Source organism: Pongo pygmaeus, chromosome 1 (genome assembly GCF_028885625.2).
Source record: "Pongo pygmaeus isolate AG05252 chromosome 1, NHGRI_mPonPyg2-v2.0_pri, whole genome shotgun sequence".
NCBI lineage: Eukaryota > Metazoa > Chordata > Mammalia > Primates > Hominidae > Pongo > Pongo pygmaeus.
In genome coordinates this window covers 53742552-54319267 of record NC_072373.2, presented here as the reverse complement: position 1 = coordinate 54319267, position 576716 = coordinate 53742552, and positions in this window count along the sequence as shown.

Genomic DNA, 576716 nt, shown 5'->3' with positions numbered 1-576716 from the left:
CCACACAAATTAAAACCCAGATATATTTTAAATAAATTTAATAACATAAATTTTTAAAGTTAATATGTTAAAGACAGCAATATCATATAATAAAAGATAGTAATAATAATTGTATTATTTCTGCGGTGAGAGAAAATCTAAAGATTAACAAATTGACCTTTGTTGAAATTACAATTTAGAAATTGTGGTAATGAAGATATAGATGATTTACTTAGAAGTACCTCAACTTGAGTTAGTTGGATAAGGCCTACAAGTACCAGGGTCAGATATTAATTGGGCTTTTACCTGTACATCCCAGAATACATTTTGTTTTTCTAGGAAAAGGAGCAGTGGTGTGTCACTCATGGGTATTATTCAATGGCCTGACAACATGGAAATATTCCTTGAGTGCTTTATAGAGGTTATCCAATCTGCCAAAGACTAATTAAAACCAGATATGTGTGAGTTATTAAAGTTATGACCCAATAGTCTTTTTCCACTAAGTAGTCTGCTGAATCCTTATTGCTCGGAGGGCCTTGACACCTGCATTACAATTTTCTTCTTCAATTACTACTGATGTAGGTTCAGTAGAGTGAAAATGAATGTCATTCTCCCTTTGACACTTTGAAAGTTAATTTATTTTTAAGCTTTAGACTTAAACTTCGTAAGCCAGAAGTGTCAGAAATAAATACGCGTTTCTGTATTCTTGTGGGGTGATTCAGCTCATCAGTGCTGTGCATAGAGATATACTACGAATCCTCAAAAACAACTGACTTCTCAATTTCTTTCTACACAGTGTCAGAGAAATAAAAAAACATAAAACAATAATCTAGGAATTTTAAAAACTCAATTGTTTTGATGCTATATAAACAAAATAATATCTTTGAAAAATATTAAATGAGGCTGAAAATAAGATAAATGGGTTATTTATTGTTTATATTTTAGAAGATTTTATGTATATTAAACTGTTCATGTGATCTCTTATATGTAGATATGTGAAAGGAAGCCAAGTATTGGTGAAGATGTAGAGAAAAGGGAATCCTTACACATTGTTGGTGGGAGAGTAAATGGGAATAAGTTATTATGAAAAAAGGTAAGGAGGCTGGGCTCAGTGGCTCACGCCTGTAATCCCAGCACTTTGGGAGGCCGTGGTGGGAGGATCACCTGAGATCAGGAATTTGAGACTAGACTGACCAACATGGTGAAACCCCGTCTCTACTAAAAATACAGAATTAGCCAGGCGTGGTGGCTCATGCCTGTAATCCCAGCTACTCTGGAGGCTGAGGCAGGGGAATTGCTTAAGCACAGGAAGCAGAGGTTGCAGTGAGCCCAGATTGTGCCACTGCACTCTAGCCTGGGCAACAAGGGCAAAACTCTGTCTCAAGAAAAAAAGGAAAATAAAAATGGTAAGGAAGTTGTTCAAAAAATTAAAATTATACCTACAATTTTATAATATAATATATAATCCAGTAACACCACTACTGGGTATATATCCAGAGAGATAAAGAAATAAATATGATAAAGCGATATCTGCACTCTCATGTTTATTGCAGCATTATTCACAATAGCCATAATATAGAATTATCTAACGTTTGTCAACGGATGAATGGATAAAGAAAATGTGCTATATATCCATAATGGAATACTATTAAACCGTTAAAAAAAGAATGAAATCCTGCCATTGGTAACAATACGGATGAACTTGGAGAACATTATGTTAAGTAAAATGTCAGGCACAGAAACACAGACACCTCACGATCTCCCTCATATGTGAAATATAAAAAAGTTGATCTCATAAGAGTGAAGCGTATGACAGTGGTTACCAGAAACTGGGGTGTTTAGGAGAACGTGGGGAATGGGGAGATATTTGTCAAAGATGAATAATTATAGTCAGATAGGAGGAATACCTTTCAAGAGATCTACTGTCCAGCAGAATGACTATAGTTAATGACGATACATTATATTATTGATTATATTCTTAAAACATGTAAAGAAAGTGGATGTTATGTGTTTTCACCACAAAAATAATGAGTATGTGAGGTGATGCATTTGTTAATTAGTTAGATTTGACCATTCCACAATGAATTTATACTTCAAAATATAAAGTTGTACATGATAAAAATATACAGTGCTTTCTAAATTTTTTTGTTAAACATATAGGATAAGGAAGGGACATTTTCCATACAAATGACAGATCTGGCTAAATTTAAACTGATAATCAGAATTTTTTTTACCAGTGCCAATCATGAAGATTAATTTTAAGAGTTTTTTTTAAGTTTCTTTTAAAGATTTTTTTTTAATTTCAAATTTTATTTTACACACAGAGGGTACATATGCTGGTTTGTTACCTGGGTATATTGCATACAGGTAGCGAGCATAATACCTAATAGGTAGTTCTTCAACCCACATCCCACTTCCTCCTTCTCACCTCCAGTAGTCCCCAGTTTTTGTTGCTCCCATGTTTCTTTTCATGTATGCTCAATGTTTAGCTCCTACTTACAAGTGAAAATATGCAGTCTTTGGTTTTCAATTTCTGCATTAACTCACATAGGATCATGACCTCCAGCCCATCCATGTTGTTGCAAATGATACTGGCTTGTTATAAGTATAATTGCTCCTTTAATAAAATATTGTGACTTTCTATTATAACATTATTAAAATAACTGTTCTTATTTAAGCTCTCAACTAACTGGTACTGTGCAAGATGGTTCGCGGCAGGCTTTGGAAGAATTCTTATTCACTTTCTAGCCCCTGCTGCCAACTTCACGTATTCGTTTGAAGCCTTCATGACTACTTATATTTAAAATATGTAATATATTTAAGCTAAAATTGGTCATAAAAAGTTATCTTTGAATGTAGGGGGGTAAAAGGAAAGGTAAAGGGTGAAATTTTATGATAACTATTCAACAGCCAGAAAATCTAACAGTGTAATTAGGCATATCTTCTTTATCAAAATAAATTTATAATAGTTACATGATATAGTCACAAGAGTCTAGCTTACAGCTCTTAACCAGAACTTCTCAAAATATTTGTTAGACATATTGGGAGTGGACTATGCTTACACACTAGAACCTTGCCATAATCAAGTCTTTCCCTCAGTTTTCATCAACTTAAAAATGATTATTTTAAAGACACGGATCCTCTTTAAGTTTCTTTTAATTTTAGTTCATTACTCAGCAAAAAAAAAGAAAAAGAAAAATGCCTGGAGATTTTTTTATACCTAGAACATGGAAATTTGTAAATGTGGTATAGTAGTAAATGTCTTATACAGTTTTTGGTATATCCTTGAGTCACCATATGGTTTCTTCCTCAGTCAGTGGTATAAAAAATTGAGCTTCCATGTCTGGACTCCTCTTTTGACTTGATAAGTTACTCATTCCACCATTCAACTGGACCTGCTTGTTGATTTGTTTAAGTTCCTTATAGATTCCAGATTTTAGATCTTTGTTGGATACATAGTTTGCAATATTTTTCTCCCATTCTGTACATTGTCTGTTTACTCTGTTAATACTTTCTTTTTTTGTGCAGAAGCTGTTTAGTTTAGTTAAGGTTCTGATTGTCAATTTTTGTTTTTGCTGCAATTGCTTTTGGGGACTTAGCAAACAATTCTTTGCCAAGGCCCATGTCCACAATGGTATTTACTAAGTTTTCTTATAGCTTGAGGTCTTACATTTAAATCTTTAATCTACCTTGAGTAATTTTTTTATATGGAGAAATGTAAGGGTCCAGTATCCTTCTTCATATGGCTAGCCAGTTGTTCCAGCACCATTTATCAAATAGGGAGTCCTTTCTTCATTTCTTGTTTTTTTAGCCTTGTTGAAGATCAGATGATTGGGTAGGTGAAAGATCTCTACAAGGACAACTACAAAACACTGCTGAATGAGATCAGAGATGACACAAATAAAGGGAACTATATTCCATGCTCATGGGTTGAAAGACTCAATATCATTAAAATGGCCATACTGTTCAAAGAAATTTACAGATTCCACACTATTCCTATCGAACTTACCAATGTCATTCTTCACAGAATTAGAAAAACTAGTCTAAAATTAATGTGGAACCAAAAAGGAGCCCAAATAGCCAAAGCAATCCTAAGCAAAAAGAACAAAGCTGGAGGTATCACACTATCCAGCTTAAAACTATAAGGCTACAGTAACCAAAACAGCATGGAACTGGTACAAAAGCAGACACATAGACCAATGGAACAAAATAGAAAACTCATGAAGAGTTTGAAACTCTCAGTAAAATCTTTCTGTCATCCCACTGGAAGATCTCAGTATAACCAAATTTTCTATGAAGTGTTTGTCTTATGTTAACAACCTGATGTAAAATTATGGTGACCCCAAAGACATCTTTTCTTAGTTAACTCTTTCTTGTAATGAAAATCAGCACAAATCCTTGAAAAAGTAAGCATTCAACAAACTTAAGTTTTGTTCTTAGTTTGAAAAGGAAAAGTTGGTATCTCGATGTATTCTATAGGCTAAATATGTTTCCATCAGGAAGTTATTTTTTTTCCAATCTTTTTCAATTTCTATTAATATATCAAACTTGCTAATCAAAAATTAAAATTATTCCCACTTCACAGTAATTACCTTATTATACACTAAGGAAAACTTGCACACACAAAATATATTTAATAACTATAGATTTTAAAAAACTATAATATTTATTTATTTGTCATAATCTTTAATGCTTATCAGAATGGAGCTATGATGTATCTGCTTTGAGTATTTCTCCAATTGTTATTCTTACACAATATTCACTCATTCATTATCTAAATATATCTTGAATTCCTATTAAATGTCATTTACTGTTCTAGGTACAGTAGATGCAAAAATTAAAATAACAAACTACTTACGCCTCATAGGCTTTCTACTATGTGGGAAAGGAGGCAAACAATAAATGGATATATAGAATATCAGATGGTTGCAATTGTCTTGGAGACAAATAAAGCAGGAAAGATTGGGTAAAAACCACAGAGATTGGTATTTTATATAATACGGTTAGAAAAGGCCTCTAGGAAGACAACAGAAATCACACTGTAACATGAATAGAGAAAATTCAACTTTACCAATTATTAACTATAAAAGGAGATTGGAGTAGCAATGAATTGACTAGCACAAAGGAAAAAAAAAAAGACCTCTAAAGAATGTAGGGATTTAGATGTAAGGAGCAGCCCACTGCTGAAATAAAGTACACATCGAAGAGGTTTCACCCACTTCACCCAGGAATGAAATCCAGTCCCTGTTGGAAAAGGCATGGCTATAGCTCATTGATTGGCAAACAACGAGCACAACATAGAGCCTGATTTTGTTTTTCTGGTCATTGTTACGTAGACCCCTTCCTTCGTTCCTTCCTTCCTTCCTTCCTTCCTTCCTCCCTCCCTCCCTCCCTTTTCTTCTCCTTCTCCTTCTTCTTCTTCTTCCTTCTTCCTCCTTCTTCTTCTTCTTCCTTCTTCCTTCCTCCTCCTTCTTCTTCCTCTTCTTCTTCTTCTGCTTCTTCTTCTTCCTCTTCTTCTTCTTCCTCCCTCCCTCCCTCTTTCTCTCTCTCTTTCCTTCTTTCTTTCTTTCTTTCTTTTTCTTTCTTCCTTTCTTTTTCTGACAGGATCTCACTTTGACACCTAGGCTGGAGGGCAGTGGCACAATCTTGGCTCACTGCAGCCACAACGCTCTGCATTCAAGAGATCCTCCTGCCTTAGCCAGGCAAGTAGCTGGTATCACAGGCACGGGCCACCAGGCCTAGCTAACGGTTTTGTATTTTTATTAGAGACGGGAGTCTCCTTATATTGCCCAGGCTGGTCCTGAACTCTTGAGCTCAAGCGATCCATCTCGGGCTCCCAGAGTGCTGGGAATACAGGCATCAGCCACTGTGTCTGGCAGAGCCAGTTTTTCATTTGTTCCAGTTTCTCAGTAAAGTTAAGTAACATTACAATGTTTATCGGAAATGAAAACAAAATGGTGGGAGTGGTGGCATTCTGTGCCAAAATTTCAGCCCAAAAACCACCCTGGGGTTTACATATGCTAAATTTATGTCTTTTAATTTTTATGTTTTTGCTTTTATAAAACAACTTTTCACTTAAATTTTATCAATTTAAGAGAATCTTAAATCCAAAAAAATTTTTTTGTGATTGTCTTGAAACACGAGAACAATTACGTGATGGCAGAAAAGCTAAAATTGTAATGTTAGATTTTATATTAAAGTTAGTTTTAGAATGTAAATACTCAGTTTTCATTATTACAGTACATACAATTCTGTAATATTGAATTTAATGTAATAGTTGTTATTCTTTATAAATAATTTAAATAATACTAGGTACCAAACAATGAAAAGCGTGTAAAGCACTAAGAAGCCATTAATTGGAATATAATTTCTTCTCTAAACTGAGAGACAACGTGATAACGGAACCCAGAATCCAGATTATCTGTCTTTGAATCCTTTCTGTCACTAACTAGCTATGTCACATTCAGTGGTTGTTTACTTCTTTTTGCTTCGTTTTGTCATCTATGGAATGGAAATAATTGTTATCATTCTCCTTGAGGTGTTATAAAAAAAAAGTCAAGAAATGTAAAACATTAGGATGCTAGGAATAATAATAATTTTAATTAGTATTATTATTTCATTATAATTAATCCACACAGCAACCTTGCCAGTTATTTTCTTCATTGCAAATGTTGTGAAGCAGATGAAATACCTTCACTTAATAATCAATGATATATGTAACTTACTGTCATATTCAGAAAGTGTGTGTGTGTGTGTGTGTGTGTGTGTCTAATCAGATAACTGTAAGTGACAGAGTCAAGATTCAAACTTCAAATTCTACATGACTCCAATCTTCACTCTATTCACAGTACCACCGCATTCATATTGTCCCATATTCATAATATACTTTCACTTAGATTACAGCTCAGATCTGAAATATAGAATCCTTGTATTATGTTTAGGCAATTGTAAGAACATAAAGAAAATTCTAGAAAAAAAATTAAAGAAGGATAACCTGAAATGTACAAGTTTAGAAATCTCAATGTGTGATACTTAAATTGAAAACAGATGGCACTTATATGCTAATAAGTTTTAAATACCACATAGTGTTATTGAAGTTAGTTGGGAGATATGCCAGATTAATCTTTGATTTATAAAATATGAGGAGAAGATAAAATCTTAAAAAGTAAATCGATGAAAAAATGAACTCCTGAAAATTCAATACTTCTAAACTGGTATTTAGTGTCACCTTAACTAAAAGGAACTTATGAAACTGAATTTTTAAAAAGAGCCTACATTCAAATTTTAAAATAACATTTGGATACAATGCTTGAAGATATCAATGCACATCAAAATTCAGATGTATTTTCTTGTTTTAAAAATCAGTGGTTTTTAAATAAGTAAAAATCAAAAACAAAATACATTAAATAAGTAACATGAAAACATTCCTCTGGGAAAATAGTCATTAACTCTACACAACAGAGCCAATGCATTCTCAAATTCAACTTCTTATTGAATGGTAAGAAAATTAGCAATAAGAATATTAAAGTCAGAAATAGAAAATAATTTTAACAATATATAGGGTAAATAGTACCTTTTTAAACAACAACAACAAAAATCTCAACAAGTTCTTTATGGTACATAGTAATATACAATATTTATAAACAGTAAAAGCAGTGTCTTGATAAAACCATATTTCTTTTAATTTAATTTAGTTTTTGCTTTTACTTTAAATTATGGGTATTTGTAATATATTACTTGAAAAATAAAAGATCTAAGTTCAATTTTTTAGATACTTTACCTCCTATCATGGACTTTCAGAAAGATAGCATGTTATGTTCCAGATGCGAATTAATGTAACATGTCATAATTCTTCCAATTATGATTTTTAAAGTATTGTGATTATATTTAAATTACCTATGTAATGCAATAATTGATTATTATAAATATAATATTTATACTCTAGGGCACTATTCTTATTTATAATTTCACATAAAAAGAAATCAATAATATCTTGTTTAAAATTTAGTCCTTAAACTTGATTCAGTTCAGAACATGCTAAACCAAAATATTGTGCCTAGGCATACCGAATTGATAAGTGGCAGGTGCAGGAACGACTCTCTGACTTTTCCTTGAATAGGTCATAAGTGCTCACGTGAGATATTCCCTTGCTATACCCAGAAGAAAGGAGCATCCTTATCTCTGAAGATGGAGAAAGGCCTAGAGGCAGCCCAATAGGCTTTGCTAAGTTTCTCCCAGTTTACTACTCGTTGCTTATACCCCTTTTAACTATCACATTTTCCCACAACGTTTACTCTTCATCAAACTTAGTTCAGTAAGCCCTCACTTAACATCACTGTTAGATTCTTAAAAACTGTGACTTAAAGCAAAAGAATGTATAAGAAACCAATTTTACTGTAGGCTAATTGATATAAACAAGAGTTAATTTCTTAAGGCCATATTCCTGGTCACAAAACAATCAACAAACTTCTAAATAAAGAACAAAACATTTCTAATGTTAAACACTGATGTAAATGTGAGCTAAATATACTTTTAGGAAAGAGTAATAAAAACAAGTAAAATCATGACTTACCCAATTTTTAGTAAATAAGTGAATAATAGTGGTTGAAAGGGTGGCACGGTAAATCAAGGAATAAATGTTTGTAAAGCAAAAATTGTAAGGAGCTCATCCTACCACCGTGAGTTCAAACAGAAACAGTAACATATATGGCAAGCTTAATGAGTGCTTTCTTATTGCATAATTTATTATCATGTAACTGTATGATTATCATATGCTTTATGAATTTTTGTGACAATAATGTGTTTTCATCCATTCATTAATTTTTCAAACTGCTTATTCCAGTTCAAGGTCACAGGTGGCTCAAGCCCATCCCATAGCTCAGGGAGCAAAGCAGGAACCGGTCCTGAACAGGCCACCATTCCACTGCAGGGCACACTTCACACACCCATACCAACTCAGACTAGAACAAATGTAGACATGCCAAAGAACCTATCATGCACAAATTTGAGGAGTGGGAGAAAACAGGAGTACTCAGAGAAAACCCACACAAAGATGGAGAGAACACGCATACTCTACACAGACAGTGGCTCTGGCCAGGAATCATTTGAAAATTTGAACTATTTTAATGTGCACGTTCAAAAACAATTCTCACAGATATACTCAGGTATGATTCTAATACTCAATAATTATGTATCCAACTCTCCAAAATTAACATTGACTCTTCTGTGCAAATGCCTTTCTATGTGATTCGGGAAAGTGTAATTAACACATTAATTTATATGCAGATAACCATCTAAATGCCAATGCCTTTTTATTCAACTCTTTCCATCTGACTTTCAAATCAGATGAGACATATGGCTCTAAATGTATATTAAACACCATAAAATAAGAAATCCATAAAATGAGAAGCAGTGGAACTATCTGAGAAATATTTTAATCTTTTGAAAATATATCACTTTTTATTACAATCCTTGAACAGAGGACAGAGTTACTATATTAATATATTAATTTCTATTTTCTAACCAATCAAAATTTTATTTAAGCGTTGGAACTGATTTATAAATTAGTTCAGATATAAATATTCAACACAAACATGTTTTAAAAAATTGTAAAGATATATAAATACATAATGATTAATGTCATAGTAATAATCACTGTTCTTTCTGCTCAGGTTTCATCTCCTGCAGGTGCTGAGTCCATAATTTGTAAGATCAGCCTCTGCCAGTTTTACAACCAGTTTTGAATATTACTGGCACTAAATAAGAACTAGGAAATATCTAGCCTGCGATGAGGCATCTGGATGCTCATCAGTGTTTTTCTAACTTTGGAGAGAAAAAGACAAATTTTATTCTGAGCTATTAACTCCTTAGAAATTAAATTTCTACTTACACTATTTCTTAAAATGTCAATAATTTGGACTATGTTGAAAGCTGTAGCTGAAATAAATTATTATATTTTTTCAATCTGGCACATAAATAGCAGTTGTTCATTCAATATATCTTCTGCTTAACTATTCTTAACCCATCTTGTATATTTTGCATTGTTAGAGTCATCCAATAAAACTGTATTTCAAATTTAGAATTTGTATATGTTTTTCTTCTCCCATATATAGATTCACTTATTTGAAAATTGGCAGAAGGTAAAAGGAAGGCAAAATCAAAACAGGACTTAGCTTTAACTATGATATATTCAATACGATTTACTTCAGCAAAAATGGAAATATCTAGAAAAAGAAAAAATAGAGATATACAAATGTAGTCTTTATTCAACAAGAAGTATTTGTAAATAGAACAGAAAATGATCCTTGATGTCACAGAAACTACACTAAATGTAAATAGCAGAATATATAAAGGAAAAAAATATAAACAAAGGAAGTGTTTTGTATGTTAGAAAGAGACAGTATCTGAGGATAAGGGGTTTGTATGATCATGGTGTGGGAGATGCAGGTTGCAAAATTAAGTATGGTGGCCAATGAGGGCATCGTTGACAAAATAACGTTTTCTCAAAGGCTTGCAAGAAAGAACAAATAGAATTAAAACTCCTCAATGAACACTCTGCCTTGAGGCCTTCTAACCTGCTGCCCTGCATGTATAGTTGCCACTCTACAATTTATTGTTACACAGCAGCCCAAGGCAAGAGTTTTTGTTTTGAGTTTTTATAAGCATTTTATGCTATGAATGGATGATGTAGAAAAAATGACAGCTAACTTCACTGCATAAACCTATTTTCCTCTTGTAAAATGTGAAACTTTGCTCAGATGGTGGTAAACTCCCATTTTCTTCAGTGTACATTTTTCATGTTCATTTTGATCTGATTGAGATTGGTAACTTGTTTGGTAGGATAGATAATTTAGTTACATTGCAATCTTGTTTTATTATGAATGTTTCCTATCTCTTTCAATAATTTTGATACTTCTTTATTTTTTCCCATAACATTTCCAATTTCATATAGGCCTTCAATTCTTTTGGTCTAAAATTATTCAAAATGTATTTTTAATGATTTTGGCTTCCTTTATATATGCAATTAGATACTCTTTTAAAACATTTCTGAAGCTACTTATTAGTACATTCTATCTATCTCTTCTCTTTGAGCTTACTTGCCAAAGTTGGTCTATTTTATTTTTATTTTTAAGCATAAACTTTGGACTTTAATTTTTTAAAATTATACCTTTTCATTGTTTGGTTTTTACTTTTATAAATTTGTTACTTAATATTTTCATTTTTATTTGGAAGCTTAGTGCACTGTTTTTCAAATTTCCATATATTAAACAGGTTATAAATTGCAAAGTTGTCTATAAACTTCCCATTGCCTACTACTTCATCGAAATTGATATGTTTTGATATATTGTGTTTTCATTTTTATTTCTTTCATCACAATAACATTACTAAGGCATATCACTTTATATTTCTTTTAATGCTTTTTACACTAAATTCTATCATTATGTTAATAATGCTATAGAATTAAAATATATGTATAGGAAAATTGTTTTCTATTGATTAATTTTTAAATTATTGCATTTTTAATTTATAATTATAAAAATGCATTGTATTTTATAGGAAAGTATGTTACATATTTTAAGTATCATACATATTTTCATAAACTTGATGAAGGAAAATTAGTATTTTTGTAACATGCATTTCAATAAAATATGATTATACACTGACAGCATTATATGTACCTGTATGTTCATTTAATTGCAGTTGCAATTAAAATCAACTCATTTTCACCTTTCTTATAAAAATGATATTCTTTGGTATTTAATATATATTTAATAGAAACTAAATATATGAATCAGTCAAATAACAGTCCTTTCCACTTTCTTCAAATTGTAATGTTTGCTAGTTTATTACTATATACAGACATTGTCTTAAGTATGCACTGAAAGCATTCTCTCAATTCACTTTCAGCAGTAATTTTCCTAAATAACTTAAGACAAATTGTTCTGTTAAATGAAATTGCTGCATGGTTGTCCATAGACTTTCAAACCTCTGTTTTTCTGTGATATCTGTTAAGTATTTCAACATTTCTAGTTTGCAATTACCGAAATCCAACTTGTATAACTATGTAACTGTCATTCATTTATCAGATTTGTCCCTCCTACTAGAATTGTGCTTTTAGAGGCAATATTTCAATGTTAGTTCATGGGCTGTATTCCAAAACTTCTTTCTGGTGAATATAAATATAGTTGAAGTCAGCTGGTGAGGGGAAAAGCAATTTCTAAACCAAGCATATATGAAAAAAGGCAATCCTCATCACATATCCAGATACATTTTTAAAATGATCCCCTCAAAGGAAAAGGGTAAAGAGACTTCTATAATTATGTTATATTAAAATTTACAGCAATGTTTCTTTCTTTACACTTTACTTTTCTTAGAAAGTGCTGTTTAATTTGTATTTATTAATTTCTTTCTACCTCATTCAGATATAATAAAAAAGAAGCTATGCCATTGAAAACAGTATTAAGAAGAGGTTTAATGATACATTTACTCACTAAATAATGTTGAGCCATTATTAAAGTTTTCAAACTTAAGTCTTGCCTGCCCTTAGATGAAAAAGGTCTATCTGTGTGATAAAATTTCAGTCCTCAGCAGCTGATGCATGATGGAAAGTATGAAGAAACAGTTTATATAACTTTAAATATAATATTTTTAAAATCTAAAAAACAAATATATCAAATATTAAGTGAGGCTAGCCAAATAAAACTGCACACATGTAAAGAATTTTGTGTTGTTTTATAATAATTAGGTTTGAGACTTAAAACATTATTCATATTTAATGACATTTTGTGAGATAATATATGCATATTTTAGAATAATTTATATAAGAAAACACACATATTTTAGTGTTATTTAGATATATTGATAACAGCTATTAGAATGAGAAACTTATAAAACTTTGATATGAAAATGTGAAACTGCATTTTATTTTAATTGTTTTATATTTAGCAATGTAGTTCTAACAGATGTAATTCTTGCAAAGATTTTTATATTGGTATGCTACTTTCAGTGCCAGAAAAATAAAACAAATATGATTAACTTAAAGAAAAAAGGAACTTATTCATAGATTTGGAGGAATTCACAAAGTTCAAAGGTAAAGATGCATATGTAGACCTTTGCAAGGATGGGACCCAGGCAGTTCTGGAAATCTAGAAACCTCACAATATTGAAAGAGTTCCACAGGATGCGTCCCCAAATGGAAGCAACTCTGACTTTTCCCAATCCTGTGTCACTTGCATCTTTTAGCTTGCTCACAATTCCATCTCCCATCCTTGGGCCAACTGGCAGCCTCACCAAGACTGGTTGCTATGGGCAGGGCAGTTTCCCAAAGAAAAAGATTGGAGAGTGAAAAAATGTAAAAACGTCTGGTATTCTTGATGTATTTTGATATAAAACTCAGTAATATGGACTTGGGCAATGAGTTGAAAATAAATTGTATTAAATTTAAATGCTTAAGGTTTATTAATTATAGTAATCTTAGACAAAATGAATCAGACATTTTAAAAGTATTTGTTACTCTAATTCTGAATTTGTAATTTCAGTCATGAAAATTTTTACTTTTTTTTACAGTCCCACCAACAGTGTAAAAGTGTTCCTATTTCTCCACATCCTCTCCAGCACCTGTTGTTTCCTGATTTTTTTAATGATTGCCATTCTAACTGGTGTGAGATGGTATCTCATTGTGGTTTTGATTTGCATTTCTCTGATGGCCAGTGATGGTGAGCATTTTTTCATGTGTTTTTTGGCTGCATAAATGTCTTCTTTTGAGAAGTGTCTGTTCATGTCCTTTGCCCACTTTTTGATGGGGTTGTTTGTTTTTTTCTTGTAAATTTGTTTGAGTTCATTGTAGATGCTGGATATTAGCCCTTTGTCAGATGAGTAGGTTGCGAAAATTTTCTCCCATTTTGTAGGTTGCCTGTTCACTCTGATGGTAGTTTCTTTTGCTGTGCAGAAGCTCTTTAGTTTAATTAGATCCCATTTGTCAATTTTGGCTTTTGTTGCCATTGCTTTTGGTGTTTTAGACATGAAGTCCTTGCCCATGCCTATGTTCTGAATGGTAATGCCTAGGTTTTCTTCTAGGGTTTTTATGGTTTTAGGTCTAACATTTGAGTCTTTAATCCATCTTGAATTGATTTTTGTATAAGGTGTAAGGAAGGGATACAGTTTCAGCTTTCTACATATGGCTAGCCAGTTTTCCCAGCACCATTTATTAAATAGGGAATCCTTTCCCCATTGCTTGTTTTTCTCAGGTTTGTCAAAGATCAGATAGTTGTAGATATGTGGCGTTATTTCTGAGGGCTATGTTCTGTTCCATTGATCTATATCTCTGTTTTGGTACCAGTACCATGCTTTTTTGGTTACTGTAGCCTTGTAGTATAGTTTGAAGTCAGGTAGTGTGATGCCTCCAGCTTTGTTCTTTTGGCTTAGGATTGACTTGGCGATGCGGGCTCTTTTTTAGTTCCATATGAACTTTAAAGTAGTTTTTTCCAACCCTTGTGGAAGTCAGTGTGGCGATTCCTCAGGGATCTAGAACTAGAAATTCCATTTGACCCCACCATCCCATTACTGGGTATATACCCAAAGGACTATAAATCATGCTGTTATAAAGACACATGCACACATATGTTTATTGTGGCATTATTCACAATAGCAAAGACTTGGAACCAACCCAAATGTCCAACAATGATAGACTGGATTAAGAAAATGTGGCACATATACACCATGGAATACTATGCAGCCATAAAAAATGATGAGTTCATGTCCTTTGTAGGGACATGGATGAAATTGGAAATCATCATTCTCAGTAAACTATCACAAGAACAAAAAACCAAAAACCTCATATTCTCACTCATAGGTGGGAATTGAACAATAAGAACATATGGACACAGGAAGGGGAACATCACACTCTGGGGACTGTTGTGGGGTGGGGGGAGGGGGGAGGGATAGCATTGGGAGATATACCTAATGCTAGATGACGAGTTAGTGGGTGCAGCGCACCAGCATGGCACATGTATACATATGTAACTAACCTGCACATTGCGCACATGTACCCTAAAACCTAAAGTATAATAATAATAAATAAATAAATAAATAAATTTTTAAAAAAAGAAGAAAATTTTTACCTTTACTGCACTAATGAAAGAGGAGAAATAAATAAATCAACCAAGCAGACAGGGCAAGAATCTTTGGCAGAATTCTCTTTTAACAAAAAACAGCCCAATAAGCCATTTCTTTTATTTTCAATTTTTATTTTATTATTTAATATTTACTTACATATTTATTTTCTGAGAAAGAGTCTCACTTTGTCACCCATGCTGGAGTACAATGGCATGATCTCGGCTCACTGCAACCTCCGTCTACCGGGTTCAAGCAATTATCCTGCCTCAGCCTTCTGAGTAGCTGGGATTACAGGCACCTGCCACAACGCCCCACTAATTTTTGTATTTTTAGTAGAGACAGGGTTTCACCATGCTGCCCAGGCTGGTCTCAAACTCTGGACCTCAGGTGATCCACCTGCCTCGGCCTCTCAAAGCATTTCTTTCTAACAAAGGCAGGTTGAAGGTTCAGGCTTCAAACACAGATAAGGAAGGTGAGTTCTAACATGGAAAGGGGCCTCCTGTATAATCAACGTGTTTCACTGACATACAGGGGGCCCAGTGAGCACATTCCATTCTCTTCTTGGAAATACTCAGATGAGGAGGCTTGCACAGTGGGGTACTTGTAGTTCCAGGGTAGCACAGTGGGGTACAGGTAGAAGAGCTACCCTGGAACAGGCATGTCTACCTTGGAGGGTCCTGCCCCTGGCCCTTAACACATGTGCAGTAGGAAGAGATAAGCAACATGGAGTAACTTAGGTTAAGGAGCCCACATGTGCACTAAAAGTTTGGGGTGGGGACTGCCAAAAATTCTCACCTTATGCAAATGACACACCCAGCCCTAACCAGTATTACATGCCCTACGTAAATCAGACACTGACCCCCAATAGCTCTTCTATAAAAACCTTGCATTTTACTGCAGTTCTGCAACCCATTTTTTCGAGACCCCTCTCTCCACCAGAGAGCTTTCTTCCTTTCTTTTGCTTATTAAACTTCTACTCTAACCTCACCCTTGGAGTGTCCACATCCCTGATTTCCTATGTCCTGAGACCAAGAACTTTGGGTGGCACCCCGGACAATGAGACTGGTTTCACTAACATACATATCTTCCATAGAAGATATTTCACCAAATGTCATTATTACCATCTTTTTTTCATAGCTGTATATTTTAAACTTAGAAGATTCTCATCCAAACTCTGCCAAATTCGTGATTTTCTTTATCATATTTAACTTGTTGTACTACTATTATGAGTTTTAAAACAATGGATATGTGAAAAGGACATCTGTCCCTGGAGTTACTTGAAAATGACTTTTTAAATGTCAGTTTCTTCATTTAAAGATAATTGACATTTGTCATTCAATATTTCTTTGAAGACTTTCCATAACATTATCATATTCAAAATTTTTGGTAATTCATATGCAGGTTTTTATCATTTTGTATAAAATCCTTCAGAAAAAAAGTTATTTTAGGTCCTATGAAGATAACATCTAAGCAAACTACCATCAAGCTAAGGTACTCTGATTTTAACTTGTGTGATATCAAGTAGTAAATCTTTCAATTTACTTAAATATTGAAAATTATAATTTAAATAAAAATAGCCAATCATTATTGCCTATAAGACTGTCAATTTTATAATGCATATATTCATCCATCTTTATTCATTATTTATTCTCACAAATATAAGATTGTAAGTGTCTTACTTAAATGTTATATTTCATTGCTAATTTCTCTTTAAAATTTGCAAGTAATCTTTACACAATTCTTAATTTCTTACAAGTTTACAAAGTACAGAAACGTATTTGATTAACGGATTGGCCTGTGTCTCAACTCTATGTCAAAACCTTCTCTTGAGAATGTAATGGTGATCACCAGAGAGTCGGAGTATACATGTGGGGGGATCAAGGAAAGAGGAGATGTTGCTCATAGGGTACAAAGTTCAAGTTAGAAATGAAGAATGAGTTTTAGAGATCTATTGCACATCATGGTGACCATCGTTAAAAATTATATATATTAATTTTATATATATATATAATATAGTATTTCCATATTGCTAAAAGAATAAATGTTAAATATTCTCACCACAAAATGTAAGTGAGGTAGTGGATATGTTAATTAGCTTGATTTAATATTTCTACAATGTATACATAACAAAACATTATATTGTACCCAGTAAATATATACACTTATTGTCAATTAAAAATAAAAAAGTAGTGTAAGACTGCAGAAAACCTTCTATTGAAACCTCAGATCTGAAAAGCAGTATATTCAATGGTGGAACATGTAATCTATTTATAAATCTTACTGAAATTTTCCTGTGAAACAAGAATTGTTTCTTCATTTAGGGTTAAATATTTTTAAATGTATGTGGTGATTATTACAAAGATGATTTATTTATCTTTTATTGAGTATCTTGTATTTGTAGGCCATTTTTCTAGGTATTATTTTTCAATATATTTACCACACACCAAGTTTTCTGGGGTGAAGAAAAGCCGTAATTGCAAGAATAAAGGTAATAGTCAACTTAGGAATGGATCACTCTAATTAAAGTCCCCAAAACAAACTGAGGGATAAAAGCAGTTCAAAATTTTAGAAAATTCTAAAGTAAATATTTAATACAATAAATTCATGAAAGGTTTTTTAAAGTGTGTGTATACTATTTGTTTTTCAACATACCAATTGTTTTCTTGAATTATACAATGTCAACTACATATTTTTACATTGTAATTTAACAAAGTCATTTTAACAGGGAGTTAGGCAGAAGAGTATCTGTATTTTTCATTTTGGTGACCTGACTTATGTCAGGATGATAAATCTGCCTAAAGTAGAGGAGTAAGATTTTCATTTAATTGTTTTCTTTTCTGTTAATTATGATTACAGATCCTCACAAGCAGTTCAGATCACATTTTACTGTTTTCCTGACCTATCTTTGTGCTATTTGCTTTTCAGTCTTAATACTCTCTGGTTCATTAGAACTCTTCCTAAAAGAATGTGTTAAGTCTTATGACACTGTTATACTCAATTATTTCTAAACTTCAAGTTCAGTAATTTTATAGGGTTCATACTAATAACTGTTTCCAAGTTGTGAACCCTATGATGGCTTTTTATTTGTATATTCTTTACTAAATTTTCATTAAGTGTGTACAGGGTACAGCACACATATATTTGTTGTTCTAATACTGTAATTTTTTTCATTTTCAGTGTAAATTTATAATATAGCCCTCTCTCTTATCAATAAACTCCTCTAACTTGCATTTACTTGAAAATTGACTTTTGCTTAGACGATGTAACATTTTGGCTAATAAATTTTTTAGTCAATAGAACATTTTTTTAAAATAATGTTGTGCATGACATTTTGTAATAGCAAGAATCAGCAGTTCTGTTAAAGTAAAATGCTATGTACATGTAGAAATTCAGTAAGTTCTTACTGATAGAAATAAAGTGAACATCAGTTACATTAATGATGTAATCAGGGGTGAAACAAACTCAACCAGAATAGAAGCAATTATTTTGATTATTTCCTGACCTCAGATCCAGAAAGTCGATTTAATCATATCCTTTAGTTCACTGAACTTTTCATAGTTGTTCTTCAGCAAGCCCATGGCTTGGGCTCATTTCCTTATTTATTCACATTTAATACATTCACCACTCTCATCTCTTTCCCCATCAAAAGATTGTTTTGAAATACTTTTCTAAACTTCTTGTTTTTTGTAATTGTTAAGATGTGTACTGTTGTTTACGGCATTTGCATTTTTTTAAACTTACATAAATAGTGCTGGGCTATGTATGCCTTCACTTCACCATAGCCAGAAGCCCCTCCAATACACTGTATTTTTCTACATTAATATATGAAGCAGAGATTGACTTTTTGTCTACCTTCTCCTCTAGATTCTAAGTTCTTGAATAAATGGTTCCTAGAATCATGAACTATTACTGGTATATTCTATGTCTAGCTTTTGTCTATACCAGGGACATTAATACTCACAAAACTAAAGAAAATATACCCTAACACAATTTGGTGTGATTGGATATTTGCACAAGGAGAGCCAGAGGATCTCCCAGGATAATAAAGAGAAAAGGTCATATGCAAAGTGGAAGCCATTTTCTACTCCAATATATCACTGCAATAAAATATAAGAATTCATGAAAATTATGAAAGCATGAAAATCAAAAAGTTTTCAGGTGGAACATGGACATTTAAAGATTAATAAATTTTGTGACAGAATAAAGATGTTTCAATTTATTTTTGTTACCATTATACACCTAAAGGCTACTTAGGAGTATAAGTTTTAATTATTCATAACTCAGTTGGCTAAGGTTTGCTAAGAATCATTAAAATTGTATTATGTATAATTCAGGTTTGCTTATAATATCACTGTGTTTTGCATATTAGAATTAAATTTACTTAGCCAATAATTACAAATCACTAATTTAATTTTCTTTTAAATATTTTAACCTTTTATAAGAAATGAAGCTAAACATGCCTGCTGGTAAGCAATCTGAAATAATTTGGTTTCTATTTGGTGAAAACTTGAAAATAGACAACCTCATTAATTTTATGTTAAAACCATGCAAAAAATTATATACTGTCCTGAAACTAACATTGTCCGCAGAATTAGAGAAGCATTTGCTCATTCACAGGGTTAATTCAGGTTAAAAAGTATTTTAAAATCCCCATAATTGCCAATATAATTTTATCTCATGGAATTTATTTAATCAATGCTGCCTTACTAACCTTCACAACTAGTTAATTTGTACTTTTCATGTTTTATTTGTCTTTTTACATTTATAAGAATTAGAAGTTTTCAAAATGTATTATTTTTTTCTTTTCCAACTCAATGTATTCATCTGTCTCTCTATATATTATCCTACTGTATTTTGGTCTGTAATACAAATGACATTTATGAACAAATGCATAAATAAATATTCGTCCAAATATTACAGAAACTTTGGTGGCCAGATTCAACCATCAGCAGTATACTATGGAGACACATTCTAATCTTCAGACAATGTTGAGGCTTTGTTTTTCCCTTCAGTCTCAGTTTGTTTCTATAATCTCTTCTCAGTTTCAGTAAATTTCCTTCAGTTTTTCAAAAGTCTCTTACTCTCTCTGATGTGCAGAGTCTACACGTCCTCTTCTCTCTGCCAGGAAGTCTTTCTCTATTTCCCTTGCTTTATTTTTCTCTCTTTGCATAGGTTTTATATTGAAAACACCTTCTCTAGGATAGTTTCCCTGATTTCAAAATAATATGATACTCTTTTCCTATTTAATTTTATAGTACACTACTAAAACTCTTAACATCTATTCTAAAATTAATGCTCATTCGTCTTTGTTCTTGACTGAAACATAAGCAATGACTGTGTTCTTCTCTGCACTAATGGACCCAATTTACACTCAATATGATCCTTGAACAATAGTATTCAAAATTATTTGTCGGTATAATTAATATCATCAGAAAATATTCAAAGTTTCTTATTTATCTTTGTATTTCCTTCGCAAAGAATTCCATGAGTGCTTTTTCAACAAACAATTTCTCCTCAAAGTATATATTTGAACTTAATAGTGCTATAGTGGAGATATTTATTCATATACGTTGTAATGACATGCTGTATGCAGATAGTGTGCTTGGCACATGGAATGAAATTGTGAGTAAAAAGATATTTGTTTCCTGTTCTTACAGGATTTATGTCTTGCCAAAAATGCAATTCATGCAAATATATGAATATTTGAACTAACGTGCAAAGAATTGATGGTTCTTGAAGAATTTATCATAAAGAATTTAATAAGAAGTTAAGAAATGTTTTCTTGAGGAGGTATATTGCAAATATAAAAAGAATTAAGAGTTTAAGAATAGTAAGATGAAAAAGAAAACCATTCAGACTGAAGAAATGGTATCTGCTCAGGCTTTATGATGGGAAGAAGAATGTTAAATTAAAGATGCATGAAGATGTCAGTTGATCTGAGCAAAGGGATGAAAGAGCAATTTGGAAAGATGTTAAGCTATAGAATTAGGTTGGAGTGAGATTATTTAAGGCCCTGTTGCTTGTTTGCATTATTTGTACATTGTTAAAAGAATAATATGAAGATATAAAAGGGTTTCAAGTTCAGAAAGTTCAGTATGTGATGGAGTCAAAAGGGGTTGTTGGTGGTAGTGGTTTCTGATGAGAGAAAAATATGATTTGGATTTCAAAAATATAACTTCAGCTACTGAGGATTGAACAGATCAATTAAAGCATTCTTTGCTGAAGCCTGAGCAAGGCAAAGTTAAGGCAAGCAAGATTAAAAAAATCAATACATTCAAAAGATATTTAGAAGGTCACTTGGATTTGGATTGGTGATGGATTGAATATAGAGATGTAGAAAGAGAAATAAATTAGGGATGACTCTGAAATTTCAAGGTTTTCTTGGGGGTAAATGATGGTGTCATTTACTGAAACAAAGAATAATAAATGAAGGCTGATTTCCTGGTAGGAAAAAAGGAGTATTATTGACTTGTTATCTCACACAGGTTGAGCTTGAGAAATGTTTGAAACCCCTAAGAATTCCTATTGAATGAACTGTAGATCAGAGGAAAGTTCAAGGCTGGAGATAACATTTATGAGCCATGAAAATATTGGTGTTAATTAAAGCTTTTAAAATAAGTGCACTTTAAAGAAAGTAGAAGCTAAGAAGAAAAACCTGCGATAAAATGTTAAGGAACCCTAACATATAAGTTGTGGAGAAAGAGGAGATACCAATATTTAATTCTCAATATTAAGCTGATTCTTTTTGTTTTCTCCTCTGTAAAATATATAGGTAATCCTATTGCAACCTACAAAGTTAACCATTTTTCAAATTTAAATTGTAAAGTGTGAATAATTTTAATTGCAATAATTAGACATTATAGTATTTGATCATTGTCAATAAAAATGATTTTCTGCATTTTAAAACTATACATGAATAATTATTTAAAATAGCAGATAATCAATAAACAGTTCATTATTAATTTTAATATGAATGTTTAATGTGTTGATTACTTATTCTAACAGCACTTTTTTAAGTTTAGGCAAATACTTTAATACATGTAATTGATAATATTAATTTAACCATTCATATATAATTATTAAAAGGCTAAAACAGTATTTTTCTAAAAAATAATCAAATTCTACTGAAATTAAATTTGTAGTAATAAGTCATATTTTGCACTACCATACAAGGTATAGAATAGCTTTATACTGTCAGAAGTTTTCTGCTCTATAAGATTTGATTGATGTTATACAGCAATTGATTGTAAGAATAAAGTAAAAAAATTTAACACATGTTGATTTAAAGAAATATTAAACTATTTTTAGGAAGTCAAAAGTAGAATTTAGAACAACACTTATTTAAGGATTAAATATACTTAAGCAGTAAAGCTTTACAATCCAAATAAATTATCCTTGTTTTATCTCAAATATTATTCAAAGTAAATGTTAATTTTTTCACATTTCTATAAAGGTCAAAGCTATTATTAGATGTCATATAATATTTGACCTAAAATTTTAATAACAAAAGAAATTATAATCAAACATTTAAAAACAATAATATATAACACATAATCTACAAAATAAATGTCATTTATTATTATTATAATATATACATGTACATTATATGCATATGTGCTCACTCTACATGCGCACACACAAGCAAACAAATGTATGTACATATATATGTATGTATGTATTCACACACAAAGTGGTACAGTAAAGGCATATGCAGAAGTATTATCAAATATTATGCACACACATATGCGTATTTGTACATGTGAGAACACTCACTGTATACGTATCTACTAGAGGCAACTTCTTCAGAGTCACAGAACATAGCTACCTTTCTTTCTATCCTCCCCTACCCCCACCAACACTTCCATTTCCACACATTAACACACATCATCTCTTCCCTGGACTTCTTTAATAGTCACCTACTAACTCTCTTGCCTCTCTACTCTTGCCAGAGTCACCATATAACTTAACATCTAAACCATGACTCTTTTGAGAGTAAATGAGCATTGTTAATAATTTCACAATATGTAAAATGGAAGCATCAGGAGAAATCAGGATGTATTACTCTAACTTGTGCAATTCTACAGTTAATTCTCCACATAGCAGCCACACGGAAATCAGATTATATAATCCCGCAGTTCAAAAACTACCAAGGTTTTTCATCGCATTACAAACAAACCCGAAGTCATTACACTGGCCTAGAGGGCCTGAGGTGAAACAGCCCTACTACATTCTGATCAGCTACCAAAATAGTCTTCTCTTTCTACTCCACCCATGTTTATTTTTCTGTTGTTCCTTAAACACATCAAGCACATCATTTCCTTAGAACCTTTGCATTTGGATCCACTGTCTGGAAGATTATTCCTCCAAATTTATACTTGATTCATGCCTTTAAGTCATTCTGCACTTGAGATGCTTGATATCACCAAAGAAACGCCCATTACAAATGGAAAGCAACAGTACATAAACTTTTGAATATTAATCAAAATGGGGTAGTTGTGTCATTTGTATCTGAATGTTTACATTACGTAACAATATTTTTCAATAAAATATAAAAATTAACACACATTTAGACATGTCTGGTAATTCATTTAACTTATATTGACAAAAACAATTATATAAAGTACCCACTATTAAAATTAAGCTGCTTCATAGAGGAAACAATCAATAAGCTCAGTTGTCTGCAGAACATTGATGCTAAGAGACTCAATTGTCTGCAGAACATTGATGCTAAGAGAGAGAAAGAATAAACATTTATGAGTTTATGAGCATCTTAGTTATTTGTGACTTCATGAATGTTTACAAATTAGCTGCTCATAATTGTGCTCTGCTTTCTGTGACTGCAATGAGAAAACTGAGACATGTGAATTCCAATAACCTATCCAAAGTCCTCAAGTTAGTCAGTGGCAGAGACAGAACCTGAACCCAGACTTCCTGAATGCACATTAATGTCCTTTGTCACTACACAGTTCTACAGAAGTTTGCCAAGACAATAATATAGATTTTAAAATATACCCAAGTATTTGTTCCCTTGGCCAATATTTTTACTGTGAAGGGGCTTCAGATCTGGTTGCATTCTTGACCTCTCTGTCACTCTTACCAATTCTGTACCAAGATTGATTTCCAGAGAAAGAGCAGTTTATGTAAAGCTCATCTCTCTTTCTCTCTCTTTCTCTCTCTCTCTCTCCCTCCCTCTCTCCTTTTCTTCCTATTTATTTTATTTATTTATTTTTTGAGACGGAGTCTCACTGTGTTGCCAAGGCTGGAGAGTAGTGGCGTGATTCGGCTCACTGCAACCTTTGCCTCCTGGGTTCAAGCGATTCTCCTGCCTCAGCTTCCCAAGTAGCTGGGATTACAGGTGCCCGCTACCACATCCGGCTGATTTTTTGTGTTTTTAGTAGAGACGGGATTTCACCATATTGGCCAAACAGGGCTCGAACTCCTGACCTCAAGTGATCCACCCACCTCGGCCTCCCAAAGTGCTGGGATTACAGGCGTGAGCCACCATACCTGGCCTGTCTCTCCTTTTCTTTTTCTCTGGTTCTTCGTGCAGAAAGAGTGTGTTCTTCCTCTGTTTTAGGGCATGCAGTAAATTTAGCAATAAGATTCTGATTCCTGGAGGGAGACTGTGGCTTTGCAGTGCTGCCTGACTGTGATGGTTAATATTCATTGTCAACTTGATTGGATTGAAGGATGCCAAGTATTGTTCCTGGTTGTGTCTAAGAGGGTGTTGCAGAAGGAGATTAACATTTAAGTCAGTGGACTAAGAGAGGCAGACCAACCCTCAGTCTGGGTGGGCACCGTCTAATCAGCTGCCAGCATCGCTAGGATAAAAGCAGGCAGAAAAACCTGGAAGGACTAAACTGGCTAAGTCTTTTGACCTCCGTCTTTCTCCTGAGCTGGATGCTTCCTGCCCTTGAACATCAGACTCCAAAATCTTCAAGCTTTTGGACTCTGGAACCTACACCAGTAGTTTGCCAGGAGCTCTCGGGCTGTCGGACACATATTGCAGGCTGCATTGTCAGCTTCCCTACTTTTGAGGTTTTGGGAGTTGGACTGGCTTCCTTGCTCCTCAGCTTGCAGATGGCTTACTGTGGGATTTCATCTTGTGATCATGTGAGTCACTATTACTTAATAAACTCCCTTTCAAATATACATCTGTCCTAATAGTCCTGTCCCTCTAGATAACCCTGACAAATACACTGACAATGTGGATCAGTCTGTCTACTTTTGAAGTTCAGTATTAGGAACCTGTTGTGATTCCAGACAAAAGGCCTATGTTATGAGCTGTCACAGAAGTAAAGCTGAAATTGTTGTTTCTGTTTATCCCAGTTCTCTCCTTTCTTCTTGTCTTGATACATACTTAGTTGAAGACAGAAGAATTTCTGTATTGACTACAACAAACCCCAAGAATCGAGATCACAGAAATCACTTAATCAAATTTCTGCTACTATTTGAAGCAATAAAACATAGACACAAAGAGAAATACTTTTGATAATATAGTTAAAATACTAAGTGCAAATGTCAACAGTTATTCTTGAGAGATGTTATATGAGTAAAACACAAAATTAAGTAAGAGTCAATAATCTGAGAGTCCTGATCACATTTCACCTGAGCATCACTTCCTTGTCCTATATCGCCAACTCTGAATTACTTGACTTCCTTAATTCAGACAGCTGTGATCTCTGGAGAAATAGGTATTGACACATTTAGCTCCTTGGAGATTACATTTATAGAACTGAATTAATGCACTTCCCCCGTGGCTTAGAAAATCAGTAAGAGTGTGTCTTCAGAACCTTGAGTAGAGAATAAAAGGAAAAAAAATGTGTCCTGGGTGGTGTCTGAGATTTGCGGGATACGTACTTCAAGGGATGATTCTTATGTCAACTCTGTACGATTACATCAGAGCTTTGTGACCCATGAATGCCAGGTAGAGCTCATTGGGGGTCTGGATCTTCAGGTCTATTAGAGTGGGAATCTGCAAGGAGATGAGAGATCAGAACTGTTTCATGCAGATCTCTTTGAAGAGGACTGATAGCTGACACTTAAGTCTTAAGCCACAAACCAAGAATGACTGTTTTTTTTTTTAATCACCTGCAGGAATCCTACTAATAGGAGTATAATAATAACTATACTTGAGCCTCAAAGAGCTAAATTGAATAATAACTGACCTTCTGAAGTGACTCAAATAGGAGAGAATCATTTTGAACCACCAGAACACAGTTAAATTTAAATGCAAAATGAATATCTGGTGAAGGAGACTATAAAACTAAGAGTCCTTAAAACTTTAAGACTATCTATATGTATCCATACTTTTGTATATGGATGTATATGGATGTACATATGGATGTATCAAATTCTTGGGGTTTGATGTGGTCAATAAAGATGTTCTTCTGTTCCCAGCTAAGTACGTATCAAAAAGAAAAGAAACAACGAATCTCTGTAAATAGACAACAAAAAAACAACGAACAAAAAGACAAAAGAAAACAACGAACCTCTGTAAATAGAAACAACACTTTCAACTTTGCTTCTGAAACAGCTCATAGAATATAGGCCTTTTGTATGAAATTTAAAACGTAAAGAGTTTTGAAAAAAATTATGAACTTAAAAACAGTAAACGTTAAAATGAATAATGGGATTTTTTTGAGCATTAAAGTGGTGGTTTGAAAACTACTACAAAAACTACCTCAAATGAAAGATGAGAAACTTGGAGGTATAACAGACACATACAGTATTCTGAAGGGGGAAAAAAAATGTAACAATGGAAGGAAGACAAAATAAATACATACCAAAAGAGAGAAGAAGAAAATGGCTTGGAGATGACAACGAAGAGCAAGGGATGCATAGATCAGAACCACTGGAAAAAGAGGCATAGTGGATGAAATAACGTCTGCTTAAGAGAACTGCAGAAGAAGAAAAACATGAAAAACACTATCTTAGGGGAGCATCTGATTTCAGTTATAGCAGAGAGTAACAAACCCCTTGAGAGAACATTGTTGAACTTACAAGGTGGTCTACTGAAAGACAGCAAGAGTTCAATTGGGCAGTGTGAATGATTGTTGAAGCGGATGAGGACATATGATTGGTGTTCTTTATATGTTATGTTTCCACGGGTATGGAGTAATATTAGAGGAGGGAGGGTCTGGGATTTGGGAGCTCTTTTATTTGACTGATATTTACAGAAATGTAGGGAATTAGCCTAGATGATATCTTTTCAGGCATACTGTCATGTTTTGTCTAAGAACAGTGATGTCAAGGAGAGGTATTTTTGGAGACACCAAAGAAGGATCTTAGGCCTTCTCTATTATGAGTCTGATAATGTCCAGGTCAGTGTCATTAGTATCAAGTAGAGTATTGTGAAATTTTTCGAGCAGTCATTTCAAAATTGATATTGAGACTGGTGGAATGTGTTAACTGGATTTCCCTGTTTATGTGTGTGCATGTATTAGGAAGTCATATAGTCAATAGTATATAATTTCTCTATATAAGCATCTATATATATATATATAATTGCAGAGTTTCCTCTTAGTAATATATGTATGTAGCTATATAAATATGCATATGTATGTACATATACACACACATATACACACACACATAGGATATACTGGGTACATCAGTAAATTACTGGGTTTTTCTGTCTATAAGATATAGATAGATATACATATACATACGTATGTGAAATAGTGGTATCATACACTATTTTATAATAGTTATACATGTCAATAATGAAACTTGTTACTAATATAATTACTATAATATTACTAATATTGAATTTTTTCATATAGTTGTATCTGCATATAGTTGTTTGAATTTGATTGGAATTCAAGAGTAATGTGCCTTATTATAAGAAAAGAACACTGCATGATATTCTTGCCTCATTCGATTGGGCCATACATATATTTCAGATATTTACTTGTCCATTTTCCAAATAAAAAAAATCTAAATTTACTTTTTAAAACAACTTATTAAATTTATGTTTAGTATAAAATATTCTCCATTATAGCTAGGAAAATAAGTTAATCTCTGAGGCCTATAATGTGAACTAACATACAAATATGCACATACTTGTCACCTCTTAGCTTATAGTTTTCTATAGCTGAAATGTAAACTTTATAATCAATTACACGCGTTCTTCTAAGTATCTTAAGATTGCATTTCTCTCTAAATCTAATTTTCAGGCATATTTATCTCCTAAAATTGTCTTAAACACCTTCCTACTTTCTAGTGCTTTTAACTGCAAGCAAATTTCCATCTAGTTAAAGATGATACTTATATGTCTCCTATTTGAGAATGTTTTGACAATTCAGTCTCAAAGTAATGTAGTCCTAAAACTCTTTAAATATTTTACACCACATACCTTTCTATTTGCTGATGTAAATAAAAGCAAGATACAACACAATCTGTTAAACCTCTGCTTTATGAGTATTTCTTGGCATACATATGCTCTGTGTGTGTGTGTCTGTGTATGTGTGTGTGCATGTGCATATTTCTATGTATGCCAAGTTAAGAGACTATAGTCAATCATTTCTTTACTTATTAAAAAATGACTGTGTAACTATTCCCACATATAAAGAATAATAAATATTAATGTATGATAACTGAAAGCCCATCAAAATATTAGGATCAGAAATATTTATGCAAAAGATAATGCTTTTCAGTGAATAAATGTAAATCAAATGCAGCTTAAGCTGACAAGTTATTAGGAACTTATAATAGATAATTACAACATCTGAATATATTATGTTTTAAAGTTTTAGGCATTGATAACTACGCTTGGTGTACTCCCTGAATTAAGGGACTTGATTTATGTAAAGTATCATTTCCACTCTATCCATGAAGATGCAGATTCCTGAGGTCCAATGCTATCATTATGGTGATTAGCAATGGTTGCAAAAATATTTGACATAAATGGAAATACACATTTTATTTTCTTTTTCCATAAATATTGATACTATCAAATTTTATTTTAGAATCCATTTAAATATATTCTCATTATACAATAGAAAATTTTTAAAAGTTAGAAATTTTTATTAAAACTGTGATATTATTTGTTATTTCTTTATTGACTTCACTTGGCTCTGATTGGTTTTAAAGAATAATAATATAATGTATTTCAATGCCTAACTTTAGATCAGCAGTTTATAGAATGGTACAAAACAATTAATTAAATTTTAATTTTATAGCTTTGGTATAAACCATTTTTTCTCTTGTGTGTACTTATTGGTGCAATTCTATTATGCACTACTCTGCAATTGAAGTAGCTTTGCCATAATTAGCACTTATATTCATTTTTGAGTTATATTTAAGCAAATTGGAATTTAGCATTTAAAATTGTTAATCAATAGAATGTTTGTCAGTGGTCACTATTCCTTAATGTTGAATGGCCTTTTTAAGACTTGTATTTGTAAAACCTAGTTTGGATATCATAAAGAATACATGCAGGGTTGATATTTAATTTAGAGGGTAAGTTTCATTAAAAATCATATTGCTAAAATCAATGTCCTACACTGTATGTTTGAAATAAAACTGAGAGCCAATTCATCTGCAGCCATGAAATAGCCAAATTCATAATATATGTTTTGATGTCAAGTGGCCATTCCATTCTATCATCACCAGCCAATGTTTATCCCTCTTCCTCAATCCCATGTGGACACAAGAGTCTGAAGCAGTCCTTTGCCACAACATTGGCAAAACTTTTTACAGACACAGTAAATGACTGGACATTATGTTTTCTCTTAATTTTAACTAACGTTCACCATGGCTAATAATGTAAACTTAGGTTACCTATGTCAGCGTTTATATCTCTCTTTTTCTAGCAGTAGAACATATCTAGACACATTATCTTCCGTATTCTAAACTTGATATTGCTGTCTATCTTAACAATTTTAGCAGTCTCAATAATCATTTGTGTATGTTCATGAGTGTTTATGTATTTCCACATTTGTAGGTTTTCAGATATCATTGTAAATAAATATTTTTTATTTGTTGACATACTTGAATATGCCTGGAACATGAAGTATCCTATGAATTTTAGAGATGCAGATATCTAGAATTTTATAAGAAGATGGAGCTTATAAACAGAATTTTAAAAAGTAACCTGTAAATAATAAGGTAGATGTTGTGGTTGGGAAACTCTAGATATCTAGAGTAAGGGCAGGAAATCTAGACTTGGCTAGACAGAAAAATATCCCAGATAAGATGGTTCATTTAATGACTATTGAATGATGCTTGGGAGTTACCCATGCTGATACGGTCTCAGGACAACCAGAGCAACCAGAATGTGAGAAAGCCACATGGTAACACAAGAAATAATTATATAGGATATGCTTATTTGAGAATATTCAAGTATTTTAATATGAATGCAGCATAGAAAGATGCACAAGAGAGGCAAAAGATAAAATTTGGCAGGTTACCAAGAGCCAAATCACGAAGGTTTATTCATGACAAAAAATAAAATTAAATTAAAAAGTCTGGACCAAGTGCAGTGGCTCATGTTTATAATCTGAGCACCTTGGGAGGTCAAGGCAGGATGATTGCTTGAGCCCAGGAATTCAAAACCAGCCTGGGCAAAGTTAAGGAGACCTTGTCCCTACAGATAATTCTAAAAATAGCTGAGTGTGGTTTCTTGTGCCTTTGGTCTCAGCCACACAGGAGGCTGAGGCAGGAGGATCACCTGAGCAAGGAGGTTGAGGCAGCAGCGAGTTATGATTGCACCACTGTACTCCAGCCTGGGTGACAAAGCGAGACCTTGATCCATTCATTCATCCCTCCCTGCCAAAAAAAAAGTTTGAATGCATTCTGAGAGCAATAAAAGCTATAGAAAAATAATACTGGTATCATTGTAGAGGATAGATTGATGGAAGTGTTGAAAATATTAAATGAATATCAAGTAGAGTATGGTTTATTATATTTTAAAGGAAATGTGACAAATTATGAACTTGAAATGTCATTGGCAGGGAAAAATTCAAAGATAAAAATGACTCAAAAGTGGAGCATTTTTGGGGAACAACAAAGAAAACAAGTTAAGTTTTTTGTTTTTGTTTTTAATTTGCCATATTTTATCTGCCTATTGAAAACCCAAGTAAATATATCACAGAAGCATTTAAATGTGTGAGGTGGTTAATAACCATGGTTTTTGGCACTTAACTGTCATTGTCATCATCTGTTGTTTCCTCTCCACTGTATCACACTGGAGAAGCAATGGGAGAATTTTTTTTTCTGGGATTTTGGATATAGTTGGGGATGTGTCCCTGAGGTACATACACAAACTTGTGAAGATAGAAGGGGATTAGATAGAAGGGGCATGAGATTTAGTAAGGGCCATTTTCCATTTTTCCATTGTCTGCTCATTAGTTATAGGCAGTTGTGATGTTAGCAGTGCTTTTTTGCATTTTGCTGGCCTCTAGGTGCTAATAGTAGTTTCCTAATCTTTGGATTGAAGCTGGTAAATAGAACCTTGAAGTTCAGTTAGGAAAGACCTGGAATTTGTACTTTTCCTCCTTTTAAAAATTGTATAAATGTAAAAATCTCCATATTAAAGTCTTTATAAAGTATATTTATATCTAGTAATATATGTCTGCTGCATATATCACTTAATTTAAACTAACATAGGAAGATGTAAAAAAAATCTATTCTTCTACTGAAAAATTTTATAAAGTAGAAGTTAGGAAACATTTTTTAAAATGCCAACAGCATGCTAAAACATGGTAAATGTTAAAAATCATAACAAAAATCCTCTCTGGTGTAAATATCACTCTTCTCTTCTGTGAATTTTATCATTTGACTTTACAACCACTGACTTCCTGATTCTTTCTACCAAAATTGTCATTCCAACATATTTGTTGAGGCTTTGCCAAGTATCTCAGAATTTCCTCTCTATCCCAACATCAAGAGTATTTCACTGTTCAAGCCTTTGAGTTCACCTACTTATCTAGTCTCATATTTTCTTGACTTTCTAAACTAGAGTAACTTTCATTTGCACCTCAGTCATTCTCTCTTTGAAGCATCATAGTATATTGCTATTATTCAAAATCTTTGAGGTCTTATCTTAAATGCTGAGTTTACTCTCTGAGTATATCTTTTATTATTTCCAATTAGCCCATTCTCTGTTTCTATAGCTCTTGTACAAATAAGGAGAAACCATCAGTAACATATATTATCCTATAATAAATTATCCTCTTCCACTTAGTCCTATTTTTCCTTCAAAGTTTTTACTCCACAAAAATACGTAAATTATTTTTTGTCCCATAAAAGTCACTGTCATAATAAATTACCACAAATTTAGTGGCTCAAACCACGCAAATTTACTACCTCACATTTCTGTAGAGCAGAAATCCAGTCAGCTCCACCATTAGTTTCTCTGCTGTGAGTCCCACAAAACTGGAATCTTATCAGGAGGGTCTGGGGCAGAATCTGCTTCCAGGCTTATCTGGCTTTTTAGCAAAATTTAGTTTTGTGTGGTTGCAAGACTCAGGTCACTGGTTCCTTGGTAGCTGTTGACATAGGTTATTTTCAGCTTTCAGAGGCTGCTAGAATTGTTCAGCTCATAGTCTCCTGCGTCATAGTTAAAGCCAGCAAGGACAGGTCAAATCCTCATACCTCAAATCTCGCTGACATTCCTTTGTGCTTCATCCTCATCTCTCCTGCTTTTTTCTCTGCTACTGCTCTCTGACTGACTTTACTTAGAATACGGCAGAAGAAAAATTGCAATGTATACACAGAGGACTGTCATTAATACTTTAGGAGAACTAAAATGGAGAACATATGGACCAATACCGAGATTTTAATTGTGTATACTGCTGCAATGAACATTCACATTCATTTTTTATGGTAGAATTCTTTATATTTTTCCGGTTCTACAACCAGTAATGGGATTGCTGGATTGGATGTTAGTTTTCTTTTTAGCGCTTTGAGGAACCGCCAGCCACACTGTTTTCCAAAATGGTTGAACTAAATAAGTATTCCCTTTTCTCAGCAACTTCACCAACATCTGTTATTTTGGACTTTTTAATAATCACCCTTCTGACTGGTGTGAGATGGTATCACATTGTGATTTTGATTTGCACTTCTCTAATGACCAGTGATATTGAGCTATTTTTCATATGCTTGTTGGCCACATGTATGTCTTCTTTTGAAAAGTGTTCATGTCCTTTGCCAACTTTTTAATGGAGTTTTTTTTCTTGTAAATTTAAGTTCTTTGTAGAAGCTGTATATTAGACCTTTGTCAGATGCATACTTTGGGAATATCTCTCCCATTATTTAGGTTGTCTGTTCACTTTGTTGATAGTTTTTTTTTTTTTCTGTGCAGAAACTTTTACACATAATTAGATTTCATTTATCAATTTTTGCTGTTGTTGTGGTTGCTTCTGGCATCTTTGTCATGAAATCTTTGAGTTCCTATGTCCAGAATGGCATTGCCTAGATTGTCTTCCAGGGTTTTCATAGTTTTGGGGTTTACATTTTAATCTTTAATCCATCTTGAGTTTATTTTTGTAAATGGTAAATGGAAGGGTCCTGGTTTCAATCTTCTGCATATGGCTAACCAGTTTTCCCAGTACCATTTATTGAACAGGGAGTCCTTTCACCATTGCTTGTTTTTATAACTTTGGAGACTTCAACTCTCATACAATAATAGTGGGAGACTACAACAGTCTGCTGACAGTATTACTCAGATTATCAAGGCAGAAAATTAATAAAGATATTCAGGACTTTGGCCGGGAACAGTGGTTCACTTCTGTAATCCCAGCACTTTGGAGCCTTAGGCAGGTGGATCATCTGAGGTCAGGAGTTTGAGACTAGCCTGGCCAACATGGTGAAACCCCATCTCTACTAAAAATACAAAAAAATTAGCCGGGCGTGGTCTTGGGCACCTGTAATCGCAGCTACTCGGGAGGCTGAGGCAGGAGGATCTCTTGAACCCAGGAGACAGAGGTTGCAGTGAGCCGAGATCGTGCCATTGCAATCCAGCCTGGGGAACAAGAACAAAACTCCATCTCAAAAAAACAAATAAACAAAGATATTCAGGACCTAAACTCAACATTGGACCAAATGGATCTGATAGAACTCTACAGAACTCTCCACTCCAAAACAACAGAATATACATTCTTCTTATCACCACATGGCACATACTCCAAAATTGACCACATAATCCAACATAAAATAATCCTCAGCAAATGCAACAGAATGAAACCATACCAAACACACTCTTGGACCACAACCCAATTAAAATAGAAGTCAAGACTAAAGAATCAAAACCATGCAATTACATGAACATTACAACATGAAAATTAATTACATGAAATTCAAACAACATACTCCTGAATTGCCTTTGGAGAAATAGTGAAATTAAGGCAGAAATTAAGAAGTTCTTTGAAACTAATGAGAACAAAAATACAACAAATTGGAATCTCTGGGACACAGCTAAGGCTGTGTTAAGATGGAAGTTTAACTAAACACCAACAACAAAAAAGTTACAAACACCTCAAATTAACAACCTATAATAACATTACAACTGAAAGAACTAGAGGAGCAAGAGCAAACCAGCCTCAAAGCTAGCAGAAGACAAGAAATAAGCAAAATCAGAGCTGAACTGGAGAAAATTGAGGCATGAAAATTGAGACCATTCAAAAGAGCAATGAATCCAGAAGTTGTTTTTTTTTAAAAAAAATTAATACAATACATAGGCTGCTAGCTAGACTAATGAAGAAGAAAAGAGAGAAGATGCAAATAAACACAATTAGAAATGACAAAAGTAATGTTAACACTGATCCCACAGAAATAAAAATAACAACCAGAAACTACTACAATCACGTATTTGCACACAAACTGGAAAACCTAAAAAAGATGGATAAATTCCTGGACACATACACCCTCACAAGACCGAACCAGAAAAAGTTTCCCTAAACAGACTAGCAACAAGCCCTGAAATTGAACTAGTAATAAATAGCCTACCAACCAAAAAAAGCATAAGGCCAGATAGAGTCACAGCCAAATTCTTCCAGATGTACAAAGAAGATCTGGTACCATTCATACTGAAACTATTTCAAAAAATTGAGGAAGAGGGATTCCTCCCCAGCTCATTCTATGAGGCCAGTATCATCCTGATACTAAAACCTGGAAGAGACACATGCATAACAAATATAACTTCAGGCCAATATCCTGGATGAATATTGATGCAAAAATCCTCAATAAAATACTTGCAAACCGAATCCAGCAATACATCAAAAAGCTAAACCACCATGATCAAGTAGGCTTCCTGGGATGCAAGGTTGGTTCAACATGTACAAATCAATAAATGTAATTTATCACATAAACAGAACTAAAGGAAAAAAACATATGATTATCTCAATAGATGCAGAAGGCTTGTAATACAATTCAGCATCCCTTTGTGTTAAAAACTCTCAGTAAACTAGGTATTGAAGGAACATACCTCAAAATAATAAGAGCCATCTGTGACCCATAGCCAACCTCATACTAAATGGGGAAAAGCTTTGGAAGTATTCCTTTTGAAAACTGGCAGAAAACAAGGATGCTCTCTCTCACCACTCCTATTCAACATAGTATTGGAAGTTTCAGCCAGAGCAATCAGATAAGAAAAAGAAATAAAGAGCATCCAAATAGGAAGACAAGAAGTCAAACTAACCGTGTTTGCAGACATGATTCTGTATCTAGAAAATCCCACAGTTTTGACTCAAAAGCTCCTTCAACTGATAAGCAACTTCAGTAAAGTTGTAGGATACAAAATCAATGTACAAAAATCACTAGCATTCTCATATACCAACAATAAAGTTGAGAGCCAAATCAGCTCTTTTCAAATAAAAACCAAAGGCAATTCTAGAACTAAAAAATTCAAAAGAGAAAAAGACAAAATGAATAATTGACTAAAGAAAATTAGTTAAACTTAAAGGAAATTACTTCAGAGGAAAGCCCAGATTCATAGAAAAAAGATGAAGAGCAAGAAAATGCTAAATGTGTGGGCTAATATAAACATTATTATGTTTTAAACACATGTATGTACATTGATTTTTGATGCAAATAACAATTATTATGGAATTTGCAAAATATTGACAAGTAGACTATAAGAAGAAAGTAATACAAAAAGTAGAAGAGTGTTAAACAGGACTATGCAGTATTAAGTTTCTCATTTCTATGGAAAATGGTAATCCAAAATAAAACTGACTTAGGGGACCTAAAGGTATTCTGTCCTGGGTTGCTAGTTTCAACTTTGTGAATCTGGGAAAACACAAGCCTAAATAATGAGGCAGATACTGTGAACATAGTATTTACAGAAGGCTCATCAGTTTCAATTTGGCATTTAGAAACTTCCTTTTATTTTATTTTTTAAACTGACAATCCATATTAAATGATAAAGATTTGTGAAGTGTTATACAGAGAGGTAAACTGAGAAATTTGAATATTTAAGTTTTATCAGTTTTTTCTCATGGTTTTGTTAATATTGCTCAAGAATGCAGATAAAATCTAAATATATAAATTCTAATTATAATAAAAATGATGAACATTTATTAGCATCATTATATACTAGCCAGTAAGATGTAGTCTCATCAGTTATTTAGATATATTATATCATTAATGTTCAAAAGAGCCCAAAATGGTTGACTCAGTTTCACTAAATAGGAAACGAAAATAAACATAAAAATATTAAGTAATTTAGTCATGTTCACTACCAGTTAGTGGTAGAGTTGGGTTAAAAATTAGGTCCATTTAATCAGAAATTTGTCCTAAATTGTTCTACTATAATGCCTTTTTCTTGTAGATAGGTACAATAATAATCTACTTTTGGTTAAGATAATTTAACTGGTATCTTGAAAGCCTCTGTAAAATATAACAATTATTAATGGAAATATGCATATATTTAGAACAAAAACCATATATAAGTTTCCATTAGACTCTATGCTACCATAGGAACTATGAAATAAACCTAGCTGTAAGGTCATGGTTAGCAAGAAAGGAAAAATGAAATGAACAAAGACACAGTATCTGAATGATTTGGTCTATAATCCAAAGTATTGGGAAAGTAGAAAGGCAAATGGCCATTTTTTTGCCGGTCTTTCCATACAGTGGCACAGTCGTATTCACTATTTGGATTTCATATGAAGTATTCTAGTTCTAGGAGTATAGCTTCCAGGAACAAGATAAGAGACCAGAAACCAAAGTGGAATTTTGATACTTAAAATTAGGCTTTCTTATTATACTGATGTGGGTTTGAATTCTGGCACAATCCTGATTAACTGTGTGACATTGAGAAAGTTGCATAAAATTTTATTCATGATTTTGTATTTATTGAGTGGATATAATAGAGCTTAATTCACAGGGATGTGGTAAAGTACTGTGTTTTTTAAATAAAAGGTATTTTACCAGTGTTAACCCCCATCTTCTGGCTCTGTGCTCGTGTTTTATCTTCATCCATTCTGGGGTGACTAATTAACATGGTGCCTGACTGGATGGGTGCACTTAGGCTGTTCTAAACATTATATGCTCAATTCAATGCTTTATTCAACAACTTTACATTGCCCTCATATTGAACAAGGCTCTACCAGGAGTATTTATTACTGTTCCTTTTTTATACAAACATGATATTCTCTATTTACCTGAAAAACAGTTTGCTTCTGGAAAACTGCAAATGAAACACCTGCTTGCAAAATACATATGGGAAAGTCTGCAATGGCTCATATACTGGAGGCAGATTTTGCCTGGCAGTTCCTTTAGGTGTAATGAATTGGGAAAATGTGTCTTTTACAGAAGCATAATGACTTTCCATAGCACAAGTAAGTAGAAAAAATATGAGGAAACTGAAAATTTTAACACCTGTGTTTGTTTAATTCTAGCCAAAGCAAAAAACTGGTGTGTGTTTGTCAGACAAAGTAAAAACATCGGTTGAGAGAAAATAAATGAAGATCTGCTTAGTTTCAAATACGAAAAAATTTACAGTAAGTTTCAAAGTATTTTAAAAATCCCTAAAGGGCACTAAATGGATTTCAGACAATGTTTCACTTTTAAATTGTCTTTGTGAAGACATTTTAGAGAATTCCCAAAACTTTCAACAGATATGCATTTAGTCTGTGGTACCTAATGAAACACTTATGTGTTTATCTATAAGTCAGGAGCCAGAAGTGCAAATCCATACAAGAAAGACTGTGGTAGAAATAAATAATTTAATTTATTTATTATTTATTATTATTATTTAAATCTCAGTTAGATTTTAATAATATTATTTAATAATATTATTTAAATCTCAGGTTATTTAAATCTCAGTTAGATTTACTTAGTGTATTCAAGAGTAGACACGATTACATCATTCTTACTAAATATTTTTTTTTCTTTTTTTTTGAGATGGAGTCCCGCTCTGTTGCCCAGGCTGGAGTGCAGTGGCATGATCTCAGCTCACTGCTGCCTCCGCCTCTCGGGTTCAAGCAATTCTCCTACCTCAGTCTCCTGAGTAGCTGGGATTACAGGCGCCCACCACCACTCCCTGCTAATTTTTGTATTTTTAGTAGAGACGGGGTTTCACCGTGTTGGCCAGGCTGGTCTTGAACTCCTGACCTCAGGTGATCCAATCACCTCGGCCTCCCAAAGTGCTGGGATTACAGGCGTGAGCCACTGCGCCTGGCCGCATTCTTACTAAAGATTCTTATTAATCATTCTTTGAAAACTATGAAAGTTCCTACGTAACTTTTGTGTTCTAGAATCAGAGATAATTGGCTATGGTGGTTATTAGATGTTTCCTATTTGACGAGTTACGTAACCTTTTGAATTCTTAATCCCTTCATTCTTATAAGTGTGACTATTCTTACTTCACTGTGTGTGTGTGTGTGTGTGTGTGTGTGTGTGTAAATTTAGGAAACATGTTTCTACATTTTATTTTATTCATTTATGTACTTTTTTAAGAGACAAGGTCTTCTCCGTTGCCCAGGCTCTAATAGAGTGGCATGATCCTAGCTCCTTGTACTCCTGGGCTCAAGTGATCCTCAAGCCTTGGCCTCTCAAAGTGCTGGGTTTACAAGTGTAAGCCATCATGCTTGGCCAGGAAAAATATGTTTAATATGAAAGAAGACATATTAAAGAAAGTCTTGATATTAAGTTTCTTTTATGATACTTAATATGTGACAAACATTATTTTAATGTATTGGAAAAACTTGAATGCTATCAAATTTATACATTTAAATGGAATAAGCATGACATTATATATCATGAATAATAAACATAAGAACAACTGATTTTGTTAAAAATCCTATTTTCTTTCACTTTCAAATATTTTTTCTCTTTCTGTTTGTTCGTTTGTTTGTTTGAGACAGAGTTTTGCTCTTGTTGCCGAGGCTGGAGTGCAATGGCGCGATCTTGGCTCACTGCAACATCTGCCTCCCAGGTTCAAGTGATTCTCCTGCCTCAGCCTCCTGAGTAGCTGGGATTACAGGCGTGCTCGACCATGCCCGGCTAATTTTGTATTTATAGTAGAGACGGGGTTTCATGGAGTTAGTCAGGCTAGTTTTGAACTCCCGACCTCAGGTGATCTGCCCACCTCGGCCTCCCAAAGTGCTGGCATGAGCCACGATGCCTGGCCTATTATTTATTTTTAATTAAAAAGAAAACACTATGTGCAAGCTGATGTGAGGGATACAAAAGTTGCACAAGATATGTTTTTACCTCTCAAGGAAATTATATTCTTGTTGAAAATATGAGAATTGTGCTCACCTCAATGGGTTAAACAATAGCAAAACAATATGATAAAGTACTGTGTTGTTAGGAATAGAAAGTACAGGCAATGTCAACCAGAGACTAGTGAGACCCATGTGGTCCAGAGTCACCACGGACAGCTACTTTCATTTAAAACTAAAATATCTGTAATTTATCAATAACTATTATTGGCTTCTCCCTTCTTTTTGTTTGCTATTTCTTATAAAAATATGCTTTAAGAATAAGAAATAGATTTTTAGAATACAACATAAATATATTCCTGACCTTGAAATGGTTGTATGTGATTACTGAAAAAACAACTGTCAATTAAATAAAGTGATACTATTAGCAATGGAAAATTTCGATAGCATGCTTATAACCAGAGAAATATTTATGGATCCCAGTAGTTAACATACCCTAAAGAAAGTGTGGTAGTATATGGGTGTAGCACTTGTATAAAATTATTCTTCTCAATGGAGGGCGTCACTATTGGCAATTTGGATGAGAGAATTTCTAGATGGTGAAGGGCTGCCCCTGCATTGCAGATCTTTAGCATCCATGCTTGCTAATGTCACTAGTGGACTCTATCATTTTCACAACCCAATCCGACCAACAGGATTCCATATATCTGCATACGATCCAGCAATATTATTTGAAGAATTTCCCCACATGCATTTTGAGGAAAATCTTGAACACACACACACACACACACACACATGCACGCACACAATTCTTGGTGCTTTTATGTAAAATCATCTTTCAGATATGTTTTTTCCATGCTACATTTTAATTCATCATTGGGGGCCACATTCCTCCTTCCATAACACCCAAACATTAAAAAATATCTTCCAAACAGACTGCAAAGATTCCATCAAAACACCTTTTCTAAAATATTGCTGTCTCTTGTTGTTAGTCTTATTCATAATATTCCAAGGCACTATCCTTTTAATCTCTGTATTTTAACATAGACTAGTCAATTTAAAGAATTCTGTCCAAACAGTGTTTCTTTTATAATTTTTTCTTTTTTTCATTTTTATTTTTTGTGAATATATACTAGGTGTACATGTTTATGTGGTATATGGAATATTTTGATACAAGCCTACAATGTGTAATAAGAACATCAGGGTACATGGGGGTATCCATCACCTCAAGCATTTATCCTTTGTGTTACAAATAATCTAATTATTCTCTTTTAGTTATATTTGAATGTATAATTAAATCATTGTTTACTATAGTCACCCTACTATGCTATAAAATACTAGATTTACTCATTTTTTCTAATTTTTTTTGTGCCCATTAACCAATCACATTCTCCCCACTCTGATAACCCAATACACTTCCCAGCCTCTGGTAACCATCATTCTACTCTCTGTCTCCACGGGTTCAATTTTTTTGATTTTTTAGCTTCAACAAAATGTGAGAACATGTGATGTTTGTCTTTCTGTGCCTGTATTATTTCACTTTACATAATGATCTCCAGTTCTGTCTACGTTGTTGCAAATGACAGGATCTCATTCTTTTTAATGGCTGAATAGTACTCTATTGTGTATATGTACCACATTTTTAAAATCATTTATCAGTTGATGGATACTTATGTTGTTTCCAAATCTTGGCTATTGGTTTGTTACAGCACTATTGTGAATAGTGCTCCAATAAACATGGGAGTGAAGTTGTCACTTTGATTTACTGATTTCTTTTCTTTTGGGTATATACCTAGCAGTCAGATTGCTGGATCATAAGGCAGCTCTACATTTAGTTTTAAGGAACCGCCAAACTTTCTCCATAGTAGTTGTACTAATTTCCATTTTCATCAACACTGTACAAGGGTTGCCTTTCTCCACATCCTTGCCAGCATTTACTATTGCCTGTCACTGGATAAAAGCCATTTTAACTGTGGTAAGATGATATCTCATTGTAGTTTTGATTTGCATTTATCTGATGAGCAATAATTTTGAGAACCTTTCATATACCTGTTTGCCATTCATATGTCTTCTGTGAGAAATATCTATTTTGCCCATTTTAAAATTAGATTATTAGGGTTTTTTGCCCATTTAAAAATTAGATTATTAGTTTTCTTCCTACAGGGTAGTTTCAGCTCCTTACATATTCTGGTTATTAATCCCTTGTCATATGGATAGTTTGAAAATATTTTCTCCCATTCTGCGGGTTGTCTCTTCACTATGTTGATTGTTTCTTTAACTGTGCAGAAGATTTTTTTTTCCATATCTTTTATTAGCAGAATTGGTATTAGGCTCTGAAAAATAATGGTCTTCACATTGCTGGCTCTAGGACCCACAGTTTTCTCAGGAGGTCTCTGTAAACATTCTCCCAGATTCACACAGGCCAGAATTTGATGGTTAAATGCCAGAATAATGATTGAACTAGGCGAACAGGCAGTTCTATTTGTACCAAAGACATTGTGGTACTAGAAAATAGTCCCCATGACATAGCAGCAGAGCCTTGTCTCCCCACAGGGTGCCTGAGGTGTGTTCCCACAGTGTTACCAAACTGAATTTCAGTCTACCTGCCCAGCGCAGCAAAGCCAGACACTGACATCAGGATTGCAGTGACAGAAAGTGAGACACTTATTGCAGGGCACCAAGCAAGAAGAATTGGGCAGCTAAGGCTTAAGACCCAGACTCCCTGACAGCTTACAGGTAAGGGTTTTAAAGGTGAGGAGGCAGAGGTTATAGACAAAGCCATAAATCAATACATGGGGACTATACATTGGTTTGACCTAAAAAGCCAGGGGCCCACAGGTCATAGGTGGATTTAAAGAGTTTCTGATTTGCAATTGGTTAAGAAGGCAAAGATTTGTCTAAACATTTGGGATCAGCAGAAAAGAATGTGAGCTCTGGCTCATGGGTGTGACCTCCTCCAGGTCACTCAGGAAGAAATTTAGAACAAAGAACAGCTAATCAGAGCTCAGTCCTCAGTTCCTCCTTATCTGAGGACTACACACAAGTAGAACCATGTAATAGGGGTCCAGGTTTCTGAAAAATAACTCAGGGACATATATTGAGATATTATCTTTAGTTTCTATAGGGAACCAAAGATTTTTAAACTTGATGTGATGCCATTTATCTATTAGTTTGGTTGCCTGTGCTTGTGGGATATTACTCAAGAAATCTGCCCAGATCAATGTCCTGGAGATTTACCCCAATATTTTCTTGTAGTAGTTTAATAGTATGAGGTCTTAGGTTTAAGTATTTAATCTATTTTTATTTGAATTTGTATATGGTGAGAGATAAGGGTCCAGTTTTATTCTTTTGCATGTAGATATCCAGTATTCCCAGAATCATTTATTAAAGAGATTGATCTTTCCCCAATGCATGGTCTTGGCATCTTTGCTGAAAACGAGTTTACTATAGATGTATGAATTTGTTTCTGGGTTCTCTGTACTGTTCCATTGATCTATGTGTGTGCTTTGATACCAGTACCATGCTCTTTTTGTTACTATAGCTCTGTGGTACAATTTGAAGTAATTTGAAGTCAGTTTAATCTGATTCCTCAGTTTTTTAAAAATTTTTCCTGCATATAGATTTGGCTAGTCTAGATCCTTTGTGGTTCCATATAAATTTTAGAAGTTTTTTTCTATTTCTGCAAAGAATGTCATTGGTATTTTGATAGGAATTGCATTGAATCTATAGATTGCTTTAGATAGTATGGACATTTTCATAATACTTATTTATCCCATCCATGAACATGGAATAGTTTTTCATTTTTGTGTGTCCTCTTCAATTTCTTTAATCAATGCTTTATAGTTTTTAATGTACAGGTCTTTTACTTCTTTGGTTAAATTAAATCCTAGGTATTTAATTTTATTTGTAGCTATTGTAAATAGGATTACTTTCTTGATTTCTTTTTCACGTTGTTCACTGTTGGCATATAGAAATGTTATAGATATTTGTATGTTAATTGTGCATCCTGAAACTTTACTGAATTTGCTTATCAGTTCTAGTAGTTTTTTTTTTTTTGGTGGAGATTTTCCCCAAATATAAGATTATGTCATCAGCAAACAATAATTTTGACTTCTTCCTTTCTAATTGGGATAACTTTATTTCTTTCTCTTGCCTCGTTGCTCCAGATAGAACTTCCAGTAATATGTAAAATAACAGTGGTCAAAGTGGGCATCCTTGTTGCATTCCTGATCCTAGAAGAAAAGCGTTCAATTTTTCCCCATTTAGTATGATGCTAGTTGTGGGTCTGTTATATATGGTTTTTATTATGTGGAGGTATTTCCTTCTATACCCAGTTCTTTGAGGATGTTTATCATAAAGAATTCTGAATTTCATCAAATGCCTTTTCAGCATCAATTGAAACGACCATTTGGTTTATGTCCTTCATTCTGTTGATAGGATCTATCACATTTGTTGATTTACATATGCTTAATCATTTTTGTAACCCTGGGGTAAATTGCACTTGTTCATAATCAATAATTATTTTAATGTATTTTCGGAATTAGTTTGTTAGTATTTTGTTGAGGATGTTTTCATTAATGTTCACTAGGCATATTGACCTGTAGTTTTTTGTTGTTGTTTGCTCTTTTTGTTTGTTTTTGATGTGCCTTTGTCTGGTTTTGGTGTCAGGGTATTCTGGCTTTGTAAAATGAATTTGGAAGTACTCCCTCCTCCATTTTTCTGAGTAGCTAGAGTAGAATTTGTTAATATAAATCTTACTCAATTCTTCTTTAAATGTTTGGTAAAATTCAGTAGTGAAGCCATTGGGTCCCTGGCTTTTCTTTGCTGGAAGACTTATTATTATGGCTTGAATCATTTTACTCATTGCCGGTCTGTTCAGATTATAGATTTATCTCTAATCTAGTTCAATTTTGATTGGTTGTATGTGTCAAGGAACTTATCCATTCCTTCTGGGTTTTCCAATTTATTGGCATATAGTTATTCATATTTGCCTCTAATTGTCCTTTGAATTTCTGCCACATTGGTAATAATGTCTTCTTTTTCATCTCTAATTTTATGTATTTGGGTCTTCTTTCTTTTTTTCATATTTAGTCAATTTTATTTATCTTTTTTTTAAAAGCAACTTTTGGTTTTGTTGATCTTTTATACTGTTTTCTACTTTTCAATTTCATTTATTTCTGCTCTGATCTTTATTTTTTTATTGTCTTCTACTAATTTGGGGTTTAATTTGCTCTTATTTCTCATTCTTTAAGATGCATCATTAGGTGATTTGTTTGAAGTCTTTCTACTTCTTAGATCTAGGCACTTACAGCTATAAACTTCCCTCTTAGTACTGCTTTTGCTGTACCCCATAGGTTTTGGTATGTTGTCTTTCCATTATCATTTGTTTCAAAATTGTTTTTAAATTTTCTTCTTAATCTGTTCATGAATCACTGGTCATTCAGAAGCATATTGCTTAAATTCCATTCATTTACATAATTACCAAAATTTCTCTTGTTATTGATTTCTATTTTTATTCCAATATGTTCAGAGAAGATGCTTGATATGATTTCAACTTGTTTGAATGTTTTAAGATGTGTTTTGTGGCCTAACGCTGGCTTATCTTTGGGAATAATCCATGTGTTGAGAAGAATGTGTATTCTGAAGCCATTGGATGAAATGTTCTGTAATATCTATTAGTCCCATTTGGTATAGTGCAGATTAAGTTCAGTGCTTCTTTTTTGATTTATTAATACTATCTGGATAAACTGTCTAATGCTGAAAGTCAGTGTTGAAGTCTCTAGCTGTTATTTTATTTGTTTTTTTTTCTCTCTTTAGCTCTATTAATATTTGATTTAAACATCTAGCTGCTCCAGTGTTGGGTTCATATATACTAACACTTGCCATATCTTCCTGTTGAATTTACCACTTTATTATTATGTAATGACTTGCTTAGTCTCTTATGATACTTTTTGTCTTTAAATCTATTTTGTCATATATAACTATTCATGCTCTCTTTTGGCATGGAATATCTTTTTACATTCTATTATTTTCAGTCTATGTGTATCTTTTAGGGGAAGTATGTTTCTCATAGACAACAGGACATTGGGTCTTTTTTTATTCATTCGGTGACTCTGCCTTCTGATTGAAGAGTTTAGTCCATTTACATTCAACGTTATTATTGATGAGTAAGAGCTCACTACTGCCATTTTGTTATTTGATTTTCTGGTTATTTTGTGGTCTTCCTTCTTTGATTCCTGTCTTCTTTTCAGTTAAACAATTTTCTCTGGTGGTATGTTTTAATTTCTTGCTTTTTTATTTTTTGTATCCACTGTATGTGTTTGACTTGAGGTTACAACGAGGCTTGCGAATAACATCTTATAACCCATTATTTTAAACTGATGACAACCTAACACTGATTGCATAAACAAACTAAATAAACAAGCACAAAGAAAACTAATAAAACTCTACACTTTACATTGGTCCCCCTGCTTTTTACCTTTTATTTTTCTACCTATATTGTATTGAACTATGCCTTGAAGAGTCATAGTTATTTTTGATTGATTCTTCTTTTAATCTTTCTACCTAAGATATGAGTTGTGTACACACCAGAATTACAGTGCTATTATATTCTGAGTTTTTCCATTTACATACTATTACCAGTGAGTTTTGTACATTCAGATGACATTTTATTGCTCATTAACATTCTTTTCTTTCTGACTGAAGTATTTCCTTTAGCATGTCTTGTAGGACAGGTCTGGTGTAGAAATCCCTCAACTTACATTAATCTGGGAAAGTCTTTATTTTTTCTTCATGTTTGAAGGCTATTTTCACTGCATATCATATTCTAGGAAAGGTTTTTCCTTCAGCACTTTAAATATGTCATGGCACTCTCTCCTTGCCTGCAAGGTTTCTGCTGAAAAGTCTGCAGCCAGAAATATTAGAGCTCCATTGTATATTATTTATTTCTTTTCTCTTCTTGCTTTCAGGATGATTTCTTTCATTTTTGACTTTTGGGAGTTTGATTATTAAATGCCTTGAAGTAGTTTTCTTTGGGATAAATCTACTGTGTGTTCTATAACCTTTTTGTGCTTGAATATTGATAACTTTATCTAAGTTTGAGAAGTTCTTTGTTATTATTTCTGTGAATAATCTTTCTACCCCTATCTGTCTCTATACCTTCACTTTAAGGCAAATAACTCTTAGACTTGTCCTTTTAAGATGATTTTTCAGATCTTGTATGCATGTTTATTCTTTTTCATTTTTTTTAGTTTATCTCCTTTGACTGTGTATTTTTAAATGGCCTATCTTCAAGCTCACTAATTCTTTCTTCTGCTTGATCTATTCTGCTATTAGAGACTCTAGCTGGGTGTGGTGGCTCATACCTATAATCCCAGCACTTTGGGAGGCTGAGGGGGGAGGAAGGCTTGAGCCCAGGACTTCAAGACCATCCTGGGCCACATAGTGAAACCATGTCTTTACAAAATAAGTAAGTAATTAAAAATAAACTAAAAAATAAAAGTTAATAATAATAAAATTAAAAAGAGACTCTGGTGTATTCTTCAATATGTCAATTGCATTTTTCAACTCCAAAATTTCCACTTGATTATTTCTAATTATTTCCACTTATTTGTTAAATTTATCTAAGAGGATTCCAAATTCCTTCTCTTTGTTATTCTGAATTTATTTGCGTTTTCTCAAAATGGTACTTTGAATAATCTGTCTGAAAGGTCACATATCTCTGCTTTTCTAGGATTGGTCCCTGGTGCCTTATTTAGTTTGTTTGGTAACATATTTTTTTCCTGGATGTTACTGATGCTTATAGATGTTCATCAGTTTCTGGACATTGAAGAGTTAAGTAATTATTGTAGTCTTCGCACTTTGGGCTTGTTTTTACCTATCTTTCTTGGAAAGACTTTTCAGGTATTCAAAGGGACTTGGGTATTGTGATCTCAATTTTCAGTCACTGCAGCCATATCTGCATTAACAGACACCCCAAAGACAATAACACGGTGCTTCTTGCGGACTCATAGAGGTACTGCTTTGGTGGTCTTGGATGAGATCTGGAAAAATTATCTGGGTCACTGGGCAGAGTCACTGGTTCTCTTACCTTACTTTTTAACCAAAAATTGAATCTCTTAAGGATTGAGCTTACTGGGGCTAAGGGAGGGGTGACACAAGCACCCCTCCACCACTAAGACTGTGCTAGGTCAGATCTGAAGCCAGCATGACAATGGGTCTCATGCAAGGCCAATTGTACCCACTGCCACTACTTAGCTACTGCCTATGTCCTCTCAAGGCCCTAGGTCTGTATGATCAATAGGTGGCAAAGCCAGCCAGGCTTGTGTCTTTCCCTTTAGGGTGATGAATTCCTCTGGTCCCAAGCAAGTCCAGATATGCTGTCTAGATGTCAGAAGCTGGAGTCAGAAACCCTAGCAGTCTACCTGATGCTGTATTGTATTGTGGCTGACACAAGACAAATTCCTTCCCACTCTTCCCTCCCCTTTCCCCAGGCAGAGGAGTGTTTCCCTTTGTCCATCACTACCACAGGTCCACATGGAGTACTGCTAGTCTATTGCCAATGTTCTCTTAAGGCCCAAGGGCTCTTCAGTCACCTTGTGTTGAATTCTGCCAGGTCTGGGACACACCCTTCAAGGCAATGGGCTCTTCTTGGGCTCAAGTGAGGTGCAGAAATACCATCCAAGAGCCAAGGCCTGGAAATGGAAACTCCAAGAACCTGCTTATTGCTCTACTCCACTGTGGTATAGATGGTACATAAGCTTTAAGATGAAGTCTCCTTTACTCTCCCCTCTGCTTTTCTCAGTCAGAAGGAATTTCTCCTTATCATCACCACAGCTGGGAATGTGCTGGGACACAACTAAAACCAGCAAGTTTCAGTCTCACCCAAGGCCAATGGCATGTGCTACCTGGTTACTGCTGCTGATAATTCAGGGATCAAGTGTTTTTTTGTCAGCAGGTGATGAATCTTGCCAAGACTAGATCATTCCCTTTAAGGCAGCAGGTTCTCTTCTGACACAGATTGTGTCCTGAAATGTCATCCACAAACTAGGCCATGGAATGGGAACCTTACGACTCTGCCTGGTGCCCTATACTACTGTGGCATAGCTGGTATGAAGATGCAAGACAAAATCTTATGTACTCTTTTTTATGGTCTCCTTAATCTAAAGGAAGGGGTCTCTTTTCGAGCTGCAAGCTGCACTGCCTGGACTTGGGGAAGGAGTGGTGCAAGCACTCCCTCAGATGCTACTGCTGATGTCTCTCTAGATCATATGCCCACAAAGTCCCCTGGCTCAGAGCCCAGTGTAGCACTAGAACTTGCCTAGGAGTTGCAGTCCTTGTGGCATAGACTGCCTTTCAAGTTTATGTAGAACCCCAGAACACTTTATCCCTCCATGGTGAAGTTGGCCAAACTCAAGTTCCAGCCACTGGGATGGATGATTTCCCTCTGGCTAGGACCTGTCTACATGCTCCTTCCATTAATGCTGGCTGAGTTCTGCCTGGTGTTGGCAGCACTGAGTTCCAATGCAAAGTCCTACAATCACTGCACTCTCCCTCCCCCAAACACACAGATTATCTTTCAGCGCCATGTGGCCAATTCTGAGGGATGTGGCCTCAGCAATTCAAGACTGTCTTTCCTACCCTCTTCAGTGCATCTTTGAGCAATATAAAGTTAAAACCAGGTACTGTGTTTGCTTACCTGATATTTGTTTCTTATGAAAGTGCTTTTTTATATAGCTAGTTGTCAAATTTTGTGTTCCTGCAGATAGGACAATTGGTAGAGGCTTCTATTTGGTCATCTTGCTCTGCCTCCCTCTTAATTTTTATTGTTTACTTTGTCTTTATTTTTCATGGTGATATATTTACTTAAATGGTTTTTATTTCATGAGCTTATCATCAGAAAGGTTTTTGTTTACGTTGTACTTTTGTGTTTTGTTTTGTTTTTTTTTTGTCTCCAAGTATTATGTATCCTGTTGTATAGAAGGTTTTTATATGTATCTGTCAAATCATTGAGGTATTTCATCAGGAAATGTTGGCTTTTTGTGATAATTTTTTTATATCGAGTACCTTCAATAAATAAGAAGCATCAATTCAGACTCGATATCTTGGGATTCTCCTTTTAAAACCTCCAGAAAATTATCAACTAATTAATTTTCTCACGAAGCTCTCTTAGGATCCTGTCTTTATAAATGATAGTCATCTAAGCTTTATACCACCTATAGAAATATGATTTAGTTTACTTTTGCTATGTGAGTAATAAAAGCTTGTATAAAGCCTCAAATATTTCTATGTCTGATGTTACATTGACCACAAAACATTAATCTCAAAGTTAACTCTTAATTTGTAGTTCATGAAAGCCTATAATTTGTCTTAGTTTCTAATTATCTTAAAGAAATGTGTACCACTGTGATAGGAAAAAAATTTTACATTTTTAGGGGGAGATGTCTATTGACAACTTTTTAATATATATTCATACTTGTCCTTATGTAAAATGTTTCCCATTATTAGCCATATTTGAGAAAACCCTCTCCTTAGCAATAATCAATATAGTAACAGAGAAGACTTCTTACTGAAGCTAGAGTGGTTTGGAATGTTAAAGACCTCCACTCCCAATAATAACAAAATAAAAAATAAATAAATAAATTCATCGTTTTCTATGTGGCCATTGAAGAAGCCATCTGTAATTTGGATTCTGCATTTCACAGGTAAGCATAGAAACACATCAGCATCTATCACAGGCACAAGTGCCATTACTGGATATAGGCAGGTAAAATGAGGTCCTGCCATAGACGGAGAAATATTGAACAGCTGAGAAACCCGATGAGCTCTTTATGACAGGCTGGAGAGATAAGATGGAATATGGAAAGGTCAAAAAACAAAAATAAATCATTTGTCTTGACGATCCCATTCCTCCCAACCCCCCACCCACTCCCCCCGGCCCCCGCTTTAAAAAATATGCTTACAAAGCAGTAGTGAAGGAAAAGCTACAAAGGACCTCTGACCATGGGATCTGGGCTCTACTACAGTTTAATACAAAGATGAATCAAAACTATCAAAAGCAGAGATCCAAATCACCTGAGCTCAAAGACTAACAAATTAGAAGAGTTAAGGACCTTAATGGTGGCATCTTGGGAAGTTTGTGATTGGACTAACCATAGATGAATTTATTATAATTAAAGCTGTGGCATAGCCCCAGCTTTATTCCACTTAAGGTAGAATCAGAGTGATCAACACCTCAACCTAGCTACCAAAGAGAAGAAGGACCCTTATGTTCTGTAATAAACAAGAACACAAAAGTTATAGGTTTAGATTTCATTGTACCCAATATATGAAAAATGTTAAAATATTGTGTATACAAAGAAACAGGAAAATATGATACACCATCAAAACAAAACAGTCAACAGAAACAGATATAAAAATGACTATGATATTGCAGGTATTAGATGAGGACTACAAAACAAATATTTACAAATTATTAATGTATTAACAAATTAATTGAAGAAGGAAGATATAAAACGTGAAGGATTGGGAACATTTTAGGGGAACAATGTATCCTCTAAAAATAAAACAATTATTAAATTAAAAAGCAGTGTAAACTACTGAAAAATAAAGTAACTGAAATCAGAAATTTATTGGATGTACTTATAAAAATAAGAAATAGAAAACTTAAGTAAAAATCAATAGGAATTATCAATAGATAATACAAAGAGAAAAGAAAATAAAAAGCAAAGCATCAATTACTTTTTAGGCACTAACAAGTGGCATAATATTAATAAAGTCCAAAATAAATGGATGGATAGAAAAGAAGGAAGCAAACTTTTTGAACATATTATAGATGAAAACTTTTCAAATTAGTCTAAAAATCACAATTAACATCTCCAAGAAGTTCAGCTCAGTGAATGAAAAACAGAATAACTGACAAGAAAAACTTAGAAACCTCATGGTAAAACTTCTGAAAACCCCTAGATAGAACATCTTACAAAGACAGAGAAAAAATAAATTTTAAATTTAGAGGAACAATAAAAAAAATTATCATTCAGCAAAAACAATTTAGCCAGAAATAATTGTGTGTGTGTGTGTATGTGTGTGTGTGTGTGTAGTGCTGAAAGAAAAAAGTACACTGTAAACTTAGATCAAGTAGTAATAATATTCCTGTAGGCTCACTGTCACGATGAAAATAACTGTTAAACTAAATGTGGATGATAAAAGGAATACTTTTCTCAAAGATTGTTTGGAAATAGGAGTTAGCTCCAGAGGATGGAGATTTGTGAGTAAACCAGAGAAGCCACTTAGCTTATGGATCATCACATACGTTAACAATATTAGGAAAATTTTGTATCATGAGTCAGGTCAGATGATTGGATAATGTAATTACCTGGGATTCTCATCTCCTTAAAGGTCAGTGGCCAGAAGTGTTAGAAGTGTATGCCAAGGAGATGCATTTGTGGAAACAATATTACAATTCCAAGCTGAGAGAAAACAATATCTGACAGTGTAGCCTTTTTTATTGCTCTCTAATTATCCAAATATTAAACATAAAAAGTGAAATTATGTCCCTCATATTTCAAAGAGGCAGAATTAAAAGCAGAATTAAACATCAACCCATGTCATCTCTAGTGGGGAAATACAGGTTGTATTATATAGCGTTACCTGAAAGTCTGTGTCAATAAGAACGTGTAGCATAGTATGAGAAATATAGTTATGATTATGTCCAAAGACCAGATGGAATCTCTAGTTTTTTTTGGAAAAATAGCCTCTAGTTACTGCCTCTGGAATCTCTAGCTTTTTTTGGAAAAATAGCCTCTAGTTACTGCCTCTGGAATCATGTGTACATAAAATAAGTGTATGAAAGGAAAAGTGTACCATTTTGTACATACGTAAATGTATATAATTTTAACTTATGTATAGTGTGTTAATCGTTATGTTGAAATCTCTAACTTACTGTGTTTACTTTAGTATTAAATGAAAATCAATATTTTGTTACAATCAGACTAAGAAAATATTTTGGGAGACTATTCGAAGCCCTCAATTAATTTTGTATATATGAATATAGATTGGCCAGAAGAAGGAGGTTTGAGAAAATTCACAAATGCATCAAAATAAACATAAATAAACATGTCTAAATAATTCTTGATTACAGATAAATGTAATAATTAAACTGATGAAAAATATCAAATGGCTTGGACAGAGATATAGTCATTACTAATGTAATTTATAAAAAGAATAATTTACACTTTCTACTAGATGGCTCAAATTCTGTGGGTCATTGGAATATTTATGATTATCTTTGAATAAAATATTGGAAGAAATATTTTTAAGAAATTTATTTTAAGACAAATTATAAAAAGACACCTAGAAATATTTGGCAAGAAGATATTGATCAAAATCAGAGAGTGGATTAGGAAGGAAAGCTACAAGTTAGGTTATGAGTTATTTTCTCCTACCTGGGCATTTCAGAGACAATACTGAACTAGACCACATACCCTTGTAAATAAGCTAATATCATTTACTAATGAAAATATAATTGGAAGTTCTTATAAATAAATTCATTTTGGTAAGAAACAACATGGCTGTCTGACTCTTATTAAAAATAAACCCGGAATTTAAGGATTTATGGAACATAGCCAGCTGGAGAATGAAAGTTTGTCAAGCATATGGAGTAAATGTACTAAAATCAGTTTTTTGTAACAAAATTTCATGCAGACATAGTTAAGTTTGCATGTTTCTATCATTCCAATATTGGAGAAAAGAACACTTAGAAAGTTGCTTTGGATGTGTTTGCCTTCTCCAGAAAGAAATGCTAGAGTTGGTGCTTCTATGGTGTTTAATTCTTTGACTATTTTCTAAAACTAGAAATAATCCATGATTGATGTGAGTCTGTTTTAATAATGTAATCACTTTGTGGTATTTTAGCAATATTAATTTAATATTAAAAATAATTAAATTACAATATTAGCAGAATAATGAAAAATATGATCTTATCAACAGACACAGGAAAAACACTGACAAAATTCAACACACATCATGATAAAAATATGTATAGCAGAAATATTGAAATAGGAAGGTGAGAATGTTTTAAAAAATACTATAAATAGCATCATACTTACTGGTGAAGTACCGTATATTTTCCTATAAGATCAAGGTGTCTAAACTCACCACCTCTATTTAACATTATGCTAGACATCATAGCCACTATATATAGTGAGAGAAAGCCAAGAAAAATGATGAGAGAGAATGTAAGTAGAAAATCCAAAACTATGTGTAGAAAAATTACTATAATTAATAAATTAGTAACATCACAGAATCAAGGTGATTATGCAAAAAATGTACTTCCACATCCTAAAAACTAACACTTGAAAAATACAATAAGATATGAAAACAATGCCATTTAAATTAGCATTAAACACAAATAGTTTAGAAATAAATTTACCAAATTTTTTTATAACCTCGATTCTGATCATTACAAAATATTGAGAAATTAAAGAACAATAAATATATATATAGTATACAGCATTATTTGTAGAATTAAAGTTTTCATTGTTTAAAAATGTCAATTCTTAACTAAATTAATCTTCAGATTCACTACAACCCTAATCATAACCCTCGCAAAATTTTGTAGACATTAATACTCTAATCATAAAATTAAATGGAAATTTAAAGGACATGGCAGAACCAGTAAAATCTTTGATTTCAAGATACAATGTAAAACTGAAGTAAATAAAATAACACGAGATTAGCATAAAGGATGACAACAAGATTAACATTAGGAAAAAAACAGATAAACGGAATAGAACAGGTGATCAGAAATAGGCTCACACACATGCTATCTTGGTTTGTTATAAAAATGTGAAAGAAAGTAAATGAGGAAAGAAAAAAACTTTTTACCATTCGTGATGGAAAAGTGGAATATCTGTTGAAAAATATAAATAGAACATCATCTTTATCTTGAAACAAACAACAAAAAAAACTGGTGCATGACAGATTATAGACTCAAATATAAATGTCACAAAGGAAAGTACAACAAACATGAAAAACATTTTCATGAACTGAAGATAGACAAATATTATTTTAGATAGGATACAAAAAGTGCTAACACAAAATAGAACAAAACCAAAATAAGCAAATAACCTGATGGATTGGCCTTACATACAAACCATTAGGATTATGAAATATCAAGACTCAGGTAAGAATACAGTGGTTGTGACACATATTTGATGAATTACTTGGATCCAGACTATATTAAGTTATAATAGTAACAAAAACATAAAAAGTCGATTTCAAAAAAAAAACAAATGAGCAGACTTGAGCTTATACCTAACAAAATAATATACAAATGGTCAAAGGCATATTGAAACATCACAAGTAGCCAGAGAAATGCAAATTAAAACTACATTGAGATGCTACATATAAACTATAAAATCTTACAACACTAGTATTTATGAAGCTGTAAAAAAACTGGTAAGATGCATACATTTTTAAACATCCTGTGAAAAAACACCTAGCAATTTTCAAAGTGTCCTATGACAAAATTATTCCAGTTCTAGGTATTTACCAAAAAATAAAAACAAATGTTTATAAAAAAGAAATCAAAATATAAAATTGTAACAATGTTTTCACAAGAAGGATTTTAGCAGCTTTATTTATAATCTGGAAATCATCCAAATGTTAATTAACAAGAGTCTGGATAAACACACAGTAGTAAAATCACAAAATAAAATTCTAGCCAGCAACTGAAAAAAAAAAGCCAAATAAATAAAAATTGATTCATTCACCAATATGAGCAATTCTGAAACATAAAATGACATATACCTAATATTAATATTTTTATTAAATTCCATTTTAACATTTTATTAAATTCCAAAGAGGCAAAATTAATCTATGGCATAACAAAAAGTACACAGGTTGGTCCAGAAAAAGAAGGATTATCTGGGAATCCACATGAGGGAAATTTCTGGGATGATTTAAGTCATATATCTTGATAGTTATTTGTGTTAACAGATGTACAAATTTGTAAAAACTCAACAAAGGGTATAGACAAGTTTCCTGGATTTCTCTTTACGTAAATTTTCCCCAGGGAAACTGTAAAGAAACATTAAACTACTATCAATAATAAGCATGCTTATCAGTTTAGGGGTGAAGTTTACTGATTTCTTCAGTTTATGTTGATGTGTATCTAAGATGAATTGATTGATGGATGGATGAAAAACTACACAGATGAATAGATATGTGGTAAAGTAAATATAGTGCAATATTGTAAATTATTGGTAATAGCATTATAGTGATCCTGTGATAAATTGTTTCAAAGTTTTTTCTATATTTTACTTTTTATTTTAAAAAGTGACAAGATTTATCAATAAAAAAGTAATGCTACATTCATTAATATATGGAAAATGCTTAAAAAACCATTAATATTATAAATAAAACTATAAATCCAGCTAAAGCGAAATGATCTTGGTTTGTGTGCCTTCTTTTACAAATGAGATTTATTTAATGTTGCTAGTTAAAACTTTTGAATTATTGGCTGAAATACTTATATATTTAACTTTTAAGGTTCTTACTTAGATGAACACCTGATATTCACAGGTTATAAAATGGTTAACAAGAATGTGATATATAAATAATCTAGATAAATTGCCAAAAATAAATAAAATGTGAATGTATTAGAGCTGTAAGTGAAATTTTTGTGCAATTTAAAATATGCTTATTGAATATCTGTATCATTTCCAATTAATAAAGGGTTATGACATGGGGAAAATATTTCTAAAAAATGTGGAATGGTTTTCATCTATAACATGCTGATATCTCATAGGCAGCTCAGGATTTCTTGCTTCTCAGGTTTTCACTAAAATTTAAGGTTACTAAAATTTAAGGATAAGATTCTAGTTAATAATAATTCTGTTTAGAAAGTATGCCAAAGAAGATGTATTCTTATTGAAAAAAAATTCTAATTCAGAAGTTATCTAATATTTAATCCAAATTATGAACTTGAAAAGATTGTTCATGAAACAAGGTAGTAAGGAACCAGTAAGTAAAGGAGAGAGATGTGAAGAAATTTATGGTTATAAAGATGTATTTTTGGTAAGGAAGGTTATAAAGAAAAGATAATAATTTTGTATGAGAAAGGATCTTTTATGGTAAATTTTTGTCCCAAAGTAAAATGACTGTTTTTAGTAGGACAAAACAGAAAGTTCAAGCACGTCATAGATGGTCTCTGTAAATCATATGTAGTTTTCTCCTGTTAATGTGTCTATCTTCATGCACATACAAAGAAAATAGAACATTGAACACATTCAGATAATAAAATATTCTTTAAAACTTAATACAAAATTGGAGAAATTTGGCTAATTAACATTGCTCATAGTTTAAGTTCTTAGTCTTGATTAAGGTAAACTAAGAAGAATTGTAAAGAAATACATTGGCAGTTTGATATTTTTTTAAATATAGCCAAGCATAAAAGCAGATTTAGCATGGAGCCAAATTTCACATACATGCTTACATTTTCACATTCTATTTGCTATTCTTCATAGATAGTCCTAGCACTAATACTGGTCACATACCTAAAGAGAATTTTTAATTTCACAAAATGTATAGTGATATCGGTGGACTTGAACATATTAAATTGTACATCATAATAAAATATTTATCATGTATTTCCTTACGGCTCTGGGTAATGCTGTAGACCTCTTATCTAGAGAACTATAAGAGCTTTAATATTCTTGGGTAAAACAAAAGACTTATTTTTATAGATATATTGCAAAGGTGATATGTTGCAATTAAAAATATGAAATTATGCTCAACAGCATTTGTCACTAAATAATTTAAATTAAAACAATGAGCTATTTCAACACACCTATTAAAAATGCCAAATCTAAAATACTGGCAGTATCAATTATTAGAGAGGATGCAAAAAAACAAAAACTCATATTTATCACTGGTGAAGCAGAAATAGTACATTAATTGTTTTGTTTTTTTGGAAAAGTATATGAGAGTAGAAATGTTTAAATAGTATTTATTTTCAAGGTATTTCAATTACATTGATAATTTGAGTTGGTTTCAGATTTTTTTTCCTTTAAGGAGGTGAAAGTTTGATATGGGTATAACTTCCAACATCCAATGCCTTGCATTAACCTAATTATATTGGTGGGATTTCTCTCAAATTGAGTTGTGTTGACCATTAACAAAATTAAGAGGCATTCACTAGGATTAAATAGTAATCTTTAAAAGGTGAGACTTTCTAATGATTCTTGATTTAAAGCTGTTTATCACTGATGGGCCTTCACGTGTATACTTGAAAACAAAATATGTACAACTGTTTTGCTGGTTCAAAGATTTTAGTGGTAAAAGTTAACCTAATCAATTGTCAGTACATATCTAGAAACAAATCTTGGAAATGTGTGATGATGCTCTTTTAAATAACTGAAAAAGAACTACTGTATACTTGTTCTTACTTTGCCCATGCTTTGTGGTATATTTAAGTGAAAGAAGATTATTTATCCTTATATTGAATTTCCAAAACTGACATTTGCATTTACCATTTTTTTGATGGAAAGAAAAGTTAGTTGTCTTTCTGTGATAAGTTTGGCATATGATCTATCACTTTTTGATGCTTTGGTCACAGTTCTGTCACTAGAAAGCTAGCAATTACACATATGCAATGAGTAACCTAGCTAACACAATGTTTGCAGTGTTGCAGGAAGTAATTACTGGACATTATATCACAGTGTTTTAACTTGTGACATGTTAGAATGATAGGACTTTCTGTAGTATAAATATGTTATTAACTAATCCTTGGGCTGTTGTTATAAGGCTTTGACTCCTGGGTCTAAAAAAGTTATTGAACTCCTGGTGTTTCCGTAAAAAATTAAACAAAAAACTCCTGAAATTAAGAAGCAAGTTTGGAGAACACAAGAATAGTATACAAAAGTCATTTGTTTGCTTATGAGTCAGCAAATGAACATCTAGAATTTAAAACTTAAATAATAAATGACATGCAAAAATGAAAACAGTTATAAAATAAATAAAATAAATAAAATATACATATGCTGGAAAGTACAAAATTATGAATGAAATTAAAGATCTAAATATGTGAAGGCATATTTCATGTTAATTCAATTCAATATTAATATGGAATTTCTTCCCAAATAGATCTATAGATTGAACACAATCCCAATCAAAATCTTAGCCAGCCATTTTGTAGTTATTCTCAAATCAACTCCAAAGTTCATTTGAAAAGGCAAAAGACCTAGAATAGCTCACATGATATTGAACAACAAAGAAGGAAGGTGTGCAATACCAAACCTCAAGATGTATTATAAAGCTACAGTAATCACTGCAGCATGAAACTGGTGAAATATTAGGCACATAGATCAATGGAATATATTAGAGTTCAGAGATAGAACTACAAAATATTGTTAGCTGATATTGACAAAGTAGCAACACAAATTCTGAAAAGAAAGAATAGTCTTTCAACAAAAGCAACAATTGGTATTACTTATGCAAAAAAGTGAACCTAGATGCAGACCTTATATCATTTACAAATTAAATCAATAGAAATTATAAACCTAAATATAAAATACAAAACTTTAAAACTTCCTAAAGAGAATGTAGGAGAAAAATGCATGACCTCAGTTTTGAGAATGTTTTCAGATGCAACACCAAAAGCATGATCAATAAAATAAACAAGATGATAAGTTGGATTTTATTAAAATTAAGACTTCTGCCCTATGGAAATACTGTCAAGAAGATCAAAAGACCAACATTATACTAGGATAAGATATTTTCAAAATAAATACCTAACAAATGATTCTCATGTAAATACACAAAGAACACTTAAAACTCAATGAGGAGAAAAAAAAAACAGAACAGTTAAAAAATGAGCCAAAGATTTGAAAAGACACCACACCAAAGATGATAGGTTGCAAATAAGCATTTGAAATGATGCTCAACAGTGTTTTTCAGTAAAGATTTTTGAAATAAAACAACAATCAGATATTTCTACACACCTATTAAAAATGTCAAATCTAAAATATTGACATCAATTATTAGTGAGGATGCAAAACAACACAAACTCATATTTATTGCTGGTTGAGTGCAAAGTGGTGCAACCACTTTGAAGGAGATTTTGGCAGTTTCCTATGAATTCTACATAGTCCCACCATATGACCTATAATGATATGATGCCATATCTTTATATAAATATGCCTAGTTATTCAGTTATTGTAAAAATTCTTTCCACCTAAAACCCTGCACATGAATGTTAACATAGAAACAATTTTGTTGTCTGGGGATTTACCCATGTTTGTTTTCTGGCTCTGAGAAAGAATTCTGGACACAGAAACATGTGGGTGGGTTAAAGAGTGGAAAGCTTAATAGAAGAAAGGAGAGAGGACAGTAATTCCTTGCAAGAGAGAGATAAATAATTCAGGACACAGAAACATGTGAGTGGGTTAAGGAGTGGAAGGTGGTGGACCACAGTAGATTGTATAGACAGGCTAGAGGAGGTGGTGTCTGATTTATGTAAGGCCATAGGTTGATTTGACCAGGTGTGATGTTTACATTGCGTGAGAAGAAGTCTGGCCACCCCACCCTAATTTTATTCTGCAAATGGGCTTTCCACTGGACCAGCTCCATCTTGTCTGCTCCTTACTGTACACATGGAAGATAGAGCCACCATTTTGAACATGCCTAGTCCCAGGTAGTTCTTGCCTATGGGCATTCACCTGTGCAAGCTTCTAGCTTGTTTGTTTATGTCTGCAGCTCGATTTTACAGGCTGCTCTTTGTTAAAAAATAATTTGGGGCTGCTTTTCATTAAAAAGAAAACCCTTACTGAGGACTCCTCTACCCTCACCATCTGCCTAAGTTAATGTCTTCTTAACTCCTGTTTTGGTGCTAGTGTCATACAAAATCACCCAAAACTTAAGTAACCAACATATTCTTAGACAGGTGAAGGGATAAGCCATGATATATTCATAAAATGGATGATTATTTATAAATTATTTTAAGCTATGAAAAGACAGTCAAATCTCAAATTCAAATTGTTCGGTGAAGAAAACCAGTCTGGAAGCCTACATCTTCCATGATTTCAATTATATATGGCTTTCTGAAAGAGGCTAAACTGTAGAGATGATAAGAGTATCACTTGTTACCAGGTATTTGTGGTGAAGGCAAATAGTTGAATATATGAAGTATAGGAATATGCTAGGACAGTGAAACAATTTTATATGAGACTGTAATGGTGAATAATGACTCTTTATTTGCAAAAACCCAAAGAATCTTCAGCACAGACATTAAACTTTAGGACAGGCAAAAATTCAACAGTTCATTTAGGAAGCTGGGGTTTCACAGAATAAAAGGTAGAAATTGTCAGAATAATCAAACTGTTATTAGAAGGGGGCAAAGGCTAAAGGTATTGACCCAAATAACCTTGGATATGATTAAAGTCTGTAACAACAAATGCAATAGAAACTGCACATAAGAAATCTACCCTAGGTGAAAAGATGTTTGCCAGGAGGGTGTGAGTTAATTCTGGGACCACTATAAGCATATACTGGAATGGAACAATTCCTCAATAGATGTACCCAGATCTTGGAGTTTTTAATACCATTTTCCAATGGATAAAACCAGAATTTCTTAGAGAAATTGCTAATTCTAAAACTGCATTAGGCAATATACAAGATAAACATTTATATGGAGAAGCATCTTATTATGCCACAAACTGCGAAAGTGCTCAAAAAGAAAAAAAAAACAACAACAAGAAGCAAACAACTCATAATGATGAGAATATATTAAAGGGATATAGGAGACAACTGCACAGAATGACTTCCTTCCAAAGAGTATAGCACAGAAAGGGGAATGGGGGAGTAACAGTGGAGAAAACTGCCAAATGCTACTTTATCCAGGAGATCAAGATCAAGAAATGTTAATAGTGTACACTCTTGATACGATGTGATAAACAGGGTACTTTATCACTGTACTCATTCTCCCAAAACACATAACCTCAATCTAATCACGAGAATAATATTAGAAAATATCAATTGTTGGACTTCTTAAAACATCTGATCAATAAATAAAAAAACTGTCAAGTTGATCAAAAGCAAGGTAAGTTAGAAAAACTGTTCCACCCTAGTAGTGCCTAAGCACACATGACAAATAAATGTCATGTGGCATTTTGGATGGGATCTTGGAACATAAAAAGGATATTAGTGAAAAATTAAGAAAATCATCATAGAGTATGGATTTTCATTAATAATAATGTGTCAATGTTTGTTCATCAAATGTTACAAATGTATCATAGTGGGATTTCAATAATAAGGCAAACTGGTTGTGGGAGGTATGAAATTTTTTTGAAGTATTTTGTATCAATTTTGGAAATCTAAAACTGCTTCAAGTGAAAGGTTTATATTTAAAAAAAGAAGAAATGATCATCAAAATTATTTGTTCTTCACGGGACACCAAGTCTAAATGCTTTTACAAATTTCTATCTAATTTCCAAGGAAAGCATCATTTTACTGTTAAATTATTCTGAACTATGAAGTGTCTGTTGGATTTTCTTAAGATTTAATAATTAGGAAGCATTAACTAGACATGAGCAAATTTTAAAAATGGTTTATGGAGCATATGAACACTGCAATATAATGTAACAATATTGAAAGTAGTGAGTTAGTTTCTTATTGCTTTTGTAACAAATTTCCACAAATTCTGTAGGCTAAAACAACACATACTGATTACTGTACAGATCTGAATGTCAGAATATTTTCAATTATATATATTTTAGGTGTGCATCATGATATTTTAATATACATACATATAAATAGTGAAATTATTACTAGAGTAAAGCAATTAACATATACATCCCCTATATGGTTACTTGCATGTGTGTGTCTGTGTGTGAATATGTGTAGTAAGCACATCTGAAAGTTTAAAATCTGTCTTTTAAAATTTCCAGTATACAATAAAATATTAACTGTAGTCACTATGCTGTATAGCAGACCTCTAGAGTTATTCTTCCTGTATAAAGCAACTTTGTACCCTTTGACAAATATTTCTTTGTAACACCCCTTGCATTGCTCCTGATAACCATTGTATTTTCTGTTTCTACACATTAAACTTTTTTAGATTTCACATATAAGTTGGATCATGCAGTATTTATCCTTCTGTGTCTGATTTATTTAACTTAGCATAATATACTACAGGTTGATCCATGACAAGATTGCCTTCTTTTCAATCATCACGGAAATGACAATCAAAATCACAATGAGATATCACCTCACACCAGGATGGCTGTTACCAAAAAAGGAATAGATAACAAGTGTTGGTGAGGGTGCAAAGAAAAGGGAACTCTTATACACTGTTGATGGGAATGTAAGTTGATACCGCTGTTATGGAAAACAAAATGGAATTCCTTAACAAATTAAGAATAGAATTACCACATGATTCAGCTATTCCACTTCTGGGTATGTATCAAAAGGAAATAAAATTAGTACTGAGTAGTACTAATTTGCACTAATTTACATTTGCATCCCCATGTTCTTTGCAGCATAATTCTCAATAGCCAAGGCAGGAAAACAATCTAAGTACCTATTGACAGATAAATGGATAAAAATTGTGATCATATATATAACATATAAAAATAGTGATAATATATAACATGTATATCTAAAAAGATGTTTTTATATATATATATATATATATATATGTAGCCATAACATAAAATGTGACTATGTATATACAATATATATGTGTAGATATAGATAAATAATGAAGGTCAAAATTATGAAATGAGTCTTCCTGGAACAAAACTAAGGGGTTGGCCAGCTGTTACCTCTCTCAGCCTCTATAGGATAATCTATGTTTCATCTTCTCTAATGGAATTTTGTGAATATAATTATATATGAAATGCTATGAGCTTTGTTACTAGCAAACACTTTAGGCTACTACTTCTATTACTATGTTGTATTATAACAATATGATTATTGTAATTATTATTATATTGGGCTAGTCAAGAAGGAGCAATATATCTTTACTCACACTGTTGAGTTCTTTTACAAAGTAATATATTTTTATATGTGCACTTTTTAAACAAAATATTAAAATTTTAAGGACAAAATATAATATCCCTACATTTTCTGTTCTAATACAAACTTTCTTTAAATTGATAGCCTTATTTATTCATGTCATTTATATTCTGAGTTTCATGTCTAAATATATCATAATTATTATTTAAGTAAAGATGAGACTAACAGTAAATTGAAGGCTTTTTTAGCCTTATCTATTTCATTATAGTTATAGTCTCCAGGAAAAAAGAATAAAAAACGTGTTCACAAATCAATTGCAATTTCAAAAAGATTAAACCCAAAGTTGTGCCTTCAATTTAATGTTAGTCTCATCTTTACTTAAATAATAATTATGATGTATTTAGACATGAAACTCAGAATATAAATGACATGAATAAATAGGAGTACTAATTTTAAGGAAGTTAGTATTATAAAGAACAGAAAATGCAGAAATATTATAAACTCTTCTACAAGAACTTTGTCCTAGCATACTTTGCCACAATTAAATTCACAATGTTTAAAAACATTTGTTTCACAAAATATCTTTAGGTTCATATCCATTATACTAGCAAAATTTTAAATCCTACTACATGCTTTTAGTGCTATAGATAAAAATTTTTGGAACTTCTATTAAAAGTTTATCCCAAAAAACACCAATACCAACAACAAACTCAAAATAAACTAATACAAAATATTCATTGTGCCCTTTGGATAACTTTCCAAAACTTTATATTTTATATTCAGTTTCATAGAAGATGGTTTCCCTAGCAACTAAAACTCTGACACACATTTCTTTAACAGAGCATTACTGAAAAAATAATGGTTAGGTTTTATGTGACTGGAAAAGTGAAATTTTTACCACTAATTAGCATTATTACCCATTATTTTTAAACATCATTGTGGTATTCAAGATTTAACATCTTCAGTACTTAAATCTAGTGCAGTGTATGCTGAAGAAACATATCTCCTAAAACTGTCACCTTTATGAAAAATATAGAGGACTTGCTGAAATTATGAATGAAATTTGTCTTTATTGTCAATTTTCATAGCAAAATATATTGTAAAGAAAATCAACGTACTAGAAAAAAGGCTTAAATTATGATCTGAAATAAGGTTCATTAAAAAAGCTGAAAATTCTTATGCATGCTCCTTGACTGTATATGTATTGCTCTACAACCCATTTTAATAGAATTGGAGATATGAATCCATAGATAAATCAATTAATATATTTACATACACACACATATATATGCACACATTTGTTATTTTATTTCTTTCAGAAATAATTTCTATAATATACTACTGTGTATAAATGTTTCAATGCAAACTCCTTATGTAATCCCTTTAATCCCTACTTCCCAATGATGTATGTACGGACAGAAAGCAAATCTAACTTTGGATCCTGAAGAAAATATTTTAAAGGAAATCTATTTTATTAGAGGTTTAAGGAGGAAAACAAATGAATTATCTACTTGGAGTTCTTTATGAAACACTTATCTTTTTGAAAGATGTATATATATATATGATATATGTATAAAAATATGTGTATATACACATAAAATATGTGTGTACACATATATATTTAGTTTCTTCTATTATTTTGAAACTCAAACTCAGTATAATAAAAATCATAAAAAACAGAAATGAAGCACTAATTCCATAGTAGATTTCTTTTATTTTTGGATATACATCCATTAATTCAACACATATTTGTTAAATGCATTGTTTTTATTTGGCATTATTTCACGACATATTTATGTAATAATAATTATTAATTAACTGATTGATTACACTGATTATGTAAGAAAAAGACTGTAGATTGTAAAAGAGAAAATATAAAAATAATGTAAATATTCACAAGAATATAGAAACAATGCAATAGAGATATAACAATAAAGAATAAATTTAGCAATAGCCCCCAAGTGAAGAGTAACAAAAAACTGGCATGAGAACACAAAGGAAAGAAATGATAATTTACCAAAATAAAGTGATAAATAAAAATACTGCTAATAAAATAATTACATAAGATTCTCATTATACATTAAGAAAAAATTCATGTAAACTAATGGACCTTTTGTTTGTAGGCATTTTAAAAAATCTGTTATATTAAGACAGTAATATAGATAACACAGACAAAGTCTCAGCTTTGTAGGAGAATTTAGTATGGTATTTCAAATCACTGAGGTAAATAAAAACTAAGAAAGGTGCCATGACAATGTCATCTTTCCTTTACTCTTTACATAAAAATATATTTCATATTAAGTATTAAACCATAACCAAAAATTGAAAGTAAAATTTAAAAACAATTATTAGAAGTAAAATGCGTACAAAATATCATAGTATTGCTATCAGGCATTTTTTGTAAGCATATGATAAAAATCAGAAGCTACACAGTATGTGGATGATTTATTAACCACATAATTATAAAATTGTATAAGACAAAATATACTATTAATAAAGTTGACAGAAAAATATGACAACCTAGAAAATGACAACAATGCCAAAGGATTAATTTTCTTGTTTATTAAAAAATTATAAATCCAAAATAATTTTATTAAAAGCTCTCCAAAATAAATATTAGAAACTTTTAAATCAACTCAAAAGTAGAAATGCAAATCATTGTAATTATGAGATAATTTAGGTATCTTCACCAATTACTACATAATATAAATAAACTATTTTCTTTTATTAGATAAACCAAAATTTAAAGTATTGAAAAGTGTCAGTATTTCCTGGACTATTTAGAATGCAGATTCATACAAAATCTTGGAAGGTGGGTAATTTACCTTTTTTAAGCTTCCAAGAATTATTTTTATCATGGGAGGATGATGGCAATGGTGATTATATTAGTGACAATAGTAATAAAAAAGTAACAGCAGCAAACACAACTATAATTTATTGCAGGTTTATGCAATTGGCAGTTTTCCAAATACACCTTTATTAGCTCAATTAATACTCAGAAATATTTAATGAGCTAGGCACTAATATTACCTCCATTTTACAGTCTGGGAAACTAAGACAAACTGTTTAGATATATTTTCCTAACATCACTCAGAAAGTACATGCCAGAAATGTCAGAATTGTCACCCTTTTTCCTCTTAAACTCTATTTCATAATTCTTTAAAAATTAAAAAATAATATTTAGCAAAATTATAACTCCATTGGAGTGTAACCCCAAAAGTAAGAAACTGTGAAAATATGCTATAAAATATGAATACATTAAAAATATCAAGTAACAACTCTGAATGTACTAGTTTCACTAATAACAGGATTTTTCTTAAGCACACTTACAATCATAGGTACTTATCAGTATCCTTCAATATTTACCATTACTGATTTCAGTAAGGCTGTCTACAAGGATGTTCTTATCTTGGTATGCATGATTGAATATGAAAAATTTAAATCATCATTCTCATGTTAATTACAAGAATTTAAAGCCATATTTTTGTAAGTTATATTACCTAATGTATATATCTGCATCAAAATAATACATTTATCTTTTTCCCACCATTAACAACATCCTTCTTTCTTTTTCATCATTACAGTATTAATATCACTTTAAATCCATCTGGAATCATAGTCTTTCCTGCTTAAAAGTTTTATCAAAATTCTTGGAAATATAAGTTATATCTTTTTTAGAGGTTATTTTTAACAGTTATTTTAATTGATTTGTACCATTTTCTCACACTGAGTGATTTATCATTCAAAAAGTAGTAATCTACCTCGCTCAACATGCAGTTTAAATTACAACATACTATTGGATGTTGATACAATTTGGTTGTGTTCCCACTCAAATCTCACTGGAATTGTAGTTCCCATAACCCCTTTGCTTCATGGGAGGGACCTAGTGGGAGTAAATTGAATCATGGGGGTGGTTACCCTATGCTGCTGTTCTCTTGATAGTGAGCGAGTTCTCATGAGATCTGATGGTTTTATAAAGGTTTTTTCCCGCAGTTGCTCAGCACTTCTTCTTGCTGCTGCTATGTAAAGGACGGTTTTGACTCCACTTCCACCACAATTGTAAATTTCCCGAGGCCTTCCCAACAATGCTGAACTGTGAGTGAATTACTCACAGTTCTTTCCTTTATAAATTACCCAGTATTGGGTATTAGGAATAACTCAGGTCAAAGGATTAACAAGTCAATTTACTTAAGTTAAAACAAAACAATAATAATTATTACAAAAATTAATAATAATAAGCATTACCAGGTAATGCTGGAAATATTGAAATTGTCATTAATGCTACTTAAATATAAAATTTAAGATGGAAATTGTATGAATACAAGACAAAAATGTTTGAAGTGGTCGGGGAATAAAGATATTGAAGTTTGTTAGATGTGTGACTTTCAGGAAGGTAACCAATATTTCTGAGACAAGGAGTTTCCTCCTCAATATGGGAGGAAAATACTTGTACCTACTTCAAGTTTGTGTGCTTTTAAAAAATATTTCTGTTAGTTTATTTTTGGAAGAGCAATGTACATAAAATATTTAGCAGAACCTATGACTCTTAGAAAGTGTTCAATAAAGGTCACATATAACTAAGGTTATTATAACCAAATATTTTAATATATATGGAACTAATATAAATTTTATTAATGGTACTAATATACATCTAATTTAGAACAATGCTGTTAAATTCAGAAAAGCTGATGCAAGTGTGTTGCACTTTCTAATCATGGGTTATAAATTATTTTTAATAAAACATTTTATTTTTTATCTCATCTCTCTTGAAAACAAATTTAATCTAGTATATTATGAATTGTTTTCTTTAACAATAGAAGGAATGAAAACCTACTATATTTCTTAAGTTTTTAACATATTGTATTTTGTTTGCAACGTAAACGTCTAGGGCAATATCTAATTATATTGGGAGATTCATATTTATATTTACAAATAAATATATATATAATATTTTGATGTATTTATAAATTTAGGAATTTGCCTGGTTCTATTAGAACCTTGAATTCATTTTGTTTTCTCAATACAACACTGAGCTTCCTTGACATGAATGTTTTGCATTTATGAATCCATTCAACTCTAACGTATCTGTTTTTCATCATGGCTACAGTAGGTACACCCATGTATATGACTTAATATTTGGCATATATTTCTAATAAAATGGATGATTTATAAGAAAATAATATAATAGCAGTAAGTTTAAAAGAATAACTACCAGTATGCAATATGATAGATATGGTAAAATGGTCAATGGTTACCAGGTGTTTAATCTTGAGACAAGGTTAAATACTGAATGACAAAGGGGGATTTTTTTTACAGTAGTGAAAGGATTCCTGGTGATATTATGCTTGTGGACACATGACACTTACAACTTGGATGATACACATAGAACTTTACAGCCTGAATCTTACTGTACCCACGCAATATATGTATTCTAGGATGGAATACAGAAAATGTCAAAACAATAAATGCATTACAAATGTATGAATAAACATCACTGAAGGAAATGGAGGAAAAAGTTCTGACCTACCCGTCTTTGGAAATAAGTGGGAACTGTAAGTCTAAAAGGAACAAACTGTACATAAGCACTATACTCCATTTAATAAAGTTATTCCCCGCAGGGTTACAGGTTAATAATTCTGATAGTGGTATGCATGTATTCTGGAACTGAAAAAAATGAGTAAAAAATGGGTGGTGGAATACGGAAGCTAGGTTTTCCACCGGTGGAGTGAGAATTAAAAGATAAGCAAAGGGAAAATCCAGAATAATCAAGTGATAATGGGTAACAGCTGGAGACATCACTATGAACTGATCTTTAGCTTAATGTACAGATGAAGGTGCATAGAAATATTTCTGGATATGTGTATATGTGCTGGTTAGTATATAAAAATACATTTCCTTGCTCTCTCAGCAGATAGAGCCTAAAGGCAATGTTCCACAGTAACAACAAGCATACTTAGTACCCAAATCGTGGTTCCTCTTGCTATTCTCCAATAAAAATAACCAGTGCAATTGGAAGAATGGCTGATTCTAGGACTATGGGAAGAAATATACAACATTATCCTGCTGCATCTTATAGTGCAGAAAGTAAGGAATTACTAGAATAAAAACAAGAAAATAATCAGCAATAATGCAAGTGTGTCAAAAGGTTATAGGAGACAACTAAAAGAGGTACCAGCGGCTAAAAGTTGCACAACTTAAGCCACAAAATAAATAAAGAAGGATTGGGTTACAACCACAGTGTAAAATAAATATCCATGAATCTATTATTAAATAAATAACTGAATTAGTAAATATATAAGGAAAATACATAAGGACAAATCTGAGTAGAGCAATCAAAAACAGTTTATAAAAATACTCTGCCCTTAAGAAGGTGAAAGGCCAGCATTTTTGGAGGCCGAGGCATGAGGATCACTTGTCGACAGGAGTTCAAGACCAGCCTGGGCAACATAGTGAGTCACCCATTTTTTTCCAAAAAAAAAAAAAAAAAAAGAGAATTTAAACTGAGCCCACTGTGGTGGTGCATTCCTCTAGTCCCAGCTACATGGGAGGTTGAGATGGGAGGATTGCTTGAGCCCAGGAGGTAAAGGCTGCAGTGAGCTGTGATCATACCTCCACACTCCAGCCTGGATGACACAGAGAGGCTATGTCTTAAAAAAAATAATAAATAAATAAATAAAAAGGAGGGTGAAGCATAACTCACCACTCCTTAAGTGTAGACTACACAGAATGACTCCTTACAAAGTGCAACAAGAAAAGGGGTAAAACAAGAAAAACTTTACATAGAGATACCTGACAAACACTATCTTATCCAGATGATCAAGGTTAACATCAACAATAATGTCATGTTGACATTATGTCCCCTTGAAATGATGTGATAACAACACACATTACCTCTGTTTTCTTCCTCCTCAAAACACGTAATCCAGCCTAATCTAGAAAACAAACCAGACAAATACAAATGACAGACATTCTTTTGTTGTTGTTGTTTTGAGACAGGGTACTACTCTGTCACCCATGCTAGAGTGCAGTGGCGTGATATGGCTTACTGCAACCTCCACCTCCCAGGTTCCCACCTCTGCTTCCAAGTAGCTAGGACCACAAGCAGTTGCTACCATGCCCAGATACTTTAATTTGTTGTTGTTGTTGTTGTTGTTTATTGTAGAGACGGGGTCTCACCATGTCTCCCAGGCTGGTTTCAAACTCCTGAGCTCAAGTGATCTACCCATTTTGGCCTCCCAAAGTGCTGGGATTACAGGCATGACTCTGGGTGTCTGGTAGACAGGCATTCTTTTTTTTTTTTTTTTTTTTTTTGAGACAAGGTCTCACTCTGCCACCCAGGTTGGAGTGCAATGGCATGATCTTGGCTCACTGCAACCTCTGGCTCCCAGTTTCAAGCAATTCTCCTGCCCCAGCTTCCCTAGTAGCTTGGATTACAGGTGTGCACCACCAGGTCTGGCTAATTTTTTTTTTTTTTTTGTATTTTTAGTAGAGACAGGGTTTCACCATGTTGGTCAGGCTGGTCTCAAACTCCTGACCTCATGATCTGCCCACCTCAGCCTCCCAAAGTGCTTGGATTACAAGCATGAGCCACTGCGCCGGGCCTAGACAGGCATTCTTAAAACCTGACCGGTATTCCTTAAAACTGTCAAGGACATCGAAATCAAGGTAAGTAAGAGAGAATATCACAGCCAAGAGAGACTAAGAAGACTTGAAAACTAAATGTAATGTAGTATTGTGGATTGCATACTGAGACAGATAAACAATATTGGTTAATTTTCCATGTTGGTTCCTTTATTGTAATACATGTATTATTATAATGTGCAATGTTGATGGGGGAACAGGGTGAGAAATATATAGGAACTTTCTGTACTGTTGCAGTTTTCCTACTCCTTAGTTCAGGTAGGTCTGAGTTCTTGTCCCATGATCAAGAAGAACAAGGCATGCAGACACCAGAGAGTAAGACAGAGCAGAGTTTTATTAAGCAACAGAAAAGCTCTCATCAACTAGAGGGGACCCGAAGAGGGTTGCCAAAAATGGAGCAGAGTTCTGAGTCTTTTATGTAGCAAAAACAAGGAAGTCTTTGGTGGGTTCTGACTTAATGGGAGGGGTAAAGTTCTCCCCCTGGGGGTGTGGCATCTGTGCATGGCTGGGGTTGGCCATAGTGACTCCATCTTGAGTGCCTAAGTGACACCTACGGGGGAGCTAAAACCACAATGCTAATATCATTATAATGAGGTCAGTATCATTTTAGGACACCCTCAGTCCTTGTGTGTGCCTGCGCAGGTGGCTGGAAAGTCCCTCCTGAGTAAGCATCTTGCTATAAGAGGAAGTTCTTAATCATATTTTCTCCTGCTAGGTATATAACAGGGCAGCGAAGGTGTGTTCCCACAGGCTTAGTCCCTCTCCAGAGACCCTGCCTCTGAACCTGCCTAACCAGCCCCTACCTGCCTCCTCTCTCCATACCATCTTCGCAATCTTGTTATTGCAAAAAACAACTTTCATTGTGTTATATATATTGCATATTAATAATAAAGAAACATTTTTACTTGAACTCATCAAAAATTCATCACAACATGTAAGTAACATTAACTTCCTAAGATGTACCTATTGTTTTTTATAAATGAAAAAGCTGAGGCTCAGAGAGGCTACTTAACTTGTGAAATATCAATTAGTATTGAAATTGTTTATTATTCCTCAAATTAAATATTTCTCATTTCTGTAACACAATAAAATGAAAAACAATATTCTCAAAATAATTGTCCAAAAGCCTGGCACAGTTCTTTGTCAACAATACATATATGTTAAGACAAAAGAATATTTCCAAATATTATAAATGTGTTTAAAAATATTCAAAACCTTTATGAAAAGAAAATAGTTTAAATAAATGAGTAACTATTTAAAACATGGGCTACAATCAAAAAAAATTTTAAATGATTTGACCCAGAACAGACTTCAGAGATGTCCTAATTTTGGAGTAAATAACAATGAGGAAACTTGAGTCTGGAATAGGGGTGAAAACTGTTTAATATTATACAGTTAGTTATTGAAAAGTAATTTTAGAGCACTGATATCCTGATTTACAGTCTCAATATGTCTCAATATATCACAGAAACAGTGAAAATATCACTGTCACTTTTACTGTAAAACTAGAATCTTCCACTCAGTTATACCTGCAAGTGATATGGCAGATTCATAAAGGTGTATAAAACGTCAATTATTTCAGTGTCATGGCAAAGTAAAACAAGAATTGTTTACATTTAAACACATAAACACACACACATATGCATGTATTAGTTTGTTTTCATATTTCTATAAATAATACCTGAGACTGGGTAATTCATGAACAAAATAGGTTTAATTGACTCACAGTTCTGCATAGCTTGGGAGGCCTCAGGAACCTTACAATTATGGTGGCAGGCAAAGAGGAAGCAGGCAACTTCTTCACAAGCCAGCAGGAGAGAGAGAGAGAGAAGCCCAGGAGAAACTGACTTTTATAAAACCATCAGATCTCAAGAGAATTCCCTCACTATCATGAGAACTGCATGGGTGAAACCACCTCCATGATCCAATCACCTCCCACTAGGTCCCTTGCTCAACATATGGGGATTACAATTCAAGATAAAATTTGGGTGGAGACACAGAACCAGACCATATGAATGCATTTACACAAACATATGTATATGTGTATGCATGTGTGTGCATGTATATACATATACACATATGCATGTACAATAAGATAAAATAAATATAAATACAAACTATGTAATTTTAAAGAAAATGACAGGAAAACATTAGCAAGTATGTGTGCGTGCATGTTTGTGTGTATTTCTCAAACCATATCATCATTTTCTTCCCAAAGGAAATGTTGTGCCAATAATTAAGTAAAAGAACAGTTTTCTACCTTTTATGATAAAATGTTTTAGTTGTCATAGGCAATTGCTTTAAAATAAACATACCTTGTTTTACCTGAGTAATAGTAATACTTTGCTTGCTGTAGTAAAAGTTAAAATCTCCAACTTAAAGAGTTTGTCAAGATTCAAACGTATACTTTGCCATGACACTGAAGAAAATCAGTTTTATTGAAGAAAATGAGTTATTTTTCACTGACAGTTTGAATCTCTCAAGATTAGAAAAGTACTATTATAAAGCATCACTAGAATTTAGTACCAATTTAAGGCCTCTTGATGAATTCTGTTATATTATTTTTTGTAACTTGCATTTCAGAATATTTCAACACATACATAAGTGAATAATGGTTGCATGAAACATTCCATGATGATAAACTTGAATGTGTACTTTATCTATTCCATGTCTATTGTAAAATTATAAGGTATAAACAAATAAATAAGTTGCTAGTGGCATCTACTTGGTGATTAGTTTTCCCCTTAGGAACAATTTTTAAAATCTTATATTTTACTAAAATTCTCAGCTGGGTGCGGTGGCTTATGTGTGCAATCCCAGCACTTTGGGAGGCTGAGGAATGTGGATCACCTGAGGTCAGGAGTTGGAGACTAACCTGGCCAACATGGTGAAACCCTGTGTCTACTAAAAACACAAAAATTATCCGGGCATAGTGATGCACACCTGTAATCCCAGCTACTTGGGAGGCTGAGGCAGGAGAATTGCTTGAATCTGGGAGGTGGAGGATGCAGTGAGCTGAGATAGCACCATTGCACTCCAGCCTGGGTGACAGAGTGAGACTTCATCTCAAAAAGAAAAAAAAAAAAGAAAAAAGAAAAATTCTGGCAAAATCAGGGCCACCTCCAAGTAATAATAGAATTAAAGAGTCAAAGAGGCACAGTATATTAAAATCACATTACTGTTTTCTATTTAATTTTCATAAAGAATTCTTAAAGCTTACCCCAATGTGTGGCATATTTCATGCCCTCTATAAATTAATTTATTCAGGAATGCCTTCATAGGTGACTTTTAAAAGTTAAAATTTGAAATATCCATCAATGGATGCTTAACAGTACTAGCTTTGGAAGTCAGAAGAGTGATCAAAACCCCAATTCTAAAATTTGTTAGATACTGAAGGATAATCCAGTTTCAGAAATTTATTAGGCCTCTGTTTACTCAGTTGCCAAAGTACTCCTATCTATGGTGCTGAGACTGTCAGCTGTTCATTTAGCCCATTTCTTCTTTTTGTAAATACAATTGCCCTACTTTTCAAACATTCTTGCAGTTACATATTACACCGAACTGAGTTCTAGCTAATGAATGATAACCCAAAGTGATGTGCACCACTTAAAAGACAGAATCACTAAAGGACAAACAAATGAATATCTTATGGGCAACTCTCCTTCTACAGCTGCATGTCACAACCACGTGTATTCTTGAAATTCACTTATGATAGACTCCTCACGTGTTCTTTTCCCTAAGTAACTGTGGACATCCATCTTACACAACCCCTTCACATTAACTTTGCATCATTTTTATCTATTTACAGGAACAAGAAACACAATCCTATTCTATCAGATTCACTGTTTATTTTTGGTTGTTTTGATACAGCACCTGGTCTACTCTAACAGATAAATTTTACTGTTACATGTCAATTTTACTTTGAGGATTGAATCAGAAAACAAAAATAAAGATTTTAGCACAGTAACTGGCCCTAGATTTCAGTAACTGATAACAGAATCTGAGATAGACACACAGGATCATGTAAATAACAATATACACATTTGTTCACAAAAATTGACAATCTGAATGAACAAATGAGAAAAGCACTTTTTCTCCATACTGACTTTACCTTCAGATAAGGCATTTGTGTTAACATGCTAACTGTGCTAACATGCAAATTAGTAATAGTCTGGTGCTCGATGTAGCTTAGAGAAGAACATATTTGATGATTAAGAATTAAACTACTAATGGAATATGCAGGTATCAATCATCACAAAGCCTGCTAACAATAGAGCTCCTCCACACAAAACTATTTTATTACAAAAAGCATGTCATGGGACACATGAATCTGTACATTTAACAAATACAACACATATTTCTGGAACTGGTGGTTCTAGAACCACATTTTGAAAGAACTTTGTAAATCTTTTCCCTTACTCTGATTCTGCTTCTCATTAAAAGACTTTATATGTTCAGTTAAGTTAATTATTTTTAAATATTTATCCTTTGCAATAATTTATACATGATACTGGGGATGTAATAACAATTAAATCATAATTTCACATCTCAAGGTGACTACCAAGTCATAGACAATTATAAAAATGTCAAGTTTGCAATATTTTAGAAAACAAAAATATATTCACAAGATAATGAAGTAGTTTGGAAGAGGATTGATTTAACTTTCCTTGAATCGAAGGAGTGGTCTGAGGAAATTTCCCATAGAAAGAGAAATCAGAAAGCGGATAGATGATAAGAGATAAAAATCCGCCATGTAGACAGAAAAATAAGATTCAGAAAATAGAAACTTGTGCAGGAAATAGTTATTTGAAATGCCCAGTGAATTCAGCAAACTAAAAATAATCCAGTCCTGCTTGTGTTGCAATGGCCAAGAAGGTAATATAAAATATATAACAAAATATTGTTAAAAATAAAAAGAATTGATTTAAAATATAATTTAATTCCTTGCAAAAACACTATCACTGTACCCTGGCCATGAATACACTTTTCATAACAAAGAGAACAATGACTTTTCATAAATTCTCCACTATTAGATTGGTTGCACTGTTGTCAAATGCAGCACTCCCATTTAAATTATTTATGTCACATGTCAACTTTAGCATACAATTTTTAAACTATGTGTTCTTTTCCTTGCCTGTAAAATAGAGGAGGATAATCATCTTTAACTCAGGGAACTAAGGTGAAGGTTAAGTGGGGAAAAGATAGAAGCATGTAATGGGTGTGGCAGCTATAATTATAATTTGCGTTCATGATTCTTATGTACCTGACTGAAAGCTGATCTTAAGTGCACAGTTCATAGATTGTTAGAGCTCTGATAATAGGAAACCATGCATTTTTGGATGTGTAAAAAGGCGTAATGTGTATATATACTTTTGAACACACTGTGGGATTCCCTGATCTCAGTTCTCTGAACAGTTGTGATCTTAGCATTTGTCTCAGAACAGTACTTTGGTTGCCACTAATTGTCAACTGGAATTGGCAATAGCTAGTTTTTCTGCTTTCCCAAATTCAGTAAAATTTTCCTTTTGTATACTAAGAGACTAGTAGTAACAAAGTACTTAATGACATATATGCCAAAATAGACTTTTCTTTGTAATGACATATTTTTTCCAACTTAAAGATGCAAGAGAAATCAAAATAGAAAAGATTAACCAAACACAAGATCATATTTCTAAACCAGATTTATCTCTTTGGTAATAGTTTCCTCTGGATTTCTGAAGCAGTTTATGTCATTTTAAGTAAAGTGTATATCAAAATCATGAATGCTACTATACAAAATTACATTTTCAGCTAAAAAATAGAAGAAATTACAAGAATATATGAGGCTGTAGGCTAAGTAGTAAAATCAACATCAATTTATATAAACACTGCTCAAAAGTCAGTGTATAAAAATCTAGAACATATTAAATTTCAAACTAAAATATAAAACATTTATATATAGAATTATTATTGCTATATAGATGAGAAAAGATAAAAATTTGCCAGGTAGACAGAAAAAGAAGATTGAGAATATAGAAATAACTTGTGCAGAAAATAGTTATTTGAAAATGCCCAGAGAATTCAGCAAACTGAAAATACTCTAGTCCTGCTTGTGTTGCAATGGCAAAGAAGGTAATAGAAAATATAAAACATAATATTATTAAAAATAAAAGGAATTGATTTCAAATATAATTTTCTTATCTAATATTATCTAATAATTTAAAATATAATATTATTAAATTAGATTTCCATACTTCTATAAAAGGCATGTTGGCTTTCCAGATATGAGATTTCTAAATTTTGATAAGATTGATATCATTGACTATTTTATTCCTTTAAAGACATCTGTAGCATAATTATTGAGAAATAACCACCTAGATGACTCAGAATTAAAACAATGTCTCACTTAATAGTTTTAATATTCTATTTATAGATCTGATTGTCTCAAAAATAAATTTTTATTCTCATCTTCAGAAGGAATCTTCTCACAAGCCATTTTTCTAAGTGGCAACTAAGCAGCTGGCCCAGTCATGACCAACACAAATAAAATAAACTCATTAGTTGGTAAAGATGCTAGGATTCAAAACAACAATTTTGAAGGTGCTTAAGTGGTTTTTCTTTGGCTCTATGCATTAATGATTTTAAGAGTTCTTATGGATACTCTTAATATCCATTAAGAGTATTAAGGTATATATGCCTTCCACTACTTTATTATTCTCTAGAAATACCTATTATCAAATTTAAATACTTATTATCAAATTCAAAGTGTATATAATAATATTCATTCCAATATGCATTATGTATATTCGATAAATTATGTATACATACTTATACACATAGTGTAGTATAAGTGTTTAGTTCCATTTTTATCATAAATTAAATTTAGTTTCCTACTGTTTGCTGTGTTACTTGCTAAGTGGAGGGTGTACATTCTCTTATTGATCACACTTCTTCCAGGTCAATATTCCTCCACAGTCAGGCAATAATGCCAAATATTAAATCAGTATTAACACTTTCAAGTAATTTTATTTTTAATTGACAAATAAATTTTATATATTTATGGGGTACAATATGATTTTTTAATATATGTATACATTGTAGAATGATGAAATAAAGCTAATTAATGTATCCATCCCCTCAAATCCTTATCATTACTAAGGGGTGAGAACATTTAAAATCCACTTGGCAATTTTCAACTCTACTATACATTATTATTAACTATATTCACCACATTATACAGATCTTCAGAACTTATTCCTCCCATGTAACTGAGAATTTTTACTATTTGACCAGCATCATCCAATTTCCTCCCACCTCTAGTAACCACCATTCTACCCACCACTTTCATGAGATCAATGTTTTCAGATCACATACATATGTGAGATCAGGCAGTATTTGTTTTCTTTTGAGTAGCTTATTTCTCTTAGCAAAATATCCTTCGTGTTCATCCATGTGGTGACAAATTACAGAATTTTCTTCTTTTTTAAGACTGACTAGTATTCCATTGTGTATATATACTATAATAAATTAATTTATTTATGGACACTTAGGTTAGTTCTTTATCTTAGCTATTGTAAATATTCCTATAGCAAACATGGGAGTGCCGATACCTTTTCTATATACTGATTTCACCTTCTATGGATATATACCCAGGAGTGGAATTGTTAGATTATATAGAAGTTCTGTTTTTGTTTTTAACTCTGTGAGAACTATCCATACTCTTTCTCATAATGGCTGTGCAAATTTATATTTTCATAAACTGTGAACAAGGATACACTTTTCTCCACGTTCTGACTACAAAAAGGGATATCTATAAATTGCCTGAAGAGGGATTCAAACTAATTGTTTTAATTAAGTTCATTGAACTTCAATAAACTAAAATAAGTCAATAAAATGAGAAAAACAATACACACATAAAAAAAGTCTAACATAAATTGATATCATATATATGATTTATGTTTTATACACATGTATATGTATGTATAAACTGTTTATATATGAACATATATATAAATATGTAAAAACAGAAATTCTGGAATTAAAGAACACAATGAATAAAAATGCTATAAAAACATCAGTAGCAGAATTCATCAAGCAGAAGAAATAATAAGATGTAAAATGTGACATTGAAAACATAAAATGGGTGTGTAAAGGGAGCAAAAGTGTAGAATTTTTGTGTGTTATCAAACTTAAATTGTTCTCAACTTAAAATAGCCTGTTATAACTCTAAGTCATTTTATGTAAGCCCCTTGAAAGCCACAAAGCAAAAATATATAGAAGATACACAAAAGAAAAAGAGAAAGTAATCAAGGAATACCACCACAGAAAATAACTGAAGCTCAAAGGAGTATAAAACGAAGAAGGAAGGTGGCTGGGATCAACAAAACTACCAGAAAACAATAGAGAAAATGGCAATAATAAATTCTTATCTATCAATAATTATCTTGAAAGTAAATGGGTTATGTTCTCCAATCGAAAGACATTGACTAGCCGAATGGATTTGTAAAACAAACAAACAAAGAAACAACTATATATTGCCAACAAGAGACTATCTTCACCTTTAAGAACACACAGATTAAAAGTAAAGGATAGAAAAAGATAATCCATGCTAGTGGAAAACAAAATGAGCAAGGGTAGCTAGAGTTATATCAGACAAAGTTGAATTAAATCAAAAAATGTTAAAAGAAAGGAATAAGCCCACTTTATAAAGATAAAAGCAGTGAATTCATTAAGATGATATAACAACTATACATATCATATGCACTCAATTTCAGAGCACCTAAATATATAAAGCAAATATTAATAGATTTGAAGAAGGAGATAGCAATAAAATAATAGCAGAAGAGTTCAATTTCCAATTTTCTACAATGGACAGCACATGCAGAAGGTAATAAAAAAAGAAACAATGGTCTTGAATTATACTTTACACCAAATGGAACTAACAGACATATGTAGATCATGCCATCCAATAGCAACAGAGGACACATTCTTCTTCAAGCGCACATGGAACATTCTCCCAGATAGATTACGCATAGGCTACCACCCGAGTCTCAACAAATTTAAAAAGTTTGAATCTATATCAAGTATATTTTCTGACTTCATTGTTATGAAACTGTAAATTAGTAATATTAGGGATTTAGAAAAATTCATAAGTATGTGGAAATTAAGCAACATGAACCACCAATGGGTAAAAGAAGAAATCAAAAGAGAAATTAAATATATGTGTTTGTATGCGTGTATGTATGCATGTATATATATATGTGTGTGTGTGTGTATATTCGGTTTAAGAACTTAAAGAAAAGACTCAAAAGGAAATGTTAGAAATCAAAAGCACTGTAGCAGAAATAAAAAAAAGCCTTTGATGGGTTCATCATTAAGTTCATACATTCTGTAATGTATACACATACACACACATAAATATATATGTATACAATACTCGCATATTTATCTTGAGGCAAACAAAAATAGAAACACAACATACCAAAACTTACAGAATGCAGCAAAAGCAATTCTGAGAGAAACTTATAACAATAAATGCTTACCTCAAAAAATTAAAAAAAAACTTCAAATAAACAACCTAATATTCTACATCAAAGAACTAGAAAAAGAACTAAGCTCAAAGATAGCAGAAAAAAAGTAAATAATAAATATCCTAAAAGAAATAGACAACATAGAGGCCTTTAGAAAAAACTAATAGAGAAAAATCAGTAAAACCAACAGTTGGGTTTTTCAAAAGGGAAACACAATCGCTTACCTTTATCTAGACTAAGAAAGAGAGAAGATTCAAATAAATATTAATAAGGTCAAGAATAAAAGAGAACACATTAAAATCAATACAACAGAATATGCAGGATTATAAGGCTACTATGGATAATTATACACCAAGAAATTGGATAACTTAAAGAAATAGATAAATTCTTAGAAATAGAAAACCTGAACAAACCAATAGAAAGTAAGAATATTGAATCAGTAATCAAAAATCTCCCAAAAAAGAAAATCCTAAAATGAATGCTTCCCAGTTGAATTCTACCAGACTTAAAAAATGAATACCAACCTTTCTCAAACTCTGAAATAATTGAAGGGTATTTCTAAATAACTGCACCATTATTACTTTTCTCTCCTCATCATTCTCCTTCATAAATAGAAATATTTAGAACATGGTTTACTCAATTCTCTTGTGTAGGTTCTTTTATAACCCTAATGAAATGCAAACACTTTCTTACACAACAGCCCTCAGAAAATTTATTCTATTCTCCTATCATGCCTGTTAACAGATACTTAAACCTATATAAATCTGATTATGCATGTGTACATAGGGGGACACTGAGCTCTGCTGTGGAAAATTTCCTGAGAAGGCAATTTTTTGTTATAATGCTTTGATGGCCTACAGCTTCACCTAGGCACTCAAAGTGTTGCAATCTCTCGTTTAGTTTCTCTGTGTGGTCTGTATACTCTTCTAATCATCATATTGCTATTCTTTTTCTTTTAAATTCTCATTCTGTCAACTGCTCTGAGGATAATTTTACCCCAGTTTTACAAAAAGAAAGCCATATAGGTACTCCTGAATAGCCTTTCATAAAATCTACAATCTTAGTGTAATTGGAGTGACTTATTTCTTCTTTGTTGGATTATAGTAGATAGAAAAGGCACTCCACCTCCACTCTAAGGTTGATCTCTATCTGTACCTCACATTCTATCACTATTTTCTTTTCAACATCATCACCTTATAGATTGTAAATTCACCCATGCATCTTTAATATAGTCTTCATTAGCTTACCTTGCCTCTTTTTTTGTTTTGTTTTTTTAACACAGCTTTGGTTAAAAAAAAATTTCTATACATCTCTTTGGAGAAGCAGCTTGTAGTTTTAATAAAAAAAGTACAAAGAAGAAATTAACAAAGGCTCCTCACTAAGCAGAATTTATTACTGTCAATGTTTCAACCCCCTATTTTTCAGTCTTTTCATGTATATTAAATTTGTAAAGTATAAAAATATTTTTCTATTAAAAACATGAGACTATTTTAGGTAATATGAAATTTCCTTTGGCTAGCATCTTCTATTCTAATCCTCTCCTCTCTTCTAAGAGAAGAAATAATTATAATGTGTTTTTGGTGTATATTGTGATCTATTATTAATATATTTTATTTTTATTTTATGATTACAGCTACAACAAATATTTGTATGCAGTTGCTTTTTTGTGTGAATACAAACATGTTTAACTTCTTTGGGCAAATACCAAGGAGTACGATAGCTGGACTATATGGGAAGAGTATATTTAGGTTTCTGAATCAAACTTCTTCCAAAGTGGCCTTACCATTTTCCATTCTCACCAGCAATGAATGAGAATTCCTGTTGCTCCTGTACCTCCCATACCTCCGCCTTCCAGGTTCAAGTGATTCTCCTGCCTCAGCCTCCGGAGTAGCAGCTGGGACTAAGGCGTGTGCCACCACGCCTAGCTAATTTTTGTATTTTTAGTAGAGACGGGGTTTCACCGTGTTGGCCAGGATGGTCTCAATCTCTTGACCTCGTGATCCGCCTGCCTCGGCCTCCCAAAGTGCTGGGATTAAAGGCCTGAGCCACTGCGCCCAGCCAACATATACAAATAACTTCCTGGGAATGTGATTAGAATACACTGAATCTATAGACTGCGTTGGGAAGAACTGATACCTCGGCAATGTTGTCATCCTATTCATGTGCATCGAATATGGATTTATTTAAATTTTCCTTGATTTCTTTCATCAGAGTTTTCTTCATATCAAGCTTATACTTTTTTGGCTTTACACGTAACTAAGCATTTCACTTTTGAGGAGTACTAATATAAATACTATTTTGATGTACTTTCAATTTCAAATATTAATAACTTCACAGCAACATCTAAACTCGCATTTAAGTACCTGAGTACAGAGCCTATCCAAGTGGGCAAATAATCTTCATCACCACAGCTCAGTTTGGTATTGTGGTACTTTTCCTGTTTGATATTCTCTGAACTTCCTGGACTTGCGATTTGGTGTCTATAATTACATTCGAAAAATTTTTTAGTCATCATTGCTTCAAATTTTCTTTAATTCCTTTCCTTTTCTTCTTTTTCCATTAGTCTAATTATACTAATGTTACTCTTTTTGTACTTGTCTCACCATTTTTGGATATTCTGTTCCCTCTTCCTTTTTTTCCATTCTACTACAGTTTTAGAAATTTCTATGGATATTTCTTCAAGTTCACTAAATCTTTCCTTGAATGTGCTCTGCTTAATGATGAACCCATCAAAGGCATTTTTTTTTTTTAATTTCTGCTACAGTGCTTTTGATTTCTAACTTTTCTTTTTGAGTCTTTTCTTTAAGTTGTTATCTTTTGGCTTAAATGGCCCATCTGTTTTTGTGCAAGTACAACTTCTTTTATTAATCACTGAATATAATAATCACAGTTGTTTTAAACTCCTTTTCTGATTCTACCATCTCTGTCCTATCTGAATCCGGTTTTGAGGCTTGCTCTGTCTTTTTAAATTGTGTGTGCATATTTTTATCTCTTAGCATGCTTTATAATTTTTCTTGAAATTCAAGTATGAGATACTGGAAAAAGGACACTAAGGTACCTAGGCCTTATGTGAGAGGAGTCATGTATATTTGGATAAAAGAGTTAGCCTGTGTTTACTTTTTGCTGTAGCTATCAGCATTGGAGGCTAACGTTTTCTCTGATATCCTTCATTTTATGTCCCCCATTTTCTCTGGGTTTCCCTGGAAACTTCTTTTTGAACATGCTGTTCAAAAAACTTCTTTTTGAACATGCTGCAGTACCTGCAGGGTTTTTTAGTTTTTTGTTTGTTTGTTTGTTTGTTTGTTTTTGAGACGGAGTCTTGCTCTGTCGCAAGGCTGGAGTGCAGTGTTGTGATCTCAGCTCACCACAACCTCCACCTCCCAGGTTCAGCCGACTCCCCTGCCTCAGCCTCCCAAGTAGATGGGATTACAAGAACGCGCCACCACGCCCGGTCATTTTTTTTTGTATTTTAGTAGAGACAGGGTTTCACCATGTTGGCCAATATGATCTCGATTTCCTGACCTCGTGATCCGCCTGCCTTGGCCTCCCAAAATGCTGGGATTACATGCGTGAGCCACCGCGCCCGGCAGTTTTATAGTTTTATAGAGCTATCACTAGACCTCAGTTTGAGCTGTGACTTCCGTAAGTGCCGCTGACACCCTGACTCCTGGCTTAAGTGAGAAAGGAAGACTAGAGGAAGCTAGAATTGAGTATTTCCCTTCCCCCAGCTTTGTTAGGTTTGGGGAAAACTCCAGTGTGTTTGGCTTCAGTAAAATAATTTTATTTGACGCAGTCTTGGTTAAGAAGACTAAAATGCTCTGGGTGTATTTTAAAATAGACATTTGTTTTTGTTTTTTCTTTCTGTCCCTAATGGAAGCATAACGAGATTTTTTTTCCATATTTCTACTCTGAGAAGCTGGTAGGGCTCCTGGAACAAACGAAAGCATGTGTATGCTGAGTGGGATAAAACTGACCCTCCTCGAAGTTTTTAGCTTTCAAATGTGTTCATGTTGAGCCTCCAATAATTTTATCCAATATAATTTGAGGTTTTTCTTCGTACTGGTTCCTGCAGAGATATTTTTGCTCCTGGGCTTCTGCTATGGTAAGTTGTAATTTTCTGTATTCAACTGTTTTTCCCTCCAATTTTGGAGGCAGCAATTTGTCCTGCAACCTTAAATCTCTGATGAATCTAAAAAGAGTTGTTGATTTTCAGTTTATTCACCTCTTTTTATTATTGTGATCATGGGATTCATAACTTCCAAGCTCCTCAACATGCTGGACTGGAAGCCAAGTCTTCTTCCTTTATTTTTACATTAAATGAAAACAAAACCTAACAAATTAATAAGCAAAACATTCTTTAGCTCCACATTCATTCAAAAAACACTCTGTTTTCTTCATATACTCGCTCATTTCACTCATCATCCTCTGCCTGCAATCTACCCCTTATAGCCTCGATCCCTAACCTAGAATTAAATTGATTTTGCAAGGTTACACTTTCCTAATTATCAAACCCAATAAAAACATTTTATATTTGTTCTTATATAGGTTAATTCATCTGTACCATTTTAAAATACAGGCTATTTTATTGCATAACTATTCTCTTGATTTTCAATGTGCTATTTACTCTTCTTCTCTGGCTGCTTTTTCTGAATCTCTTGTATTAAGCCTTGTCTTTAGTGTACTTGTCTTCTTAACTTGTCACCAGTCATCAGGGCTTTGTTCTAAGTCTTCTTCTTTTTGTCGTTTATATAGTTCCTGTAGATGACCTCATATCCTGCTAAAAAATTTTTATTAAATTCTCCTACCACAAGCTAGTTTTTCCACATTTGCTTGTTAGCTCAGAGAATGACATCATTAGTCACCCATTTGAATCTTAAATTAATTCATTATTTTTAAGGGTCATAATAATGTTTCTAGTAGCCTGAGATACATGTAGCAAAATATAAAATATAAAAAACTATAACATATTTTATTCAAGTTTCTTACTATTGAATTCACTTAACTACTTCAGATTCTCTAAGCAATGTGCATTCATGGCACATATTTCATTTCTTCTTTTGTACATACAATGTTATGGAATTATTCTTAATAATCGACCTGAATAATCGCATATGGATGCAAAGAATGGAACAGCATAAAAGTAAAACTTAAAGAAGATGAATAACAGAACCACATAAATAAGGCTTTTAATATTAAGCCAAACCTCCTCTACAGTAACTCACAAATCATGTACATGTGCTTTATGATACAGACTTTTTTAGAAATAAAGAGCCCAATTTTGGCTTCTGAGGTCCAATTCAAATATTAAAATTTAGTTTTTATTTTTCTGTAGAGAAAATCCTTTTATAAATCTGAAGGATGTTTTTGCACAGGATACAAATGGGACCCTAGTGTAGCATGTAATGTGGTACTGATTCAACAGATTTTTATCAAAAAACCCTGCTTTCCTTATTTTTACAAAAAGGTAGATGCCATAGCCCTTTGCTATAGGTTATTTTTAATTTTTAATAGCTTGAAATAATGGAAGACAGAGAAGCTAAAACAAAGTCATGAATAAAACTATATTTCAATGTGAAAATATGTATAAGTACAAATTGTTAAAGTTACTATGTTAGAGGCCTAGTTTATCTTTCTAATAGCCTGATGATTCAGTCTTTTTTTGTACCAGCATCTCTACCTGAATATTGTACATTCCAACTCAAGAACAACAGGATTTGAAGATCTATGAGAGGTTGTTTTCCTTTGAAGTGTTTCTTAACAGTACAGATCACATGAATCAGATCTTCTTTACATACTATGACATATATTCCTAGGAAGTATATAAAAACTTAAAAAATATGTTATGGTATTTGACATTACCTTGAAGACACTTTGGGCAGAGACACTTGGGTTGCAAAGGTTACTAAAGATACGGAATATTGAAATGTTTCCTAAGGTCAAACACAGAATCCATTTTTAGAAGTTCACTGACGGTAGTGTTGAGAATAGTATGAGGAAGAGGCTGTTGAAATCAAGATCCCAGGAAGAAGCTATTAAAATCACAGCAGTGGAGATGAAAAACATTGTTTAAATATATTTTTAGAGGACAGCAATGAGGAGATTTTACAGAATAGGATTTGGAGGGGCAAGACAGAAAGAAATCAAGAATGATTCATCACCTCTTTTCCAGCTGGAAGCACAGAGTGAGTTAAGGAGAGCTAAAAGAAAATGTTAGCTGTGCCAGATATCCTGAAATTAAAAACAACTTGATTTTGTAGAACTGAAGTCCAAACTCATGAGAAGAATAATGTGCCCAGAAGATATTTTTTTTAAAATGAAACTTATTCAGGATTCACAAGACGTGGAAAAGCTAAGCACAATCATGAGGAATGTAGGTAAATACATTCTGAAAGGAATCAGATGACTAGAATGACAACTTATGAAATACAGCAACTTAGTTTACTTGCAGAACCGACACCGACATTTGTTATCTGGATGAAGGTATTCGTGAAATGAGGTAAAAGGTCCAAAAGTTGCTGCAGCACTTCTTGCTTTGCCAAATTTTTAATTGCACTTTGCTAAGCTCAAGAAGGTTTCAGTTAACATGCAGAGCATTGTGAAATCACAGATTGCATAGAGTTACTCAAACCTGAAGTTACCAAATATGCCAGTTAACAAGTGTTGCTATAGGATAATCAATTTTTTTTAAATTACACTGGTAATTATTATACATATGCCATCCAAGACTTTCTCATTGAGTCAGAAGAAAAATTTGATTTATTCTTTGTTTTATCTGCACAACTTCAGCAGTTTGTTCTTTATCTGACACAATCAGTATGTTAAGTAGTAAAACTAATAAACAGTACTGTAACTATTTTGAAGTTACATAGCAATTTTAGCCTAGAATACCGTGAGCTACTGTGTACTATCATGGCACCAATAATTAATTAAATATTTTATGTTAACTAGATATTAATGTAGAATAAAAATAATTTCAACATTTTGAAAAGATGTTACTTTCTAAAGCTTGTAGCTACTAACATTTTTCTACTATGAAAATGCCATCCATAGCTTTCTATTTTTAGTCAGATTTTGAAATTGCATTGCATAAGTCTTAAATTTAACTAAGACTCTCTTTCCCTAGGGATTAGCTGCTTTACAAAGAGATACTTCTTTCATAGATTGTTTTAGTAGATTTTTAAATTCATGTCTTAGCTTTTCAAAAAAATAAGCCATAACAGATAAAATTTTTATTTAAATTATAAGCAAAAGAAGTGAGACAGAATACTTAATTATCTAAATATGAAGGACAAATCACTGATAATCAGAAAGTAGTCATTCTGGAGAACAATTAAATAAACAAGTGAGACTCCTAGGTTAATAAAATTGTCATATGTTATTAAGTTGATGGCAGTGTAGATAAAGAGTACATACAATTGATTTCTATTTTAGTCCTAAACCTCATTATTGCTTATTAAAGTGTCAAATCAACATGTTTGTTATTTATTTTGCATGAAACTCAAGCGTAATTGATAATTTAAAAATGCCTCAAAGGACTGGGGCTGTTACTGAAAGAACTTTTTTATTATATACTAATAAAAAGGTAAAATTTTCAGAGGATTGTTGGTGAGCTGACTTTATTGACATTCCACATTTCTACGCTGTTGATAAGTGTTTTCTAGACGGGGACTCTGGTTTAGCAATTTGCTATCTATAGCAATCCAAATGGGATTTCATAAATTGTTGGAAACTCAGGAGGTCATTCCAGCCTTCCACTGTGAATGGCTTAGTCCATTTGTCTTTTTAAGTGAGTAAGGAAAACAACACTTGCCAATTCTTGAATGTGTTTCATTGCCTGGAGCAAATGATCCATATTAATGAAATTTAACGCTGCTTTAGTGAATATTGATTTGTTCATTTATTAAATAAATTTGAAAATATTAATAGAGTTCCTGGCATACACACTGTGGCTCGAGCTAGGGCACTTGTCCTCTGGTAGAGAATTTTAATTTGGAAACAATCACTATAATAGAGAATAAATAAGAGGGAGCACCAAAATTTCTGGGAGAAATACAGGGAGTTCTTCAAAAAAAAAAAAAAAAAAAAAAAACACCCAGTATTTGTGCTGGGTAATAAAATAGAGTTGAATTGTTTCTATTAAAAATGTATTCAATATTATTCTACAAAATGACCCATTTATATGCTTTCAAAATTAAAAATGGCTTTGTTGATTTTCACTTTTGCTTATTCAGGAAATGATTATGATGTCATACAAATGTAGTCTATAAGAATGGACTAAATGTCTCCAAACCCTGTCACTAGGAGGGATGATACCATGGCAGAGGCAAAAGCTTTCGAAAATGGATGAGAGAGAGCCGAGGGACTCTGAGGGGGATAACTGTTAGATGCTGATAAGATGGCAAGAGCCACCAGTGGGGCATCCTGAGCATACCCCTGCCAACCCAACTATACTCCAGACCTTCAGTAAAGTCCTATCTACACAATGATTATATTCTCTAGCAAAGAAATGTCAGAGTTTCATATTTGGGTCCACTGAGAGGTAGAATCAGAAGAAACACAAATAGAACCTTGAGATAATAAGCAATTATTTGGTCTAAGAGTATAGAATTATCATTAACTGGAATGGTAAAGATTTTGAAGATTTGCAAAGAGATATGAAGGCAATATGAAGAGTTCAATTTAACGTGTTTTATTTGAAATAACTACCAGATATTCAAGTGGAAATATCAGGTCTGAAATTCTCTGCAGAACTGTGGGTTGAAGCCAATTGTAAATCCTGTCAAGCCAAGAACCTGGATGAGATTACTAACAGAGTGATGGCAGATAGAGAAGTGTGGAAGCTGAGCACTCTAATTTTATGAAGTCTGGGAGAAAAAATACCAGCCAAAAAAAAAAGTATAGAAAGAAGTTAGTGCAGGCCAGACTTGCTCTTCGAGCTTCTCTTACCACTATATTCATTTGGTTTTGCTTACTGAGGGAAGAGGAGATGTTGATTCTCTTTGATTTTTTTTTTTTTTTTTTTTTTTTTTACTAAGATACAGAACCATGAAAAGTAAGGGGGAAGGATGAGAAACCAAGAGTGGTTCTGTGGAAGACAAATGAACTTCTAGGTTTCTAAGATGTTTTCCATGTTAAATACTACTTATTGCTCAATTAACATAAAGATGAAGATCTCACCTTTCATAGCTATATGGTAGTCATGGTCATCATGAATACACCAATTTTAAAGGAGTGTTTAGGAAAATCTTAACAGATTATTTAAGAGAAAAATGGAAAAAGGAAATTTGGAGACAGTAAGGCTAGACAACTCTTTAGGAGTTTTGTTGAAAAATGAACAAATAAATGAATTGAGAGCTCCAGGGAAATGGAGATCAAAGAAAAAAGGTATTTATTGTAATAACCAAAAATATAAATTACTTATATGCTAGGTAGTGTTATTCAGTAAAGAAGGAAAATTATGAAAATAAAAAGGGAAGAAGTATGAGTAACATTCTTGAATTACCATAATTGGAAGGGACTTACCTACAAGTAAAAGAAATGGCCTATATAGGAGCAGAAGAAGTTCAGCTATAGTAACATGAGTATTATGGCTTGACTCGCTCTTCTGAAATTGTGTTGAAATTTAATTGCCATTGTAGCAATGTTAAGAGGTGGGCCCTTTAAGAGGTATTCAGCCCATAAATAGATTAATGTCCTTATCATGGGAGTGAGTTTCTTATAAAAGGAGGTATTCAGCCCCATCTTGCTCTCTCTCTCTCTCTTGCCCTTCCACCTTCTCCCATGGGAAGGCATAGTCATTCCACAGTAAGAAGGCTTTTGCCAGATGCCATCCTCTTGATCTTAGACTTCCCTGCCTCCAGAAACATGAGAAAAAAAATTCCCATTGCTTATATATTATCCAGTCTGTAGTATTTTGTTAAAGCAGCACACAATGGACAAAGACAAAGAGGAAAGGCAGGTGTATAGTTTGCAAGGTAGCTTAATAAAAGTGTACTTATAATTGCTTTGGTGTTCTTCTAAAGGGAAGAAAAATGGTCTTAAGTTGAGTGTAATGATTATAGAGTGATGTTAAAGGTTTTGCAAGAGAGTAGAAGAGTGTGGTAGTCAGGAGAGTGGAAAAATTAATAGATTAGAGAAATTAATAATGTTAATTATCCTGTTGATGTTTGAGGTAACATATTTAAATAGAAAGCACTCTGACATTTATTATTATTATTGTTTAGCCACACTCACCTTCATGGGTACAGGTAGGTGATAAGCAGAACATTGGGTTTATCCAGAGTTGTTATCTTGTTAAGAAGGTGCAATGAAGTAAGAGTGGGGAAGGAGTAGATAACGTATTCATGAGAGTAGTTTTAATGGTTATTTGTAGAACATCTCAGTAGGGTTATATACCTGCTTCATCTGTCTAGATAGAATTTCTTAAAGAACAAACTGCTATTATGTAGCTGACTATCAGGCAAGCCGTGAAGCTCTGTGGAAGAAGAAGAAAAAAAGTGGCATTTGTAAGAACTGAAAAAGAGGGGTTTCAGCATTGGTTTCTAAATGACTCCAAAATGTTGCCAAAGAGTCAGGCATTGAGGGAAGACAAATGAGTGTCTCAATGCATGGTTCTTCATTAGAAATTATATATTGTCTCCATTCAACAAAATAGGGTAGAATTTTTGACAATGTTTGAATGGATATATGGTAATATAGATAGAAGCCAATAGCCAATATATTATTCACCTTAAGATTATTTGATAACAGGGACAATGAAACATACCTATATATGTGGATCATAGGAGAGATATTTTAGCCATCCAGGAGATTTGCAAAAGTGACAAAACTGGTATGTCTAAATCAAGTCTTTTCAGAAGTAACTGTTATAGAACTGTTGCTGGAGAAATTATAAAAAATGTCTTCATTCATTTTATGCTGCTATAGCAGAATACTACAAACTAAGTAGCTTATAATGACCAGAAATGTATTGGTCTTCAAAGTAATGAAGGCTGGAAATTCCAAGAGCATGGCTCCTGCATCTTGTGAGGGGTTCTATGTTGCATCATCTCATGGCCAACAGTAGAAGACCAAGACAGAATTAGCCAGAGAGAGAGAGCAAGAAAAAAAGGGACAAACTCATCCTTTTATCAGGAGCACACACCAATGGTAACTAACTCACTCCCAGAATAATGTCATTAGTCCATTTATGAGGGCAGAGCTCTCATAATCACCTCTTAAAGGTCCCACCTCTCAACATTTTTGCATTGGAATTAAGTTTCCAATACATGAACTTTTGGGTACATTCAAAGCATTGAAGACATGATTCTCTGATCTTGCCTTAATCTACATTTTGTCATAATTCTTGCCCTTAATAGAAAAAAGTATCAAGGAAGTATTAATACTTTGCTCTCCTAATGAGTAGCAGCATATGGTTCAGGTGACAGAGGAAAATGAAAGAATAAGTTTAGCATGGCAAGTCAGAGGTAAGTTATCTGTCATTGAGGAATATGAGGATGAACATAAATAATTCTTTTTTATTATTATACTTTAAGTCTGGGATACATGTGCAGAACCTGCAGGCTTGTTACACAAGTATACATGTGCCATGGTGGTTTGCTGCACCCATCAACCTGTCATCTAGGTTTTAAGTCCCTCATGCATTAAGTATTTGTCCTAATTCTATCTCTCGCCTTGCCCACCACCCCCCGACAGGTGTGTGATGTTTCCCTCCCTGTTTCCATGTGTTAAAGACATATGCACATGTATGTTTATTGCAGCACTGTTTACAGTAGAAAAGACTTGGAACCAACCCGAATGTCCATCAGTGATACACTGGATAAAGAAAATGTGGCACATATATGCCATGGAATACTATGCAGCCATGAAAATAAATAATTCTTAACCTCCTTGTTAGATTAAAAAAATTATAGAAACAGGAGTCACCATGAAAATAACTGAGTATTACTACTCCTCAGGGTCAAGAAGATCACCTATTCTATTCTATGAAATAGAATTGAAAAAAAATTAATGGGCTAATTGGAACTTGCTGAGGTTGGAATTTTTTTTTTTTTTTTTTTTTTGCTGTAGTAAAAACTATATTGATGATCTCACAGATGATAGTATTTAGATCAAGAAAGTTTAAATAAATTACATGGCTTCACAATACAGGGGATGAGTCAGGATTCAATCCCACATAATTGAGTTTGCCCTCTTGTGGTTGAATTCCAAAGAAGAAATTATTAACCTGGTCATGCAGAATGTAATGTCTAAACATGGTTAAGCATAAGTGCAGAGCAAATCTAACCTCTTGAATATAAAAGTGCTCTACTACTGATTTCTCTGCTGCAGAAGGCATAGGCTTTGGTTAGGAATTCTGAGAAGGCTGGGATTCCACTGAAGCTGCTACTATTTAGTCATTGGAAGTCTGTGACATATGAAGTGCCCTATGTGGAAGTATGGACATATTATAACAGAAAAATTAAGGTCTGAATTTATTTTGCATACTGGGCAACATTTAATAATAATTTGCCTTTTTATATTTGACCCTGCATATTTCACAGCTATCTAGATATCCCCTAATGCTTGTGATGCAGACCAAGCTTTGATGACTGAATTAGTATATAAGGCCAAATACTAATGTTCCTGAAGAGGGACTAGAGCATCTCAATTTATGAAAGATATGAGGTCAAATTAGGAATTAATCCTCAATAATACGTTTAAGAAAATTTTTGTTTAATTATTAGAAAAAAAATTAAAATGTAAGAAGAGGAAAGATCGGTGGGATTGGTGGACCTCTAAGCTTGAAGTGGCTGGATGATACAGATGAAATAGGCTTTATATATTTTATTCCTATTGCTTCTCACACACAATGTGCTAAATCAAGACACTATGCTTTTCTGCGTTAGCTGTGCTTTGCAGTTGCCAAAATGAAAATCACTACCGTGGGGCAGTGAAACAATAGATTATTCCAAACTCCAAGTTGTGGACCTTCTCTCTTTTCTCTCCTTCATCCATTGATTATCTGATATTTCATTACACAAGCCAAATGTGATTTCACTGTTTTCTGGAAATTGGAGTTTTGCTTCCTGACAAAGGGTAGAATCCATTGCCCTCACAAAACCAGGTAACACAGTTAGCACGAGATATGAGAAAATACGTTGGAGAATTCGCAAAGATAATATGAGGGCTGCTGAATTCACCAAGTTGTAAAGTGAATGTTGTTCCGTCTATGTTTGCCAGTATTTCAAAACAGCAGGAAAGACCTAAACAAATTCTTGGAAACACTTAGTTCTATAAATTACTCAAACACCATCTTCTTCTTCCTCTTTTTAGGCATCTCTTGCTCATGATCATCTAAATTAAAGGATAAAATGAGAAAGAGAGAACATGAGATTCAGGTTAGCCAATTCTGCTATTGCTAATAGCTCCCTTAGTAAATTTCTTATTTAGAAGATTGCTGAATAGTCATTATTGCCCCAGGTTACTGAATACATTTTAGTGACCTGAAAGTGGAAATTAAGCTATTAAGGTCGCCTAACTTATAATTGATTGTATAAAATAGCCCTTAGAAATTACACTTGTGTAAGGTGTAAGGAAGGGATCCAGTTTCAGCTTTCTACATACGGCGAGCCAGTTTTCCCAGCACCATTTATTAAATAGGGAATCCTTTCCCCATTGCTTGTTTTTCTCAGGTTTGTCAAAGATCAGATGGTTGTAGATATGTGACATTATTTCTGACGGCTCTGTTCTGTTCCATTGATCTATATCTCTGTTTTGGTACCAGTACCATGCTGTTTTGGTTACTGTAGCCTTGTAGTATAGTTTGAAGTCAGGTAGCGTGATGCCTCCAGCTTTGTTCTTTTGGCTTAGGATTGACTTGGTGATGCGGGCTCTTTTTTGGTTCCATATTCAAGATGGATTAAAGACTTAAATGTTAGACCTAAAACCATAAAAACCCTAGAAGAAAACCTAGGCAATACCATTCAGGACATAGGCATGGGCAAGGACTTCATGTCTAAAACACCAAAAGCAATGGCAACAAAAGCCAAAATTGACAAATGGGATCTAATTAAACTAAAGAGCTTCTGCACAGCAAAGGAAACTACCATCAGAGTGAACAGGCAACCTACAAAATGGGAGAAAATTTTCGCAACCTACTCATCTGACAAAGGGCTAATATCCAGAATCTACAATGAACTCCAACAAATTTACAAGAAAAAAACAAACAACCCCATCAAAAAGTGGGCGAAGGACATGAACAGACACTTCTCAAAAGAAGACATTTATGCAGCCAAAAAACACATGAAAAAATGCTCACCATCACTGGCCATCAGAGAAATGCAAATCAAAACCACAATGAGATACCATCTCACACCAGTTAGAATGGCAATCATTAAAAAGTCAGGAAACAACAGGTGCTGGAGAGGATGTGGAGAAATAGGAACACTTTTACACTGTTGGTGGGACTGTAAACTAGTTCAACCCTTGTGGAAGTCAGTGTGGCGATTCCTCAGGGATCTAGAACTAGAAATTCCATTCGACCCAGCCATCCCATTACTGGGTATATACCCAAAGGACTATAAATCATGCTGCTATAAAGACACATGCACACGTATGTTTATTGCCGCATTATTCACAATAGCAAAGACTTGGAACCAACCCAAATGTCCAACAATGATAGACTGGATTAAGAAAATGTGGCACATATACACCATGGAATACTATGCAGCCATAAAAAATGATGAGTTCATGTCCTTTGTAGGGACATGGATGAAATTGGAAATCATCATTCTCAGTAAACTATCGCAAGAACAAAAAACCAAACACCGCATATTCTCACTCATAGGTGGGAATTGAACAATGAGAACACATGGACACAGGAAGGGGAACATCACACTTCGGGGACTGTTGTGGGTTGTGGGGACGGGGGAGGGATAGCATTGGGAGATATACCTAATGCTAGATGACGAGTTGGTGGGTGCAGCGCACCAGCATGGCACATGTATACATATGTAACTTACCTGCACATTGGGCACATGTACCATAAAACCTAAAGTATAATAATAATAATAATAATCATAATAAAAGAAAAAAAAAGAAGTAAAAAAAAAAAAAAAGAAATTACACTTGTGATTATCTAATGTTGGCTGCAAAAAAGTTGTCAAAGCAAATGCCGAACTTTATAGGAAGAATTTCTCAGGCAGAATATTATTGTGTAGCACCCACCATCTAGAAAAAGAGAAGCATTGGCAAAGTTCAGAGTTTTCTATAAGGATGTTGTGAATTTGACTTGAATTATGTAGCAGATTTGATTTGGATATCAGGGTGTAAATCATAATATCAGGCTGAAAACCATTTTCCTTATGCCAAATTCTGGATTCCAAAATTATTTAATAATAAAATATAAGATATTTTAACCAACATACATACATTATGGTTAAGGCAATTCTTTTCAATTAAGCATGCACCAGTAGAAATGGGTATGAAGGAGAAGTATGGGAGAGGGCACAGTATAAAAACAAAACCAAATAAAAATAAAGAAAACTAAATTTTTTTCAGGGAGCACTATTTCTGTGATGCACGTTTCCTCTTTTTTTTTGATAATGTTTAGAGACTTAACTCAAAATTTTTGACTTTTCATAGAAAAACAAACCAAGTACCTAACAATTTGTAAGCAATAGCAAATAATTATGGGACTCACTGGTTGTTACCATTTTATTTGTTGCCAACAACTTCCATTCTGTGGGGCAATAATAAAGACTTAATCTATCTGGAAGTATGTGGAACAGTTGATACAAATTCTAATTTTTTAACTTGGCCTTTTCTAAAAAAAATCCTGACTCCTTTTTTTTTACCCTTTCTAAAGTCATAGTGTAAGTTAAAATGAGATAATCAGGGAAAACCATGAAGACTGCATATAGAGGATCAAATAAGGTCACCTGTAAAATACAAACCCTGATTCATTATGCAAAGTAGATGTTATTTTAGGTTCCTAGAAATTCTAGGTTATTGAAAGGAAGATATATGTTCTTAGGACAATTAAAAATAATACAATTCTATTTACAAATACCTAATATTTGATTTTCCTTTAAAGTGGTATGGACTCTCTCTCTCTCTCTCTCTCTCTATATATATATATATATGTAACTATATATATAGTTACATATATATTTAACTATATATTATATATAATATATACGTATATACCTATATATTATATATAATATATACGTATATACGTATATATTATATATAGTTACATATATTATATATAGTTAAATATATAGTTAAACTATATAATATATGTTATACATGTATGTTATATATATAACTATATATTAGTTACATGTATAACATATATAATATATAGTTATATATAACATATAATATATAGTATAATATATATTATAACATATAATATAATAATATATATGTTAAATATTATATATAACTATATAATATATATTATATATAACTATATAATATATATTATATATAACTATATAATATATTATATATAACATATTATATATAACTATAATATATATTAAATATAATATAAATGTTAAATATATTTAATATATATAGTTTTATATTATATTTGATATATAATATATATAGTTTTATATATATTTAACTATATATAATATAGAGTTATATATAACATAATATATATATATTACAGAAAAAAGTAGAAAAACTAGTCAGAACATAGTGAAATTGGCTGTATCTTATTAAAAAATGTTCTTGGTATAATTTTATTATTTAAGCATTAATTAAATAGTATTACTAAGAGATTATGTTAGGACAATGTGAAACTATTCTAATGTTTTATAACTTTTGAAAAATTTTAAATAGGTTAAGACTCACAAGAAATTGTAAGAAATTAAATGAAAAGGTCTTATAGACTCAGCTTTCTCCAATGATAATGTCTTACATAACCCCATTACAATGTTGAAACAAAGAAGTGGATGTTTGTACAATCCTATTAACTTACATACAGATCTTATTTGGATTTTACAGTTTTCACAGGCATGAATTATTCTGATTTGCTTTAGTTTTTGTTGTATAGTTTTGTGAAATTTAACAAATGTGTAATTTGAATAACTGTCATTAAAATCAAGACACTAACCTATTTCTATCACCATAAGGAAACTTCTTCATATTATTCCTAAGAGTCATATTCTTCCCCTAGACCTAAATATAAAAAAACCACTAATCTGTTCTTAATCACTAAAATGTTCTGCCTTTGAGATAACTATATAAAGTCAGATATGATTTAATTATTTGAAATTGACCCTTTTACTCAACAAAATTCTCTGGAAATTCATCTACTTTGCTATGCATCAGTTGTTCATTCCTTTCTATTGCCAAATAGTATTCCATTGTATGGATGTACCATGGTGTGCTTATCATTTTATCCTTCATATGACATTTATATTTTTTCTAATTTAGGGCTCTTACAACCAAAGCTGCTGTGAAAATTCAAGTACAGGTTTTCTTGTGAAGACAAGGTTTCATTTCTCTAGGAAAACTACCCAGAAGTTTGATGATAGGGTCATATAGTAAGTGTCTAACTTAAAAAGAAACTGCCATGCTTGTTTCAAGATTGGCTGTGCCCAGCTCAATTATCTTCAACCACATACAAGAGATTCAGAGCCTCTGCATTCTCACCAGCAGTTGGTATTGCCACTAATTTTTATTTTAGCCATTCTAAGATGTGTATAATACCTCTTATTGGGGTTTTAATTTGCACTTTTCCAAATGTAGTAATTATGAACATCTTTTTATGTGTTTGTCTTCCATCTGTACATATTCTTCAGCTAAATGTCAAAGTTTATTTTGCCATTTTCTAATTGAATTATTATTATTATTTTACTGTTGACTTTAGAGAGTGTTGTGGTCTGAGTGGTGTACCCACAAAATTTATGTATTGATGCCCTAACCTCCAGTACCTTAAAATATGACTGCATTTAGGGAGTGGAACTTGAAAGAGGTAATTAAGTTTAATGATGTCATTGGGGTGTGCCATAATCCACTGTGACTGGTATCCTCATAAAATAAGAAACTGGGACACAGATATGGGTAAAGGAAAGACCGTATGAAGACAGGAAGAAGTCAGCCATTTACAAGTAAAGGAGGGAGGCCTCAGAAGAAACCATCTCTGCTCACACCTTGATGTTAGATTGCTAGCCCCCAGGATTGTAAGAAAATGAATTTATGTTATTTGGGCTACCAGTCCGTAGTAGTTTGTTATGGCAGCCCTAACAAACTAATTCAAAGAGTTTTTAATATACTTTGAATGTCAAATATGTGATCTACAAATAGTTTACCCTAGACTGTGTCTTGTCTTTTTAATATACTTAAACATGCTCTTTATGCAGTGTAAAAAAGTATTTAATTTTGAGGAAGTCAGTTTACATTTAAAAAAATTATTGATTATAATTTTGGTATCATGAGTAAGAATACTTCACCTTGTCCTAGATACTAAAGATCGTTCTCTTATTTTTTTCCAAAGTTTTGTTGTGTTTTGCATTTAAGTCTTATGCATCTTGAGTTAATCTTTGAATAAGATGTGAAATTTGGTTGAATTTCATTGATTTTTTTCTATAAATATCTAATACTATTTGTTGAAAAATCTCTAGTTGTTCTGTTAAGGGGCTTTTGTATATTTGCCTAAAATCAGTTGACTGTAACTGTGTAGGTCAATTTCTAGCTTCTTTATTCAGTTTCTTTTATCCATGTGTTTATTTATCTGCCAACCACCACATTCTCCAATTTACTAGAGCTATAGTGTCTTAAATTCGCATGCTCTAATTCTTCCAAATTTATTTTTTCTCAAAATTGTTTTGTCTATGTTAATTTTTTGGTTTTTCATATAAAAGGTAGATGCAACTTGTTTATACCCACAGAGTATTGTTGATATTTTAATATGCATTGCTTAAAAATATAGATCTGTTTAGGGAGAATTGACATTGTTACTGGTTTAAATATTCCAATCCACAAACATGTATGTCTTCCCATTTATTTAGTTCTTCTTGGATTTATTTCTTTAGACTTAGTTTTTGACACTCAGATATTGTACATCGTTGTTTATATTTATATTTTCTGCTTTTTGCAGAGTGAGGACAATTGATAGTGTGATTTTAAATTTGTTTTTTTCCAAAATGGTTGTTTATAGTTACATTTTCTACTTTTTGCAGAGTGAGGACAATTGATAGTGTGATTTTAAATTTGTTTTTTCCAAATTTTTTTTAGTATATAGAAAACATTTGCTATTTGTTGACCATGTATCCTGGAATCTTGCTAAACTTATTTATTCTAGAATATTTATGGTAGATGTATTAATATATTCCATATAGGTGAGAATGCCATCTGCAAATAGGACAGTTTATATTCTGTATACTCTGATCTATAACAATTACACTATAATTATTTTTCTTTATTGCTTTGGCAAAGACTTACTGTATGATGAGTATGACTGTTCAATATGTACTATCCTGCCTTATTTCCAACTTTAGAGGGAAAACTCTCAGGCTTTCTCCAGTAAGTATGATGAAACAGGTATTTGTAGGTGTACTTCAGCAGCATGAGTATATTTTTCCTATTTCTACTTTGTTTAGTGTTCATCATAAATGTTATTAAAGTGTATCAAACTTTTTCTACAGTGATTGAAATAATCTTTTTGTATCTGTTAATATGATAGATTACATTTATTGATTTTCAAATATTGAAACAGCCTTGCATTCAACTAGGAATAAAACTACTTAGGTATTTTTTTTTTATTAAATGCTTCATTCAACTTATGAATACTTTGTTGAGTATTTTATTTCTAGGTTCATGAGGAATATGGCTCAATAGCTTTTCGGCTTTTATTTTTGGTTTTCTGCTACTATGTTTGTCTGTTTTGGGCATGAGGATAATGCTGGCCTCAAAATAGAATGGAAAGCATTCCCTTCTCTTCTATTTTCTTAAATAGATTGCACATAATTTGTGTATTTCTTAAATTATGTGGGAGAATTTGTCTGTAAAACAATCCAGACATGGATATTTCATATTTGAAAGTTTTTTAACCAGTATTTCAATTTATTTAATAATTATAAGATTATTCAGATGATCCATTACATTTTGGGATGAGATTATGGTTTCCAAGAATCAATCCATTTCATCTAAAATTACAATGTATATGAGTAAATATTTCTTTATTAATGTTTTAATACTTGTGAGATTTGTTGTGGTATTTCTTCCTTTATTCTTTGATTGTTAATTTATGTTCTTGTTCGTGTTTTGTTTTTGTCATATTTGCTAGAAGCTTATCAAAAATGTAGCTTTTCTGATTAATTTTCTTCATTATTTTTGTTTTTAATTTTACTGATATCTGCTCTTATCAAGGAACTTGAATTTTCAAGTTCATTAATTTAAAAAAATTGTAAGACAACATTCAACTCTCTTTTGTAGAAATTAGAGTTTAGAATAATTTTTTCCATTGAATATTTTCTATTTTTCTTATTTCTAGCAATATTTTACCCTTCTTCAGACCATCTTCAAGGCACACTTTTATTTCTGACTACCTACAATTTTAAATAAAAGTGGTTTCTCTTTCTTAGCTATTGGAAAATTGTTGTCAGACAACATGCTGAAAGCCACCTAAGTGCAAATTACCTTATGTTTCCCTTAGTAATGTTCACAAAATTAACCCAGCAAGTTGACTCTATGCATCTCTCTAACAAATAGTGCATTAATCAGCATCCATATGAGCTTAGCTATGATCCCACCAAAAGAAGATTAAAGCTGGATCAAATTCACTAATTTGCTTAGTATATGAGTAACAATTTCCCATGTAATAATGCTACTTAACCCCTCATTCCTGAAATTTCAAACCGTAGATATGGAAATGATTATAAAATACTTTGTATTGATGAATAAGCTCTTATGCAGTTCTCTGGAATTCTGAACTTTCAGGTTAACATAGCTTTTTGTTTTTCTTTCTTCTCTTTTTGGTTCTTCATTTTTTTCTGCATACAAAATGCTTAAGTTCTGCCCTCACCACTGATCACTATCGTCCAACTAATCCAACAGGCTCATAAAAGATCATTCCCTAGTAGTAAGGACAAGATAAGGAACCATAAAGATCTTCAATTTGTACATGATCAGGAAGATAATATAATTAGCCACAGAGGAACTATTTTCTATTATTTTATTACTTTGTAATAATATTAAATATTCTAATATATGAAAATATTTTAATATTAATATAACAAGTACAGATTAAAGTAAGAGTATTAACTTTTTTGGTGCTCTTTTATGTCAAGTTTTTTTTAATTAAAGATATATTCTCAAGTTAATTCTATCATTTTTCCAGAAAAGCAATTTCTCTTCTAAACTCAGTTTGTATAATTTTTATTAAAAAAGATAAGAGAACATGTCTTCTCTAATTTATTGTACCATGTACTCTACTACAATATACAAGATGGCATTCTGTATTCCTAATATGATTATCACTCCATTTAAATAAATACATAATATTCTAATTTCCACAAATTTATGTCACTGATATTATGCTGAAACAGTTTTATATCTAATACTGTATCTTAGGAAATAATACTAAGCAGCTGTTCTATCTGAGCAATACCTTGCTTATCTCAGAAATTAGAAAGTATTAAGCTTGAAGGCAGCTCAAGATGCCACCTTCCCCAGATCTGGGCTTTGAGGCAGTGAAAATGAGCATTGTTAATTACATAGATTCAAACCAGTAGATCACTTTGTGAGCAGCTAAAACAAACAAACAGAAAAAAATGGTTTAAGGTAATCTCTTTTCTGGTTGGGCTTTGATTAATGTATTGATTAATGTAAATCAATCAGGTTATTTAATGTCCCCTTGTTACAGGTGAACTCCCAAATTGAGGCTCAGCCCAGGAAGCCACATGGGCTATTGGCTCCCAGCAGGAAAGAATTGAAGAGCGAGCTCATATAGTAAAGTGAAAGCAAGTTTATTGAAAAGTAAGGAAATAAAAGGATGGCTGCTTCATAGGCAGAGCAATGCTACCCCATAGGCAGAGTAGCACTGATGGGGTGCTGCTAGCTGGCTACTTTATGACTATTTCTTCATTAGGTGCTAAACAAGGGGTAAATTATTCATGAGTTTTCTGGGAAAGCAGGGGTGGAGAGGGAGGCTTAAGGACCAGGTTTTCTCCCCTCTCCAGACCATATAGGGTAACTTCTGGATGTCACTGTGGTATTTGTAAATTGTCATGGCACTGGCAGGAATGTTTTTTAGCATGCTAGTGCATTATAATTAGTGTAAAAGGAGCAGTGAAGGTCATTTTTCCTGCCATCTTGATTGTAGCTAGTTTATGCCGGTTTCTTTACTGTATTCTGTTATCAGTGGGATTTTGTGACCTGTTGTTTACGGTTTCCTGTCTTAGCAGGGTCATGTGACCCTTTGTCTTGGGAAATAGTCCTGATGAATTCCTGTCTCCCCTTCATAGGTTTTCTTTTTTGTTGTTGTTTTTATTTTTTACTGTGGCGGAGAATGTAAGCCTAATGTTGTAATTCAGTTTTTAGCAGAGGCTAGCTCAGTAATAGATACATACTCTGACCTTGTAAATAAGATCTGAGAAATATTTCCTCAATGTCAAAATAATGAATAGGCAGTCTTTAAAAATTTGAATGAGAAAATTTGGCCTGTACACTTCTGGTGAATATCCAACAATTAAGAGAAGACAGAGATTTAGCATGAAGCCAATATTGTGGATGTCAGAATGAAAGGATGAAAATAACTCACATTTCTAAGCATGCAACTTAACTGCAACACTGACCAGTCACACAGCCAATTTTCACTATAGATTTTCTCTTTTTTGAGGCAAAATATACTTAGATTTTAAGATAACTTTTTTTCTGTTCCATGTAGTTGAAAGAATCCTGACTGATACAGAAATTAACAACTTTAGAATGGATACAGCAGGAAACAACTTGAGAACACATGCTAGTACATAAAAATGTGACAGATGGAAAATATCAGATTTCCAAATTCATAGTATTGATATTTGTAAAATGCTATCTATGGAATAGAAAAAGAGAAGGATACAGATGCCCAGGAATAACTGTGAAAAGCTGAAGAAGATAGAATTGAGATGAGAACTGAAGAAGTGATAAGATTTGAGGATTGGCTTAGGATTGTATACACTATGTAGTTTAGAATGCATTCTACGTTTTTCTCCCAATCAGAATTTATATAAATAATGTAGATATAACCCAAATATTGCAATTAGATTTTTTAAATCAATGTTTGTATGTAACGTAAGAATTGCCCTCAGTTCTGATATAGAGATATAGAAATTGTTTTTCCATGGTGTGCTCTCCAATTTAATCAGTCATGTAACAAAAAAGATTTGTGTATGCAAAATTCAATTATTTCTCATGAAAGGGAGAACCATGTATTTTTTATATCTAAATGTGTAGCTCAGAACATAAAATATCTGCATGATATAGAATGAAAAGCACCAGAAATAATTCTAAGTTCAGTGTTATAAGCTGAATGTTTTTATGCCTCCCACTTTCCCTACCAAATTCGTATGCTGAAATTCTAACCCTCAGTGCGATGGCATTAGGAGGCGGGGCCTTTGGGAGGTAATTAGGTCATGAAGGTGGAACCCTCAGAAATGGTATTATTGCCCTTATAAAAACAACTTTAGAGAAATCTCTTACCTTTTTAATGCCATTTGAGTATATAAGGAATATAAGGAGAAGACAGCAGCAGTCTGCAACCTGGAAGAAGGCCCTCAGTGGAACTCATCTATGCTGACACCTTGATCTTGTACTTCCTGCATCTATAACTTTGAGAAACATTTCTGTTTTGTATATGCCTCCTAGTCCAAGGTACTTTGTTAAAAGGGCCCAACTAAGACAAGATTTTTTAACACTACAAGTTATTATAAGAACTATGGTTGATAAAGTTGTTTTTGTTTCCCCTTACATATCTAATTTTCTTCCTATATTCAGTCATTTCATATTGCATTTCAGTCCCTAGTATTTTCAACAACATAAATGGGAAAACAAAGTAAGATTATACCAAATATCTCAAAAGTAAAATCCAAAAAGAAAAGAGGAAAAGTTTTTCAATTATGTCTTCTCAGACACACGATTGACATAATTATGTCAAAATTCCTCATGAGAAAGTTATGTTTGTCCACAGCTCTAGTGAGAACATTGTATTAGTAAAGCAGACATTGACCTTTATGTTTTAGTTCTCATTTCTCTAATAATTAAAAATCTGAGTCTCCACTGCAAGTAATAAATGAGGTTAATTTAAAAAAATAATAAACAATAGATCTGAATTTCTCTCTGATAATAAGTAATATTGCTATATATAGAGTTCTGGTTGGCAGGCATCTCCGTTATTTCTCATTACACTCATAACGGTGTTTCACTTTTGTTTATCCCCAATGATAGTTCCTTTGCCTTACATACTTCATTAATCTATCTGCCTATCTATGTATCTATCTATCTATCTATCCATCCATCCATCTATCCATCCATCTATCTATCCATCAATCAGCATTTTTTAAACACCAAACTATGTCATGTGCTATTTGTTCCCATAGAATACTGTGCATATATCTGTCTCATTACTATACTATATTAAAATATATCTATTTATATTTTATGCCCTATTGCATTTGAATCCCCTTAATGTTAAGACCATATGTTATTAAACTCCATATCCTTCAAGTTTTGTCCCCAAGAGTCTAGCTATCTTGGGAAAATTGTGAGAAATATGTTGCTGATCCCTGAAGATAAGCTTGGAGAGATGCACAAAAACAAACAAAAAACACATAAGTGGGGCTTCACATGACTATGGAATTTCTTAGATGGTAAGAAAACATACTCTCTTTTTGTTTGTTACTTTTCTTTTTGCTATATAAGAAATTTATTTTCTCATTATCATTAATTCATTGTGTTTATTTAAAGTATACAACATGATGTTATGGGATACATATAGATAGCACAATGGTTACTATAGCAAAGCAAATTAATGTTTCAGAAGCTCACAGAGCTACCTATTTTTTTGGTGGCAAGAGCAACTATGCTCATTTAGCAAAAATTTCAAAAGCAATATTATATTATTAATTACAGTCCTCATGTTTTATGTTCCATTTCTATATTTGTGTATGCTGCATATTAGCTACATTGTATCCTTTGACCTACATCTCCCCATTTCCTCCTCCCAACCCTTAATAACCACTGTTTTATTATCTCTGTATATTTGACTTGTTTTTTTTTTTCAAAGATTTCACAAAAAGTGAGAGCATACACAATTTTTATTTCTGCATCTGGCTTATTTTACTCAGCATAATGCCTTCCAGATTCATTCATATTGTGACAAATAACAAGAACTCCCTTTTAAAGGCTGCATAATACTCCATTATCCATTTACCCATTTATCTATCAACAGAAACAAGTTGTTTCCATATCTTGGCTATTGTGATACTTCTGCAAAAGGCAGGATACCATTTTTTAAGGTTGAAAAATACTTCATATTTAAGGCTGAAAAATACATATATGTACATACATATAATTATATGATATATCATATATATTTGTGACATAATATCCAATATTATATATAATCATAACTATAATGTTATATTAATATGGAATTATATAACACATATTATATACATAATTATACTATGTAATACATACAGAAAACACACTCTACAGTTTATCAATTCATTCGTCAATGGTAATTTATGTTGGTTTCATACCTTGAGTATTGTGAATGATGCTGCGATCAAAATGAGAGTGCAGGTATTTTTACGAGGTGTAAATTGTGTTTCCTGTGTGTATACATGCAGAGAAGACACAAAAATGGCCAACACGTATATGAAAAGGAGCCCACTATCACTCATCATCAGGAAAATCAAAATAAAAATCACTATGAGATATCACCCTACATTCACTAGAATTGCTACTATCAGAAAAACAAGAGAATTGACAAAGGTATGGAGAAAAGGAAATCCTTGTACACTGTTGGAAATATAGATTGGTGCAGCCAGAAATCCTGCTTCCGGATATATATAACCAAAGGAAACATAATATTTTCTTATACACATGTTTCCAGTTTAATCATCTAACTTTGACATCAAATGTAAAACTAAATTAACATTCATAAAAAGGTAATTTTCTTTTATGTTGAACACTCCCATGCTTATGTGCAAACTGGAGATTATGAACATTTTTTATAATGAATTTCAATCATACAATATTGCTTCCTATTTATTTTTCTTTGAATGATAGAGTTCCATAATGAAATATATCTAGGCTAAACACTTCATAGAAAAAAAATTATAAAATTATAAAGAATAATAAATGTAATAATGCACACACATACAGGCATTAGAGATTTTATTGGTGTTTCTTTGATGTAGTATTTGTCCTATTGTTAATAATTACCTTGTATTAGTATGTTGCAGATGATATTAGCAAAAATGGGACTGTTTCTCTACAAACACAGGGAAAGTGAACAAAAACTCTTTTTTTGGCCAGGCACGATGAAATATGCCTGTAGTGTCAGCTACTCTGGAGACTGAGGTAGGAGGATCACTTGAGGCCAGGAGTTCAAGGTTGTAGTGGACTGTGTTCATGCTTGTGAATAGCCACTGCACTCCATCATGAGCCAAATAGACCCCATCTCCAAAGGAAAAAAAAACAGGAGTTTTCTTTTTTTTTTTTTTTTTTGAGAACTCTGGGAAAAAGTCAAAGATTTGTAGCAACCAAGTGAACAGTAAATCATGAAGTCAACTTTAAAACAGTAGGAGAGCTTTGAGATACTTACTTGTCTTAATCCTAATTCCCTCCTAGCTCAGTAGTGGTTTTGAAGATAGCAGCCGTGTTCCCACTATGGCACCCTTGTCCCTAATTTCATATATATCAAAGTTGACCTTGTGCTTAAAGCATTGTGCTAGTTTGTTTTGACCTGTGGGGCAGCTACCTGGAGGCTTGCCTTTGTTTCACCTAACTGAGAACTATCTTAGGGCAGAAATGTGGGTACATAGAGGTTAATTCTTGAACACTTTGAAAGGTAAATGAAGAACCCACTACTTCTTGTTGCAAAAGATTGCAATTTGAGCTTAAAAATCTTCATGCAAAAAGCTTGAGAGGAAAACTTGGGGAGAAAGGGTCTTTAAAGTTTATGGCATTGAAAAACTTTGTTCATACTGGGGGATGTAAAAGGTTATGTGTATACCAGGGCAAGATGCATAATCAGAAAAACCTGAGAAGACTATAAGCTTTCAGTTTAGACTCATTTTTAGCTGAGCCAAAGCACGAACTGAAGAGTAATTCAGTGTGGAAAGAATGCCCCAATAAAACGCCAATCTGCAAAGATTGAGAGAGGTGTTTGTTTGCTTGTTTGTTTGTTTGTTTGTTTTAGGCTCAGAATGTGTCAGAACACCAGCTAAACAAAAGCTAAGGGGACAGAGATGTCAGAGACCACACGTAACAGATAATACAGTCTACATAAACATAGTTTTAAAAAGTCACTAAACAAAAAACCAGCTACAAGGCAGAAAAGTAGCAGCAACAAAAACAGCATCCTGAGGTACAGAAGAATATGATTTCCATGATTTCCAGAATTAACATATTATGGTGCAGGTTGTGTATCCCTAATCTGAAAATTTAAAATGCAGAATATATATCTTTTCCACAGATGCCCATATTTCCCCACACAAATATGATCAAAATGGGTATTAAAATGGTATGTATAGGTTGGACAAGCTAGTGGCAGGTTTCCCATGATATCTCACTTGTAGCTAAGACCTACATGCATTACTCACTGTGATGTTTTGTTTGTTTGTTTCCTATTCTCTGCCCTGTGGTGTAAAGGAAGATATTGGTGAAAATGTCAGAAAGACCTGCAGATATCCATATAAGTAATCATATATGCTTATCTATACCACAGAAAAGCTGTTGGAGAAGCTAGACAGCCATGTGTGAAATTCTTATGGAAGAGGATAGTGTTGGAATTACCATCATATATGACCTGAAGATAGAGAATCATAAAATGTTGAAATTCTATTTAAAAATTATGAATAGAAGTTAATGAAAATTAGAAAAATGTACTTCAATCATGTATTGAAAAAGTGAATCTATCATTATTGTGAACATAGGCTACTTAATAATATGCTGATTATGAAACAAGCAAAGACTTATAATGAACTAAAAATTGAAGGAAACTGTGATTATTTAATAATTGCAGAAATTTAAGAAAAGAAACAAAATTAAATTTTTAAAGATTTGCATAATAAAGCATGTGCTGATGAAGCAGCAAAGAAATATATTGACAAATTTTTCAAGGCCTATGTTAAGAAAAATCTGATGCCAGAGCATGTCTATAAGGCTGAAGAAATGTAAGTGTTTTGGTATTATTGCACCAGAAAGACACTGACTACAGTTGATAAGCCATCCCCTATAGGAATCAAAGATATCAAAGACAGAACAATTCTGTTGGAATGTTCTAATGCAGCAAGCATGTGTTAAGTATAACTTAACTCTCTTTGATAAGCAAAACTTTCTTTCTTGCTGTTTTCAAGAAATAAATTTCTTACCAGTTCATTATTATGCTAACAGAAAGGCTTGGATCACCAAGAATATGTTTTCTGTTTGGTTTCACAATATTTTGAACCAGTGGCTTGTGCTCACTGCAGGAAAGCTAAACTGAATGACAACTGCAAGATTTTGTTATTCCTTGACAACTCTGCTGCTCATCCTCCAGCTGAAATCCTCATAAAAATTAGTATCAATTTCATGTACCTTCCCCAAAATGTGACTTCATTAATTCAGTCATGTGACCAGGTTACCCATAGATCAATGAAGAATAAATATAAAAATGCTTTCCTGAACAGCATGCTGGCAGCAGTGAAGAGCAGTGGGTGTGAAAGGTTTTCCAAAACAGTATAGCATGAAGAATACCATATATACTGTTACCAACACTTGGATCACAATGATTAAGGACACAGTATGTATGCCTGGTACAATGTTTATCCTGAAACTATGTTCAGTGATAATGAGGAACAAGATGGTCACTCTGAAAGACTCTTTGTGTCAAGTGGTTAAAATAATGTCTGATCTCCTTACACATTCAAAAAAATACACATTTAGTGTTTGTTAGTATGCTCCAAGAAGAGGATATTGAAAAAGTTTTTAACGTCAATGAGGCGTCAGTTATTCATTCATTAACCAATGGCGAAATAGTTAAAAGGGTTCTCAATCAAGGTGATTATGCTAATGGTGATGATGATGTCATTAACACTGTACAAAATGAGCCTATAAACAACATGGAAAAAATATTAAATGTGCTCATTAAAGGAGTAGAGCAACATGAATTCATAACAGAAATCATGTAAGAAATCATTTACAAAACCAAAGGGAGACTTCTAAGACAAAAATTATAATGAGGGAGATGATTCTTGAGAAAACATTTTGAAAAGCAATCCAGTATTTACCTCCTCATCTTTATGAGACTCACTTTCTGGTCTCTCAAATACTTATGGTGTGTCTTCTCATCTAGAAAAATACAGTGCATAGTACTCTTTTAATCAAAACACAGCATTATAGGTGAAGACTGAAAGCCTGCCCTACAGTTGTTTGTTGTTGCTATGGTTTAACATCTGCTATTTGTTCAACAGGTATTCTGGTAACGCTACTGTGCTGCTTAGTTATCCTGGATACATTATTTTTTTCACTGTATTAAGGGTATGTGATTTTATTTGCTAGTAAGTACTTATGTGCAAATAAGTCTAAGCAAGTGATTGCTTGCTGGTAACATATAAATTCAGAATCAGGATTGATGGTGATAACAAACAACTACAGATTGTCCACATGGATGGGTAAGATAGTGACACTTTTGCTTTCTGATGGTTCAATATGCAAATCTTATTCCATGTACACAATTATTAACATAATTCTATAAAATTACTCTGGCTATGTACATAAAGTGTAGATAAAACATAAAAAAAATTCTATTTAGACTTGGGTTCCACCCTTAAAATACCTCATTATGTATATGCAAATATTCTAAAATTAAAAATAATTCGAAATTTGAAACATTTCTGGTCCCATGCATTCCAAATAAGAGTTACTAAAGTTGAATTGGAAATGTCCAGTTCACAACAAAACTTATAAAGAATGTGAGGGAAAAAAAAGCATGACCTACTCAGGAAAACTAATAAACTGTCTCTGAGGAAGTACAGACATAGTTCTTACTAAAAATGCAAATATTTTATTTTACTTTAATTTTTTTTTTTACTTTTTTTCTTTTTTAGAGACACAGTCTCCCTCTGTCACCCAGGTTGAAGTGCAGTCACACAATTTCGGCTCACTGCACCCTCTACCTACCAGGCTCAACCGATCTTCCCACCTCTCCCTCCTGAGTAGCTGAGACTACAGGCATGTGCCACCACACCTGACTAATTTTTGTATTTTATATAGAGACAGGTTTCACCATGTTACCCAGGCTGCTCTTGAACTTCTGGGCTCAGGCAATCCACCCGCCTCGGCTTGGAATTAGAGGTGTGAGCCACTGCGTGCCTGGCCAAAAAATACAAAAACTTTAAATGAAAATAAAATATCTTTTGTTCAAAGAGCCAAATTAAACCACAAAGAGACATTAAAAGAATCACATCACAAGAAAGAGAATATCAATAAAGATAATTTATAAAAATGAACCAAATAGAAATTACAGAGTTGAAAAGTGTAAACACTGAAATGAAAAAATTATTAGACAGTTAAAACAATAGAATTAATCAAGGCAGAAAAGCAAATCAGTAAATGTAGAGATAAATCAGTAGAATCTACTTAGTCTGAAAAGCAGAAAGAAAAAAAATAATGAAGGCAAAAAGACAGAACATAAGAGACCTGCAAGACACCATCATTTGTACCAAATAAGCATAGTAGGAGTCACAGAAAAATAAAAGAGAAAGAAGATGGCAGACAGAATATTTGAAGAAATAATGGCTGAAAACTTCCCAAGTTTGATAAAATTACATTAATTTACAAAACCCAAAAGCTCAATGAATTTCAAGAAAACTGAACACAAAGAGATTCACATTGAGACACATTATAATCAAACTGTCAAATTCAAAAACAAAAAGAGAATCTAGAAAACAGCAAGAGAGAAACAATTTGACATAAACAAGTGGTTCTTAATATGATCAATAGTCAATTTCTCAGCAGAAAGAATGGAGGTTAGAAAGTAATTAGATGGCAAAATTAAATTGCTGACTGGAAAAATACACCTGTGAAACAATAATTCTCTATCCAACAAAATTACATTTCATAAATGGAGTAGAAATTGAAACATTCCTAGGTGGACATAAACCCAGGCAGTTTGTTATTAGTAAAGCTTCCATATGAGAAATGCAAAGGTAGTTATCTATGTGGAAATAAAAGAACACTATACAGTAACTTGAAATCATACAAAGAAAGAAAGAAAAATGGCAAAGGTAACTATGTAGGTAAATAGAAAAGGAAGTATTAATGTATTTTTGGATTGAATTCCCTCTGCTTTTTTATATATGATTTAAAAGACAAATGCATAAAATATATATAAATTTATGTTCATGGGAAACATTTGTAAAAAGATGTAACTTGTGACAACAACAATAATAAGGGAGAGATACTGAGATATACAGGAGCAAAGATTTTATGTCCCATTGAAGATAAAAAATAGTTTGTTAGAAGTGTAAGAGGTTAATTGTAATCCCTAGCATGAACATTAGAAAGTAATCTAAAAATATATATAAAAAATAAATGAGAAAGGAATAAAAATATGCATTACAAAAAATAAGTAAAAAAGAAGGCATTAATTAAGAAAAAAAAAGTTGTGCTATATAAAAAACAAATTGCAAAATTGTAGAAGTAAGTCTTTCCTTACAAGCAATACATTTAAAGGATTAATATCCCTAATGATAAGGCAGAGATTGGTAATGCAGATTTAAAAAAATATGATCTAACTATTTGTCATATACAAGACACTCATGTTATATTCAAAGACACAAATTTTTAGAAACTGAAAAGGAGGACAAATATATTCTATGCAAATAATAACCAAAACAGAGCTGAGGTGACTGTACCATTATCATAAGAAACAGCTCTTAAGTAAAAACTGTTACAAAAGACAAAGAATGGCATTATATATTTATAAAAGTGTTAATTTATCAAGAAGACGTAACAATTGTAAAGCTAAACCATGGTTCCACTTTATCCACAGGGGATACTCTAGTGAATGCCTGTAGCTGCAAATAGTACCCAACCCTACAAATACTGTGTTTTTCCCTATACAAACATAAATGTGGTAAAGTTTAATGTATAAATTAGGCACAGTAAGAGGTTAACAATAAGTAATAAAACAGAACAATTATAAAAAATACTACATAAAAGTCACAGGAATGTGATCCCTCTCTCTCTTTCCCAAAATATCTTACTGTACTCCACTCATCTATTTTTGAACAACATTGACCCTTAGTAACAGAGACCAAGATAACTGAAACCACAGAAGGAAAACCGTGGATAGGAAGACTACTGTGTGCAACTAAAAACAAGTAGATATTCTAGAAGAGCAACTTTTGCCTTTTGATTTTTCTTTACAATTGACATTCCCTTATATTTTATCTGTAATCGAATCATCTGCAAATAGAAATTTTGTCTCCTTTCTGAGTGATAAAACTCATTTTTTTTCAGTTGCATTTCTTAACTTTGAATGTGACTATACCATGTAAAGTAATAATGTGATTGAACATTATTATGGGCTAAATTGTGTCTCTTTCCAAAATCATATGGTGAAGACTTGACTTCCAATATGGCTCTATTTTGAGAGAGGACCTAGGTTTCAATTTTTACTTAATTATTCTCTGGTATATAAGTTACTGAGTGGGTTGTCTATTTGTTCTTATAATTGGGACTTTTATCATTTTTGTTATTAAATTGTAAGATTCATATTTATATTTGTATGTTTGCATATTTGGTATGTGTCAATATAACATAAAAATAATATTGCTTGAAAAAATATGTTCTATAGAGAATTTTTTCAGGCTTTCTCAGTAACCTAACACATAAGATCATACACACTTATATACACCCACACACCTTTTATCTGTAGTACTATTTATTATTTGTTATTTTGCTGGAAATGGATGCCAGAGACCCAATGATTTACTGGGGCTCATGCTTACAAGACATCGCAATTATAGAAGTTGAAGCAACATTTGGCTGGCTGGTGGGACAGACATTGTGGACACAATATGCCCAGCAGATAGTGTGAGTTAGGGCCAAGATCCTTTTCCTACATTAATGCTACTGTTTTGACATCTCATCAACTGAAGTTGAGTGTATGGCCTTCCCCAAAAACTAATGAGAAAGAATGTCCATATTTTCTCTTTTCTGTACTTCCTCTAAGTACACCTGCACTTTCTCACAATCTCTAGAATATGGTAAATATTGATGAAATGCAGCAAAATCAAGAAAGCCTCAGAACAAAACCTGGAAAATAAAAATGTATTTCATCTCAACAGTAAACTGAATTTTCTACAGTGCAATTTCAGAAGTGCAGTAATATTGTCCACAGAATTAGTATTGCCAACTGACTTGAGCTTCTCACTTAAACAGCAGGTGATTTATATCTCTACTTTATTTATTTTTTTAAGTCCTGCTGACTCATGCTTTATCACCTTGGCCAGAGCTCCATCCACCAAAAAAAAAAAAAAAAAAAAAAATGCTATCGCAGGTTCAAAAATAAGTGAAGATAACTTAAAACTGACTTGATTTGCTTTAATCGCGAAATTAGCACATAATCATGGGATAAATTATATAAGTTAATGTTATATGAGATTGTAATCATGCTCCAGTATATTCAGACTTTCTCTTAGAAGTGACTGTGAAGTCGGTTGTCCAATTGAACCCAGTGGAATGAGTAACTTATCAAGTCAAAAGAAGAGTCCAGACATACAAGCTCAATTTTTTATACTACTGACTGAGAAAGAAACCATATGGTGACTCAAGGATATACCAAAAACCGTATAAGACATTTACTACTATACCACATTTACAAATTTCCATGTTCTAGATATAAAAAATCTCCAGGCATTTTTCTTTTTCTTTTCTTTTTTTCCTGAGTAATGAGCTAAAATTAAAAGAAACTTAAAGAGGATCCGCGTCTTTAAAATAATCATTTTTAAGTTGATGAAAACTGAGGAAAAGACTTGATTATGGCAAGGTTCTAGTGTGTAAGCATAGTCCACTCCCAATATGTCTAACAAATATTTTGAGAAGCTCTGCTTAAGAGCTGTAAGCTAGACTCTTGTGACTATATCATGTAACTATTATAAATTTATTTTGATAAAGAAGACATGCCTAATTACACTGTTAGATTTTCTGGCTGTTGAATAGTTATCATAAAATTTCACCCTTTACCTTTCCTTTTACCCCCCTACATTCAAAGATAACTCTTTATGACCAATTTTAGCTTAAATATATTACGTATTTTAAATATAAGTAGTCAGGAAGGCTTCGAACGAATATGTGAAGTTGGCAGCAGGGGCTAGAAAGTGAATAAGAATTCTTCCAAAGCCTGCCATGAACCATCTTGCACAGTACCAATTGGTTGAGAGCTTAAATAAGAACAGTTATTTTAATAATGTTAAAATAGAAAGTCACAATATTTTATTAAAGGAGCAATTATACTTATAACAAGCCAGTAATTGAAAAGGTACCACAGTCATTCAATTTTACAGTGGGAGAATAAAACAGTGATAAAAAAACACTTAAAATACAATTTCAAAACATTAACCATTTAATATTACATATATATTTCACTACTCCCCATAAAAAATTTTCATTTTTCATTATTTCATTAATGAAATGTCCAACTCATGCACAATTATCAAAAACATCCAAATACCTTTATTTTCCTTCTTATAAATGTGATTTTTCTTGGTTCCATAAGACACCTGGCCAATCTATATTCTTTTTCTTTGTGCAATTTTGGACTTTGGGCCTTTCTGCAAAAATTTGATTTAAGTAATTTATTTTTATTCATGTCATTCATTTCACTTTGACACAATTAAGAGAAAAGAAAAACTGCATAAGATGCAAAATGAAGCAACAAGATCAGAACTTAATTATAAAAAGTAATATATAACATAGAAAATATTTTTAAATGCTGTAGTAAAAAATGGTAGACTCAGATTATCTCAAAATAACAATAATTTACAATGAAGCTCTGCTAATAACAGAAATAAGATGGCCATGTCACTTTTGAATCTCAATTGATGTAATCATCATAGTTTTTTAAAAACTCTAATAATTTGAATAGCCATGGGGTCAAAAATGGGTCTCAAAGGTAATGAGAATTTATAAAAGCAAAATGGACAAATTGAGAATGCACTACATTTGACACTACAAAGGTGTGTGTGTAAGAGTATATGATTTTCCCTTAACACATCTTTAAAGATTTTTTCTACCAAATATCTATAAAACATGTTTTTCAAACCCAACCTATACAATATATTTACAAGAAAAAAGCAGCTGAAGCTACTTTATTAACTTCATTTCAATCTCATGAATAGACTGGGAATTCAACCATTTTCAAGAGTGCATTTCCTTTTAATAATGTTGGCCATGTAATAAAAACTAATATGTAGGATAAAATAAAATAATTACATTAAAGTCATCTTACAGAACATTGACCATAGTATAATGTCTATCTTTTATTGATTGCAACATATGTGCATATACACGTACAACTAAAGCCACCAGGACTCCAAAGGTCATTTTTCTACCAAAGTTTAACATCTTTATGTATCAGCTTTGGAAGGTGATTAATTCTTGTCATTTTTATAACAATAAAATAAAACACTTGTTCAATACTTATGTATAAATGAAAGTATAAGGAAATAGAGGAATCAATCAGTTAAAAATTTAACTTTTATGGGTCATAAGAATAAAAATTAAAAAGTTTATTTTTTGAAGAGCAAAATTGATAAATTAACAACTTATAAATTTATTTTCAAAGGATTTGGATCTTTTTAAAATTTATCTGAAAAATGAGAGAAATATGTTAAAAATACTGGAAAAAATATATATATACTGGCCCCCTGGAACTCTGAAAATAACATAATAGGCATTTCCTGATGAACACTAGCAAATTGCTACTGATTTCCAGTAATTAATTTACATAGTGACACCACACCCAAGTCTATTTCCCAATAATATAACTAAAATAGCAACATACACGTAAAATGCTTAAACCATAGTTTTTTGATGACTAAAGTATTAATATGTTATTAACAGTTGCTTTGAATGTTTATAACATTGTTTCCCTTTCCCTTTGCCTTCTTTTGCACAAGTTTATTCTTGTGCAACATTCTTGAGTCTTTTGGTATCCATTGCACACTTTAACAAAAATATGGTTTAAGTATGCAAGACAATGTAGAAATGCATTCTGAACAAACACACAATTGCAGATAATTATTTCACTGGGAATGACATTGTGATGTTTTTCTTAAAGCCAACAAAATTCAAGATAGTAAAACCGGAGTTAACACACAATGAGTTTTTCAAATAGCTAAATAGAGTGACTAGTCACCAATTGAATTTTAAATACAGTTCTAGAATTTCCCCATATGTATTTAATATTCTGTTTATATTTTGAGTTAAAATATAAATTTTCTCATATATACATTATCCCAAAAAACTGGATTGAGAGATATAACTGAGAGATATGTATTTTCTGTGATGTATGGTTACAAAAAGTCAAGTGATCATTTACTGGATTAAATATTAACATGCAATCAATAGGATAGAGACATTATACCATGGTCCATGTTCTGCAAGATGACTTTAATGTAATTATTTTATTTTATCCTACATATTAGTTTTTTTTGGGGGGACGGAGTCTCGCTCTCTCCCAGGCTGCAGTGCAGTGGTGCTAGCTATCTCGGCTGACTGCAAGCTCCGCCTCCCAGGTTCACGCCATTCTCCTACCTCAGCCTACCGAGTGGCTGGGACTACAGGCACCCATTACCATGCCCGGCTAATTTTTTTGTATTTTTAGTAGAGACGGGGTTTCACCATGTTAGCCAGGATGGTCTCGATCTCCTGACCTCGTGATCCACCCGCCTCAGCCTCCCAAAGTGCTGGGATTACAGGCGTGAGCCACTGTGCCCTGTCCTACATATTAGTTTTTAATTACATGACCAACATTGTTAAAAGGAAATGCACTCTTTTTCTCATATGTATTTTCCCATACTTATTTAATATTTTGCTTTTATTTTGAGTTAAAATTTTCACATATATACATTATCCCAAAAAACTAGATTGAGAGATATAACTGAGAGATATGTATGTTCTATGAAAGGGAATTTTGTCTCATATTTGCTCAAGTATATGGAATTTAAATTACATTCATATATCATATTTAATATAATAAGATGGAAACATTGGAAGAAGATCAAAAAGGGAGCATATGCTAAGAAATGTTTCGAAATCAGCAATGATTAATTTTATACCCAAGGATATCAGTTCTGCCATATACCTACCTCTGTTCAAGTCTAACATCTTTTGAAGCAGTATTTAAACTATGTCTTACGTAAAGTAACAGAAGTCTTCTCATAAATAGCTTTATTTATTTTAATATTCCCTTCTTAAAGTCAGACCATCCTGACTGACATCCTATTTCACATGACACTTCTAAGCTGTGAATTTGCCATACATTTGTATAAATAGTATTTAATTTAAATAACAAAATATATGTTCTAAGATCATTTGGGGGCATTAAATTAGTTAATAAATAAAAAAAGGTCTGTTTTATAACCCATCAGAATAATGACTATCAAGAAATATTATTACCAATCCCTGTCTTTTTTTAAATTTTCTGTCTCATTTTGACTATTTGGCCTGGAAGTTTTCAAATAAAATTCACAATTTTTTCTACCATGAAAAAATTTTCATTTATTATTATTCTTCCAAACATGTTTGCAGCACCATAACTAAGTCTATGTTAATGCATATATATTTGTTCAGTTTACAATTTAGTACGTGAAAGAAACTTTGCCACACAGGTAAATGACTACAATCAATTAAATAAAATACATGTCTTCCAAAGACTATTTGAATTATAATACCAATGGAATAAATATTTTTCAGTTTTGCATAGATTATCTTTAAAAATACAAAAAACATATTTAATACTACAATATAGTTTAGGGTAAAATCAATCACATATTTGACTTTTAAATTTTTTGACAGGTATTAATTTTATTTTGTTATTTTATTTTAGCAGTTAGTATAAAAATTTCCATTGATTTTGTCAGATCCATAATATGGACTTTATTATAGCAAATAGTGCTGAGTCTTTATTTAAATATAATTAAATTTCTACTACAACTTCTGTGCACATAATAATCGTTATTATATCAAACTGGCAACTTTAAAAACATGTTGTAACTAAGTAATATTGTTTTTATTATTACTAATTTTTTTAAAATTAAAATGCAAGCACAGAGTTAATAGGGGAAGGTATGTGAAGGGGGAGCAAAGTTCACGGATACAGTGGCTCCTTTGGGCACTCTGACCTGGAACCCAGGGATGTGGGTCTTCCATTGTCCACTGAATGTGGACCTTCATGCCTTATGTCTTGATAGTTCCATGGGAGAGCCCTCGATGATCCTCTGATCATCATACTTCTATTACATTTATCAAAAATGTAATTCACAATGTTTCAGGACTGATGCCTTTTTTTCACTTTGCTGATCATTTTGTCCATAAATTCTTCCCAATAAATATTTATTGTGCACAAAAACCTATAAAATATCACAAGTCTACTTATTATAACTAAATTAAATTATAAAAATTGAATACTGATCTATGATACTGTAAATTTTTAAAGAAAATTTTCCTCATTTAGAAGAATAATCTGATACGTAAATATGTGTGGTTTGCTTAATATTAAATTAATTATGTAAAATATAGAACTAAATTCTCATGTTGAATAATATTCTTATGAGGGTAAAGAAGAAAACACTAATTGGCAAACTAATAACTGACAAAATAAACCATAATGTAATGCGAAGTGTAAAATATTGAGACTTTAAATCAATCAAAAAGATAACACATTACTGAAAGCCAAAATTTCCCAAGCATAATCTTACCTGAAAATAGGTTCATGGAATGCATAAAATAAAATAATCTGTCAATCATAAGCAGTTTAGAGTGTAATTTTTTAACACTTGAGAGGAGATAAGCATACTAGCAATTTTTCAAATGTATGAAGGGAATACATAAAATGTGAACAATTTGCTGCTAAAACTGAACTTCCTAAGCTTTTTCTTAGTATAATGTCCATGATTGTCTAGAGATTTGCATAAAAAGATCAAAATGATGAAGTGATTATTCAGAGTCAAAATTTCAATCATACCATCTGTAGGTGGTCTCAATAATGAGATCCTCATTGCCTAAAGGGAATGAAAAAGAGGCTGGCTGGATTCTTGCAAAATTAGTGGAAATAGTAGATGTAAGGATAGTTTCTCCAATCATGAAATTCACTTTTGTTAGTACATGTCTCAAACAATTAGCTCTTTTTAACATGAAAATAAATACTATATAGACAAAACTATGAGGTTATTTGCAATGCCACTTATACATTATATGATTAACTATATAAATATATATCTTGATGTTTGCAATTTATACAGAACTGTCATCTTCTCAATTTAATCTTGATTACAAAGACTTTACTCATAAACATATTTTTAAATAGGCATATCAGAAATACCAGCCAAAGTCCCCATCTCATACAAATTTCCCCTGTGTTGCTCAGCCAGGAAAATGAATATGATACAGTGATCATTAGATACTGGTGAGAAAATAGAGCCATAGGCCTAAAATCTTTAGGAAGTGCTTAAGTTATGGATTATAATTTATCATGCTAGAATAGAGACTAAGAACTAAACATATTATAAAGTCAATTGGCAAGCTTGGATCTCTTGGGACAATAATCACCAATAAATCCACTTCATAGTTAAATGAACATATTACATGGACAAATGATGGGGGAGACCATCACTTACATGATATAGTGTTTACAATGTAAAAATTTATTTAAACAAAGAATTATCATTGGTCACCGGTCAATAATAGTCCCAGGGGATCTATCAAAATAAAATTCAAATAATTTGGAGAATATTTCTAAAACTTAGATTATACCACAATCCTGGTGAATAAAAGTAAGTATTTAATGAAATATAACTTTTGTTTAAGACAGAAATAACAATTTTTAGTGATTATAGTATGTAGAAATTCAAATGAATTACAGCAATGTCAAAGTAGGGAAAGGAGTGATTGGGAATATTCTTTTATAAGATATTTATACTACACATGAAATATTGGAGGACTTAGATTATCAAAAAATTAGTATTATAAACTCTGAAGCAACTTTCACATAAAAGGAGGTAAAATGGAATTATATAAAATATTCAGTTAAAACCAGAGAACAGAGAAAGGAAACCCCGGCAATAAACAGAAACCAAGTACAAACATAGTTCATGTTAATACAACTGTATCAATAATTGCTTAAATATGAATGGTCTAAGTACACCAATGTAAAGGCAGATATTGTCAGAGAAGATTATTAAAAAAACAAGACCCAATTTTATAAAGTCTGTATATAATAATTACACTTTAAATATAAAGACTCAGATAAAAGTGTAGACTTTTGCTTTTTGAAAGATTGTGTCATTATTTTCTTTATTGCTCTTCATAAACACAATAAGAAACCCTAGACATTATATATTTGGAGAAAAGGCGGACTAGCTAGGGGTTCTGGGTCCTGAAGAAAGACATGGTTCTCTAGGTTTTCCTTTTACCTCTTATAACGTAGACTTGGGACTGAGGAATCCAGGAGCCTGGGAATGCAAAGTGGAAGAGATAAAAAAACACCTCTAGAAAAGCCTGCTCTTTCTAGCTAAGGGATCAGGAAAGGAGCAGCTTAACAAGACAGAAATTTTAGAAAACACTGTTACTCTTGACAAGCACCTATGACAGCAAATGCTCTATGGGGAGCCTAGAATTCCACCTTTATGAGGCTGTAATGAGCTACTTCAACATTATTGCCATAGTATTGTCAGATAGCTCCCATTAGAGAGACAAGACTTCCATTTGCAATGGCTAAAAATAAGGTTCTTCTCCCTCTATTGTGTCCATGGAAACATTATGAAGAGCTTAGACTTCTACACAAGTCTGGATATAATGTGGTGCCCTTTACCCTACCATTGGGAAGGTATTAGAGAAGGCCTATAGGATAGTCAGAGTCAGAATATTTTACATTGCCCAGTGGAAATGTGGTCACATCCACAGTGGTGTCAGCGGCGATCACATAAGTAGCCCAGATTTTCATGACTGGCCAGTGGGAACAGTAACAAGGCTGTGCCTTATTTCCCTTGCCAAAGTGCTGTTTGAAAAGTCAGCTTACTCAGAAGGCTCAAGAAAGATCTAGAGTCCCACAATTTAATAGAAAACTGTTCAGGTTTCAATCTTCACATAAAAAAAGGGACATCTCCAGCTCAATGAAGAGTCAATCATAGATACTGGCACCCAGAAGAAAGAATTATTAAATTATCTAATAAGACTTTTAAAGCAACCATCATAAAAACCAAAAATCTCAAAAGGCAATTGTAAATATTTGAAACAAATTGTTTTAAAAACCTCACAAAAATAAGTCTCAGAAAAAAAAGATGATAAAAAGGACTAAATGAAAGTGTTGGGATTGAAAATCCAACATCTGAAATAAAATCTCAATAAATGAGTTCAGGAGCAGATTGGAGAGAAAAAGAGTGAATCAGTGACCCAGAAGTTATAAAAATAAAAATTACCCGATTTAAACAATAAATCACAAAATTAAGGCAGAAATAAATAAATTCTTTGAAACCAATGAGAACAAAGACACAACGTACCAGAATCTCTAATTCCCCTCTAAAGCAGCATTTAGAGGGAAATTTATAGCACTAAATGCCCACAGGAGAAAGCAGGAAAGATCTAAAATTGACACCCTAGCATCACAATGAAAAGAACTAGAGAAACAAGAGCAAACAAATTCAAAAGCTAGTAGAAGATAAGAAATAACTAAGATCAGGGAACTGAAGGAGATAGAGACATGAAAAACCCTTCCAAAAATCAATGAATCCAGGAGCTGGTTTTTTGAAAAGACCCAACAAAATAGACCGTTAGCCAGACTAATAAAGAAGAAAAGAGAGAAGAATCCAATAGACACAATAAAAAATCATAAAGGGGATTTACCACTGATCCCACAGAAATACAAAATACTATCAGAGAATACTATAAACACCTCAACACAAATAAACTAGAAAATCTAGAAGAAATGGATGAATTCCTGGACACATACACCCTCCCTAGTCTAAACCAGGAAGAAGTTGAATCCCTGAATAGACCAATAACAAATTCTGAAATTGAGGCAGTAATTAACAGCCTATCAACCAAAAAAAAGTCCAGGACCAGATGGATTCACAGCTGAATTCTACCAGGTACAAAGAGGAGCTGGTACCATTCCTTCTGAAACTATTCCAAACAATAGAAAAAGAGGGAATAATCCCTAACTCATTTTATGAGGCCGGCATCATCCTGATACCAAAACCTGTCAGAGACACAACCAAAAAAGATAATTTCAGGATAATATTCCTGATGAACATTGATGCGAAAATCCTCTGTAAAATACTGGCAAACCGAATCTAGCAGCACATCAAAAAGCTTATCCACCACAATTAAGCCGGCTTCATCCCTGGGATGCAAGGCTGGTTCAATATATGCAAATCGATAAACGTAGTCTATCACATAAACAGAAACAATGACAAAAACCACATGATTATCTCAATAGATGCAGAGAAGTCCTTCGACAAAATTCAACATCCTTCATGCTAAAATATCTCAATAAACTAGCTATTAATGGAACGTATCTCAAAATAACACTATTTTTATACATTTTTTTTTCAGAAAATAGAAAAGAAGAAAGTACTCTTAAATTCATTTTATAAACTTAATGTTACCAAGATATCAGAACTCAACAGAGAAATACAGAAAGAAAAAACTAAACCAAATATACTTGCTGAATATAGACACAAATATTCTTAATAAAATATTATCAATTAGGCAGATTCTGTACTTCTGGTTTCCAGTTCTCCACGTAAAGAGATTTGAAATCACCATTAAGTTAAAAACCAAACAGGTTAAAAAAATAAGTATCTCTTCTTGATTTATAAAAGAGACGAGGACAAAGGCAAACTGAAGCCCCAAGATTGAAAAGTCAGACAAATACAGGGAGTTATGGCTGGAGCAGAGGCTTGTGAGTGAAAACTGCCACAGGATACAGTGCTATGGTAGGAAAACACAAACAAGGTGCTGGAAGTTCAGTGTGGAGAAGTATGAGAGTTAAAAACTTCAAGTGGCCGGGCAGGGTGGCTCACGCTTGTAATCTCAGCACTTTGGAAGGCACAGGTGGGTGGATCACTTGAGGCCAGGAATTTGAGACCAGCCTGGCCAACATGAAGAAACCCCATCTCTATTTAAAATACAAAGATTAGCTGAGCGTGGTGGTGCATGCCTGTAGTCCCAGCTACTTGGGAGGCTGAGGCAGAAGAATTACTTGAACCCTGGGAGGTGGATGTCGCATGAGCCAAGATCACGCCACTGCACTTCAGCCTGGGCGACAAAGTGACACTCTCTCAAGAAGAGAAAGAAAACTTCAGGAGAACCCAGTCACAGGGGGACACCACAGTTTTGTGGGTTTTGCCCCTAGGAGTGTGACCAGGTTCTCACAGTAAATCCCCCTGTGTTTTAGCAGAAGACAAAAAGAGATTATTTTGAAATATGCCAGAGCACTCTATTCCTAACAAGTTCTGCCCTCAGAAGAAACTATTTAACCCAGAGTCTAACCTCATGGTGTTTTATCAAGACTGTCCCGAGGATAAAAAAACACTAAACTTCACACAGCTGTACCCTTCCATGTGAGAAAAGGGAAATACAAAACTCTAGCTACTCAAGCCATCCTGTTCCACCTAGAAAGAATTGAGAAGCAATTGTGATGTTCACAGTCCAGAGACAGAGGCTCACTAAGAGACTGAAGTCTAATCATAAGACTATAAAATACTTTTCCTCCCCTCACACCTTATGACCACATTACCAAAGACCTATTTATAGTTGTTTCTTTCACCTGATATATTATGTCTGGCTATCAAGAAAAAAATGACAAGTTTTATTAAAAGGTAAAAAGCATATTTTGAAGAGATAAAGCATCAGAGCCATACATGGCAGAGATGTTGAAATTATCAGGCTGAATGCATATATATATATATATATCAATAAAAACTTCTAAAACTAAAAAGCAAAGAAAATAGAGGCTTAAACACACACACACACAGACACACAGACACACACACACACACACACACACACACCAGAAAATCAAAGGACTGCATGACAACTGCAAAGGTGTAATTGGGAGGCAGAGAAAGATGGCAGAACAGAAAGCTCCACCCACAAAGACACCAAGTTAGCAACTATCTACACAGAAAAAACACCATTATAAGAACCAAAACTCTGGTGAACAGTCATAGTACCTGGTTTTAACTTCATATTGCCAAAAGAGGCACTGAAGATATAGAAAAAACAGTGTTGAATCATCAGTGCCACCTCTGCCCCGCCCTTGGAAGCCATGGCATGGTGTGTGGAGGGTCTCTTGACTGGGGGAGGGAGAACACAGCAATTATGAGTTCAAGTATTAAACTCAGTGTTTTCCTGTCAGATCAGAAAAGAAAACCAGACCAAACTCAGCTGATGCTCACCCACAGAGGGAGCATTTAAACCAGCCCTAGCCAGGGGAAAACTGCTGATCTCAGCAGACAGAACATGAGCGCTTGCAACCTTGCCACTGAGAGCTACAGCACTGTGTGTCTCCAAGTAAACTTGAAAGGCAGTCTGGGCCATAAGGACTGCAACTTACAGGTGAGGCCTAGTGCTGAACTAGGCCCAGAGACAGTGAACTGGGAGGGCACACAACATACTGAGACACCAGCTGGGAAAGCCAAGGGAATGCTGGCATCACCCCTCTGTAACCCCCTGCTGCACAGCTCACAGCTCCAGAAGAGACCCCTTCCTTTTGCTTGAGGAGAGAAGAGGGAAAAGTAGTGACGAATTTTTCTTGCATCTAGGATACCAGCTCAGCCACAGTAGGATAGGGCAACCAGCTGGACGAGTGAGGCCCCTGCTTTAGGCATTAGCTCCCAGGCAACATTACTTGACACAACCTGGGCCAGAAGGGAACCTGCTGCCATCAAAGGAAGGACCCAATCTTGGAAGCATTCATCACCTGCTAACCCAACAGCCACTGGGCCCTGAACCATTGAGGGCCTTATGTGAGCCTTTGTGACTTGCTGGCTTTAGGTGAGTCTCAGCACATTACCAGCTGTGGAGGTTACTGGCAAAACTCCTTCTGCTTGAGAAAAGCAGATGGAAAAGTAAAGGGCACCTTTTCTTGCACCTTAGGTACTAGCATGGCCACAGTGGGGCAGAGCACCAAGCAGGCTCCTGGGGTCCCCTATTCCAGGACTTGACTCTTGGATGGCATTTCTGAACCTGCTCTGGGCCAAAGGGGAGCCCATTCCCCTGAAGGGTGAGTTCCATGCCAGGCAGCATTCACCTCAGCTGACTTAAGAGCCCTGGGATCTTAAGGAAACATTGGCTGGTAATCTAGTAGTACTCCTCATGACATGATATATTAGTCTGTTTTCACACTGCTACAAAGAACTGCCTGAGACTGGATAATTTATAAATAAAAGAGGTTTAATTGACTCACAGTTTTGCATGGCTGGGGAGGCCTCAGGAAACTTACAATCATTGCAGAAGGGGAAGCAAGCACATTCTTCACAAGGCAGCAGGAGAATGAGAGAGAGCACAGGAAAAGCTACCATTTGTAAAATTACCAGATCTCGTGAGAATTCACTCACCACCACGAGAACAGCATGAGGGAAACTGCCCCCATAATCTAATCACTTCCCTTCCTTGACATTTGGGGATGACAGGTTCCTCCCTTGTCATGTGGGGATTACAAATGGATATGAGATTTGGGTGGGGACACATAGCCAAACCATATCACCTGGTGCGGCAGTGCCTACAGAGTAAGACCTCTCCACCTTTATAAAGGAGAGAGAAGAGAAGTTAGAGTTGCATCTTGTGGTTTGAGCGCCAGCTTATCCCCCAGAAAATAAAACACCAGGTATACTTCTCAGGTTTTTACTCTAGTCTCTGACTCTTGGACAGCACCTAAATATACAAGATAAACAAGATTCTAAATAAACAAGATTGAAAATAAACAGTCTAATGAAGCATCTCAAAGAACTAGAAAAGCAAGAGCAAACCAAAACCAAAATCAGTAGAAGAAAAGAAATAATAAAGATCAGAAGAGAAATAAAATAAAATTGTAATAAAAAAATAAAAAAGATTAATGAAACAAATAGTTGCTTTTTGAAAAGGCAGAAAAAATTGACAAAACATTAGCCAGAACAATGTAGGAAAAAAAAATAGATAAGATCCAAATAAATAAAATCAGAAACAAAAACAAAGACATGTCAATGAATACTGTAGAAATTTGGTGACAGAATCATTAGTGGCTACTGTGAACAACTATATGCCAAGAAATTGGAAATTCTAGAAGTAGACAACTTTCTGGATACATGTAACCTATCAAGATTAAACCAGGAAGAAATCTAAAACCAGAACAGACCAATAACAAGTAACGAGATCAAAGCAATAATAAAAAGTCTCCAAGTATAGAAAAGCCTGGGACCTCATGACTTTGCTGCTGAATTTTACCAAAAATTTCATGAAGAACAAATAGCAGTTCTACTCAAACTAATTCAAAAAAACAGAGGCGGAAGGAAGACTTCCAAATTCATTCTTCAAAAAAAAAAAAAAAAAAAAGAGAGAAAGAGAACTACAGGCCAGTATCTCTGATTAATATTAATGACAAAATCCTCAACAAAATATAGCAAACCAAATTCAACAAAACATTAGAAAGATCATTCATCTTGACCAAGTGGGATTTATCCCTGGGATGTAAAGATAGTTCAACATATACAAATAAATCAATGATATATATCACATCAACAGAATAAAGTATAACAAACATATGATCATTTCAATCGATCATGAAAAAGCATTTGATATTTCAACAAATTTGACATCCCTTTATGGTAAAAACTCTCAAAACACTGGCGATAGTATAAACATACCTCAACATAATAAAAACCATAAATGGCAGACCCACATCTAGTGTCATACTGAATGGGGAAAAAGCCTTTCCTCTAAGATATGGAATGTGACAAGGACGCCCACTGTCACGACTGTATATTCAACATAGCACTGGAAATCCTAGCTAGAGCAATCAGACAAGGGAAGGATACAAAGAGCATCCAAATTGGAAAGGAAGAAATCAAATTATCCTTGTTTGCAAATGATATGATCTTATATTTGGAAAAACCTTAAAAAGACATGAGTGCAGCACACCAGCATAGCACATGTATACATACGCAACAAACCTGCACGTTGTGCACATGTACCCTAGAGCTTAAAGTATAATAAATATATATATATGACATGATAAAAAATTAGAACTAATGAACAAATTCAGTGAAGTTGCAGGATACAAAATCAGTATACAAAATTTAGTAGCATGTTTATATGCCAACAGTGAACAAACTAAAAAAAATCAAGAAAGTTTTCTAATTTACAATAGCCACACATACAATTAAATACCTATGAATTAACTTAACCAAAGAAATGAGAGATCTCTATAATGAGTACTGTAAAATACTGATGACAGAAATTGAAGGGGACACCAAAACATGGAAAAATATTCCATGGTCATGGATCGAAAGAATCAATATTTTTAAAATCTCCATAATACTGAAAGTAATCTACAGATTTAGTGTAACCTTTATCAAAATACCAATGATATTCTTTACAGAAATAGAAAATAATTCTAAAACTTATATGGACCCATTAAAGATTCATAATAGTCAAAGCCATCCTAAGCAAAAAGAACAAAACTGGAGGAATCGCATTACCTGAATTCAAATTATGTTACATAGGTATAGTAACCAAAACAGTATAATACTGGCATAAAACAGACACATAACCCAGTGGAACAGAATGGAGAATGCAGAAACAAATCCACACACCTATAGTGAACTTATTTTCAACAAGGTGTCAAGAACATACATCGCAGAAAATACAGTCTCTTCAACAAATGGTGCTGAGGAAACTAGATATCCATATGCAGAAGAATAAAACTAGATGTCTATGCCTTGCCATTTAAAAACTCAAATAAAAATGGATTCAAGTCTTCAATCTAAGACCAAAAACTATGAAACCACCACAAGAAATCCTTGAGGGAGATCTCCAGCATATAGGTCTGGGCCAAAATTTCTCGACCCATACCCCAGAAGCACAGGCAACCAAAGCAAAAATGGACAAATAGGATCACATCAAGTTGAAAAGCTTCTACACAGAAGGGATAAAATCAACAAAGTGAAGAGACAACCAACAGAATGGAAGAAAATATTTTCAAGCTACACATCTGACAAGGGATTAACACCCGGAATACAAATGGAGATCACACAACTCTATAGGAAAAAATCTAATAATCCAATTTAAACATGGATAAATGATTTGAATAGACATTTCTCAATGGAAGACATACAGTTGGCCAACAGGCATATGAAAAAGTGCTTAACATCACTGATCATCAGAGAAATGCAAAACAAAATTACACTGGGATATTATTTCACCTCAGTTCAAATGGCTTATATCCAAAAGACAGACAATAAAAAATACTTGTGAGGATGTAGAGAAAAGGGAACTTTTGTACACTATTGGTGGAAATGTTAATTAGTACAACCACTATAGAGAACAGTTTGGAGGTTCCTCAATAAACTAAAAATTGTGCTACCATGTGATTCAGCAATCCCACTTCTAGGTATATATTTGCAAAAAGCAAATAGTTACATTGACGAGCTATCTGTGCTCCTATGTTGATTGCAACACTGTTTACAATAGCTAAGTTGGAAGCAACCTACGTGTCTATTAACAGAGGAATGGATAAAAAATATGTATTGCATTGGGAGGCCAAGGCAGGCAAATCGCTTGAGCCTAGGAGTTCAAGACTAGCCTGAGCAATATAGTGAGACTTCATCTCCACAAAAAATAAAAATATGAGTCAGGAGGATTGCTTGGGCCCAGAAGCTTGAGGCTGCAATGAGCTGTGATTGCATCACTGCACTTCCACCTGGGTGATGAGAGTGAGACTCCGTCTGGAAAAAAAAAAAAGTGGTATATATCCACAATGGAATACTATTCATCCACAAAAAAGAATAAGATCTTGTCATTTGTAACAACACAGATGGAACTAGAGATCATTATATTAAGTGGCATAAGCCAGGCACAGAAAGACAATCACTGGATTTTCTCACATATTTATGTGATCTAAAAATAGAAAAAAAAATTCAATTTGTGGACATAGAGAGTAGAAGGATGATTACCAGAAGCTGAGAAGGGTAGTGGGGGAATGGGAGAGGGGTGAGGATGGTTTATGGGTATAAAATATAATAGTTAGAAAGAAAAAATAAGACCTACTATTAGATGGTACAGTAGAGTGAGTATAGTCAATGATAACTTAGTTGCACATTTTTAAATACAGAGTATAATTGGATTGTTTGTAACTCAAAGGATAAATGCTTGAGGGCTTGGACACCTCATTCTCCACGATGTGCTTATTTCACATTGCATGCCTGTTTCAAAACATCTCATGTACCCCATAAATATATTCACCTACTATTTACCCACAAACATTAAAAATTAAAAAAAAATTGTGTTTAATGAGAATAATGAAAGAAGAAAGAAAGAAAGGAACATAAGAAGTATTAGAAAAAATAATAATTGAGAATTTTATCAAATTAATGACAGGCACCAAACTGCAGGTCTGGGAAGCTCAAAGGTTACCAAGTAGGATAATTACACACACACACACACACACACACACACACACACACACACCACTCACACACAGACACACACACAAAGCAAAACAAACAAAAAACTACACATAGACATGTCATTCACAAATACAGAAAATCAAAGGTTAAAAACAAATATTGATTGAAGTCAGAGAAATAAAACACCTTAACTATAGGAAAATAAAGATAGGAATTACATCCTGCTTCTCTTCAGAAAGCATACAGGCAAGAAGAAGGTAGTATAAAATGTTTTCAAAGAAAGAAAAAAAACACATACCAACCTAGAATTCTGTGCCCTGAAAAGTTATTCTTCAAAAGTAAAGGAGAAACTTTCTCAGACAAACAAAAATTGAGGGAATTTTAGAACTGTCTTGCAAGAAATATTAAAAGAAATGCTTTAAAGAGAAGGAAAATAATATAGGTCAGAAATTCAGATCTTCATAAAGAAGGAATGAGCATTAAAAAAGAATAAGTAAACATCAAATAAGAACTTTTATTGGTCTTACTCTTAGCTTATCTAACAGATAACAATCTGTTCAAAATAATCATAGCAACAATGCATTGGATTATGTATTTTATATATAATAAAAATGAATGAAAACAATGATAAAAGGGATTGACAGAAGGAATTAGGATCATTTTGTTATTATAACATACAGTACCCATGAAGCAGTATAGTGCTATTTAAAAGTGAACTTGGAGTAGTTGTAAAAGGATATTGTAAACTTTAAGGCAACCACTAAAAAAAAAGTTAAAAAAAAGAAGTATATGTGATAATGTAAAGAAAGGAAATGGCATCATGTAAAATGTTCAGTTAAAACCACATGAAGAAAAATAGCGTAAGACAAAAATATGATCCAAGATTAAGGACAAGCAAAAGCAGAAACAAATATGGTAGACATTAATCTAACATTATCAGTAACCACTTTGAATGTCAATAGTGAAAACTCATCAATTAAAAGACCCAAATTGTCAGCATTAATAAAAAAATAAGATTCAACTATATGTGGTCTACAAGAAACCCACCTCAAATATAAAGAAAGACACATGTACATTTAAAGTAAATGAATGCAGAAAAATATAACATATTAACACCTTAAAAGAAATCAGAAATGGCTATATTTATTTCAGACAGAGCAGACTCCACATCCAGAACAGTTACCAGGGATAAGGAAGGGCACTACACAATGACAAAGGCATCATTCCTCCAAGATGACATAATAATTCTTAGCATATATGTGCCTAACAACAGAGCATCAATCTACATAGGATAAAAATATTTAGAACTGCATGGAGAAACAGATTGATCAACTATTATAACTGGAGACTTCAAAACCCCTATATCAAAAATGAACAGATCTATCCGGCAGAAAATCTGTAAGGACAAAGTTGAACTCAATCATGATATGAAACAACTGGATATAATTAAAATAGTCACACTACTTTAAGAACAACAGAACACACATTCTTCTCAAGCTTACATTAAAAATTCACTAAGATAGAACACATTCTGGGTTATAAAATATACCTTAACAAATTTAAAGTAATAGAAATCTTAGGATGTTTGCTCTTACATGACAATGGAATTAAACTAGAAATCAATAATAGAAAAAGGACTAGAAAATCCAAAAATACCTGGAGATTAGACAACACACTTGTAATTAAACCATATGTTGGTCAAAAAATAAATCTCTAGAGAATTAAAAAATATTTTGAACTAAACGAAAATGAAAACACAACATTGAAATCAATGTGATGCAGCAAAAGCAGTGCTTGGAGAAAAAAATATTAAATGCATATATAAGAAAAGAAAAATTATTTAAAATCAATAATCTTATTTTCCACCTTAGGAAATTAGAGAAATAAGAGCAAATTAAATCTAAAATAACCAGAAAGTAGAGAAATAAGAATTAAAGCAGGAATCAATGAAATTGAAAACAGATCAATAGAAAAGTCAGCAAAATCAAAAACTAGTTATATGAGAAGATCAATAAAGCCAGGCTAAATTAGAAAAACAGAGCTAACACAAAATATACTAATATCGTAAATGAAAAAGGAAACATTACTACAGAGAACATGGATATTAAAATAATAACAAAAGAATGTTATGAACAACAAATGCTCACAAATTTAATAACCTAGATGAAATTGACCAATTTCTGGAAAAACACAGCTTGCCAAAACTCATACGGGAAGAAATAGACAATCTAAACAGGCCTATATCTATTAAAGAAAGTGAATCAATAATGAATAATTTTTCAAAACAGAAAACACCTTGCACAGATAGGTTTACTAGTGAATTCTATGAAACATTTATGGAAGAAATTATGCCACCTCTCAGCAATATCTTTCAGAAGATAGAAGAAGTGGAAATAATTTATTATTCCCTCAGGTCAGCATTATTCTAATACCAAAAGCAGATGAAAATATCACTAGAAAAGAAAACTACAAACTGATATCTCCCACGGATGTACATGCAAAAATTCTCAAAATATGTCAGATCAAATACAAAACAAAATATTAAATCGAATCCAAAAGTGTGTAAGTACACATTTTTGTACACCACAATTAAGCACAATTTAGCAGGTATGCAATTAATTACATTAATCAAATACGGTACTTGAAAAAATCAATAGGCTAAAAGAAAAAAGTCACATGATAATATAATAGATACAGAAAAGGCATTTGACAAAAGCAAGTACTCATTCTTGATAAAAATGCTCGGCTAACTAGAAATAGAGGGGAACTTGCTCAACTTGATAGAGAATGGTTTGAGAAAATTGAAGCTTTTTCACTAAGATCAGGAACAAAACAAGGAAGTTCTCTCTCCCCATTCCTTTTCAACATCATACTGAAAGTTCTAGCTAATACAATGAGACAAGAAAAGGAAATAAAAGTATATAAATGGGGGAGTAACAAATTAAATGATCACATGTTCACAGATGTCATGATCGACTAACAAACAATTATAGCAGGATTGCAGGATACATGGTTAAATATGCAGGAGTCAATCAATGTCTGACATACCTGCAATGAACAAGTAGAATTGTACATTTAAAGTATAGTGACATTTATGCTCCCCCAAAATGAAATACTTAAGTACAAATCAAATAAAATATGTTTAATACGGGAAAAATACAAAACTGATAAAAGAAATGTTAAAAGAACCAAATAAATGAAGAGATATTCCATGTTCATGGATAAGAAAATTCAATATTGTCAAGATGTCAGTTATTTCCAAACTGATATATACATTTAATGCAATCCCAAACAAAATTCCACTAAGTTATTTTGTGGAGATTGACAAATTTATTCTGAAGTTTATATTGAGAGGCAAAACACCTAGAGCAGCCAACACAACACCTAGAGGACAAAGTTGGAGAACTGACAATACCTGACATCCTGAATTACTGTAAAGGTAAAACAGACTAAGAGATCCTTTTAACAAAAAAAGAGTGCCCAGAAATAGACCCACCTAAGTTGATAAAGATCGACGGATCTTTGACAAATGAACAAAGGCAATACAGTGAAAAGAAGATAATCTTTTATGCAAACTGCTGGAATAACTGGACAGCCACATACAAAATAATTAATAAAGACCCAGGACTTATACCCTTCATTAAAACTAACTCAAAATGGATCATGAGTATTAAGATAAATTGTAAAACTATAAGACTCTTAGACGATAACATGGAAGAAAACCTAGATCACCTTGTATATGGCAATGATTTCTTAGATACAGTACCAAAGGCACAATTTGTAAATAAACAATTCATACATTAAATTTCGTTACAATTAAAAACTTCTTCTCTGCAAAAGACAATGCTAAGAGAATAAGAAAAACCATATACTGAGAGAAAATATTTGCAAAATACACATCTCATAAAGGACTGTTATCCAAAATATATTTTAAGACCACATATAAATGATGACATAGAAGGCATATATTTCTTCATCCCACAAGAGAAAACAAAGATAATCAGAAACTTTTGGTGAAAAAAAGTAAAACTGTACAGAAAAATCACCCTCCAAGTACCAGAGATAAAATGCTGCAGGATTTTGAACAAATGATGAGCTTCTAAGAAAATGGGCTCATTTCAATGCTCCTGTGACAGCACGTGGATCAAGACCTTGGAGCCAAAGAAAAGGAAGTTTCATCATAGCACCAAGCTTGGCTATTCAGTGAATAAAATTCAATTAATCACATTAATACAAATACTATTTATGGTTTTTATTGTTTAAGGGCACACTTAATTCTACTTAAAGTAGAATGCACATATTATTCACCATGTTTTAAAAATACAGCTGAAAACACAAGTGGGAATGTTGAGAGGGAGGCGAAGGTAAATGAAACAGTTGTAATGTCCTTATTAAGTGGAAAATTGAAAGATATGTTCTGGTCCTGAGTCAAAAAAAAAGACATTTTATTACAATATAGCCAGACCATTTCTAAAATCGTAATACAACCATATTAAAAAGGGAGAGTGGTACGGGAGAACAGTATGAAGTCAACAGGAAATGCCTAGAGATGGAGAGTTCAGGTGGGCAGTTTTAAAAAATAAAGTGATAGAATACCTGATGTATTTGAATATAGACTAAAGAGTCTTAATTTTTCAGAGAATGTGGAGAAAATTAGTAATCTGCAGATTTTTCAAAATTAAGAAAATAAAACCAAGGTAATTCTGAATCCCAGGAGTAATAAAAATCCAAAAACTACTTTGTCTACCTCAACTGTGAGCAATATCAGTCATGTAAAGTCAGTCAGAATTATGTAAATACTGAATACTAATTTAACAATAAATGATTCTATAACATTGGAAGGATGGGAGAGAAGAGAGATGTGTGTGTGTGATGGTGGAAATCAAGATCTAAAATTATGAACCCCAGGAATAATAAAAATCCAAAAACTATTTTGTATACCTCAACTGTGAACAATACCAGTCAAGTAAAGTCAGTCATAATTATGTAAATACTGAATACTAATTTAACAATAAATGATTCTATAACATTGGAAGGATGGGAGAGAAGAGAGATGTGTGTGTGTGTGTGTGAGAGAGATGGTAGAAATCAAGATCTAATATGGAAAAGCCCAAAAAAGCAGTATAATTTTTTTAAGAAAAAAACTACAATAAGAACTGCTAAGAGTTAAAGGTAGTTAGTTGTCTCTGGGGGAAATAAAATCAGGGGCAGGCAGAGAAACAGCAAAGGCTTGTGGTTTTTCACTACCAATCCAACAGTATAATTTGGTTTCTTTTAAACTATGTATATGCTTTTATTTGATTAAAAGCTAAAATAGAAAGCTACATATAAAAGGTATACTGATGGCAAATGAATATATGAAAAGATTCTCCAAGTCACAGACATGTAAATTAAACCAACAAAGAGATACCACTACACATCTTTTAGAATGGCCAAAATCCTTGAACATTGAAAATACCAAATGCTGGCAAGACTGGAGCCATAGCCACAGTAACTCTCAATAATTGCTGGTGAAAATGTAAAATGTTACAGCCCCTTTGAAAGATAGCTGTGGTAGTTTATTATAAAATTTGGCATGTTCTTACTCTATGATTTAGCAAGTGCACTTCTTGTTACCTACCCAAAGGAGCTGAAAACTTATTTCCAAACAAAAGCTGCACGTGATGTTTATAGCAACTTTATTCATAATTGCTAAAACTTGAAAACAACCAAAATGTTCTTCCAGGAGGTGAATAGATAAGTAAACAGTGGTACATCTAGACAATGGAATATTATTTAGTGCTAAAAACAAATGGGGGGGGGTCAAGAAAAAAAAAATAAAGACATGGAAGAATCTTAAATTCACATTACCAAGTGTAAGAAGCCAATCTTAAAAAACTACATATTTTACATACTTTATGATTCCAACTATATGACATACTGGAAAAGGCAAAACTAAGGAGATAGTAAAAACAAAAAAAAGTGATTGCCAGTTATTGTTTGTTTTGTTAGTGTGTTGGGGGAATGGGTCACTAGAAAGGGCAGAGAGAATTTTTAGAGCAGTTAAAATAATCTGTATAATATATTACAATGGTGGATCCATGTCATTATGCATTTGTCCAAATCTATAGACTACCAGACCTAATATAAACTACAGACTTCAGGTGATTATGATTTGTCGATGTAGGTTCATCCGTTGTAACAAATGTGCCACTGTGGTGATGAATGTTGACAATGGGGGTGGCTCTGCATGTGTTAGGGAAGGGGGTATATGGAAAATCTCTGTACTTGCTCTCAATTTTTCTGTAAACCTAATACGGTATTTTTAAAAATCCACATTCACGTCCCTACCTTCAGTTATTCTGTTTGAGTCAATCTAATGTAAAACCCAGGAATCTGTCTTTGAAAAAGGATGTAAAAGCAGGGCAGGGCAAACTACGGTCTGTAAGCCATATCTGGCTTGTTGTCTGTTTTTGTACTGCTTTAAGATTAGTTTCATATTTAAGAAGATTTATTGATATGTAAATATTAAAATTTCAATGTCCATTAGTAAAGTTGTAGTGGAACACACAATATGTAATACCAAATAGAATTCAACAAAATAAATATTAAAATGATTCCCAATACCACGTCAGGTTTATTCAAAGGATGCAAGACTGATTGATTTGAAAATCAATCAGAATAATTCACCACATTCTCAGGTTATTAAAAATTGGGAGGCATGATTATGTAACCGGACATTAGTAAGATATTATTATATTTAATTCAACTTCACTAATTTTGTTATGGCATCTTAAATTCAACATAGTAAATGAAAATTCAACATGCTATATTCATTACTATAAATTATTTAAATACTTGCTGAGATATAAAATAATTTTATAAAAACAAAGTTATTCTGAACATAAATCAAATTTGGATCCACATCTTAATTCAGTTCTCATAAAGCTCTACTAAGCAACTCTGAGAGTAAATGAACTACTGCACCAGCAGAACATAAAATTTATAAAATTATCTCATGTATTAAGAAGATAAAGCCTTACTCTGTTGCATTAAAATTATTTTGTGATTACATGGCCATAAAATAATACAGTGTATTCTTCTCCAAGTAGACTCACAAGAGACAAATAAGATATATTAAGTATATTTTAATTTTTAGTTGCATAGAAGTACTATTCCTTTATTAAAATTATGACCTTTTAGTTTCATTATCAATGAGTTCCATTTTCTTAATGAGTAATTTCTTCTCATTACAAACTATATTTGATCTCTAAATATCTTAATCGGTAGGTTAGGCAAAATATTAATCACTCATGATCTATATTACATTTTACAATTTTCTAATTTATGAAAATGTTTAATATTTAAACATGCTAAATAATGCTAGGGACCTTTAGATTTTGAATATATATCTCTACTTGTATAAAAATTCACCTTATTGATATTATAAAAGCCTTCTGAATTTTTAGGGCAAAAGCATGCCAAGTTTTGATTGCCCTTTGAAAAACTGAAGACATTATACAAATTATTAATGTTTTCCTAAGTAGTTAGAAGAAAATCACATTTAATCCCATGTTCTTCTTACATTTCAAAAAATGTAATACACTTGTATACCCAATCTACTCCACCTCCCCCTTGCTGCTACTTTCCGCCAACAAATGACAAAGTTCTCTCCTCTCAGAAAATCAGAGGAGCTCTAGGTTATTCCCACAGTGAAGGATTTTTGTGTTCCTGTGAAAGGAAGGGCTGTAATGTGTAATGGATGAGTAAAGAAAGCTTATGAATAGCTTAGGAAAATAAATTTCTCTTGAGAGTGAGGCATGTTAGGTTTCACCTAAAACTCGCATTTCTAAGCTACGGAGAGTGATAATTAATTATGAAAATGCCTACACGTATAGACTACTAAGTCCACAGTGGCCAATGATCATCTGGAGTTCCTGCTATTCAGGAGCAGATTTTTTGTTTTGATGGGAAAAGCTTGAGGTGAATCAACATACTGGAACATCCTATAGGAATACCAAAATGCAAATCCAAGTTTTCTTTCCTTAGGAGATAAGTATACTGACTGTTAAAAAAAAAATCATTATTAGATCATGCATCTAAACAGGAAAAAACTGCCTCACAGGCTGCACTTCTGAAATGTATGGGGACATTGTTGATCATGTCACTTGGATTTAGTTGTTTTAGGACAGGAATGCTAGAAAATGTGCAAGATAGGACAACTCCTCCTAAATCAACGGCTTACATTACGTCCCACATGAGAGTTAAATCCTTGCCAAACATTCAAAACATCTGCCAGACCTGCTTAGCCTAACTCCATTTTACATATTAATATAAGACATTTTGGCACAGTTTTACTAAACACTGAATTTTCCAAGACTGTAGCCACTATGTAAATTGGGGACGGATTGTACTATTTACTACAGGAGTGCATAGTGGGAACTCATTACATATTTGTACAAATGATTGAATAAGCTACAAGGAAAATAAACTAGAGCAGTGAGGTTCCCTGGCAACAGGCTAAATATCATACATCAGTAAGATCTCAATCTGTTCATAATCTGTTAAAGAACATGTGTACATTATCATGCTAATTTTTATCCCACTCTGGAAATGGAGCGGCTTAAGAGTTGGCATATTCCTTATTCAACTTTTGGTTCCCAGAACTTGCCATATTTATGATAGCATGGAAAACAGCATTGAAAAAAGAAGAAACAGGAAGGACAGATTAAAATCTAGACTTTTCTGCTTATGCTATGCAAACATGTAACTGTACACATTAGGCTATTTATTCACAACTTACCCAAAATAGCCATACATTTTGTTTTTGTATTATCTAGAATTATAAAACTACTGAAAATTTTATCCCTGCAGTAGTGTCATTCTCAAATTATATTTTACCTACACAAAAAAAAAAATTTAAAAAAAAGAGGAGAGGATTAATTGTAGCTAAAATACTATCAGTTAGGCCACATTATTGAGTGTCTGGCCATTTTAACTTCTCTGGGAAGCGGCTGACATCCCTTCACACATGCATGTGTGTATATTGATATTCCTCTTTTGCACTCTCTCTGCCTGACCTTAAGTAACATAAGCAGAAATCATGGAGAGCGGCAGAGGAAGCCCAGTGGAGCAACGCAAGTGTATAGACAATAACCCCTCTTTCCCAGAGCTGATTCCCATGCTGCTTGTCAGGCCTGAGATAAGAAGAGGGATGGAGTATAAACTTTAATTTAGATTTTAGTTTAAAATTTAATTTATACTAGATTTTTTAAAAACACCTAGAAGTTGATCAAATGACCTTCCTCAAGTTAACCTACCATAGAATATGACATTTTCTCCATATCAATCCTTCATATCAATGTCTTCTCTTTTTTTGACTAATTAATATAAAGAATATGATCTTTATTAGTCAAACATTTCAAACAAATATGGAATATGTTTAGATGTTTTGAGCCCTCAGTACACAGAAAGTAATAACATGATGCATTAAAAAAAAAGTGCTTGTCCATTGCAGCCCTTCCCCTTGATATATACAAATATAATTGTTATCAGGTAGATCATTATGAATTTGCTATTGTGACATAAAACTGCTCATACATTTTATTAAGAAAGGATTTGATTTGAACTTCACATTAAGGTTTTTCACAACATAAATATGCTTAAGGAATTTATAATTTGGATACATAACACTTAAGGAATAAACAAATAAGTAAATAATAAACAACAGTAATTTCAAGTCCCCTCAATAATTAAAACATAAATTCAAATTTATAATTTAAGGGTTCTTTTGCTTTACACTTTTATTCATGTAATGATTACATGAGAATAGGGGTACATGTCTTAAAGAGGATTTTTTTTAATCATGAAGCTTCACTTTCACGCTGGTAAAAAACAAGCAGGTGTTATGCATTTTGAGTCAACCACAGAAGTGGTTACTGCAGGTTAACCAGTGGACCTTTGATTAATATGACAAGAATAATGTACCCAGACAAGCTAGTTGAAATTCATTGACTACTAGAACCCAGAATTTTCCTACTTGAAAATTCTAATCTGCTTCTTCCATCACAAACAATAACAACAATAAACGCTGTTCATGGACACTTGTGCTCATGGTTTTGCTGTTCTTTTTACTTTTTTCTAAACGTCATAGTAAAGGTTTTGGTCTGATATCTTGCACATTGTGACAAATGATAATGATCTGATAAACTTATTGCAATCCATTGGATCTTTTTCTTTTTAAATCACAGGGATAGTACCATCAGCACCTTGTCATCAGGGCAGCATCTTATACATCTGTAATATTTTAGTTGGTGCAAAGCTCTAAAGAAAGCATAGGTTGTTTACCCTGAAATATATACATAGAAATAGTTTTGATGAGAGACATTCTACCAACACAAACACAGGTCCATTCTAAAATCATCTCAGGAAGTATAAGTAAAGAGTTTAATAAAACTGCCCTGAACCCTCCATCTGGCCAAGCACCAGGTTGTAGGGCCTTGAGAATGAGGACAACAGTGTCACCTGTTTCAATGACCTGAAGTAAAAAAAAAAAAAAAAAAAAAAAAAAAAAAAAAAAAAATTACTGTGAATAACCCATCCAAGGATAAGCACTAGAATCTCCACTGGCTTCAAGCACTATATGTGAGTCTGAGACTTGCCTTCAAGCTCAGACTGAACCATTTTGAGCACAGACACATGATACATATGAATCACTGATGGAATTAGGACAACAGATAATGCCATCTTGCGGTCATCATCATATTTCATTTAGCTGTTTTCCAAGACTGCTGCCATTTTGAGACAGTATAAATAATACTGGATTCTATATCAGATATATGTTTTGTAGACCTAAGATAAAGCTGGATAGCTGGCTTTATGAAGAACATCTGGAATTGTGTTGGTGAATGTGTTTCCACAGTACTTTGAAGGCCCTTCACATTTGCTCAGGGAAGGAGGAGCTGGGGTCCAGAGTGTCTTGCACAGCAGCCAGCTTTGGAAAAGGGTAATAGGCAGAGGCAGCAACTGTGGATGCAGTCACCAGCAGCCATGTTGCAGCACAGGGAGCAGAGCCAAGTGCCCTGGGATGGAAGACAGGGCATTGTCACTGCTGGCAATGCCAGTTGCCATGGGTAAACTTTACTCTCAATTCCTATAAAGACATGAAGCACCTCTGTCCCAATATCCTTTCAAATGCAAGAAGGCAGGTTCCAACAGAGCACAGTGGTGGAAGAAGAAGAAAGATCTTTTATTATTTTGTCTTATTGAGTTTAGTCAATTTAAATAGGCTAGTTTCAGTAGTAATAATGCCAATAACAATTATTTTTATAATGCTTACTAGATAATTTTCATCAATTTTAAAATGGTTTAGGCTCAAGTGTCCCAAATTCCTCACACAGCCACTCTTTGTTAGCTATATTACCTTGAACCTACTGCTTTAACCTTGAAGTTCCTCAGTTTTCTCATCTGTAAAATGAGAATAATGAGTGTCATCTGCACAGGATTATTGTTAAAATGGAATTAAATGACATAAGTTCTCAATTAACATTACTTACTACTGTTAATTCTCCAAACAACACTAGGAAAGGTATCATTTTTACCAATAGAGGATAAAAAATATATCTTTCAAAAGAGTCTACAAAATTCAGGATTTGAATGTAATTTGTGTTATGACTGGGCCCAAATTCTTATTTATTTATAGGTTTCCCAAGGTCTCCCTGCTTTTTCTCTTGTCCTGACCGAGGACCACAGAGTGCCTTGACTTCTCTGTGACTGGACCAGTTGTGTGAATTTCCCTGGAGGCTTGAACCCAAGCTAGAGTCTTGAACATTCCTAGGCACTTATAAAGGTGTCTAGAATATTGCCTCAGACAATGAAAAGAAACTAGCCCCTGCCAGAAGTAAATTCCTTAAACCCTCATATAAATTCCATACCCTGAGCCCTCGGAGCAATGTACCTATGCAGAACATCGCTTTCTTTGCTGTCTGTTGAGAACATATACTGTTAACACTCTAAGGAAGTTCCCCTAATAAATGCTTTGGATTGATCACCCTGGCATTTAGTGCTCCTTCATTTGGAATAATAATTCCAAAAGTTTGGGCACTCCGTTGAGGGAACTCCAGCTGCAGCTTTTAGGGTGACTCCAGTAGAGGATCAGTCTGAAGGAAATGCTACTGAAAATGCTGTCGTTTTAGGTCAGGCACTTGAGGGATGTTAAAAAAACTAAACTTTGACAGGAAGGATTTTTTCTAATGCTATAGAAGCTTTAGAAAGCGTAATAAGTCAGGGTGATAGTTCTGTGCCACAGTCAGGAGAAGAGATGGATTTAAACAAACAGAAAAATGTCTCTGATAGGCTTTTTTATTTGATATTTTCATAGATCTGTAATAGTGATTGTTAAACAATTTTTAAATTTCCTAAGGATAGTCACACACTAAAATTTTTAACTATGGAGTCAGCATGGGAGATATTGCACCTGTAGTCAAATTGATTGAGGTCACATCATTTATAAATGTTCTCTTGCCATGTTTTATGGTTATCTGATTGTTTTAATTAAAATATTTTAGAAATGCAAACGAAGTTTAAAATAGTCAATATATACTACTTTTTAAAGGCATTGTATGTTTAGTACACAATAAAAATAATTTAGTTTTATCTCATCTTATTCTCTTTACCATGATGCAAACTAAACAAATATGTTCTATACAAAAAATAAAAACCCCCCAAACTTTCACCAAAATATATGGAATCATGAAATCATACATTGCTTCCTGATAGTTGAATTTCTAGTAGATTTTCTATAATGTATAAATACATAATATATTAATAAAATGACTAGCCAAATATTTAGTAAAAAATTGTAATATGCCAGAAGTTGCAATAAGAATCAAGAGTACTAAGAACAATTTGAAATGACTCTTGCCTTGAAGAGATCCTATTCTAGTTGTTGAGAAAGACACTCTTGAAGGAATAATTACAATACTTTGTGATAAGGGATTTATTTTAAGTTCTAAGGGAAGACAAAGAAGAAATTGTCTGAATAATTAAGGACATGTTATATCCTTAAGTAATTAGATCTCTCCCAAATAGACAAGAGGAAACAACTCCAAATAGAGAGCAGGAAGAAATTTGAATGAACAATGTGATGCCTCAGCAATTGATGGAAAACGTTGACTGTGAGGAAGCCTGTATGACAAGTCCAGTACAGAAGGAAGTGTTAATGCAATGGCAGGACTTCACTTTGTGTGTATAGGAATATAAGGTAGACTTGAAATCTGTCCCAGTTTGCAAATGTCATATCTCAATGATGTTTGGAAATGACCTGCAACAATCCAGCCTGCAGTGTTTGCTTTAGGCTGTGCTGAACTGATTTGGACAATTGCTCATGTTGGGGGGGAAATAAATATGAATATTCCCAGGGCAACATGTAGTTATGATGGACAGTCATGTCAATTGATTACAACTTGTACATTTCTGCCAGGCTAGAAAGTAGTGAGAATCCCCCAAAGCCTCTTATAATGGTCACAGGAGTACAAAGTCACCTCCTCTCTAACACTTTAGAAAAGACACAGGTTGAACTTCTTACAAACATCGGATGGAATTCTCACTTCAATCAATCTATGTGTGCTTTCCAGGGAATTTAAGAGGCGAGGACTTGAACCTCCAAAAACAAAAATGAAAAACAAAAATACATGTGTCTACTAAACTATGTAACCACTTACCCAGATATAAGACATTTTTATCAATATTTTCTCCTCTATGAAATGCAAATGCTGCTACTACTACTACTATCAATGATTATTACTACTGATAATAATGTGTACTTTTATAGTTATTTTGAGGTTTAAATATGCTAATCATTAACAATTACAGTAGTGTCTTATAGAGATAAGGCATGACATAAATATTTGCTACAATTATTACCATAATTGTGTGAGTTCTTCATTAAGCAGAGGTGCCGGGCGCAGTGGCTCATGCCTGTAATCCCAGCACTTTGGGAGGCCGAGGCGGGCAGATCACGAGATCAGGAGATCGAGACCATCCTGGCTAACACGGTGAAACCCCATCTCTACTAAAAATACAAAAAATTAGCCGGGCATTGTAGCGGGGGCCTGTAGTCCCAGCTACTCGGGAGGCTGAGGCAGGAGAATGGCGTGAACTCGGGAGGCGGAGCTTGCAGTGAGCCGAGATTGCGCCACTGCACTCCAGCCTGGGCTACAAAGCGAGACTCCGTCTCAAGAAAAAAAAAAACAACCTGCACACAGATGTTCATATTAGCTATACTCACAACAGCAAAACAATGGAGGCAACTCCGATGTTCTCCAATGGGTGAACAGTTAAACAAACCCATATATATATGAATATATGCACATGCATATACAGGTATGCACATATATATACACATGCATATATAGGTATATATATACACATGCATATATAGGTACATATGTATACACATGCATATATATGTGTGTGTGTGTGTGTGTGTATATACACACACACACACACACACACATATATACACATATGCACACATACCCACACCATGGAATACTACTTAGCATTAAAGAAACCATTTTTATACATGCAACACATGCATGATATACATGCAAGAACTTAGATGAATCTCCACAGAATTATGATCACTGAAAGAAAAAGTCTCAAAATCTTACTTACTTGTAGGTATAATTTCATTTACCTACATTCTTGAAATGACACGAGGACAGAAATGAAGAACAGGTAATTACCAGGCATTAAGGAAGTGGAAGCATGTGTGGCTGTTGAAGAGTAACAAGAGGTCTCTAGTGATGATGGAATTATTTTATATTATGATTTTTAGCAAGTTAGAATTATGATTATGATGTTGTATGATAGTACAATATACAACTATAGTATGATAGTATTGCTAGATGTTTACATTGGAGGAAATTGAATAAAGGGTAAGCAGAATCTATCTGTGTTATTTATTACAAATGCAGGTAGATCTATACTTATCTTGAAATAAACAGTTTAATTTGAAAATAAAAGAAATACATGTATTTGGAAATAGTCTATTGCTATTTCTCCAGTACTTACATGAGTTCTGTGCTAACGTGGAACATACTTGATGTGGTTTGGCTCTGTGTCCCCACCCAAATCTCACATTGAATTGTAATCTTCACATGTTGACGGAAGGTCCTACTGGGAGGTGACTGGATCGTGGAGCCAGTTTCTCCCATGCTGTTCTCATGATAGGAGGGAGTTCTCATGAGATTTCAAAGTTTAAAAGTGGCAGTTTCCCTTGCATGATGTCTCTCTCCCGCTACCATATGAGACATGCCTTGTTTCCCTTTCACCTTCCACCATGATTGTAAGTGTCCTGAGGCCTCCCCAGCCATGCAGAACTGTAAGTCAAGTAAACCTCTTTTGTTTATAAATTACTCTTTCTCAGGTAGTATCTTCATATCAGTGTGAAAACTAATACAGAAAATTGGTACTGGGAGTTTGGGCACTGCTATAAAGATATCTAAAATGTGGAAGCAACTTTGGAACTGGGTAACAGGCAGAGGTTGGAATAGTTTGGAGGGCTCAGAATAAGACAGGAAGATGTGAAAAACTTTGGAACTTTCTAGAGGCTTGTTGAATGGTTTTGACCAAAATGCTGATAGTGATATGGACAATAAAGTGCAGGCTGAGGTGGTCTCAGATGGAGATGAGGAACTTATTGGGAACTGGAACAAAGGTAACTCTTGCTATGCTTTAGCAAGGAGATTGATAGCATTTTGCCACTCTCCTAGAGATCTGTGGAACTTTGACTTGAGAAAGATTATTTAGGGTATCTGGCAGAAGAAATTTCTAAGCAGAAAAGCATTCAAGATATGACCTGGCTTTTCCTGAACACGGACGGTTATATACGTTCACAAAGAGAGGATTTGAAATTGAAACCTATGTTTAAAAGGGAGGCAGAGCATAAAGGTTTGGAAAATTTGCAGCCTGACCACGTGGCAGAAAAGAAACACCCATTTTCTGGGGAGGAGTTCAAGCCAGCTGCAGAAATTTGCATAAGTCACGAGGAGCCTAGTGTTAATAGCCACGGCAATAGGGAAAATGTCTCCAGGGCATGTCAGAGGTCTTCGACACAGCACCTCCCATCACAGACCCAGAGGCCTAGAAGGGAAAATGGTTTTCTGGGTGTTTCCCAAGGCCCTGCTGCTATGTACATCCTCAGGACTTGGTGCCCTGCAACTCAGCTGCTCCAGTTTCAGCCATAGCTAAAAGAGGCCAAGGTACCACTCTGGCCATGGCTTCAGAGGGTGCAAGCCCCAAGCATTGGCAGCTTCTATGTGGTGTTGGGCCTGTGGGTGCACAGAAGATAGCATTTGAAGCTTGGAAGCCCCTGCCTAGATTTCAAAGAATGTATGGAAACACCTAGATATCCAGGCAGAAGTCTTGCTGGAGGGGCAGAGCCCTCATGGAGAACCTCTGCTATGGCAGTGCAGAAGAAAAATGTGGGGTTGGATCTCCCACACAGAGTCTCCACCAGGGCACTGCTTAGTGGAGCTATGAGAAGAGGATCACTGTCCTCTAGACCCCAGAAATGTAGATCTGCCAACAGTTTGCACCATGTGCCTAGAAAAGCCATAGACACTCAATGCCAGCCCATGAAAGCAGCCACAGGGACTGTAGCCTGCAGAGCCACAGTGGTGGAGCTGCCCAAGGCCATCAGAGCCCACCTCTTGCATCAGTGTGCCCTGTATACAAGACGTGGAGTCAAAGGAGATTATTTTGGAGCTTTAAGATTTAATGATTGTCCTGCCCAGTTTCATATTCTCATGGGACCTGTGGTCCCTTTGTTTTGGCCAATTTCTCCCATTTGGAATGGGAACATTTACCCCAGTGCCTGTACCCCTATTGTATCTTGGAAGTAACTATCTTGTTTTTGATTTTACAAGCTTATAGGCAGAAAGGAGTGGACTTTTCTGAGATGAGACTTTGGACTTGGACTTTTGGGTTAACGATGGAATAAGTTATGATTTTGGAGGCTGTTAGGAAGGCATGATTGGTTTTGAAATGTTAAAAGAACATTAGATTTGGGCAGTGCCCGGGGTGGAATGATACGGTTTGGTTCTGTGTCCCCACCCAAATCTCATGTCAAATTGTAATTTCATTGTTTCCCCCATGCTATTAGCGTGATAGTTCAGGAGTTATCATGAGATCTGATGGTTTAAAAGTGGCAATTTCCCCTGTATGCTCTCTCTTGCCAGCATGTAAGATATACCTTACTTCCCCTTTGCTTTCTGTCATGATTGTAAGTTTCCTGCGTCCTCTCCCACAATGTGGAACCATGAGTCAACTAAAACTCTTTTCTTTACAAATTACCCAGTCTCAGGTAGTATCCTTATAGCAGTGTAAAAATGGACTAATGTAATACTCTTGGTCTTTTTCCCCTGAATATTATTGTCTGACTGAATAGACTTCCCAGAAGCCACATTATAGTCTTTAGAATTTTGAACAAAAAGCATGACAGTCTCACCATTAGTTTTGTTTTTGGACAAATTACATATCCTTTTTCTGCTCCAATGATTTAAATATATAATTGAAAAATTCTGTAAATAACATTATTCATTAAAAACCAGTTTTTCATTTTATATTTAATACATTGAAGACGAAAAACTATTCCATATTTAAACCCTATAAATTCCAAATTCGGAGGGTTCTCTCTTACAAACTAGAAATTCTTTTTTGACACAAATTTCTTTGAAAACTTTAAAAAATATACTCAATAGCATCCAACACATGCTTCCAACATTCAGTTTTCCTACCTCTTCACTTAAAGCCACAAATTTATTAAGCCTAGAATCTTTCTTCTAAATTATTGCAGACAAATTATAACACATATTTCACAACTTTATGTATGGATGATTGTTTTTCAAGCCGCCAATAATAATTTTCTCACTACCCCTGTCAGGTCCTGAAGTCAATGCCATATATTTTAGCATTTTTGTTATTGCAGGATCCCATTTCTAGGAATGTACGTTTGAAATAGTTTTTAGTAGATTATGCTAGAATAACAAGTAGCAAGTGACTCCAAAAATTTCAATGATTTCTTACACAAAACAGAGTGGACATGAAGCTATTTGGGACATAGCATTCTTTAGAGATGGGAGAAACATGTAAATTCTCTTAAGCTTCTGCTCAGTACTGACACATTGACATTATACTGGAGTATGATGAGTATGATGACGGAGAATGACACTGCCAAAGCACAGTACATATATTTCAACTCCTGGAATTCACATAGCAGTGGGATAAGATGCATAATCATCTTACTTAAAAGGGATGACTTGGTGGAAGTGTAATTTAATTACCACAAATTATTATATTTTTTGGTACCTCACAATGTTCATATTTATATAGGTTGCTTGTTAGAATTTAGATACAAAACTCAAAGTAATATTTTCTTTTTGTAATAGGGTGTATGAAAATTTAAAAATTCCCCAAATTATTCATCATATGAAAAGTGTTTTTGACACATCTCAGTATTTTCCATTTAATATATCATGAATCATTATAATTATTATTAAAATAATGCATGCATTGTTTCAGCCCTCTGATTATGATATTTCTGTTCTTGAAAGAATTCAAATGTCTAAGACTGGATACCTTGTTTTGACTATTTGAAAAGTAAACTAAAGAAAGTTTCCTGTCTCTAGTCATACTTCTTGCACATGACCTGGTTATCACTTATTTCCTTCAGAGTGCCCTTATTTATTATTTACATTCAAGATAAATAAAAATTGATAATACCAACATACTTTTTCATTTTTATTTCCAGCACTGAAAAATGGGTTATTTAAAAGAAGTTATAAAAATGTAGGAAGCTTAAGAAAATTACAATGGCATAATATAAGATGTAAATAACACTGAATTTTATAAGCTTTGATATTTATTTTAAAATTTTTATTTAAATTATTTTCTGACACTAGAAAATCCTAAGCCTGGTTATATCATGCTCATCTAGTAACAATTTCTAAAGCATATTTAATGGATTAAACAGTTATTATTCAACGATGAAGGGCAAGGGTAAATAAATCCTCAGGTAAAGGAAAATATTCGAAGGTTCTCTCTCCTTTTCATTCAGTACATTTTACTAAATATTAGAAACAAATGGGCACAATGCAATTTGAGGATAAATGAATTCTAGGGTTAAGCCATCCTCTAGAAAAATATGAATGAAGGGGAATGATGTTCATTTGCCTAAGCAGCATTGTAACACTTAAGAATAATAGAATCCAGACAACAATTATAATATTCCAAATACATTTTTAAAAAAGTTTTACTCAATCAGCTCTGTGACTTTTATTCACAAGTTTTATTTGGAAATAAATTTGCCTAGAAATGGTGTTTATTTTCAACATTATGTTCTCTCAGTGTTCCATATTACCAGATAAAATTGTTTCATTTTGTTAAATTTAAGATAATTTACAAACTATTAGATGTACAAATTTGCTGTAGCCTAATGATCCAGGCATGATTTATCTAGAGAATGTATGCAGCATTTACATGCATGACCCAAAGTTTTACAATAGTTATAAAAAGCACTATTTTTCCTTCAGTAACTAAGTGATTTCTAACAATAAAGTTCTCTATAACCTTTGAAACCACAGCTATTTTCGGGGTACTGGGTACTTGCATTGGTTTAATTAAATTAACAAACAATAACAACTCATTATTTTTTATTGACAGATAAGGGTTTAATACTATATCTGCATTCTCATCCATAAAATGAAGTTATGTATTTTTCTAAAATTTGTAAAGAACAGGAATTCAGAGCTTGAAAACTTAAACAGTAAAATAACTACAGATTTGACAATGGTATACAACAGCTTGTGCTGATAATTGTTAACAAGTACATTTGTACAATTGATTGGAACAGTGAAGGTGAACTGACACTCCTGAGGATGATCTATAGACATTTTAACTCCCAGGCAGATCTCAATTCTTTCGAGCAACTGAATGTCTGCAGAGAGAACTAAAATATACTTGAATTGCTATCAGTGAACTCTCTAGGCAGCTTATGATTTTTCTCATGTGGAAGAATGAAGTGCACTCCATCATTAATTTTAAAGCACCAGTTCCTCTTGTAAGAGTCTATAAAAGTCATTGTAATTATCCTGCTGATTTTACTAAAATTAACATTCCTTTCTTCACATTTAAACAAAAATAATTATGAAACAATTATCCCACTTTCTGGCTCCGTCATTGCCAGAGAAATATGTTGAAGTAGCACGGTAACTTCCTGATCTCTTAAGGCTAAGGAGAAACATAAAAACATAAAATAAATATCTTAAATTCCCATTGTCTACAAATACTTGCAAAGTAAAATTTTATAAAATTTAACCATAATTATGTTTATTTACTTTTTTATGTATTTCTTTTTAAATTTTTTAAATTTATATTTTAAATTGATATATAATAATTGTATATATTGAGGTAGAATGTGATCTTTCAATACATACATATAGTGGTTTGATCACTGTAATTAGCATACCTATAATCTCAAACATTTGTTATTTCTTTATATTGGAAACATCCAATATTCTCTTTCTAGCTGTTTGTAATATATTATTGTTAACTGTAGTCATAAACAGTGGAATGGAACACTAGAACTTATTCTTTCTAGTTAGCTGTGATTTTGTATGCTTTAACAAATGTTTTTCTATGCTCCCAATTCTCCCTACTCTTCCCAGCCTCTGCCATCCTCTATTCTACTTTTCACTTCTATGAGATCAACACTTTTTTTAGCTTCCACATGTGAATGAGAGCATGCAGCATTTAACTTTTTCTTCCTGGCTTATTTCACTTAACATAATGTCCTCCAGTTCTATCCATGTTGCTGCTATTACAGGATTCCAATTTTTAATGGCTGAAGAGTATTCTACTGTATATATATATATACAGTGTATATATATACAGTATATATGTGTGTATATATATATATACACACACATACCACATTTTCTTTTTCCGCTCATCTGTTATTGGATACCTATGTTGATTCTGTATGTTAGCTATTGTGAGCAGGGCTGCGATAAACACGGAGGAGCAGCTAACCCTTTAATATACTGATTTTCGTTTCCTTGCATAGATGTCCAGTAGTGAGATTGCTCGGTCATGTGGTAGTCCTATTTGTAGTTTTCTGAGGAACTTTCACACTATTCTCCATAGTGGCTGTACTAGTTTATATCCCCACCAACAGTGTATAAGACTTCCCTTTTCTCCACATCCTCACCAGCATTTGTTGTTTTTTGCCTTTTTGATACTTACCTTCCTAACTGGGGTGAGATGATAATTCCTTGTGCTTTGGATTTCATTTCTCTGATGATCAGTGATAGCATTTTTTCATGTATCTGTTGGCCATTTGTATGTCTTACTTTGAGAAATGTCTGTTCAGATCATTTGCCCATTTTAAAATCTAATTTATTGGTCGGTTGCGGTGGCTCACGCCTGTAATCCCAGCACTTTCGGAGGCTGAGGCAGGCAGATCACGAGGTCAGGAGATCAAGACCATCTTGGCTAACACAGTGAAACCCTGTCTCTACTAAAAATACAAAAAAATTAGCTGGGCATGGTGGCGGGTGCCTGTAGTCCCAACTACTCGGGAGGCTGTGGCAGGAGAATGGATTGAACACAGGAAGTGGAGCTTGCAGTGAGCTGAGATTGTGCCACTGCACTCCAGCCTGGGTGACAGAGCGAGACTCCATCTCAAAAAAAAAAAAAATCTAATTTATTGCATTTTCTTTGCTGTTGAGATGTTTGACTTTCTTGTATATTTTGAATATCAATCCTCTGTCAGATGGATAGTTTGCAAATATTTTCTCCCATTCTGGAGGTTGCTTTTTCACTCTACTGTTTCCTTTACTATGTAGAAGTTTTTTAGCTTGACGTAATCTCGCTTGTTCTTGTGGCCTGTGTTTTTGAGGCCTGACTCTTAAAATTTATTCTCAGACCATTGTTTTGAAGTATTTATCCTATGTTTTATTTTAGTAGTTTCCTAGTTTCAGGTATTACATTTAGGTCTTTGATTTACTTTGAGTTGACTTTTGTACTGAGTGAGAGGTGAGGGTCTACTTTCATTTTTCTGCATATGAACATCCAGTCGTCCCAGTATCATTTATTGAAGAGATTATTCTTTCCCTAATGGATGTTCTTGACACCTTTGCTAAAATCAGTTTTCTGTGGATAAGTGGATTAATTTCTACTCTGTTCCATTAATCTATGTTTCTGTTTTTATGCCACTACCATGCTGTTTTAGTTACTACAGCTTTGTTGTATGTTGTCTGGTAGTGTTTTACTTCCAGCTTTGTTCTTTTTGCTTGGGAATTTCTTTGGCTCTTCCAGGTCTTTTTTGGTTTTATACAAATTTTAGGATTTTTCTTCCTTACATCTGTGAAGAGTGTCATTGTATTTTGACAGGGATTGCAGTGAATCTGTAGATTGCTTTGGGTAGTATGATCATTTAAACAACATTAATTATTCCAATACCTGAGCATAGGATATTTTCTCATTTGCTTTATCCTCTTCAATTTCTTTCAACGTTTTGTAGTTTTCCTTGTTGATACCTTGCACCTCCTTGCTTAAATAATTTCTAAGTGTTTTTTTTCTTTTTTCTTATCTGTGGTAAAGGAGATTACTTTTTCGATTTCTTTTTCAGCTAGTTCATTGTGCATATAAATGCTCACTATTTTTGTATGATGATTTTGTATCCTGCAACCTTACTGAATTTGTTTATCAGTTCTAAGAGTTTTTTGATTGAATCTTTAGGTTTTTCTTTTTTTTATTATACTTTAATTCTGGGATACATGTGCAGAACATGCAGGTTTGTTACATAGGTATACAAGTGCCATAGTGGTTTGCTGCACCATTCAACCCATCATCTACATTAGGTATTTCTCCTAACGCTATCCTTCCCCTAGCCCCCCACCATGTCATCTGCAATCAGGAAAAATTTGACTTCCTCCTTTCCAGTTTGGATGCCTTTTATTTTTTTCTGTTGCATAATTCATTTGGCTAGGACTCCCAGTACTATGCTGAATAAGAGTGGTGAGACTGGGCATCTTTTTCTTGTTCCAGTTCTTACAGAGAAAGATTTCAGCATTTCCCTGTTCAGGGTGGTGTTAGCTGTGGAGTTGTTCTTTCATACTCAGTTCTCAATCCTACTCCACCATTTATCCATATCCCCACAGTTTTAATCTAAAGTAAATTTATATTTAATATATGTATTTACGTGTATGCTCTCTTCTACTTCGAATGGTTTACTGACAGTTTCAAGAAATAAAGCAATGCATATCTGGTCTCCATGATAATTTCATTGTAATTCTAAAGTGCTGCCAATGTCTTTGAATTGCAATGCGATCATGTGTGAATAAAACAATACCCATAATTTATTGCATCTAGTAAAAAAGTATAAAAACTAAATATGGAAATCCATGATATAGTGGCAAATATTCTCCAGGTGGAGAGTCTTTAAAGTGAATGATATCAACAGGCTAGTGTTAAATATAGATAAAGATAATTGAACAGATATATTGAAAACTCATCGGTTAATTCAGGATTATTGTTAGAAGCTGTCAAATCAAGGGCATGGAAAATAGAATAATGATATCGATTATTCTTTGTATTTTGTGTATGGCTTTCACTCATACTTATTTAAGATTTAGAGGAGGGACTCTTGCATACATTATTTGCTGTTTTCTTGACTGATACAAAAGCATGTCTGAGCATGCTTTACATATAATACAGTATATACACTACATGAAGATAATATTACTGTTAATGCTATTTTATTGATTTTAATTCCTGTGGTCACTGTGGTAGTTAAGTGAGTTTTTAAATCCTTCTTTAGATATCCTCTAACTGTGCCACATTCCCAACATTCTTCTAATAATTTTCTTCAGTAGATTCTTCTCATTCTCTTGCATTTTATTTTATTTTTAAATTTTTATTTATTTATTTATTTATTTATTTTGAGACAGAGTCCCGCTCTGTCACCCAGTCTGGAGTGCAGTGGGGCAATCTAGGCTCGCTGCAACTTCCACCTCCTAGGTTTTAGCTATTCTTGTGTCAAAGCCTCTGGAGTAGCTGGGATGACAGGCACACACCACCATGCTGGGCTAGTGTTTGTATTTTTAGCAGAGATGAGGTTCATCACGTTCGCCAGGCTAGTCTCTAACTCCTGGCCTCAAGCAATCCACCCACCTTAGCTTCCCAAAGTGCTGGGATCACAGGTGTGAGTGACCGTGCCAGGCCCATCTTGCATTTTATTTAATTCAGCATTGAAAATCAACTCCCTGATTTTCCTTCTCTGTAATTCTGATTAAGACTTATTATATAATTGCCAACTTGCAAAAGTTCCCTGAAAGTTATGGTGGATTATATATTCCTAGTACCTTAAACTTGGCTAGCATAAAATAGACTATAATTAAATTTCTGTTAAATGAATAAATGGTATCCAGCTATGTTATTTTCTAAAATTGGCCATAGTATCCAAAGTAGTCCCCAAATTCAGCTTTCTCAACATTTTTACGGCTTGAAGCCTCACCAAAGCTACTGTTATCTATTAACTGAACTATTGCAAAACACTTCTGATTGATCTTTTTCTTCCCACTAACCTAGAGATTTACCAGCTATAAATATATATTTTACAGCTTTCTTAAAGCCTAATTGAAATAAAACAAACTATACTTAAAGTACAATTTACATTTTGATGTGTGTAAACACCTATAATACTATCATCACAATCAAGTTAATGAAGACATCCATCACTCCAAATGTCCCTTGTGCCCATTTTTTAATCTCGAAATCCTGTATCTCAGCATCCTATACTGGAACCCCAGGCAACTACTAATACAGTTATTGTCAATGAGATATGTTTTTACATTTTTAGCAATTTTATATAAATGAAATCATGCAATGTGATGACTTTTGGATGTGCCAACTTAGTCTGAACTGGTGCCCAGAAATCTTTATTTTTGTTTGTTTCTGATTATAGAGGAATATAAATCATCTTTGATATTTCTTCCTTAGGCTTTGTTACTCACCTGAACACTTGCTGTCTAGTCTGCAAAACTTTTGGGTTCTCTTTCTTTGAACTTCCTTTTATCTGGAACTCTCCTCTGTAAGCCCTAGCCCCTTTGGCCTTCTCAGACACAATCCTGTATTTTTGACCCAGTGAGACCATTGTGCTCAATGTATGTTTTCCCTTCCCCTTGCTGAAACCTGGATACTCTTTCATGTGGTAAGCTGCAGCAATTGTAGGGCTAATTTCCTTTGTTTCCTATTTTTCAAGGATCACTACCCTTCATTTTCTTATGTTCAATGACTTAAAAAATACATTTTCTCATTCTGGTTGTTGTTTCAGACTGGAGAGTAATCCTAGTACTGGTTATTCCAACTTGAATGCAAGTAAAAATCAATATTGTTAAAAGTGTAAATTTAGCCTAGTGTAGTGGTACATGCCTGTAGTCCAAGTTACTTGGGAGGCTGTGGTGGGAGGATCACTGGAGCCTGGGAAGCTGAGGAGGCAGGGAACTATGTTTACATCACTTCACTCCAGCCTGGGCTACAGAGTGGGAGTCTATCTCTAAAAAATTAAATTAAATTAAAATAAGTTATTTCAATTGACCCCTTTTTGAAAGTACCAATAACATATTAATGAATATAGAATAAATTCAAACTTAGTTTTTATTTTAAGATCTATAAGATTATTTCTCCAAACTCCTGTATCACAACTTCAACTTATCAATTCTGTTCTAACCACAGTGGCCTTACTACGTTCAAACAGAAAACTCTTCTTTCTAATTCATTGTTCTTGTACTCACTTTTTCATAGCTCATTGTTCTGTACTCAGCTTTCCTTCTATGTGATATGCTCTTTCCTCAGATTGCCACAGATGCCTTTGTGTTATCATTAAGTTGTCAGTTACATTCTTGTGCTTCTAACCATGATGGAGCAGATTGTATCAGAGTAACTCACTAACTCCCCCACAGAGATACATATCAACTATGAAAACTGGATACAATATTTGGAACTGATATTTGAAGTCTTTAGAGAGCATAAAAACAGTGAGGACTTGAGAGGTTATGATTCCAGAGAAAAGAGAAGCAATTATTCTCCATGGTTTTTGCCAATTCTTATCATAGAGAATAAAAGTTGAACAAAGAGTGGCAGACTGGGACTTGACAAGGTCTCACTTAATAAAGAAGACAGAGCTTGCTATGAAATAGGGAGACCCTAGCAAACACCCTTGCTTTCTTTGAGACCAGATAATACTATGCCCTAAGGGCAATTCTATGTTTAAAAGAAAGGATTATACCCTGGATGTGAGGGCAAACAAGGCAAAGATCAGTTTCAATGAAACCTCAAATTAGCTTTGAAATGATCAAAGTTATTTGCTTATACTTATTCTGCATAGCAGGTTACTTAATAAGAGCTTTAAAATAACTAACAGTAATATAACAAATAGATAAAACATGGAAAATATATCAAGACAATTTAATTTATAAAATAGGGCCAGTGAAGATAATAGAGGTGAGTAATGACATAAAGGAAATTAAGGAGCTGATAGATAGGTTTAATAGATTAGAAAACTCAGAATTTCAGTAGCAAATATCAGAACTACAGCACACAGAAAAGTAGGAAAGAATACAGATAAGAAGGTAAGAGATGTACGGGTTAGATATCTGCCAATATGTATAAATGATAACTCAAAGAAAAATAATCATTATCAATGAGAGTTTCACATAATTTTCCCAAATGAGCAAAAAAAAAAAAAAAAAGACACAAATATATAGATTTAAGTTAAAGAAACTTTATGAACCCCAAGCAATATAAACACAAAGGAAAACACACTAACATGCATTAAATAAAACTTCTGATAGCCAAAGAATAGAAGAAAATAATCTTAAAAACTAGCAAGAGGCTGGGTGTGGTGGCTCGTGCCTGTAATCTCAGCATCTTGGGAGGCTGAAGTGGGCAGATCACTTGAGGACAGGAGTTCCCAACCAGCGTGGCCAACATAGGGAAACCCCGTCTCTACTAAATATACAAAAAATTAGCTGTACATGGTGGTTCATGCAGGTAATTCCAGATACTCAGGAGGCTGAAACAGGAGAATAGTTTGAACCCGCAAGCCAGAGGTTGCCAGGAGCCAAGATCATGCCATTGTACACCAGCCCGCCCAAAACAGTGAGACTGTCTCAAAAAAAAAAAAAAAAAAAGAAAAAGAAAAAAGAAGAAAAAAAAAGAAAAGAAAAGGAAAGGAAAACAAAAGCTAGAAATTGATAATTTACCTTCAAAGTAGTAATAAAATGCCTAGGAGCTAACTTCTCAAGAAGTGATCCAAGGCAAAAGAAATTGCTATTGTATCTTTAAAGTGGTGACAAAAATTAAATTTTTAAATATAATTCTATATGCAATAAATATACTTTAGATATAAAATGAAATGAAGGCATTTTCAAAAATAAACAAATCTGAGAAAATTAATAGGCAGCAAAATTTTCACTAAGACTAATAAGGAAAGCTCATTAGATAGAAGAATTATGTTCCAAATAGAAATGTGATAATAAAGAATAGCATGTAAATCGCCAGAAAGTGTAAATATGTGAGAAGTGTAAATTAATATTGACATTTTAAAACAATATTTAGAAATTTATGGTGAGTTTTAAACTATAGGTGGAATGAATATAAAATACATGTTAACGACAGCACAGCAACCATTAAAGGAACAAATGGAATATAATGTTGTATGGTCCCTACATTACCCGAAACACGATAAAAATGCCAACATAAGGTAGACTTTGTAATAAGACAATGTCGTTGTTGTTATCTTTTCAGAAATTGCTAAATGAATACCAAACAGAGAGCTAGAAAAAAATGAAATGATGAATCAAAAACAAGGCAAGAAAAGTGAAAGAAACAAAAATATTTTTGACATATAGGAAATGAATATTGATATGACAGATTTAACACAAATATGGGAGTACTTACATTAAGATACAGGCACAAAAATAAAACAAAGATTGTTGGAATTTGTTGGAATTGATTGAAAAATATCTGCTGCACACAAGACTGATCTCTTAAACATAGTGACTCAGAATGTTTCAAAATAAAAAGATGAAAAAAAGATATTTCACAAAAAGACAAATAAAAAATTACTAGTTCACTGGTTCAAAGACATAATCCCTTCTCAGAAAGGTCATGGTATTTTATTTATTTATGTCTCTCCCCACGCCCTTACATAAATGATAAACTATAGTATTTAGTAATAAAGGCTTGATTCTGTTATTTTTATGAGTAAGAATATTTTCAAAGTTGAAATTACTTTCCTATGCCTTTTCCTTCATAAAAATCTGACAGCTGATTTGTGAATTTGTGTCACAGTTGGATGGTGTGCACCCATCTAAGAAATGACAAACACAGAGACCTCTTGGAACAGATGGAAGGCACCCATGGATGGTTTCATCTACCTAGGGGATTGATAAATTAACTGAGGAGTTTGGGTTCTGATATTGAAATAGTGGCTTGCTAGCATTGCTGCAGAAGTAAGTCATCGATGACAGCTGCTGTTTTTAAGTATTTTAAACACTTAGGGAGGTCTGAGTTCTCAGGGCTCTTTATTTTACATTTGGAAGTTTCTTGTTTGCTTTTGTTGCTTTTTTCTTTTTTGCTGTTTTCTTTTTAAAATTTTTCTTAAGTGTTCTTATGGTGAGGAGGAAATATGTTAGAGTATGAATGGGAGTAGAGATAATACATTCTGGTTAAGAAAAAAAGGGGCTATTTATAAACTAAATGCAGTATGCAGTTTTGAGTGTTGTGTTTTCATTGATTATTATATTAAAACTTCTCATACATAAGTTTCTTTTGTTAGAAACCCTCTAATATTACCCTATGACACCTGCCTCACCTATATTCCTAATTGTATGAAATCCAGGATACCTAATTTGGGATTTCTCTGCCTCCCACCATTTCATTTCCTTTTTTCCCAGAATGTCTAGGATTATTTCTATAAAGAAAACAAAATTATCTTAGATATATCATCTAACCTTGTTTTATTTTTTAAGAAATTCCTAACCCTACGATTCCATCCTGATTTTATGTTTAGATGATTTTTGATTGTTTTGAAGTCTGATTTTAGGCCATATTCGTCCATCCCCTCCTTTTTAAGTTCTTAATGAATTCGGATGATAAATTTAAGCATTTTTTAAGTTATTCTGTCACATCTTGCTTCCTTATTTACCATCCCAGTTAGTATTAGGTAAAGGTAAATTACACACTAATTAAATTCATGGATATTGCTAAATTTGGAGTAGTCATTAACTGAAGAAAGAACAGTAACACAAAGTGTTATAATGACATAGAAATGTGAGAAGAAAAAATTTTAAGAATTGTTCAACTGGAGAAAATGTGATTTGTTAAGTAAAGAATAGAACAGGGCTTTTAGCTGTCTTTTATTAAAAATGTTTGCAGGTATATAAATTCTGATTACAACCCTAGAGAGTAATGAACAGGTAATGATTGTTTACTTGAGTTTTGGAATATAGGGAACCTTTGGTTGCGAGTACATAATACCTTATCTGCATAAGACCATGTGGAGTAAATTACAGCTGACTGTCACTACACTCATTGCTCGTTTTCTTTCAGGTTGCATTTAAGGTGTAATTTATTTGAATATATAACACTATCTTACTATTTGGAGCAATGTACATGATCTTTAAGACAGGAACTGTAGCTCATAGCTGTTGAAATGAACAAGATTTGTGTTAAAGCTAATAACATTTATTTTTACCTCAACTTCCCTCCCAGTGTATGTTGATTTAAATAAATACTAGGGACACACATTTTATTTATTAATTTTCCTAATCATGGTTATATAAATCAAAAACTTTAACAGAAATATAAATAAACAACATAATTTTCTAAGGCTAATTGGATAATAATAATACCAGAACATGGTAAATGCTTACATGTTAAGCAGTTATAATAATGAGAAAAATGTGCATAGCACATATATAACAAATGTATACAAATTGAGATGATCAAGAAACAATCTTTATTTAAGTATGAATAAACGATTACATTCAATTAATGAAATAATGAGAAAGCCATGGCATTTTGCAACTTAAGTAGGTGACATTAAAAAACAAAACAAAATTTAAGAGCTGAAAGAGCTACAGGGAAATTCAATCTACAAAATAATAAAAGATTATATTAGTAAATAATCTTTGAGTTTTCGGCTAAGAGAATTGTGTCAAATAAGTGAATTATCATAGTTTATGGGCAGAACTAAAGCCTCCACTTAACTACCTTGAATTACATTCTAATGATTCTAATGCTATAGCCACTGTACCCTATGGCCATCATACTGTATTCCATAGGGCCCACATTTCTCTTATATCTAGATGTTAATAACTCATCACTAAAACAACAATGATCTGTAGCTTATTGAAACTTGGATTAATCAGCCATGAAAACAACGTTTTTCTCAGCAACTTCCTGAAGATTATAATGTATATGGTATTCCTGTTTTGAAGAACTTGCAACTAGGCTCTATGGATTTAAAGATTTCGAAAAATACAACAAAAATAAGTTGTGGTAGTTGTTCATCTCTATACATCTATTTTTAAAAATATATTATATTTAATTTCAGAAGAGAAAGAGTTCACTAAATAGAATCTTTGGTTAAGGCTTTATTATTTGATAGATAAACTTCAAAGCACAATAAACTATGATTCAGTAAAAAAGAAGAGAAAAGCATTATACATGGAGGGACTTGAATTAAAAATTACTTAGCTATAGAAAAAGTATTTTATTTATCATGGATAATTTTATTTAAATAGATATTATTTTAGATATAGTATGAGGACTGTTCATAAAACAGTTTTAATTAGAGAATAATTTATTACTTTAAACTTTCAAATATCTTTGAGTTTTTGATATCCAGAAGGCAATGTTCTAAGTCTTGCAAGGAAATTAAGAGCAGCTTTGTAGAAAAAATTTGCAAATACATTTTATACCCTGTTCAAACATTCCACTTGAGCCTTCAGCAATATGAACGATTTCAATAGCAATGGCCTTAAAATTTGACCAATGAAATAAACTGAGTTCTCAATTAGGTAGTAACATTGCCATAGACTATTACTTTGTGGAGCTGCATGAATTAAGCAGATATATAATTAAATTTTTGGTATTTGATCAGATGGATTGCTACTCATTAAGGCTGAACAGAGCTCCATAAAATGGATTTTCAAGGAAATTCCATGTTGCTTCCATAAATTGTGGCATTTAAGAGAAAGTCTGAATCAGTAAAACTCATTTTTGGGAGCATACACAAACAATTACTTCTTGATATAAGTTAGCTAACTCCTCATCTTCTCTGTTTCTTCAGTGTCATTCTTGATCTGATGACTATGTTTCTCTCATTATATTTCAAAACCTACCCCATAGACAATACCGAGACCAAAAGTTGCATTTGGTATATTTATTACTTGCTTTCTTCACCTGCCTACATGGTCAAGTACAGCTAAATCTACCTCCAATATTCTTTATTCAGCTACTAACACTGATTTAATAAAGTTGAGTTCTTTCTTATTTATGGCCAGCCAACTTCCAGCTTCTACTAGCAAATTGCCCTAATTTGAACTCTGACATTCAATATAAGCATTTAAACTTTGTGGGAATAAGTATGGAACAAGGAAAGTGATATTTTAGAAGATTAATGTATCTAAAATGTGCAGAATGAATTGAAACAGTGTGGAAAAGAAGAAAGGAGTCTGTTACAATAGTTCAAACCTGGAGTGACATTGGCCTGAGCTGAGTGAATACTGTAACTGTACTGAGAAAAGCACAGATTTAAGTGCAATAATAATTTGAAGGGAAAAATCAACAGGACCTAGTGCTGACTACAGGAAAAAATATAAAAGAAAAAATGCAGCATTGTTTTGGAACCCTGTAATTAACAGGCACAAGAATCAAGAGAAGAAACTGAGAAACCCAGAGAAGCACATGATTCATGGTAACAGATAGGGTTGACTTATACATGCTGAATTTCAGGCTAAAGCATCCAGGTGGAGACATTCTGTATGACATTCAAAATCAGAATTCTGAGTAAAAATTCAGGACTGGAGATGTATACTTGTAAGTTATAAATGCAGAAATAATACATAAATCTACTGTGGTAGATAAGATCTAAAAATAAAAGAGAAGGTACTGAAAAGGGGCTGAAAATTAAGGGTTTAATTGACAAAAGTGGTAAGACTAGAGCCAGTAAAAGACACACAGAAGAAAGATCAAATGACAAAAGGAAAGCAAATATAGTGTGATTTTAAAGATCCCAAGAAGGAATACCAAAAACAAAACAAAAAATGGAGTTGGGGAAGAGAAAGAGAAAGAAAATAAAGAAAGGAAGATAATCAGATTCAACAACTTTTAAGGCATCTGGCAGGTTTCAAGAAGTGAAGACTAAGGAAGACCAGTGTCTACTTGAAGATCAAAAGTAACACTGCAATTCTGGATATAACATAACAGTTATATTTAGCATTCAATTTATGTGTATTAGTGATCATATCTAGAAATAAGGAATGCTTAGTATTAAAATGAACAAAAAGCCACACATACATACACACATATGCACACAAAACCTTATTGTGAGTCTTACAAAAAATTACAAGCAGTTGCATTGATTGGTTGTTGTCTTAACTTCTTTAGGTTAATTATAGAAGCTTAAGGATGTCTAGTAAAGAACAAAAAACATTATGTTAAGAAGTTTTCTATTAGTGCTTTCTTTTAATTCTTTTTTTAAAAAAGTTCTTATTAACAAAATTATATCTTAGAAATGTTGCAATTGAATGTAGTTAATTGAAATTTTATAATAACTGTATAAAATATGAAAACAGTAAATAAAAAAATGATATTTTGACCTGGAATGTAGCTGAAAAGTTTAATAATAGGTTAGAATGAAACTTTTGAAAATATTTTGAAAAACAGAAGTGATTAAGCCCTCACATTTTTTTTATTTTTTAAATTTTATTTTTCTATTTATTTATTTATTTACTTATTTGAGATGGAGTCTCACTCTGTCACCAAGGCTGGAGTGCAGTGGCACAATCTCAGCTCACTGCAACCACTAATTCCTGGGTTCAAGCGATTCTCTCACCTCAGCCTCCTGAGTAGCTGGGATTACAGGCATCTGCCACCACACCTGGCTAATTTTTGTATTTTTGACAGAGATGAGGTTTCATCATGTTGGACCAGGCTGGTCTCAAACTCCTCAGATAATCCGCCTGCCTCGGCCTCCCAAAGTGCTGGGATTACAGGCATGAGCCACTATGCCCGGCCAAGCCCTTGATATTTTAAATAAAGTACTATGTTGACCTTAGTTTGAGGAAATATGTATTATATTTTGAAAATTATATAGGATGCCTAAGTAATTAGCTCTAGGTTGAACAAAATCAGCACTTAATTTAAGAACAAGTTTTTATGTATCCTAGTGAAGGCACCTTACAAAGCAGTTATTTGTACTTAAAAAGATCAACCCCTACTTTACTCTCAAACGTATTTTGAGAACTTAAAACAGAGTTTCCATTCAACCCAGCAACCCTGGTACTGTATAGATACCCCAAGGAAAATAAATAATTCTACCAAAAAGACACATGCACTTGTATGCTCATTGCTGTGCTGTTTCCAATAGCAAAGACATACAATCAACCCAGGTGTCCATCAGTGGTAGACTGGATAAAGAAAATGTGATACATATACAACATGGAATACTACACAGCCATAAAAAATAATGAAGTCATGTCATTTGCAGCAACATGGATGCAGTTGGAGGCCATAATCCCAGGAAATTTAAGGCAGGAACAGAAAACCGAATACCACATGTTCTCACTTATAACTGGGAGCTAAACACTGAGGACACATGAACATAAACATGGGCACAATAGAGAGTATAGACAACCAGAGGAGGCAGAAAGGGAAGGGTCATAGGTTGAAAAACTACCTATTGGGCTCTGTGCTCACTACCTGGGTGATAGGATCTATACCCCAAACCTCAGCATCATTAAACATTCTCATGTAACAAACCTGCGCACATATCCCCTGCGTCTCAAATAAAAGTAGAAATTTAAAAAGAGAAAACTTATTTGGCTCCCAGGCACACTCATAACATACATAAGATTTTTTATAGCAGAGCAATAGAAAGGGCTGAAATTATGTCAGGATTTACAAATTTGTTTACATTGTTCAAAATGATTATATAAGTCCTCTCAAGAATAAAAATAATCAAATTTCTGATACCTGCCAACATAATCTCAAAAGCATTATGCTAAGTGAAAAAGCTGGACTCAAAAGGCTACACACTGCATCATTAAATGTGTATAAATGACATTCTATAGAAAGAAAATCTATAGGTCTGGGAAATGAAATGATCATTTCCAAGTTGTGGGGAAGAGCAGATGTAGTGCAAAGGGGCACAAGAGTACTTTCTGAGCTGATAGTATTCTGTACCCTGTGATTTGATAGTGCCCACTCAACTGTTGGCATTTGTCAGAACTCTTTAAACTCTTTTTTAAAGCAGTGAATTTTATTGAACTTTGTTTTATTGTAAAACTTCAATAAATTTGATTTTTTTTTAAAGTAAAGAGTATGTGCTCTCAGGCATGAAGAAGAATGGTGTATCTGAGTATTATTTATTTGTGAATGACATTTATCAGTGATTATCAGCGACCTTGCACATATTAAGCTTCTAATAATTATATGAGGTGAAAAATAAATACAAACTGTTTTACATGTAATATTTTAAATTGTTCTTTTAAGATTAAAGGCTAGACTGCATTATATAATCATCTATTTTAGTAGCTGATACAGTGAAAGAAGCCAATCCTTGAATTACTAGACCTCTACTCCAAACTATTAGCCAAATGTTCTGGGTTAACATGAACTCCTGAACATAAAGATTAATATAAAATTTTCTCCTTCCTTAGAAAAAAAAGTTTTTTCTTTTCCTCATGCTCTAAAATTTCATTAAATTTTCTGTAATGTCTTTAAGCAGGAAATTCTATTAATTTATTTTCTTTTAAAGATGAATAATATAATGTGAAAAACAGATTTGCCATTTGTACAGGGCTTGCTTTGTGGTTGAATGTTATTAATATTATTATAATAGTTTCATAAAGCAGATAAAGACTGGGCTTAATATCATTAACATAATTATATAAAATACACTTCATTTAGTGCCTTTTCTACTGTGGGGGTTCTTTTATTACTGAGGCAGTGTGGAAAGGCTTTTTCCTAATTTATTCCACATTTTATTTTCAACATGAAGTGCTAAACCTATTGAACTATAGACCTTTGGTGAACTGATCTCTTCACTTGCAGTATTTACCGCTCCGGTAAATTAGGTGTACATAAAAACCAGCTGTCGACCTCCAGATGCAACAGAGTCAAGCTGCATAAATTCCCATTCTTTCAGATACATATATTGCAATGCGTTTATCTGAGAAGTTGGTCTACTGCTGCTGTAAATAATTTCATACTGTGGAAACTAATTTCATGCCATCTTTGCTTTCATTTATTTAAAAATAAGGAAAATTTGTGATAAAAGTTCGGCCATAGTAGCAATACTGTCAAAGTTTCAATTGAGGACATTTTGTATTACATAAGTTCCACATTTAAATTATATACACTAAGATTATATATTTGATATCTGAGGACCACCTTTTCTTGATAAAATCATCCATATTTTAGAGAAAGAATTGTCCATTAACTGTGTCACAGTACTTTTTATACTTTAATTTCAATTCTGCCAATGAATAAATAACTGGAAAAACTCTTTCAAAAGTTAGAAAGGTCATTCCCTGAATAGAGCTGATTGGGAAAATGAGTAATATAAATGACTATGGCAAGTAAACTCAACAACCAGGGAAATAATATTTGTCAAAAGTAAAATTTTCTAAATTTCCCGTGTATGCTTAGAAGACAAAATAGAACCACACACACACACACACACACACACACACACACACACACGTTCATTGAATAGGATGGTTTACCACAAAAGTACAAGAGATAACATAAGAGGGTAACTGCAGCTTTATTGCATACAAACCTCTAAGGAGATGTCTTCATTTTAAAATAAGAGGATCATTTAATCTGTTGTTGCTCCATTAAGGAAAAATCTACCTAGGCAAAATGCTAACAGCATGAAAGATAAAGGTCAGCAAAAAGAACTTAAGGGATTATCGAAAGTTCCAAATTTGTCATTTTGGAATAGGATTTTAATTTTAAAATTTGATGGTATTATGGTTATAAATAGATTAATAAATTCATAGCAAAAGCTGACTTTGACAATCAAGAGCCAATTGGTCTTTTCTCAGTCAGAATAATATGGAGCAGAAAACTGAAATGAAATTGCCCTAAGGAAATTTTTTGATTGACAAAGAAATCATGATACAAAATGCAATTTTATGTGGGTGTTCTTGACAATTATAGAAACATTTTTTAAAAGTAATTATTGTGTTAACAGCTTAGTAAAATTAAAATACTAGCAAGGCAGTAATTAGCTGTGTTTCATTTTAAATAGGTGTTCTAAAATGAAGGTATTGTTAAAAATTCCTATTTTCAATTTGTTAAAAAGAAATGGTGAAACAATGTCTATATGTATTTCAGATTGCTGGTGAATGAGCAGAGCCAGGCCAGGCGCACATTAGTACTAGCAGATAGACCACTGCTACTACCATAATATTATCTCTTTCCCACATGTACAACATAGCATTGATGCCTCTGTTCTGGAGTATAAAAAAGAAACTTAACTCTATGCCCTAACAGAACCTGAAGGTGGGGGTTATTCCTGTCATAGGTGAAAGCTATTAAAAGAGCAAAAATCAAAAGCAAGCAAAGACCTCGACAGGTAATCATTCTCTGAATGGTGCACAGCTAATTTTTTCAGTGAAACCAGAATTTTCTCCCCCAAAAAACTGATAATTTGAAAGTTCTAGTGAAAGACGTAGACTGGCTGTTGCAATAATAAACTCTGATTTACTATATATGTGGATTTTACTGGTGAGAATCCAGTAGTCAATAGTTAGGTTTTAGGCAAATTGAATAAATTCAGATAATTGATTACCCCACAAACTCACTATGGCCATGCTGCAAATGTCATACTGACTTGTAAGAGTGGTGAGCACAAAGTAACAGGTACAGGGAAAAATTGAGCATCTCTTCTCTCATTTATACATCTAATTTCAAAGCATGTATTTTAGATGACATACCGGAAAATAATATTTGCAATAACAATATATTGGATTGTATAAAAGACATCCCCTTCAGGCCACATTTCCCAGTCAACAGATCCTGAAGGTTATGGTGTAAGAACTCCTGTTGACTTTTCATAAAACCCTATATGACCAAAATTAACGAACCATCAGATTCTTATATACTCACATTCTAGTTAGATGCTGCTGAGAGCTTGGTGAAATCCTGTAAGGAAAGGGAATGTTTTACTCCTCCCAAAAACCTTCCACCCAAGTTTAATTCTAAGACTATTATTTTTAAAATAGTTTGGTATTTTAAAAAATTACATTAATCCATATTTTCTCACTCTGATTAATGGTATGTAAGCACACATTGAAAGAATCAGGTATTAGATAAGCACTGAAACTGAGATATTTCCAGCCTACTGAAGACAAGTTGGATTTGATGAAAGTTAAAATAATGAGATGCTTCCTTTAATTATTATATTATTCATCTGACAAAAGCAGTCTTAGTTTAAAATGTAATAAACCTTTTGGATAAATATTATTGCAAGATTTGGGTAAAGGTAGGTCAGACTCTGAAATCTCAGTTCTTATAAACAAATTCTCATTTATATATTTAAATATTGACTATTAATATCATAAAAGGCCTTCTGAGTTCTATTAGGAATTCAGAAAATGTGATTCGGCTTCACATTTTATTACATCGAATGTTATCAAAAGCCAGAAAAGCTTGAACATGTGAAATTATTTTGTTCATAGTTGGATAAGAAGAAATGTTATTTATTTATCTCTCAGAACTTAACTTCTGGACTATTATTGAGAAGTTGAAAATAATATAGTAAAGTATCTTAGGATGTCAGGTTAGGACAAATTTCTTATCAGAGAAATACTTTGATTCCAGAGCCCTTGCTGAAATGTTAGGACAAATTTCTGATCAGAGAAGTACTTTGATTACAAAGCCCCTGCTGAAATGTTGGAGTGGATGTTGCAAGACGGAGCACTAGTGTCCATGTTAGTACCACATGAATATGATTCAAAATAAACAGTCTGGATAAATTATTGATATATGTTTATCTTAATCCACTTTTGCTGTTTATAACAAAAGTACCATAAACTAGATGTTTTGTGAACAATAGAAGTTTATTTCTTACACTTCTAGAGGCTGAGAAGCCTGAGGTGCTGGTGTATTTAGTGTCTAATGAGAACTTGCTTCCTGGTTCATAGACAGCTATCTTCTCACTGTGTCTTCACACGGCAGAAGGGAAAGTGTTTTCCATGTCTCTTTTATAATGGCACTAATCCCATTTTTGAGGTATCCATCCTCATGACCTAATCATCTACCAAAGACTTCACCTATGAATACCATCACACTGGGACTTTGGAGTTCAACTGAGAAATCTTGAGAAGACACATTCAGTCTATGGTAATATTATAAGAGAGCTCAGACAATATATCTTAGCCTTTCAGTACTGGACAGGTAGACATCAATTAGTCCTTCTAGGTTATCACTTTAGAATCTGACCACAAGAGTATTCCAGTCTGTTCCAGTTTCAATGAGAACACAGAGAAGTCCAATTGCTTGTCTCAATACTTTTATTGATTTCTCCATTTTTCCCACCAATTCTTGAGGCTAGATATGTATAAAACACTGGTAAGGTCACATCTGAACAGACATCTAAAAAATGTGAAGAAATAGGACAGTGAAGCAGTTGGATATCTGGAGAAAAAACATTTTGTGTAGGGAAAACAGCAAAAGAAGGGCCTTGAGATAAAAGCATGTTTGATGTGTATGAGAAAGAGCAAATAAGACAGTGTTGTTTGAGCAGTGAGCCAGGCGATGAGGTTGATGAGGCATTAGATTGTTCAGACACACAGTAAGTTGCAGACCATCATAAATACCTAGGCTTTTACTCTTCCTGAGCTGTAAAATCAATACAGAATTTTGAGCGAGGAATTGTGCGATATAAAATATATTTTCAGAGGAGCACTCTGTCTTGGTAAAAATATACTGTAAGAGCTAAAGAACAGAAGTGGAGTAACCACTTATGAGACTGTTTTTATATTCCAGATGACAGAGGATGGTGTATTGGACCAAAGTGCTAGCAAGGAAGTAGGTGAACTGTAGTCAGATTCTGGATATATGTTGTACTTAGACCCAACAAAATTTGGTGCTGAATTAGATGGTGTGTGAAAACAGAAATAATTCAAGAATGACTGTAAAATTATTTGCCTGAGAAAATTGGATAGTGGAATTACTCATCAAGAAATAGAAAACTGCAGCAAATACAGGACTACAAGATTTGGGAAGAGGTCGATGGTATTGTTTTAAATATTTTATTTTGAAAAGCTTATTAAAAATCCAAGGGGAGGTGTTTGTTATCCATTAGATATACAAGATAAGATGTTACAGTAGACTACAGGCTGCAGTTATATATTAAGGAGTTGTCAAAATGTGTAAGTATTCAAGCCAAAAATCTAAATGAGTTTGTTTATGAGAAAAAAATAGAAAATAAGAAGTCCAATATTTAAAGGTAAGAAAATGTATAAAAGATACAGAATAAGAACAAGCATGAATTTTAATAGATTGTTTTGTTAGCTCTTTTGTTTTTATTTTAGTTTATTTAAGATGGTCAATATTGCATGTTGATAGGTTGAGAGAATAGATTTGCTAGAATGATAAAACAGATAATACAGCAAGGGAGAAAATAATTGTTGGGGCAATGCCTGAGTAGGTAACAGTGGAAAATTGGTTTCAAACAGTGGTATGGATAATTCAATGGCACTAACAGGAGAGAAGACAGAATATGTGGACATAAATGTGGGTACACTGATAGTTACGGTGGTGAGACCATGGAGACTTATCTTCTGATTGCTTTATTTCCTCTGTTCAATAGCAAGCAGAGTCATTAACAGAGACTGAAAATTAGGAAGAAATTTCAGAGACTGAAAATTAGAAAATTGAATTTGGGGCTTAAATAAGGAGATTTAAATTGTAGCCCATTAGAATGAAATTACTGGGGAATTCAGCAAAACTTTCAGATAATAAGAGCCCACTGATGGTCATTAATTTTGAACTAGGACCAGTCACCATGGTTTTGTGATGTTTCTCTAGTCACATTTAGCTGTTTCTGTGTAGGTGTAGAGTAGTCAGCATTGGATGAGTCAGGGGTTTCATCTTTTTCATGTGACTATGACTTATGCAGACAATACTGATTTAGAATACACATACATGCATGGACTGTGACAGCTCACTCATTAAGGAAATATATAAAGATACGGGGTAGATGAGAGACAGTAAAAAGTCACGTAATCTTAGGAGGAGGAGGAAGATGAAGGACTGGTCTTACTGTCTCAGGGTGGGGACAGAGGTGGAAGAAAATTCACATATGAATGGACCCATGCAGTTCAAACCCAGGTTGTTAAAGGGTCCGCTGTACTATAAATGAAAAAATACTGTAGAAATTTTGGGGACATGTTTCTTTTCTTTTCTTTTCTTTTTTTTTTTTTTTTAGTGACGGAGTTTCGCTCTGTTGCCCAGGCTAGAGTGCAGTGGCATGATCTCAGCTCACTGCAACCTCCGCTTACCAGGTTCAAGCAATTATCATTCTTCAGCCTTCCAAATAGCTGGGATTATAGGTGTATGCCACCACACCCAGCTACTTTTTGTATTTTTAATAGAGACAGGGTTTTACTATGTTGGCCAGGCTGGTCTCAAACTCTGACCTTAGGTGACTCGCCCTCCTCGGCCTTCCAAAGTGCTGGGATTACAGGTGTGAGCCACCATGCCCGGCACATGTTTCTTTTCTAATATATTAAATACATATAAAATACAATTCCATAAAGAATTTTATTTATTTATTTATTTTCTATATGCGTGTAGGGCTGCAAATTGATTTATAAAGATACTTATGTACGTAGGTTATAATATCTATGATTTTCATTTCAGGTAATTAACCTAACCATGGTGTGACACAGATGAGAACTGGTTGCAAATTCTTCCACTTTGTTCCCTCCATTTCCCATCTGAAATCGTGGTGTCAGCAGAGCTGTGCTCCCTTTGAAACAACCTTGCATACAGAGCTTTGCTAAAACTTCTTCTCTCTACCTTTTCTTACCATTATGGATTTATTCCATTTTTATTTCAGTTCAGATTTCAGGAGGTATGGTGCATAAGTCAAAATAACAGCAATAAACTGTCAGCACAATCAGAATGGTTAAGGAGTGTTTAAAAGAGGGTCTTTCTGTAAAGCATACATAAGGTTGAGTAAATCAACAAGGCAGACGTAGTACTCCAGACTAGCAAGGTTAGGTAGTCGCAACAGCTGCTCCTCATGCCATGAACTCAGTGACACTGAGTTCATGAATAGGATAGACTGGAAGACTCAAGCTGTTGTTGTTTTTCTACACATCTGATGCCTTGGTGGCTTTATTAGTGTCCTAGGGCTTCCAAGACAAAGTGCCACAAACTCTATGGCTTAAAACAAGAAAAATTTATTGTCTCACAGTTCTAGAAGCTAGAAATCTGAAATCTAGGTGTCAACAGGCCTATGCTCACTTTCAAACTTGGAGAATCCTTCTATGCCTCTTCTAAGACCCGGTGTTTGCTGGCCATGTTGGAATTCCTTGCCTTACACATACATTACTCCAACCTCTGCCCCCACTGTCACATGGTCATTTTCTGCTGTGTCTTCACATGATATTATTTTCTTATGAGGATGCCAGTTATATTGGATTAAGAGCCCACCCTGTGCAATATGACCTCATAGCAATTGAAATAATTTCATCTGCAATTACTCTACTTCAAAAGAAAATGCTTGCATTCTGAGATAGTTGATGTTAGAAATTAAGCATATATGGGTGGGGCACAATTAAATTTCTACCACTGAGGATAATTAGAAGCCTGGGCTGTTTGGACTCTTGATACAGTGGCACCCTTGAGGTAGCCAGATTTCTTATTGAAGCTGGTTTCCTCCAGAGTAAATGTTCCAAGAGACAAAAAGTGGAGCTGTCAGACACTTAGAGTTTAAGCTTTTAAACTAGTACAGCTTTACCTCCTTTCCGTTCTATTGACCAAAGTTGTCATTAGATCCAGCCAATTTGTGAGAAGAGAAGTTTCTACTTCATTCTTCCAAGGGAGAAGTTATAAGGAGTTACAAGTGATCTTTAGTCTACCTCATATCTCAATTCAGCTGACCTAAACCTTAATTCCAGGATTAAAGATTATAGTAGTTCAATCTTTAATGGTATATTGCAGATTCCCATTGACGAGTATTAGTGGGCAAGAAAATATTAGGAAATGCTGTTATGAACCCCATAAAATCCAGACACAATCTTTCTTACCCTATGAGGAGGCAATGCACATTGCTCTTTACATTTGAAACCAATCAACCAGCCAGTGCAACGAACCCTTTACTCTGTCTACCGGACATGTTGCATGAAGAATGCAAATAACTGCATTTAGTCTTAGGTTCAAAATCAATGTCACTGGAACAAGAATCAAAATATACTTAAAGAATCTAGGCGTGGTGACTCACACCTGTAATCTCAGCATTTTGGGAGGCAGCGGCGGGTGGATCACTTGAGGTTAGGAGTTTGAGACCAGCCTGGCCAACATGGTGAAGCCCCATCTCTACTAAAAATACAAAAAGTAGTTGAGCGTGGTAGTGGGTACCTATAATCCCCATTACTCAGGAAGCTGAGGTAGGAGCATTGCTTGAACCTAGGAGGCGGAGACTGCAGTGAGCCGAGATCATACCATTGCACTGCAGCCTGGGCAGCAGAATAAGACTCCCTCTCAAAAAAAAAAAAAAAAAAAAAAAAGAAAAAAAGCTTAAAGAAACTATAAAGCCAATATCTGTTGTTTTTTGACTTTTCAATAGTAGCTATTCTGACTGGTATAAGGTGATATCTCAGTGTGACTTTAACTTGAATTTCTTTGATGATTAGAGATGTTGAGCATTTCTTCACATGTTGGTTGGCCATTTGTATATTTCTTTTGATAAATGTTATTCATGTTCTTTGCCTAGTTTTTAATGGGGTTATTGTTTTTTTCTTGTTATTTGAGTTCTTTTTAGATTCTGGATATTGGTTATTTGTCAGAGGCATCATTTGCAAATATTTTCTCCCATTCTATAGGTTGTCTGCTTAGTCTTTTGATGATTTCTTTTGCTGTGCAGAAGCTTTTTGGTATAATAAAGCCCCATTTGTCTATTCTTCTTTTTGTTGCATTTGCTTTTGGGTTCTTATTTGCTTAGGTCGATGTCCAGAAGGGTTTATTCTAGATTTTCTTCTAGGATTTTTATAGTTTCAGGTCTTATATTTAGGTCTTTAATCCATCCTGAGTTAATTTTTATATGGTGAGAGATAGGGGTTCAATTTTATTCCTTGTCATATAGGTATTCATTTTCTAATTACCATTTATTGAATAGGGAGGTGCCTTTCCCCTTTTTTGCTTTTTACTTATTGAAAATCAGTTGGTTGTTTATACATTGTTCTTGGGAATGTAAATTAGTCCAACCTCTATGGAAAACAATATACAGACATCCCAAATAATTAAAAATAGAACTACCATTTGACCCAGCAATCACACTACTGAGTATTTACCTAGAGGAAAAGAAAAAAAAATTACATAAATAGCTGCAAATGCTACCATGGAAGAATTGAAGAAAGATTCAATATGACTACATTGCACAGCTCTTCTTCAAAGGGATCATTTATCTTCTCATAAAGGAGACCAAGGTCTATAAACTGCTTTTGCTTTGGAAATGGGATAAGAAAGCATGAAACACCTGTATAGTCAATCAAGTCAGCTTCCCCAACAGATATAGAATTTTATCTGCTTATATAGGTTTGCAGCACCTTAATATACTGCCAACTATTTATTTCACATGAACCTCATGATAAATCATTCATTGTTGCAGATTTCTGGGGGATCAAGGGTCTATTATCCACCCCATCCATGTTTCTTATAATATTAGCCAACTTGTCTTCTCTTACTCTCTCAGGTTCTCTCATTGACCAAATCCAACCAGAAGACAACAAAGCCTGCCTGATGCAGAAAAAATAAATTTGTTCTTCAGACAATATAGTATTTAGAGATAGAACATGAGAGTGCAAAGAATACCTTTCTCCCCAGATGTAAGAATTCTCTTTAAAATGCATTTCCCATATTATTTAAACTTTCTTATTTAAGTTATTTTGTTTTTTATTTTATGATTTGATTATGATGGACAGAGTGAAAATATACAATTTATTTCATGACTAATCATGAGAAGTTTATTTTCAGATCTGTTTGACAGGCATTGGCCGCACATCAAAATACTAATATAAAAACCAGATATTCCCTCATGGATATAGTTTTGAATTGCATACAGGACTATTGAATTGGGTTATCTGTGGTATTTTTCAAATTAAATATGAAAGATAAATATTTATGTTTCTCTGTTAGTGTGTGCACACGCCCGTGTGTGTGTGTCTGCGTGCGCGTGTGCACATACACATATTTGAAAAGCCAAAGGCTGGACAGTGGAAGACATCTCTAATTGTATTGTTTTTTAGAAATTTAAACTTATAAAAAATGGGGAGTTCTTTTCTGGTGATAAAAACATAAAAAGGGCCGGGCGTGGTGGCTCACGCCTGTAATCCTAGGACTTTGGGAGGCCGAGGCGGGCGGATCACCTGAGGTCAGGAGTTCGTGACCAGCCTGACCAACATAGAGAAACCCTGTCTCTACTAAAAAAAATTAAAAAAAAAAAAAATAGCCGGGAGTGGTAGCACATGCCTGTAATCCCAGCTACTCAGGGGGATGAGGCAGGAGAATCGCTTGAACCAGGGAGGTGGAGGTTACAGTGAGCCGAGGACTGCACCACTGCCCTCCAGCCTGGGCAACAACAGCGAAACTCTGAAACTCCATCCAAAAAACAATAAATAAATAAAATAAAGTAAAACATAAACAGTTTGAACCTAAGTGTTGTTGGTAGCATGGCTTCTGCCATGTTGAAATGTGAAATTGATTAAGAAGTAAATTAGCCACAATATAAGTGGAGATGAAAATAATTTGTTTTGTTCTGTTGTTGTTTGTTTTTTCCAAGGCATTGTTTCTAGTAATCACTAAGGCCAAACTATTTCCATTCTTTTCTGTACAATCAGTAATCATTCTAATTAAATCACCTGTTTCTCTAAGTTAATTTAATATGGATATCTGCCACTTATATATGAGAAGTAAAAAATAATGCATAGTGGTAACTATAAATGTTCCCAATAGTAATTGTTTAACATCCTTTCTACAATTCCAGGGAACTCACAAATTTATTATACACCTTCTAGTAGATCTCCAAAAAGATAAGTGACAATGAGTCTTTGCATCTGATTATTAAGTAATTGCTTTTTGTCTTTGAGTGCATTTTGTTAATCACTATTTCTAATTGAAATTTAAGACTATATGATTTTAAATTAATATTTAAAAATCAAAATGTAATCACAGAAAAAGTATTAGTCTCTTGGAACTGTGTTTAACAAACAAGTATACTTTTTATTCCTAATACATGTGACTAAATATTAGCATCAGTTTCCACAATCTTCACAGCAGGAATGCAGACTTTAAATTCCTGGAAAAGTACAGCTTCTGCCACTTTTGCATGTAAAAAATGATTTGTTTATCTTATTAGTAAAATCAACTAAATGAAACCAAACTGGATGTGCCTGAAGGATCCTTTTGGTGCATTTTTCAAGTGGTATATATATGGTAGTTGCAGTAGACTGCAAAAACTAAATCCTTTGTTTATATCAGATTTTCCTATACACATTGAGACCTGCATAAAAATCTAACCTAAATCATTCATTAGAGCCTCATAGAATCCTTGCCAAACTTTGAAAAATACTACAATATATTATAGAACTCTACTGAAAAACACAAAGTCTCTATTTGTGAAAGAAAAAAAAAAGTAGCAAGTACATTAAAACTTAGCAGGGAAAATAAATTGAATATTTATACATTTTGCATATTTTGAAATATAATTTTATTTTACATGCTTTACAAGCAGCAATTGATTATAGAATAGTTATGTACCTCTTTAGGTTTTAAATGAGATTTTATATGTGCTCATATAATATTAATATTGATTACACTACTATGACAACATAAATGTACACAATGTTTATAATTGTCCCAGAATTTCTCATGCGCCCTACAAATATATACACCTACTCTATACCCAGAAAAATGTAAAATAAAAAAATTAAAAATAATAATATTTAAATTGCATTTTTAACTTTTACTTCTCTATAAATGGGAATATCTTCTCTCGCAAACCTTCTATGAAAACAAACAAACAAACAAAAACTAAAAACACTGATTGCTTTAATTTGTATTAAACCCACCCCGAGGGATGGCTGTGCAATCAATATTGGCCAAAATATAGCTGTTATATTGTATGGCAAGAGATGGCATAGATGGGGGAGGGGGATCTGGATAACATATCTCTTGAAACCATTACTGTATCAACACTACAAAATATCAATAAAGAATAAATATGATTTAAATAATTAATACTGAGACTAGAATTCATACTTATTGAGAATAGAGTAGGTAAGGATGGACTGAACTAAAACTGCAAGATTTGAGGGCATTTATGACATCTCTTAGAGAAATAAGAAAGAAAATAAAAGGTGTGGGAGAAATTTGAGAAATTGATAAGAAAGAAAAAAATTAGTTATAGGAATTTAGATGAATTGATGTTGATTATGAGGTGACAATGAGTCACATAGGGAATAAGATATACCATAAAATGTATATGTTGAGAATACAGAACTAATATCTGGAAAAAGGACAAGTCAGTAAATTCATTTTCAGAGTCAATAAAAACTTATAGAATATTCATCATACATTGAGAATAGAAGTATAGTTCTATGCATGCATAAAACCAAAGAATCTCTGGAGATTCAAGCAGCATAGGTTAAGTGTTCAACACTATGAAAATGTCAAGTAAAATGAAGAAGAAAAATGTAGATGTAGTTTTCAGGAAGACGCACATTTTTCTATAAAATGGCGATGTTATTTTAGCTCAATTACAGGTATAATTTAAGTGGCAAACATGTAGTCACAACAGATGTACAATTTGAGACAAAAAATACAGAGTCTATTAAAATCTCACGTTAAAATCCATTTTCAATAATGGTGACCTGGAAATATTTAATGCAGAGAACACAGAGATAATGTGGAGAAAGTGATTGAATGTGAAGGAAAAAATACTGAATAGGTGATCTTCATCCCAGAGTAATGGGAAAAAAATGGAACATCAAAGAATTTACAGGACATATCAGACTTTTCCAATTGATAAGTGAAGTATGTAGGTGGAAAATGTGAATGTAGGTTATTATCAGAATGGAATATTAGGATTAGGAAATCTATATAACAAACAACAGGTTTTACACAACTGGGCTAGATATCAGGAATTTGATTTAAGGGATAAGCATCTACTAAACTCACAGTCCTAAAAAACTAGTATTGTATACTTCATAATAAGTACTAGACATATGCACAGACATCTAATAGCATAAATTGTGCTATAGGATATCAATATGATAAAGGAATTTTGTCTAATCTGAGAGGAAATGAGTTTAATGGGAACACAGTGAGAATGAAATGTGCTACAATAGCCAAGCTTCTATAAACTCTCAGGGCTCCAAGTTTCTATTTAGGAGAGAGATCCACACAGAGAAGAAGCCCATGAAATTAGAATTACAACTTAGCATTGCAGGCCGAGGCAGGTGAATCACGAGGTCAGGAGATGGAGACCATCCTGGCTAACACGGTGAAACCCCGTCTCTACTAAAAATACAAAAAATTAGCCGGGCATGATGGCAGGAGCCTGTAGTCCCAGCTACTCGGGAGGATGAGGCAGGAGAATGGCGTGAACCCGGGAGGCGGAACTTGCAGTGAGCAGAGATTGCGCCACTGCACTACAGCCTGGGCGACAGAGCGAGACTCCATCTCAAAACAAACAAACATACAAACAAACAAACAAAAACTTAGCATTGCAGGGAAAATAGAGTCGAATTAAAGAGGAAATCCAGATAAAAGTGGTAGAGGGAAATACCCATAAAATCTCAGAGAATGAATTAATATTTTTCATTACACACATACACACATATACACACATACACATGCATAAGTAGTTACTATAAAATTAGAAAATATATCATCTGCCTTGAATTTGGGACAATTAAATTCACATAAAAATGAGAAACATAAAGTAATAAGGTCAATATCACTTTGAGACACTGAGAAAAATGTCCTTGGTGCAACATTATGGTGGGAATTATAAATAACATATTTTTGTTTCATATAAAATTGCAATTTTGTGTTTCATGTAATATATTAGTCAAAGCTCTTTAGACAAACAGAACCAATAGGATATATATTGATACACAGAGATATATTATGAAGACTTGGCTCACGTGATTAAGAAGGCAAGTAAGTCTCCCTATAATTTGAGTCTGCAAGCTAGAGGCCCAAGGAAACCAGTGAGGTAGCTTCAGTGCAAACCTGAAGGCCTGAGAACCATGAAGCCAGTGTTGCAAGTCCCAGTCAAAGTCTCAAGGTTAGAGCACTAGGAGCAAGGATAACCTACGGCAGGAGAAGATGGATGTCTCAGCTTAAATAGGGAGAGAAAATTCAATCTCCCTTCACCTTTATGTTCCATATGGGCCCTCAAAGGATTTGATGATGCCCGTCCCCATTGGTGAGGGTGATCTTTACTCAGTCCATTGATTCAAATCCTAACCTCTTTCACAAACAGCCTCACAGACAAACCCAGACGTATTGTTTTACCAGCTATCTGGTAATCTCTTAGCCAAGTTGACACATAAAATTAACAGTTACACATGGAAACATGACAGCTTGTAGGCTCCAACAACAGTGTCTAAGTTACTTGATAGATTAAAGAATACGGAAGTATGAAGGGATTTAAAGGCTCCAAAATTATTAATCATGAAGACAAATAAGAGATTGAAAGGTTTTACTGGTTTTAATTATGGGAGTCATATTTCTATAAGCCTCACAATATTAGCACGTAACAGCTTATGTTGAAAAGAGAAGAACTGGGGTGGTCACGCTGGCTCATGCCTGAAATCTCAGCACTGCCAGAGGCCATGGTGGGCAGATTGCGTAAGTTCAGGAGTTCAAGACCAGCCTGGCCAACACGGCGAAAACTCATCTCTACAAAAGGTACAAAAATTAGCTGGACATGGTGGCTTGTGCCTGTAGTCCCAGCTACTTGGGAGGCTGAGGTGGGAGGATTATGAGCCAAAGGTGGGAGGCAGAAGTTGCAGTGAGCCAAGATGCACCACTGCAATCCAGCCTGGATGACAGAGGGAGACACTGTCTCGAAGAAAAAAAAAAAAAAAGAGTTGCAATAAGATAGAAATCTTTTATTTGTTATGAATCTTGCAAAAAGAAAATGCTGAAATAAGTTGTAAAATGCAATTGTAAGTCTTACATAATACCAGATCATCAGGACTGGCTTGATTGTAATTGTCCCTGAATTCTGAGTGTGGGAGGTAGACTTGATATGGCAATTTATGTCACTTTAAAGACTATAATATATCATCTGTTCTAAAAATTATACCTATTGTTTTGTCATTGTATTTTTTCACCAGTTCAATTTAGCTCTTCACATTTATGCTGAATTTTGTGTATATGTATTTATAATACAAACACGTCTTACAATGATTAACAAGTATACATTATTTTATCCATTTTTGAAAGTTCTAAAGGATTAAAAGTGCCCATTGCACATGTCTCACAGATTATTTCTTATTCTTATTTTTATAGAGGAGATGACTATAATTGAAAGTATTATTTTGACTTTAATTTTTTTCTTAGTTTAAGAATGACTTCATAAAGATGATTCACTTAAATGCAAAGAAATTCACTGGGATATTTGTATCAGCAGAATAAATTAGAATTGTCCTTCATGTGAATGTAATTTTCCAAAAGAGTGGGAAGTGAGTTGAATAGCTTTCCATGATTTAAAAACTCTCAGGAGTGTTTGAAGAAAGAGTATAACTTTGAAGAATAGAAATGAATATTTTTTTCCTTGTACAATTACAAAGAAAAGAAAAATTGCTGTCTACAGTGCTGATTTCTCTCACATTGACTCTGGAGCAAACAACCACAGGAACAAGAAAATTGGATGGTTGTACAATTTAATAGACTCAATTCACCAATAAACACCTTAACAAAAGAACAGTCACAGATTTTTTAACTCAAAGTCAGAGATAATGATTTTCCTCCCTTCAGAAAATTTTAGATATCAAAGAAAGCAGTAACTGTCTACTTGTAGGAAACACTGCTATGATCATCTTTCTGAATTAAACCACAAAAATATTCCAAAAGCAGTTTGTAATATTAACACAGATACACTTCGTGAAGCTTTTTGTAAAACAGGTCAAAAATATAAATAAGAGATGTTTAAACTTTTACCTTTGTCAAATTATTTATATTCACATTTTTGCAAGCTTGCTTAAGATGTGCTGAGGGAAATTTCCTCAGTACAATATTCTAGTGAAAACTGCAAATACTTATTTTCTGTTCCTTATGTTATAATAAATTTCAATGCCTTGTTCTTTCCGCATATTTTCTTCCTAATATCATCCAGTAAGTAATTGTTTAAATCTATTTTTCCTATTTATATGCCCTTTCTACTCAATTGTCTTTTAGACAATTTTGACCCAACCATTCATCATACCTAAATTGCTGATAATATCATTGTGATCTCAATTCTATACTTTTTTTCTAATCCACATAATATATCCTATGTAAATTATTAGCCATACCTCTATTTACCATCAAGCCTGGTTTATAACTTTTGTCTAGGCATAATTAATAGTAATGCCATGTTTTTCCTCAAAATTTTTCTAGTTTTGTGGAGAAATTTATGGTCACCCTAAAGCAACAATATTAACTCCTACCTACACTTCTGAAATTCTGCCACAATTTTTCCAAGTACAAAAACTACTTGAATCACTTCAACCTTACAATATTTTCCCATTCTCTGGAATTTGTTGTCGGTCACTTCAAAAACTAGATAAAGACTTTCCATTTTTAAAAACTATTATTCGTTAAACATTCATCAATCTTTTCTCACTTATAGCTCTTGATTTTCCAGAGTAGATATCTAAGGTTGTGAAAGCCAAGTACTCATTTGAATTTTTCACCACTTTCTACCACTATGGTGATTTCACATATGCCTGTGCTGCTATGACACCTATATCTTGTGTTTCAGATTGCTCGAGTAGTTATTTCTTTTCTCATAAACTTATTTAGAGGAAATTTCAGAATTACAGAAGAAAAGGAAGACAATAAACAGAAACCACCAACCTTGTCAACCAGAATTAATGATTTTTAACCATATCTGTTTCCTTGAAATAGCTTTAAAATAAAGTATAATAATACAAATACACTTGAAGTGATCTTTAATCATTATTTTAAAGTACTTTCACTTAATCCTATTCCAAAGAAGCCAATTATAAGGAATTTTGTGGATCTCTTCCCAATATATGCATATCTATGCAGAATATAGTGTTACGGAGCTCTACTTGAATTATTATGATTGTTGTCCAAATACACTCACAATTTATTTCTTGAACAGTATTTTAAAGATGGGCTGGAGCTGGCTAGCATTGGCTTGGAAAACCTTATTTTTCTACTGGTAGCTTGAAATGAGCTACAATGGAAGTATTTATACCATGCTAATTGGCAAACATTATAAGTTAAAACTTTCTAAGTTGAAGAGTTGATTGACTAGCATACCACTGATTGTATCTCCAATCTATCTCATTTTCCACTTAACTGTTATATTGTATTTTTTATACTTACACCAAAATCAAATTAGCTATTACCTTTACTGGTGTAAATGTCATGGTCCTTCCTTCCTTTCTCTCTCCCTCTCTTTAGTTCTTTCTTTCTCATTTCCTCTCTCTCTTTCCCTATCTTTCTAATTTGCTACTATAGACAATAACACCATGTATATTTTCCATTGGCACACAGAGGTTCTGTGTCTCCCTTGGGAGACAGAGGTTCTGAGTTCTAGAGTGCACTACTTTAGGTTTCAACATGAGTTGCTGTAGAGTGGTTGACTCTATAATACAATTGCGGGAAAATAGTTTATACATTATTCTACTGGAAGGTTGTGATTTCTCCAAAACGAAAGTAAAGACTTTATTGGAGAAAGCCTTTTAGGCTTTGGTTCCCTTTCCCCTACTTCCCACATTCTTAATCTCTGAAATATAAACATGTTGACTGGTTACAGCAGTGATTTTACAATGATTTGAAGACAACAGTGTGGTAATGGCCAAAATCCTAAAGATAACAAGAGCTGAAAAATGGAAAACATCTAAACCCTGAGATTGTCACTGAAGCCCTAAAATAGCCCTTGATGGCTTATAACTAGTCTGCTTTATTTGCATGAGAAAAGTAAACCTATTGCTTTTTATAAAAACAACTCTGTAGATTGACCAGTACTAGCAACCAAAATAATTATTAATAACCAGGTGAATTTATATGTGGCTGAAAATGCATAAATAGAACAATATATTTATATATTTATGAAGGAATATTGACCACTAAAATAGGCAAAATAATTGCATTTCCTTTCTACTACCAGTGGGAGAACTTCCACTCTTTAAAAATAATTTTCTCTACATAATATTTTACTTACCAATGCTTAAAATAAATGTATCTTTAATGCACTTAATTTAAGGATAGGGTTATTTACTTTTCCTTCATGGTTTTTAATAATTTTTAAAATACACATTTTTAATATGGAAGAGGAAACTTTAAGCAATTTTTTAAGTGGGAAGGGTACTTCTGAAACACTGCTAATATTTACTTCTCCTATTGCCCAATTGGTTCTTCTTGCTCGCTGCACAAAAAAACCAATACAATGAAACGGTAGGAATGTTGCAGCAGAGAAAACATTTAATTATGGCAAAGCAGGTAAACAGGAGGACAGACGATAATTCTCAAATCTGTTTTCCTGAGAATTCAGAGGCTAAGGGTTTTCAAAGATAGTTTGGCAAGCAGGGGTTTAGGGAATGAGGAATGCTGATTGGTTGGGTTGAGGACGAAATCACAAGAGCCAAGCTGTCTTCTTGAGCTGAGTCAATTCCTGGGCTGAGGTCACAGTATGAGTTGAGTCAGTTTCTTAGTATGGGTTACCTGTCCTGGTGGCACCAGCTAGCCTATCAAAATTCAAGGTCTGAAAAATACCTCAAAGGCCACTCTTAGGGTTACCATAATGATGTTATCTATAGGAGTAACTGAGGAGTTTGCAAGTCTCTGCCTACATGACTCCTGAGCCATAACTCTAACCAAGTGGACAATTTATTAGTTTTACAAAGGTCATTTGAGTCCCTGAGCATGGAGGGGTTTAGTTTCAAGAAGGGAATATTATTATCTTTGATTTTAAGTTAAATTAGAAACTAAATTCCTCCCATAGTTAGCTTGGCCTGAGCAAAGACAGTTAGCTTGTGGGGTTAGAAGCAAGATGGAGTTAGCTATGTCAGATTTCTCTCATTGTCACAATTTTTGCAAAGGCAGTTTCACTTCCAAGTGACAGAAATGCCCTTAATTGAAATAACAGATCTCTCTCCACCTACTATTATTCTGATTGTTGAGTATGAAACTTTCAGTCTTTCAATCTTTCCTTTCTCCTTTATTTTGTAAGTAACTCTGTCTACAGAAAGGGTTTTTCTGTTCTGATATTTTAGGTTTAACCACCCTGCATGGAAGGACACCTTTACATAGCACTGCCACCACTTTGTGGCTGTGGTGGAAACTTTCAAACGCTCATCAATATCTATATTCTTCTTTTCCTTTGCACACGCACATGCACACACACACACACTATATGTTGAAATTCTAGCTTTTTTTCCCCATTCGGAATGATGGTGTGAATAATTTTTTCGTAATGAGAGGTGAATAAAATTGATATGCAATATTTCAGCACCAACCCCAATTAACAATAGAAAACAAAACAAAAAAGAAACTTTCATATGCTCTTTCTTATGCTGGCTGACATGGAGAGGATGGCTAGGACAATTTAGAAACTCAATGTTGAAGATAATACCATTTTTATACTGGAATAAGATGGCCTCACCAATCTGTGCAGCTTCTCTCCAGCTTTATGAACAGAAAATAAATTTACTACGTGTTGGAACCATTATATATTTTTGGCCTCCTTGTAACAGCAATTAGCCTATCCTAACTGATAGAGTGGGTGAGTTTGTCTAATATAGGTTTTGGTATTAGGATGTGCAAATGCCACTGACTATAAAATATTATTTCAAACTTCAATAGTATCTTACGAAAGGTAGATTGAGGCTATGTATTTGAAATTTATACCCAACATTATTTTTCTCTGGGTTCAGTGCCTGAACGGAGAATATAAGTACCATTTATTAGGCCCACTCCAAGATCCCAACAGCAGGATGATATATTATTAGTTCTTGCTCAGTGGGGAAAGTTGTCCTTATTTCCCAGTTGGTAGAATTACAGTCATTAGTGTTATTAATAATAATGGTCTTACATTCATATGACCTTTTAAAATTTTGCAAAGATATCTTATACAATACCATGTGATAGCATTTAAACAATTAAAAAATATTGAACACCTGCTATATATAAACATGAACTAGATACATTAAAAGAGCAAATATGCTAGATATTTGCAGCATATATTAAATTCTTGTCTTTAATTAGGCTGACCTGACTTTTTTGCAAAAATAATATTAAACTGGATAAAGTGGTAATGAAAAATGTTGCAACATCAAGAACATCAAAACATTTGCTTCAGGAAAACAAGATTGAATATTACATACAATAAGTGTAGGAAAATAGCTTGTCAGGACTTTTCAAATTGTAACATATTATTATCATAAATAGCCTTTTAATCTTCAGTTTAACTTTTTAAGCTTTATTATTGGATTTTGCAAATAAACAGTTTTATGCTAAAAAAGTGAAAAGTTAAACATTTCAAAGAATAACATGTCAAATATAATTAATATTGTATATATTTTTATGTACAATAATTCATTAATACTCACCAAATATAAATATGTATTTAGTAAAGTATAGATACAATTTAAAGTTCTGTCTTTTCACTTCAACAACTCTTTTATTTCCTACTCTTTCCAGAGGCAATTACTAACGTTACAGTTTAAATTTTTCATATATAAATATGTCTTTTCAAAAATATGGTTTTGGATTTTACTTACATTGAATAATAGAGTATCATTTTTCACTAGATATGATAGTTTTGATGTCAACATATACATAGGTTTATTCTTACTGGTATATTAGTCACCACATGGTATAATATTGTTTATAAATTATTTCCTATTCATAGACTTTTGAACTCTGTCATGTTTCTTCTGTTAACATTTTCAGAGTGTTCTCTGAAAATGTATAAGAATGTTTTCTTATACATGTCTCATTATTCAGAGTTTTCAATGTTTTTACATTTTTATTTTAATTTTATGCATAACAATTCTACCTATTTATGAAGTGCAGTGTGATGTTCCAATACATATATACATTGTGTAATGATCAAATTAGGACATTAGCATATCCACCACCTCAAACAACTGTAATTTCTCTGTGGCAAGAACATTCAAAATCCTTTCTTTTAGCTCTTTTGGAGTGTACAATACATTATTGCTGACTACAGTCATTCTAGTGTGCAATAGAACATCAGGACTTACTCTTCCTCTTTTCTAACTGTAACTTTGTATCCATTGACTAAACTTTCCCTACATTCACTTTCCTCTACTCTCCCCAGCCTCTGGTAATCTACTTCTATGAGATCAACCATATGATCCAACAATCTCATTATTGGTTATATATCCAAAGATGATGAAGTCAGTAGGGCAAAGAGATACCTGCACTCGTCTTTATTGCCACACTATTCACAATAGTCAAGATATGAATCAACTGTGTCCATCAACAAATGAATGAATTAAAAAATTGTGGCATATATACACAATGGAATGCTGTTCATCCATAAGAAAGAACAAAATCCTGTCTTTTGTGACAATTTGAATAAAAGTAGGATATTATGTTAAATAAAATAAGCCAAGCACAGAAAGACAAATATCATTCATATGTAGAATCAATATTTTTCTGGTATCTTCTTAAGATACTTTTGCTCTAGTGAGAATTTCATTTGCCACAAAAATTCTGGGAATTTTCATTGAATGTGTTTGAGTATATTAATTATTCTGTAGATAATTAACATCTGTATAATATTGAGTCATCTCAAAAATAAGCATCACATATTTCTCCATTTATCAAAATTTTCTTTCATGATATGCAGTAAGTTTTTTTCTATAAGGTCCTTGCACTTTTTGTTATAAGCCTAAAATATTTTTCTACTATAATTCCTAATAAGAAATTTCTTGTGTGTAAAAAGGCTATTAATATTCCCACATTGATTTTATATTCAATAACTTTGCAAAATTGTTTTATTGGTACTTTGCTTAAATTAGATTTTCTGTGATATTTTACGTAGACTAACATGGTATTTTCAAATATTAATCATCATTTGTTGTTCCTAATTTTAATATTTCCTTATATTTTCTTTTACCAGCTTGATCTCTGTTGCAATATTTTATAGTCACACTATGCTAGTCATGTAATTAAAATTTTAATTTGCATGTGTTAAAGAAACTTGGATGATACTTATGAAGTTAAGAAGATATAAATAAGTTCTATTTAATATTTCAAAAGCAGAAATATTAAATCATCAATAACATTCATATTTAATAGTATATCTACTAATGATAAAAGGCAAAATATGTTTAACAAAACATAGTATACTCAATATATAGTAGCAAAATTATTAAATATACATTTTATGACTATAGTAGACCTTCATATTTTATATAATAAATACGGATTTGTACTCTGGAAAATAGTGTCCTACTTGGGCTGAAGAGATCCTTTAATGAGACAAATAACAGATAAATTTATGATTCAGTATGAAATCTACAAAACTGTGATTCTAACTAGCTCCCTAATGCCAGAAAGTATAAGCTAGGAATTTTAACTCATTTACATATTTAGTTTTTTGTCATCTACACTTTGTGTACATGAATCTTTATACTACATTGAATTCAAACATATTATCAATGTGTTATAAAACTATTTATTTAAATGTATAACTTGAATTTTCCATGTTTTGAAATTCCATTCAATAATCACCCACTTAATTGTTCTAAAGATTAAAAAGTAGTGGGATATCAGTTTATTTTATAAAGATGATTAGCTATAGATTGATTTCGAAATATGCATAGCTGAATGTTATCCAGATTATTTAGCTCATCATGAACTACTTAGCCTCTACTATTAGATATTAAATATATAGGCTTAATTCACCCTTCCCTTAAAGCATTTCTCATGGTCTCCCTGGTATTACAACTAGTTTGGTACTGATCCCTTTTTCCCTTCTTATGTTAGGCACTCCTTTTCAGTATATTAACAAAGGCCTAATTAATCTTTTCATCTTGTTGAACAAAATAGCCCTTAATGAGAGTTGGTAAGATAAATACATAACTGCTATAACCTGGTTTTTGATCTTTTAACAAAAAGTGAATGACAATACATATTGGTTGATATAATGTATAAGTTAAAAGCCCTTAAAATAGCAGATGTTAAATTATTTAATAAGATTTGTTAGTGCCACTTGGAGAAATGTTTTCATTAAAAGTTTTTAAAATTACCTAGATGACTGGCTAAAAAGAAGTTCAAATAATAGTGTAATTAGCTAACTTGCATTATATAGATTATGTATTCTATGTTCTTATTTTTCCAGCACTACTTCAATTATTTTTATACATATTGGTGCATGTTGATAATTGAAGCCAGTTGCTTCATTGCTGCCTTGTTTCCAATAAAACTCTAGAGATCACAAGAATACAGATTGAATGAATATCATTTCAAACCATTATGTGCAGTCATATTAAAAAGCAGGAGATAAGAGGGAAATGTTGATAATTGTACTCCACCCATTATAAAATTTAAATTGATTTGACTTTAAGGTAAAGGCTAAAAGCATATTCAATATACTAAAAAGCATAAATCTATACTAAATTGTTCAGCACACTGTTATTACTACTAATACACCATTTTCACTTCAGACTTTCACTGCAGAAAGTTTTAAGAAAATGATCGCAATCAATCTTTTAATAACCTGAGAGTAGTTCAACTTAAATCTAATATCTATAGCCCAAAGAAACATATTTAGTTTTCTTTGCCTCGTTTCCCTTATGTGTAATGAAAAACAGTTTTAACTAGATTTCTAGTTCAAAATTTCTTTCCTTCCCACTCCTCTGAAGTTATAACTTATTACTCACAGTCAGAAGGTACCAGTAGAGAAGAAAAAGGATTGTCAAAAGGGTAGCAATCTACTACCCTCCACCTTGTCCATTTCAAACCAAGATGCTCTTGACTATTCTTTAATTGTAAGTCTATGTAAAATTTATTGAGAGTAGTGGTTTCTGGGAAAGAAAGGAAATAATCGAGAGAAGGAAAGGAGGATGGAAATTCAAACCACTTAAATGAATTCTATTTCTAATTTTCTCAAAAATTTAAGCTTTTATGATTTAATCAAAAATTAGTATAGTTTTACTGATATTTCCAAAACTAGTTGTTTAGTTAAGAAAGTTACTCATTCTGATACATAATTAAGCATTCTTAATATTCTAAACATGTATTCTTTAATTTCAGTAATTATTACCATAAAACAGAATAAACCAACACATATCATCTTTTTTAGGTCTTTTATATATTGCCCTAGAGTGTTAAATACCAGAATCAGGATGTCAATGAAACTGGGTAACTGAGTAGCATTCCAGGTTAATGTTTTTCTCTTCTTATCTTAATCCCATCAGCTTTACTGTTTGTCTTTTCTTGGAGGTGGGGGGAATGAAAGGGAATTTATACAATAATACAATCTTTAACTATGTCTCTTAAGAGTTTATTTTGGCTGGGTGCAGTGGCTCACGCCTGTAATCCCAGCACTTTGGGATGCCGAGGCAGGCAGATCACCTGAGGTCAAGAGTTTGAGACAAGCCTGGCCAATATGGAGAAACCCGGTCTCTACTAAAAATAAAAAATTAGCCGCGCATGGTGGCGGGCACTTGTAATCCCAGCTACTCAGGAGGCTGAGGCCGAAGAATCGCTTGAACCTGAGAGGCGGGGGTTGCAGGGAGCCAAGATCGTGCCACTGCACTCCAGCCTGGGCGACAAGAGAGAAACTGTCTAAAAACAAACAAACAAACAAAAAGTTCAATTTTATAGTCCTTCTCCACTTACCTTTGCCAAAGGAAACACATGTAACAGTACATCTACAATGTTTTTCCACTGTGCATATACATGCTTTTGGTGGAGTTCCCTCAAGATGTTATTAGGTGGAAGATGAGGGAAAGTCATATTCAGGGGAATGAATACAGCATTGTTAGCAGTTTATCATTCTGTCTTCCTTCCTCATCTTGATCTTCAGTTATTGGCAAATATGGCTACAGTTGTCTGTGTCCCCTCATTGTCTTTCTACAGCACAGAGATTTCCTGGATCCCTGATGTTTGAAAAGAGTTGAGGGATGTTGACATAGGTTTGCAAAGTGATAGCATTGTGTCCGGTTGCCATAGGGGATGCAAATTGGATGACTCCGTTTCCAATCTAAAATATTAACTAGCTCTGAGAAGATTTGATTTAAACTATGTTATCTGATTTGCTTGTTGGGTAAGGAAGGATTGGAAAAACCTGCCCTCTTTTAATACATGGGAACATAACTACCTCAACTTAGCTTAAGTATGTTCCTGCATCTTTTTAGTTATTATTACTTGATTATTAATTATTAGTTTACCATTAGCTATTTAACAGTGAGATTTCAAATAATTTTTCATGTGCAGCATAGATCAATTATTGGTTATACCTGTTAATCACCTGATGCAAACACTACTATGCCTGAAATTTTAATTCTACTTGTAATAATTCCATGTTATTCTCATGGTAATAATTATATGGTAATAATTTTCTTAAAATATATGTCCCCAGGTCACTGATGCAGTTTTATTTGTTTTGTATATTAATCTCTTTCATTTACTCCTTCCATGAGTCAGTCTTACAGGAAAATTTTAGGACTTAAGACATTAAATCCCTAAGTAGCCTTAATGCGGAATTCTTGAATTAATGAAGTTATTTTTCTGCTATAAATGGTATTGGCCTCTCTAGCATATGTGAAATAATTTTCTAGGTTCTCAGCATAGTACTCCTGAGAATTTCTCTGGATCTTATAGCAAATAACTTAGATTTACCCCCACCAACACTACCTATTATCTGGTCTTGGTCAGTAGACACAAGTAGAAGACATAAGCTTATCTAAGCCAGAGAGATATTGACATTGACACTTCTCACCTTCAAAAAAAAAATGGCTACAATTGGTTAGGGTACTAGATGTCAATGAAGTTTCAGAAATTAGAACAACCTGATGAAAACAAGCCAAACCAAAATTCTATACCTAAATGTATTGTTTGCCAAACTCTGTATTTTTCAGAGATACTGCAGTAACCATGATTGCCCAGTGTTTGCTGCTAAGTTTTATGCCGCTGTTATAAAAAATTAAGAGGTTTTTCAGAGTCTCTTCTAAATTCTAGAAAAAAGAGGTTATCATTAGTATTAATATAAAATTCCTACTGACAATTCAATCTATAAAAATTTTAAATGGCATATTTTAAAAATTCAATATTTAAATGAAATGCACATATATGTATATGTAAACAGGTATATATAACTATGTACGCACATGCATATTTTCATATGTAGACACATATGCTAATATATCATGTATAAAGTTTTAATGTGTATGTATAGGTATATATTCATGTATATGTGTATATATAAGTATGTAAGCATATTTACATATATAATTTAACATTTAATTATTAAAGTTAGTATTCTTACTTTACCTGAGTGAATTAGAAGTTAATTTATACAGTTTAGAAATTTTTATTTTAAATTTTAAAAAAAATTTTATGAAAGACTGGAAAGTCTACTCCTAGAAATGCTGTTCTTCCACAGCTCATTTTGTAGTTGTCTTTGGACAGATTATATTTCCAAATAGTATTTGTGAGCTGCCTGCAACACTTACTGAGATATCGCTATGGAAAACTTTGATCTAAGCTAACTTACTCATTGCCATCTTTCTCTTCAGGCACACATGTTACATATTTTATAATATTCATATTTTACAACATTTATATAATATTCAAAATTATAATTTAAAATAATATGCTTAACTCTCTAGGTCTTGCCTCATTTACTTTAGACATTATATATTTACTAATTATATCTTAGATTAAGTATTTGAAGGCCTACACTTCTTTATTCCCCTTTTAAATCTTCTTCTGGGTCAGAAAGTCACAGAATTTCTTCTATGTATTAACTGTCTTTAATTCAACCTCTCAGCTGATTTTTAATTAACAAATACATTGCCTCCAGACAGAGGGCAAACTCTACGATTTCCGTTTTCCAAACTTAGACCTTCAAAAGCCATCACATTTTATATCTGCAATTACGTTGGCCATGCAGTAACAAGTGTGAAAGATAGGAACAAACCATAATTTGGAGTGGGTGAACAAATAATTAGAATATATTAATTTATTATTTCAAAATCATATTTCCTACTTACAACAATATTCAAGACTTCTCAGAATTATACAATTTGTGTGGTGATACGAATGGGAAGGGAGATGGTATCTCTGGAAATGAACAGCAAAATAGAAATGTTTATAGGATTCATTGGAATGCAAACTTAAGGAGCAGCTTATTGTAGCATTCGGGAAAAGTTTTAATTGCCATTATATTTGTTGTAAAGAGTTCTATAGATTTAAAGATATGGCATTTGAGTATGTCTTCCATAAGTATAATCCATATGTAGTGGAGTGTAACTCTCATTTTAGAACTTAATACTATTAGGAAAGACTTAATGACAATATCTACATTCCAGAAGTTTAAATTAAAATATAAAAAATATACTAACCATAATCTGCATGTCAGTAACATCATTTATAATATTAAGTCTAAAGTATTGACCCTTGACTTCCTTTAATATTCCTTGTATCTATTTTATCAAAAAATATTTATTTTGTATGATCTTTAGTAACATCACATTTTCATATATTGAGGCATGAAATTTTTATATTTTTCTAATTTTCAGTCAAATTTATCATAGTATCAATATGGGTTTCTCATGTAAGTGTTAAATTTATATAAACTTTATGCACAATTTTAATATGTATGAAATATTTATAGTGAATTATGTTAAGATCATTCTTGCATTATATCACTTTTATTCATGCTTTATCATATATCTCTTGTTTGTCCCTTGCATTACAAGCTTCCAAGCTGTTTTTTAGCATTCAAAACATTTAAAAACACATTTGCAATATAATTATACACACATTTTCTAATACATATTTATACAATCATTTATAAAACAGCTTATGACAACACATACATTTTTCTTTTTCATACCCATGCCTTTCATTTGATTGAGAGCAAAGATTATGCCTTTTAAAAATATACACACTCAATGTGTAGCCCCTAGTGGGTGGTCAATGACGTTTATGAATGAATAAACTTTTCTGCAACCTCATTAACAAAAAATGCAGAGTTTTTGCCTTTTGGAATTGTAAAATGCTATCAAATATAATTTTGGGTGAATACATTAAAACAATATGGGTATTCCACAAAGTTATTTATAATATTTTGAATAAAAATAAATATTTTGATCAGTTTTTAGAGGAAAAAATTAATGGTGATACACCTGACTCTTTTCTAATAAATGTCAAAACTACAAAGCATTTGCTAGAAAGCAGAAGTCCCTAGATTAGCAAATACACGATGCATTGAATGCACCTTTTATAAAGGATTCTTTCAAAGATGTGGGTTACCGACACTTTTAGAGTTGATGGGGGTAGATAGTGTGTCTTACTGAGAGAAAATTTCTCTACTTTATTTTAAATCACATTGGAATTTTAAAAAGAGAAAAAAAATCAAAGTGAATTTTCCTCTTAGACTGGGCTAGTTATCTCACCTTTGGATATGAAAAAAAAAATTCCATTAGTAACAGGATCAGTAAATAAAAGTACCAAATATAATCACTGAGCACTTTATATCCTCCTCCTATTATTATTCCTAGACAAATAGATGCCAACAAACAAGCAAACGCAGTTAGCTAATGTATTAGTTCATTCTCACACCGCTATGCAGAAATACCAGAAACTGGGTAATTTATGAAGAAATGAGGTTTAATTGACTCAGTTCTGCATGGCTGGGGAGGCCTTAGGAAACTTACAATCATGGCAGAAGGCACATTTTCACATGGCAGGAGCAGACAGAATGAGTGCTGAACAAAGGGCAATAGCCCTTTATAAAACCATCAGATCTTGTGAGAACTCACTATCACAACAACAGCATGGTGGTAACTGCCCCCATGATTCAGTTACCTCCCACTGGGTCCTACCCATAACATGTGGGGATTATGGTAACTATAATTCAAGATGAGATTTGCATGGGGACACAACCAAACCATATCATTCTACTCTTAGCCTCTCCTGCATCTCATGTCTTCACATTTCAAAACACAATCATGCCTTTTCAACATTTCTCCGAAGTCTTAGCTCATTCCAGCATTAACCTGAAAGTCGAAGTCCAAAGTTTCCTATGAGACAAGGCAAGTCGCTTCTGCTTATGAACCTGTAAAATCAAAAGCAAGTTAATTACTTTCTAGATAAAATAGAGGTACAGGCTTAGGGTATACGCTTCCATTCCAAATGGGAGAAATTGGCCAAAAGAAAGGAGCTGCAGGCCCCATGCAAGTCAGAAATCCAATGAGGAAGTAATTAAACCTGAAAGTTCCAAAATGATCTCCTTTGACTTCATGTCTTGCATTCATGTTATGGTGATGCAAGAAGTAGGCTCCCATGGCCTTGAGCAGACCTGCGCCTGTGGCTCTGCAGGGTACAGCTCACCATGTTGTCTGCGTTCATGGGCTGGCATTGAGTGTCTGCAGGTTTTCCACTTGCATGGTGCAAGCTGTCAGTGTATCTACCATTCTGGGGTCTGGAGGATGATGGTCTCATAGCTCCACTAAGCAGTGCCCTAGTGGGGACTCTGTGTGGTGGCTCCAACCACACATTTCCCTTCTGCAGTGCTCTAGCAGAGGTTCTCCATGAGGGTTCTGCCCGTGCAGCACACCTCTGCCTGGACATCCATGCATTTTCATACATTCTTTGAAATCTAGGTGGAGGTTACTAACCTCAGGTCTTGTCTTCTGCACACCCACAGGACCAACACCACATGGAAGCTGCCAAAGCTTAAGGCTTGTAACCCCTGAAGCAATGGCCTGAGCTGTCCTTTGGCCTCCTTTATCCACAGCTGGAATGCAGGGCTGGGGTGCTGGGCGCCATGTCCCAAGGATGCATAGAGCAGGAGGGCCTGGCCCTGGCCCAGAAAACCATTTTCACTCCTAGGTCTCCAGGCCTGTGATGGGAGGGGCTGCTGTGAAGACCTCTGACATGCCCTGGAAACATTTTCTCCATTGTCTTGGCAATTAACATTTGTCTCTTCTTTACTTATGCAAATTTATGCAGCAGGCTTGAATTTCTCCCCAGAAAATGGATTTTTATTTTCTATTACATCATCAGGCTGCAAATTTTCCAAAATTGTATGCTTTGCCTCCTCTTGAACACTTTGCCGCTTAAAAATTTTTTTCTGCCAGATACCCTAAATCATCTCTCAAGTTCAAAGTTCCACAGATCTCTAGGGCAGGCATGAACTGTTGCCAGTCTCATTGTGTAGCAACAGTGACCTTTAATCAAGTTCCCAATAAGTTCCAAAACTCCATCTGAGACCACCTCAGCCTGGACTTCATTGTCAATATCACTATGAGCATTTTGGGCTAAGCTATTCAACAAGTCTCTAGGAAGTTCCAAGCTTACCCACATCTTCCTGTCTTCAGAGCCCTCCAAGTCTCTAGGAAATTCCAAACTTTCTTACATTTTCCTGTCTTCTTCTGAGCCTGCCAGACTCTTCCAAACTCTGCCTGTTACCCAGTTCCAAAGTCACTTCCACATTTTCAGGTATATTTATAGCAGCACCCAACTCGCTATGGTACTAATTTACTGCATTAGTTTGTTCTCACGCTGATATAAGGACATACCTGAGACTGTGTAATTTATAAAAAGAAAGAGGTTTAATTGACCACAGTTTCGCATGGCTTGGGAGGCCTCAGGAAACTTACCATCATGGTGGGAGCATCTCTTCACAGAGTGGGAGGAGAGAGAATAAGTGTCAAGCAAAGAGGAAAAAAGCCCTTATAAAACCATAAGATCTTGTGAGAACTCACTCACTATCATGAGAACAGCATGGGGGTAACTGCCCCCATGATTCAATTACCTCCCACCGGGTCCCTCTTATGACATGTGGGATTATGGGAACTGTAATTCAATATTTGATTTGGGTAGAGACTCAGCGAAACCATATTAGCCAACAAACATATTGTTCTGAATATCAGTCTGTACATTTAATAAAGTGTAGCATTCATTTATTTATAAAATAAATATTTAGTTTTTCTCTAATTTTCATCAGGCAGTATGCTAGGTACTGAAAATGAGAAAACAGTGGTATACAGTACTGGTGAGATGGTTAATACATATGATAGAATCACTGAAATGCATGCAAAATGGATACCTGAACAATACTACTAACGATAATAATAAGGTGCCTTGAGAATTTAATAAAGAAACAAAGAGATATTTATTTAGCCAAAGGTGTCAGAAATAGCCCTGTAAAACCTGATACTTCACTTCTTTAAAGTGGTCAAACTAAGATTATTTGCTTGTCAACTTGTTTCATATTTCACCAACCCAATTACATTTGAAAAACAAAAACAATTATGTATTACAATTACAACAACAAAAAATATGGACATTATACTTCATTTTTTCTTCCTTTTATTACTTGAATACTGATTAAATCATTGATTACTATTTCAGCACCTTTTTATCTCTCCTTATACCTTACTATTTGTTAATCTTCAATATTACTTATGAAATTTTCACCAAGTTCAGTATTCCCCAACCCTTCTGTGGTGAATAATCACTAAACCCTGCCTCCAAGTCATAATGGGAAAATGATTTTGTAAAATGCAATAAAGTACTAGAAAAATAAAATTAAAAACAATGAAGACATATACATTTACATTCATTTTTATTAGATGCAAGAGACATAGAAACATTAAATATATGCAGTACAAATAAGAATAAGAAATAAGTATAAAATTTTATTTTACATATTGAACACAGAAAGTATGCAAACAGTGATTAATATAATCATTTTCATAACTGACATATTTTGCTTTCTACAGTCATAATTAAAAAAATCAATGATTCTCCACATTAAACACCTCTATACACACACTGGATAGGCCCATTTGTCACACTAATACTCAAAATATTGATACGCACAGTATTTATCTAACGTGCATATAGTGTGACAACTATAACTCAAATGTGTATGAAATCTTGCTTGTTAACTTATCTGTTAGGTCAATGACAGCACCAGTCCTAGAAAAGAAAGATATCTATCTAGAAATGATTTGTTTTAATAACTCACATGTTAGACTGCTTATTCTCATAGAAATATATTGATGAATAATGGGAGTGATTTTATAGCAATATTGTGATATTCATTTTGAAATTTTAAACAAAATGAAGCAACTGTTGCTGAATTTTCACAATTCAACTTTATCTTCTATTTAGTTTAAATAATTTTCTTATTTAATTATAATTGATTGAAGTGTCTATCTATGTCAGAAATAAATACCAGATTTTATATGCTTTTGAGGCATGGTTGCCAAAGTGACCTTAAAATATTACAAATTAAAACTTGATCCTACTGCTGGTGTCTAGTAAGACTATTTTGCCACAAGCAGCTGTCAAATTACTATAGACATTTCCAGATGACTACATTCAATTTCTTTTCTGATGTTGGTGCAATAACAAATTGTTTATGGACCAGCAATAATCCACAAACCACACTTTGAATAGCACTGACCTAGAATAAAGCCTCAGCTTAGTTTTTTCCTTTCATTATTGTACTGCTTTGAGTGATTATGAAATTGCAGCTAGAGTTTCATTTCATTCTCTAACTTCAAATTTTTTGAAGGCTATGTAGATAACAAAGTGGCATCCCTTAAACATAGAACATACATATAAAACATATAGGACTTATGCTTTATTAAAATAAGTTAGACAACAAACAAAACACATTTTATTATAACTTAGTGCCACTTTAACTCTTGACCAGGAAGAGAATTAAATACCTAGAAAAGTACGTCAGTTTTTTTAATAAAGACATCCTCGAACTGTGCTGTTTATTCCTGGAGGTGGGGGCAGGAACAATCTAAGAATGAAAAAATCTTTGTGCCATTAGTGGTTATAAATTTTCCATTATTAACAATATAAATATTTTGATCAGCCAGATATACCACATTCCTCCATTTCTTCTTGCTCAATCTTCAGCCATGTCATCTCAATTTTTCATGCAAATTTTAATTATAGGAAATGGTGTAGAGCTTAAGTTAAGAAGTCAGGGATGGAACTCAATAAATGCAACAACAATTTTGCTTCTTCAGATTGGCTAATAAATATAAGCCAGGCTCAAATCATTTACCATTATGATTAATTACTCATTAGAACTACCAAATTTGTAAACTAAAAATTAAGGAAAATTGAACATCCGTCAAATATATACTTCCAAAAGTTGATAGCATTTTGCTTTGGTGTTGAGAAGAAAATATACCAGCCTTCCTACATCATATTTATGCTGGGTACCTTTCATTTTTTCCATGAGATTTCTTCTCTAGCCTTCTATAAACCCATTTTGTGCTCCTCAAAGCAGCCTTTAAGGACTGTGTAAATAGGCCGCCTTAGGGCCTTCTGGCTTCCTTGCTGTGTTTGGCCAAAGAAAGGTATCTTCAGGAGAAGAGAAAGGAGAGTGAGAATTAATTATTTATAACCTGTCTTTTTATTTTCCATGTCACCATGGGCTGGTGGCATCACCTGATTGCTCCTGTCAAACAATCTTCTTTACGGAACTTACTTTTTCTCAATGTTCCAATAATTGCTTCCTGTTCTTTCCCCTTCGGGCACGGTAATAATGTCCTACTAAATTAGTAGTACAGAATAATGAATTCTTTATTTAGGTTCCCTATACTCTTCCAACAATGTGTATATAGTTAAATGTTCCATGAATCTCTTGATTTGATTATCCATCTTTGCCCTGCCAGGCCACTGACTGATACAATAATTAGTATGAGGTGTGGCTTTGGGAAAAATAAAAATTCAAAATTGGATTATATATTTGAGTTTCATACACTTTAAGATCACATAAATACATTTCTTATGAATCAGTATAAAGCCATGATGATGCAAACAATGTGGGATTGGCCCAAGTATAGAAAAGCAGACCAACAAAAAACAGAGTCAAGACATTGAACAAGATATATACAGTCATCTGCTTTATGAAAAGGAGCCACTGAAATTCAGTAAGAATGGCCTTTACAATAAATTCTGCTGAGGAAAAGTGATATCTTATAGATGAAAATAAGACCTGACCCCTTCTTATTTCCTCAAACAAACAATTAAGAGGAATCACAGACTTAAATGATAATCCACCATGATCAAGTGGGTTTCATACCAGGCATGTAGGGATGGTTTAACATACATAAGTCAATAAATGTGATACACCATAAACCAGAATTAAAAACAAAAACCACATGATCATCTCAATAGATATAGAAAAAGCATTTGACAAAATCCAGCATCCCTTTATAATTAAAACTCTCAGCAAAATTGGCATAAAAGGGACATACTTCAATGTAATAAAAGCTATCTAAGACAAACCCACAGCCAATATAATATTGAATGGGGAAGAGTTGAAAGTATTCCCTCTGAGAACTGGAAAAAGACAAGGATGCCCACTTTTACCACTCCTCTTCTACACAGTACTAGAAGTCCTAGGGCTATCAGACAAGAAAAAGAAATAAAGAGCATCCATATCAGTAAAGAAAAAGTCAAACTGTCACTGTTTGCTGATGATATGATCATTTACCTCGAAAACCCTAAAGCTTCCTCCAGAAAGCTCCTAGAACTGATAAAAGAATTCAGCAAAGTTCCTGGATACAAAGTTAATGTACAAAAATTAGTAGCTCTTCTATACAACAACAGCAACCAAGTGGGGAATAAAATAAAGAACTTTTACAATAGTTGCAAAAATAAAATAAAATAAAATACTTAGGGATATACCTAGCCAAGGAGGTGAAAGACCTCTACAAGGAAAACTACACAAAACATTGCTGGAATAAGTAATAGATGACATATAAAAAAATGGAAACACATCCCATGCTCATGGATGGGTAGAATCAATATCGTGAAAATGACCATACTGCCAAAAGAAATCTACAAATTCAATGCAATTCCTATCAAAATACCACTATCATTCTTCACAGAATTAAAAAAAATTCTAAAATTCATATGGAACCAGAAAAGAGCCCACATAGCCAAAGAAAGACTAGGCAAAAAGAACAAATCTGGAGGCACCACATTACCTGATTTCAAACTATATTATAAGGCCATAGTCATCAAAACAGCATGGTACTGGTATAAAAATAGGCACGTAGAGCAAAGAAACAGAATAGAGAACCCAGCGATAAACCCAAATACTTATAGCCACCTGATTTTTGACAAAGCAAACAAAATCATGAAGTGAGGAAGGACACCCTTCTCAACAATTGATCCTGAGATAATTGGCTAGCCACATGTAGGAGGATGAAACTGGATCCTCATGTCTCACATTAAACAAAAACCAACTCAAGATGGATTAAGTACTTAAATCAAAGACCTGAAACGATAAAAAGTCTAGAAGATGACATCGGAAAAACCTTTGTAGACATTGGCTTAGGCAAGGATTTCATGACCAAGAACCGAAAAGCAAATGCAATAAAAACAAAGATAAATAGCTAGGACTTTATTGAACTAAAAAGCTTTTGCATGGCAAAAGGAACAGTCAGCAGAGTAAAAAGACAACCCACAGAGTGGGAGAAAATCTTCACAATCTACACATCTGCACCTGACAAAAGACTAATATCCACAATCTACAATGAACTCAAATAAACAAGGAAAAAAACAAACAATCCCATCAAAAAGTGTGCTAAGAACATGAATAGACAATTCTCAAAACAAGATGTACAAATGACCAACAAACACATTAAAAAATGCTCAACATCACTAATGATCAGGGAAATGCAAATTGAAACCGCAACGCAATACCATGTCACTCCTGCAAGAATGGCCATAATAAAAAAATTTAAAAAAACAGTAGATGTTGGCATGGATGTGGTGATCAGGAAGCACTTCAACACTGCTGGTGGGAATGTAAACTAGTACAACCACTATGTAAAACAGTGTGGAGATTCCTTAAAGAATGAAAAGTAGAACTACCATTTGATCCAGCAATCCCACTACTGGGTATCTATCCAGAGGAATATAAGTCATTATTCAAAAAGGATACTAAGACATGCATGTTTATAGCAGCATAATTCACAATTGCAAAATCGTACAACTAACCCAAATGCCCATCAATCAAAGAGTTGTTAAATAAACTGTAAGTATACACATATATACATACATACACACATATTAACAGCATTTGCAGCAACCTGGATGAGATTGGAGACTATTATTATAAGTAAAGTAACTCAGGAATGAAAAAGCAAACATTGTATGTTCTCACTGATATGTGGCTGCTAAGATATGAGGACACAAAAGCATAAGAATCATACAATGGACTTTCGGGACTTGTGGGATAGGCTGCGAGGTGGATGAGAGATAAAAGCCTACAAATAGGGTGTAGCGTATACTGCTTGGGTGATGGGTGCACCAAAATCTTGCAGGTCACCACTTAAAAACTCATGTAACCAAACACCACCTGTACCCCTATAACCTATAAAAATAAATAAATAAACTGTGATTCTAAGTGCAACAATGTAAAAAGAAAAAAAAGTAAAAACTGAGTTTGTTCTGAAAAAAAAATTCTGCCTCAACACTACAGAATCATTTTTTGCCTGAGTTTTTCACCCTGCCAAACTGCCCTATAAATTTCACACTTTTCAGCCCCTGCAATTATATAATACATTTTCTCTGAAGAAACATATTTCTCTGGAGAGAAGTATCTAAGAAGTTTTTATAGTAGAGACTCTGAATAGTTAATCAAGGAATACCAAGTTACCATGCAAGTTGCCTGTTACGAACTAGGTATTGTTTTACCCATGAAGATGTACAATTCAGCATGTGCAGAATCACTCCATCATTGAATCAAAGCAGTATATATAAGATCAGGCTCCAACAGCCCCTGAAGGCACAAATAAGTTACCTAAGGAATTGGCCCAAATGCCCGTAGCCCCCAGTCTTGCTATATTACCTTCTTTCTCTCAGCCTGTACCTATACCATCATTGGGAGTTCTCTACGATTAGTTTACTGAAGAAAGGAAAACACAAACCTGGTTTCCAGATGCCTCTGCATGATATGCAGCCACTACTTAACAGTGGACACCTGCAGCACTACAGATAACAGTTGTGAATTGTACAATTAGTTGATTTTAAGGAAAGGAGATAACCTTTGATAATATGAGTGTGCCTCATGTAATCAGCTAAAGGCCTTCAGAGTATAAACTAAGGTTTCCTAGAAAAGAATGAATTCTGCCTAGAAATTGTTGTATATAAATCCTGCATAAGTTTCCAGCTTGCCAGGCTGTCCTATATATTTCAGATTCATCAGTCCTCACAATCACCTGAGCCAATTCCTTAACATAAATCTCATATATATATGTGTGTGTGTGTGTGTGTGCACGTGTGCGCATGCACGCACACATTCTGTTCCCCTGAAGAATCCTGCCTAACAAATTTACAATCCTAAAAAAAGGTGGAAAAGGAGGGCAAAAGTTTAAACTAGCACTTTAGAAAAGAAGATATCCAAAGGGCCAATAAGCAAATGAAAATATACTCAATCTCAGCAGTTTTCAGGTAAAGACAAATTAAATGCAGAAGAATGTCATTGCACAATAATCAAAATGACAAAATGTAAAAAGACACTATCAAGTGCAACCAAGGTGGCATGGAAAACAGTGTGGATATTCTTTAAAGAACTAAAAGTAGAACTTTTCTCCTACTAGGTAATGCAGAACACTAACATTATAATGCATTACCTACCATTATAATGCACTAGCTAACACTAACAGGAAAACAGGATTATTTAAGTGTGTGAGCCACTCTTATTTTGCTTTTTCTTATTTTTATTTACCTTTTTTTTTAGTAGGCAAAACTAATCTAAATTCAACAAATGTAGTATTTGGGTTCATATCACCTAAATATATTCCTCTTTTATCCAAGGATTATCTAATTATTAATACCAAAATATGCCTTTAGCACTAAGTAGATAAAAATTAAGAAACTTGAGAAGAAATAAACATAACATTACTAAAGATTAAAACATCTTTGAAAAATAATTAATTTTTCAATAATTGACATCATGGTTTAAATAAAAACAATATAACAATGAAACATGATGATTATAGCAAAGGTAGAAGTAAAATGTGTTTCAGCAACAGCAGGAGGGCCAGGAAGAAAGCCCTGGAAGGAAATAGATTGATGCAAAAGAAGTTGGGGTTTTGCCACTATTTTCAATGGCAAAAACCCCAATTACTTTTGCACCAACCTAATACATTATGGCAAGCCTTTTATCATACATGAAGAGATATGATATCAGTTGAAGGCAAACACTTATGTTAAATATGTAATTGTAAACCTTATTGCAATCACTAAAATAACAAGCAAAAACTGATAGCTAATCCATACAAAAAAAGAGTCACAAAAAATACTATATTCTACATAATACAGAAAACGGGAAACCTGGGAACAAAAAAATGGAAGTGATAAAAAGCATACAAAAATGAGTGCATACTATATGATTTCAGTCATAAAAATTTCTAGAAAATGCAGACAATTTATAATGATGGGAGGCAGATCATTGTTTGACTTTAGATAGTAAGGGGATTAAGGGAAAGGCAGAGGGAAAGATTAAAAGGAGCACTAGGAAGCTTTGGAGGAAGACGGAAATGTTCATACCTTCATTGTGGTAATAGCATTTTATTTATATCTAAAAAATCTGGCAGTTATCTCCATTTTCAGATTACATTGTTTGTATGAAACATTTGAAAAGAAAAGACAATATATCATTCCTAAATGGTAATTGATCAGAATTTTCCTTTGTGTAATGGTTAATTACGCAGTGTAGTTAAAATGCACTTCTTATTGTAATGAATAATAGTTATTGAACAAATTACTATGTATTAAACAGCTTGCTATATGTTTTATACGGTTTGCTTCCCTTAATAGGTGTCTTAATAATACATTTGCAAAGAATGCATAATTTATTTAAGAAAGTAATTTGCAGCTTCTAGGGATAGCTTATACCATACAGGAAGACATGAAGCAGATTTTGGTTTAAACAAAGTGGTTTGCACTTTCATCACAGTGTAGAGGACTTGTTTAGTTTTTGAATATGCATGGGAACTTCACAATTTTTAAGAATTTAAAATGATGCAATATAAGCAGTTTGGTTTTATTTATTTAAAATTTATTTTAAAAACATATATTTCTGTGTTTTATATAGCTTTTTCTATTACTTCTTTTCCTGTATCCTCCCTCTTAAAGTCTTATTGAATAACTTGCCATTACTCTTCTTTCTCTCTTTTGAAGCAATCTATCTCATTTTTCTTCTAGCCTTACAATTTCTATTTCTTTACAGATCCAGGTTTACTATTCAATAAACTTGTGAAAATCTTCAATGAGCAATGATGAAGCAAAGCATTTATTCAAACAACCCCATCAAAAAGTGGGCGAAGGATATGAGCAGACAATTCTCAAAGAAGACATTTATGCAGCCAAAAAACACATGAAAAAATGCCCATCATCACTGGCCATCAGAGAAATGCAAATCAAAACCACAATGAGATACCATCTCATACCAGTTAGAATGGCAATCATTAAAAAGTCAGGAAACAACAGGTGCTGGAGAGGATGTGGAGAAATAGGAACACTTTTACACTGTTGGTGGGATTGTAAAGTAGTTCAACCATTGTGGAAGTCAGTGTGGCGATTCCTCAGGGATCTAGAACTAGAAGTACCAATTGAACCAGCCATCCCATTACTGGGTATATATCCAAAGGATTATAAATCATGCTGCCATAAAGACACATGCACACGTATGTTTATTGCGGCACTATTCACAATAGCAAAGACTTGGAACCAACCTAAATGTCCAATGACGATAGACTGGATTAAGAAAATGTGGCACATATACACCATGGAATACTATGCAGCCATAAAAAATGATGAGTTCACGTCCTTTGTAGGGACATGGATGAAACTAGAAACCATCATTCTCAGCAAACTATCACAAGGACAAAAAACCACACACCACATGTTCTCACTTATAGGTGGGAACTGAGCAATGAGAACACATGGACACAGGAAGGGGAACATCACACACCAGGGACTGTTGTGGGGTAGGGGGAGGGGGGAGGGATAGCATTAGGAGATATACCTAATGCTAAATGACGAGTTAATGGGTGCAGCACACCAACATGGCACATGTATTCATATGTAACAAACCTGCACATTGTGTGCATGTACCCTAAATCTTAAAGTATAATAATAATAAAATTAAAAAAAAAGATACACACATAGTTAATACTCACCTAGAATATTGATTTTGCTTTTAGCTAACTCCTGCGGGAAAAAAAATTTATAACCCGCTTGGCTAGAAATTATCAATAAAAAACATTGTAAGTAGACTAAAATTGTTCAGTAAAAAATAAGAAATAATAGACTTGGTTGAGATTGTTAAACCAATATAAGACTGAAAGATTTTTTTTCTTAATTCAGAGAAATAAAGAGCTCGCTCTAGTTCTCATACATTAGACACATAAAACAATTTAAATGTCTGCAGATAATTTAATTAAGCAATAATGTAGATTATGTTAATAGCCTTTATTGAAAAAGTAGAGAGAATTCTACTGAGAGGGAAAATATCTTCAATTTTAAGGTGATTACATAGAAATGCCCTCTATATTTTAAATATTTTTTTATGTATAAGTTAACCCATTCAACATTTTTGCATGAGGCATTATTGTAGGTTTAGAGGGCATAATAGCAAAATTATAGTCCTCTATTCCAAAATGCTCATTCTCTAGTGGATTGGAAAGACAGGCCATAAGGTATTTACGAAGAATGAAAAGGGGTGTAATGGAGATGCGAGCAGATTGCTATGGTTTATTGCTGAGTTCTTACCAACCAAATAATTCACTGAGTTTAAGGTAGATAATAAATTTAAGAGATGACTAACCATTAAATGAATAATATGACACTTTAGATTTAGAGCTTTTACTTATATCATACAAACCCATGATCAATTTCATTTTTCTTCAAATTGGCATTCACTCTGCTTTGCATTCAAAACTTCCCAAACTGCTAATTCAGCTGTATAAGCTCATCCAGCCTTCTCTTCGACAACCTTGGCTATTCTAGCCAAAATATAAGCTCACTCCCGCACTTTTGACTATTCTTTCTTGTTTTGTCATGAGTAAATAAATTTCATGTTTCAATCTACTACTGAACTGTGACACAGGCACAACTGAAAGAATGAACAATGTTTGGCCTGATAGGGGACAATGAATCGTTACTATAAGTAAAATAGATCAGGCATATTCTGTATGAATCTGAAAAGTCAAATTAAAAGTATGTTTAAATTATTGTAGAATTTAACTAATAGTTTGGCCAATATTAAATATTGATCATTGTACTAGATGCTTTTGAAAATATTTTATTACAGAGATATTAACACATTTCATAAATGCAAGATTAGGACATGAACTACATTAAAAATTAAACAAAGCTGAACAACTTAAAGACATTAGTAAGAAAATAAGTCTTTTGTAGTCTCTTTTTTGTAGATATTTAAAAGGGTAAATTTATAAAAATAAGTATATGTTGCTTGTTGAAGAAACACTGGTAACTATCATTCTACCCTATACCACAGTGAGACCAACTTTTTTAGTTCTCACATCTGAGTGAGACCATGCAATATTCGTCTTTCTAACTTAATTCACTTAATAGAATGACCTCCAGTTCTATCTATGTTGCTGCGAATGACAGAATTTCCTTCTTTTTTTATTGCTGAATAGGAGAAATACCTACTTCTCCTTAGGGAGAATAGCACCCTAAGTATATAGCAGTATATATACTTCATTTTTAAAATCCATTCATCTTTTAATGGACATGTAGATTGATTCCAAGTTTTTGCTACTGTGAATAATGCTGCAGTAAAGATAGGAGTGGAGATATTTTTGACACACTGATTTAACGTCCTTCCTGTGTACGTACATAATAAGTGGGATTGCTAGGTCCTATGCTGAGAGTGGATTGTTGACCCCAATTATTATTCTTTTGGACTCCAGCTCTACCTTTAGATCTGGTAATTTTTGCTTTATATATCTTGGTACTCTGGTCTTCGGTACACTTCTATTCAGAATTGTTATATCCTCTTGTTGAATTGACCACTTTATTATTAATTAATGACCTTCTTAGTCTCTTTTTACTATTTATGACTTAAGGCCTCTTTTATTTGATATACGTATAGCTATACCTGCTAACTTTTGGTTTGCTTTTCCACCCCTTCACTTTCAGTCTATATGTGTCTTTGCTGGTGAAGGGAGTTTCTTCTAGGCAGCATATAGATGGGTCATATTTTTTAATCTATTCATGCAGTCTACATATTTTAAGTGGGGAATTTAATTGATTTACATTCAAGATTATTATTGATAGGTGAGGAATAATTTCTATCATTTTGCTAATTGTTTTCTGGTTGCTTTGTATATCCTTTGTTCTTTACTTTCTCTCTTATTATGTATCATGAGGTTTGGTGGTTTAAGATAATGGTAACATTTGAATCCCTTCTCTTTCTCATTTGTGTATCTGTTGTGCCTATGGGTTTTATACTTTGATGTGTTTTCATGATAGTAGATATTGTCCCTTTACTTCCAGATGTAGAACTAACAAGCATTTTTTATAGGATCAGTTTAGTGGTGATGAATATCCTCTTTTTTTTGGTCTGGAAAAGACTTTATTTCTCCTTCATTTTCAAAGAAAACCTTTGCTGAACATAGTGTCTTTGGTTCACGTCTTTTTTTTCTTTTTAGGACTTTTAATATATTATCTAATTCTCTCCTGTCCTGTAAGGTTTCTGCTGAGATATCAGCTGTTAGACCAGCTGGGATTTCCTTATATGTGACTTGACGTTTTTGCTACCTTTTTATAGAATTCTCTGTTTACTTTTGACAGTTTGAGTATAATTTGCCTTAAGAAGACCTCTTTAGATTGAATCTATTTGGAAATCTTTAGACTTCCTGTATCTGGATGTCCATATCACTTTCAAGACTTGGAAAGTTGTCAGCTATTATTTCATTAAACATGTTTTTTATGCTCTTTCTCATCTCTTCTTCTGGAACTCCCAAATTTAAATATTTGGTTGCTTTATGGTGTTCATATGTCATGTAGGCTTTATTCGTTCTTTTTATTTACTGACTACATTATTTTAAAAGGCTTGTTTTTAAGTTCAGAAATTCTTTCTTCTTCTTGATCTAATCCATTGTTGAAACTCTAAATTGGTTTTTTCCTCTTTATTGAAATCTACAGTTCCAGAATTTCTGCTTTTTAATGATATATATTCTCTTTGTTAAATTTCTCACTCAGATCATGAATCCCTTTTCTGATATTTTACCTGTGTTGTTTTTCTGTGCTATCTTTTATCTCACTGAGCTTCTCTAACATCATTATTTTGAATCCTTTTTCAGGCATTACAGACATTTTCTTTTCTGGAGAATTATTGTGTTCATTTGGAGGTGTCATATTTCTTTGCTTTTTCATGTTCTTATGTCCTTACATTGATATCTCTGCATCTGGTGTAACAGTCACTTTTTCCACTTTCATAGATGGGTTTTCAGAGGAAAATACATTTTTCTAGATATTTATAGTGCCGGTTAGGTAGGGTGCTTTGGCTTTGATTATGTCCTATCCTCAGGCCCCCAGATGATGTGTGTGGGTGCCTGTGGTGGTGGATAGGGCAGGTGGATGCTCAGGCTCCTGGAAAGCATGCTCAGGAACCAGTGGCAGTTGCCAGAGCAGACATGTTCACAAACTCTTGGACAATCATATGGGTGTTTAAAGCAAATGTTTAAATTTTCCTCTATGGCCTCTCACCCAACAAGTCATTCTAATACATCCATTTCATCTTATCATATACTTGTTTAAAAAGTGTCAATGTCTATCTGTTACAAAGAAGGTAGAGGTCAAACTATTTAGCTCATCAATTTCAATCTCTCCTAAACCTAATCCACTCTTTTTAACCAATCTCTAAATCTGCTTTTCAATTCTATCAAGTTACTCCAGAATCAAGACATAATTGAATGTAAGTCTTTCTGGTTGCTTTATCTTTGGTGTCTGTTTGTGGCTCTTTATCTAACTAAATAGAACCTTCAAGATATTATTTGAATTTCACTTTAATTTGTCCCCCAATTTTATAATATTAATCTATATAATCTCCTTATAGCTGACCTTAGATTACATTTTTCATCCATACAAAGCTTTTGGTATTATATACTTCTTTAAGTTTTTAAATGGCTAATTTAAGTCTTATCTATGCTATCAAATTGTAACTAATGGAACTTCCTTCCATTTATCTTATTTTCACTGTTATAGAAAATAATTCATTTGGTGTATAATAAATAAATACAAACTTGTTGAATGACTTTTTGCATTTAAGAAACATAGCCTATCTATATTTAACACTGCATATTGCTTACTTTCTGTTAACTCTATATTTTCCAAAATCTTCATATCTAAGAGAATATACAATTCTTTTAAAGGTAAATTTCTATAAGTTAAGGCAATTTGATGAATATATATATCATATTCAAAAGGCTATAAATGACATTTTCTTTAACTCCATCAGTTTTCTTATGCTCAATTATTTTTATTGATATCACTTTCTAAGTCCCATAAGTTTTGAAATAATTTTATTTCTCCCATATTTGGTAGGCATCACTCAGATCCAGTGAGTTGCCAAGATCCATAGTTTTCAGCTTCAAAATAATCTGATTTGTTTTCCTCTACATAAATTAGAAGACAATGCTCATTTGTCTTTACTTAAATGCCATACTCTTACTCTAAGCTATATTCAAATATCCATAGTCAGTGTTATCTAAATGCATATTCTAATCCATATATCAAACTCATTTCTGACTATAATTTGGACTGTTGAAAATTTGTTTCTATTTTGAAGCTATTCCTTGTGGTCCAACCAGATTTGAATTAATTCAGTATTTAATTTTACATATGTGTTAAATCATGATAATGACATTTAGCATTCCACATGCCCCTACTTTTAACCTAGTATATTTTATTGCCTAAATAACATTTTGTTGTGAACAATCACAAAATCTCAGTGGCATACAATAATAAATTTTTATTTTACTCACAAATGCATGGTTTGATCTAGGCATAGCTAATCTCTTATTTATGTACCTGCAGGCAGATATATATATATATATAGATTTTACTTATGTGGTTTAATGATTTTAAATTAAATCATTCAGTATTATGGTTATTAAAATGAACTTTACTTATTTAATCAGAAATGTCTTTATATGTGATTATCTTTGCATTCAAATAAAAATAGTCCTATGTACAAATATATTATTACATCCCATTTTATCACCAGCAACCAAATTATCTGTTGGGATTCAACACGCTATAACCACTGAAAATTAAGCAACTACATCATTTGGCTTCATTTATACTTTATCTTATCTACCACTAAGAACCTTATCTAACATGCCAGCATGAACTTTAAAATGCTTTATCTTGAGCCAAGGATTCAGTGCATCCTGACAAAATACCCTGATTTCAGTTGGTGAAATTTCTAAAAGGCAATCTGCAGTGGCCATTATCTCTCTCATACTTTTATTGGAAAATTAGATAATGTTGGCTGTTCTAAATAGTGTTTGTCATTTTCATGTTTTAAAAAAATTTTATTCATATAGACTTGACAGGAGAAATATTATTTGTTTAAAAAAATTGATTAAATGGTACTTCTTAACTTATTTTTCTTTTCATCTTTCTAATATATCTTTCAATCAATTCTTCTGGCTAGACTTATTTTAAATTTTTGCCATTTTGTTGAATGTCCTAACTTCAGGCCTCATAAAAGTTAAATCCTGTTATCTAAGACATCCATGAAGAAAATTTAGGAGCAAGAAATTTGCAGGTCTTCTCATGGGATTAAAAAAATAAGAAAATAAAATTCTCAATATAATTCTAGTCTACTTTATGCACATAAGCCATTGCCCATGGCTTGAATACATAGCAATTATAGAAAAATAATGCATTAAATGTGTAAACTGCACAATTCCACTCTAATTCTCACAAAGTATTAAAAAAAAACTCAAAATGATAGTTGTCCTAATGATGTGAATTATTTGCATGTCTTTTTGTTGATTACAGTTCATTTCATTTGATATTCTAGCTATTTTGATTACATGTATATTTCGTAGTAGAAATATTTAAAGACTTAGCCATGATTCATAAAATAAAGGCATATATTAAGTATCTCTCAAATATGTTATAAACATGAACTTACTATTAGGTCTTGAAATTTCTTATTCAATCAAATATGACCATAAGCAGTTTACTGTAACATAAACTTTTGAAAGCAAATTTTAAGGTATGAATGTTATTTCATTAATTCATAGAGATATATACAAATTAATAAATATGTAAACATTTACAATTATACAAAATATAAAATAGCAACGCATTGCTCACTGTGAATATTGCTTTCACAATCAAATAAAATGTGATGGCTAAAAATATTTTCTTATTTTTAGTTAAGATTTTGAAAAAATAGTGATATTGATATTTAGAAAGTTGTTGTAAAATGCAAACAATTGGCTCATTAGACAATTATTGTATACTACATTCAGGTCAGAGAAAAGCAATTGCAAAAGAAAGATACTTTTGGTCAAGTCAGTCTTAGCAAGTGATCCATGGCAAAGAATGAGGCAAAAATTCATCTCTTTTGACAAAATAGGAGAAAATATTGTCCCTGTTGTTCCAGAAGCAACAGGGGTAGAAATAGTGAGTGCTAAAACCCAAAGCAGATAGATTAATTTAGTCAATAAGAGCCTAAAAGACCAGCAAGTAACAATAGCAAAAAATGATTATTTTTGCCTTGAGAAACAATATGTTATGAAGTTCCTCTTAGGCATAGCTTGGCTTAGTTTTCTATGGTGTGGAAGCTAAACTATGCTATAAAAAATATCAAGTCCAACAAATAAGAAAATGTTTCACTTTCTGAATGATAAATACAAAATTCATTTAAGACATTCTCTACGTAAAGAAAAGGATAAATGAATTTCAACAAGTATTAATTATGAAAAAGTATGAGTGCTTTCAGAGGATAACATAAAGGTGACCTCCTAAGTAATAGATTCCACTGCTATGGACTTCTATATTGCAGAGGGTACAATTACCAAACTAATCACTGCAATTGTTTAACATTCGGCTAGACTGCCCCCTTGGTAACAGCTTGTATTTTTATTTTAATATGCTGTGAGGTCCAGTTTTATGTTATATCTTAAGATCAGCTGCAGCTGATGAGTCTTAATTTTAATTAAAGTGTCTTTTATAAAAACAAGTAAAAAGATTGAAGCCTACTGAGTCAATAAACATGGACAATGAAAGCCTCAGGTAAATAATCTACTACTGACAAAGGCATTTAGTCATATAATCTTTCGGTAGCAGCTTCATTAATATTAGATGGATTAGAACTACAGCACATTTATCATTCTTATCTAACACAAGGTTTTATGTTTTAAATCAAAATTTGAATCCAATAATGCCAATTTTTTTTATCAAAAAGCTGATGTTTTTGAGCCATATAATATGATATGCATATTTTAGTCATTATGTTGCTGCATCCTCATATCAGTTTTACGTAGTTGTTCCTAAAATTACACGTTTTTTTTTGTTTTTGGTGAAGAACATGATGCACAGAGAGATTATTTAACTTGCCTAAAGTAACATTTTTTTATTAAATAGCCAAGCCAGAATTTAAACCTACGGCATCTCCAGAGTCTCTCCTTGTTGAATATCTATTATCACACAAAATACTGACCAATTCCTCACTGTTTTGAATTTGAGCGTAGTCCTGTAACTTGGTTAATGAATTTGTGTATAAGTGGCACATGACACTTCTAATTAAAAGCTATAAAATCTAGCCCATAGATAGCCATGCATCATCCCGTTTCCATGACACTGATAATATTCTAGATACAGGTCTTCAGCCAGTCTGCATTCTCCCATGACATTTAGAGCAGAATTTGCACCAACCTGAGATAAACTCATAAAATAAAACATTCATGGTCATGCACAACTAGGATGGTTTATTGTTGGTTACTACAAGATAATTGAGCATATCTCAACTGATACAGCTCATAACTACTACATTATTTCACTTTTTAGCATATAGTATTTTTATACCTGGTGCCAAATCACATCCTAGATTTTATAATTTGATACTTCTATCAGATAAGAAGGCTGCTTATTTTTTATTGGAAAAAATACCACAAATTATTCATCGGTGTTAACTAGGGTAAATGTCGAGATTCTTTTCTTGATCTACTATTCAAAAATAGAGAAACTGAAATAAATTGAGCGAATCCAGAAAAGACAGTGTAATGTAACATGGAAAAAAAAAAAGTGTTCCAACCACCCAAAACAACCAGATTAGGCTCTGTAGCTGAATCTCAGTAACAACTGGCTCATTCTTGCTTCTCATTGTACGTCAACTTGGTTTTCCTTCATCTGTACATGTATTACCTGTAAGCATTATGATTTCCAAGCCTGGGGAGATACTGGCTTGCTTTAACATATTTAGTTTTAAAAACTCCTCAGAAAGGCTCTGGATTGGATCAGGTGTATAACTCTGGACTACTCAATTGTGTTATTGAGGATGGAGTACTCTGGATGACAGACACACTTAAAGTCCGTCTCCCTTCAAAACACGCGCAGAACAGCTCTCTGTGCCCAGATATGTGGATCTACAAAAAAATGCTGCAGCATTCACAGTAGTCATGTAAGTACAACTGAAATTCTGAATCCCAAGTAGGCAGATCCTAAAGCAAATACTTCACCATTGGATGAATTCATCAAAGAGTAATTTTGCAATGTCTTTTAGTAATTTAGAAGTTTTTTATTATGACACATAATGATCATTTCTAAGATTATCTTGTCATTAATTGGAGCTCCATGATTTTATTTCCTAAATGGGCAATTACTGCAATTATGAATAGTATTTCATTAAATTTTAAATCTCCACTTTGCCTTTACTAAACAAACTTCAGTATTTCATGGTTGCAATTTTTGCAGTTAGCAGTATCTTTCCAGACCCTACATTCAACAAAGATTTGGTTGGGTCTTTGACACAATTCTGGACAAAACGATGTAAGTTACTAGAAGAAACTTGATGAAAACACCCAAACAAGTATATATTTTGCATAGACTCTAGTATTTTGAAAATTTCATTATATTCCTCCCTGCAATGTGTATACAGAACCTGGAGAGGATAAAGGACTTCGGTACCTTGAGAATGAAATAGTTATATTGCCTATAATTCTATGCAATAAAATTATAGTGGAAACCTATTCGTGGAAACCTATTCCAAGAAAGAAAAAGTTTAACCTCAATGTATTAGTGCATTTTCATGCTGCTGATAAAGACATACCTGAGACTGGGCAATTTACGAAAGAAAGACGTTTAATTGGACTTACAGTTCCACGTGGCTGGGGAAGCCTCACAATCATGGCAGAAGGCAAGGAACAGCAAGTCATGTCTTACATGGATGGCTGCAGACAAAGAAAGAGAGAGCTTGTGTGGGGGAACTTCTTTTTTTAAAACCATCAGATCTAGTGAGACTTATTCATTATCAGGAGAACAGCACAGGAAAGACTTACCCCCATTATTCAATTACCTCTCACCAGGTCCCTCCCACAACACTTGGGAATTCAAGATGAGATTTGGATGGGGACATAGACAACATATATCACTCAGTAGTAGTCCAGACCTGCCTACTCATCTCAGAGACTTTTAGTTAAACGAGACACATAAACACCAATGTGTTTAAGTCACACTTTTACTTAAAACCAGATGAAAATCCAGCTGAAACAGTTGCTTATGTGTAATTTACACATTAAATTACAAATGTGTTTCTCTTTTTCCCAAGAAAAGCAATCTTAAAAATATGTCCAGTTACTATATCTACAGATGATTATCTAATAGTCTTTTTCTTTGAGTTTATAATTCTCCAGATGACACTTTTTTCTTTAGTGTCATCACAATACCAATGTAGATATTCTATAGTCCTTAAACTAAGTGTTACATTTAACACATCCTAATACAACACAAAAAAGGGACAACAAAACCATTATGTTATAAATTTCCATTTAAGAAAAGGATAAACAGAAAAGAACAGAGAGTGGGCACAACTCCATAGCATGTAGTATATTGTACTCGAGTGGAAATAGCAGGGTCTTTAATCTACAATGCAAAGTGAATGCCATCATCAGAAATCTGCCTGGCCTTTGTAATTCTCTCTGATTGAATATTTTTTGTCATTTTCCTTCAAGTTTATGTCCAAAAAGAACATAAAGGAGGACTTTGCTTTTCAGAGCTCTGTAATTAAGAGTAAGCCTTTTATTTTTTCCACAGTCACAAGAACTGGGTTATATTCAGAGATAGAAAAATCATAGATTCCTGCTTGCCAGCTTTCTGTGTCAATAATATTTAAAAATTCATTAGCTACTAGTAAATTTTATTTCAAATAATTTAGAACTAGTAAATGCAATGACAGGAGCTATCCATTTGTATTTTGAATATAGACGTTTAAAAAATGCTTCACCGTTATCAACAGACATGCCCATTTTACCATAGCAGTGAGTAAATTTGTTTGCTAGTCCAGTCTGAGAACAAAAGCTCTTAACATTTTAAACTGAGAGCTAGGTTATAGCAGAATCGGCAGAGTATAAAACTAAATTGACAGAACAAGAGAATCCTCACCATCCTCTGTCCTACTTTAACATAGTCAATTGTCATTTATAGTGACCCAATTTTGAGATCCAAATTCTGAGTTATTAAGTACTCTATGCACCATACACAGTATAAACAACAATCAAAGATAGTTTTCTGAATAATGAAATGTAGGTCTTTGTAACAGCATCTGATGAGGATGTCTACTCAGGTGCGACTAGATTCAGAGTTCAAGTAATTTTATTAGAGGTTTAACTCTCTATTTTATGTTTGCCCTTGTCACTCCTTGCCCTGAATTTGATTATAGATTCTCTCAAATTGGATGGAAACTTGGCTGCCATCACCTTTGCATTCCTCTCAATATAGAATTTCAAACCTAAAACAGAATTTATCATTTGCAATGTCTATCTATCCATTCATTCCAAGAAAGATTTGAATTGTCTTTTCTTGTATTGCATATCTACCCCTGTAGAGGGGATTGTGAAGAGCATAATTTACGACTTGTCCAAACTGCAAGCATCGGTGTCTCTGTAGGTGATCCTCAGAAAGGATAGGGAACACAGAGTTTCTTTAAATAACAAAAAATATATCAAGTCATCACTGGAACAAGGAAGAATACCAAGGACTCCAGGCTACATATCTATCATATTATTGGCTTGTAATCCTTTATGTAATCATGATGAAATTATAATAGTGGTATCTAGACATCTATTTCATTTTTATTGCTGATAACAATACAGGATTTGGTATAATCTCATAGGAGATTTGTGTAATGAATCTAATAAAGCTATAATGATTATCAGCCCCCCCAAATATTAGTAACAATAATTTATACTTCAGGTATAGACTCTTAGGTATTAGAATAAGTAGTAAATTTGATAAGCAGGAAAAAAATGACTAAAGTGAAATATTTACCTTAGAGAATTTGAAAGCTAAACATTGCTAATTCAAGAGGATTAGTTCAAATTTTGTTTTAATTATTTTATAATAGTGAGAACTGCTGTGATAGTCACAAATAGCCAAATTACATAGAACTGGAAGGAAAATTTTTCAGGATAGAGGCAAAAACTCTGGGATAAAAATCAGGGGACATAAGTTTTCATCATGGCTTTGTCACTGACATGTTTATCTATCTGATTATGGGTAGAACTCTGTCTCCCTCAATACATTTTACTTTGAAAAATGACAAATCAGCAGCAATAATAATTTAAAAACTACAAAGAAGTTATATATACTGTTCAATTTGGTTCAACAACTAACATATATACATATGTGTACATGCACACACATATAAATTGTCTTTCTTTGCACGTGTGTATATTGCCAACATTCTTTTTACTAAGTCATTTAAAAATGAGTTGCAGACATCCTGACTGCACTCTCACCACTTCAATATTTATCTCCTAAGAACAAGGATTTTCTTCTACCTAACTACTAATATTGATCCAGTTATAATATACCATCCTTAATAAAATGTTCTAAATTGCTGAAAACATGTCTTCATAACATCTTGTCTGTTTTATAATGCATGTAAGTCTCTTAATCAACAACAATTTCCAATACCTTTTGTTTGTTTTGTTTAGTTTTGCTTATGACCTTTTGAAGGGCCCAGGCATGGTATCAATTGTTTCCTTATGATTATGTTTGAGTTACACGTATTTTATGAGAACACAATGGAATTAATATTGTGTATCTCTTATGGCACAAAATCAGGGGGCACATAATATCTGTTGCTCATAATTTGGGGGAGGCTAAATTTGATCACTTGTTCAAGGTTAGGTAGGTCATATCATTATAAATATCCCTTGTTCTTTTGAAATTAAGTAGTAATATGAGATGTTGAAAGCTTGGGATCATCCTTTTCCAAAACAACTTTTTCTCCAAGGGTTTAAGTATCCATTGATGATCACTTTATTAACTTATTATTACATCAGAACTCACGAAACCTTTATTTAAAAAAATCTAGCATTGACCTCCCATAATAATAAGCTGGCATTCTTCTATTTAAAAACAGCTTTTATTTTATTTTTCTATCTTTTAGTTTATTATTTTATTTTTTAAGACACAGTATCTTGCTCTGTCACCCAGGCTGAAATGCAGGGGCCCAATCAGTTCACTGTAGCCTCCAACTCCTGGGCTCAAGCAGTCCCCCAGCTTCAGCCTCCCAAGTAGCTGAGAATACATGTGAGTGCCACTATGCATAGCTAACTTATAAAACGTTTGATTAATGGACTCTCACTATGTTGCCCAGGCTGGCCTCGAACTCCCGGCCTCAAGTGATTCTCCCTCCTCAGTCTCCCTAATCACTGGGATGACAGGCAGTAGCCACTGTGCGCATCTAATTTTGTTGTTCTTGAGTAGTGTTAAGAATTTATGAAATGTTTTTCAATTTAATGTAATATAAAATACTGATTTAATTGTTATTTTTAGATGGTCAGAATTTTCCACTTTTGACTAAGCTGACTCTTTGGTCTTCCTGAAGTGCCATCGTAAGGCTTTGAATACTTCCTTACTTTCTGACATGAAATGTCCCAGGCTCACTTTTCACTTTCACTTTCTCCCCACAGAGCAATAATTGGCCATTTCTCAAAGGTCCCTAGTTGTTTTTGATGGAGAATGACATTTAGAAATGAAGATTTGTGTAATAGAGTATCTAATCATAGGAGGATGTCATTGAATGTAGATCTTTTCAGTGGACAGAGTCATGACATGCATTTAACAGGTAACATTAGTAAATATTGGTATGTACAAACCAAATCCAGTATTTTTTAGCTTTTCTTATATTACAACACTTGATTTTGTATTGTTTCCCTTAGTAAGAGACCTTATTCTCTGCTAAAACAATATATTTATTCATTTTATCTATTTTTCTGTCACACATTAAATAAGAAAAAATAGATACATAACAACTGCATACTGATAGGACAACAATAACTTACCAACATACAGTTTAAGATTTTCTTCAGTCATTTTGTCCTTGCAATACCTCACACATTAATAATATTAATAACAACAGGATAATAATAGTGGCCTATTAATATATCTTACTAAAGGTATACAGTGTACAGTGTTCAGAATAGTCAACCTTCAGTATCCATTGGTTTCAGGACCCCTAAAATCCATATATGCTCAAGTCCCTGACATAAAATGGCATAGATTTTGCACATAATCTATCCACTCCCTGCCATACATTTAAAGTTACCTCTACATTATTTGTAATACCTAATATAATGTAAATGGGATGTAAATAGTTTTTATAATGTATTAGGGAATAATGAAAAGAAAAAAGTCTGTTCATGTTCAGTACAGACACAACTATTATTAATTAATTATGTATGTATTATTGTTATTGTTATTTTGTGACAGAGTGTTGCTCTGTCACCAAGGCTGGAGTGCAGTAATGTGATGTCGGCTCACTGTAACCTCTGCATCCCAGGTTCAAGCAATTCTTCTGCCTCAGTCTCCCGAGTAGCTGAGATTACAGGTGCTCGCCACCACACCCAACTAATTTTTGTATTATTATAGAGATGGGTTTTCACCATGTTGGCCAGGCTCTCAAACTCCCGACCCTCAGTGATCCTTCCATGTCGGTCTCCCAAAGTGCTGGGATTGCAGGCATGAGCCACCACACCTGCCCCACAATCATATTTTTTTTCCTGAATGTTTTCAATCTTCAGTTAGTTGAATGCACTGATGCAAAATCCAAGGATACAGGTCAATCATAGTGTAATTTCCATGGTCATGTTTCCAACTTAATATTCAATTAGATTAATTTGTTTCTGTTTCTATTTAATTTTAAAGATTGTGTTTGCTTGGCTACATGTGTTTATTGTGCATCTTTTTAGTTTTGTTTCCAAAAAACAGTTCTTTCTTATTATCAGTTTGACATTTTTGGTTCTTTGAATTTACAGATTCCTTTCTTATGTTTTACCTGTTTTCTTATGCTTTACAAAATGTTTTTATCAATATCATTGTAATCAGTATTTTATATAGTTCACCAATTTATTAAATCAAATAAATCCTATATCAAAATGATATATCTGTATTTCAGTATTTTCAACAGTGATTTTTAAAAATCAGCAAATCTCTACCTCAGATGAATCCACAACCTTTAGAAGGAAAACTCCTATCTCTTTTTCTTGTTTTCCCTATCCCACAAACTTTCTCTGTAGTGGCTCTTGAGGTATTTCACTTAGATCTCTCTTCAAGAAACAACTTGTTATAAAACTTCAAAGAGAACATTTAGCTACAGCTTCTATATATTAAAGTCTTCAGAGTTATCCTTCCTTGAGCTAAGGTCATGTTCTTGAATATTTCTATAAAGTCCCAGATAATGTCTTAGCATAGTGGCATGTTTCTCTCTAAACTAACAACCTTGTGATAATTTTTGAATATTTATATTGTTTGCACAAATATATAATTTTACAATAACCAAAAGTTCATCTCTCCTAATTATTAATTGTTTAAAGAGGATAATTCCAGATAACAGAGACTATGCAATAATCTGAAGGCAATTATTTAACAATTTAATGGTCTCTTACCATTTCTGCCCCATGTAAGTCATCTCTAGTGGTTGATCTTTGTTCCAGAGCTCCCAGAATTGACGAGGAGTTTATTATGTCTGCATTATTGTTTGGAAGCTTTTCCTTTCCAATCCTCTTCCTCCCTCTTTGTTACTCTTGTTACTCTTTATTACTTTGTTACTTTATTACTTTATTACTCTTGTTACTCTTGTTACTTTGTTACTCTTTATTGAAGAGTAACAAGTGTTACTCTTCAATAAAACTTCTGCACTCTTAAATTTATCTCATAGTCTGTGACCTAGGAGGCCTAAACACACACACACACACACACACACACACAAATACACACAAATGTGTACACTGCCAGCTGTACATATATGAATTCTAGACTTAATGTGTATGGTAGATAAGTTTGTATGTCATTAGAACTCTTCATTCTACCTCTAATGTAGTTATATTGTACCTTTTTATTATTATAAATACATAAATATTGTCATCTAAGCAGACACTAAGCCTAACTGCTTGGGGTTTTTGTATACATGATTTTGTACTATCTGGAATAAATATGTACATTATACCTATATATAACTTTTATCATAACTTTTCTACATGGCTAATTTTATCTCATAATTTCTATTTATTTTTAACCTAGAAAGATCTCTCCTGGTGCTTCCTGTTTATTAGCTCAAGACTCTGACCAAATTTAACAAAGTTCATAGAAATAGCCCTCCTTTAATATTATAAACTTATTAGAATAAATCTTTTAATTATCACAGACTTTACCAAAGTAATCCATCATTTTTTGTTATTTTCTGATTAAAACTACAGTAACCAGCTCACAGTATATAGTGATCACTTGCAATTGCAGGCTGCATTAAGAACAAATGTTTAATATACTGGGTCCAGTTACAAAGCACACTAAACTTACATATGCTTATAATTTATGTATGTTGGTTCAACTGGCTTTGAATTATTGCACAGTCTCTTTTTACTGGAATTTTGCTCATTAAGCGTTTAATAAAAATTAGGAGGGATGAGACTTCAGGATTTATGAAATTATATATTTATACTAATAATATAAATATTATAAATATACCATATCAAAATGATATATCTGTATTTCAGTATTTAATAATTAGTATAATATAAATATATATTATACCATTATACTAATAATATAAATATTCAAAAATTATCACAATTGTATCTATTTTGAGAGAAACATGCCATATTTTAATTGCCATGTATATATGCTTATATGCTAAAACATTTCGTGATGCTGAAAGTCAAGGATATATATGTGTGTGCCTATATATGTATGTACCTATATGTGTGTATATATATATCATGTGTATATATACATATATACACACACATATAGAGCCTTCGTCCTATTTATGTGCTTTATAAAGATAAAGAACATAGTATGTGAGTTCTGCTATTAGTGGTTTCTACTTGAAAAATAATGGGTGTAAGAAATTATTTTGCTGGAAAATTACTCATTATGTCTTTGTTCAAAATATAGAGAATTTAAAAATAACAATACAACCACAGCTTTAGAAGTAGTGGATTCATTAAGTAAATTGTGATACACTTCTGAGAAAAAAAAATGTATGTGGAAATTTGAAATTGTGTCATAGCTATACTTTAACATAGTCTATGAACAGTAGGCATGGTATGTCATTCCAGTCTCTGTTTTTCTCATACATATGCACACACGAACACACACACCCATACAACACAAAGTGAATATTGAAAAAATATTGCAATTTTTAATATAAAAATTGTAATAGCATTTATTGATGTAAACTGAGATAAGGTGTGAGATTTCATATATGTTCATAAGAATTCCTTTTTAAATTGATTTTTTGTTTTTGTTTGAAAAGATTTAACACATACATAAGATAATATAATAATCTCAAGAATTAATTCATTATATTGAGGTAGGAGAAGGTAGAACTCGATTCTAGAGGCGGGGCTCAGGTACAAGATCAGATTGATGACTAGTTAAAACAGGGCTAGGGCAGCAGCTTTTCAATCAGACACACCCACCAATATACCCACTAATATACCCTGTCGGTTTACCATTGCCATCACTACACCCATAAGTTAACAATCCCTTTCTATGGCAGTGACCCACCTGATGATGCAAAAGTTACTACCCCACCCCTCCTCAGACATTTCTCATAAATAGCCCTTTAACCTGCATGTTATTAAAAATGAGTATAAATATGACTACAAAACTGTCCTAAGCTGCTACTGTCTGCCTATGGGGTGGCCCTTCTCTGCAGCAGCCGCTTCACTAATGCTGTTTGTCTACCTCTGGAATGCCCTCGAATTCTTTTCCTGGGCAAAGCCAAGAAACCTCAAAGGCTGAGCCCCACTTTGGTGCTTACCTGCCCTGCATCAGCATCACTTAGTTTCCAATATTTATTATAAGAATAGAAATCTCAGTCTGTTAAAATATAGACACATAGCTCCTTGGAAGTGCAATAGATCCAAAATATTCTACGGTAACTAGAGGATGAAGGGGGCACTTTGAAGTTTCTAGAACCAAAAGCTGACAGAAGTGGCTGGAAGTTCATTTCTCATCAATTAAAAACTAAAATTTCTTTAATAAAAGCAGGCTCAAAAAGATACTGCTGCCTTTATGAGTACGTGCTAAAACTTCTACTACCAATACCAGGGATGTGGCTGCCATGAAGCTGTTGCTAGGGCTAAATTGTAAGAATTGAATGGATCTTCCTTCTGGGTCATAAAGTGACTCTGTAACATCTCTATGAAGAAGCAACTTGAGCCTGCACTCCAATACCTGATTTTGAGCTAGGAGGCCAGGGGACCAGGTACAACCCACTCAACTTGAGGATTTTTCTCAACTTGAAGCATTTTTGAAACTGGAGAAAGGTTTTCTCAAGAATTCTTGAAGATTTCTCCCCACTTGAAGATGTTCAAATGAGCAGAAGGAAATACATAATAACATGAAACTCTCAATCAGATAAACTTGCAGATTTCAATTTCACAGTTTATGAGAAAACCTGAACCATGAAAATACAAGATTTATAAGAAATACAAGGATAGGGTCCATATGCAGAGATAGAGTCTCTTTTCTAGGGAGAGAGAAAGGGACTACACAAATGGGTCTCTATGATACTCGTGACATTCCAGTTTTGAGCTCTATCTTACTTTTTTGTACGTGATCCAAGGATACAACAATCCTGCATGGCAATATTAAATTTCTCTTTCTTCTCAACCAGACTCAATCTGTTACTTCTAATCAAATCAGTCTTAACAAAACCTAAAGGAAATAAAAATATTAAAATAATTAAAAATAACAGTAAAATATAACAAAAACAATATGTGGATATATTTCCAATAAAGCATTCAACCCAATGATATATTTGACTTGCACTTTATATATAATTTTACATATGACTTATGTTCTCCAAAACTTAAAAGGAAAAAATGTATAAAAGCAACACATAATTATGAACCTGTTAAATTAGTTAGAAAACAGAAGCTATAAAATAATTCTGGACAAAAAGTAACTCAAATTTATAATATAATATTGCAAAAGTTTCTTTGTCACTGATTATTTATAAAATATATTCTACAGAATGAAATAACTAATGAAATTATATTTTGTTTAAATTTGAGGAGGCAAGAAACATGCATCATGATACAGTATGCACTATAGAAATTGCACATTCTGCAATAAAATTAGGCCATAATTTCTACTTCAAAATTATTATCAATTTATCAAGATCTGTGAGAATTACAAACATGTGCATAGTTAGCCATCCTGGATTTAATTAAATATGTTCCATACATTATGCATTTAGGAATGCCACATACACAAAAAATGTTTCATATAATAAAAAGCAGTTAAATGCAGTATAGTAAAATTTTCTTCCTGGTGTGTTTTGTTACAAAATAAGAGGTACCAGTAGCAGTAACCCAAACTATGAATAATGTATATATTAATGTGTTGGTATATTTGTAAATAAGCTCAGTCATATGTCAGGAGACATCTCTGCAAAACATTGTGCCTGGAATAGCTTTGCACATTATTAAATATCTTTAATTTTAATTTAGAAAAAAATGTGAGTAATACTTCACACAAAGTGCTTTTCTCTTGAAATTAAATATTAATTTTTCTCAGAAGTGATTAACATGGGTCAACATATGTATATGCATTATATTATAATTAAACATCATTCTATTTACACAATTAAAATGTAAAGAAAAAGAAGTCACTGAGAAAAGTGACTACAAATTATATAACACATAAATAACATATCATTGGCACGTGTATAATAAGAAAATGAGACTCATCTGGATCTCCACAGAACAGACATTTTCTGCACTAACAGAGGAAAGAAATCTTATGATCTATTTGTATGCAGTTCTGCGGAAGATTTAATGTCAAATTCCCTAAACAGTGAGCACTCAGGGCATTTTGGAGAGACTCTCATTCTTTAGTCATCTTTTTTCAGATTGTTTCTTACATAATTTTACTTGCTCTGTATTATTATCTCTACAAATGAAGAAAAAGCAAATAGCAATAAGCATTGCACTTCTCTCTGTGGGGTAGCAAATACAATAGTAAGAAAATAAATTGCCTTCACTGTGCTATCTTTTGATGTACTGCTTAACAGTAGGTGGCCCTCCTATGATCATCGGTTGAATGCCTTTAGGAAGTTTGTGGCAGTTCAGAAGACAGACTCCTAGGAATTCTATAATTGCAGGAGAATACAAGAGCTCTAAGTGTGTTACCCTGAGGAAAGCTTACAAGGACTGGAGTAGTCAGGGTCTATTTATTAAAGTGAACAAAAAAATCTGAGACATAACCCAAAGTGATCATTTCTTAATACATTGTCCCCTCAAGTACACCATATCATTGTATGTACATAAAGTTAGACAGGCACTTTTTATGGTAAAGCTATTATGATCTTCATTTTATAACTCATTTATTTTTTATAAGGCTGTAAACAAATTTAGTCAATGACATGTGTATACACCAAGCTGAGAACCACCCTTTAGGTACTCTTGAATAGTATTCGCTTTTTTTCTTAATTTTACTTCAGATCTTCCTTTTTCTCCATAACCCTTAACCATCTTTGCAACTCTCAGATTTCAGAAAATTAATCACGAAAATACAAAAATAGAGTATAAAGGATTAACATTTTCACTCCCAGCATATAAAATATTGATTATCATCTTTTTCTGCTAAGCTCTCTACTAAGAATTTTAAATATATTATTTTACTTAATTTGAACATCGTTGTTTTGGTTCGAGAAAACTGGGGTAGATACAAAATTGTCCATCTAGCAGTTGCCAAGATCAGGCTACGAAACTTAATAAATCTGACTATAGGATTTATATTCTTGTCACATTAAACAAATTATTTAAAGAATGCAGTACTTCAATATGTATTACTAAAATGGGATAATTGATTATATACATATTTAAATCACATATTTATATTCATATATACATATGTGTACATTCATATATACATATATATGTATTCACAGTAAATTTTTTAAATTTTCTTCCACTTTAAGAAAAACATTGAATTATAATTTTTTTGAATTATTAATATTTTTGAATTTGACTATAAGTATAGTCAAATTCACAGACAATAAAACTGTGTTGATTAATTGCTTGTTCCTTGCTTTGTCTGAGAAGAAGCTCAAACCCTCCATTATTACCTAACCATTGATTAAAAAATAAATTGTTGTATGCTGTTTGTGTGGTTTTATTTGGTGTAGAATGCGTAACATTAACTTATTTAACTTAAAAAATATTTGAACTTTTATTTTCTTCTTATATTCCCTTTGGAAATGTGACATCAATTTATTTTGCATTATTGCATTTTAGAAAAAAATACATAGGAGATTATATTTGGGAAGTAGAGGTTGGCATTGAATTCTTAGATATGACACCAAAAGTATAATTTATAAAAGGAAATAGTGATATATTGTACCTCAAAATTACAAGATTTTTCTATGAAAAGACCACTTAAGAGGATGAAAATAAAAACTGCAACAGGGAGAAAATATTTGCAAACCACGTATGCAACAAAAAGCTGGCATCAAGTTCTAGTCCTGGTCCCAGTTCTCAAACCTCAAGAGTAAAAAACAATACAATTAGATAATAGGCAATAAATATAAAAAGACATTTCTTCAAAGTGGATACAGAGATAACGAATAAGTACGTAAAAAAGCATTTAGCCTCATTAGCTTTTGGGAAATGCAAATAAACCCACAATGAGACATCACTAACACATCTATCAAATGGCTTTCAAAAATAATGACAACACCAAATGTGGGTGAGCATGCCCAGAAATTGGGTTATTCATATATTGCTGGTAGGATCATAAAATGTATAACTCCTCTGAAAACAACTTAGCAGTTTCAGAAAAATAGTTAAATATGCAACTAACATACAATCCAGTAATTACCCAATTAAAATTCATATCAAAATTTGAATTGCTGAGAAAAGTCTTTACTATATATTACATAAAATATAAAGAGCATGTATTTTCCACTATCTAGCATCTTTAAAATGGCAAAATTATAGAACTGTAAAACATACAAGTGATTGGCAGAGTTTAAGAAGATGGAGGTCAGGGAGGAAGTCTGGGAAACATAAAAGCCAACTTTCAATACTCTTATTCATCATAGTACTGGAAGTCATAGCCAGAGCAATCAGGCAAGGGAAAGAAATAAAAGGCATTCAAATTGAAAAAGAGAAAGTCAAGTTATCTCAGTTTGCTGTTGATATAATTTTATACCTAGAAAAACCTAAAGACTCCTCCCTAAAACTCTTAGATATGATAAACAAATTTAGTAATGTTTCAGAATACAAAATCAACATACAAAAATCAATGACATTTGTATACACCTAAATGAGAAGCACACCAAGAAGGCAATCCTATTTATAGCAAATAAAAATAAAATAAAAAAATAAGATAAAATAATGTAAGATACTAGGAGTATATTTAACCAAGGATGTAAAAGATCTCTACAGGAAAACTACAAAACATTGACAAAAGAAATCATAGATGACACAAATAAATAGAAAAACACCCCAGGTTCTTGGATTGAAGAATTAACATCATTAAAATGACCATACCGCCCAAGGCAATCTCTGTGGATTCAACCCAATCTCTATCTAAATATGTCATTTTTCACAGAATTAGAAAAAAAAAATTCTAAAGTTCATATGGAACTGAAAAAGAGCTGCAATAGCCAATGCCATTGTAAGCAACAAGAACAAACCTGAAAGCATCACATTACCTGACCCCAAATTATACTACAAGGCCAAACCAAAACAGGATAGTACTGGTATACAAATAGATATCAATGCCATTCAGTTCCATTCTTATCAATAGAACCAAATAGAGGACCCAGAAATAGAGCCACAGATCTATACACAACTCATCTTTGAGAAAGTCAACAAAAACATACACTGGAGAAAGAACAACTTTTTTAAAAAATGGTGCTGAGAAAATTGGGTTGTCATATGCAGAAAATGAAGCTGGACCCCTATCACTCACCATATAAAAACATCAACTCAAGAGGCATCGAAGACTTAAGTAAGATCTGAAAGTATGAAAATCCTGGAAGAGAACCTAGAAAAACTTTTCTGAACATTGGTCTTCTTGCAGTCTGCTTAGTCTCTAGTTCAGGTAGTTTTGAATTCTTGTCTCATGACCAAGAAGAATAAGGCATGTGAACATCAGAGAGTGAGTAGAGTAGGATTTATTAAGGAAAAGGAAAGCTCTAAACAAAGAGAGGGGTGCTGAAAGCAGGTTTCCAGAAATGGGACAGAGTTCCAGATCTTTATGTGACAGAAGCCAGGAAGTCTTCTGTGGGTTTTGCCCAAATAGGAGGGGTAAAGTTCCCTCCTAGGGGTGCCACATCTGCTTATGCCTAGGGTTGGCCAGAGTGACTCTGTCTTGTTTATTACCCATGAGCGCTAAGCAAAATCCATGGGGTGGGGGGGACTCAGGTAAAGACAAAAACACAATGCTAATGTCATGTTAGTGATATTATAATGAGCTGGATTAAGATAAGGAAATTTAGGTTGATTCATTGTACCTATACAAAGTTGGGACTATCCCTTCTGAGCAACATCCTAGCACAAGGAGAATTTCTTAACCATATTCCATCCTATTACCTGCAGAGGCAGTGTAGGTGCTGTCCTGGGGTTTTTCCTTTGCCTTTCTCTGTCCTTCTTCTGAGACCCTCCCTCTCCGTCTGCCTAACCAGACCCTAACTGCCTCCTCTCTCAGTCTAGGCAAATAATTCATGAATAAGACCCCCAAAGCCCAAGCAAAAAAGAAATTGACAAATGGGACTTCAAACATAAATATTCTGCACAGAAATAACAAATAATCAACAGAGTGAAGAGAAAACCTTCAGAATGGTAGAAAATGTATGCAAACTGAATCTGACAGGGGACTGATAATTCAGAGTTTACAAGAAACTCAAGCCACCAACAATAATACACAAAAAAACTCCATTAAAAAGTGGGCAAATGACCTGAATACACATTTTAAAAAAGAAGACATACACATGGTCAACAAGGATATAAAAAAGAAAACACTCAACATCCTAATAATAAAAGAAATGCAAATCAAAACCGCAATGAGATACCATCTTACACCAGTCAATGACTATTATTAAGCAACAAAATTCACAACTGCAAATATATGAACCAACCTAAGTGCCTATCAGTCGATGAATGGATAAAAAAATATGGTATATATACAGCATGGAATACTACTCTGCATAAAAATAATTAAATAATCCTTTTTTGCAGCAACCTAGATGGAGCTGGAGGCTATTATTCTAAGTGAAGTAACTCAGGAATATAAAAGCAAGTACTGTATGTTCTCACTTACTAGTGATAGCTAAGCTATGGTTATACAAAGGCATGCAAAGAGATATAATGAACTTTGGAGACTCAGTAGGGGAATGGTGGGAAGTGGATGAGGGATAAAAAACTACACATTGGATACAATGTGTACTACTTAGGTGATGGGTACACTAAAATCTCAGACTTCACCACTATACAATTCATTCATGTAATCAAAAAACACTTGTACCCCAAGAGCTATTGAAATGAAAAAAGAGAAAAATAAAAGCCAAAAGTTAACATGTCAGGATGCAGAGAAAAGGGAATTCATATGCACTTTTAGTGGGAATGTAATTTAATACAACATCCATGGAAAATAGTATGTAAGTTTCTCAAAGAACTCAAAATAGAACTACCTTTCAATTCAGCAGTTCCACTACCGGATATATATCCAATGGAAAAGAAATTATTAAATCAAAAAGATACCTACACTCATGTTTATCACAGCACTATCTACAATATCAAAGTCTTGGAATCAATCTAAGTGCCCCTCAACAAATGATTGAATAAATAAAACGTGGTATATATGCACCATGTAATACTGCACAGCATTAAAAAAGCACAAAAACATGTCTTCTGCAACAACATGAATGGAATTGGAGGCCATTATCTTAAGTGAAACAACTCAGAAGCAGAAAGTCAAATACCAAGTTCTCACTTATACATGGGAGCTAAATAGTGTGTACATGTGGACATAGAGTATGAAATAATAGTCATTGGAGGCTCAGAAGGGTGGGAGGGTGAGGAATGAGAAATTACTTATTGTGTGCAACGTATACTAATCAAGTGATGGTTAAACTAAAAGCACAGATTTCACCTCTAGGCAATATATTCATGTAATACAATTGCACTTATACCTATACTCTATACAAATAATAAATAAAGAAGAAACATGAGGGATCCTTGTGGTTGTCTGGTTTGTACTTTACTACTAAAGTGTCTCAAGAAGTTATTATTGAGGAAACCTGAGTAAATAATACACATAATCTCTTTCTGTTATTTCTTACAACTAATTATGAATCTACATTATCTGAAATAAAAGTAATTAAAATACATGAGGGAGTCAAATTAAAAATGATTAAACTTATATTTTAGATTTGTACAAAGCAAATACTAGTTCCTAGCAATTAGAATTCCAGGTATTATCTCTATATCCTATTATATATTATATACCTTGCATGAGGTAATATTGAAATTGCTCAAATTTGTATTATCATGGAGTTTGTATCAATCATAATATTCTCTACCTCTCTTTTCTAAATATGTCCTGCGATTATATTCTAGATTTAACAAATATATTATGAAACATAGTATTTAATAAAAACACCCCAAATGAGAACTAAAACAAGATGAGTTTTTGGCAAACTGCAGAAAATTAGAACAAAGCAACACACATTACTTTAAATTCTAATCTGTAATTTGTAAATTCAATAAGTTCAAAATATGCACGTTTGTACAATTTTGCTGATTCAAAATTACAGTGAACTTCTTTAGTCACTGTTAAAAACTATCAAGTATAGTGTCTGTAAGTCATTTATAACACATCTTTTTTTTTGAGACGGAGTCTTGCTGTGTCACCAGGCTGAAGTGCAGTGGAGCGATAGCAGCTCACTGCAACCTCTGCCTCCCGAGTAGCTGAGACTACAGGCACATGCCACCATTCCTAGTTAATTTTTGTATTTTTAGTAGAGACGGGGTTTCACTGTGTCGGGCAGGATGGTCTCGATCTCTTGACCTCGTGATCTGCCCGCCTCAGCCTCCCAAAGTGTTGGGATTACAGGCGTGAGCCACTGCACCCAGCCATAACACATCTTAAAAAATAAAATCCACAATATTAATTTAAAGATTAATCTTTTAAATAGTCATTCAAAATTGTCATAGAGATTGTTTCATTTTGGAATTAATTGTATATTCTCTCACAATGAGCCATTTTTATTCAGGATGACTGAGTATTAACAGGATGACAGTACTTTAAAATTATGCCTAGAACATTTATAATCTACATACTCAAAATTTAAATGCTCAGTATAGAAAATAAGAAGAATTTGCTTCCTACAGAAAATAAAATCTTATCTACACAGTGAAGATATAAAACAAGGTAATCTTCAAGTTCTCTTCTAGCATGAATATTTTATTCTATTCAGAACTATAGAATATATCTTAAAGAATAATTGGATTTACATTTTAAGCATTGGTTAATTGGCATAAACAAACATTTTAAACACTAAGAAGACACTAACCACATGTAATTCTTAAGGGTACTATATATCTAAATAAAATTTCATAAATAAGATTTCTCTGAATGAATATTACATGTAAATATAATAATACAATTTAAGTATTAATATGTACAAAATTATGGTTTCTTATGAAATTATAATTTCAAATAAATGTAAAATTTGAAAAGAATTAATGAATCCATTTAAGATAATATATTATTCTTAATAGATTCTAAGCCACTGTGTTAAATATTTGTAATCTAGTATTAATATTATCTAACTGCTGATACCATACAGAAAAATAATGTAGGAAATAGACACATTGACAAACAACAATACCTATTATGAAGTCACATGTGTTAGTACAGTAGGATAATATAATAAAAAATGAATCTGAATCTACTTCTGAGAGTCAGATAAAACATAACATAACATAACATAGGAAAAGACATTTCAAAGTGTTTACAAAAGAAGAGTAGAATGATATTAGCAGAAAACCAGAAGACAGTCCAGATCAAGGAAACATTTAAGCAGACACATTTAGTGTGAAGGAGCATTTCATGTGTAAAAAGTAATCTAAGTTCTTCACTGGAGTAGATTATATGTTCCACGACTTAAATGAAAGAACTAAGATAGTTGTCTACATCTCTGTATTGTAGAGATGTTCAAAATGGGTTGCAGCATAATAAAGTGCTCGAAATTATCAATTATGGCTGAGGAAGAATATTTGTATTTATTTTGTTCAAACTTAAATATTATTAATAAGAAATTTATGATATTATAGCTGTGCACTCTGGCCACATGTCAATTTGTCTTGCGTTACATATAGTATTTGAGAGCAGACAGAATATTCCACTATATCCAGAGGGTAGAAAATTTGACCTTTCCCTTATTTATTAATGTCCCACACATTTCCTTGGTTTACCTATGCTGGATTAAGTGGATTCATATTTAAATAATTAATTTTTAGTGAAATTAAATCTCACTGCAGTTTTGAGAAAAAGTCAAATATTAATCTAAATGAATTATAGAAATCATAGGTAATTGATCATGGATTAGTATGCCCAATATAATTGACATATGAAGTCTTTCCATATTAATATATACATGTAATGTTTTTCAATTAAATGGATTATGTTTGAAATTTTTGTCATTCTAAAATGAATATAAGAAGATGAGAGACTACAAATGGTCAAAATGATAATTTAAGAGAACAAAGTTGGGGTGGTGGAAGGGACTTGCCTTATCAAATTAGAAAAATGTAGTGAAAATTATAGTACATAATTAAGACAGTTAAGTATTTGCACAAAATAGAAATGTTAATTAACAGAACAGAAAATAGAGCCTAAGAACCATGTCTACTCTGATGTGTAAACTTGTTTTATGACACAGATGATATTTCAGATAAAAGTGGAAAGAGTAGGTGAAATTTCACTAGATTTTCTGGAGCAACTGGCTTTCTATATAAAGAAAAAAGGAACTATGATCATTCACAACACATAATAATCTTAGGAGAGAATATGATTTCAGGGTCAGAGAGCAGAAAACATGATAATCATATTTACATCATAAATATAAAGTACACTACAAGTAATAATTCATAATGATCAAAGACACAATTATGACAAGCTACACACTGGGAGAAACCATTTGGAACACTAACAACCAACAGAGAGTTAAACGTAAAGAATATGTGGAACTCCTCCAAATGAATAGGAAAAATACAAATAACCCACTGGAAAATGAGAGAAAAAGAACAGGAATTTTTAAAAAATGAAACAAAGTGAGCATTAATTCAGGAAAACATTTCATTACTCATTAACTATTTAGAAAATACAGAGAAAAAAACATTATGATGTGTTACTTTCTCATAAAAATATCCAAGTCTGTTAACTAAGTGGAACAAAGATAACACTCATTTTCTGCTGGTGGTAATATAAACATGTGGAAGCCATCTGGAATTATTTAATAATTATTAACACATTTGTACCCATGAACAAGTCTGTTTCCACACTTGAACAGTGTAGTAAGTTGTTGGCTTCTATTCTATTAGGGCATTGCCCTTGATCTTACTGTGGCTAAATATTTTGAATATCATTCCTTTTAAAATTTCACAACATAGTTTGTCCATTCCCAGTTGAATATCTAAGAAAGTCTTGAACTTGTCTAAAGTAGACATTCCCAAATTATTTACAACAGGGTCTTTTTATTTATAATAGCAAGCATTGGAAACAAACGGATTGTCTAAGATGATATAAAATTAAGTTGTTGTGTTGAAGGACTTTTCCTTAGTTTAGCTAAAGACGGGGTCTTTGTCCCACGGCCACAGAAGTTTGGGCTCGCAGACAGTTTGTAGGGTAAGGCAGGGTTTTACTGAGTGTAAAGGGGAAGAAAAGGGGAAACAGGGATCTTTTGCAAGGCCAGAGTCCCTGCTAGAATGCTTCCCGCCCACAGCTTGAATTCCAGGTTTCACACAGGAAGAGGAGGGGCCAGGCTCTTTCCCACTGCAAAGGGGAACAACTTCCAGAGGCTCCACCACAGGGTGCATTCCCAGCACACAAGCTGGTTGGAATTTTCCATGTACTCCCTCCCACCTGTCTGCCTCATTCCCCGCTCTAAAGATGTACATCTAACTGTTGTTAGAATAAGGATAAGGACAAGACTGATCTTAACTGCTTCCTGCTGACAAGGGGTGCTGTTTTGGGGAAATGGCAGTCAGAGCTCCCTCAGAGGCCTATTTAAGGGCTCCCAGCAGAAATGGCCATTGTCAGAGGCCCCGGTTACATGACCCTTTGGAGTCTGATGGCCTGAAGGCAGGAACAGACAAACCAGGTTATTAGAAAACATATACCAAAACAAAACAAGGGGGAAGTAGGGACAGCTCAAACATTCTGGGGCCTTTTACCAGTTTGCACAGAGAGAGGGAGCCAAAAGCCTGAATGGGAAAGAAACTTTACCCTTTTGCCAGCATGTTGGGCTTCTGGGTTCCCTTCCCCTGAGCCCAATCCTAAGCCAACCAGTTTAAGGTTTGAATAATTAACTCTTTCCAGTTTGGAGGATGCACCTGAGGGGAGTGTCCCATAGTATGGAGACACAATTACCTATCCATGAAGAGAGAAGTGGGGAGGAGAAAGGAAAAAGGAAGCTATTTTGATTCAGAGGTTCAGGATGCATTTGAAAGGTGTATAGACTGAAGATGAATGGCTACCCATCTAGAAAGAGGCGAGCAGGCGTCCCTGGTTCCCTTCTCTTCCTATCAGATACCTAAGGTACATGATGGAGAAATGGAAGAGTGTCTTCTTTCCTCTTCCGTCCTGGCATCCCCGAGGCCCAGCAGCCTTGGCAGGTGCCACCTTGGGTGTAAAAGTGGCTTGCACCCATGAAGCGGCAGGGGAGGGGCGTGTTGGCTGTGGGAATCATCTGCTTTTACCCATGTATGACCTATCTCCCCTGCTATCAGTAGCCTTGGATTTCTCTAGACCTCATTTATGCCATGGATATTAACGTGGCCTTTATCCATGAAACATGAAGCTTGGGGTTAGCTTATTCAGCATGAATCAGCCACACTCACCTGCACTGTGCCTTTTAATCTCTGTTGTCATCTGCCTCTGGATCCCTTAGATCCAGTTTTCTTTCCTAGGGCTTTGACCCCAAGTTTAGAATGGAATCTGGGACAAAAATGTGTCGGTGGGGGGATTGCATGGATTCCTTATGATAAGCCAAATGCTAAGGTGCAACTATAGAACTGAATCCTCCTCCACAGGGGAGAAGAAAGGATGTCTTGTGACACACCCAGATAACTGGTGGCTATAGTTATGCTTGCTAAGATTTGGGTGCTTGGTGCTTGGCTTTAGTTAGTTCCTTTGGTTTTACACTCCCAAAAGGAAACCTCTCAGTGATGGGCATCCTATTTTTTCCCATCACCTGGCAGGATTTGCAGGATAATTAATCAGTAGAATACTGATCAGAATTTCTTAATTATCCATCCCTGATGTTCTTTCTAAGCTGCAGCTGGAGGTTGCTGGTTGGTTCACAGGAACAAGTAGGGTTAGTCTAAAATGTAGGCTAAAACTTAAAAACAACTAGTGAGTTTAGAATGTAATGATAAATGTATGATAAGTTTTGGAACATAATTTCTCTCTCTCTAGTCCTCACTTTTGTTTAAAAACAAATCACGGTAGGACCAGGTTGTTTGCAAAAATAGACTTTAATCTTATATTTGGCCTGATTATTTGCATAAAGTGCAACAAGAATAATTATTTCTACATAGGCCTTTTGGATTGGTTCTGATGGAACTCTGTTCCCCAAGGAATCTCAGATAAGACCTTTTAAAGCCAACACTAGCCATAGGTTTATCCTAAAATACCTGTGAGTTGGGTGATTCTCCCCTCTTAAGATCTCAAGATAAACTTGGAGCTCTTGGACCTGTTAGAAAGTAACATTCTTTACTAACCATAGGTCAGGAACCCTGTCCAGGGACTTCGTAGGCAAGGTTATAATGCCAGTTTCTCCCATGGGTTTTTTTTTTTTTTTTTTTTTTTTTTTTTTTTTATCAACTCTGCAAGTCGAATTTGACTCCTTAGAGGGAAGCCTACATTTCCAGTCAAGGCCTTCGCAAAATAACCACTTTCTGCAATTGGGTCCTGTTGCAAAAGATAAATGGATTCTTATTGCACTGATGCAAACGACAATATTGCCATAAGAATACTCACAAAGTTTCCAAATTCTAAAGGAACCAGGCAGAGAGAACCAAACATGCTCCAAATTCTGTTCACGGGAGAATAACTTGCTCAATTATTAAAGGCTGTAAATAGTTCAAAATTAGTTTTCTTGACTCTGAAAAACAAAACAAGGCAATATTCCAAGTAAAGGTCAAAAAGATTTTCTTCAGCTTTCTGAGTTCAGTCCATCTAGTTAGCCCTTGTTTTGCTTGGCATTCGTAAACATTTCAGCTCTTTATGAGTCCTGTATATTTTCCTTTATTCCAGTGTTACGATCTCTAAAGTTATCAGAAGCCTGTATTCAAGAGCACCAGTTAAAGTTCTATAGTTAATTAAAAACCATTTTTGAAAAGGACTAAAACAAGACAATTGTCTGCGAATAGCAAAATGTCCAGTATAGTTGTAGTTAGAAACACGATTGACATGGAAGTTCAGTTATCTCCGTGGTTTACAATGTCTTACCATAAAAACCTTAATTATGATTGATAGCATATACTCAGACATTAGTATTTCAGAAATCCCACAAAACTTTGGAAAATATGTTTGCATTGTTTACAATAATATAACCTAAAGAAGACTGAACATCATTGTGGCAATCCCATGTGCCTAAACAGGTCAAATAATCCTGTTTACCTCTCTTTTCTGGAAACTGCCGAGGCCCTCTGAAGTACTCAAAAGCCAGGTGCCAGGGAAGACAATTTTCAAACTGAAGTTTGATTTTCAGAAGGCTGTTAAATGCTCCAGGTTTAAAATACTTGGTATTATTAAATAGAATTCCAGATTACCATAAGTTATTTATTTTGCCAAAATGATTACTCAGAAATCTTAAAGAAGCAAAAAGTTTCATAACCCATTACAAATTTTGCCAAAGAGCAGATTAGCGCCTTAGGAAAACCTTGTTATGCTTTTATTTCAATGCTCAATTTACAGAAAAACCATATAATACCCTTTTTGGAATTTAGCCAATATGTCGACACAGAGGACCTCTTCTGCAAGATTAATTTCCACAATTCTTCCATCACTTCTTTGAACCTTCAGCTTTTTCCTACTTTAATTCAAAACAATCCTTTAACCCTAGGCCAAAGTTTACATTTCCATGACTTATTATAACCTTTTACCAAAAAACACATTTTACTGTTCTTACACACCTGGCATGTAAATCAATTTCTAGTAGTTTCAATTAATTCCTTGCAATTTTAAACTTTAAGGTAAAACCTGGTAAGTTGCTGTAATTGTGTGCTACCTGCAGCCAAGGTTTACCTTCTTAGTTAAGGGCATGGTTAGTTCCATATGTCCTCAGGACTCAAAAGCCAAAAAGCAGTTTATAACCTCAAAACACTTAGCAAACCTTGCATCTGACCTGCATTTTACAAATAGTCTTTAGGGCTGTTTTTATTTCTCAAAGATTAAAGTCACGTAAGCTGAAAGGCACCACAGTTTTAACTTCCCTTAAAAAATATTAGATCCTGTTTCTCCACATCCTCTCCAGCACCTGTTGTTTCCTGACTTTTTAATGATTGCCATTCTAACTGGTGTAAGATGGTATCTCATTGTGGTTTTGATTTGCATTTCTCTGATGGCCAGTGATGATGAGCATTTTTTCATGTGTCTTTTGGCAGCATAAATGTCTTCTTCTTTTACACTGTTGGTGGGACGGTAAACTAGTTCAACCATTGTGGAAGTCAGTGTGGCGATTCCTCAGGGATCTAGAACTAGAAATACCATTTGACCCAGCCATCCCATTACTGGGTATATATCCAAAGGACTATAAATCATGCTGCTATAAAGACACATGCACACGTATGTTTATTGCAGCACTATTCACAATAGCAAAGACTTGGAACCAACCCAAATGTCCAACAATGATAGACTGGATTAAGAAAATGTGGTACATATACACCATGGAATACTATGCAGCCATAAAAAATGATGAGTTCATGTCCTTTGTAAGGACATGGATGAAATTGGAAATCATCATTCTCAGTAAACTATCGCAAGAACAAAAAACCAAACACCGCATATTCTCACTCATAGGTGGGAATTGAACAATGAGAACACATGGACACAGGAAGGGGAACATCACACTCTGGGGACTGTTGTGGGGTGGGCGGAGGGGGGAGTGATAGCATTAGGAGATATACCTAATGCTAAATGACGAGTTAATGGGTGCAGCACACCAGCATGGCACATGTATACATATGTAACTAACCTGCACATTGTGCACATGTACCCTAGAACTTAAAGTATAATAATAAAATAAAAAAAAATTAGATCCGTGCACTTGTCTTTCTTTAGGCCATATTAATTAGAGCTCTTTTACAGACATCACACACAGTACACACACAGACAGGCAGAAGAAAACCCAGTCACTGGGTGAGGCCTTTAAGAGACAGGGCTAGGAAAACATGCAGATATCCAACTAGGGAGGGCTCATCGCCTAAGGCAGGATTGCTAAACAAAGCCTTGCCAAGTGGTTACCAGCCAGGACCTCAGGATGTAAAACAAGATGGAGGCTTGATTTTGCAACCAAAACTTTGCAGAAAATATAAATAGTGAAAGTTGTGGGGGCCTGGCCTAAAAAAAATGTCCTCTAGAAAGAAAAAGGAAACTGCTGATAGGGTAGAGAAGGGGAAAGAAAAAAAGTTTAAAAATGCCTGGGAAAGAATCTCTTATTCTTATGCAAGTGGCTCCTCCACCAGGTGAAAAGCTTAATTACTGTCCAATAAAGCTGAACCCCTTGGCTGGGGGGAAAAGGAAGCAGGTGAAGGCTTGTGGCTGGGAACCAGCCAGCCAGCTGTGTGGGACCCTTGGGCCATGCGTCCCAGCCCTGGCACAGAGGGGAGGGGCAGCAAGGAGCCCCATTAGCCTGTCTGTCCTGAAAAAGGAAGGAAAGGGCCTTTCCCCTGAATCTGGGAGTGACAGGGTTGAGGGGCATGTTTTCTCTACCCTATGAAATACCAGGATGAAAGGCTTAGAAGCCACAGCAATAGGTTTTGAGTCTCTATTTCACTCACTGCTTCTCGAGCCCCCACGTTGCATGCCAAAAATGTTACAGGACTTTTCCTCAGTTCAGCTAAAGACAAAGTCCTTGTCCGTCCCATGGTCATAAAAATTTAAGCACGTAGACTGAAGGATGAGTAAGAGAGGGTTTTATTGGGTGGAAAGGGAATAAAAGGGGGAAACGGGGGCAGGGTGTGTTGGCTCACACCTGTAATCCTAGCACTTTGGGAGGCCGAGGAGGGTGGATCACCTGAGTTCAGGTGTGGTAGTGGGCGCCTGTAATCCCAGCTACTTGGGAGGCTGAGGCAGGCGAATCGCTTGAACCTAGGAGGCGGAGGTTGCAGTGAGCCAAGGTAGCACCATTGCACTCCAGCCTGGGCAACAAGAGTGAAACTTCATCTCAAAAAGACCAAAAAAAAAAAAAAAAAAAAAAGAAGGGGGCGAAACAGGGATCCTCCACAAGGCCAGAGTCCTGGCTAGAATGCTTCCCCACTGCAGCTGAAATTCCAGGTTTCACACAGGAAGGAGAGGGGCCAGGTTCCTCCCCACTGCAAATGCCACATACTTCTCAAGGCTTCACCACAGTGCTCATTCGCAGTGCGCAGGCCCGTTGGAGTTTTTCCGTGGAGCCCCCTCCCACCTGGCTGTCTCAGTTGCATATCTCTAACCAAAATGCCAGATGTTCAGTCTAGTTTCTGCTGCTCACCAAACAGAAAAGTAATCTCTGAGACAATGAGTATTGACAAGGAAGAAGGCTTTAACTGGGTCCTATAGCAGAGGAGATGGGAGATCAGTCTCAAATCCATCTCCTTGACCAATTAAAATTATGGTTTTATATAGCAGGGAAGAAATGTAACTACATGCAGGAAAACAGGAATTAGGGAGAGGTAAGGAAGACGAGTTTGTCAACAGGAAGCAGGTGGTTGCTTAGACCATCATGATGGGTGAGAAATCGTGGTCTCATTGTCCAGATGTGGTGATCTAGTAAGTCTCAGTCAGTTCCTTGATACTATCTGGGAGTCCTGATGGTTGGCTTCTTGAGAAAGGAATTCAGATAAAACACATGTAACTTTCTCAAGTTTCAAGACTGTGAGGGTCAATTTCTACATTTAATCAAATTAAAACATAAACATCATTTTATGGGACAATTGGGTGAGATTCATATTTATATGCTGAAATACTATACAAAAGAAATAGGATAGAAAGATGTAAACACTACATTATTTTAAAAAACTATTCTAAAACGAAAAAGAACATTGTGAGTTTTTTTAAGGATACACACATAATTAGAAAGTCTATAAATAGTAAGTAAAAATTGAAATATAGTGCAGGGAATAATACTTTTGGGACTAGAAGGAACCTACAGAAGACTTTTAAAATGTACTTCTTTTAAGTTTAAAACCTAACAAGCATATATATGCACGTTCATTATATCATTATACCTTAAATTGTCCAGACATTTTGCACTCTCCTTAGTATGCATGCTGTATTTCACAATAAAAACAAGAGCATAAAAATACCCTCAAAAATCCATGTCTTTTAAAGGAAATACTAACGAGTTGGCAAGAAGAATATTTGACATCAAGACATCAGATGACATCACTTTTATCCTGGTACATCCTAGGTGATAAACAGTCAAGAAGTAATGTCATTGTCAGAAAATATGCCCAGTTGTTTATAAATCATCATAGAGGCTATTTGAAAGTGGAATTTTCATATGTAGTTAGTGATTACTTTGGCTCTACGTGTTATAAGCCAGGATTATAGCCTATATAATCACATATAAACTGTGAAAAGATATACAAGTTTGCATAATTAAATAAATTTGAATACAATGTTTACAAACAAGTGTAGTCATTAAAATATTTTTAAGGAAAAGAGTGTATTTAATTTAATCTAAATTTTGATGTTGACTGTGGAGAACAGGGAGAACTAGAGGCAAAGAGACAAGTTGGGAAGCTATTTTGGCAGTCCCAGCAATGAAGAGTTATTTATTAGAGTAATAACTGTGAAAATATTGTTCGTATGTATGTTAATATATTATAGTATAAAAGAAAACAATTTGCATTCAAATTTGCAGGTCTGTATATATCCAAATGGGCACAGCTATGCTGGAAAAAAAACAGCAAAATTATATATTTGAACCTGAGCATAGAATCACAATAGATGATACAATAAAAAACACAGACTGATTTATTTAGCATTCTGTAATGAGTGATAGTATCAATTATAGTGTGATATGTTTTTTTAAATTGCAAGAAGCTTTCAGTAAAGATTCAAATCAAACACCATGCAAATGTCTTTTATTGTAAAGAATCATTGAATTCCTGAAAAACTCAGTGTATATCAAAGCTCTACAAAAAGGTGTCATTTTTATAGGTTAAATAAAATTAGGATCTGGGATGAAAAACTTATAAACAATATTTTACCATTTTGGTATATACACACGTATGTGTGTACATATACATATATTAATGAATGATTCTTTGGAGCACTTGGAAGTCAGAACATATAGCCCTTGCCAACTCAATGCCAATAATCATCCTCATTATTTGTGGATCCCTACTGTTAAACACAAAGTCTCTCTAAGCTTTTCAACACGGTTCAGGTGATGTCACCATCACTGTGGAGAACCACCATCCTAGTGGTTAAATAAAATCTAGGTGATTTAGGATTTTTGATGAATATAATATGGTGACTAGTGATCCAGGTAGACTGGAAAACAAAAAGGCAAGAAAAGGCTTATGGATAAGCTAAACATTAGATATTTTTCTCAGGCGTTTCTTATTTGGGGTTGCTATGGAAATAAAACTAGAGAAAATACTTTAAGATTTGCAAAACATGTGCAAGCTAGACTCTCTGAGACTAATTTGTACTGGACATTGCTTGATATCTATGGTTTAGTGGCTGGAATGCAGGCAATAATATATCCTGACATTCTTTGAGCCAAATAATGTCTGACTACTCTATATTACCCTGAGATCTTAAGGTGTCACTGTTCATAGCAGGATGAGTACTGCTAGCAACACCTGGGTTTTCCACCCTCTGGAATCTGGTAAGACTGACCTAATGATTTTGAGGAAATTGTATCTATTCCACTTAGCAATTTTAAAAACTAAAAAGAAAAATATCATGATTTTACTTTATGTCCTTGAAAGTAAAAATTATTTAAAGAAAATGTAGGCACAAAAAATTAAGACTGAAACATGAAAAAATGGCAGTTATATTTTAGGAATGGCAGAATGGCAAGCTGAAAACAATTGAAGTCTCTGTTGACTTATGCCATACCAGTTTTAGACAGTCAACTTCTGGACTTTTAATGAAGAAATTTAAACCATATTTGATTCATTTTTGTTATCTGGCCTTCTATTTCCCCCACTCATAGACAAATTTAACCCTAATTAATATGATTAATATGGAATTCCATAAGTGGACACCGGTTATAATAAATGACTATATTTTACATAATTATTCTGTATTCTACATATTAATCTACACTTACATAAGAATGTGTGACATTAAATTAGTAGTTGCACATCAGCTATCAAGGATTTAAATATTGCAAGCTGAAATAATAATAACCTTATTGCATTACAGAAAAAATATTTGATAAAAACTATAATCAGCACTACCACGGAAAGCAGATGCACATATCTTATCGTAAAGGAAAGTGATAGAAACATGTAGAATGTAGATGCTTTTACCCTATTTTTTTACCCTTTTACCCTATCTTTTACCCTATATTTTACCCTATCTTTACCCTATCTTTTACCCTATCTTTACCCTATATTTGCAAAATCCTACAACTGGTCAGTTTGCAAACAGAGATGGAACACGTCAGCTCTGGTGACCTCTATCTACAGGTCACCTTTCTACACTAAGAACTTTGTACACAGTTCTACAATCTGAGTTTTGCTATTTTAAACCAGCCTATATCAATAATCAAAACAATAATAATCAGTGGCTTGTATTGACATCATTAGCATAATTGTGCTGCAGAATCTTTTTAAGCACTTTCACAAAAATTCTACACCAGATCAGCAGCCAGAATACTAGTAAAGATCAGACTAAGAGTGTTTTTGCTTCAGGTGGTCTCAAAACAGTCATCGGTCAGGTGGTGGTGATGGTGGGTATAACACTGAGCCCAGTAAATAAAGGACCAGAGTGTTCAGACTTTAACTGTCTACAACATTATTTACTTATAGGTGCTTGCTTACAGAACTGAGAAACAAATGAGAAACCTATAAATTTGATGAAAAATTTATTGCCACAGAGACTGCCAATGTGACATGAAATTGCCTATAATTTATATATCCTGAAAAATATACACCAGCCCTCAAAAATGTATTAGCAGGACATAGGTTATACAGGTTATGTAACCACCAAGACAGTCATACTTCTCAGTGCCCACCTTAGATACAGCCACGAAGCTTACTGAGCAAGTATATCAGGTAATGAATATGTTAATTAGCTTGATTTAGTCATATCACAATATATACATATATCAAAATATGTTATACACCATAAATGTATGTAATTTTTATTTGCCATTTAAAAATTATTTTTAAAAAGGGAAAGAGAGAGACAGACCCTCCCAAAAGACAGTCATGATTTGGGGAGGATATTGGTGAAAAGATTTCTTTTCATGAAGCAGAAGCATAGAGCCCAAATGGGCTAAACAAGGAACTTCCTCTGCCATAATCAAAAAGGGCCTTTACTAATTCACTTGAATTGCATTTCATAAGTGCTACAGACAACCAGTTGCTACGTTTTCCAATTACCCTCTTCCAAACAGGTATTTCTAGACGCCGTTATTTTTTTTTCTCTTTGTGTGGAACAAATGACCTGCCCTTTATTTTATAGATTACAAGACCATAAGGACTTACACTTTATAAGGAAGGAGGTTAAATATTATCCTGATATCATGAACTTTGAGCTGAAGACTTTGGGTAGTCTTCCCTGGGGAAATGATGAATGCATTCTATGTGTGTAAAAAGGAGAGGGCAGGAATTTATGGGTATCTAATTAAACTGGCTGTGGCAGAAATTGCTAATTGTTTCACATTATATGTTCTTTTTTTCTGCATCAAAACACTAGACTCTTATTGGGCCATATCGCTGTGCCAAATAAGAGTATATTCTTTGACCTTAGCAACTGGATGTCATCATGTGACAAGTATCTGGCAAATCACATGTGAGTAAAATTGATGGAAATTCTAGGAAGTGTTCTTAAAACAAGAAGAAATGCATTTGTCTTCCCTTTACGCCTTCATGGTGGCTGGAATGTGGATATGATGTTGGGCATTGCCACACTCATTTGAAGCAAAATAACCATGACAGATTAGTTATTACATAGAAGAAACGTAGAAAGTTCTTGGTTGTCTACATCTTTGTGGAACTGCTATACCCACCCATAGAAGAGCAATCTCTGGACATTAACATGAAATAATATTTTTCAAAGGCTTTGTTCTGCAATTTCCAACCAAGTAGTAAATAGTATTTTTTTCATTTCTCATGATGTGTATAGGCCCTAAAGAAATTCCTTAAAAAATATCAACAAGAGACAGCTACTCAAATAATTTGACATCTGTCGATATTTATAAACTTCAGCTTTCATTAGCTAGGAATATTTTTTAAGGATATATAAATGAAGTGTGACATGCTCCCTGTGGCTATTATTGAAAAGCAGTTTTGAAAATCTTGCATTTTCATTATGTGGTGCTAAACCACCAAAAATCAGTGAACGTCTCTAACATAATATGTCATTTGAATTGAAAGACTAGCGGGGGCTTAACGTGATTTCTGTGTGCATTTATATTTCACATTTAATAAAATGATGGTGTCCTGGATATTAATTATATATGATATGCTCCCAAAACAATCACAATAGGAATATATAACAAAATGATAGCATTTTCATTAAAATATTAATCTATTTCAGGGAGTAAATACATAGTTAAAAGCACAGAACAATCTCTACAGCCTCTCTTGGTTATGTTACTCAACTCTAACACATTTCTTCTTTGCCTGCCTCTTTATCTTTCTAGTCTTAGATTCTCCCTCTAGCTTCAGTATGAAAATGAATCCATAGATCTATGACTAGCCCAAAAGGAACTGTCAATAGCACTTATCATATTAAAAGACACTAAAGTACAACAGAAAGTTTCATAAAAACTCAAATGCTCCAAACTTATTATTTTGATAGCTTGACTTTAAAGAGGATGGGGCCAAAGCAGTATAATGAGCAGCTTTAAAACAAAATAAACCCCACTGTCAACATTAGACAGATCAACGAGACAGAAAGTTAACAATGATACCCAGGAATTGAACTCACCTCTGCACCAAGTGGATCTAATAGACATCTACAGAACTCTCCACCCGAAATAAACAAAATACACATTTTTTTCAGCACCACACCACACCTATTCCAAAATTGACCACATAGTTGGAAATAAAACTCTCCTCAGCAAATGTAAAAGATCAGAAATTATAACAAACTGTCTCTCAGACCACAGTGCAATCAAACTAGAACTCAGGATTAAGAAACTCACTCAAAACCGCTCAACTACATGGGAACTGAACAACCTGCTCCTGAATGACTACTGGGTACATAACAAAATGAAGGCAGAAATAAAGATGTTCTTTGAAACCCACGAGAACAAAGACACAACATACCAGAATCTCTGGGACACATTCAAAGCAGTGTGTAGAGTGAAATTTATAGCACTAAATGCCCACAAGAGAAAGCAGGAAAGATCCAAAATTGACACCCTAACATCGCAATTAAAAGAACTAGAAAAGCAAGAGCAAACACATTCAAAAGCTAGCAGAAGGCAAGAAATAACTAAAATCAGAGCGGAAGTGAAGGAAATAGAGACACAAAAAACTTTTCAAAAAATTAATGAATCCAGGAGCTGGTTTTTGAAAGGATCAACAAAATTGATAGAACGCTAGCAAGACTAACAAAGAAAAAAGAGAGAAGAATCAAACAGATGCAATAAAAAATGATAAAGGGGATATCACCACCGATCCCACAGAAATACAAACTACCATCAGAGAATACTACAAACACCTCTACGCAAATAAACTAGAAAATCTAGAAGAAATAGATAAATTCCTCAACACATACACCCTCCCAAGACTAAACCAGGAAGAAGTTGACTCTCTGAAGAGACCAATAACAGGATCTGAAATTGTGGCAATAATCAATAGCTTACCAACCAAAAAGAGTCCAGGACCAGATGGATTCACAGCCAAATTCTACCAGAGGTACAAGGAAGGACTGGTACCATTCCTTCTGAAACTATTCTAATCAATAGAAAAAGAGGGAATCCTCCCTAACTCATTTTATGAGGCCAGCATCATCCTGATACCAAAGCCAGGCAGAGAGACAACCAAAAAAAGAGAATTTTAGACCAACATCCTTGATTAACATTGATGCAAAAATCCTCAATAAAATACTGGCAAAGCAAATCCAGCAGCACATCAAAAAGCTTATCCACCGTGATCAAGTGGGCTTCATCCTTGGGATGCAAGGCTGGTTCAATATACACAAATCAATAAATGTAATCCAGCATATAAACAGAACCAAAGACAAAAACCACATGATTATCTCAATAGATGCAGAAAAGGCCTTTGACAAAATTCAACAACCTTCATGCTAAAAACTCTCAATAAATTAGGTATTGATGGGATGTACCTCAAAATAATAAGAGTTATCTGTGTCAAACCCACAGCCAATATCATACTGAATGGGCAAAAACTGGAAGCATTCCCTTTGAAAACTGGCACAAGACAGGGATGCCCTCTCTCACCACTCCTATTCAACATAGTGTTGGAAGTTCTGGCCAGTGCAATTAGGCAGGAGGAGGAAATAATGGGTATTCAATTAGGAAAAGAGGAAGTCAAATTGTCCCTGTTTGCAGACGACATGATTATATATCTAGAAAACCCCATTGTCCCAGCCCAAAATCTCCTTAAGCTGATAAGCAACTTCAGCAAATTCTCAGGATACAAAATCAACGTACAAAAATCACAAGCATACTTATACACCAATAACAGACAAACAGAGAGCCAAATCATGAGTGAACTCCCATTCACAATTGCTTCAAAGAGAATAAAATACCTAGGAATCCAACTTACAAGGGATGTGAAGGACCTCTTCAAGGAGAACTACAAACCACTGCTCAAGGAAATAAAAGAGGATATAACGAAATGGAAGAACATTCCATGCTCATGGGTCAGAAGAATCAATATTGTGAAAATGGCCATACTGCCCAAGGTAATTTATAGATTCAATGCCATCCCCATCAAGCTACCAATGACTTTCTTCACAGAATTGGAAAAAACTACTTTAAAGTTCATATGGAACCAAAAAAGAGCCCGCATTGCCAAGTCAATCCTAAGCCAAAAGAACAAAGCTGGAGGCATCACGCTACCTGACTTCAAACTATACTACAAGACTACAGTAACCAAAACAGCATGGTACTGGTACCAAAACAGAGATATAGATCAATGGAACAGAACAGAGCCCTCAGAAATAACGCCGAATATCTACATCTATCTGATCTTTGACAAACCTGAGAAAAACAAGAAATGGGGAAAGGATTCCCTATTTAATAAATGGTGCTGGGAAAACTGGCTAGCCATATGTAGAAAGCTGAAACTGGATCCCTTCCTTACACCTTATACAAAAATGAATTCAAGATGTATCAAAGACTTAAACTAGACCTAAAACCATAAAAACCCTAGAGGAAAATCTAGGCATTACCATTCAGGACATAGGCATGGGCAAGGACTTCATGTCTAAAACACCAAAAGCAATGGCAACAAAAGCCAAAATTGACAAATGGGATCCAAGTAAACTAAAGAGCTTCTGCACAGCAAAAGAAACTACCATCAGAGTGAACAGGCAACCTACAAAATGGGAGAAAATTTTTGCAACCTCTTCATCTGACAAAGGGCTAATGTCCAGAATCTACAATGAACTCCAACAAATTTACAAGAAAAAAACAAACAACCCCATCAAAAAGTGGGCAAAGGACATGAACAGACACTTCTCAAAAGAAGACATTTATGCAGCCAAAAAACACATGAAAAAATGCTCACCATCACTGGCCATCAGAGAAATGCAAATCAAAACCACAATGAGATACCATCTCACACCAGTTAGAATGGCGATCATTAAAAAGTCAGGAAACAACAGGTGCTGGAGAGGATGTGGAGAAATAGGAACACTTTTACACTGTTGGTGGGACTGTAAACTAGTTCAACCATTGTGGAAGTCAGTGTGGCAATTCCTCAGGGATTTAGAACTAGAAATACCATTTGACCCAGCCATCCCATTACTGGGTATACACCCAAAGGACTATAAATCATGCTGCTATAAAGACACATGCACACGTATGTTTATTGCAGCACTATTCACAATAGCAAAGATCTGGAACCAACCCAAATGTCCAACAATGATAGACTGGATTAAGAAAATGTGGCACATATATACCATGGAATACTATGCAGCCATAAAAAATGATGAGTTCATGTCCTTTGTAGGGACATGGATGAAATTGGAAATCATCCTTCTCAGTAAACTATTGCAAGAACAAAAAACCAAACACCGCATATTCTTACTCATAGGTGGGAATTGAACAAAGAGAACAAATGGACACAGGAAGGGGAACATCAGACTCTGGGGACTGTTGTGGGGTGGGGGAAGGGGGGAGGGATAGCTTTAGGAGATATACCTAATGCTAAATGACAAGTTAATGGGTGCAGCACACCAGCATGGCACATGTATACATATGTAACTAACCTGCACATTGTGCACATGTACCCTAAAACTGAAAGTATAATAATAAAATAAAATTAAAAAATAAAATAAATAAATAAACTATAGAAATCAACTCTTTTAGGCGGTTTTTATTACCATGTATTATGTCCCTTCTATGCCAATTTTGCTGACAGTTTTAATCATAAAGCGATGCTGGATGTTGTCAAATGCTTTTTCTGCTTCTATTGAGATGATCGTATGATTTTTGTTTTTAATTTTGTTTATGTGCTGTATCACATTTATTGACTTGCATATGTTAAACCATGTCTGCATCCCTGGTTTCAAACCCACTTGAACATGGAGTATTATCTTTTTAATATGCTGTTGGATTCAGTTAACTAGTATTTTTTGATGATTTTTTGCATCTATGTTCATCAAAGATATTGGTCTGTAGTTTTCTTTTTTTGTTGTTATATCTTTTCCTGGTTTTGGTATTACAGTGATACTAGATTAATAGAATGATTTAGGGAGGATTCCCTCCTTCTCTTTCTTTTGAAATAGTTCAGTAAGATTGGTACTAATTCATCTTTGAATGCCTGGTAGAAGCTGTGAATTTATCTGGTCCCGGACTTTTTTGGTTGGCATTTTTTTAATTACTGTTTCAATCACTACTTGTTATTGGTCTGTTCAGTTTCTATTTCTTCCTGAACTAATTTAGAAGAGTTGAATGTTTCCAGGAATTTATCCATATCCTCTAGAATTCCTAGTTTATGCACATAAAGGTGTTTGTAGTAGCCTTGAATGATATTTTGTATTTCTGTGGTATTGTTTGTAATATCTCCCATTTCATTTCTAATTGAGCTTATTTGGATCTTCTCTCTTTTCTCGGTTAATCTCACCAATGGTCTATCAATTTTATCATTTCAAATAATCAGCTTTTTGTTTCATTTACCTTTTGTATTGTTTTTCAGTTTGTTTCTTTCAATTTCATTTAGTCGTGCTCTGATCATTGTTATTTATTTTCTTCTGCCTGGTTTGGGTTTGGTTTCTTCTTGTTTCTCTACTTCCTCAAGGTGTGACCTTACGTTTTCTATTTGTGCTCTTTCAGATTTTTGATGTAGGCATTTATGCTATGAACTTTCCTCTTAACACTGCTTTTGTTGTATCCCAGAGGTTTTGCTAAATTGTGTCACTTTTATTGTTCAATTCAAAGAATTTTAAATTTCTATCGATTTTATTGTTGATGCAAAGATCATTCAGGAGCATACTATTTAATTTCTATGTATTTGTATAGTTTTGAAGGTTCCTTTTGGAATTAATTTGCAGTGTTGTTCCACTGTGGTCTGAGACAATTCTTAATGTAATTTTGATTGCTTTACATTTATTGAGACTTGTTTTGTGGCCTATGATATTGTCTATCTTGGAGGAAGTTTCATGTGCTGTTCAATAGACAGTGTATTCTGCAATTGTTAGATGGAACGTTCTGTATATATCTGTTAAGTCAATTTGTTTCAAGATATAGTTTAAATCCACTGTTTCTTTGTTGCCTTTCTGTTTTGATGACTTGTCTAGTGTTGTCAGTGGAGTATTGGAGTCCCCCACTATTATTGTGTTGCTGTCTTTCTCATTTCTTACATCTAGAAGTAATTGTTTTATAAATTTGGGAGCTTCAGTGTTCGGTGAATATATATTTGGAACTGTGATATTTTTCTATTGGACTAATTTTTTTATCATTATATAATCTCCCTGTTTGTCTTTTTATTGTTGTTGTTTTGAAGTCTGTTTTGTCTGATATAAGAATAGTTACTCCTCTTTTCTGTTCCATTGATCTATATCTCTGTTTTGGTACCAGTACCATGCTGTTTTGGTTACTGTAGCCTTGTAGTATAGTTTGAAGTCAGGTAGCGTGATGCCTCCAGCTTTGTTCTTTTGGCTTAGGATTGACTTGGCGATGCGGGCTCTTTTTTGGTTCCATATGAACTTTAAAGTAGTTTTTTCCAATTCTGTGAAGAAAGTCATTGGTAGCTTGATGGGGATGGCATTGAATCTATAAATTATCTTGGGCAGTATGGCCATTTTCACAATATTGATTCTTCCGACCCATGAGCATGGAATGTTCTTCCATTTCGTTGTATCCTCTTTTATTTCCTTGAGCAGTGGTTTGTAGTTCTCCTTGAAGAGGTCCTTCACATCCCTTGTAAGTTGGATTCCTAGGTATTTTATTCTCTTTGAAGCAATTGTGAATGGGAGTTCACTCATGATTTGGCTCTCTGTTTGTCTGTTATTGGTGTATAAGAATGCTTGTGATTTTTGTACATTGATTTTGTATCCTGAGACTTTGCTGAAGTTGCTTATCAGCTTAAGGAGATTTTGGGCTGAGACAATGGGGTTTTCTAGATATACAATCATGTCGTCTGCAAACAGGGACAATTTAACTTCCTCTTTTCCTAATTGAATACCCTTTATTTCCTTCTCCTGCCTAAGTGCCCTGGCCAGAACTTCCAACACTATGTTGAATAGGAGTGGTGAGAGAGGGCATCCCTGTCTTGTGCCAGTTTTCAAAGGGAATGCTTCCAGTTTTTGCCCATTCAGTATGATATTGGCTGTGGGTTTGTCATAGATAGCTCTTATTATTTTGAGATACGTCCCATCAATACCTAATTTATTAAGAGTTTTTAGTATGAAGGGTTGTTGAATTTTGTCAAAGGCCTTTTCTGCATCTATTGAGATAATCATGTGGTTTTTGTCTTTGGTTCTGTTTATATGCTGGATTATATTTATTGATTTGTGTGTATTGAACCAGCCTTGCATCCCAAGGATGAAGCCCACTTGATCACGGTGGATAAGCTTTTTGATGTGCTGCTGGATTTGCTTTGCCAGTATTTTATTGAGGATTTTTGCATCAATGTCAATCAAGGATATTGGTCTAAAATTCTCTTTGTTGGTTGTCTCTCTGCCCGGTTTTGGTATCAGGATGATGCTGGCCTCATAAAATGAGTTAGGGAGGATTCCCTCTTTTTCTATTGATTAGAATAGTTTCAGAAGGAATGGTACCAGTTCCTCCTTGTACCTCTGGTAGAATTCAGCTGTGAATCCATCTGGTCCTGGAATCTTTTTGCTTGGTTATCAACCCAAATATCCAACAATGATAGAATGGATTAAGAAAATGTGGCACATATACATCATGGAATACTATGCAGCCATAAAAAACGATGAGTTCATGTCCTTTGTAGGGATATGGATGAAATTGGAAATCATCATTCTCAGTAAACTATTGCAAGGACAAAAAACCAAACACCGCATGTTCTCACTCATAGGTGGGAATTGAACAATGAGAACACATGGACACAGGAAGGGGAACATCACACTCTGGGTACTGTTGTGTGGTGAGGGGAGCGGGGAGGGATAGCATTAGGAGATATACGTAATGCTAAATGACGAGTTAATGGGTACGTCACACCAGCATGGCACATGTATACATATGTAACTAACCTGCACATTGTGCACATGTACCCTAAAACTTAAAGTATAATAATAAAGTAAATAAATAAATAAAAGTGAAACAAATTTAAAAAAATAAGAATAGTAACTCCTGCCCATTTTTGGTTTTCATTTGCATAGAATATCTTTTTCCACCCCTATACCTTAAGTTTATGTGAATCCTTATGTGTTAGGTGAGTTTCTTGAAGAAGCTTGGTTGGTGGATTTTTATCCATTCTGCCACTCTGTATGTTTTAAGTGGAGGATTCAGGCTACTTAAATTCAATATTAGTATTGAGATGTGAGTTCCTGTTCCTTTATCATGCTAGTTGTTCACTAAATACCTTATTTTTTTTCATTGTGTTATTGTTTTATAGGCCTTGTGATATTCATGCGTTAAGGAGGTTCTTTTTTGGTGTATTTTGTGGCTTTGTTTCAAATTTAGAACTTCTTTTAGTATTTCTTGTAGTGCTGGCTTGGTAGTGGTGATTTTCTTGGTATTTGTTTGTCTGAAAAAGACTTTCTCTCTCCTTCATTTATGAAGCTTAGTTTTGCTGGATACAAAACGCTTTGCTCACAGTTATTTTGTTTAAGGAGCCTAATGATACAACCCTAATCTGTTCTGGCTTGTAAGATTTCTGCTGAAAAGTTAGCTGTTAATCTGATAGGTTTTCCTTTATAGGTTACCTGTTGTTTTTGTCTCACAGCTCTTAAGAGTCTTTCCTTTATCTTCACTTTAGATAATCTGATGACAATGTGCTTAGGTGATGATCTTTTTGTGATGAATTTACCAGGTGTTCTTTGAACTTCTTGTATTTGGATGTCTATATCTCTAGCAAGGCCAGGGAAGCTTTCGTCAATTATTCCCTCGAATAAGTTTCCAAACTTTTGGATTTATCTTCTTCCTCAGGAACACCAATTATTCTTAGGTTTGGCTGTTTAACGTAATCCTAAATTTCTTGGAGGCTTTGTTTATTTATTTTTACTTTTTTTCTTTGTCTTTGTCTGACTGGGTTAATTCAAAAGCCTTTTCTTCAAGCTCTAAAGTTCTTTGTTTTATTTGTTCTAGTCTATTGTTGAAATTTTTCAGTGCATTTTGTATTTCTCTAAGTGTGTCTCCATTTCCAGAAGTTATGATTTGTTTTCCTTTATGATATCTATTTCACTGGAGAATTTTCTATTCATATCCTGTTATTGCTTTTTAAATTTTTTTTGAATTTTTTTTTAAATTATACTTTAAGTTTTAGGGTACATGTGCACAACACGCAGGTTAGTTACATATGTATACATGTGCCATGTTGGTGTGCTGAAGCCGGTAACTCATTATTTAACATTAGGTATAACTCCAAATGCTATCCCTCCCTGCTTCCCCCACCCCACAACAGGCCCCGGTGTGTGATGTTCCCCTTCCTGTGTCCATGTGTTCTCATTGTTCAATTCCCACCTATGAGTGAGAACATGTGGTGTTTGGTTTTTTGTCCTTGCGATAGTTTGCTGAGAATGATGGTTTCCAGCTTCATCCATGTCCCTACAAAGGACATGAACTCATCATTTTTTTATGGCTGCATAGTATTCCATGATGTATATGTGCCACATTTTCTTAATCCATTCTATCATTGTTGGACACTTGGCTTGGTTCCAAGTCTTTGCTATTGTGAATAGTGCCGCAATAAACATACGTGTTCATGTGTCTTTATAGCAGCATGATTTATAATCCTTTGGGTATATACCCAGTAATGGGATGGCTGGGTCAAATGGTATTTCTAGTTCTAGATCCCTAAGGAATCGCCACACTGACTTCCACAATGGTTGAACTAATTTACAGTCCCACCAACAGTGTAAAAGTGTTCCTATTTCTCCACATCCTCTCCAGCACCTGTTGTTTCCTGACTTTTTAATGATCGCCATTCTAACTGGTGTGAGATGGTATCTCATTGTGGTTTTGATTTGCATTTCTCTGATGGCCAGTGATGATGAGCATTTTTTCATGTGTCTTTTGGCTGCACAAATGTCTTCTGAGAAATGTATTTTCATATTCTTTGCCCTTGGCTTTCACCTTTCTCTGTATGTCAATTAGTAGCTTAATAATCAACCTTATGAATTATTTATCTGGCAATTCAGAGATTTATTCTTGGTTTGGATCCATTGCTGGGGAGCCAATGTGATTTCGGGAGTGTTATAAGACCATGTTTTGTCATATTACCACATTTACTTTTCTGGTTCCTTCTTATTTGGGTAGACTTTTTCCATGGAAATATCTGGAACTCAGAGTATGCTGTTCAGACTATTTTGCCCCACAAGGTAATCCCTTGATGTGGTGCTCTCCCTCTTCCCCTAGGGATGGGGCTTCCTGACAGCCATACTGCAGTGAATGTTATTGGGCGTCTAACGACCCAGCAAGGCTACTAGGTTCTGGGCTGGTGCTAGGGGGTTTCTGCAAAGAATCCTGTGATGTGATCTGTTTTCAGGTCTCCCAGCCACAGAAACCAGCACCTGCTCTGGTGGAGGTGGCAGGAGAGTGAAGTAGATTGTGAGAATACTTGGTTGTAGATATGTTTGCTGTGCTGGCTTTCTTGAATGCTGGTTATGCTAGCAGTGAAGTTGTCACGTGGACAGACTCAGGGTCTTTGATTAGCCAGGATGTTGCTGGCAGTGATATTAGCTGTGTTTTCTTCTTCCTAGTAGCAGGTTTATTCTGTCATGAGTTGCTGTAAGGTCTGAGTTGGTTGGCCTCAAGCCAGGAGGTGGTACTTTCAAGAGTGTACCAGCTACAGTAGTAGTAGGGGGATATAAGCTTGCCCTGTGTTGGCCAGGGTAGGTGTTCTGATTTCTCAGGCAATGGGTGGAGCCATAAAGCCCCCAAGACTTTATGACTTTTGTGTTTGGCTACCAGGATGGGTGGAAAAATACCATCAGGTGGGGGCAGGGATATATGGGTCTCAGCTCAGAATCTTCTTGGGCGGGGGCTTGCTGTGGTCATTGTGGTGGATGGAGGGGTGGTTCTCAGGCCAATGAGGTTATGTTTTGGTGGCGATTATGGCTGCTTCTGCTGTGCCATACAGTTCACCAGGGAAGTGGGGCTATCCCATGGTGAAAGCCCTCACCCAGCTCCAAAAACCACCTGTTCACCACAAGTTATTGGAATAAAATACAAAGAAAGAAAATCACTCTTTTATTCATCTAGAAAATTCTTACTGATGGTTTTAAAATTTCTTCTGTTTCCCAAGTAAAATTATTTCTGAAATTTCAAGTAAGTGTTTTCACAACTCCAGGCCTTTAAAATCATAAAGATGATGTTGACTGGGACAAGAAAAATATAAGCATAATATAGTTTGTTCTTATTTCATATATATGTACATATGCTGATTGGATACATATATATATATAGTTCATAACATAAATCTTTCTATGGGAATTTTTAAATAGCATAAATGAATGTGAATGTGTGTATTTTGAGATCCCACGTGGTATAACTGAGAAAGGTTAGAATTCTGTGGTGCGGAACTATACATTATGAAAACTTAATTTTTAATTCAGATTTGCTTAATGCTAAAATTGAAACCTGGAATCAAACAATTTTAAGTAACAGTTTCCTTGAGAGAATGAGAATCTTAACATTTTAAGCACAAGTAATTTAACACATATAAATAAAGGTAAAAGCTGAAGAATAAGTCATCTTAAATGTAAAATATAAATATTAGCCAACAAGGATTGAAAATATTTGTTTACATTATTATTAACTATAGGTACAATGTCATACAGCAGCTCTCTAGAGCTTATTTATCTTGCTTGACTGAGACTTTATGCCTATTGATTAGTAACTCCTACTTTCCTCTCCTGTCAGTCCATGGCAAACACCATTCCACAATCTGATACTATGAATTTGACTATTTAAATACCTCATGTAAATGAAATCATGTAGTATTTATTTTCCTGTGGCTGGCTTATTGCACTTAGCTCCCCCTCCTCAAGGTTCATCTGTACTGCAGTGTATTGTAAATTTGCCTTCTTCTTTTAAAGCCTGATATCAGCTCACACATGTTCTGATAGCTTCTATCAAAAAAGAGTGAGAGAGAGAAGTGTTGGTGAAAATGTTGGAGAAATTGGAACCCTTTGCACACTGTGTGAATGCTAAGTAGTACAGAAACTATGGAAAACAGTACAGAAGCTCTTCAAAATAATAAATATATAACTTTTTTACAATCCAGAAATCCCACTTTGGGGCACTTATCTAAAAGAATCAAAATCAGGATTTTGAAGAGATGTTATCAATCCTATGTTCATTGAGGCACTGGGCATAATAGCCAAGATGTGGAAACAAATGTCCATCAACAGATAGATAGATACAGAAAATGTAGTGTATGTATATATATATGGGATTTGCCATTGTCTTAAGAAAAAGCAGGCTCCATGAATTAAAATAGAGATGTTTTTAATGGAAAATTGTATAATTGTGTAATCCATAATAGAAGTTTACATGTAATGATAGTTAATATTTCCTTTTACTGCTTTCACTTTTCACAAAAATTAAAAATAATTGGTGCTTATTTTTAGTTATCTATGAAATTGACTTTATAAACAAATTTTTTATTTAACAATGATAAAATTTATTCAGTTTTGTCTGTAGAGGTACCATGTCCACAGAATATAAATAGAACTGTTTACAATTTCTCTCTCCAATTAAATTAAAGTAGACAGCCAGACTGAATAATTTGTGTAACGTTTGCCTGGTAATATACATAAATCTATGGATTTTCAGCTGCTGAAATGCTTACATCATGGGCTATTTGAAAACAGCAGCTATATTTTAAGGCAAATAATTTAAGTAAGACCATTTTAAATATTTTTTAAAACTCACCTAGCTATCCACATATACTAATATAGGTGCAGGACAACTTCTCTTTTTTTGTGTAGTCTGAATTAAATTTCAAAATTCGATTTCCATAAAGGCTAGCCTTTTTGACCTTTCTCAAGCTGTCTAACCAAAAGGTTGTCTGCCTCATTACCATTAATAAAAAGAATGTGCTTTTAAAGTTTAACTAAATTACCTTAAGGGCAAAAACTGAATATAACTGTGATCTGTGGTTTTTCAACTAACTGGGTTTCTAAGACTTAGAATGGTTGATTGTTCAGCAAATATGAAGATTATTTTTACATATATGTGTGTTATATGATTTCTCTTTTTTGTTAATCTTTGTTAGTTTTATTTATTGAATTACGAAAAACATGTTAGTAGTCATTTTCAAACCTGAGCTCATAACATTAACCAAATTACTTAATAAAACAAAATATAATTTAATAATAATGAACATGACTGTTTACATGTATATTGTTATATATTATTATGTAAATAAATAATATATAGTATGTTGTTAATATTGTATATATGATACATGTAATAAAGGTAATATTTTTAATAAACATATTTTGAATTTACCAATAGAGGCCACCGAGTTGAGTGCTGTTCTATATTAATTAAACTCTAATTTAGAGAAAAACTTTAAAATTCTAATTCAGGACTTTCCACATACAGAACAATTTCATAAAATGTATGAGTGGTGAACTATTTTTTCAACACAAAGAGATTTAGTCCTATACCACTCGCCTATTTGTAAGCACATATTATAAATGCCTACTTATGTTTTAATGCTTAACAGGTATATCATTTTAGTAGCCATACTAGTGTTTTAATACTTTTCTTTAATTTATCATACTTAATATTATACCTCACTATTGGGTAAATAAATGACCTTTACATCTGGATATGGCAGTTTCTGTCAGGTTGTTAATGTGAAAGTTGCAGTCAACGTAGTTGGAAGTTGAAAGTTGAAGTTAAGCTGAGTTTGTAATTCGTCATTGCTATAATTATCTCCAGTGCAGCCCATAATTCCCTATCCTCTAATAGTTATCTCCTCTTGCCTTGAGTTCAGGGTGGTGGGTCCTGAAGGAATCCTCTCAGTTTACCTGCTGCTCACTAACTTTCACTATTTATTGCTCACTTATAATACAGATAGGGTCTGTCTTCATGCTTTTGCTCCTCCTCTAGGGGTAGGTAAGTGTTATTACTCAGTGCAAAACTTTATTGCAGGAACAGGGGTATTCTCTGTTGTCATAGGACAACTACAATCTTAGATGAATTTCAGTCTTTATGGCCTTGAAACTGAGGCTTTCAGATTTCCCTTCATACACCCCATCCCAGTCCAAATTCTTATTTTATTTTTAATTTTTTTATCTTAAGAATGAGTTTTCTGCTCCTCTACAGGAATAGAAACCTTCTACTTGGTTTAGATATAGAGTTTTTTGTTCAAGATCTTTGTTGTCTCTTACCCAAGATAGGGATTTCATTCCCTTTCTCCCTTTGAGCTTCAAAGGAAGTTTGACTTCATCTTGGGTATCAGAGTTATTATTATTATTATTTTATCTCCCCCATAGACCAGTTTTGTTTTTGCTCCTCTTGTAGAATCAACTGAATCAACTGACTTTTTTTTCCTTTTGGGTTCTGAAGGACAAATATTTGCTGCTTCTTCCTCCACAGTTTATTTTCACTTCTTAGAAGAAAAGGTCACAGGTATATCAGCAGAGGTCTGTGCTCATTTGTAGCAACTGTCAATCATTTTGTGAACATTTGTCTTACAGAGGGAAGCTCTCTATGGACAACTGCCCCCAGCCACATTGTTTTGTGAGAACACCCAATGGAAAACAATATAGAAGATCTTGTGAGTGTTTGGGACCCTCATCTTACATTTGGGACCCTCAGTTTTTCCAAACTTATATAGCAGCCCAACCTTTAGCTTTAACATTTTTTTTTTAGGGTTTTACCAAATTTTTTTCTAATTTGTTTTTAAGAGTCTATCAGTTTCTTCTTCGCTTTGGCAAAACTGAAACAATTCATTTACACTATCATTATTCCAAGAGCATTTCTCTCTTTGAAAGTCTGGATAGTTATCTGTTGCGTGAGCTCAACTCTCTGATATGCTCAAAATACTTTATGATTTTGGAGATGATTTTTTCCTCATGGTTATGTTGGAAGCAGCATTATTTGCATTGTTCTATAACTTAAATGACTGGCTACCTTCTATTTTTATGCTTTCTCTTTGATTTTAGCAACTGGATTATGGTGTGTCTTTCTTCATGTTTCTTCTGCTTAAAATATGTTGAACTTCTTTGTATTTATAGATGTAGGAGGCAAAATAATGGGCTCCCAAAGATGTCCAAGTCCAAATCTGCAGAATCTGTTAATATCTTACGGTACATGGAAAAGGAGAAGTAAGATTGCAAATGAAATTAAGGTTGGTAATAAACCAACCTTAAAATAACAGGTTATCATAGATCATTCCATAAGACACAATGCAATTACAAGTGTCCTTAAAAATGAAAGCTGGGGGCAGAAGAGTCAGCATCAGAGTGATGCTATGTAAGAAAGCCTCAAAAGGCCTATTATCGGTTTGAAGATGAAAGGGAGGCACATGCAAAGAAATGCAGGCAGCCTTTAGAAGCTGCGAAAGACAAGAAAACAGATTATACCCGGAACATCCAAAAATAAATGTGGTACTGCTGATACTTTGGCTTTAGTCTGGTGAGACCCATTACAGACTTCTGACCTCAAGAACTTTAATATAACACATTTGTGTCATTTTAAGCCACTAACTTCCTGGTAATTGGCTACTGTGGTAGAGTGAAACTAATAGAGTGGGTTTATAATTTTGTCAAAAATATATCAATTCTTTTTCAAATTCAAATTCTACATTTTAAAAAAATAATTATTCAATAATTTAAATAAGCAATAATGGTCAAATAATAAATATTCATTATTAATTCAAATATATTTTGCACTCTCCTCCCACCACTTTCTCCTCTTCTTCTAAGATTCAACTTACAGGCATCTCAGAGATATTGAAAGTTAGGTTCCGGACTACTGTAATAAATATTGCAATAAAGCAAGTCACACAAATATTTGGTTTCCCAGTGCATATGTTTTTCTTGCACTGTACCATAGCCTACTAAATGTACAACAGCGTTATGTCTAAATAAAATACATATTTTAATTACAAAATCATTTATTGCTAAAAATGCTAATGATCATCTGACTCTTCAGCAATTTGAAGTATTTTTGCTGGAGGATCTTGCCTTGTTGTTGATAGCTACTGACTGAACAGGGTGGTGGTTGCTGAAGGTTGGCATGGCTGTGACAATTCCTCTAAATAAGACATCAATGACATTTGCTGCCTTGCTTGACTCTCCCATTCACAAAAAATTTCTCTGTAGCTGGCAATGCTGTTTAATCACATTTTGCCCACAGTGGAACCTCTTTCAAAATTGGAGTCTATCCTCTCAAACCTTGCTGCTTTCTAAAGTAAGTTTATGAAACAGTCTAAATCCTTTATTTGCATTTCAACAAAGTTAAGAGCATCTTCACAAGGAGTAGATTCCATCTGAAGAAACCACTTTCTTTGCTCGTCCATAAGAAACAACCCTTTATCCATTCAATTCTTATCATATGCTTGTTGCAGTTAAGTCACATCTTCAGGCTTCATTTATAATTCTAGTTTTGCTATTTCCACACATCTGTAGTTATTTCCTCCACTGAAGTCTTGAACCCTCAAAGTCATTTATGATTGTGGAGTCAACCTCTTCCAAACTCCTGTTAATGCTGATATTTTTATCTTCTCTCATGAATCACAAATGTTCTTGATGGCATTTACAATAAGGAATCTTTTTCAGAGAGTTTTTAAATTCACTAGGCCCAGATCCACCAGAGGAATCACTATCTACGGCATCTCCAACCTTACAAAAGGTATTTCTAATATATTTATAAGACTAGAAAGTCAAAATTACTCCTTAATCCATGGGCTTCAGATGTGGTGTTAGCAGACAAAGAAACATTAATCTTGTACTTCTTCATCAGAGCTCTCGGGTGACCATGTACCTTGTCAATAAGCAGATTATATTTTTCTTTTTTTTCCTGAGCAATAGGTCTCAACAGTGAGCTTAAAATATTCAGTAAACCGTGCTATAAACAAATGTGCTGTTGCTGTCATCCAGGGTTTGTTGCTCCATTTATAGAGGACAGGCAGAGTAGACTTAGCATAATTCTTAAAGGCCCTAGGATTTTCAGAATGGTAAGCAAACACTGGCTTCAACTTAAAGTCATCAGGTACATTAAACACTAACATGAGAGTCCATCTATCTTTTGAAGCTTTGAAGCCAGATGCTGACTTCTCCTATCTAGTCCCCAACCAACGGGGGCTGGATACCCATGGATCAATACTGGTCCATGGCCTGTTAGGGATTGGGCCGCACAGCAGGAGGTAAGTGGCCCGCAAAGCTTCATCTGTTTTTACAGCCACTCCCCATCACTCATATTACTGCCTGAGTTCCACCTCTTGTCAGATCAGTGGTAGCATTAGATTCTCATAGTAATGCAAACCCTACTGTGAACTATGCATGCAAAGGATCTAGGTCACATGCTCCTTGTGAGAATCTAATGCCTGATGATCTGTCACTATCTTCCATCGCCTTCAGATGAGAATGTCTAGTTGCAGGAAAACAAGCTCAGGACTCCTACTCATTACACATTATGGGGAGTTGTATAATTATTTCATTATATATTACAATGAAGTAATATGAGAAATAAAGTGCACAATAAATTTAATGTGCTTGAGACATTCCAGAATCATCCCCCTCACCCCTGTCCGTGGGCAAAAATTGTCTTCCATGAAACTGGTCCCTGGTGCCAAAAAAAAGGTTGGGGACCACTGTTATATGGCATCTTCTTCTAATAGAAGGCTATTTTGTATGTGCTAAAAATCTGTTGTTTAATGTAGCCATTTTATCAATGATCTTAGCTAAATCCTCTGGATGACTTGCTGCAGCTTCTGACTTGGTACTTGCTGCTTCACCTTGCACTTTTATGTTACAGAGATGGTTTCTTTCTTTAAAGCTCATGAACCAACATCTGCTAGTTTCCCATTTTACTTTTGCAGCTTCCTCACCTGTCAGCCTTTATAGAATTAGACAGAGTTAGGACCTTGCTCTGAATTAGGCTTTGGCTTAAGAGAATGCTGTTACTGGTTTGATCTTCTATTCAGACCACTCAAATTTTCTCCATATAAGCAATAAGGCTGTTTTGCTTTCTTATCGTTTGTGTGTGTGTGTGTGGGAGTAGCACTTTTAATTTTCTTCAAGAACTTCTGGCATTCACAACTTGGCTAACTATTTCATGCAAAAGGCCCAAATTTTTGGCCTATCTCAGTTTTAGGCATTAAATCATTTCTAGCTTTTGATTTAAAGTGAAAGAGGTGCAACCCTTCCTTTCCCTTGAATACTTAGAAGCCATTGTAGGGTTATTAATTGGCCTACTTTCAATATTGTTGTGCCTGAGAAATAGGGAGGCCTGAGGAAAGAATGACAAGAGAATTGCTGATCAGCAGAGCCGTAACACACAAAATAATGAAAACGTTTGAAATATTGGAAGAATTATTCAAATGTCACACAGACAAATGAAGTGAGCACATGGTGTTGGAAAAATGATACCAATAGACTTGAGCAACTCAGGGTTACCACATTTCATCCTTTTGTCGAAAACATAATATCTGCAAAGAGTGATAAAGCAAAGTACAGTGCAAAAGGTATGCCTGCATATGATGTTAGACAAATTGAGAATAACTCACAACTTATTGGTGCTCTATTTAGTTTTTCTTTTTCTGTTTTACAGTCGTGTATTTATGCTATTTATTTGGCTAATTTATTTTATTATGTCCTTTAAGTGCAGTAATCTTGTTTCCTAAAGTGTTTAAGATACACTTAGCCTTACAAAATGTATTTCTTTTTTGATATGTTTTTCTCCACTAGCAGTTTTATTTCTCTCCTTATCACAGCTGTGTTTTCTTCCACTTTCCCAAACACATGGAAGATACTTGCATAGGCATTTTAATATCTGTGTTTACCTTTTCTATCATTTGGGTTATATCTGTGCCTGTTTCAATTGACTGATTATTTCTCTTGGTGATAAATGTATTTTATATTATTTTAGAATGCCTGGTGATTTTTGATTGGATGCTACACATTGTGAATTTTACTCTGATTGGTGTTAAATTTTGTTATGTCTCTAGGAATATCATTGAACTTTATTTAGATACAGTTAGTTTACATAGAATCCTTTGAAGTTTTAGAGACTTGTGTTTAAACCTTATCCAGAGCAGTCTTTCAGAGCATTCTTCGGTTTAGGGCTAATTTTGCACCACTTGTAAAACAGACTATTCTAAAGATTCTATGTGGTGTCCCATATTTGGGGAGGCCTTTTACTCTGGCTGGTTAAAGTATGACCTATTGGCCAATTTGTATGAGCTCCAGGGATTGTTCTACACATTCATTTTCAGTGGTTTATTGCCTGGCTGCAGTACTGTATCACATTCATATATAGTTCAGGCACTCAGACAAAGCTTCAAGAGGGCACTTTTACAGAACTCCTGGCTTCTTCTATCATTACAGTGTTTTTCTCTCCGTTATTTCACCCTCTAAATTGTACTAACCTCTGGATCTCTAAACTCTGGATCCTCAGCACAGCTTGTGTTTGAGCTCCCTTATCTGTTTTTCAACTTGGAAACTTTCTCCAAGCAATAAGCTGGGTCAATCGAGAGCTTACCTCAATTCATTTTCCTTTTCTCAAGGATTTTTTGTGTTGTTTGTTTTCCAGTATTTGAGAACTTTGTATCACATATTTTATTGATTGCCTATTTGAAGGAAAAAAAAAAAAACAAATTTTAGTCTTTGTTACTACGTTGTCGCCAGAAGCAAATTCTCGTATATAAATTAGTTTCCTTTTTTTGTCTTTCCTCTTGTTTACCTAGAGAATATAAGAGTTTCAAAGCACCAAAACAGAAACAAATAGAGATTATAAATCTCTAATTGTTATCAAAAGTCTTAATATGTTTAAAATTCAGTATAATAATTTACTTTATTTCATAAAAGTCTAGATTAGAAACTAAAGAAATCTGGTGTTCTAGGGTTACATATATGCTAATTTATGTTATAAAATGCATCATATTAATGAGTCCTGAGTGTGTCTCTTTCCCAGAAAGAACAGAAAATGATATACAATGACACTAAAAAAAACCTATTATGTTTTTATAAGAACCATAATATGTAATATAACGTTGTTGTAACAGCTAATATTTATTATGATAATTTCCATTATGAATAAAATAAATACTAATTTTAAATAAACCTTTACAAAATATCTCATTATATAAGGTATTTCTCTTGTTTGAGAAATGCAGGCAAAATAACTACTGATGTGATATTATTGGCAGATAAAATTTTGTTATTAAAACAAAAACTGTTTTAGATTTCCCTATTTGTATTGCTTATAATTATTATAGAATTTGACAAAAGTAATAACCTCACCAATAAAATAATCGTACAAAAATAAAGTTTAGTAAATCTATCTAAATTTATCTAAATAAATAAAAAACAGTGTATAAAAATTATTCATAATAGGTATATTGGCCTATAGTCCCAACTACTCAGGAGACTGAGATGGGAGAACTGCTTCAGTCCAGGAGTTCAAGTCCAGACTGGGCAAGATAGCAAGACCCTACCATTAAAAACAAACAAAAAAAATAATTCTTGATAAATCTACAAATTAGGAATGCAGACAGAAAAGAATAATGGTCTATGAGAAGCATTCTTCCATATATACTAATAAGAAAATCATTCACAGAGGGAAAACAATCCTAAAATTTGTTTCAATCTTTCTTTACCTCTCAATTCTCATTATGACTGCATATGAATCAAAGTAAAGGAATAAACAACTTAACTCATTAGGATTTAAAAACATCAGATGGCTTTCTAGCCATTGGACCTAAATTAGAGCCAACTGATCTATCCTTTTGTTGTTAAAGAAACACAGGACTATTATGTTTAATCATTCATGCCCAAACCACTTGAGTTACTTTTTATTATGTGTAAAGGCTCCTAATGCTTTGGCAATGTCTAAACATTTGTTAAATATATAGTGCTGCTATAAACCTAAATAGTCATATGAACAAGAAAAAGAAATAAGTTATTCTGATTATAAATCCTAGTGATGAATATATTTTTTCTTGTCTGTTCTCTTTTTTGTACTCATAAAAATATTCATTTTCAAGTGAATTGTAAATATATTCATTAAAGACAGATAATTGTGCTTTCAGCCTTTTTAAAATAAAACTGGTAAAATTATTTTGGAAGTCCTGAGTGGGAAGGTGGGGGCACAGCAGGGCAAAAATGACTCCAAGTTAAAAATAAGATTAAAAGATGTTCTCAAGCCTGAATTTTTTTTCAAGAATCAGGTTTTTCAATTCTTCACAGACATAATTTGTGAAAATTTATTTTATGAATACTTTCCCTTAAGAAAAATGTTATCATAAGCCCCAGATAGAATTTGCATTTACATGACATTGTTTGAGAGAAATTGGTAAAGCTTTAATGAATGAACATATATCATCCTTAGAATTACAAAAAGTTTATTATTAATAAATGTTGTCATTCTTATCTCATTTAATTATAAAATTGTATAGCCTCTATCATGGGTATATTTTCAGCCTATCCCTTGGATCAGTCCCTCTGGGGAAAGCAAGCTGACATTTTTTAGCAGCCCTTGGAAGAAGCTTTCATGCCGAAAACTGGTCTCTAACTAAAACCAGAGAAGACAAAAGCCCTTGGACAACCACATGAGTGACCTAAGCTATTACTTTATTCCTGACACTCAGAAACTAAGATTATAAATGATTGTTGTTTTAAGCTCTTGAATTTTGTGATCTCTTTTATGTACCAGTAGATAACTAATGCAGTCTATAATGAATTTATAAAGAGACTGAGACAAAGGAGTACGTGACTTCATAGAGCTACTCAGGCAGCTAATGACTATGCTACACACTCTTGCTTGCCTAAATGTTTATCTGCCAACATACCGCTTATTAATTCAAACCCAATTAAGTTATCCTTCAGTGAAGAATGAACCTTTTACTAATCCCAGGTAAAGAATCTTTGTTGATCGATATCCATCATGGTAATTCAATTTTCTTGACATTAATTGTGAAATCAACCCAACAGTCCCATGGATGTTTCTTTTGGATAATATAGAAATTGATCTTTCTGATCTTAAAGCTTGAAGCTTACATTTGTTTTATCACTATTCCTTCCTCAGGAAAGACCACCAGACCTCTTAAAAAGTATCAACACCAAAAGCAATGGCAACAAAAGCCAAAATTGACAAATGGGATCTAATTAAACGAAAGAGCTTCTGCACAGCAAAGGAAACTACCATCAGAGTGAACAGGCAACCTACAAAATGGGAGAAAATTTTCGCAACCTTCTCATCTGACAAAGGGCTAATATCCAGAATCTACAATGAACTCAAACAAATTTACAAGAAAAAAACAAACAACCCCATCAAAAAGTGGGCGAAGGACATGAACAGACACTTCTCAAAAGAAGACATTTATGCAGCCAAAAAACACATGAAAAAATGCTCACCATCACTGGCCATCAGAGAAATGCAAATCAAAACCACAATGAGATACCATCTCACACCAGTTAGAACGGCAATCATTAAAAAGTCAGGAAACAACAGGTGCTGGAGAGGATGTGGAGAAATAGGAACACTTTTACACTGTTGGTGGGACTGTAAACTAGTTCAACCCTTGTGGAAGTCAGTGTGGCGATTCCTCAGGGATCTAGAACTAGAAATTCCATTCGACCCAGCCATCCCATTACTGGGTATATACCCAAAGGACTATAAATCATGCTGCTATAAAGACACATGCACACGTATGTTTATTGCTGCATTATTCACAATAGCAAAGACTTGGAACCAACCCAAATGTCCAACAACGATAGACTGGATTAAGAAAATGTGGCACATATACACCATGGAATACTATGCAGCCATAAAAAATGATGAGTTCATGTCCTTTGTAGGGACATGGATGAAATTGGAAATCATCATTCTCAGTAAACTATCGCAAGAACAAAAAACCAAACACCGCATATTCTCACTCATAGGTGGGAATTGAACAATGAGAACACATGGACACAGGAAGGGGAACATCACACTTCGGGGACTGTTGTGGGGTGGGGGGAGGGGGGAGGGATAGCATTGGGAGATATACCTAATGCTAGATGACAAGTTGGTGGGTGCAGCGCACCAGCATGGCACATGTATACATATGTAACTTACCTGCATGTTGCGCACATGTACCATAGACCCTAAAGTATAATAATAATAATAATAATAATAATAATAATAAAAAGAAAAAAAAAAAAGAACAGCTAAATGGTCTATCTCGAGAACATATAATAGGAATTGAATAACTATTCTGCTGAAAGGACACGTCAAAATTGGATAGGGTTTGCAGTCTCAGAATACTAAGAAACTGTGTAAATTGAATTTTATTTTTTCTGTGAGACTTTAGATTGTTAATATTCCACATGCATTGCCTTTTCTTTTGATCAAATTATAAGTTCTTTTTTTCAAGGAAAAAAAAAAAAAGAGTATCAATGAACTGAGACTCCCCAGGTCATCACATCTACACAATAGGAGACCTCAGGCCCCTTATTCATCATGATTGCTTTCTTCCCTTCCTTAGTTCTTGTTTTCCCACACATAGTTAAATTTCTTCCCTGCTATATAAACCCCTAATTTTAGTTGGTTAGGGATATAGATTTGAGCCTGATCTCCCATCTCTTTATAGCTGCAACATCCGGTTAAAGCCTTCTTCTTTGGCAATAATCATTGGCCCAGTGATTGGCTTTCTGTGTGGCAAGCAGCAGGACCTAGACCAAACCCCTGGTGTTTCAGTAACAACTGGCTGATATTTTAGAGAACAGTGTATAGCAAAACACTGGCCACCAAAGGAACATTATTGAAGCACATCAAGGAAGTTCTTTTCCGATTATAAGAGATGTTGGATGCAAAATATATTTTTAATATTTATTTGTTTATTTACTTCTGCTTGACATTATCATATCTGCATCTAATACCTGAAATTATGGGATCCATCTTGGGGACACAAGAAGTAGTAGGCATGTTATAGACTTAATGTGTGTATCCTCTCAACATTGATATGTTTAAGCTCTAACCCCAGTGTGTTGGTTTTGAAGGTAGAGACTTTGGGAAGTAATTAGGTTTAGATGAAGGGTGTGTGGGTGGGCCTTTATGAATTAGTGTCTTATAAAAGGAGAAGAAATTGGAGATCCTTCTCCCTTCTACTCCCTCCCACTTGCTGATATCAGGAAAGGCCATGTGAGGATGCAGTGAGAAGGTGGCCACTTGCAAACCAAGAAGTTGGCCCTCGACAAGAACTGAATTGGCTGAAACCATAATCTTAGACTTTCCAGCCTTCAGAACTCTAAGAAATAAATGTCTGTTGTCTAAGCTACCCAGTTTCTGATATTTTGTTGTAGCAGCTTGGACTGATTATAGCAAGGTTAACTGGAAAAGCAGAGAAAAATATGCAAAAATTATAAAATAACTCTATATCTGTCATATAGTACACTTGGCATACTGTTTAAGCTATTTCTGTTTATGTCTTTTGTCACCTGAAAGTATTTTCATGGATAAAAACATTAGAGTCAAGAGTAGAAGTAGCTAGTCAATCCTACTACAATTTTCTCTATCATTCATTTTTCGGGGTCCCAGCATGCTCTTGTTATGGCAAGCAATTGCCAATTTTCTCTAAAATTCAGGAATTACATGCAAGAACAGACATGGACAAGTATTATCTGTCATTGACTCATCAGCTAGCCAGGCTATTACTTTTTTTTACTTTGTTTCATTTCCTTTTTGTTTGTTTTTTTTTCCTGAGATGGAGTCTCAGTCTCATTCTGTAGCCCAGGCTGGAGTACAGTGGCATGATCCTGGCTCACTGCAACCTCAACCTCCTGGGTTCAAGCAATTCTCCTGCTGCAGCCTCCTGAGTACCTGGGAATACAGGTGCGCATCACCACACACAGCTGATTTTTGTATTTTTAGTAGAGACGGGGTGTCATTAAGTTGGGCAGGCCGGTCTTGAACTCCTGACCTCAGGTGATCCACCTGCCTCGGCTTCCCAAAGTGCTGGGATTACAGGTGTGAGCCACCATACCCAGCAGACTATTACTTTCTTACTATTACTTTTTTAATAGACTGTCTATCATGTTTCTAATAGCTGACATCTTTGCATGTAGCTCTACTTCTATTTTCTCTTTAAGGTTTTTGTTTATCTTCATGCTGTCTATTTTCCTTGTGTGTTTTGACTGTGAAATAACCATTTCTTTTGACATTATATGTATGTTTGGTATTTTGTGTGTTTATCATACGTGGTATGCGATCAAATGCTTAGATGTGTAAGTGGATGTTTTTCATCAAATTTGAGAAATATGTCTCTGTTTTGTTTTATTTTTCTCAAGAAGTCATAATTTTTTATCTGATTTATTGAAAGACCAACAAAAATACTGGGTTATGGATTTTACTTCTGTTTTGGTTTTTTCCTGTTTGTTTTTCGTGATTAAAGACCCTTTCACCATCTCCACATACATATGTATTTCCACATACATCCAGTAGAATAACTGGAAGGAAGGATCACATGTGACCAAAAAATTTTTGATGTAATTATGGCTGCAAATATTATCTAGGCATATATCTCAATGTATTATTTTTGTTTCTGTAGTCTATTTTCATTAAATAAATATAAATTTTAATGAGGGCACAACTTGTGTTACTTTTTTTCTTAATGTACATGTTGGGAACTTAACACTATACATGTTGGGAACAAGCCCCCCAAAATCTGGCCACAAACTGGCCCCAAAACTAGCCATAAACAAAATCTCTGCAGCACTGTAACATGTTCATAATGGCCCTAACGCCCACGCTGGAAGGTTGTGGGTTTACCAGAATGAGGGCAAGGAATACCCGGCCTGCCCAGGGCAGAAAACCGCTTAAAGGCATTCTTAAGCCACAAACAATATTATGAGCGATCTGTGCCTTAAGGACATGCTCCTGCTGCAGTTAACCAGCCCAACCTATTCCTTTAATTGGGCCCATCCCTTCGTTTCCCATAAGGGATGCTTTTAGTTAATTTAACATCTATAGAAACAATGCTAATGACTGGTTTGCTGTTAATAAATACGTGGGTAAATCTCTGTTCGGGGCTCTCAGCTCTGAAGGCTGTGAGACCCCTGATTTCCCACTTCACACCTCTATATTTCTGTGTGTGTGTCTTTAATTCCTCTAGCACTGCTGGGTTAGGGTCTCCCCAGCCGAGCTGGTCTTGGCAATACATATCCTCTTCATTTTGAGTGTTTTCTTTCTCTTCTATCTTGGAATCCATTATTGGCTTCAACAAACTGTTTTAATTTTTAACACAATTTTGAAATAGAACGTCTCTATTCAAGGTCAGCTTTCACAATTAACATGGTAATTTTTTTTCTTCAATTGATGTCATAGTCTACTGCTATGCTAATAAATTTTTTTCTTTCTGAACATTATATTAGTGGTGGTTCTGCAAAGATCTTCATTTTTTAAGGATGGAATGATTAACTGGAATTACTCTGCATAAACTGAAAAGTACAGCTAAAAATGTATTCTGAATATATTTTATATAGTGATGCATATCTTCTGTGCAAGAGCAAATGCAAAATAACAACCCCTGCTGTGTAAAATTCCCACAAAACTTATTTTTCCCTTAACTATTTCCAACTTGATATTTCAGGATATACTGTTGTAATACCTTTCCTTTCTTTTTTGAGACAGAGTCTTGTTTGGTCACCCAGGCTACAGTGCAGTGGTGCAATCTTGACTCACTGCAACCTCCGCCTCCCGGGTTCAAGCGATTCCCCTGCCTCAGCCTCCTGAGTAGGTGAGATTTCAGTCACCCACCCCTGCTCCCAGCTAATTTTCGTATTTTTAGTAGAGACGGGTTTTTCACCATCTTGGCCAGGCTGGTCTCGAACTCCTGACCTAGTGATCCACCCGCCTTGGCCTCCTAAAGTGCTGAGATTTCAGGCGTGAGCCACTGCGCCCGGCCAATGCCCATCCGTTTTTATTCAAGGTTGCATTACCATATGGAGAATTATTATTTGTAATAATACTAAAATTCTGTATTTTTTCCTTTTAGTGAGCATTATTCTAAAATATAAAGGGAGAAAACTAGCATGTTATCTAAACACATAAATTTTCTTCTAATTTTTTTTTCAGCTGCATTTGAACAGACACTATTATATGAGTATACATTAGGAAATTAGTCATTGACTATGAATAATTGTTGCTTTCAACATTGTTGGAGTAAAATTACTGATATGAAAAGAAAAGGATAAAGAGTAAGAGGGTTGTCTCTGGAGTAGGACTCCTTCTATCTAAGTCTTTATTCCATTGCATTACTAACAGAGTAATATTCAGCAAGATAATTAATCCTTCTGTAAGTCTGCTTTTTCATTTGTGAAATGGGGTTCATATTGAAGCCTGACTCCTGGGGCTGATGTGAAGATTAATGAGGTGAATTGTGTTCTGTGATTATAAAAGTGTGCCTGGTGGGCTCTCACCATTGTTAGTTATTATTATTTTATTATTTCTAAAGCCTATCAGCCTGCATGGAAGGATCATTCTTTGCTGAGTACTGTATTTCTTTGATATTCTCATGGGTAAGCAAAAGCATAGCAAATCTTTTCAGTTAGTACACATTGATATCCTCATTGCCCTATTGTTATTTTTGAATAATATCTCACTTTTAAAAGTGTTGAAACAGATGCAGTAGTCCCATAGACAGATTTTTTAGAATATATATAAACATACAAATTGACCCTTAATGGTCTTAAAGCTTGAAATGTATATTTACCCGAGTTCCTTCCTCAGGAAAAAAACTTCCAGCCTCTCAACTAAGTATAAAAGAACTGAAACTCACCCTATCACCACATCCTAAAAATGAAATGCTGGACCCCTCATTTATCATGATTGCTTCCTTGCTCCTCCTAGTTCCTGTTTCCTTACACATTGTTACATTTCTTCCCTGCTATATAAGCCCCTGGTTTTAATGGGTCAGGGAGATGGATATAAGACTGAGCTCCCATTTCCTCACCTGCAGGACCCGATTAAGTCTTTTTCCTTCGCAATAATTATTGCCTCAGTGATTAGCTTTCAGTGCGGCGAGCAGCAGGACCTAGACCAAAACCCTAGTGTTTCAGGAACAGTGTTTTAGTGTGTAAGGCACTTTCAAATCTGTTTTATTTGATATTCACAACATTTAAGTTTGTTAGATATTATTGGCTTGGTAAGGTAAAGTAAATGAACCTGAGTTATATGTAAAAAAAAAAAAAAAAAAAAAAAGGCCATAGAAATAATACAATTAAGATGCCACAATAACCCTGGTCTTGTCACTCCAAAATTCATGCTGCTTCCATTGGATCATTTTTTAAAACATTATTTAATCAATAGAATATCTAAAGATAAGACCATACAAAATATTCTCTATGTAAAACATAACATGACATACTGTGCTTTTCAGGAAATACAAAACTTAGCTCCTTAACCACATAATTTTTTAAAAGGCGCTTTGCATGTGTATTATGCAATGCAATTTTCAGGAAGTTTAAACCTCAAAGTACAAATGGTTGTACAGTATCAAGTTACCTTCCATAAGACAAGTGTTTGACTTTGTAAATATTTAATATATGTTTCACTGAATGTTCCAAAACTGCCATTAAGCTTTGACTAATATTACTCAATAAAATAAATAAATATTAATTTCTGGATAATGATACAATTAGCACAATTGCTCTTTAAAATGAGCATAATGCCTTAATAAATGCTATTATTAGAAACAGACAAAAATAGTTTTAAAATCTGTAGATAAGTAGTCTATACTCTGAAGGTATGTTTCTCCTAAATCACATAATCTATCTTTATAAACGACAGAAAACAATTTTGAATGTAGTCTATACACATCTAGAGTTATATGTACCTGTAGTAAAAGAAAAAATATGAAAATTTAAATTCATATTCTATATAATGTCATACATAAAGATTACAAACTATAAAATAATATACACATTGGAATTCGTAAATCGTTTGTTGTTGTTCCAATAAAAAAAACAATATTTTTATTGTTGATTGATCTACCATGTAAAATTGTTAAGGATAAAAGTGGATATATTTATCCATACTCTTGAGAAAGTTGCTCTTATATAGAGAAATGACGTTTCAAATGTTTTAATTGTATTTTCTTAACAATTATATACTTAAATTCAGATTTATAGAGGTTCAAAATACAATATTAAAAGTTGTTTTATTTTAACTGGTTAAAGAGAATTTAAAACTATTATTTTCTTTCATTATAAGTACAAAAATTATTTTCCGTAAATCTGTTGTCTAGTCATGTTTTGAAAACAGATTCTTCCACTTTGTTATTTGGAGCATAAATCTGAATAAATATAATCACTGCATATTATTTTAATATGCAGATAAAACTTGCTACAAAATATCAGTGTAAGATATTGGCTTTTGTTTTGTTTTGCTTCATGTTATTTTTTTCTGAAACTTGTAAGGTACAAACTGGAATTAAGTAAATGCATAGAATATTTCTAGCAATGTTTAAATATTTTGCTGGTAATCTGCAATTGTAAACTGTTGGTAATTAACACAAAGGGAATATCTCATAGAAACTCCAGAAGGCTAGTTTTCAATTACTTCCAAAAGTGTAGTACTTCTTTCCTTTCCCTGACAAATATTTGTTGAATATGAATATGAGTACATGGTAAGCACTGTTATTGAATGTGCATACAAGGCAGTGAAGAAAACAGTTTAACCTTTGAGCTCTTGGAGTTTACTATTTAATGGGGAAGAAGTGAAATATAAAAATATACATATAAATATCAGGTCCAAAATGAAATTAAATGAAATAAAGCAGGGTAAGATGATAATGAGTGCCAGAGAAGAAAATTACAATTTTATATCATGTGCTGAAACCAAGTTTTTTCATAAGTGACTATTGATAGTAGGCCTAAGAGCAGACAGAGAAAGTATGTTATGCAGAAATCTGGGAAAGGAATATTCCAACTGGAGTAACACAAAGCACAAATATACTACAATATGCAAGATGAAAGGATGAACCTTAGCAACTTGAGTATAAAATACAACCAGAGGAATATGTATCAGTGTATCCCTTGAAGAGGATTAATATTGTAAAACTGGTATGTTCATAGGAACTCACTGCTGGCAAAACAGGAATGTGCAGATATGGAAAATGTTAGAAAATCAAGATCTGATGGCAGAATCAAGGGGAAAACCATGATTTGCTGGGTCATTAAACATGGTGAGTAAAGCAAGTTGCTAACTGAAAATGGCCCTCAATATCCAGGCTTCACATGCAACATGTTGTGTGAAATCAGGTTATCTAGGAATTAAACTTCTGAATAACACTCTATCCTTAAAACTGTAAAGCACTGTCGTAGGTATGTCCAAATTTGAACACTTGTTGGCAAAATTCACAGCCTGGGACCTTCAGAGAATAACTTTTTTCATACTCCTCACATAGAACACTCCCAAAGCAGAGAAGAATAAAAAATAAAATAGCTTAAGTATTATATTTATACATAATTGAATTCAATTTGTAATATCCAAGCAGATATAAAGTAGCCACTCTTTTATAAAGTGCATGTAACATTACAATCTATTTTTTTAACCATTAGAGTTGTTCAAATGCATTCATGTTCATCATATAAACTAAAACAATTCATGACGATACAGAATATTCTCTATCCTGGCTTGATTTGTCATAGTCACATCTCTCTAGGTCACCACGCACTGAAGTAAATTGACTTTAATGAATGAGGAGCTAAGGAACTAAATTATTAGCTGGAAATTTCCTGAGATTAAAGGATTTCAGCTTGACTTCAAAAACTTTATTAAGCAGAGACTCATCATTTATCTTAGCTAAACTGTTGATGGAGATTTCTAGCTTTTATTTTATATCTAGATTAAAAATTTTTTTCTTTTTGCTTTGACTTAATCAGATTCTATTTTTTGACTTATCAGATTCTATTTTTATAGAAAATAAAATTTAAATCCAATATGTCTTATTTATATAGTATCAACCCTTCATCTGCTATGTGTTTATCACTTAGAACTTGGATATCCCAGACCCTCAGCACATATACTGTACTATACTATATTATGTGGGATCTATTAAAAAATAATAGTAAACTGAAAACAATGGCACAAGCCTGTGTCACTTGGGAAGCTGAGGCAGGACGATTGCTTGAGCCCAGGAGTTCAAGGCCAACCTGGTCATCATAGTGAGTCCCTATCTCTAAAAAAAATGGTTTTAAATCTAAACCTTCAAATGTCATTATATCAGTGGGCTTGTTACAAAAGCAGAAATAACTATACTAGGAGGCTTACAGAATTTCATAACATGTCAAAATTTAGGATATATTATTATATAATTTGAAACCACAAATTTTGAAATTTTATGCAAATCAGTTGGACACTTCTTTCTCCTTAGTCTATGTCTTCCTGGATTCTCTTTCATTACCCCCAATAAGCAAGATCACAGAAACTGCATTTTAGTTTCAGCTCCACCATTTATTAGCATTATTAGTTTGAATTTCTCAACGTTTCCTCTGCAAAATGAGGATTTTGAATTTCTCAACGTTTCCTCTGCAAAAATATTAACTGACATACAAAAATAAATTCATTCTTTACTATTCATTAGAAATCAGTACATAGTAGGTAACAAACAAATGCTACCTCTCTTTTTTCCTTAAGCATTTAATAATTGTTCTATGAAATGTTTGTCTTTACTAGTTTCAATTTCTGTACCTTTACAGCAAATCTCAATAAATGGCTCTTGTAAATACTTCAGGGAGATAAATTTCTCTCCTCTTCACACACAGTTTCTCTCAAACTTTTTCCATCTCTTCCTAAGGTCAGAGTTGTTTTCTGTGTAGTAACATTGAAGGTATGGTGCTTGAGAAGGAAACTGGGTTTGATTACAGACTAGACCTTAGATTATGGCTAATCACTTCAACTCTGTGAGATTCCAAGTTTAGTCATTTATGAGATTCACTCTGTAGTCATCTTAGTAATGCTTAACCTCTTATGGCTTGGTTAAATTTTAAAACTATGAGGTTGTTTCTAAGAGTTAAAGGTGACTTTAAAGTTAACTTGATACCATATACTGTAGATGTTTGCAAAAGAATTTCATTGTCCTTCCAGGTTTGGCAATAAGTGTCAGGAGGAATCATACTTTAGAAAATAAAAGCAAAACAAATGTTTTAACTCAAATATTTTAATTATTAGCATTTAATATAATTAATATTTTAAAATTTCAATAGTATTTTTACTATTACCACAGTAAAAATTATGTATAATATTTTATGTAAAAAATGGTGTTACTAAAAATAGTGAAATTGTCAAAAATATTTTAACTTTTAATAATATCATACTACTTTAATCTAACGAGAGTATTCAAAATTAAATATGCACTATAAGCTTAGTAAAAATTTACCTTGCATATTTTGCATACTTTCATTTGACACGTGGCTAATGTGTCTCAAAAGCAAATATAAGAATCCGTAAAAGTCACTTTTGATATCAATATTTTGTAAGGCAGCTGCTTAATACTTGTTTGTATATGTGATAAAAGGATAATATGATACAATGATTATTATATTACCAAAGTACGTGACCTAATGTTAATAAAAGGAGGAGCCTCAAAAAATAAAAGTATTTCTCATCATGCAGCAGTTCAATATAGACATCTGTGGTCAAGTGGTCTCCTAAAGAGTTGTACTTTTGCTCTGAATTCCTAATTTCCTAAACATCCTAACTACGTGAGGGAAAAACGATCACTCAGGCTGAAAAAGCACAAACTCATTAAATTGCTGTAGCAGCAGTTTGACTGTCCCGAATTCAGGCACAAAGCTACAACAAACCATACAGGAAGATGGAAATTGTAAGCCAGATATATGCACAGGATGAAGAGAACATAGATAATAGCACTAGAGGTAGCTCTTCCACACATATAAATGTATATCTCTAAAAGCTAATTTGCTGTTTTTTCCAAAGATGGCAGATTAGAGGATTTCAGCAGGTCTCAGCCACTTGGAAACAGCAAAATAGTGCGTACAGGTCAACTCTCTGAGCTTTAATTCAAGAAAGAAAACAGCAATTTACCAGAATAGCCAAGGACAGCTCAGACCATGGGGAGAAGAATCTGGGCAAGCAGCCCCTGTGATGGCATTTGGTTGATAAAAGTGAGTGAAGTCCCTGTGTGTGAGAGGGATGGTAAGCCTCCCTCTGTGACTCACCTTCCCACTTGGGATCTGGGCAACCCAGGCTAAGAGAGAGCATATACTGTTATCCCAAGACCCGGAGCTAAGTTGAGGTGAGGCTGAGACTCGGAGAGGGGAAGTGGTATTGTTATTTGTCCCCCTAAATCTCATGTTGTATTGTTATCCCTAGTGTTGGAGGTGGGGCCTGGTAGGAGGTGACTGGATCATGGGGGTGGATCTCTCATGAATGATATAGTGCCATCCCCTTGGTACTGTTCTCACTATAGTAAATGAGTTCTCATGAGATCTGGTTTTCTAAAAGTGTGCGGCACCTCCCTCCACTCTCTCTTGCTCGCTTTCACCACGTAAGGTTCCTGCTCCAGCTTTCCCTTCCGCCCCAGTAAAAGCTTTCTGAGGCCTTCCCAGAAGCCAAGCAGATGCCAGAGCCATGCTTTCTGTACAGCCTGCAGAATGATGAGCCAATTAAACCTCGTTTCTTTATAAATTGCCCAGTCTCAGGTATTTCCTTATGTCAATACAAGAATGGCCTAAAAGCAAGAAACTCGGAGCCAAGCACGGTGGCTCACGCCTATAATCCCAGCACTTTTGGGAGTCCAAGGCAGGTGGATCACCTTAGGTCAGGAGTTCAAGACCAGCCTGTCCAACATGTTGAAACCCAGCCTCTACTAAAAATACAAAAATTAGCCGGGCATGGTGGCACATGCCTGTAGTCCCAGCTACTAGGGTGGCTGAGGCAGGAAAATCATTTGAACCCCAGAGGTGGAGGTTGCAGTGAGCCAAGATCGTGCCACTGCACTCCAGCCCAGGAGAAAGAGCAAAACTCAGTTTCAGAAAAACAAAGGAAGAAAGGAAGAAAGACACTTGGAAAAGCTCCAGACATTCTCCTAGAGCCAAGACTCAGAGAAGGATGACATTTTTAATTTGGGCTCATATAAATTCACTCATTGTTTTGTGATCTGGCAACTTCGGCCACTACCAATATTTTATGGTGAAGTCAGAGATTGGAGCGCTTGTTCTGGAGTGGGGGAGGTGCCCCCACAGCCAGAATTGAGTGGCAAATATGGAGAGCGCCCAAGCTATTGGCACTGGTATTAGGAGCTCTCCTGCCATAGTAGAGTTACTGAAGCTAAGGTTTCTATTGGGTAGTAAGGCTTGCAGACAGGGACAGCTTTGTGATTTGGAGTCTGCATCTGTCATTGTTAGATGCTCCAGACTACTCCCTTGTTCAGCTTGGGGAGAGTGCCTCACCAGCTCCAAGGAGTGGGAGGGAGGTGAACCCCACTCCCCTGCAGACCTAACTGTTGGCACAAAGCACCCCTGAGAGAGAAGAGCACAGCCCATCAAAGCCCCCCTTGGGTCAAGGGAAACATGAGCAAGGTACCAGAAGCTGAAGGGAGGCATCACCAAAATCTGAGAAAGAGCTTGGAGTAAGGGATCATATGTCACCTCCTGCTCCCTTCCCTGCGAACTCCTGCGAAAAGGAAAGCTCTTCCCTTTGGGGCCTGGGGAAAGCATTCTGAAAGAAGCTGCTTCTCAGGCATCGCCAGTGGCCCATCCCCACAGAAGGGGAGGGTTTTTCCATGATTCATTGCTGCCCCCACCCCCGCTGAAGGAAAGTATGAGCCCAGAGATTATCTGCGAACTCTTACTCTTATCTGCCATCTCCTCAAATGGAGCCTGAATTACAACACCAAACAAAAATAACAGTATAACAAGCGACATCTGAGAAAGCCACTATCCGAACCTATCTGCAACCAAGGAAACCATAAAAAACCTTGGCCCTCTGAAAGCACTCAGAAATGAAGCCAGTCAATCATATACAACATACACAACACAGTAACAACTTCAAGAGAGAAAATAATTTAAAAAATCAAAAAACCCCATCCAAATAAGAATGACAACAACAACAAAAAAGCATTCACCACCTCCGATGAGAACAAACCAGTGTGAGAACTCTGGCAATACAAAAAGGCAGTGCTTTGTTACCTCCAAAGGATAACACTAGCTCCCATAGCAATAGATCCTAATCAGAATGAAATGACAGATACAGAATTCAGATTATGGATGGCAAAAAAAAAAACTCATTGAAATTCAAGAAAATGTCGAAATCCTTTACAAAAGAAATAGGAAAATGATCTAGCTTTTGAAAGGTGATATAGATGTACAAAGAAAGAACCAACCAAAACTTCTGAAATTGAACATTTCACTACAGGAATTTCACAATACAGTTATAAGCCTTAAAAATCGACTAGACCAAGCAGAAGAATTTTAGAGCTCAAAAACTAGTCCTTCAAATCAACCCAGTCAGGTAAATTTAAAGAACAAGAATTTAAAATATTAATCCTTTAATCCTTTAAGAATATCGAATTACATAAACCAACCAAATCTGTGACTAACTGGCATTTCTGCAAGAGAAGAAGAGAAAGTAAGTAACTTGAAAAACATATTTAAGAATATAATTCAAGAATATTTCCACAACGTTGACATGCAGATACAAGCCGTCCAGAGAACTCCTGCAAGATACTATACAAAATGACACTTTCCAAGGCACATGAGCATTGGATTATTCAAGTTAAATGTGAAATTAAAATAAAAAATCTTACAGACAGCTAGAGAAAAGACTCATACTACCAATACAGAGAATCACATCAAACAAACACCAGACATTTCAGCAGAAACCTTATAAACCAGAAGAGATTGGGGACCTAAAATAGATGGTTAAGAGAGTTCTAAATATAAAAACAAAAGAACAATACTCACCACCAAAAAAGCACATATAAGCAATACCCCACAGTCCCTATAAAGCATCTACACAACTGAGACAACATAGCAACTAGGCAGCAATATTAAGATGGAAAGAAAACCTCACATATTAATCTTGAATGTAAGCAGCCAAATGATAGAATTAAAAGACATAGAGTGGAAAATTGGATTTAAAAACACGCACATCCTTCTGCTGTCTTCAAGAGACCCATCTGACATGCATGGACACATAAATCCTCAAAGTAAAGGCACGGAGGAAGTTCTAGCATGAAAATGGAAAACAAAAAAAGAGCAGGGTTCACTATTCTGGTATCAGATAAAACAGACTTTAAATCAACAACAGTAAAACGGATAAAGGAGGGCATGACATAATGATACAGGGTTCAATTCAACACAAAGGTTTAACGGTTCTAAATATATACACGTCCAATATTGGAGCACTCAGATTTATAAAACAATCACTTCTAGACCTAAGAAAAGTTTTTCACAGCCACACAATAGTGGTGGAGGATGTTTGCATCCCATTGATAACGTTAGACAGAACATCAAGGTACAAAATTAACAAATTCAGAACTTAACATAACCAATTGGACTTAATAGACATCTGTAAAATATCCCAACAACCACACAATATATATTCTTCTAATCTGCAAATGTAACGTAATCTACAATTGACCACATGCTCTGCCATACGGTAAGTCTCAATACATTTTTAAAAATTGAAATCATACCAAGCATCTTCTCAGACCACAGTGGAATAAAAATGAAAATCAATAATAAGAGAAACTTTCAAAACCACAAAAATACACAGAAACTAAACAATTTCCTCCTGAATGACTTTTGAGTAAGCAACAAAATTGTGGCAGAAATAAAAATAAAAATAAAAAAAAAAAAAAAAAACCTTTGAAACAAATGAAAACAGAGGCAGAACATACCATAACCTCTGAGATGTGGCAAATGCAGTGTTAAGAGAAAAGTTTATAGCACTAAGCACCTACACCAAGGAGACAGAAAGATCTCAAATTAACAAAAAAATTAACAAAATAACCTAGCACCTGAAGGAACTAGAAAAAACAAGAAAAAATTAACTACGAAGGCAGCAGAAGAAAATAAATTACCAAATAAGAGAAGAACTAAATAAAACTGAATGAAAAAAATACAAAGGGTCATCTAAACAAAAAGTACTTTCAAAGGTTAGACAAGATAAATAGACTGCTAGCTAGATTAACAAAGAAAAAAGAGTGGAGAGCCATGTAAAGATGATCAGAAATGACAAAGGGGACATTACAATCAATCCCACAGAAATACAAAATATCCTCAGAGACTACTATGAACACCTTTATGCATATTATGCGTACAAACTAAAAAAATTAGAGGAAATGGATAAATTCCTGGAAACACACAAAACCTCCCATGATTAAACCAGGAAGAAACTGAAACCATGAACAGAAAATAACAAGTTATAAAATTGAATCTATAATAAAATTCTACCAACCAAGAAAAGCCCTGGACCAGATGGAATTCACAGCCAAATTCTGCCAGTCATACACAGAAAAGCTGGTACCAATCCTACAGGAATTATTATTATTTTTTATCAAGAAGGAGAGATTCCTCTCTAATTTATTCTAAAAAGACCAGAGTCATTCTGATACAAAAACTTGGCAAAGACTCAACAAGAAAAGAATACTACAGGCCAAAATCCCTAAAGAACAAACATGCAAAAATCCTCAACAAAATGTCAGCAATCCAAATCCAGTAGCATATAAAAAAATTAAACTCACCACAATTACCTTTACTTTATTCCTGGGGTATAAGATTGGTTCCATATACACAAATCAATAAATGTGATTCACCACATAAACAAAACTTAAAAAGAAAAATCACATGATTATCTTAATCGATGCAGAAAAAAATGATACAATCCAACATCCCTTCATAATAAAAATCCTCAACAAACTAGGCATTGAGGAAACATACCTCAAAATAATACATTTATGACAAATCCACAGCCAACATCACATTGAATGGACAAAGGTTGGCAAAATTCACCCTAAGAACCGGCACAAGACAAGGATGTCCACTCTTATCACTCCTATTCAACGTGGTACTGCAGCCAACATCATATTGAATGGACAAAGATTGGCAAAATTCACCCTAAGAACTGGCACAAGACAAGGATGTCCACTCTTATTCAACATGGTACTGGAAGTCCTAGCCAGAACAATAAAGGAGGAAAAAGAAATAAAAGGTATCTAAATAAGAAAAGAAGAAGCTAAACCATATTTCTTCCCTGACAGTATGATTCTACAGATCGAAAACCCTAAAGATTTAATCAAAAAATTCCTAGACCTGATAAATGACTTCAATAAAGTTTCTGGATACAAAATCAATGTGCAAAAATCAGTAGCATTTCTATACACCAATAATATCTAAGCTGAGAGCCAAGTTAAGAACATAACATTTGCAATAGCCACAAAAAAAGAAAATACCCACAAATATATCCAGTCAAGAAAATGAAAAGTTTCTACAAATACAACTACAAATCGCTACTGAATAAAATCATAGATGACACAAACAAATGGAAAAACATCCCATGCTCATGGATTAGAAGAATAAATATTATTTAAATGTTCATACTGCCCAAAGAAATCTACAGCTTTCATGCTAATCCTATCAAATTACTACCATCATTTTTCACAGAATTAGAAAAAATGATTGTGAAGTTCAACCAAAAAGACCCCAAATAACCACAGCAATCCTAAGTAAAAAGAACAAAGCTGGAGGCATCACATTACCCAACTTCAGACTATACTACAAAGCTACCATAAACAAAACATGTTACTGGTGCAAAAATAGACATTCAGACCAATGGAACAAAATAAAGAACCCAGAAATAAGACCACACGCTCACAACCAACTGATCATTGAAAAAGTTGATGGTAAACAATGGGGAAAAGACACTCTATTTAACAGATTCTGCTGAGAAAGCTGGCTAACTGTGTGCAGAAGAAAGAAACTGAGCCCCTACTTCTCACCTTATATAAAAAATAACTCACGACGAGTTAAAGATTTCAATGTAAGACTTCAAACTACAAAAATCCTATAAGAAAACTCAGGGAATACTTTTCTGGACATTGCCCTATGCAGAGAATTTATAACTAAGTCCTCAATAGCAAATGCAACAAAAAAATTGACAATTGGGAACTAATTAAACTGGAGAGATTCTACACTGTAAAAGAAACCATCAACAGAGTAAACAGACAACCTACAGAATGGGAGATAATATTCACAAACGGTGCACCCAACAAAGGACTAGTATTCAGAATATATAAAGAACCTAAACAAATCAACAAGCAAAAACAAAATGGGCAAGGGACATGAAGACACTTCTCAAGACATACAAGTGGGCAATAAACATATTAAATGATGTTCAACATCACTAATCATCAGAGATATGCAAATAAAAACCACAGTGAGATATCATCTCATGCCAGCCCAAATGGCTATTATCAAAAAGTGAAAAAGCAAAAAAATTTGGTGAGATTGCCTAGAAAAGGGAATGCTTATACACTCTTAGTGGGAATGCAAAGTAGTTCAGCCCTTGTGGAGAGCAATTGGAGATTTCTTAAAGAAGTAAAATTAGAATTACCATTAAACTCTTCAATTCCATTACTGGGTATATACTTGAAGGAAAATAAATCATTCCACAAAATGTCACCTGCACTCATATGTTTATTGCAACACTATTCACAATAGCAAAGACATCAAATCAACCTAGGTGCCCATCAATGGTGGTAGATTGGCTAAAGAAAATATGCGACATATACACCATGGAACACTATGCAGCCATAAAAAAGAAAAAAAATAGCATACTTTGCACCAACATAGATGCAGTGGAGGCCACTATCCAAAGTGAATTAATGCACCAACAGAAAACCAAATAAGCTCAGATATATAAAACTATTATTAGTCTTGCTCTAAAATCCACTTCTTTATTATTCCAAGTTACTTCTCTGCTCTAAATGTTTTTTGTTGTGACTTGTACAACTAGATTGTGAGCACATCAAAAATAATATTTTATTGTGTATTATATCTTCAGTGCCTAAGTCAGGTCCTGCTGTAAAACACACATTTGTGCACACATGCACGAACATGTACACACACACAAATACGAAGTTTCTGGATGTTAGGCTGCATAACAGCTATTCAATAAACTTGTTTCGATAAATGAATAAATTTGAAAAAAACTCTACGACTTATCTTTACATATAATCACTTTGCATTTTTAGTGCTAAGCTAAATACAAAAAAGTTCTTATAAAAACTAACAGTTTTGTATATATATTTCTTCTGTTTGTGACTGATTTTTTGCAAAATTTTATACAACTTTGTCCTTTTATGATTACTTATGAAAGTTTAATACAGCTATAGTTATCCTCACAACTTTTTAAAAGATTCAGAGTATTATTTTTTATCTGAACAAAATTTTACAAATTTAAGAACAATCTATTGTAGTGTCCAAGATTCTATTATTATTATTTTTATTATTTTTATTTACTATTGAGTTAGAGATGCAATGAATGAAATACCAGTCAGAGTCCAGAAAATGTTTCTGGTTTCTGGGCATATGAAGATACTATTCTGGTGTTCTTATTATTTTGCCTATTATTATTTTTTGTTAGAGAAGTATTTTTATACAACAATTTTAAAAATTGTAGTTATATTTTATATAAAAAATCATAAATATGAGAAACAGAAATAGCTGTTATTGAAAGCAAATATTGAAAATACAAACTTTATAATGAGTTAAAATTGATATTGCTTTTTTAATTTTATGTGATAACAAGTTATTTCACTTTTTTTGTTTTTGTTTTTTGATGGTGATATATATAGCTAACTAAGTATTCTGATTAAGGCAAATGCAGACAGCATTTACAAATATAATACAATAAAAACTAAAATGAAAGAAGAGGTATCTCAACTTTTATACTAAAGTTAATAACTGGTATGTGTAACCTCCAATAATGCATTTTTCAGTTATTCTAGAATCATTTATATGTTTATGCTTAATCCAGCTTTATGGCTAAATCTAGGTAAAAACAATATTTTCTGTAGATAGAAAAGTTAAGCATGTCATAACTGCTGTGATACTGCTTCTATTAGTTTTAAATTCTATCAAATATTTATTTCGTTTTTATTTGCCTCTTATTTAAAATTTTTCTTTTTTGTGCTTTAATGTGATATAGGTTGTATATTAAGGATAAATAAATAATTTAAATTATACATATAATATATATTCAAAATGATTTCCAAACCAGAAAATAGATATTTACATGGAGACATATGTCAGACATATGTCAGACCAAATAGGAGACTTTGAGTGTGTGAAATTAAGTTAGGCACAATGGTGAATTAGCATTCTTATCTTAATAATCAGACATACTACACGATGATGCAAAGCTAACAAAATGACAGCAGGCATTTAAAAAGAAGTAGTTAAGTGGGTTTTGAGAATATCAGTCATTATTCAGGATGACAGAGGTACAACTCAAGATCAAATATAAGGAGCAAGACCAAAGGTAAATTTAGAAGATGGAGAGGGTGGCCAAATAGAACCCTCCAACAAGGACAATAAATTGAACAATTATCCATACAAAAAAGCACCTACATGAGAAACAAACAAACAAAAAAATCAAATGACTGGTTGCAGTACCTGGTTTTAACATAATAACAAGAAAAGGGGCATTGAGGAGGGTAGGAAAGACAGTCTTGCATTGCCTATACCATCCTTCCCCAATCTCAGGCAGCAGAGCGCAGAAAGAGAATCTGCACCCCTGGGAGAGGGAGAGCAAAGTGAGTATGGTATATTGCTTTGGAACTCAGTGCTGATTTGTTACACTGAAATACAACACAAGGAAGAATTCTGCCAGTGCCCATGAAAGAACTTAGATCAGCTCCTGGGTAAAATGGAAAGCTTCTGTCCTAAGTGGGAGGAACATAACTCCTGGTTGGCTTCACTACCAGCTGAATAAAGTGGCCTGGATCCCCATGTAAATTTGATTGGCAGTCAGGCCACAATGACTGCAGTCCTAGGGCAAGCCCTGTTTTGTCACTGGCCCTAGATACAGAGGACTTAGGGTGCAACCCAGTGTGACACTGGCTGTGGCAACCATGGGAGTGCCTGCATTGACTGTGCCCCAACTCCAAGCAGCAAAGCTCAGGGAGAGATATTTTTTGCTCAGAGGAAGGAAAGGAAAGAGCAAAGACTTTGTCTTGTAACTTGGGCACCAGCTCAGGCACAGTGAAATAAAGGACCTGGAAGATTCCTGAGTTCCCAAATTCCAGGCTTTTGCTCATTGATGACATTTTTAGACACACTCCAGGCCAGAAGGGAATCTACTACCCTTGGGGGCTGGACCTAGTCCCAGCAAGATTCAGTATCTGCTGACTAAAGTGGCCTTGGGGCTTGAATTAGCAGCAGCCAAGCAGTAGTGGCCATGGGTCTTTAGTGAGCCCCAGTACTGTACTGGTCTTGGAGACTATAAGCTTCAGGTGCAACCTAGCATGTTGCCAGCTGTAGTAGCCATGGAAGTACCAGAATCACCCTTCTGCCAACTCCAAACAGCCTAGCACAAAGGGAGACTCATCTATTTCCGGGAAAGTGAGAGAAGAGAGCAGAAGACTTCACCTGGGAACTTAGGGAATCTTTTCTTACCACCGAGGCTGTGTTTCTAGGAGTTCACAAGCATTGTAGTGTTCTCAAGCTTCAGATATCTCTTAATATTAAAACAGCTGCAAAGATCAGAGTTAGGTAAGAGCATTCAGTCCCCTTTGGATTCTTGAAAAGTTCTCTCAAGGACAGGTAAAAACAAAGCCAGACTGCAAAGATTAAAATACATAAAAAACTCTTCAATGCCCAGACATCAAAACACATCCACAAGAATAAAGAATATTCAGGAAAACATGATCTCAGCAAATGGACTAAATAAGGCACCAGTGACCATTCCAGGAGTAATGGAGACATGTGACCTCTCAGACAAGGAATTCAAAGTAATTTTTTGTCTTGAGAAAGCTCAATGAACTGCAAGATAATACAGAAAAGGAATTTAAAATTCTATCAGCTAAATTTAACAAAGAAATTGAAATAATAAAAATATATCAAACAGAAATTTAGGGGCTTAAAAAATTCAATTGGCAAATTGCAAATGGAACAAAGTCAACAGCAGAATTAATCAATAGAAGAAAAAAATTAGTGAACTCGAAGGCAGGCTATATGAAAATACACAGGCAGAAGAGAAAAAAGAAGAAAAGGGTAAAAAAGAATGAAGAACACCTACAAAATCTAGAAAATAGCCTCAAAAGGGAAAAACTAAGAGTTATTGGCCTTAAAGAGGATGTAGAAAAAGAGATTGGTGTAGAAAGTTTATTCAGAAAAATGATAACAGAGAACATCTGAAACATAGCAAGAAAGATATGATTATCCAGATACAAAAATGTCAAAGTACAACAAGCAGACTCAATCAAAGTAAGACTACTTCAAGACATGTAATAATCAAACTCTCTAAGTTAAAGGAGAAAGAAAGGATACTAGAAGCAGCAAGGTAAAAAGAAATAAATAACATATAAAGGAACTTGATGTGTATGGCAACAGAGTTCTCAGTGGAAACCCTACAGTGTAGGAGGGAATGTGATGAAATTTTTGAAGTACTAAAGAAAAAAATGCAATCTAAAATTTTGTATCTAGCAAAGTTATTCTTCAAATATGAAGAAGAAATAAAGATTTCCCAAGACAAAAACTAAAAGAAAAAACTGAGAAATTTCATCAATATCAGACCTGTCTTACAAGAAATACTAAAAGGAGATCCTCAAATCAAAATAAGACAGTAACAAGCAAAAAGAAATTATGTGAATGTATAAAACCCACTGGTAAAAGTAAGTACACATTCAAATATGGAATATTCTACCATTGTAACTGTGGTGGTAAACCACACATAATATTTTTGGTATGAAGACGTAAAAACAAACCTAGCAAAAATAATAATTACAACAATTTGTTGAGATATACACAATATAAAAAATATAAATAGACATAATAAAATGTGAAAAAGACCCAACTATATGATGTCTTCAAGAAACTTACTTCACCTAAAAAGATACACACTGACTTAAAATGAAGGAAAGAAAAGGGATACTCTACGCAAATGGAAGCCCTCAAAAAAGACCAGGGATTGGCTGGGCACAGTGGCTCACGCCTATAATCCCAGCACTTTGGGAGGCCAAGGTGGGTGGATCACTTGAAGTCAGGAGTTAGAGACCAGCCTGGCCAACATGGTGAAACCCTGTCTCTACTAAAAGTACAAAAAGTTAGCTGGGCATGGTGGCAGGCACCTGTAATCCCAGCTACTTGGGAGGCTGAGGCTGGAAAATCTCTTGAACCCAGGAGGCAGAGGTTGCAGTGAGCCAAGATCACGCCATTGTACTCCAGCCTGGGCAACAATAGTGAAACTCTGTCTCGAAAAAAACAAAAACAAAAGCAAAAAAAAAGAAAAAAAGAAGGGATTGTTATTATACTTACATCAGATAAACTATATTTTATTTAAAAACTATTTAAAAATACAAAGAAGTTCATTATGAAATGATAAATGAGTCAATTCAGCAAGAAGATATAACAGTAGTCTATATATATATACAATAGTGCAGCACTAACATATATAAAGCAAAAAGCAAACATTATTAGAAGTAATGGGGGAGAAAGAGAGAGAGAGAGACCAGTACAGTAAAACTTGGGAATTTCAACTGCTCACATTTGGCATTAGACAGATCATCTAGTCACAAAATATAAAAAGAGACATATGGCTTAATCTACATATAGACTGAATGGACTTAACAGACATTGATAGAACATTTCATTCAACAGCTATGGAACACACATTGTTTTCTTTAGCTCATGGAACATTCTCAAGGAGACACCATATGTTAGAACACAAAACGAGTCTCAAAAGTTTTTTTAAAAAATTAAAATTATATCAAGTATCTTTTCTGACCACATGGAATAAAACTAGAAATGAATACCAAAAAACATTAGGAAAATATACAAATACATATAATTTAAAAATATACTCTTGCACTACCACTGGGTCAATGATGAAATTAAGAAGCTTCCTGAAACAAATACAAATAAAAACACAACATACCAAAACCTATGTTATACAGCAAAAACAGTACTAACAGGGAAGTGTAGAGCAATATATGACTACATCAATAAAGTAGAAAAACTTCAAATAACCTAATGATGCATACTAAAGAAATAGAAAAGCAAGAGCTAACCAAACCCCGCATTAGCAGAAGACAAAAATTAGAGAAGAAATAAACGAAATTGAAACAAAAATATTAAAGTCAACACAATGAAAAATTAGGTTTTTGAAAAAAATCAAATTGACAAATTTTATCCAGATGAATGAAGTAAAAAACCTCAAATAAATAAAATTAGAGAGGAAATATTAGACATTACAGCTGGTACTGCAGAAATTTAAAAAATCAAAGCGACTATTATGAGCAACTGTATGCCAACCAATTTGAAAGCTTTGAAGGAACAAGTAAATTCCTAGACACATACAGCCTACTAATATTGAACCATGAAGAAATACAAAACTTGAATACACCAATAACAAGTATGGAGATAGAAGCAGTAATAAAATAGTCTCCCATCGAAGAAAAGCTCGGGATCTCATGCCTTCACTCTGAATTCTACCAAACATTTACAGAAGAACTAATACCAATTCTACTCAAACTACTCTAAAAAAAAAATGAGGAGAAACTACTTTCAAACTAATTCTACAAAGGCCAGTATTACTCTAATACTGAAACTAGAGAAAGACAAACCAACCAAACCACCACCAACAACAGGCCAATATCTCTGACAAACATAAATGCAAAAATCCTCAACTAAATACTTGCAAACTGAATTCAACCCTACATTAAAAAGATAGTGTCTTATGATCAAGTGGGATTCATGCCAAGAGTGTAAGTTATATAGAACATATAGAAATCAATAAACATATAGAAATCAACATCAAATCAATATATAGAAATCAATAAACATAATACATCCCATTAACAGAATGAAGGACAAGAATGATAGGGTCATTTTAACAGATGCTGAAAAAGCGTTTCTTAAAATTCAACATCTCTTCCTGATAAAAACTCAACAAGCTGGGTTAAAGAAACATACCTCAGCACATTAAAGGTCATTACAACAAACCCACAGATAATATTATACTGAACAGGAAAAAAAAAAACCTGAAAGTCTTTTCTCAAGATCTAGGATGAGACAATTCAATTTAGTGACTGAATGGAAGGAAAAGGCAGATGAGAAATGTGCAGTTGTGTACTTTAGCCAATGTTATACAACATGGTACTGGAAGTCCTAGACAGAGCAATTAGAAAACATAAAGAAAGAAAGCACATTCAGGTTGAAAATTAGGAAGTCAAATTATCCTTGTTTGTATGTGATATGATCTTATATTTAGAAAATTATAAAGACTTAAAAAATTAGAACTAACAAATGGGATCTAGAACTAGAAATACCATTTGACCCAGCCATCCCATTACTGGGTATATACCCAAAGGACTATAAATCATGCTGCTATAAAGACACATGCACACATATGTTTATTGTGGCACTATTCACAATAGCAAAGACTTGGAACCAACCCAAATGTCCAACAATGATAGACTGGATTAAGAAAATGTGGCACATACACACCATGGAATACTATGCAGCCATAAAAAATGATGAGTTCATGTCCTTTGTAGGGACATGGATGAAATTGGAAATCATCATTCTCATTGCAAGGACAAAAAACCAAACACCGCATGTTCTCACTCATAGGTGGGAATTGAACAATGAGAACACATGGACACAGGAAGGGGAACTTCACACTCTGGGGACTGTTGTGGGGTGGGGGGAGGGGAGAGGGATAGCATTAGGAGATACACCTAATGCTAAATGACGAGTTAATAGGTGCAGCACACCAGCATGGCACATGTATACATATGTAACTAACCTGCACATTGTGCACCTGTACCCTAAAACTTAAAGTATAATAATAATAAAATAAAAAAATTAAAAAAAGTTTCAGGATACAAAATCAACATACAAAAATCAGTAGCATTTCTAAATGCCAACAGTGAACAATCTGAAAAAGAAATCAAGAAAGTAATCCCATTTACAATACATAAAAATAAAACTAAATATCTAGGGATAAACTTTAACAAAAAGTAAAATATCTCTACAATGATAACTATATAACATTTATGCAAGAAATTGAAAACGACGCAAAAAATGGAAAGATATTCCAAGTTCATAGATTGGAAGAATCACTGTTGTTGAAATGTTCATATTACCCAAATCAATCTACAGATTTAATGCAATTGCTGCCAAAATACCAAAGACATTCTTCACAGACATAGAAAAACAATCCTAAAATTTGTATCAAACCACAAAAGACCTGTAACAGCCAAAACAATCCTGAGCAGAAAAGAGCAAATCTGAGGCCTTACAATACCTGACTTCAAATTACACAGCAACAGTAACCAAAATAACATGGTAGTGGCATAAAAACAGATACATAGACCAATGAAGAAGATTCAAGAATCCAGAAATAAATCAATGAATTTCCAGTCAACTCATTTTTAACAAAGTAACCAAGAACATACATTAGAGAAAGGACAATCTCTTCAACAAATGTTGCTAGGAAACTGGATATTCATATGCAGAAGAATGAAAGTAAGTCCCTACCTCTTACCTTATACAAAAATCAAAACAAAATGGCTTAAACACTTCAATGGAAGACCTGAAAATATGAAACTACTGGAAAAAAAGTTGAGGAAACACTCCAGGACATTAGCCTGGGCAACGATTTCTTGAATAAGACCTCGAAAGCACAGATAATCACAGCAAAAATTGACAAAAGGGTAACATCAAGCTAAAAAACTTCTGCAGAGCAAAGGAAAAAGTCAACAAAGAGCCCACGTACATAACAGGAAAATATTTGCAAACTACTCATCTAGCAAGGGGTTAATAAAATATCTAAAGATCTCTAACAACTCAATAGCAAAAAAAAACAAATAATTCAATTTAAAAGATGGGCAAAAGTTCTGAATAGACATTTCTCAAAAGAAGATATACAAATGGCCAACAGGTATAGGAAAAAATGCTCAGTATCATTAATCTGTGGCTTTCATCAAAAAAGAAAAGAAAAGGCAATAACTGATGCTGTGGAGAATGTGGAGAAAGGAAACCTCCTGTACACTGTTGGTGGGAATGTAATTGAGTAAAGCCACTATGGTGATCAGTATGGAGGTTCCACAAGAAACTAAAAATAGAGCTATCATATGATCCAGAAATTTTACTACTGTATATATATCCAAATAAAGGAATCATTGTGTCAAAGAGGTATCTGCACTGTCATGTTTCTTGCAGCACTATCAACAATAGCCAAGATATGGAATCACCCCAAGTGTGTCCATCAACAGATACATGGGTTAAAAGAGTAGTACAAATATACAATGGAATATTATTCAGGCATTGAATTGAATCAAGCTTTCTAAGGGCTCTCCACCCACGCAGAACTGTGAGTCAGTTAAACTTCTTTCTTTATAAATTCCCCAGTTTGGGGCATTTCTTCATAGCAGCATGAGAACTGACTAATACAGCCATATAAAAGAATGGAATCCTATCATTTGTAACAATATGATAGAACTTGGAGACATTATATTAAGTGAAATTAGCCAGGCACAGAAAGACAAATATCGCCTGCCCTCACTCATATGTGGGACCTAAACAATTTTCATCTCATGGAGATAGTAGAATAATAGTTACCAGAGGATGGGAAGGGTAATGGGGAGGGAGAGACACAAAGAGGTAAATGGGTACAAAAGTACAGTTAAATAGGAGTAAGACTCAGTGTTTGGTAGCACAATACGGCAACTACAGCTAACAATAATTTATTGTTTATTTCAAAGTAACTAGAAGAATGGAATTAAATGTTCCCAACACAAAGAAATGATAAATGTTTGAGGTGATGGATATCCCATTACCCTAATTTAATCACTACTCATGGTATGCTTCTATCAAAATTTCAGATGTATTTCATACTTGTCTACAACTATTAAGTATTCATAAAAATTAAATGTAAAAAAAAGTAGGGAACCAGTTCAATGTGAACTCCTCAAATACCCCAGACTGGGATAGATATTGTTTTGCAGTGTAATTATTAGCCTCAGGTAGTATGCAATTCTTTTTATAGGTGGCTTTATAGGTGAGGCGATTCTTTTTATACATGGCTTTTAAAGAACTGGCAAAAAAAAAAAAAAAAAAAGGCATATATGAGTAAAGTTACACCCTCAGTAAGCTTAATTTTTTTGGACCAACCTGTTAGGAAAATAGAAGTACATCATTACCATAAATAGATGTGACACTCATAATTTGAAAACAAAAAACAAAAAACTGTTGCTGTATATTTATTTGGAGATATTTCTACACTTTTTCTACTGGTTCCTTTTTTGTGTTTTTTCTTCTCCAGAAAATACTCTAAAGAAGTAATGTTTAATTATCTGAATGAATTTTAGTAGTATTATGTATATTTCAAAATATTAACCTGACATTTCTATTTGTTTTATATGATTTTATTTATTTGTTTAGGGATAATTCATATTTTGATTATATTGTTTATATGCCTGAACACTTAGTGACTTTTTATTTATTCATTTTAAAAATCCTCAGAAGAGTTATCTGTTTTTGATTTGGTTTCTGTACTTGTTTATTCATGGGCATTTTATAATTTTTCTAATCATATTAAATGGAATCTTGTCTTCTAATATGTGTTCGAAATTGTTCTTTAAACAGAGAAATGCTACTTACGTTCTATATTTAGTAGCCAGAAAGTTTAATAAATTTTATTTTCAGTGTCTAACATCTAATGATATATCAATGATAACTTGTACAATATTTTTAAAATTAAAATCCTCAATTATATCTACTCTTTAACTTAACTTTCTGCTAGTTACATAACAATGTCAAAAATAATGATAACATGGACTTAGTATTGCAAGAAACTTGATTTAGGTATTAGGGCTAGATTAGCTTCAACTAGAATCCTCAGGAAATATCTATTCCTTTGCTACAACTGTCTTGGTATGCGTTTTACTCATTTCTGATTCATTTTCTCTTTTGAGCTCTGCTCTCTTAAATCCCTATCTATTAGCTAAAAGCAATTACAACTTTTCCACCTTCTTTTTCTGTTTTTCCTGCCTATGGTGAGTTTTAGGGAGGGTCTAACTTTATAGTTTCTTTGGGTTACCACTTTACCCTTTTGTGTGATGTCACTCCACATTTGGTAATAAGATTCTGTACAAAGTAAGATCCATTCATTCGTACAATCTGTTTCTAGAAATAATTTCTGCCATGATTACCTTTCTCCTTTTTTCAGTACCGCTGAATTTGCTTAACATGTTAGAGAGAGCCTTGAATTTTTTTTTCTATCATTCCAGTTTGTACTTCAAGGTCATCTAACAAACTTTATTCTCACTTTCTGCTGAGCAAGGCTAATGTTACCCTCCTCTCTCTCTCTCTCTCTCTCTCTCTCCCTCTCTCTCTCTCTATATATATATATAAAATATATATGTATATAAATAATATATATATTTAGTAGTCAGAAAGTTTAATAAATTAACTTTTATTTTTTATATTATTTTAAAATAATATAAATACATATATATGAGAGTGTACATATATACATATATACATATATGTATATGTGTGTTTTTAAAAAAAAAATACTTCCCTAATGTCTCAGTTAATTAGAGAGAGGATAGACAGGAGATTTTATGTCTAAATTGAGGTAAGAAATTGGTTAAAAATAATAACACAATATTCTTACGTAGTTGACTATTTCTCAATTTTACATGTTTTCTATTCTGAACAAACAGTTGAATGCATAACCTGCTGAGAAAAGAGATTATGTTGAAGGGAAATAAATTGCTTCTAGGAAGTATGTAAGTTAATTAAATAAATTACTCATTCGATTTAAATAATATTATAATAATAACAAGATAGCTAGTATCAAACTGAGTAGAAACCTGTACAACTATCAGAATACCAAAATAATGTTGTTAAAAAGCCCTTAAACGTGAGGGAAAATTTATCCTTTAATTGTAGACAATCACTTTGCCAGTCTCAAAAGATATAATTTTAATATCCAATAGACATTTTGAGGGCATTATTTACTAGAAAACAAAAACTTTCACTGAGAACAAATGTAAACAGATAAATAATTTACTAATGTGCTTATCTCAGCAGACAAATGCTAGCAGAGTTACACACAATGAATATTCTTATCTCCAAGCACTTTAGCAGTTTTCTCAATGGGGGTAATAAAAACATTTGAGTAAGAAAACAGTTTATTACATAGAAATATCCTGCACAGCATAGGACATTTAGTATGTGATTGACTTAAGGAAATTAATATTTGCTATCACTACAATCAGGTACCTTGCCAAAAATACACTGGCAATTCTCTGCCTATTTTGTGTACTACACTTTTGATGTTTTTCCCCCTCACAAAACTCACTGAAAACTTTGCTTCATCAGAGACAACTCAAACTCCCATTCTCTGATCTGTTTTTCCAATTGTGTATTTATTTCAATGTGTTAAGTTCTTACTCTACAGGGTTGAATCAGAATTGTTTTAGAGATAGGACTTATGTTAATAAGAAGCATAAAATTTATGAGTCGAATAGCAATTTTATGTAATATACATAGAGGTTGTGCCATTATTCAAAAGCAGAGTCATTTGGATTCATCCACTCTAATTTCCAATATTAAGATTTGAGTGAATTCCTAAAATTATATTGTACAAATACAAGTTATAAAATATTACATCATGAAATATAATACTACTTAATGAAGCATAATACATCATGAAACAGATTTATAGACACACCTATAAATCTTTAAAAACACCCACAAGAATTTTAAATAAACAAACATCCCAGAAGGCAGAAAACTAAAATAGGATCACACCTGATAAACAACTTTTAATATTGACCTGAACATGATTCTTCAATTATACAATATAGTAATTTTATGGTTTAACAATATATAAATAAATCAAATGAGCATAAGTAAACCCCAGAATCAAAGTTAATCCTGTAATTCTAGTAATAATTCCTTTAAAATGAAGTTATAATTAGGTTTGATAGTTAAGTTTATATTCATTATGGCACATTAAATTAAGAGTTAGTTTAAATCTCTCCCCCACCCCTTTTTCACTACACCTTTAGTGTTCTCTGTTCCAAACTCACAATTAATGTGATTTTCTTCCAATTTTAAAACTTTAGATTGGCAAATATATTTATAATTAGGTTAGTTATTTGCTATCATTCTGTTCTGCATCCTTGCTCTTCGTGCCTAACAATAAATCTGCAGCCTTTGCTCAGCCTCTGCAGGAAAGAATAGCCTTTTTCTTAGCAACTCTCTTCCAGATCTTCAATTGGCACTAGACATTGTCTACTCAAAATAGTTCCTTCTTTATAAGAATTCTAGGTATCAGATGCATCTCAATTTTCTTCCAACTGTTAACAAAGAATCCCAGTTATTTTAGTGATTGAATTGCAAGAAAAGGCAGATCAGGAATGTGCAAATTTAAACATTTTTGAAACTAGAACTCTCACAAGATTATCAGAGTAATTTTCTGAGTAGTTTCTTCTACTATGTTTTATTTCATAATAAAAGAATTAAATGAGTTCATCAAAGTTGTTTGATATAAGGTTAATATATAAATACAAATCTTATGTAATCTTTTAAATAAGAATTTTTTTTAAAAAATGATCAGTTTGCCTAGTTGCAAACATCAGGTTAAACGTCAACAAGCTTAAACAGAAAGAAATTTAATAAAGGATATTAGGTGTGTCACAAAATCTCCAAGAAGACCTCAAAACCAAGCTTGTGTACTACATAGCCAGGAATAATAAAAACAAAACTTCATCGTCACAGTAATGAATGCGTGTCCAACCCTCCACCAGAGCTGTCCCCAAAGAACCAGTTGCCTTCACTACTGCATTGTCAGAAGTCCCCAGCATCAACTTACCTTATGAATGGCATATCTGACTAGCTGAACATAGCTTTACTAAGTTTGAAAAAATGTCTACCGTTTTGTTTTCCCCAAGATTCACAAGTATTTTATTAATGTTTCAATAATATTATTGTTAATGTATAGTATGCATAGAAAAAGTATATAACTTATATTTTTACAGCTTGAAGACATCTTACAAAGTGAATATAACCACATAAACATCACCTAATCAAGGAATATAATATCTCCATCATCCCTAAAGCCTCATTCTACCCTCTCCCTATTATAATTCTATTTTTCTTACCCCAATTTCATTACTGCCTTAACTCCCAACTCCATAGTTTAGTTTTGATTGGTTTTGAACTTTATCTAAATGGAAACATTCACAATTCACTGTTTTCTTCTGGCTTTTTTTTTCTCCCACTCAACATTGTTTTTAAGTTGCATCTAGTATGTTGCACATGGCTGAAGACTATTCATTTTTATTGCTTCATTATGGGATTGGGTCATAGATTATGCCTACTATTCAGAAGAAATAGATACAGCAAAATACAGATTATACTGGGAAAGGTAGTGAGTTTTTTGTTTGTTTTGCATTTTTACTTTTACTTCCAAAAGTCATGATTCCTAGAGTGAGAATTTATGAAGATATTGGAGGGGATATTCAAAGGACATTGAACAACCAGAAATAGCAAATATCCATTTGTAATTATTGCACTAATTCTTAATACAAATTAGTGAATTTTTAAGAATTAAAAATTACGCAAAGGTCATGCAGCATCTAATGATTTTTAACAATAAAGTTTCTACAACTGTGTAGAAAATACAAAATATGGACACACATAAACACAAAAGTGTATTTTTAAAATTTTGTCTGCAATAATGCAGACGAAACTCATCATGACTAAACTCATCATGACTAAAGAACTCATCATGACTAAAACGTTACCATTTAAGGCAAGATGAGAGAAGAAGACATTTGCAACTAATTATCTTTTTTTTAATTTACTTTGTAAACACTCTCAATGATAAACCTACTCTGTCCACAGACAATTGCATTTTAAACATGTTTATTAATATTCCAAAGAAAATATTTTAAAATTTACTGTGTACATTTAAATACTCTTTTTATATAAGATTTATACTCATATAAACTAATCTTTTTTATCAGCAATTTTTATGCCAAAATTAAATAACTTTCATCTAAGAAAGACTTGAAATTCCAAGAAAAGTGATCTCAGTTTCCATAATAAATTCAATGATGTCTGCTAAAGATTCTCAGAAGCAACTTCCCCTTTCTCTCTTAAGGAATTCTTAGTCAAGGAAAACATTAACATACTCAAGGCAATTTTAGTGAATTGAGGCAAATTTATGGCAAGTTTAAGAAAAGGAGATTGTAGCCTGAATGAAATGAGAAAATATAAACAGGTTTGATGTGTGATGAATATATCACCTCATGATCATAGTTACACAGTGAAACCATCCGGACCCCTCTCTTCTCAGGAAGTATACGAATGCAGCTTTGGAATGTTTTTAAAGAGGCAATCTACAAAAGAATTAGTGTGATTATTTGGGAATGTGGCACAATATGCTTCTTTGCTTATGTTATTTTGCTTCTTGAAGGAAGCAAGCAGAGAACCACACTTGAAAAAATTTGCATGACCAGATAGACCCAGCTCAGAGTTGGAGGTACAGGTTTGAGAATCAGAAAGATGTGAATTCAGAATCCTTCTTCAGCTCACACTAATTCTAGAACTTTAAAAAAAGTTAACTTCTCTGAGTCTGTGTTTCATCAAAGATAATATGTCATGGAATTAACTCTGATATTATATGAAATGCATTTGGCATGGTGTGATTTCCAGTAAAAACCCTCAACTGATAGCCAAAACCCAAATCACCCAAATAAAAAATGGGTAAAAGGCCTGAACAGATATTTTTTCAAGTAAGACATAAAATGGCCAATAGGCATATGAAAAACATACACTGTACGTTTTGTACACTGATGATGAGAATGTAAATTGGTATGGCCATTATGGAAAACAGGATGGAGCTTTCTTTAAAAAATCAAAATACAACTGCCATATGATAGAGCAATTCCTCCGCCAGTGATATACCCAAGGGAACTGAAATCAGTATCTTAAAGAGATATCTGCATTCCCATGTTTATTGCAAGCATTATCCCCCGTAGCCAAGATATGGAAACAAGTGTCCATTGACAATAAACAGATAAATAAAATCATGTGTATGTGTGTATGTGTGTGTGTTATACAAAATGAAATATCAGCCTTAGAAAAGAAGGAGGCCCTGCCATTTGCAACAACATAGGTAAACCTGAAGGACATTATACTATGTAAACTAAACCAGACACAGAAACATAAATTCTGAATGATTTTACTTATATGTGGAATCTAAAAAACAGAATAACAAGGCCGGGCGTGGTGGCTCACACCTGTAATCCCAGCACTTTGGAAGGCCGAGGCGGGCAGATACAAGGTCAGGAGATAGAGACCATCCTGGCTAACACGGTGAAAGCCCGGCTCTACTAAAAATACAAAAAATTAGCCGGGCGTGGTGGCGGGTGCCTGTAATCCCAGCTACTTGGGAGGCTGAGGCAGGAGAATAGCGTGAACCCAGGAGGCGGAGCTTGCAGTGAGCCGAGATCGCGCCACTGCACTCCAGCCTGGGCGACAGAGGGAGACTCCGTCTCAAAAACAAAACAAAAAACAAAAAACAGAATAACTAGCAACAAGGAGTATAATGATGGTGACCAGGGGCTTCCTTGACTGGATAATACACTCAAATTGCTCTACTCTGAATAAAATAATTGTTAAATTCTGGATCATTTGTTCTATTTCTAAATATAATTTATAGGTATTTATTTAAAATAGTCATGACTTTTATTGTTTTAGTTTAGTGCTTTATTATTATGGTGGCAGTGGTGGTGAGGTGGTAGTCGTATTTAAGTGCTGAATATCAGCATCACTTACAAATTGGACTTTCGTTTCATTATAAAATTGGACCAGACAATAGACTATAGTTACCATGAGGCAGAGATTTAATTTTTTTTTATATTCACAATATTTATCATATCTCTACCCCACTGCCTGGGAAAACAGTTGTAAAATATCTGTTGAAAGTGTTGATGAACCTAGCACAACTATACTACTGTTGGTGAGAAAATCTGCAAAGAAATAATATTTCTGGATATTCCAAGTTATTCTTTTATCTAGCACAACTATACTACTGTTTGTGAGAAAATCTGCAAAGAAATAATATTTCTGGATATTTCAAATTATTCTTTTAGTCTTCCTTGAAAATGTTATAGAAAGATAAATTTTTATTTCATTTGGCTATTTCATTTAAATACAAATTATACTTTTAAAAATCATCATGTGATAAAACAGTACTAATAGTTATAAATTAAAAGTAACCAAGTTATTGTTGTCTGAAGTAAAAGTATTTGTTTTATGTAAATTCTTTCATATAATATTTAAAGTAATATGATCCAGTTTGTATTCTATCCCCATTTTAAATTGGTATGGTATTTAGGCAAATTTTTGCATTTACACCTGTAAGTTAAATTCAATTTCATGTTACTTCAAATTAACAACCTTCATCACATTACTGCAACATTTCTGAAAGTGCTTCTAAAACTAAATACTTTTGAAGCAATATATTTCAAATTTTTATATACTCATCGACAGCTATAAAATAAATATTACTGCTGACTGCATTATAATTTTTAATATAAAAAATTTCCTATAATCTGTAGGTCTGTTGGTGTTGATTTTTGTTACAATGTTTTTAATCAAAGAATAAAAATCTACATCATCAAAACAAAAATGTGTAACAGTTTAGTGGTTTCTAAATCCTAAGAAGATACATTCAATTTGTTTACATATGTGCAGTATTTATAAGTATTAAGGTACATAATTATTATTGTGACAAAAGTATATAATATGATTTTCTTTTTACTAAGAAAATTAATCATATTTCTTCATTTTTCTTAAAAAAAAGCTCACCTTGACTTAAGTGGGACAAATATTTTATATAGCATAGGTACACTGGTGGCATTTTTAGGACAGCAGTATGACAAACCACATATCAGAGAAGAGAACTCATTCTCAAGCCAGGAGACAAGTTGATTTTTCATAGGTATTTATAATAATAATAAGCAACTCGAATGAAAAACTGAAAAGGCAAATTTCTCTATCATGTTTTCTGATTATCTCCTGATTTAAAGAGATACTGTGTAATAATTTTATGTAATCTTTTTTTACTTGTCAGACTTAATCATTCTGTCTCAGCTTACTTATCTTTAAAATGATGACTTTGATGTTATGTTCAATGGGTTCACACAAATTACTACCAGCAATAGTAGTGGAAGTAGTAGTAGCAGCAACACTAGCAGCAGTAGTAGCAAGAGCAGCATTGCTTTAGCAATGAGAAACAAAAAAAGAACACTTTACATTTAAGACTTATGAAAATGCAGTTAAAACATTTAAAAATAATTTTTGTGGCTTTGCATCATCATGGAGCATGGGGTTGGAGGAAGAGAAAGTCGCTCTTCATCTAGTTCCACATGCTAAAAATGTCTTATTTTAAAAACTGTGTTACTTAATTAATGTAAGTGGATTCCTGGGACTCCCTTTGAACTGTTGTGAATATTCTACAGGTTCATTAGACTTTCAAGGAGCTATTAAAGTGCTGCATTTGAACTCAGGGTCTGTGGTGGCGGACTTCTTTCAAAGCACCTGTGTGAAGGGACTACTCAGCTTCCCAGAGAGGTGAAACAAAACGGCACAGATTAAACAATCTGCTTATTATGAGCCAAAAAAAAACTACATCATCCTAAGGAGAAAATACCGTTTTAATATTATTTGAGATTAATAATATTGTTGCACATTCTGATATTTTTTCTAAGCTGGAAACATTGCTATAATATCATAGTTCAAACTAATTAAATGTGTGAAATATGCTTTAGTTTCTCTTTTTAAACAAGACTCATTGGGTCATAAATTTAAAGTAAGAGACTGACTAGAGAATAAGCATTTTTAGTTTGAAAATATGACATTTTAGAAAATAATTATGGCGTGGCTAAAAGATGAGTAGTATTATGGCAAATCAGGTTAATAGTATTACAAAGACTTGCTCCTTGAAACTGCACTATTACTAATTATGTACAAAAAATAAATAAAGGGGAGGCAGGTGTGTTGGCTCATGCCTGAAACACCAGCACTCTTGGGGACAGTGGGAGGATCACTTGAGGCCAAGAGTTGAAGATCAGCCAGGGCAATATAATGGGACCCTGTCTCTACAAAATAAATAAATAAAAATTAGCTGGGTGTGGTGGTGCATGACTATAGACCCAGATACTCTGGAAGCTGAGGCCAGATGGCATGAGCCCAGGAGTTCAAGGCTTCAGTGAGCCATGACTGTCCCACTGCACTACAGCCTGGGTGACAGAATGAGATTCCATATTTAAATAATAATAACAAAATAATTTAAATTTAAATTTTCTCAGAAAGTTTAAAAATTAAAGGGGAAAAGGCACATTCTTTTGCAAAGCAAATGTTCTTTCATTCTACAAAGTTGCCTTTGAGGAATTTAAACTAAGCTATAACTGTTATACACTTTAGCAAGAGAATACAAGTTTAGACCACAACTGTATTGGTTCATAAAACAATCTTTGAGTCCTGATAAAATCATGGCATCAATTCCCTTTGAGAGAAATATTGCGAGTTATGTAGTCCAATTCACCTCTATTTCTAGTTTCTTTTCTACTGCATGTCCAGGGATTTGTTACTTAACTGATGTTTTATGATTTTTAAAGTACACTACTTTACATCATAGCACAATTTAGTTATGTTTTTAGAAAACAAAATTACGTAACAAAAATAAATGTTAATTTTGTATTAAATGCTCATAATATACTTTTGCAATCCAGTGGAAGAATCCTTTATTCAAGAATCTTGCATGTGTAAGTTTTGCCTGTTTGCATGCAAAAAGGGAGTATTTATATTTTCTAAGGTGAAGGGACTTACAAAATGGAAAGCATAAAAAGAAATGTATTTATTCTACAAATAATTTACTTCTAGCAACTTGAAATATTGTAATAGATAAAGGCAAAGTTAAAACAAAATAAAAGATATATTCATTCATCCTAAGAGTGAATATGCTATTAACAGGATTAAATACCCACATAAGTGAAAATAAGTGAAAAATGCTATAGGCCACATGGGTCAAACAAGCAATTTATTAGTGAGATTTGGGGCCTGAATCAACAAAAATTCATCATGCACCCCAAATGTACTAGTATTAAATATAGTTATCTGCCTGAGTCCACACAATAAGCTTGCTAAATTGAGATTACTCATAAACCTAGAAGGTTAATGGCTACCTAGGAAATAACAGCTAATAACAGCACAAACATTATGATTCTAAGTCTTATAAAGTAATGTAGAAAGTCTTATGAAGTAATGTGGAAAGTTTCGTGAAAGTAATTCGTTTAACCTTAAACAGGGGACAGGATTAAGGTGTGTGTATGTGTGTGTGTGTGTATATATATATATATATATAGACTCATTGGGTCAAAAATTTAAAGTAAGAGACTGACTAGAAACTAAGCGTTTTTAGTTTGAAAATATGACATTTTTGAAAATAATTATGGCATGGCTAAAAGATGAGTAGTATTATGGCAAATCAGGTAATAGTATTACAAGGACTTGCTCCTTGAAAAAAATATATATATATGAGCATATTGTTTTATTAACTAATGTAATAACTTACCAATAAGTTATCCAATCATTTGTTAATTTAATCATAATTTTACTGAATCAGTACTAAAATGTGCTTCCACAGTTTGCTAAAATTGTGGTAAACTCTGATTCTGGGGATAAAGACATGAAGATTGTGATTCCTGCATGGCAGGGGATTGTCTTGTCCATCTTCCTATATTCCAGTTTCATCAGAGATAATCATCATTGGGGATTTGCTGACTTACTGCCTGCACTCACTTTACTAAGTAAGGTGAAACTAATTTGAAAGCACCTACCTTTAGTAAGACGTTATAGGAGAATTTTAAGTTATAGCGAAGTCAAAAGGAGAAAGTAATCATTTTACTTAAAGCATTCAGGAAAGGTAACAGAAGAGTTGAATATTGACAGATAAGTAGTTGCTGGCCAGTAAATAAAGACATTTTTGGAAATTAACTCAAAAAAAGGCATCTAAGTTATGAGATATTTGTGCCTTGAAGAACTATAAATATTTCAAAAAGATTGAATTAGAGTGGTTAGAGGCAAAGCAAGAAAAGCCCTGGGTGCTTGGAGTATCCAGATCATGAAGGGCTGGGCATAACACATTAAGAAGTTGAGAGTTCATCCTTAAGAAGCTGTATCTATTGAAGAGGTTGAAGCAATAGCGTGATATTCTCCATCTTGCTTCTTAGAAAGATTATTCTGGCAGTCATGGAGAGAGAGTATAACAAATGCAAGTCAGTAGGCATTTTGGAGAATGTGATGTTAGATGAGAAAAGAGAAAAATGGGAGTCAGAACGAAAGCGTTAACTGTGGGGCTGAAAATGAACAAGTGAATCAAAGGTAAGAAAGAAAATCACAAAATGTGGAACTCTTGAGAGTAGAGATAAAAACAAAGTAATGATTAAAAGAGAGCTCCCAAGTTTATCTTCTGCTGACTCAATAGAGGAAAATGTCTTTAATTAGGAAAAGAAATAGAGGAATAGCAGAGAAATACCTATGAAAATTTTTAGTGGGGTTGTCCAGTAAGCAGTATGATATAGAGGACAAAAGTTTTGAAGATTATATGGGCTGAAGAAATAATCTTTAAAATCACCCACCAAGATAGAGCTTAAAATCATGATAGAGGACAAGCTCAAAAGTGCATTAGAATAGAGGGAGAGAATGGTATTAGGAAGGAATATAAGGTGTAGCAATACATAAGAAGCAAGCAAAGGAAAAATATGCAGCGAGTGAGACTGAAAATAAAAATGAGAGATAGTAGGAGATAAGGCAGAATATTTTGTCATAGAAGCCAAGCAAGAGAATGACTTTAGGAGGATGATTTTAACATTTTTTGAGGCATCTGCTGACCAGCCATAGGCAATAGTTGATTAAGACATCTGAAAGTGAAATTCTGTGTAAAGAGAATTCGTGAGATATTTTACTTCTATCAGTGCAAGATTGATATACCGCTTTCTGAAGTTGTATTTATCTCTACTGAGGAATGAACTGTTTGTGACTTTTAAAGTCATTGTCATCAGCATCAGTAAAACACACAGCAACACTATTTGTTGAAATGAAAAATAGGAGAAATATTTTTCTTCTAAACCCATTAATAATGTTATTTCTATTAAGCTATACTTTCTGTAAAGCAGAATTTTTATACAGTAGCTTTCTCTTTCATTGGTTCTCCCAGGTGAACTGTTCTAGTTATGAAAAGACAGAAATATGTTTGTGTGAAACATAATGACAGCTTATTTCACAGAGCAGAAATAATGATGGGTCCAGACAGTCCAGTGCAGCTGGTCTAAATTACTACCCGAAAGCTGTCATTATTAAGTGATTAACAAATGGCTCACAGTTTGCCCACCATTGCCAATCAAGAGACTCTTCCTCAAGCCACATTCCTTTAGACAAAAATGAAAGGAATTTTTTAATGAACCCACATTAATTTCACCACAATAAAAGTTACGAATATGGAGGAGAGGGATTTTGCTCTAATGTTTGTGCAGTTGTTATTTATTATGCAAATATACATGAGTAAGATATAAGGAAATTCAAAATCTCCAATTCTGGTAATAGTTAACATGTACTTGTGTGTATATACACACATTCACACAGAGAGAAAGACAGAGAAAGAGAGAGAAGAAAGCTAAATTAAAACACCAATTTACTGATAAATAATTATCTTCTAAATTTCTTTTCAAAAATTCATTCATTCAAAAAGGCAAAACTCAACTAAATAAATTATTATATTTTACAATGTTTGAAATAGTATTGAGAACAAGGAAATCTAAAATATCTAATATTCAAATATCCAGTTTATTAAACAAGTTTAATATTTATGTTTAACCAGTCATTTTCCAAAAGAGGCATCAGTGCCCCCAAAGACATGTAAAAATTTCGGACATAAATTTGCTTGCAAAACAATGTGATAAACTACTGGCATTTAGGGGACAGAAGACCCAGATGCTAGACATCCTCTAATGCACAGAACAATTACACAACAAAGAATTGATCTGCATGATTTAGCAATGCTTTCATCTTCCAAGATAGATCACATTCTAGGTCACAAGATGAATCTTATTAAATTTAAGAATGGAAATTACTCACACTATGTTCTCTGATCAAAATAAAACTAAATATAAAATAAATAGAAGGATGTTTGATAAATCCAAAAATACTTTAAAAAGCAATCAATGTTGTACTAAATAATCCACAGATTAAAGCAGAAGTTTCAAGGGAAAATAGAAAATATTTTAAGCTAAATGAAAATGAAAATTAAACACGTCAAATTATGAGAAACATATTTAAAGCAAGATTAGAGGGAAATTTACAGCATTACTTGCTCATGTTACAAAAGAATGAACTTCTCAAGTTTATAATATAAGCTTCCACCTCCAGAAACTGGAAAAAAAAAAAAAAAAACGAATAGAAGACCAAACCCAAAGTAAACAACAGAAGGAAGAAAAAGATACAATTATAAATTAATGAAATTGAGAATATACAAAAGCACAGAAAATTTGTGAAACTAGAAGCTGCTTATGTTATCCAAAATAAACAAACAAAATTGATTACACCTTCAGGTAGTTTGAACAAGAAATAAAAGAGAAGGCACACATTACTGTTATTAGGAGAAAAGAGATATTATCACAACTGACCTCATATTATAAGGATAATGAGGGAATATTACAACAAATCTCTATGGACAAAATTTAACAGCTTATATGAAATGGATCAGTTACTTGAAAGACACTACCAAAACTCTCTCAATAATAAATAGATAATGTAATGAGCATTAAATTTGTAGCTAAGATCTTTTTAAAAATGAAAATATCAGACCTAAATGGACTTAATTGTGAATTATGCCAAGGATTTAAAGAAGAATTAAAGCTAGTTCTTAACAATGTCTTCCAGAAAATTTAAAAGAAAGCAACACTTTTCATCTCCATGAGATCAGCATATCCGGATACATAAGGCAGAGATTTTAAAAGCACCAATAACACTCATATAAATGTAAACATCATTAACAAAATACTAGACAATTGTAATAACATATAAAAACCATAACACTTCACAATCAAGAGGTGTTACAGTAGAGATACAAAGCTAGTTCAACATTTGAAAATCAGTTAATGCAATCTATCATGTTTGCAGAGTAAATAAGAAAAAATATAATTATAGCAGTAAGTAGAGAAAAAGTTACAAAATTCAACATCCATTCATGATTTTAAAAATTACCAACCAATTTTGAATAAAAGGAAACTTCTTTAACTTGAGATATGAAAACTGAAAAAACCTACAGCTAATATTATACTTAATTTTCAAAGACAATGTCTTTCTTGCATAAGTCATGTCTAGACAAAGATATCATCTGTAAACTTTCCTATTTAGACCTAAAAAAGTCTGAACCTAAATATATTATTTATATATTATATAAATAATATATTTATATGATATAAATATTTATATGATATAAATAATATATTTATATATGATATAAATATTTATATATGATATAAATAATTATATATAAATATTTATATATGATATAAATAATATATTTATATGATATAAATATATTTATATAATGTAAATAATATATTTATATATGATATAAATAATATATTTGTATAATATAAATAATATATTTATATTATACAAATAATATATTTATATAATATAAATAATATATTTACATAGAATATAAATAATATGTTTACATAGAATATAAATGTTTATATAGAATATAATTGTTTATATAGAATATAAATATGTTTATATATATGTTTATATATATTAATATGTTTATATAATGTTTATTAATAAATATGTTTATATAATATAATATGTTTATATATAAATATGTTTATATATAATACAAATATGTTTATATATAATATAAATAATATGTTTATATATAAATAAATATGTTTATATATAATATAAATAATATGTTTATATATATGTTTATATGTTTATATATAATATGAATAATGTTTATATAAAATATGTTTATATATAAATATGTTTATATATAATATAAATGTTTATATATAAGGTTTATATATAAATGTTTATATATATTTATATATAATATAAACGTTATATATAACATTTATATATAATATGATGTATTTATATATAATATAAATATATTTATATATATACACTATCTATATATATACATATATTTTAATTCAAAGAACTCCAGAAATAATATACGGACCCAACTCAGTCTACACCTTTATCATCTCAGTTTTAGATCTGTCTTGTTATAGGATATGAAAATGTCACATGTGCCCCTTCAGCCCTTACAGCTAAAGAGTTCAAGTCATGTGTCTAGACTCTCACAATCAGACCAAAGACTAATTTTGGAGTCAGGAGCTCACTTTTTACAACTCCAGGAGATATGATTTATAGGGATTACCCCTGTCCTGGAGCTCTGGATGAAAATAATCCATGCAGTGGAGCTCTTAGTACTTCCATGGTAGCAGAAAATAGTATTGGATGGGTTCCAGGCCCCAGCTTGGAATGTATCAAACCATAGCACTCAGAATTCAGTGAGGCATGGTTTCTTCACTAGACCAGTTCTGCAGATTTGTTAGTGTTGTTACTGTTGCTATTGTTGTACTGGGACTTTGTTCCTAATTGGAGTGTATTGCACCTGGTTCTCCATGAAGTTACCTAGATTCCTTTCAGTAAACTTCTATTCTGTTCCAGTAATGACCCTAAGCAACATACATATTCCATTTATTTTTAATAGCCACCTGAAGTATTTGAAGACAGCGACTTTACAACTATTGCACAAAGAAATACAGGCATGCACTGCACACGGACACATTGATCAATGGCAGACTGAATACATTCCAGTGGCCCCAACAATTATAAAGGAGCTGAAAAATTCCTATTGGCTAGTGACATCGCAGCTGTTGTAATGTCACAGGGCAATGCATCCCTCAGATAAGCAAATGTGCTTTGCTGCCAGTTGTGTAATAGTATGACACATACTATTATGCACTGTATATAATAGTTGGTAATGATATTAAACTACTCTGTTAGTGGTTATGTATTTGCTACACTATGTTCTTTTGCATTATTTTAGAATGTACTCCTCCTCATTAAAACCAAGTTAAGGGTAAAAGAGCCCCAGTCAGATCCTTAGGAGATATTTTAGAAGGCATTGTTTTATAGGAGATGACAGCTTCATGCCTGTTACTACCCCCAAAGACTTCTCAGTGGGATAAGTCACAGATGTAAAAGACAGTGATATTGATGATCCTGACCCTGTATAGGGCTAGATTAAAGTGTGTGCTTGTGTCTTAGATTTTAACAAAAAAATTAAAAAATAGAAAAATTGAAAAATGCTTGTAGAATAACAATATAAAGACAGAACACACACATATATATAAATAGATATAGATAGATAGATAGATAGATAGATAGATAGATAGATAGATGAATAGACAGAGAGAGAGAGAGAGAGATGGAGTCTCGCTCTGTCATCCAGGATGGAGTGCAGTGGTGAGATCTCGGCTCACTGCAACCTATGCTCCTGAGTTCACGCCATTCTCCTGCCTCAGCCTCCCTAGTGGCTGGGACTACAGGTGCCCGCCACCATGCCCGGCTAATTTTTTGTATTTTTAGTAGAGACGGGGTTTCACCATGTTAGCCAGCATGGTCTCGATCTCCTGACCTCGTGATCCGCTCGCCTCGGCCTCCCAAAGTGCTGGGATTACAGGTGTGAGCCATGGCGCCCGGCCGACAGAACATATTTTTATACAGCTGTACAATGTATTTGTGTTTTAAGCTAAGTGTTATTAAAAAAGAATAAAAATATTACAAAAATTAAAATATTTATGACATGAACAGTTTACAGTAAGCCAATGTTATTATTGAAGAAAGAATTTTTTAAATAAATTTAGTGTAGCCTACATGTACCTTGTTTATAAAGCCTACCTACAGTAGTGTACAGCAATTTCCTGGCCCTTCATATTTACTCAAAACTCAACTCACTCAGGGACTCACCCAGAGCAACTTCTAGTCCTGCAAGCTTAATTCATAATAAGTGCCCTATACAAGTGGACCAATTTTTATCTTTTTTATTGTATTTTACTGTATCTATTCTATGTTTAGACATGTTTAGATACACAAATACCATTGTGTTACAGTTGCCTACAGGGTTCAGTAAAGTAACATGCTGTATGGGTATCTGGCCTGGAAGCAATAGGCTATAATATACAGCCTAGGTATTTAGCAGTAGTAGCCTAGGTATTTTATCGCCTGCAGGACAATATCTATAATTGGAATCATAGTCCATGAGTCTGCTATCCTATGTAAACCTCATTTTTCACATCTGTGAAAAAAAACAGAGTAAGTAGCCTGTAAGATTGTTAAAAGAGAAATAATCCTTTTATACATTGTAATAATGTGTTATACAAAAGAAAAATGAAGTTATTTTTATGTGAAAGTTCTATTATAAGAACTCTCAAGTTCAGAGCAACATTATGTTTCTCACACTGGAAAAGTCATGATGAAAACGAAAATTAAATGTTTTTCATCAAATATTGATTGTACCTGCTCCACTGCCCATTAAAATGAAGGAGAATTAAATTCTCCATGTTGGTAGAGTAGCAGACATGTGGGTTAGAAAGGAGAAAATTATCTATTTTACTTCAAAGTTAAAAATTCAGGGGAAAAATTATCTCTGGTATGTCAATAGTTTAAAAACCTGGCTCACTGTTTTAGATATATGGAAGATATTAAACACATTGAATATATTATAATTGAAATCTACAAAATATGGTAAAGTTGTAAAGTTAATATGAGTGTATTTGCAATTGATATTTTTTCCCCAAATTGAACAAATTTCCCCACGTGCTTGGGAAAAATATAGTTGCTTAAAGTTTTCAAGAATGATAACAAAAATAATTTCAATCAAAAAATACAGGTTAGTGCCTTGAATTTTCCCTAGGCAAATACAATTTGATCATCTTAATAAAATATTTGGAAATCTTCAGTGTTGTGCATTGTACCCTAATTAAAACCTTAGGAGAAAACACAATAAAAAATGTGACATCATTTATCATTTTTACATTGACAAATTTTCAACAGAAAGTATCATAATTTTAATTTTGAGGAATATAGACATTCTTAAACCAGAAGTTCCAAATACAATCTCCTACCTTGCATTGCTTTACATTGACTATGTATTTTAAAGCATGATTTTTCTTTTAAAAATTGTCAAATGTGTTTATTTTGGCATATAAGAAATTATAAAACAACATTCAGGAGAGGCCCACAAAATTGTGAAACAGATACGTAACATAGAAGACTATTTTTTCTTGAAAAGAAATATATAAGGACACTCTACATCTACACTTAGTGCAATCATTTTAGAATATTATATATGATTTCCTTATAGTTTAATTTTTATTATATACACTTATATAATACACTTTTATTATATACACTATTTTTATCTCCTACGGTTAAGAAAAAGTATTAAGCAAATCTTGAGTAAGTGATAACTCCAATTTGAGAACTTCTAATTTATTAAAAATTACTTCTTTTTAATGCTGATCAAGTCAACTAAAATTTCAATAATATAGGGATAATGGATAGGCTATATAACTCATTTACAATGATAATCAAAATTTTGACTTAAAGCTTTAAGCTTGAAAACTGACAGTAAACAGTTTCAAATCATATGCAATAATATGTTATATCTTATGTTTGAAACTAAGTTTTGAATAAAGAGACACTTAACTAGAAATATGTAACATGGTAACTGGTACAGATTGAGTAATCCTTATGTAAAAATTCTTGGAACCAGATATGTTTTAGATTTCAGATTTTTTCATATTTTGGAGTATTTGCATACCGACAATGAGGTATCTTGGGGATGGGACTTAAGTGTAAACAAAAAATCCATTTATGTTTTATATACACCTACTATACATAGCTTACAGATAATTTTATACAATATTTTTAATGAATTTGTGCACAAAATGCAGTTTGTATACATTGAACCATCAGAAAACACAGTCACTATCACTATCTCAGCCACCAATGTGGACAATCTGTTTGTTTGGCATCACCATCATTCCTGTCTCTAAATTTATACACTACTGATAAGCAATCATTTTCTTTGGCTTATTGACACATAAGTACATAGCAGAAAAATGTGACATACCATTATTCCAGTGAAAAACAATGTGTTCTGAGTAACAAAACAGCGTAGTAACATCAACAGAATACTTACATCAGTTGTTAGACAGCAGCAACATCAAACAATGGCAGGCTTCCGGTCTCCACCACGATGCTGTATTTTGATTAGAAGGTTTTTGTACAACTTATTTTATTTTGGGGGAGTGAGCAGAAACATCAAACCAGTTGAGGGACCAGGAAGTGGGTCTTTCAAAAAATGAGGAGGGCTTCTGGTGGATGGCTTTTTAAATGTTTCCCTGAGAGTCATCTGCTCATTAACTTCACTTTTTTTTCTCCTTTAATAAGCCCATCACACCTTTCCACCACATTATCTATAGGTTCTTTTTTTGTGCAGTGTTAATAACATCAACTTCATCATCATTATTATCATCATCTCAATTCATTATGGTTTTGGCTAATTCACCATCATTCAAAGAATTAACAACTGGAGCCTTATTATTGATGTTAAAAATGTGTTCAGCATTTACTTCTTACTTGTCAGCGTACTGACAGACTCTGAAGGTATATGTTTGCATATGTAAGGAGGTCAGATATAATTGTGTGCACAATTGACATACAGAATTCTTCAAAGTCACAATCTTGTTCATCATCAACACTGAACATATTTGCAGGCCAGAGACTGTGCCAGGCATGCACAACTTGTGCCTTTAGTCACTGTGTTCCAAGGATTGGCAACACCAATATAGTTTCCTTCACATTAAACTCCCTTTGAAAACCTCCCATTTCCACTATTCTGTATTCTGTTCACTGCTGCTAGCATGCTGTTTAGGAAAGCATGCTTTCATATTTACTGTTTATTGATTTTCGGATAATCTCATCACATGACTGAATTAATGATGTCACATTTGGGAGAAAGTACAGAACATAAAGATTATTTTGATGAGAATTTCAACGGGAGGATGAGCAGATCAGTTGTCAAGGAATAACCAAATCTTGCAGTGCTCTTCTAGTTCAGATTTCCTTCAGTGAGTATAAACTGCTGGTACAAAATATGAAACCAATCAGAAAAGATGTTCCTACTGATCCATGGCTAGCATAATATTTGGTTAGCATAATAGACTGGTAAATTCATGTCTTGATAACAATGATGACAAAAGCTTTTCCTGTCACTGCAAGTTTACACGTATGCATGCCTCCTGCATTAGCACACTGCAGCACAGTTATTCTGTCCTTGGCATCTTTTTTTTGAGACAGAGTCTCGCTCTGTTGCCCAGGCTGGAGTGCAGTGGTGCGATCTCGGCTTACTGCAAGCTCTGCCTCCTGGGTTCATGCCATTCTCCTGCCTCAGCCTCCCGAGTAGCTGCCTCAGCCTCCCGAGTAGCTGGGACTACAGGCACCCGCCACCATGCCCAGCTAATTTTTTGTATTTTTAGTAGAGACGTGGTTTCCCTGTGTTAGCCAGTCTGGTCTCGATCTCCTGACCTTGTGATCTGCCCACCTTGGCCTCCCAAAGTGCTGAGATTACAGGCGTAGCCACCGCGCCCGGCCTGTCCTTGCCATCTTTAATTCCTGTAGGAGCTGTCTTATCCATTATAATTAATATCTTTCTGGGGCAATAACACCAAAACAGTGATGTTTCTTCACCCTTGTAGATTTGTTCTATCAGCAATTAGCTTGGCAAATTTGTCAATGGATTTGCTGCTTTGTAGTTAGCAGATGCTTTATTCCACAAATATTTAAAAACTTAATCCCATGTATAGTCAAATATTACTGTGGCTACATTGTTGAATAATCAGTTCCCTTCAATTTTCATGATGAATTTTCACTTGCTTCATGATTCCACCAAACCTTTAAATAGTATGTCTTCACTGTGATGCTGATGTACCCACTGTTTCAATAAACACTCATAATCTTGAATCTTAGCTTTGCTTTACACAATGATTTTGTATTTTTCAGTTACTTCTAATAAACTGTTAGCATAGAATTTCAACAGTTTATTATTCTACTACTTCAGATAATATATATAGAGGTCATTTCAACACTGTACACCATACTCCTCTGTAAGATGTTTCACACTTAAACTGCTGTCCAGTTTCTCCAATAACTTACTTTCTGCAACATAGAAAAACAAATGCTTACTATTTTTCTGATCACTGTTGCTCACAGAAATATCTGCAGGCCTTTTTGATATTTTTTTTCCTTTCTTTCTTTTTTTTTTTTTTTTTGAAACAGAGTCTTGCTCTGTCGCCTAGGCTGGAGTGCAGTGGTGCAATCTTGGCTCACTGCATCCTCTTCCTCCTGGTTCAAGCGATTCTCGTGCCTCAGCCTACCAAGTAGCTGGGACAACAGGCACACACCACCACGCCTGGCTAAATTTTGAATTTTTAGTAGAGATGTGGTTTCACCATGTTGGCTAAGCTGGTCTGAACTCCTGACCTGAAGTGATCCACGTATCTCAGCTTCCCAAACTGCTGAGATTACAGGCGTGAGCTACCGCACCCAGCCAATATTTTCAACAATATATTTACACCAGAGCAGAGAATTAAAAAAAAATACAGTGAGTAATGCACGTCAGTTTTGGCTTCAAGTGGGGCAGCTTGAAGAAGGAACCTGAGGAACCTGCTCTTGGCTTACCTGATCTGCACATGTGTTATTTTATTATCCTTTTTGAGCGGGTTTACATTGGGGAATCTGGGCATGTAAGGAAAATACAGTATAGCTAAAGGAGGCTGGGAGGGACTTTTTTCCTTTGTGGATGCTAAATAAAGTGTGTGTTGTTTACTGTGTTTTGACTGTAACCCGGAACATGCGATCAGATGAAGAACTTTCCGTTTGTGGCTATGTTTTTCCGTTTGTGGCATAGTTTTTGACTATGTTGGTAGTCAAAAATGTTTAATTTTGGATTTGGGATTTTCAGATTAAGGATGCCCAACTTGTATATTGTCAAATCCGTGGAATACATTATCAGTTTTTTTAGATAAATGTAAGTGCAAGAAATAATTAGTGTACTGCAGAAAGGCAGTGAATAATTTATTTTCATGCCTAGCCCAAATTTAAGTGTACTAAACAAAATTACAGTTGTCTTGTTTAAAAATTATTGCTTAAAAGACATTAAGGCATCTGAGTTTGAGACTTCATCATTTCCCTGATAGACCAGAGGCATTATATATATATCACTAATTGATATGTCCATCCCTGGAAGAAAACTGGATGAAAGTAGCTCAAATGTTTCATTTGTTTTCTGGGTGAAAATTGTGACAAGTTTAATAAATAAATAAATAGTGCTAATTGCATTTTTAAACACTGGCATGTTACGTTTTACTGCCAAGACAATGCAGTGGGTTGAAGGAAAAATGTTTAAAATATTTTTCACATATAATTTATCCAATGTTATTACAAATTTTTTCACAACTAAAGAAGGTGGCAGTTGTTATGCGATTAAAACGAAGAGAAATCTGGGAAAAATATTATTCAAATAATTCAAAAATATAGAAACATCCATTGTATTTGCATCAAACTAGCCTAAAAACTTCATGGTTGTATTTAGGCATTTGCATTTATTGTATCCTGAAATTAGAACATCCCTTAACCTATTCAGGGCTGGACACAAAGTGTACAAATAAAGGCCAACATATCTTGTGTAATACTTAAAATAGATCAATAAAACAAAGCATTAAATGGTTTTGTTTTTCTACCTTGAAAACTATAATTTATAACAATATGGAAGGCTATGTTACGGTGTAGAATTCTTGGACTCTCTGAGTTCTGCACCAGAATTGGAAGCAAAAGAGAGCCAATCAGGGTCGGTCTATCTTTTTAACCCGAGGACAGAGTTTCATTTATAAGGAATGGGGCCAGAGGTAAACCTGTTAAGTCACAGCTGCCTAAAAGATTGGTAATTTTATGTGAGTAATTTACTAGATAACTGTGAAGGATAGATAAAAATTACATTTAATGAGGATTTGATATTCAGTTAAAAAAGAAATGAATCAGTTCTAGTTTTAGTAATATGGTGCTCTGATTTATACTTTATCGTTCCACTCTAATTAAAATTCCTAAAAATAGTTGATGGAATATTATGGAATTTGTTTACAGATTACTCTGAGCAAGAGTGTGCAGAAACAATAAAGATACTTAATACCATAAGATATTTACATAAAAAACAATCTGAAATACACATGGGTAAACCTAAATAAAAATAAACTAAATACATAACAGTAATATGAAAGAAAGACATAAATTTCAGATCTAATCAAACTGCAGAAGCAATGTCAAAGGATGCCAAAGATACCAGAAGAATGGTTTAACAACTTCACTGCACTCCAGTGTTAAGAACAACTAAGGAATTATTTATCTTTAATTAAAATTCTTGAAATATTGATATTATGTATCCAGCTGAAGACAAATGAGCATCCTACTGAGGTTACTAAGTATTGACTATTGATTTGAGAACATTTACAACTTTTAAATTTTTTAAATAAGATTTGTTTTTATATAATGTATAATTTATGAACTTCAGCAGCACTAAAACAGAAGTTAGACTCATACCTCTTCAGGTGCAACTTGACTAAAAAATTGTTTAAGCCAGAAGTCTCTAGACCCTTCCGTTTTCCTGTGTTAATGTGATCCTCACTTACATCAGCTCTTGTCTCAAAACCGCGCATATCCCAACTGGCGACAATGACATTAGGAGCCATATTGATTGTATGACAGGTCCATGATACTGTTGCTGTGTATACTACTCTGCTCTGGAGTCTGTAACATGTCTTGAAATTGTTCTTGGGTGAGGCTACTGTGAGCCTGATTGACACTCTGAAGCTAAAATCCACCCCAGTGATCTAATTAGTTCCTTGCTGCTTTAAAGAAAATCCTAAAGACATTAGAGAAATACCACCTTTTTAAGAAAGGTGATGAAGTCACTGAAGATGATAACCTGTGAAAAGCATCAGAACTAGCTTTAAGTCATAGATTATTCATGTTTTTAAAATGTTTAAGAAACAAGCATACTGGTGACATTTATAGCTGTACTAATTTATAGCTCCCACAAAAAGTGTATGAGTTTCATTCTTGCTAGTATTTGTTTTCATTCTTGCTAGTGTTTGTTTTTTATTGTATTTCGATAATAGGTATTCTAACCAGGGTAAAGTTATATCTCATTGTGTTTCACTTTGCATTTCCCTGATGATTAGTGATGTTGACCACTTTACCATATAGCTGTTGGCTGTTTATATGTCTTTTAAGAAATGTCTATTCAGGTCGTTAGCCCATTTTAAAAATAAAGTACTTTTATTTTTGCTATTGAGTTGTTTGAGTTCCTTATATATCGGATATATTAATACTTTGTCAGCTGCATTGTCTGAAAATATTTTCTCTCATTCTGTAGGTTGTCTTTTCACTATGTTGATTATTTCCTCTGCTGTGCAGAATCTATAAATATAACTACCATATCATCTAACAATCCCACTACTGGGTATATATTCAAGGGAAATGAAATCAGTATGTCAAAGAGATTTCTGCATTCCCATATTTATTATAGCACTATTCACAGTAGCCAAGATATGGAATCAACCTAAATGTCCATCAACAAATGAATGGTTAAGCATGGTGTCTCATGCCTGCAATCCCAGTATTTTGAGAGGCTGAGGAGGGAGAAGTGCTTGAGCCCAGGAGTTTGAAACCAGACCAGACAACACAGTGAGATCCTGTCTCTACAAAAAATAAAATAAAACAAATTAGCTGGGCATAATGGTGTATTCCAGTGGTCCCAGCTACTGTGGTCCAGGTTGCAGTGAGCCGTGATTGCCACTGCACTCCAGCCTGGGGGATAGGGTAAGAGCCTGTATTTAAAAAAAATAAAATCGATGGATGGATTTTTAAAATGTGGTATGCATACAAGATGGAAGATTATTCAGCCATAAACAGAGCAAAATCCTGTCATTTGCAATGAAATGGATGAACCTAGAGGACATTATATTAAGGGAAATAAGCTAGGGACAGAAATACAAATACCACATGATCTCATTCATAGGTGAAATCTTAAATGACTGAAGTCATAGGCTTACAGAGTAGAATAGAGGTTATCATAGGTGGGGAATGTAGGGGAAGGGGGATGGAAAAAGGCCAATAAACAGGTACAAAGTATGATTAGATAGAAGCAAAAGTTCTGGTGTTCCATTACACAGTAAGGTACCTACAGTCAACAATATGTATTGTACAATTCAAAATAGGTAGAAGAAAGCAGTTTGAATGTTCTTACCAAAAAAACGTATTTGAGGTGGTTAATATACTAATCACTTTAAGTTAATCATTACACAATGTGTATATATGTGTGTATGTATATATACACACATATATACACTGAAACATCACAGTATAACTCATATGTACATACAATTCTTATGTATAAATTAAAACATAACAAAATATTAAACTATCTAGAAGACAACTTTGTGCATGCATTTTCAAAAAATTTACTTCAATATTTTTTCTTTTTGCAAAAAATTCTAAATAACTAAAAAAATTACATTCAATGTGTTTCAGATTTTAAAAATAGTAGTAACAAAGCAATCTTACATTGTTTAATTGGCAACAGGTTTCGCTTTGTAGTGTACATAAAATAATGACACATCCTATACCTCTGGTGTTTAGGGCAAATGAAATATGACACATTCTATTCACAAGCACAATCTGAATACTTTACTTTCAAAGAGCACAGTGATTCTCTGGTTTTGATTGTCAGCCCTTCTAGAAAGAATTAGGTAAAAATATAACCTGCTTATATGAATATACCATTAGTCCTCAGCACTGTACCCTTTAAAGTTCTGTGTATTTTTTCTGTCTTTTTCCATCTTGACACCCTTTAGACTCACTGTGTGGGATAGATTGAATCAGTCAAGTTCATAAAAATACTGACTAGTTTTGTGTTCACAGAACAAGTCACTGATAGAGTTCAAATTGCCATATTAGGAAGATAAAAATGAAATTAAAGATGAATATAAATAACTTGAAATAAGTCTTATTTTAATTCTTTAAATGAATAGTATGAATGTTTTTGATGAATACTTGAAACTATATTCTATATTGTTAAGACTATATTACCTTAAGGCTATGTATTACTGTATTTTTTATAATAAAAAACATTTAGGATTTTTAATGGAAAGTTGTTTATTTTCAATGAAAATAAATGAGGAACACACTGTCATTTCACAGCATTTCTGTTACTCTATTAATTTGTTAAACCATTTAAAGATTTTTAAAAATCAAACACATGCCCATTTATCCATATAACCTATCCATTAATCTAAAAGATAATAATTCTAGCTATGAATTGTTATGATAAACTGACATTTCTTAAAAATGTTATTCTTATGGCCTTTTATTTAAAAATCATGAAAATTTAAAACTACAATACACTAATTTGCAAATGAATTCACTCAAACCAAAAGGAACATATTTTACTTTTCAATAGAGTTTAACTCTCTGTATAGGATAAGAACATAAAATCTTTAGAACTGGAACATGCAGAAAAATGTTTTCAGAATGATCAAAGCATATATATTGTCTTTTTCATTCTTAGACATTTCTTGCTCTGGGGCATTTATCATGTGATTTATCTGCAATACTGACAATTTCATGAATTCATCAAGTAGTTTCTATAATATTTAAAGTAAATTCATTACCAATATTCATGCAGTAACACCAAAATGAGTTCGTGATATAACTGCAGCAGTTTAAAAACATGGCACTAAAATTCCTTGACACTCCACCCATTCAGATGTCTCCAATTCCCTTGATTATAATTCAAGTTTACAATTGCTTCAACCCACAGAATACAGTGGAAGAAATGCTATGTGACCTCTGAGGCCATGTGGATAGCACAGCTGGTGATGTCTATAAATATTCTTGTGTTGTGTTTTTCTAGTATAGGTGGTCAGAACAGGCACTACTGCTAGCACTCTGTAAACACTGGGCATTATTCTAGATAATTCCATCTCGTAAGTGTTTCTTCTCAAGCTCAACATTCTTTGGTTGACTATCACCATCTGAAACACAACTGTTTCATATATTTTACTACTTTTTGTTTATTTCAAGCAGTAGGTAATTCTCATGCGTGTTAGTTCATTTTTGCCAGAAGTAGAAAGAAGTCTCTGCAGTATTTGTTTGGTTCTTGGTTTCACCTATCTCTTGATACAAATTAATAAAAAGAAGCAGAACTATGAAAAAACAATTTTAATAACAATGTTTTGGAGTAATTGGACCACATTACACTAATATTATTAAATAATTAGTTAATAATTTTTAAATATTGTTTTCACTGTGTGTATGTGTATGTATACATAGATATTTTAATATATCAAATTTCATGAATCATACTTCATGGCAATATAATGACCAAATAAACAGGTGTTTATTAACCTCAAGCCAAGATGCTGGTAAGACAGTGGGTCTCATTTTACATAAAAGTTATTAAGAAACTTGCTGAAAATATGCACTCTGAAATTAAAACCCAGAAATTATGACTTAATTGTTATGAGGACTCAAAAGTTTACATTCATACCCCGGGAATTCTGATGCGAGTATTCAGTGGATCAGATTTTGAGAAACCCTCTAATCACTGTGAGTTAAATCGAAGAAGACTGAGAAAATATGTGCCATGCCCCAAAATAAACTACGATCTTGCTTGAAAGATTATATTGTTATTCCAAAGAGTTAGAGATCAACATATGATAGAATAAGTCCCTGTAATATTTGTAAACACATTGGTAAATGACCTTTGATGTGACCATCAGCTTGTTCTTTTCTCTGTTTCAGTGTAACCCTTCTTTATAGCCCTTCAAAGCTTCTATTGCTAATATTCCATTATTTCCTCCCTAATCCACTAAGAGAAGAGGAAGAACTGGAAGGAATGGAAAGCTTGATGCTAAAAAAGAGTAGAAAAATACGTGTTAAATAAATCTTATTGTATTATAAATGTGTCCTTGTTTAAAACAAAACTGCGGACATCTCACTAGAAATATGTAATTTAAAAATTTCTATCTTTTTGAAATGCTACCTATAATACAGGACAAAACAACTTAGGTATGATAAACACATTTATATAGAGCAGTTATAGAAAAACCATAGGTCACATTAAAGTCAGTACAAGTCATTGCAACGATATTTTTATGTGCCCCTCAAGGCCTTTGGCTAGCAATAAAGAGTTCTTTGCTCTGGAGTTTTTCTATATATTTATTCATAAAATAATGCCAAAACAAATTATACCGATTTGATTTTACTGTCCTTGTGAATGTCGCAGCTTAATATGTCACAAGTCCTACAAGTTATTTTCTAAACTTCATAAATAAGTAGACTATGATATTAAAAATTACAATGAAGTGATACATTGTAACATTTAAACAAAAATAAGAAATTACACAATAAAGAATATTACTTTTTCATTTTTGTCAGGTTGAGTAACAGAATATCATATATGTTTGATCTATAACATTAATAATTACATTGTTAAGAAGTTCTTAAAGAAAATCTATTTAAGTTACTCTTTACTTACTACATTTTAAGTACCTACTATGTGAATTTATGATTGCATAACTAATAATTTAGAGCCTCTGCCTTAAGTTTTTGCAGTCAAGTCGGAAAGACAGATTAGTAGGCAGATGATGAAAATGTAGGTTAAAAATTGCCCAAGGAGCCAGATGGTGGAACAGGACTCACCAGTGATCATTCTCCCCCAGAAACATCAATCTGAGCAACTATCCATAAGTAAAAATACCTTCATAAGAGCTAAGGAGACCACACAAGTGGTCACAGTATCTATTTATAATACCATCGTAAGAAAAGGGTAGAAAAAGTAGTTTTACATTACCTGTCTCTCCTTCCTTCAACCTTGGGTAGCACAGCAAGGATAGTGATACTTCCCAAATGAGGAAAGAAAGGGAAGTAAGCATAGGATTTTTCCTTGGAAACAGGTACTGGGCCTACACCAGTAAAACTCAGCAAAGCAGATACAGCTCCTGACTCCACGCTGGTAACCATGCGCTTTCAGATATGTCCTGGACCCAGGTAGAAATACATAACCCCCTGTGGAGTAGACTTGATCTCCAGTCGGCATCACTCCCAGCTAACTACAGCAGCCTTAGGCAACCCCAGTGGCAGACAGACCTCAAAAAGACTCCACGCATGCCCCAGCTCCAAACTAGCCTGAACATCCATGGAATTCCAGCCTGGTACAGCATCAGCCTCAGAAGTCTTTGTCTAAGGGAACCCCTCAGTGCTGCAACGATCAATGTGGCCCTGGGTTAAGGGACCACACCAGATAGTCTATTCAGAAACTCTGGACAGGCTTACTGTTGAAGGGCATACCTAGGAAAAAGTCAGTCTGTAAGGACTAGCATAAGGATCCACTTCTCCACATGTGTAGACATTGATGTATGCCCACAAGGATCAAGAATAATCAAAATCACGGTAGCACCAAATGAAAAAAATAAAATACCAGTGACTAATCTTAAAGAAATGAAGATAAGAAGCATCTCACAAATAGTTTAAAATAACTGTTTCAAATAATCTTAGCAAACTTCCAAAAAAAGACTGAAAAACAATTCAGTGAAATAAGAAAAATTATAAGTGAGCAGGAAAAGAAACTTCATAGAAAGACTGACATTTTAAAAATATGAAACAAAAATTTGGAGCTAAATAATACAATGAAAAACATGAAAATGCAATATAGACAGCATCAACAGCAGAAATGATTAAGCAGAAGAAAAAATTATAATACGGGTTCTTTAAAAATACACAGAAGCAAAAGAGAAAGAAGAAAGCTTATAGGATTTATAGTACAGTATTAAATAAGTAAATATTTGAGTCATAGGAGTATAAGAAAGAGAAGAGAAACATAAACAGATAGAAAGCTTGTTTAAAGAAATAATAGGTGAAAACCTTCCAAACCTGGAGAAAGATATAAAGAATCCAGATACAGGAATGTCTCTGGTCAGATTCAATCCAAATAAGACTACAGCAAGACATAGTGTAATTAAATTGTCAAAAGTCAAAGATAAAAAAAACCTGGAAAGAAGCCACAGAAAAGCAGCAAATAAAACATGAAAGAGTTCCAATGTGCTTAGCAGCAGACTTCTCACCAGAAAGTTTACAGCCCAGATGGAATGAGATGATACATTTAAAGTGGCAAACAAGAATACTGTCCTGAATAAAGCTCTCTTTTAGAAATTAGGGAGAGGCCAAGTGTGGTGGCTCACACCTGTAATCCCAGCACTTTGAGAGGCCGAGGCAGGTGGATCACTTGAAGTCAGGAGTTTGAGACCAGTCTGGCCAACATGTTGAAATCTCGTCTCTATTAAAAATACAAAAATTAGCCATGTGCGGAGGTGCGTACCTGTAATTCCAGCTACTTGGGAAGCTGAGGCGGGGGAATCGCTTGAACCCTAGAGGTGGAGGTTGCCGTAAGCATAGATTGTGCCACGGTACTCCAGCCTGGGTGACAGAGCGAGAGTCCTTTTAAAAAAAGCAAAAAAAGAAATTGAGGAGATAGAAAGACTTGCCCAGACAAACCAAAGCTGAGATTTCATCATTACCAGATCTATCTTACATGGAATGCTAAAGTAGTTTAAGGTGGAAAAAAAAAGAGAACACTAATGAATACCATGAAAACATCAGAAAATATAAAACTTACTGGTTAAAAGTACAGTCAACTTGAAAATACTATATTGTTATGTTGGTGTGTAAACCACTGATTCCTATTACTTATTACTATGAAGGTTAAAAGACAAAATATTAAAAATCTTCATAAATATAATAATTAGTTAAAGGATATTCTATATAAAAAGATGTAAATTGTGACATCAACAATTCCAAAAGTGGGGGGGGATTGGAGTAAAAATATAGATTTGTGTGTTTGTGTGTGATCAAAGTTCAGTTGTTACTGTATAAAATAATTTGTTAGGACTATAATATTTTTTGTAAGCCTCATAATAACCACAAAGCAAAAAAACTATAGAAGACACACAAAAAACAAAAGCAAGGAATCAAAACACACCTTGAGAGAAAATTACTTAACCAAAAAGGAAGACAATAAAAGAGGTTGAAAGAAACAAAAGATCTACAGAACAACTAGAAAACAATGTTTTAAAGTGGCAACAGTATGCTCTTACCTATCAGTAATTACCTTGAATATATATGGATTAACTTATCCAATCAAAATACAGAGTAGCTGAATGGATAAAAGAAATACAGTTCAACTATATGCTGTTTATAAGACACTCACTTTACCTGTAAGGACACACACAGAAAGAAAGTGAAAAGATGGGAAAAGATATTCCATGAAATTGGAAACCAAAGGAGAATAGGAGTAGTTATATGTATATGAGATTAAATAGAATTTAAGTCAAAAATTAAAAAGAGACAAAATGGCATTATATAATTATAAAGGGGTCAAACCAGCAAAAGGATATGATGATTGCAAATATATATGCACTGAATATTGAAGACTGTAAATATATAGAGCAAAGATTAATAGGTCTCAAGGAAAAGAAAAACAGCAATACAACATTAATAGGAAATTTTAACATGCCACATTCCTAAAAGGAGAGATCATCTGCACAGAAAATCAAAAAAGAAACACTGGGATTACACTACATGCTAGACTGTATAGACCTAACAGGCATTTAAGGAATATTCTATCCAACAGCAACAGGGTACACTTTCTTCTCAAGCTCACATGGAACATTCTCTAGGATAGGTCATTTTTAGGTCACAAAACAAGCCTTAATAATTTAAAAATCATATAAAGTATATTTTCTGTTCCCAATAGTATAAAAACCAAAATCAATAATATGAGAAACTGGAAAATTCACAAACACAAATAAATTAGATAACATGTGACCAAACAACCAATACATTGATGAAAGAATTTAAAAGGAAAATACTTTTAATAAACTGAGATGAAACTGGACACCCAACATATGAAAACTAATAGGATGCAGCAAAAGCCGTTGTAAGAGGAAAGTTTACAGCAATAAACACCTATACCATAAAAACATGAAAGATCTAAAAAAAAAAAAAAAGTGCTCTTAAGTTTCACCACAACGAACTAGAAAAACAGGAAAAAAAAAAATCTAAGCCCAACATTAGCAGAAGGAAGATCAGAGTAAACCTAAAAATGGCAACTAGAAAAATATTGGAAAAAATAAAAATAGGAAGAGTTGTTTTTTGAAAAGATAAAACTGACAAAAATATAATAGACTGAAAAAAAGAGAAGACTCAAATACATTTTTAAGATGAAAAAAGAGACATTACAGCTGATACCACAGAAAAACAAAGCATCATAATAGACTGTTATGAAAAATTATATACCAACAAATTGAATAATATAGAGAAAAAATATGTTCCTTGACATACACAATCTGAGATGAAATTATAAAGAAATAGAAGATCTTTACAGTTCAATAATTAATTAAGAGTTTGAAATTAGGAATAAAGATTCTCCCATCAATATAAAGCTGAGGATCCAATGATTTTCGAGAATTCTACCAAAACTTAAAAAAACGAATACCAATACTTCTCAAATTCTTCCAAATAAATTGAAAGAAAGGAAATACTTTCAAACTAATTTTATGCGGCCAGAATTACCCTGACACCAGGCTCAGACAAAAACCTTACAAGAAAATAAAGCTACAGGTTAATATCCTTGATGAACAGAGATGCAAAAATCCTCAACGAAGTGCTAGAACACTGAATTCAAACGCACATTAAAAATTTAATTCACCGGCCAGGTGCGGTGGCTCATGCCTGTAATCCCAGCACTTTCGGAGGCTGAGGCGGGCAGATCACGAGGTCAGGAATTCAAGACAATCCTGACCAACGTGGTGAAACCCCGTCTCTACTGAAGGTACAAAAATTAGCTGGGCATGGTGGCGCTCGCCTGTAATCCCCGCTATTCCAGAGGCTGAGACAGAAGAATCACTTGAATCTGGGAGGTGGAGGTTGCAGTGAGCCGAGATTGCCCCACTGCACTCCAGCCTGGGTGACACAGGGAGACTCCATCTCAAAAAAAGAAAAAAAAATTATATATATATAAATTATATATAATTTATGTTATATATATTTATATATATATATAATTCACCATGATAAAGTGGAATTCATACAAAGGATTCAATAATGTTTCAATATATGCAAATCAATAAACATTAATACATCAAATTAATAGAATGAAAGCCAAAAACCATATGATTACTTCAGTAGATGCAGAAAAAGTGATTGACAAAATTCAATGTTGTTTCAAAATAAAAATTCTAAACAAATTAGGTATGGATGGAATGTACATCAACATAATAAAGACCTTAACAGATGAACCCACAGTTAACATCATACTCACTGAGGACAAATTGGAAGATTTTCACTATGATGTGAAATAAGACAAGGATGCCCACTCTCACCCCTTCTATTCCACAAAGTACTGGACCTCCTAGCCAGAGCAATTGGGCAGGAGAAAGAAATAAAAGACATCTAAACTGGAAAGGAAGAAGATAAATTTTCCTTGTTTACACATGACATGAGCTTATCTATACAAAACCCTAAGGATATCATTAAAAACATTTAGAACTAATAAAACACATTTAATAAAGTAACAGGATACAAAATTACCATACAGAAACTAGCAATACTTCCATACACTAACATCAAACTATCCTGAAAAGAAATAAAGAAACAATCTCATTTACAATAGCTAAAAAATGATAGAATTATTTAAGAATAAATTTAACCAATGTGCTAAAAGACTTCTACACTGGAAACTATAAAATATTGATTTAAAAATTGTAGAAGATACGAATAAATCGAAATACATGCCTTGTTCATTAATTAGAATAATTAATATTATTTAAACGTCTACACTACCTAAAGCAATCTACAAAGTCAGTCCATTCCTTATCAAAATACCAATGACATTCTTTACCAAAATAGAAAAAGTAACCCTAAAATTTCTGTGGAAATGCAAAAGATCCTGAATAGCTAAACCAATCTTGAGCAAGAGAAACAAAGCTGGAATTTCCAGACTATCTGACTTTAAAATATATCACAAAGCTATAGTAATTAAAACAGTACGATACTGGCATAAAAAAAAAACAGACACATAGACTGATAGAACAGAATAGAGAGCTCAGAAATAGATCCACAAACCTACACGACAACTGATTTTCAATAAAAGTGACCAGAACACACATTGTAGAAGGGACAGTCTCTTCAATAAATGGTGCTTGGTAAATTGGATATCCACATGCAGAAGAATGATATCAGAACTCTACCTCTCATCACATACAAAAATGGATTAAAGACTTAAATGTAAAACTTGAAACTATGAAACTACCGAAGAAAACACAGGAAAAAAAAACTTCATGACATTAGTCTGGGCAGTAATTTGTCCAATGTGATCTCAAAAGTACAGGCAACAAAAGCAAAAATAGACAGATTGAATTACATTAAACTCAAAGCTCTGCATAGCAAAGGAAACAATCAGCAGAGTAAAGAGACAACCTACAGAAATGGAAAAAAAATCCTTAGAAGCTATGTATTTAATGTTTTAGAATCTCAAATATATAAAGGACTGAAACAACTCAATAGCAAAGAAAGAAAAAATATAAGCCAATTGAAAAATGGGCAAAGGATCTGATTAGATATTTCTCAAAAGAAGACATACAAATAACTAATGACTACATATAAATGCTTAACATCACTAATCATCAGGGAAATATAAATTTAAACTACAATGAGCTATGACCTCACACCTGTTGAAGTGACTGTTACCCAACAAATGAAAAGAAAAAGAAAAAAATAATAAATGTTGTCAAGGATGTAGAGAAAAAGGAAACTTTCTTTTTTTTTTTTTTTTTTTTGAGACGGAGTCTTGCTCTGTCACCCAGGCTGGAGTGCAGTGGCACAGTGGCGCGATCTCGGCTCATTGCAAGCTCCACCTTGTGGGTTCACACCATTCTCCTGCCTCAGCTTCCCGAGTAGTGGGGACTACAGGTGCCCGCCACCACGCCTGGCTAATTTTTTGTATTTTTAGTAGAGACGGGGTTTCACCATGTTAGCCAAGATGGTCTCGATCTCCTGACCTCGTGATCCACCTGTCTCGGCCTCCCAAAGTGCTGGAATTACAAGCGTGAGCCACCATGCCCAGACAGGAAACTCCTATATACTGTTGGTAGGAATATAAATTAGTACAGCCATTATAGAAAACAGTATAGAGGTTCCCCCCAAAATTAAACACTGAACTATCTTATGATCTAGCAGTCTCACTCCTGGGTATATAGCCAAAGAAAATGAAATCACCATGTCAAACATACCATTTATTGCAGTATTATTCACAAGATATAGCATCAACCTAAGTGTCCATCAAAAGATGCATGGATAAAGAAATTGTGGTGTATATATATGATGGAATACTTTACAGCCATAGAAAAGAAGGAAATCTTTTCATTTTTGATAAATGGATGAATCTGGAGGACATTATGCTAACTCAAATAAGTCAGAAACAGAAAGACAAACACCACATAATCTCATTCATCTGTAGAATCTAATAAAGTTATCTCAGAAATGGAGTAGAAAGGCAATTACCAGAGGCTGGGGCAGATGGGTGAGGGTAGGTTGGTAAGATATTAATCAAAATATATAGTATTATTGTAAATGGGAAGAATAACTTTAAAAGATCTGTTGTACAGCATAGTGAGTATAGTTAATGAAGATATACTGTGTTCTTGAAAAATGCTGAGGTAGGAGATTCCCTTAAGCCCAGGAATTTGAGGTGGCAGTGAGCTGTGATCAACACCACTGCACTCCAGACTGCTCAGCAAAGTGAGAACCAGTCTCTGAAACAAAAAGAAAAAGAAAAATGCTAAGAGAGTGAATGTTAAATTTTCTCAATATAAAAATGACAAATATGTGAAGTATCATATTTGTTAGGTAGATTGAACCACTACACAATGCATATATACGTTAAGACACCTAGCTGTAGGTGACTAATATATATAGTCTCATCTGTCAACTTAAAAATAAATATATTTAAATAATCATATACTAGATATTATGTACTGAACATAACAATATCCCACAAAATGAAATTGTCAATAACTTGACATTTTGGAAAATTTGAAATTAGAATGATAATTAAAAGTTATTCTGGTGGAGAGACAAGGAATGGGATGAGAGAAAGTTTTCAGAAAGAATAAGCTTCTTGTACATAGCAAATATGCATAAAAGAGTAAGGCACATTTTCATAAGGACAGGTTTTAAAATGTTTAGTATGTAATGTAAAATAATTTAAAAAGCTTGAAATATAGCTGAGATTATGAACAACCATAAAGCCAATGGCTAATAAGTTGACAATATCTCATAAAGTCTAGAGTGAACCATTTTCAACATTGTTTTCTACGGTTTGTTTTCCCTTCTGTCCATCCATATTTTTTATTGTTTGCTCATTTAACCACAACAATAATTCTGTCTTTCACTGCTTTTGATGAGAACTCCATGTATATACAAAATCCTCAATTATCACATATTTTCCTGAAAATTGTGTACTAACAGGATGAAGTCATTTCACCTATTTAACAGCGCTCTGCCACTTTCCTTCTCATTTTTTCTCTATCTTCCTCCCCAAACTTGTTTTCCTCTGTTATACAAATGAGTTTCCTTTGGAAATCTGGTACAAGTTATCCTTGGATCTAGAAACTTTAGAAGAGTTACCAAAGTATTCTTCCTCAAAGGTGTCTCTAATTAAAGGAAATATTTGAGCCACCTGCTCAGAGAATACTTTCTATTGGCAAAAATTGCAATTACCTTTGCATCAACCTAATAATCCATTTCATTATATACTATTCTGATGAGAACAAATACTATGCACACTTATTGAGGAAAACCTACTCTTTTCCTTACTATTACTTTAACACGTGTAAATTAGGGTTTGGTGTGATTAAAAATTGTATAATTAACTGTTATGATTTCTTCTTTAAAATGAAGTAAAAGTAATTATATCAAATAACTATTTATTTTGCAGAAAGAAATCTAACTCTTGGATCTTGCAAAACATGCCCTGTTTTCAAACACACAAAAATAAACAGTTTGTACCAATCATTTAACTGAGTGTTTTATCTTTTAAAAATCATTCTTCTATGCAAACAGACATGGGTTCTCATGACCCTAGTATACATTTATTGTTACCTAATTTCAGATCCTTGGTTTCTATATTTGTAATATTATATAACACCTACACAGTACAGCTATTATAGGAATTATTGATAAAATATGCATAGTGCCTAAGACAGGTGGTAATCAATATTTGAATCAAAATAATGCTCTCTCCTTGAAAACTCCAACACACACACACACACACACACACACGCATACATACATGCATAATATTTTAATGTATACATTTTGGGGTAAATGGAATAAGCAAAATAAGTAATAGAACACATGCTCAAAGAAAAATATTTTATTTCAAAATCATATTCATATCAAATATGGTGGTTTTCCAATTCATTATACCAAATATAAGCCATTCAATACAATGATATATTAAGGCTCAGTTATTCTACATATATACAGTGACTATCTTTCTCCGTATGTTTTAGTTCTGCTTCTGTATTTAGCTGTCAATAAACCAACAGATTAAAGCTGTAGCTGTTACATAGCATTAGAGCTATTCTTTAGAGAGGCTAATAATTTTAATTCTAGGCTTCAGATTTGCCTGTCTAAAGTAAACCACTTTCCATTCTTATTGCAGGTTCATTTCCATTCTGAAGTAGTGGCCATTCATTTTCTCTTTCACCCTCTGAACAGAGCTGTTTGAGTGTATTTAGTTCAATTGACTTTACATGTGCTCCAGGTGCCATTCTCTGCTACAGCTCTGCTTCATTGCTTACAGATGAAGCTCAACCTAAGCAGTGTTTAATTCCCTAACAAGCTGTCATCTGTGACTTGCATATATTTTTAACTGGGCTACCACAGTACACACAAAGCAATGTAATATTAAATAAAGGTCCATTCTAACTTGAATTGGGTTGGGTATTTCCACAAAGCAAAATAGAAACTAAATAAAAGGCTTCCAATCTCTTAGGCCATATAAACTTCTGGAAAATGATTTAAAAAGTGATGCTAGAGCACAGTCTTATTATCATAAAATAGCTAAAAATTCATAAACTGATTCATCCCTTTAAAAGATGAATCAATACACTGAATTCCAATCAATGAACACACAGTCAATAAAAAGCTTCATTGCATTTTTTTTTTTTTTTTTACTGAGTCTCGGTCTGTCACCCAGACTGAAGTGCAAGTACAGTGGCGTGATCTCAGCTCACTGCAACTTCTGCCTCCCAGGTTCCAGCGATTCTCCTGCCTCAGCCTCCTGAGTAGCTGCGATTACAGGTGCCTTCCACCATGCCTGCCTAATTATTTTATTTTTAGTAGAGACGGGGTTTAGCCATGTTGCCCAGGCTAGTCTTGAACTCCTGACCTCAGGTCATCCACCCGCCTCAGCCTCCCAAAGTGCTGGGATTACAGGCATGAGCCACCGAGCCCTGCCCATTGCTTTTTAAAGGACTGAAAATATTACCTTTACAAGGTGCTTTTTGCATCACAATTATTTTACTGTAAGCCCATTAAAAACTAGAAACAAAACACCATTCATTATTGTTTTGTGTACCTCCATGAGCTAATTTGACATTATAAAGTGGTATATTGTTATATGGAAATTTTTCATTTTCTCACAGTGAAATTCCACTAAGATACACATGCTCCCTTATTGTAGCAATTTTAATTTTTACACTAAAATAAGCCATACATTTTGTTGTTGTTGTTAAAATCAAACACAGATAAAATAGTATGTTTGTTGCCATGTTTCCTGGGCCTGCCTGAACTCACTTCCCTTACTCAATATTCGCTTGTTTGGCTCTATCTAAACAGGGTCAACATATCCAGGATGTAGTCTTCAGGCTCCAGTGTTATCTGCCTTCCAGCTCAGTCCACCACACGCAATGTTGACAGGAGATTAGAGTGTACAATGAGAAATAAGCTATAGCATTTTTCCTTCTCCTCCTAAATAAGGTGATGCTTCTGGCAGCAGTTCTGACTCTTCATGGCTCCAGTTTCTCTGCTCTACAGTCCATGCTGCTAGATCCTAATTGGTGATTTCTGCTCTTGGTATCTTATAACCCATAGTGGTACATTGAACAATGCCTCCCACCAGAAACGTCCACATCTTAATCCCTGGAACCTAAGAATTTATGACTTTACATAGCAAAAGGGACTTTACACATGTGATTATGTCGAAGGTGTATAAATGGAGAGTTTATCCTTGATTATTTGGGTGAGCTCAGTATAATAGGAGAGTCAGAGTTAGAGAAAATGATGTGACCACAACCACAGAGACTGGAGAGATTCAGAGCCAGGCATGAATCAAGAAATATGGGGAGCCTCTAGAAGCTGGACAAAGAAAATAAATTTTTTCTTCCCTAGAACCTCCAAAAGGAACCCATCTCTGCTGACATATTTTGAACTTTTGACTTCTACAATTGTGAGTTAATAAACCTGTGTTGATTTAAGCCACATCATTTGTGGTATTATGCTACAATAACAATAAAACTCAAACATCCATTTATTTTCTTTGCCTCGAAATCCACTTGTAATACTATTTTCCCGTATCTGTTAAACTCTACTGGGCTTCCTACTTTTGACCCTTGAATTCCATTGTAAGAATGTAACCAAACACCTACATTAAATATATTGTGTGATCCACTTCCAATTTTGACCATGATTGAATAACTTGTGTCACCGTAAAACTCTTACCAATATCAACTACAATAGCCAAGAACTTTTTTTTAACCTGAAGTAACAACTGTTTGAAAGCTCTTGAAAGCAACTAAGATATCCAGGATTTGAAGGCCAATATTCTGAAGAATGGGAAAGTAACTAGAAGTTTTATTTTTCTCTACAATTTTTTTCTTCAAGGCATTTGCCTGTTCCTCACAGGTGAAACAGAAGTTTAGCACAAAGAGGTAGCCTGGAACCCACTGTATCTCACTAGTTTGAGAAGTCCAATGTGGGTTTCTGGCTCTACAAAATAAATAGGCATAAGAGTACAAGTTTCTACCCATGTCGGCAAAGACCATGCGGGAAGTGTAGAGTCCAAACCTTTTCAGGCATGTTATGTCCACCACATGCCAGGGTGGTGTCAGAGAAGGCTAAGTAGTGAACCAGGACTGAATACAGCCAGGCAATAACAAGGCCTCTTCCCAGTGGTATCAGTGGAGACCACCAGGAGATCCTGGACTTATCCACACCCTCTGCTGGTACCAAAGCACCAATGCCCCTCTTATCTGGGATGGAGTCACAGGAGACCTGGTGAAGAGTTAAGACATTTTCCGTAGACCAGTGATAACAAGAGCACTCTAGCCTATGTAGGGAATAATAATTAGGCAATACTATTCCTTCAATAAAGCCAGGTATCACTGGAGGCCTGGGGAAAAGCCAGAACTTTTATTTTAGCTAGGCTGTATGGAGGAGACCTACCCCACTTGTGTCAATTGCAGCAGTATGTAGAAACTAGATTTTCAACTCCACTTAACAGTAATTATTCAGGGCCCCCTCTTTCTGCTGAAGTGATATAAGAAGCAACTAGCTAAACAAAAGATTTAAATAACACTGAAAGCATAAAAACATAATACCTAAAATGTATAGAATTCACCTGAAAATCAATCATCATACCAAGATCCAGAAAAATATAATTTTCAATAAAAAGAGACAATCAGTAGATGCCAGTGCCAAGAAGGCAGAGGCTTTAGAATTCTTTGACAATGATTTATAAAAACCATGATAAAAATGATTCACTCATCAATTAAAATCTAACTTAAACACATAAAATAACTTGAAACAGAGATAGTCTTAGCAAAAATTAAAGATGTAAAAAAGAACCAAATGGTATTTTAAAACTGAAAAGTACAATAAGCAAAATATCCAAGTATTAGAGTTATATAGAAGGAGACAAAAAAGCAGGTAGGGCTCAGCAGTATTCAAAGAAATAATGGCAAAAACTACCCATACTTTGTAAAGGATATAAACCTACATATTCAAGAAATTGAGTGAAGCCCAAACATGAAAAACTCAAAGAAATCTAAATGGAGAAACAATAGAATCAAACTTCTATAGGATATAGACAAAGGAAAAACCTTGAAAGCAGTCAGAGAGACATGACACCCTCTCTACAGGGAATACTATCCTAAAGACATCAAATTTCTCATTGAAAACCAAAAAGACCATGAGGAAATGACACATCATTTTTCAAAGATTGAAGGAAATGATTTATCAAGTTAAAATTCTACATCCAGTAAAAAGTGTGCTTCATGGAAGAGAATACAGAGCCCAGAAATGAACACTTGAACATTTGGTCAAATTATTTTTAACAGTAGGGTAAGAATATTCAATGGAGGAAAGGATCAACATGCAAAAGAATGAAGTTAGATCCTTATCTTACACTATATACCAGCATTAACTCAAAAGGTATCAAAAACTTAAACGTAGTATATAAAACTGTAAGCCATCTGGCCGGGCATGGTAGCTCACGCCTGTAATCCCAGCACTTTGGGAGGCCGAGGCGGTTGGATCACGAGGTCAGGAAATCGAGACCATCCTGGCTAAGACAGTGAAAACCTGTCTCTACTAAAAATATAAAAAATTAGCTGGGTGTGGTGGTGGGCACCTGTAGTCCCAGCTATTCGGGAGGCTGAGGCAGGAGAATCGCTTGAACCCAGGAGGCGGAGGTTGCAGTGAGCCAAGATCGCACCACTGCACTCCAGCCTGGGTGACAGAGCAAGACTCCGTCTCAAAACAAAACAAAACAAAACAAAACAAAACAAAACAAAACAAAAAAAGCTGTAAACCATCGTAGAAATGAATATTAGGAAGTGTTTCATGACACAATAATTTCTTAAATATGACACCAAAAGCACAAACAACAAAATAATAAATAGATAAACTGGACTGCATTCTAATATCAAACTTTTGTCCATCAAAAGATGCATAGTTTGTTTATGTCTTTTTTTATTCCTCGCTCCCAATTCCCATTTTTTAATTGAGATATTTAGAATAGTTACACACACTGTAGTCATTAATATGCCAGCTCTTAAATCTGACATTTAATCTTGTATTTTTTATTTTGTTTTCCTTTTTCTGCCTTCTTGTGCATTATTTCAATTCATTTTGGTTTAAATGTGGTGTTTCTGAGCGCTGATCTTTGTATTAACGTGTCAGTGGTGGCCTTGGGTATCATATATACGACCTGTCACAGCCTACTGGTACAGTTCTTTTTCCACTTTGAGCGAATCGCAGAACCCTGATCTCCTTTTGTATCCTATTACTTTTCACTATTGAAAATTATTTAAAATATATACTTAACGTAAAATTATTTAAAATATATACTTAACATCCCAGCAGTGCTGTAGTTTTTGTATCAACCTTTAACCATAGACAACTCAAGAAGGGAGTTGTTTATATTTATCTACGTTTGTACTTTGTAAATTGTTCTTTCTTCCTTTCTGATGTTCCAGTATTCCTTTTCTTGTCATTTCTTTTCTGTCTATACTACTTTCTTCTTTCCAGGTAGAGTTGCTGGCAATAGAGTCTCTTAGTTTTCCATCATCTGAGCTTATTTAGATTTTCCCTTCATTCTTGTAGTTATTTTTTAGTTGTGGTAAAATGTACATAAAATAAAATATGCCGTCTTAACAATTTTAAGAGTACAGTCCAGTGCTATTAATTACATTTATAATGTTGTGCAACCATCAACATTGTCCATCACCAGAACTATTCTATCTTCACAAACTGAAAAAATACATATATACATACACATACACATATCAATATATATTTAAATTTTAAATTATATATTATACTATTACTTATGTATTTTATATGTTATACTATAACATTATATATTATTGTATTATATATTATATATTATTGTATTATATATTATATATAATATATATATATGTCAAGGTGGATTAAAGACTTAAATGTATGACTTGAAACTATAAAATTCCTAAAAGTAAACCTAGGAAAACCATTCTGGGCATTGGCATTGGCAAAGAACTTATGACTGAGTCCTCAAAAGTAATTGTAACAAAAATAAAAATTGACAAGGAACCTAATTAAAGAGCTTCTATATAGCAAACAAAACTATCAACAAAGTAAAAAGATTACCCACAGAATGGGAGAAAATATTTGCAAACTATGCATCTGACAAAGATCTAATAACCAGAATCTATGAGAAAGTTAAACAATTCAAAAAGCCAAAACAAAAAACATTAAATGTTTCTGTCTTAATATAACATTATTAAAATTGTAAAACTGTAGAAGAACAGGTGAAAGGGAAATAGGTGTGGGAATCCCTGTGGTGATGAAAATTTTCTGTTATCTTCAATATAACAAGGTCAATTATATTATAGTTTTGCAAGATGGTTTCAGTGGAGAAAATTTATTAATAAAGGATATTCGAAATCACTCTATTATTTCTTAAAAATGCATGTAAATCTATATAAAAACTTGTCTTAAAGATTATTTGTGACAAAAATTTAATATCTGACTTGGAAAAATAATGGAAATACTGAAACATTTTCAGAGAAACCAAATTTAAGAAAATGTGTTATCAAAAACCTGCACTAAAAATTAAAGAAAGTTCTTCAGACACAACTAAAATAATTTTAGATTAAAAATTTTTAAATTCAGTCTGGTAATGCAGAAGTTTGATGTATATGACTTTCATTTGTTTAGTGACTACTGAAATAGTTAGTCCTATTTACATTTTTCTGACATGTTTGAAATAATATTATCATAACATTATTTATTCTATTCATTTCATTTTTGTTCTTCCCATTGGATTTTTTGCCTTCTTTAGAATAAATTAAATCATATTTTTATATCATTTCTTTCTCTCCACCTTATTTATTATATCATCTTTTAATAATTATACCTAAGATTACAGTAGTCATTATAAATACATGATATACTGGTGCTTCACCACTTCAAAGCAAAGGAAGCAATTTACAATGAATTAAATCTATTTACTCTTTCTCTTGCATTGTTTTGCTACTGTTATCTGGCTTTTAATGCCAGATAAACTCTATACCCCCAAACACATTATTATTTTTAATAGGTTATTATGTTAGCTTTACACATACATTACTTCATTTAGAGTTATTCATTCCTCCCTGCAAGGTTAAGCTGAATTCTAAGAATTTAAATGAGCCACTACGCAGCTGCTACAGAGCAAAAGTCCTTCTGCTTGAGCAAAGCAGAACACAAAGTAAAGGGGACTTTGTCTTACACCTTAGGTACCAACACAGCCACAGAAGGGTAAAGAACCAAGCAGACTCTTGAGATCCCTGATTCCAGGACTTGACTCTTAGATGGCAAGTTTGGACCTTTCCTGGGACAGAGGACAGCCCACTGCCCAGAAGGGTGAGTCCCAGGCTAGGCAATATTCGTGACAAGTGTACTCAAGAGACCTTGGGCCTTGAGGGAGCATCAGCAGTAGCCTGGCAGTACTCCTCATGGCCTGGGGTGGCAGTGGCTACAGTTTGAGGCTCATCTGTCTTTGGAAAATGCAGAGAGGAGTGGGACAACTGCACCTTGTGGTTTGAGTGCCAGTTCAACCACAGTAGACAAGAACAGCAGTTAGACTTCTAAGGTTTTTGACTCTAATCCCTGAATCCTAAATTATACCTGTGGACCCACCTGGGGCCAGGGGAAGCTTGCTGCCCTGAAGGGAAGGACACAGGCCTGGCTGACTTTGTACACTGGCTAACTGTAGAGCCCCAGGTCCTTGAGCAAACACAAGCAGTAGCCAGGCTGTGGTTACAGCAGGCCTTGGGGACCCAATGCTGTGCTGGCTTCAGGTCTGACCCAGTGCAGTCATTATGGCAGTGACCAAAGGGCCACTACACCCCCAGCTTTAGGTGACTCAGAACAGAGAGAGAGAAAGATTCTGGTTTCTTTGGAGAAAGTAAGGGAAGAAAACAAGAGTCTCTGCCTGGTGATCCAGAGAATTCTCTCAGATCTTGTCCAAGACCATCGACGTGGACCACTGAGTCTGTAAGAACAGCAGTGTTACTGGGCTTTGGGTGCCCCTAAAACAGATACGGTTTAGCTCAAAATACCCAAGTCCTTTCAAATATTTAGAAAGCCTTCCCAAGAAGGATAGGTACATGTAAGACCAGACAGTGAAGACTACATTAAATACCTAACTCTTCAATGCCTAGACACTGAAGAATATTTCCTAGCATCAACACCATCCATGAAAATGTGACCTCACCAAATGAATTAAATAAGGTACCAGGGGCCAATCCTGGAGAAACAGAGATATATGAATGTTCAGACAGATAACTCAAAATAACTATGTTGAGGAAACTGAAAATTTCAAGGTAACACAGAGAAGGAGTTCAGAATTCTACTTTAGTAGCAGAATAGATCAATCCGAAGAAAGAATTAGCTTGAAGACAGGCTACTTGAAAATATATAGTCAGAGGAGACAAAAGAAAAAAGAATAAAAAACAATGAAGCATGCCCACAGGCTTTAGAAAACAGCCTCAAAAGGGGAAATCTAAGAGTCATTAGTCTTAAAAAGAAGGTAGAGAAAGAGATGAGGTAGAAAGTTTCTTCAAAAAGACAATAACAAAGAACTTCCCAAACCTAGGAAAAGACACTAATATTCAAACACCAAGCAGATGTAACCCAAAAAATACTACCTTAAGGCATTTAATAATCAAACTCCCCAAAGTCAAGGATAGAGAACGGATTTTAAAAGCAGGAGAAAAGAAACAACATACAATGGTGCTCCAATCCGTCTGGCAACAAAATTTTCAGTGGAAACCTTACAGGCCAGGAAAGAGTGGCATAACACATTTAAAATGCTGAAGAAAATGTCCTGTAATAGTATATCCAGTGAAAATATCCTTCAAACACGAAAGAGAAATAAAGACTTTCCCAGACAAACAAAACCTAAGGGATGTCATCAACATCAGACCTATCCCAGAAGAAATGCTAAAGGAAGTACTTCGATCAGAAAGGAAAGGATGTTAATGAGCAATAATAAATTATCTGAAGGTACAATATTCACTGGTAATAGTAAGCACACAGAAAAACACAGAATATTGTAACACTGCAAACGCGGTGTGTAAACTACTCATATACTAAGTAGAAAGACTAAACAATGCGCCAATCAAAAATAATAACTATAAAAATTTTTAAGACATATTTAATACAGTAAGATATAAACAGAAACAACAAAAAGTTAAAAAGCAAGGAGATGAAGTTAAGGTATAGAGTTTGTATTAGTATTATTTTTGCTTATTTGTTTGTTTATGCAAACAGTGTTAAGTTGTCATCAGGTTAAAACATTGGGCTATCTGATAGTATTTGCAACCTCATGGTAACCTAAAACAAAAAAATACAATAGATACATAAAAAAATCAGAGTAAGAAACTAAACCATATCACCAAGAAAATCACCTTCATTAAAGGAAGACAAGAAAGAAAGAAAGAAAGACCACAAAACAACCAAAAAAAAAAAAGCAGAAATACGTTTTTACTCATCAATAATAACATTAAGTGTAAATTAACTAAACTCTCTAATCAAAAGATATAGAGTACCTGAATAGATGAAATAACGAGGCCCATTGATCTGTTGCCTACAAGAAACACACTTCACCTGTAAAGACACATATAAACTAGAAATAAAGGGACGGAAATGTTATTCTATCTTTTTGGAATATCTTGGACAATGGAAACCAGAAAAGAGCAGGAGTTGCTATGCTTAATAATAAAAAAATGAATTTCAAGACAAAAGCTATAAGAAGAGACAAATAAGGTCACAATATGATGAGAAAGGGGTCAACTCAGCAACAGAAAATAACAATTTTAAGTATAAATGCACCCAACACTGGAATATATAAAGGAAATATTATTAGAGCTAAAGAGAGAGGTCTCAATACAATAATAGCTGGAGACTTGAACACCTACTTTTAGCATTGGACAGATCTTCCAGACAGACAATCAACAAAGAAAACTCAGACTTGATCTTCACTATTGACCAACTGGATCTGATAGATATTTAGAGAACATTTCATTGAACAGCTACAGGATACATTCTTTTCCTCAGCTCATGTATCATTCTCATTGACAGGTGATATGTTAAGACACATAACAAGTCATAAAACATTCAAAAATATTGGAATAATATCAAGCATCTTCTCTGACCACAATGGAATAAAACTAAAAATTAATAACAACAGGAATTTTGGAAACTATACAAACACATGAAAATTAAACAAAGTGCTCCTGAATGACAAGTGAGTCAATGAAAAAATTAAGAAGAAAATAGAAAATACTCTTGAAACAAATGGTAATGGAAACACAACATACCAAAACCTATGAGATACAGCAAAAGCAGTACTCAGAGGGAAATTTATAGCTATACATGCCTGCATAAAAAAACAGGAATAGTTTAAATAATCTAATATGCATTTTAAAGAACTAAAAAAGCCACAGCAAACTGAACACAAAATTAGTAGAATAAAAGAAATAATAAAGATCAGAGCAGAAATATATGAAATTGAAATAAAAAAACAAAAGAGAAATAAAACAAAAAGTTGTTTAGTTGCAAAGTTAAACAAAATTGACAACTCTTTAGCCAAAGAAATATAAAAGAAAAAATAAAAATAAATAAAATCAGAAATTGAAAAGGAGACATTACGACTGATACTGGGGAAATTCAGTATCAGGATAACTATAATCATAGTGGTTACTATGAGCAACTATATGCCAGTAAATTGGAAAATCTAGAAAAATGGAAACATTCCTAGCACAAACAACCTACCAAGATAAAACCAGGAAGAAATTCAAAACCTGAACAGACTAATTACAAGTAATGAGATTTAAGTGATAATAAAAAGTCTCCCAGTAAAGAAAAGCCTGGGACCTGATGTCTTTACTGCTGAATTCTACTAAACACTTAAAGAACTAACACCAGTCATACTGATACTATTCTGAAAAATAGAGGAAGAGGAAATGCTTCCAAACTCATTCTGTGAGGCCAGTATTACCCTGATACTGGAACCAGACAAAGATACATAAAAAAGAAGAAAGAAAGAAAAAGAAAGAAAGGAAGGAAGGAGGGAAGACTACAGGCCAACATCTCTGATAAATATTGATGTGAAAACCCTCAACAAAATACTAGCAAATCATATTCAACAATACATTAGAATGATTATTCCTCATGAACTAGTGGAATTTATCTCTGGGATGCAAGGATAGTTAAACATAGGCAAATCAATCGATGTGATACATCATATCAACAGAATGAAGGATAAAAACCACATGATCATTACAATTGGTACTGAACAATCACTTTATAAAATACTACATCCTTTCTGATAAAAACTCTCCAAAAACTGGGATAGAAGACACATATATCAACATAATAAAAGCCATATACCACAAAACCACAGCTAGTGACATATTAAATGGGGAAAAAAAGAAAGCGTTTTCTTTAAGATCTGGAACACAACAGGTGTGCCCACTGTCACCACTGTTATTCAACCTTGTGCTGGAAGTCCTAGCTAGATTCATCAGACAAGATAAGGATATAAAGGTATCCAAAATGGAAAGGAAAAAGTCAAATTATTCTTGTTTGCAAATGATATGATTTTATATTTGAAAAAAACTAAAGAGTCTATGAGAAAACAATTAGAACTAATATTCAGTAAAGCTGCAAGATAGAAAATCAACATACAAAAATCAGTAGCATTACTGTATGCCAACAGTGAACAATGTCAAAAAGAAATAAAAAACTAAGCCCATTTACAATCAACACACACAGAATTTAATACTTAGAAATTAACCAAAAAAGTGAAAGAGCTGTATAATGAAAACTATAAAATACTGACAAAAGAATTGAAGAGAACACTAAAAACAAAGAAAAATGGTCCATGTTAATGGGTTGGAAGAGTAAATACTGTTAAAATGTCCATACCGCCAAAAGCAATCTACAGAGTCAATGCAATTTCTATCAAAATACCAATGACATTCTTCACATAAATAGATAAAAAAGAGGATTCACATTACCTGACTTCAAATTAAAATATAGAGCTATAGCAACCAAAACAACATGGTCCTTGCTTAGAAACAGACACATGGGCCAATGGAACAGAATAGAGAACTCAGAAACAAATCCACACACCTACAGTGAACTGATTTTCAACAAAGTTTCCAAGAACATACACTGGGGAAAAGACAGTCTCTTTAACAAATTGTGCTGGGAAAACTGGATTTCCATATGCAGAAAAATGAAACTAGAACCCTATTATTTGCCATATACAAAAAAACAAATCAAAGTGGATTAAAGACTTAAATCTAATACCTGAAACTATGAAACTACTACAAAAAAGCATTGGGGAAATCTCCAGGACACTGGTCTGGGCCAAGATTTCTTGAGTAATACCCCACAAACACAGGCAATCAAAGCAAAAATGGACAAATGAGATCACATCAAGTTAAAAAGCTTCTGCACAGCAAAGTAAACAATCAATAAATTAAAAGGACAGCTCACAGGGAGAAAATATTTGCAAACTACACGTCTGACAGGGGACTAATAACCAGAATATATAAGGAACTCAGACTCCTCTACAGAAAAAAAGCTAATAATCTGAGAAAAAAAATGGGCAACAGACCTGAATAGAGATTTCCAAAAAGGATACACACAAATGGCAACAGGCATATGAAAAAGTGCTCAATATCATTGATCATCAGAGAAATGCATATCAAAACTGCAATAAGATATTTTCTCACCTCAGTTAAAATGGCTTATATCCAAAAAACAGGCAATAACAAATGCTGGTGAGGATGCGGAGAAAAGAGAACAGTTGTACACTGTTGGTGGGAATGTAAATTAGTGCATCCACTATGGACACAGTTTGGAGGTTTCTCAAAAAACTAAAAAGTTAGTTACCATAAGATCCAGCAATCCCACTGCTGGGTATACATAAAAAAGAAAGGTAATCAGTATATGAAAGAGATATCTGCACTCCTATGTTTGCTGCAGCACTGTTTATAATAGCTAAGATTCGGAAGCAACTAAACGTTCATCAGCAGAATGAAGAAAATGTAGTACATATACACAATGAAGTACCATTCAGCCATAAAAATGAATGAGATCCAGTAATCTGCAATAGCATGGATGGAACTGGAGATCATTATGTTAAGTAAAGTAAGCCAGGCACAGAAAGACAAACATCACATGTTCTTACTTATATGTGGGTTATCAAAATCAAAACAGTTGAACTCATGGACTTAGAAAATAGAAGGATGATTATCAGAGGCTGGGAAAGTTAATGGAGGGCTGGAGGATGGTGGAGGAGAGGACGGTTAACAGGAAAGAAAATATTTGTAAAGAATGAATAAGACCTACTATTTGATAACACAACAGGGTGACTATAATTGATAACAACTTAATCATATATTTTAAAATAACTTAAAGAGCATAACTGGATTGTTTATAACTCAAATAATAAATGCTTGAGGGGAAAGATACCCCATTCCTCATGATGTGCTTATTTCACATTGCATGCCTATATCAAAACATTTTGTTTAGTCCCATAAATATATACACCTACTGTGTACCCATATTTTTTAACCTAAAAATAATTAAATGAGCCACTATATTGAATGAATGTGCTAATATTTACAGTATATCTCAAATAATGCTAAAAAGTAAACATGAAGAGGGTAAGTGGAGAGCAAGAAAAGGTGAGAAAACCAAGCGAACTAATACAAATATCTAATGAAAACAGCAGCAAAGAAATTAGTGTGAAAATAGGGTGAGAAGGGAATACAGTGATGGACATTATTTAAGGAGTAAAACCTCACTAAAGATGTTATGTAAATAGTCTTGATACTATTATGATACTACTTTTATCACAATGATATTTGCACGTTTACAGCTGACAATTTATTAGAAACCCAAGTTGTAGAAAAACTGTAATGAAAAACACACTAGATAACTAAAAATAAGGATTTACAGATTTAAATTATATAATCAGAGCAATCAACTCTGATTTTATTTGATTTATATTTGAACGACAATGGTTTCAGAGCTCTGAATTATAGCTGAAAATTGTTTACAAGCACTGATTAAAGTTTTAAGCACTTACATAAAAATATATTTTGGAAGATATATTTTTTAAAAAGAATTTAGGTGTCTTCAAGAACATTATAGGAATTCTTGACAGAGATTTGAAGGTAAAAAATGTTTTTGAACAACATTTTTTTCTAAGCTTTATAAAATATTGTATTCCACCAGAATTTAATATACTAGAAAATCCCTGTGGAGTGCAACAAAAAGATTTGTATGTGGTTCTTATGTCTTTTTTTCTGACTAATGGAAAACAAATGAAATGATGAAAAAGTCACATTAGAGTCAGTCACACATCATAAATTGCCTTTCTTAGTGTGTCGTTGTATAAAATGACTCAATGTGCCCCAGGGGAGAATTCCATTAGAACACATACCCTTTTCATTTAGAACCTAAGCTTCAAAAAGCAGAGAGGATAGAAAGTTAGTAACCTCATCTGAACAATTGATGTTATAATAAATGTAGGTAACTGTGGTTGGAAAACAAAGTGAAAACTTACAAAGGATGGAAAATTTCCTTTCTATAATACTCTCTATGTAACAAGAGGATTGATCAATATCTAAAGGCCTATTTTCTTTATTTGACCACTTAAAAATAGTATAGCCATTACGGAACACATTATGGTAGTTCGTCAGAAAATTAAAAATAGAACTATCATATGATCCAAAAATTTTATTTGGATCATATGATATTTATTCAAGGGAATAAATACCCGATATTTATTCAAGGGAAAATAAATCAGTACAGGCATACCTCAGAGACTGCTGTTTTGGTTCTTAATCCCCACAATGTAGTGAGTCACACAAATACTTTGGTTTTCCAGTGTGTGCAAAAGTTATGTTTACACTATAGTGTAGTTTAAGTGTACAAAAACATTATATCTAAAAACAATGTACATGCTTCAATTTAAAAACATATTTTATTGCTTAAAAATACTAACCATCATCTGAGCCTTAAGTGAGTAGTAATCTTTTTACTGATGGAAGGTCTTGTCTTGATGTTAATGGCTGCTAACTGATTAGAGTGGTGGTTGCTGAAGATTGGGGCAGCTGTGGCAATTTTTAAAAAATAAGACAACAATAAATATGTAATTACTTCAAATAAAAACTTTACTTAAAAAAGGTTTGTGACAAAAATTTAATATCTGACTTGAGAAAAAATAATGAAAACATTAAACACTTTTTTGGGGGGCACATTAATTGACTTTTTCTTTCATGAAAGATTTCTCTATAGCACCTGATGTTCTTTGATAGCATTACTCACAGTGGAACTTCTTTCAAAAGTAGAGTCAGTCTTCTCAAACCTTGCCACTGCTTTATCAACTAAGTTTATATAATATTCTAAATTATGCGTTGTCATTTTAACAAAGTTCACAGCATCTTCATCAGGAGTAGATTCCATCTCAAGAAACCACTTTTATTTGCTCATTCATAAGAAACAACTCCTCATCAGTTTTATCATGAGTTTATAGCAATTAAGTCACATCTCAGGGATCACTTCTAATTCAAGTTATCTTGCTGTTTCCACCACATCTGCAATTACTTCCTTTACCACAGTTTTGAACCCTCAGTGTCATCCATGAGGGGTGGAATCAATTTCTTCGAAATTTCTGTTAATGTTGATATTTTTACCTCCTCCCATGTATCACGAATTTCCTTCATGGCATCTGGAATGGTGAATCCTATGCAGAAGGTTGTCTACTTACTTTGCCCAGAACTATCAGACGAATCACTATCTACAGCAGGTCTAGCCTTACAAATGATAAGACCTGAAAGTCTAAATTACTCTTTGATCCATAGATTGCAGAATAGATGTTGTGTTAGCAGGCATGAAGACGACATAAATCTCCTTGTACATCTTCACTGGAGCTCTTGCATGACCAGATACGTTGTCAATGCACATTTTCTTACCAATAGGTATCAAAAGTGGGCTGAAAATGTTCAGTAAGCCATACTACAGACAGATGTCCTGTCAGCCAGGCTTTATTGTTCTTAATGTAGAGCACAGGCAGAGTTGATTTAGATTAATTCTTAAGAGCCCTAGGATTTTGGGAATGGTAAATGAATATTGGCTTCAATTTACAGCCACCAGGTGCATTAATTTTGAAAAAGAGTGTTAGCCTGCCTTTGAAGCTTTGAAGGAAGACATTGCCATCATTTATTTTAACTGTGAAAGACCTAGATGGCATCTTCCTCCAATACAGGCCTGTTTTGTCTACATTTAAAAAATACATCAAAAAATGTCATTAAGTGTAGCCTCCTTCATCAATGATGTTAGCTAAATCCTCTGGATAACCTGTTACAGCTTTAAACCTCAGAACTTGTGACTTCCACTTTTGGGTTATGAAGATGGCTTCTTTCCTTAAAGCTCATTAATTAAGCTCTGCTAGCTTCACACTTTCCTTTTACAGTACCTTACCTCTCTTAGCCTCCATAGAATTGGACAGGGTTAGGGCCTTGCTCTGGATTAGGCTTTGGCTTAAGGAAATGTTTTGGCTGGTTTGATCTTCTATCCAGGCCACACAAACTTTATCCATATCACAATAAGGCTGTTTCACTTTCTTATCATTTGTGGGTTCACTGGAGTAGCACTTTTAATTTCCTTCAAGAATTGTCCTTGACGTTCACAATTTGGCAAACTGCATGGCACAAGAAGCCTATCTTTAACTTATCTTAGCTTTTGAGGTGCCTTCTTTATTAAGCGTAATTATTTCTATTTGTTGATTTAAAGTAGAGACAGATCACTTTTCCTTTCACTTTAACACGTAGAGGCCACTGTATAGTTATCAAATGGCCTAATTTCAATATTGTTGTGTCTTAGGGACCAGATAGGCTCAAGGAGAGGGAGAAACACAGTGAAATTGCCAGTTGGTGGAGCAGTCAGGACACACACAATATTTATCAATTAAGTTTGTTGTGCTAAGTGGCATCCAAAAACAACTATAAAAGTAACAACAAAGATCCCTGATCAGAGAACACCACAACATATAGAACAGTAATAAAATAATTTGAAATATTGCAAGAATTACCAAAATTTGACACAGAGACATGAAATGAGCACATACTTTTAGACAAATGACACCAATAGACTTGTTCAATGTAGAGTTGTGACAAACCTTTATTTTCTAAAAGAGAAAATATATGTGAGGTATAATAAAGTTCAATAAAACTAGGTGTGCCAGTGTATTGAAGTTATATATGCACACACACCCATATTTATTGCAGCACTATTCACAATAGCCAAGATATGGAATGGACCTAAGCCAAGATATAATGGATATATATATATATATATATATATATATATATACACACACACAATGGAATACCATTTGGTCATAATAAAGAATGAAATCATTTTATTCAGGGCAACACGGATAAGCCTGGAGGATATTATTTTAAGTAAAATAATTCAGGCATGGAAAGATAAATACTGTATGTTCTTACTCATATGTGGGGGCTAAAATGTTGAGCTTATAGATGTAAAGAGTAGAATAGTGGGTAATAGAAATGGGGAAGTGGAGGACAGAGAGGGGTTTGTTGCCAGTCATAAAATTACATCTAGATAGAAAGAATCAGTTCTAGTCTTCCATACCCCTGTGGAGTGACTGTAGTTAACAATTTATTGTGTATTGTCAAATACCTAAAGGACAATTTTGAGTGTTCCCAACTCAAATAAATAGCAAATATTTGAGATGATAAAATTATTAATTACTCTAATTTCATCACTATATATTGCAGGCATGTATTGAAATATTATTCTGTACCCCAGAAATATATACAAGTATTACATGTCAATTAAAAATAAAATTAGAAAAATATCCAACAATTATTTTAAACAGTATATACAAGTTCTTTTGTTAAGTAAATGGTGGCAACATTTGGGGACACAAGTCACAAAAAGTTAAATTTTCTTTTTCCATAAACTGATTATGTGAATTATTTCAAGTGATAGGCTTAATTTTACTACATATTTTAAAATAACGATCTATGTAGACCCATGCTAAATACCAATAAACCTTGAATTAAATACTATGTTTGTCTGATTCTAAATGATTCTCTATCTTTCAAACACACACACAATTAAAAATTCTCTGAAAATGAAAAAGAATGAAAAGTGTTTTTGCATTCATGCCCTGCTACATAATACTTATAATCCACTTACCATAACAACTCTCTCAGCTTTGCAAATGATATGTAGTAATTGATGCACAATCCAAAACTGGTAGGCACTATTCACATAGAATATAATTTGACTGGTACATCCTGTAGCTTTGGTATTTGCCCAAGTATTTACTTTTCATTATAAAGACAAAGAATTTTCACATTGATAATGATGGGCACGTATAGACAAAAAAGGATTTTAAAAACAGTGTCCGTAATGTTGTCAGTAAAATTAAGATGCTTGCTAGGCATGGTCTTTATCATTGCTTAATCCCTTTATCATCTAAACTACGTGTGGAGTTTCTCCTTATTTGAGGTTATTTTTTAAACTTTTTATTGATAGCTATTATTTAGAAAAAAATGTGTTAGTATTGAAAGACACAAATATAAGGACACTATATTCGTTATATGAGCATATATTATCATCCTAATTTCTACGTCTACACCATATCCACCCCTTCATTTTTATAGAATCTCAACTCTTTAAAAGAACCTATTTTTATTTTTTCACTCTCAATTTGTCTCAGCTTTTAGCTGTTGTGTAGTAACAACATTTATAACTTGAGTGTCTGGTTTACTCTCTTTTTGTCCATCACAACTCATGGACATTTTGATTTTATTGCATAACCACATTTTCAACACAGTAATTTTTCCAGCCCTTTCTAAGTTCTAGAGCTAAGTTCTTTTCCTTCATCTTTTTCTTTTTTCCTTTTCTTTTTTTTTTTTTTTTTTTAAGCTTTCCACACTCATGGTTGGTCAAATTCTAGTCAAACACTATCTAATAGTAATAAAATACAATTACACTAAGAATAGAGTAGGTCACTTACACACTCATGCAGTATAAAGAAAAAGGTGAAATTAATTGGAATTGTATAATATATTTAAACCATTATGTTCAAAGTATTTTGGACATTGATAAACAGTCCTCAGCAGATAAATGGCATGACTTACAATGTGCACCGTTCATAGTCAACATGTTAACAAAAAAATATATAGTGTATAAGCATCCTGGAAATTAGCAAAACCTGAGGAAACTGCAAGAATTACAAGTAGCATAAAATATATCTCAGCATCCTAATAAAAAGGTTTTTTGAAACAGTAATCAACTAAGTTAATGAAAAATTAAGAATGACATTTTTCTTGCACGAGAGGAATGAGATTATACCTAATACACTATTAACAATAAAAACATTTATTTTAATAAAATTATTTTTGATAAGCCAGCAAAATTATAATTTATTTGAAATAATTTTAATAAAATATAGAATATGGCTGTCAAAAAGAGCTCATGATTTTAATGAGATGACTTGAACCATGCAAATTATAACAAATAATATTATTGTTTTTCCATTGGTTACACTTTGTTTTTCACATATAGTATCTAATCTAATATCATTTTGGGAAAGCTGCTGGTATGCTTACTACTGCTTTCTTCTTCTCTTAAAGTAATTAAAAACGACTTTGTTTTTCCATTTTGATAATTTCAAAACTCCGTGTTACAACCATAATTTCCATTATGCATAATGTCCATTAGCAATTCCCTTTGTAACGAAAATTATATGCTTTGTCTTTTAAGCTGAAATTTTATTTTCTTCCAAAAAAGTTTTACTAAATCAGAAAATAATATTCTATTTAAAAGAAACACAACTAAAAAGAAATGGTCAAAAACTGAAAGTTCTGGTTTCTTCAAACCTGTTGAACATCATGAGAAAATGTTGGAATTAAAATAAAATGGAATAAAATTAAATATAATACAGATGTAGAAATACAGACATCTCAATTTAAAAAAAAAGTCCCTCTAGGCATATCTTCATTGTAGAATTAAAAATATAGATGTAAAATCTATATAAATGTTTATATGTACATTTATCTCTATCCAAGACTGAAGAAAAAGGCAAATTCATGAGTGGGAAGAAAAAGGCAGACATCTTATCTGCAGCTCATTCTTCTACCTTTGAGGATGCTTGAGGAGAAAGAAAAATAAAAACATGATTTTGTCAAAATTATTTGTAAATATGCTAATCAATCATCTGATGGCCTCTAATAGAAAAATAGAGATTCTTAATCTGTGAAATGTTTTTAGCATGGTCTGTCTGGGCTGCTTATGGTAAATGAACCTAGAATGTATGTATTTATGGGGTGTGGCCAGTTGTACAGTTGACTTGGTGCAAACTTGCTGTTGAGCACTAATAGTGTGCATTTCTTTTCTATTTAGAGCCCAATGACAACACATCAATTGTTCAAAATCATCCACAATGCATTGACATGACAAAAAGTAGCATACACGTCAAATCAGGGCTTTCATCTCTCCCTTCCTCCACCAGAGAGCAAAATGTTAAGTATTTTACAGCATATCATTTTCATCATCCCCCTTATATTTATTTTCATTATAAACAAAAAGCCCCTCCCTTCCCTTCTCGTTCCCCTCCCCTCCCCTCTCCTCCTCTTTCTCTTCCCTTCTCTTCCCTCCTCTCCTCTCCCCTCGCCTCCCCTCCCTTCCCCTCCCCTCTCCTCTTCTCTTTTCTTTCTTTTCTTTTTTCTTTTCTTTCCTGACAGAGTCTTGCTCTGTTGCCTAGGCTAGAGTGCAGTGGCATGATCTCAGCTCACTGCAGCCTCTACCACCCAGGTTCAAGCAATTCTCCTGCCTCAGCCTCCCAAGTAGCGGCAATTACAGGCTCTTGCCACCAAACACAACTAATTTTTTTTTTTTTTTTTCGTAGAGATGGGGTTTCACCATGTTGGCCAAGTTGGTCTTCAACTCCTGACCTCAAGTGATCTGCCTGCCTAGACCTCCCAAAGTGCTGGGATTACAGGCATGAGCCACCACCGTGCCCAGCCAAAAAGCTCCATCTTTAAAAAGAGTTTCTCTCCTTTCTTTGTCTGATCTAAAATATGCATCTTTTGTTAGGTCGCTGCTTCTCATACAGCATCGGGAGCATTTGCTAATTTTCACGTAGCCCATGCTCACTGGACAAGTCCTGCTAGAAAATGCCAGGTTTAGCTATGTAATTATTGAAGTATATAATGGAGATGCTTCACTGTGTAATTATTGGAGTATATAATTGGAGATGCTTCAAGATCAGTATTGTTCCCTTTCTGTAAAATAATTTTCATATGCATCACTGAGGGCTCTGTTGTTTTAAATATGAAGCAGGGAGCTTACCAAAAAAGAACCCAGGAAGCTGTGTTGATGTTTCTCAGATTCTAGCATGACTTACCTGTGACACATGTTTACATGCATTTATTTATTTCTTTTTGGATTTTAAGAACAGTCTGAAAAGGGGTAGCATCTCAGATTCTTTGGGTCAAATTTGACAATCTGAATCAGTATATTCCCAACAAATAATGAAGAGTGAACACATTTAGTAGCATGGCTACTGCTTCCACCCTGCAGTTCACTAATCTAAAAAATAAATAAATTACATAAATCACAAACAAATTTAAAAAATTTTTATTAAAAGTTATTAAATTAATAAAATTTTTAAAATGTAGAGTCCAAATAGGAGCAGGCATATGAGTATTTAATAACAACTATAAAATGCTCAAAATAAATCAATAAAGAAATTGGTAAAAGCCTCTGGAAGTAGTAAGAATCATGAATTGGTGTTTGTGTGTGTAAAAGTGAGGACTGAAACATGGGGCAGAGGTGGTTGTGAAGCAATGCTGAAAAGACAAGTTAGGGAACACAAGTAAGCTGAATTTTTCCTCTCCAAGGAAAATACCGACAGCACAAGCCATCAGGAACTGTGGGACAAGATAAGGATACTGTGAAAGCACTGCTGAGGTAAGGACTGAATGCTACCAGGCAGGGGTGTACCCACTCACCATTGGGAATTAATTCCCAAAGTCTGTTTTCTTCTAAAACCACAAGCTTTTTGTCCAGGAATAAGTCTTTGACCAAAAGAGTTTCCTGATGGAGATACAATAAAGGGAAATGGCTACAGGTTGGGACTTTGAGGATAGCTGAGTAAGGAGCTCAGCAGATCCTCTCCCGAACAGGCAAAAGAAAAACTGAACAATATTGTCAAAAACATAATTTAAAGACTGCAAAGTGACAAGGTAAATTTAGCAACACATATTCAAAATAGCTGCTAAATGTCAGAACAACTGTAGTGTGTACTCTGTTAATCACAGGCTACTCCTCCTGTTGCTTCCCATCTCCACTGTGAAGAAATTCCACATGGCCAAGCAGAGCAGGAATAGCAGCTCCCTTGTCTGACTGCACAAGGTTGACTTTTGCTGGAGCAAAATGCAGAGAAAATCCATGCTCAGATTTTAAGTCTCATCTAAGGCCACATAGTCAGTTAGTGAACCAATCTGGCTGAAAGCTCTAAGAATTCTTGCACTTCAGAGGGTCTTAACAGCAAGCCATGAATTTTTTAAATTTTCACATTTGGTTCCCCAACCTGAATCTGCCTGAAATCTCTCATTCCTCCTACTTTTTGGAATATTCCTAAATGCAAATCTTATCTATAATCTGTCTTTCATAGAGTTTTATACCCAGATACTTTAGTTACATTGTAAACAACCTCCCCCATCCTCATCATATGCAACATTTTTTACAAATAATTTGTCTCTCCTCTTTGCCTGAACTAAAATATGGATCTCTTCTGAGATCACTCTTTCTTCTATGTCATCTATAGAAGGTTGCTAATTTTCCTGTAGCCCATGGCCCTAATGTCCCAAGGTGATATAGTGCTATCATTCATATGCTTTGTTCCCATTTCTAGGTTTCTCTCCTTAGGCAATAACATCTTCAATTGATTTTCATTAGAATAATTTCCTAAACCTATAGAAATGAGTCCAAATTGACTGAAAATCTGGACTCTGGGTCACAATTTACTTTCCAGACATCATCCTAGATGACTTCTATGTCTTCGTAGATGATCAAGTGAATACATTTGTTTCATAATCTCAATACCACTCTAACTTCTATGGCCTGTTTTCCACACCTTCCTAGAGTTTTCCCTCCTTAGACAGCTCATTTGGTCATATCATAACCTAGAATTTGGTCATACCATAATTGCATTAGTCTGTTTTCACACTGCTGAAGAAGGCATACCCAAGACTGGGAAGGAAAAGAGGTTTTAATTGGACTTACAGTTCCACATGACTGGGAGGCCTCTGAATCATGGTGCGAGGTGAAAGGCATGTCTTACATGGCAGTGGCAAGAGAAAATGAGGAAGAAGCAAAAGCAGAAACCCATGATAAAACCATCAAATCACGTAAGACTTATTCACTAGCACGAGAATAGCACGGGAAAGATCAGCCCCCATGATTCAGTTACCTCCACCTGAGTCCCTCCTACAATACACGGGAATTCTGGAAGATACAATTCAAGTTGAGATTTGGGTGGGGACACAGGCAAACCATATCAATAATTTTTTATATAATTTTAAAAACCTCACCTAATCTTCATAATAAATTAACTTCTACTTTTCTCAATCCCTTATTTCTACCTCTGTTGTGCTTTGGCTTTCTTAAGCTTTTAAATACTCTCTCTCTTTCCTATGATACCCTTTTACTTTTAGCTTCTAGACCCTTTTTCTTTCTTTCCTTTTTTTTTTTTTTTTTTGACGGAGTCTCACTCTGTCTCCAGGCTGGAGTGCAGTGGCGGAATCTCTGCTCACTACAACCTCTGCCTTCTGGGTACAAAAGATTCTCCTGCCTCAGCCTCCCAAGTAGCTAGGACTACAGGCATGCACCACCACGCCAAACTAATGCTTGTATTTTTAGTAGAGATGGGGTTTCACCATGTGGGCCAGGATGGTCTTGATCTCTTGACCTCATGATCCGCCCCCTTGGCTTCCCAAAGTGTTGGGATTACAGGCGTGAGCCACCACACCCAGCCAGTCCCTTTTTTTAATCAAAATGTTTTTTATTCAACCACAATTGCACTTAACCCATTTTAACCACCTTATTTTTTTTAAACTGTTTCTATATTTGTAGAGTTATAAGTGTTAATAGTTAGCCTTTTGTTAATCCTAACATTCATTTTTTTCCTGGTGTTTTTGGAGCCGAGATAACCATGATACAGTTTAAATTTGTGGTTTCTAGTCTCCAGTTGTTTATCAATCTTTCTTTGTACTATTTATTCTTTTTAAATAGTCTAATTTTTAATGTTTGTGGGTACACAACAGGTGTATACATTTATAGGGTAGATGAGATATTCTGATACAGGCATGCAATGTGAAATAATCACATCATGAAGAATGGAGTATCCATTCATCCCATCAAGCATTTATCATTTGTATAAAAAGCAATCTAATTGTACTCTTTTGGTTATTTTTAAATGTACAATTAAATTATCATTGACTATAGTCATGCTGTCATGTTATCAAATGGTATGTCTTATTCATTCTTTCTAAATATTAGCCATCTCCACCTCTCCCTGCCAGCATCCCACTACCCTTCCCAGCCTCTAGTAACTATCCTTATACTTTCTATGTCCATGAGTTTAATTGTTTTGATTTTTAGATCCCGCAATTAAGTGAGAAGATGTGATCTTTGTCTCTATGCTGGACTTATTTCACTTAGCTTAGTGACCTCCAGTTCCCTCCATGTTGGTGCAAATGACAGAATCTCATCTGAGTAGTACTCCATTGTGTATATGTACCACATTTTCTTCATTCATCTGCTGATAGACACTTACATTGCTTCCAAATCTTAGTTATTGTGAACAGTGCTACAACAAACATGGGAGTACATATATATCTCTTTGATATACTGATTTTCTTTCTTTTGAGTATGTACCCAGCAGTGGAAATGCTAGATCATATGGTAGCTCAATTTTTAGTTTTCTGAGGAAGCTCCAAACTGTTTCCATAGTGATTGTGCTAATTTACATTCTCACTAACAGTGTACAAGGGTTGCCTTTTCTCCACATCCTCACCAATATTTGTTATCACCTGTGTTTTGAATGTAAATCATTTTACCCGGGGTGAGAGGATATCCCATTCTTAGATATATTTCTTAGAAATGCTTAGGATTTTCATTTCTCTGAAGATCAGTGGTGTTGATCACCTTTTCAGATGCCTGTTTGCATTTGTATGTCTTCTTTTGAGAAATATCTATTCAAATATTTTGCCCACTTTTTGATTGGATTATTAGATATTTTCCTATAGAGTTGTTTAAGCTCTTTACATACTCTAGTTATTAACCCCTTGTCAGATGGGTAGTTGTCTTTTCACTTTGATTATAATATCCTTTGCTAGGCAAAAACTTTTTAACTTGATGTGATCCCATTTGTCCATTTTTACTTTGGTTGCCTGTGCTTGCAGGGTATTGTTCAAGAAATCTTTGCCCAGACTAATATCCTGGAGATTCTCCCCAATGTTATCTTGTAGTAGTTTCATAGTTTGAGGTCTTAGATTTAAGTCTTTAATTGATTTTGATTTGATTTTTGTAAAAGGTGAGAGATAAGGGTCTAGTTTCATTCTTCTGCATATGGAGATCCAGTTTTCCCAGTATCATTTATTGAAGAGACTTTCTTTTCCCCAATGTATGTTCTTGGAAACTTTATTGAAATGAGTTCCCTGTAAGTATGTGGATTTGTTTCTGGGTTTTCTATTCTGTTTCATTAGTCTATGTTTGTTTATTTATTTATTATTTTTTATCATTCCAGTACCATGCTGTTTTGGTTATTACAGCTCTGTAGTATAATTTGAAGTCAGGTAATGTGATTAGTCCAGTTTTGTTCTTTTTACTTAGGATATCTTTGGCTATGCTGAGTCTCTTATGGTTCCATATATATATTAGGATTTTTTTGCTATTTCTGTGCAGAATGTCGTTGATATTTTGATAGGGATTGCTTTGAATCTATATATTGCTTTGGGTAGTAGAGACATTTTAACAATATTTAATCTTCCAAACCATGAACATGAAATACCTTTCCATTTTTTGTTGTCCTCTTCAATTTTTTTTTCCTCAGTATTTTATAGTTTTCCTTATAGGGATCTTTCACTTTTTTGGTTAGTTAATTCCTAGGTATCTAATTTTATTTGTAGTTATTGTAAGTGGGATTTAAAAAAAAATTTTTCAGATTGCTCACTGTTGGCATTTAGAAATGCTACTGACGTTTGATTTTATATTCTGCAACTTTACTGACTTTTTAAAATTAGTTCTAATAGGTTTTGTGGGTATCTTTAGGTTTTTTCAAATGTAAGATCATGTCTGTAAACAAGGATATTCTGACTTCTTCCATTTCAGTGTGGATGTCCTTTATTTCTTTCTCTTAACTGATTCCTCTAGTTAGGACTGCCAATACTATGTTGAATAACAGGGGTAAAAATGGGTGTCTTTATCATGTTCTAGTTGTTAGAGGAAAGGCTTTCAGTTTTTTCCACATTCAGTGTGATACTAGCTGTGGGTCTGTCATATATGGCTTTTAATTATGTTGAAGTACGTTCCTTCCATCTCCAGTTTTTTGGCAGTTTTATAATGAAGCAATGTTGAATTTTATCAAATGCTTTTTCAGCATCAATGGAAATGATCTCATGGTTTTACCCTTCATTCTGCTGATGTGATACATCACATTTACTGATTTATGTATATGTTGAATCATCCTTGCATCCCAGGGAAAAATTTCTACCAAACTTTCTTTGTAACCCTTGAAAATGCCAATGGTAAATGTCATCTCATACTTCCTATGGGATCTCACTGAAATAATCATTACCGATCTTAACCCTAAGCACACTAACCTTTGTCTCAGATTCTCTCAATCTTTGTCTCTGTCTCTCACAATCTGTCTTTATCTCCTTCTCTAAGAACCCAGGCCTCTTACTTCACAGAGAAAATGAAGATTATAAAATAGCAACTCCCTTATGTTTCCATAATATAAAAAGAAAATACTTTGTACATACGTTCCCTTCCTGCAATCCTATATTAGAGTAGTAGGTTTCTTTCCTGTTTAACTTTAATCTAATCTATTCTAGTCTGGATCCTATTACATTTTATATTTTGGAGGAATCTATGTAATTAAATGTTTCCTTTCTCCAAATTCTGTATTTTTATATTTTCTCTCTTCACTATTTTCTTTAGCATACACTTGGCTCAACCTCTTCCAGCTTACAAATATATACAAACAAACAATATAATCCGAGAAAACCACTCTCCCCTATCTAATTTGGGTTTCTTTTTAGGTGTCACTTTTTCTTTCCTTCATTCCACTATAATTTCCCTAGAGATATAATATATACAAACTATCTTGTATTAATATTTTATAATAAAAATAAGAAAATTGATTATTTAACAACAAATAAAATATTTACAAAAGAGTCAATGATTTTCCTCAGGACTCAACTCATTAGTTTTTTGCATTTATTTAAACAACTATGGAGAATATGTTATTCCTAGTGTTACACGTAAATCATTTATACATTAACAATTTTCTTCTCAGTCTCACAGATACCCAGTTTTCCTCTGCTTCCGGAGCCTACATGGAAGGTTGTGATTGGTCTGGCCACTGTGATATGAAGGTAAGTAATGTGTGACCTATTGGAGCTGAGGCAGTGAAGATGCCCACGTAATTATCCAGTCTCTGTTCTTTTTGTCAACATAATGGTAGAAGCCTTGTGTGGAGAATACGGAGCTGCAATATGAAGGCCAACAAGTTCACTGAGTCACTGCATATAGGATAGATGTCCTTAAGAATTTCCTTGTCTTGCAGAGGATTTTGCATGCGTTAGGAACTAATTATTCTGCATAATCCAGGTTGACTGGCAGATTGTTGCCTCTCTTGGGGTTGATACCTATTCTGAACCAGTATACTTCTCTTTTTGGTGATCTTTCTCTTTAGCCTCTGACACAATTGATTGCATTTGTATTTCTGAGGCGCTTTTCCCCTTGACTTCCATCATTGCCTTCTGTCCTGCTTCCTTGGATCAGCTCATTCTACACATCATAATTTGTTGTTTATCATATGGACTTTATCTCCTGTTAACAATTTTACATGAAATAGGATGTTTGGTTTAAATATAATAGACAATGCATTTTAACTGGCATGAGCAACCAGTGGATGATAGTTCAGGTATGTTTCTCTTTTCTTAAAAAATTATTTATTTTAAACAAAATTTTATTTATCATGTAAGACATGCTTTAATCAATATTTATGTGGTAGTTTCTATACATAATTTAACTACACTCTTTGCTATATGTCCACTTTTGCCCTCCTTATAGTAAACTGACATCAGCTGTTACAGGTCCCACAGGAAATTCTCAGAGGAAATGTGTATACTGGGATTTCCAGAGCAGCACTATGGCTGACCAATCCTTAGGGATATGAGGGGGTATTAAGTTTGGTTATATGGATCAATCATAGGTGCCAAAGATAAAATATTTGCTCTTAATGACTTCTTTCAGCCAATATTCAACCAAATGTAATGGTGCTCTAAAGTGATGGGAAGAAGTTTTGTAAGGAAGACCCTGAACATTACTAGAAAAAGCAAAGAAGGTGAATAGACTGTGACACAGATGCATCCCGTACTTTGTGTTTTCTTTTTAATTAAGTATAAACATAATTAACCTGAAGAAATAGCTGTTACTCAAATTCAAGAAATTTTGCACTTCATAAAATAATTCTATAATAAATTTAGATTTATCTAAATTTATATTTTCTAATAAATGCTTTTAATTTTTGTTTATAAAATATACATTAAAATTATAAAATAATTTTAAAATTATACTAGTATATATTTGAATCTGAAAAGCAGCAGTTTTGATTACATCATCAATTCTGTCACATCACACTGTTTTGATAGATTAAAAATGGGTAAAACTAATGTGACAAAGCAAAAAAATGATATCAATCTTAATATTTTAATAAGGAAACTTTTGAAGAGTTTAAGCCAAACATTGTTTAAATGAACTTTAAAGTTACAGTTTGTCTCAACATAAAGACACCTAGTCCTTATGCAAAGGGTCTTAACACAATGAAGAACAACTGAGGAGAGTATTTTTTCTTCTAACATATCAGAAATATTCACATAGGTCTGTACATTATACTAATTAAAATTATATTTTTTATTTCTTTATAAGGAATGTATTAAAATAATGGAAATGTATCTCAATATTATACCATAATAGGCCAGCAGTAAGTACTTCCTAAATAAGAGAATCAATAATATTTTGCTTATTTATATTACAGTACACATTATCTCAAGTATAAAGTAATTTTTACTTCAATTGTAATAATAAGCCTATAAAATGAGTTTTAGAATAATGTTGTTTATTGAGAATCATGTATAAGCATTATTATTAAAGAAAAAGCTATATATACTATTATTTTAATACTTTCCTGTTTGTGTTTGCATATCTGAAGGCATTATATTACAGACTTTCTCTTGAAGGCTTTGTGGTAACACATGAAAATGGAGAGAAATATAATTTTAAAACCCTCAGGTGATTTTAGAGGGAGTCTGCAGCACGTTAAGTAATTATTGAAGATATAGGAAAAATAATATTAAAATATGTACATGCCAACAGGGATTTTTTTTTTTACATAAACAATTTTCGTAAGATATCTAAAATAAACAGTGGCTTTCTGTGTTCACAAACGTTACATTTTTGGTGATATTAACAAGGCTAAAATAATCTGTTTAATGAAGAAAGTTTACATATTGCAATGGCAACAGAATTCATTTTAAATTTAAGGAGAACATACGGGAAAGAATTTAGTTTTCTGTACATACTCTCATTTCTTTTCAGTTATCAAATCCAAATGTTGCTTTTTTCTTTTTTTTTTCTTTTATTATTATTATTATACTTTAGGCTCTATGGTACATGTGCGCAACGTGCAGGTAAGTTACATATGTATACATGTGCCATGCTGGTGCTTTTTTCATTTAATGTAGGAAACTGACTGGATTCTGTTCTCTTTGTCATGAATAAGTAATTGCGTTTACCTGCCATGGGATTTTTTAACTAAATAGACCAAGAGTTTTCTGCGGGAGTTCTTTAATGTATTTTCTATAGGCATGTAATTTAACATCAGCCAATATCAAGTAATCAAATTTCTAGAAATTGATCTCAAAAATAATGTTGAATATTTACTTAGAAAAGAGAAACAGGATTTCTACACATATAAAGCACAGCTGAAAACAGAGGTCAGCATTTTTTGATGTATAGTGTATATAAGCTGCTCAATATATAAATAAATCAATTTTGAAAAGCAAAAAATACCCTAAATATATCAAGTTTAATTCATGTTATGAGAAATCTACAATGGTTGTATGCTGTCAAAACAGTGGCTCTCAAGAAAATTATGAAAATCACCTAGATTAAATACGTACAAATTGTATTAAAAAGGCAGTATGTACTATTTTGGTATACTGATTATATACACAATAACAGAGAAATAAAAGTTATAGTACTTGAAGCTGTTTTCATAGAAGAGGTAGTACTGGAATTAAACCTGGATGAGTGAGTGATTAGAATACCCATAGGCAGAGTGATTGGAGAAATATTCTGCTATTTTTTGAGTAAATTATTTTTTGAAGGAAATGAGCATATTAGTAAGACTGGAGATCAGCAATGTATTCATTTACTCTTTCAACAAATATTTATGCTTAAAAGAGAAGGTGCACAATATATAATCTTTGTGGATGGTTAAAAAAAAATAAAAAGAAAAAATGCTTCCTGGTTGCTATGTAGTATGAAACGGAAGAAAGAAAATTACTGGAATCGAGCAAGTATATAGTATTGGACAGGGGTCAGTAAAAATGCCCTGTGGGCCAAATTTGAACTACCACATGTTTTCATAAAGTTTTATTTGATCACAGCCGTACTCGCAGGTACATATTGTCTGTGACTGCTTTCATATAACAATGGCAGAGTTGAGTAGTTTTGACAAAGTCCACATGGTTGACAAAGTCTAAGTTTTTTTTTTTGTTTTTTTTTTTTTAATCTCATCCATGCCAGAAACAGTTTGCCAACTAGTAGAATAAAATATACACAGTTTGGAGCAAGCCAAAATTATGGGTGCCTTAGTGGCAATCCAAATAATACTAATTTCAATCACTGGATTGGTAGACCACAGAAAGCTGTTAATGAATGTATTAGTCTCTTGTGGCTGCAGTAACCAATTACCACAAACTTGGTGGCTTAAAAAGACAGAAATATATTTTCTCAGTTCTGGAGGCAAAATGTCTGAAATCACTATCAGTGGGCCAAAATCAAGGTTTTCCAAAACTCTGCTCCCTCTAGAGAATCCATTCCTTGCTTCTTTCAGCTGCTGATGGCTGTCTGCACACATTGATCTAGGTCACACCATTACAATTTTCAAGGTCAGTATCTTCAAATATCTTTCTGCTTAGTCTTCACATTACCTATTCCTGTGTATGTTCATGTGCATGTAAAATCTCTCTCTGCATCCCTTTTTATAAAGGATACATGTGATAGAAGTTAGGGCCCACATGGATAATCAAGGATAATCTCCCTATCTGAACACCTTTAATTTAATCATATCTGCAAAGCTTTTCCAAATGAGGTAGCATTCCTAGGTTGCAGGGGTTAAAACATGGATCTCCTTTTTGAGCGGAGAGAGGATGGGCATTGGCTATTGTCTGAAATAGAATTTTGAAAGTATGAAGAAAAAGAGAGAAAGATTTGGAACTGTGAAGAAAAAATAGTGTGATACTTTCTGTTATTACCTTTTAAGACTCACAAACAGGCCGGGCGCAGTGGCTCGTGCTTGTAATCCCAGCACTTTGGGATGCCTAGGCGGGCGGATCACGAGGTCAGGAGATCTAAACCACAGTGAAACCCCGTCTTCTACTAAAAATAAAAAAAAATTAAAAAATAAAATAAAAAAATAAAAAAAAAAAAATTAGCCGGGTGTGGTGGCGGGCGCCTGTAGTCCCAGGTACTCGAAGAGGCGGAGGCAGGAGAATGGCGTGAACTCGGGAGGCAGAGCTTGCAGTGAGCCGAGATTGCGCCACTGCACTCCAGCCTGGGCGACAGAGTGAAACTCCGTCCCAAAAAAAAAAGGCTCACAAATAGCACTCAAGTAATTTACTGAATCCAGGGATTCTCTACTCATTGTCTAGCCATAGTTTTCCTAATCTTAATAATTACTGTATAAATAATAATCACTGTATAAACAAAAATATTACTGATGTGAGTAAATTGTACAGGGAAAAATTATGGAAAGAAAAAGAAAAAAAAGATTGAGATCCATTAATCTAATCTTTACTATATCAGAATGATATAGATGGTTAGACATTATTATATGCAACTCTCAGAAGAGGGATCTATAGGTTGGAGACCTTAAATGATGTTCTTCTGGTTCTTAACACAAGACACAAGTTTTCTATTTTAGAAACAAATATTTGATGGTGCTCTAAAATGCATGCACTATGATGTTTCTCTTTCTGGTCAGGTTCAATATTCCCAGCTCCTAACACAGATTAGTCCTACAGTAAGTAGTTAATTATTCTAATCAAAGGAGTTAAGGACTCTACTCACCTGGACAAGATTCTGGACTTCAAATTGATACTGTTACACATAAGATATTTGGGAACTTTGGAGGAGATGAGTGTATTTTGCATGTGGGAAGAACATGACACATCGTGAGCCAATGGACAAACTGTAGTAGATGGCCTCCATAATGACCTCTAGGTTCACTTCTTGTCTGTTTTCACACACCCTTGCATGCTTACCTCCCATATTGTACCAGGTTGCTCTGCATGAACAACAATAACATGTAACAGAATTTATTTTTAAAAAATTTCAACTTCTATTTTAAATTCAGAGGGCACCTATTCAGGTTTGGTACAAAGGAATACTGGATGATGCTGAGGTTTGGGGGTATAACTGAACCCGTCACTCAGGTAGTGAGCATAGTACCTAATTTGTAGTTTTTCAGCCCTTGATCCTCTCCTTGCCTCCTCTCTCTTGCAGGTCTCAGTGTCTATTGTTCCCATCTATACGTCCATGTGTATCCAATGTTAAGCTCCCAATTAAAAGTGAGAACATACAGTATTTGGTTTCTGTTTCTGCTTTAATTCACTAGGATAATGCCCTCCAGATGCATCCATGTTGAATTAATATTATGTCACTTCCAAGATTAAGTTGTTAAAAACCAAGACTTCCGTCTTGTGTTCTTTATTCCTCAGGTCACTCACTCTGGGCAGTATAAGCTGCCATGTTTTGAGCAACCCTATGAAAAGGCCCACCTGGCAGGGAACTGAGGCCCCAGGCCAACAGCCAGCAAGAAACTGAGGCCTGCCAGCAACCATGTGAATGATCCTGGAAGTGGAATTCTTCATCCCCAGTTGACTTTTCAGATGTCTGTAGCCCTGGCTGACAGCCTAACTGCCACCTAACAAGACTCCACATACAGGACTCTGGTTTCCAGATATACAGAAAATGCTGAGTGAGATGATAAATGTTTGTTGTTTTTAAGATGCCAAGGTTTAGCATATTTTTATGTAGTAACAGATAATATAGATACACTTACACATATACACATACATACACATACACTAACACAAAATTTTTAATGAACCAAGTTCTGTTTAAAAATTGTGGAAGACAGTGTGGCGATTCCTCAAGGATCTAGAACTAGAAATACCATTTGACCCAGCCATCCCATTACTGGGTATATACCCAAAGGATTATAAATCATGCTGCTATAAAGACACATGCACCCATATGTTTATTGTGGCACTATTCACAATAGCAAAGACTTGGAACCAACCCAAATGTCCATCAATGATAGACTAGATTAAGAAAATGTGGCACATATACACCATGGAATACTATGCAGCCATAAAAAAAGATGAGTTCATGTCCTTTACAGGGACATGGATGAAGCTAGAAACCATCATTCTGAGCAAACTGTCACAAGGACAGAAAACCAAACACCACACATTCTCACTCACAGGTGGGAATTGAACAATGAGAACACTTGGACACAAGAAGGAGAACATCACACACCGGGGGCTGTTGTGGGGTTGGGGGAGGGGGGAGGGATAGCATTAGGAGATAAACCTAATGTAAATGACAAGTTAATGGGTGCAGCACACCAATATGGCACATGTATACATATGTAACAAACTTGTATATTGTGTACATGTACCCTAGAACTTAAAGTATAAAAAAAGAAAAATAAAAATTACATTAAAATAAGCATGCATGAAAGGATAGTTCAGAAAGGATAATGAGGAATTCCCAATCTTCCTTAATATTTAAACATATAACAAAATCATAACGTTTAGAATAGAGTGATTCTAGTGCATGAATACAAAGATAAAGCAATGGAAAGAAGGCAGGCAAATTTAAAAACACAGCAAAGGATGTTTTCAATGATTGGGGGAAATATAGATTTTTTAACAGATTGTATTGCTATGTCTCACTAAAAAATTGAGTAAAGAATTAAATTTGATTTTTACCAAACATCTGACCAAATTCATTCATATCAAAGATCTACTGTGGAAAATTAAATTGGACTAACTTTTGAGAACACAAGAAGAGGGACTGCTTTTGTTTTCCTATTTTTTTTCTGTTTTTATAGATGTAGGGGGTACAAGTGCAGTTTTGTTACACAATATATTGCATAATGGTGAAGTATGGGCTTTTTTTAGTGCTCCCATTGCCCGAATTGTCTACATACCCATTCAGTGATTTCTCATTCCTCGCTCCTCTCCTATACCTGGGCCTCCAGCGTCTATTATTCCACTATCTCTGTTCATGTTTACATATTATTTAACTCTTGCTTATCAGTGAGAACAAGTGGTACTTGCCTTTCTGAGTTACTTTACTTAAATAATGGCCTCTGGGTTCATCCACATTGCCGTAAAAACATTACATCTTTCTTATGGCTGAACAGTATTTTGTGAGTAGTATATAAAACATTTATATACATATATATATAACATTTATATATATATATAAAACATTTATTATATATATATAAATGTTATATATATATAACATTTTCTTCATCCAATCATCCATTGATGGGCACCTAGGTTGATTCTATGTCTTTGCTATTGTGAATAATGCTGCAACAAACATATGAGTGCAGGTATCTTTCTGGAATAATGATTTCTTTTAATGTGGGTAGACAGCCAGTAGAGGAATTGCAGTGTCAAAAGATAGTTCTATTTTTAGTTCTTTGAAAAATCTCCATATTGTTTTCCATAGAGGTTTACTAATTTACACTCTCATGAACAGTTATAAGCTTTCCTTTTCTCTGAATCCTCTCCAACATCTTTTGTTTTTTGACTTTTTAATTATCGCCATTCTGACTGGTGTAAGATACTTTTTGATGGTAAAAGTATTTTGAAAAATAATTGAAAACTGAGAAACCAAAGAAATTTCAGACAGTAAAATTTTCTTGTTATTTGCACATTTCTAGGATTGAAATTAATGAAAATTTAATGAGTGGTAATTAAGAAGGCCTACTGAAACTAGAGTATAGCTTTTTATGTAAAAATTCCATAGTTTGCTTATTTCCTACAGATATAATTGAATGTCTGCATAATAATATACGCATAAAATTATTTATAGAAAATTTATCTTTTCTAAAAATAATCAGAAGCAATAGGACTAGCTACATGAATCACATGACATCCATAAGAACACTTCCATAGCCATACAGAAGAATAAAGCTACATATGTTCTAGTTTAGAAAAATCTATAAGAGAGAGGATTTAAAACAAAAAGGAAGTTTAGAACAATATGTATACTCTAGTACAACTTGATCAAAACAAACAACAATTATATGTATTAATATCTATAACCATGTAAGGCATGAAATTGAGTTCAAAGGATAGAAGCAAAGTCAGATCAGCAGCTGTCTCTTGAGAATGAAATAGAGTATTTAGAGATAAATTTCAAAAGAAATATATTTTGGTAGTATATTATATTATAAATATATTTGGAAATAAATTTTGAGTTTTGTAACATGAGCATTATTATCTATTAATATTACATAAATATTTTTGGTTTTATTTTTTTGAGACAGGGTCTCACTCTGTAGACCAGGCTGGAGTTTAGTGGAGTTTGGTGGCACCATCTCATCTCACTGCAGCCTCAACCTCCCACCTCAGCCTCCCAAGTAGCTGTGACTACCCACACAGCATGCCACCACACCAGGCTAATTTTGTACTTTTTGTAGAGACAGGGTTTTGCCATGTTGCCCAGGCTGGTCTGGAACTCCTGGGCTCGAGCAATCTGCCTGCCTCTGTGGCCTCCCAAAGTTACAGGCCTGCGCCATCGTGCCCTGCCCATAAAGATTTTAAAGTAAAAATAGAATATGTAGAGTTTGAATATAGTGTATCAAATGTATATAATGTTCAACTGCTAAACAAGAAAGTGTGTTTTGTTTTTTTGTTGTTGTTGAGTCAGGGTCTCGTTCTGTCACCCAGGCTGAAGTGCAGTGGTACAATCTGCTTTCACTGCAATCCCCCTGCCTCCCCTCAAGTGCAAGTGATCCTCCCACCTCAGCCTCTGGAGTAGCTGGGACTACAGGCATCGCCCCACCAGGCCTCGCTAATTTTTATTGATTACTAGAGATGGGATCTCCCCATGTTTCTCAGGCTGGTCTCGAACTCCAGGGGTCAAGCTATCTACCTGCCTCCACCTCCCAGGCATGAGCCACCTCCTCCAGCCTTGATTTCATACTTTAAAAAAGTCTTTCTTGGCTAGGTGTGGCAGTCATGACAACAGGCCTGAAGTCCCAGCTACCTGTGAGGCTGAGACAAGATTGCCGGAGCCCAGGAGTACAAGGCCAACCTGGGCAACATGGTGAGGCCCCATTTCTTAAAAAACAATAATTTAAAAAATTTAAGATCTGCAACATAAGACTATATATTTAGATGACTATTAAAATGCAGATTCATGTGATGAATAATTCTTTTCAGTACAAGAGAGACTGAGGACATGGCTCATAAAGCATAGTTTTTCACATAAAAAGTAAAATTGCCAAAATTAGTATAATTATTAATTTTTAAAAAAGAAAAGAATAATAACTATTATGGTTACTTATTATTTTACTTATTATAGATGAAGTCTCTCTATGTTGTCCTGGCTGGACCTGAACTCCTGATCTGAAACTATCCTCTCACCTTAGCCTCCAGAGTAGCTGGGACTACAGGCAAGCACCATCATACCCCAAAATTACTTATTAATGAGAAAAAAAGGTATTTGCTTGTAATTATACTTTGAGAAGTTACATGTTAACAGTTCAGTGAGAAAAAGTGTCAAAAAGAAATCAAATGAGAGAAATAAGTAGCTGAAATGAGAACTTACTCTTTAAACATGGCTGTCAGCCTACATTATTTAATGCCATCACAGTATATTATAATCTACACAGATGTTAATTAATATGAACATTTTTAACGCCTGCCTTTTAAACTGAGCATTTTTAAAACACATTCTATCAACTTCAGTTTTAGACATGTCACTAATTCATTTTATGTATTTGACAGTAGAGCAATTTAATAAAATTTTTCAAAAATACATTCTATACATTTGTTTCCTGGAAGCCCAAAAATGGAGGAAATTTAAAAAATGAGAGCTTATAGCTATTGAAGAAAATCTAAAGGTGTTAAAAAGAGCATCTTCAGGAATATTTTTGTTTGAAACCCTATTAAAGATTCCACAGGAATTATGTGAGAAATTTAGCAGAATGTCAAATGATGGAAGCCTTAAAGCATGTTAGAGAGATTTCATTCCTAGCACTGACTACAATAGTTGTAAAGTGAATTATAAAATTCTACTCTACAATTTTTACAGCAAATTTTTTAAAAAGATGAATATGTACAACTTACAGAGAAAAATATGACTATGAAATTAATATATCATGAAATGACATGTACAGGCAAATTGCATTGATACGTATTTTTATAGAGGAGCTAATATTCTCCACCTTTTTCATTAGTATTTCAATTCCTCACATTCTTTGCATTCTCCGTTTTTCTGTAGACATCCTTTGTATGGTCTTTTCATTCATGTATCTTTTAACTACAAAGAAAAAAAAAGTGAGTTCATAATATAGCTATTATCCTGGCTCGTTTCACCATAGTTCCAAAGAGCTAATTGAGTGTGACACCCCTTTTCTGCTTGGAAGAAACTGCCTGCTGTCAGCATGATTTCGCTTCTTATAAAATTGTCATTGAGGTTTCACCTGTCTCCTTCAGGAAGGATGCCCTGTCTTAGAGGAAGAAGCTAGAAAATCACTTTGATAAGAAATTAAAAGATTTCTGGCCTCTCGTTGAATATGTGAGCCCTGGCATGATTATTTTAAACTATATACCTTAGAACACTAACTGAGGAGTTCATAATATTATATATAAATATTCCATACAGTAAGGCAGTGTTCTCAAATGTGTTTCTCAGACCAGCAGCATAAGCAGCAGCAGGGAGCTTGTCAGAAATTGAAACTACTGGGTTCTACCCCAGACAAACTAAATTAGAAATTATGGGCATGGAATCCAGCAATCAGTATATAATAAACTCTCCAAGTGATTCTGATTAATGCACAAGTGTGAAGAAATAAATTTAATAAAAATAGCCAGGGATAGTAGGAAATACCTGAGTTCTAGAATAGGAAGTACCTAATTGTGAATACTTGCTCTTCCAGAGGAAGCAGTGGAAGATAATTGTTTAATATCGTGGCCTATCAATTGCATTGAAATTGTGTCTCCACCAATTACAAACTCTAAGAGCTTATGCAAGGTACTTAATAATTTGTTTATAATTTCTATTCTCTGTAAATAAGTGATAATGGTAGTGTTTAATGGCTATTTTAGTAAGAACTTAATATATACTATATTTTGTTTGCCATATTATTGATTTTATACATTCTCGTAGGCAAAATGCTTAATTTTCTGAGCATCAGTCTCTAATTCAAAAAATTTGGAAAAATTATATTTGCCTTGTAAGACTATTATACAAACCAAATATGAAAATGTGTAGTATGAAATTTAGCACTGCACTTCAGGATATGCTAAGTAACCAATCCAAGATACCTTTGTATTTGTTTGAAATGATAATCATTTAACTAAGTTTTCACCGTTTAATGCTTTTATTGCTAAACATTAATTTCAGTACTTTCTTCACATTCTCTCTTACTTAAAGTGAGTTTCTATTTGACATTCTTCAGTAGGCTGTATAACTCGTCTTTCAAAATGAATATTTCCTAAGCTGAACTCTTGATTTGCATACTATTTCTCATCCACCAGCCGAAACTGCTGCTCTCACAAACTATTCAAGATCAGTAAATGTCAATTTCTTCTACTTGCTCAGGCCAGACCTTTGAGTCATCCTTGATTTTTCTCTCTCTCTTTTCACTTCATATGTAATCTTTCAAAACTTCCTCTTTTTCTGGTTCCAAATATATATCCAGAACCAGCACATACCTCACTTCTTCCTCCACTTCCACTGTGCCTTGATCACCATTCTCCCTCACATGTTTGTTGAATAGGCACCTGACTCATGTCTGTGTTTCATCTCCGGCTCTACCTTTATTTTCCAACAGAAGCCAGAGAGATGCTTTTAATAAGTAAGTCATCCTCTATCTCTTCTCTCCTTAAACACCAACTACTCTTCATCACACTCAAAGAAAGAGTCAACGTGTCCTAAATCAGTGCTTCTTAAACTATGTGTGGGACAAAGGATAATTTTCCCCCAGCTTTCATGGACCAATGCTATTGTAAAGATAGATAGATAGATGACAGATAGATAGATAGATAGATAGATAGATAGATAGATAGATAGATAAATATTAATGGAAAAGTTTAAGCCATGCAAATTTAAGTTTAGTGATCACATGCTCAGATGTTATGGTAATATCAAATAGCTATAAAAGTGTTTAAACACTTCCCTTCAGTGTTTCTATTTATCTTGGCAACTGATATATGGATCACTTTTTGAACAGCCCTGTAGCCAGTTGTCTGTCCATACATATTTAATTCTTTGGCCTCATCTACAATTTTGCCCCTTGTTCAATCTGCAAACTGTGCTACTTGTAGGCATGTTTGTCCTCAAGATTTTGCCTTTGTTGATGTTTCTGCTTGCAGAGTTTTTTTTCCCCCTGAAAACTAAACATGCAGATCCTCACTTTTTCCACTCAAATATCAACTTCTCGTTGAATCCTTTTCTAAGTGCCTTTCTTAAAGTGCGCTATCCCACACATTCCTTTTCTGTTTTGTTTCCTCGTTTATAATTATCATTATGTACCACATATCAGGTATTTTACTTAATTATGTTAGCTACTATCTGTCTTCCCAACCAGAATGCAAGCTCCATACAGAGAAAGCTCATAGATTTTCCTATGTCATTTCCTGAATGCAAAATACTCGCCAAGGAATGTACTGATTCTAAATTATTTGAATTAAGATACTAAAAGAGATGGTTTAAATTCAATAGAAAGTCTTGAGGAAATGGTAACCCAGACTAGATTTCAGTCGAGATGCAATTTCTAGTTTTAATTGAAGTTGAACGTGTCACATAAATTTTGTTTGCTCACAATTGAATTTATTTACCATTTCATCAGGGAATCACGACAGCCATATAACACTGGTCTGATATTCCAATATTTGCCAGGTTAAAAATTACACACACACAAAAACAAGGCTAAACTCCTGAACCTAACAGCCCTTTTACTCTTCAAAACCTCCTACTCTACCTAGGCAATACCATTTAGGACATAGGCATGGGCAAAGACTTCATGACTAAAACACCAAAAGCAATGGCAACAAAAGCCAAAATAGACAAATAGGATCTAATTAAACTAAAGAGCTTCTGCACAGCAAAAGAAAATATCAGAGAGAACAGGCAACCTACAGAATTGGAGAAATTTTTGCAATCTCTCCATGTGACAAAGGGCTAATATGCAGAATCTACAAATAACTTAAACTAATTTACAAGAAAAAAACAACCCCATCAAAAAGTGGATGAAGTATATGAACAGACACTTCTCTAAAGGAGACAGTTATGCAGCCAACAAACATATGAAGAAAAGCTCATTATTACTAGTCATTAGAGAAATGCAAATCAAAACCACAATGCGATACCATCTCATGCCATTTAGAATGGTAATCATTAAAAAGTCAGGAAACAACAGATGCTGGTGAGGATGTGGAGAAATAGCAACACTTTTACACCGTTGGTGGTAGTGTAAATTAGTTCAGCCATTGTGGAAGACAGTGTGGTGATTCCTCAAGGATCTAGAACCAGAAATACCATTTGACCCAGCAATCCCATTACTGGGTATGTACCCAAAGGATTATAAATCATTCTACTATAAAGACACATGCACACATATGTTTATTGTGGCACTGTTCACAATAGCAGACTTGGAACCAACCCAAATGCCCATCAATGATGGACTGGATAAAGAAAATCTGGCACATATACACCATGAAATACTATGCAGCCATAAAAAAGGATGAGTTCATGTCCTTTGCAGGGACATGGATGAAGCTGGAAACCATCATTCTCAGCAAACTAACACAAGATGGAAAACCAAACACCACATGTTCTCACTCATAAGTGGGAATTGACCAATGAGAACACATGGACACAGGGAGGGGAACATCACACACTGAGGCCTCTCAGAGGGTGGGGGCCTGGGGGTGAATAGCATTAGGGGAAATACCTAATGTAGATAACAGGTTGATGGGTGCAGCAAACCACCATGGCACATATATACCTATGTATCAAACCTGCACATTCTGCCAATGTACCCCAGAACTTAAAGTATAATTTAAAAAAAAAAAAAGACTTAGGTATGTTCCAAATATTTTTTAAACATGTATTCTTAGTTCTCTATAACATTATCAATTAACATATATATGTATACATATGTATCATGTACATATGTATGCATATATATATATACACATGCATGCCATGGAATACTATGCAGCCATATAAAAGAATGAGATCTTGTTCTTTGCAGGGACATGGATGGATCTAGAGGCCATTATACTTAGCAATCCAATACAAGGGCAGAAAACCAAATATGGCCATGGAATATTATGCAGAAAACCAAACACGGCCATGGAATATTATGCAGCCATATAAAAGAATGAGATAATGTTCTTTGCATATGTATATATACACACACATATATATATATAAAATCATATATATATAATCACACATATATATATAATCACACACACATATGTATATAGATAATGTTTTATTTACCAGTCTACCATTGATGGGCGTTTAGTTTGATTCCATGTCTTCGTTATTGTGAATTCTGCTGCACTGAACATACACATGCATGTGTCTTTATGATAGAACTATTTATATTCCTTTAGGTATATACCCAGTAAGGGGATTGCTGGGTCAAATAGTAGTCCTGTTTTTAGGTCTTTGAGGAATTTCTGCACTGTTTTCTACAATGTTTGAACCAATTTACACTCCCATCAACAGTGTAACCATTCCTTTTTCTCTGCAATCTCACCAACATGTTTTTTTTTACTTTATAATACTTTTTGATATTTCTACAACTTTTAAGTATCCCTAAAACATATTCCTTTTCAAACCAATATCTCATTGGTTAATAAATATTAATTTTATAATAACAATAAAATACAACATAAGGTTGAAAACAAATGCAAATGAGTACACCATCAGTTTTGGGAAGTGTGCCAAGATATTAAAGAGTGTCTTATTGGCCATAAATAATCAGCATCCAATGAGAACCAGCAGCTGTATTTTACAATGGAAATGGATACCTTTGCTTAATTATTCAGTTATTTAAAGGAATTTTATGAAGAGTACATTTGCAGTACAGATGAACGAGTCTATATTTGTGTTAATCTCAGTTATTAAGCTAAACATTAGTGATAAGATCTTAGAAGTGGACAGGTCTATTTTGAGTATGCATTACATTGTACCATTTCTGTAAAGTAGCAGAGCAGATTTCACTGTGGTGGTGATGCAAAAGATTATTAACTTTCATAAGGGTTTATGTAGAGCCATATCTTATATATTAAATATATTTTTGTTATTTATTCACACACTATAAAAGGATCTCATTTACAATAATTTGAGTCTTTTATTTTGATACGAGGCGGGTATTTACAATTAAATTAACACAGGTATACCAATTTAGATATGTATGAAAGAAAACAGGTTATTTTATCTCATTTACTCATTCACTACACCTTGTGCAAATTAAAGTGTATGTGTATTTTCTAGTAGACACTAATGAACATGGAAGAAATGTCAGTTAGAGGGCAGAAGTAAGGGTGGTTGGTAAAGAGCTTAAAATAATTAGAAGTTAACAGTCATATTATCTTAAGGTTTTTGATGTGGTTTGGCTGTGTCCCTACCCAAATCTCATCTTGAATTGCAACTCCCACAATTCCCATGTGTTGTAGGAGGAACCTGGTGGGAGGTGATTGAATTATGGGAGTGGATCTTTTCTGTGCAGTTCTTGTGATAGTGAATGAGTCTCACCAGATCTGATGGTTTTAAAAAGTGGAGTTTCCCTGCACAACCTCTCTTCTTTTCTTGTCTGCCATCATGTGAGACGTGCCTCGGGTATGTCTTTATCAGCATCATAAAAACAGGCTATTACAGTAAATTAGTACCAGTAGGAAAAGGTGTTAATGAAAAAGCACCCAAAAATACGGAAGTGACTTTGGAACTGGGTAACAGACAGGAGTTGAAACAGTTTGGAGGGCTCAGAAGAAGACAGGAAAATGTGGAAAAGTTTGGTACTTCCTAGAGACTTGTTGAATGACTTTGAGAAATTATTGATAGTGATATGAGCAATAAGATCCAGGCTGAGGTGGTCTCTGATGGAGAAGAGGAACTTGTTGGGAAACGAAGCAGTTTTGTTGTTTCACCAAAGAGACTGGTGGCATTTTGCCACTTCTCTAGAGATTTGTGGAACTTTGAACTTGAGAGAGATGATTTAGGATATCTGGCAGAAGATATCCTATTCAAAGCAAATCATTCAAGAGATGAATTGGGTGCTCTTAAAGGCATTCAGTTTTAAAAGAGAAACAGAGCATACAAGTTTGGAAAACTTGCACCCTGACAAATGAAAAGAAAATCTCATTTTCTGAGGTGAAATCCAAGCCAGCTGCAGAAATTTGCATAAGTAACAAGGAGCCAAACATTAATTGCTAAGACAATGGGAAAAATGTCTCCAGGGAATGTCAGAGGTCTTCATGTCAACCCCTCCCATCGTAGGTCAGAGACCTAGAAGGAAAAAGTGGCTTACAGGGTCCCCGTGCTATGTGCAGCCTAGGGACTTGGTGCCCTGAATCCCAGTTGCTCCAACTATGGTTGAAAGAGGCCAACGTGGAGCTCAGACCGTGGCTTCAGAGGGTGCAAGCCCCAGTATTTTGCAGCTTCCACATGGTGTTGAGCCTGCGAGTGCATAGGAGTCAAGAATTGGGGTTTGGGAACCCCCACCTAGTTTTCAGAAGATGTATGGAAATGCCTAGATCCCAGGGAGGGATGGGCTCTTCATGGAAAACTTCTGCTAGGGCAGCATGGAAGAGAAATGTGGGGTCGGACTCCCACATAGAGTCCCTACTGGGGCACCACCTAGTGGAGCTGTGAAAAGGGGACCACTGTCCTCCAGACCCCAGAATGGTAGATCCACTGGCAGGTTGCACTGTGTTCCTGGACAAGCCACAGACACTCAACACCAGCTCGTGAAAGCAGCCAGGAGTGAGGCTGTACCCTGCAGAGCCGCAGGGGCAGAGCTGCCCAAGACCATGGGAACCCACCTCTTGCATCAGTGTGACCCTGATGTGAGACATGGAGTCAAAGAAGATCATTTTGGAGCTTTAAGATTTGACTGCCCTGCTGGATTTTGGACTTGTATGGGGACTGTAGCCTCTTTGTTTTGGCCAATTTCTCTCATTTGGAACAGCTGTATTTACCCAATGCCTGTACCCCCATTGTATCTAGCAAGTATCTAACTTGCTTTTGATTTTACAGGCTCATAGGCAGAAGGGACTTGCCCTGTCTCAGATCAGATATTCACTGTGGACTTTTGAGTTAATGCTAAAATGAGTTAAAATTTTGGGGCACTATTGGGAAGGCATGATTGGTTTTGAAACATGAGGACATGAGATTTGGGAAGGGACAGGGTTGAATGATATGTTTGTCTGTGTCCGCCACCCAAATCTTGTCTTGAATTGCAACTCCCACAATTTCCACATCATGTCATGGGAGGAACCTGGTGAGTTGTGATTGAATAATGGAGGTGGGTCTTTCCTGTGCTGTTCTTTTGATAGTGAATGAGTCTCACAAGATCTGATGGTTTTAAAAATGGGAGTTTCCATGCACAAGCTCTCTTCTTCTCTTGTCTGCTGCCATGTGAGACATGGCTTTCACCTGCCATGATTTTGAAGCCTCCCCATAGACGTGGAACTATAAGTCCAATAAACCTTTTTCCTTTGTAAATTGCCCAGTCTCGGTTATGTCTTTATTAGCAGCATGAAAACAAACTCATACTGTTTTTTTTTAACCAAAATTCCATATTATTTACATACGTGTGCGTATCTACTTGTTCATGTGCATATATGTAAGAATACATGTCTGAATAATTGTGGCATTTAAATACATACCATTTTTAAATATTTTATTATAAGTTACTTGAAGTGGATACTTCCCTGAAATAGTTAAATAACTCTACTCTTTTAATATTTAATCTTATGAAGAAAGAGAGTATGCTTACTATTTTAACAAGATAAAAATGTTTGACTTTAATATGATAATATTTTTCATAAATAGTAAGAAAAACAGACCATGGTAGAGGTTTCTAACTTTGTGCCATGTGGCAAACTGGCACAACATATACCTTCTGCAAATAGAATGGCTTATAGAAAAATCCATTGAAAAGATAAATCCTTGTTCCTCCTAAATACCATCATCAGTCTCAGAATAGTGTTTTCTCTTTTTGCAAAATTATACCCAATAATTAAACAATAATAGAACAAAAAATATCTTATTGTGAACTCTCATTTTGCATTCCAGAAGCGTTCTACCCAGCACCAAAGAAAATCACAATTCTAAGTAAATGATACATCCTTTTCAATATCAAACCAAAATTATTTCTGAAGAACAAGTTAATTTAGTCTCTACAAGTACTGATACAGCCAAGAATATTAAAATAATCAATGAGCAGCGTGTTACCGATTGGCCTCCATTTTGTCAAGTCTTGAAATAGACTGTTTATTCTATGTGCTTTCATGATAAGCCTCTTTTTACAAGTTACAAAAGTTGAAAAGCTCTGTATAGCATTCCTACAAAATGAGTTATTTATTTGGAGAAAAAGGTTTTTCCAAAGGAAAAAATAGATAAGGCAACATAAGTTCTTTAAGATAATTTTGGATAATGAACTCAAAAAAAATTAGTACTTTAAAAAAATCTATTGTATAAACTTAAGATTCATGGCAAAAGAAGAAAAGTCTCTGGTTGATCACATTTTAGGAAAATATAAAATGTAAAAGTCCAATCCTTGAAACTTATTTTAGGAAAGAATTCCAAAAAAATTCTTTGAAAATGTATTATGAAATGTATCCAGAAAATGTCTTAAAAATAAGTTCTTTCATGTTATATAACTAATATTGTGTATTTGATTTAAGTTTCTAATGTTTTCTTTATTATTTGAGGTCTACCATTTAGGTCAGATTATAAATATATAAACTCTAATTCAATACTTTTACCATATAGTTCTTCTTAGAGGCATTTATATATTATCCATGCTAGTTATATATAATATAGATATCATATATATGTGTGTGTGTCATATATATATATATCTTATATTTATTTGTGTGGTTTTAATTTCTACTTTTATGTTTCTTCAGATAATCAATTATTTTTTCTAGACTTGCTATCTAAAGTTCATCCTCACAATTTACTGTCTCGCCCTCTGCCAAACAATACTTGTTGAGTTTAAGCAAAATAATTGAAGCCAAATTGCATTATTGTAAAATTGTCATCCTTTTTTATTCTGAGATACACATTTCCCATGCTAATATTTCTGAAAATACAATATGTTTTAAAATCAAAGTCATGAACATATGCCAGTTACCACCAAAGTGATAAGCTTTGATGCAGTTATCATTGTCTATGCCAATTTAAAATTAGCCCCATCTAGAAGGGATGTGAATGTCACTTCAGTTAAATTTTTGTATTGATGTTTTCTCTCCCATTTGAATATCAGGTAATGCAAGTAAAGGAAGAGAAAGTAGCTAAAATATAGACTAGATAATGATTTTCAAAATGTCAGAAATTTGTGTGGCTGAGATGCACTTGTGAAGGATTTTTTAGTAGGAAGCCAACAATCTATTTGCAAAACATTTCTAGGTAGTGATCTGAGAAGTTATGTAATTTCCTCCAATGATGCACTAGTCCAAAAGGGGAAGAAAACCCAGTTTAACCAAGCAAATGTTTCACAGGAAACCCTAATATTTCTCTATAGAGTTTGTAATTTTAGTATCTTGTTCTAAATGTTAAGAATATAAACAGTATCAACATGCAAAAGCAAGTCACGTGTTATGTTGATAGTTTTCATAATTGCTATGTCACAAGTAAATTAAATAAAACTTTAGACTTTTGATTGAAAAACAGATTAACTAAAATTGTAAATTTTACTTAACATTATTTGGGTTCTTACTATATCATAATATGTATTTTCAATATATTACACTTACAAATGCTTTTTATTTTACAACAGCCTTATGAGGTAGGTACCATTATTCACCCTAGTTTACTAATGAAGAAACCAATGTTCAAAGATTAAGAAAACTGCTAGTAAAGTATAAAAACAAAAATCAAACTTAGTTTAACTGGTTCTAGAGAACACCCTCTTAATATTTGCCTCTCAATATTTCCACCAAATAATAAAGTGATATGTTGTTTAACTTACTATGCATTTTTGTTTGTCTACTTTCTGTTGGTGAGAATTCTCTTCTTTTGGAAAATGGATTTTATGCCCACTACCATAATTTGGCTTTTTTTCGGAGCTTCCAGGTATTTCACAGGATCAAGCTGGAGAAAATAATTATTCTTAAGTTGTTTTGATTAGAAACATGGTAGAGTTTAGATATGTAGCCCTAGCTTTTTCTGGCAACCATTATCCCTGCTCTTTTAAAAAAAACAAAAAAACAAGTCTACCAATCTAAAACAACAATAACAACAACAACAATTGAGTTAATATGAACACATATTTTTGATGCCAGCATACTACAGGCAAACACCTCTTAAATCAATCTAGGAGTGGCCAGGAATACAGAGCCACTTTAAATATTACATAAATAAAGGAGTTGATATACATTTAATGCTTGATTTACATGAATGTATAAAGAGCTGGGTGAGAGAAGATCAAGAAGGAAAATACTTCCTGAGGACCTCATTGTGAAACACTGAAGCAGGTTTCCACAGGTTATTGGGAAAATACCGCTACCACCTGTGTACATGTCAGAAAAGCAATGCTCCCCTAGGCCCCACCCAGAGAAAACCACCTTAGCACATTTTGGCAGACAACAGGGACTAACTGTCACATCTGTGAGTGTAAACAGCACTCAGTGTGGCCTCAAAGCCTACCCCCTGGGTCCCACCAAGGGAGTGAGATGACCACCCTGCAGCACATTTCAGCAAAGAGCAGGAGCTGATTGTGACATGTCCGGGAGTATAAAAAGCACTCAGCTCAGTCTTAAAGGCCACCCCAAGGCCCTGCCTGGGCAGGCAGTCAAAACTCAACTGTGTATTTCTACTAAGCACAATGGCTGGTCTTGCATATCTGAGCAGTGGCTCCACCCAACATTGGGGCCGCTTCCCACATCCCTATCCAACTGTTGAACTCAAATAGTGGTACCATCCGTCCAGAAAATACACCCTGTAGCCAAGCCTGATTACAGGTTACCATAGGGTCCATTCACCTACTCATTCTAATTGCAAAGCTCAGTCAGTGGTCTCCTCAAACAACAGAGCTCAGCCAGCTGCTCCACCTGAACTAAGAGCAAAGAAAACAGCCCAGCCATTTATAGAACATGAAAGCAAGCTCTGTCTGTTCAGGGTCATTACCACCTGGCCCATTCAGAACCACAGGATAGACTAAATTCATGAAGATCTATCCCCACCAAGGAACACCTATAAAAGCTAGAAGATGTAGCTGTCTCCTCAAATGCAGACAGCAATGCAAGGACACAACGATGAAAAGATGCAGGAAAATCATTACACTTCCAAAAGACACCAAAAACAACTCCAACAATGGACTCCAAATAAATAGAGAGCTATAAAATTAAAGACAAAAAGTTTAAAATAATTCTGCTAAGAAGTTTCAGTGAACTACAAGAATAGATTTTTAAAAATTAAGTGAATTTTGGAAAATATATGAAGAAAATTAGAAGTTTGAAAAAAATTAGAAAAACAACAAACAAAAAAACCCACCAAAATCCTACAGAAGAATACAAAGACTGAACTTAAATATGCAACAGGAAGGTTTAACAATAGGCTTGATCAAGTTGAAGAAAGAATCAGTGAGCTCAAAGACAAAACATTTGAAAGAATGCAACCAGAGGATCTAAAAGGAAATTAAGAAAACAACAACAACAACAACAATGAAAAGGAATGAAGGCCTATGTAAATTATGGAACACCATTAAGACACCAAACCTTTGCATAACAGGGATTTATGAAGGGTATGATACAGCAAAACGACCAGAGAACATATTTACAGAAATAAATGCTGAAAACATCTCTATTGTAGGGAAAAAAGCCAACATCCAGGTTCTAGAAGTGCAGAAATATCCAATCAAATTCAGCCTAAAGAAGAGTTCACCAAGACACATAACAATTTAACTCAAAAATTAAAGACTAAGAAAAATTCTGAGAGCAGGAAGCAATAAGAACCTCATCACATGGAAAGGAGTGCCTATATGACTATCAGCAGATTCATTAGCAGAAATCTTACAGGTCTGGAAGAAAAATGAGATGGAGGCCAGGCGCAGTGGCTCACGACTGTAATCCCAACACTTTGGGAGGCCGAGGTGGGCAGATCACAAGGTCAAGAGATCAAGACCATCCTGGTCAACATGGTGAAACCCTGTCTCTACTTAAAATATAAAGATTAGCTGGGTGTAGTAGTGCACGCCCGCAGTCCCAGCCACTCAGGAGGGCTGAGGCAGGAGAATCACTTGAACCTGGGAGGCAGAGGTTGCAGTGAGCCAAGATCACGCTACTGCACTCCAGCATGGTGACACAGCAAGATTCTGTCTCAAAATAAAAAAAATTAAAAAAAAAAAAGAAAAGAAAAATGATGTGATATATTCAAAGTGCTGAAGGAGAAAAAAAGCTGCCAACCAAATATATTTTACCCAGCAAAGCTGTCAGGCAGAAATGAGACAGATTAGAAACTTTTCTGGAATGATAAAGGCTAACAGAGTTAGTAACCACAAGAATTGCCTTAGAAGAATTGCTAACAGAGCTAGTTAAGCTAAAAGGCCACTAATTAATAACATAAAATTTACACAAGTAAGCACATAATACAAAGGCAGAACCCTATCTGAAATACTGTAAGGACTGTAATGGTGTTCTGTAAAGCAATTTTCTACCTAGCATGAGGGTAAAAGAAAAAATGGTTAATAACAACCGTAGCTGAAATAAATTAGTGAAGGGATAAATATTAAAACTTATAAGCTGGGCACGGTGGCTCATGCCTGAAATCCCAGAACTTTGGGAAGCCAGGGAGGATCACCTGAGGGCAGGAGTTCAAAAAAAAAATTCTCAAATAAGAAAACATTAACATATTCCTCAAGGAAATGGAAAAAGAAGAATAATCTAAGCGAAAGGTTAGCAGAAGGAAAGACATAATCAAGAGCAGAAATAAATAAAATAGAAACTAGAAAATGATACAAAAAATAACAAACTTAAGTGTTCATTTTTGAAAAGATAAACAAAATCAACAAACCTTCAGGAGGACTAAGATAAAAGAGAAAAGACCCACATCAAGAAAATAAGAAATGAAAGAGGCTATATTATAACTGATATCACAGAAACACAAAGGATTATAAGAGACTATTATGAACAGTTGTATGCCAACAAATTGAATAATCCAGAAGAAATGAATAAATTCATAGACACATACAATTTACCAAAACTGGATCATAAAGAAATAAAAAATCTGAACAAATCAATGATACGTAAAAACATTGAATTAGTAATAAAAAGTCTCTCATCCAAAAATAAAACAAAACAAAACCACCTCAGGATTTGATGACTTTACTGCTGAATTCTACTAAACATTTAAAGAATACCAACCCTTCACAAACCTAAAAATCAAAAAGGAGGGAATACTTCAAACTATTGTTATGGGGCCAGCATTACTCTGTTACTAAAGCCAGTTAAGAATATTACAAGAAAAGAAAATTAAAGGCCAATATTTTTGATGAACATAGATTCAAAAATCCTAAAATAAAAAATACTAGCAAACTGACTTCAAAAACACATTAAAAGGATCATTCAACATAAGCAAGTAGGGTTTATCCTAATAAAAGGTTGTATTTCATTTATCTCTGCTCTTTATTATGTTTTTCCTTTTGCTAACTTTGGGCTTAGATTGTTCTTCTTAGATGTGACGATGGACACACACTCACAAATCAATAAACATGGTACATTACATTAATAGAATAAAAGATAAATATCATATGATCATCTCATTAGATGCAGAAAAAGCATTTGATAAAATTAAAATCCTTTCATTATAAAAACTGAACCAATTAGGAACAGAAGAAACGTACCTTAACACAATAAAGGCCATATATAATAGTGCACAGCTAACATTATACACAATGGTGAAAAATTGAAATCTTGTCCTCTAAGATTCATAAAAAGATAAGGATGCTCACTCTTACTATTTCTATTCAACATAATTTCAGAGTCCTTGTCAGAGCAATTATGTAACAGAAAAAATTAATAAAAGGCATCCAGTAGGAAAGGAAGAGGTAAAATTGTTACTGTTTGCTGATGACATGATTTTATAGATAGAAAATTCTAAAGATTCCACCAAGAAACTGTTAGAACTAATAAACAAATACAGCATAGTTAAAGAATAAAAAAATCAACACACAAAACCAATAGCCTTTCTATTAACAACAAACTATCCAAAAAAATCAAGAGAACAATCTCATTTGCAGTAGCTAACCTCCCAAAATAAATAAAATACTTTCTAGAAAATTTAACCAAGGAGATGAAAGATCTATACACTGAAAACTTTAATGAAAGAAATCAAAGACACAAATACATAGAAAATTATTCTATGTTCAGGGATAATGAAAATTAATATTGTTAAAATATCTATACTACCCAAAGTGGTCTACAGATCCAATGCATTTTGTATCAAAATCCCATTATTTTTCATAGAAATAGAAAAATAATCCTAAAGTTTATATGAAATTACAAAAAAATCTGAATAGCCAAAGCAATAATGAGCAAAAAGAACAAAGCTGGAGACATCACACTACCTGATTTCAAACTATACTACAAAGCAATAATAAAACAGCATGGTACTGACATAAAAACAGACATATTTACAAATAAGACAGAATAGAGAGCCCAGAAACGAAACTATGCATGTATGTTTAACCAATTTTTTACAAAGTTGCCAAGAATACACAGCAGGGAAAGTTTTGTTCATATTCACATGAAAAAGAATGAAATTAAATTTTTTTCTTACGCCATATATAAAAATCAATTCAAAATGGGTTTAAGACTTAAATGTAAGACCTAAGACTGCAGTACTGCTATAAGAAAACATAGGGGAAAAAACTACACAACATTGATCTGGGCAATGACTCTTTTTTTTTTTTTTTGTCTCCCAAAATGTAGACAACAAAAGCAGAAATAGCAAATGGGATTGCATCACTTTAAGAATCTTCTGCACAACAAAGAAAGCAATTAACAGAGTGATGAGCCAATCTAGAAATTGGGAGAAAATATTTGTAAGCCACACCTCCAATATGGGGTTAATATCCAAAATACATAAGGAACTCCAACAAAATTTTATAGTAAGAAAACAAATAACCTAATTGTATAAAATAGCAAGGGACCAGAACGGACATTTCTCAAACGATGACAGAAACGGGCAAAAGATGTAAGAAAAAAATGCTCAACATCAGTAATCATTAGGGAAATGCAAGTTAAAACCATAATGAGATATCTCATACCTATAAGAATGGCAATTATGAAAAAGATGAAAGATAACAAAAGGTTGGCTAGGATTTGGAGAAAATGGTAACTCTTGTAATACTGTTGGTGGAAATACAAATTAGTAGAGCCATTATGGAAAATGGTACAGTTTCTTCTAAAAGCTAAAAATAGAAATATTATATGACTCCAAAATCTTGCTTCTGGGTATTTACCTAAAATATTTGAAATCTGTATGTCTAAGAAGTGTCTGCACTTTCATGTTCACTGCAGCCATTTTCACAATAATATTTATATATTTATATATTATATAAACATACATTTATAATATATATTTTAATATATATTATATTATATATAATACTATATTTTATACATTTAATATATAAATATATATAAATAATATATATTATTAAATATATTCATTTATTACTAAATATATTATATAATATATATTATATATGATTAAATATATATTATATATATTACATATATATAAAATATATGTAATATATATTTAATAAATTAAATATATAATTATATAATTATATAGTATATATTATATTATATATTATATATGTATATTATATATAATATATAAATATATATGTGTATATTATAAAAATATATAACTTACAGAAATATAAATATATATATAAATTTATATATATTTCTATATAAATTTTTTATTTTATATAAATAAAAAATTATAGAAATATATAAATATAAATAAATATAATATATATCATATGATATATAAATATATATCATATGATATATATATATATATCATATGATATATAAATATATATCATATGATATATAAATATATATCATATGATATATAAATATATATCATATGATATATAAATATATATATGATTATGATATATAATATATAATATATATGATATATAATATATAATATATAATATATGATATATGATATATGATATATAAGATATAAATATATGATATATGATATATGATATATAAGATATAAATATATGATATATAAATATATATTATATAAGATATAAATATATGATATATAAATATATATAAGATATAAATATATGATATATAAATATATATAAGATATAAATATATGATATATAAATATATATTATATAAGATATAAATATATGATATATAAATATATATTATATAAGATATAAATATATGATATATAAATATATATTATATAAGATATAAATATATGATATATAAATATATATTATATAAGATATAAATATATGATATATAAATATATATTATATAAGATATAAATATATGATATATAAATATATATTATATAAGATATAAATATATGATATATAAATATATATTATATAAGATATAAGATATAAATATATATTATATAATATATAATATATATTATATAAAGATATAAATATATATTATATAAAGATATAAATATATATTATATAAAGATATAAATATATGTTATATAAATATATAAATATATTATATAAATATATATTATATAATATATTTATATATTTATATAACATATAAATATATATTTAATTTATATATTTATAAAATATATATTTATATATTATATAAATATATAATATATATATTATAAATTATATATTTATATAACATATATATGTAAATATATTTATATATAAATATATGCTTTAAGATAGTTCAATCTCATTTATTTCTACCTGAATGGCTCTTATATTTCTCTATCTTACTCAATATAGATAAAGATTCCCCTTCTTTTTATGCTCTCATATTATTTTATTCCTTCTACATGATTAAAAGTTAAACATACTTTTTATATCATTATGTTGGTTCCCCTTGAGATTTCACCATTACTTTTTCCTGAAAAATCAAAATGAATTACTGTCCCTCTAGACCGTGATACAACATAAGGACTTTAAAATACACACATTATGGGGTCTCTTTCTAGCGTTATATTTTTGTCCTTAAACAATATAACTTAATATTATGTAATAATCGTTGTAATTTCTAAGATTTTGTTGCTCTGAAATGATTTCACAATTTATAGATGAAATTTTGTTACATGCTTATTTTTTCTCAGCTCTTTAAAGACAGAATGCCATTACCTTTTTGCTTTTGTTATTAGGGAGCAGTCTGCTGTCAGTTAAATTGTCATTTATTTGTAATTGGTTTGCCTTCCTTGTAGATTGAAATATATTATTTTTGTCTATAGTTATATAAACACACTGTAATGTGCCTAAATTTTAATTTCTTATCATTTATCTTTTTTGATATATGTTGGGTCTTTGGGTTAATGGTTTTTAAACATAAATTTGGAAAATTCATTTTTGTCTCAAAAAGGTTTCCTTTTTTGCTTTCATATTATCCTATTTGGGGACTCTGTTTTAAATGTATGAGAGATTTTTTCAACTTTACCTATTTTCAAGTTATTATTTTTTCTCTTCCAATATGCCAAATATTCCATTTCACACATCCAGTGATATTTGCAGTATGTATACATATATACCACACATGTATAAACACACACACACACACACACACACACAGATACACATATATATATGTCACAATTCTATGAGGGTGTTACTATTGTCATCTTCATTTTATAGTTGAAAAAATTCTGAAAAAGCAGGTTTAAGCAATAAACCCAAAGATTCTCTGTTCTTAAGTGTCAGAAATAAAACTGAATAAAGGTAGTCTGAATCTAGGGTACTTTCTCTTAATCCTATGCTGTTCCAATCATGTAACTGTAAAGAGAGAAAATTGTGAATTTCAGCCCATAGGAAAATAACGTATGTAATATTCAATTACTTTCATTTACATGTCTTTCCTTCTTTACTGATGCCTAATTAGCATATAACTCAATTGCCCTAGATTTATTTTTAACCATGTCTGATAAAAGGTGTAAAACGTAATTTAAACGTTTTTCCTCTGTGTGTGTGTGTCTCATTTATTTTGTGTCTTCGGGTGGTTCTGAGAGAGGAAGAGAGGAAGAGAGGAAGAAAGGGAGAGAGAGACTCTGTTTTGAAATGTGCTTAATAGTCTAGTGGTATTTCATGGCTTTATAATAAAACTCACAATTCTTTTTAACAACAGTTATACTAATAAAATTGTTCTGACCTTTACTTATTCTGATAGAAGCCTTAAGAAAACTTTTAACTAAATCAAGGTGAATTTGAAGTAAAAATATGTTGAAAATTTATTTACCTGTTAATATTTTTTTTGGAGCCATTATGTTCAATCACAAAATATTTATTGACTAATCTTGGAGAACCTTGAAGCAAGTTTAAGGTAGGCTGAAAGATTTCAAATGCTTCTTTCAGGCAGAAAAATGAGAAACAGCTCAAGCTTTCTTGAACAGCATTTATTATTACTTGGGCAATGAAATAATTCTATAAAGGACTCTTTGGGAAAAAATGAAGTATTAATTGCATTTTAATATTCATCATAACATATATATCTTGATGCATCAAACTTATGATAGAAGTATATAGTACCTTTTCTATTATGCATATATAAAATGCACTGTGAACCCTTTATAAATACAGTTTAAAATATGTGCATGTTTATTTTATGGTACTCACACCAAATTGTATTATTCCAGATTCTTGTAAAGCTGTAATTGTTGTAGCTTTGCTTTAAAAGCATGTTATTGATCCTATCTATGATTTTATATAGACACTAGTAAGAAATGCTAACTCCTACAATTTTATCGTTGTCCTTATGGGAAATCATCATCCACTTTACAAGAACTAAATTATGATGCAATTTCTAGGAATGCATTGGAGTTATAAATTTAGATTGCATATAGATTAAAATTTATGTATACCTTTGATTCTACGTAGTTAACTGGTGTTTCTTTGTTAAGATATTCAGAAGGAAAACAGATTAAAATACAAGTCTTAGTGTATAAATGTTTTGAAATTGATCTCTATTTAAGGTCACTTAAAAAAGTCTTGGAGCTATTTAAGCAGACATGAAATATCACATATAATGTACTGTATAATAACCCTGTCTAATTGCAATACAGCAGTTACAAACTTTACATGCAAATTAAGCTATGATCATATATATTTAATATATCTTTTAGCTGCACTTATGTCTATTGCTCAAAAAGTCAAATTTATTTAAAGTCACTATTTTACTCTTACTTGTTACATACATGTTCAGATCTCAATCTTGATTATAAGAAAAATTATAATTGTCTAGAATTAAACTCATATTAGAGTTTGACCTAGATCATGAATCTGTTTGTTAAAAAATCATATTGTATTTTGTGCTCTGGAAAACAATGCATGTCAGAATTCATGTATCTTAAATCTGTGAAAGGATTGAAACTTGAAAAGCAGATACTTATGTCCTTTCAATAATGGTATATTGAGCCATAATGGAAAGGAAGAGATGATAATATTATATTTAAAAATCCATGAAGTTCTTTAATGCAAAGGAGACTGACTTTAGCAGCATTAAGCACAGAGCTGCTGACATAGCGAAGGATTACGCTGTAATATGGAACAGTATGATTAAGTGATATGCAAACTTCCTACCTGAGAAGCATGCAGGATACCGGAACATATGGTTCTGGATGTTTTTTTTTGTTTGTTTGTTTTCTCTCAATAACTACAGATTCTGGCCAGAGATTTCTGTTGATTCATACAAAATCTCTTGATTAGAATCCTCAGCCATCTGCTGTAGGATGGCAATGTACGAAAATGTCAGCAGAAAGAGCAGAACTTAAAGCTTATTTGTGGAAAGGATTTAAAGCTAGCATAACCTTGAATAAGACAAGGTGATCAGCTTTAATGTGGTCAGGAGCTAATTTATGTTGAGAGTAAAAAGGGGATGAAAAGTTGGATAAAAGTGTTCTCCAGAAAAAGCAAAGACAACCATATAAACATATCTCTACTGTTTATAGTTCTCTACTGTTTATAGTTAACACAGCTGCTGAACCTTTGTTACACAGAAGCAGAAAAACAATTTACACTGTAATATTCTAAAACTGAAATTTTCTGAAACATAAAATAATTATATTTTATTACAGAGGAAACCTGGGTACAGAAATATTAACTAATATTTACATAATATTCGAAACTATTTTAGGATATTCCATAATACCTAATAATGTAGATTCAATAACTACCATGTCATTGAAATTTATTATTTATAAGTCATCAGTAATAATCCAAATTTCACATGCAACTTTTTTTTGTCTTTATCCTTTTGACAAAATCTCTCTTTTACTCTCTCTCAAATTATTCTCATTTATCTTTCAATACAGTACATATATCTGATTTTTCTCCTAGTCTTTTATATTTTCTTTGGTGCCAGCACTTATTTTCACTTCCCAAAATACATAAATTTCCCCAAATATTCTATTCTTTTTTACATGTCCTGTCGGTTTCATTCATCCTGACATGATTTCAACTACTAAGGTTATTCATTGACACTCCCAGAATTTTCTCTCAAAGTTGATAATCCACCTATTAGCAGTATATTGAACATATCACCATAATCTCATAGACTCTACAAAAACAAACCTTAAAAACCTCTCCAATAGATTTTTGCACTTAACTAAAAAGAAAAAAATTGAAAAACCACAGAATATATCAGCTTTTTTTTCCTGACTTTCCTATTTTGGTAAAGTGTAAGGTAATAATCTTAGCCTAGAAAAAATGAAAAGAAAACAATTCAAGAGTTGTAGGTATTTTTAAAACACATAAACATAACTGGGCGCAGTGGGTCACGACTGTAATCCAGCAATTTGGGAGGTCAGAACTCATTTGAGTGCTAGAGTTCAACACCAGCCTGGCAAAAATGGAGAAACTGCATCTCTACAAAAAAAAAAAAAAAAAAAAAAAATACAAAAAATAACTGAAAATAACTGGGCTGGTAGTGCACCTGAGGTCCAAGCTGAGACCACAAGAGCTTCAGGTGGCAGGTAAGAGTATCGCTAATCCCAGGAGGTTGAAGCTGCAGTGAGCCGTGATTGCACCACTGCACTCCAGCCTGGGCAACAGAGCAAGACCCTGTATCTGAAAAACAAATCAGAACAAAATACGTAAACACGAAAGCTGCTAATGCCAATATCAGTGAAACTTTTGAAACACTTCTCTCTTGTACATGGTTCATTTGGCCCAGGCTTCACATGGTTTAGACAGTAAACAGAGTGGACACTATTGCATTAGTATCCTAATTAAGTTGGATCTGAAAAGTAAGAGGTACATTAGTAATCTAGCTAAAACTAACAAGCTATCATAATTAACATTTAAAAATAATAGTAATTAAGCATGCTGAATATGAACAATATGTGCCAAATCAATAAATAATTTCTTCCCTATTACCCTTGTAATACAATAGAACACAGACTGGAAAAAACAGACATGCTTCCCTCTGAGGGACTATTCAGAGGGGAGCCTCCCTCTTTTTTCTTTTTCTTTGATTCTTTATTTACCCATCAATGAAGATTGACCTGTGGTTTGGTAATCCAGCCAGGAGGTCACTACTCAAGAATGGTGCTGACCACTTGACCCTTGAGTATCTTTCTTGTATTTCCCTGCATTTAACTGAAAATGCCATTTCCTGAAATCTCAGTCTCATGTTTTGTCCATACTAGGGTCAAGGCAGCTTAAAACCCTGGCTGCTAGAGTTACGACTGTAGCCCCATGGTCCTCCTCGACTAGGAGGGCAAGTGAAGTAGACATATCGTAATCACATTTTATTATAATTAGGTTTATAGAGACATAGTATGAGGTCCCCAAACTGCAAATAGATCCTTTTGCAGATTATCAATCTAGGTTTATAAGCAATAAAAAAAATCCTATTTTGAAGAATATGTTGGAAAATCTTTGTGACAGTAGGTTAGGCAAAGATTTTTCAAAGAGAACAATATAAACAAAAGTTACAATTAAAAAGATAAAAGGGAATTCAAGAAATGGGAATATTTTCAAAAAAATTATTAAGATAATAAGAAGGCAAGTACACTTAGAGAAAATTTTTGAAAACTCATATTTGACAAAGAGCTTATATCTGGAATACTTATAGAAGTCTTACAACTTGACAATAAGAAGATAAACAACTCTATTTCAACAAACTTTCAAAATAAATGTCATATAAAAGTCCAATAAGCACAGAAAATAGAGTCAACATTGATATTCATGAGATAAATGCAAATTAAGACAAAAATGAGTTATCAATACACACCCACTAGAACAGTCAATGTTAAAGACTGACATTAGAATCAACATGGTTAAACCCCATCTCTAGTAAAAATACAAAAAAAAAAAAAATTAGCCGGACGTGGTGGCACATGCCTGTAATCCCAGCTACTTGGGAGGCTGAGGCAGGAGAATTGCTTGAACCTGGGAGGCAGAGGTTGCAGTGAGTCGAGATGGTGCAACTGGACTCCAGCCTGGGCAACAAGAGCAAAACTCCCTCTTAAAACAAACAAACAAACAAACAAAAAGACTGACATTAGAAATGTGGATGAGAGAGAGACCCAACTGGATATTTACTAGATTACTGATGTGAATGCAAAGGGGTACAGGCACTTTTGGAATAAGCATGGCAAAAGGTGAACATATGCTTTCTGTATGGTCCAAATATTCCACTTCTAGGTATTTACCCAAGAGAAATGAAATCATATACACACACAAAGATGTGCTTCCAGATAGCCAAAATCCAAAGTAGCACACGTACCCATAAGTGATAAACAAATTTAGTATTTCTATTCTATGATATAATACTCAACAATAAAAAAAATTAATACATGTAACAACATGGATGAATTTTATAACAATACTTCAAGTGAAGAGTTAAACACACAGGATTATGTACTGTATAATTCCAAACAGATGCAATTCTACAAAAGCAAAATTATAGTGACTGAAGGCAGATCAGAGGATGGCTGGGGCCAGGGGTGGGGTGCAATGCTCAAGTACAATAAAAAATTAGAAAAATTTATGATAAAAAAGGCATTATTATGATTACACAACTGTAAACTGTTATATAAATTCATCAACTTTTACATAGAGTGAGTGAATTTCATTGCATGAAAATAACTTAATTAAAAAATCCTCTCAGCTGGGCATAGTGGCTCACGCCTGTAATCCCAGCACTTTGGGAGGCCAAGGTGGGCAGATTGCCTGAGCTCAGGAGTTCAGGATCAACCTGGACAACACGGTGAAACCCCGTCTCTACTAAAATACAAAAAAAAAAATTAGCCAGGAGTGGCAGCATGTGCCTGTAGTCTCAGCTACTCGAGATGCTGAGGCAGTATTGCTTGAACACAGGAGGCAGAGGTTGCAGTGAGCTGAGATCGCACCACTGCACTCCAGCCTGGGCAACAGAGTGAGACACCATTTCAAAAAAAAAAAAAAAAACCTCTCTAGGCTGTTTATTATCTAAATGTCACATATTATTTTTTACAGCTGTATCGTATGTTTGGCAAACAATAAATCCCAAATACTTAAAATATATATTTTTGTGAGTTTGACATTTGTATACACTCATGAAACAATCACAATACTCTGGATGATAAAAAAAATCCATCATTCATTTCCTTGTGTCCTTGTGTCCCTTTGTTATCCATTCCTCCCCATCTGGTCCCCAGGACACTGATACGATTTGTCTCACTATGGATCAATTTGCATTTTCAAGAATATTATATAAGTAGAATAATACAGTATGCAGCTATTTTTTTCTGTTTCTTTCAATCAGCATAAATGCTTTGAGATTATTGTAGTTGCCTAAATAATTTGTTCCTTTGCATTGCTAAGAAATACTGCATTTTAGAGATATACAACTGTTAACCTAGTCAACTTTTGATGGACCATTTATGTCACTTCCAGTTTGAAGGATATTATAAATAAAGCTGTTATGAGCATTTGTAAAAGTATTTTTATTTTCTTTTCCTATTGTAAATATTTAGGTGTTGAATGATTGATTCATAGGGTAGCTACATGTTTTACCTTTTCAAGAAACTGACAACCTTATTTCTAAATAGACTATATCATTTTTTATCTCTGCTAACAATGTATAAAAGTAACAGTTCACATTTCTGACAACATTTGTTATGTTTATTCTTACTTTTTAATCTAAGTGTTGTTTCTGAAAGATAATATTTTTTTTTGAGACAGAGTTTTGCTCTTGTTGCCCAGGCTGGAGTGCAATGGTGTGATCTTGGCTCACCACAACCTCCACCTCCCAGGTTCAAGCGATTATCCTGCCTCAGCCTTCCCAAGTAGCTGGGATTATAGGCATGTGCCACCAAGCCTGGCTAATTTTGTATTTTTAGTAGAGATGGGGTTTCTCCATGTGGGTCAGGCTGGTCTTGAACTCCCAAACTCAGGTGGTCTGCCCACCTCGCCTCCCAAAGCGCTGGGATTACAGGCGTGACCCACTGCACTAGGCCAAATAGATAATATTTTTAACAAACTTAGTGTATCTGAATTTTAAAAAATCTGTGTATTAGTCCGTTTTCACATGCTGATAAAGACATACCCAAGACTGGAAAGAAATAGAGGTTTAATGAACTTACAGTTCCACATGGCTGGGGAGACCACACAATCATGGCAGAAAGCAAGGAGGAGCAAGTCACATCTACATGGATGGCAGCAGGCAAAGAGAGAGAGAGAGGTTTTGCAGGGAAACTCCTGTTTTTATTGTCATCAGATCTTGTGAGACTTATTCACGATCATGAGAACAGCACAGAAAATACCCATCCACATGATTCAATTACATCTCACAGGGTTCCTCCCATGATACGTGGGAATTGTGGGAGTTACAATTCAAGATGAGATTTGGGTGGTGACACAGCCAAAACATATCATTCCATAATCTGGCCCCTCCAAATTTCATGTCCTCACATTTCAAAACGAATCTGGTCTTCCCAAGAGTTTCCCAAAGTCTTAACTTATTTCGGGATTAACTCAAAAGTCTACAGTCCAAAGTCTCATCTGAGACAAGGCAAGTCTCTTCTACCTATGAGCCTGTAAAATCAAAAGCAAGTTACTTCCTAGCCACAATGGGGTGGGGAGTTGGGGAGGGGCACAGGGGGCATCGGATATAAGCGTTGGGTAAGTATAGCCATTCCAAATGGGAGAAATTATCCAAAATAAGGGGACTTCCGTCCCCATGCAAGTCCAAAATCCAGCAGGGCAGTCAAATCATAAAGCTCCAAAATGATGTCCTTTGACTCCATGTCTCACATCCAAGTCATGCTGATGCAAGAGGTAGGCTCCCATGGCCTTGGGCAGCTCCGCCCCTGTGTCTTTGCAGGGTATAGCTGGCTGCTTTCATGGGCTGGTGTGGAGTGTCTGCAGCTTTTCCAGGCACACAGTGCAAGCTGTTGATGGATCTACCATTCTGGAGTCTGGAGAAGAGTGGTCCTCTTCTCACAGCCCCACTAGGCAGTGACCCAGTAGGGACTCAGTGTGGGGGCTCTGACACCACATTTTCCTTCTGCACAGCCCTGGCAGAGGTTCTCCATAAGGGACCCACCCCTGCAGCAAACTTATCTCTGGGCATCCAGGAATTTTCACACATCTTCTGAAATCTAGGTGAAGGTTCCCAAACCTCAATTCTTGACTAAAGTGCACCTGCAGGCTCAACACCACATTGAATCTGCCAAGGCTTGGGGCTTGCAACCCTTTGAAGCCACTGCCCAAGCTGTACCTTAGCTCCTTTTAGCCCTGGCGAGAGCACTGTGATGTAGGGCACAAAGTCTCTAGGTTGCACACAGCAGGGGGGCCCTGGGTCTGGCCCAAGAAACCATTTTTTTCCTCCTAGGCCTCTGGGCCTGTGATGGAAGGGGCTGCCTCAAAGGTCTCTGATATGCTGTGGAGACATTTTCCCCATTGTCCTGGCAACTAACCTTTTATCTTCTCATTACTTATGCAAATTTTTGCAGGCAGCTTGAATTTCTCCTTAGAAAATGTTTTCTTTTTTGTATTGCATCATCAGGCTGCAAATTTTCCAAACTTTTATGCTCTGTTTCCTTGTTAAAACTGAATACTTTTAACAGCACCCAAGTCACCTCTTGAATGCTTTGCTATTTAGAAATTTCTTCCACCAGATACCCTAAATCATCTCCCTCAAGTTCAAAGTTCCACAGATCTCTAGGGCAGGTGCAAAATGCCGCCAGTCTCTTTGACAAAAAATAGCAAGAATCACCTTTACTCCAGTTCCCAACAAGTTTCTCATCTCCATCTGAGACCACCGCAGCCTGGATTTCACTGTCTTTATCATTATCACCATTTTGGTCAAAGACATTCAACAAATCTCTAGGGAGTTCCAAATTTTCCTGTCTCCTTCTGAGCCCTCCAAACTGTTCCAACCTCTACCTGTTACCCAGTTCCAATGTCTCTTTCACATTTTTGGGTATTATTTCAACAGCACCCCACTCCCAGTATCAATTTACTTTTTTAGTCCGTTTTCACAGGGCTGGTAAAGACATACTGAGACTGGGCAATTTACAAAAGAAAGAGGTTTAACGGACTCACAGTTCCATATTGCTTGGGAGGCCAATCATGGCAGAAGGTAAAAGACACATTTCATATAGCGGCAAACAAGAGAAGAGAGCTCGGCATCAAAACTCCACTTTATAAAACCATCGGACCTCATGAGACTTATTCAGTCTCAGGGGAATAGCATGGGAAAGACTCGCCCTCATGATTCCATTACCTCCCACCAGGTAGATTTTGTGACACGCGGGAATTGTCACACATGAGCTACAATTCAAGAGGAGATTCGGGTGAGGACATAGCCCAAACCGGTATCAGGGCACTAATTTAATACATGAGGGGGTCTACACTGTTGACATAATGCTTCCCAAATGCCCCACCTTCTAATATCATCATAGAGGGGGATGGAATTATAACATATGAATTTCTGGGAGACCCAAACATTCTGTCCACGCATAATCCTTCTTATTATTAATCTTTTTATTTGAGTGTCAAGCTACGCTAATGAAAACAGACCCAGACTTATACCTATTTGATTAACAATTCTGAACTGGTCAGGATCAAATAAGTAAGTAAATAAATGTTTCCTTGCAAGCATACACCAACCAGGCACATTCGCTTACTACCTTCTGCAACACTAAATGCATGAAGATAGGGTCAAATAAATGAAAACACAAAGAAAGCAGATGGCCACATATGTATCAGCCATAAACAATGCAAGGGGAAAAAAAGCACTCAGCGCAGTAGTAAGAGTGATGTTTTATGCAGATAACATTAAAATTTGCAATACAGATGAACCTTGTGCCAATCCCTCTAATGGAAAAACTTTATAAAATATACTCAGAAAACTTCGTTCTTTCCATTTTTGTTCTGGTAAGCTAAATGGAAACAAGTCTATCAATAGTTTTCTTTTTTTTTTTTTTTTTTTTTTTTGAGATGGCATCTCACACTCTCATCCAGGCTGGAGTGCAGTGGCACCATCTCTGCTCACTGCAAGCTCTACCTCCTGGGTTCACGCCGTTCTCCTGCCTCAGCCTCTCGAGTAGCTGGGACTACAGGCGCCAGCCACTACGCCGGGCTAATTTTTTGTATTTTTAGTAGAGACGGGGTTTCACTGTGTTAACCAGGATGGTCTCAATCTCCTGACCTTGTGATCCACCCACCTCGGCTTCCCAAAGTGCTGGGATTACAGGCGTGAGCCAGCGCGCCCAGCCGACCTATCAATAGTTTCAATAATATTTGTGTATGTATTCACACAGATCTCTCTGTTTCTTTTCCTTGATATATTTTTCAAAGTCTGCAATTCTCTGCAAGAGAAGGATCTTTTTTATAATGTCCATAAAACCTTTCAAATTTCCTTCACATATTATCATAAAAATTAAATCTCAATAAATAAAAATCAGTTATATAGGCTGAATTATCAGAATACAATGGTATTTAAGTAAAAGTAACAGATGGTGAGAAAGAAAGATTATGTAATACCCTAAAATTTGAGAGTAAAGATAAATGTTTAAAATTCATTTTGCATCAAAAGGAAAATCAAAATTAAGATTGCAGACTACATAAAAATGGTGAAAATTAAAGATATAAATTTCAAAATGAGCAAAATAATGGAATAAAATAGATAATATTTAAAACTAATTTATTCTATTAAAACAGAGTATAATAATGTTAATAAAGTTTTAAAATATAAATCCTTCTTATAATGAAACAGTATAAAAATCATTTCACTCAAATTTTAAAATATTTATTTTACTGGTTAAGTTAAACTTGTAAATCAAGACAAGCATTATACAAAATGAAGAAAGCAACAGGAAACATATAATAATTATATAGATTGAATATGTTTGAAATCAATACATAAGTATAAAATGCACCACGACAACTGAATTGTGCAAAAGCTAAGAAAAAAGAGAACAAATATAAAAAATTACACAACATTAAAAATGAGTTAGCTACAACTACCAATATAAAGATTTTTCAAAATCCTAAGACTGATTCATACCTATCTTTGGGCAATAGGTAACACCAGCAGACGGAATATTTATCAGAAAATTATATATTTTCAAATACAGCCAAGAAAAAAGAAGGGAAACATAAAACTACATACACAGAAATAAAATTACATGCTTTAAAATGATTATTATCAAAAAGTAATTTACCAATAATGTTTTAAGGTTATTAAATTTTCAAAAGAAATGATTACTCTTATGTTAGTTAAATTAATTTCTCTTATTTTACACCTACCATTTTCACTTAACTATATATAAGTAAACATTTATGTTACCACAAGTTCCTAAATATCTTTTTTCTTTATTATAAATATAAACATCTTAATTTTCATTACATGACTATTGATAAGCAGTGATACAGTTTTCCTGCAAGAATTTCATTTGTTGAACCAGCCTTGCATCTCAGGGATGAAGCCAACTTGATCGGGGTGGATAAGCTTTTAGATGTGCTGCTGGATTCGGTTTGCCAGTATTTTATTGAGGATTTTCACATCAATGTTCATCAGAGATATTAGTCTAAACGTCTCTTTTTTTGGTGTGTCTCTGCCAGGCTTTGGTATCAGGATGATGCTGGCCTCATAAAATGAGTTACAGAGGATTCCCTCTTTTTCTATTGATTGGAATAATTTCAGAAGGAATAGTACCAGCTCCTCTTTGTACCTCTGGTAGAATTTGGCTGTGAATCCATCTGGTCCTGGACTTTTTTCGGTTAGTAGGCTATTATTGCCTCAGTTTCAGAGCCTGTTACTAGTCTATTCAGAGATTCAATTTCTTCCTGGTTTAGTCTTGGGGGGCTGTATGTGTCCAGGAATTTATCCATTTCTTCTAGATTTTCTAGTTTATTTGCATAAAGGTGTCTATAGTATTATCTGATGGTAGTTTGTATTTCTGTGGGATCGGTGGTGATATCCCCTTTATCATTTTTTATTGCGTCTATTTGATTCTTCTCTCTTTTCTTCTTTATTAGTCTTGCTAGAGGTCTATCAATTTTGTTGATCTTTTCAAAAAAAAAACAGCTCCTGTATTCAATGATTTTTGAAGGGTTTTTTGTGTCTCTATCTCCTTCAGTTCTGCTCTGATCTTAGTTATTTCTTGCCTTCTGCTAGGTTTTGAATTTGTTTGCTCTTGATTCTCTAGTTCTTTTAATTGTGATGTTAGGGTGTTGATTTTAGATCTTTCCTGCTTTCTCTTGTGGGCATTTAGTGCTATAAATTTCCCTCTACACACTGCTTTATATGTGTTCCAGAGATTCTGGTACGTTGTGTCTTTGTTCTCATTGGTTTCAAAGAACATCTGTATTTCTGCCTTCATTTCGTTATTTACCCAGTAGTTACTCAGGAGCAGGTTGTTCAGTTTCCATATAGTTGTGTGGTTTTGAGTGAGTTTCTTAATCCTGAGTTCTAATTTGATTGCATTGTGGTCTGAGAGAAGGTTTGTTCTGATTTCTCTTCTTTTTCATTTGCTAAGGAGTGTTTTACTTGCAATTATGTGGTCAATTTTAGAATAAGTGTGATGTGGTGCTGAGACACACCTGACAAAAACAAGAAATGGGGAAAAGATTCCCCATTTAATAAATCATGATGAGAAAACTGGCTAGCCATATGTAGAAAGCTAAAACTGGATCCCTTCCTTACACCTTATACACAAATTAATTGAAGATGGACTAAAGACTTAAATGTTAGACCTAAAACCATAAAAACCCTAGAAGAAAACCTAGGCAATACCATTCAGGACATAGGCATGGGCAAAGACTTCATGACTAAAACACCAAAAGCAATGGCAACAAAAGCCAAAATTGACAAATGGGATCTAATTAAAATAAAGAGTTTCTGCACAATAAAACAAACTATCATCAGAGTGAACAGGCAACCTACAGAATGAAGAAAATTTTTGCAATCTATCCAACTGACAAAGGGCTAATATCCAGAATCTACAAATAACAAACAAATTTACAAGAAAAAAGTAATAACCCCATCAAAAAGTGGGCAAAGGATATGAACAGACACTTCTCAAAAGAATAAATTTATGCAGCCAATAGACACATGAAAAAATGCTCATCATCACCGGTCATCAGAGAAATGCAAATCAAAACCACATTGAGATACCATCTCACATCAGTTAAAATGGTTGATCATTAAAAAGTCAGGAAACAACAGATGCTGGAGAGGATGTGGAGAAGTAGGAATGCTTTTACAATGTTGGTGGGAATGTAAATTAGTTCAACCACTGTGGAAGATAGTGTGGTGATTCCTCAAGGATCTAGAACTAGAAATACCATTTGACCCAGTGATCCCATTACTGGGTATATACCCAAAGGATTATAAATCATGCTACTATAAAGACACATGCACATGTGCGTTTATTGCAGCACTATTCACAATAGCAAAGACTTGGAACCAAGCCAAATGTCCAACAATGATAGACTGGATGAAGAAAATGTGGCACATATACACCATGGAATACTATGCAGCCATAAAAAAGGATGAGTTCATGTCTTTGCAGGGACATGGATGAAGCTGGAAACCATCATTCTCAGTAACTATCACAAGGACAGAAAGTCAAACACCACATGTTCTCATTCATAGGTGGGAATTGAACAATGAGAACACTTGGACACAGGGTAGGGAACATCACACACCTGGGACTCTCGGGGGTGGGGGCTGGGGAAGGGATAACATTAGGAGAAATACATAATGTAAATGATAAGTTGATGGGTGCAGCAAACCAACATAGCACATGTATACCTATGTAACAAACCTGCACGTTGTGCACATGTACCCTAGAACTTAAAGTATTATAATAATAATAATTAAAGAATTTCGTTAGCCAATTAAATTACTTAGTTTTTCAAACATTTCCATTTTTTTCACTTTAAAATGCCAACTGTAATTATGTAGCTTTGATGCATCAAAATTATATTTTTCACTTATTTTGTTTCATGGCTAATGCATTTATCTATTTTATTAGTATTTTATTTTACCAACCACTATTTTATTTTCAGAATTGGTGGTTATATTTTTTATTTTAAATTAAATACTTTTCCCTGTACTACTTTTTGCAAATTTTAGTAAGTAATTAATAGTTTGTTGTAAGGATATGTTTACAGAGACTATTATTACTAGTTATGAACTACTGGTATTAGATTTCCCCTCCAGTTGAAGAACCATAAAACTAGAAAAAATGTGTGCAGCAACTCTTTTCAGGTATTGGACAATAGATGGCATAAGACTGTAATGCCTGAGCAAAAAAAAAAAAAAAAAAAAAAAGAAAAACAATCACAAAGTGAGTTTTATATTCATTCTTGCACTCTGCCTTGAAACAATTTTCAAATATCTGCACAGGGAGCATGGGTGATAGACTCTAAGGTCATGCCATTCCCACTCTGCTAAGGAGCCAGATATTGGAGTTCAGAGCTGCTGAAGCAGCTACAACATGTAAAGTAGGTTATTTACCATTGGAAAGGGAGATGAAAGGTAGGCTTCAATAAAGATGTGTAATTATTCCCCATCATCCCTTTTGAGAGCTGGGTTGCAAATATACAAGGTAAAGAGCACCATAAGCCCCATAAGCCCTCGCAGAAAGTTGCTACTACAGGGTTTAGAAGAGAAAGTTAATTGAGATTGTACAGTGCTTAGGGATATTGAGGGTATACATATGCTAGAGTAAAGTGATATCCTAAATACTCAGGGAATTAGTTTTAGGAGCAAGAAAAGTCATTGAGGAGTATTGCTTTTGGCCAAAAACTGTGTGTGATCTTTCAGGCCTAAACACGGGCAATTACACAGGCTTTATATGGCAGGTTTCATGAGGGAAAGCTACCCTCCCAACACCAGACTTGGTGCACAGTCAATGCACTGCAGTCTCTAAAGGGAAGCAGTGCAGCCAAGAGCTCAGGCCTCATGCCCCTCTAGCCCATCATACATTTTGCATATCTACATCCTAGCCCCTGTACCTTCTTTCCTAGGCCTCTTTATCTGAGGCCTTGGACAGAGGTATTACTCAGTCACCTGTGCTGAGGCCTCCTTTGAGGGTAGTAAGGAGATCTTTAAGGACATTTTATCTACTATGACTCAGTACCTAGTACTTTTGCACTCCTAGCCCTCCTCCCCTTGCTGTCTCCCCAGGGCCTATAAAACTTCCAGAGCCTTTTGTTTGGGGCTCCCTGGACAGTAAGATGACCCATGAATATGGTCAACTTATCTTTGATAAAGGGGCAAATGCAATGCAATGAAGCAAATATAATTTTTGAGCAAATAGTACTAGAACAACTGGACATCTACATGACAAAAAATAATAGTCTAGGCACAGGATTTACACCATTCAGAAAAATTAACTCAATGTATACCATAGACCTAAAGGCAAAAGGAAAAGCTATAAAATTCCTTGCCAGGAGAGAACTTAGATGACCTTGGTTACAGCAATGACTTTTTAGCTACAACACGAGAGGCAAAATCTATAAAATGAACTATTGATAAGCTGGACTTCAATAAAATTAAAAACTTCTGCTCTGTGAAAGACATCGTCAAAAGAGTGAGAAGACAAACCAAAGACTGGGAAAAATTATTTGCAAAAGACATATCTGGTAAAGGAGGTTTATCCAAAATATATAAATAACTCAAACTCAACAATAAGAAAACAACTCAAAAAATAGGCAAATAAACTGAACAGACACATCTCCAAAGAAAATATATAGATGCTAAGTAGCATATGAAAAGGTATTCAATATCATGTCACTAAGCAACTGCAAATTAAAACAACAATATGATACCACTATGTACTTATTAAGTGGCCAAAACCCAGAACACTAACAACATCAAAAGCTGACAAGTGGAGCAACAGGAACTCTCATTCACTGCTGATGAGAAGATAAATAGTATAGCCACTTTTGAAGACAGTTTTTCTTATAAAACCAAATTTATTTTTATCATACAATCCAGTGATAATATTCCTTAATACTTATTCAGATGAATGAGAACTTATGTCCACACAAAAACCTGCACATGGCTGTTTATAGCAGCTTTATATGTAAACCTGGAAGCAATACAATGTTCTTAAATAGCTGAATGGATAAATAAACAGTAGTACATCAAGATAAAAAAATAACTATTTGGTGCTCAAAAGAAATGAGCTATTAAGCTATGAAAAGACACTGAAGAAAGATAAATGCATATTACTAAGTGAATGAAGCCAATATAAAAAGCTACATATTGTGTGATGCCAGATATAACATTCTGGAAAAAGCAAAAGTATGCAAACAGTAAAAATATCAGTGGTTGCCAACTGGGTGGAGGAGAGAGAGGAATAAGTAGAGTACGATAATTTTTAAGGCAAAAGAATTATACTGTATGATATTTCAACGGTGAATACATGTCATTACACATTTGCCAACATCTATAGACAGCATATCACTAAGAGTAAATCCTAATGTAAATTATGAACTTTGGGTGATAATGGTTTAACATAGCTTCATCAATTGTAACAAATGTAGCACTGTGATGGAGAATGTCAATAGTGGGGGAGATTGTGTGTGTATGGGGACGGGGGTGTATGGAAATGCTCTGTACTTTCTGCTTAATTTTGCTGTTAACCTAACACTGCTCTTAGAAAGGTAAATTATTTATTATACTTAATAATAATAGTTATTTATAATAATAATTCAGAATTATTAATAAAAAATGTAAAAATGAAGACAGCTTGGGCAATCAAGAAGTTATATCTGTGTGGTGTGTGTGTGTGTGGGTGTGGGTGTGTGTGTGTAATTGAATTTCCTAAATGAACGAAGAGAGAGAAAGAGAGAGTGAGAGAGTATAGGAATAAGGGTTAGGGAAGTACATTGAAGAAATGATAATCAAAATTTTATTATATCTGTTGAAGTAAATTCAAAGTTCCAAGAAGGCAAACAAATCTCAAAGGGAATTTTAAAAAGACTGCATGTCATAGTCAAGCTTCTGAAAAATAAAAAATAAATTTTTAAAGATCGATAGCATCTAGAAAGATCGTATACTTAAAAAGTTATGAGACAGACGATTTCCTACATATTATTAGAAATAATAGAAGTCATAAGACAAAAAAAAGCATACTTAAAGCAATAAAAAAGAAATAGAAACTGTTAACTAAGGATTCTATATCGAGTAAATATATTGTTCAAAAGTGAAAGTGAAGTAAGGCCATTTTCAGATAAAAGAAAACTAAGAGAATATTTTGCTTGCAGACCTGTTTTCAAGAACTAATGCAGAAACATCTTGATGAAGAAAGAAAATTATACCAGGTCAGAAACTTAGATATGCAAGACAGGATAAAGAGAACCAAAAAAAGTAAATTTGTGGGTAATTATAATGGACTAGATTTTTTTTAACCTTATCTTGATATTATTAAAAGTCACATGATTGATAAAGCAAAAATACCACCACTGAAAAATGGGGAACATAATGTATGTAATTCACCGAGGATATGACAAGAAGAGATAATGAGAGTCCTAAAGACTGGAAAGGAAAAATTTTTATTAACAGACAATATTATTGTCTGTCTTAATTATTCTAATGAGTTTACCAAAAAATGTTTGAAAAAATTTAGTAAATTCACAGGATAAACAATCAATATAAAATAATCAATTATATTTGAAAATAGTTGTAATCCACAATTACTATAATTTTAAAGTAAATATTTCAATTAAAGAACATCAGTATATAAAATATTTAGGAACAAATTCAACAAAATATGTGAAAATTATCTACATGGAAACTGATAAATGTTACTGTGAGAAATTAAACACAAATTGTCACCTGAAAAAAATTGAGATAGGGTAACAAGTTAGAAATCTTATAACACTAATTTTAAGAGGTATAATAATGCAGCTGAAAGTGACAATGTGTCATTGAAAAAGGACATACGTATATACATACTTGTATAAATCAGTGGAATAGAATAAAGAGCAGCAAAATAGACATAGATATTTAAGGTCAATTGATTTTCATACAAATGCCAATGGAACTTTTTTTTTTTTTTTTTTTGAGACAGTCTCCCTTTGCTGCCAAAGCTGGAGTGCAGTAGTGCAATCTCAACTTCACTACAACCTCCACCTCCCGGGGTCAAGAGATTCTCCTGCCTCTGCCTCAGCCTCCCCAGTAGCTCAGATTACAGGGGCCTGCCACCACACCCGGCTAGTTTTTGTACTTTTAGTAGAGACAAGGTTTCACCATGTTGGCCTGACCTCAAGGGATCCGCCCGCCTCGGCCTCCGAAAGTGCTGGGATTACAGGCATGAGGCACCATGCCCGCCTGCGAAGGTAATTTTTTTTTTTTTTTTTTTTTTGAGACGGAGTCTTGCTCTGTCACCCAGGCTGGAGTGCAATGCAAAATCTCAGCTCACTGCAACCTCTACCACCCAGCTTCAAGTGATTCTCCTGCCTCAGCCTCCAGAGTAGCTGGGATTACAGGCACCCCCACGACATGCCCGACTAATTTTTGTATTTTTTATTAGAGACGGGTTTCACCATGTTGGTCAGACTGGTCTCGAACTCCTGACCTCAGGTGATCCACCCGCCTAGGCCTCCCAAAGTGCTGGGATTATAGGCGTGAGCCAACACGCCCGTCCCTGTCAAGGTAATTTAAAGGAAAAAAGGATAATCATTTTAACAAATGCTACCAGTATCATTTGTTTATATCAAATGATTATCGTTTTATCCTTTAAATTCCTGAGTAGCCACATGAGAAAAACAAAATAAACTGAAACTTCATCCTCAAAGTTTACATAAAGTTTCATTCAAAGTAGATATCAACTAAAATGTGAAAGACACAAATATAAAATTTTAGAAGAAAATCATGGAATATTTTCATGAACTTGAGATAGGCAAGAGTATATTAGATGGAAGCAAAAGTTGTTACCAACAAAAAATTAATTATAAAAATTGTTACCTCTTAAGACATTTTGCTTTTCAAATGTTAGCACTAAAAAAAAAAAAGACAAAAGACAGCACTCAGGCTGGGAGAAATTTATATACACACATACATACATATATGCATATGACCCAAAATATTACGTACAGATTATATAACAAACACAGAAATATTAGAAGATCAGACTCTAATACAAATTAGGTTTGAGATCTCAAGAGATCCTTCACAAGTTATATAAATAGCTAATGTATACACATTAAAAGATGTTCAACACAATTAGGCAATAGAAAAATGGAAATTAAAACCACTGTTAGCTATAACTACACACCCACTGTAATGCAAAAAGTTTTTAAAAAGGACAGTACTAGGCAGGGCGTGGTGGCTCAAGCCTGTAACCCCAGCACCTTGGGAGGCTGAGGTGGGCAGATCACGAGGTCAGGAGATCGAGACCATCCTGGTTAACACAGTGAAAGCCCGTCTCTACTAAAAGTACAAAAAAATTAGCCAGACTTGGTGGCTGGCGCCTGTAGTCCCAGCTACTCGTGAGGCTGAGGCAGGAGAATGGCGTGAACCTGGGATGCAGAGCTTGCAGTGAGCCGAGATGGTGCCACTGCACTCCAGCCTGGGCGACACAGCGAGATTCCGTCTCAGAAAAAAAAAAAAAAGAAAAGGCAATAGTAAATGTTTGCAACTGTGTAGAACAATTGGAACTCTCATACAAATCTTATGGGAGTATAAAATGGCCAACTAGAGTAAACAATTTACAAGTTTCTTAAAATTTAAATATTTGACCTAGAGATTCCAATCTTACGTATTTCCCCAAGATAAATTAAAACTTATATCTCCAAAAATATTATATACAAATGTTAACAGCAGTGTCATTTATAATAGCCCAATCTGTAATTAACCCAAATGTCTGTCAACAGGAGACTAAATAGGGAAAATAATGGTGAAATAATGTGAACAAATGGTGAAATGTTTGCTAATTCTAAATGGTGAAATAACGTTTACATTTATAAAATGGAATACTATTCTTATATAAAAGTGAAAAATATGAGACACACAGCATCATAAAATAATCATATAGGTATTATGTTGAGTAAAACTATATTTTTAGCTAGACCAAAAAAAAAAACATATTGGATTCTTCTTTGGGATAATTTAAAGCACTAAAAAAGAAATAAAAACTGTTAACTCAGGATTCTATATCTAATCTATTTTACTAGATATAGAATCCTGAGTTATAAAAAGTACCCTGAGTTATATAAAATATGAAATTCAAGAATGGATATGGGGAGTGGCAGAAATATTTGCAAAGCTTTAGGGAACATTCTGGGAATAAGGAGATATTCATTTTATAAAGATTCATATTGCAATGTTGTATATGTTGGTCAAATCTCAATTCCTTTGACAATAATAGATACATCTGTATAACATACATTTTTCAAAAATTTAATTAAAAGATTGTGCATTAAAAGTAATATCCTCTACAGGTCTATGTCCAAATTAGTAGTATTTCTAGAAAAAAATATACAAAAAATAAATCCCAAATTAATTTAATTTTGATTCTGGAATAAATCCCTTAAGAAAATAATTTTGTATATTTAAAGATGTATTCATAGAAAATCTTTATACTACTACTTGGAGTAGCAATCCAAAACTCAAAAATTTGATTGTCATAATTTATCTACATATAATTCATTACTCTTAGGGCCTTCAATTCTATGCCATAATATTTACATGATGTTAAGTGAACAAACTGGTTATATAATGATAGGTGTAATAAGAATTCAGGCAAATGTTTAGGAAAAATATTCTGAGGCAAAAAGAGTAAAGAATATTTCTTCTTTAGATCCAAAAATAAATACATATTGTCTTAAAACTAACAAAGAAAACAAACCAATAAAAAATACAGCCTGCAGTATTAGGTTTTAATTTAAAAAGAGCTTATAAATGTTCCTTATATATTTTCCAATGACAGTACAAATAATAACTGCTTAAATAATACACATAAATACATATTATATATTATAAAATATGCAAATGATTATAGCCTTTAACCTTGTAAAAACTTTATAATATAGCAAATTTTCTCATTCTTTTTCCTGAAGCTATATACATTTCCATTAAACGGGAAAATTATTTCAAACAAGGATCACATCACTGAATTTCATGGTTTGACACAACAAAATTTTTATAGCATTCATTTGGATTTTCTTCCTAGTTAATATAATAATCCTTCCAAATGTATACAAATTATAATTAAACCAAGCATACACATTTAATCAATAATAGCACCTAGAAATGAACTCAAAATCCACTAATAAAAGTTACTAATTATTTAAATTTTTTATTGTGAATAACTTTAAATTCATTATATGCTGAGTCAGACAAACACTGGCCTAGGGTTTATTATCTTCGCACTATTTATTTTAAAAGATTTGGGAAATAAATTAATAATGTAAACAGGATATGAGGAAGAAAATGTTCTATTTAGGGAAACATCTCATTTCAATGAAATTAGAAGCAACGATTTGCATACCAATTATAACTAAAAATGAGCCTTATTCGTGCAATAAATACGGTTTGGCAAGATTTCTACTTGGCAGTGTTTGTACATTAACTTTAATTGCTGTATGCCCTGGGAATGACTGAAAGTCTTTCTTTAAAAATAATCGACGTTTCAGATTATGATGATGCTTCCTCTAGTTGGGCTGAATTAATAGAATTTCATCTTGTCTTTATTAGTGATTCCTAAGTATTTTTATTTTTTTTACAGAGGCAAATCCCTGTCAACAACAGATTTTAAAATGGTGCTTTTCATTGTGAAGCAGTAAGCTCACAGTCAATGTAAACGTGAAATCAAATGCTAAGTGACTTAACAGGAAGATAATACACTGTGAGACATAATCTTTAGACACTAGAGTTCTATTATTTAATATTTTATTAGTAAATATAGTTTACACTATTACTGAATTCAATAATATTGTTTGAAAGTTTATTTTTTAACCAATGATTTTGCTGTAGTGAGATGCCATTCTCCTGAATCTGAATAATATACCCATGTCACACCTGTCCAAAAAGTCACATAACAAATTCAACGAATTCAGGAAAGCATTCCTACAGTTTATTGCCTTCCATAAATAAATGCAATAACTCATAATCCCCTTAGAGATACACCCCCAAATGAAGAGGTTTGTATCATTCTGAAATGGTACAGTGGGACAGTAATTTTATTCAGAAAGATGCACTCTTCCCCTTTTAACTATCTCATTTTGCATAACATTGTTGCCTCTGGGTCAAGAATAAAAACTTGTGATTGAAAGAAAAAATAACTTGGGAAATAGTCCTGTCAGTCATGTCATTTCTGAATAATAATAATGGTGATAATGATAAATAAATTTTAGAGCACTTTTCTCTCTAAAAGTTCAAAGCATCTATGAAGGTCAAGAACAGAGAGTTACACCCTTATTCATTTTACCTAATACAAGACTACTGTGGTATAATGTGGCGAAAGTATTTATATAAAAGGGCACTTTTCTCAATGATTGACAATGGCTCTCTAAGAGCTGTGTGTCTGTCATCACCAGAATAGCTACTTAGCTGAAGACCACAATTATTAAAGGCTATTGGAATCCATTTCCATGTCTGCATGCTGTGTGTGTGTCTATGCGTGTGCACAACAGAGTTTCTAAATAAATGGGACAAAAGTAATACAGTCAACCAGGGCAGTTTATTATAAGTATTTTAAGGAAATACACTTTTTTCTGGGATAAGTCATAATATGTTTGATTCAGCATAGATTGGATTCCAGGTGAATCAAAAAGCTGCCTTAAATATAAAAAGGCTTATTTGGGGATAGGTAAGATATTGCTGAATATTTGCAGTATAATGCTATTTAATTTCAGTTAAACATGTTCTATATGTTTTTCATAAAATTGAGCTCTTTATTATTTAAGAAGTGAAAGACCTTTTTTAGTATTGAAAGATAAATATAATTCCAATGACTCTTCTAATATTGGATGAGAATATGAATGCTAGTTATAGAATATTGTATTTTTTATCTGCTATAAAGAAACTGTTCAATTACAAATGTAAACCATTTTGTCTTCATTTTGGCTTTATTACCCACTTCTGTGATAATTAATTTGTGAATGGTGACCTTACTGATCTATATCTCTTTATCTTAATTGACTTTTTATTTCAAGTATAGATCCCCCAAAATAAGCATATGGCTAATTTATTGAAAATTTTAAAAAGGTAATTAATATGTATTATGTATTTTAAGACACACACCATTATTTGAACTGATATAGAAACTGTTATGATAAATATTAAAATGCTTTTATATATTATGAAAACTTATGCATATTTTCCTGTGTCTTAGGCCAATATTCTAGAAAACAGAACTGAGAAAACCTTAAGTGGCAATATTTAATTGGGTGTAATCTTTGGGTTCTGAGAGCGATGGCACAGTGATATGCGGCTGGGAGGAACAAGAAGCAAATGTATGGTGATATGTTACTGAGCTGGCTGCCACTTTGTGAAGAGCAATGACTGTCACTGAGCCATGTGAGACAGCCCTGGGAAGTCCCTGGTAAGTGAGACAGTTAATCGAATTGGTTCCTATGGGCACTGGGATTGAGCAAGTGAACAAGGGCCCAGAAGAAAGGTAAGTTTTAGCAAATATTATGCAACACAGAAGATGTGCCCCATATAGTCTGTTTTATTTGTGGTTTTCAAATGTGATTGTGCCCCACTAGTGTATCTGAATTCCATACCAACAAATGGGACACCACTTATGTAAAACATTTCTTTACTAATTGTAAAATACAAGCTAAGTCAGGCAGAATCTAAATGGACATCAATCTCAATCTTCTAGAATCTTTAAGAAAGAACATTAATTTTAAAAATAAAATGAAATAAAAGCTATAGCCTCTTGTGCTACAACTCCGTTCATCACATCACCACCCATTCTAGACTTTCTTCATCCTTGCCAACACTTCAACTGGCAGGGGCAGATAGACATGAGTTAGGTGAAGCTTCTAGTTCAACATCATCATTAGTATCCCCTAGAACAAAATGTTTTCCCTCTGGGAACTAGGATACCATCCCTGGCAAAACTTAAAACTACAAGAAAGAGAAACAATAATTGCACAGCGATTCAGTGGGTACGATGGCCAGATGTGTTTTACTGTTTGAATCCCTCATCTCCATGGCTCATTTAATCTACTTATTGGAACATGCCACTATATATTGGCAAATGGTTCAATGTATGTTGACTTTCCTGGTATAACTCCACAAGGTGTTTCCCCTAAAACTTACATATGCCTTCAACACTTCTGTCAGTCTGGTTGTTTCTCAGTGATAAAGCATAATGTAAAGCCCGTGAGATCCATGATCCTAAGCTTATTGTTCCAATTCTTTGCACAGTATGTGCCTCTTGGTCTGAATCAGCATTGCTGATGTTCATGAATCAGGCCATGAACCATGTTCATGAATCAGGCATTCTATATTCTATTCTTCAATAATTCTATATTCTATTAATTCATGTTCATGAATCAGGCATTCTATAAGCCCTCAGACTGCATATAGAGACAGCACGATTAAGAAAATCATCTGTCTCTCTAGGATGTGTATTAAATCTGGTAAAATGAATAACTACACCTTTCAAAGTGCAAGAAACATAATGTAATTGACCAGCTCTTAGGTGGCAGGCAGTTTCCTGTGCATTACCAAGGGCTCAGCATCTTTCTTTCTGTGAGCAGGTTGGGTATTTATGAGTGTCAAAAGCTAGATGCCTTGTTGAGAAGAATTCCATTTTGTTAGAACAATGCATAGTCCTCATATTTGTCACTATGTCCACCCTGCCCATGGGCCCACTTTAAATAACTTAGGTGGCACAAGAAAGAAGCTGTCTAATTTCTACAGCATATACTCTTCTCCATCTACTGGTTGAAAAACAAAAAAATTCATCTGTGCCATTGCTATCCTTTGACATTTAAATGAAACATAAAGATTCATATATTTTTACTCACAAAAAGAAATTCATATATATATATATATATACACACACACACATTTGTGTCAGAACTACCTCGCACTTATCTTCTAAGTTGTTCATGCCAGGCCACTGACCAGGTGTTTACAGTTACCTTACACAGAAGATAGGACATACATGTACATATATTCCAGAATAATTTTCTTCCATAGGAAGTAGATAACCAAGTTTACTGATTGCAACTCTATGTACCAGAAGAGTTTTTCTCTACCTTTATCTTTTGGATCTATGCTGATGTGCCAGTAATATGGTAACAATTCATTTCCAGTTAATGCTATCATAAAGGTTTAACTCTTCATTCAATTGTTTTTGAACCTAATTCCTTTCATCTCTCCTTTACTTGGTCTTATTATATTAGTCGCAGTTCCATAGAAAAACAGAACCAATAATCTATTTATCTATCCATCTATCTACCTATCTATCTATCTATTGATCAATATATTTATCTATCTAGCTAGCTCCATCTTCTGCAAGCTGGAGAAACAGCAAAGCCATTGGTGTATTTCATTCTGAGTCAGAAAATCTGGGAACAAGGAGTGCTGATGTCCAAGGGCAGAAAAAGATAGAAGTCTCAGCTCAAACAAAGAGAGTGAATTTGCCCTTCCTTCTTTTTGCTCTGTCCCAGCCCTCAGTAGATTGGATGATGCCCACCCATATTGTTGAGAGCAGACCTTGTTTGCTAGGTCTACTGATTCAGATGCTAATTTCTTCTGGAAACACCACATAGACACATCCAGAAATAATGTTTTACTAGCTATCTGGGCATCCCTTAGCCCAGTCAAGTTGACACATAAACTAACCATCACAGGCATCATGAAGTCTTTCTTGTATATTCAGGAAGAATGCAATCAAAGGTAAGTGACATTGAGTTTTACCCACCTGTTCAGGTAGTTTGTGCATTCCTTCTCTATCTACTAAAAGCTGTTCCCAAATGTGCCATTAATAGAGAAGAACAAAATGATGTCTTTCAAAAAGGGATTATGACCAAGTTATTCCCACATAATGTTTTAATGAGAGCTAGGCACTGCCTATAGAGCTGACTATAGTCCCAGCAAGTTGGGAGGCTGAGATGGGAGGATAACTTGAGGCCAGGAGTTTGAGATCAGCCCAGGCAACATACTGAGACCTCATCTCTAAAAAGTTTTAAAAATTAGCCCAGTGTGGTGGTAGACACCTGAGGTTCCAGTTACTCAAGGGGCTGAGGGTGAGAGGAGCGTTTAAGCTCAGGAGTTGGAAGTGCAGTGAGCTATGATCATGCCACGGCACTTCAGCCTGGGCAAAAGGGCAAGATTCTGTCTCTTAAAATATGTGTGTGTGTGTAGGTATACACACAGATATACATACATGTTTGTGAGTATATATATTTTAATTAACAGCAAGAGAATAATTACAGCTAATACAGTAGCAATGTAGACAATATGGTAAAAATGTACTGTTGTCCTTACCATACAAAGATGAATTGACTTTAATGTAAGTTGCAAAAAAAAAGAATGGGCACAAACTAAATCCTAGACAGAGTGTTACCATACTAGTAAATATAAAATATCCAGCAGAATAGTTGAAATAAAGAATATATTCTTGTTATATTTACAGTAGTCGACTGATTTCTACCATAACCTAGCTGTTCTATCAAGAGGCCTGACAGATAAATTGAATGGCAAATACCACCTTGTATCTTTCAATATTTGATTGTGACTCTAACTTTTGAATTCATTCAGAAGCACAGTATCTCTTCTTATTTTCTATCATAAAGATAATGTGTCAGGGTGGTAGGCAGTTCCTGGGCCTTCATTTGGCCTTTTCTATTATTATAATTATCTTAATCCTTGGGTCAAAAGTGTATGTAATGATATGTTAGCTGTTGACAGATACATTGATAAACAGACAAATGTGTGTATCAATAAATTAAACGGAGTATGGATTTGTGAACAAACTGAGCCATCAATTGATTCCAAATTCAATTTATCACCTTACCTCCTTATGCCACAGCTGTAGGATCAAAAAGAATTTTTGGTACCCTGACATCAAAATTTACTTTCCTGAACTTACCATTTTATTATTGTAAGGTCTAAATAACACTGAAGCAGGTGAATCCAGTCCACAGTCTTCGTAATTATCACTGCTACTCATATTAAGTGTTATGGCTGCTTGTCCTCTCAATACCTTAAAGTCTACGTGTTTCTATCTTAATTAATCACAAAAAAATGCTATGTCACTTCCTGCCAATATAATTACTTTCTCAGTTACCAAGAGGAATGATGCCCATATTGCTTTCAAACAAGTTTGTAACTAAAATCCACAATAATATCTTGAGCATCTATCATTTAAAATTATGTTGTATAGTGATAATCTTCGATCAAGTAAGTTCAAAAACAGAGAAACAAAAATATAAAGGAAAGCTTTGCTATTAATGTATTGATCCTTAGGAGGCCCAGGGAAGAAGAGTGATACTAAAATAAAATGTCATAAAGAGTTGAAAGAAAATATTAGTTTATCTGTTACCAAATTCTATTTCTTTTACAAAGACTGCCACTATCCTTGGAAAAATCCATTAGACTAAGATATTAAAAAGGAGTTTACTTTATAACCACCTCCCCTCTGCACTCTTTCACTGCTCAGAATTTGTCTGAGCGGTAAGTAACCCCATCAACACTTCTGTGTAACTGAATTTGGTCTATAAGCAGCTTCTGGGCAAATGAACAGGCATACTCAGTGTCAGTCACGACCAGGGTGGCTCAGCTGGAATGGGGGATGAGAGTCCAGGAACAAGTTGTGCCTCAAAGAATCTGAAGCATTAATGCACAAAAGGGGTGCATTAATAATTCAGCAACACTCAACATGGATCAGTCTTAAAAATATAAAGGGTGTTTATAACCTAAATTAAGGTTGAAGAGAAATAGCTACACATGTTATCACCACTAATAGGCACTGTAACAGTTATCAATGTATTTCCCCTCATTTCCAATCTATCCTTATTTACCCTTCTTTGTGATACTGGGGCTGCACTCTGAATGCCTCCTTTGCTAGATAGGACAAAAGAAGCTATGTCAATAAAGGCTACTGGAGTGATGATGCAAGGCTATCACGAGAGGAAGGAGATCCCCCTATCTTGGGTTTCTGTTTCTCCTTCAAGCATGGTTACCCGTTGGTGGTATGCTGCAGGGCATGTCGCTGACCTCAGTAGTCCCAGCAGATCACTTCTACCTTACTCATATGTACCAGTGATTTTTTTTTTTTGCTTACTCAGGGGCCATTCCTTTGACCAGCTTTAGCCCACCTTCACTATCCAGTAAGTTTTTCAGCACTTACTGAATCATTCCCACGGACTAACTCCAGCCCACCTTCCAGTGAATTTATCAGCTACCTACTGCATACTTCTTGTGAACCAGTTACAACTAAAGCTCACCATTTGGTGAATTTCTCCACCACCCTATGAGTCATTCCTTTGACTCAGCTCCAGACTGCCACACTTTCCAGCAAGTACCTCTACTACACAATATCCAGTTTCTTCAGTCCAGTTTTCGCCCAAACCTCTGGCAAGTTTCTTTGTCACCAGTACTCCATTTGTTTCTGTCATAGCCATGACCTGACTGACAAGGTTATAATCTCAACACTGGGGAGCTGAAAAAGGGAGAAAAAGGGAATCATCTAAGTGCTTAATTTCTTTTTTATTCATTCTCTCTTGGTCCTGGAGATAGCAGCCATTTTCTTTGTTAAATTTTTTTTTTTTTTTTTTTTTTTTTTGTATTCCTTAGGGTGCTCCTGTGACCAATTTCACCTCCTTTTTTCTAGCTAATAATTCCGTTAATTTTTCCCACACTTCAATTCCTGGTATAGGTGACTGTATCTTGACTAAAACAAGTACCATCTTCTTAGTACTCTGTTGGTTATTTGAATGTCTTTGGCATACAGTGATTTTATTTAAAAGCCAAATTGCATTCCATCTTGGAGCTACCGTATGAATGTGAGTGTGACTCTGGATAACTGTTGTCCATGGTAGAATTTTACTTCAAAATTATAAGTTGTAATTTGATTTTATGGCCCTGGCTTAAACACTCTAACCTGGGATTCTTTCATCTAGGAACAATCAGGCTTAAAACTGAATGTGTGTGTGTGTGTGTGTGTAATGTGTATGTGCACACACAGTTCCAAATCAATTGACATTGTAGCTTTTGCATAATAGTTTTTTGTGCACTGGTGATAAACTTAGTGAGTCATTCTTCCTCTCCTTCCTTCAAAGTTCTACTCAATGTCCCTTTACAGAAAGTCTCTCTTTTACTACTAGCATTACACAGGAGTCTTTTTTATTCCAATACTGGTATTTTTCAGAGGGGGTAGTATTTCCAAAGTGATAAGGTAGTTGTTCTGAAATTCAGGTTTTTATAGTAAATATCCAGGAATCAAGAGAGCTGGTATGGACACCATGTCTGAAATGAGTGTCTTAAATACTGTTACCATCATTCTAGTGTTTTACTTACTAGTTGACATACAAGAAGTTAAGAGAATGAAATTTTTCAGTGCAGAGAACAGTGAAAATATAACACGTCCTCTTTTTTTTATTCAAACTATTTACTTAACATTTTGATGAAAACTTGCTCACCTCCCGTCCAAGAAAATCAACTATTGGTTAAGTTACAGTATTACTAACACTACATTTTGCTTGGTATGTAGAAATGAAATTCCCTAGATATCATTTTACAAGTACTGATTCTGCAACATGCAGTAATTGAGGTTTCATTTATTTTATAGGGCACACAATATGCTGAAATTGCATTATATAGAAATATAGTTCATTTAAATATAAATTTTCTAGGAGAGCAAAATAATCTACATTGTCTGCTAAATTTCTTCCCCACTAAAATTATAATTAATCTTCAAATAATTTTAAAATAGCAACTTGACTATCAACTACTTTACAGTAATAAACATAACTGTATTGAAAATGGAATTTTTCACCAATTTTCCAACTGAGAAAACTCTACTCTCTAGAATAAAATAATATGAAAATTAAATTGGATATTATATCCATAAAGCTGCATTTTTGGAATGCAAATGTTAGTGTCCTATGTACAAAATTAATTAAAACATCAGTCTTTCTCAAATTACAACTACATAATTTCATTGCTGTTTATAATGATTCTTTCTACCAATTTATGTTCTGGAAGAAAGTAAAATTATATCCCAGAAGCAAACATGAAAACTAGCACCAACACCATCATTTCAAAGTGTCTTCATTCAAAAATTCACTGTGTTTTTAAGATCTTGGTTTCTAAACTTTATCCTTGTGTATAATAGTGGAGGCAACTCTAAATGGTTATTTAACTTGAAAAGACATTTGCAAAACCAACCCCAAGAATGAATAGAGTTCACTTTCTTGAAAAGCTGAATCATGAAATTAGCTGTGACAAAGTACATGCAAGCCTGAAGCATGTGATTTTTTTACATTTTTCTTCACATGCCATATAGCTTCTAAAATCAAATGATCCTATAAATTCAAAGGAAGCTGAAATCTTAAAAATTAGTAGTACAAGATGGAAAAGATGAAGGAAAACATCAGACGGTATTTAGAGAATCATACCAATAGATAAATAATTCATTATCTACGTAACTACTCCATTAAGCCCTACTAACAGTGCACTTCCCACCAGAGAGACAAAGAGGAAGGTGGACCCAAGAAGAGTCCTGTAGCCTTGACTGTGTATAAGCTCTGTGCTAATTAATTCCTCACATCCTTTTCCCACTTCTTACTAAAATAAATCTAGTTTCTTCAGGCATTCTCACATGATCCAGGGAAATGTGGCCCCCACCTCAAGTTCCAGGAGTTAAGATTGTGATTCTTATAAAACAAACACGGTAATACTTTTCCTTCCAAGAATGAATGATTGGCTTATGAATGGGCAGGTAACCAAATAAGGGCCAATGAAAAATAAGAGAAAATTAGTTACAAGATTTATCAAAATTTTTTTTCTCACTCCTAAGAAAGTCATTGAAGCACATCGTTTCTATGTGTGCTCCATAAGGGGTCACAATTTGGTTGTGACATATAAAATTACTGCAGCTACTTCCTCCAAGACTGTAGATTAAACTAACACAGACAAGCTAAAGTTACCCCTACCTCCACCTCAACTTTTGAATGTCTTTTCTGAACGATAAATTTCCACTTGTTTAATCCAGTTTAAACTGTGCTCGCTCTCTCTCTTACAGCTAAGAGCAGCCCAGTTTACTCAGTATATTTTAATAAGATTTATTATTTTTCACTCTGGAAATGCTTGATTTGGTCCATCTAAATAAAATCAATATAATAACTTCAAATACATATAGATGGCCGTTATTAAATTTGACTGTAGGTTGAATAAAAAATAAACTATTTTAAAAATATAAATACCAATTTATATAGTCAGAAGTGCATGCATCTTCATCTCTTATGAGAGGATCAATATTCAATTTTATAAAACCAAAAATGACTAAAACATGTCGTCTGTCTTCAAAGTGTCGAAATCAGCTGATAAAGGTTAAATAAGTAAAAGCATTTCATATCCACTCTGTTTTTATTTTTCAAGAATAAAATATATAATCATTAACTACAGACTCTTATACTCATTTCTCCTGTCTAATTGTAATTATGTATCCTTTGACCAACATCTCCAAACCTCCCATCCCTGCAACCAACTAGCTTCTGGTAACCACTATTCTACTGTCCACTCTTATAAGAATTATATGAGGTAATGCATTTGTTACTTAGCTAGATTTAACAATTTCACAATGCATATATAACTTAAAAATTATGTTGTCTATGATAAATATATACAAGGTTATCAGTCAATTTTTAAAAATTAATTAAATAAGAAAAGTATGATATGTAATCAATAGACTTGGCCTTAATGTACAGAGTACAAAATAAAATAAAAGGCTTCGCTGAGCATATAAAAGTCAGGAAAGGTTTTGATGAATTAAAGTAGGCAATGTTGGAGGAAAAAGAAAGAAATAGAAAGCAATTACAATTGTTAAGGCAAGATGAAACAAGTTCCTGGAGTTTGGCAAGGCAGTAAGTATTGAGAACTGTGAATGCAGTTGTTGATTTATTGATTGTATTGAATGAGAGAGATGGAAGATTCCAAGATTGCCTTAACTTGCATCACTACGTAATAGATGAAGCCACTAAATTGAAAATGATATATAAGACAAAGAATAAGTTGTGTATGTGGTTGATTATAATGAATATGTTATTTACATGTTATCTGAAACCCCCTTTATTATATTTAGGTAGAGATGTCCAGTAGCAATTAGAGTTCAGGGCTTGGAACTAAAAAGATGGAGTTAAAAATATCTAATCAGGAGTCATTGGTACGTATGGTTAAAATAATGAGATTCAATGAAAAATGTTTGACAATTCTGAAAATGGGAAAAGGAAACATGAAACACTAGAAAACTGATATTTGATAATCTCTCAAAAGAAACAGATTCAATAAGGAGAATTGAAAAACTATGGGCAGAAAGTTTATAGGAAAACCAGGATGGAGTTATTGATTTCCTTTGTCAGTTAACAGAGTCCACAAATGATTGTGTTCTGAGAGGTTGTCCAGTTTTACATTTGTGTGTGTGTGGTTTTCTGGAAGAAGCAGGGTACTATAAGTGCTTCCATCCAGAGTAGCCAAAAGTATCAGCCCTGAGATTCCCAGATTATTTTATTGAGGTCCAGTAGCCTACTGCCCATGGTTCTCTGGATCAAGAATGATTTTTTAAATACGAGTTCATGTTATTGCTGGCTTCTTTCTCAGTCCCCATGTACTTGGAAATAACCCCTACTCTTCTGTTATTATTATTATTATACTTTAAGTTCTGGGATACATGTACAGAACATGCAGGTTTGTTACATAGGTATACACATGCCATGGTGGTTTGCTGCACCATCAACCCATCATCTACATTAGGTATTTCTTCTAATGCTATCCTTCCCCTAGACCCCCACCCCCAGACAGGCCCTGGTATGTGATGTTCTCATCCCTGTGACCATGTGTTCTCATTGTTCAACTCCCACTTATGAGTGAGCACATGTGGTGTTTGGTTTTCTGTTCCTGTGTAAGTTTGCTGAGAATGATGGTTTCCAGCTTCATCCATGTTTCTGCAAAGAACATGAACTCATCCTTTTTTATGGCTGCCTAGTATTCCATGGTGTACATGTGCCACATTTTCTTTATCCATTCTGTCATTGATGGGCATTTGGGTTGGTTCCAAGTCTTTGATATTGTGAACAATAGTGCAATAAACATATGTGTGCTTGTGTCTTTATAGTAGAATGATTTATAATCCTTTGGGTATATACCCAGTAATGGGATTGCTGGGTCAAATGGTATTTCTGGTTCTAGATCCTTGTGGAATCACCACACTGTCTTCCACAATGGTTGAACTAATTTACACTCCCACCATTCCTATTTCTCCACATCCTCTCCAGCATCTGTTGTTTCTTGACTTTTTAATGATCAACCACTCTAACTGGTGTGAGATGATATCTCAATGTGGTTTTGATTTGCATTTCTCTAATGACCAGTGATGAAGAGCTTTTTTTCATATGTTTGTTGGCTGCATAAAGGTCTTCTTTTGAGAAGTGTCTGTTTATATCCTTTGCCCACTTTTTGATGGGGTAGTTTTTTTTTTTTTCTTGTAAATTTGTTTAAGTTCCTTGTAGATTCTGGATATTAGCCCTTTGTCAAATGAATAGATTGAAAAAAATGTCTCCCATTTTGTAGGTTGCCTGTTCACTCTGATAGTTTATTTTGTTGTACAGAAGCTCTTTATTTTAATTAGATCCCATTTGTCAATTTTGGCTTTTGTTGCCATTGCTTTTGGTGTTTTAGTCATGAAGTCTTTGCCCATGCCTATGTCCTAAATGGTATTGCCTAGGTTTTCTTGTAGGGTTTTTATGGTTTTAGGTCTGACGTTTAAGTCATTAATCCATCTTGAGTTTTGTATAAGGTGTGAGGAAGGGGTCCAGTTTCAGTTTTCTGCATATGGCTAGCCAGTTTTCCCAACACTATTGAATAGGGAATCCCTTCTCCATTGCTTGTTTTTATCAGGTTTGTCAAAGATCAGATGGTTGTAGATGTGTGGCATTATTTCTGAGGCATCTGTTCTGTTCCATTGGTCTATATATCTTTTCTGGTATTAGTACCATGCTGTTTTGGTTACTATAGCCTTATAGTATAGCTTGAAGTCAGGTACCATGATGCCTCCAACTTTCTTCTTTTTGCTAAGGATTTTCTTGGCTATACGGACTCTTTTTTGATTCCATATGAAATTTAAAGCAGTTTTTTCTACCTCTGTGAAGAAAGTCAATGGTAGCTTGATGGGGATAGCATTGAATCTATAAATTACTTTGGTAGTATGGCAATTTTCATGATAATGATTCTTCCTATTCATGAGCATGGAATATTTTTCCATTTGTTTGTGTCCTCTGTTATTTCCTTGAGCAGTGGTTTGTAGTTCTCCTTAAAGAGGTTCTTCACATTCCTTGCAAATTGTATTCCTAGGTTATTTTATTCTCTTTGTAGCAATTGTGAATGGGAGTTCACCCATGATTTGGCTCTCTGACTCCCATATAATAATAGTGGCAACTTTAACACCCCACTGTCAATATTAGACAGGTCAACAAGACAGAAAATTAACATGGATATTCAGGACTTGAACTCAGTTCTGGACCAAGCAGAGCTAATAGACATCTACAGAACTCTCCCACCCAAATCAACAGACTGTACATTCTTCTCAGCACATCACACTTGTTCTAAAATTGACCACATAGTTGGAAGTAAAACACTCCTCAGCAAATGCAAAAAATGGAAATCATAACAAACATTCTTGCAGACCACACTGCAATCAAATTAGAACTCAGGATCAAGAAACTCACTCAAAACCACACAACTACATGGAAACTGAACAACCTGCTCCTGAATGACTACTGGGTAAGTAAAGAAATTAAGGCAGAAATAAATAAGTTATTTGAAACCAATGAGAACAACATACCAGAATCTCTGGGACACAGCCAAAGCAGTGTTCAGAGGGAAATTTATAGCACTAAATGCCCACAGGAGAAAGTGAGAAAGATCTAAAATTGACACCCTAACATCACAATTAAAAGAACTAGAGAAGAAAGAGCAAACAAATTCAAAACCTAGCAGAAGACAAGAAATAACTAAGATCAGAGCAGAACTGAAGGAGACAGAGACACGAAAACCCCTTCAGAAAAGATCAATGAATCCAGGAGCTGGTATTTGAAAAGATTAACCAAATAGACAGACTGCTAGCCTGCTAATAAAGAAGAAAAGAGAGGAGAATCAAATAGACACATTAAAAAATGATAAAGGGGATATCACCACTGATTTCACAGAAATACAAACTACCATCAGAGAACACTATGAACACCTCTACACAAATAAACTAGATAATCTAGAGGAAATGGATAAATTCCTGGACACATACACCCCCTCCAAGACTAAACCAGGAAGAAGTCGAATCCCTGAATAGACCAATAACAAATTCTGAAATTGAAACAGTAATTAATCGCCTAACAACAAAAAAAAGCCCAGGACCAGACGGATTCACAGCCGAAATCTACCAGCGGTACAAAGAGGAGCTGGTATCATTACTTCTGAAACTATTCCAAACAATAGAAAAAGAGGGACTCCTCCCTAACTCATTTTGTGAGGGCAGCATCATCCTGATACCAAAACCTGGCAGACACACAACAAAAAAAATAATATTTCAGGCCAACATCCCTGATGAACATCAACACAAAAATCCTCAAGATAATACTGGCAGAACGAATCCCGCAGCACATCAAAAAGCTTATCCATCATGATCAAGTCAGCTTCATCCCTGGGATGCAAGGCTGGTTCAACATATGCAAATCAATAAACGTAATCCATCACATAAACCGAACCAATGACAAAAACCACATGATTATATCAATAGATGCAGAAAAGGCCTTCAATAAAATTCAACACCCTTTCATGCTAAAAACTCTCAATAAACTAGGTATTGATGGAACATATCTCAAAATAATCAGAGTTATTTATGACAAACCCACAGCCAGTATCATATTGAATGGGCAAAAGGTGGAAGCATTCCCTTTGAAAACCGGCACAAGACAGGGATAACATCTCTCACCACTCCTATTCAACATAGTATTGGAAGTTCTGGCAAAGGCAATGAAGCAAGAGAAAGAAACAAAGGTATTCAAATAGGAAGAGAGGAAGTCAAATTACCTGTTTGCAGATGACATGATTGTATATTTAGAAAACCCCATTGTCTCCGCCCCAAATCTCCTTAAGCTGATAAGCAACTTCAGCAAAGTCTCAGGATACAAAATCAATGGGCAAAAATCACAGGCTTTCCTATACATCTACTGTTATTTCTACTGAAGTTTTTTACATTTTCAAGCAGCTCACTTAAAAAGAATTAATTCTGGCAAGTAGCAGCTTTCTTTCACATGCAATTCTGAGCCTCAACAGAATCTAAAAATGCATTGCCATTACCAGAATCTGGGAATACATTAATTTTAAACTTCAGACTTCTTATGCCCTGTCATAGGCTATGTCAGCAAGTGATGAATTGGATCTGTATTTATTTTGTCCCCAAGCTTTCTAAGTGGATTCCATGAAGGTCTGTCCCAAGGTTTGAACTGAAATGTTGACATATGCTAAAACCTTCCCCTTTATTGGGAGCTACTCACCCACTATTCTAAGATCCACGCTGCTAATATGTATTGCTCCAGGTTATTAATCTTAATTGCAAAATGGTATTTTGTATGAATAAACTGTTTGTTATTTATCCATGTTCTTTTGAAACATGTGTATTTTTAAATCTGATTAAGCTACCAGAAAAGTAGCTTATTTAGTGGTTTACCATCATCAGTTAAGTTGCCTTAAAAATAATATAAATGATTATTTTCTAGTATCAGCCTTTACAAATTTATGGAATATAAAATAGAATTACTGAGTTTATTTAAGAAGTCATTTGTGAAACGACCTTAAGGAGTCCAAACCCGAACACAATCAAGTATAGGTTGTAGGTTGCAACAAACAGTAAAATATAAGCAAATGAATTTGAGGTAACTGTGACAAGTAATTGCAAGAGGAGTAACACCACGATTTTTAAAACCATATATAAGTAATACTATTTAATCTATATAACAATGTAATATTATTGTCTTTGTTGAAAGATGAGAAAATTGAGGCAGAAGGAGTTTATGCACTTTTCCAATTTTAAAAAGTGAATTGTGGACTTTGGACTTAAACCTAGACACTCAGACTCCAGTCTGTATATCTAGAGGAAATATGTAGAAAATATATTCTAGATTACAAGATAATGGAATGTTGAAAGTGCTATCTCAGTAACAATTTAAAGGCAGAAATTCTAAACACATAAGGAAAGTTGTAGTAAATCTCATCAACTTATAAGGACAATAGAATACCTGCATCAAACTACACTTATAAAGATCAGCCCAATAACCCTGAAACATTTTTCCCTCCTCCCCGATTCAATCAATTTTATATTTTATATTAGGCCTCTATCAATATAATTATCTTGCTAGATAATGATAGTAAAACTGATGTTAGAACATAGATAATATGCAGATACAAAAGGCCACAGCAACTAGACAGTATTTCTATGCATTAAACTATAAGAACATAAAACATGTCCAAAATAAGAAAATGAAAATCAAATAACTGAGTGAGAATCATTCAAATAATCAAGTAACCTCTCTCTGAAATAAAGGATCATAATTCTGATTATGATCCTTTTTTAATTTTAATGAGTATCTACAAATGGGTTTAGATTATTGGCACTTATTGAAATCAGGAAGCATATTCTAAGTATATCTTCCCCTGAACTTTTAGTTCAAACATTTTCTTTTCTGTTGTGTTTTAATAAAACACATTATCACATTAAAGGGCACATTTTAAACACCTCACACAGACATACAAATAGGCTTTATGTTTCAATAACACTACATGCTATTTTCCTGAAAGGCTCATTTCCAATATCCCATTAAATAATTTAATATATAAATAGTATAACTAAAGCAGTTCTAGTGCACTGGTTTTTAGCACTGCTTAAATGCCTTGATTTCCAGATCAGTAAGTACACCTGCTAACTCTGTTCTCCTTAAGCCAAGCTATTCATCAAGGGAAGCAGCAACTTTTTCCTTAACTGTTTTTTCTTTCACCATAATTCTACTCGGTCCCCAGAATTTTCAAAGGAATGAAGGAGGTTCATAACATTCTGATATATTAGAATGCAGCTACGCAGGTAGAAGAGACTTGTTTCACTTCTATAAGCTTTAGAGGTTAAACTTTAAATGGCTCCTAGTATTAAGAGCCTAATATTTTTATTATCATAATGTGAAAAGATTAAACTAATTTGAGGAAAATATTAAGATAATGAAAAATTAACACCAAGTTGAACTACCGATTTTTACAAGTGAAGGGTTAAGCTTCCAACATTAAATTTTTATAACTGAGTCATACAGTTAAGTCAGTTTTATATCATTAAAACTTACAGAGAGTAATTCAAGTAGAAAATGTATAGATAAATGGATGAGCTGAAACTTGCTTTTTAAAGGGCTGAGTTAAATTAATGTGTGTTAAATCATGTTTAATTAAGGGTAAAGGAAGACATGCTTTTTAGAGATATTTATTTATTGTGACATTTAAAGTCAAGATGGGCAGCACTAAAATATTCCTGCTACGTAAAATAGAAGATATGATGTGTTATTGGTACAAATTGACTATCAATACTTTAAAACACCTGGGAAAATTAACATTTACTTTAATTATAATTGTTTAAAATATGATTACTTACATTTTAGAAGCTTCATAGTGAGAGGTGACAGCATGCTGGCAGTCCTCACAGCCCTCGCTCGCTCTCGGCGCCTCCTCTGCCTGGGCTACCACTTTGGCGGCACTTGAGGAGCCCTTCAGCCCACGGCTGCACTGTGGGAGCCCCTTTCTGGGCTGGCCAAGGCCGGAGCCCACTCCCTCAGCTTGCAGGGAGGTGTGGAGGAAGAGGCACAAGCGGGAACCGGGGTTGCATGTGGTGCTTGCGGGCCAGCTGGAGTTCCAGGTGGGTGTGAGCTTGGTGGGCCCACACTCAGAGCAGCCAGCTGGCCCTGCCGGCCCCGGGCAGTGAGGGACTTAGTACCCGGGCCAGCGGCTGCAGAGGGTGTACTGGGTCCCCCAGCAGTGCCAGCCCACTGGCACTGCGCTCGATTTCTCGCCAGGCCTTAGCTGCCTTCCCGTGGGGCAGGCCTCGGGACTGCAGCCTGCCATGCCTGAGCCTTCCCCCACCTCTGTGGGTTCCTGTGCAGCCCGAGCCTCCCCGACGAGCGCCGCCCCCTGCTCCACGGCGCCCAGTCCCATCGACCACCCAAGGGCTGAGGAGTGCGAGCACACGGCACAGGACTGGCAGGCAGCTCCACCTGCAGCCGCGGTGAGGGATCCACTAGGTGAAGCCAGCTGGGCTCCTGAGTCTGGTGAGGACATGCAGAGTCTTTATATCTAGCTCACGGATTGTAAACACACCAATCAGCACCCTGTATTTAGCTCAAGGTCTGTGAGTGCACCAATCGACACTCTGTAGCTAGCTGCTCTGGTGGGGCCTTGGAGAACCTTTATGTCTAGCTCAAGGATTGTAAACACACCAATAGGCACTCTGTATCTAGCTCAAGGATTGTAAACACAACAATCAGCACCCTGTGTTTAGCTCAAGGTTTGTGAGTGTACCAATCGATACTCTGTATCTAGCTGCTCTGGTGGGGCCTTAGAGAACCTGTGTGTCGAAATTCTGTATCTAACTAATCTGATGGGGACATGGAGAACCTTTGTATCTAGCTCAGGGATTGTAAACACACCAATCAGCACCCTGTCAAAACAGGCCACTTGGCTCTACCAATCAGCAGGATGTGGGTGGGGCCAGATAAGAGAATAAAAGCAGGCTGCCCGAGCCAGCATTGGCAACCCGCTCGGGTCCCCTTCCACACTGTGGAAGCTTTGTTCTTTCGCTCTTTGCAATAAATCTTGCTACTGCTCACCCTTTGGGTCCACGCTGCTTTTATGAGCTGTAACACTCACTGCTAAGATCTGCAGCCTTCACTCCTGAACCCAGCGAGACCACGAGCCCACCAGGAGGAACGAACAACTCCAGACGCACTGCCTTAAGAGCTGTAACACTCACTGCGAAGGTCTGCAGCTTCACTCCTGAGCCAGCAAGACTACGAACCCACCAGAAGGAAGAAACTCCGAACACACCCGAACATCAGAAGGAACAAACTGCAGACGCGCCACCTTAAGAGCTGTAACACTCACCGCGAGGGTCCGCGGCTTCATTCTTGAAGTCAGTGAGACCAAGAACCCACCAATTCCGGACACAATAGTATACTTTTTAAAGAAGTCAAGTTATCTTAAACACATTCTTGGTGATTTGTATTACTAAATAGAAGAGTTTCATAGTATCTATTACTTATAATGGTATTTCAGGAGTGATAAAAACATACAATATCAAGATTTCATACAGTTGCACTAGGTTTTTAATAACTGCTATTTATTGAATTGTGATTATGTATCACTTTAATACATCGACCGTAATTACAGTAGAAACCCTGAAGGATGATACTGTTATCTTCCTTTTGCCAATAATGACACTGAAGCTGTGAATGAACGCAACTGGCTGATTTCAAACACAGGTATAGCTGACCTCATAGTTTGTGTTGTTTTACATATATGGTAATCATTAGATTAGGGGCTTCAGCAATAAATAAAGGCTCCCATTTATTTTCAGAATCTATGCATGGGCACCAAAACACAGAAGAGCTTTAACAATTCCATTTAAATTTGAATAGTGGGAGGAGCCAAAATATCTGTGGGCTGGCTTATGGCACCAGGTTAGAGGATGTATTAAATCCTGTATATAGTCATGCTAGAAAAAAAAATATGGCATAATTGAAACTATTGAACACTGTCTATCAAAAAGAAGGGATTCTAGTTGAAAAATTCAGATTAAATCTCTTCCAAAAACAAAATGCCAGTCTAATCTTAATCTTATCACGTGTCTACCTTCTTTCAGTTTATACTATGCCTTGCTACCTGTACCTTAATGATATGGTAACAGCATCAGCACAAAAAAATCACCCAATGCATCTTATTTTTCTACTATTGTTTTTTGTACTCAGTCTTTCACAAATCTCTTCATCCCACTATATTTTTGTATTTGCTTCATGGTGATTGACAAATGTATATGTTTACACTTTTCAGTGATATTCCTATTGACATACATACCAGAATTAAAGTCTAACTTTCCCAAAGGAACACCATTATCTTCAACAGTTATTTCCAAAGAATGGAGTTGGTCTCTTCCTTGCTACCCAGTGTCTTCCTTAGCTTTTATAACACTACACTTGATTTTATCATTGTTCTTTCCTTCTCCTAACTTCACTATTATTATTTTTTTATTTTTGGAGATGGAGTATTGCTCTGTCACCCAGACTGGACCACAGTGGTGTGATCTTGGCTCACTGCAACCTCCACCTCCCGAGGTTCAACTGATTCTCCTGCCTTAGCTTCATGAGTAGCTGGGATTACAGGCGCATGCCACTGCGCTTGGCTAATTTTTGTATTTTTAGTAGAGAAGGGGTTTCACCATGTTGGCCAGGCTGATCTCAAACTCCTGACCCTCAGGTGATCCACCCACCTCAACCTCCCAAAGTGCTGGGATTACAGGTGTGAGCCACCATGCCCAGGCTTATTCGTTTTATACCTCTTTTATATTAGTATCTATATGCTCCAAAAATAAGTTAATTATCTTTCTGCTTTAATATCCTAAATTATTAATTCTAACTGGTTTCCCAGTCAAAAAAAACATTTGTCTTATGATAATAACTAGTTTAAAATTGTAAAGTATTAATGTATTTTCCAAGTCCCAGTCTATTTCCAGCTTTATATATCAATACTGTCATTTATAAATCTCACTTTCCTTTCTATTGAAATAGTCATTTACAAAAAAGGCATTGTGTTTTTCATACATAAAACCATGTATGAAACATACACCATGTTTCAAAATCTGTTTGAGTGTATGAAACATACAAAATTTGTGTATGTTGAGTGTATGAAACATACAAAATTTGAGTGTATGAAACATACAAAATCTGTTTGAGTGTATGAAACACACACCGTGTTTCAAAATCTGAGTCACCACTTCTTCTATGATGTCTTGTTGACGTTAAATATAATATATTCTGCCTTTTTGGACTATTATAACAATAGTTTATAATATTTAATTATTATTCACAGTAATAATCACCTTGGATTATGGTGACATGTTTGTGTCTCAAACTCTAGAAATCATTTCAAACTTCTTGGAGGAATGATCTTGATGTATATACCTTTATACCTTTGTTAACACACATCTGTTTGTGTAGTGAGCATTGAGAAAATGTGTTTTGGGATAGATGAGCTACTAGAGTCCAAATAGAGTAATTTGAAGTGTGATATGGATTAAATGTGTTTATTTTGACAGCATGGAACAGTAAGTGTTCAAATATTATTTAATTATAAAATTGAAATGGGTTAAATTGACTACTGTAATAAGTTTGATGGAATTGATTTGTAATTTGTTATGTCCCCTACTTATCAGATTAACTGGACAGAAGATTAACATATACTGACATATGTATTTCCAGTGGAATGTGTCAATCTCTTGAAACTCAATTCACTATTGAACAAAAATGGAGAGAATCAAAAACTGAGATTGCTTTGCATTCTGAAATTATGTTTTCAAAATTTAGAAGCATCAATAATGATGCAAATCTTAGGATCTGATTATACAATGCCAAAAATTAGCAAAAAAAATTGAATGCTATGCTCAACTATTCATACCAATTATTTCTAGTAAATTAACTTTTTATTTCACCCTTATTAAATTGGTTGAGTTAATTGTGGCATTATAGTTATAACTTAAAGTTGTTAAAATCAAGCACTATATGAACTATGAAGAATATTTTACTTAAAGAGGATTAACAAAAATATAAATTCTAATTGAAAAAGACATGAATTAAACGTAAAAATATAGACCAATTATACAGATGTTTGGAAATATTAACCTAGTTGATATATTATGAGCAAAATATGATTAATTTTTTTTTCTTTTCAAGCAAAGAAAAAAATCCCTGGCCAGATTGCAAAAAGTGAATCATATTTTTACATATGGAATAGCATTTATAAAGATAAATTCTATTTTATGTGTTATTAAATTTTACTCTAAAAATACATTGTTTTCTCAAAGATGAAAAAATCTAAGTAACTATCTATATAATTAAAATTAATTTTGCCTCTGACGTTTATTTATTTGTGACCATTATTTTATTGGCTCAAACACTGTGTTTATTATCAAAAACCATTGCCATCAAAAAGCAGAAATGATTATAAAAATAGCTAGAATATTCTCTGTATTCTACTTAGCAGAGTTATCTTTAAACCCATACTTTTAAGTAATGACTTCCAAACTTGGGACTTTAATTCAAAATTCAGAACTAGGAAAATTAAACATTTTGATATAACTCTGCAAATGTGTCAATATGGTTGGTCCATTAAAACTTTAATCATGTATGTAGAAACTAGTCTAAATTATTTGACAGAATTGAATGTATAATCAAAGTTATTGATCTATTAGCTTTATATTGACACAGCCAAAACACTGATTTTGGCCATTATACTATTTACAGCAGTTTCTATCAAAACATCCTGATTTCTTGAGTTTTGTCCTTGAAAGCAGCTGAAACTTCTTAGACTGCAAAAGCAAAATTACCTGGAGCAGAAGGTATTTTTAAACACATGTTTTCCCAAAGAAGGCAGCTGCTCACTGTATGAATTCTTTGAGCACTGCTGCGCTCAGCAGTTAACTTTCTTTACTTGAAGGTACCAGGGCAAGGAAGATAACCTCAACACATTGTTCTTCTATTACTTTTACTATGTTCTCAGTACTATTAAAAGGCTGATATTTGACAGCAAAGAAATTATTTTTTTAAAACAATCTTAGAAGAAAGGAAAGGTTTTTGTGTTTTTTAGATAAAAAATATTATTACCAAATCTTCAGTCACTTTAGTTATTCTTTTTTTTTTCTTTTTCTTTTTGAGACGAAGTCTTGCTCTTGTTGCCCAGGCTGGAGTGCAGTGGTGCAATCTCGGATCACTGCAACCTCTGCCTTCCTGGGTTCAAGCGACTCTCCTGCCTCAGCCTCCTGAGGCCTTCCTGGGTTCAAGCGACTCTCCTGCCTCAGCCTCCTGAGTAGTTGGGATTACAGGTGCCCGCCAGCACTCCCGGCTAATTTTTTTTTTTTTTGTATTTTTAGTAGAGACGGGTTTTCACCATATTGGCCAGGCTGGTCTAACTCCTGACCTCATGATCTGCCTGCCTCAGCCTCCCAAAGTGCTGGGATTACAGGCGTGAGCCACCACACTGGCCAAGTTATAATTTTCTAAAGAGTAGCAAAGAAAGTCTATCTTGTATCCACAGAGAAAAGAAACTTCTGCCTAGAGTATTCCTTTTCCTTTAGTTGTTTTATCACTTGTGTTTTAAATACTAACTTTATTTTCATTTTATCCAACAGTGCACTGATATTACAATACTGAATATTATTTAAGTCAAAATTAAGATAAGTGTATTTTTATCATATGCTTTGCTTTTGCATATAAGGATGTGTAAATACATTGATTACTTGTTTATAGACAATGTTAGTAAGTACTGACACTTTTCTTATATATGCAAATCTGTGGCCAAGTATGATAATTATACTAGGCTAAAATTACTCTTGTATAAAATTTATCTATGTATTGGCCAAATGTGCTTCATAATTGGCAGCATTTGAGACCTGTATTGATAGATATTTGTAATTAGAATGATAATCATTTGGAGTTGCAATCAAGAAGGCCCTGTATTAGGTTGGGTGGGAGAGCAGAATTTTTGGATAAGAAGAGAAAAGCAAATAAATTCCAAATTGGAGTGCCAGAGAATCTAGCAGTTAATTAAACTAAGATTGCTCTCCTATCATCTGGCCAAATAAGAAAATAATTACATTTATTTTCTTTATGTCTAACATCAAGTCATCAACTGCATAGTGCTTTTCTGCCAGCCAAGCCAAGAGGTATGTGTGAGGGTTCACTGTTGAACACAAGCTACCCCTAAAACCTGAGTCTACCCGGGTGCTTTCCTGGAAGATTGATAATGGCTTGCTAGTGGCAGGTAGCTAGCTAGAGTAACTCATTCTTCAATTATATCTTTCTCCTGATACGATCTCAAACGCCAGTCTTAGCATTTGCTTCCCGATTCTTTTTGAAAAGTATCTAACTGACATACATACAGCATTCTTTTCAGTTGGCTGTGGCTTTCACTCTATAATGCAAATAAACCTTTACCAAATAATAGCTTTTTAAAAAATTATATGTGTGTGTGTGTATATATATATATATAAATTATTTCAGTGGCTAACTTTGAAAAACCGATTATTTCATTAAGATACATTAAACTGAAAAGAGTAATTATGTGTAGGAAAAAAATGCTCCCACAAAATGCTTATGCCCTAATCCCGGAGCCTATGAATATGTTACCTTAAACGGCGAAAGAGATTTGCATATATCATTAAAGAAACTTGAGATTGAGATATCACAGGTCCTTACAAGAGGAAGGAAGAAGGTCAGAGTCCATGAGATGTGGAGATGGAATAAGATGCTGAAGTGATATACACTGAAAATGAAGGAGGATGGGGCCACAACCAAACATTGCAGTGTCCTCCAGAAGCTAGAAAAGGCAAAAAATTCTCCCTTACAGCCACCAGAGGAAATGCAGTTTCGTAGAGTCTGATTTTAGCACAGTGAGACTATTTCAAATTTCTAACCTCCGGAACTGCAAGTTCATACATTTGTGTTGTCTGAAGAAATTTGGGGGCAATCTATTAAAAGAGCAACTGAAAACTAATGTGCCCATTAGAAAATTTTATATAGAAACTAGAAACTGTAAAAAATTTATGGAAAGAATTCCTTGGTAATATTGTTTAGGATGTTAAACTCAGGAAAGAATTAAGTTTCTTGGCTACTAATTTTTTCATATAAGCATTTACTTATTTATTCCAGTATGTGCATATTTATTCCAGTAGCACCTTTATTTGCTGCTGAATCTATGAATTCTCATGATTTTTTTTCACTTGTATCAACAATTGTGTCCTGTATAGTATTTGGTATTGGGAACATGTTACCACTCCTTAACTGATCTTAACCAGAAATTGACATAAACCATGGTGCTCATTTACTTTTAAGTCTACATTTTTGAATGACACAGCAAACAACTCTTGTTATACAATATATGACAATATATGAACATTTTGAGATTTATTTTCATAGACAATTATCTGTAGCTTTACTCCAATATATAGGCATAGCATGTAGTTTATATAAAGTATAAATGTTAGGTGTCCTGTGTCATTTAGGACTAAAGCACTTTAATTTGTGCTTTCAAATGAGCTTTTTCCCAATCTAAGCAGTGAGCAAATTGTCCTCTCATATAATGTGACATAAAAAGTGGAAACAAAACAATAATCTCCTAGAAACACATGCAAATAGACATTGCACAAAAATCCCATAACACTAATGACTTCTAATCATAGGCAAAAAGATCTAAAGACCAAATTTATACACTTTTTGTCTTTAAGTTTTTACAATCATTGCTTTAAATTAAAATGAAAACTTTCAGATAAAATGAAAACTTTCAGATTTCATAATGTTGTGTTATAGTCTCCCTAATTTTTATTATGAAATCCTTTGAAGCTATTTTATTTTGTTACCAATAATTCATTAGTTTGATTTTGAGCACAATGCTCTTTTCAATATCCAAGAACCATTGGGAAAATGTTATATTATCTATAATTTAACCAAATAACTTTATGTCTAATTTAATAAATAAAGCCACTTGTTCTGTTTTCAAATCCAGTTATTCCATTTTCAAGCTGATATAAGTTAGAACAATGAATATATAATTAAAAATTGGTACCAAGAGATCTCAGAACTAGTGATTATAAATCAAATAGGAAAGGTAATTTTATTAGTATCCTATTGGTGAATTAGCTTCCAAATTATCCCGAACTTAGTGGCTTAAAACAACAGAAATTCATCATCTTACAGTTCTGTAGGTTAGATGTGTGACATAGGTCTAACTAGGCTAAAATAAAGGTGTGTGTTCTGGAGGTCCTAGCAAAGAATCTGTCCTTGCCTTTTCCTGCTCCTAGAGGCTGTCCCCATTCCTTGGCTTGTGGCCCCCTTGGTCCACATCCAAATCCAGCAACAGTTCACCTCTCTGATTATTCTTCCGTACTGACATCTTCTGACTGTAGCCAGGAATGATTCTTCAATTTTAAGGACCCATGTCCTTTTATACCAATAAAGTGGTATATAATTAGGTTGGGCCATACTGGATAATCCAGGATCATCCCCTCATTAAGTTCCTTTACTTAGTCACATCAACAAAATCCCTTTTGCCATGGACTGTAACAGATTCACAGGTTCTGGGGATTATAGGATGTGGATATCCTTGAGAGTCACTATTCTTCCTACCACAGTAATCTTCTACAGCATTTTTTAAAAAATCAGTGATTTGAGGAACTTGAGAGAGAAAGCTAAGAGGCAAAAGAAGCAAGTTTGACTGTTGACAAAATGAATGACTTTGGCAGAATATCAGCTATTCATATAGAGATAATTATAAATTCCTGCATTAAAAACAAACAAACAAACAAACAACTAAACCAACCAGTAAAATGTGAAGACAAACAAGAGATTTGCAAGAAATACATACCTAGAAGAGTGAAGGCTTTTAGGCTAAAACTAACATGAAGCAATATAATCATACAATGTATCTGTTCAAAAAGCTGAGACACCATTTTAGGCAGGCTTTACACATGTACAATTTTCAGAATGTGGAGTCTGGCGATTTAACAAATTTCTGAGATGACCAGATGAGAATAGAAGGCAATAATAAATTAGAATGTATCAAAAAGAGGGTGATTAGAATGACAAGTAGAATGAACGTATGCTGGATGCAAAAGAGTTAAAACAACTAGAGATGGTAAAATAGGAAATGAGAATATTGATAAAAATACAGTGATTATCATCATACTCTAGAAATACTGTAAAAGAAACTAGTATTTAGCGAGAGGCTATTCTGTTGCCACTGCAGTATCTTTATCTGATTGTTGCAAACTTATTCCATCTTTATATTTGTATAAAAGGCTTTAAAAATATTCTTGAAATAAAGTAGCAGCATACTTAAACTCCCAGCCATGAACTATAAATGATGATTTTTTATGAAAAAGTAGTCTGGACAATAATAATTTAGAGGAAACTAATATACCCAACACTCTTGAATTACATATCTCTAAAATTCATTATAATTCTCATTTATAATAAATTGGTATGTAAAGCTAATGGATTTTTCAAAGAATATCTTTACTATATTAACATTGTTGCTTTCAGTGACTTTCCATTTATTATAATTACTAGGGTTTACAGATTACTAAATTAAAAATAGGAACTTCAATAAAATTTGAATTTAAAATAAACAAAGAAAAAGTTTTTAGTATAATTGCGCCCCATGCAGTATTTGTCGTTTATCTGAAATTCAAATTAAACTGTACCACTTGCATTTATCAGACAAGTCTAATTAATTTTAAAAATACAACATAGAAAAAGAGCAGCCATTTACTGCTGCAAGAAAGGCTATTCTAAACCTTCAAGATTTATTTTATTTATTGAAAAATAAAACTTTATGAATCAAGTAAAGTTGATGATTATTCACTTTATATTAGTCTCTGCTTTCGGTTTCTAAGTATGTTTCAAACTTATTTTTCACTTTATTATATTGTTGTAGATGGCTTTGATATATTGCTACTTATTATTATCATTTGTTAAAAGGAAATTAAGTAGCTCTGCAAGATCTAAAAAAATAAATTTATCTCCATGCAAAAGTTGATCCAAAAAATCAAATTAATCTGAAAGAGAAAGAAAAACTATAAGAAACTAAAATAGTTCTATTTATAGGCTTAAATGTATAATGATGCGCATCCGAGGTTCCCTAACTTGGGATCCAACATTTATGCCCATTACAAGGGCCTGGGATTATATCTATATTATAAAAGTGGCTGCTATTTTGGGATATTAACTAAGTTTCATTAATAACTGTATTCAAGGAAGGAAGAATTATGACAACACAGGATAATGATTTAGAGTTCAGAGGGATAATATAATCTTATTTTGTTAAAAGAACAAGAGGAAAAGAAAACCTGACATAATACAAATGTATTAAATCATTTTGATGATATGCATGTAAATCTACATAGTGTAAAATGACATAGAAAACTTGTTCTGCTGATGTGAAGTAGACAGTTAAGACCTTTGACATATGGGAAAGGGAAATGGTTTTCAGAAATGGTAGGCACAAAGTTGGTAAAAGAAATGTGGTGAATAATAGAGCCCCAACATAAGGATAATTGTTTAGAGATTTTGGAGGGGTATGGGACACACTCTGAAAATGTGCTTTTAAATCTTTTGACAATAAAGCGCTAATGGAGAAATTTATGAATAAAGCAAGAGGGCAGCCACAAAGCCATGATAAAATATGGCTTTCTTGCAATTTGAATTTAAATACGGTACCTTAACATGTCCTACCCTAGGTTGCCTTCTTTATTCATGCTTATCTGTTTAGATCTTCCAGGCTTCCAGTATTTTTTATGTGCCTCTATTATAATTAGCTACATAGATGAGTTTTAATGCTACTTGTCTCTCATTGGCTTTTATGCTATTGCTATCTTATTCTTTTGACTATTCTTAAAAAATAAGCCTAATATATAATTGGTAGTATCTATTATCCAAATGAGTTTCTGCAGTCTTTAAACAAGTGACTATTAATAATTGTGCTAAAATATAGTTGGAACTCTCATTGAAATTAATAGCTGAGGCAAGATAAACTTCAAAACAACAGAAGATGAAAGATGATGAATTTTACTTAACAATGTACACACTTAAAAATATTGATGTTAATGAAAATGTTATCCATGAAATAACTGTTATTTTTAACACCTGTTAATTTTTAAATAATACTAATACAATAAGATAGATGTCATAACAACAAAAGTGACTGACAATCACCCAATGAGCAAAGTTCAGAATCTATTTTAGAATTTATAGGGACACAAGCTGGTCATTTGCAGTAAAAATTGCTGTGATTTAGTTTCAAATCTGTGACCTTTGCTAAGCCTCTGGGTTCATTTGCAATAGTAGTACCTAGTAATGTCGAGATCAATATAGGCCATCCATTCTATTTAATACATGCTACCTCATTTAATACTGTACAGAACTATAAATAAATGTTAATTATTTCCATTTTAGAGATAAGAAACTGAAGGTTAACTAAACTTTTCAATGTTATACAGTGAATAAATGATAAAGCTGTATTTCAGACCCAAGTTGTCTTGGTTTTGGACCAAATAATTTCTGATAGACACCATAATTATTTCCATTATAGAGATGAGAAACTGAAGGTTAACTAACATTTTCAATGTTATACAGTGAATAAATGATAAAGCTGTATTTCAGACCCAGGTTTTCTTGGTTTGGGACTAATAATTTCTGATAGACACTAAATGTCTGAGAATCTGTTTTGTGAATTTATTGCATTATTATAAATTCAAGTGCAGGAAAGCTGCACTTAGTAATACTTCAGGTGTAGCAACTCCCAAATATTTGCAGGTAGCATCATATCTGGGGAGTCACACAGGCACCTGCTTGGCCATTTGGTGGTTTAAAATCAATATATTCAGCAACTATGTCATTACTAGTCTTTTGGAAATAAGTATAATTTTTGACAGTGACAAATACTGACTTCGTGATACCCAGAATTATGACTTCCTGTCTGTCCAGTTCAAGGACAATATAATAAAACAAATAATAAATTTTTAAAACTAAAAGCAATGCATTTTCATCATTTGCATATATAATGTAATTTCAGAAAAGTTGCTTAAAGATGAGAGAGATAGAAAATAGAAGACAAAGAAAGAGAAGAAAGTCATCAGGGGAAAAAAAGACAAGAGAGCAAGAATTTAAAATTGAAATGTGGTAATTCTACTTATTGATCAACCTACTGGCTATGGGTCTTGGGGAAAGACTGCCATGTCTGCCAGCAGCCCCAGTTCTTGAGCACTTCTCTTCAGCACTTGAGAGAATATAGCCTCCTGGAGTGTGAGTTTTATTTTTAAAGTTTGTGTGTGTGTGTGTGTGTGTGTGTGTGTGTGTGTTTGTGTGTGCATATGTACACATATATTTTCCAAGATGGTTTTAACTATCTTATCTGGTGCTTATATGAAACAGAAAATTAAAAAAAAAAATTTCAAAATTGAAGAGAAATACATGATCAAATTTGCTGAGAAATCACATGTCAGATTACAATGTGATATCTAACTATGATCATATACATGTTGAGGAAAAAAAAGAAATTAAATTTGAAGGGACTTATAATTTTGCCTGAAAGGTTTCACCCAAAGATTGTTTCTAAATGATTGCTATTTTAAAAAAACGCTTTTGGAAAGAACATCAAAATTCTCTTTCCTTATTTATTATACTCTTTAGAAATTAATTACTAAATATATATTTTTTTTCTTCAGGCAAAAAGCTACTTGCCCAAGTTCAATTTACAAACCACAAACTTCATAAAGATAAACAACCAAAAAGGCATACTTTTTTAAAAAAAGGACAATTTTTGGAGATCGGATGAATTTTAAATTTTTTAAAATTATATGATACACAATAAAACAAAACCTTAATTAAACTCACCCGCTCTGCAGAAAATTTGTGTCTCATACATGTTAAAATTTGTGAAGGATATAAAAAGTCATTCCCTACTTCAAAGCTAACAAGTTATCCTGCTACAGCTTTATGGAAAACACAAGATTCCTGAGTCAGAAACAAAGGAGTCTCTCACTCACGAATCAGATGGTAGCATTCACTTCAGTTCTTTTTGCCTCCCCTACCCCAGTACCACAGGGATGATGGCAAGACGGGCCCAGATCCATGTGCACACTCAATAGGTTTGTCTTACATCTGAGGATGCCTAAGGTTAGGAATCTTCAGTCACAGCTGGATGATGCTAGAAAGTTGCCCAACTATGCCCCCAGAGGAAATATTACCTTAATTATTCTGTTCAAGTAATAATTCTGAACCTTGGCTTGGAGGGATACACTGTTTCTGTATTTCTAGGCTGTTTTTATTTAACATCCTTGAAAAGATGGTCCAAAACAGAATTGAATTCAAAATTTGCAGAAATTTGAAAATTATGGAGAATTATCTCCTAACAATATGCACATATCAGAATATTTGGGGGAAAATAGAGTTTTTTAATTAAAAAGTCATTCTCTACAGGTTAACTATCATAGTGAACTCATCATATTATCTTTATCACTGTGTGGCAGGAAAGAACAAAATCAATATGATGGATGATTTTTCAATCTAATTTTGGTTATATGTGATTTTCCCTTTACATACTGAGTTTAAACTTAAAATATTTTTCCACTTCCTTCATATTTAATTTCCAAAACTCCTCTGAGAGTTGTGGTTGTTGTCACTATTGTTGTTGCTGTCCTTGTGTTATTATTTTTACCTTCCTACATATAAGACAAATGAGGTTCATAGAGGTTAAGTAAATTTGCCTTAGGCCATACAGCTAAAAGCTTTTTTTTTAATGTACAATGCTGCTTTACAAAAATAATTACCAAAACATGACAGTTCCTCAGTTTACCATAGATATGAAGATTTTAAGAATAGATCATATTGATTTTGAATTCAGCTGGAAATTAGCTGAATAGTACAGGCTTCTTCTTGGAGGAGAGCTCACAAAGTGCAGTGGAAAAAATAACTTCTTACAAGATAGCACCCACGCTAAAATAATTTTATCTCCACTATTTATCATCACTACAATCAAGGTAACAACTTAAGTTTCCTTTCCATATGTCTGTAAAGTGGTGGTAACTTTAGTTGACATAGAGGTTTATCTGCAGATTAGATTAGATACCACATGTAAAATTTACAGCATATAATTGGTGTTCATTAAATTGTAGTAATCATTTTGATAATTTTCTCATTCTGAAAAAATTGTCAATATGTTTCATTGTTTCCTTCTTTTGTAAAGCTGCTAGACATAATAAGCCTGAGTTGTTTTTGTAAATTAAAAGACAGAATAGAAAACGTATTTCCAGATAGAATAAAGAAATGCTCCATTGGTTTTTTATAGCATCATAAATCAGTGTTTTAAAATTAAGTAATTCAAGAGACCTTTTAGCTATTAAGATGTTGGTTCATGTTCTAGTTCAAACACATGACTTTAGTTCAGCAAAATATTACAATATGTTAGCGATTTGGGTATTTTCTGTGACATGCTAACTCAACTATATCAAATGGTAATTTTATGCTCACCTTAGAACTGTTTGCAAAAAATAAGATGGTGTGTAATTCTCTAGAAATTCATTTCTGAATGTGTCTTAAAATTATACTTACTCTATTTTCTACAAGAAACTATTTTTCAAATATGCGTGAATTTTCCTCTTAATTCTTAAGTTTCATATTTTATATTTTTATAGGTATTTTGTAAAATGTGAGTGGCATTTTGATTAAATCAGTAGCAAGTGAATTTTATGCAAATATTACTAATATCTTTTGAATTGGAAAAGGTGACTATATTTTTAATTGTATCATTCAAATAGACTTTTAATCATATTCTTAAATTAATATGATGTGTCACTATACATGTTACACAAAATTTATCTGATATGTCAATAGCACAGATAATCACATATAAATTGCTCTTTTTTTCTCTACACAGTAATAGAAGTACTCATAGCATTAGCAGACCAATTACAGTGCAAAAGTCAAATCTAGCCCACCGTCTATTTTGACAAATAAAGTGGGTTTTTTCTGTTTGTTTGTTTGAGACAGAGTCTCGATCTGTCACCCAGGCTGGAGTACAGTGGCGCGATCTGGGCTCACTGCAAGCTCCGCCTCCTGGGTTCACGCCATTCTCCTGCCTCAGCCTCCCAAGTAGCTGGGACTACAGGCGCCCAACACCACGCCTAGTAGAGACGGGGTTTCACCGTGTTAGCCAGGATGGTCTCGATCTCCTGACCTCGTGATCCGCCCGCCTCGGCCTCCCAAAGTGCTGGGATTACAGGCATCAGCCACCGTGCCCGGCCGACAAATAAAGTTTTACTGGAAAGCAGCCAAACTGATTCATTTATATATTGTCAATATCTGCTTTCAGCGGGGTGCGGTGGCTCATGCCTGTAATCCTAGCACTTTGGAAGACTGAGGCGTGAGGATCACTGGAGGTCAGGAGTTTGAGACCAGCCTGGCCAACATGGCAAAACCCCATCTCAGCTAAAGATACAAAATTAGCCAGGCATGGTGGCGCACACCTGTAACCCCAGCTACTTGGGAGATGAGGCAGGAGAATCGCTTGAACCTGGGAGGGGGAGGTTGCAGTGAGCCAACATCGTACCACTGCACTCCAGCCTGGGTGACAAGAGTAAGACCTTGTCTCAAAAAAAAAAAGGCAACAATATATGTTTTCTCACAATGACAAAGAGAAGTAGTTATGATAGAGATAATATTGCCCTCAAAGCCTAGACTATTTACTTTCTGATGTTTATCATTTTAAAAATGTGCTGGTCTCTGCATAACACAATTATATTTGTATTATTTGAAAAATGTAAAAGTAGTTTATCTTGTAGGCAAATGATATTCAAGTATATAGGCCAAAGCATCCATGATTCTTATCCATTCTTAATATCTCACCCACCATCACTCTCCCTTCCACAGAGAGTAACCCTTTTATTAGTGTTTATCCATTTAGACTACTTTATTTTAATTATCTAAAGGGAATTTTCATATTTTAAAAATAGCTTAAATTCTACAGAAAAAAGGCAAAATACGCCCATCAATTAAATCTAATGTTCCAGCTTTCAATAACACTTAATCTACACTTGTCCTATCCTTTCCTGAATCCCATAAATAGTCACCATTATTAGTTTGATATGAGTTCTTTCAGGCTATTTTGAATATATTGATATGATTTTTACTTGTAGAAATATGTAATTGTGTGGTATGTGTGTGTAGTGTTTGTATCAATTCATTACATATTATGTACTTTTCTGAAACTGCCGTTTTTCACTTAACAACTTGCCTTGACCATTTGTGGATACTGGCATGTTTATGCATTTGACATTTTGTTTAACTTTTTCATTAACTGCCTGGATCATAATTTTTTAAGATTATTCTACTGAAAACACTTAAACTCTTACTAATTTCTTAGTAAGGTACATAAGTCTTACTTCCTGGTTGAGGAATAAGTTGCTTGTTTTAAATTGAATTTTCTTGAATGATTGCTAAATTGGTCATTCTTTATTGGTAATTGTAGCAGTACTGTATATTGCATATTTGCACAGTTTGATATATTTTCCACTTCACTGAATTTTTTATTCTTTTTCTTATTTAAGGTTAGAAAACCACATACACACAAAAACATTCTATTCAAAATGTCAAACAATTAACCAAAAGTACTAAACATGCAAGGAAGCAGGAAAAGGTAAACCACATTTAAGAGAAAAATGAAGCTAATGAAAATGATTTAAACATGATTACTATAAATATGCTTAATATTTATAATGAAATCATGAATATCTGAAGAGAAGCAAAAACTATAAAACCAAAACAAAACCACTAGATATAAAAATACAAAATCTGAAATGAAATATTCATTATTTTTGGTTAATAACAAATTAGGCACTACAGAAAAAAATATGAAGCAAATTGAAGCCATAACAATGAAACTAAAATTAAACCTGGAGAAAGAAATGTTAAAAATTAAATAAAGCTTCAATGAGCATCAGGAAAATATTAACTGGTTTAGAATATATATATATATATATATATATATATATATATGTGGGCTCCAGAATAAGAGAAAAATAATAGTAAAATGTTTGAAAAAATAATGGCTGAATACATTTAAAATTTGTTGAAAAGTGTAAATGTTTGTCAAGGAGTTCAAGGAGCGGGGCTGAAAAGGGAAATATATTCTTGTATACAGCTAGCATCATACATTAGAGTGAGAATGAAATGCATTTTTCCTAAGACTAGAAATAAGGCAAGAATATTCACTTTCAATATTTTTATGCGACATTTTACTGATCATCTTCAAGCCAGTGGAATAAAACAATAAAAAGAAAGAAATGGCTTATTATGTTAGAACAAAAGACATAAGACACTATTTTGCAACATATCATGTTCATTAAAAATTCTAAAACAGGAGCCTGCAGACTTGTTATAAAGGAAAAGTTATTAAATATTTTAAGCTTGCAGCATATACAGTCTAGTTAGCAGCTATTCAACTCTGAAACTGTGGTTCAAAAGCAGCCATAGACAAAATGTAAACAAATGACTGTGCCTGTGTTTCAGCAAAACTTTGCTTACAAAATCAGGCAAGGGGAGACACCAGAAGTAGAGTTATCAGAAATTCTGGGCCCATCTGCCCCAGAAACACCAAAAAACATGAGAAAATGGTCAGAACCAACCTTATTGTGTCTCTGGAGGCTATTTATGCTCTCTCTGACACCTGCAGAAAAATTCTTACCAGACTGTTCCAAGCTTCTGGTGACTTCCTGGCAATCTTTGGCATTTTATTGTGTGTGGATGGATAATTCCATTCCTCTGTCTTGACATGGCGTTCTCCCTGTGACTCTTCACATGGTCTCCTCTGTTCATGCCTGTGTCTGTATCCAAATGTCCCCTTCTGTAAGAAAACACCAGTTAGATTGGATGAAGTTCTAACCTGACAGCTTCATTTTAAACTGCTTACATCTACAAAGACCATATTTTCAAATGAGGTCACATTCTGAGGTAATGCAGATTAGGAATTCAACATATGTATTTTGGGAGGGGGTGTAAAATTTGACCCATAATATATTGCAATAAATTAAATAATCTAGATGAACATATTTTTAGAAATAAACTACCAAAATTAACTCAATAAATAAAAAATATGATAAGACTCAAGGTAAAGAAAATGAATCAGTAATCAAAAACATCAAAAAACATCCCAAAAAACAAAATTCCAGAACCACATAGTTTCACTAATGAATTCGATCAAGCATTTTAAAAATAATTAACACTAATCTTTCCCAATTTATTTGCCCCCAAAATATTAGTAGAAAATTAACTTATTCCACAAGGCTAGCATTATATGGTACCAAAAATAGATAAATGCATTATAATTAAAGAAAACTACATATCAATATCCCTTATGAATATAAGTGAAATAATTATCAACAAAGTACTAGCAAACTGTATTTTTTTTTTTACTATTTTTTGACTGTTTGTAAAAAATCACATAGTACTTTTGTAAACAGCATATTAAAAATGTTTTATTTAATGACCAAATGGAATTTATATCAGGGAAGCAAATGTGGTTCACAATAAGAAAACCAATTAATATAATAAACCACATTAATAGAACCAAAGGGAAAAAAAACAATGATCATTTCAACTGATGCAGGAAACATAATAAATTTAATATTTTGTCACAATAAAAACATTCAGATAACTAGGAATAGAAGGAAACTCCCTGAACCTAAAAAGGGTAGGTATGCAAAACTCTTAGCTAACATCATGTTCAGTGCTAAAACTCTGAAAGCTTTGCCTCTGACATTAGGAACAAGACAAGGATGGTTGCTTTTGCTATGCTATTAATATTTACCATTGTAGTAGAAATTCTAGTCAGAGCAATTACCCAGTTAAAAAAAAAAACCTATCCAAAGTGAAAAGAAAATAATAAAAGTGTCTATTTGCAGATGACATGATTCCATATATAGATTATTCCAAGGTATACACACACACGCATACACAAACACACACACACACACACATCCCAAAACTGCTAGTGCTATAAGCAAATTCATCAAAGTTGTAGGACAGAAAATGAACCCAAACAAATTAGTCGTGTTTCTATATACTAGCAATAAACAATTAGAAAAGGAAATTAAGTGAACAATTCCTTTCCCAATAACACTAAAAGGAACCCAGAAATATCTAGGAATACATTTAGCAAAGAAAGGTAAAGACTTGTTTACTGAAAAAATATAACTGAAAGAAATAAAAGAACACCTAAATAAATGGAAAACATTCCATGTTCATGGCAGTAATATTGTTAAATTGACAATACTACCCAAAGTGATCTACAGATTCAATACAATACTTATAAAATTAATTGAATCCTCATTTTGATGGCCTTTTCTTTTGGCAGAAATGGAAAAGCCAATCCCCAAATTCATATGGAGTTGCAAGGGATTCAAAATAACCAAAACAATCTTAAAAAAGGTCCACGTTCTGGATTTCTAAACTTACCACAAAGCTACAGTTAGTTACCAAGACTCTGTGGGACTGGCATAAGCATAGACAAATAGATCAATCAAACAGAATTGAGTCCAGAAATAAACACATACATTCATGGTCAATTCATTTGCAATAAGAGTGCCAAGATCATTGAGTGGGGCAAGAATAATTTCTTCAAGATACTGTCCTGGAATAATTGGTCATCCACATGCAAAGAAGGAAATTAGACTCCTACCTCACATCATATACAAAATTAACTCAAAGTAGAAAAACAACCCCAAATATGAGTTAAACAATTAAACTCTAAGAAAAAAATAGAAGTAAATCTTTATGATCTTGGATTTGGCAGTGCGTTCTTAGGTATGACAGCAAAAACATGAACAAAAAAATGGACAAATTAGATTTCATCAAAAGTAAAAACTTTTGTACATGAAGGGACATTAACAAAAAGTAAGACAAACTATAAAATGGGAGAACATATATGCAAAGCATATACCTAATACAGGTCTTATATTCAGAATATATAAAGAACTCCTACAACACAACTTAAAAACAAAGGACCTAGTTTCAAAGTGGGCAAAATGCTTTACTGGAAATTTCTCCAAATAAGATATGCCAAAAAGCACATAAAAAGATGAAAAACATAAGTCATTGGGAAATCTAGTTCAAAACCATAAGGAGACACTCTCTCACTTGCTATTCCTTGTCTTTTTCTATTATAGGATTCAAAAAACGGATATACGATATAGAATATAATGTTTTTCATAAGAAATTGAGTTTTAGGTTTTGATTCTGTATGCATTTTTTATTTTTTTTATTTTCCTAGTATTACCTATCTGTTCACTCATGATATGTTTTTAGGATAGCTGTGTTTTTTGCATTTATTTTTAATTGACACATAATGATTGTACATATTCATGGGATACAGTAAAATGTTTCAATGCATGTATACAATGTGCTGATCAAATCAGGGTAATTAGCATATCTATCATTTAAGACATTTCCCATTATTTTGGGTAGGGAACATCCAAAATTTACTCTTCTAGTGATTTTGAAAATATACAATAAATGGTTGTTAATTGTAGTCAACCTACAGTGCTACAGACCACCAGAATGTCTTCCTTCTATCTAGCTGTAATTTTATATTCATTAACCAACCTATGGCTATCCTCTGCATACTTTCCAGTTTCTAGCAACCAGTATTCTACCTTCTACTTCTATGATATCTTTTTTCACTTCATATACTTTTTATTTTTTTGCAAACTTTTTGACTCTTTTGTAATAATATTTAGCTTAAAACACAAACATTCTAAAGCTGTACAAAACATTTTCTTATATCTTTATTCTATAAGCTTTTTTCTATGTAAAATTTTTTTATTTTTTAGTATGTAAACTTATTGTTAAAAATGAAAACACAAACACACACACATTAGCCCAGTCCTACACAGGGTTAGGACAATCAATACCTCTTTCTTCCACCTCCACACCCTGTCCCACTGGAAGGTCTTCAGGGACAATAACATGCATGGAGCTGTCATCTCCTAGGAAAACAAGGCTTTCTTCTGGAATGCATCCTGAGGGACATGCCTGAATCTGTTTTATATTAACTTAAAAAAATATGACAAATGAGTACATTAAAATAAGAACACTTTTACATTGTTGGTGGGAGTGTAAACCAGTTCAACCATTGTGGAAGACAGTGTGGCAATTCCTCAAGGATCTAGACCCATTTGACCCATTGATCCCATTACTGGGTATATACCCAAAGGATTATAAATCATGCTATGATATTATTTTTTTTTTTGCTTCCACGTATGAGGACACTTTCTATTCCTGCCTTCTTTTACTTATCCTCCAAACTCATCCACTCTGCATAAATAACAGATTTTCATTATTTTATGTAGCTAAATAGTATTCCATTGTGTATATATAAACATTTTCCTTATCCTTTCAACTGTTGATGGGCATTTAGGTTGATTTCATGTCTTGGCTATTGTGAATAGAGCTGCAGTAAACATGAGAGTGCAATTATTTCTTCAACATACCGACTTTATTATGAATACATACTGAATAGTGGAATCGCCTAATCATATTGTAGTTCTATTTATAGCTTTTTTTGTGAAGCCTTCATACAATGTTTAGTAACAGTTTTTTCAGTACCATTTATTGAAGAGAATGCCCTTTCTCTAATGTATGTTCTTAGTGCCTTTATCAAAAATTAGTGGCTATAAATTTGTGAATTTATTTCTGGGTTTTCTATTCTGTTTCGTTGGTCTATGTTTTGGTTTATGCCAGTTCCATGCATTTTTAGTTACGATAGCTTTCTAGTATGATTTGAAGCCAGGAAGTATGATGCCTACAGCTTTATTCTTTTTGCTGAAATATTGCTTTCCTATTTAAAGTCTTTGGTCTCCATATGAATTTTATAGTTTTTAAGCATTTCTATGAATTGGCATTTTCATAGGTATTGCATTGAATCTTTAGATCTCTTTTGGTAGTATGGTCATTTTCACAATATTAATTCTTCCCATCCATCAACATGGGATGTATTTCCATTTTCTTGTGTATCCTCTTAATTTCTTTCATCAGTGTTTTATAGTTTTCCTTGTAGAGGCTTTTCATGTCCTTTGTTAAACGTATTCCTAGGATTTTTTTTATATATAGCTACTGTAAATGGGATTGCTTTGTTGATTTTTTATTCTGCTATTTTGTCATAGTGTATAAATACACTACTGATTTTTGCATGTTGATTTTGTATCCTACCACTTTACTGAATTCATTTATCAGTTCTAAGAGGTTTTTTGGTAGAGCTTTTAGGATTTTCTATATGTAAGATCATTTTGTCCGCAAACAGGAACAATTTGACCACTTGACAATTTGACTTCCTTCTTTTCAATTTGGATGCCCTCTATTTTTCCCCTTGCCTAATTGAACTGATTAGGAGTAGTTGAATAAGAGTGATGAGAGTGGACATCCTTGACTTACTCAAGTTCTTAGATTAAAAAGCTTTCAGCTTTGCTCCATTTAATATGATGTTAGCTGTGGTTTTGTCATATGGCCTTTATTGTGTTGAAATATGTTCTTTACTTAGTTTTTTGAGAGTTTTTACCATGATGAGATGTTGAGTTTTATCAAATGCTTTTTATGCATAGATGGAAAAATCATATGAGTATTTTCTTCATTCTGTTGATGTGATGGATCAAGTCAGTTGATATGAGTATGTTGAATCATCCTTGCATCCCTGGGATAAATCCCACTTGATCCTGGTGAATAATCATGTTAATGTACTGCTGGATTATGTTTGCTAGTATTTTGTTTAGGAGTTTTGCTTCTATGTTTATCAAGTATCTTGGCCTATAGTTTTCTTTTGTTTTTATGTTCTGGTCTAGTTTTAGTATCAGGATACTGTTGGTCTTATGAAGTGAATTTAGAAGAATTTTCTTCAATTTTCTGAAAGAGTTTTGAGGAAAATTGATATTACTTCTTTGATAGAATTCCGCAGATGAGCCATCAGACCTTAGATTTTTCTTTGATTGGAGTCTTTTTTATTACAGATTCAATCTTGTTATTTGCAATTGTTCAGGTTCAATCTTCTTGGTTCAATCTAAGTAGGTTGTATGTATCTATGAATTTATCCATTTCCACTAGGTTTTCGATTTTGTTGCCATATAGTTGTTTGTAATAGTCTCTCTAATAATCCTTTTTCATTTTAATGGTATCAGTTGTAATGTCCCCTTTTCTGTTTCCAATTTCATTTATTTGAGCCTTCTACAGTCCTTTTAACTAAAACATTTTGTTCTTCTCAGGGTTTACACTTTTGGGGTGTTTTCATTGTGTGTGTGTTTGTTTTGTATAGGAGGAAGTAAACCATAAGCTGAAGAAATCAGAAGGCCTCTAGAAGCTGGAAAAGGCAAAAGGAAAACAAACAACAACAACAAAAGTTTCCCCCCAAAAGCCTCCAGAGATAAACATTTAATAACGTGAATTTAGCCTGATAAAACATATTTTGGACTTCTGAAATCCAGAACTGTAAGATGAAAATTATGGGTTGCTTAAGCTGTTAAGTTTGGTAATTTTTATAGCAGAAATAAGAAATAAGCTTCCTAAACAGGTAATACTCAGCAATTAATTTAACATATGTTTTAATCCCTGTGTCAGGAAAAGGAACATACAAGTCTATTAAATGCAAAGGTTTATTAGCAAAATGAAAGAAGTAATATATATGAAATATTTATCCCAGCGCCTGACAGTTAAGTGTTTGGTAAATGTTCACTTATTCAACAGAATGTTTAGAGCACCTACCATGTGTTATCATCTATTCTAAGGACTGAAAATATATTAATGTATAAAAGGAAAAATAAGCCTCTGTCCTCACATCATTCAAATTATAGTAATATTATAGCATAGCCAGCATTTAAAAAATGTTTTCCTGTGTTTCATCACCTCTTTTAAGTGTTTTATTTTTCAAGTACTCTTAATTCACGTGTTCTTCACAGCAATCATCTGAGGTAAGTTGTATTATTAGCATTCATACTTTATAGATAGAAAGTTAATGTGCCCATAGTAAACAGAATAGCTGGGATATAAACCCAGACCATTTGCCCTAGAGTCCGTGCTTTGAAATTCTAATTAATTCAACCTCTTACTGGACTATTATCAGATAATATAGTATTCAGTGTGAAAGACTTAAGTGTGATGCAACAGAATGTGTTTAGCTATACTAAAGAATGAAAACATTGTGCGGTTGCTTTGTGGAGAGGAGGCTTACCGCAATGATAGTAAATGAAACTAACAGCTGTAAAGAGCACCATCAAGGTACACTACCTAATCCATTGTTCTAGCATCATGCAATGAATTTGGGATATAAAGAGAAAATGTTAAGTGACAAGTTAATATTGGTAGTCTACATTCTTTTTTAATATTTAAAAATAACTTTTGATACCTCAAACAGCACATGGAAAGTGGTAGATATTTGAATATTTCTTGAAATTATGTCATGGTTATTTTTTAATTTAGGTTTTTTTTTTTTTTTTTTTTTTTTTTTTTTTTTTTAAGATGGAGTCTCACTCTGTCGCCAGGCAAGAGTGCAATGGCGTGATCTCGGCTCACTGCAACCTCTGCCTCTTAGGTTCAAGCGATTCTCCTGCTTCAGCCGCCCGAGTAGCTGGGACTACAGGCACGCACCACCACGCCCAGCTAAATTTTTATATTTTTAGTAGAGACAGGGTTTCACTATGTTGGCCAGGATGGTCTTTATCTCTTGATGTTGTGATCCGCCCACCTCGTCCTCCCAAAGTGGTAGGATTACAGGCGTGAGCCACCGTGCCCTGCCAAATTTAGTTATTTTTAATAAAACATTATTTTCACTTTTCAATGATAATTATAGAAAGGTAAATATACTCTTAGGTATTCAATATGATCTTTTTAAGATTTGTTTTTGCTTATTGGTTTTGTTTGGATCTTAATTTGGGGTTAAGGTTAGTTTTATTCCTCTCTTTTAATTTCCTAATATTTGTGTTTCTGTCTCTTTTAACATTTATTATCGTAGAAACTGGATTTTTAAAAATTTATTTTTTGAGATGGAGTCTCTCACTCTGTGGCCCAGGCTGGAGTGCAGTAATGCAATCTGAGCTCACTGCAACTTCTGCCTCCTGGGTTCAAGCAATTCTCCTGCCTCAGCTTCCCCAGCAGGTGGGATTACAGGCGCCCTCCCCCACCCCACCACATCCAGCTAATTTTCGTATTTTTAATAGAAATGGAGTTTCACTATGCTAGCCAGGCTGGTCTCGAACTCCAAACCTCAGGTGGTCTGCCCTCCTCGGCCTCCCAAAGTGCTGGGATTACAGGTGTGAGCCACTGTGCCCGGCCTGGATTTTTGAAAGTTTAAATGCTTTCTCTTTTAAAAAGCTAATTTGGAGAGAGGGACAATTACCTTTAATGTTCTTTGATAAGGTTCTTATACTTCAAAGCTATAAGACATGATTAGCATAAACCTTCTGTGAACTTATGCATGGTCATATTCATAAATTCATAAGGCTGAAGTGTGTATTAGCCAATAATGTCAATTTATGGTCCTACAATTATAACCTCAATAACAGACTCAAGTTCCAAATTCCAGAAAATTAATGGTAGACTTATTTTCCCATATTAGTTGTATATTTTTCCTGTTCTTATGTTTTCAGTTATTTTCTAATGGAAGTTTAAGTATGCCAAGGATCAACATGTCAAACTTACGCCATTTCAATCCCAGTTTGACAGTATATCTCTGTTACTAATTTCTACTTTTTTTTCAGTTAGGCATTCAGCACCTTATATTTATTTATCTTAGTGGAATATAAGTCTAAGTAAAACAGAGAGGAAGAAAGAGAGGGGAGGGAGAAGAAGGGAATAGATCATTGACCCTCATAACTTAAGAATATAGTTATTTGACTAGATGATTGAGATTTGAAAAACCAAGAAACAAGTAAGCAATATATGCAATAAGAAACCTTTCACTTACCACCCATGCCCAGGCTGGAAAGCAAGGAATAGACTGAGTGGAGGCAATGAAAGGAGGAGGCTTTAGGCCCAAGAGAGGGGATAGGATGCAGACGGCCTTTGTGGAAAGAAATGGAGAGACTTTTGTGAGATGCCACTGTCCCATCCTCTATATTTCATCACCAATAATTGAAAGTCAAGGCAGCTGACACATCTTGTTCATCAGAGCACCTAAAGCGCCTAAATCTGAGAAGCTACCTGGATTGTCTTATCCATTAGTTTCAGGTTCAAAGCAGGTCATTAATAGCTGCTGAATGTTTAAGCTACTCGGCCATGCCAAAGACTTAGCAAAGTCTACTTTCACTTTGTTTTCACTTTTTTTCCATGTTAAAAAAAAAAAAAAAAAGGCTTTCTATCACCAAAGACATTCTTAAGTTCCTTCAAGAAAGGGAATGGGCTCCTAGACACCTATTGCTATACTGGGAACAGTGCTTCAGTGCTTCCAATTCTTAACCAATAATGACGTCCTCCAAAATCTGTGATGTAAAAGAAAAAGCCCCAGGAACACCCCTACCTCTCAAACCAGTTTTTGGATCAAATTCAAGCAAACCATATTCATGTTGAGGAAATTGGATATTACCCTGAAAGCAATTGGCAGAATTTAAGTGTTTTAAACAGGAGACCAGCATGGTCTTTTTTTAAGTTTTTTTTTTTATTTTTTAGTTGTAGGACTATCATTTTTACTGCAGTGTAGAAAATGAAAAAAAATGGAGATAGCAAGGTTAGGAGAAAGTATAAGTGTAGAAAGATCTGGGGAAGGTCCTTATGACTGCAAAGATAGTATATAATTTTCAGTAAGGTACTTCTTAAAATTTAGGTTATTTGTAAATTAAAAATAAGTGTCATATATTTATGTTGTGAGATTTCAATTATATCATACCTATGACCATATTACATGACCATCTTATATAAGCTCCTCCACCAAAATGTTAATTCCTTGGGGGTAGAGAGTTCATCTTCTTTTTTTCATATATGTGTTTCACCTAAGTGTATAGTAAGTCTTAAATAAAGAGTTCCTCAATAAAGGTTAAATATGTATAAAATATTTATCAATGTATAAGTGGTACTATTTAGAGTAAGCCTAATTCCTTTGGGCTTCCAAAACTTATGAAATGTTTATATTTCTTTATACTTCAGTGGCTTTTTATAAGAAAGTATTATCTGGAGTGCACACCTTAGTGTAAAATTAACAAAACAAGTGAGGAAGATATTAGACTTGTAAGGAATTTTGCTCAGATGATTAAATGTATGATGTGCACAGATCTAAGATAGATGGGAAGATATATAAATGGGAAAAATTCATAGATATCTTCAACCACCAAAATATTACAATGTACTGACAGGACATAATTATTTAATGCTAATATTTAGCAATCAATCAATTTTATTTGACTTCTTAATTATTTTTCCTGTGCATACATGGTTAATGGCTTTACAGTTCTCCCCAAGCTTCTTTGCAACATTCAATCTTTGAAGCTTGAATGAAACTTACCTTTGGAAAATAAAGAATTTTTAATTTGCACCTCTGGGAATGTTATTTATTATGGTCTATCATTTGTATAAGTAATTTCTTCAGGAGCTTATTGATTAAATAGATTTTAAATACAGGGCTGTTGCACCTGCAAAGGAACCCAATAAATTACATTGACAGTTTAATTCAAAACTCATTTTTGCAGATAGGCCAGATGATAGCCCTAGCTTTAAAAACAACAATTAGTTCAGTAAATATGACTGTTTCTTACTAGAAATTTTCCCTATGTTTTATAATAAATTAATTACTATATTCAGAAGTTAACCTTAAGTTAAAATTTTATGACACCTCTCAGAAACAGTGAATTAAATGTATTTGTGTACTAGTGGTATAAAATGGTATTTTATTTGATACAAGTAAAATATTATTTCAAATAATAAACCACATATATATTTAATAGAATAAAAATTACTTGAATATTTATTCTATGTTTTCTAGCTAATAAAAATGAGCCAACACAGTGGTTAAAAGTACATTCAGGCTGTCTTCACAACCTAGGATCTGAAGGACCCAGGGCAACTCATAGTCCCTCTATGCATCGATTTGCACATCTCTAAGAAGACAGTAAATTTTTTTATTTCATAATATTTTTAGAAAGATTAAGTTAATATAGTAGAATATTTTCTCATATGTAAACAATGTTATGGAAGTAACTTATTATTAATGGTTTATTTAATAATATAGTCATTAAAATCTCTGAGTATCACAAATTCAGCCATAAAGCTTGAGAAGATCACACAAAAACGATCATTTATTTTAATGCCATGTGCCATGAAAATTAAGCAAGCATCCCATGGCAGACAAATGTGCATGTTAATTGTTATCAACATTAATCATTAAAGCTGTATATTTTAGCTAAGTCACTTTGAAAGTAAAGAAGTTCATAAACTTGATACCGTAACATTTTGACTCCCACAGTGTCAGATGATGAATTTAAACTCCAGCTGGGGTATAGCTATTATATTGTTTGGCATAAAGTAATTTATGATGATTTTAATGGGAAAACAGTAGACAATTGCATGTTTCTTTTCCAGTTTAACTAAACTTATCTTTTATTCTGTACTAATGCACAATCTTCTTATTGACCATCAAGGTGAAATTAATAATTATGCACATTAAATCTTTTATTGAAATAGAATTCACTAGTATCAGTCCTAAATTTCACATATTATTTTAAAGTAACAATATTTCAAAATATTGTTCAATATTTAAAAAATTATGCATTATTGTTTTGAAAATGTACTTCAAAGCTTTTGACTGAAGACATAAGAAAAATCCTCTCAAACCTGCTTTCACTAAATAGAAATTCAGAACTTAGGTGTTTTTACTGTTGATTAATTCATTCACACAATGATGACATCAAGGACCCAGATTCTTTCCTTCCTTTTGTCATCATGAGCATGCCATACACGATAATTACCTGAAGCAGAAGTGAACAAACTTTCCTATGTCTCACCCTAAGAAAAAGAAAACGTACACAGAAATACCACCAGACTTCCCTGTAACTCTCATTCACCCGAGGTGCATCACATGCTAACCTGTCTGGTGAAATCCACCCCCCATATTTCATGTAGGTTCTTTTCTATTTTCTCTAAGTGTCAGCCGGTCTGAGAAATAAAGGGACAGAGTACAAAAGAGAGAAATTTTAAAGCTGGGTGTCTGGGGGAGACATCACATGTCGGCAGGTTCCGTGATGCCCCCTGAGCCGTAAAACCAGCAAGTTTTTATTAGTGATTTTCAAAAGGGGAGGGAGTGTATGAATAGGATGTGGGTCACAGAGATCACATGCTTCACAAGGTAATAGAATATCACAAGGCAAATGGAGGCAGGGTGAGATCACAGGACCACAGGACCAGGGCGAAATTAGAATTGCTAATGAAGTTTTGGGCACGCATTGTCATTGATAACATCTTATCAGGAGACAGGGTTTGAGAGCAGACAACCAGTCTGACCGAAATTTATTAGGCAGGAATTTTCTCGTCCTAATAAGCCTGGGAGCGCTACAGGAGACCAGGGCTTATTTCATCCCAACTTGTGACCATAAAAGACAGCTGCCCCCAAAGCGGCCATTTAGAGGCCTCCCCTCAGGGACACATTCTCTTTCTCAGGGATGTTCCTTGCTGAGGAAAAGAATTCAGTGATATTTCTCCCATTTGCTTTTGAAAGAAGAGAAATACGGCTCTGTTTCGCCCGGCTCACCGGCAGTCAGAGTTTAAGGTTATCTCTCTTGTTCCCTGAACATTGCTGTTATCCTGTTCTTTTTTCAAGGTGGCCAGATTTCATATTGTTCAAACACACATGCTCTACAAACAATTTGTGCAGTTAACGCAATCATCACAGGGTCCAGAAGCAACATACATCCTCCTCAGCTTGTGAAGATGAAGGGATTAAGAGATTAAAGTAAAGACAGGCATAGGAAATCACAAGGGTATTGACTGAGGAAGTGGTAAGTGTCCATGAAATCTTCACAATTTATGTTCAGAGACTGCAGTAAAGACAGGCATAAGAAATTATAAAAGTATTAATTTGGGGAACTAATAAATGTCTATGAAATCTTCACAATTTATGTTCTTCCGCCATGGCTTCAGCTGGTCCCCTCAGTTCAGGGTCCCTGACTTCCCACAACACTAACCCCTAAGCCAATCACTGGCAAAAGGAATGGAAATCTCTTTGGCTTAGCACCAACTAGACTTTGCATTTGAACAAAGGATGGAGCCATCTTCCTTAAGACACTTCGTGAAATGATGAATTAATTAACAAAAAGGAGATTGTGCTATTCAAACAATCCCTGCTTAAACAATCAGGAGCATCTTACTCTTCAAAAAGCATGAACTACATTTTTACACAATCACCTACATATTTGACTATTTATAGATTAATAATGCTAGACTATGTTAAAGCCATTTGTAATAAAATTAATCAATTTAGCATTGTAACAAGACTAATTTTCAGATAATTTAATAATATCTTCAATTTATTTCTCAACTTTAACAATTGTTGTTTGAAGAATATCAAGAATTTATTATATGCCATGCCTGAGTAAGGTGTTAAATATATTCTCCTAACAAGTTTAGAGTGATAAACCAAACACTAAACAAATAAATATACAAATAAGGATATAATACGATAAATGATATGAAAGAAATCGCAAGATGTGGTGAAAGAAAATAGTGGTAGTGGCAGCTATGTTAGATTGTATGACCTTGGGGGTCTGGGGGGTCACACTGAGGAAATGACATTTGAAATAAGTCCTCATTTAAAGAACGGGGAGCAGCATCCCTGCAAGAGAGCAATCTCTGCAAAAGAACTTAAGGAGAAATAAACTTATGTGTACAGAACAAATAATTTTTAAAAAGAAAATTTCAAAGTAATTATTAGAAATCATATAGTTTAGTAAAGATTTTATTAAGCCTCCTTTAATTTTAAATTTACGTCACTAAATCTTTGGTACAAAATACATTCTATTTTTGCCCTTTAATTATTTTTCCTTTTAGCTAGAAAAGCACCAAACTTCTGGAAAATGAAATTAGCAAATAGAAAACAATGTTTCCAGTCTTGAAACTTCAGCAAAATTATGTGTTTAATTAATACTATTTGAAGGACATTTCCATATTCAGATTAATATAGCATAATTGAATCTTTATAGAGTTATCAAATAAATAGGATCTACAATGGTACTACTTTGACTAATAATTGTTCTTTGAAAGACATTCATAGTGATTCCCGCCTTTAGTCAAAGCCACATATATTCACCTCAGTGTTTACACTGTTTCGTCATTTTATGAAGGAAAAAAATGATATAGAATGGTTAAGAGTTTTCACAATTTAGCATTTTACATTCTTGACAGAGCAAGAAAAATAGGATTCCTGATTATTATAATCAAGGGAAAATGTCCTTAAAGTCTGTGATTCTTTGTGCTTGTCGAAGAAACAAATAAAATATTTTTCCACTATTATTTATCATTGTCTGGCTAGAGCCTCATTATATTAGAGTTTTCCTAATTCTGCCCCTTGCATTTATGTGAGCCTGAGAAAAGTCTGTAATTGCTATAAGCATTGGTTTTATAAGCTATAGAAGGGCAGAAAGGTCTGTTTTATTTACTGCTATACCTAAGCACCTAGAACAAAGTCCAATACATAGCAGAAATCAACTAAATAATTATTTAATAAAACTCTTTAATGAAACTAACAATATTTATGACTGTAAATTACATAATGCATTTAAATGTATGCAATCAAATGTAAAATCTGGGCTCTACTCTTTATAATTAAAATAACAAGTATTTTTATGAATAAATCTCATTTTTTCCTCACATTAGAAAAGACAAGAATTTCATTCTTTAACTGTTTCAGCACATATTTATTCCAAAACAGTTTCAGACAGAAAAGACTGGTTATGCAGATATTATAAAAATCAGATTTATGTCTTACCTACACTAATAAACTGGCTTATGTGATGAGGTCATATGATTTGCAATTTCTTAGTGGCATAATAAAGCCATTGAAAACATTTACATTTTGTGAAACTCGAAAGGCATTAATGATTAAGTGTAGTCATGAATGATTTCAGTGGCTATTGTAATTTTAAGAGGTCATACAAGGTTTTAGTTATACAAGAGGAATAAGTTTTTGAGATCTATTGCACAGGATGATAACTATAGTTAATAATAAAGTCTCATATTTTTAAAATTGCTATGAGTAAATTTCAAATGTTCTTACCACAAAAAATAATAGGTTTGTGAGGTGATAGATATAAGCTAAATTTAATCATTACACAATGTATACATATATCAAAGTACCATATACATATATACAATTATAATTCATCAATTAAAAATAAAAATATAAAAGGAATGAGAAGATAGATAATACTATATTGATTAATTGGGGTAAACATGGGAAAGGAAATTAAACAAGATCAAGTGAAGGACAATCAATGAAACTATGGACAGTTGTTTTGAATAAAATGAAATTTGAAGTTAATGACATCTTCCATCAATGTCATTACTTTAGTGTGGCCATATGGGAAAGATATTTTATATATTTTGCTTGGAGCCCCCAAACCAAAACCAAAATATCAGATATAGGTGAAAAAAAGGAGAACATTCGTGTACAGCAAGAAAAACAGCAGTCATTTAATTAATATTGTCCTAAAATTAAATGCCTTAAAATATAATGGATTTCAGTCACTGTGATTGTACACACAGTTGAGCGATAATTATTTGTTGACATTATTAGCAAGATTTATTTACCAGGTATTAGTTTGGCTAAATAACACAAATATTCACTTTCACCTTCAATAATGTATTGTGAATGAATATTGACAGCATCAAGTTTAATTGTGTTCTTCAGAGTGTACCACTGATCTTCAGAGATGGAAACTTTCTTCATCTACATAGGATCTGATATTTTTCCCCCACAACTGTTTTGTTTCTGTTCACCTTAGTGTATAGTATTGCATATCCTTAAATCCACTGAAAAACTCACAACTTATTTCTATTTGCTTCCTATTTACTGAAAATGTTCACATCATGCTGAATATAGAAAAATTGATATGTATAGACTAGAGGATGGATGGGCCCAAGAGCAAACCACAGAGTAAAGTTAAGGTGTGAGTATGCAGATGTGACAGCTAAAAATTAAATCATATTTTTATGGCAAATTTTGAACCTTGGGTCACCAGTCTATAAACATTATTATGATTCAAAACCCAAATGGTGTGCTATTACTGGGGAGAACTAATAATAGATTTTTTACTGAATAGAGATGCATTTAAGAATTATGCTACAAAATAACTTTTCATTAGGAGTCAGGATGGTGGATATCTTTGCTGGGTGGGGAGAAAATAGTGACTGGATAAAGCTACTAGAGGGCTTCAGGGAGGTTATAGTATTCTTTTTGTATTTGGGAGCTAGTTAAACAGATATGTTCAGTTTGTGAATAGTCACTGAGTTTTACTTTTATTAGAGGTACACTTTTCTGAACTAATTTAATATTAATAAAATGTTTACTTAAGATTATTACATATTCATGACTATCTGAGATTACAAGATTTGGCTTTATATATTTTTGACATTGTTACAGTGAGAAAGGACATGTTTTATAATGAAAACATTTTATTCTGTTTATAATCATTATAATTATAACTAATTTGTCTACAAAAATCAGTAGCATCTCTATATGCCAATGACATTCAAGCTGAGAGTCAAATCGAGAATGGAATCCCATTTGCAATAGAGACACACACACACACACACACACACACACACACACACACACACACACACACCCAGGAATGCATTTAACCAAGGATATAAAAGATCTCTACAAGGAGTACTACAAACCTTGGCTGAAAGAAATCCTAGATGAGACAAACAAATGGAAAAATATTCCATGCTCGTGAATTGGAAGAATCAATATCACTAAAATGGCCATAACGCCCAAAGCAATCTACAGATCCAATGCTATTCCTATCAAACTACCAATGTTGTTTTCCACAGAATTAGAAAAAAGAAAACTATTCTAAAATTCACATGGGACCAAAAAAGAGCCCCAAGAGCCAAAACAATCCTAAGCAAAAAGAACAAAGCCAGAGGCATCACATTACCTGACCTTAAACTGTACTTTAAGGTTATAAACAAAGCAGGATGGTACGGATACAAAAACAGACAGATAGACCAATGGAACAGAATAGAGAACCCAGAAATAAAGCCACATACCTACAATCATCTGATCTTTGACAAAGTTGACAAAAACAACCAATGGGGAAAGGACTCCCTATTCAATAAATCGTGCTTGGAAAGCTGGCTAGCCATATGCAGAGAATAAAACCACACCTTTACCTTTCACCAAACACAAAAATTAACTTAAGATGGATTAAAGATTTAAAAGTAAGACCTCAAACTATAAGAATTCTAGAAGAAAATCTAAGAAACATCATTCTGGACATCGGCCTTGGGAAAGAATTTATGACTAAGTCCTCAAAAGCAATTGCTGGCATGGCCAGCTTCCATCCTGAGCCATCTTATTAGCACACACTGTTTCGGCATAGACCATGGGTCACCTCTATCTGACAAACTATCAAGTGTGGTCAAAGGGGCCCATCAACAACACAGAGGCACACTCATCATTCAGGAAATTCCTAACACTCAGGTTTACAGGTTACCTTACAGGTGCTGGAGCAAAGGCTCCATCTCTCATTGAGTAAAGCTATTTCTTCACTACATACTTATTCATCTCTTATCCCCAGTACCCAGCCTAGTGTTTGGCACATATTATCTTAACAGTAAATCTTTCAAAAGTAAGATGGCACAAATTTTTTAACATAAGATTATTCAGTATAAGGAAAATAAGTAGAAACAGAATTTTCTGTTTCTGTGAGCATAATCTAAGGAATTTAAGCACTAATTTGAAAAAGAGAAACCTTGAGATATCTCATTTTACATATGCCCTCTCATGTCCATGTACATATTTTGCTGTAGTTTAAAACTAGAAAATATATTTTCTTGATGCTTACTGATGCTTACAAGGCTGTAACTTGAGGAGAGCTATATTAAATTGCTTTAAATTGTTTATACTTGATGTTTACATATATCAGAGGGATGTTGACTTAAATGGATTAACTGTAAATTCAATAAACTGGTCCATTGAATAAAATAATACTTTAACCACTTATTTTCTCTGAGTTAATAAATTACTGGGCACAGCTGATTCAATCTAATCTTTTAAAATAATCTTTCTCTTTTCTAGGGACATACTAATCAGAGAAGAGACAACACAATTCTTATTTTCTTACAACATTCACAAATTCCTACCCCAACACCAAACATAATCAGCAATGTGTGTGTATGTATATGTGTGTATATATATATACACACACACACACACACACACACACATATATAACTAAATTTGAATTCTGTGAAATATGTATACCCAATTTAGCACTAGTGTTTGATAATTTATCCTACTTTCTCTTTCCTTTTATGTGATGAGAACTTCTATCAATAGACTTCTTAAGTCATGATCAGTTGCCTAATCATCTATAGCCAGAAAAAAATCTGCCAAAATTTCTACCACAATAACTTGAAATAAGGCAACAAATTATACGTAATGCAATTATAACTTACATAGTTACAAACAAATATAATGTATATACCTATATACAAATATGTAATATACAAATATAGCATAAAATAAAACAATAACAACTTGAAAATGGCTATAATTTTTAAAAATAATTTCAGCTTTTATTTTAGATTTCGGGGGTACTGGTGGAGGTTTATTACATGGGTATGTTGCACGATGCTGAGGTTTGGGATATGAATGATCCTGTCTTTAAGATAGTGAGCCTAGAACTCAAGAGTTCGTTTTTTAACTCTTACTCCCCTCCCTACCCCGTCTAGTAGTCCCCAGTATGTATTATTGCCATATTTATGTCCAGCAGTACCCAATATTTAGCTCCCAGTTATAAGTGAGACTATGGGGTATTTGGTTTTCTCTTCATGCATTAATTTTCTTGGGATAATGGCCTCTGGCTGCATCCATGTTACCGCAAAGGACATAATTTTATTTTTTATGGCGGTGTAGTAATTAAAGGGTTAGTGTCTTGGGCCTGATAATATCAATTCCACCTCCAGAGACGGGAGAGGGGATACAGATTAAGTTCAGCCATACAGAGAGTGATTCAATCATGCCTGTGTAATGAGCCTCCCTGGTGGCCGGTACTTTCTGAGTATTGTCACATTTCTCTGCCCGGGAGGTAATACATCCCTGATGACCTCACCAGAAGCCTCCAGTTTGGAATCCTCTCAGACCTCTCCCTATGCATCAATTCCTTCAGCTAATTCTGATTTGTATTATTTTGCTGTATTAAAACAATAATAATAAAGTATAGTGCTTTCCTGAGTTCTATCAGTCATTTGGGCAAATTATCAAATCTGAGGAAGTACATGAGGGCTTTCAAGTTTGTAATCAGCTGGTCTGAACTAATGGTGGCTTTGGAACTTGCAGTTGTGTCTTAAGTGAGGACAGTCTTGTGGATAATTCTGATCTTAACCTTGAGTGTGGCTAAATGCAGACAGTATGATACTGCTCCACTTTTAAAAATCAGCAAGATATAAAATAAATGTAGCTGAACTGAATAGATCATTATCTAATGCCCACAAGACTGAATATATAATCTTTAAAAACCACTTAAATAAAATATTGATGTGTATTTTTTTTCTGTTCACTCATATTCAGCAGGTCTATCTTAAAGTATCCATCTAAGTTACTGCAACCTTAACATCTAACTTCCAGTTAAGATGGCAATCTAGGGCCAAGTACTAAATACCCTCTCACGTGGAACACTACTGAATTAAAAAACACAACAAAGCATCAGAACAAAAACACCAGAAACTTGACAACCTTGTAAGGAGTCTAGAATATTTCTGTAGCTCCAAATAAGACCGGCTCTACCCAAACCTTCCAGCTGTAATGGCAATTAAAGCCCCTAGATGTCTACACACATGCACACACACATATGCGCATGCACACACACACACACACACAACTACTTTTTGCAAGACAAAATACTCAAATACCCAGACTTATGAAATACATTATCATTAGAACTGAACTTTCTTTCTTCCCCAACAGAAAATCAGTTTTAATTCCTTTATGAATCGATTTATTTCAGTCATCACAAGAATACCAAGAATCTTAGGTTATTGCTCTTCACCTGGACTCTGCTTCCCCAAGTATTTCCTCATTTCATACAGGCTAGAACAGTTTTCTATGCTACCCTCTCTCTTCCTCCACATTACAGACTCTGCCGCTGTACTTTCTGGAATATGCTATCTATCATAAACAAACTCCCTTATTTCCTTATCCTCCACTCACACTTTAGCCTTCTTCATTTAACAGAACCCAGCTCTTCCCTAAGAATATTATCCTTTTCAGCACTGTTTCTATTCAAGCTGTGGCTATTCATTCCTCATACTTCATGAACTGTATGATCTATCGGCTGTTCGATGACCTCCCCACTCTTTAGTTCCCTGGCAGATCATTGAACGACCATCTCCAAAAAATTCGCAGGTTTTGTGCAGCAAATACATTTAGGATATACCATTCTACACCTTTAAGGAATGCTGTTAGTTTTCACCCCAGATCCTCATTACCTGATATATATACACACATCCCAGCTGCTATCAGTATTGACTGCTAACTACGGACAGTTTCCTTCTTCTCCAAAGAAATGCTTTTGACCAAACAAGAGACGCCTTACCAAAGGAAAATATATATATATATATATATATGATATATCATGTGTATCATATATAGATCATATATCTCACCTCATCTACACCGCACATAGGCTGGACACATCTCGTCTACACCGCACATAGGCTAGACACATCTCGTCTACACCGCACATAGGCTAGACACATCTCGTCTACACCGCACATAGGCTGGACACATCTCGTCTACACCGCACATAGGCTGGACACATCTCGTCTACACCGCACATAGGCTGGACACATCTCGTCTACACCGTACATAGGCTAGACATATCATCTATACCGTATATATGATATATATCTCATATAGTTATTGGTGATCTGTCTCTATATATAAATAACTATCAAATAACCTCATTTATAAGAATTGCTTTCTTCCTTCCATGGATTTTGCCCTCTGTTTCATATTCTAGACTGTTATTACCAATATTTTTACCCCCAGGATATCAGTTTCAAACTCTCCATTCTTTGACAACATGCAAGTCTTTGCAGTCCGTCTAGTATCATGATTCCAATAATTTATTTATTTTTGAGATAGGCTCTCACTCTGTCACCCAGGCTGAGTGCTGTGGCACAATCATTGCTCACTACATCTTCTAACTTCCATTCTCAAAGGATCCTCCCACTCCAGCCTTTCAAGTAGCTGGTACTATAAGTGCATGTCACCATGTCTGGCTATTTTTTTTTTTTTTTTAATTTTTGTAGATGTGAGGTTCCACTATGTTGTCCAGGCTGGACTTGAACACCTGGGCTCAAGTCAGCCTCTCACCTCAGCCTCCCAATGTGCTGGGATTATAAGCATGAGCTTCTGTGCTTGCTCCAATAATTATTTTTATTATAACCTTTATTTGGTGTCATGAAAACTCTTGGTTCAATGACCCTACTAATTTTTCACTGTCACCAGTTTCTTATCTTCACTTTGTTAGGTACAGCTTAGATTCCACTGATTATTGTTAATCACTCTCTTGAATAAACTCTCAGCCCCTTTGCCATTTTTTTTCCCCATGATCATTCTCACCTGTGAATTAGGATGAATGTTGTCTCTAAAAATTCATGGCCACCCAGACCTTAAGTATGTGACCTTATTGGGAAATAGGGTATTTGCAAATGTAATTTGTTTAGCTAAGAGGAAATAATACTGTATTAGGGTCAGTTCTAATCCAGTGACTGGTATCCTTATAAGGCATAGGGAAGTCACAGAAATACAAAGGGAGACTACCATATAACAATGGAAGCTGAGATTGAAGTGATAAACTGATAATCTAAGGAGTGCGAAGGATGACTAGAAACCACGAGAAATTAGGAAGCGGTAAGGAAAGATCATCCCCCAGAGCCTTCACAGAGAGTATATTGTTGACAACACCTTGATTTCAGTTTTGTAGCTTCCACAACTGTCAGAAAATATATTACTGTGGTTATAAGTCACCTAGTTTATGGTCATTTATTATGGCAGCCCTAGGAAGCTGATATACCTGGCTAGCAACAAAAATAACAACAAAACCAAAAGTTTTCAAAACTCTCCACACACTCTACACAGGCATTTAAACTTACAGACACATCAAATGGTCTCATTGTATTTTTATAACCTCACCTGCAAATGGGTCTCAGTGATTCTAACTATCAAAGGATTCTTCTACTATTCAAGATAAATCCTTTCTACTCTTTGCTTAAAACTCTAATTCCCCAGACCGCTTAACTTCGCTTGATGACATTTCTCATATATATATATATATATATATATATATATATATAGTCAGTGGGAAACTTTCACATACTCTCATTGACAGAATTTGCCCGTGTACTGCTATCTGTGGCTATATGCCATGACCTCCTTCCTGTTACTATGAAACAACTAACCATACTTTGTTCTAGAATCCACTCCTACTTTTGTGCAACGAATGATTCTGCTTGAATCTTGCTCCATTAGTTGAAGCTCCCTTTTGCTACTACTCTTTGAAATAAGTTTCCTTTAAATAGATATCTATACTACCATTTCGTTCTCTTCCCTTTTGTTCTCTCTTGAAACTGTTTATTCTATTGAATCGATTAGACTTTTTTCTGAAATTGTTTGAGAAAATGTCAAAAGCATTATTATCTGAGTTCCAAATTCCATTTTGAATCCTCATTTTACTGGCATTTTTGGTACCACTTGATTTAATTCATTAGCCTCTCTTTCTTGAAACACTTTTCTCTATGTAGCAAAATACTATTGTCTCTAATTTTTTTCCTGCTTCCTCATGTTCCCTTCTTCTCGAGGTCCTTTGCTCATCTCTTTTCATCGCCTCACCCTCTAACTGTGGATGTACCTTAGGGCTCAGTCTGAGAACAACATCCCTTATATATTTGACATTAACCTGTAAGTGAATTTATAAAACCTTTAAATACATTCTTTAAAAATGGCTCTCAATTTTGGAGCTCTACTTTTTCCAAAAATTCCAGAATGCCTATTTGTCATCTGCACTTGGATGTACAATAAGTATCTTAAAACAAGTATACTAAGAGTCTAAGATCTCTGCCTCTAAACCTTGTATTCTATTAAAACGCTCCAACTCTGTTAGTGGTGCCAAAACTCTCACAGTAGTTCCGGCCAAAAAATTGATATTATGTCTCATTATTTTCTTTCTTATAGAATCCACAACTAGTCAGTCAAAAAATGTTGGCTAAACTGTCAATAATTTCACCACTAGCAACCTTGCCCAAGCCACCATCATCTTTACCCTTAGACCGGCTTTCTTGCTTCCCCTTCTGCCATGACCAGGTTCTTTTCTGAATAAGCAACAGAAGTGATCCCTTAAAATGTAAGTCAGGTCACATCACAATTCTGGCCAAAGCTCTTCTATGACTATTTCACATAGACTAAAAATAAACCCCCCCCCCCATGACCCAAAAGGGCCCTCCACGACCTCATCTACTCTCTCCCTGCTCCTTTCTCTCTGTCACTTTGTTCTAGAACACTGGCCTCTTGGCTTCACCCAAACAGGACAAGCATGCTCCCTACTCAAAAATATTGAAACTGATATTCTCTGTTCCTTGAAATCTCTTCCTCCAATAATGAAAGTCATAAAGAAAAGTGAACTGATACAAGAAGAATAAAGAGAAGTTTCTGTTATTTTAGACAGAGTGATCAGGAAAGGAGTCATTAGGTGACTTTTAAAGAGATGCTTTTAATGATAATAGTATCTATATAAATATCTATACATTTATATCTACATAAAAAACATCAGGGTGTTCATAGTAGCTTTTTCCATTTCTATATTTTAAATTCCATTTTCTGAAAGTGAAAAACCTGACTCCCATTATTTTAAATATAGTTACTTTTTAAAAGTCAATCCCATAGTATATAAGCAATCTCCTCTCCCCTGTGTCTACGTCTCTGCTTCCCACCCCACTTCAAGCACACCTACTTTGGTTCCAACCCTCCTGCCAAGCTATCTCCAAACGTGGTCTCCCACCTGACTCTGCATTCATTAGTCCACCTACTAATAGGCTTGCTTCATCTTGCTCAAGTTCTAACATCAGCTAAGGTCTTCCCACCATGGTTCCTCTTCCACTCTCCCCATGTAGGTACTACTTTCCTTGGCTTCTCATAATGGCTTTAACCTGGAGTAGATTTTAAAAGCTATCATGCAGAGATTAGCATAGTACAACAAATCTGTGAGGATTGGGACTTTCTTCATTTTCATAAAAGTAAATACAAAAATCAAAAACCCCATTACAGGGCTAGTGAAAGCAGCCTGAAACATAAAACACTCAAGATAACATGAAAAGAATATGGTGTAAAATATTTTAAAAGATAGCTGAATATAGTACTGTTATACATCTGTATTGTGTTCCCCCCAATATTTTTGTTAAAGAACTGAGAAATAAGCTGATATGTACAATAACTGCAATAGACAAAATAAAACTGAAGAAAAACAAAACATAAAATTCTGATTGAGAGCAAAAGAATGTGATGAATCTAGAAATCTAATGCTAAAATATCTAACTCTTCAAACTCACAAAATAGAATTGATAGTGTATAAGAAAAACAAAATCTTTTTGAGAAAATATTCTCACTCATGTCAATACCTATGATAAAGTTTTCAATTCCTGTCCTTTATTTCTCCACCCCAAACCACTATCCTCCATTTACCCAGTGATAAGAGTGTAATTTAGGCCTAGTCGGTCATAATATCCAACTACCTGGCAATAATGAATGCCACAAGTCATGCAAACGTCACCCCATCAGAGACAGTTAAAGGACTTCTATGGAATTTTTATTTGGAAGTCCATAGAAAAACAATTTTCACTGTATTTAGAAATCAAAAAAAAGTTGTTTGTGGCTTTCTTAACTGTCATGCAAAGGTTTTTCTGAGAGAAAAATACAAATTAAGAAGGCATATTAAGAGATAAAAGATGGAAGACAAGAGAGTGAAACCAAAAGACACTTCATATAGTAGGATCTTGGGTCCAGTTCCCAAACCCCTTGCTCTTCAGATCTGCTGAGCTGCCACTGAGCCACTTACATACATCACTTCACAGTGCCTTTTGTCTATTCTACACCTATTCCCCATATCTCCCCAGCACCTTTTTTTTTTTTTTTTTTTTTTGGCGCTATCAGAGCTTACCTCTAGTAATAACAGGAGCTGAAAATGCAAGGTACTTTCTCAGCCTTAATTATATTTGAGCATAGATACAATCCCAGCCTATGGCCCTGCAGAAGTGTGTTGATAAAGTGTGTGAAGATAATTCTCCCTTTGCTTCAGGTTTGTGCATTGAGAATGACTGGATGCTGGTGACAGTGATTAACTGATAAAAAGAAACATGGAGACATTGACTCTGAGCCTTAATATGATAGAATTCTTGAATACCTCCTAGACCTGTCAGTCTGAAAAACTGTGTTAAATATAAGAAAATGAAACCTCCATTTCTAAGCACTTCTAAATTTATTTTTGTTAGTCCATTTTGCATTGCTACCAAGAAATACTTGAAGCTGGGCAATATAAAGAGAAATGGTTTTACAGGCTGTACAAGAAGCATAGTGTCAGCATCTGCTTTGGGTGAGGGCCTCAGGAAACTAACAGTTATGACAGAAGGCAAAAGGGCAGCCAGCATATGGCAGCAAGAGAAAGAGGAAGGAGGTATCAGGCCTTTTAAACAACCAGATCTTATGCTGTCTCGTAGAGTGAGAACTCACTCATTAATGCGATGACAGCACCATGAGGGATCTGTCTCCATGAGGCAAACACCTCCCACCCCACGAGGCCCACCTGCAACATTGGAGGTCACATTTCAACATGACATTTGGAGAGGAAAAAACCTCCAAACCATATCAACGGCCTGCTACATACAGCCAATTGAATACCCAATCATATCTATCTTAGACTAAAAACATACTCCTACAAAGCACTTAACTCTAAAAATCATAAAACAAAAAGCAGATTGTCTACAAAATAGGTATCATGAGGATGCGGGTACAGGGCCCACTTCATAATTTGTATATCTCCATAAATTATGGGTGCCCATGTTCAAAATGAGGGCTTATTTTAAAAACAGGAAAAAGAGCCCTGTTTAAGGTATTAAAATATACATTATTTTCTTCCTGTGGTTTCCCTTTCAAATTGCCATGATGCTTTTTATTTATAAGAAAGAAAAAATTTAAATTGTACATTATTTGCATGCATGCTACCATTTGTTTATATCATGTGATGTCACTTTTAAATACAAATATTAGAGCATCTAAATTTGCAGAATCACAAAAATTGCACAATTCATATTTTTAGCTTGTCCCTGACAGTGCCTCTAGCAGGCCTGAAGAAAAAAGATGTAAGCCAGATTCAGGAAGGTTTGAACAAGAAAGAAAGGGCCCTTCCAGACCAGGAGCCAACCCAAGGGTATGCACTCTAAGGCAGCAGGGATACTCATGGGACAAGTATAAACTCACAAAGGCTCCTGAGAGTGCTACCCTTGATGAATGGCAAGCACCAGGCCTGACAGCTAAAGGATGCCACCTCCTGCCAGCCTCTGGGTGGATTTGCTGCAACCTAGCTGGAGATGGAGTCTGGGAAAGCCAAGTCTGTCATCTCCCTGTGCTACAGGCACATGATTACAATCCATAGTAGAGGTATCCCCCAAGGGTCTTTTAACTTTTGCTGCAAGACATGGTAGATACTGGATTGAGGGTGGGACAGAAGTTGGAGGTTCTCTTTCGCAAGGACACAGTCTTGAGCTAGATGCCTACCTGACAAAGCTGGGTGCTGTCTGGTGCTGTCTACTCAGATGAGGATGGCTATTGCCATCCACTACTGAAACACTTCAGTGCATGTGTGTACAACCTCCACTTTATCTATTTCATGAGTACCTAGGCCCCTGCTGGGAAGAGAGTGATGACAGGGAGAGGAAATGTACATGAGTTGAGGTTCCAGGCTCTCAGCACGTGCCCGATTATTCCATCAGGCTTCAAATAAAAAACACAAGTTTAAAGATCAAATAAGTTCAAGATGATAAGAACAGAGCATTAAACTAAGCATAGAGTCCTTCAGAGTATGGAGTCAGATTGACTACAGAGGTCTCATGCCCATAAAGCCACATAGCCAAGAACTGTGGCAGCCTCTAGTTGCTGAAAATGGTCTCTGAACAACAGTTCAAAGAAAATGGGAACCTCAATTCTCCAACTGTATATAAATTAATTCTTTCAACAAGACCTTGGAAAAAGATTCCAAGTTTCATTTTCCCCACCAACACACCTTGATTTCAGTCCCACCATGAGTCTCTGAGCAGAGCATCCAGCCATGCCATGCTTGAACTTCTAACCTACAGAAAATGTGGGATAATAAATGTGTGCTATTTTAATGTTTTATGTAATTTGTTACAAAGCAAGAGAAAACTAATAAACACCCTAACCCTTCTGCTCAACTTAAAGAAACCTACAAATCCTACACACGATTAGGAGCATAGTGTATAGTAGTCCACTTTTACAATCGCAATAATTGTTGGAACTTTTTCTACTAAAAATGTGTGATTTATATGTATGTTAGAAGTTTTTATTTTAATCACATCAGAATATTATGAAAATCATGCAAATAGCAAAGAAAGGTCATTGTAAGTTATGATTAAAAGGAAACTTTCCAATGTGACAATGAATATGTCACATATCTAAAGTCAAAATCATTTATAAAAGTGATAATGGAATGACAAGACATTGATGAAAGAATTCACTACGTTTAAAATAGCTGTTATAATCCAACAATTCAGCTATGAATAAAAACAAAACTGTATAAATACTAAAAATCAGAACAGCCAACAAGATGCCGTTGGCTCATGCATAATAGCTCAGTTATTTCAAAACAATTCAGTTAGAAAGGAAAAAGTCTATAAATATTGAAAATGAGAATAATTTAGAAGGCATACTTGTTTGCCCACAAAACCCAGGAAAATTACATCAACTGTTTTAGGATTAATAAATGTTGGTTTTGATTTAAAAATCCTAAAATAAAGAATAAATTATTTTTCTATACGGTGTATTTGACAGGTTAGAACACACAATGAAGATATATCCTATTCACGATAGCACTAAAAATATAAAATACCTAGAACAAAACAACATTGGAGGATTTATGTATAAAATTACATTGTTAGGTAGATAAAAAGGTGGCAAGTATGGGCATGGACATACATTCTTAAATTTTTATTTCACAGATTTTGATACTTGTTCAGTTATTTTGTTATTAGTTGCTTGTTCACTTATGTTAACATATCACTGTTGGAACGTTTATGGCTCCTTTGCTATTCATTCTTATCTATTCTATTTTATTCTCATCTATGACACTAAATTTGCCTTGAATTCCAATAGATCACTATTATGTGTTAATTTTGTCTATATTTTATATATCTGTGTTCTTTCAAAATGTGTCTATTTTATTGGTATGCATTTAATCCCATGTTCGTTTTTCTATATCACCCATTTTATTTTTCATGGAGGAATCTAGTTTTGAAGCTCATCCCTATTACTATATGTGCATATAATTTATCACTTTTAATTATTTCATGATAGTTCATGGTATGCACCCATCATCTTTGTCAAACCACTCTCTAATGACAGAAAGCTGTATTACCTCCAAATCTGGACACCACAAATAATGTTCAATGAACATGCTTATAAATATCCCACTTGGAATACCGTAGGGATTTATTTGAAATATACCACTACCTCTATATTATACATTAAGTCTACATTTAATTTGCTTGAATATTTCTAGATTGATTTACATAATGACTGTTTTCTGGGCTTCCTCCAGCCAGCAATGCATGAAAGTGCCATATCACCAACATCTACCAGCAAATTTTTTGACTAACTTTTGCTAGTGTAGTGGACATGGCTATATCATTGTTTTAAAAATTTCCATGTCTAAGCATCAATTATTTCAAACAAATATATTCTTTTTATTGTTTCCTTTTATAAATTGCCCAGTTATACCATTTACCTGTTTCACTCTTAACTCTCCTCACTTTTTATTGATTTGCAGAAGTCTTTATATATTCTAGATAGTTTCATTTTTAGACATTGTGAATATTCTCTTACATGTGTTCTCTTCCTGTTCACTTTGTGATTTACTTCATTAAATAAAAATTCCTTGATTTTATTATAATATATTTAATTAATATTTTGCACATTATGTTTTGCTTTTGAAACTTTAAGAAATCCTTACTACTGGGTGCTTTGGCTCATGCTTGTAATCCTAGCAACACAGGTGGCCGAGACAGGAGGACTGTTTGAAAAGAGGTGTTCAAGGTTACATTGAGCTGTAATCACCACACTCCAGCCTGGGCAACAGAGCAAGACCACATCTCAAAAAAAGTCCTTCCTCAATCCTAATTCATCAAGATATTCTACATGGTATACATGCCCAGATTGCCCTATGCCAAATGTCAGTCCAAGTAAACAGCCTTGCCAGCAGAAATGACTTATACATTTTACCATTGTAGAAATGACAGTTGCTGATGCTATTTTTTAATGCATTTCATGCTTAAAAGAATAAGAATTTTAGGAGTGATAACTGTATATGAACAGGAAAAAAATCTTTAAAAAGGATAGTTTATATTATTAGTAAAATATATTGACAATATTTGCATTCAACATAAATCTTTTTACCAGACTCCAAGTTCTACTGAGAAGCTATAAAAAAAAAAAATCTAAAGGTTTGAAAGATTATAAAATCATACAGAATTTTAATCTGCTAAAATTTATAGTAAGAACCAACATCTAGGGGTACAAATACATATTTTTGCAGACATCTTATATAATGCTTTTGGAATGTTTGAGGTAGAAACATATCTTCTTTCTCTATCTGCCACCTAAATACAGGACATTATCCACCTCTGTAATTCTTCTGAATAAGATACTTTGGAATCAACTACTGCATCCCTGGTTATCAAAGAACTAGAGGAAGTTCTATGACAAGTTCATGCTTATTTATGCTTGTTAGATGTGGATAACTATGACTAAGCATTAAAGCTACAAAAGACAGTGTGGTAAAACCAAAAGGTTATTTTATATCCAAGGAGAAATACTATGTTATACTTGGCTTGGCTTGGACTATTTGGATTCTCTCTGTATCAGGTGAAACAGACCATTTTTAACATATCCCTGTAGTCTTCTAATATATTCCGGAGCAATTTCTGGATGAAATCACCATTCTTCTGAGTTGCATTTTTACTGTTTCAATTTTCCTAAAATTTGCTCCTTTAAGGTAAATGACTATCTAGCAGAACGTTAATAACAAAGAATTTCACATGTCATTCTCTTCATTGACTTGCAAATGCAATCATTCATGTTCTCTTTTGAAGGTAAAGGAATACAGTATATCACATTACAGACTGCAATTCTCATCAGGCAGTTGTGTGAAGAGCTAAGTTCTGCTTCTAATTCATTTCTTGGAGAATCCCACTGAAAAGTATCATATTTTGTATGAAAGGTTAATCCTATCCTTCAACCAGAAAAGAAGAATCTATTTTTCTTGCTGAGGTGTAAGTAATAGAATTAAAGTCAATTGAAGACTCAACAGCAGAAAAAGGAGAATATCTGAATCCACAAATCAAAGTATGAATAGCCGAATGACTTAAAACAGAAATATGCGTGAATTCAAGACAATGGAGAAATAGAATATATCCTGGTTGTAAAGAAAGATTTAGGCATATTAGCTAAATTAAATTAATTAAAAATTAGACTTTTATTTTCCTTAGAGGATTGCCTCTTAGACAGGAAATGTCAAAGGTGGGGGGGGTGTGTGTGTGTGTGTATTCTAATTTGGGGGCATATATTTCATCTTGTTTGATCCTGTAAATAAGTTCAAGCTTGTACCACTTGCTGCATGACTGCCAATAAATATAGAAACAAGGCAATGAGGCAAGGAAAGTGACTTCATTCAGAGGTCCAGCAAACCAAAAAGATGAACTTCTGTTCCAAAGAACCATCTTCAGTTAGCATGAACTTTAGGCTCATTTTTATTTTAAGGGAAGGGGGAAGAAAGGGGATTGAGGTCAAGAGGTGACTGACAACCTCAGACATGTGGGCATCAGCAAGGGTCCCAGTAGGTTGTGAAACTTCTTTGTGCTTGGTCAACTGACCTCTGTTCCGATGAAGTAGCTCAGGTCACAATGTTCCCCTAAATCTTCACCAAATACCTTACTTGTATGTGTACTTCCGTATCTCCTTGTGAGTTAGTTTTGATAAAGGAACCGTTATCATTTTTTTTTCTTAAAGTTGAACTACAACCTAAATGTCTCCTATAATTAGCTGGTCTACAAGCAAAGCTAAGCAGACGCTTTTAACGTAAAAGATATGACCACAGGAGGTGGTGAGTCAGAGGAAAAATGAAGTCAGTCATGCTAAGATTCCTTCCACTATTACAATCATACCACATTATAAAAATGAAGTGAATATAATGATAAAAGATTACAATCAAATTGTTAATAACAACTGAAATTTTTAAAAAATTTGGAGAATTGGACCAAAGCATCCTAATTGACTATATGAACCAATAAAAAAACTTTTCATCAGGTAACAGAAAATTAGAAAAAAATAAAAAAGGATAAAAAGTCAGATGTCCAGAAAATGCTTGGAAAAGTGATATTACTATTGTATTTTTTTTGGATTTTTAGATAAAATCCAACACTACTCATCGATCAGTTAAGAACATTAATATCTTTAACAAAATATGCCCAGCTAGAGGAAAATTTAAAACAATACCATCTCAAAGGTCTCTCCAACTTTAGAGCTATTGAGAAAAAGAGAACATCTAATTTGAGAATGAAGACCCCAAAACCCCAAATCAGTTTCAATACAAATTTATCAAATTTTCTACTCTTCCTAGACACTGCAGTAAAAAATGTCTTAGTCTCAAAATCAATTTAAATGAATGAAAATAAAGTATCATTGAAAAAAATCGGAACTTTATTTTATTCTGTTTTATGAACTTCAATTGTCATTTGTTCAGGTTGCCCTATACAAAGTTTTTCAAATGCGTTATTTTAATTTTTGAGAAGCACAATATGAGGCTTAGCTGTGATTTTCAGCTCGGAGACATTATGAGTTTTTTTTGCTAGTTCTGAATCATTGTGTTAAAATTATGATTTGTTTTAGTATAGTGCTTCAGGAAATAATAACACCACTTTTAGTATTTCAAATAATACTTTTAAATGAAAAATCTTTGGAAGGTTGAAATTTCTGAAGTTGGCATATAGTGTTCCTGATGCTAATATGCTTCTTGAAAGGTTAGAAATATTTAGAGGTGCCAGTAGTTTTTCAGGGCACAAAGATACCATAAATCTTTCTCAGACATATATATATATATATATGTGTGTGTGTGTGTGTGTGTGTATGTGGGGGTGTGTGTGTGTGTACATATATTTATATATATACATAAATTTTTCAGTATATGAATCCTAGGAAAGATTTAAGAGTATAATATATATACTCTTAAAATCTGATAAACTCCAAACGAAATTTATATTCTGATGGGAGCTGAGCTCGTTTCTCAGCTCAGCATTTCTCAATGCTTTCTACTGTGCTAAAAGTAGAGAAAATGTTAACAAACAACTAAAGAATAAACAACACTGCCTTATGTTAAAGGTACAGATCAGCAAACAGAAATAATGCCTGTTATGTAAGGAATCTAGCCTCCAGTCCAGGCAAGGTTTCACAGGGTCACAGGTTGAGACAAGGTTACAGAATTCCAGAATTCCTTTTGTAACATTTGCATGTGCTTAAGGGAATGTTCCCTCAGTACAAATGACTCACATTAGCCAAATTCATAGGAGACTGACCTGACCAAATGAGAAATCATTAATGTATAAATAAAAATGTAACTCTAAAAGAAAGTGTAACACTTATTTTCCTTATTTGAGACAAATATTCTCTGGAGAAAAGTCCTCTTGAAAAGCACAAAGAAGCTACAGCTGGGTGATGATAATAATTAGCAGTTGTGACCAGAGGCGTCTGCATCTGCTGGGCAGGGCTGCTCTAAGGACCAGGGCTGAAGACACCATACAACATCTTTGCTCTCAAACTTTTACTTTTCTAAAGATACTCCCCTTACTATTCCTTTTCTGATCACAGTCTTTTTACAAACAGGACACATCATAAGAAATTGAGAGAAGCCAAATTAGGTTAATTAACATCTTACATAAAATCTCAATGGATGGGGGGACAGGATGACTGATTAAAGCAGAACTGAAATGGTCAAAATGGATTGGAGGTCCACTTTTCCACTTCAGAAGCTTTCTCATTCCACCTCCATTCCATTTCATCTCTACAGAACTCTGGAGCTTCGCCAACAAAGACTGAAAAACTTCTGGATTAAAGAGAAGCAGTATCCTCTAGTGGTCAATGATAGAATCTTACTTGCCCACTGTTTAAAGCCGAAATTTCTTTGTTCATAAAACAACATAATAATATCTTATTCCTATACCAGTGTGAATGAGCTAGCTTATGTTTTAGTAAAAACAATTCTCAAATCTCATCGACATAAAATATAAGGTGCTTGTTTCCCACTTTTTCATGTTTTTCACAATTATCCTGCTTTTTTTTTTTTTTTTTTTTTTTTTTTTTAACTCCAGACTCAACCAATCTCTGGACATTGCTGGAAACTGCAAAGAGGAAAAAAAAAGAACATACATAGACTCTAGAAACTTCCACCCAGAAGTGGCACAACTTGATTCTGCTCACATCTTACTGACCAAAGTCACAAGGCCGAGGCTGACCTCATGGTGCAGGCTCATGTAATACTGATCTGGAAAACGGTATTAATGTGATCCAACACACAACTAAACAACACGTTTCCTACAAACCTGAGAAGTGCTTAAGGAAACTATATCGCTATCATTTTTCAATGTAGCTCAGAAATATTATGGTGCCATATATTCTGTTAATTCTTAAATCTATGGTAAAGGTAGAGTTGGTGCTGGTGGAAGAGGGAGTATGTGGTTTGTGTTCATTTTGGAACATTTGCCAGCAGCAGAATTTTGTTTATCTTTCAGTGTTGATTCCTCAAGGTAGGAATAGAATGGGCACAGTTCCAGCAGTGTTACAAGACATGGCAGCACTTTCTGTATATTTCATTGTTTTCTTGAGTTTTAGTTTGTGTTCCTGTTTTCCTTAAGTATCAAATATGTTTATTTTCTCACTGGTCCTGGAATATAAACTGCATAATTTAACCAGAGGAGCATCTTAGATGTGATTGAAAGCCTCACTCTCCTAGGCAGGCTGGCAAGCATGACATTCAGATGTCTGTCATTAAAATGGCATCTTTGGTTTTTCCATCATCATTGTTAATCACTAGTAATGAGGATTAACTACTGGAAATAGATAATGCCTCATGAACTTGTCAAAGTTTGGAAAAAGATACTGAAGTACATACTTTGCTATATACTGCAATGGTTTTTAAATATATATATCTAAATAATGAAATACTTGCTTATCTATCCAGATACCTTCAATAGTTTTTCAAAAAATAGTTTTCACCTGGATTGGTATTTTAAAAATGCGACCCACAGAGGCATGCCCCTTTATGAGCTGTGCAACCTCAGAGAAGAAAGAGCCAAGAAATGTGTTCCCAAGTGCCAGGGCCTCTCCTCTGCTTTCAACAAAGGAACTACACTAGTTTTTATCTGTATAATTTTATTTAGATTGCTTAGGTTTTCATTTAAGGAAAGCCATCATGGCTAAAAACAACAGCAAATCAAAACAAAAACAAATTTAAAAAATAATGGAATGCCACTAATCTATATGATGTAAAGAACTTTCAAAGAGGCACTATAGCATAGTGATTAAGACTGTTCTGAAACTAGAATGCTTCACATAATGTTCTATAGCTAGAATGCTATATAAGCAGGCCTGATAGAAGTGTTGTTCTGATTATTGATTTTACAATTAGCCATTGATTTATTTAGAGAAAAGATAAACAAAGCTTGTTTTAAAGTGTATATTTAAAAAATTAAAAACATAGCAAAAATGTTGTTTGTTAAAATATTCATTATTTGGGGGAAACTTTGGAAACAAAATGAATTCCCAAGTTAAGAGAAGGTCTCAATCTTTAACAATTAACAAGTTAGCATAAATTACTAATTGACATACCAAGTACAGGTAATTTTCATGTAAAAAGAAAGTAGAAACAGCTTTAAGAGGTCAATGTGTGGCTCACGCCTGTAATCCCTGCACTTTGGGAGGCCGAGGCAGGCGGATCACGAGGTCAGGAGATCGAGACCATCCTGGCTAACACGGTGAAACCCCGTCTCTACTAAAAATACAAAATTAGCCAGGCGTGGTGGCAGGCGCCTGTAGTCCCAGCTACTCGGGAGGCTGAGGCAGGAGAATGGTGTGAACCCGGGAGGCGGAGCTTGCAGTGAGCTGAGATCGCGCCACTGCACTCCAGCCTGGGCGAGAGAGCAAGACTCCGTCTCAAAAAAAAAAAAAAAAAAAAAAAGAGGTCAATGTATCAACTTCTCGTGATTCAGAACTCCAAAAGTTTGTTGTTTAGGATGTTTTCATATTTTTCATGTATATTTGTTTTACACTATCAAAACCTTTGTGGTAATTACCTTAATAAAGTTAATTTTTTTTAAAAATTATTGTTTTATATGACTAATTTATATTTCTTATTAAAAAAGTTTGTAATTATTCCTATTCCTTCAGAGAATAGAGCTTCTGAAATTTGTTTTTACTTTTATGTCAGGCCTCTGAGCCCAAGCTAGCCCATCATATCCCCTGTGACCTGCACGTATACATCCAGATGGCCTGAAGCAACTGAAGATCCACAAAAGAAGTGAAAATAGCCTTAACTGATGACATTCCACCATTGTGATTTGTTCCTGCCCCACGCTAACTGATCAATGTACTTTGTAATCTCCCCCACCCTTAAGATTCTTTGTAATTCTCCCCACCCTTGAGGATGTACTTTGTGAGATCCACCCCCTACCTACAAAACATTGCTCCTAATTCCACCGCCTATCCCAAAACCTATAAGAACTAATGATAATCCCATCACCTTTTGCTGACTCACTTTTCGGACTCAGCCTGCCTGCACCCAGGTCAAATAAACAGCCTTGTTGCTCACACAAAGCCTGTTTGGTGGTCCCTTCACAGGGACGCGTGAGACACTTTAAATTCAAGATAACTTATATTTCAAAGTCTCAAGAAGAAAAGTATTTAATGGAAACTTCTGTCTCCCTTTCAGTTTAAAAAAATTATGAAAGATGTGTTCAAAATCAACTCCAGTACAATCTGTAAAAATTCAATATATCTGACAGAAATAGTAATCACATCCTGAATTTAAGAAGATACACCTACATTTTTAGTTTCTGCTTAATATATAAAAAGCTGAGAAGACCATTACTTCTACTCTATTACCAAGGGTGGGGGTGGGGGGTTGAAACAAATATACAATCTACTGTAAAATTTAAAAAGCAGAGTGTCATTGACAGACTATCTCCATACTTTTAGTTCCTATGTAACAAACTGTAACACAACTTATTAAGAAAACAAACCAAGACCTGGAGCAGTGGCTCCTGTGTATAATCCCAACATTTTTGGAGGTGGAGGCAGGTGGATCCCATGAGCCCAGGAGTTTGACATCAGCCTGGGCAAAATAATGAAACCACACAGCTCTACAAATATACAAAACTTAGCTGGGTATAGTGGTGCATGCCTGCAGTCCCAGCTACTGGGGAGGCTGAGGTGGGAGCCTGGGAGTTCAGGGGTGCAGTGAGCTGTAATTGTGCCAGGGCACTCCAGCCTGGGCAACAGATTGAGACCTTGTCCAAAAAAAAAACCAAACAAACAAACAAGGAAAAGAAAGGAAAAAGTACAAGAAAAAGGAGAGAAGGAGGGAAGGAAGAAGAAAGGAAAGGAAAGGAAGAAGGCAGGCAGGCAGGCTAAACCATGCTTATTAGTATAGTTTTGTAACAAACAGCTGGTTTTCAGCCAAACACAAACAGCTGAACTTCAGGCAATCAGATAGGCAAGGATCAGACTATGCCCAAATAAAGCAAATGCCTCATCACACCATACCCAGATAAGGCAGATACCTAATTGTAGCCAACCAGATAATTTCCCTTTTTTGTTTTTTTGGGGAAACCAGCCCCACACCACCCGGCGGGTACCCCAAGTCCAGCAGAGACAAAGGAATTAGAAAGAGAATAAGAGTTTAAAAGGCGGGTCCAGGGGACCAGAGCGGAGCCTTGCTCACGGCCCAGAGCTCTCAGCCTCCACCCAATTTATTGGTTTACAAGCTCTTTGTTCTTAGGGCAAATGGGAGAGGTAAGAAGGGATGAGGAAAAGAATTAATCAGTAAAGGAGAACTTGTGAGTCATTCAATAAGCAGTGGCGGTTTCTGTCAATTTCCTCGAGGAAAGGCGTGTGTCTAAACTACTTAACATCTTACCGGGACTGAAACAGGTGGGAGCGAGTCTCAGGAGGAGCCAAGTTGTTTGATTATATGCCACTGCTTCAAGGGAGTGTTATCTCCCCAAGCACCTGTGGCATGCCCCGAGCTGTTATGCTCTCAGGGCATAAAAACATGACGGCAATAAGGATGTGTCCGGAATTGGTTGGTTCTTGGTCTCAGTGACTTCAAGAATGAAGCCGCAGACCTTCGTGGTGAGTGTTACAGTTCCTAACGGTGGCGTGTCCGGAGTTTGTTCCTTCTGATGTTTGGATGCGTTCGGCCTTCTGGTGGGTTCCTGGTCTCGCTGGCTCAGGGGTGAAGCTGCAGACCTTGGCGGTGAGCGCTACAGATCTTAAAGCGGCACGTCTGGAGGTGTTCGTTCCTCCCGGTAGGTTCGTGGTCTCGCTGGCTTCAAGAGCGAAGCTGCAGACCTTCGCGGTGAGTGTTACAGCTCATAAAGGCAGTATGGACTCAAAGAGTGAGCAGCAGCAAGATTTAAGTGCAGAAAGCGAAAGACCAAAGCTTCCACAGCGTAGAAGCCGACCCCAGCAGCAGGCTCAGGCAGCCTGTTTTTATTCTCTTATCTGGCCCCACCCACATCCTGCTGATTGGTAGAGCCGAGTGGTCTGTTTTGACAGGGTGCTGATTGGCGGATTTACATTCCCTGAGCTAGACACAAAGGTTCTCCACCTCCCCACCAGATTAGCTAGATACAGAGTGTAGATTGGTGCATTCACAAACCCTGAGCTAGACACAGGGCGCTGATTGGTGTGTTTACAAACCTTGCGCTAGATACAGAGTGCCGATTGGTGTATTTACAATCCCTGAGCTAGACATAAAGGTTCTACAAGGCCCCACCAGAGTAGCTAGATAGAGTGTGGATTGGTGTATTCACAAACCCTGAGCTAGACACAGGGTGCTGATTGGTGTGTTTACAAACCTTGAGCTAGTACAGAGTGCTGATTAGTATATTTACAATCTCTTAGCAGGTTCTCCACGTCCCCAGCAGACTCAGGAGCCCAGCTGGCTTCACCCAGTGGATCCCACACTGGGGCTGCAGGTGGAGCTGCCTGCCAGTCCCGCCCCGTGCGCCCACACTCCTCAGCCCTTGGGTGGTCTATGGGACTAGGCGCCGTGGAGCAGGGGGTGGCGCTCGTTGGGGAGGCTCAGGCCGCACAGGAAGCCCACGGAGGCTCAGGCATGGCAGGCTGCAGGTCCCGAGCCCTGCCCCGTGGGCAGGCAGCTAAGGCCGGGCGACAAATTGAGCACAGCAGCTGCTGGCCCAGGTGCTAAGCCCCTTACTGCCCGGAGCCGGTGGGGCCGACCGGCCGCTCTGAGTGCCGAGTCCGCCGAGCCCACGCCCACCCGGAACCCGCACTGGCCCGCAAGCACCGCGCACAGCCCCGGTTCCCGCCTGCGCCTCTCCCTCCACACCTCCTCGCAAGCTGAGGGAGCCGGCTCCTGCCTTGGCTAGCTCAGAAAGGGGCTCCCACAGTGCAGCGGCGGGCTGAAGGGCTCCTCAAGTGCCACCAAAGTGGGAGCCCAGGCAGAGGAGGCGCCAAGAGTGAGCGAGGGCTGTGAGGACTGCCAGCACACTGTCACCTCTCAAGGAAACTTTTCTCCTCAGAGGCCGCCCATGGCTCCCCATGGGTGTCTCACACAGGGGAGACCAGCTTATCTGGCTTCCCAGAAACTCTTTCCCACGTTTCTTTTCTTGTCCTATAACAGCTTGCTGCTCATGCTGCTGGGTGGAGCTCTCCTAAGCTCCTCTTGTTCTGAATGCTTTTCAATTCATGAATCATTCTTGGTTCAAGCAAACTGTCAAATTTGTCTAAAGGCTTTGTTATCACACTACAAAGATCATGTATTTACTTGAGCTTATTAGAGACCTAAGGTCACAAGGCAACCAATTAGTTTGAAATCTAAGGAAAGACAAAGACTTAAAGGAGAGACAGACAAGAGCTTCCCTGGAGCAGACTGTAAGATGAAAATAAGTCCGGCTTAAAAGAGGGTCTGGTGATTTTAGCCACACTTTTAAGAACTTTCTAAAGGTCAGGTGACAAATTACTAGACTAGAGTGAGAAATTAGAAACCCTGAAACTGGTGAGGGGAATTTGACCTCACTAAGAATTTCTTCTTCATTGGCCTCAACAGGGGTTCATGAGAGAGATTGAGAGCAGGATAGGATACCAAAGAAGTTTCCTAGAGTGTTGCAGGCGTGTTGGAAGGAAGTAGCTGCTGCTACAGAAGAGGCACATACCTCTATTCCGTCCTTTCCCCTGTGGAATGGAAGCCTTTGTTACAGTAGAAAGAGCAGCAAAATCAATATACTTCAAGGGGTATAGTAACCACAAGAAACCATCTTAAGCCCAGAGTGACAAAGATCCTTGACCACTGAGAAAGGATCTTGTGAAAGAGCTGAAAAATTCTTGTGACACAAGGCTTGTTATAGATTCTAGAGAATTGTCTATCTTGGGAAGAAAGACAAAGATCACTGAGAAAACCAAGTCTAGACAAAAGGTATGCCTAAGAATGAGACTGAACCAATAAAATGAAAACCCCATAGAACTAAAAAGTTGGTATATATTATTCCAAGTATATGGATAATTACAAGAAGAATATATAATCTAAATATTACAGTTAAATACAGAGATTGACATTAAAACTTTGAAAAGCACAACCAACTGTATATTGTCTGTAAGACATCTACTTTAAATGTAGCAACTTAGAAAATTATTGTTGTGGACTTTAACATTCCTTTCTCAGTAACCAGGAGAATCAATAAAATCAGCAGGGATTTAAAATATTCAACCAAAACTATCAACCAATTTGATATAGTTTATATTTATGCAACACTATACCCAACGATGAAAGAATATGTACTATTTTCAAGTGGGCATGGAACATTAATTAAGATAAGTTGAATCCTGGATCATGGTTAAGTAATTGAAATAATACAGGCCACGCATGGTGGCTGGCTGGGTGTGGTGGCTCACGCCTATAATACCAGCATTTTGGGAGGCCGAGGAGGGCAGATCACCTGAGGTCAGGAGTTTGAGACCAGCCAGACCAACATGGCAAAACTCCATCTCTACTAAAAATACAAAAACTAGCCAGGCGTGGTGGCACGTGACTGTAATCCTAGCTACTGGGGAGGCTGAGGCAGGAGAATTGGTTGAACCCAGGAGGCAGATGTTGCAGTGAGCCAAGATTGTGCCACTGCACTCCAGCCTGGGCAACAGAGCAAGAGACTCTGTCTCAAAAAAAAAAAAAGAAATAATAGAAATAATATAACGTATGTTTTCTGATCACAGCATAGTTAAACTGGAAATTGATGAGAGAACAGAAAGATATCTCTAAACTACCCAAATACTTGGAAAGGAAATATCACCATTCTAATTAACCTGCAAGTCAAAAAGAAACAGTGGATATTAGAAAATATTTTAAACAAACTGTTAATGAAAGGACAACATATAAAGGCTGTGTGATGCAAACTGACCAGTAAAGAAAAATTTATTAGAAAATAAAAATATTGCATAACAATGAAAAAGCTTCCATTTAAAGGATAGAGATTAAAAAACAGGAGAAAATTAAACCTAACACAAAAATAAATAATAAGTGCATGTAGAAATGAATACAGTTAATTTTTTTTTAAATAATGGAAATCAATAACACCAATAGGGGTTGGTTGGAAAGAACAATACACTATAATTGCTAAATCAAGCCACTTAGAGCAAAATAAAGATGAAAAACACAAATTACCAATAAGTGAAGAGGGGATATTATAACACATGCTATAAACATTAAAATGATAGCACTATATTAGGCTTATGTAATCCTATATCTGTTAATAAGTTGAATTCATAATTTTAAAAATTCCAACAACCACAAAAATTCCAAATCAAGGAGTCTTCAATAGAGATTTCTTCCTATCATGTGTGGAAGAAGTAATACAAATTGTACGCAAATTTTCCAAAAAATTAAAGACTAGGGAAAACTTTTCATTCATTTTATGAGGTCTGCAGTACTCTGACACAAAAGCAAGACAAAAATAAGAAAACTAGAGGCTGTTATTACCAATAAAAATAAAAATAAAGAAAATCTCCGACGAAATATTAGCAAATGAAATCCAGAAATATATTAAAATAAAAACATATCATGACCAAGTAAGTTTTATCTGGCATACGTAAGACTGGTTTAACACTTGAAAGTTAGTATATTCACTGTATTAACAGATTAAAGTAGAAAAATGATGTAATTCTCTTGCTAGAGAGAGAAAATACATTTGTCAAAAGTCAACATTCATTCATGTTAAAAATGATTACTAAACTAGGACTAGAAGGAAAGTCCTTTACCCATGCTGAAAAAATTTGTACATAGATAAATGAAATAGTCTGCATTAGTATTTTATTTTTATTAAGCTATTATATTTTTAAACATATTTTATACACATGTTCTTTACCAAGTATGTGATTTGTTATTTTTTATTTGTTTATGTATTTTTTGCCTGTGGCTTTCAGCAATTTTTCTGGAAGACAGGAGAAATGCTATCGTTTTTGCCTTTCACAATTAGTAGAATTTTCTGATCTTTAGATTTAGCCTGATATATCTTTTTCTGTATTTTTATTTTTAACCTATTTTATCTTTAGCTTTAAATAGGCTTCTCATAAGCAGCGTACAAATAGGTCATAGTTTTTTATGTAGTCTGACAGTCTGACTTTTTTTCTTGAGATAGAGCCTCACTCTGTCATCCAGGCTGGAGTGGTACAGTGGCGCAATCTCGGCTCACTGCAACCTCCACCTCCCGGGTTCAAGTGATTTTTCTGCCTCAGCCTCTGGAGTAGCTGGAATTTCAGGTGCCTGCCATCATGACCAGCTAACTTTTGTATCTTTAGTAGAGACAGGGTTTCACCATGTTGGCCAAACTGGTCTCCAACTCCTGACCTCAGGGGATCCTCCTGCCTTGGCCTCCTAAAGTGCTGGGATTACAGGGGTGAGCCACCCTGCCTGGCCACAGTCCGACTTTTAATTGGGGTATTTAGACTACTTACAATTAATGTAATCATTAAAGTGATAATTATCTTGTTAATTGTTTTGTACTTGGAAGTTCCATCTGTCATTTGCTTTTCTTTCTCCAATTTTCTTACTTCTTATGCACTAATTAAATGTTTTCATGATCCTACTTTGTGCTGTTTGTTGGCTTATTAGCTATAAATCTTTCTTTTATTATTTTAGTGGCTGTGTTATAGTGTGTAGTGTACATTTTTAACTTATCAAATTATCACAGCCTATGTTAATGTGATATACCACTTCATATATAGTATGTAATCCTTGCAACAATGTAATTTCATTTCTCCTTTCCTGGCTTACATGATATTGTTTTTATGTATTTGACTTTTATATTTGACATGTTACAAGCCTCACAAAACATTGTTATTATTTTTACTTAAAGTCACAATCTTTAACACAAACTTAAATAACAAAAAATATTATTTATATTTACACATATATTTATAATTTTTAGTGCCCTTTTTCTGTGAGGGTCTAAGTTACTATATGGTTATCATTTTACTGCTACCGGAAGCATTTCTTTAATTTTCTGATGATTTTTTTCTGATACTTTTTTATGTATTCTAAATGTTTTGTTTTGTCTTTGTATTTTGAAGATATTTTCACTAGTTAAATAATTCTCATTTGGCAGTTATTTTCATTTCAGTACTTTGAAGACATTGCTTTATTGTTATATAGCTTGTACTGTTTTGACATGAAATCTTCTATTTTCTTTATATTTGATCCTCTATTCATAGTTGTATTTTTCTCTGATTTCTTTAAGTTTTTTTTCCCTTTTATGGATTTTCTGTAATTTTCTTATGATATGCCTTTTATAGTTAACTTCATTTTTCTTACTATTTGGGTTCATTGAGGTTTTAGGCCCTATGGGTTTATGGTTATCATTTTGGAAAATCTTTGAAGATTATGTCTCCAAATTATTTTCTCTCTACTTTTCTCTCCTTTAGCAATTCCAGATACTTATATAAAAAGATGTTGGTGGGTGGCCTACAGATCTTGATGTTGCTGTTTTTTTTTTTTTTAATCTTTATTTCTCTTCAAGTAGTTTCTATTGTTATTGTTTCAAGTTTCCTAAGCTTTTCTTCTGTAAAGTCTCATCTGTCATTAATCCCATCCAGCATGTTTTTTATCTAGAATTTCTTCTCACATGAACCCTTATTTAACCTGAAACCTTTCTCCAAGTTTCACCTTCCTCTCAATAACCAAATCCACCTCCAAACCGACCTTTTTATCCAGTGACAACTCATACAATAATATTTTTTGAATTGTTTAATTCCTCTTTGCTCCAACCTCTCCTTTCCTAAGTGGAGCATAGAGCTCAAATTACTTAATCATAAAGTGGATTTACTTGTCTTGTTCCTCAACCAAAATAGCCACTATTCCTAAAATTATCTATGCTTATGCCTCTTTCCTAGAACTCTTATTGTGGTAGACTTGAGGGGGATCATTTGATAGAAATAATATGTTATTTTTGCTTGCATTGATCTATTTATATAAATCTAACTACAGTCATATCATAAAAAACTTGGTTCTCAAACTAAAGACAGGAAAATCTGTGTGTAAAACCAAAATGTAGTAAATCCTTATCTTATGTGAAAAGAGTAAAAAGGCACAATTTCATTTTTAAAAAATTGTTAATCAGAGAAATGCAGATTAAATTATACTTTTTAATGTCCATAGTGTCTTTAATTTTAAGATAGCTGATCAATAACGATTCCTAATTCTTTCTCAATTTGCATAAAACTGTTCTTACAAAAATAAGATTAAGTATAAGTTTATAATAAATTTGGAAATCATAAATATTACACAAGAGTTAGTTTTTTTTCTCACTAAATTCTGCTAGGACAAAAGTATGGGGTTCAGGTGAAAACACACCTACTAGGATAACTCATTAGGTATCCATAATTTAGAGGCCCAAGAAACAAAATGTCAACAAAAGTCATTTATATGTGAATCTCCAGTAAAACCCCCAAAATCCAATAAGCTAAAATTAGTTAAGAAGTAAGTAAAGGAAATTTGGCTCTAATATACATATTTGAATTTTTTAATATTATTTAACATAATTTTATTGTAAAGTTGTATGTATTTATTTTCTTTTTCTTTTATTTTTATTAAATGTGGAATCTTAAGTTTTCATCATATAATTATCTCCTCTCAAATTTCTCCCATTTTGTTTCCATTCTGGTGAGTTACTAAAATTTGATAGCAGCCTCTTCTATTAATGCCATTTTATCACACACTGGTTGCCCAAAATTCTAAAAGCACAGCTAGATTGTTTAATTAAGGAATCAAAAGAAAGAAGAGAGAATCATGTCTGAAAAGCACTTATTAACATTTAGTTCAATACCATAATATTGTAGATTATTAAAGAAGGTTTGAAGAATTTAAGACAATTGCCTTGGCCCACAGCATGTTACTATCTAGTTAGCAATACAACATAATTATTCTAACTGCAAGTCCAGTTTTTTTGTATTACTCATTACTGCCTTCTTAAAAGGATATCAGGATATCTAAAAAGAACTGTAAAATAGTATTTTTATAACATTAAGAAATGTATTTTTAATTGACAGATAACAGTTGTGTATATGTGTAGGGAAGAATAGTATTTTGACACAGGGACTATCGCATAATATAAGCATTCTGGAGAGCGAATTTTTGTATGGTTTTATGCTTGCATTCATCAGTCTGGATTTCACTTGTCTTTAATTACTTCACTTAATTAGCTCAAACCATTGGTATATCCAAAATAACACAGTTTATGTGATGTTTAATTACCTTCTCTTACAATTTGCATGAGAAAAGTATCTGAGTGTAAAATAATTTTGTTATGTCTATGATGTACATGTGGTGCTACCCTCCACCGGAAATTGATGAATGAGGGTAGTTTATAAACAAAAGTAAAATGAGCCATGAAAGATGATGGAAGTTTTTGGAAGTCATTTTTGGAAGTTTTAGAAGTTATTTTATGCACCTAATGATGAGAGAAAAAAAACACAGAAATGTCTACAAAAACTCTTCAAGACCATTTATAGCTTTCAAAGAGAGGTAGTTGAAATGTGGAATCTTTTTAAAAGAAATATAGACTGGGCCTGGTGGCTAACATCTGTAATCCCAGTACTTTGGGAGGCAGAGGCAGGTGGATCGCTTGAGTCCAGGAGTTCGAGACCCAGCCTATGCAGCATGACAAAACCCTGTCTCTGCAACAAATACAAAAATTAGCCAGGTGTGGTGGCACATGCCTGTAGTCCCAGCTACCTGGAAGGCTGAGACAGGAGGATTGTTTGAGCCTAGGAGATGAAGGTAACAGAGAGCCAAGATCACACTATTGCACTCCAGCCTGGGTGACAGACCAAGTACCCTGTCTCAAAAAAATTTGTTTTAATTAAATAAAAGGTGTTGGTATTTTTATACTATGGTTTCTGTCCTGATGCTAAATAGGTTCTTATATTTTCTTCGTGTTAGCTTTACTAATACTACTTCGTATACTGTTCTAACCAATTACTTAAGTACAATGGTATTTGAGGAATTTCATCGATGTTTTGTTAAGATCTATAAAAGATCTCTTTTTAAGACTATAAACATACTTATATATTTTATTATAAAATGCATATTCTAAGTTCTTTGAAATTGCTGCTCTTGAACGTTCTAGAAGTGGGGAATATTTTATAATAGAATCAATTAATTGGAAACAGAAAGCATTCGTTTCTCATACTAGGTCTCAAAATATGTTTCATCCGTTTCTGCAGGAGCAAAAATTAGTTTACAAATTCAAGTTTACGTGACATTTTACAATTTAGAATATTGCTTAAACATAGCTGATGCTGCCTTATATACACCTATAATAGTAGTGAATTGTATTTCTATTTCTAAAATACCTGATTTAAATAAAATATTGTCTTTGATTATTATTTTCTTTGTATTACTATAATACATGCAAAATATGTACATTCGAAACAAAGTGGCACATTAAATGACAGGTTGTTATTTCTTCTGTGATTTTTTATTTTATATCGCATTTGCCATTACATAAAAGGACATTATATAAAAGAAATATTTTCTAGACATAAAAAGTTGAATTTTTTATTATTAATCTAAAAATAATTACTGAGACATTATACTTGCTGCCTAGGACACAACAATGAAAACAACAGACTTGGTCCCTGCCTAGACATAGTTTACAACCTCTGTTCCCTGACTATGAATGATAAAAGACAGATTTTTTTCCTCTAACATTTCTTTATAACCACAAAGAACAGATTTTGTTCCATAGGTTGTCTCCTCTCCTTCAACTTTGAAACCTGTTGTGGAGCTTTTTATAGTTAACTGTTATAGGAGTAGGAACTAACTTTATTTAAAAAACATGTTTTAACATGCTCAACATCCTTTTTCCAAACTCTTAATAATATATGTTACATATGTATAGATACACAAGAACAATTACTATTTTACTGTCAAAAGTACTGTTTTGAAAGTTCAAAGCTCCTCTGATACAACAAAGATGTTAGACAATATTTCATGTTTTCTTTTATTCTTCATTTGTCTTAAATTCTTGCCTAGATTTCGTTTGTTGTAAATTTTGCCATGTCATCTTATTTTTGTTTAAATCCAATCTTTCAATATTTATTCTGTTTAGATTTCACCAAATGCTAGACATTAAGCAAGAAAAAGGTGAATGTTATAGAGTACATTCCTTTTAGAAACTCTTAATCAAGATTAGAAGAAAGGCATATATAATGTTTCATATATTCTGTATGATATAATTGTGTGAAGTAGCTGGGCATGGTGGCTCACAACTGTAATCTCAGCATTTTGGGAGGCTGAGGTGGCTGAATTGCTTCAGCTCAGGAGTTTGAGACCAACCCGGGAAACATGGTGAAACTCTGTGTCTACAAATAAATACAAAAATTAGCTGGGTATGGTGGTGTGTGCCTGTATGCCTAGCTACTCAGAAGGCTGAGGTGGGAAAACGGCTTGAGCCCAGGAGCTGAAGGTTGCAGTGAGCTAAGATCACACCACTGCACTCTAGCCTGGGCAACAGAGTGAGACTTTGTGTCAAATAATAATTAACAATAATAATTCTGTGAAGTATAGTTAAGTTTTTAATATCTATCTATTGATCTATCAATATTATTCCAAATGAAGACACTATGTTTCTGGAGCAGAAAAGATTATTATTTATTTATGTTATAGTAGGTAGCTAGTCAGACATAAGAAGGACAGGAGAGGGCCCCTGCCCCAACCAGGAATGTCAGGCAACCATCTTGTGATGATCAGGCAGTTGTTAACCCGTCTCTCAAAAATTATAATTGGTCACAGCCCATGCCAGGGAAAGGCAGTCTCCCAATAAACAGAAACATCTGAAACTGGGGACCAGCAGCTTCCTGATAAGATCTCAGGAGTTGGGTGAGTGGGATCAAGCATGTGCACTAAGAGGTAAAATGGCAGAGGTTAACTGGTATATGACCTCCTTGGGATATTTTACTGGTAAGGGGAAAATGTCTCAAAGTGAGCATGCACACAATTCCAGGAAACACACTATGCATAGTCCCCTCCCAAGCGCTAGCCACCCACTGCGCGTGCAGACAGCCCACCCCAAGGGAAGAATCAGGGGAGAAGGGATGCAAGACCCCAGAAATGTGCCAATGTATAAAAGTGCAATTAAAGCCCAAACAGGGTATGTGATCTCTCAAGCCGCCCACTTGGCCCTCTCACAAGTGTACTTTATTACTTTTTATTCCTGCCCTAAAACTGTTTAATAAACCTTCACTCCTGCTCTATGACTTGCCTTGATCACTTCTTCTTCCTTGTGCCTCTCAGTCGAATTCTTTCTTCTGAGGATGCAAGAATTGAAGTTGCTGCAGACCCATGTGGATTCACCACCACTAACATAATTTGGTGCTGTGACCCAGATACATTCCACTGCTAACATATTTTGGTGCCACGTGACTCAGATACATTCCCTAGTGGTAAGAAACCTCCACACCTCACCTTTGGCTGGAGATATTCAACCCTCATAAATAGTTTTCTTCTCCCCTTTCACTCTTCTCTTTATTAACCAACCCCAAAATGATTCCTCTCAGACACATATGGCTCTGCTCCCACCAACTGATCTCTTCACTCACCCTGATAGGTGGCTTGTGGGGGTGGGAAGAAACTTGGGGTCTGCATCAAGTAGAACTGAAGCCCTAATGGCCCTCCTGGACAGGAGGCTCATGACAGTGGTAGAGCTAAAGCCTAAAACTGTGCAATGTCTGGGGTTTCATCTGCTTTTTCAACTAAAATTGTCTCTTTCCCAAAAACCCACATTACTATTCTCCCATTTTCTCTGTTTGTGTTCCGAAATGGCCTTAAGCATACGCTGGACCATCAACCTTAGGGCAAATCTTCCTCTTTGCTTTCACTTCACAGGCCACGTGGCTTCTCAAACACACACTCCCTGTTATTTGTGTGCCCACAGCTCTTACTGCATTTGCTTAGCAGCAAAGGCATGGGCTCCCTTGCAGATACCCCTTGAGATTTATACTTGTTCTTACCTTAACAGCTAGGATGACCACCACCCCTGCTACAGACACTAATTGGAATACTGGCTCTGCCAGCTCCTTATGACACACTATACGCTTTTAGTTCCTGTTACATCTCAGGGCCAAGTTTCTTAGTGTCTTTTGAAGCAGTTTGTTTACCAGCATGGGGCCACACTCTGGACCTTTAAGGATCCCACTTACTTGCTTTTTTGAGTAAGCACCCCTTTGGGAAAAGGTAAAATTCTTCCTTAATCATTTTGAAGTTTCTATCCCAAGTCCCAAATTATCCAGAAGTTACTACTTTACATCAAGAGGGCAAATAAACATTGCCCTCTCGAATCCAAGGGTTGCTATTTCTGCAAGCACATGAAGCCTTTCCAGGAGTATTCTTCTCACTTCCTCCCACTTCCTCCTGTAGCCTGCTTTTCTCTAATTACTTCCACACCCATCTCAACATGCATCAAGACCTTCAAGGTCATATTCAAAGCAAGAGGGAAGAGAAGTCCAGCCCCCTTGTGGGAGTTAACTGAAAAGCAGGCTTCTCATCTACTTAAAGAACATGGGAAATGGGAATCTAAGAAAAGTGATAATCATTTTGTTGTTAAAATGCTCTATGAGAGAGTCACTATAAGGTCATGGAGACAAAGATATAGGCCAGCCCAATGCCACAGGCCCAAGAGATCCATAGAACAGAGATAAAGTTTGGTCCCCAGCTAACAGATTGACATTAGAATAGAGGTGAAGGCAAGATTAGGGGTATACAGTAAGACCAGTCCATTCCAGAACCCCAAGGATGAACAGGGGGCACACTGTTCACTCCAGTATCTCCTCTGTTCTAAAGTGGGTAATTGTGGGGATGAGATGAGACCAAAGTTAAGGGTACATGATAAGACCAGTTCATTCCAGAACCCAAAGGATGATGGGGGACCACATTCATAGGAAAGTAAGATGGAACACTTTCTTTTTCCTTTTTTCTCCTCTCTTCTTTCAGATGGGTAATTGCATCTCCATAGCACAGGCATGTCCTTTGGTGCAACCTCAAAAAAAGGGAAAAGTTTGATTCTCCCAAACCTTAAAACAAATAACAGTTTTCCTTTGTAATACTGTTTGGCTTAAAAATGAACTGTGAGGAGATTACAGAAGACAGCCTTGAAACCCAGTGCCCTTATGCAGGAGATACTCAGATTAGCCTCTTCAATCTTTCATAACTGAGAACAAAAAAGGAAGACAAGGGTAAGAAAAAGAAGAAACACAGGGACTAGAGGCAAGCTCAACTATTGGCTGCTTTACAAGCTCTCCAGCGCCCTCCTTGTTGCCCTCAGAATACCCTCCCAGGTAACTTCCAGTGGTGCAAGAAGCGAAGCCACTGGTGCAAGAAGCGAAGCCACTGGAAGGCAAACTGCCCCAATAGCTTAAATGGGAAAAAGCCCGTCATGGCTTGCTCTCTCTGCCACAAGCTTGGCTGCTGAAAACAAGACTGCCCTGAGGGCCAAAGTTCCCCCAAGACAGAATTTCAACTCCTGATAGACTTGAGCTTAAGGGGCTCTCTGCTCTGGCTGGCTTCCAAATCAGACATTGTCATTAAAAGGACAAGGGCAAGGGCAACTCTGAAGGCCACAAGTAACATCATAAATTTCCCTTTTAGGTTCCAGAGCTGCCTACTCTGTGCTAATCGTCTCTGAAGAAGTCTCCTTCAAATCCTGTTGGGTAATAAGGAAAAATAGCACTCCTCTTTCCAAAAGAAGAAATTCACACCCCTTTATATTACTTAAAGGACCAATTAACATTCTCCCACCAGTCCCGGGGAATGTCTAAACACTCCACACCTGTTGGAGGAATCCTAAAGTTTCCAAGATGGATGCTTGCTTAATATTTACCCAGTCTCTGAATTCATCCTCCCCTTTTACAGCCCCATTCCTCCTGGGAAAGCTTAGTAAATCTTTAAGCAATAACTTTAACCTGGACAGTCCTACATCGGGGGTTTCAAAATAGCCCCCACTTATTTGGACCAGCCCTAGCAAAAATCGAACTGAGCAATCTCTTGTGGGGGTGGTGGGGGTAATTTTGTGGGGGTGGTCGGGGTAATTTCTACAGTATTTAGATAACCTTTTTATTTGCTCCTCCTTAACAGGACTCACACAGCAATATGCAGTACAAACCATAAATTCCTACAAGAAGGTTATAAAGGTAAAGAGGTATTTTTGTAAGGAAGGTTACAAAGAAAAGAGATTTTTATATCAGAAATTATCTTGTATAGTAAATTCTTGTCCTAAAGTAAAATAACTGGTTGTTTAAAAAGGGATGTTTAGGAAAAGTCAGAAAGTTCAAGCATATAATAGATGGTCTGTATAAGTCATGAAAATATTCATGAAAGGGAATTTATAAAAGAAATATTGTACAATTTAAAAGTTATTAGGCTTACTGAATGCTTCCTAACTCGCAACTATGTATGACTTTCAAATATACAACTTGCCTGCTTTAATATTAGGTAAGGCCTGGGGACATACAGAGTTAGCTATGTCCCCCCAGCTATGTTGGAAAGAGTCAGAACTTATCTGCACTTCTGACTGGTGTAGTAGGCTCTAATCCTGGTATAATTAGAATCATTTACCATATTTTTCACTAAAAGTAAAAGTTGCTAAGAGTTAACAGTGTAACACGTATTTGAGATTACCAGAAAAACAGTGTTAGATAAAAGACATGTAAGGATAGTAAAATGTACTTAATTTTAAGACAACATGGGGATGAGGATATTTTCTCCTAGTTTAGATGGTTGAAGGATTGTTTTAAGTTAAACAGGGTAAAGCTAAAGTTTGAGCAAGTTTTACAAGGTTTGTAAAAAATTAATGTTTTAAAAAATTCTGTGTGTGAACATATTAGCTAAAATTAAAGGGATGTTATTCAGTTTTCCATAAATTGAACATTGGAATAAAAGTATAACATTGTTTTCTTAGAGCATTATCCTACTCTTTAAGAGAAAATTGTAAATAGTTATAAAATGTTTATGAAAATCTTACCTTATGGTCAAATAGATTAAGATTGAATACATTTGTCTACAAAGTTTTATTAAGGATTTGGTTTAACACTAATAGTAGGCTAATACAAAGGTAATATCTGGCTTTATTTGGACTGTATTTGTGTAAATGTGTTATTGATATGTGTTCCAAAGTATATAACACAATGATATGTGTTAAAACTCCTATCATTCTGATAAAACTTAAATAGTAAATGTTATGTTAAATTATTGTGTGCCACCAAGGTAACAAATTTCCTTGTCAATTGTAACTTTCAGTATGGTTGTCCTAAGACAATTTGTGATCTACAGACAGTTGTCTTACTTTAATCCTCTTCCAAAGGTGGTTTTATAATCAACTATAGGTCTCTTAACAGGTGATCTTAAAGGCAGGTTTATAATAACTTTCAAGACTGTGACATTAGAATAAAGGAAAAAACTTTCAGGACCATCATGGAGAGTGGAAATATTCATGAATATAAGCATAACAAGACTAAACTAATAGAAGACTAAAATCATCCTGTTATGATTTTTTGCTTAAAACTGCTAATCTTTGGCTTTTCAAATCTAAAAAAATTTTCTTTTGAGCTGTTTTCAGTTTTTAACAATTGAGTGTAGTGTAATCCTATAAACAAAATTTGGAGCATATTTCTTTCTCTCTACCTGATTTCTCCAGAATTTTGAAACTATTTTTGAGTATTATTAACTTATAGCCATATGGCTATTTGCATAAGTAATCTAAAAGTCTTTTTTCTTTAGCAGCAGGACACAATTGGAGAAACTATTTTACCAAGCCTTTGACTGCCTGCTTTTCTTTAAGGAATCTAAGTTGTGTATGGAGCTGATAAAAGCCCCTTGAGAAAACTGGCCTCTTACCTTCTCTACACAGTCGCTGTACAGCTCTTGTGGTAAATAAAGAATGTCACTTTCTGACAGGACCAGGAGACCCAATTTATCTTGTGACCTCAAGAGGAGAAGAATTATCCAACTCACACAGGTACTTGGTGGCACCAACCTATGGCGGGGCTTAAGGCTTTAAAAAAACTTATCTGAAATTTCTTATGAAATGAAGTTCCATCAAAGTCAATTTAAAAAGGAGTCTATATGGCAAATAATTGCATTTGTTGTGCTTTATGCAAATAATCGACCCAAGTATAATAAAACTAAAGCTTAGTTTGCAAACAAATCAGTCCTATCATCATTTGTTTTTAAGAAAATTGAAGACTGAAGAAAAAAATTATGTTTCAAAAACTATGGTATACATTTTATTAGATTCTAGTCTCATCAGTTATTTTTGAGTTTTTGTCTTCAATTTAGACTAACCCTGCTTAGCCTTATGAACCAACTAGTGATCTCTGGCTTCAGGTCAGAAGAAACAATAGGAATGGATAATATAAAAAATCTGGATCAATATTGTGCTTCTAGGAACATAATGGAATTGTCTAGCAACCCCATGCACCCAAGTCTTAGCAGACATAACTATAGCCACAAGATACCTGGGCTTGTTGGAAGCCTCTGAATTTTTTGGAGCTGCCCTCACCCACTTATTTTGTTTTTACGTTGTTCTAAATCTAATAACCCAATTTGTCTCCTTTCACCTTCAGGCCATCAATATCCAGATGATCCTCAGTGAGGGATACCCTCCTGTCAATATTCAAGAGTCATTCTTCTACAGAAGACCCTACACCGTCCACAAGTGAGAAATGACAGGGGCAAAACACTGCTGCTGTGTCCTTTGGACCTAGCTGGATACCACTTTCACTAACCCACGGAGTTACTTTCATGCCCTGATAGCTAACAAGAGGCCAAGACTCACAGAACAACAACCACCACACCTGTCTGCAGGAAGCAATTACCAAAGACAAACCTTCATCCATTTGTCCTAAAGAATTGGGGTCTTTGAGTCTTGATGGGTGGAATACTATGGTAGGTAGGTAGTCAGACATAAGCAGGGCAGAAGAGGGCTCCCTTCCCCAACCAGGAATGTCAAGGCAACCATCACATGATGGTCAGGCAGTTGTTAAACTGCCTCTGTAAAATAATTGTTCACAGCCCATGCCAGAGAAAGGCAGTCTCTCAATAAAGGGAAACACCTGAAACTGGGGACCAGCAGCTTTCTGATAAGATCTCAGGAGCTGGGTGAGTGGGCTTAAGGGTGTGCATGAAGAAGCAAAATGGAAGAGTTTAACTGGCATATGACTTCCTTAGGACATTTGACTGGTAATGGAAGAACACCTCAAGTGAGCATGCGTACAACTGCAGTAAACACACTGCTCAGGCTTCCCTGCCAAGCACCTGCAGGCCACTGCACAAGTAGAAAGTACACCCCAAGGGAATTATCAGGGGTGAAAGGACAAAAGACCCTAAAAGTATGCCAATATTTAAAGCCTTAAGTCAAAGGTCAAACCATGCACTTGATCTTTCAAGTCACCTGCTTGGTACCTCTTCCAAATGTACTTTACTTCCTTTCAATCCTGCCCCAAAACTCTTTAATAAATTTATCTCATGCTCTAAAACATACCTTGATCTCTGCTTCTGCCTTATGCCCCTCAGTTCTTTGTTCTAAACACCCCTTTTTTTCTAAGGAGGCAAGAATTGAGGTTGCTGCAGATGCCTACAAATTTGCCGCCAGCAGCATACTTTGGTGCAGTGTGACTCAGATAAATTCCACTACTAACATTTATAGCAGATTGTTCCAATTTCTACTCCTGGACAAGACAATGAGAACTAGATATCATTCTAAGCTTAAAGAGACCTATGGTAGGTAAGAAATTTCAAAAATATATATTTCCTTATTTATTTAAGAAAAAGAGGCAACTGTCCCCTTTCCACTTCTTAGAGTATCTTCTTGGAAAGTAATGGAAATAATTCTAGTTACTTCCTCTAACTGTTTGGAATGCAAATAAATCCTGCTAGGGGAAAGATAAGATCACTGTTTCCAGCTAAAACACCCTAGGGATGCCTCTATGGCCCCAGGATCTTGTGTATCTTTGATATGTAAACACACAGCTCAGGACAGGCAAATCTTTCTAGATTTCTCACTCTTTCTTCAGTTATAAATTAATTTCTTAAGTCTTGTCCTTTAAACCCAAGCCCCAAATTCCACTAAAATTAACTCACAAAATCCTAATGGTGCAGAAATATTGAAAAATTTTCTCTACAGCCCTATAAGTACATCCCAAAGTGTTATGGAGTCACATTAAGGGGAGGTACAACCAACTTGGATGGATTAGAGATGGTTATCTAAAGAACTGATGCCGCATCTTAAAATATTAACTCTTAACAGAAAGAAAACAAGTTCAGTACAGTTACATCCCTTGCCCAAATTCATTTAGTACTAAGTATTATTTGCTACTACTCTTCACAGAATAAAAAGTGAGTAGCAAGAGGGATAGTGAGAGGCCGGGCACGGTGGCTCATGCCTGTAATCCCAGCACTTTGGGAGGCCAAGGCAGGTGGATCACTTGAGGTCAGGAGTTCAAGACCAGCCTGACCAAAATGGTGAAACCCCATCTCTACTAAAAATACAAAATTAGCCAGTTGTGGTGGTCACACCTGTAATCCCAGCTACTCGGGAGGCTGACACAGGAGAATCACTTGAACCTGGGAGGCAGAGGTTGCAGTGAGCCTAGATTGCAACATTGCACTGCAGCCTGGGCATCAAGAGTGAAACTCCATCCAAAAAAAAAGGGGGGGGGGTGGTAATGAGTGCATTCCAGGCCAAGGGGAAAACACTTACAAAGATGCATTAATATAAGTAAACTTCAAATAACATGAAACTTAAAATGTACATATACACATAGAAAAAGATAAAGCAGAGATCTAGGTGTGAACTAGAACTAAAATTCTAAGCCCCTCAGTGACTGAACAGAACCCCACTTGGTCATGAAGATTTCAAAGAAACCTGAGAAACTAGTTCATGTCATGACAGAAAGGGAGGTGTTGGGTATGCTTCTTTATACTCTCTTCTCTTCGGAGTTTAGACACAACTGACTAGCATTAACATTGAAATAGAGATCATAAGACTGGAAAAATAGGCTTTTGGTAGCAATAAGACAGCAATACCAACCTGACTCTGATATAGCATCATATGACAGATAGCAGGCCATGAAGGAAATCAAAGAATGTTGACTTTATTAATTTAAATAGGAGATTTTATGGAAAAAAGAAATTGTGAAGATAGGCAACAAGGAAATTTTGGATAGGATGTGCAATAAAATCATGGAATCAGATGATTGGAAGAACTCACAAGACTTCACAGAGCATACTCCTTGAAGGTGTTTTACATAGGCAACAATTACGGTATAACTGGAAAAATAAAGAACATGAAACAATTGGAGCCCTATTGACTTTGAGGTACTTCTTCCTAGGGTCATAATTACACAGGACATGTTTTATCTTTAGTTTATAAAACCACCACCTAGATGTGTGAAAGAAATTTCAGTTTCAGGTAGCTCAAGCAAAGATTCCAATGGGGCTTTTATTGATCATATAGCCAAATGACACATTTTTACCAGTGACATCAGATAAAAATTTATGAATAATCAAGCAAGATCTGCATGCCTCCAGGGGAATTTCAGATGTTAAACAACATATTTTCAGTTATTAGTCAGCCCACTCACCCTATTTGGGCAAAGAGTCAGTACTAGACGTTCCACCATTACTGGAGATAAGCATAGAACTCTATCAATCCATCTTTAAAATAACTCTGTCCTATACAATTTGAAATATAAAACCTACAAATACAATCAAATGAAAGAGCCCTATAAGAACCTACATATGTAATACTAAAGCTTATGGAAAAATGTAAGATTTAAGAGTAAAACATAGAGTAATGAAAATGTGGAAACAAATTGTATCCTTGAAGAGTATATACCCTAAGAAAAAAATGATAAAAGTAAACGAACGTAGGTTTCATGTATCTGTCAGAAATTTTATTGGAAATTTGATTCAATGGTAGTATAATTGTATATATGAATCTGTATCTTTGGAAGGAAGTCTAGGATGAGACAGAGAGAGAAGGAGATAGAGATACATAGATATCTGATATTCAACTAGGGTATTGATGGTATATGAAGAGATAACATGAGACTGGATAAAATCACCAAAAGAATGAAGGGTAAATTAAAGTAAAAAGTAATTAGAATCAAGTGACAAGGCACCAGCCCTTAACATTCTACTGTTAGACTTTGGAGAATAACCATGAATCAGCAAGAGGCAGAGATGGAACAACTAACTAAGGAGAAACTAACAAGAGCACTTGTTGCCCTTGCAGGTTAGTAAGAAAGCTGTTTTAAGAAAGAAAGAATGATCATTTGTGCCCAGTGCTGCTAACAAATCATGGTGTATGAAGCATGAGACACGGCTATTGCATTTTAAAATGTAGAGATTGTAGGTGGACTGAAAATAGAATTTGATGGGTGGGTGAGATTGTCAGCATACAGAGCAGGATAGACCATTACAGGAATGGGTTAAAAAGACTAGTGAAAATGGAGGCATTTGGGTGCTGGGGGAAGATTCTACAGAGATACTGAAACCAAGCAGCCAGCCAGAGATACATGAGAAAAACTGGAAATACGTCATTTTTGTAGACAAGGGAAAGGAGTATTTCAGCAAGAAAAGCCTGAGTTAGATGCTGCTACAAGTCATATTAAAAAACAACAGAAAAAATGTCTGCTGGGTTTAGCAACATGTTCATTGGTCCATAGAAATAGTGTTTTGATAGAATAATGGTTACACAAAACAGATGGGTGTGCATTGAGGAAGAATCTCAAGGAAACAGAGTTGGTTTTCTTTGTGTAAGGTTCCTATTTCTTTTATGATGCTAATCTCATCACAACTGTGATACTTCACCCAATGGTAACTATGTTTAGTATACTGATATTAAGGAAGGTTAATTCTCTCTGCAGACAGCAGCGCTAGAATTTGTCCAATACAGGTGCTTCCTTTTGAATGAGAAAAAAAATGCTGGAAGTTGAGTGCTAATTAACACAGTCAATTTATAGTGTTGAAAAATGGATGCTTACATCTCTGATAAAACAAATGATGATAAACTAATTTTAGACACTAAGGATCACAAAAAATTTTGTTTTTAGTAACTAGTTCTACATAAAAATTTGAATAAACTTCCTCCACCAAAATAGCTGTCATTATTTCCATTAAACCTAAAACCTCCACATAATACCTCTAAAGCAGAACAACCAAGTCTGAATATTAGAGAAAAAAATTAAAGTCCTAAACACCTGAACATTAAGTTTATAGATAAATATCATTAAGTTAAATGAACTATGGTCCCTTTAAGAAATGCTGTAGGAAGAAAAATAAAATATGGTACACTGATTCTGCTGACCACAACCAGAATACTTACACTCTAGTTGTTGAATAATCCAGTGGACTCTATGCTGTCTTTAAAACAGCTGTGTACCATATCACTAAATAGTCATGAGGATAAACTTTTCAATTAAAGTTCACTGTTATTTAAAATTTTACACAACAAGAAAATACTGTGTATTTCAATAAACATTTATGGTAACTATGTACCTGACATTTGGAGTTCCAATTTATAAAACTGTGCTTTTTTATTACAAATGTAGCTCAGGCTGGGTATGGTAGCTCACTCCTGTAATCCCAAGACTTCAAGAGGCCAAGGTGAGAGGATCAGAAGAGCCCAAGTGTTCAAGACCAGCCTGGGCAACATGGCAAAACTCCATCTATGCATAAAATACAAAAATCAGCTGGGTTTGGTGGTGTGCACCTGTATTCTCACCTACTCAGGAAGCTGAGGCTGGAAGGTTTATTGAGCACAGGAGGTTGAGGCTGCAGTGAGCCATGTTTATGCCACTGCACTCCAGCCTAAGCAACACAAGGAGACCCTATATCTCTCTCTCTCTCTCACACACACACACACACACACTACATATGAGCCATACACACACACACATCATACATTCAATGATTATGTTGGCTCTTTTAAATAGTTGCACACTAAAATTCATTTCATTGCAGACTGTATGTTTAAGTATCAAAAAACAATGTTTTTGATAGCAGCAAGAGCAGACAAACGCCTGGGCTCATAGGGACAGGTACCCAGTGAAACTCCACCTTCAAGCCACAGTTTAAAGCCTGAAGGCCAGACTACAAGTCAAATCCATGGAACAGATTAAGAAACTGTCTTCCTGTTAGGTACACTTTCCTTTGATTGATCATGGGGACCCTTCACCTATTTTACATATACCTACTATTCTCTAATTGCTTTCACACTGCTCACTTTTGACTGGTGGCTTTGTTTTAACCTTTCTTGCATACTCATGAACGAATCAGCACACACTCCCCTATCCTGTGCCTATAAAAGCCCCAGAGTCAGCCACACTGGGGAGATTACCTGACTTCAGGAGAGACGACCCAATCTTCCCAACCCCTCTCCACTGAGAGCTGTTTTGTCGCTCAATAAAATTCTCTGCCCTCATCACTCTTCAGTTATCAACATGACCTCTTTCTTCTTGGAGGCAGGACAAGAGCTAGGGACCCACTGAACACAGGTACCCAGAAAGGCTGTCACATTGGCCCTCTGCCATTAACCCTCATTGACAGACAGCAGATGCCCCATGTGATGGAAGCAGTGGTGGGGCTGAGCTGGTCCCAGAGCTGTGGACCAGAATAGGGCAGGGACTGACTGAGCTGCTAACACACTGCTGTCTCTCAGGCTGCAGACTGTGGTACTGAAAGAGCTAATTACCACATTGTAACACACCCTCCAAGGCTTCAGGGTCAAGAGCACCCCTCTGGGAGCGGCCACATTCCCCTCGGGGTGAGACTCCTGGTCTGGCCACAGGCACCGCATGGAGCCTGCTTCTGTGTTGGCACTCAGAGTGGCCGGGCAGATGCCACTCTTGCCTGTTCACATGCTCCCTCCTGCCAGGAACTGAGCGCACGGTCACAATGACCACGGGAGAAGCAGGCCAGAGTGCAAGCCAGAGGAGGCCTGGCTGGCTGAGTAGATGGGGGCCTTCTGTTGCAAGTCCAACAAAGAGACTAAGAAAAATCCTGCATCGTTTTGATTTAAATTCAGCTAAGGTATTTTATAGCTCATCCTCTAGTCTTTTCCTTTTGTTAGTTAGACCTGTAGATAATAGTACATTCAATGGGAAGTAACTGCAAAAGTTTACAATTTGCAGAATATGGAGAAAACGTTTTGCAGTATTCATGGTTATCTTTCATTTTTAAATAATATAAATCTTGGAGAAAAAGCTTGAACCTAATCTAAACTTTTACCACTAATAGAAGAGTAAACTAAAATACCCTAAAACTTGACTTCAAGATGCCAAATAATTTATTACACCTATCTATCTATTTTTATATTAAGTTTTTTAGTTATGATATATATAGTGAAATGTATCCATGTTAATGTTCAGTTCTGTAAGTTTTGATAAGTGTATATACCTGTGTAAACACCACTATAATTAAGCTATCAAACATTTACATCACCCAAGTGTTCCCCTATGCCCTTTTGCAGTCAATGCCCTTCTCACACATCAACAATTGTCAACCAATGATATTTTTTCTGGGACTGACATTGACTTTTCACATAAAATTTCACATAAATGAAATTATATGGAAAATAACCTTACAGGCTTGACTTCTTGCACTTTACATAATGCTTTTGAACTTCCCCCATGCTGTTACTAATTTTTTCTTTTCTATTGCTGAGTATTATTTCATTTTGGCTATACCAAGACTCATTTATCCATTCATGAGTCAATAGACATTTTAGTGTGTCTTACATAAAGCTGCTATGATGATTCATGTCTTGTATGCAAATACTTTTTTTTTAACAAAATTTCTCTTGGCTAAATACTTAGGAGTGCAATTACCATCCCATTTGATATGTATCTATTCAACTTTACAAACAACTGCCAAATTATTTTCCAAAGTAGCTGTGCCATTTTTCATTCCTGCAGGCAACGCATGAGAGTTCAAATTGTTACGCTCATCAGTATTGGATGTGGATATTTATATTTTCTTTCTTTTTAGTCAATCTAGTGGCTACATAGTGGTATTTCATTTTGGTTTTGCTTTAAATTGCACTTTTATGATGTATATTATTGAATAGTGAAGTCAGAGAACTTTTGTCTTAAAGGGTTAAATAAGGAAAAAAATAGGCTTGCTGGCCATGCATTGTATCTCCAACCTACTCAACCCTGCCATTGTTGTTCAAAAACAGCCAGAGGCAATATATAAGAGAGTGGATGTGGCTGTGATCCAATAAAAGTTTATTTACAGAAGCAGACAGCTGGCTACATAGTACCTGAAGTTTTTCACACACTAAATGTAGAACATATTTTTATGTGCTTCTTAGCAATCCATATACTTTCTTTTGTGAAAGGTCTATTAAAACTTTTGAGCATTTTTAATTGAACTTTTGCTCAATAATAAGTTTTATTAATAGTCACTGCTGAGTTTTATATCACTTCAATTTAGATAGAATAGATAGATAGATAGATAGATAGATAGATAGACAGATAATATTGTAAATGCATTTTCGAAAGCTGAGGCTTATATTTTTATTTTCTTCTGGGTATTCTGGAAAAGCAGATGTTAACATTTTTAAAGAAAAAAATACCAATTTATTTTTGTTTTATGACTGTGTCACAAGTGGAATACCTTATTCTACACCAAAGTCACAATGATTTTTTCCTAACATTCCTTTTAGAATTTGTATAATTTTAACTTTTAAATGTAGATCTAAGTGAAATTTTTACATATAGTGTGAAGTAAGGACCAAAGTTTATTTATTCCCAAATGGATATTCAGCTGTTTTATTACTATTTGCCCGAAAAGAGCATATTTAGCTGAATATCTTAACAACGTGGTGAAATATCTATTAATCACAGATATGTCGATCTATTTCCATTCTATTGATCCGCTATTTTCATGATCTATCATTATGCCAATAACACACTGTCTCAATTGCTGTAGATTTATATTGTCTTAATGTCAGGTAGTTAAAATCATCCAGCTTTGTATCTGTTTTTCAAAATCCTTTTGACAATTACTCACCATTTGTATTTCCATATAAAGTTTAATATTAGCTTTGCATAATATATAAAATTCTTGCTGATATTGTGCATGAAATTTTGTTGAACCTATTTGTCAATTTCAGTAAAACTGACAATAATAAATTTCTAAATTAATAAAAAAATTTAGAGACAGGGTCTTTCTCTGTCACCCAGGCTGGAATGCAGTGGTGCAATCAAAGCTCACTGCATCATCAAACTCCTGGGCTCAAGCGCTCCTCCTGCCTCAGTCTCTCAAGTGACTGCGAGTACAGGTCCAGCCATTTCAATCTTCCAGGCTCAAGCAATTTTGCCTCAGCTTCCCAAACTGCTGGTATTATAGGCATGAACCACCCTGCCCAGTCAATAATGAATTTTACAGTTTTCAAAATATATTTCTCCATTTATTTAGTTTATGTTTTGTTTCTTTTAGCAGTATTTTATATTTTGCAATGTAAAGAAAACTTGTGCACATGATTTAATACATTTAGTCTGAAATATTGCATAATTTATTTGGTAATAGATTTATTGAGATTGAATTCACATGTCACAATTCACCCATTTGAATTGTACAATTCAATGGGTTTTAGTATAGTCTCAGAGTAGTGCAACCGTCACCACAATCCACTGGAGAACAGTTTTATCACCCCAAAAGAAACCGTATGTCTTCTAGCATTGAGTCTCCAATTTCCCACATTCCACACCAAGTTACATTTAAAAAAATACCTATTGATCCACTTTCTGTCTCTATAAATTTATCTCTTCCGTACACTTTCTGAAAATGGAATTATATAATATGTCATCTTTTGTTACTGACTTTTTTCATTCACTTACTATTTTCAAGAACCATTCAAATTTTGTGGAATGTACTAGTCAGTAATTCCTTCTTTTTCTGCTGAATAATATTTCACTTTCTGTTTATACCACATATTATTTATTCATCAGTTAATGAGCAATAAGGTGATTTACACTTTTTGGTTATTAAAAGTTTCTAAAAAACATTCATGTACAAGTTTTTGTGTGGACATATGTTTGGTGGATCACATGTTAAATTTATGTTTAACATTTTAAGGAACTGCCAGGCTGTTTCCCAAAGTGGCTGTAACATTTTACATTCTCACTAGCAATATGTGAGTTTTAATTTTTCCACATCTTTGGCAAAATATGCTATTATCTGTCTTTTTCATTATAGTCATTCTAGTAGGTGTAAAGTAGTATCTCATTGTGGTTTTGATTTGCAATGTTATAATCTCTAATGATGTTGATCTTCTTATCCGGTGCTTGTTAATCATTTCTATACCTTCTATGGAAAAAAAAACCTATTCAGATTCTCCATTAAATTTTTAAAAATTGATTTATTTTTAATAATGAGTTGTAAAAGCTCTTTATATATTCTAGGTACAAATCCCTTATCAAAGATATGATTTGCAAAAATAATATTTCTTTCTCTGTTTTGTACTTTTCTTTTCTTTTTTTTCTTTTTTTTTTTTTTGAGATGGTGTCTCGCTCTGTCGCCCAGGCTGGAGTGCAGTGGCACGATCTCGGCTCACTGCAAGCTCCACCTCCCGGGTTCATGCCATTCTCCTGCCTCAGCCTCCCGAGTAGCTGGGACTACAGGCACCCACCACCACGCCTGGCTAATTTTTTGTATTTTTAGTAGAGACAGGGTTTCGCCATGTAGGCCAGGATGGTCTCGATCTCCTGACCTTGGGATCCGCCCTCCTCGCCCTCCCAAAGTGCTGGGATTACAGACGTGAGCCACCGTGCCCGGCTTGTACTTTTATTTTCACGCTCAGTTCTATTCCACTGAGTTGTATGTGTCTCCTTATGCCCGTACCACATTGTGTTAAGTTTTGTAGTAAATTTTGACATCGATAAGTAGAAGTTATCCAGTTTTGTTCCTTTTCATTCCCAAGATTGTTTCGGCTATTCTGGTTCCCCAGAACTTCCATATAAATTTTAGTACCAGCCTGTCAATTTTCAGAAGCCAGCTGGGATTTTGCTAGAGATTGCATGAATGCATTAATTGTTAAAATGACAATAATAGGAAGTATTGCCATTTTAACAATATTTAGTCTCTTTGCCATGTACATAGAGTGTCTTTCCATTTATTTAAATTTCTTTAACTTATTTTAACAATGTTTGGCAGTTGTAAGTGTATAAGATTCCACTTTTGCACTTTTGTTAAATTTATTGCCAAGTATTTTATTCTTTCTGATGCTATTAAATTGGACTTTTTTTTCCTGCAGTCTTGCTCTGTGGCCCAGACTGAAGTACAGTGGCATGATCATAACTCACTGCAACCTTGAACTCCTGGGCTCAAGTGGTTCTCCATTTTAGCCTCCTGAGTAGCTAGGACTAACACGACCAGCTAAGTTTTTAGTTTGTTTGTCTATTTGTTTGTTTGTTTGTTGTACAGACACTCCTGCTATTGCCCAGGCTGGCCCCAAACTCTTGGCTTCATACCGTCTTCCTGCCTTGGGCTCCTAAAGTGCGGGGATTACGTGCCTGGCTGGGAATTATTTTCTTAATATCATTTTAAATTGTTCATTCCTGGTGTGTAAAAAATATAGTTGATTATTTTATCCTGTATCCTGAAATTCTGCTGAACTAATTTATTAGTTCTCTTTGATTTTTAGTTGATTTCTTAAGTTATTCCATATGCAACATCATGACATTTATGAATTGAGATAATTTTTTTTATTCTTTTTCAATCTGGATTACTTTTTTTTCTCATATTTTTACATAAACGACCTGGCTGGCACCTCCAGTACAATGTTGAACAGAAGTCTGAAAGAATAGATATTCGTGCCTTCTCCTTTTTGAAAAATCCTTGAGTTATTTATTAATCACTAAGTATGATGTGAGCTGTTGATTTTTTGTAAATCCACTTTTTCAGATGGAGGAAATTCCCTCCTAGTATTTATGTGTTTGTGTGTGTGTCTGTGTGTGTGTTTCTAATCATGAAAATGAATAAGAATTTGTCAGATACTTTTACTTTTCGCATCTATTGAGATGATCAAGTGGTTTTTGACCTTCATTCTACTGATATGGTTTACTATGTTAATATTTTACATATTAAACCAACATTACATTTCTGAAATAGATCCATCTGTACATGGTGTCCACACATCTGTATATGTTGCTTGATTCAGTGCTAGTATTTGGCAAGGGTATTTTTGTGCGTATATTCATTCATAAAAGACATCTGTCTGTAGAGTTCTTTTTACCTGATGTCTTCGATCTTCTTTTAATATCAGGAAAATACTAGTCTCATTATTATTTCTTAATGTTATTTATTAATAGACCATTTTCAAATAGAGAAAAACTATGGTTTTAAGATGTCCTGAAAGCCTGACATTTTAGAATGCTTTTATTTTCTAAAAGTATGTTTTTCTTCTTGTTATTCTTGTTTATTCCTTACAATAGTTTTTTTGTGAAATTAAAACTTAATTTGTTATGTAAATTGAATTTTTCTAAACTGAAGTAGGCATGCTTCAGGATAAATTTTCTAATGACACAGAGCTCTGTGTGTGGTCACTTTTGGTATACTGCTAGAAAATATGGTGGTTTTGCACTCTGAAATTTTCTGATACAGTTTCCTTTCTCCACTTGTATCTGTAATCTATCTTTTTTCCACTTTTATCTGTAGCTTTTCTTTCTTTTGTTCTGTTGTTGCCTCTAATTGGCTTACTTTGATTCCATTTCAAATGATTTCTCTTCAGTTTGCTGTCCTGTCGTAGAAAACAGGTTTAGCTGATCAGTTTTAAGTGTTTACTGTGACGTCACAGCTCCAGCCATGGGGAACCACTATGAACTCCTTGTACTCATCTGCTGTTGGATTCGGCAAAACTACTTCCCTTTTTCAACTGTTATTTTCAAACTGGACCCCATGTTTTCCAATAAATAGCTGTTGGCTATTTAAGAGTTCTCCTATTATCATGACTATCAAATACTGTATTGAGTCTCACTACTTTTTCTTTGCACGTATAATATTTACATGAACGTCTTGTGGTTGTTTGCCTTTTGCACTTTCTGAGGTTCATAGGGATACCTTGTCTCTAGACTTTATTGTAAACAGTGTTCATGGGTTTTGAGTTTTACATATATAATTGCTCTCCTTTTTTTTTAATGTTAGGATTTAGAAAAGTATGCTGCAATCTTCATCTTCTCAGATTTTCTTTATTATCTCTACATGCCTTGAAACAATTGGCTAATAAAATGTTTTCAGTCACTAATTTTGGTTCCTAAAGTTATTTTCTCATTAAATTTCAAAGTGATTCACCAAAGATGAATGTGATTAGTTATGGTCACTATACCAGTTAACAGTTAACATTAAGAGACACGTTTTTAAATTTTTTATGATTTATATCAATCTCAACTTTAAGAAACAGAAAATATGAGTTCTGCAGCGGTTTCAAATGGGAAGGCTTAAACTAATGAATCATATGTGATATCTTTCAGACCTGTATTATACAAAATTAAGTTGATTGTTTTCACTGTTTATATTAAAATATTAACTGAATAAAATTGAATAAATGGTAAAAGTAATTCTTATTAGCCAAGCTTTTGAGGATTTAAGCCTGTTCCTACATATTTGCAAACAAAGCCAAGGTTCAAGTGAACTGATAGAAAATGAAGACAAAGTTCAAAATATTCTTCTTTTAAGTTCAACAAAGAAAACACTAATGAAGGAAATAATTTTAGCATGTCTCAGGAAATATTAATGGAGTGAGAAACTGCTTAACTATTCTATAGATAATGATTTGTCAGTATTTATTACGAGACAGTTTGGACAACACAGTGACTGTAAATTGACACTTATTGCTGTGGGGAAAATACTACAGAGCCGCATATGGAGTCTCTCCCTGTCTACCAGGCTGGAGTGCAGTGGCGCGATCTCGGCCCACTGCAAGCTCCGCCTCCTGGGTTCCCGCCATTCCCCTGCCTCAGCCTCCCGAGTAGCTGGGACTACAGGTGCCCGCCACCACGCCCAGCTAATTTTTTGTATTTTTTAGTAGCGGCAGGGTTTCACCATGTTAGCCAGGGTGGTCTCAATCTCCTGACCTCATGATCCACCTGCCTCGGCCTCCCAAAGTAGAACTAGCTAAACTTTTATTAAAGTGCTCTACCTAGTTAACATTCTCACAATTTCAAATTGAACTACATCACATCCTGAGTAGAAAATGAAGATATGAACAATATTGCAGATAGATACTAAAACTGAAGATATTAACACCCTTGCCAGTTATTTGCTGACATTTTTCACTCTTGATATTGATGTGGTTTATTATAACATTTGGCTTAGCACCTAAGTTTGACAATGTTTTTAAAAATCCGTTCTTCAATTTCTGCAGTCCTCTATCATAGCAGATGACTATCTGGTGTAAGAAAAGAAAAGAAAAGTTAGTCATAAAATAAGTTAAACACTCCTCTCTTTTGTTTGTTCACTTATGAGTTATATGTGAAACACATGAGAAAAATACATGATTTTGACAATATAAAGGAAAATAGATTTAAAAAAAGAATGTAACTGCCTGTAAATATAAATAATAATTGGTTTCAGTAGACAAAAAATAACTCTTAAATATGATGAATAATCCAGTTGTAAAATGTATATTATTCCTATAAATTGGTTTGAATACAGAGGTAAACATATATGTAAAATTTAGAAGCAAAGTAGTAAACAGAAAATGCAATAAATAGCTGCTGCTAACTCAATAAATTCTTAGAGTTGGAGATTGAACTTGCTTTTTTGTCCCCAAGATCACATTCACTTCATCTTATGTTCATACTTTCTCTTTTGCCAGGAAATATGTTCCAACAGATTTTGCCAACAATTTCAATATTTCTAAGGGTAAAAAATGAAAATATGAAAAAATAAGAAAAATATATGAATGTTACTACAGAATATATATATATAAAATATGTAACAGTATATAAAATACGTTCAAATGAAGTTTTAGCCTATAACTTTTACTCAGTTTATGTTACTGAATTGATCAAAGGCATCAACATGTAAAAATTACCCTCCTCTTCTATTGCTGTTATCTCATATGAAATTATATTAATATAAATGTGCATAACTATTTTAAAAAATAGATAACTTATTAAAATTCATGAGTGTTTTCTCCCTATATGACTTCAGGCCCTGGGCATAAGGAACATGTGAATTTTCATGTCAAGTTTGAAAAATAAATCCTATTAGTATAGCAGTAATCAATTGGATGTATTTAGCAGAGAAAATAAAAGGTTTTTTAAATACAGAATATGTCCCTCTATAAACTAATAAACATTTATTTTACAAACATATTTTATAAACATGGAAAAAACAGGCCAAATATAATGTGAGAATTTTGATATTGATCCATAGCAGTTTCTACTTCTGCACATTTAACCCAATGTCTTAGTTTGGAGGTAATCAACAAAGTATAATATGTTCATATCATATTAATATTTTGCCTTATAAGTAGGGAGAAATGTAAAACAAATTTCTGGGAGTTTTTGTCTCATGTAAGGACCCCTAATAGTTAAAAGATGGAGTACTGGGGCAAAGAATCAACTGAGATTAGATAAACAAGAAAGGTACAATAGCATTTGTTTTTATAAAAGAAACAATTTTGCATGTAGATTTATCTTTAAAATGTGATGCTAGTTTCAGGTAATGGTCCTTAGATCTAATTTCTATTTATTTAATCACATACTATTATTTTGCATTACCTGACATTTTTTTTGTAAGTAGTTATAAAATCCGCTAATGCTTCTACATGCATTTTAATAGAAAAACATTTTTTCTATTAAAAATAGAGAGCCATTTTTAAAAATAAGAATGGGTGTAGAAAAATCAAATTGGGATAAAAACACATAATTAAGTTTTTTATGGTGAATATTTATTGCTTATTTTGAACTATTTTACAAATCTATTACCCTTCAATACTATTATCATGTCCAGTTTAATGCTGATATGGTGGAGTTAATTGAATCTTGCGGGTGGTTCTCCCATCCTGTTCTCATATTAGTGAATAAATCTCATGAGATCTGATGGTTTTATAAATGGGAGTTCCCTTGCATCCGCTCTCTTGCCTGCTGCCTTTGCTCCTCCTTTGCCTTCCCCCATGATTGTGAGGTCTCCCCAGGCATGGGGAACTGTTAGTCCATTAAACCTCTTTTTCTTTATAAACTACCCAGTCTCAGGTATGTCTTTATTAGCATCATAAGAACTAATACAAATGCTGAGGAAGAATGATGTGATTTTTTCACTCATATAGTTCCTCTTCCAGTGGTTTGGTGAAGTTGTTAGTAGCAAAGGCAGGATGAAGATTTTGTAGAGTGGTTCATAAGGCATAGATTACCCTATTTGATGAAATAATAAAAAAAAGTCCACTTAGGTGAAAGGCATTTTTCAACAGATACTAGCAAGTTGCTTGACTGTTGGAGACATTATTAGGCAGGTGATGGGTGTCAGTGGTCCCAGGGTTATTCTTAATGAACCTATCGATAGTAGAAAAAATTACCCACTTTATTGCCCATTTTAAAACTTTGACACATAAAGATTACTTCAGGATGACAGAAATTCTTGTTATATGACAAAATATGTAGCAAGGATTATATCTTTCCAGCAAAATAAATTTATCTTTCATATTGTCATTCACATATATTGTAAAATCTTGTATTTATTTATTAACATCTTCACATGTCCCACTTCTGAATTTCTTGAGGGTAAAGCACATTTCTAATTTCTGCTTATCTTTACATCACTTAGTACATTGATTGGCATATAGTACACTACATATGTGTCTATTTAAATTAATGATGCGTATAATTAAATTACAGAAAAAAGAAATGTTGATATCAACTCAATGCTGACATTAAATAATCATATTACTTACAATGTATTTTCTTTGACATTACAAATTAAATATTTTGAACAATAATGGCAAACTCTGAAGGAGGGTCCAGTTTAGAAAGACTATATGAATAAAAACTTATTTGGTATGACATTTCCAAATTCTATTACTTTTTGAGATAAATGAATGACTTATGGCTTGAAAAAATAAGTCTCTGAATATTTTTACATTCACTTTGGCCTGCAGTGCTTTTTCAAACAGATATAAAAGCAGAATTATGCCTTTAAGCCATTAAGGTCAGGATGTAAATTTTCAAAATGTCTAAATTAGGGTTAGCCTATGAATAATTTCTAGACAAAGCACTTACTGAGATGAATATCGTGCCCCAGTATCTCAAAATTTCACTGAAAACAGAAAAATACATGTCAGCATGGAGTGAATCTCCATAAACATGTCAAAAATACCCAGAGAGAAACAAATAAAAATAAGGCAGAGAAGGTATCTCTTCTCTTATGAAATCATTTCTTGTGCTATGCCATAAAAATTAAAGTTAAATCATCACTATTATGTGATATAATATATACTCGGTCAAATCATTTAAGATATCTCATTTCCTATATCAACCATTTTATAATCAGATATGATTGCCTATTTCAGTCCAAACACACACACACACACACACACACACACACACACACACAGAGAGAGAGAGAGAGAGAGAGAAATACGTGGTTAACATGTATTATCTAAAAAAAGCAACCTCAATTTTATACTGTTTCAATGGAACAATGGTTTTTAAATAAACCAATGAATCATAAATATTAGAACATGCACTTACTGAGATGAAAGTGACAGATAATAATCGGCGCCTGGTTGTAGCTCCTATGTGGGATTGCACAATTTCAGCATGTAATTTTCATCTTTCCCTTTAGACTCAATTTCACCACAGCATTCACAAATCAATAGACACTTAAGGAATGATTCATTCTAACCAAACCTTGTGGCTAGTCTAGATTAGAATACAATTCTTTGCAAGAGGAATGATAATTTTCATATATTTTCAACAGTCAAGTAAGCTATACTGAATGTCTTCTTCCTGATATCAAATCTCTTAGGTTGTTAGCCAGTAATAAGAAAGTTTAATATTAATCACATAGTCATGCTTAAAATAAATATCATACTTTAATAATGAAGTTTAAACCCATGTTACCTCACTTCTTTTTCTTATTTCTCCACTGCCATTTCCCTATCAAGTAAGTTGTACTCATTGTCTCAAGAGAAGTGTGGATTTAGCATAAAACAAATAATTTAATCAATTGGTGAATTTTAAGTGATAGCAAATGCAATAGTATATGATCAAACAAATTTTAATGAATGTAAAGTTATTTTGAATAACATTAAATAATTTTAAGTTTAATAATTTAAAATTTCAGAAAATTGTAAATAGAAAATTTTCCCATATAATTATTAGTTATCTATTGTCAATATCTTACATTAACATGGTGCATTTATCAAAATGAGGAAACTGCCATTGACTCTTTATTACTAACTGAACTGTAAACATTATTTAGATTTCTTTTTTTTTCTGGTTAACATTCTCTCTCTGTTTCAGAAATTTGTTACATGTACTCAGTCTCCTCTGATGTGTGACAGCTTCTCAATATTTTCTTTTCTTATTTTTTCATACGTTGATAATCTTGAGGATTAATAACATAATAACCCATTTTACAGGTCACCTGTAAAATGTCCTTCAAAATGGGTTTTTCTGATTTTTTTTTTATGATTAGATTGGGGTTATGGGTTTTTGAAACGAATACAACAGAGGTGATGTGCTCTTCCCATATATCAGATTAAATATGATAAGCACATGAGACCATTAATAATTTACCACCTGTTTAAGGTAGTGTTTGCCAGGTCTCTGAGAGCTAAAGTTACTGTTTTTCTCTTTGCATACCCTCTTCTTTGGAAACAGGTCACTAAGTCTAGGCCATCCTCAAAGGATAGTGACTGGCTGGTAATTAAGCACTTCTGGAGGGGGCAGTATCTATGTATATTATTTGGGCTTCTGCAAGGAAGGTTTTTTTTTTTCTTTTTTCCTTATTTGTTTGTCTATGCAATAATTTATATAGGTTTGAGCTCACATATATATTTTATAGATTGAGTTATTGTGCAATATTACATTATCTATCCCATTGTTCAATTTTCTCCAGCTTGACCTTTTGGAGCTCTCTCAGATTGAATCCAGTGTCCCTTTGGCATGCCCCTTCTACTTTAATTTTTGAATACTTTGTTACCTTGTGGTTCTATTTGAGCTCAAGGCTCACTTGGCATTTCCCCTGCTTTAGCCTTAAAATGAGATATTCATTCTAAGAGTGCTTGTTTTTATTTGTTGGAGAATAATTAAAAAAAAAAAAAAAGACAGGATTGAGCTTTGTTGCTCAGGCTCTGGAATGCAGTGGCACAAGCATAGCTCACTGCAGCCTCAAATTCCTGGGTTCAAATGATCCACCTGTCTCAGCCTCCTGAATAGCTCAGAGTACAGATGCACACCACCATGCCCAGCTAATTATTAATTTTATTTTTGGTAGAGATAGGGTCTTTCTATGCTACACAGATAGGTCTCGAACTCCTGACTTCATGGGATTCTCTTGCCTCAGCCTCCCAAAGTGTTGGAATTGCAGGTATGAGCTACTGCTCCCAGCTGAGAATGGCATTTAAGTGCCAAAATCTGAGTGCTTCGTATGCTCATTATTATAGGAGCATCATTTTAAAGCAAACATATTTTACCTTTTAAATTTTGACTCTTGAGATAAGGTTTTTTGTTCATTAAGAATTCTAAAATGTCGAATATATGTTTCAAAAACAAAATCTTTTGGATTTCTACCTTGTCTTGAAGGATTTTAAGATGAACTTGAGAATAGATATGGGTGTGCGGTGGTCAAATGAGAAAAATTTCCCTTCCCAAATGGGTTAACAGTAAAGACTAGATAGTTGGCAGAGAATCAGAGAGTCTGTGACTAGATCTCATAGACTCTAAGATCTCTAAGAAGTGACCATCTCTTCCCTACACTTTGGGTTGAACTAAAAAAAATACAGGGAGGCTAAAAAATTCATAAATAGATTTGAAGAGTCTTGGGGGCATAAATGGCATTACTGTCCTTTCCATAATATAACCCAGTAACAACTAAATCTTCAAAAAGTGTGTTAAACATGGTACCTTTGCCAAAGGCTAAAGCAGCTTGTCTTTAGGACAAGTAGAGTCATGATGTATGATAGCTATGTCTAGATAAGAGTATCTGTAGACATTCTCAGATGGTCAATAAAAACAGTGGGTGTCAAGAACCCAAACCAGGTGAGTTACAACACAGCTGAGGTCAGGGAGAAAGAGAGAGGTACCTGTCAAGATCAATACTGCTCCAAGTATTTCAGTTCTCCCTGTAGGCCTAAAGTAAGATTAAAATGTCTTACTACTTGTGCCCAGATGGGACCTTGGGGCTACTTCTGGTTGATGAGTTGTGAGCAGAAATGGGAAATGGGATATTCCATGTCTAGAATGAGCATTTGATTTCCAATAGTAGGCTCTCCAAAGCACTTTTTCCCTTCGTTTACAGCTACCAGTAACATATCACATGTCTTGTCTTTTTCAGATAATTTTGCTGTTATCATGAGCACCACAGAAAAGATAATAACAATAAAAGGTAGAATTATGCATTGGCCTTTGAAGGACAAGTAGCAGAAGCAAGAAATGAAAGTATTGAGATTTTGAGGTTGTTACTCCAAGCATCCTGGGTAATCTTGACTAAGACAGAAATAAAGGCAGGTGACCTTCCCTTAATTCCAGGACAATATAGAGCTCTAAAAACGTAATTCTGACTTGGGAAGAAATAATAGAGAAATAATCCCCAAACTCTAAGTTTAAAAAGAAGAGAAATAAATTGTTTAATAGAGTATCATGGGCTATATTATTATTAGTCACCTTTAACATATTTGCGTATTTGCTATATCTGTTGATATGTAAAAAATAAATTAGCTATTCAGCCGTACAAAGTAGTGGAGGAACTTTAAATGCATATTACTAAGTGAAAAAAGCCAGTCAAAGGACTACATATTGTATAATTACAATTATATGAAATTCTGAAAAAGGCAAAACTATATAGAGATAGTAAAAAGTTCGGTGGTTGGAGAAGAGAGGAGGAACAAATAAATGAAATACAAGGGAACTCTAGGATAGTGAAACTATTCTTTATGATACTTTAATGGTGGACGCATGACATTATGCATTTATCAAATCCTGTAGAACTTTACTACAAAAAGAATAAACCATAATCTTTGCCAATTTTAAAAGGTTATGCAGGAAGTCAGGGTATCCTAGGAAAGAATGCAGATTATGACAAACATGGGGATTTCACTGTATTACAAATGAAATATTCTAAGAAAGGTGGTGAGGGAAAGGGGCTGATGGAAGTAACTGAAAATAGTCTACATAACTAAAGAAAAAGACACTGCACATAAGCACTCTAATAAAGTTTCTTTTACGAGGACAGTTTAACAATTTTGATGATACTGTACATGTGTACTGGAATTGAACAATTAAGAAATGAATGGCAAATGGAAACCTGTTTTCTGACTGCTGGAGTGGAAATTTACAGGTCAGCAACAGGAGGAGGCTATATTGATCCATGCTATAATGGGTTAGAGTTGGAGATATTATTAAGAATTCATGTTTAACTAAAATAGAGGTGGATGGTTAAATACAGAAGTATTTATAGGTGTGTATACACACTCAGGTTAGCATACACTTATATTGTATATTCCTTTGCTTCATTGGCTGAAAGAAACTAAAAGAAGCAACATCCCAGTAGCAAAACACATTTAGTACCCAAATCTTGATTTCTAACATCATTATCCAATAAGATGAACAAGCGTTCCTTGGCAAAATGGCAGATTCTAGGACTGAGGCAGAAAATATACAAGATGAGTTTAGAGTGTCTTACCGTACCAGAAAGTAAAGAAGTGCTAAAGGAAAGAAAAAAATACATTGATGGAACTATGTAAAAGTGGCATAGGAACCATCTGCACGAGCTCCCAAAGACCAAAACTGGAATAATTTCAGCGATTTGATCTCTGCCTGCCAAATCCATCACCTCAGTCTAGTCATGAGGAAAACAAGACAAATTCTGATAGAATAGCAGTCTAAAATATATCTGACCAATACTTCTCAAAAACTGAAAAGGTCTTCAAAGCCAAAGAAAGTTCTGAGAAATAGTGCCTGCTAAGATGAGCTTAAAGAGACGTGACAACTTCATGTATGTTGTATCCTTGATGGTATCTGGAATAAATAAAGGACATTCAGTAAAAATTAGGGAAGTCTAAATAAACAAAAAAGCTGTAGTTAATATAACGTATCAATATCCCTTTATTAATTGTAACAAATGTAGAATACAAATGTAAGACATTAATAGGAAAAACTGTCTTTTGGGTATGTTATGCTCAACTTTTCTAACAATCTAAAATTTTTCTTAAAATGCTTATTTAAAATGATATATACAGTAGGATTCTTATAATATTTATATCCTTTTATTTACCTTCTATCTCTATAAATTTATCTGTCATATATATATATAGATATATATACATATATATATACACATAGATTAGAAGTCAGACAAAATACAATTTTGTTTAAATGATATTCATTTTAAAATTAAGATTTTACCACTTCTGAAGTTCTGGTGAATATCATCATCATGTAAGAAAATTATTGGAATACAAATAAATATCTAAAATTTTATCTAAAATTGTAATTTTATTATTTAAAAATTTGCAATTAACTTTAAAGTTACAAATTGCAGGGCTGGAACTATGATTTCTCTGCACTGATGGCTGCCAGATTACTTCATTACTCTTATGTACATTACTGAATACCTTTTTAAATGAAGTTTAGTGAATGAGGAATTTTTTTAATATCTCACTTTTTTTATGGTACCCTATTTGCTTCATTATATCTGGACCAATTTTGAATAATCTGATATGGTCTCATTTGTGATTTCCTCGTTTTTTCAACCAGTTAAAATCTGAGATAACAAAAGTAACTTCTATTTTATTTTACCCTCACAGAATGTGGGTATTTGTAAGTAGGATTTCTTTCAAAACTGATGGTATGAAAATCATTAAATTTTAAAACATTATTTTAATTTAAAATTATTAAAGCTTTATTAACATTATAAATATTGAAATATCAAATAATTGTACAAGATTAGAATTACAATATCTAAATGCTATTATTATTTTATCAATCAACTTTTTATAAATATTTGGCACAAAGACTATAGTATTTTTCAAAAAATTCTCTAGCTAAAATACTTTCTAAATACATTTTAATAGACTCTGAAAGTTTATTATGTTGGTTTGATAGGAATTAAACAATTTTTATAATCATTATTATCTCAGCAATTGAGTAAATAATATACTTTTATGTATTTATTGAATAATATAATTTTAATACAGAAAGAATATAAAAAAGCTTTACTCCAAATTACACATAAAATGCCTTCCTATAAATGAAAGTAAATGTTTGATATTATTAGTACATTCAAATCCATAACTCTTTGTATCACTAAAGTTGTTAGACTTTATAAATCAAGTACAAGTTTATTTATGAATATATATAAATTCAAAATAATGAATGTAATAAATAGTAATACCATTTTTATATTATTAGAAATTGTAATGAGCGGTCATCTGCTCATAGGACTTCCAAAAAGTGATTTTCTCCAATTCTGAAACAAAACCTAAATGTGTTCTGTGTTTAAATCTATTCAAACTTCTCTGTAACTTTTATGCCAATGTATCTGAAAGTATATTTACCAAATGCTCACTAACATCCTTGCATTTTTCTCTCTTATATATGTTTGTTTCTGTCTTAAAAATAAGCACGTATAATTTTTACACTATTTCTAACATTATAATTTTCAAATGTCACTCATGATCCAAGATGAAGACTGTTTTTATCTAATAAAAGGTTGGAATGTCCTTATTCATAGCTCATACTCAGAAAGGTCAAGGAAAATTAGTACTGCATTTGTATTTACAAGATGTTAAACAATTACTCACAAGTAGGCTAATTTTAGTACCTTTGTGCCATGTGGAGATTAATCCCTTTCTTGAAGGTGTCATGTAGTTGTTGTCAGTTGATTGTGCAATTGAACAGTTAGTCACTTCTTGCTCTTCATTGCAGGCAGGAAGAGTTGGAAATTAGCTTTAAGAAGTCTAAATTTAGAGACGTTGTTTAAGCTGTAACATTAGAAAATTTCTTCATTAAATTATCACACCCCTGTGCATACACACACACACACACAAAAATGGATTAGTTTAATAGAAAGACTAAATCAAAACTTAACTAGTATTGTTATTTTTAAGACAAATATTAATGCCAGAATTTTGACATTTTCTAGTGTCATATATGTGCTAATGTACTATTTTGTCATTTTGTTTGTGTTTGAAATAGTATACATACTCTGTAAACTAAATTATTTATTAGGCATTTATTTTGTTTAAGAGTATATAGTAACATCACAAATTTTATTTTGTAAGATAATATTTTGCTAAAATTGATCTCAGATTCATGATATACAAAATAAAAGTAATAGAACCTCAAACTATTACTATCTATGTTGTCTTTGGTTGCTCTTTTATATAATATTATAATTAAGAATGGAGAGATCTGTTTATGTCGCCATTTATGATACCATTTGTGTTGTGTTGCAAACTTAAACTTTGGAGCACAGAAACTTGCTGAAAAAAAACAACTTGTATAAATTAAATAAGAAACTGAAACACATTTTTAATATTTTGATCTCAGGTCATATCTTTTAAAATTTTATTTCTTTTCAGTGTATATCAATTTTTAAATTTTGATTTCTTGTATCTTATGAAGTTGAGTACTTAGATCATTTATGTTCAGTGTTTTCTTTGCTTTTTTCATCATTAAATATTAGCTTTTTCTTTCCTTATTTTATTTTTTAAAAGCATGCAACAAAGCAATTCCTTCACGCATACTTGCTGGATATGTAAGTCATTGCATTTTTATTGAGGCCACTACATACGAAATTCCTTTAAAATTTGCATGCATTCAACCAACAATTTCATCTCTGTGCATACTCCACAATTAATTATGTGTATGTGCAATGAATTTTCCTCATGGATATATAATCACATTGCTGCTAATAAAAGAAGAAAAAAGGAAATAACACAAATATCAAAATCTTGGATCTTAGGAAATTAAGCAATGCTATAATCATACACAATTTCTCTGGGTTTCCTTAAACTTTCATGAAAACATTTAACAGCAAACAACAATGCACACCATGTGTTAGTGTAGAAGAAGTTAAGATTAATGATTAAAGATAAATCAACCCAAAAAAATTCTATACATAAAAACAACAAATAACATAAAATGCTAAAATAATCTATGTAAAATCTTTCAGACTCAAAAGTAGTGTTTATGTAGAAAAAAAGAGAGAGCTATACCTAACAAAAAAATATTAGCTCTGTCACTAGCCATCAGTATGATCATTAACAATTCACTTAACCTGTTGCGGTCTCAGTTCCTAACAGTTAAAATAGGGATAAATTCAGATGAGGACATATTAACTTCATAGATTTTTGTGACTATGTTAATTGAGGTAAAATACATTTTTAAATTTATTTGTTACATGTTAAAATCATTATGAAGGTGTAATTGTGATACAAAAATTGTACATATTTTGTGTACATACTTTGATACATTTGAACTTGTATACACTTATAATACTATCACCACAATAAAGGTGCTAGACATATCTATCACCTCTAAAAATTTCCTTGTATTCTGTGTGCATGTGTTAAAAGAATACTTATAATGGGCACTATCCTCTTAACATATTTTAAATTTTTTAAAAGAAAAACTTAGACACAATAAATTTAACAGTTTATTTGAGGAAAAAATGATTCATGAAACGAGCAGCTCTCAGAATCAGGTTTGCAGAGCTCCTCCTAGTAGTGTGAGCAATGAGCTTTTGGTGGCCGCGGAAAGTAGGAACGAGAGAGCTGGAGTACGCCCCCTACCTCTTTGGCCTCTGTGGTTGCTGGCGTTTCAGGTTTTTGGGTGCCACTGTGTTCCCCTCATCCGGAGACCCTGGTACTTGCAGCGGAAGCCGCCTGTGGTACACCTGGTCCAGCTGCAGCCTCGCAAGGAGCTGGTGCCGGTGCCGGTTCCTGGAGCTGCATGCCCTGCCGCAGCAGCTGGCGTGCCTGGCTGTGTGCAGTGGCCAGACCCCACGATCACTTGCTCACATACCCCTTGCCACTCTGTACCTGGCTCTGTGCCTGGCTTGCCTTTGGCAGCCGTGGGATCCAGGATGGTAGCGTGAGCCGAGTGCAGCTTGCCAGGTCGAGTGGGTGGAACCAGACCAGCAGGCATTAGCAAAACTCAAGCAGAGGTACCACCGGCTACTGGGGCTGGTGAAGCAACACCCCAAAAAATCCTGCATCATTTTAAGTGGCTCATCCAGGATCTGTAGAAGTGTGAGTAAAAGCAGACTTGCTGCTTTTCTGTCCTTTTTTTTTGAGTCCCTAAACTCCACAATAGCTAAAATGAAAGAAAAACACCGGGCCTCTGTCAGCCAGCTAAGGGCAAGCAGCATGGCTGTCAGACTTAAGACATAGAGGACAGGTTTGCAGGCAAGGATACTGTCAATCCCCCTGTCGCCTTCAGGTGTTGGGAAATGTTGGCTTTGTTCCAACCCAGTTTCCCTTCCCAGAGGTCTAGACATTGCCTCCACGTGGAATAAGGTCCTGGAGGAAATGAAGGCATCTGGCTGAGCCACACCTTGGTGTTGCCTGAAGGCGCCTAGACCAGCTCCAGTCCCTGACAGCCCATTAGGGTGTCAGCACTAGGATCTCCAGTCTTTCCTATCACATTTTCTGTCTTTCGTGGTTGTCACAACTCCTATCTCTTCTTTGTATTCAATGTTGAGGATGTTGTTTCAAAGCACAGAGATATTTCTGAGTAGAATCAGCACTTGGCTTAGTCATCTGGAGTATAATTCAGAGCAGTATTATTTCTGTCTATTCTTAGAATCAAGAGGGATGTAACACTTGAGAGTTTTCTTTCCCCCGTTGAAGGAACCCATTTCCAAACTTTAAAATGTGCTCTCATTTCTTTGTCTTACTGCACTGATTTCTGAGCTCCTTCCCTCTATTTAACTTCTCCATTTCAGTATATTTTTCCATATTTATGGTAAGTTCACCATGAAAATAACATTAATTAGTCATCTATAAATACATGTTCATGGATAGTATATAAATTTATTGCATTAGATTTGAGGCCTCTAGCCATAGAATCACTATTTTTTCTTTGAATTTTGATACAATTAATCAACATGTGTCCTTGTATTAAAAACATTATATTTGTAATACACTCTTTTATGTACCAGTACCATTAAACGGTTATGCTTAGAATGTTCAGTTTATATTTACCAGAAGATCATGCGTAGACTTCTTTGGGTATGTAATAATTCTTTCTTAACACTTAGAAAATTTCCTTGAAAATTTGAAAGGACACTTTTAGACACATAATCATAGATTGTTTTAACTTACATGACCCTTATGCATATGTTAGGAAGACAATACATGTTAATTAATTGGTTAAATGTTTCTAAAATGTCTTCACAGTTGGCTTACCTTTCTAAAACACTTTTAAATCATCTGTCATTGTCTTCTTTTTCCAAATAATTATATTTTCTATGGCAACAAGAGAGATGATACTGCAGGCTTTCTTAAAAGACCACTTCCCTCTTGTTTCTAGTGTTTTCTTCCAAATCAATAAATACAGAATTTTAACAGAAAGTGTTAAAGATGGGTTTTGAACAATGAGAAATATATTTCTTCCTCAGATGTTTCTTAGGTGGAAAGAAGATTTCTGATCTCCAGTCATAACACCAAGATTAACATCACTGTTACTGTTAAACCAGCAGTAATTTTGTGATGTTATTGCTTGCGTGTTGAATTTAATGATACTAATATATTAAGAAAAAATGTTTACTTGAGAACCTTTGAAATGTAATACATGCATAGTGTAATCTCATATGGAATTATGTTTATTTTCCATAATAAACCATAGTCAGCAATATCATCTTACTATTTTAATAAATACTATGATACAATTATCTAGAATATTATCTAGAATTTTTATTACACTTTCGTAGGCCTAAAAATGCTCACTTTATCTCTCTCTCTTTCTCTCCCTCTCTCTCACTGTCTCTCTCAGATCTTTTTATCAGATTCTGATAAATTAAATTTAATATTTTTAAATAGAAACAAAACTTTGGAAGGATTAATCTAAATTGGAAACAAGTTTTTTCCAGAATAATAATGAAAAATGATCCCTAAAGTTTTCTAGATACAGTAACTTTCAATAATAATTATATTTTGACATTTTTATACTGTTTTCTTTCAAAACATTTATTTAATTTTCAACATGAAAAAGTTGATTACACCTAGGAAAGTTTGGAAATCACCATTCTTGCATCTTCATATTTTCCCTTTTGAACCCAATAATATTGTATTCATAAAATACAATACAGTATTTCTGCATATTTTCCATTATTAAGTGGCTTTACAACTTGTATATTCTTTCTCAAGAACTCTTTTGGACACTAGAATTACTTATGAAATTATGCACTAATAATTTATATTTAAACACATAACTTATTACATACTTTTAATTAAAATATTAACACTTTAAACATGAAGCTGTAGGCATATATAATATAATAACACAACATAAATATCTCTATCCTCAATACTGCTTTCTAAAATTGACCTCTGATAAAATATGGGGGTAGTCTTTCAGATGCTTTGCTATGTTTAACTAGCAAAGCGTAAATTGCAGAATAATATACATTTTATTGTACCATTTTTTGAAAATAATACAGGTAATATATTCCTAATGTATATTATTACAAAATAAGTCATAATGAACAAATTGCTATAAAATTTGATTTCTGTTACACATGTATTATATCGAAATTTATGTATTCACTACACATAAATTGTTTAAAAACTTTTAATTGTTGAATAGTATTCTGTTACTGAATGTGTTAAAGTCTGTCCAGATATCTTAGATATTGAAACTTACTTTCCTTTTGTCAGGGTTATCATTTATCCCTTATAAATAATGCTTCAATAAGCATATTTGTGCATATATTTCTTTTTCTTTTTCTTTTTCTTTTTTTTTGAGATGGAGTCTTGCTCTGTTGCCAGGCTGGATTGCAGTGGCGTGATCTCTGCTCACTCCAATCTCTGACTCCTGAGTTCAAGCAATGCTCCTGCCTCAGCCTCCCAAGTAGCTGGGACTGTTGGTATGTGCCACCATGCCCAGGTAGTTTTTGTATTTTTAGTAGAGACAGGGTTTCACCATGTTAGCCAAGATGGTCTCGATCTCCTGACCTCGTGATCTGCCCACCTCAGCCTCCCAAAGTGCTGGCATTAGAGGTGTGAGCCACTGTGCCTGGTCCTGTGTACATATTTCTATGCATTTGTAGGAAGGATTCTACCAAATAACACCTTGAATATTAAAAGTTTGCTTTAATGTATGTACATATTAATTTTACATAGCTACTGGTTAATTGGCAACCAGAAAGCTTGTGGTGAATTTTATTCACAGCAATCATGACTCAGAGTTCAGTGCTGAGTCATAGGTTGAGGACACTTTAAAATTTAGAACAAACCTATTAGATAATCTATACTGTAAGTGTTTCGTTTTCCCTGGTTATGCTGTATTTGCATTTTTATATGTTTATGAACTTTTAAATATTTCATTTGGTGGAAATACAATGTTCAATCCCTTTGTTCAGTTTTGTAGAATTTTGTTTCACTTTTAGAAAGCTAAGACAGTGTCTATGACAATCATATATAAATCAAATTGTGCATTGTATACCATTTGTTTGTTTGTTTTGGTAACAAATAAATTTTAATGCTCTCAACATTTTATCTGATGTTTTTACATTATATTTGATGCAATGTATGAAGAAAAATTGATATGTAGTTTTTTTTTCTACAATTGTATATTTGTAAAACATCTATATATCAACTTACATGTGAGCAGGATTTATTTTTATGTTTAAATTTTTTGAAGAACTTTCACTTTATTGTTTGCTTGATACTTGGTGAGGTATTTTTATATGCACATTTAGATTTTTCATAAGATCAGGAGAGTAGACTTCTATTATAACACTGTGTATCTTTTTCTGTCTTATTTTTTCTGATTTCTTTGGACATCATTAACATGCATGAGTTTGCACTTTTATATTTTTCCCTCTGCAATATTCTCATTTACTCATTTACCTTGGCAATCTACCTGCTTTTCTTTCTTATCTTCCAAAGCATTAATTATCCTTGCCTTGACTCATCTTAATTCATATTCACCTCAACTTTTTTGTTTTTATAGAGCTGAAATTTATATAACATCCAATTAACCATTCTAAAGTGAGAAATTAGTAGCTTTAGTTCATTCACAATGTTGTACAACTACCATGTCTATGTCCAAACTTTTTCATCACCCCAAAATAAAACCCTATATTCCTTGATACGGTTTGGCTCTGTGTCCTCACCCACATCTCATCTGGAATTGTAATACTCACATGTCCAACGTGTTAAGGGAGGATACTGTGGTCCCCACGTATTGAGGGAAGGAAGTGATTGGATCACGGGGGCGGTTTCCAGCATGCTGTTCTCATGATAGTGAGTGAGTTCTCACAAGATCTAATGGTTGTATAAATGTTTGGAAATTCCTCCTGTGTCCTTTTTCTCTCTCCTACTGCCTTGTGAAGACAGTGCTTGCTTCCCCATCACCTTCCGCCATGATTGTTAAGTTTCCTGAGGCCTCCCCAGCCATGTGGAACTGTGAGTCAATTAAACTCTTTTTCTTTATAAATTACCTGGTCTGAGGTAGTATTTCTTATAACAGTGTGAAAATGGACTAATACATCCATTAAGCAGTTTCTCCCCAATTTACTTATTTCCTGAGTCCTGGACAGCCACCAATTTACTTTCTGTCTCTATGGATTTAACTTTTCTGGGTGTTTCATTTAAACGGAATCGTACAATATGTGATCTTTCATTTTTTCAGTTAGAATAATTTTTCCCAGATTTATCCATGCTGCAGCATGTATCAGTATTTCACTCTTTTTATGATTGTATAATATTCTATTGTATGTGTATTTCACATATTGGTTAGCCATTCATCCTTTGAACTATGGAAGGATATTTGGACTGCTTCAACTTTTGGCTATTTGAATAATGCTGCCCAAATGGCCCTACACTATTATTTGTTTTAGTACCTGTTCTCAATTATTTGAGTTGCATAGGAGTGAATTGCTGAGTCATATAGTGATTTGATGTTAACTTTCTGAGGAGCTGCTGAACTGTTTTTGACATCAGCAGAACTGATTTATACTTCCACTAGCAATGTCCAAGTGTTCCTATTTCTCCACGTCCTTGATAACATCTATTATTTTACATTTTTGTGATTATATCCTCTATAGTAGGTATTTCATCTCAAATTTTTACTTCATAATCTCATTTAATCTTGTATTTTACAGAATTTATATTTTCTTGATGTCATAATGTAGATACCATACAAAATCATGTTTCCAATGATAGCTCTATTCAAAGTGTTTTCTTCTTTTTCAAGTTGTTTAGAATCTTGTTTAGTTATTCTCTTTCCATGGACACTTCCCAGGACGTTTTCAATCACTCGTATATATAAAAGCAAAACATCTTATGGGGAAAAAAGTCCTGTTTTTTTGACCACTGTTGTAATGTTTATCTCAAAACTGTAGTAATTTCTAGAATTAGCTGATGCAAGTTATTCATTCAGGAATTTATCAGACTGTGGAATCTCCGGAGAAAATGTGTGCTGTGGGATATTGATACCTAAACAATGTAGTCAGTGTGGTTAAACTGACATCTTGAGAATTATCTTCATATATCTCTACATTTTTTCTTCTTATCAGTACTCAAAGTATATACCATGACATTTCTTAATAGCTGAATGCCTCATTAGCAGTGAGATACTCAGTGTTAAGGGTGACCCAGGTTCCTAGGGGCTGCCTGAATTTTGCAATGGCAGTTGCTCTTGTACCTTTTTTGAATTACTAGTTACATGAGCTCTGGGTCTGCACTAGCAAGATGTAACCCATCTGCCCTTAACTCCACCCTTAGTTCTATTTTTTGCACTCTTTTTTTTTTTTTTTTTTATTATTATACTTTAGGTTTTATGGTACATGTGCGCAATGTGCAGGTAAGTTACATATGTATACATGTGCCATGCTAGTGCGCTGCACCCACCAACTCGTCATCTAGCATTAGGTATATCTCTCAATGCTATCCCTCCCCCCTCCCCCCACCCCTTAATTTATAGAGAGTCCTAATAGTTTTCTATGAGTATGACCACTTCTTTTTACCTCAGTATACCCACTACTTTCTCAGGAAGGGTGATTTTTGAATCCCCCAAGTCCTTTTGTATTCTAGAATAATGTGTACTATATTTAAAAGACATTCTTCCCTCCTCTAAATTCCAATACTAATACAGTTTCTCTGTCTTGCATTCTTTTTCATACTGTGCATCCTTTATCACTCAACAAACATCTAGTCATTGTTTCCTAAGCATCAGACTCTTCTAAGCACTAATTAATTCATTTGCTTTCTGGAGAGGGATGAGGGGTTGGATATCCTGCTCTCCTCTGCAGTCACCTTAGTCGGCATTATTTAAAAATTTGTTTTAAACTTTAATAATTCATGTTGTTTTCTGTAATCTCCTAATAGGCCAAAATGTAAGCTATATTTGTCAGTCAATCATATTTATGGAATATACCACAGATGATGTTACCCTGCCTTTAATCTATAGAGGGACTATAACACAATTTAAGAACATGAAGTTGAATATAAATTGGCAATAGAAATTTGGTAACTATTGTTTACTGGCTGTTTAAAATTTTAGGCACATAATTAAATTTTATGCCTTGTTTTTGCTCTCTATAAAATAGGGTTAAAATGATTAAGATCATGAACTTTGGAATTAAGACACACCTAAGCCCAGATCCTGGCTCTCACACTTAAGAATTGTGAAACTCCAACCAAGTTACCCAATTTTTTCTATTATTGCTTATTGTGGAATAAATTGTGTCCCCTCAAAAGTCATACATTGAAGCTGTAAACCTCAGTACATCAGAATGATTGTATTTGGAGATAGGACCATTAAAATGATAATCAAGTTAACACAGGGCTGTTGGGGTGGGAGCTAATCTATATAACCAGTGTCTGGTATAAGTAGAGGTCGCGACACAGTCAGAGAGATACCAGATTCGTGCACACACAGAGAGAGGGAACCATGTGAACACACAGCAAAAAGGTGGCCATCTGCAAACGAAGGAGAGAGGTCTCAGAAGAAACCAAAGCTGTCAATATCTTGATTTCTCACTGATAGCCTCAAGAAATGTGAGAAAGTACATTTCTGTTATTTGAGCCACCGAAACTGTGGTATTCTGCTATGGAAGCCCTAGGAAATTAACACTGTGGTATTATCTTTATAATGAATAATATGTCCCTTGAAGTATTTGTATGAGAATTGAGTGAGAATAAAGTATAGGTAATATTTAGCGCAGTCCTTAGCACAATATGTGTACTAAAATAATAGTGGTCAGTAGGACTCATGCTATATATTGTGTATGGTTAACATTATATGTATTTCAGAGTTAAATTGTAGCATATTGATTTTCACAATATGGTAGCTGTGAAAATTAGTACTGTACAAAATAATATATGCACACAGGTGTATGTGTTTGTGTTTTTCTGTGTGTGTGTATGTGCATGCCAAGAGAGATATAGAAAAGTAGAGCATTAAATAGCCTTTAGTTTCCAGTATTTCCCCACTGAATCACATCTTCTTATTTTCCCAAAGGCATATCCAGATAGCTTAGAATTGAGAAAAGTTTTAAAAACCTGGCAGTCAAGGAGACTGCAAGAGTTTGTAGATTTACAGGTTTACAGAATGTATTCTATTGATCTATTGGGAACAGTTGCAGCAGACTGGTGATGAGAGTGGTTGGCATCCATCAGGGAGATTGTACACATGTTGAGGATAAGAAGGCCAGCTTGGTAGTCAAGAAGCATTGGAATGGATCCAAGGTCTGCTACCTTATAAGATTGCAAATTTTTAAAGTTATAAATATTCTAAGGTACGCTTTACTCACCCCTGACTTAGGAATAAACATGCTTGTTTTACAAAATTGCTGAGCACGTAGCAACTCTTAAAAATAGGACACTTATAAGGATATCAATATTTTTGCTAGTAACAAATATTAGCTTCATTTTTATTTTAAATAGGCAAACAAGTCTCTGGCCTTAGTAGTTGGGGAGCCTGATTTGCTTTCATTTGCTATAAATAAGACCTATAAGGGGTCATGTTTTTTAAAACCAATTTAAGTTATTTATAAATAAAGCAAATATCCTAAGACACTGATTTTTTTCCCACTTTCCTAATATTGATCAATAATTCAGTTCATTTGTTCAAACTTTAAGGTAATTTATTTAGCTCTTTATTAGCATAAGGATTGAATTTTTAAAAATCACCAAATTTAACTTTGGTGACTAGATAAATTCACAGTTTTAAATCCTTCTAATTTTATAAAAAGCTCAAGAAAAAAATGAGGTAAAGCCAATTCATCTTCAGTAAAATAGACACATTCTTGGCTAACATACTTCAAGGAAAAAAAAAGTTAAAATTGTAGTACAACATGTGCTGTGTACATAAAATTGTATGGATATACATAGCATTGTTCTATTTTTTATACTTTAATTTGCAAACAGAAAACAAAGAAATGCTTACTTTTGGGGAAAAAAACATAAAATGCAAAGGGATGATTATTTTAGTAAACACTGATAAAATTGCCAACTATCTGAGGCAAGTTTTGTGCACTTTTCCAGGTTTTTAGCTATCACTTCATTTCACATGCTATATTCTCAATTATCAGCTAGTATAGTATAGCATCTGATGCAGTTACTTGATAATTGTTTAATGCTAAATGTTCTTCTCCCTCTACCAAAGCAATAGATTGTAATACAGTGATAGCTGCTCTGTTTGGCAAAATGTCACTTACATTAAAAAACCGAAACATTTAAAAAGAAAATTCTAAAACATCTATTGTTTTAATTTAATATTGAAAGCATAAATGTTTCTTATTATTTTCTTATCATATTTTATGATTCTGACACAAAGAATATGTAACAAAACATTCAGTGTTTTAACAACATACGAGCACATGAAAAATAGATATTTATTATCTTACATTTTTATTTTATGCCCAAATTTTAATGAATGTACATAATTGAAATAACCAATAGGTATTCAGAGTGATAGATTCCAACTTGGTCCCTAAAATAAGTTAACCTACCTAAATGCAAAGCTCTTCAAATAAACTCTATGTGTTATGTGCTGTTTATTTGAGAGAAGTAAAAGACATAGATAAATCCCTTGCCCACAGTTTTTATCATCTGCAAGAGAAGGTATAGTTATATTCACAAAATACTGTGAAGCAGACACAAAGCATGCTGATGACTACAAAAAACACTCCAAGTGCTGAACAGTAAAGAAATTGTTATTGCTATTGAAAAGTGAAACTACTAAAACTGAAAACATTTGAAATTTTCATTTCAGTATCAAATTTTAAGGTCAAACTCACAGATTTTTCTATTGCAAAAGCATATTAAAATTTTCTATTGGTGATCGTCTTAATTTTGTTCAATTTATTCAAAAAATTTGTATTTTTAAACTTTTTAAATTGCTGAATTAATCTATAGAGTACATGGTACATTTGTTGGCCTCATAATTTTAGCAGAGAGATCTAGAGACAAATTGCTTATTAATACCTCACTACTATTTCAGATGCAAATTAATGGTGTTTAAGAAACAATTTTGTTTTAGAATAACTCACAGCAGCATAAAAGTATGCATTGTCCATGATAGTGAGACATTAACAACAACAAAAAAAACCACCTAACCCATGAAATGACTTTCTTACAGAGAAATAAAATAATAAATCAAAATCTTCAGCTTTATCTGGATTTCCATCTTACCAAAAGCAAATTGTAAAAGATCAGTCAGTAACTAACATCTTCCAGAGAAAAATAAAGATATATGTAGATATCTTAATATTTTATATTAAGATAAAGATCATAAGTTATATAACAAAAATAAAGATATATATATTTACTATACATATATCTTTACAATGACTGCTGTATTGTAATTAACAAATCAAAATTTGTTTACTTTTAAAAGTATGTGAAAATATTCTGAAGACAATGTTTAAATTCAAAAGACTAAGACAGTAAAATTTTTAAAAATTCTAAACCGTGAACTATGTTTTCTGGCTTTAACTTAATTAGAAAAATGTAAACATTTTTGGTAGTATTATAAATCACAGCATTTAAAGGGTTACGGGGCGAAAAATTAATAAACATATAAGTAAAAATTTGTTAATACAAGTTTATAAAAATTACAAAATTTACTAAAATTGGGACAGAAAACAATATGCAATGTAGAAGATATGAATTTATGAAGATGTGAGTTATCAGCTCAGGTTAAGTGTTAAAATGGCTAGTATCAAAAACATAAAAATAACAGGAGCTGGTGAGGATTTGGAAAAATTGAGACTTTTGTACACTGTTAGTGGGAATTTAAATGTGCTCGACCATTATCAAAAACAGTATAGAAATTCCTCAAAAAAGTAAAAATAGAACTACCATATGATCCAACAATGTCACTTCTGGATATATATCCAAAGGAAATGAAATCAGTATGTTGAAGAGATATCTGCATTCCCATATGCATTACAGAATTATTCACAATAGCAAAGATACAGAATCAGCCTCAGTGTCCCACAGTTACATGGGTAAAGAAAATGTCATATATATATATATATATATATATATATATAAAATGGAATGTTATTCAGTCTAAAAAAAAAACAAAAAAACTGGAGATCTTGCTATATGCAGCAATGTGGATGAACATTATGTTAAGTGCAAGCAGCCAGTCACAGGAGGACTAATACTGTATGGTTCCTCTTACATGAGGTATCCGAAATAGCTCAGTTTATGGAAACAGAGTATAGGATGGTGGTTACTAGAGGCTGAGTGGGTGGAAGGAGGAACTAGGAAATTGTGGCTAAATGAATACCAAGTTACACTTATACAAGATGAATACATTCTAGCAATCTGCTGTGCAACACTGTCCCTATAATTAACAATATTATATTGCACACTTAAAAAGTTATTAAGGGGGTAGGTCATACTGTGTTTGTGCCACAATAAAAATAGCTTCCAATTATGTAAATAATCTTGAATAAAGAATTTTCCTCTAATTTTTTAGAATATAAAATTATTATTACATTGTATTGAATTCTTGTAAGAGCACTGTTAATATAAGGTTGTGATTACATTTCATTCAATAGTCTATGCTTTCCATGAATACCCAGACTCTTTTTTTTCATAAATGTTGACTTAAATACAAATCTTTAAAAATAAATTCTAAATATTCTAGTGTACTCATATGACTGTGTTTGGGTTCTAAATTTGTACACAAATTTCCGATGAAGGAATTATCCTACTGTCTCCTTCCTTTTATAATTGTTGTAAATTCTAAGCATTACTGTTTTTGTCACTCTGGAGAAAGAATGGAAACAATAATAATTGTTCAGATCATTTGAAAACTAGCATGTAAATATAGATGGGGACTGCTACACAAAAGTTAGAAATTACCCAAATTTTCTAATATAATGGGAGCATATATCCCATGTCTAAATACCCATTATTTCTTAAAATGCATCTGCACTAAAAATTTAGTACGTGTGTATTCATGATAACCTGTCAGAAGTAATGAAGTTGCCCACAAGGAGGTGGATAAGTATTTATTAGTAATTTTCTGCAAATACAAACTAGGTGTTTGAGTAAATGGGTTGGAACAAAGGAATACAAAGCAAACAAAACATCTTAGTATTTAATACTATTAAATATTTTGTAAAATATATTACAACAATTTAGATATTTTTTTTTTCGAGATGGAGTTTCACAATCTTGGCTCACTACAACTTCCACCTCCCAGGTTCAAGCAATTCTCCTACCTCAGCCTCCCGAGTAGCTGGGATTACAGGTGCTCACCACCATGCCCGGCTAATTTTTGAATTTTTTTTAGTAGAGACGGGATTTCACCCTGTTGGTCAGGCTGGTCTTGAGCTCCTGACCTCAGGTGATCCACCTGCTTCAGCCCCCCAAAGTGCTGGGATTAAAGGCGTGAGCCACTGCACCCAGCCTAGATAATTTATAATGCATAATAATAAAACTTATATTCATAAATCCACCTGAAAATTAAGTAGTAGTTGAACATTGTAATATAATTGATTCCATGTGCTCTTCCCATCCTGTCTTCCTGGAACACCTCAGAAATACCACAGACCTGAAAAATAATGTTAACAGTCCTATGTTTGGTTAAAATAGTTTTATGCACATGCATACCCATCTGAATAATATTAATTTAGTTTTGATTGTTTTTGAACTTAGAAGTGATTCCTGAAGATAATAGTTTTTACTATGTGGATTTTCCCCCTTGCATTATATCTATCCCATGTTGTCACTTAAAATGATAATTCAATCCATGTTCACTCTTGCAAAATATGCTATTGTGTGGATATCCTAAAATCAATTAAGAATGTCTTTTGTTGTTATAAAAACTGTCACTATTAGATTTCTTGTACATCTTCTGATAAATATATGCAAGAGTTTCCCTAGGGTATGCACTTAGAGAAGGACTTGCTAATTTATAGTATATTTACAGTTTTAAATGTAATTACAAACAGTTTTGCAAAATAGTCATCTAGTTTTATATTTCACAAGAAATTATGTGTTTCTGTTACTCCACACCCTAGCCATTATTTGTTATTGTCCAATTAAGTATAAAATAAAACCATGTCATGGTATATTTTACAGGCTCCAATGAACCTCTTTTATTATTTTTAAAAATATATGTTAAGTCATTTTACAACTAGTCTTCAGTAGTAGCAAACAACTTTATTAGAAATTTTAATAGGAATTTAAACAAAGCTAAACCAAATTTTAGATCCCCATTTTCCTGATTTTGAAGTCTAATACCATGTGAATACAATGAATCACTCTTTATTTGTCACACTGGGACCTGGAACCTATCTGTCTGGTAAGTACTGATTCCAGATTTTAAACAGATCTTATATGAGTTCTAGCTTATCATTACTTCTGGTTCCTCTTTTTTGCACTCATCTATATCACCCAAATGCAATACTGATTTCAGATTTCAAATATACCTTCAATAGTTTATAGCTGATTATTACTTCTATCCTTTTTCTTGTACTAGAATTGTCCATAAAGCAATACTTTGAAAAATTTGGGGCTGGGCGCAATGGCTCACGCCTGTAATCCCAGCACTTTGAGAGGCCGAGGCGGATGGATCACGAGGTCAGGAGATTGAGACCATCCTGGCTAACATGGTGAAACCCCGTGTACTAAAAATACAAAAAGTTAGCCGGACGTGGTGGTGGGCGCCTGTAGTCCCAGCTACTCGGGAGGCTGAGGCAGGAGAATGGCTTGAACCCGGGAGGTGGAGCTTGCAGTGAGCCGAGATCGCACCACTGCACTCTAGCCTGGACTACAGAGCGAGACTCTGTCTCAAAAAAAAAAAAAAAAAATTGGGGGGAGTTTACTGTTTTAAGAAAGAACAATCGTCTCCTTTGCTCTGGAGTTGCAAACATTCTCAATTTTAGATTTATAAACACATATAAGAATGATGAGTCCAATATGTTCTTCATTTATGTACCGTCTATTTCCTTCCAATAATCTTTTTGTACACTCTTGCCTTCAGCATTTGCTCACTTACGAACTGCATCTCTTAAATTATGGCACATACACATCACAAAAGGTGAAAATACTGTATACTGCTACATCTATTGTAGCAATACGGGCTGTTGAATGACTAATGGTATAAAAACACCCTATTTCCCTTTGTCTTTATAAATATGTACAGAATGTATTTTGTTTTGCGAAAATTCATTTAGGCTATTAATAACTGAAGATTCATAGTCTGAGATCTCATTTACAAAGTCAAAATCACCATCATCATTAGCATCTGGATTGCTCCTAATGGTCTCTTCTTTTTCATCTTCTGATTAATTCAATAATTTTAGAATATCTTCCGTTGTCAATTTTCATATTGCTATTGTGGGCTGAAAATGAAAACAAAAATCTAAATTCTCAACTGTGTGTCATGAAATCTTAAAAAATAACTAAGTCTACAAAGATGGTTTCTCCAGGTTTCTGTTAACATGATTCAATACTTTGAGGAACATACACAAAAAATCTAAAAGATGGTCTGAATCGTTCACTGAGGTGATACAATCATTCTTCCATTGGTTCTTTTTCAGTCTTTTATAGCACAGTTGGGAGTAATTGATCAGCAGTCTCTGGTTTCTTATGTTTTCTTCATTCAGTTCAATAAAGTTCTATAATTTTCGCCATAAAGGCCTTACATACATATTGTTATATTCAATCCTAGGTAAATTATACTATTGTATTATAATTGTAATTGTATCAATTTTAACAAATGTCTTTTTGAAAGCCATCTTTTAAAATATTTGTGATTTGTATACAGTTGAGCATTTTTATATATTGTCTTTAATGTAAATCTTTCCTACTAAATTCTTTTGTAAGCATCTTCATACGTAATCTGTTGGTCTTTATATAAACAGTTAGGTCTCCTAATCTTATGAGTTTTGTTTTTATACAAACAGTGGAGCGATCTTGACTCACTGTGAACTCTGCCTCCGAGGTTCCAGTGATTCTCCTGCCTCAGCCTCTTAGGTAGCTGGGATTACAGGCACGCATCACCTCGCTGGGCTAATTTTGTATTGTTTAACAGAGACGGAATTTCACTATGTTGGCCAAGCTGGTCTTGAACTTCTGACCTCAGGTGAACTGCCTGCCTTGGCTTCTCAAAGTGCTGGGATTGCAGGTGTGAACCACAGTACCTAGCCTGTTTTTATACTTCCAATACATATGACTCAAATCCTACATTATATAACAAATGTAGATATCCTTTATTTACTATTGAAATTAAAAGAAGACTATTAATGATTCAACATTAACTACAGAATGTGTATTGGTCATTCATGGTTGATAAGGAAATTCCCTACTCTCCTGGTTGTTGAATAGCTTATATAGTTAAATCAGGACTGCTTTTTATCAATTGTTTTTTCCACAATCACATCGTATTTTTAACATCTCTCTTTTTTTTTTTTTGCATTAACAACCATATTTCCTTTCAGAAACTCAGTGTCATTAATATATTACCTTTGTTTTTCCTGGGATTTAGCTTGCCAGTAAGCAAAGACTATAGGGCTAATTTTATAAAGTTATTCCACTCCTGTGTCTGCTTTTGAGTCTCTGCCAAAATGCAAGTGACTGATTCCCTTGCTATAATTAAGTTCTTCATAAATAGCCTTTGTTTTTTCTCACTTAGTTGGTCTTCATTTATTTCCATCTATTTCTTCATTTATTTAAAAGGAAACTATACATTTCCTTTTAAATATCACTTTCATTGAAACTCACTTCTTGACAGGAAGTGTGTTTATTCAAATTTAGCTCTAATTATATTGTTTTTGTTATAATTTCCTTTTTGAAATACAAGCCATTTATGAATGTGTTTCTTGACTTTCTAAATTGGTGAAGACTTTTATGCAGTTAGTTTGTCATTTACGGCTAAGTTAATTAGGCCAGAGAACTTCATTTCATGGTAGTTGTTTCTTCTTATTTTTGAAGATATTTTTGTAAGCATATTTTGTGTGCTTGAGAAAAACAATTGTCTCTAATTGTTGGGTGTAGATATTTATGTATATCCATTATATTGAGTTTATTAATTATGTTACTCAGAACGTCTCTGCCTTTACTGAGTTTTGGCTTCTTAAAAATTGTTGGGAAAATACAATTTAAAAAACATCTTTCAACCTAACGAAACCTCTCCAATGGTACAAGGAAAAGAGAAGAGTTTTGTTATAGAATAAGCATTAAATTGATTGTGATGCACAGCAGATACAACTCACTACACACATATTCTAAAGATAAATAATAAATGGTCCTCAAGTACGAGTACTTGACAACATCATTTGTCACGAATAGTTTGCCCTAGATTCACCTGGTAATTGGGATGACAAGCTGTATTAGCTCATTGGCTTTATCTAAAGAAAAAACAAATCTTACATCTTTATGAATGGAGGAAGTTTTGGAATCAGGTGCCTAAGTTAGGCTCCTACAGAAAATGAGAGTAGGGGTGCTTTCTTCCTTAATTATTACACTTTAAAGAGAAGATGTCCTGTTCCTTGAGAAAGAGATTCCTAGCTCTGAAAGCTGACAAAAGGCTTATTTAGTGCTTTGTAAAACCTATATAACTAATGCATGCAGAGCTTAAAACCTAGATGACCAATTGGACATGGTGGTCCAGCAAACCACCATGGCACATATATACCTATGTAACAAACCTGCTTATTCTGCAGATGTATCTCGGAAGTTAAAGTAAAATTTTAAAAGAATTTAAAAGGCCAGGCACAGTGACTCACGCCTGTAATCCCAGCACTTTGGGAGGCCGAGGCGGGCGGATCACGAGGTCAGGAGATCCAGACAATCCTGGCTAACAAGGCGAAACCCCGTCTCTACTAAAAATACAAAAATTAGCCGGGCGTGGTGGCGGGCACCTGTAGTCCCAGCTACTCTGGAGGCTGAGGCAGGAGAATGGTGTGAACCTGGGAGGCGGGGCTTGCAGTGAGCCGAGATCATGCCACTGCCCTCCAGCCTGGGTGACAGAGCCAGACTCTCAAAAAAAAAAAAAAATTAAAAAAATAATAAAAATACATATTTATATTCCATTAAGAAAAGGTTTACAATCACAATGTTTTAAAGTAAATACTCTAAAACAAATAGTGGGTATATGAGGGGTCTCCTCTTATTTTCAACAGGAATAATTAATTAGGCCTATTTTTAATTCATATGTTTTGCACGAATTATTAATACTTGAGAGAAGCTTCTAGAAATACTTTACAATATTGTAGGAATTTTCTGTTTATTTTTTAATGGTTAAGTTAGTTTTGGTATCTTTTATTTGTGGCTTTGCTTTTTATGTTCACACCTTCTTGGGGTTGTTATATTTTTCTGTAGAGTTAACTATTTTATAAAATGTGTAGTCACAATCTTTATCATTGATGCTTTTCTGTTTTTGAAAAGTGTATTTTGTATGATACAACTATATCTATTCCAACTTTTTTGTTATAGTTTTCAAACTTCATCTTTTCCCAACATTATAAATTTAAACCATTCATGTTTGTATGTATTGGATATCTCTTGGAGAAAATGTACATAGTTGGATTTTTTTTATGTAGAGATTTTAGTGCCATTAATTTGAGATTACTGATATAACTGAATTTGTTCGTATCATTTTATCTTCTCCCTTCTATATGTACTATTTTAATTTTCTAATTTAAAAATAGAGTATGTACATAAATGTACATACTATGTAGATGTGAAATTTAATCAATTACTATTAATCCAAACCTGTATAACACTATCCAAGTTGAGAAACAGAATATCACCAACATTTTTTTTTTTTTTTTGAGAGGAGTCTGGCTCTTGGGTTCAAACAATTCTCCTGCCTCAGCCTCCCGAGTAGCTGGGATTACAGGCAGGCACCACCACACCCAGCTAATTTTGTATTTTTTGTATTTTTACTAGAGACAGGGTTTCGCCATGTTGGCAAGGCTGGTCTCGATGTCCTGACCTCAGGTGATCTGCCGGCCTTGGCCTCCCAAACTGCTAGGATTACACACGTGAGCCACTGCGCCCTCCGAACACTCTTTAAGTTCCCTCCAATTTTTTGCGTCTCTAGTTTGTGTATGTTTCCTATTCTGTCACAGACCTCTCCCTCAAGGCCACATATAACCTGTATTCTGAATTTTGTAATAATCATTCCCTTAATTTGTTTCATAATTTTACTACATAAGCATGCATCCTTAAAAATACAATTTGCTTCATCTCTTTTGAACTTTATACAAATGGAATAAAAGCTATAGTATTATTTTGCATTTAGATTTTTCCTAACATACTTTAAGATTCATCCTAATGTGTTAGCAGATGCAGTATATTCATTTTTTATCATATTGTAGTGTTCCATTGTATAAATATAAAGAGTTTATTTATCCCTTCTACTGCTGATCAACATTTGAATTGTTGTCAGTATGGGGTCACTGTGAATAATAGTATAGAGAACATTCTTCTGCATATATTCTAGTACACATAAACATTTATTTCTGTAGCATCTATTCATAGGGGTGCAATTGAAGGATCCTTGTTTATATATGACTTCAGATTAACTAGATATGATCCAATTATTTCCTAAAGTAGTTTTACAAAAGCAGTCAAGTACCCATCAACAATGGGCAAGAGTTCATTCACTAAAAATGCTTGGTATTGTCAGAGAGTAACAATTATGTTTATTGTAGTTTATACAAGATATACTTAACATTTTTGTTACAAGTACCTTCAGAATATCTAGATTACCACAAATTGCTATCACCACACAAACACACTGGAATGGGGGAGAATAAATGAAAATACAACTGCTAGTAAGGATGTGGATCAACTAAAACTTGCATAAACTACTGGTGGGATTGTTAACAACTTTTGGTTATTGGTAAGCAGCATCTCCTGAGATAAACAAAGGGTAGTAGGTAAATTGATGAAAATAGCTTCAGATCTTTCTCTCCCCATGGTCTAAGCATCTTACAATATAATTTTGCAGCCCTCCCATTAAGAGGTAGAGTCTATTTGCTGATATTTAATCTCAATTAAATTTAGCATTTTTCTGGGCCAGTAGAATGTGGCCAAAAAGTGTGCTATTTCTGAGCCTAAGCTTACATATTTACTTATAACCATTTAACTATGAAAGTGAGATGGTTGTCCATAAATCCTACTGTGTGCAACGTTTAAAAGTATGATTAGCTAAACCCACATTTCATCAGTGTGTTTTATTTTCTCTCCATGATACAAAAGAATATAATTACAGAAAGAACAAATAACACTAAAGATGACTCACTAAAACTGACAGAAAATCTGGTTCTGCTATTTCATGCTGAAGGCCCTAATACTGTACTTTACAAAGCTTAGGAAATCTATTTTAGGTAGCATAAAGAGACAAAGGTAATATTATTTAATCTTTAACTAAAATCTCTAACACATTTAACATAGAAAATTCTATTTTAAGATTGTTGATTATTTGAAAAAATATATTCAAAGAAGTAATCCTTTTTCAAACATTATGTTTGTATTATTATCCTTAGAGTATAAAAACAAAAGTCATGAATATACAATTTCACCCTAATATCTGTTAAATTTAGCAAATTTGTAAAGAAATTATGCTAAGAATGAGAAAGAAGGCCAGATTTAGATTTAGTTATAGTATGACTTAGTCATTGTCTATTCTTCAAAAGATGCTTTTTAAAAAATAACCATTCACTCAGCAATTCTACTGTCAAAAAGTCATTTTTTACTAGCTTTTTAATGCCTTAAGCATTTAAAATGGTTTTTAAAATTTATTTAAATAGAAAACAGTCAACATAGCTTGCAATGCCCTGCATAGCCTCTTCCTATTTATTTCTTCATATAACATCAGCTCCCCTTGCTCCTCGCATGCCACATTCAATAGATATTTTCTCAGTTCCTTGAATGTGCCTCACTCCTTTATGTTTTAGAAACTTTAAATAGTAAGTGCTCTGTCTAGAATATCCCTTCCCTAAAGTTAATATTACTACTTTCTAAACAGCCTTTAATTTTTTATTAAATGTCAGTTCTTCAGCAAAAGCCATTTTATACCTTCCAATTACATATTGCATTTAATTTTCTTGCATTATATTCAATATAATTGTATTTATATGTTAATTTATCATTTGTGTAGATTCTCTCTATTGCACTGTGTTATAAGAAAACAAATCTTAACTTATTTTGTTCACTGTTGAATTCACAGTACCTAGTACTGTAGTAGTCAAACAGGAAGAGATAATGTCTTCAAAATGTCATGGAAAAAATAAAAGTATGAATGAGTACATGGATTAGTGAAGAAAGCCAGAGTCCTCAAATGACTTCCAGGATTCTGGTTATGCTAGCATATCAGTTTCACTCATTCCTGTATCTTCATTATCATTTGTAAGAGTTCCTGGTGCTCAATGTAGATACTCAAAAATATTTGTGGATCATAGAATTTTGTTTTGATGGGTGTGGTGGTAATAAAAACTTCAGTGGTTTCTATTTCCCAAGGGTTCTTGACTTGGGAATATTCTTTCATCTCAAAATTAAAAAATAATATTTTCCAGAGAGATGCTAATTTAAAGTCAGATTTCATCGAGTTAAACATCTTGAGTTTTATAACATGTGCCTTTTTAAAGTTTTTTTTAATATGAATGCATTATACAATTCTGCTTTTATTAATTTTGCATGTGTAAATGTTTATGAAAAGAAATTATAAAGCAGACAATAGATATTTTCATAAGAAAATGGTAAAGGAATCACTCAGATGGGGTAGAATATTATAATATGTATTCATTGGCAGTTCTTAAAAACTAAAGGTAATGCTGCATTAATCAAACTGAGGATAAGTATAAAAACATTGAATGCTTCTATATCTGAGCAGAAAATAGAGTGCAATGGCTTTAAAAAGTTGAGAGTTTTAGAGTTTTTAATAGAATATTTTAGATAGACAATTGGCAGAAAATATATCAAATACATTTCAAAAAGAGTTATTTAATTAGCAGTCGATCATAGACTCCAGGAAACAGGTATCTAAGATTATAATTTTCCATTCTTGAAAGAAATGTGTCAACCACTGTTAAAGTTTTTGAAGTAATCTAGAGTGGGATTGTCACAAAATTAAAGTTAAAACCAAATAATAGTTAATGCATATTTTAATTAAATCAAGCCTTTTAGTTAGCAAGAGCATATGTTCCAAAGGAAATTAATATAATGTTTTTAGAGAAGAAGTTATCTGTAGCTTCTTTGCCTATAAATCTAAGTTATTGTTAAGCAACATACTTCTGTAACAATTTTAATATGCTTTAATTTAAATATCTGTTTTACTGAGATGTTTTCCTGAATGTTAGGAGTTAAATGGTTTCACCTTGTATATGGTCCCAGACCACGTTCTCCTTCCCTTATTCTAGCCTACATCAGACACTATATCTAAATTTATTCTTTCTCAGTAGAATATAAGCTCAGCATGTCTTGAATATCATTGCATCTCCAGGCATATAGTTGGCAATCAATAAATATTTGTCAGCTGAATAAATGAATAAACTTTTAGTTTAAACTGTTAGAGAATTCTACAGAATTGTTTACTAAATTTTGAGTCACTCATGAATGTAGAGAAACACCACATGAATAATGAGCTGTTTCTTTTGATGTATTTTCATTCCTCTATTTCTCACCTTGACAAATTTTTTAATCACTAGAGAATCCTCCAACAAGTCTTCACAAATGCTACCAAATGTATTTTGTCTCTCTTCTATTTTCTCAAAATGCTTATTTTAAAAAAAGAAAAAACAAACCTGAATCCATGAACATCGTACATGGTACTCAACACTAGGCTAGAAACAGAAGACAAAGGCCTGATAATTTTTATATTGTAGGTATTTAAAACTGTGCCCCATAATATACTTATTGCATTGTATTTTATGAATTTTATTTACTTTAGCCTGACATAGCATGAGCAGCTTCAGAATTGAGTTTTCATCTTGGGGTCCTGTGTATTATACTCCTTTGTGTGCATGCCTTCAGCGTGATACTGGACACAAATGAATGCCTAGATTATTTATTTTACTCAATAGATGTATTTGTAGTCAATAAAATTTTAAACTTAGTAACAATCTGTAGAAAATATACTATTTAAAACTTATTTTAACTGCTAAATATGTGAGACAAGACACCATAAAAATAGACTTTGTGTAAGAATGAAATTATGAAGATAACAAATATGCGGAATTTAGACTGGAATTTTAAAACGGAAGCAAGCAAGAACCTGAGTAGCCTTATGGAGGGATAAAATGGTTTTAATGGATTTCATTAACTTACCCTATAAGAAATGAAAATTAAGGAATCATTCTTGTCTGAACTGAGCTATTAACATAGTTTTAACTGCAGTCTTTATGGCATGAAAGTCTTAGAGCAGATGGTAAATTTATAGTCCTTTTGCCCCTATGGAGAAGAAAGAAGGAGAAAATATAGTGCAGGAGCTTTATGTGTTTCATGAATAAACTCAGAATGCAAGTGGTTGGAACCATTTCTCAATGGTGTATGAAAGTTATCATCATATATTCTACAGCAATATAAACAACACATATTTTTATGCTCTGATAAACTCTTTCATAAATAAGAGGAAGGAGCTGATTTTTCTGAAATACTGACAACAATTTTACTGGAGTACCCAAAAGAAAGAAATGAATGTGTATGTTTATTTTCTGATTAATTTTAAGTATAAAAGCATGAATATATGTATATATCTGATGTGTATAACATGATACATGTTTCCCTGAGCTATTATTCATTATATCCACAGAGAACTGTATTTCAATGTGTAATGTGTAATATATTTCAATGTGACAAAGATATTGTCAAAAAGCTATATATATCTGCTATTATATGATTCATGATATATACAAATTGATAAATTTATATAAGTGTTACATACATATAGATACAGATACATACATATATATATTTAGAGAGAGAGAAAGAGAGAGAATTGTTCTGTCAAAGTGTCAAGTCAGTTATATTAGCCACAGATAAATGATGATATATATATATGAATGTATATATAAGCATTATGTTAAAACATATTCTCCAGAGCTATTAGTTCACCATATCCAAATGTGAAGAATTTGCACAAATACACAGAGCTTTAAGGAGTAGAATCAAGATTCAAATAGTAATTATACAGCTGCAATAGCTGCATGCATTTTAAACTATTACATTATATTTCTAAATTCTACCTATGTACCATTTAAAGTATAGCCTCGTGTGATTTTTTTCTTTTTATATTTTATAGCTATGCCATTAATGCTCCTTATGGTATAAAACGTACATGTAATATAACTTATAACATTAACCCATATATTTATATTTATTTTGAGACATTAAAATATAATTTTCTTTTAAATATATTGTTAGATAAACTCAAAACAGAACTTGTTATTTAGTTATTAGAATAAATTACGTTGGAAAACTTCTGATGGTAAGCCATTAACTATTTTTCTCACGACATTGCTGTTTCACGTTTTAAAGTCTCATTTATCTGGTAAGTCTTATCTTAAAATACATCAATAATTTGTTGAAATGTAACCTTGGAAAAGTGTTTTAACAGTCCTTTGATTATATTAGTTAACAGTGACTATTGAATATCTCAGTTAATATATTTTTCACATTATATAATTTCAACTTCAATAATTGATTGTCTATCTTAATAGCAAGTCTTAGAAATGAATCATATATACATAAACATAATAATAATATTAGCTAACATTAACTGAGCACTTCCAATGTAGCAGTCATTAATGCATTTGACTTTTATTTAATTATAATATGAACACTAAAGCAAAACAAAAATATTCTAACATCATAGGCGGTATAATGGGAAAATAAAAAACAGAAACAAAATTACATATGATGCCCCAAATATAATTCATTAACACAGTGGATCATATTAAAGTTTTTTTTAGTCTGGAGGGTCTATATATAATTCAGGTTAAATTAAGAAAAAAAGCAAAGCACAGCTTCTGCTATGTGTTAGAGTCTTTATTTCCTGATATTTACAAATGGTTGTACTAGCTACCATTTGTTGAGTTATTGTTTGCTAGGCATTTTCCCTCTTGCCAACCCTTTGCTGTAAATGAATTTAGTTTACAAATAAAGTTATAGCCATCCAGAGAAAGTAGATAACAGGACTACTATACTTCACAGTGAGGATTTAAATCTAGATGTGTGACTACATTATATTTTTTCCAACAAATTAAGCTGCATCACGAAGAATTGAGAACTATTCTAATTTAATTCTGGCATTTTTATATAAGATGAGATCCAGAAACAATTTTATTTTATTTCCAAAAATGTGTTGAACATCCACTATAAGCATAACATATTTAGTTAATAGGTTGGGAGGAAGAGAGGAAAATATAAATTTAATATTACACTATGCACTAAGTTATAAGTTCTGTTAAATCTGTTTCTTTTGGTATACTCTGTTTGCCTTTCGTGTTATGATCTGATGATGATGGACATGATTATAGAAGCCATTTTCTTTGTTGTTATGGGAAGCACCAACAAGCCTAGGCTTGAAGTAAAAAGATTCTCTCTTACCATGTTTCTTCCTGGATTAGACTGTTATTAACATTGGATGTGAAAAAGGGCTGGCAAGAACCAAACTGGGCTTAGCCCACGAGGATTTTACTGAAATGGTAATGTTACAGCACCAGTGGTGCTACAGCTCAGGCAAGGTTACAGCTCTGTGACTGCTCCCATAGATCGGGGTGCCTCATAAGCAGTGTTCTAAGAGTAGCAACTCAGGGGCAAGTTTGCAGTCATATTTATACTAACCTTTAGTGTCACACAGATTAAGGGGTGGTTTATGCAGAAATTTATAGGAAAAGGATGGTAAATTGTCGGTGGTGACTTTCCATTGTAAAGGACGGGGCGCTAACTCCCAACTGTTGCAATGGCAATAGTAAACTGACATGGCACGTCTTCTGGGAAGCTGCTTCTGCCTGTCCCTAGCTTCTGATACTCCTCAGTTTGGTCTGCTGTCCGAGATCCACCTTTGGAGTTGAGTCTCATTTCCTACCTCAGATGCAACACTCAGAGATTTTACTCTGCAATTATTTCACCACCAATATCAGGTTAATTAAGTAATGATCAATAGCTTTCCAAGTTTAATAAATTTAATAATTCATGTTTCTGAAGCACTAAAGACTGATCATATAGATTTCTAAAATTTTCCTATTTGCATGTATGATCCTGGCCCAGCACAATTCCCTCAGACTATGCATCAAGTTCTATACATTATCTACCCCCACCAATAATAGCTTATCTCTTTACCAAAATACATAATTTGCACAGGTACAGAAATATTTATTTTTATTTTTTTGATAAAGTATAACTATCACTAATTTACACTCCCAGTACAGATTTTAATATAATAATTGGAATCCTATTTGAATGCAGTCTCATGTTATTAAATTGGTTATGCTGGGAGTAATCTCAGTCATGCTATTATTTTTGGTACTTGTTACAGTGGCTAGCTTCCAGAGTAAAATAAGACCCAGGTCTAAAATATCTGGGAGAACAAAAAGTTTTTCCAAACATTTATATTTTTCTAGTTATATGCTAGATTATTGTAAAACCTAAGGATTCCAACCAGACAAAACACCTCATAGGTGCCATAAAATAGCCTTCTCAAAAGTTAATATACACAAATTAAATACTATATATATAAATTATTCAGAACACTAGTACAATGAACAGCTGTGAACCACTACTCATCTTATGAACTATAGTATTACTTGTAACATTACATCTACAATTGTGCGTTAAAAAAAATTACTACCTTTTCTTCTACTGATAAGAAATTTTTTGATTATTAACCCCATGCCTTTAAAAAGTAGTTTTATTACCTATATATGAGTCCCTCATAAATGTAATAATTGCTTTCCATTTTTAACATTATGAAAATGTTATCATACTATAAGGAATATTGATCACATCTGTTTTTACTTAACATTAGGATTCTGAAATCTAATCATATTTTTGTATGTTGCTTTAACTCATAACTTTTTACTACTGTCTGATATTCCAGAGGATACAATCAGCTGCAGCGCTGTTTGAAAACTAGCAAGAACATGAACTCCATGTAGTTAATGCTTGATGGGAGAAGGCAAGGCAAGAGATGAGAGCTGTCTATTTAAGAGTAGAATTGACGCTCACAGACTCTGGGAAGTATTTGGATATTCACATTCTTGATCTGTTAGCCGACAGCCTTACTGTATGATCAGGCAAATTGGCTCTATATGACTGAACAATAAAGAATACCCTAGAATAGATCAATCTTTATGGTAAAGAATATTCTTGTTTGGAGTAGTTATTTATGGTGAGAAACATCACTGAATGTGGCATCTAGTTACAGAAACATTTTGGGAACTTAGAAGAAGAATTAAAGTGAATGATGTAGTTCTTTCTACTAAAAAAACAAAAAACAAAAAAAAAGGAGGAAGAAGAAAAGGAGGAATGGAAAGGGAAGGGGGAGGGAAAAGGAAGCAGAAGAAGGAGAGGAAGAGGAAGAGAAGTAAGAAAGGCAGCAGGAGCAGCAGCCTCCATGTGCCAGGTCAGATGAAGGCTATAGTCATAAAGCATATATTTTCTCTCTATAGCCAACTTCCTGAGTTCATAAAATGAACAAGCGTGTAGGTGTTCAGGCCATGCATCAAAGTGCTGAGAGGTACCACTTTCCCTGTGAACTGATATAATGATTAATGTGACAAAAAAAATTTACCCAGTGACAATGGGAAATGAATTCTATGAAGGTGGCTGTATGTAAAATTCCCTAAGGACAAGGACTGGAGCACAGCTGGCTCATTTGACCAGCGGCTAGCACCCTTATAGGATACAAAGTAATTTTGATATCTATTCTACTTTAGCTAATGTATTCTGTAACAGAAGTAACCAACACTTACAGGTTTGGACAAGGAAATTCTTTATCAATTAAGGACTCTTTTATATGTTTCTTCTGATCAAAATATGCGTTTTGCTGCCACCATGCTACAGAAATTGGCAAGAAAAAAATAGTCTTACCTACTCAAGCCATATTCTTTATTACCCTTGGAACAGTGGTCTCATTTAAAATTCAAATAGGCAATTAAAACCTTCTTACCCAAAAAAAGTGTTAAATAAGCTAAGACTAAACAAATGCATCTTAAAATTGAATATAAGAGAAACTAAAATGGATGTTCAACTGGGAAGTCTTCTAGAATTAGAAAGTAGAAATTAGCGGGTGGAATAAAATGCAATTACATAAGTATAAATCTTTCCTGCATCAAAAACTTTCCTTTTGCCTGATTCAGCATTCTCAGGCCAAGGTATAAAGTTACTTGTATCCAAGGAAGTCTGTATATCAGATTCAGTGCTAGGCAATTGAAACATATTAATTCCTGTAGTATATTTGAAGGAAAAAAATGTTTATCTCTATTTGGGGGATGATATTGATGGTTTTGCTTGCTTAGTTGTTATGAGATACAGATTATTTCCATTATAAAGCCATTATATGCATCTCATACTGTTGTCTTACTAGAAGTACATGAAAAATATTCTGTCCACAGAGAACAATAATTTCAGTGTAAAACATTTTATTCTGTTCTATATTCTACTAAGGGCAGCAACTATTAAGATGTAGTTCAAATGACTAAATGTTTCAAAGGAAACACTACATTAAGAAATCTACACTATGACTTATAGAGGTAGCTAGATGATAGATACATAGATATAGATGGATACACACACAACAGGTAGAGAGTATCATAGAAGCAAATGTCCCATAGCAAAAGAAGAAAATGCAAATTATTAACAAGTTGGTATTATTATTGTGAAATTAACTCTAAAACTCCCACATTTTCAAATGCATCTTAAATTTTGACTAATATTTTTATTTAATGAACCTGCTTAGGGTAGCAGTTAAAATACTCCTTTACTCCTATACATTTGATGATTTCAGAAATTTTATGCACGTTCACACCATATTTTGTTTCATACAAGAAGAGGAAATACTTACTCCTATTCATTTTAAGGTACTTGATATAATATGTTTCTTTAAGAAATGCAAGAATGAACTAATATTTACCAGTGCCCATTAGACTGTGGAATGACATTAAGGACTACATAAAACAGGTAAAATAAATATTGCCCTGGAAAGGCAAAAATTTACAATACAAATTTTAAGAAACCTTTAATATACATGGAAGAGAGATGCTGGAATTAAAAAAATATTCACATCAAACAGTAAGAATAGTCACCTCCAGTCAAAATTTAGGACATGGTAGGCTTTTGCTCATACAGTAATAAGAAAATATATTTTTAAATTTAAATATTATTTTGTTTAAATTTAAATAAATGATAATTTCTAAGGTGGAAGAGAGAGAATTCATTCAGCCACATGCTATAAGGCTTGGATTTCAGAAACCTAAAACAAGTGAATCTGAAATATGCCCAATCTATCTGAAACTGCATTTCTTTTTTTAATTTAATTTTATTTTTTTTGAGATGGAGTCTCGCTCTGTTGCCCAGGCTGGAATGCAGTGGCGCGATCTCGGCTCACTGCAAGCTCCACCTCCCAGGTTCACGCCATTCTCCTGCCTCAGCCTCCCGAGTTTCTGGGACTACAGGCGCCCGCCACCACGCCCAGCCAATTTTTTTTTGTATTTTTAGTAGAGACGGGGTTTCACCGTGTTAGCCAGGATGGTCTCGATCTCCTGAACTCGTGATCCACCCGCCTTGGCCTCCCAAAGTGCTGGGATTACTGGCATGAGCCACCGCGCCTGGCCCTGAAACTGCATTTCAACCTCTTAGATAAAATATTGACAAGATCAAAGACTTTTGCAGCTAAACAAAGGAGAGCTGAATTTAATTAATGCTGCAGCCTTATCTTAGGACACTTAGATTCTTAAAGGAATCTGAATGATCAGTCCAAGCCTCCTAACAAAGGATCTACACTCTCTGGAAAAAAAAAAAAAAAAGCAAAATAAGTTATATTTTCCTGTCCATTATATTTTCATATGGAATGTCTGGATTATAATAAATTATGAATCAGATGAAGAAAAAGGAAAATATAACATGATTGAGAAAAAAACAGTAAGTAGAGGGAGATCCATATATGATGTATATGATGGGTTTTGTAGACAAAGGACTATAAAATAACTATTATAAATATGCTACAGAATTTGTAAGAAAAGATGTACAAAATGGCAGAAGATTTGGCAGATTTAATAAGTTAAATGGGAAATCCAATTTAAAAAATTGAATTTCTATTCTCAAAAATTTTATCTGAAAAAATGCAGTAAACAACATAATGCTCTTATATATATATATTTTCAAATAAATAATAATGGGTCATGGAATCTTTAATACAATCTTTGAATGTCTACCCTCATAAAATACTACTTATGTGAAATTCATAACATACATTTTAAAACAGTTTTAATGTGAAATTATTCTGTCATGCTGTAACTATATACCCATAGGTTAAAGTAAAAATACTTTAGCACTATTAAAACAAAAAGCAAACAAACATTAAAGCACTAGACACATTATCTTTAAACAAGTAGAATAGACTATAAATGACATTTTCCATGATGTCATTTAGTATAGTGTGGTATTCTATTACAAATTGTATAAATGTACATTATCTAATCCTTTACAATGAAAAGCATTACATATCCATTTTAATTGTATAAAACTATTGAAAACAATCTCTTTACATAACTCGTATTAATCATTTTAAAAATAGCTATTCTCATGTTTCACTGGAAAACAAATGAATTGCCAGGCCTACAGAAGAACTAAATAATGACACACTTTCTGAACGCTATCTTATTAGTGATCCACTTGACTTTATTAGCCTACTTAAACTTATTTTATGAAGTGGAATAGTTAGAATGTTTAAACATATTATATATATATATAGATATACACTTATGGTGGATGATATAACATAATGATGTAGGGCTTGGAATATAAATAAAATTCTCTTCATCACAGAATTTTGAATTAAATGCTCAACTATAATACCAATAAAAATGTAATGTTGGGAGGTGATGGCATTTTGAATATTTAGTCAAATATATACATCAGCCATTCTAAATTACAGTCATGAAACAATCAGAATGAACACAAGCTGTAAATAATTGCTATGACTGTTCTAGGGCATATTAGATGCATGACAAGTTTGCTTGAGAAGAAGTCTCACTCTGTCGCCCAGGCTGGAGTGCAATGGTGTGATCTCAGCTCACTGCAGCCTTCACCTCCCAGGTTCAAGCGATTCTCCTGCCGCAGTCTCCTGAGTAGCTGGGATTACAGGCACCAGGCACCTTCCACCACGCCCAACTAATTTTTGTAGTTTTAGTAGGGATGGGGTTTCACCATGTTGGGCAGACTGGTCTCAAACCCCTGACCTCAAGTGATCCACCCACCTTGGCCTCCCAAAGTGCTGGGATTATGGGAGTTAGCCACCACTCCAGCTTGGATTTGCTTTTACATTATTGATATGGTTTGGATGTGACTCTACCCAAATCTCTTTTTGAATTGTAGCTCCCATAATCCCCACGTTTTGGGGAGGGCCCCACTGGGAGGTAATTGAATCATGGGGGTGGGTCTTTCTCATGCTGTTCTCCTGGATGTGGGTAATTTCTCATGAAATCTGATGATTTTATAAAGGGGAGTTCCCCTGCACATGCTCTCTTTGCCTGCTGCTGTATAAGACATGACTTTGCTCCTCATTCACCTTCCACCAGGATTGTGAGGCTTCCCCAACCATGTGAAACTGTGAGACCATTAAACCTCTCATTTATAAATTATGAATTACCGAGTCTTGGGTATGTCTTTATTAGCAGCATAAGAGCAGACTAATATGACTACATACAGTGGAACAAAAATTTAGAAATAAATGTAAACATATTTGCATGTTTGAATCAGGAGGATCCATCACAGTTGTAGTAACTTGTACAAATGTTATTGACTTGTCATTAAGTAAAATACAAACATATATTGATTTCAACAGAATAAATGTTTCAAATTTCCGTCAGAATAATTTCTCATTTTACTTAATGACAGGTCAATTACATCTGCACAAGTTAGTGTTTCAGTTAGCTATTGCCAAAATAATGTTGCATAATAAGCAGGCAACAAACATTACTGACATAGAATAATAAATATTTTGCTCATGCATCCTGGGTTAACTGGAGCTAAGCTAGGAAAGTTTGCTGATCTTGAGCTGGGTTTACTCTCAGTGTTAAGGTTCAGGTAATTGTCAGCTCACCTAGGATGGTTTCAGCTGGGGTAACATAGTTTAGCTCCCTTTGTCTCTTGTCTGAAATTTACCTGGTGCTGTCATGTTCTGTGGTAATAGCAGAGTAAGAGAGAGTGTTCCAATATACAATGCCCTGTTAAGCCTCTGTCTATGTCATACTTGTTGACATCCCCTGACCAAATCAAGTACTATGGCCAAGCTCCAGGTGACAGGATGGGGCAAATCTGTATGTCCATGATGAGAGGCCAGTGTAAAGTAAAATGTGTAAACCTGTAATGTAATCCAACATTGCCCACCTTCACATGTGCATTTATTCACATCCTTCTCATGAGCAAACATGCTCAACTCGCCAAGTCTCATTTAATCATAGGATCACCTTCAACACCTAGGAATTTTAATTTGACACCAAGGGTTAGATATAGATCCTCTTGATTCAGAGAGCTACAAACACATTTTAAAATGTTATCTGTACCCTTATCGAACCAACATTCAGCAGTGAAGAAGACAGAGAGTTCCATTTGAGAAGAAGAACCAGAGGTTTATAGGAATAAGTAGTCAATAAAAATACTGAAACCCCACTGGAACAATGCTTACAGGTCCCTGTAGTGATTTTATGCAAATGGTGAACTTATTTATAAACTAACAGAGAAATTATTCCTGGGAAATTTTACCTAAAAATAAATCCGGAGGAAAAAAAAAAAGAAAAAAGTATATCCTCCAAATTACTTAAAAACCATGTCTTGATATATTCAAATCAATTTTCTTTGTTTAGTTATTATTTTTATCTTTTTTTATTTACTTTAAGTTCTGGTATACATGTGCAGAACGTGCGGCTTTGTTACATAGGTATACATGTGCCATGGTGGTTTGCTGCACCCATCAACCGTCATCTAGGTTTTAAGCCCCGCATGCATTTGGTATTTGTCCTAATGCTCTCTCTCCCTTTTCCCCCAACTCCCCAACAGGCTCCTGTGTGTGATGTTCCCCTCCCTGAGTCCATGTGTTCTCATTGTTCAACTCTTACTTATGAGTGAGAACATGCAGTGTTTGGTTTTCTGTTCCTGTGTTAGTTTGCTGAGAATGATGGCTCCAGCTTCATCCATGTCCTTGCAAAGGACATGAACTCCTTATTTTTTATGGCTGCATAGTATTCCATGGTGCATATGTACCACATTTTCTTTATCCAGTCTATCATTGATGGGCATTTGGGTTGGTTCCAAGTCTTTGCTATTGTAAATAGTGCTGCAATTAACATACATGTGCATATGTCTTTATAGTAGATAAAATCATTTTTCTAAATATCACAATTATTTAGCACAGTGGTTACATATAGCATATTTATAGATCAATATTAAACCTAACAATGTAGAAATATAGTTGATATTAAACACATTGGGTTATTTCTTCATAAAGTATCTTATAGAGTGGCCCATAATAAAATATATTTCCATTCACATTTGTTGCAAACATATAAAATAACTAGGAAAGATCTAAAGAAACTTGTGAACAAATAAATCAGTTTATTGTATGAAAAATACTACAATAACTTTTCTTAGACATTAAATTAGTCTTTAAGTAATGAAAACATATATATTAGGATATAGATATCTCACTTTTTGTCAAAATAATTTGTATATTTAATGAAAATTATAAAACATTAAACAACTTCATTTTTTAACTTTTACTTTAGTTTCAGGAGTACATGTGCAGGTTTATTATATAGATAAACTCCTGTACAGGAGGGGTTTGTTGTACAGATTATTTTATCATCCAGTTACTAAGCCCAGTACCCAATAGTTATTTTTTCTAATCTTCTCCCTCCTAACACCCTGCACCCTCCAATAAGCTCCGGTGTGTGTTGTTCCCTTCTACGTGTCTATGTGTTCTTACCATTTAGCTCCCATTTGTAAGTGAACATATGTGGTATTTGGTTTTCCGTTCCTGTGTTAGTTTGCTAAGGATAATGGCCTCAAGCTCCATCCTTGTTCCTGCAATGAAGATGATCTCATTCTTTTTTATGGCTGCATAGCATTCCATGGTACATATGTACCATGTTTTCTTTACCCAATCTGCCATTAGTGGGCATTTAGGTTGATTCTATGTCTTTGCTATTATAAATAGTGTTGCCATGAACATATGTGTGCATGTGTCTTTATAGTAGAATGAATTATATTCCTTTGGATATATACCCAGTAATGTGTTTTCTGGTTCCAGTGGTATCCCTGTATTTAGATCTTTGAGGAATCGCCACACTGCTTTACACAATGATTGATTTACACTCCCACCAACACTGTGTAAGCTTGCCTTTTCACCACAACCTCACCAGCATTTGTTATTCATTTTTTTTTTTTTACTTTTTAATAATAGCCATTCTGACTTGTGTGAGATGGCATCTCGTTTTGGTTTTGGTTTGCATTTCTCTAATGATTTGTGATATTGACCTTTTTATCATATGTTTGTTGGCTGCATGCATGTCTTCTTTTGAAAAGTTTCTGTTCATGTCATTTGCCAACTTTTTAATTTTTTTTTTCTTGTAAATTTGTTTAAGTTCTTTGTAGATGCTGGATATTAGACCTTTATCAGATGTATAGTTTGCAAAAATTTTCTCCCCTTCTGTACGTTGTCTGTTTACTCTGTTGATAGTTTTTATTTTTATTTTTATTTATTTTTTTGCCATGCAGAAGCTTTTAAGTTTAATTAGATCCCATTTGTCCATTTTTGCTTTTGTTGCTATTGCTTTTTACATCTTTGTCATGAAACCTTTGCCGGTTCCTATGTCCAGCATGGTATTGCCTAAGTTGTCTTTCAGGGTTTTTATACTTTTTGGTTTTACAGTTAAGTCTAATCTGTCTTGAATTAATTTATGTATATGGTATAAAAGGGGTCCAGTTTTATTTGCATATGGCTAACCAATTATCCCAGCACCGTTTATTCAACAGAGAGTCCTTTCCCATTGCTTGCTTTGTCAGTTTTGCCAAAAATCAGATGGTACAGCTTCATTTTAATATAAATAAGTTATATTAAATTTATTTAACATTAAAAATAATAAATGTTTAAAATGTTAATGAAGAAAATAAAATGAGTGAATAATTCTAGACAAGCGATGTTAAAACATTTATTAAAAATGGTTATTTATTCCAGTATCCATTAATGAAGGATTAAGTAATTCAGAACTACCTTTCTGCTGAAGACAAGAAAAACCAGGTGAAAGGTGTTTTTAAAAACTATAATTGAGGGCAATAGAGCCCGAAATATTTCTAGGACACAATCCAAAGAAGAAAGGCATCTCAAGGAAGAGCGCCCAGAAACAAGAACAGCTTTTCCTCTGCAACTTAGCCAGTTCCGTAGCAGCCATTTGAGTGTTGGAGAGTTTGAGCTTTGCAGCTGTTTAATCGTCTCACTGATCGAGGGAAAGGAAATTGGAATGCAGAGGCTGCTAAATGGTGAGGGTTTAGAGAAAGTGGAAGAGGCTGGTGAAAACTTTACGTGTGATTCAGATCTGAAAGTCTTCACTCAAGCAAGAGAAGGAAACCCAGTGACTGAAGAGTCCAAATTTGAAGCTGACAATATCTGACATGTAATAAAAAGATAATTGGGCATAATGGAAAAACGCAAAGACAGTACAAATGTTACTGATAGGAGAAAACAAAATAAAATACAATAGATGGACATCATCACAGAATATTGGAGTTATAAATATAGACTTTGAAATATATGATACATCTTTGAGAATTAAAATTTATGCAAGAAGTCTCACTAATTTTGGTTCAGTCAATGTCAATGAGACAACTTATAAGAAACTTGGAACTAAAACAATTTTCATCTTTAATTCATATCATAGATCAAAATAAATTCTGAATAACTTTAGAATATAAATATATAAAATTGCACAACTGGAAGACAGTTTAATATAAAATAATATGACATTCAATTTAGAGAGAAATATGTTCTATTTTTTAAACTGATAAATTTAATCATAAAACACATTAGTTATTTAAATTAAATACATCAAGTTAGAAGTTATGCATTGTCCATCCTGTTCCCAGTTGATTGTAGAGTATTGCCTTAGAAATATGATTGCCAGGATAGTCAGTGGTTCCCTCATTTACTAATTTTTATGTAGGCAAAAATAGAAAATAATGCAGTCAGATGAATATGTGTCTTTTTTTTTTTTTTAAACAAGTATTTATGGTATATCCTTTGTGCCAGGGTCTGAGACATCTATTCTGGATACCTCAGTATACAAATTAGCTAAATCCCCAAGAAATTAGAGGGGAATTCTTGGACACTTTAGAAACACTCATATAATTTAGGGCATAATCATAGTCAAAGACAATAGAAGATGTGTGGTGGTGATGGCAGTGGGGGCCCATCTGGAGCTGCCACTGCCATGACACCGGCTGCAGAGGAAGCAGCAAGGCTGGGGCTGTGTGCTCCATGGAGCCGGCAGGAGCTGGGAACAGTTGGGATCCCTGACCTCTTCTGAGTTGGAGGGGTGGGAGCCCTGCCCTCCTGGGCACAGCTACAGCTACCCAGCCACAGCTGTGGACCCTGGAATTCCTGTGCTCTCAGGGACCTGGGAAGCCTCCCTGGCTCCACAGACACAGAAGTGCTTTGCCACCACTGCCTGGAATCTCCCTGCTCCCAGTGCCCACTCCAATTTCAGAGCAAAGGTGGGGCCCAGCCTGGGTGCTGTTACAACCCATCTGGGTGTGCATACGCTCAGGGAAGCACTGACACTCCAGCCCCCTGCTGCTTTGGGCCCCTCTGGTTGGGCACCAAGGAGCATGGGAGCGAGGCTGAGGGGGAACTGAGGGCAGCTCAGTGTGGGCCTGCAAGAGCCCCTTGGCACAAACAGCTTGGTCGCCATGTGCACCATGGACAGGAGGTTGGTGGCGGCAGAAGGCGGACAGGCTCCTGGGTATAAAGGGGTGGGTCCCCAGTGAAGTCCCACCTTCAAGCCAGAGACTGCTTGAAGCCTGGGGACTGAGCTGTCAGTTCTGCAGACCAAAGTGAGAACTTATGATGCTTTTATAGGGCTGCCGTGGCCACCCGTGGGCCAATCAGCACCCACTTCCTCTCCTCTGAAGCCCATATAAATCTCAGACTCAGCCAGATTCAGGCAGTGGACAGGATGACCTGCCTGTTGAGAGGAGCTACCTACTGTGGGTCCCCACTCCACTGACAGTTGTACACTGGTTGGGACAACCTACCTGCAGAAAGGAGCTACCCACTTCGGGTCTCCTTAGAACTGTTCTAATGCTTAATGAAGCTCTTTTCTGCCTCGCTCACCCTCCAGTTGTCTCTGTACCTCATTCTTCCTGGACATGGGACAAGAACTCAGGATGCACCAAATGGCAGGACTAAAAGAGCTGTGACACAAGCAGGGCTGAAACACACCCTGCTACTTGCCATGTTGCAAGTGGCAAGAAGAAGAGAAGAGCTGTGGCCTTTTGGAGAGCCAAGAGGTAGGGCCTTCCTGAGCCAGGGCTGTGATACCCTCATTAGGGTTCTGAAGTTCCTGAATACTCCAAGATTCTGGACACCACTGTGTTCTCCTCATCCAGAAGTGGATGCCCACAGCAGAAGCCATGTACAGTACATCTGGTCCAGTAGCAGCCTCGTGTGGAGCCATTACCTGTGCCTGGAGCTGCCTGCCCTGCCCGCTGCAGCAGCCAGCATGTCTGGCTGTGCACAGTGGCTGGACCCCATACTTACTCATCTACACACCCCTCACTGCTCCATGCCTGCCTTGCGCTTTGCAGGTGTGGGATCTGGGCCGGTAGAGTGAGCGAGCAAAGTCTATTAGGCTGAGTGGGCAGAACAAGCCCAGCAGGCATGAGCAACACTCAGGCAGAAGGCAGCACCAGTCAGCGAGGTTTCTGGCTGGTGAAGCAATACCTTGAGAATCCTGTGAACAGTGATATAATACATTCCAAAAAGCTGACTTGCTTTTCCCTCTGAATACCTGTAAGTCAATTTAGCTGTTGCTCTGATTTGATAGGTGTAAAAATAAGTTTTTGGTTTTTTTTTTCCTACTGATGTCATGCTCATCTCTCAGTTATCTATTCTAATATGGAGAAGCAGTAGTGTGGAACATCCAGAATGCCTGATCATCATAAAGTCCTGAATGGCTGCAAACAATTTATATGCTATATGTTTTAGAAGCATCACCTTCCTGGTAATATTTTGCTTCAGTGCACATTAAAATTAGTTTGCATTCCCTATATACGCAGTGTCTAGGTGATGAGGGAACAAATCCAGGAAGTATGAAGGATGGTTAGCAATACCCCTTTTAGTAGATAATACAGAGCAGTCAATCTGTATGTAGTTAACACACAATTGGCAATACATAAATCTGTTGCTATGATTGAGGTTACAGAGTGTTATATTACTCTATTATTATGGTCTGCATTTCATCTTTCCCTATCATGTTTAGGAGAACCTAAAATAACTTACATGTGGAAGCATATTGTAAAATCTTATATTTATTGCTCAAACAGAAACAAAACTATAGCAGTCACTAGAGATGAACAGATTACAGAATAAGGTCATTGATATTTCTCTAAGTATACTGGCAGCTCAGGGAAAAAATAAAGCAAATTAAGTTTGGTTAATATAATGTACTGGTTTATATTACTTCTGAAATTTAAAATATTGACTGTTCACTTTATGAAATGTTAAAATTCAAAATGGGTAAGGGAAAAAATATAATAATTAACAGTAGCATCACTAACTAGAGGAGAGTGTTGTCAATACTGTATATATTTCCTTCATCTTAAGCAACTATTTTATTTTATGAGAACAAATTGATCATACTGAACATTGTTTTTTAACCCATTTTCACTTTTTATGCTCTTATATACCCTATTATTTGACTGTATGATTTTAATACTATATTATTTATTAATAAAGGTAAAATATTTAATTAAGGTTCTATTATTGAATACTAAGGTTTCCGGAAAAAATTTTTAAGGACAAGGGAATATCTTGGGGTTGTTACAAGTTGGGTATTTAAAAGCAAAAATCTTGCGTTTAAATTCCATTTCTATATTTTGTTTGCTGTTATTGATTAAATATTCAATTCCCAGTCTCAGTTTTTCTAGGTAAATTATTATAAATTTAATAAGATCATCTCTTTTATTATGCTGGCATTTTTTATTTGATTATTTGTATTTACTTTCACTTATTTTTCTTATTTTGAAATGGAGAGAATCTTTAGAGCAATGTTAATAGAGGTGATAAACTGCTGATTTATATAGAAACACTGATAAAAGAAAAACTTCAGCCAAATTAAATTTAAAGGAGTTTAATTGAGCAATGAACAATTCATGAATTGAGCAACCCACAGAATCACAGCAGATTCACAGAGACTCCAAGGGTGCCTCATGGTCAGAACAAATTTACAGGCAAAAAAGGGAAAGTGATGTACAGGAATCAGAAGTGAGGTACAGAAACAGTGAGATTGGTTATAGCTCGTAGTCTGCCTTATTTGAACGCAGTTTGAACATTCAGCAGTCTATGGGTGATTGTAGTATGGCCCCTGGGATTGGTCAATACTCAGCCATTATTACAGGTAAATACTATTAAGTCAGGTTTTCAATTTTGTCTGATGCAGAGATGCATCAGTTGCAGCATATGCAGCTGATAGGACAAGTAAAATTAGGGCTGAGAAATACCATTGGGTTTAGAAACATAGAAGTTGTGTGAGGCCTTTTTTTTTTTTTTTTTTTTTTTTCAACATAGTGGAGCTGAGAGTCTAATCAGAAAGGATTTAAGAGAGAATGGAGGAAAGTACTGAGAGGCAGAAAGTACTGATGACACTGTCAAGGAGTTTTGTTGTAATGTGGCAGTATCTGTAAGATGGATATGGGGTAAAGAGAGGAGCATTTTTAAGTTGGGAGAAATTGCATCATGTTTGATGCTGTTGAGCATGATCTTTATGAAACATTCCTACTAGAGAAAAAAAAATGACACAGAACAGAGACAGTAAATTTCTGGAGGACTGTTTATGAGCAGCTGGGAGAGATCTCACCTGGAGCACAAGTAAAAGGTTTTACCTTTGTTAGAAATGCAAACAGTCCATTCATAGTAACAGGAGGCAAGAAAGCAAGCAGCAACCCAGATTAGAGTTACCAAAGCCCTGAGATAAAATACAAATTGCATACTGCTGCAAATGCCAAAGGAAATTTCTTTGGTCAAACTCACTAATTAGTAAAAGAAGAATAAAAAGCCAGCTCGATAGGTTCAAGGTATACAAACTCATTGCAATCCAAACAATTATTCCCATCCCATTCTCAAAGTCCCAATATTTGCCAATAAACATCTTATATTTTATATACAAATTATAAAGAGGTAGTAAATGTAATATCTATTATAATTTTAAGTTCTGAAAATCAAAATATGGATCTGGATTACTTCAATTTTTTGGCTAAAAAATGGCAACAAAACGTCTCTTAGCAGTTATGGAATCCCTCTAGTTTTCCAACCATGTCTCGAACTAAGAATAGAAAAGCAGGAGCATAGTTTATTTCTGTAAATTCTCTTGTGTAATGAGAAATGTGAGCAAACCAACAAGTTCTGTATAGTCATTTCTACCATATTACAGCATAGAAACTATTGCTCCCCCAATTCCTTACCTTTAGGAGACACTTTACCTCAGGACAATATGGCCAATAATTTAATAAGCTCTTTTTCCATAATATATAATGGATTATCTGTATCACTCCTGACTAATGATGAGATCATTATGACTTTCAAATCCAAACATGTCAGATATTCTTCTCAGATTGCATTGATCATCTATTTTGCATGGATCACTTTTTACTTAAAAATATTACTCACGAGAGTTTAACAGGGAAACATCAATTGTTCAAGATATTTCAGACTGGAAGAGATTTAATTCAGATATTTGGAGACATGCAACATCTCTAGGAAGGCTACTACCACTAAAGAAATTTTTAAGTGTAGAATTCACAGGTAACTTTTATCAACAATCTCAGCTGCTGCAGCCCTAACGAAATGATTCACAGGAGAACATACAGAAATCTCAGCCAATTTCTTAAATCCAGGGATCTAGTTATTGTTGCCAGTGGAGCAATTATGGCTCCTGCTTCTTTTGCCCTTTCCATCTTGCATTTCACTGGCAGAAATGCAATAATCAGACTTCCAGTCCTTGGAATAAGATAATAGAAGGGAGACTGTGGGGCTGATTTTTCAATAGACAATTTAGCCCAGATATTGAAATCCTCCCAATTATGTAAGGAGTAATGTTGGAAAGAGGTAAGTAAGAGATAAATCTTTCAGAAATAAAGGAAGATCATAAACTAGATTTTGTTCTCAGTTTTTAATATTATGTCTAAAAGCTTATGCCATTATCTCTCCATATGAAATGTTATTTGTTATTTTTCTCTTTTTATGTTCTAACACTGACATTTTAAGGTATGTTTTGCTGACTTTATGAAAACCGATTAGAAGTTCTCACTTGTCTTTTATGTCCTGAAAGAGCTTCAATTGCATGTAAATTAATTGTACCTTGAATATTTCAAACTCTGAATATTTTAAAGTAACTTCTGCTCAAACTACATCTGTTTGGAGAATTTTTAGATATAAAACTGGCAGCTCTTCGATTTTCTTTTCTAGTCATTCTATATAGTTTTTCTACCTTTTTATTAGGCGTTTTCTATCTTTAAGGATAACCTTTAATTTTACATACATTTTATTGTTTGTTAATATTGATTTTACGGGATGTATTTTCTTTTTTTGAAAAGCAATATTGCCTAGTTATTAATATTGTGAGCTCAGGGCTGAAAGTGCCTGGAATAACAGCACCCACTTATACTGGTTATGTGTTCTTGATCTAACTTGCTTAGTTGCTGCATGTCCTCAGTTTTCTTACATGTAAACTGAGAGTACTATCAGCCTTTATTTCATGGGTTGACCATGATGAGAAATCAAATAGTTCATAACACCTTATGCACAGTAATAACCAAGTTAACAATTGTTATAATGACTGTTTTAACACTAGACAAGGTTGTCTTTGCTCTTAACTCCTGAAACTCAGAGGTTTTATGAAAAGGGGGAAAAAAAGTTTTACCCCTTTTTTTTCTATACTTCACCAGTTCGCAGCTTTTTTATTTGTTTGCTTGTTTTCTCTTTAATAGGCTACACAATTTACACCACAACTCCCCACGTCCAGCTTTGCCCTTGGCCTCCTGAACCTGAGCAAGTGAATCATAAAGCCTCGTAATGCTGGCAAGGCCTGGAATCTCCTGGGAAGCTAATTGGTGATCATGAGACTATATTGCTTTAAAAAATTCTTTTCAGTAAACTATTTTAAATTCACTTTCTGAACTCACCTGCTGACTGAATGAATCCTGATATGGTTTGCTCTGTGTCCCAACCGAAATCTTTTTTGTTTTTTTTCAGTTTAGAAAGTTTATTTTGCCAACGTTAAGGACACACCTGTGAAACAGCCCCAGGAGGTCCTGACATGTGCATAAGGTGGTCAGGACACAGCTTGGTCTAATACATTTCTAGAAGACATGAGACATCAATCAATATATGTAAGATGTACATTGGTACATTGGTTCAGTCCAGAAAGGCAGGACAACTAGAAGTGGGAGGGGTCTTCCAGGTCATAGGTAGGTAAGTGACAAATGGTTGCATTCTTTTGAATTACTGGTTAGCGTTTCACTACTCAAATCTTATCTTGAATTGTAATCCTCAAGTGTTGAGGGAGGGACATGGTGGGAGGTGACTGGATCATCAGGGCAGTTTCTCCCATGCTGTTCTCGTGATAGGGAGAAAGTTCTCATGTGATCTGATGGTTTAAAAGTGGCAGTTTCCCCTGCAATCCCCCTCTCTTCTGCTGCTTTGTGCTTCTCCTTCTGCCACGATCGATCATAAGTTTCCTGAGACCTCCCCAGTTATGAGGAATGGTGAGTCAATTAAACCTCTTTTGTTTAGAAATTACCCAGTCTCAGTTAGTATCTTTATAGCAATGTGCAAATGAACTAATGCAGAGAATTGGTACTGGAAGGGTGGGGTACTGCTATATAGATAACCTGATACCATGGAAGTGACTTTGGAACTGAGTAACTGGCAGAGGTTGGAACAGTTTGGAGGGCTCCCAAGAAGACAGGAAGACGAGGGAAAGTTTGGAACTTCCTAGAGACTTGTTAAATGGTTTTAACCAAAATGCTGATAGTGATATGGACAATGAAGTCCAGGCTGACGTGGTTTCAGATGAAGAGGAGGAACTTATTGGGAACTGCAGCAAAGGCACTCTTGTTATGCTTTAGCAAAGAGACTGGTGGCATTCTCCCCCTGTGTTAGAGATCTGTGAAACTTTGAACTTGAAAGAGATTATTTAGGGTATCTGGCCAAGGAAATTTCTAAGCAGCAAAACATTCAACAGGTGACCTGGTTTCTTCTGAAAGCACAGAATTATATGCATTCATAAGGAGATGATTTGAAATCGAAACTTACGTTTAAAAGGAAAGCAGAGCATAAAAGTTTGGAAATTTGCAGCCTGATCATTTCATAGACACAATGTCCTCTTAAAAATAGTAATAGCTAACAAAAAAGAGAGGGAGAGAGAGATTGATTGTAAGAAATTAGCTTGTGCAATTGTGTGGGTTTGCAAGGCAGGTTAGCAGTTGGAAACTGAGGCAGGATTTCCATGTTAAACTCTTCAGGGAGAATTCCTTCTTTGGGAAACCTCGATTCCACTTATAATGTCTTCACATGATTGAATGCGGCCCTTTCCCATTATCGATGGGTCTGTACTTAAAGTCAACTGATTGTAAATGTCAATCACTATGCAAAATAACTCCACAGTGACATCTAGATTAGTGTTTGACCAGGCAAGTGAGCACCACAGCCTAGCCAAGTAAATAGACCATCATGCAGTATAATTGACATGAGTTACTATACATATATATAAAATATTATATTCATATATCATATCATATTTACCTGGGATATTCTTGGTCCTCTTATTTCTTGTTCTATTCTACTCCTTATAAAAACATTTATTCTCATTCCTTCAAGTGGTTATATTTTTATGAAATGCACCATCATTTTGCTTGCCCAAATTGTTGCTTGTATTTTGTCTTTAATCAACAGAAAGTTATGTGACTGCCTGGATTTGGAGGTAGAAATTAATTCTGTCAAATCAGAATACGTTAGATAACCTGTCTCAAATTCCCATCTTACAATCTTTTATAGGGGTTAAAAAATTAGCCCCTTTAATATAAGAAATATGTTTATTACAATCCTTCCTTGGTATGCCTCACCTTGAATACTCACTTAAGTTAAAAGTGACATTAGAAAAAAAAAGTACACCTTCATCCAAAATTGTTCTATAAAATAAAAGCAAAAATGTCCCTATCACACATAATCAAAGTGATTCATCTGGTAAGCTAGATATAAGCAATTCTGGAATATTGTTAAAATAGTTAAAGATAAACTATGTTACCTTTCAGAAAAGTAAAGGGAGTGGTCAGTGACTATTAATAAAACAAATAGTGCCATCTACTGTCAAAAAATTCTATTATGAAAGTTGCCATAAACATCATTATTTTTCAGTGTGATAGTGCTATAGTCATTTATTTGATATTCTAAAATTTCCAAGAATTCTTATTTATTTCAAATAATCACAGTTAAATTTCTAGTTCTGCTAACTGGCTTGGAATTTACACGTACTTAAATCAAATGACTGCCACTTTACAAAATCACTGTCATCAGGAAGCAATTTTTTTAAAGTGTTTCTTTGTGCTAAGAAGTACACGATGTAAAAAAAAAAAAAAAAAAAAAAAAATGCTTGTATCCTTTCCAAACACCATACACACTCATGACTTAGTCAGAACTGCAGAAATGCAAGGATAATGATACTAAACAAGAGGAAAAATGAAAAAGACAGGAAAAAGCATGGTCAAATTATTAAAGAAATGCAAGCATTGATGCAACTTACTGATAAAGGTGAAACTGTAAAGTATACTTTAAAATAGATACAGTAAGTAGAATTAGAGTTAGCTTCCATCACCTTTTAATCTACAAATGATTTTACAGAGAAAGCAGCATTAAAGATCATTGTGGGCAATCAAAACAGTAATTTGAGAATAGCATTATACACTGCATTTAAGTAGGGTTCAATAATTTTAAAGTGCAGGGAGAAAATTTCCTCATATGGCTCACTAGCTACATTGCAAATTTCTTGAAATCAGAACACAGTAGTGCAGGCCTATGCTCACAAAGCAGACTTGGAGGGTGTAGAGGCATAAATGGCTCCAGAGCCAGGGACATGGGGCCAGAGAGGTCTAGTCTCCAGAAGACTCCTTTCGGGCCTATTACCATGCCTCGGGGTCCAGGTGGGGCATGGTGAATATATTATCCTTTACCTTATATTTCTTATATGTCTACAACTGCCACTTCATGGCACTAGGACTAAAGGTTGGCCAAAGTACAAGATATTTGCCTTATCTGGTGACAACTCTATGTCCTGGACTCTCTTCCAGAATAAGACCTTTTCTGTAGCACTGCTTGAACTCGTCTTAGCAAGAGGGAAACATGTGAAATGCTACCAAAATAGAATAGAAGTAAATTCTGATTATATTCCTTAGTTCACTCATATCCTGAAGTGCATCAAATCAGGTTTTCTCACCTGTATAATGCTGTATTTTACTTGAGTTGGAATAATTTTGCTTAGAAATAAATAAGTAAAACAGCACCTGCCTCCAGACCTAGGGTCCATCAGGAAAAATATAAGGTATATGAGGTGTATGCTCTAAACCCAAGGCCAACAAGTATGGGAAAACCTTAAGTCCTTCTGTGCATACGCTTGGATGAAGAAGGTAATACAATCGTAGGCAACTGCAAGAACAAAGTAGGTAAAATTCACACCTACAGGCAGTCTTGAAAATTTTCCCAATATAAACTTGCACTTCACATGCACTTTTGTGGTGTGAAGGAGAGGAACTGGTGAGAAACTGATTAGAAATGATGATAAGCAGACTTTTACCAGAGGGTTGCTCAATCCCCTCTATAAGGCAATGATGCTATGTAGACAATCAAACATGAAATTGCCAGAAAGTTTATAGACTGATATAATCTATTTTAATGCATCTAGGATTCAGGTAAGCTGCAAAAAAGTAGTGCCAATATGTTTATTTTATAGGGGATATTTAAAATTAATTTTATTCCTTTTAAAATTACAGTGATACCCAAATTCCCTAATTTCCTGTGGTAGGCTGAATAGCAGCTCCTAAAAATATCAGGTCGTAATCCCTGGAATGAGTAAATGCTACCTTATATGGAAAATATACCAATATGTGATTAAATTATGGAGTTTGAAATGAAGAGATTAACCTGATTTATCCGGGTGTATCCTAAATGAGATCACAATTGTTCTTAAAAGAGGGAGGCACAGGGAGGTGTGACCCAGACAAAAGAGAAGGCCGTGTGAAGACAGAACAAGAGAGGGTAAAAATGCTGGCCTTAAATATTGGAGTAATGTAGCCACAAGCCAAGGGATACCTGCAGGAGTTGTAGGAGGCCAATACCTTGATTTTGACCCAGTGATACTGACTTCGACTTGTGGCCTCCAGAACTGTGAAAGAATAAATTCCTGTTGTTTTAAGCCACTGATTTTGCGGTAGGTAATTCGTTACAGCAGCCACAGGAAACTAATACACCTCTGGGCGACTTTCTCTTTCTATAATGCAGGAATCTCTTTCATAATTAAAAATATAACTTTATTATAATTGGTATTATCAGCACCATGCTATAACTTCTGCAAAAAAGCCCTCTAATCTTTATATCTGTTTTCTTGATAAATCATACTGTTCTCCCTGCTCACTGTATTTCAACCATACCAGATCCCTTAATGGGCAAGGGTATTTCAGACCTGGGCACTGGCTGTTTCTTCTGATTGGAGTACTTCTACCTCAGACATCATAATGATGAACTCTTTTGCCTTCTTCAAGTCTTAGATCAAATTATTCCTTTTTACTGTTTATATTCCAACTAGTGAGGGATAGTGTCCCTCACTATCCCCTAGGAGATTGATTCCAGGACCTTTGAGGATACCAAACTCTGTGGATGCTCAAGTCTCTGATATAAAATGCCATAGTATTTACATGTAATCTACACAAATCCTCCTGTATATTTAAAATAGTCTCTAAATTACTTATAATACTTAATACAATGTAAAAATTATGTAGCTTTTACACTGTGAATTTTAAAATTTGTATTATTTTTATTACTATATTTTTGTTTTTTCTGCAAATTTTTAATCCATGGTTGGTGAAATCCATGGATGTGAAATCCACTCATATGGTGGGACTGAGAACCAATCATATTCTATTCAACATTGCAACCTCCTTTCCCACCCAGCATAACAGACTAATTGTACCCTGCTTGTTCTGCTTTATTTTCTAAATCTCATTTCAATCTCTAAAATGTTATGTAATTTACTTAATTGCTATGTTCATTTTATATCAACTTTCTGCCTCTTCTACTATGTTATCTTCTTGAGGGAGAAGATTTTTATCTCTTTTGTTCACTAATGTATTCCCAGTGCATAGAACAATATCTAGCCCATAACAGGTATTCAGTAATTTTTTTCTTGAATGAATAATTGAAGGAAAACTTTAAAAAATCCATTGCCATAAGGTAGGGATGCAGAGAGCCTATATCCTACTAAAGCTAATTTCAGCTTTCAATTCAAGCTGACATATTATCAAATCTTCTTATGTTTTTATCATTTCAACTTCTGTTCTGTGCTAGCTAAAGTCTGTGCTAGGCTAGGTGTAGTGGTTTGTGCCTGTAATCCTTGTGCCCGGGGAAGCCAAGGCAGGAAGATCATTTGAGGCCAGGTGTTCGAAACCAGCCTGGGCAACATAGCAAGGCCCACCATCTACAAATGATATAATAAAATAACAAAATTAGCCAGGCACAGTGGTATGTGACCTCAGTCCCAGCTGCTCAAGAGGCTGATGAGGAAGGATCACTTGGCCCAGGAGTTGGAGTTTGCAGTGATCTGTGATCACACCACTGCATTTCAGCCTTGGTGAGAGAGCAGAACCATCTTTGAAAAAAAAATTAAGTCTCAAACTTTATTAATATTGTAACAGAATGAGCAATACTTTGGAGACATGCTGCTGCTATATCTTTTTTTTTTTTTTTTTTTTTTGAGGCAGAGTCTCACTGTGTCACCCAGGCTGGAGTGCAGTGGCGCCACCTCGGCTCACTGCAACCTCTACCTCCAGGGTTCAAGCAATTCTCCTGCCTCAGCCTCCCAAGTAGCTGGGACCACAGGTGCCCACTACCACACCCAGCTAATTTTTGGTAATTTTAGTAGAGATGAGCTTTCACTATGCTGGCTAGGCTGGTCTCAAACTCCTAACTTCAAGTGATCCACCTACCTCTGCCTCCCAAAGTGCTGGGAGTACAAGTGTGAGCCACTGACCCCGGCCCTTATATTTTTCTAATTATCAAATAAGCTGTGAGATTTTCTATATACCTAGGTCCTCAAAGTGTCTCTAGGAAAAGCTATACCCTGGACAAAAGCAGGTTGGCAGAAATACCAGGGATTGAGCTTCTGCAACAAGTTTGGGTCATAAAAACTGCCGCTAGGCCTGTCAGGCAACTTCCTGAGTCAATAAAATCTCACATTAATAAATATAAAGAAAAAGAGATCAAAAATTTTCCAGATAAACTGGATTCCATCTGTAAAGAGGAAAATCTATTTTGTGGTCCACTTAGTTAGCATCTTCCCTGATGTATTCACAAGAGAAATCAAAAGGAACTTCCAATTTCTTTATGGAAAGGGGCTGAACTACTAAAAGAATGAATCACTTTAAATAATGAGGAAACAGTTTGTACTATGATATGATATTGTGAAGCTGCACCCTGTAAAAGAAGGAGAAACTGACCATGCTCTGACCTGAAGGAGCATCGCACCAGCACAAAAGAACTGTAGGAAAGAATGAATCAACATAAGAAGCTGAGGATGTGGAACTTCAGTGACTGCCAAGTGATAGATGAGCAACTCAGGTTAACTTACCAGGGAAAGAGAATGTCCTTTAGCATGAAGGTTGTTGCCATTTGGATGTTGAGGACATGCAACGCAAGCAATTTTTCATACACTTTGTTTAAAATTTATATTTCCTAGATGGTATTTTCCAGAGTTGTTCAAAACTAACTTTTACATTTGATTACAGAATGTTTTAATTTCGTAATCTGTGACACATTTTCTCCTTCTGTTCTTTAGAAATGCATTTTAACAATAAACAGACCCAATTAAAGAAAGTTGTGTTTTACTTTCCTTTTTAAGGATGATGTAATTATTCAAATTAGAAATTAACATTATGCTGGCAGGTTTTGAATACTATTTTTGGAAGAGGTGAGAAATTTATCACCCTATTCTATTTCAAAAAGGTGCGTTTTAACTTATATATTTAGAATTTAATGGTTAAAGATGATTCTTTCAGGGAAAGTTATAGATCATAGAATCCTAGAATGACAAATCAGGAAACAAGGGTAGAAAAAAAAAGAATGAAAATATAAAAAGTCTTTTGCTACAACAAAATCTAAGAAATCTAAATAACAATTCAGAAAGAAATTTGGAGAGAAGTTTGCAATAGAAAATGTGATATCCAAATAATTGTGTATCAGCAAAGATTAGAGAAATAACAAGGTGGCATGCTAATGGTAGAAATTTCTCCTGAACCAAATTAAGTATGTTTGCATAGTATATTAATTCTGCAAAGAAAAATTATCAGATCATTAACACAACCTAGGATTTCGGGATGAATGAAAATTAAAGATTCAAAGAAAATGTTAATACATTTGATTGTTTTTATACAGTTGTTCTTAAAACTAATGGATAATAACTGTTTTACTGAACATTACATATTAAAGTGAATTCATTCCAGAATGTAGTCAGGCCAGGCTTGGTGGCTCACGCCTGTAATCCTAGCACTTTGGGAGACTGAGGTGGGTGGATTACCTGAGGTCAGGAGTTCAAGATCAGCCTAACCAACATGGTGAAAACCTGTCCCTACTAAAAATACAGAAATTATCTGGGCGTGGTGGAGCACACCTGTAATCCAAGTTACTCAGGAGGCTGAGGCAGGAGAATTGCTTGAACCCGGGAGGCAGAGGTTGCAGTGAGCCGAGATTGTGCCACTACACTCCAGCTCTGATGACAGAGCAAGACTCTGTCTCAAAAAATCAATCAATAAATAAAATAAACATGAGTGAAAAACAATCCCTATTTCCAGCTTCTTGGAGTTTGGTAGAAGAAAGTTACATAAATAACTAATATCAGAATAAATTCCAATTGAAGAAATTATGTAGACACATTCTTTTGGTCTCAGCTGTTCTATACAGTCATAATTGATTTTGCTGCTTCTCAAGTGTCTTCTTACTTTCTTTTTAAAGTGGATGAGTGTTCTGCAGACAGAAACATTCCAGTCATGGAGATCAACCTGTGCAAAGGCAGAAAGGCACAGATGGAAATAGGACACATGCAGAAGTCCAATATCGCATTAATCCAGGAAGAAGGTGTATCATAGGTGAATGTTGAAATGTAGAAGCAATAAATTTCATAGAAGTATTAAAAGAAGGATCACCCAATGTATAAAATAATATCTCAGCAGGGTCCCTTATGGTTCAAAGTACTGTGTTTGTGTGCTAGAGGATTTGTATATTTGGAATAGGGAGTCTAAATCCTAAAAAAAAAAAAATCCATACTTCACAGGGTATAATATGCACACGGTATGAGGAAGAGTCTACTGTAATCAGTGGAAAACTAGAGATGTGGAGCTTACTATCCCTAGAATACATGAGCAAGTGGAAACAGGTTGCACAATCGACAATATGTCTTTAATAAAATGAAGATTCTGCAAGAACTTACAAAGAGGTATTCTAAATACATTCTGAAATAAAATTGTGAAGAATCATGAAATAATGACTCTATGAGTTTGATTTCAGCTGATCAAAAATAAATAATGAAGCATTAGTTACAAAAATGAGTCATATTAAACTATATTCATAAGGTTAGTGGCTGCCTCTACTCCCCAGAAAGAATAAAAAGAATATGCTGGGAACTTGGTCACTGGGATCAGACCAGGGACCTACTTAACAGAATTTGGATATAAGATGTGGACCTGATCACAGGAATATGTAGAGCTTTCCAACATTGGTCAAAGATTGTCAGAAGACTTTCTAAAATAATCAAAAAGTCAGTAGCCATGGACTTCTCACATTTTCAGTGACTGGGTCTATAACTAATCTCTATATTTTGATAGATGAGAGATGAATCAAATTATTAGAGTAATTGTCTTTAATATTCAGTATACATAGATATCATCAGAGATGTTTATTTAAAATTCAGATTTCTGCATCCTTTCTTCAGAGCTATAATTCATTATATTTGGGGTAGGTTTCAGGAAACATCATTTTGGACAAATATCCCAGTTGATTCCGACAAATATCATCCTTCAACAACAAAATGTCTCAGTTGATTCTGATAAATATCATCTTTCAACAACAAAAAAGAAACAAATAAATAAAAATGTTTAAAAATAAAACTACTATTACATTGTATGTTTCCAGAAGAAGGTCCAGGCATCAACAACTTGAGAAGATTCCAATATACTGTGACAAGCACTTGCTGATTACCTTCCTTCTCACATTCGCCAGTGAATTCATACTGTCTCAGGTATGATCTGCATGGTCCCTATAAGGGTTATCAGCACCTAAAATAGTTGCTATTCTAAGGCTAGATAATAAAATGGATCTCTGCTTTGTAGGTAGGGAAAACAATGAGTCAAATTGAACCACTACTGTATTTTTGAATAATTGTTCTTTATCACAGACTCAAGTATCTTGTAAATTCTCTGGTCTAAATATGATTGTCAAAATACTTTGAAACTACTTGACATAACCACACAGATAAATTATATATTACCAATAACCATGTCATATCCTTTGTGAGATCACCGCTGCTGATCTACCAAGTAATATGGGTCATAATTGCCATGGGATTTAGTGATTACTGTATTCCACTATGATAATGCTAAGGCATTTACAATTTCAAAATTATACACATACTAGAAATCTAGGTAGATGTATAAAATGCAAAGGAAATTTCATATTTTGAATAGATTCATTTGCACATAGCAGTTTGGTTTTAAAAGATACAGCCTTAAAATCACTGATATTTTTAAACACAAATTATATACAAGTGCATTACATCTCATTTTTCTTATATCCTCATCTACAAAGAAAGAAGAAAAAAATGAACTATTTGATGAGAAGAATAATTGAATGAATGATAATTAAGAGCCGGGTTTATATCATATGCCAGTTTCCATGTTGTAAGTACTCCCAATAACTGATTTCAAACTACCCATGTGATGTAATTGAAGGCAGAGTTGAACAAGATTTTCAGTAGAATACCAGAATATTACTGTTTCCACAGCTTCCATTCAACAAATACAAATAACCTTAAAAAAGCAGAGATAATATAAAATGTAGTGAAATAATATAAAATATAGAGTTTATATTTATATTTAGCATATCGCCTTTACTTTAAAAATTATTTAATCATAATTTTACATAATTTAATTTTTATTCATTTGTTTTACAAGTGCCTTGGTAAATTACTGATAATTTAAAAATTGTCTCTCACCAGCTTGTGTGAGTCAACTAGAGTACACCAGCTAATATTTTATTTTTCGTGCAGACAGGGTCTCACAATGTCTCCTAGGCTGGTCTCGAATTCCTGGGCTCAAGGAATCCTTCCTCCTTGGTATCCCAAAGTGCTGGAATTACTGGCATAAGCCACCATACCCAGCCAAAAATTTATTTATCTACAGAGAATTTATAATTTTATACAGGTAAGATGGAACTTCAATTTTATGTTATTATCTAGATGGGTAAGTTTTGTAATACTGTTTCAGATAACTTACTCTTTGCCCAAGTTGATGATAGCAACTTTCACATACATAAAATTCTTACATACTGAAGTCTATTCCTAGATTTTATTTTTATTAAATTTGATACATTTGTTTATTTAGTAATGAGAACGCCACATTGATTTGATTCCCAATGCCTTATACTATGTTCTACAATCTGGTTAATCCCTTCCTGCTATTAAACTCTGTACTTTAACATTTTAGGTAATATTTGCTATAATTTTTGATAAATAATATTCATCATATTTATATTTTTCAATGATTTATTTATAATTTTTATAATAAGTGGCTGCTGAATTTTATCTTATGCTTTTCAGAATCTATCAATATGATCTTATAATCTCTAATATTAAATATAATCATATTACTTGAACTGCAAATATATAGATATATTAATATTAGTTTTAATATTAAATATGATCATATTATTTATTTGAGCTGCAAATATGTATTAATAGATACCTTGTTTTTCATTCTCCTTTGCATTTCTATAATATTATCTACTTGCTTAGATGTGCTGAAATAGTTAATGTAAGTTTTCAGTCATTGTCTTTTAAAGAAGAAAAGAACAACTTTAACCCCATTTGGTGCTCTTTAAAATAGATCCATCTTTTTCCACGGTGTCTTTGGAAGTTAGTTTTTTTTTAAGTTGTACAAAGTTTTTACAGGTTCACATATTTGTCGTTACAAAATTATTCATATAGGATTGGCTTAAAATCACTTAAATGTTGCCCATATCTACATTTGCTTTCCTTTACCATTCCTGGTCTCTTCTACAATAATTGGGTTATTTCTAAAATGGGAAGAGCGGTAAAATTTCTTTTGATAAAAGTTTAATGCTATCTTCAGCTAACATGAAATATATATTTAAGTCTGCAAACTTCATATTTGTTTCAATGCCCTTACTTTCATTAATTTCACATTTACACTTAAAATTCTACTATTACTAGGTTGAATTAAATTAAACTGCTAACATTCCACTTGTTTTGACTAGAACAAAACAAACAAACAAAAAAACAAACACACAATCTCAGAAGTTTCATAAGATTTAACATATTAAACATTTTTTGGTCCTTTGCCCTTCATTGTGTTTCTAACCTTTAGCACAGTGCATGTCATACAATACACCCGCTCTCTAAATTTTGTTGAATAAATAATTAAATTGGTTAAATACTCAGTTCTTACTATAGTTTAACACATCACAATCTAGTATGATTCTGTCTTTCTAGAATTATTGTTCTTCATTAACAAACTCACTCTAATATTCCAAATGTAATAGAATTATTGTCATTCCATTTACACAATATGCAGTCTTTGCAAATGTCATTAATTCTTAATTCTATTCAAAGTGTCTATT